The following is a 576,716-nucleotide window of genomic DNA, read 5'->3' as shown; positions in this document are numbered from 1 at the left end:
TTCTGATTGTAGTAACACAAAATACCGTGGCTTTGACACTGGTGACAAGTTGCAATTAGTTAATTACTGTGATTTTTTTAATGTTATTTCGTTGTTCTTTGAGATTGGTTTAATGTGTGAGCAAATACAGATAAAACATGATATATTTTCTAATAGTGGTAGTTTGTAGTGTCCTAATCATCTCATTTGTCATGTTGCTGTTACATCCATAAGACTATTCATCTTTATGTAAAACCCATAATGCTTATATGGATTATTTTGTTTCCAATGATGCAATTTTCCAGGTTTAATTACCCAGATATTTGTATATCTTAATGTAACTAACAGGAGAAAAGAATGTCACCATTTATATGTATAAGGTCTTTAATTCTTTTTTCCCTCAGAATGACTATGTTCTTCACAAAATGCTACTAAGGACGTAATTTAAATTAAATAAATTAATTTAAAATTAATTTAAATTAAATTAAATAAATTGGTGTAGGCATGCTAGTAAAGCATGCTAGTAAAGCAGTAAAGAAAACTTCAACGAAAACTTAAACCAGCCACAAGGTGACAATTATCCTGAAAAGAAGTGTGTCTTGGCAGTTTTTTAGTGAAGTCCAGTCACTCTATTGCGCTACTTTACTTTGCCTTACTTTACCATGCGTTCTAATAATGTGCGCATTTACATCACTATTTAAATGCATTTATTGAATGTCTTTACATCACATTATTTTACATTGTGCTCTGTTTCTCATTTTGCGTTTTAAAAAGTATTCGAATTTGAAACTAGACCTGAATAAATAATATATTCACTATTGATGTTGTTTTTTCTTTTCTGGATTTATTTAAAATTAGATTGTATTCCTTAGCTATATAAGATGGAGATAGCTTACCTGCATTCAAGAACATTACATATTTTAAAAAGATGCAAATCAAATACAATTAATTTCGTGCAAAAATAATCTACACTTTTCATAGATAAAAGCACATATGTTTCCATATGTCCAAAAAAAGAGTGTTCATCATATTATGGTACTCTCTAGAGGAGACCTCTGACCAGTGCAGATGTACTAAAGTGATCTCTGGAAAAACAACATACAAGTGCCATCCATGTCTGAAAATGGTAAGAATAATCTGAAATCGCGACATATATCTTATAATGAAAACATTTTTAAATATACCAAGTATAGAATTTATATTTTTTCTTTTGTAAAAAGCATATATGCAAAAGAGTTATTGTTCATTGTAGAATCAAATCTTCTACAAACTTCAGAAACCGCCTAGAGATGTAAAAATTATCAGTATATTTTAAACAAATCATTAGAAGAAATCACTATATTTTCTTTACAGCATTGTCAATGAAATAAATTAACAAGCAAATATACTACAGAAAAATATGAAATATATGAACAAAACTTTCTTTTGAAATGAGAAAAAAGTAATCATGAACAGAAAACCTAATAATTATATCTCCTCTGCCAATAGAAGCAAACGCCCCCAAAAAATAGTTTGAGGAGAAACCTCTCTGGGAGACCAAAAGACACACATTGAGGAAATTTAAATACACATAAATAAGGAAATTACTGTAAAATGAAAAATGTTAAAGAGTCATAGAAGAAAATACATACTTTTGTGGCTGTTGTATTCTATCTCCACTTTAATAAAAATAATGGAAAGTATGCCTCCCATAAAAATATATAATTTCTATGAGGAGAAACCAGCTACTCAGCCATATGGGCTATCTTTATTGCAGGGACAGGTATATTGAACTCCAGGCTCTCCGTGAGAGTGCCAGCTATTTCTCTGGCCACTAATGGGCAGAGTTACTATTCTGGGTGACTTTGATGAAATGATCTCAAAATAAACCTGATCTCTCTCCGCCTTGTGTATTGCGGTTGCGGATAGAGAAGCAATTGAAAACGAATCAAAACAATGGCTTGCACTACCAGTGAGCCTCTGGGTTCAGCCCTAAATGAAGTTTCTCAGAATATCCCCTAAATGTTGAGAGAAAAATGCCTGCCATTCTTCACCTTATGAGAATTATCAATAGAAAACGACAAGGGAGTAGTGATCATCCATCCCACCCCAAACCCTTCACTGACATTAACCTACCTGAGCACCATAAAATAAAATTTTCTAACAGACCCTTCCTACTGTATTACATCTGTGACTCTCAGAAATATCTACTAATATTCTCTACCCAACATAACCTGATAACCCGTGAGGAAAGTAACATTTGGAAACTCGATAGAACTCACATTCATGAGGTCCTCATCCAATCAGTCAAATATATTTAATACACGGGAAGATTAACAATAACATGCCCACAGTGTATAGATTGCTGTCAGACAAGCTTTCTTCTACATATATATTTTATTAAATGTTAACTGTTAACCTTAACTGGGATTTATAGAGCGCATAATCAGCAACCGGTCTCTTAGCGCTGCAATTGAGTAGCTAAACCCTGCCAACGTGGGTTGTGCAATCTCCAGGTCAGAGCCTATGATGTACCCAAGCCTCTGTAAAGAGAAGAGTCTTGAGTCTTTTCCTGGGTGGGAGAAGGGCAGATTCCTTACGTAGGCTCTCTGCTAACTTATTCCAAAGTTGAGGGACCAGTACAGAGAAGGCCCTGCCGCCGTTTTGAGGCTGTTTTGAACCGCGACAGGCCAATAGGCCTGCCTCAGATGACCGGAGGGTATGTTCTGGCACATAACTCCCTAGGCGCTCCTTAATGTATACTGGGGCCTGACCATGGAGGGCTTTGTGGGCGACACAGAGGCCCTTGAACCTGGCTCTCTGTTTAATGAGAAGCCAGTACAACTGCTGCAGTAAAGGTGTTGCATGTGCGCGTCTTGGGAGCCTGAAGGTCAGCCTAGCTGGGTTGCTCATGGTCACTTGTAGTATACTTAGCAGCTTCTCAGGAAGTTCAATATACAGGGTATTGCCGTAGTCCTGACACAACACAATCATTGCCGACAGGACCATCTGCAGCGTGGCAAATGAGAGGAGGGGTGCCAGTTTCCGTAGTTGTCTCAGTAAGCCCACACAGGTCCCAACCACAGTGGAAACTTGGTTTGACATGGTCAGCTTGGCATCTATTTTGATGCCTATGCTCTTTACGACAGGGACTGGCGTAGGAGTGGTACCCAGCTCTTGTGGCCAAAAGAGGTCAGTCCAGGGGCTGCTTCGGTGGTAATGGCTCAGACGTCTGTTTTATTGGGATTGATTTTAAGTATATTTTGCACATGTGTGTTGGCTGGGGACGAGTTGTCAATCTGGAGGATTAATTGTGTGTCGTCTGCGTAGTTGAACACCTGGCAGTCCATATGGGCCAGGGCGGGAAAAAGTGGCCGAAGATAGATGTTAAAGATCAGGGGGGACAGCGCCAAACCCTGGGGAACTCCGCAGGTTAGTGCCCCAATGCTGGACAGACGGTCTGCCAGTTGGATCCTTTGTGTCCGATCTGTCAGGAAGGAAGCAATCCTTTGATGTGCCAGCCCACAGATACCCAACTCAGAGATTCCGGACAGTAGTTGATCATGATTGACCATGTGAAACGCCACTGTAAGGTTTAGCAGAACTAGGGCACATGGCTTCCTGCTGTCGGCTGTGAGTCTGAGCTTGTCCAGCACTGCCAGCATTACCAACTCTGTGCTGTGGTGGGCCCTAAAGCCTGCCTGCCACAACTGGAGTAGCTGTTGTTCCTCAATGAAGAGTGATAGGGTTTTGAGGACATGATGTTCCACTACTTTCGCCAGGAAGGGTAGCTTGGAGATGGAGCTATAGTTCTTGAGACTGGCAACATCTGCCCCTGGCTTTTTCAGCAGTGGGGTGACCCTGGCTTCCTTGAAGTTAGTGGGAACCCTACCCATCTCCAATGAACGATTGATCAGGTCAAGGACCTCCCTCTCTACCCCAGGTCGGGCCATTCTGAACACCCTTGGTGGGCAGGGGTCCATTGGCGATCCTGACCTGATACGATCCATCAAGTGGGATGAAGATTCTCGGTCTAACCTCGGAAAGGTGGAGAGAGACTCGCTGTGGGCACGAGGCACTGGTTTCTCCACCAGGGGGTTCTGGTTTGTAGGTATGTTGTGTATGTTAGTTAACATATCCCTGACTTTGTGAAGGAAGAAAGACTGGAACTTATTGAAGTCTTCCGGGCTTGCAATGGATTTCTGCTCTTGTTTTGACTAAGTTCCTGTAATATTCTGAAGGTTTCTTTCTGCTTATTATCGGCGTCTGGAATCCTGGCCTCATAATATTAGGCCTTCCTAGTCATGATGGCTTTTTTGTATGTGACTTACATGGCTTTGTATTCTATGATTTGTGCTAGTGCCTCTCGTGTTAGCGTAGGGTTTTTTTCTTTTCCCTCAGGTCCCAAGTGAACTAGCGGGCCCCTTTGCCCTCATTCCTAGCTCTTTCTCCTGAGCAGGTGCACTTTATCGATGGCCTCTCTCAGCCTGTTAGTGAGGGACTCACTTTCCTGATCAAAGTTCCCCGTCAGGTGCCTCTACACAGAGTATCCACTAGGCAGCCTGCCTCAATTTTATTCCACCTTAGCACCACTCTCCATTCCAGGGGTGGCTGTGCGGGCCGACTGGCCAGAGGGACCCAGCACCTGATCATATAGTGGTCTGACCAACCGCAATGTCTGACTTCCATCAGGCTGTCCGGTGGCTGAGAGGTCCAGATGAGGTCAAGGGTATGTCCCTTGTCATTGGTGGGTGAATCTACAAGCTGTTGTACCCCCATTGAGGTCATGGCCTCCTCCAACTGGCTGGCATGTGACTCTCTCGGTGACTGGCTTATCTACTGCTAACCGTTTGTTATGGAACATTGCCCCCCCCTTTTCTCATCCTGCCTCTTGTGCCATAGGACATCATATTCCAAGGGAAGGGCTGCTACAATATACGGCCCTGAGACTTCCTCTAGCCAATTTTCTGTTACTGCTAGGATGTCCGGGGTGTCCTCCTGGAGGAGTGTGAAGATCTCTAGACTGTGTTTCTGAGGGGATCGGGTGTTTAAAACTGCGACCCTTAATTCCTGGGGGTTGACTATTTAGGGAAATGGGGCTGCGTGGCTATGCTCCATCCTCCGCCTTGTGCCGCAAGTATGTCCTCTGACCTCAATGTGTCTTCCACCTGCTTCTCCAGTGGGTGATTCATATGCGCTAGTCCCCAAAGCTCCTCTACTGCATATGCCTGGAATTAAACAGGGGTCCTGGCCCCGGTTGGACGCAGACGTGCGCAGAAGGGCTTGCCATTGGCACGCCTTCAGCGCGCCAGCGGAAGGCTTGCTGTGCACGTCTGCTGCACGTCTGCTCCAGCCCGGCTCATGAGCAGTTCCCTCCTCCCACCCCACCAATCAGCCCTGCTGTGCAGCAGCTGATGTCCCCATGAACACTAGACCGCATCGCAGCAGAAGTGTGTGAGTGTTGGTGCCCTGAGTGTCGGCACTCAGGGCAATAACAAATTAATTATAATTGTAATAAATGAAAAAACAAACAAAATACCTAATGGGAAATTACTTATCGGTTTTGAATTGGCAATGACTTCAGTTACCAAAACAATCCACCCAAAATTGAAATTCAGGCATTTTTACACTTTTCCTAGGCAGACTGATATAAAATGTAAAAGTATTCCCTTCAGAATACTACATGACTAGTGATGAATTACAATTTTAAATAAGAAATCCTTAGCCTTGCACCCCAAAGCAAGCAGAAAAACATTGTACAAAGACTAACAATGCCATACATTGTTGGAATAAATCCATTGCATGTACAATTGGTAAGATGCATCCCTCTTTGATTCATTTTGAGGACCTTTTGAAAAATGAACTAAGTTTCCAGAAATGTTTCTCTGGTAGTCAGCAGCAAACAATGTTGAAAAATAAAGGAAATGAATGCACAATTGCTTTCTAAACTGCAGCAATTTGGAATATGTTCAGGGGTGGACTCTATTGAGCTAGTTGCCTTCATTCTCCACCGCTAATCTAATTTGCACAACTAAATTCCTACTCACTTGCCATGAAAAAAAGAAATTTAAACAAAAACATACTCAAAACCCTACCCCAACCCTAAACCTTTTGGGAAATAATTAGAAAATTCAAAATACCAATCCAAAAAGATAAAACATGTTTAAAACACACCTTTAGGAGACTTTGATCTTCATAGACAGAGAGATGATTGCTGGGGAGACCCTAATCAGACCCCTCACTTCCATTGAAATCTAAGGGCCTTGACTACATCCACAAAAAGACCAGATGATGGATGGAATGCTGAACAAAGCAAACATTAACCACCAGTCACAGATCTGGGTTTAATCCCTTGTTTGTTTGCTCACCACGCCGCCCCAGTTTGGAGCCAGCCATATGCAAATCAATCTTGACCCTGTTCCTCATGGGAACAGTCCAGCCTGAACTGCTAAGCCAGGTCCTCCAGGGACCAAAAACAAGCATCCTGATACCTGTTTCTTGGTTTTACCCCTCTTCCACCATACTATCTTGAAACTAGTGGCACAGTGAGCACAGGACCCACGTCTTAGCATACCCTTTCCACTTAAGGTGACAAAAGCGAAAGGAACAGATCGTGGACGGAATACTGAACAATGCAAATATCAACTCCCAATCACAGATCTGGGTTTAATCCATTGTTTTTTTGCTTACCATGCCACCTCAGTTTGGGCTCAGCCATATGCAAATCAGTCATGCCCCTACTCTTTAAGAGAACATTCCTGACCGAACTGCCAAGCCAGGTCCTCACTGGACCAGAAACAAGCATCTTGGGACTGTATTCAGGTTTTCACCCCTTATCAGCCAGGTCCCAAGGTTAACAAAAGCAAAAAGAAAAGATGATGGACAGAATGCTGAACAATGCAAACATTCATTCCCAGTCACAGAAGGGACCGAGTTTGGGTTATCACCCCTAATCGGCCAGACTAGCTTGAATCCAGTGACACAGTGAGCACGGGACCAATGTCTGAGCATACCCTTCCCACTAAAGGCGACAAAAGCAAAAAGAACAGATGAACAATGCAAACATTCACCTACAGTCACAGATCTGGGTTTGCTCTCCACGCCACCTCACTTTGGACCCAGCTATATGCAAATCAATCTTGACCCTGCTCCTCATGGGAAGAGTCCAGCCCGAAGTGCCAAGCCAGGTCCTCACTTGACCGGAAACAAGCATCCTGGGATCCAGTTTATGATTATCACCCCTCATCAGCCAGGTCCCACGTCTGGGCATACCCTTCCCACTTAGGGTAACAAAATCAAAAATAAAAGGTGATGAACAGAATGCTGAACAATGCAAACATTCAGCCCCAGTCAAGTATATGGCTTTAATCCATCCTTTTCTTGCTCATCACACCACCCGGGTTTGGACCCAGCCATGAGTGAATCAGTTTGGACTCTGCCCCTCATCAGAACTGTCCAACCCAGTGGTTCCCAAACTTTTCACTCCTGAGGACCCCCATTGAGTCACTACTGGAAGCCAGGGACCCCCAGGCAATTTGTATGACTTAAATGTCAAACATTAAAACTGTAATTCGAAGAAACAACACACACATGTGCACATCAAACAAAGACTAGACTTGAATTACTTAAGATTTTAGTATTGTTATATTAAAAATATTTGCAAAAATCGAAAAATCCTAATGGAAAGGTTGGTGCTGCATCTCGCAACTAACTTTTCATTGTTTGGTTTTATTTCACAGCCCGAGGCTCCTGCTACTGCCAAGGCTGGACTGGAAACCTAAAGCTGCTCTGGCAAATGTTGACAGACCAGTCCCCTTACAGTGCACAGCAAGTGCAGCGAGTGAGCCTGACCACTACAAAGTGGGCTCTGGGGGCTCTCCCCCAAGAAAATTTGGGGGAAAATGGTGCATTTACAACACATTTGTCATTATATATTGAATTGTATTAGCTTTTAAAGCATAGTACAACAATCTTTTGTCAATCTTCAATGATTGACAATCGTCAATGATTCCCTCACTACTGCCCTCCAACAGTGCCTCTCATCTTTCCATAGTCCCACTGTCACATGTATTTAATTTGTTTTATAGCACCTCTCATACCACTGTAGGGTGTCAGAGCACTTTACATGACACACATACAGAGACAATGAATCATACGTGTGTAAGTCAGGGAATACAAAATGTTATATAAGGCAAAGGGGTGCTTGGTCTGGAGAAGCAAAAACTCAGGATTCAGAACATAACAGGGGTTAGTGTTGACTTTAATAATAAGGATTTATTTCTACACAAACAAACCTTTTTAGCAGCATTGAGATAATGAAAGACTGGGAAAAAGCATAACTTACTAACTTGTACCATGCAGTTTGCATGCAGCTCTTTGATGGCAGTTCATAGCTCACTGTGCTAGATTACGATTGGAACTTGTGAACTGCACAATAACAAAAGAATCTCTGTGGCAAAAGCAGGAACCCCCTGAACTATGCACAAAACAAAATACTGTTTTTTTTAGTGCATGGTAGACATTCTTTGCAGCAGGCATATTAACCATCTGGGCTTCCCAAGATGAGTCAAGGCTGCCACTGGGCAAAACCCCCATATCTCTCCAGCAGGTACATTAATCACTGGAGTTATCTTGACACTTTTATTGCTGCTCTAAAACTGCTGATTATACAAGCAACTTTGCAGTGCTTTTAAAACTGGGAATGTGTCACGGACCCCTGGGGGTCCGCGGACCCCAGTTTGGGAACCACTGGTCCAACCCAAACTGTCAAGGCAGGTCCTCCCTGGACCACAAACAAGCATCCTGGGACTGGTTTCAGGGTATCACCTCTCATCAGCCTGACTCCATCCAGTTCCTTATTCCATGGTCTTAACCATCCAAAATAAAAAACAGAAAAAACAAACCAAGAAAGCATTTCTGGAAAATGAAAAAATAAAGTTAGTGTGTTTTTTTGTTGGTTAGACCTCTAACACTCCTTCTCTTTTTTTTATTTTTTAAAAAGGCCTCATCTCCATTCAATTTCACAATTCAGTGTCCAAATTATCCGAAGGCCGAAAACACTTACCAAAAAAGTATAGAACTGCTTCAAGAAAACCAAAAACATACAGAAGTATAAATGTATTTGGCAGGGGAGAACCTTAACACCTGACCTCCTAAAAATAATCTCAAATCCATTAGTATTCTAAAGCTGAATTTAAAACTATTCAAAACACACAAATATAAAAACAAATATTTTAATGACTTTTAAACATTACAATACATTTTGAAAACACTGGGCCTGATTCAAAAAGGTGCCTTAAACTTTTGAGTGATTTACATTTTTCAGTAAGCTTACTCCAAAAGTGTAATATCAATTATGCCATTTTACATGTAACAAAGGATGTAATATCTGAGGTCATAAACAGTTCTTAGCGGGAGTAAAATATAACTGGTTGATTTAGGAGTTTTTGTGTTTTTAATGGTTAGTTATATCTTATTTCATGTCCTGAGGTCGGCAGCTCAGACTGCCAGATTATGATGCGACTGAACTCTGTTCGGTCGGATTTCCACTGTTCTCAATGGGAGCTTGTGTCACGGTTGTAAACCACCCATAATATAGGCTCCTATAGAGAAATGGGTGTGTGTGTAAAACCCTGTACTGTGTGGCAGGCACCCCATGGTGCCTGCCACACAGTACAGGGTTTTACAGGGTGTTACCCTAGGTACCCCCTCGGCCACCAACTGTAGACCGTGGAGGCAAGGGGACACTGCTAGGGGCCACCAAAGTCACTTTCCGACAGTGTTTCCATGTTGGAAAGGCCAGCATGGAAAGGCTGTGGGACACCAACATCGTAATCCTGATGGTTTTGACTGGCCTGAAAACTCAGAGATCTGACATGATCATCAGGCAGTGGGACTGCAAACCGACCGACATCCTAATCGACCCCTAAGTTATAACATCACTTTCAGCTTTGCTTTTTCTCAGTGAACCAAATAAAATCTACTAAAATATCACAGCTCCTATTCCAAAAAATGGTTCTTAGGAGTGCCTCACTTTTATTTTCAATAAAAATGTTAGCACTCTAGCTCTTCAACAGAACTCCATGGTGACACTGCAGTTGATTGCTAAGGAGCTAACCAACAGTCTGCTGCTGTAGCTGCTGGTGTTGGGAGTGCATGCTTGACTCTGCATGGCAGAATATTCTAATGAAATGGATGAGGAAGATATTTGAGAACTTAATAAAATTGTGCCCTCATTAAGCTTTCTATATTAGTAACTATAGTTTCTAGGTTAAGCATGTCATCTTCTTTTCAGCAAATAGAGGAATCGAATGCTCATGCCCCACATCCTGAAAAATAAAAATAAAGGTGTCATAAGAGGGCAGCAGGAGTATTACCTGGCTCCTGGCCCAAGTGCCAGGTCCCACAATGAATTGTTATATTATGGTGCCGATTCCGATCCTGTAAAACCCGGGTACAAATGGTCAAACGGAGCGTTTTCTCAGTACGACTCGTACCCAGGAAATCCACCGTACAAACCAGCAAGTACGATTCGTACAGAAATACCATTTCCGTACGAATTGTAAAAAACACTGTACGGCTAAAAAATACATACAATTCCGATCCTGGACAGCGCGTCCGCGACGTCCGCACGAGTCAGGCAGCGTTTTACGGACCAGCAAGTACGATTCGTACCCACAGCACTCCGCACGGCTATATTTTTACAGGAGCCAAAAAGTGCCAGAAAAGCTAAGTACGCCGCGATGCACGAGGAAAAGGGGGCCCGCTACGCGACGTTCACGCCATCACCACATTGTACGTGTCATCATGTATGGTGCGTACCCCAACATTGCATATGTACGGACCGTACCCCCCACCCCCGTATGTACGGACCGTACCCCCCACCCCCGTATGTACGGACCATACCCCCCACCCCCCGTATGTACGGACCGTACCACCCAGCCCCCATATGTCCGCACCATAACCCAGGCGTACCCCCCACCCGCATATGTCTGCACCGTACCCCAGGCGTACCCCCACCCGCGTATGTCCGCACCGTACCCCAGGCGTACCCCCCACCCGCGTATGTCCACATCGTACCCCAGGCATACCCCAATCCTCGTGTATGTATGCACCGTACCCCGGGCATACCCCAATCCTCGCGTATGTACAGTGCGTACATACACAGGTGGGGGGTACGACTGGGGTACGGTGCGGACATACGTGGGTGAGGGGTACGCCTGGGGTACGGTGCGGACATATGCAGGTGGGGGTACGCCTGGGGTACAGTGTGGACATACGCGGGTGAGGGGTACACCTGGGGTACGGTCCGTACATACAGGGGGGTGGGGGGTATGGTCCGTACATACGGGGGGTGGGGGGTACAGTGCGGACATACGCGGGAGGGGTGGGAGGCTGGGGGGGCTGTACGACTTGTACCCTTGGGGTAGGGCTCGTACAAAGTTCGCTCCGTACGGAGCCTTTTCCATGCGCTTGTGTTTTCGGACGGGCGGTACTGATCGTACTTGCGTGCTCGGACTTCAGTTTTACGATTTGTATGTAAAACTGTCCGTGGACATCTCGTAGACTTTTCCCGAGGCGATTTGTATGTATTTTTCACGTACAAATCGTACTTCACCGTTTGTACGGGACTTGTACGATTCGTACGTAAAAAATACGGATAGAAGTCGTACGGGGAAAAAAAATCCAGGATCGGAATTGACCCCTATGTGTTGAAGGTTTGCTGAAATTCACTGAGAGGACCAAGAATGAAGTCATGGATAACTTTGTTCAAGTCACTTACCAACACACATTTACAGTAAAGATATTTTCATGATTTTAAAGTAAAAAGCACTGAAGTTAGCAAGTTGTGCTGAGGTTCACAATCCATAACTCACACAACAGTCATGGGAATTTTAACTCACACACCAAATGCAATGTTTTGTGGTCTCAGGAGTCAGGGCCCTGCCCCACACTTAGCAATGGTAAATAGTATATTCCCATCTGAGCATCTGCACATACATTATTTATGTAATAGTATTGAAAATAAATATGGCCAAGTAACACATTATTTAGAATAACTGTGCTACTACATGAACATTTACACATTTATTACTGGAGTGCAAATGGCACATTCCACATTATACCCACACTACAGCAAAAGTAGCATACAAAAAGCAGTCTTTAATGTCTCACAGATTGCATGCTACAATGACTTTAACAGGGAAGCAACTCTCCTATTAGTCAACAGACTTCTTCAATACGTTTTTACCTTAACACAAAAATATAACCATTGTTCCTGGCCTTGGTTACAAATATTGTTTTAAACAAAGACATATGACAAATTGCCATGGCATAAACCATGTATGTAGATGCATTGAGTGTAATATGATATGTAGTTCCATGTTAAATTTCACAGCTATGCAATATTGAAAGGACATTTTGACAAGTTATTTTTGTGTGTAGAATAGCCTATTAATAAACCTAAAACTTTTAAAAAGTCAACTATAATTGTGAACATCTGCCTGGTAAAAATGCATTTGAATATTTATTTGTTAGTTGCAAACATATTTTGGTTGCCTGCAGTTTTATGATTCTTTTATTCTAACACTAGTTATTTACAAACTTTTTTTATTATGTTTATTAAGAATTATAGTTTTAATATATGTTGGGCGCTCTCCAATAACCTTGCTCTCAGATTTTTATGTATGATGCGTTAAGAAAAGGGTTTGCATGCAAAATCCAATTTTACTGCATATGAAATGTTCCACAAATTCCCTTTTTATTATATTGCTTTTTCATTGGCACATCACACGCCACAGTGGAAAGAAATACTTCACTTTGTTATATCAACCCGCAGTACATATATTCTAACTAACAGCATAATGAAATTAAATTTTGGATAGGACATTTTGTACAGAAGTGAATAAGCTACAGTAATGACGTTATTTAAAAATGAAGAAAAAGGTACAAAGTCACAGAAGGAAGGTAATACATGAAACGGTATAATGATAGTACTATTCATATGTAGTAATGTATTGAATACAATAAAAAAAATACTGAGCAGTACATAATCTACAATATTTTTTAATTGTTTGTAGCATGCAGTAAAAAAATCTGCATAACTGAGAACTGGTTGTTTTGATGGCCAGTAGCATATTTTGTAGGTAAAAGTGAATGATTTTCCATTTTTGTGTTCCACTGTACAACTATTGCCTTTAATAACTCTCCACTACTCAGATTCACCTTCTTCATTCCATTATAATTGTAATTATTTGATTTACAGTGTTAATCCCTGAAATCAATATGATACAGTTTCCTGAGAGGACATCCTCCCATGGGTATCAGAAAGAAAACAATACACCCTCCCCACATTTGTGACATCTTTCAAAGCCTTACGATTTAAATAAATACCCCATGTGTAATAGTGACTTCAGTCCTCTCCTCTCCTCTCCTCTACTCTCCTCTCCTTTCCTTTCCTCTCCTCTCCTCTCTAGTCTCTCCTCTCTCCTCTCCTCACCACTCCTACCCCTTCTCTTTTCTCCTCTCCTTTCCCCTCCTCTTCTCTCTCCTCTCCTCTTTTTCAATAAAGATATGTCTTGCAGACACAAAGGTCTCATAGAGCCAGGGTGATACAGGATGTTGCAGTATAGCTAAATGAATGACCAACATAAATAATCCATTTAAAATGCTTTAGGCGTGAGGTAGTGGAGAGGACTGTATTTCCAATTTCCATAGCTTCATTCAGGCACCTTCCTTTCAATGGATCTGTTCATTCTTAACCGGAACCCCTCAAACAATCAACCTTCTGCCTTACTCCACTGAATTCATCTGCAAAATACCTCAAGGCTCCTCACTCAGCCCTACCCTTTTGGACATATATGTGATCCCACTGGTCAACACCATCCACCCCCACAACACCAACATCCTCTCCTACGCAGACAATATGCAACTTATACTGCCCCTCTTAAAGAAATCCATCAGTACAAGAACTAAATTCACAAGCTTCATGACCAAAGTGGCTATGTGGATGACGTCCAACTGCCTCAAGCTGAACACACACCAGAAAGATTACTTCTTTGTTTCTCCTTTTGATCTTTACATACCGATTTACAAGCCAACATGTGTTTTGTCGCCAACATGGAGATAAACCCCGCAACTTTTTCAAGGCTCCTGAGTCAATGTTGGTATAATGTTTTAGTGTGGTGATAATTCCAACCCACACGATATGTAGGTGAGGGCAGTAAAATAATACGTCCCAATGTGATCAAAATCCAAAATCTATTAAGTCATCTTATTCAGCAGCGACAGTATCGGTTCTGGTGTTCGTGTTTGCTCCTCGAGTATGATGACTTAATAGATTTTGGATTTTGATCACATTGGGACGTATTATTTTACTTTCCTCCCCTACATATCGTTTGGGTCGGAATTATCACCACACTAAAACATTATACAAACATTGACTCTGGAGCCTTGAAAAAGTTGCGGGGTTAATCTCCATGTTGTCGACGAAACACGTGTTGGCTTGTAAATCTGTATGTAAAGACCAAAAGGAGAAACAAAGAAGTAATAAAGAAGAATTAAAGAACCAAAGGAACTTGTTCAATATACCAGTTGTTTTGTCTAGACTTACTATTGCTACTGCTGTCCAAAAATGTATATTTGTTGTGTTCTAAGGCTACTGGTTTTTGTATTACAAGTGTAGCACAGGCTACATGAGTTTGGGGGAGGCTGGTGGTTCTCCCCACCTTACAGCACCTTTTACTAATATTGATGCACAGCTAGTGGGTGACTTCACCTTTGTAGCGCCACTCCCCTAAAAGCATACCACTGTTCTTGTGATTCTGTACATACCAGAAAGATGTTATTTTTTTATTTATACAGAGTTTTTATATAGCGCAAACTTGACCCGAAGGTATTGGGTATTAGAGCACTTTACATAGCACCAGATGCGTTACATGAGGACACATTCATTTTTTTTGGGCACAGGGAGATTACGTGATTTTCCCAGAATCACAGGATGTTCAGCGTCATTGCCAAGACTCGAACCCAGTTCCCCAGATTCAAGGTCGACTGCCCTAGCCATGAGGCCAACTCCTCTACCCTCTTTTGGAAAGGATACACCACCGTGGGGCTGCACCTGTTGGCCTACAGATCTCAGACCCATCCATAGGATGGTCAAAGCTCACAGAGTTGCAGAATAAAGAAATTACATCCTATACACACCTGCCTGAAGAGGAACAAGAAATCTACAGATTCCATTAGGAGTGACTAATTCATTATGATTGTGAAAAGAAGATGGCTGAGCAACATAAATGCAACTTCCCAGTAGCTTCCAGGAAATACAAAAGAGAACTATCTGCAGAATCAGAAGGGAGGAACACAAATGTTCTGGTGGTCTCCGGGTCATAGTATGTGGAGAAACAATCATTGTGCCTGAACATAGGACCCAAACAGGGAATATGCCTGTCATCAACATAGACCCTTACATATAATCGCTCTGTGATAAAAGGATCCTAACTTCCCTAGCTGGTAGGCCAAAGTAATTGCTCCAGAAGCAAAACCTATCCCTCACTTGCAAGAGTATCCCGAAAGAGACACATTGAAAGAGGACAATACTAAAGGGAGATCCTAGGGAGGAACAAGAAGTTTAGGAAGAAGCTGATAGAAAGCATTTCATAACCAAGATCCTTGGGTCTGTTCAACACAAGGGTTCAGGAAGGCCTTAACTGCACCTCACTGGAGGAATCGATTGAATCCCCCCCTCATTAAATCCCTTATGGAGAAGTTAAAGGGCAACATGTCTTTGATATTCTTTAGAAGATATGATCTTCAAATTACCCCGTTCAGGAAAGTTAGTAAAATTAGGCCTGTGCCATCGTTCCCTAGAAGATGAAGGTTGTAAAGCTTGCATGAAAAATTTACTGGCTGGAAACCCAATCTTAAACTTTAAGATGGAACTTGAAAACTGACAAGTGTGACAGAACTGCATGATTGCTCGGTGGCGAAGCAGACAAAATCATCCCATCAATCAGAATCAACTCCCACGTCTTCTTGCTACTACTGGTACCTACTGGATATATAGAGTGCCTCCAACCCATAGTGGTCTTTAGAATGTAGTTCAGATCACAATTTTGGCCTGAAATACAGTTGAAAAGTTAGGCTTTCAAAGATGTACCAAAATGATGTAAAGTAAGTTCTGTTCTTAGGTTTCATGGATATTTGTGTCAGTCTTTACCCACTGAAACAAAGAAGTGTCTACCCACTTTAGTGGATTATTTAGAGATAGATAGGACAACAATATTTTCATTAGCAATTCATAAGAACAGAGTAGGTATTGAAGTTGGAGTAAATCCATCAGGTGCTTTCAATGTACTAAATGGTGGTGTGCAACTCTTTAAAACCATCCAAATAAATACATTAAATTCATTAGCTAGGTAGGAGACAAGATATGTAGGTATTTGAAGTCTAGAAAGCACATCTTGAGTATGATTTATTTGTTGTTAGGATGAATACAATGCCAATTAAGCTAAGGCTGCAAGTGAAGTGGATACCTCATCTCATTTTTTGACATCAAATATCAGCAACACAACTCCATTTCAGACTACCTGAAGCCTACAGATAGAAAAGGCCTGCATAAAGAGATTTACAGTAGACAAGGCATGAATTTCATGTTTCATGTTGCTTATATGTACAAACCTTTGGGTTTTGAGGATTGCAGTTTCTTAGATTGGTAGAATCGATTCCTCACCATGTCCCAAATCTGAGGGATTCCTGCTTCCAAATTAAAGCATTGAAATTTAGCACTAGAGCAGATTTCATTAGTTTGCCCCATTAAACGTGGAAGGAGGCAGCTTTGCAAATACAATCTACCTTGATGACCAAAGAAAATAATTTCAATCTTTCAGCTATTTAGGGGTAACAACTAACAGCAATTCCTTACTGAACAAAGAACATGAATTTCTGTGATTCTTCAATAAAAACCTGTGTCACAACAAAGGGGTTAGGTATACATTAAAGCAGACTGGTGATTGGGAAAGCCCTACAGAATTCCATAAGATAATAATGCGTTACCAGGTACTACAGGGTTTATATTTGGGAGGCAGTACAAGTGAAAGCATGTATTTTAGTATCAGGAGATGCCATGTAGCATTAAGCCACAGAAACAGAGGATTGAAAACCAAACAGGTAGATAGGGGCATCATTTACATTAACACCATATGTTCCTTAGAAAAAATGGAATTCAGCCAGGGTAGTAGGGGAAGAAGTTGGCACTGAGGCCAGCTGTCCAGTACAATAGAATAGCCCACATTGTCAAAAGCACTGGCAGATCCTAAAGCATCATGGAAAATGCATTGCCCTTCTAAATTCAGTTGAGCATTTTGTTTGCAAGGCCCAATCAGTATGTTTATTCAGATCAGCTGCTGGAATCAAAACTATTTAGGTAAGATCAGAAATGTTGACAGGTTTACATTCCAGTAGCTACTGCTTTACTGCAAAATTGGAATTCAAATTGTCATGCATGGATTGAATTGGTATACTACATTTGGCTTGAGTTTAGCTAGCATAATTATTATTAATTGGGTCTCTAGTTGGCAGAGGCATGTGTAGTGTATTGTTGGTTAGAGATGTTGGGACTCTTTTGGTTCCCGATGGACTCGGTAGAACAATGATGTAAGTTTGTGGGTGTGGATGATACAATTCATCATACAGAATGTTCAGGTAATGGTTACATGCTGAGGAATAAATACATGAAATACCAAGCTCCTTGTGTGGCGTGATCATTTGCATGTAACCAGGCTGGGGTGGATGCTAGAACTGAGGACGAGATAGGTGATTAAGTAAACTCCTTGATCTGCATAACTGAGAGTGTTCTCCTGGAGAGTTTGCTGTGGTCCAGCAAACTGCTTGTATGTGCCATGTGTGCCTCAGTTTGAGTGAAAATCGACTGTTAGCTTATATGGAGTCACAGTGCCACTCCAGCCAGTGCAAGCTATGTGAAGAAAGTGAAGCCTTACAGAAAGGTTGTTTGTCATCGGCTAAAAAAATGCTGCTAAACTCAAGACAAGAGATACTGCGCTGTGGCCTACCACAGAGCTGTCATTCATACAGTAAGACAATGCTAAAGGCAGCGACAACCAGGTAAAGAAAGTGCAACGAACGGAGATAGCCAGGTGCAAGAGAATGCTGTGAGCTGAAGCAAGTGATCACTGAAAAATATTAGAGGCAAAAATACCTAGACATAGAGGGAAAAAGATCACTCTTATCAGAACCTGAGGAAAGATAGCCATCTGACCTCAGCATCAGGCACCGCAACTCAATCAGAAGCACAGGGGTTGTGCTTCCGAGGCTGGTGAATCACGTGGAACCGACTGAAAGTCCGACAGCAGTGGTCGGAATTGCACAATTTTTTTTATCAATCAATCATATGATTTGTAAAGTGCACTACATACCCTGGATGGTTTCAAGGCGCTGGGGGGTGGGGGGGGTTGTAGGTGCTACTGGTCGAAGAGCCAGGTCTTGAGTTGTCTCCTGAAGTTCAGCAGGTCTTCGGTTTGTCGCAGGTAGCGGGGGAGGGTGTTCCAGGTCTTGGCGGCGCGATGGGAGAAGGATCTGCCTCCGGAAGTAGTTCTCCGAATGCGTGGGACCGTGGCCAGGGCGTGGTCAGCGGAGTGGAGTTTCCTGTTGGGTACGTAGAAGGAGAGTCGACTGTTGAGATGGGCTGGGCCGGTTTTGTGGAGTGCCTTGTGTGCGTGGATCAGGATCTTAAAGGAGATTCTTTAGTCGATGGGGAGCCAGTGCAGGTTCCTCAGGTGGGGGGTGATGGGGTTGCGGCGCGGGACGTCGAGGATCAGGCATGCAGAGGCATTCTGGATTCTCTGTAGTCTGCTTATGAGCTTAGACGAGGGCGCGTAGAGGGCGTTTCCGTAGTTGAGTCTGCTGCTGACTAGGGCCTGGGTGACTGTTTTCCTCATGTTTGTCGGGATCCATCGGTAGATCTTGCGGAGCATGCGGAGGGTGTTGAAACAGGTGGAGGAGACTGCGTTGACTTGTTTGGTCATGGAAAGTTTTGAGTCGAGGATGACTCCCAGGTTGCATGCATGGTCGGTGGGGGCCCCAGTGACGTGGGCCACCAGGAGTCATCCCAGGCGGAGGGGTTGGACCCGAGGATGAGAATTTCCGTCTTGTCTGTGTTCAGTTTGAGGTGGCTGTCCTCTATCCAGTCGGTGACGGCCTTCATTCCCTGGTGGAGGTTGGATTTGGCGCTGAGGGGGTCCTTGGTGTGGGAGAGGATCAGCTGAGTGTCGTCGGCGTAGGAGATTATGTTGAGGTTGTGCTGTCGGGCGATGCGTGCTAGTGGTGTCATGTAGACGTTGAAGAGCGTCGGGCTGAGGGAGGATCCTTGAGGGACGCCGCAGATGATCTCGGAGGCCTCGGATCGGAACGGGGGAGGCGGACTCTCTGAGTTCTGCCGGAGAGGAAGGAGGTGGCCCAGTCCAGGGCCGTGTCTCGGATCCCTGCGTCGTGGAGGCACATGCGTGGTGTGCGGTGGCAGACGGAGTCGAAGGTGGAGAGGTCCAGGAGGATGAGGGCCGCCGTCTCACTGTTGCCTAGCAGGATCCTGATGTCGTCAGTGGCGGCGATGAGGGCGGTCTCGGTGCTGTGGATGCTGTGGAATCCTGATTGGGACGGGTCTAGGATGTTGTTGTCTTCGAGGTGCCAGGTGAGCTGGGTGTTTACTATCTTCTCGATGACCTTTGCTGGGAACGGAAGCTAGGAGATGGGCTGGAAGTTCCTGAGGTCGCTCGGGTCCGCCTTGGGTTTCTTCAGTAGGGCGTTGATCTCTGCGTGCTTCCAGTTCTCAGGGAAGGTGGCGGTCTCGAAGGAGAGGTTGATGATTTTGTGCAGGTGGGGTTCGATGGAGTAGCTGGCTTTGTTGAAGATGTGTTGCGGGAGAGGGTCGGATGGGGAGCCGGAGTGGATTGTTCCCATGGTCTTGATTGTGTCCTCGAGGCTCACGTTGGCCCAGGTTGTCTGGGTGTCCTGGGCAGTGGGGTGCGGTGGGTTCGGTGCGGTGTGTTTGGGAGGGGTCGTTCGGGGTCTGAAGCTGGATGTCGGTGATTTTCCGGTGGAAGAAGGCGGCAAGGGAGTCGCACAGGACTTGTGATGGTGGGATGTCGTTGGAGTTGGAGCTGGGGTTGGAGAGTTCCTTCACAATGGTGAAGAGCTCCTTGCTGTTGTGCGCGTTGTTGTCAAGGTGGTCTGTGAAGGAGGTTCTTTTGGCGGTCCTGATGAGGTGGTGGTGGTTGCGGATGGCGTCTTTGTTGGCAGTGTGGCTGTCTGGCGTCTTGTTGCTGTGCCATATGTTTTCCAGTTTCTGGCAGGTGCTTTTGGAGTCGAGGAGCTCGACCAGCTGACTCTTCTGCTGATGTCTGTTGGTGGGGTTTTTCAGTGGGGCTACGGTGTTGGCGCAGTCGTTCATCCAGCGTTCGAGGCCGAGTGCAGCTTCATCCAGGTTGGTGGGGTTCGTCGGAGGGTTGAGTGCGAGGCTTGTCTGTAGTTGTTCTTCAGTGATTTTGCCCCAGCGGTGGCGGGGGGTCTGTAGGGTGCGGTGGTGTGTGAGTGGTTTTCGGAAGGTGAAGTGGATGCAGTGGCGGTCTGTCCAGGTGAGTTCGGAGGCGTGGCTGAAGGTGACGTGGGGGCTTGAGGAGGAGATGGCATCTAGCTTGTGGCCGGCGATGTGGGTCGGTGTCGTGACGAGCTGTTTCAGTCTGAGGTTGGCGAGATTGTCGATCAGGGTGGAGGAGTTGCTGTCGTTGTTCTCCAGATGATACTTTCGGTCTCCGCGGAGGATGTAGTCGGTGGAGGTCAGCGCGTGCGTGCTGACGAGGTCGGCGATGGAGTCGCAGAATTGAGGCCGGGGTCCTGGTGGTCTGTAGATGAGGGTGCCTCTTAGGGTGGTCTTTGGGTCCTTGTGGATCTGGAAGTGCATGTGTTCGGTGGTGCTGAGAGTGTCGTTGGTGTTTGTTGAGACCTTGATGGTGTTTTTGTGGACGATGGCGATTCCTCCTTCGGCCCTGTTGGTGCGGTCTCTGCGGGTGATCTTGTACCCATCTGGGATGGCTATGGCGATGTCTGGTGAGGAGGTTTCGTTCATCCAGTTCTCGGTCAGGAAGGCGAAGTCCGGTGATGTGGTGTCGTGTAGGTCCCAGATTTCGACGGCGTGTTTGTGTGCGGAGCGGGTGTTGATCAGGATGCATCTGAGCTGGTTGGCTTCTGTTGTGGTGGGTGTCTTGGCACTTTTGTGGCAGGAGAAGTTGCAGTTCCGGCAGGTGAAGGGGCCTTGGGTGTGCCTTTGTGCCTTAGGGTGGCCTTGCAGCAGGTGTGGGTCCTCCCTGGGTTGAGGGCAGTGAGGGTGTTGGCGTCGTAGCCGAGGCGGACATCATGACTGCTGCGGGGGCCAGGGGTTCTGGCGCTGGGCACGGTTCAGGCGCGGACGGGCGCAGACGGGCTTGCCGTAGGCACACCTTCGGCACGCCGCCATATATGGGAAGGTGGGGAGGGAGGAGCAGCTGGGAGGCAGGAGGCGAGGGACGGGTGTGACGAATGGGCGTGAAGGGACGGGGTACCATAGACTGGCGCGGGGCACAGAAAAGAAAGTGTACAAATCAGGGTCACAGAGGCACAAAAGTCAGCGCGAGGGTAGGAAGGACGGCGAGGGGTACAGATTAAAAAGGGGCAAAAAGCAAAGTGGCGAGCGGGGGGCAGGGGGCACAGAACAGATACAGACACAAATTCCAAGGGTCACAGGGACACAGAATCAGCGCAAGGGTAAAGAGGACGGCGAGGGGTACAGAATAAAAGGGGCACAAAGCAAAGTGGCGAGCGGGGGGCACAGACAGAAACAGGCAAAACAACAGGCGGCAGCGAGAACGAACCTAAGGCCACCACTGGCCACCAGGGATGAGGCGCAGGTGGAGCCTGCGGGTGGTGGAGGGCCTCGACTACTCCGGCAGCAGCAGCAACAGTGGTGGTGCAGGCAGATCTGCAGCGGGGGGAGCGACCTACCAGAAGGTCAAGGGTCGCTCTCCTCACCGCGCAGCGGCCGCCATATATGGGAAGGTGGGCAGGGAGGAGCAGCTGGGAGGCGGGAGGCCAGGGACGGGTGTGATGAATGGGTGCGGAGGGGGCAGGGCCGCAGGGGAGGCAGCTGCGGGGACGGGGTACCGGAGACCGGCACGGGGCACAGAAAAGAAAGTGTACAAATCAGGGTCACAGAGGCACAAAAGTCAGCGCGAGGGAAAGAAGGACGGCGAGGGGTACAGAATAAAAAGGGGCACAAAGCAAAGCGCAGAGCGGGGGCAGGGGGCACAGAACAGATACAGGCACAAAGTTCAAGGGTCACAGGGGCACAGAATCAGCGCAAGGGTAAAGAGGACGGCGAGGGGTACAGAATAAAAGGGGCAGAAAGCAAAGCGGCGAGCGGGGGGCAGGGGGCACAGACAGAAACAGGCAAAACAACAGGCGGCAGCAAGATCAAACCTAAGGCCACCACTGGCCACCAGGGATGAGGTGCAGGTGGAGCCTGTGGGTGTTGGAGGGCCTCAACTACTCCGGCAGCAGCAGCGACAGCGGGGGTGCAGGCGGAGCTGCAGTGGGGGGAGCGACCTACCAGAGGGTCAACGGTCGCTTGACCTGAATGGCTACTGAAAATAATGTCAAATACGGCGCTGCTGCCTTCTTGAAACCACTGCCTCCTTTTGATACTACCAAAAAGCAAAACCTTGGTGACAAATAGATCAAAACCTTCAATAATATCACTGATATGCTGGATAAAGCAAATTACAAAAAGATCATTAAATATCTAAAGAATTTGGTGGGTGAAGGAGTAAAAGAAAAGATAAAGAAAATACCACAAGGTGATAAAGTAAAGTACTGTTCAATTAAAGAGGTGTTAAAAACCAAGTTCAATCCAATGCTGAATGTCAGCTATCAAAGGTACATTTTCAGTCAGGAAAGGCAGAAACTTGGTGAAACGATAGATGAGTTTGTTGAAAGATTTGATTCACTCATGAAGCATTGGAAGTTCAGTGAGTTTAACAATGAGGAGGCCATGCGTCTCAAAATAATAAATGGCTGCCAGACTGGATGAAAGAGCTGATAGACAAGCAGCTAACATGGAGGCCGGAACGGTCCAAAGTGAATCAGTGCTGAATGTGAAAATTAAGTTGAAATACAAGGTGGTAGACCCTAAAGTTATGTCTCCAAAGACAAAGAAGTTGCATTTTTTATGTGGATTTTCCTTTCCATATAAAGGTAAATTTCCCACCATTGGACAGATATGCAAAGGATGCAGGAAAGAGTACCATTTTGTGATGGTTTGCAAAGCGAGGGAAAGATCAAGTGCGTCATGTTGAGAAAACAAAATGGAGGAAAGATCAACTGTATCACGTTGAGAAAACGAAATGGATGCCAGAAACTTCCATTGACATTCCAATCACGCCCACAAGGCCAAGTGGCAATATCAGTTGAGGCAAGTAGAAACTGAAAGACTTTGATTTCTGTTAAATTTTTCATATAAAAGTTTGTCACTGTCATTATCAGGTGACAGTGAGGAAACTGAATGTGCGCTGTCAATGTTGACTGATGGACGACATGAACATCTAGTATTAGCTTTTTGAAAGTAAGAATGCCTATCGAATCTAGGTCGACAAGTGAAAGTGCAAAATTCATTTGGACACTGTCCCAAGATCACACTGAAAGTGAAATTGAATGAGTGCTCCCAAACTTTTATCATAGACAGTGGCACATCAATAAATATTATGCAGCAGAAAAATGCAATGACCTGTCCCTGGTACCCCGTTAAACCCTGTCAAAAACTAAAGTGTATATGTGGCCTGCTTCAATACCACTGCAAAATCAAAGTTCATTCATAGCAACTGTGAAGCATAATAAGACAAAAGTGCAAGCACCAATTTATATTTTGCCAGGCATCTCATCGAGTGCATGAGTACTGCTGCTGTCTTAGGGCTGATTTCTGTAACCTACTATGTCAATCCCTATCATGAAATAGTCAATCAGTTTCCATCCATCTTTCATAGAGTAGGAAGACTTAAGACCATGAACGTGCAACTTTACAATAATGAGGACAGCCGTCCTTTTGCTCAACAACATGGTCATATTGCATTTCATTTACAAGAGACTGTTGAGAAAGAACTTAAGACATTACTAAAGTACGAAATCATTGAGCCATCCTTTTGTCAGGTGCCATCGGTATCCCCATAGGGAAAATGCCAAAAAAGGATAATGGTGGAGCTGTGTGCATCTGCTTTGATATGCACCAAGTAAACAAAGCGATTGAAAGAGAACGACATCCAGAACCGCACATTGCTGACATGATTACACAGCTGAATAGAGGTAAAGTCATTTCCCGCCTTGATTTAAACAAAGAGCATCAACAGCTCAAACTGGAAGAGAATTGCATATACATTATCAATATTTTGACTTATGTTGTTTTATTTAGATAAAAAAGGCTAACTCTTGGAGGGTCAACAGCTGCAGAGCATTTTGCAGGATGTAATTCATCGCATAATACAGCCAATAACAAATGCTTTCAACTACAGTGATGCCAGGTCCTGTTCAAGGTACAAAAGTGACTTTGCCATTGTAAGTGGCCCATTAAGAGGCTTAACTGAATGAAATGTTCAATTTTGATGGCCAAGTAAATCTGAACCAAGCTTCAAGAAAATAAAGCATGCAATTGAAAATGCAACTAAAATGGCATACTTTAAACCCAAAGTTACAGACGGACGTTGCTGTTGATGCAAGCCCAGTGGGGTTGGGTGAAATCCTTGCCCAGCACACTGGAAATCACAATGCCCCAAGGCAGATTGTGGCTTATCAATAGGTACAATGAACACACACGGCCTATGTTAATGATAAGAACCGTTCAAATGCCTTCTATTGGTATTTATGTGCTCCCGGGGTATCGCTCTGCCATCTACAGCATTCACTCCAAAATATATAATAGCAAACCCTGGTGAGGGTCCGTCCCCCTAGCCAATTCGATGAACCTGGTCGGGTATTCAAACTATTCATCCAAGATGTAAAGAAAAATGTCATTCAAAGTTTATCGTTTCCATATCTTTAATGCAACTCTCCAATTTTCATAAGGTAAACAATGAAATGTCGAGTGAATCCAATATTGGTTAATTCAAATAAACAGTTGTTTATCAAGGTCATGAATTCATAATCCAATTAATTGATCCAATTACTGCTGAGGAATGCACCAAATGCATGCCGTATATAATTACCCCTGACGAAGGGCAAATTGACCGAAATGCATCAGGAGGGACTTGTTTGACAACAAGGATAAATTAGGAATTTACAGGACCGAGTGTGGTTCCCTTGTCTTAATGAAAGATTTGAAAAAGAGTAAAAGGCATGTCACTTGTGCAGCTGCTTGTTAGCCAAGACAAACCTGCATCAATCAAACATGGGTGATCTTCCAAAGTATGCATGAGAGAAAATTGCAATTAATTTCTTTGGACCTCTTGATAATGGTCGTCATCTACTAGTAGTTGTGGATAAATATTCCCTTTTTACCCTTATAGAAGATCTTCTGTCAACCACTCAGAACGGAGTCATTGGGGGACTAGAAAGTATTTTTGCATCCTGGGGTGTTCCTTTGATTTTGAAATCTGACATTGGCTCGCCTTTCAATAGTCGAGAATTTCAAGATGTTATCGTTCACCTAAAATGTCAAGAATCAGAAACGCTCAACTCTATGGCCTCACCAGGAAAGTGTCCTCAAGCGATTTATGAGCACCCTCAACAAGTTCTGCCACTGAAAGATTTATTGACGTCCTGTGTTCAAATGAGGAAACCAAGTCATTGTCAGGTAGAAACGGAGCGCAAGTCTGATGCTCTTTTTCATGCTGGCTCACTGAGGGTTGAGACTAGCAAAGGACACATGGTGACTGATCTTTGTACTGAAAAGCCCATCACACGAAATTCTTCTTATTTCAAACACCTACCTCAAGCTTCATTTACTCCAGCCATTCAGAGTGAGACCCTTCTATTTGGTGTGTCAGGAGACCCAAAGACTGCACCTGTGCCCTGTGTGACCTGTGCTGGCAGTGGATGCCGCTCCAATGTCTCCTTTGTCTCTTCAACCTTATGCAGTGGTATCCGGAAGATTGATTCAAGCCCCTCGAAGACTCATTGAGGAGTTATGATATACATATGTATTTTCTGCGTGCACTTTTTATTTAACAAGGGGGAGATGTAGTGTTGTATATTTTAGAGATAACAGGACCCCTCTGGTCCCCGACGGACTCTGCTGAATAGTCATGTAAGTAATTGGGTGTACTCAAGAAAATGTATGATGTAGTATCGGCAGTAATGGTTACACTCTGAAGAATAAAGACATTTAATACCAAGGTTCGTTTGTGGTGTGATCGTTTACATGTACCACGCTGGGGAGAATGCTACACATGCCACCAGTCCTCGCCTGAGTCCCTGGCAGAAAATCTGCGTAGGTTATCAAGCATTGAATATCATCACAGCAAATATTCTGTTTCATTTGCCAATGATTTCAGCACTTTTAGAGCATGTCTGTAACACCAACATATTCACCAAGTTAGACTTGAGAAGAGCTTACAGTTGGTCTGAAGAAGAGCTGGGAACAAATGAAAAACTGCTTTTATTAAGAGGTTTAGTCACTTTTGAATATGTGGTCATGCCGTTTGTCCCATGCAATGCTCAAGCCTCGTTTTAACACTTGGTGAACAACATATTTAGGACATTTTGGATGTTTGTCATTATTTATCCTGATGACATTTTGATTTTTTTCAAGATTTGAAAACCCGTTAAAGAAAAGCATAATTGAAGTTCAGTCTGTGTCATTCCTGGGGTTCATCTTGTCTGAGAAAGCAATTACCATCAACTCTTTTTGACACTCCGTTGACTTTGTCTCCCCTTTAGAGGTATCCATTGTTCAACTGACCCAAAAGGATATTGCTTTCAGTGGGGTTGAGCTCTGCAAGTGGCCTTTTCAATGTTTAAAGATTGAAAGCTCTACTGCTGCTATTTGTAGTAGAAATATCCAAAGATTTATTTCATGGGGAAACTATTCATTTGTCTGTGGAACAATATTGTCTTAGTAAGATCCTTTGACTGAAGCTATTCACCCTATTCCTTTTCTCACATACTCTGACCACTGCTGAGCTTAACTATAAAATATACGACAAAAAACTACTAGCAATCAAAAAAGCATTTTCTCGCTGATGCAATCGTCTGGTGGGGATCTTGCATGTGCTTACAGTATGGACTGATCATAAAAATCTATGATTTCCTAAGGTCATGAAATGTAATAACTCTTGGCCTACAAGGTGGATATTCTTCCTCCTGAAGTCCTGGTATTTCAGCACTTACAGTCCATGGTAAAGATATGCAAAAGCCAATGCTATGTCTTGTCAATTGACACCTGAAAAAGCCCCAAGTAAATGTATTTAATAAATTGGCTGCACAGAATGCCAGTGTATCTGATTTAGAGGGTTTCTTATTCAGATTAAAGTATGAGCCGTCCTGCTGAAATGAATAGCAATAAATTCAAGAGAAACCACAGGATCACCCAACAATTGAAGGATTGTTCTTTCATGAAAATAAACTATGTGTCCCTTCCTCAGAATTGCAAGAAAACGTGCTGTTATAGTCTCATTGTGCTCTCATTGTGGGACATCTTGAAGAAAGATCAACTTATGATTTGGTGGTTAGACATTTTTGTGACCCACCATTCAAAGGCATGTAGGCATCCAGATATAGTATTCCCATGAAAAGCCTTCCAGCTCCCTAGTTCCCTTAACCACCCTTGGATGGCCCTGGAAAGGAAATCTCAATGGATTTAATTACTGATCTCATGTTATTCCGTTTCAAAAACTGACAACTGCCCACTTGTTAAGGATAATTTTCTTGCAGGAGGTTATACAAGGACATGGATTACCATCTGAAATAATCACTAACAGAGCTTTCCAGTTCATATCAACATTTTAAAACACACTGATTCATAAGTTGGGCACTATCAGTTTCAAGTCTACTGGTAAACACTCCACAGACTTACAGTAAAATTGAGCAAATTAAACAGGCTCTTAAACAGTTTCATTGATGTTACACCATGAACCAACAAGAGCATTGGATTTTGTCAATACATGTAGCAGAATTTGCCTACAATACTTTACTTCCCTGCTTTAGGAAATCTTCCCATCTTCTGCTCTTTTAGTTTTCACCGTAAACTAATACTTCAGATTGGACCATCCATCCGTGTCCCATAATTTACAGCTCTGTTATCCTCAATCTCTTCTGTAGAAACTAGCACACTACTTTATTTATAGCAAGCAAAAACATATTATAAGCAGTTTTCTGACTGTCACCATGTAAAAACCTCTAATTTACAAGAAAATTAATTTGGTCTGGTAGTCCACTCTTTCCCTGACAGTGACTAGTATACATCTCAAAATTTCACCTCAATTTGTTGGTCTTATTTTGGTATCAAGTTAGCGGGACAATATACAGTGTGCTTCTCTCCTCCAAAGGGGTAAAAGATAAATCTGGTTTACCACATATTGAGGGCTAAACCTTCCACTTGTAAAACTGCTATTCCCCTTCATCCAATCCTCAATAATAGGTCCATTGAGTTTGAAGATGAAGGTAAAGTCAATTTGAGGAAACTGAAAGAGCAATTGCAATGTTTGGTGGCATGGAATCATATAGTCCAAATCAATGTGCCAAATGTTTCCATAACATGAACCCTCGTTATTCATTCGTCACAACTTCATGTTTAATCACAACTCTTAAACAATGTGGTAGAGAACTGGTAATCTTATGACCCCCCAACCTTAAATTAGAACTATTGGCTTTACATTTGCACATAATGAGACTTAGTTTCTGTCACATTACATACACAGGAATACTTTGGCAAATGATTCATAAAGGTCTTATAATCTCGCCTTTCATTCTATTAGGAAAAATGTATTTGCAAATGGGAATACAGTCTAGTCCCTAAGTGATGGTTAAGGGGACTTTTACATTACAAACGTTCTGGGCATATCCCAATTGTGTAGTATAGATTTACATGTCTCCAGTCCCTGAACTGAGGGGGTGGAGAAAAATCTCTGAGTGTGACCTATTACTAATAATGTGGAAAGAACAATTGATGGACAGAATGCTGAACAATGTCAAACATTTACCCCAGTACAGAGAACTGAGCGTAAATCCATTGTTGTTTTGCTCCCTATGCTATTACAGTTTAAACCCAGCCATATGAAAATCAGTCTTGTGCCTGCCCCCAATGAGAGCGGTCCAGCCTGACCTGCCAGGCTGAGTCCTCCCTGGAACAGAAACATACATCCTGGAACCGGTTTTGTGGTATCGCCTATCATCAGCCAGGCTTGCTTGACTCCAATTTCATGGAGAGCAAGGGTCCCACGTCCGGGCATTCCCGTCCCACTCGGGTTGACAAATGCAAAAAGAACAATTGATGGAGAGAATGCTGAACAATGTCAAACATTCACTCCAGTACAGAGACCTGGACCTAAATCCATTGTTTTTTTGCTCCCCATGCCATCAGGTTCAAGACTGATTTACATATGGCTGGGTCTAAACTGGGGTGCCGTGATGAGCAAAAGAATGATGGATTAAACCCAGATCATTGTGACTGGGGGGTGAATGTTTGCATTGTTCAGTATTCCACCCCTCTTTTTTTTATTTTTGTCACCCTAGGTGAGAAGGGAATGCCCAGACGTGGGCCCCAAGCTCACTGCTCCCCTGGATTCAAGGTAGCCTGGCTGATGAGGGGTGTTATCCCAAAACTGGTCCCAGGATGCTTTTTTCTGTCCAAGGAGGACCTGACTTGGCAGTTCAGGCTGGACAGTTCCTATGAGGAGCAGAATCAAGACTGATTTGCATATTGCTGGGTCCAAACTGTGGTGGCATGGTGAGCAAAAGAATTATGTGGCAAAAGAAGGATGGATTATACCCAAATCCTTGTAACTGGGGCTGAAAGTTTGCATTGTTCAGCATTACGTCCATCAATTTTTCTTTTTGTTTTTATTACTAATAATGTGTCACAAATAGAAAGATAACTCTGCCACTGGGAAGGAGATTTCCCTATGGTAAAAAATGTATGAAACTTTAAAAAAAACATTTTATATATTGATTTTGAATGTAGAACAACATAGAAAATGTTACAACACTATTAAGTTAATTTTGAATTAAATATTTAAATTATTTAAAAATGTTTAATTATATTGAATACATTTTTCAAAGCATTTATTTAGAAAAATGCTAGACTAAAGTTAAATGTTTATATTTATTTATCATGTATTAAAACTTACTAAAAGTTATGTATAGAATTAACTGGTTTAAAAAAAGTTAAGCTACATTTATATTTATATTTAATGTAATTTACATTTTTTGCAGGTAAATAGTATTTATTGTTTATGATAATGATAAATGCTATTTATTTATTATGTTGTTTAACATTAAATTACATTTATCCTTAAACAGTTTAAATACTTTGATTTATTTTGCATTTCCTAAGGGGTACTATCTTGAATCCCTGCATACATTTTTTTCTATGGGAGGATGTTGTAGTTACAGTAGCTGACCACGTGTGGGCTGGACTTACAGCAGGTCTGATGTGAAGTACATTCACAACTTTATTGGGTTCTTTATGGCTGTAGTAACTATAGAATTTCAGTTAGTGTATAGCAATGGCTTTATGGGTGGGGGAAGATCCATCTCTAAACCACCTTGTAAATCTCCCCAAGCTGTCTCATTAAGTATTAAGTATTCCTCATTTTCCAGACACTCCTTCCAGCCTGCCCACATTTACTACTAAAATATAGGCCTATGTATGTGTGTAGACCTCTCATCAATCACGGAGGTCGGTAAAAAGCATTTTGTAGTATATGAGTAGTACTATTATAGTACGACTAAAGATACTACAAAATACAGTCTGTGAATAGGCCCAGTAAAGTTAAATGTGAAGATTAAAATTCAAGTTGTGAGAAAGTATGACACCATTTATATGACAACACCTTCTATACGTTTTCAGAACTCTGGTACCAACTGAAGCTTTAGGAAGGTGATTTCCAACCAAACATTATAATCAAAAATCACTTCTCATAGTTAAGTCGATGAGCATCACATCAGTGACGTGAGATTGTAACAATGTTTTATTACTAACAGCTGGGGAAATGTATGCTGAACTGCAGCAACTTGAGGAGAAACCAGGGAAGAAGACTGGTGTTAATAATTGAGACCAAAACAGGAGAATTGAGGTAAAACGCCTTTGCCTACGTATATGAATACTTACCAGCAGTTTTCGAATTGAGCACTAATTTCAAGACCTGCATCTGAAAAGAGATAAATGTTATTACAAGTTTGGTTTGATGTGAAAGTTGAACGTGGGTTTAAATACTGGAATCCTATTTGATCAAGAAGGAGAAGGTTCTCATTTTTCATCTACGACTGGAGGTGGGATAGGACAAAAGCAGAGTGTTGTGACCCCAGACCTGGAGGTGCAGACTCTGTGCATGTGTTTTTGGGAACAGGCATACCCTGGGGTCAGGTGTTAAACTGGTGCATGCATACCTGTGTGTTTAGTGCCAGAAGTGCCCCAAAGATGAAATGCTAGAGGGCCGCCTCGATACGTGGTGACCATCTTCAGCATGACAATGTTATGTACGTCATGCCAAAACAGCCTTCTGCACTCACTCTACCAAAACCCAGAAGGGAGCAGGAGTTCTGCAAACTCTTGCAAGCTGTTACATGTTCTTTCTTGGTTGCGAGCCATCTCTTGCCTCCACACCAAATCCAAAGCTGAAGCAACTTGAGGAGAAACCAGGGAAAAAGACTGGTGGTGAGAACGCAATCCTAAGTCAAATGGATAATTTTGCTTACAAGTAAAATAACAAATCTAAAAGAGAAGTTGGTAAAAGGTGTTTCACCAAGAACATAAACAATTTTACAAAGCGCAGTCAACACTAGAACGGTCAGTGGCAAGAACTTATTAAGGAAATTAAACAGTGCTATTTTCCCCAGAATGAAGGACTTGGAGCAGGTAAATGTTAAAAAAAAGAACTGGAATAAAATGAAGGAGTCATTTAGAAAATGTAAGAACCCTCTCTCATTATTACACCTCCCTGTTAGGAGCAGGACTTCCAGATAAAGCCAAAGAAGAACCTTAACCTTAAAGGCGTGTAACAGAGAGAAATCTAGGTAGGTAAAAGCAGGTGTCAACTACATGCAATCAGGAGAAATACTCTAGAAGTATACTAGGGAGTTTAGTCAGGAGGATAATGTGTGCTTTGCTTTACAGCAACAGAAAAATCCATGAGTAATGACGCGAAACACAAAATGAAGACCAAAGGCCAACTCAGGCAGGAAAATGCCCTGCAAGACACCACACCATATCTTTATCCTTCTTTCAATGCACTTCTACTTTCCCCTGCTGTGCAAGTATCTGCTACTGTGCAAAATCACATAGTGGGCCTATGATTGCGGATGATTTGGAAACTAGATTACTGCTAGGCCTGTGATAAAGAGTTGTTACAGTAGTACTCCTTTGACAGGAATTGGGCATCTTGCCTAGATAATAGCTGGCCATAAAAATGGCACTAGAAAATTCTAGTTCAATTCATGGAAGGACCTCCACCTCTGTTTTTGGAATTGCGAGGACACTGTTTGATGAGCAGTGTATAATGCTTGTACTTTCAACCCAATGCCGTTATGGTATTGGGTTTGTTTTTTTCTGTCACCTGGCATTATTGATTTAATCTTTAGTACTTCAGTTATGTCTGATGATCCTAGCTTCAGCAGCAGAGGTCACAAAGAGCCCAATTTCAGAATCCTGCTTCTCAATGTTTCCTATTTGCAGCCTCTTTTATGAGATCATTTGACTAACGTAACTTCTTTGCTGTGACTTAGATATTTTTCAAGGAACTGAAAATGGTATAAATTGTTTCTGTCTCATTTAAATTAGCTAATATCTTTCTTGAAATGAATGTCATTAAAACAGCATTAGTTTTGCTAAGGGTATTTTTAATAAAAGTCTTATGTTAGCAAATGTATGTGGTGAATGTATGTAAGCAGCCAGTTAAACACTTGTACTACCTACATGCTATTATTATTGTCAGTTGGATTTAGAACCTTATTCCGAGTTTGGCGGTATTTGATTGGTGCGGTCCCAGGAAGACTGCCAAACTCATGGTGCACTCGCCCGCCAGATTATGAGTCTAATCCAAGGCAGGTGGATGATGTGGCGGTGGTTTCATGGCAGCAGATATGTTAGGCTCATAGCATACCGCCACAGTGACAGTGCCTAATGCTCATCCGCGCACAGTGTGGCATGCACCATGTTGTGCATGCCACACAGTGCATGCATGACCATTCACTTGTGAGGGGGCACATCATGTTTCCCCTGCACCCACCCCCATGGGCAGATTTGCCCAGGGGCCCTTTTGGGGTCCCACCTCCTTGCACTTCTGCCAGCTTTTTCATGACAGAAGCACCACCATGAAAAGGCTTGCTGAAAGGCAAGTCATACTATGGACAGCAGAGCCCGGATCGGCACTGCCTCCATTCCTCCTCATTTCACACACTTCCAGCACTGGGGAATCCAGGATCCTGGTGGTGATGATGGTGTTATAGTTTGCTGCTGGTGGTCCGACCACCACACTTGCAATACAGCGGATAGACTCCGGTGGTCGGACTGTCATTGCCAGTATGGTGGTCCCAGGACCGCCAAACTCATAATAAGGCCCTTAGTCTCATCTACAACATTCTGAGCAGTGTATACTGGAATTACTTTTAACTACTAGTAGTTCCTCAGCTGAATAAAACTTTTAAGTTACTATCAAGGATTCTCTTCAAGTGTGAAAATGATTATACTATGATCACTTAAATCCGTCTTTGCTACTACCAAATTAGAAATATATGGATAAAATGTAAAGGTAGTGGCTGTGTAATCTATGGTAGAATCACTGTGTTAAAGCAGAAGGGGTATTCTCTTCTGTCCTATCATTAAGATTATGCAGTCCAGCAAAGTTAAAATTGGTACAAGTAGCTTCAACCAGGATCTGATGTAGTGGGCAAAGAAAAGTTTCAGGTATCAAATCTGGACACATTTGTTTAGCCTCTTTTAGTACACTACATAAGGTAGTAGTGGTTTTAGCATTGAGATCACCTACTATTATCAATTTAATGAGGTTTTAAAGTATACTCACTTCCTAGTCTTGACATACTTCCTTTAAAAGGTGATCAAAATGTTTTCCTGGGGATAAATGTATATTGATCAAAAAAGAAACTACTATGGCTGTTATAGTGTAATACAATGAGCGACAATATAAAAAAAAGTAATTTATTTTTAAGATGTGGGGCATGATGCATAATTCCAATTAATTTGAGAGATAATGCAAATAGAAAGGCTACCACAAAGAGCTGACTGAAACAGAGGCTACAGTTTATGTATAATATAATAAATTAAGCTGGTTCCAATGACCAATTGTGCTTGTCTCTTGTCAGCATATAATAGCCAGATCCATGGTATTCTATAGGCATTTTATTCTTGTTTTGCATTTATGAAGACTCAGGCAATTCCAACTCCCTGTATTAAAACTAGTGCTAAGTTCTATTATTGGAACTATAAGATTTAGAAGAGAAGTTTAAAGTACCTGGAAGCCATTCCCAGGTAGGAATCAATCCTTTGTTGGCAAAAAGTACAATAACTTTTTCAGAAGCAAAATCTGGTGAATTTCATTGTTTGTATATGTCATTTTTTTTTTATCTTAGACTGACCTGCCAAGAAAGTTCTGAGAAATAAACAGATTTCCTCACTTTGGAATTTGATAAGGTTTCCAATTTGTATCCGATAAAACAATAGCGTACCATCTATGCCATTAAGTGTCTTGTGTTAAATATATTGTGGGAAAACAACACACACATAATATATAAGATAGAATTTTTAAAAAGTCCAATATTAAACCTACATTGGAAGAATCACACTTGGCGAGACATTTGACAGGAATGAAGCAAACTGTTTCTCACATCAAACAAATACCCAGTGAAGGAGACAGAGTAATACTGGTGTCCATTTGTGTAACAAAATTGATCTATTTATTATGCACAATATTTCCAGGAGGACCCATTTGTCATGAGGTTGTTTTATCTTTTTGCCCATTTGTCATGAGGTTGTTTTGTCTTTTTTGTGGTTATATGTTTCCTGAAACTTTGCAGATCTTAGAGAATCTTATAAGGTGTTTATGTTAGATAAGAAATGTGTTTATATGATTTAGAGGTAACTTTGGAGTATTATAAAAAACAGACCATTGAGAATATTGTTGCAGGGTTTAAACAATTGTTAGCAAACAGCTTTGTTACACATGTATCATTAATTATTATACAATACCCTTACTGATTGAAGTTAATCTAATAACATCACGAAAACAGACTCAATATATGCTACAATTCGGCCACATAGTTAAAGTATTAAACAAGTTAGTTACTGTTGACTTATTAATCTGCGATTATAGAGACTGTATGGGCCCTTTCTGCATAATAATAAATAAGCCGGTAAGAACCATAATATTGAACAGGCTTACACTGAATGGATAGAAGTGGAAATCAACTTGAATTTTAGTCAATTGGGCATTAGCATTAGGTTCACTGGGAAGTCATTTGTTATATTTCATTGATGTCATGTTATTAGAAAGAGTTTTGTTAAATAGAGGGATTTCAAGATGTTGCTCACTTCACATGCAGTTTACAGACAAAAGAGAGGGATTGACTAATGAGAATATTTTGATGGATCCATAACTGACTGCTTAATTGAATGATTAACTCACCCTTGATTGGGTGACAGGGTACTGTGTTTATAATACTTGTATGAGGATACTTTCTATCAGATGCAAGTTGATGGATTCATGCTAAAGTTACGGAGCTAAAAAAACAAAGACGTGGAGGTCCATTAGGATGGAGGGCGGACGTCCTTCGCCGGGCGGGCTGTAGCAACCGCCGGAACGGCGGCAGACATCCGCCTGCCATCGAAACCCTGGACACCGCCGGTCCGATTAGCATTGCAGTCGTGACCGCAGCGGTGTGATTTTCCACCTGCCACTTTTCCACCGGTTGCAGTCCACCCGCTTGCCTGGCGTGCGGAGCTGGACCGCTACAATTGTGGCAGATCTGGGCCAAGCACCGCCGGCATGATTATGATGCCGGCGGTAGCCAGCTTTCCGCGGTGGTGGATCCGCCATGGAAAGGCATGCGGAGAATGTCTCCAGGGGTCCATTGCGGACCCCCAATGTGTTGGGGGGTGTGTGGGTGCACTGGGGGTACCCCCCTACATGTCCCTGTACCAGGTGGCAGGCACTGTGCAGTGCCTGCAACACAGTGCAGGGACATGTAGGACATGCTTGTTTGAACATCGCGGCGGTGCTGCTGGCAGCGCCACCCGCCACAATGTTAACCGCCGCTATCCGACCGCCGCGGTCGGATTTCCACTGTGGAGCACAATAATTGGACAGGCGGTTTTCCCGCGGTCCTGGTGGGCGTTGTTTTCCTGCTACCATGGCGGTCGGAGTGATTTTCCGACCGCCATGCTAATAGGCCCCAAAGAGTGAAGAGTAAAGGCAAACATTTAGGTTGGTGCCTAAGTGAGATGTCATACAGTAACGTTGATATTGTAAGATTGGCAATATGGACAAAAGGACTTCCTGATATTCAGGATGTTTGCACATCAAGAGGGCTCCTGAGTAGAACATTGTAAATCAAAATATTTAAAATTAGAACTTTGTGCAAACAAAAAAATACTTAGGAATTCAGTTTAATTGAGGCAACAAACTAGTCTGGTAAAGATATGCCCTGTTGTCTAATAATCCATAGATGAGAGAATTTTTAATCTAAAAAAGAAAGTTGGCATTAAAAATCAAAGGAGCATAAGACGAGATTTTTTTTACATGTCAATTTTTACAAAATACATGTTATAAATTAGGAGGAATGTTTAAAATTGTTATAAAACAAATGTTGGCTTCATAGTTTCCTGTTGATAATTGTAATAGAATGTGGCAGATGTCTCCTGACGATGGGGCCTTAAGCTTTCAAATGTGTTTGGTAGCCGAGTTGCTTCCATTATACATAAAAGATCTGATGATCAAATTCATAAATTCATGTTCATTGACAGATAATAGGCAATAGAGATGGGATAGTTAAAATACAATTTTACCACTGGTAAATTCGGAAACTGCCTACAGAGTAGTTTATGTATTCAATTCATATTGCACTATTTGCCGGAAATAAACTGATGCCACCTGTTATATTGCACTTTCTTCAGTTCTGTGCATGGCTTGGACAATAACAGCACACACAATTTGAATGCATGGTTGTATAGTGAACCCTAAAGAATCACGTAAATGTATTAGCTTAATGGTGTGCAGTCTCCTTATCTTTATTAACACTGGTTTGTGGAAAAGCCTGCACACAAAGATTGCAAATTTACATGAAAATAAGAATGGACACCATGTTTAAGTTACTATCTTAAATTTAAAAATGGTGGACTTCTAATTGTAAGTATCCATGGACACTATATAAGTTTAAATACCAAAAAAGGACCACTTGTGGTTCAGAATACATGTGTTAGAGCATGTACATTTTATTTGTTCAACATTTTTTTCTATGAAGAACCACCTTCTAAAAATATTATTTTAAAAAACTCCAATCAGCTAACACAAGATGTTAAACTCTCTTTATTCCACAGTCTGTAAATGTATGTGTGGTATCAGAATTTGGTTGTCAGAATATCGCCTGACAGGACTATTGTGATCAAAATATTCTGTACAAAAATATTGCCCCAGTGGAGAAAATAAAAATAATTCTACAGCCAATTGAAGATATTTTTGTAAAAAGTATTTAGCATACCACATTTACGTCATGTGATGTTTCTGTATAAAATCGTCTGTTTGTTTACATTTTCTCTTTTTTTCAAAGCACTATGTTGAATCTGTATTTTCAAGCTTCTTTTGAAATACTGTACTATGTTTTTAATAAATTTTCAATTCGGAAATTAAGATAGACTATTCATCCAGTAACATCCCTTCTAGACACGTACATGGATATTAAGCTGTTTAACTAGGAATGTTTGCCCTGCGATATGGATATTTAGGGCCAAATTCACAAGATTTTGCTGTGAGTTACCCCTGTAGTACTTTTGGTTTATTTGTGACATTCACAATTAAGCCAGAGGAATCATTTTTCACTGGTCAAATTCAGTAGTAATCAGGTTTACTACACGTATAAGTCTCACCTACTCATAGCAACATATTTGTAAAAAGTGCCCAATTATTTTCCCTTGCCGATCATCAGGGAAATTAATTCTCTGCATGGCAGCACTATTACCACAACAATATTAATTAGAAAATAAGCAAGCAAACTGTATCAGGATCCTACCATTGTTTTTTTACAGCCATCTGCATACAGCTAGCCACCTGTAGTTTAATAATCCAATGATCGCAGTAATTTTAACAACTTTTCATGTCAGCAGATCACTTCCTAGTTCATAATCATTGTCAGACTTTGGCAGATTTGAAGCAGATCAGCTGACATGAAATCCACAAGGGATCATTAGATTTAGAAAAAAAGTTCGATGGACAATTTTTTCTTCAACCTCAAGAGGTGACTTTCTCCATAGAACAAGTAAATGAAGGGCATTTCCTGTTGTGCATAAACATTATTAGCTGGAATATATTAGGTATTGCAACTAAAATTATTTGAAAGAACTGGTTGATATTTAATAGGACATTTTCATTATCAAGTTACAATTGGATGCAATAACCTTGAATGTGTATTCCTTTCACTCTGTACCCACTTTGCCTTCTTCTTGTGGTCGATCTGGGCTGTTTATTAGATCAAAAATCATTGAACACTTATGTACAGTCACGGTGTTCCATGGCTAACGCATATAGTGATCACAGCACAAATGTTCTGGGAATACCTTTACCAAGAATAATGAAAGCACAACTGAGAAAGGCATCACAGAAATATTAGGTAGGAACAAAGGTATGACGTTGCGGTGGAAGGGTGCCAACATTCCACCTATTTTTATGACCACCATTAGGGAAAACGCAGCACTAGTTTATGAGTGCCTGAAAGACTACATCAATTTAGGCAAAATCATTATTGATGCATTTGTTAACTTGGGTCACTTTATAAGGTATTCGCTTCACTTTTCACCCAATTCAACTAAACATTCCCCGATTAGTTGGTTTTACAAGACTTACAGGGATGCCAACAACCACAGTTATAAAATGTTTTATTCAATCATACATAGATAATCATAAAAGCACGTGCAAGTATAAATAAGAACATATAAATATTAATATTAAGAACATTACATCTTCCGAACAAATATGATAGTACAACAATTCATACAAAATAAGATACAGAATATAAAACCCAAGGAGTTTTAAACGTAAGCAATTTCCTATGTTGTAAAGCATGCTTCAGAAAAGAACACACACTAAAACAGACTAGAGGCCTTGGATATTCTTAGTTCGGAACCAGGATAGCTAAGTATCAGTACCAAATGGCTGTTGAGGAGATTGTGAAGTAACTGAGCCATGTTCGCTGTACACCAAAGTGGTCTATTCCAATTATCTCTAAGAGAAATAGTACCTAATCCCACACATCTTATTTTCTTTCCTACGCCACCTCCCTCATAAAGTAATGGTCAGGGAGTTGTGATCACTTAATATACAGGGCTAAACTGACACATATCACTGATCTAGGCAGATGGGGCCCTAGTTACAAAAACATAATCAATGATGGTAGTGCTACCTCCCAGTATAGGTGGCATCAGAAGAACAGGGAGGTATGTCCACCTCAAAGACATTAGAAAGATTAAAGCAAAGCAAGGGGGAATAAAGCATACATCCCCTACAATCCATACCCCACATTGCGACGTCTGAACAGGCTAACTCAAACTAATCGACCTTCATGGTTAAAAGAATATTCGCCAGGTATAACATTTAAATCCCCCACAGCTATCAGATTAAGCCCTTTCCCTGATTAGAATATTTACATTCACATTCCCCTATAAGGTCAGAAAGTATAATGTAATTCAGATTGTCCTTACAGGAAAAATGAACATTATGAAAGTTAATAATAACACCATTTAAATTCCTCTCCCAACAGACTCTAAAAGCTTGAATGAGCTCAAAGCTTTGGCCTAAAGGGAGTATGGTACAATTCACAGAGATTTTTAACCAGGGGGTAAGGACAGCCGTAGCTCTACCTGCACTAAAGCGGATGGCTGCAAAAGAATAACAAATAAAACCTTCAAAGAAGATGTCAGTAATAGCCAAAGTGTCTGCCCCCATTTTTGTGTTTATATTAGCAATATTCCAACTGAGAGGCCCATTAGGATGTAGGGCGGATCGCCTCCGCCCACATGGCGGAGGCGATCCGCCCTACATCCTTCCCCGCCCGCCACCCATTTACCCCCTGCCATATTAGTATGACGGGGGTATCGCAGCGGACGGGAAGACCGTCCGCAGCTTTTCAGCCAGGTCAACAAGTCGACCCGGCGGAAAAGGGTTTAATATGGTGGCAGTGTCTTCTAGACACCGCCATCCATATTAGCCTGGGTGCGGAAACATGCCTTGCCGTGGCTGCAACGGCGCCACAGAAAGGCATGCGGAATTCTCTTCCGGGGGCCCGTTGCGGGCCCCCAGGGTATTGGGAGGGTGGGGGTTGCACAGGGGGGGTACCTATGGTACCCCCCTGCATTGTCATGGACATGGTGGCAGGCACCTCGTGGTGCCTGTCACCTTGTGCATGGCAATGCACGCAGTGCATTCCCAGCATTGTGGCGGGTGGTGCTGTGAGCACCGCCCGCCACAATGCTGGGAATGGAAGATGCCACCGCCACGGTGGCGGTGGCATCCTAATCGCCGGTGCGGGACCGCCGCACCACTGGCGGCCGGTCCCAGCACCGCTAGGGCCATCCTAATGGGCCTCTGAATATTTTGATTGAGTTTTAACCTGTTGCTGCCATGGTAAGGAGGACAGTGGACACATGTGACTGCATGGCCACAACCAATCTAACATTTGTGACTAAAATATTGTCCTCACATACAGATAGCACTGGTACAGCTAGGAGAATAAAATCAGAGGGCAGCACCAGCCTACAGGGCTCTTCGAATGATATGATCCTGGCTGGAAGTCGTTATTGGGTAAATCTAAAATCCCAGAATATCAATTTTGCACTGGAATCAAGCTATGCTGTGCAATGGAGAGCACAGAGGCAATGTTGTAAAGGAACTCCAGTGGGGCTGGTATGTGGAATTTATAGAATAAGCCTAAAGGAAAAACTCTGGTCTTGGTGACATTGGTGGGGACCAGGGATAGGATTTGCACCAAATCCCTTACCAAAGTAGGATTTCTGAAATTGATCAGAACTCTTTAGTCATCCGACCCATCCAGTCTACTCTGCGAGCAAACAGATTATAATCAAAAAGCAAAACGTCACACTTAACATTGAGCATGAAACAAGTGCATGACTTTATTCATCACCTGTCCCATGAATTAAATATCATTCTGGTTTAATCTAGGAACATTAGCCAGAATCAACATGTATGGATCAGCCACGGGAGGTAGAGAACTGATGATGTCACTTTCAGCCCTTTCAGTGGCATGGATGTTAACCCGAAAGGCTCCTCCCCCAGCATTTAATGCTGGATCAGCAGAGCCTGCACTTGCAACTTACTGGCAGTATTTTAGTTGGGATTCCAGACCCAGAAGCTTCTGCAGATTCACTATTAGTTAGACTAGAAGTCTTGGTCACTGTATGATTTGCAGTGTTAGTTGAGGAAACCGAAAACCTAGGCCAGCTGCTCCTTGATAGGATAACTCCTGCTCAATTGCATATTTACAAGCATACATAGGGCATAGGGAATCCACAAGAACACTTCTGAGTTGAACTGAGATTTTGGAAATAAGCTTGCTCTCAAAAGAGCCCATCGAGGAGGGACTTATGGGCTGTGGCTGAGATTGTGGGGGCATCACTGCCAATTTATCCACTAAGGTGCCGATCACAATCCGGTAAAAACCGGGTACGAACCGTCGGACGGAGCATATTCTCCGTCCGACGCGTACCCGGTCGTCAAAATATACCAACATGGAATTACGATTCGCACGGGTACACCATTACCGTACGAATCGTAAAAAAGACCGACCGAACAAAAAACACCTACCAATGCGATCCGGGAAAGCGCCGACCTGACGTCGGGACGCACGCAGCCAGCCATTCACGACCCAGGAATCACGATTCGCACCGACGTCACCCCGCACGGTGAATATTTTGCGGCACCCAAAAACTGCCGGGAAATCAGGACGACGCGAACAAGGACCACCAGTACGCGACGGACAGACGGCGACGCGAACAAGGAGGACCAGTACGTGACGGACACACAGGACGACGCCACCAAGGAGGACCCGTACGCGACAGGACGACGCGATCAAGGAGGACCCGTACGCGACAGGACGACGCGAGCAAGGAGTACCAGTACGCGACGGACAGACATGGACCCGAACCTACGAGTCATCCCTGCCCTCATAGCAGTCCACCTCCTCTACAGGTTACGACGCAGACGCCGCAGAAGGTCAGAATAACTAAGGGAGGGGGGAAAGTGGGGTGGGGTGGGGGTGGCACGACCAGGGCAGGCCACAAAACAACCACATGAGTGACACACTACACATGGCCTGGACATACCTGACTCCCATGCCCTGGTCACCACGAGGGGGTGGGGGCGTGTCCTGATAATCCAGCGACCGCCACAACGGAAGTCCGTCACCACGCGAACCGGCAACACAACCAGACAGGTACGTCCCGTACCCACGCCTGAAGAGCGTGGGTACGAGTCGGACCACGCCCACACACGTCACCCCAACAATGGCGGGACGGATCGCACCCACGTGGCAAAGGCCTGGGTACGGGCCGCACAAACATCACATAGCGTGGGGACGGATATGTACGGACCCTACCCCCACCCCGTATGCAAGGAGCGTACCCCCCTGCCCAACAGTGTAAGTACGACCCGTACCCCCACCCGCGTATGCATGGAGCGTACCCCCCATGCCAACAGTGTAAGTACGACTCGAACCCCCACCCACGAATGCAAGGAGCGTACCCCCCTGCCCAACAGTGTAAGTACGACCCGTACCCACACCCGCGGACGTACGGAGCGTACCCCCAGCCCAACAGTGTAAGTACGACCCGTACCCCCACCCGCGGACGTACGGAGCGTACCCCCAGCCCAACAGTGTAAGTACGACCCGTACCCCCACCCGCGGACGTACGGAGCGTACCCCCAGCCCAACAGTGTAAGTACGACCCGTACCCCCACCCGCGGACGTACGGAGCGTACCCCCAGCCCAACAGTGTAAGTACGACCCGTACCCCCACCCGCGAATGCAAGGAGCGGACCCCCCTGCCCAACAGTGTAAGTACGACCCGTACCCCCACCCGCGTATGCATGGAGCGTACCCCCCTGCCCAACAGTGTAAGTACGACCCGTACCCACACCCGCGGACGTACGGAGCGTACCCCCAGCCCAACAGTGTAAGTACGACCCGTACCCCCACCCGCGGACGTACGGAGCGTACCCCCAGCCCAACAGTGTAAGTACGACCCGTACCCCCACCCGCGGACGTACGGAGCGTACCCCCAGCCCAACAGTGTAAGTACGACCCGTACCCCCACCCGCGAATGCAAGGAGCGGACCCCCCTGCCCAACAGTGTAAGTACGACCCGTACCCCCACCCGCGTATGCATGGAGCGTACCCCCCATGCCAACAGTGTAAGTACGACTCAAACCCCCACCCACGAATGCAAGGAGCGTACCCCCCTGCCCAACAGTGTAAGTACGACCCGTACCCACACCCGCGGACGTACGGAGCGTACCCCCAGCCCAACAGTGTAAGTACGACCCGTACCCCCACCCGCGGACGTACGGAGCGTACCCCCAGCCCAACAGTGTAAGTACGACCCGTACCCCCACCCGTGGACGTACGGAGCGTACCCCCAGCCCAACAGTGTAAGTACGACCCGTACCCCCACCCGCGAATGCAAGGAGCGGACCCCCCTGCCCAACAGTGTAAGTACGACCCGTACCCCCACCCGCGTATGCATGGAGCGTACCCCCCATGCCAACAGTGTAAGTACGACTCGAACCCCCACCCACGAATGCAAGGAGCGTACCCCCCTGCCCAACAGTGTAAGTACGACCCGTACCCACACCCGCGGACGTACGGAGCGTACCCCCAGCCCAACAGTGTAAGTACGACCCGTACCCCCACCCGCGAATGCAAGGAGCGGACCCCCCTGCCCAACAGTGTAAGTACGACCCGTACCCCCACCCGCGTATGCATGGAGCGTACCCCCCATGCCAACAGTGTAAGTACGACTCGAACCCCCACCCACGAATGCAAGGAGCGTACCCCCCTGCCCAACAGTGTAAGTACGACCCGTACCCACACCCGCGGACGTACGGAGCGTACCCCCAGCCCAACAGTGTAAGTACGACCCGTACCCCCACCCGCGGACGTACGGAGCGTACCCCCAGCCCAACAGTGTAAGTACGACCCGTACCCCCACCCGCGGACGTACGGAGCGTACCCCCACCACACCAGTGTCAGTAGACACGTACCCTCACCTCTAATGCAGTGTGCGTAACCCCACCGTGTATGTGCCAAGCGCACATATCCAGAAATCGGAGGTGTGTGTGCAGAGTCCACCCAGCAGTGCCCTGAGACAGGAGGGGTGGGTGCAGAGTCCTCCCAGCAGTGTCCAGACCCAGGAGGGGTGGGTGGTGAGTCCTCCCAGCAGTGCCCAGAGACAGGAGGGGTGGGTGCAGAGACCTCCCAGCAGTGCCCTGAGACAGGAGGGGTGTGTGCAGAGTCCTCCCAGCAGTGTCCAGACCCAGGAGGGGTGGGTGGTGAGTCCTCCCAGCAGTGCCCAGAGACAGGAGGGGTGGGTGCAGAGTCCTCCCAGCAGTGTCCAGACCCAGGAGGGGTGGGTGCAGACACCTCCCAGCAGTGCCCAGAGACAGGAGGGGTGTGTGCAGAGTCCTCCCAGCAGTGTCCAGACCCAGGAGGGGTGGGTGCAGAGTCCTCCCAGCAGTGTCCACACCCAGGAGGGGTGTAACACATGTGTGTGATGCCACAATTACCCACATCCATACTGCCTACAAGGGAACATGTCCCCATGAACTCATGTCAACTGACTCCACACACAAGTACAGTGATCACCAAGGATGCCACGATTGTTGCAGGTGGAGACATGGCCATGCATGCATGGCCAAAGTAGAAGGGCTCCATCACACACACAGCTCATGTACACACAGCTCTGCGCTAAACATTGGGAACACCCTGCAGGGAAGAAACTGGGTACACAGAGGAAGGAATACACCCTGGGACAATTGAACCATGCAGTAACTGCTGACATGACCTAAGGAAGTTAGCCAACACCTTGTGATGGCACACAGATCCTAGGGTGGCCCCAAAGAGCAGAACACTACTACAAATCCCACACACCCAAAGCCTTAAACACCACCCAAAACAATGTAGCAGCCCCACCAACACCAATACCACCATAGCAGGAGTGTGATAATGAAAAAAAAAATAAGCTTTAATCAGCATGAGCACAATGTCCGTGGATCAACGGCAGTTCAAAGTCAACAAAGGCCATAGGGCAGTCAATTATTCCCAGCTGCATGGGGGACACAGTGGGATGTGTGTCCCCTACCTTGCCTGCACAGTCAAATGCCATCGTCTTCCATACTGGTGAGGGCATCAGGGGGGGGGAAGCAACAGGCACCGCAGGGACATCAGGGCAAAGGGGCGGCGTTGTGGGTGCAGGGATGGAGGACTCAACCACAGGGGGTGTGTCATGGCCAAAGGCGGAGGCCAGGATGGCACTACACACCTTAGCAAGGTCCTCCAGGGAGTCCCCTGCACCCGAAGTGACCTCAGGCCCCAAGGAGGGGGGGGGTTCAGAGGGATGGGTTGCAGCGCCACCGGGGGAGGGTGGAGACAGGGGGGGAGACTCAACCACCCTGACCGAGGACTTCCTTGACCGCTTGCGTGGTGGCGTCACTGTGGGGCTCAGGGACAGAGCGGCCATGAAGGAGTCCTTGGGGGAGATGTGGCCAGGAGAGCTGAGGGGAGGGGATTTGGAGGGAGTGGATTGTGTGGAATGCGGACTCCCACTCTGGCTGCGTGTCACACGTTTGCCCCCCGACCCAGTGGGTGTGCCTATCTCACCCTGTGTGTGCGTGTCAGGAGGAGTGCGGTGGACCTTCCCTGCTGGTGTGGTGCCTGTGTCTGTTGTGGTGGGTGCATGCCGACGTCTGGGTGTACGTGGGACAGGCATGGAAGTGGGAAGTGTGGATGGGGCAGGGGTAGGTGGGGGGAGGTCGCGCTGCAGGAGACCCACTGCTGCAGTCAGTGTGGAGTCTAGGGACCTCAGCAAGTTGCGTTGGTCAGCCTGCAAAGAATGAATGCCCTCCAAGAATGCCTCGATGTTGGTGAGGGTTTTCCCGTGGGAATGGAGGACATTCAGGATCGCAGCCTGACCAACCTGCATTTGCCGCTGGATGTCCATAGACTCAGCATTGGCGGCAGCAGTGGAGACAGGGGCAGGGGGTGCGGTGCCTGGCAGGAATGAGACATGCGGTGACCGGGCACGCTGGGAAGGGACACGAGCAAGTGGGAGGCGGTTGGTGGGAACTGAGGGGGCGGTGGCAGGTGTTGTTCCACTGTCAGCTGCTGGTGCAGCCTCCGCCAACCCTGAGACATCCTCCTCGGACCTGTCAGCTTCGTAGTCTGATGTGCCAGTCGACAGGTCCTCGGCCACACTATCCTCCGCCTCTGTCCCACTCGATGTGCCAGCCCCGATGTCACGGCTGCCACTGGTGCTCGGTCCCTCCGCCTGGTCCGTGTCCATGTCTCCCTCTGTGTCCCCCGACGATGCTGTGGGCAGGGTGGAGAGACAGAAATTAATCAGACACCTGTACACATCTGTCACATGAGTCCAATCTACATAGTCAACATTGCATAGCCTGAAGAGGCAGATCCCTAACATCTGCAAAACAAGGTACCGATGTAGGGCATGAAACACAGTTGGTTGAGCCACCATGCCACTGAAATACCATGGAGAGCATGAGACAATAGCTGATGACAGGAAACGGAGTCTGACATAGCACCCAGGCCCTGGGGACAATCCTGCACTGCCTCTGCACCACACAGCGTTTGTGAAAATACCTATGACCAGGCACAATATCCATGAACTTGAGACACATGCTGCATAGGTAATGCTGCAAACATGCCCAACATAACTCGGTCACTGCACCTTGCGTGTGTGTCCAGTAACATCACACACTGTCCAGACCCAGCAATTAGGAATCAGGATTTGACACATAGGCATTGCCCGCCCCAAGCAACCCCCACACGATGCTAATTGCTGAGACACAGGTGGCACCAACATCTCATAGTCTGGGTGATAAACACAGTGGCAGGCAAAAGGCTAGATTGGACGCAAAACAGCAAAGGTGCGCCTGTACAAATAATGAGGTACCAGTGCCCATCCTCAGATGAGTATAACAAGACACACAGGCACTGGCAACTGTGAGTATGAAGAGGGACAATCAGGTCAGGCTGCACAGTGGACACCTGTACATAATAGCACGTCTATATACATGGTGACAGGGGACAATGGCACAGAGCACAACCTACGCTGTAGACAGTGAGAGTGTCCACGTTGATGATGACACAAACAACACTGAGGATAAGGTGCCCCAGGGGACAGTATTGGGCACGCAACTACATGCTACTGAATGGCTGAATGGGAATGACTGCTACACACGTCACCATCCCTGCACTATGCGTAGCGCACACTCATGCACATCATGTCACAGGCCACTACATAGGACATGCGCGCTGTAAGGCATGACACATGAGAGACCAACTCCCATGTCTGGAGCCAGCATCAGTGCCAACTGACATGGAACCCACATGCAGTGAACTTGACAGTTCACAGGCAAGGTCCCACAACCTGTTACCCACCACCACCACCCATGATGCTACAGTCATTGTTCTCGTGGACAAAGCGCCAGCCTACATTACCTTGTGAAGGAGTGACTACACACAGACCAGGGAACACATTGCAAGGAGGGGAAGGGTGGCAGGGGCGCAGCGCTACACTTGGGCAAACTGGATGGGCACAGCACCTTTAAACCCTGCCAGTGAATTAATGCCACTGTGCCCTTACAAATGCCGGTGACACACAACAAACGCACATGTACCTACCCCCTTCCGCCTGCTGCATCGCCTGTAAGCGCCTCTCCAGGTCTGGAAAGACCACCGGCAGCACACGCCTGTGGAGGTGGGTCAGACGGCGGCGGCCGCGGTTCTTGTGGCTCTCAGGTGAGTCCCCCAGCAGGAGCCGTGCAATCCTCCGCGTCCAGCACCGGATATCCTGCCAGCGTTTCCTCACCTGGGACAGGCTCCGCCTCCGACCATCCACACGCCTCACGGCACTGACGGCGGTCAGCCAGATCTGCTCCTTGGCAGAGGCGCCTACCTGTGAGGAAGTACAAGTGACACCACATCAATACACCAGCCACATGTCACAGAGAGACATATGTGAACATAATAGCTGGTTACTACATGGCATGTAATGCAGACAACGCATTGCACCTCTGTCATAGGGACATCATCCTCTGGTGAGGGAAAAGGCAGTACGTGCCATAGTGGGTACTCAGGTGGAATGATGGCAATGTCACAATCAATGATCAAGGCTCACACTGTGCATCACACCCACCCCTCCTGTCTCAGGGCACTGCTGGGAGGACTCCACACCCACCCCTCCTGTCTCAGGGCACTGCTGTTAGTGATAGGTCCCCACCCCTCCTGTCTCAGGGCACTGCTGGGAGGACTCCACACCCACCCCTCCTGTCTCAGGGCACTGCTGTTAGTGATAGGTCCCCACCCCTCCTGTCTCAGGGCACTGCTGGGAGGACTCTGCACCCACCCCTCCTGTCTCAGGGCACTGCTGGGAGACATCAGGCACCCCCCCCCTGGTACCCCCCCGACAGTACATGGCATGTGTGTCACACCGGGTCACAATGCCTGAAGACACAGTCACAACATAGGGACAGTCTGTGGCAGTGGCCTATGCACTCACCTGATACCCTGGTCGCCCATACAGCATGGGGTACTGTGGGAGGATCACATCCAGCAGAGCCATGTTCTCCTCCAGGGTGAATGGCTGTGTCCTCTCCACAGCCCTTGACATGGTTCCAGGGAATCAGTAGCAGCAGCTTGGTCGACAAATGCAAAGATGTGCAGGCAAGTAATCCCTCATGGGACCTGGCTGCCTTATATGTGGCCTTCTGCCCAGTCTCATGCACAGGAGTACAGAGTGATTGGTCACTCACATTTGCATCCTATGTTTCCACCAATCCCTTCAAACCTAGCAGTCTGTGGGTTCTCTATCGGTTTCATTCTCCTGCATGATGTCAGCCCCACAAACACATTGCAACAAAGTAGAAGAATTCCAACTGACTTCTGCTGTGCACCTTCCAGAACAAAATCGAAATTTGAACCTGGTCGCCATGACAACCAGCATGCATGTAGGCCTTTATACTTGTCCCCTATGTAATTAGGAGAATCACACACAGGTACGGTGCGTTTCCGGGCCCTAGGGCACCCCAAATGCATGGCAACGGCCCGTACATGCATGCCGACGTTCAAAATCACTATGGGTCTGCACGCGTATGCGTACACGTAGTGGTACGGACCGTACACACGCATGTACGCTCACTATCACTATGGGTCTGCACGCGTATGCGTACACGTAGTGGTACGGACCGTACAAATGCCTGTACGCTCACTATCACTATGGTTCTGCACGCGTATGCGTACTCGTCGTGGTACGGACCGTACAAATGCCTGTACGCTCACTATCACTATGGGTCTGTGTACCCGTAGTGATAGTGAGCGTACATGCGAGTGTACGGTCCGTACCACTACGTGTACGCATACGCGTGCAGACCCATAGTGATAGTGAGCGTAGATGCGAGTGTACGGTCCGTACCACAACGAGTACGCATACGCGTGCAGACCCATAGTGATAGTGAGCGTAGATGCGAGTGTACGGTCCGTACCACAACGAGTACGCATACGCGTGCAGACCCATAGTGATAGTGAGCGCACAGGCATTTGTACGGTCCGTACCACTACGTGTACGCATACGCGTGCAGACCCATAGTGATAGTGAGCGTAGATGCGAGTGTACGGTCCGTACCACAACGAGTACGCATACGCGTGCAGAACCATAGTGATAGTGAGCGTAGATGCGAGTGTACGGTCCGTACCACTACGTGTACGCATACGCGTGCAGAACCATAGTGATAGTGAGCGTACAGGCATTTGTACGGTCCGTACCACTACGTGTACGCATACGCGTGCAGACCCATAGTGATAGTGAGCGCACAGGCATTTGTACGGTCCGTACCACTACGTGTACGCATACGCGTGCAGACCCATAGTGATAGTGAGCGTAGATGCGAGTGTACGGTCCGTACCACAACGAGTACGCATACGCGTGCAGAACCATAGTGATAGTGAGCGTAGATGCGAGTGTACGGTCCGTACCACTACGTGTACGCATACGCGTGCAGAACCATAGTGATAGTGAGCGTACAGGCATTTGTACGGTCCGTACCACTACGTGTACGCATACGCGTGCAGACCCATAGTGATAGTGAGCGTAGATGCGAGTGTACGGTCCGTACCACAACGAGTACGCATACGCGTGCAGAACCATAGTGATAGTGAGCGTACAGGCATTTGTACGGTCCGTACCACAACGAGTACGCATACGCGTGCAGACCCATAGTGAGAGGGCCGTACACTCGCATGTACGCTCACTATCACTATGGGTCTGCACGCGTATGCGTACACGTAGTGGTACGGACCGTACAAATGCCTGTACGCTCGCCATCACGATGGGTACACATACGGCAGCACTCCCACAGTGATTGGGGAACATACACAGGCCCTCTTAGCAGCAGTACGCCGGTTTGTACACATCACTGTGGTGATAGTCGACACACAGGTAGGAATAGGGCGGACATACTTGTCCATGGATGGACATACTTGTCCAGGAATGGACATCAAGGCATCGTCTGTGCATTACTACATGTGTGGGGCACAGGTGTGACAGGCTGTGATGTGGAACATGCCTCCTGAGTGGAGGAGGCACCAGATGTATGATGAGATGTGTACAGGTGTACTGTGTGAGGGTGCAATGTGTGCCAGGCATGCCCTTGACTCCTTTGACATGTGTGCATGTCGTACTGCGCACTTGGGGTGAGCGTCACTGGCATGGCACGGACACCAACACACGGAAGTGTCCCATGATGCCCGGTACAGGGGTCATGACACCTGACTTGTCACTACCCACAGTGCACAATGTGACTATGTCATTTATGTGTCCGGGATTTACATCAGGTTGATGTTGTAGCACCCTCAAAAGCTGCAGCCGTTGCAGCAACCAACATGTGTCTGTGTGTAGATTGTCATTGCACACTGTTCCGCACACCATGCCACATGTGGTATCTGATGTGAGGTGCACATGTATGCATGGGACACGGAGTAGCGTGACAAGGCCATGTCAGCATCCTCACAAGGAATGTGTGGTGAGTCATGACATGTGCACCTTCATGGCAAGGTGTGTGGGCAGGCCTAGTGTAATGTCATGTGACCTGTGGCTCCGGTGTTCCGCTACCAGTCTCTACAATCGGCATCCTACTTCTGCTGATGTGTGTGTGTATGTCACTTCTGTCTTGCGTCGGGCTGTTCACTTGCACTGGGACACAGCTATTCCCATGGCGTGGCATGGGGAGGTTCTCAATCACCGTGTGTAGCTGGGTCTTGGAAGGAGTGTCACCTTGCATCCATACGGGTCCTGGGCATGTAGCACATGCCTGACTCCCTATGTGGCATGTGTGTATTGGCAGATTTACATGTGCTCAGTAGACATGAGTTGTTCTCGTAGTGCACTCACTCTTCCTTGTCACTTCCAAATTACTGCAGAGCGCCTCCTGTTGCCCGAAGAATTCCAGACTTGGCCACCATGCAGGAGAATGACAGGATCCGGCTCTACCGCTTCACCCAACCGTTGATTCTGGAGCTGACGGCGAGACTGGCACCACACCTGCAACCGCAGCACAGGTATCCTACGGCACTGACACCCCAGCTGAAGGTAATGGCTGCCCTACATTTCCTTGCCACGGGTACCTTCCAATATACCATAGCCCATGTTGGTGGCATGTCCCAGAGCATGTTCAGCGGTGTGCTGCATGATTTCTTGGAGGCCATGTTGATTCACCTGGATGACTTCATCAAGTTCCCAACCCCTGAACAGATGACTGAGGTCAAACGTGGTTTCTATGCCCTGGGAGGGATGCCCCATGTCATTGGGTCCATAGATGGGACACATGTAGGTTTGGTACCACCACACGCACGGGAGGTGGCGTACCGCAATCGGAAGCACTACCACTCCATCAATGCCCTTGTGGTGTGTCTGTCCAACATGGTGATTTCACATGTCTGTGCTCGTTTTCCAGGATCAGCACACGATGCCTACATCATGAGGCGTAGCGGGATGCCTGATATGATGATGCAGCTGCGCAACGAACGTGCATGTGTTGTTGGTGGGTACAGTCTGTCTGTCCTGTATTCTGTTTGGCCGAGCAGCACTACCGCTTCGCCAGTTATAACGATATCCATGTGCTTTCCATTTAGGGGACGCTGGCTATCCCAACATGCCTTGGCTGCTGACACCTCTCCGCAACCCCATCACGCCGGCCCAGCTCCGCTACAACACCGCCCATGGCCGGACAAGGCGAGTGATAGAGAGGACGTTTGGCATGCTGAAGAGCCGATTCCGGTGCCTCCACAAGACCGGCGGCGCACTCCCATATGCCCCGGCGAAGGTCTGCAAGATCTTCATGGTCTGCTGCATGCTGCACAACATGGCAGTTGAAAGAGCTGTGCCCCTCATCCTGGATCAAGATGACGAGGACCATCCACCCGTGGAGGACGAAGGGCTTGGCAATGGGGCTAGTGATGTGGAGGATGTGGAGCCTCAAGAGGACATCCGGACTCGGCTCATACGCGACTTCTTTGCTTAGTGCTGAGTACCAGGGTCTGAGTGTGCACGCATTGGTCCACGTGTGGCATGCGTTGTGATGTGTGTCTCCACCTGCATGTATGGCACGTGGGTCAGAGGTGTGTGTGGGTGTGTCACTGGAGTGATGGTGGCAGTGATGGTAGTATTTCCCCAGACATAATTGTGACCTAGCATGTTGTCATACATACATGTGTCGAGTACATGCACATGCAAGTGGCTGTGCTTATTGTGGCTGACTTCTTGTGTGTCTCTCTTCCCCAGGTACCTGCGCATGCCGTTTGCTGGTTGCATTGTTGTGGCACTGCTATTCCTCATGGACATGGCATCGTGGGCTGACTCAGCGTTACAGGCACGGACACGTTTGGAAGTCTCCATGGGGTAAGGGATGCATCTGGGGTGTATTGGGTGTGGCAGTTGTTCACGATGTGTGCACACTGCCCCGGTCGGGGTTTGGGTCCTCTGCAGACATGTGGCATCCCCATGGGACACGACATGCAGCTGGGTACACCTGAATAGATGGGCTGCCTGGTTGTCAGTCATCAGTGATGGGATGGTGGATTGTGATGAAGGCATCAATGTGTGTGACACTGCCCTCGGACACATACGGTTAACATTGTCTTGACATGGCGTGGGACTTCCACATCAGCGGATGTATGGTGTATGGCAGGCTCTCCGTGAGCAGCTGTGGGTATTTAGCTATTATCCGACACTTGTGTGCCAGTTCCATGGCTATCACGCATTTGTGCTGCAGAGTGGGGTGCCAGTGTTGGAGCCACATGTTACTCCACATGATGTGTTCATGTGTACTTCAAGTTGCCTCTGCAATCCCAAACACATGACTATTAAAGATGTCCCTATGCCTCCAAGGTGCCTCTTCTCAGTCAATGCTGGTGTGTTGGCACGGTGCATCCTGCATGTCTGGCATGGTATTCCCTGATTGTGGCTATGTGTCAATGTGTCGAGTGGCAAGATGCAAGCTGTGTGTGTGTGCTGAGACTGTGTAATGGGCATGATGTCCATGACTGTGTGGGTATTGTGACATGTGCCATCCCCATGCATCCAACGTTGTCCATGACCCCATTCTCTGCATCCACCGGACTCAAGCTTGCAGGACATGGTTCTGCCACCTGTCTACACGTACCTGGGTGCCCCCCAGGACACGGGCCAGGATCCCTGACCTCTGCGCATGACTGTTGCTGTACTCAATGTGTCTGTCAGCACGGTTGTTCGGCCACCCCCTCAGCTGGTTCTGACCATCACGGGTGTGTATGGTGCTCCATGTCTGTCTTGCCTAGAAAACTGTGACCCATGTGTCCTGTGCCAGACTCAGGCCCCAGGGTGTGGATGGTTGAAGTGAACAGATGACTCAGGCATGTTTAGACTGTACAAGACACATGTTAGGTAATAATGCTACCAGCAGGCATCAACTCATAATAGTGTGATTTATTATTGGGGGGGGGGCCAAGTGAGGGCCTTTCCGGGATTAGGGAATCCAAAGTTCAGTAGGGGAGTTGGTGTCCTTGCCATTGGAAATCCTCAGAGTCCATGCCACAGTCTTTGTCAACATTGGTCAGCCAGTGACCAGCAGGGCCATGTGGCAGAGAATGTCTCTTGATGCTGTGATGCTGTTGCTCCAGTGGGCCAGGTGCCAGGCCAGGTGTCCTGGGAGATGGTGATGTAGCAGCCACCCTCACGGTCCTTTCCGTGGACGACCCGGCTTCCTGCGGGGAACCTCAGCAGCAGGCCGTGACGACGTCTGGGATGCTCCGTCGGATGTTTCCTCCTCCTCCTCATGATCCCTCCCTGTGGGTGGTGATGTTCTCCGCCTTCTGGCACAGGGAGGGTCGGCCATGGTGTCGGCCATCCGACGGAGTTCAGCGTGAATCCCCTGGGACGCCGTCACTTGCTCAGCCTGTCTGTCCTCCATCCTCCGTTGGTGTAGCTGTAGACAGGCTATTAGCTCCGCATGTTGCTGGGCCTGCTGGACCTTGATCCCCTCGAGGACGGACACAACCTGGGCCATGCCCGTGGTGTCCTGCCGGTATGAGTCCAGGATGTTACGGACATGTGAAAATACCGGATCCCCAGCCAACTGGTCAGGCTCGCGCCTCCGCCGCTCTCCACTCCCACCACCCCTGCCCACTTGCGTCTGGCCTGCACTTGTGGGCACATGGGGTCTCCGGGACCCCTGAGGGGTGGCATTGGCGTTGTCGCCTGCCTCCTCCTGGGTGCCCGGGACACCGTGTCCCTCCTGGCGAGCCTGGCTGCATTGTGGTGTTGGGGCAGGGATCCTGGGTGTCTCCTGGGATGTGGCAGGAGTGGGGGTGGTGGTTGGCACGGTTGTACCTGACGCAGGTGCTGCAGGTGGTTGGACACCAGAGGGGCCAGGTCGGTCGGGGTCGTCCGCAGAGTGGTGAGAGTGGTCGCTGCCGGTGGGATCGGTCTCCTGCAGATCCGGGTCCTGTGAGTGTTCCCCCCCAGTGTTGGGGGGTGCAGCACGACGTTGACCTGTGTGTGAGAGAGACAATGTTACTTTTGATCCATGCAACATCCATGTTGCATCCGTTACAAAGTTGGCACATTTCCTCTTGGAATTAGGATCTGTCTTGCATTCCACTCACAGTGCACTTGTGCATGTGTGTGTCCCTTGGGCACCAATTTGGCCCCTTTAACTATGTGTGGCACAGTCTTACTTGCTGCGTCAAGTGTGACTGCAGTCAGCAGTGGAGTGTGCATGTGTGCCGAGCTATGCGTTTGCGCCTTCCTTGTAGCACTGTACATGTGCACATGGAGTGGATCCACACACTCATATGATGCAGGTGGCTGTCCTTGTGCTCGTGTACAGGTTGTGACATGGCCCTGCGTTTTGCCATGATGAAGAGGGGGGGTTCTGGCACTGGGCACCCTTGTCTACATGCACGCAGTCCACCTGCTGACGAGCAGACATTCCCACACACCAAAGGACTGATTTGCTCTCCCTGTGTCTCCCTCCTTCTCTGTCCCCCTCTCCCTCCCTCTCTGTCCCCCTCTCTCTCCCTCTGTGTCCCCCTCTCCCTCCCTCTGTGTCCCCCTCTCCCTCCCTCTGTGTCCCCCTCTCCCTCCCTCTGTGTGTCAGCCTCCTCCCTCTGTCCATCTTCCTGTGTCTCCCTCCCTCTCTGTCCCCCTCTCCCTCCCTCTGTGTCCCCCTCTCCCTCCCTCCGTGTGTCACCCTCTGTCACCTTGGCCCAGCTTCCTGGGCACACACTGTTAGCAGATCTTTGAGTGGCCCTTGGCCTGTTGATGTGAGTTTGTTTCTGATCTCCAGGCACCCATTTTGTCTGCTGTGTGTCTGTGCGCTGCTGCTGTGGTGGTGTGTGCTGCCACTCTTTCACACTGTTGGCTGTTCATTAGCTGCTGGCATGTGCAAAACAGTGCCTTCACCCCCATGTGTTGATGCAAGGCATCCGCCATTTGCTGGCAAGTCATTCCTGTGTTGGGACACAGTGTTTGTCTGGCTGTGACCTAGGCCATATGGGCAGAGGGCATTGTTGTCTGCTTTGGAGTCGCACTATGTGATTCTTGGTGCCCACACTCCCGCCATCCGGGTTACCGTGTCATGTGTTGTTGTCTTCTGTGGCCTGTGACTTGACATTGTCCAGCTGGGTGCATGGGGCATGGTGGCAGCAGTGGCATGTGCCTGCTCATGGAGTGTGGTTGAGTAATGCGATGGCTTGTGGTGTTTGCGTGCCTGTTATTAATTTTGGTTGTGGTTGCAGTTCCCCCCATGTGAGGTGCGTTGTTTGTGTACTCACCCGGGTCTCGGAGTCCTTCTACTCCTTCAACTGCCTCCACCGGCAGTATGGCCATCACCCTCTCCTCCCAGGGATGGTACTGTACGGGTCTGCGGGAGGGCCCTCCTCCGGTGGCGTTGGCCTGGTCGTGTTCCTCCTGTCTCTTGGCTCTGACCCTCCTCCGCAGATCGTACCACCTGTTCTGGCAATCCTGCTTGGTCCTCCTGGTGTCCGCAACAGCATTCACAGCATCGACGATGGTCTGCCACATGGCTGTTTTGGCTGCCTGGCTGGTGCTTCTGACCAATGTTCCAAAGATCTGTGGCTCGACTCTGAGGATTTGATCAACAAGGACCTCCAACTCTCGGTGACTGAACTTTGGATTCTTGGTAGTGGGCATGGTGAGGGGTGTGGGTGGGGATGGTGTGGGTGTGGGGGGTGTGTGGATGTTGGGGGGGGGTGTGGATGGTTGTGTGTGTGTGTGAATGTGATGAGAGGGTGTTTGTGAGGGTGGTCGTGTGAAGGTGTGCAAGTGTAAGATGTGGTGTCGCTTGTAGTCTGGTTCTGTGGTGTCTGGCAGCAGTGGGTCTGTTGCAAAGGCTCATGGTTTGTGTGTGTGGGCCCTTTTTATTGGTCCATGGGTGGGTGTGGCAGTGTTTGAATTTTGGGTGGGTGTGTTATAAGGAGTGGTGGTGTATTGGGCCTCTGTTTGTTTTTGACAGTTGCAGGTCAGTGATTGTGTTATTTTAGTGGTTGTTGGCCATGTTTAGTGGCTGTGTGCCTTGCGAATGGTGTATTGTTGAGTTGTTTTGTTTTGTCCTTGTTGTGTACGTGCGTTTTGAGCGTGTGTACGGTGTGTACATGGGCCATTTGGTTGTACGATTTGGTCCTTGTGTGTGGCTTTGTACGACTCGTACATGCAGTTGTGATGTTGGGGCATGGGGTGCGCTCCGTACTTAGAAGGTTGTGTTGGGGGTGCGCCAGGAACGTACTGGGGTGGGGGTACGACTGGAACGTACTGGGGTGTTCATAGACGGTGGTACGACACGTACAGGGGTGGGGGGGTGTACATAGACGGTGGTACGACACGTACTGGGGTGGGGGTACGACTGGAACGTACTGGGGTGTTCATAGACGGTGGTACGACACGTACTGGGGTGGGGGTACGACTGGAACGTACTGGGGTGTACATGGGCGGTGGTACGACACGTACAGGGGTGGGGGGGTGTACATAGACGGTGGTACGACACGTACAGGGGTGGGGGGGTGTACATAGACGGTGGTACGACACGTACTGGGGTGGGGGTACGACTGGAACGTACTGGGGTGTACATGGGCGGTGGTACGACACGTACAGGGGTGGGGGGGTGTACATAGACGGTGGTACGACACGTACAGGGGTGGGGGGGTGTACATAGACGGTGGTACGACACGTACAGGGGTGGGGGGGTGTACATAGACGGTGGTACGACACGTACTGGGGTGGGGGTACGACTGGAACGTACTGGGGTGTACATGGGCGGTGGTACGACACGTACAGGGGTGGGGGGGTGTACATAGACGGTGGTACGACACGTACAGGGGTGGGGGGGTGTACATAGACGGTGGTACGACACGTACAGGGGTGGGGGGTGTACATAGACGGTGGTACGACACGTACTGGGGTGGGGGTACGACTGGAACGTACTGGGGTGTACATGGGCGGTGGTACGACACGTACAGGGGTGGGGGGGTGTACATAGACGGTGGTACGACACGTACAGGGGTGGGGGGGTGTACATAGACGGTGGTACGACACGTACAGGGGTGGGGGGGTGTACATAGACGGTGGTACGACACGTACTGGGGTGGGGGTACGACTGGAACGTACTGGGGTGTACATGGGCGGTGGTACGACACGTACAGGGGTGGGGGGGTGTACATGGGCGGTGGTACGACACGTACAGGGGTGGGGGGGTGTACATAGACGGTGGTACGACACGTACAGGGGTGGGGGGGTGTACATAGACGGTGGTACGACACGTACTGGGGTGGGGGTACGACTGGAACGTACTGGGGTGTACATGGGCGGTGGTACGACACGTACAGGGGTGGGGGGGTGTACATAGACGGTGGTACGACACGTACTGGGGTGGGGGTACGACTGGAACGTACTGGGGTGTACATGGGCGGTGGTACGACACGTACAGGGGTGGGGGGGTGTACATAGACGGTGGTACGACACGTACAGGGGTGGGGGGTGTACATTGACGGTGGTACGACACGTACTGGGGTGGGGGTACGACTGGAACGTACTGGGGTGTTCATAGACGGTGGTACGACACGTACAGGGGTGGGGGGGTGTACATAGACGGTGGTACGACACGTACAGGGGTGGGGGGGTGTACATAGACGGTGGTACGACACGTACTGGGGTGGGGGTACGACTGGAACGTACTGGGGTGTACATGGACGGGTGGGGGTATACATATACGGGGGGTACGTGTCGGACGTACGGGGGCTGGGGGGAGTGTTGGGCGCGTATGCGGGCACATGTCTCCATGGTTGCTATTGGTGTTCGGTGCGGACGGTGTTTTTTCCATACGGTTGTAGGCTCGGACGCACGGGATGGATCGTGATTCCTCGGTCGGACTTGGATTTTTACGTTTGTAAGGTAAATCGTCCGAGGACGTGTCGGACACATTTTCCGTCCCGAGGACGTGTGGGGATTGATTCCCGGTGCGGGTCGTATGGACTTTTTACCATGCGAATCGTGATTGCCAGTTCGTACGGCACTTGGACGATTCGTACGGTAAAAAGACCCGATACGAGTCGCACGGGGGAATTTTTTACCGGATCGTGATCGCCACCTAAGTGTCTCAGGGTATTTCTCCACTTTTGCCACTTTGCACAGGGTACTGCAGCTTAGATCTGTGATAAAACAGCTCCATTGCCCTCTGTAATGGGCAGAATCTCGCCATTGTCCCAGACAGAAAAAAAAAGAAAAACTCTTCGACCCAGGGCCGACTTTAGCTCTGGTGGCGCCCAGTGTGACAATCCTATTTTGGAACGAGGAATAGATAATGACAGCCTGGGGAAAAAATAATGTCCTAACTTATGCAATTTGCAATTTGCATTCAGCTCTTTGATCCACTAAGTAAAAGTCACTGTTCTATATTAGGATTGTATCTTATGAACTGCGGTAATAAAAGGATCTATGTGACAAAAGCTGTCATCCTCTCAGCTATCCACATAAAATACAGATCAGTGATCTGAACTGTACGCTTTCTCTGCAGCAGACATATTTAACCTCTGCGCTACTTTATGGCAAGTCAAAACTGCCACTAGACAAAACTCCAATCTCTCTGTCTAGCAGGACCATTAATCACAAGAGTTATTTTGACATTTTTCTTGCCGCCTGAAAGCTAGACGCACAAGGAACTCAGCCACAGATGGTTTTAAATCGTAAGTTATTGCTAAACACAGCTTTACCCCTGAGGTCAGCGCACCCCTCTCCAGATCAGCGCCCAGTGTAACGTCACCAGTTGCAGTGCCCTAAAGTCGGCCCTGCTTCGTCCGCCTCAGTTACTGTAGAAGCACAGAAACTTATAGTTGCTAAGTATGGCTCTGCTATATCTAGACTAGAGGAAAGACGTCTCTTGGCAAACTGTATCTGTTTAACAATAACATCATCCACCCTCTCAAAAAATCTTCCAATGTTGTCTGTCTTTTAGCCCCAGATTTAAGCGACACCAATGGTGACAAACAGCTAAGTCAAATAAAACCATAATTTGAGAAGCCCTAAGGAAACTAATGACAGAAGCAAGTGAAAAAACACAAACTCTTCCTGGAACAATGAACTCCGAGTTGACAAGCCACAGACATCGGTAACTGTGAGTGCCGTCAAGGCCTGTTAATTTATAGGTTGAACAAAAACTACATCCTTGAAAATTTTGGAAGCACAACTCACGGGCCCACAATAACAGCTAGGGTCCAGCAAAACTGGAAAATCAATTCCGACCTTTTCTACTAAAGATCGGTGTAGTAAAACATCAAAGTAGCTTGCAGGACAAACATTCACAGTGTTTCGATTTCAACTGTTCTCTGTCCTCAGTGGGCAGTAGCCTAAAGAACTTGCATTTTTTTTTTACAGAAACAGGAACAAAATGAATCCATCTCAAGTTTATTTTTTATGTCTTTTCTTCTATCAAAGTGTCCAAGTCTTCTTTGATTGGTGCCCATGTCCCTAAAATCCATATCCCAACCTTGAAGCTTAAAGAAGTTTGCCGGTTCCTGTCGGTGTTTGCATTGGTGAACGTGTGAGAATCAATAAGGCGTTGCTTTGCAATGGTATATGGTGAGCCCTATTTTATTGTGATGAAGTTATGTGTCTTGGGTTTTAAATATATCTATGGTTTAATTGTTTAAATAGGCATATGCATTTGACGCTGAATAGTTGAAGTTGATATCGGACTCAGCACAATCTAAGATCACCGGATAAAGAAACAATATTGTGGTATTACTTATCTGTCAAGGTTTTGTGGTGTCATTTGTGAGGCACCATCAGATTATTGTGATTGTACTAATAGAAATTGGTGTTAGTAGAACCTATTGTGCAAAGGGGAACTACATCAGTCAAGGTGATTTTCAAAGGTATAGATTTCACCTGTGTGTGTTTGTGTGTGTGTGTGTGTGTGTGTGTGTATGTTGTCAGTGTATTTCTGGCCAAGACTTGCATGAATGAACTACTTTGATCTCATTAGTGTAGCAGACAAGAGTTATTTATTTATCGTGCTTGCTTAAAGTTGTGGAATTTAGTGTATGAGAAAATTGTGAAGGAGGGTGAACCTCTGCGAGAAGTGAGAGTTGCATCAGAGAGAATCATGCTGGGATAAGTCAACTGGTGCGAAGTGTTGTGCTGTAATTAATTGGCAAGCCATCAGGTGTTTCGTTGTGATAGGTTTACAAAGGCAAGAACTGCAATGGGATTGGGTGCATATTTTAATCTGTATTGAACTGTGAGTTGAAAAAAACAGCGAGTACAATTGAATTGACTTTACTAATTTATTTCTGAATTGTTGTAATCATGCCAGGTCCTTATATAGTGACATACGTAGGGCTTCATACATGTTTGTGGCTTAGTCAGTTGCACAGGATCACTGAAAAGGAAGGGGCATTAAGATTTCCACAATATGACACATTTGATTTAAAGGTCATTGAACATTTAAGAGAAAATGTATATGAAATGAAACCACCTCCTCGACCCGTACAATACAAATCAGTTCATACCAAAAAGAAAGAAATGTATCAGAATAGAGCAAAAAGAGCAATGTGTAATTATGCTGATGCTAAGTGGCATAAAGAACAGTATAGTTGGAGGAAATGTTGAGTTGAAGAAGCTAAAATTCACCCTGCATTGACAACAGAAATGCCAGAAAGAGCTGAAAGGTAGGAAATGAAAAAGATGATAATGCAAGAAAAATAGATACTGATGGTGATTCTGAGGATGACATTTTGGATGCTCTGTTGTCCTCATGTCCACCTCCTTATGTTGCCTCATCATTAGATTCAGAAAGCGCTACAACATCTAGTGGTAAAGTCGCAACAGTCCCTACTGTTTAATTTTGATTGCAAAAATATAGTTGTCCAAAATATTGTTTTTTTATTAATGTTATGTATTTTAGTATATATTATATATATATGTGATGTATGTTTTTTGTATAAGATTTGTTTGCATTTTTAATATATTTGTAAAAAGATGTGTAGTTATAAAAATAAATGTATTTGAATTTTGCATTTTTAGCTCCGTAGAGGGCTGTGGGTCTATAGGGGAATAGGGTGGGAAGTAATTCAATTATATTACATTTATCTATTATTTCTTATTTAGTAATGTTTGCTTAATTGAAATGTTATAGTGTTAAATATGTAAAGTAATTTATGATTAATTAATTAATAATTGTTTTTTAATTTATTTACATTAATTAATTGGTAAATAATTATGGTAATTGTGTAATACATTTCAATTGTGTGTTGTGGTGTTTCTAGGTGTAAAGGGTGGGAAGTACTTTATTTTTAATTTATGAATTCATAAATTGTTGTTAATTTTAATTACTTTATTATAAGTTGTTATTAGTAATACTTTTTAATGTAAAAAAGTTTTAATAGTGTTGCATTATTTTATAGTTTAAATTAGGTGTGTGTTGTGGATATTATAGAGTTAAAGTGTGTGTGGTCAACTAATGTGTATTCTTTTTCTTATTAAGGCTATTTTTTAATTGATTATTAATTATGTCAGTTATGGAAGAAAATGATGGAGTGTATTGTTATTGGTGTAGTGTTATAGCGTAGGAAATAAAATAAATACTTTTTTTGTAAATATTTTCTAGTTTAAAAGAATATTTTTTTATGTATTTATTACTTTATTTTATATATTATCTGTAGGTTTTTGCTATATGTAATTAATATTATAATACGTTTTCTTTTTATATATTTAAAATGTTTTTTAAATATTGTTTATTTTTTAATGATTTTTTAAAATGTAAAAAATCTTGTTTTGTTTTAACTGTTTAAGTGCAAATAGTAATTTTTGTTTCTCTGCTATCCAACACTTTCCCTACTGTTGCACTCACTGGAGTTGGGATCATAATTTGTAACCATCCGCTATCTAACACTTTCTCTACTGTTGCATTCAGTGGAGTGGGAATAGTAATATTTACCCCTCCGCTATCCAACACTTTCCCTTATGTTGCACTCACTGGAGTGGGAATAGTGATTATGCCCCACCACTTTCCAACACTTTCCCTACTGTTGCTCTCACTGGAGTTGGAATAGTAAATGTTACCCCTATGCTATCCAACACTTTCCCTATTGTTGCACTCACTGGAGTTGGAATAGTAATTTTTGCCCATCTGCTATCCAACACTTTCCCTTATGTTGCACTCACTGGAGTGGGAATAGTAATTTTTACACCTCCTACTATCCAACACTTTCCCTACTGTTGCACTCACTGGAGTTGGAATAGTAAATGTAATTTCTCCGCTATCCAACGCCTTCATTACTTTTGCACTTAGTGGAGCGGGAATGGTTATTTTTACCCCTTTGCTATGCAACACTTTCCCTACTGTTGCTCTGATTGTCTTGTGAAATTTAAGTTTAACTATTGTTTAATAGTTTAATGTTTTAACCATCCGCTATCTAACACTTTCTCTACTGTTGCATTCAGTGGAGTGGGAATAGTAATATTTACCCCTCCGCTATCCAGCACTTTCTCTACAGTTGCACTCTTTGGAGAGGGAATAGTGATTATGCCCCACCACTTTCCAACACTTTCCCTACTGTTGCTCTCACTGGAGTAGGAATAGTAAATGTTACCCCTATGCTATCCAACACTTTCCCTATTGTTGCACTCACTGGAGTTGGAATAGTTATTTTTACCCCTCTGCTATCCAGCACTTTCCCTTATGTTGCACTCACTGGAGTGGGAATTGTAACACTGGAGTGGGAATAGTAATTTTTACCCCTCCTACTATCCAACACTTTCCCTACTGTTTCACTCACTGGAGTTGGAATAGTTAATGTAATTTCTCCGCTATCCAACGCCTTCATTACTTTTGCACTTAGTGGAGCGGGAATGGTTATTTTTACCCCTTTGCTATGCAACACTTTCCCTACTGTTGCTCTGATTGTCTTGTGAAATTTAACTATTTTTTAATAGTTTAATGTTTTAATTTATTATAGATTTTTGTTTTGTTATTTTTTAAATCATTAATATACATTGGTATTTTGTATATTAATTTGAACTGTTAACGTAAATAAAAAATAATATTTTATTACTTGTTTTAAAGTAAATCTATATGTACAATTTATTAAGTGTGTGTGTTTTTTTATTTGTTATATTTTAATAAAATGTATATATATAAATATAAATCTCAGTAAACAAAGTCGGGTCCTTCCGGGATCAATCCCTCGTCAGGTGGTGCGTTTACCGGCGAACCCAATGCCGGTTGCGTTAATGTCCGATCACAAAAGATAACGCACTCTCAGATGTCAACTCTTTATTTCTTCAACAATCGCTACGCGTTTCGACACCAAATGTGTCTTGCTCACACGATGTATGAAACTTTACTGAACGTGCATATATACAAACATGTAAAAATAGAGGAAGTACTTCCACGTTTCCGAACACAAGATACCTATATGGCAGCCATATTGGAACAGGTACCGGCCTCGTATTGTCCCACATTGTATCGCTAATACATTCCAATTTAACCTTGACGAGGAATTGGCAACTCATCTATATGATGACTAAAGCCGTGTCCTTTATCAGTCATTTCTCCTTCATGTTGTTTTTATGTTTACCTAGACTGTTTAATATTACTGTAATATTGATTACTATTTTGAGCTGTCTTCGATTTTAACTGTCTTTCTTCTTTTTCTTATTGTCTAGGAGGAAAGGAAGGGACCCTTCACTTTTCAAGACACAGCACGGGTTCCCTACCCTTTTCTTCACCAGGATTGCCACTGCACGTCCTATAAGATAAGAACTTCACTCCTTGATTCTATATAGATATATAATTTTCACATTATCTTTTTTTAGTTTAATTTGTCTTCCATAATGATTTTTTATTATGGAATAGAGACTTATTACATTTGGAATCCTTTGTAGTGCAACCATGTTGTGATGTCACGTGGGAAGTATAATTTGGAATCAATTTTACCAGCTGGTATCTAGAAGTAGTCTCCTTCACTATAAAACATGGCAATGGTGATGTATGGGCACTAGTCCAATATATACAACCCTATTTTTCAGCCATTTATTCAGGAAAGACGGCCCCAGGATCGGTCAATTGCGAGCTATGATATGTACAGAACGGTAAACGAATGTATGATGTATTTCAATTGATACTAATGTGTACATACATGCTAATGGCACTAGTCCATTTTAAATTGGAATGTTTTGTTCATATATACTCATGTGGGGCACAGCGATAATCTGTGTCAGCAACTCGTAAAGTTTTGGTAACTTGAATGCGGGTTTACTACATGTATTATACACCCGGTGCTAGACTCAGTGCATGAACTGTACTCTAACTTAAGTTTTATTCAAGTATTATGTCTCTGGCACTCACAACAGTACTATCTACTGGAATATTAGTTACGAAACGCCACTGTATTAGCGATACAATGTGGGACAATACGAGGCCGGTACCTGTTCCAATATGGCTGCCATATAGGTATCTTGTGTTAGGAAACATGGAAGTACTTGCTCTATTTTTACATGTTTGTATATATGCACGTTCAGTAAAGTTTCATACATCGTGTGAGCAAGACACATTTGGTGTCGAAACGCGTAGCGATTGTTGAAGAAATAAAGAGTTGACCTCTGAGAGTGCGTTATCTTTTGTGATCGGACACAAATATAAATTTATGTTATTTAAAATTATATTTATTATATTTAATATATATTATTTTATTTTATATTTATATAAAAGTTGATACTTCTATATTTTTTACATCGGTATTTTAGTCAATATTTTTGTACTTACCTGTTTAAGTATAGGAGTCAATATATTTGCTGTCTATATTTTTTACTCGCTATTTTTACATCAGTATTTTTTACATCGATTTTGTATCAGTGAACCTCACACGGCATGATTGTCAGACAGTTCACTTTACTTTTCTTTCTCGGACTCCAAAGTTAGAGGAATTTGTAAACATGTTCTCCAGGACTAAATAAAGAACAATTTGTAAGGAGACAAAGTGACATCTGACCTCTGTCTCTTAATGCAAAGCAATTGTAACAAGATTTAAAGGAATATATATTTTTTTCACTTTTATTAAATATAAAAAACTCCTGTTCTTTGTCAGCTGGATTCTCTCACCAGACTGGGCCAGCAGTCCCTAAAATTAGCTCGCCATGATAACATCTTACTCGCTATAGCGAGTGGGAGAGTAAATTTCATGAGGCCTGATTTTAGCATTTTTTAGCTCAGGATTTTTTAAAATTCACGTTTAGATTGGTGCAAGATCTGTTTAGTGTTTATCTTTTGTGTAATTCTTTTTTTTTTCCTTTCTAGTGGGATATCTTTGGTACTTGCTGTGTCTGTGCAGAGTAGGTGCAGGTGAGCCTCAGTCTGGCTGTCTGTTGCAAGTGAGATTTATCTTTTTTTAGAGTCTCAAGTTCATTGTGTGAATTGTATTGATAGATTTTCCAGATCATTATATGTCAATAGTTATATTTACTGTATGATACAGCTGAGTTTGTTGAGTAGTAATTTGGACAGAGCATTGTTTATTATTGTGTTGCTTGTTGTGTTAGTTTCATAAGTTAGCTTTATGGCTGCCCATGGGCTGACTGCCCAGCAGGTTGTAGGTTTGCTTTATGAATCTGACTCTGAACATGGCTGTGAGACTGAATCTGCATCTGATGCAGAGGACCAAGTTGAAGATTTTGGCAGTTAATATTCTGTGTGAGAGGGATAATGCTGATGAAATGCCTTATTAGAGGAGGACAGGGATATTCAAGAGCAAGCTGGACTGCAGTCAGGGGCTGGAAGCCCCCCCATTGTATGTGCTGAACCATAGGTTCCCCCTAACATGGTGCAGCCTGTTTTGCTTGACTTTAGTTATGTTTCAGGGTGTAGAGTCAATACTGAGAACCTTTTGCCTATCAATTTCTTCCAACTGTTTATTGATGATGTGTTTTGGGTGATATTGCTCAGCAGGTTAATTTGCAGGCAAATCAGTTTTTAAGGGACAACAGTGCCACACTTAAGATGCAATTCAGAGCTACCTACTAGACTCCCACAAATCAACATGAGATTAGGCAAATATGGGGTTTACTGATGGGACTGATAAGAAAGCCAATACTGTCTTTATGTCTTTATAGGTCTACTAGTTCCTTGATGGCAACTGCTATATTTCCAGCAACCATGAGTTAAGATCAGTATTTGCTTTTTCCACAGATGCTGCATTTTGTGGATCATGCTACAGCATTGACACAAGATCACCGTGACAGTGACTGCATCTTGAAGATTTGGCCTGTCCTTGACCATTTTATCAGATTGTTTCTCAGAGATTGATGTTCCAGGGAAAGATATATTTGTGGATGAGTCTCTGTTCTTGTTCAAGGTCTGTTTGGTTTTCAGACAATACATTCCCATCAAAAATGCATGTTATGATTTTAAGCTATACTGCATGAACGTGCAGATAGATCTGTGTATAATTACACAGTGTACACTTGTATGGATTCTTCAGTTGGATCCCCCGGTTGTCCCTCCACTTTGGGACTCAGTGAAAAAATTGTGCGGAAACTTGCAAGCACACGTTTTGCAAAAGTCACCATTTATAGGTGTACAATTTCTACACAAGTGTGCAATTATTAAAAGAATTGTTCAGAGTGAGCACTGTGGCATGTGGCACAATCCACTCTAAACGTGAAGGTTACCCTAAAGAGAGTGAATGAAAAACTTGAAAGGGGACAGAGCAGTGGTTTGCATGGTACTAAACCTCTTGCTATGAAGTATTTAGACAGAAGAGATGTCCACATGCTCACAACTATTATTGATGAAAGTACTGATGATTGTTTGGAGTCCGGTTACTGAAGTGCACAAACCAGTGTGCATTCTAGATGACAGTGTGCATTCTAGATGACAATAAGCATATGAGAGGTGTAGATAGAGTAGATTGAAGGTTGGAGCCTTAAAATGCTGGTCAAAAGTCTTGTATCTGGTACAAAACGTTAGCCGTTCATCTATTTCATTTAGCATCTTTTAGTCGTTCGGTCTCCAGAATCAAAGATGACTTTTGTACAGTTTCTACAGTCTGTAATTGGCAGCCTTGTTGCAGCTGAGCAAGCAAGTGTTCCCAGAGTCAGAGTGGTGGAGGATGTGGCTAGATTGAATGATTCAAACTAAAGCTGATGCACCGTCGCTGCCCGGTTCAAGCCGCACGGCCACACAGACATGAGCTGTAGCATCAAGCAACGTAAATTCCAGTGAACCATAGTAATCCATGTTTATTCCACAATAATCTCTACTTTCACAATGGAGGCAGTGTGATTCCCAACTTTAAATGCAGAAGAAATGCCCATCCAGGCCTTATCCTCCCATGTTAGAATCCACTCTTTATCCTAGGTAACCATACGCCTGTTCACCCAAGGAATTTGGTGCAATCCGCCCTTCATCAGGGGTAGCTGCAGTATGAGAACCAGCCATCAGTAAACTTAAATAATGGTGTTAAATAATATTTTCATAACATTCAAAAATATGCAAATGTCAATGCACCAAAGAACCATAAAATCCACAAAATAAATACACAAAACTCATCTTATGTCAAACTAATAAACAGTTACCTCTGTGTCCCCTTTTTACTCCAAATTAAAATAGAACTCAGAAATTGTTCAATGTGAAATATAGGCATACGATGTGCCCGCAAACCAAGCAAATGAAAAAACTTACACTTACAATACAATAAATATAATGCATTTCTCCAATGTCTGAACACTGTGACCGTCACCGTGACTCCTTTTACTAAATATGCGCACAGGAAACTGATTCTAATTTAACCCCACGATGTGCTCAGCGCACAACCAATCGTTTTAAAACATAACGGTGAGTGACAAATAAACATGTGATCACCATCCAGGTTCCACAGTAAACATGTAAAAAACACAAAAAGAAAATCTGTATGCGAACCCGTTGTGCTTAGCCTAATTACCAAATACTGGCAAAGCAGTATTATCACATATTAAAAATTAAGTGAAAATGAAAGCTCATGAAATATATAATCATACAAGAATAATTACCATACAGTTTGAGAAAAAATACATCAAAATGAACCATTAATTAACTCATATTAAACTCTGTGTGGATGACTTCTATATACAAAAGTCCTGTATGAATGAATTATTCAGTATTTTTTTAATAAACATAGACGGCTCCCACTGTTAAACTCTGTGCAACTCATTGTACTTAGGTTGCCTCCAAGATGGTGTTTTTGCTCCTTTAATCTCTTACTTTGGGGTGGAACAGTTGGAGGGACAACAATGCACACAAGGAATTTTGCCTTCGAGCATGTTCTAAAATTGTCAATCCAGAAAGAAAATGGGTGTGCATTCCATTACGTGTTTTGATATAGATTTAAAGATTGCCAGTTTCCTGAATACATTCCTTCAACACCCAAAAAGACTTTCCTTGTTGAAGATGTAGACTCCATCTCCGAAGAGCAGTACGAAAGGGGAGTTGTATGTACTGCCCAAGTGTCTTTCTAATCCTGACCTATGTGTTCCCACATTTTTTTTAAATTGTTCCATACACAACGTAAGTATAGGGCAGTAACCATGACAGTAAAAGGAAACACATTTTGCCAGTATTACTATATATTTTCTGTGTAAAAACCTGGTTGTCAGTAGTTCGAAGTGCTTAGTTACACTTGCTGTGTATGCAGTCATAATTGGTGTTCCATATTCTGCCAGTAAGTTAGTTCTTTCTATTTTGAAACAACCTGCGGTTTTTAGTTGGATGTTTTATTGATTGCCAGTCTGTACTTTGTGTTTGTAATCTGCTCATTGTGGGAGTGTTTTAGAAATGAAAGTGGTATGTGGCTTTATGGTGATGTGTGAGTGGCATTTGGCTGCGTGGGTGTGTTGCTGGCATCTGGCTAGCAGTTTGTGTGGACTGGCATTTGGCTGCCAGTGTGTGAGTAGTGACCAGCAGCAAGCCACTACACACACATTGTCACCAGAATGCCAGTCCACACATTCCGCTAGCTGCAATGAGGTGTGATTGCTGTCTCTGAAATTGCCTCTGGTTGGCAGTATGTGTGGCTGGCGTCTGGCTGGTGGTGTGTGTGTATGTAGTGGCTTGCTACAGGCCACTACACAGACTCTGACAACCAAACAGCAGTCCACACACTCCGCCCATTGCCAGGTGGTGTGATTGATGTTGTCAGTCCTGTGGGCATATGGATTGGCGTAGTTTGTTGATGTAAGGGTTTCAATGTGCTGAGCCTGCGGCTGCTGGTATGAATAGTTTTGTGAGTATGACGTGTGAAAGGTGTGTGAATGACCTGTATATTGGTTGGTGCCTTGTTGTGGCTTCACAACTCATTAGTTGTGAGTCACTGGTTTAGTAGCACTAGCTTTAAATTTCCTAATTAACAGTGATTTCTACATTTTAATTTTTGTGAAATCCTTTATTACGAAAATTTACATTTAGAACTTTTCACTCAGCCTCATGCCAAATCAAACCAGTATGTGCGTGCACTTGAGTAGTAGATCGTGGTGCAGTAATATTTATCTTTTCTGTCTTTCCCTGATAGGGTGTACATTGTCTCTAGGTAAAATCGGCCAACCCCATATATTTTCATAAAGTAGATATGAGGAGAACTCCAGGGGGGGTGTCTCACATGGATCCCATAAGATTTTCTCACCCAGAATCCCTTGCACTCCTGAAACATAGACTAATATCTTCATGTTTCTGTCATTCAAGATACTGAAATATATGGGTAGTAACACATTTCCCGCCACCTAGAGTTCCCACATGTCTCTCTCAAAAATGGTACTTCACTTGTGTGGGTGGGACCGAGAAGCAATGTGGCACCATAAAACAAAGTTGTAGCTCCAGGTTTTGGGCCTTGGCTCAGCGGCCACCCGCGGGAAACTACCAAACTCAGGCATTTCTGAAAACTAGACGACCCACTGGAGCACAAGGTGGTGTGCCTCTCATAGATTGCACAATGTTTTCTTACCCACAATGCCCTGCAAATCACAAACTTTGACTAAAATTGTACATTTTCCTTGCCTTTGTGTGACATGTTCTTCCTGAATCAGAAGGAATCCACAAACTTCTTACCATCCAGCCTTCCTGCAATACTCCTGCTGAAAATGCTGCCTCACCTGTTCGGCTGGATCCAGAACATCTAAGGGTTTGCATCGATGATCCCACCACAACCTGGGCTCAAGGTACAGCATGCAAAAATTCGCTAAGATGTGGAAACAAATAGAATCATTAAAATATCAATTAATCACTGGTACTGTATATAACTATACACAACATCATTTATTTGACTTCAATAACAAGCAAAAAACAAATCTCCCAGTTTATGGATGTGTATCATCAAACAAACAAATGGGACATTAACAACATAAGGCAACTTATTATTTCACACTACATACACAGACATATAATTACAATACAACACATATTTTATTTATTTTATTTATTTTAAAGGTTTTATGTAGCGATGGCTAGACCCGGAGGTATCAGAGCGCTTTACATGAGTATCAGATCATAGTTGCAGGCTACATCGTTACAAAGGTTAAATAGTTTTAGAGCATGGCAATATTGTTACTTGAAAAGGTTGTGATAAACAGTAAGCACATATACGTAAGGGAAAAAGCAGGCAAGGGGAGAGATTCAGGGTAGGGGGGGAGGAGCAGGGGAAGTAGACAGAGAATGAAGGAGGGAAAGAGGAGGGGAGGGTGAGAGACACAGCATGGAAAGAGGAGGGGGAGGGTGACGGGGACACAAACCGGTAGACGAGTCAAAGCTGCATCCAAATTCCAGTAAGCTGTGATCCTAAGGGAAGTGGTATAATTTCCCCATCCCCATCCCCATCATTTCCCCATACACAGCAGCTTTGTCTGCCTTCCACACAATTTAACAAGAGGTATGGCTGCAATTCATATTACTCAGTAACAGTCCATACAGGAGGTAGCCCAATCAGGATACACACACAGGGGAACAGTCAGCCCTCAAGAGCCTAGTCATATGTACCAAAGTCTTGAAGTTATTTAGAAATTATTGTACTTAATAGGACTCCTCCAAAATCCAGAATGTTAACGCATTTTGACCCATCTATTCAGGCCTGTTCCAGACAAAGGAAGAAGAAAAAAATGTGCTCCACCACTTGGTCTGTAGACTGTCAGACCTCTTGCGGCAACTTAATCGCCATTATGAAAAGGTGTATGGGGGAGACCACATAACTGGAGCGCAGTCACCCACCAAAATCAAGAGCCTGATGAAATCAGGCAACCCATTGTTTCCCTCATGGGGTGAACATAAATCATCCACTGGCAGGCACCGCAGTGACCCGCCTGGATAATCACTTTGATCAGCTCGGTGCAAAAAATCTCAATTCCGCCTCATTACCCGCTGTCTACCTGGCTTGGTCTATGGGAGACCGGCGTGAGCTCTCAAACCAGCCACTTGTTTGGCTGGGCCTAGTACCCATGACAGGAATGGTTCAAAGGTAAATTGGAGTCCTCGCAAAGGGACACTTATTAACCTTGGTTCGATTTCTCCCTGTCATGGGCACTAGCCCCAGCCACACAAGTGAGGTACCATTTTTATCAGGAGGGTTAGGGAAATTGTCGGTAATAAAGAAATTGTTGATTCTAGAACTTTCCATCACAGAAATGTGAGGAAAATATATGTTTTAATCAAAGTTCGATGTTTGCTCGGACTTATGGGTAATTAAACACGATGAGAGCCACACAAGCCACCCCACTTTGGATTCTCCAGGTGTCTAGCTTTAAAAAATGAGCAGGTTTGCTAGGTTTCCCTAGGTGCTGGCTGAGCTAGGGCCCAAAATCCACAGCTAGCCATATTGCAATAACAGGGTCAGTTTTCAGTGGAGAAAAGTAATGTGTCCTTGTTGCATTTTGGTGCTTTTCCTGTTGCAGCTACTAGCCCTATCCATACAAGTGTAGTACCATTTTTATCAGGAGACTTGGGAGATGCTAGGAAATGTGTTGTTTCCAGCAGATTCCAAACTGTCCATCATGGTAATGTGCTGAAAATGTATTTTATAGTCAAGTTTTCATGTTTGCAAGGGCTTCTGGGTAAGAAAACCTGGTGAAAACCAAACAAGTCAAGTCACCCTGTCTAGTGTGCAGGCTTGCTACGTTTTCTGAGATGGTGGCTCAGTTAGGGCCCAAAGTCCGCTGCTAGCCACACTGCAAAAAAGAGGTCTATTTTCATTAGAATAATGTGATGTGTCAATGTTGCATTTTGGGGCCTTTACTGTTGTGGCACCTTGCCCTACTCACACTGGTGTGGTATTATTTTATTAGGAGACTTGGGGAAATGGTAGGTGGTAGAAAAGGTGTTGCTCTCTGCAGATTCCAGAACTTTCCATCACAGAAATGTAAGGAAAGTGTGTTTTTTTGTCAAAGTTTGATGTTTACAAGGGCTTCTTGGTATGAAAACAAGATGAGAGCCATACAAGTCACCCCACTCTGGATTTCTCTGGGTTTCTAGTTTTTTAAAAATATGTAGAGTTTCAAAGTTTCCCCTAGGTGTCAACTGAGCCAGGGCTCAATATCCACAGCTAGCCACATTGCAAAAAAGGGTCAGTTTTCATTGGAAAAATGAGACGTGTCATTGGTGTGTTTTGGGGTCTTTCTTGTAGCAGGCACTAGACCTACCCACACAAGTATGGCACCATTTTTATTGGAAGATGTGGGGTAATAGTAGGTGGTAGGAAATTTGTTCTTCCCTGCAGATTCAAGAACTTTCCATCACAAAACATGCAAGTAAAATGTGTTTTAATCAAAGTTTGATGTTTGCAAGGGCTTCTGGGTATTTGCTCAGAATATTGACGATAAACTGGCAATAAGCTGAACAAACTCTTGCTGGAAATACATAAGCAATAACAAATTGCTAGAAGATTTTACTTTCTCAGTGCAACCCAACCAAGCTCAGAAACTCATTGCTGGCCAAAATTTGAAGCATCGCATAGCATTTAAATAAGAGAGGTGAAAACATGATTGTTCCCAAGGTAATTACATCAATCACTGACCCTAGGATAGAACTTTGAGTGATAATCCCTCCTTTCTAGAACTATTGAATAGTCCCAACCAGCAGACCCCACCAAGAATACAGACACAAGTGACCTTCCTAATCTTGAGACTTCTGCCCAACATAGCCTTGCAATTACATTGACGGATGGAATATAAGAGGTATGCCATTCAATCCTTCTCACAGTGTAAACGTACTTGCTAGCACATGGTACCTAAAGATCTGTATGATCACTGATGAAACAGAAGACTGTAAACAATGTACCTACACAACACACACATAGTAAACAATGCCTGCCCTCCTTCTACCTCTCACCACATGATGGTGGACAGTAACTCTAGACTTTACGATGGTCCTGCCAGTCTTGAAATGGTTTTATCTATATCATCATGTTTTATATTGTTGTTGTGGGATTTATAAACTCCCAGGAGTGTCCCGGCACTAACCATGCGATTTCATATTTCATGTCCTGATCACTCATGATTGGGGGGAGTTGTGGCACCACCCCCACATGAGAAACACACACCGAACAGTTCAATTCATTCGTTCTGAGTGTACCTCAATATCGCTAGTACCACCAAAGATTCAGTAACAAAACTGGAAAGTGGTCCCCTATCAACCTACAAGTCGGTATCGCCCCCAAACTTACGCTGCCATACTGCATATTACCATGTCATATATTTTTTAACATGTGAGTTTAAGGAATTAAGCTGCAGGGGTGTACTCCCACCTGCACAACTGTGTTCTTTACTTAAATTACCCTGAACCGTTTACATGTGGCATGGCTTTTGCATAGATGTATGTCATTGCCCATGAGTAAGGTATAGAAATTACGTGCAATCGCATGGCGATATGCTTCTGCATATGTTAGTGAGTTTTTCCAGGGGATGTTCAGGTAAAATATGCTCAAATTTCTCTTTTCGTGCATTCATGTTGTTTCACAAAAGCTGTTGCATGTGCAGGTGTAAGGTTTTTGACATAAATAAGCAGCGTATTAGTGTGATAGTTTGTGAAGTTTTACCCTCCTAGTTTTGAGGCAAAAGATTGGGGCACCCCCATTCCATACAACATTGATAGGTGACTGATGACACACACTCACACACACACACACACACGCACACACACACATTTATGATGAAAGATGGGTGCCTGGTCCCAATACAAACATTTAAACGGCCAACAGTATTCTCATCATATTGGCCTCTGTTTTTTATTTCAGAAACTATTTGCACAGCCACTCTCTGTTCTTCACATGGACAGTGACTTTGTTTAGTGCCACAAGTTCTGAATGGCTAAGATGGTGTGAACCCCACTACCCGCCACACATACACCACATTATAAATCAGATTTTGATGTTATTCAAAATACGGTTTGGTGGACACAGCAACCAAAAGTGTTTTTTTTTCTGTTCAAGCCCTGTTCAATATTTTTTCTGGTACTATCCAACGACGTGTTGATAGGGTAATCGCATTATGAATGAAAAAAGATCTAATGCTGGGTTCGTACATAGTTCTTTTTCATGAGTGATTGCACAAACATTTGCGTGATTAGCACCCAAGTGTAGATCTGACACATACACCGCAGCACATGCCATTCATATATGTTTTGCACAATTTTTATATAGCTAATATTCACATTTAGATGTTGGCTTTGCCTTCGACTTCTCAAATGCTTACAACTATTGTGAATTACGCACGTCTAATGCATGAGTAAGTAAGTACAGATGTACGAGACTGAAAAACCTTTGCTAGACAAATGTTCTAAAATAGTTTTCAACCACACTGAGGGACAACAGTTTTAGTATGCTTTGAATCATCCTCAACAGATTGGGCCCCCAGATGTAAAGGGTTGGGGCCCTAGGCCACAATACACATATAATAATGACACAGACTCATATTCATAGTATCTGGAGCTGGCGTAGGGGACATGCTCCTGGTCTCCTTTATTCACAGGGTAACTGTGATGGATGGGTGTAGGGTGGTAGTGTAAGCCAGCCCTCTGGGTGTGGCTGGTACAAACATCCAATTTGGAACACTAGAATAGTGACCCGCCGGTCACTGCATCCCTCCCAAACTTCATTGAAAATGGAACAATAAGTCCAACCTGTGAGAGAGAACAAAACAACAACAGAAACCTCAACAGAGTCTATTAGGCTGTTTTCGGGATGGGATGAGTGTACAAGTGAAGCTGGGATTACCAGTTCTAAATGGCACAGCTCAGCGGTACACTGTGGATCCTGTCCACCCTAGACTCAATGCATGGAAGTCTAACACAATGTCTTTATACACTGTTTGCTATGGCAGTGCATGTGGAGCGATAGTGAAGTCTGTGAATGTTACATTTTCGAATGATGTCCTGGCTCCATTAACATCAAGACTCCTCAGAGGGATGACATCCTGGTTATTGTTGACAAGTCTTCCTCAGATGCAGCAGTGCTTCAAGCTGCCTGATGGTGGAGCAATTTGTGATATCCTTCTCTCACCAGGATTCCCCTCTCATACCAAGATTCCCCTTTCACCGAAGTCCCCTGTGGTCCTCTTCACCAGGCTTCCACGAGACTGTGTGGGCTTCACTGTGTCGCTCCAATGCCGCACTATGGGCCCATGGAGGAATCGCTACAAGTCCCACCATCAAGTCACTGCCTAAAGGGTAGTTGTTTGAAGGTCTGTGTACACCTACCCTCCTGACTCTGGTGCGCCGGCATTGACACAACAGTCTTTGGGGTAACCAGCTTTCGACAAGAGGTTTTTGTGCTTACTGGGACCTGCTACAGACGCATCGCTAGTGGATCCCACTCTCACCGGTGATCCCTGAGGCCCTTGCCCCTGGATCGTCACGGTCAGGTGTGGATTGGTTGGATCTTCTTTTAGACCCCACATCTGAGGTCATCTCAGGACATTCGAGCAGGACCAAAATCCAGTCACAAGAGTGACCCCAAAGGTGGATGATACAAATTGTCCAGCTTGCTCTCTTCTGCAGGCTTCAGGTTTCCTTGGTGTAACTGGAGACTTCTAGACAGCCAGCCTCACCTGGTGCCACAGATGCCTCACTGACCTTTAGGTGTTACATTGGTGCAGTTCTTTATTCACAATGTCAAACAGCTCCAGAATTGTTCTTGGGGAAGCACATGAACTCCACAACACTCACAGTATGTGGTGTGCTAGGTGTCTACTCCACACCATTCTCTTCTTCTTCACTTCTGTCTCTTCATTTAGACTTGTGGCATTGTGCCACTTCTACCCTTCTTCTTCTTCCTCTTCCTGACCTGGTCTGGTCCCATCTTGCCTTATTCTCTTTTTTTTCTGACCAGGCCTTTCCATGTAACGTGCACTTCACATAGGTCTCCATGGCCATGTCATACCCCTAGCACTGAACCTTCTCCTCATCCACTTACCAGACCTCTCGTTGTGACCTTCTTCATTTCATGACCTCTCCTAGGTCTTCTTCTTTCGACTTCTCGCAAATTTTCTCTCTGACTTCTCACAGGTCATCTTCTCCAACCTCTCATAGGTCATCTTCTCCGACCTCTCACAGGTCATCTTCTCTGACCTCTCACAGGTCTCCTCTCAAACCTCTTGCAGGTCTCTTCTCTGACCTCTTGCAGGTCTCTTATCTGACCTCTCACAGTTCTCTTCTCCAAACTCTCACAGTCTCATCTCTGACCTCTCGCAGGTCTCTTCTCCGACCACTCACAGGTTTCTTTGTCATCACTTGAGGATGCACCCTTAGAGCTTCAAGGTTACCCCATTGTGGTACTCTTCTGCTTCTAGTCAGGTAGTCTTCACATAGTCTGTCACTCTCTGTAACAACATAGACCGTCTTACTTTTCAAATTACCTGACAGTTCTTTGGCTGGACACTGCTGTGGTACCAGGGGTCACTGCACCATCTCTTCTCACAACAGTCCCCTCCTTGGAATGACATGGGGCACACTCCTGTTGAGTCTCTTTGCCAGTTTATGCTTTCGTAGTGCTGACTCCACTGAAGTCCAGGGCCACGATACCCCTCTTTCCGCTGCTGGTTTTGTCTCCCCTGTCTCAGGGCTATCGTTACTGCTGGGTCTTGGCTAGGGGCAGCCTTAAACTACTTGGAATGTTCTCACTGCAGGGTTTAACAGTCTCACTCTCCTTTCATGGTTAAGGCTTCAGGTTGCTGCCACCATGACCAGTAATATCCCGGCAGGCTTCTCCTGCTTACTGTCATTCCTCTGTACAACATGTTGTTGGCTGCTGCAGTGACCACCATTGGCCAATGGGTGGCACTGAAGCTCTATTCTCTCCCTGCATTGGCAGTCCAGCTCATGGTGCCGCTTTCTCACTCGCGGGATCCCACAAACACATGGCTTGTCTCCTTGCATGCTCAGGGGCTTCAGGAGCGTGCTCTTTTCTCCAGGGGGCAGGCCATCTGCACAAAGTGAGCCACTTATTGTGCCATGCACCATGTTTACTGGACATCATGGCCGGGGCTTGGTGTGACTACCACCCGCTGGAGAGTATGGTCAGTTTGGGAGGCTGCGGCAGCTCCCATCACGCTGCGGGCCTTGCGACTTACCTCCAACGCGGTTACCTAGTTCCTTCCTCCCTGGTGCTCCCCCATACAGCACGCCTACCTGGCACACAGGCGGCAGGCAGAGGGAAGCTCACAGGTGCTTTTACTGTCCCCCTGCTGCTGGCCACTCACTCTCTTTATCTGCGGACGAGGCCCTTCTGCTACCACAACTAGTACCCATCAAGCACAGAGCACCTCACTCTAGTTCACTCCTCCAGTTTTCCTCTCTCTCTCGAGAACGGGTGGGTACTACGTCTCGGAGGGGAAATAACAGTTCCATTTTTTGTTTTCTCTAGGCTGCAGCCATCACTTACTCCCTGTGGGCCATGCTAGTCTTGCTGTAGCACGATCACTCCTCTGAGTTTCTGCAGCTTTCCTCCTACTGCGGGCCATGCCTTAATTTTTCAGGCACAGTTCTTACTTGGGCTGCATGCTGCTCCTTGTCCGCATCGAGTCCACCCCTACAGGTGCATGCTACTCGTGGCAGATGCTTGTGGCTTGCACTGCTACCATGCAGCCACTCTCTTTCTTTGCTGTTGAGTGCCTCCTCATGCCACTCCTCACTCTCATGGGCACCTCACCTGCAGCTGGCACTTCGGATGCCGGGTAGGCTCCCGATCAGCTCTTTCACCAGACCTGGCACTCCACCCCTTCTTTTGACAAGGGACCCCTACAGGTCTGCAGCACATCATTCACCCCACAGGCTCACCCCATGCCCTGCGGGCTACCAGGTGCTGCTTACTACCCCTGGAAGGGGTTGCCCTCAACACAGGCTACACTCTCTCCCGTTCCCCACATCAAGGTGGCTGCACACGTGAGTCCACCCACTCGTCACCAACATAAATGGTTGGGCCCTAGGCCCCAATACACATATAATTAAGGGTTGCTTCAGTTATGCATGAAATGCCCCGCCCGCATAGCCATAGTATATAGGCTGGTTGTGGAAGCAGTATTCTAAGCAAGTGTGCTGCTGTTCCAAAAATTGGGGAAACAGGTGTTAGGGAACACGAAATGCTAGAAGGATTGCAACTAAAGGTTACAGGAGGTGGGAGCCTACATCAGCTTGAAGGGTAATATAATGATGGTTAAGATTAGAGCTCCCTCCTGGGAGGCCATCGCATTCCTGCAGGTCATGTGAGGCAGTGGTACATTCCCAGAGAAGGATAAACTGCTCCATGTGCAAGTTCACAGAGCAAGGGGCTTTGGCTCCATCAGGCATGGGCTAAGCCGGGCAAACACCAAAGGATATTTTGAGAAAGTTGGGGTGCACCTGGCATAGGTGGGCTTGGATCTGTTCCTACTGGACGTGAATGAGGCCCGGGAAATTGCAGGTTGCAGGTGTGAATACTGCTGTGTTGGTGGGGGGGTCTTTAGGTGACGGGGGCCGCCTCCAGAGCTTTGGCGGAGTTACAGGGCAATCTAGAAGCATATGGGTACAGAAGGGAACCTCTGCAGGAGCACAATAGGGGTGCCAGAGCCAAATCCCAGGAGCCTCATGGGAGGTTCCTGGAAGAATTACGTTGGCGCCCCATTAGTCCTTCGGGCGATTGTGGGCCTGATCAACCGGGGGCTTGCCTTGCTACGCTCCGCCCTGAAAGGGGCGTCAGTAATAAGGGACCAATGCGTCACATGACCCGGAAAGAGGATCACCCCATAAGGTGTAGCACTATTTGGGTTCTCCACAATACTTGGCTCATCAGGCGGGCAGGGCAGCATAGGTTTGTTACAGCTCCCTGCCCTTGGATCGCCCGTAAGATAACCCACCATATTGCATACTGTTGTATGGAATAAACCTGTAGTAATATTTTTCCCAAACAAAAGTTGTGTTGTGTATTATTCATACATCTAGGATGCTTGTTTCCGGTCCAGGGAGGACCTGGCTTGGCAGTTCAGGCTGGACTGTTCCCATTAGGCACAGGGTCAAGACTGATTTGCGTATGGCCAGGTCTAAACTGGGGTGGCATGGTGAGCCAAAGAATGATGGATTTAACCCAGATCTCTTGACTGGGGGTGAATGTTTTGATTTGTTCTGCATTCCGTCTATCAATTGTGTGTCTTTTGCTCTCTTGCCCTAAGTCGCCAGGTATGCCCAGACGTGTGTCCTGGGCTAACTGTGCCACTGGAATCAAACTATCCTGGCTGAAGAGGGGTGAAACCCCGAAACCGGTCCTAGGATGCTTGTTTCTGGTCCAGGGAGGACCTGGCTTGGCAGTTCGGGCTGGACTGTTCCCATGAGGCACTGGGTCAAGACTGAATTGCCTATAGCCAGGTCTAAACTGGGGTGGCATGGTGAGCAAAAGAATGATGGATTTAACCAAGATCTCTTTACTGGGGGTGAATGTTTTGATTTGTTCTGCATTCCGTCTATCAATTGTATGTCTTTTGCTCTCTTGCCCTAAGTGCGCCAGGTATGCCCAGACGTGTGTCCTGGGCTCACTGTGCCTCTGGAATCAAGCTATCCTGGCTGAATAATGGTGAAACTCCAAAACCGGTCCTAGGATGCTTGTTCCCGGTCCAGGGAGGACCTGGCTTGGCAGTTCGGGCTGGACTGTTCCCATGAGACACAGGGTCAAGACTGATTTGCATATGGTCAGGTCTAAACTGGGGTGGCATGGTGAGCAAAAGAATGATGGATTTAACCCAGAGCTCTTGACTGGGGGTGAATGTTTTGATTTGTTCTGCATTCCGTCTATCAATTGTGTGTCTTTTGCTCTCTTGCCCTAAGTGCGTCAGGTACGCCCAGACGTGTGTCCTGGGCTCACTGTGCCACTGGAATCAAGCTATCCTGGCTGAAGAGGGGTGAAACCCCAAAACCGGTCCTAGGATGCTTGTTTCCGGTCCAGGGAGGAGCTGGCTTGGCAGTTTGGGATGCACTGTTCCCATGAGGCACAGGGTCAAGACTGATTTGCGTATGGCCAGGTCTAAACTGGGGTGGCATGGTGAGCAAAAGAATGATGGATTTAACCCAGATCTCTTGACTGGGGGTGAATGTTTTGATTTGTTCTGCATTCTGTCTATCAATTGTGTGTCTTTTGCTCTCTTGCCCTAAGTGCGCCAGGTATGCCCAGACGTGTGTCCTGGGCTCACTGTGCCCCTGGAATCAAGCTATCCTGGCTGAAGAGGGGTGAAACCCCGAAACCGGTCCTAGGATGATTGTTTCCGGTCCAGGGAGGACATGGCTTGGCAGTTCGGGCTGGACTGTTCCCATGAGGTACAGGGTCAAGACTGACTTGCATATGGCCAGGTCTAAACTGGGGTGGCATGGTGAGCAAAAGAATGATGGATTTGACCCAGATCTCTTGACTGTGGGTGAATGTTTTGATTTGTTCTGCATTCCGTCTATCAATTGTGTGTCTTTTGTGTATTTATTTATGTCATCATGCATGCTCTGACAGTGGGTGGGGAGTGGTGCCTATAACGGCACTATGCGGCTGCCCGCAGCCCACGCAGGTAGCCACCATAAAAGGGCGGTCCTCTTAGTGCCAATTAGGCATGTACACCACCCCACTAGTAGTGGGACTCGGGGAGGAGTCCCCCCTTGTCTTGGCGCGCTAGGTGTGTCACTTCCGGTGCACAGAGATCGGGGGAGGGTACTTATACCTCCCCCTGCCTTTCTGGTGCACTCTTTGCGCCGGACACGCCGTCTCCCACCCTACCACTTACCTGGCATGGGGACTGGCAGGCAAAGTACATAGAACGTTGTAATGTTTTCTTTTATCGTTGCAGACGGAGTTACAAGGCGATCTGGAAGCATTTAGGTACAGAAGGGTAACTCTGCAGGAGAACAATAGGGGTGTCAGAGCAAAATCCCAGGAACCTCATGGGAGGTTCCCGGAAGAATTACGTCAGCGCCCTGTTAGTCCTTCGGACGGTTGTGGGCCTGAACAACCGTGGGCTTGCCTTGCTACGCTCCGCCCTGAAAGGGGCGTGAGTAATAAGGGACCAATGCGTCACGTGATCCGGAAAGAGGATCACCCCATAAGGTGTAGCACTGATTGGGTTCTCCAAAGTTCTTGGCTCATCAGGTGGGCAGGGCAGCATAGGTTGGTTACGCCTGCCTGCCCTTGGATCGCCCGTAAAATAATCCACCATATTGCATACTGTTGTATTGAATAAACCTGCAGCAATGTTTTTCCCAAACAAAAGTTGTGTTGTGTATTTATTTATGTCATCATGCATGCTCTGACAGCGGGTGTGGAGTGTTGCCTATAATGGCACTATGTGACCCCCTGTGTGCTGCATATTCCACTTTGTCCTGGTATACTAGGTCGGCCCAGGCCCCTCTGTGTCTCAATTTCGGTGTTCAGGTTCCTTTCTGTTTCACTCTCCCCTATTTGTCAGCAGCCTAGTCAACTAACAGGTCTACCGTAAACCCCTCCATTGCCCCTATGTATCTGTCTCCAAGGGCCCGATTCACAGAACTAACTTAAGACAAAGTCCTAAACTTACTACTTTTGGTATTCACAGAAGTTAGGATTTTGTCTTAAGTTTGTCTTAAGACAAACTTAAGACAGACTTAAGACAGACTTAAGACATAGGTTGGTTACGCCTGCCTGCCCTTGGATCGCCCGTAAAATAATCCACCATATTGCATACTGTTGTATTGAATAAACCTGCAGCAATGTTTTTCCCAAACAAAAGTTGTGTTGTGTATTTATTTATGTCATCATGCATGCTCTGACAGCGGGTGTGGAGTGTTGCCTATAATGGCACTATGTGACCCCCTGTGTGCTGCATGTTCCACTTTGTCCTGGTATACTCGGTCGGCCCAGGCCCCTCTGTGTCTCAATTTCGGTGTTCAGGTTCCTTTCTGTTTCACTCTCCCCTATTTGTCAGCAGCCTAGTCAACTAACAGGTCTACCGTAAACCCCTCCATTGCCCCTATGTCTCTGTCTCCAAGGGCCCGATTCACAGAACTAACTTAAGACAAAGTCCTAAACTTACTACTTTTGGTATTCACAGAAGTTAGGATTTTGTCTTAAATTTGTCTTAAGACAAACTTAAGACAGACTTAAGACAGACTTAAGACAACCTTAAGACAGACTTAAGACAGACTTAAGACAGACTTAAGACAAACTTAAGACAGACTTACGTTAGGATTTTGTCTTAAGTTTGTCTTAAGTCTTTCTTAAGTTAAATTGTAACTTCTGTGAATACCAAAAGTAGTAAGTTTAGGATTTTGTCTTAAGTTAGTTCTGTGAATCGGCCCCCAAGTGATTAGGCACAATAGAACGAGTTTAATTCATTTTAACATTATTGACAGCAAGAAGAACTTTTCGTCTCATTTTATCTCAGGCAACAGAACCTCAGCTACACGTAATAGTGGATACGGAGCCAAAGTCGCAACCTTTGATGCCAGGAAACTAGCGATAATAGATCTTTCCATAGCTTGCGGCTAAAACATAGACAGAAACAGCCATACAGTATAATGGTATTCCTACATATTAGAAAACAAAATACCCTCTTAACTTAAGATGCACTGCTTGAGACAGCGTTGCTCTCAGTGTCAGCATAACTGGCGATAATGAGGCTTCTAACGCAGGGACATCAAAGGAAATGCAGAGGATTAAACACCGTTCCAGGTCACCTCTCACTAGCTGATTACTTAATCCCCCCCTCACCTTTAATTGGTTGGTACCCTGGATATAGCAGGCCAAAGATTTCTCATCTCCGTTTCAAAAATATCCAATGTGTCATTAAGCATACCAATTCGCTAAATCGCATTTTTTTTTCTCCTTTTAATTTGTGTTGAACTGATCATGTCACACATCAGATGAGATATTCTAATGACAAACCTCTAGGGCAGCTTTACGGTGCTCAAAAGTATCTCACCCCTTCTTAAACAAAGAATAAATCACGGATTCATTTATTATGTTTTTCTTTTCTTTGATCATCGCTAAATTGCATATGTCATTCACATTTGAATGACTGGTTCATTACAACGTCTTTTCTTTATTTCACCGAGCTATTTTTTTTCCTGCAGGCAGCAATGGGCTCTGATTAGCATATTTCTTTCATACGGCACGTATCTCATATATAATATTGCAAGTAATCAGCATGGGCGCACAACAATAGTTGTTGTGCAGAAACCGCGGTAATAGAAACACGCAAGAAAGGCACCAGCTTACTAAAGGGAAGAATTGCAATCTTTTACATTATTTTCGGATGTGCTTTTGCCCCACAGGCTCTACAAACACGGAAATAATTGTTGAGCAGCCCTGATGCAATATAGAGGAAATACACTGCACCCACAGAAGTACCTAGGGGCATATTAACAAGGGCTTTATCTCCGTTTTTTTGGCTTTAAAAGCCAAAGAAGAGGAGATAAAAATATCGCCCTATCAACAACAGGGTGCTAATATGTAAAATCGCATGTTAGCACCCTTTTTCACTACGCTTCCCTTTGCATCTCTAATGAGATGCAAAGTGGGTGTTCCAGAGCAAAATAATAGGAGAAATGTCGCTAAGCGACATTTCTCCTATTATCAAGCTTCACGCTAACCCTGTTAGAGACAAATAAAAGCAGCGCTAACCACGGTTAACGCTGCTTTTTTATGCCTGCTAATTTTCAAATTTAGCCATGTAATCCAATGGGAGGTGGATTACATGGCTAAGTCCACCATGGGCTATCAACAAGGATATCCCTATCCTTGTAGTTTTATCGCTGCATTACCAGCGATAACCTCCCAAAATGCCGCTATCGCTGGATTTTTTATCGCCTATAACGTGATAACCAGGCGATATTATCCAGCGATAGCGGGCATTAAAAAAATTAACGCTAAGCGCCCTTAGCGGTAATTTTCCCTGTTCCTTGTTAATATGCCCCTTAATGTAATGCGTAATGAATGATACGGCTGTTATACTGGAACAGAAAGTTGTCGCACACTTCCAGTTTCCTCAACATTAGCTTCTTAGACGTTTACCTTTATCTTTGATTGAGTAGCTAAATCGAATTGTCTATAATATTTTCTTATTTTTTCACATTTTGAAATAGTGTCAATCAGTAGAAACATATGTATTCATGTTTCTCAGAAGAAGAAAAAACAGCAATGTAACAGACTCAATAGCTAGAAATGATTAAACATGCATGTATATGTGTATACAGGGCAGACCTTTCCTCAGATAGCTCTACACGCGACTACATTTTTCGCCCCCCCATCCTTCTCTCCAACCCTTTCCCTAACTCCCCCCTCTCATTGGTTAACCTGGTGGGGGGCCCTTTGGTGTTCTTTGGTCAGTCCTGCCTGAATGCCTCAGGCCAGGGAACAGCCTGTTGGCACACATTTGCCCCTTGTACCCCTGTTCACCTTTTCAGTTGCCTAACTGGAGAATTAATGGGGAGTTGGGGAAAGGTAATCGGAGGAGGATAATGAAAGAATAGAACCTGCACTCCAGAGATAGTGAACAGAACTGCCGCTGGAATGAAAGCATTATTAATGGCACCTTGGTGGGATGTGATCTATATGTGCACCTCTCTAGCTATAGCCACCCCAGGTCTGCGCCCAGCTTGCCTATCCCAAAAACCGGCCCTGTGTGTATATAGTATTTCTATAGTGCAATGCTACCCACAAAGTAGGGCCTAAGATGAGGATATAGTCAATGAGTGATCGGAGAGGAAGCTGGGGTTTGGACTGTTACTGCACTGTGATGTAGTGATCTTTAAAGAGGTGAGTCTTCAACTCTTTCATAAATTTGAGCAGCCTTGCTCCATCATGAAGGATAAAGGGTTGTTTTTCTTGATCTTAGGTGCGTAGATAAAAAAGGCCTGAGGTCTATTTGTTTTTTCATCTTTGCATGCCTTAGTCTGCAATTTGATGGGGTCCTTACTGCACGTGTGCTGAGAATCAATATTGCTGGTCATATCAATAAATGTAGATTTGTAACGCATGGCTGATCACCCAACATGGTTTCCAGGCACTTGCAGGTCCTGGAGGCTCATTCGAACAGACAGATATTTAAAGGAGAACAAGGACAAAGCACTGAAAACAAGGGAAAAGGAGGAGAAGCCACTCAAAATAGGGGAAAAGCAAAGAGAAGGCACTCAAAAAATGGGTGGAAAAGCAAGGAGAAAGCGGTGAAAACAAGGGAAAAGCAAGCAGAAGGCACTAAGAAAACGGGGGAAAAAGCAAGGCAAAGCCAGTGAAGATAAGGGGAAAGCAAGAAGAAGGCACTGAAAAAACAGGGGAAAAGCAAGGAGAAAGCAGTGAAAATGAGGGGAAAGCAAGGAGAAAGCACGCAAGAAATGGGGAAAAAGCAAGGAGAAAGCAGTGCATGTTGGACCTGTCCCTTTTTGCAGGGTTATTCCCAAACCTTTTGCCATCCTCCTGTATTTCTTCCAACCTGGTTTTGTTGTCTTTAGGACTCTGGACACTTTACCACAGCTGTTCAGTGCTAAAGTGCATGTGCTCTCTCCTTTCAACTTGGTAAGATTAGTCTACACCTGTTTGGCATATTTAATTTACCTGTAAGTCCCTTGTACAGTGGTATCCTATATATACAGGGCCTGTAAATTAAATGCTACTAGTGGGCCTCCAGGGCTGCTTACGCCACCCACAGAAGTAGCTTTCAAACCTGTCCGGCCTCTGCCACTCAGGGACTGCGTGTGCAGTTTACTGCCACAGTGACTTGGCATTTAAAGTTACTTACCAAGCCTGAAACTCACTTTTACTACATATAAGTCACCCCTAAGGTATGTTCTAGGTAGCCAAAAAGGCAGGGTGATGTGTCGGTAAAAGGTAGGACATGTGTCTTTGTTGGGTGGCATGTCCTGGCAGCGACAACCAGTTCTATTTGCTTTCTCACTGCTGTGAGTGCTGCTCCTCTCAAACATTTGCATTGGAAATTCCCTGATAGGAATGCTGTGGTAATTTCTGATCTGAAAGAAGTAGCATTGCCATATTTTCTATGTTTGGAATAGTGGTGACAAATCCTGCTTATTGGTGAAGGTGGAATTTTCATTACTATTTGAATAATGCCACTTTTAGAAAGTGTATACACTCTACATATTTGGGCCCATAGTCCCTAAGGCGAGGCCCACTTAAACCTAAAAAAAAAACAACAGATGCTATCAGGACATATTTTCACTCATTTACTCCCATTTGTGATCACACACCTTAATTATTGTGATCACCATTTATTTTATCAATTTTGAAAGGATTTTTTTGAATAATCTGTTAGACAAAATTACAAGCAATTGCAATGCTTTTACATATACAGAACAAACATAATCAGGGGACCGTTTTATGGATGTGCATTATAAATACAAAACACTATGGGTCCTATTACGATGTCGGTCGGATTGCACCCGACGGCTTGTTGGTTGCGATCCGACCGCTATCTTTATATGCAGTTCGACCACGGTATTATGATGGGGCGGTTGGAGGCATGGAGCGGAGGGTCCGACCGTTGTCTATTTGACAGGCTTCAGGAGCCGGTCAGGGCAGTGGGCAGAAAGTACTCCCCTACAATGGGGCGGTACCTGCTAAGGCACTGCCATAGGGATTACGATGCACATTTCAGGCAGCCTTTCAATGGCGGTCTGATTGCCACTGAAAGGGAGTCAGAAATGGACTTTGAGGGTTGCTAGTAGAGCCCCATCCCACCGCGACCTCTGCTAAGAGGCTATGGGGCACCTCTGGTGCCCCCAAAAACATTGATCCCCTGCATGCAGGTACCATATGGCGCCTGGCTCATGGTGCATGGATGTTTGTGAACATCCATTTTCCCAATGCGAGCTGTGCAGCAGCCCTTTTCCGCACGCTGTGCAAGCCGCATTAGGAAAATGGATGTTTATGACCGCCTCATGGGCAATCGCATCCAAATTCGTTGTATGGAACAGCCGACTACTAGTCAGTCAGTTTTCATTCCAACATGATGCCGGTCGGACGCTCATCTGACCAGCATTGTAATTAGGACCCACATGTTCAACAAAATAATAGAATTAGACAAAACAACACAAAAAATTGTGATACAAAGAATTTCTTGAGCCGAAGTTCTGACTTTTTAAATGCACTTAAGGAGCCTACTATATTTTCTTACTATTCTAGCTCCTAATAGAGTTGGCCATGACCAAACAGTGCCTCTATGGAACTCAGTGAGAATTTATTACTCCGATACAAATAAAAATTCTAGTGGCACTAAGCTCCAGTAGTACTTATTTGAAATGTACTTGTCTGGTGAAACAACTGTCGATGTGTTTCAACCCCTTTTCTTTTTTTGGGGTTCTCCTCAGGACTCAAAATGTTTGAGCACTGTGAAATAATAGATAAAAACACTTTTGTTAACTATCTCTGCACATGCCAATATGTGAAAGAACACAAGCTACATATCCAACAACTCACCATATTACCTCTAATGATTAGTCTCATTCACATGTCAACTTGCAGTGCAGGGCTAACCCTAACTGTAGGTAATCCTAAACCCATCAATCAGCCAGGGTTCATCTTGCAACAATGTAAATGGCACCCAATTAATTTGAGCTAAACTGAAATCAACAGGAAAAAACATCCTATATCACCTACAAAATGACTCACTTTTATCACAGATGTCTTTTATCTCTTTTAAAAGCTTTCATATGGGGCGGAAACCATTCTGAAATGACCTTTGTAATGAACCTGCAATAGTTAAAAAGCAACTTTTATCAAAAAGAAATCTAAATCAAGCAATCATCAAAATATGCATAGTCAACAAAAGACTTATCCAAACACCTAAATGCAATCATTTCTGTGAGTTGCTGTAACCATCAGAGCCATGTGGCTGTTGAACCACTGGTACACTTTCGTAAAACCCAGAGCGCGATTGTGATTAATCTATCATTAATATTTTGTTATTGGGGTGTGGATACACCATGGTACGGTGTTATTTGGTATGTAAAAAGTTAGACCAAATTCCATTCCATATTTTGAATTATTTTCCCTGCTGGAAGCTTTCTTCACAGTGTACCGGTCCCACACATTTGACTTGCTTGCTACTCCACAGCTTTAGAACGGTACTTCTTCTAGATTAGTTCAACCAGAAACGAAGATATGATCAATAATCATCTTCCCACGTTGCACAATCATTAAAACATTGTTGGCATGACACAAACAACACACTCCAATTGCATTTTCTATAAATTGTGTGCTGCCATGTAATCCATATACCGTGTTACGCACGCATGGCATTCTGGGATTTGTAGTTTTCCATGGGATACCTTGGCTGTATGTTTAATTTATGAAATAGGAACAGTGTTATTTAAATTTCCATATACCATGGTGCTATGATGTTGAGCCGTATATAATGTTGCTCACGCATGGCTTTCTGAGATTTGTGGATTATATGGCAAGCCTTCGCTGTTTGTTGATTTATACAGAAAATACAGTACTATTTTAATTACGTTGGAGCTCAAGCATTTTGGTATCTGTGTCATATCAAAACGCAAGACCTATACAGTTTTTTGATTGATCAGTTTTTCTTGTGATTGTTGAACTAGTCCCAAGTTTTGTAAGAGAATATATCTAGGTCAAACTGGGGTCCAATTTGGTGTCTAATATTGTAGATGTTAAAAAGCTCAGTCATTTAATTTAAGCCATTTTTGCCGTATTAAATGTAACAATTAGATGAATGAATGAATATAATGTATAAAGCGCAACTTATGCCCATGGGTATCTTGGCACTATAGGAAACAAAGATAGCTACAGAAGATGTCACAAGCGAGTCAGGCCATTGACCAGATGCCTTCTAATCCTGCATGAAAAGCCAGGTCTTTAAGAGCCTTTCTGGAAGTAAGTAAAGAGGGAGAAGCTTTTAATGTCAGTGCTAGGCTGTACCAGAGCACAGCTATGGCCTTGAAAAAGCTCTTCCCACCCCAGTTTATCCTCCTAAATAAAGGGGCAGTCAGGTTCATGGCAGAGCCTGAGCAAAGCGACCTCACTGAGACGTACCATTTGAGTTTCTCCTTGAAGTGGGCTAGCCCCAGTCCATGCAATGATTTATAGGCCAGACAGAGAGCCTTAAACCTACATTGTTGTCTAACTGACAACCAGTGTAGTTTACTGATGGCTCAACTAGCCGATTCATGATTAGGAATTTAAAAAAGGAAACGGGCAGCAGTTTTTTGCAACGTCTGAAGCCTCTTCACGAGACAAGCTGCGAGAGAGATCTTTGTAAATACCAATGCAATGATAGCAGTTCTCAGAAGTTCAGGAGGCAAGAATTTTTTGATCTTTTTAACAAACCTTAAGGAGCAAAACAAGGCTTATGTAATTTATTTACTTGGTCCTTGAACTTTAGTTCTTTATCAACCAGGTCGCCTACATTTTTTACTTTGAGGGTTCAGGAAGTGAGTCTAATTCGGGTGGCCACCAATCCAGCGTCCAAAATGAGGGGTTGGTACCAAAGAGGATGTCCTCCGTTTTAGCTGCATTTAATTTAAGGCAATTGTGGTCCATTTGCTTGCTCAAATTGCTCATGCATGTTCTGAATTCCATGCCAGAGTTGTTTTCAGGTTTTGCCAGTGACACCTCAATCTGGGTGTCATCGGCGTAAAACGCCAGGAGAAAACCAGCATTTTTGATAATTGTCGCAAGTGGCGTAATATAAAGGTTGAATGGTGTTGGACTCATTGCCGATCCCTGGGGACCTCCACAGGACAGGGAGAAAGGCCTAGATGTAAACTTGCCCATCATCACAGTATGTTGTCTGTTAGCAGGAAGGATTGGAGGATATCTCATGCTGTATCCTCTATCCCCAAAACAAGCATACGGTCAGCCAAGATCTTCTCTTGGGCTTCTCTCGGAACCAATCTTCTTTCAAAATCTCCACCACGAGGATCTGGACAGATTACTGACATCACAGTCCAAGGTAAATCATTTCCTGAATGTTTTGAGTAATGCAATGATTGACCAAGGGAGCTGTAAGCCATTTTTTCCAATCCTTGATTTATCTTGGGTTATCCTTTGGCTCACTTCTTGATTTGATTTTCTAAAATATAATTTGCCACAAGGACAAATTACCCCATACACGGCATTTTTAGTTTTACAAATTGTAAAAATATTGTGTTCCCAAATGACATTTTTGTGTATAAATTCAGAGCCCTCTATTGTCTGGTTGTAACAGATGCATGTTCCACATTTGTGATGTCCTTCAATTGGCAGAATATTCCAAAGTTTTCTTAAAGTACGTATTGGTGCCGGTGACAGGATAGATGCACAGTCTATTCGACTTCTTATACTGTGCTATTTTTTAGCGCAAATGTGCAAATGTGAAATGTGAAAGATGGATCTAAATTAGAAATCAAATGCCAATTTTGATTGATAATCCTTTTAGATGGTTAGTTTTAATACAAAACGTCAATACAAACAATTGGCGTTCTGACTTTTTAAGGTCCTTTTTGCGTAATAATTCCTCTCACGGAGTAAACAGAGATCTCTTCAGTGAATGTTTCAACAATTTTTAGAGATATCCATGGTCTTTCAATTTATCAATCTGATTGTTGGCATGAAAAAAATAATCTGATTTACTGGAACAATTGTAACTGATCCTTAAAGATTGGCCAAATGACAAATTATCACAGAGACTTCAAGGATGATGACTTGAATAGTGCAGGGCCTTATTTCTGTCAGTTGGCTTGGAATGTAATGTAGTCCTTAGTTGTCCATTTGTTACAATCATTTCCATGTCCAGAAATGTGATCTTGGAGGAATCCTGATGTAAACTAAAATTAATATCAAGTGTCCTTTCACTAAGCCAGCAATGAAATGGATGGAGTATTACTTCTTGTCCTGTCCAAATGAAAAAAATATATTTGATAAATCATACCCATTTGAAAATCTGATGTTGAAAAGGATTATTCTGAAAAATGAAATGTTCTTCAAATTTAGCCATGTACAACACGGCTAGCTCCGGTGCAAAGGAACAGTCCATGGCTGTCCCTGTTACCTGGAAGAAAAAGTCTTCACCAAATTTAAAATAGTTATTTGTCATCTGGGTAAGTCCATGATGAACCTTATAAGAACCCGATGAGGACTAGTGTCAAAAAATGATTCTATTGCCACCAGTCTATCTACTTGTGGTACCTGAGTACACAATGAAACCACGTCAAACATGACAAGTCTCTGGCATTAAGTACAAATATCTAGGCCTTCCACCTTGTTGATGAAATCCATGGTGCGTCTTAAAAAAAGTGGCTGAGTGAAATCTACACGATTTCACTCAGTCACTTTTCAGGCCATGCTGCGTCAAATCCCTTCTTATAAAAATGCTTTTAAAAACACGTCTACATACTTGGCTATAGATTTAAGCATATAATCACATCTGGAAACTATTGGATGCTCTGGGAGGGGGGAGGGGAGGAGGATGTTTGATTTTTGTGCACTTTCGAAAGTAAATACAGTATTGGTACATGTGTATTTGTTTTTTCAAAAACTCATATTGTTTTGGTCCAATGAGGCCTTGATCAAAAGCCTGTTTTAGTATTTCTTAATTCTTCCCTGAATCTCTTTTGTGGGATCTCCTTGAATTTTTTGGTACAATTTCTCATTTAATATATGTCTTCCCCTTCTCCTTTATAACTTTCAATGGGCAAAACAATAATAGCCCCACCTTTGTCCGCTGGCTTCATTATGATTGAAGAATTATGTTTTAATGTAGTCAACACTGCCCTTTGTACTTTAGAGATGTTATATTTTTTGTAGTTTCTTTTCTTTTCCATGTCCTGATTGGCTAATAACACTGTGTGTTCAAAGGTTAACACCTCTATGGAAATGGTATTAGGTGGCGGACAAAAGATGATTTGTTTCTAAGGCCTGTTACTTCCTTGTTAGGCGGGAGATCATTTTGTAGAAAAAATGCTTTTAATTACATTTATCTGCAGAATTCTAAAACCTCTGGCTTCGTTTTCACAAAATTAGTACGTCTCGTTGGTACAAAGGAAAAACCTTTCTCCAAAACACTTTCTTCAGCCTTTGGCAATGGTATTTTTGAAAGATTAAAGAATCAAGGAGCTCACTGTTTTTGTAAAATTTTAGTTGCATTGTCATTTCCCATGGGTGAGTTATATACCTGTTTCATCCCCATCCTCTTTGGCGGCTTCTCCCTAAAAACAAAGAAGACGATAGTTGGTTTCTCATCTGTTGATACTGGTTCTAAGTACCTGCTCCTCAGTCTGATTTTCCTGTTGAAGAGGAAGAATTATCTGAAAAATAAATTAATTGTCTCCTTGACATTGCCTGAAATTCTGGCAGAAATGTCCTTGAGTCAGAGTGAGAATAGAAATCAGTTTGTAAGTAGGGATTAACTGTTACTAAATTGAAGCTCTTTTGCTCCTTTTTTTTAATTTTGAGCTTTTTAGGTTTATAGTGAAATCATAAAACTCTGAAATCTGTTTTTCAATTTTGCTCAAAAAAGATTTTGTATCAGTTATTGATTGATTATCCTTAATCTCTTATTCAAGGCTCAAAATCTCGTCCAGATGTTGTTTAGACAACCTTTGTGCCGTTTCAATGGTCAACACCATCACATCCCAACGGCGTTTTGTACTAATGCAGCTTTATCTTTTTTTGTATAATGGATCCTCTATAAAAATCACAGGAATATTACTTATCTGTAATCCCCAAGATATGGTACCAGCTTTCAGATGTTCTAATAAAAAATGTCCATGTAACTCTGTTCTAATTTGTTTCTTTTTTAATCTACAATTTATGAAAACCGAGCAATAGGGTTCAGAGTAAGATTCAAGTAATGGTGCTAGTGCACATCAATAAAAGTCTCAAATTAAATTCCAGCTGTTCAAGTCTTGTCTTTATTTCTTGACAAAGCTTCTTCGTTGCAAGCCCCCTGCCAGCCAACACGTGTTTCGTCCTGACTATATTAGGTCATGGACTTCATCAGGGCTGATGAAGTCCATGACCTAATATAGTCAGGACGAAACACGTGTTGGCTGGCAGGGGGCTTGCAACGAAGAAGCTTTGTCAAGAAATAAAGACAAGACTTGAACAGCTGGAATTTAATTTGAGACTTTTATTGATGTGCACTAGCACCATTACTTGAATCTTACTCTGAACCCTATTGCTCGGTTTTCATAAATTGTTGATGTTTAAGGTAAACACTGTTTGCCTAAATTACGACGTTGGTGGTCGTCGTATTGCTAACCTAGTAGCAAGGGTTCTCATTTACACAAGTACCAATACTACATTTCCCAGCGCAAATTGTCCCTACCACTGTGGTTTCTTTTCTGTCTTTTTTAATCTAATTCATTTTTCAGATTCATTTTGTTGTTTTGCAGTAAAACTCAAAGAAACAAGAAAATAATGAAGGTGTGGAAATCAATCTTTGATTATGATCTTCTGTATATGAAAACTCATCTTGTTCTGTCATATTCTTACTCACAACAAGGGAGGTCAAACAAAGGCTCGCCCCACATTGAGTGGAAATTGTTAATACTGGGGAATCAATTACCTCCCTAACACCATGCAAATAACAATTCGCTACCAACTGTATAACCTCTAAGGGTTGGGCCCATAGTCAGTAAGGCTAGGCCCACTCAAACCTCAAAAAACAGCACAGATGCCAGTACTGACGCTCTTTCACATATTCACTTCCATTCGTAATGACACTCCTTAATTACTGTGATCATTATTTATTTAATCAATTTTGTTTGAATAATCTATTTGGCAAAATTACAATCAATTTCAATGCTTTAACATATACAGAACAAACATCATCAGAAAACATCATCATCATCATAAAACTTTCTTCAGAAGTACACAAACGTCCATAAAAGCACATACAATATTACATCAAAAAGAATTCATAATATTTCATCAAAAAGAATTATTAAAAATATTAAAGTTATGTGTTAAAATACTTTTAAGACAGCACAGACTAGGAGTGCGCACAGCAAATAAAAAAAAAAACAACATACAGGGCAATTTCAGCATTGGGTACAGTCTTTAGCAATTTGAGAGCGGGCCTATATTGACAAATAAGACTAAAATACCTTTTTAAAACCGGAATTAAAAAGAACCTCATGCACTTTTCATAACATTTGCAGAAAAAAGTCAAATGAAGCATTGATTAGCCTGATGCATTATCACAGGGACATATTACAGCCTCTAGATTATGGGTAAAGCCCTGGGGAAAACACAACAGGTATTTTGCAGTGTCTGACTGGAAATAAAATAGCAAAGAGCGTTCCAATCTACTACATGCATACCAAATATACTTAGTTGAACAGTTAAGTCCACATGCAAATATATATTCAGACACATTTGGCTTCATCGACATATCCCGCAAACGCTGAGATTGATCATGGGCATAAAGTGCATGTGTTACTATTTTTTTGTCTATGTTAGTGCAAGATGATGGTTCTATAAAAGCAGATTCCATTCCAATTTTGCAATATTCAGCTTACACATAGGCCAACCATGGAAAAAGTAAACCCTTTTTCAGCGAAAAACAATCCATTATGTTATCCTGTGTTAGCCCAGACTCAGCATTCTTCCAAATTGCGAGCCACAGTAGACTGGCCTTAGTGCGATCAGCAAAATACAGAAGACTAAACTCTCTATGATAAATATAGTGTGAGGCAGAAATGAGAACAGACAAATGTTTTCTACGGAATCTACTTTCCTCAAACTGTATAGCTTTGCAATTAGAAAAACCCCAAATCTCTGTGCCGTACATAGCAATCGGTATGCATTTCCTGATAAATTTCCACGTGTGCCTTGAGGGAGCCACCCCCCACAGGTTGGGGTATGCTACACAAAGAACCATTGGCCATAGAGAATTTCATGGTGCAGTGAGTGGTATTAGCTGACCAAGAACCTCAAGCAGAAAAGATCACACCAAGATAAAGAAAAGTGCCAGTGTGGGTCAAATACTGAGAGTCGATCATCATGTTAATCATGGTAATAGTCTGAGGTCCACAAGACATATTATGTGATTTGGCAAAGTTTGTCTGCAGGTCAAGTGAAGCCTTAAAATACACAAAAGCAGGCACTAATTTTCGCAGTTCCATCAGGGTGTGTGCCATAATCAGCGCATTTAATAATGTCAGCAGCGGCTTTCCCTTTGTTTTTGGTACACCAACATTTGACTGCACTAAAAATGGATGGAGCATATTAATATAAAGTATAAATAAAAGGAGAGTCAGTATGCACCCTTGTCTTACCCCTCAATGTATACTTATGTCTCCAGATACCTACTATTTTGTACTAATGCATACCCTTTCCCTCATATCACTATGTAAATATGCCAAAAACTGGACTAAAACAGTATCCATGCCTCGATCTCTAAGAAAAGACCACAGTTTTGCTCTATTTAAACAGTCAAAGGCTATTAAGAAGGCCATATCGGCTAAAAAGAGAGGGAAATGTGGTCCTGGCACCTTCCCTCCCACCCTTTTATTAATAGCTTCTTCGACTTCTGTCAAGGTTACCTGAAACTGTGTGACAAGGCGGGAGTCTATGTCAAAGATAATAGACATTGAGGGTGGAGCATATATTTTGCTAAAGTGCTCCTCCCATAGTTTAAAGGGGATATGGCATGCAATAGTACTAAGTGGCCTATTTTTCCGCTTCAGCTCAGATATAGTAAGATCTACAATTATTTGTTACAGATACCTGGACTAATATCTCCCATTGGTTCACAATTACTTCATGCCTTCTTTTATAAGTGGTTTCTTCATATTACTTACACATTTGCAATACTAAGGCTGGGTCCCTGGGTTTGGAGGCCAAGGCTGCTATTAATTCCCTATTCACCACTGAACACTCAGGGGCAGATTTATAAGCCCTGTGCGTCACTTTTGCGCCGCCGTTGCGTCACTTTTGTGACGCAGCGGAGGCGCAAAGCCAGCGCCATGCTGCGGCAGATTTACAACGTGACGCATCTAGAGTAGGGGTGGGCGGAATTTGCGAAATTAACTTTCGCAAATTATCGCGAAAATGTTTAAAATTATCGCAAACAAGCGGAAATATCGCGAAGATGCGGAAGTATTTTTCCGGCATGTTCGCCAGATTTTCTGCATGGTTGCGGGTCGCCAACTTACCCATGTGGTTGCTTGCGGGATCGGCCATCTTGTTTTGAGTTTTCTCGCGGTGCATGATCGCGAGAAGAAAGACGTGTTCGCGCGACGCATGACGTCACTGCGGACGCGAACTGTCGCAAGACAGGGCAAATGGCTAAAAACAATACAACATCTCATGGAGAACGCGACCGGATCAAGAAAACTTGTCGGCGAACGCAGGGATTCAGGTAAGGCGATCGCGCGCGCGCGAGAATGTATTATTTTATAGCGCGAGCAAGAAACAAATTATCGCCAAGCTGCGGAAACCGGAATTTTTTACATTTTCGCGCTCTCCGCGGAACGCGAAAATGTCAAATTATCGCAATTTCCGCGAACGGAACAAAATTTTCACCCAGGCCTAATCTAGAGAGATGCGTCACATTGTAAAGCTTGCGCCACATGTGGGCGTACCTCCACAGGGGGGGGCGTTCCGGCGCAGGAACGCCTCCGAAAAGTGGCTGAGTGAAATCTACAAGATTTCACTCAGTCACTTTTCCGGCCATGCTGCATCAAATCCCTGCGCCTGCTTGTAGCAGGCGTAAGGATTGATGCAGCATGTTAGGGATAGCGGCACCCCGAGCCTTGCTGGAGCTGCATCGCGGTTGCGACGCAACTCCAGCAATGCGCCAACCTTACGCCGGCAGATGCGTCACGCATCTGCTTGTCCTTGTGCCACGATGCACCGCATTGTAAATGCGGCGCATCTGCGGTGGCGCAAGGGCAAACTTGCGTGACGCATCTTCCCTGGTGCGTTCCTGCTGATTTGCAGGGATGCGCCAGGGAACATAAATCTGCCCCTCAGTGTTGAACCATCTGGGGGTGTTCTGCAAGTGTCGTGAAGGTTTTAGTAGGGCCTTCCTAACTCTATCACATATTGTGATATATGCATCCACCACAGAGCCATCATTGGCCTCTGTAGTTAAGCACTGCTCCACCACCTCCGGATTTGCTGTGATTATAGTGTTAAAAAATTGGATAGGGTCCCCTAATCTCCAAACCAGCTGCAAATTATCAGTTGAGGGTTCAAGATTACAAGATCAGACATCCACCCTGAGCCTTTCCTTCGGACAGATAAATAGTGATTGCTCAATAGGGTTATGATCACTAACTGTGGAAGGGACCACAGAGCAATAAGCTAGTAGATGTTCCAGACTAATAGTAATAAATATATAGTCAATTGTAGAGCAGCTACCCCTACCATGAAGGTAGGGAGTGTACACTCATTCAGCTCAACAACATCTAGCAGCATTAACCAAGTCAAAGGGAATAAGAAATGAGGCTAGCTCCGCAGCTTACTATTAGCAGCCAAGTCACTAGAAGTCAGAATACCACATGTTACATTCAGCCAAGGAATATGAATATTACAATTTCCCGCCACGTAGAGATATGCAGTATTCCCTGAGTATACCAACTCATCTTATATTTTAGATATAAAATTAAATAGTGGAGGATAGTTCCTGTTTGGTGTCTCGATAAAATCATTATTATAAAAAGTCTCAATGTGCACGCTAACACCAATCGTAAACACTATTACTTGAAAATTGCTATCTGCTTTCTATAATACTCCAGCAAACACAAGGAGAAAGGTTCTGAACTGGTGTGGCGAAGTGAGCCAAAGAATGATGATGGATTCAACCCAGATCTGTGACTGGGGGTGAGTGTCTGAAAAGTGTCAGCACTCCGTCCATCATGTCCTTGTGTTTGCTTTGTAATGAACCTGCGATAGTCAAAAAGCAACCTTTATCAAAAACAATTCTGAAATTAAATCAAGTAATTGTCAACATACTCCTCTCTTAACCATACTCCTGAAGGTAATAATTTCTGGGAGATGTTGTAATCATCAGAGCCATGTGGCCGTTGAAATGCTGATTCACTTTCACAAAAACCCAAGTGCGATTATGAAATATCTAATTTTAGTATTCTTTCATTACCGGAGTGTGAATACACTGTGGTCCAGTGCTATTTATTATCTAAAAGTCAACTTACTGAAAGGCCTTCTTAATTTACCTACTTCTATTACAAATCTTTTTATTGATGGTGACTTTAAAGCCACTTTCGAACCCCTAGACTCAGTTTACAATTCTTCGCATAGCGAAGAAGACATAATACGGTCCATCCCTGCATTGGAAATTCCTTCAATCCGTAGATGGACCCATATCGCCCTCCAGCTTCAGGTCCTAATTATGGAATATGGCTTAAGGGCTGAAAATGGGTGCACTAAATCCGATCAGCTGTGTGCCCATTCTTTCAATAAATTGTTACATAGGAGTAGAATTTACTATGTTTTGGTAGACATCAGGCTATGACCTGGTGTTATTGATATGCGTATTTTTGAGAGGTGTGAGATTGATCACAATCCCCTCTCATTGTTCCTGAAAGGCCCTAATCTTTGTGTTCCTTTTGTCCCTACTTCCACCCTCCTTCAATGGACATTAGAACAACTTCAAATAAATGCCATCTAAGGTGGAACCAAGCGACTAGCCATCCTGAAATTATATCCGCCGTTAAAGCTGAACTCGAGGACACCATGTTACCCATGTTACAGACAGAGAGCCGGCACATGGATTCACATAGCCATCATGTAACTTTGTTCGACCGTATAGCTGACCCTTTCTTAGTAACAACACACCCAAAGCCAACCAAGCCCAAAACAAACCCATGGTTCGATCTAAATTGTAGCAAACACCAAAAACTTTTAACTTGTGCTATCAAAAATAAAGATCCGGCCACTACAAACTCGATCTGTAAAGCATATAAATATACTATCAGTAAAGCCAAAAAGAACTAGGATGAGGCAAGGTTGTCTAGCTTTAATGCGGCATGCATGGGAAAAAAACATCTATCTTTCTGTAAGCGGGTGGCTTGGAGGGGGATTTCAACTGAGCAAGAGATAGCCAACAACGTAGCCCCATTAATCTGGGCTGAGCACTTTTGAAATTTGTGTGCCAACATAAGTGGTCACATGTCTGCGAATTCTCCATTCCAATTTCAACAACTGGATCCTGGTCCCATCCCTCAGGAAGATCTTTTCAATCTGGGAGATGTAGACCATTCTCTAGCAGCTACTAAAAGAGGTAGAGCAGCCGGACCTGATGGAGTTCCAGCGGATGTCTTTCTGTCGGACAAGGAGCCATGGTCCAGATATATTCTGCTCCTAATGAATGCTATTGCAGCTGTTGGCCCTGTCCCAGACTCTTGGAAAGGTGCCACATTGATTCCCGTGTTCAAGAAAGGAGACCGGTCATCCCCTTCCAACTAAATGCAGATAAATCTCATCGACTGTGTCCTAAAAATCTTTTGCTGGGAGTTTTAGACAAAATCCTAACCTGGATGTCAGACATGTCCATACTTAGTTCCATCCAGGCAGTATTTCAATGTAAAATTTCAACCATAGGCCAGGCCCTACAGTTTTTAATGATCTGTTACTGCTCGATTCTCGTGGGCAAAGGCAACTTATACGTTGCCTTTGTTGACATACGCTCATCCTTCGATCTGGTTCCACGTTAAAAGTTGTGGCAGGCTCTTAGTGACATGAAGATGCAAGCACACATATAGTCCCTGTTTGTTCGTTACACAAGGAGAACTTTGCTCGAATACAATGGGGGAAACAAGATGAACTCACCGATAAGATTACATTAGCTATGGGTGTCCGACAGGGCTGCGTGCTGGCCCCCCTGCTATTCTCTTTAAATATAAATTACATTGTCCTCTTTTATATAAAAAATCGATTCTGCTGCTCCCCCCTTAGCCCACGTAAAACCGCAAATACTATTATTTGCTGCTGATACCCTATTGGTGTCCAAGACCCTGAGTGGGCTCCAGAAGCTCCTGGCACGTTTCGAGGAGTTTTTGTCTTGAGAAGTGATTGGAAAACAATACGGCTAAAACCAAACTATTGAAGCTCAGTCTCCACAGATCCCACAAAAAGAGCCTATATCTGGGAGGGGAGCTGCTTGAATATGTCCATAGCTTCACTTATCCGGGGATAACATTTAGTAGCTCAATGGCGTGGAACCAGGGCCTGAGGGTCAACCTTGTATGGCGCAGAACTTTGGCCTCATACTAACACAAATACTCTAAAAGTAACTGAGAATCCATTTATTCGTAAATTGGTGTCACTACCTGGTAGCACACCTCTGATCCCATTACCCATGGACTTGGGCATAAGGAATCAACAAGATAAAGACAGACTATATCCATTGTTATATTGGAGGCGGCAGTGGGCCACTCCAGAACTTGAGCATTATGCATCATCTCTCTAGGATTGTATCACAGCAGCCCACTCAGTAAAGCAGCTGCAAGAGCAGATCTCCCTGTATTATTGTCAACGTTTCTTGACTTCAAGTCCACATTTAGTTATGTGCTCTACTGGGAGAAGGGTACAGCTCCCTCTGACAGAAAACTGTACTTTCAATTAAGAGCAGGCACACTCTCCTCAAGAGCCTTCACAAAGAGTTGGACCCGTAGAGGCCATCAACACCTGCCTTTTATGCCAAACACAGGTAAAGAGTCTTGCACATGTGTTTGTTTGCTTGCCCAGTTTATGCTAAACAACACAAGTTTTTGTTAGTCCCTATCTATAAACAACTATCTTAGCACAGCCATCTTGTTGTCCTTCACATACTGAGGTCAGACTTTACTTTTCTATATGCCGTTTCTCTTGCTAAATGTTTGAGAGCCATGTGGCTGCTATGGAGGAAATTTCCATTGTCTACATAAACCTGGTAGTATTCGTTTCATGATGACTCTGTGGTTTTACGTAATTTAAGATGAGAATATTTTTGTACATCCATCCTCTATTTTTAACTATTTATTACGCATGAGTTTGACTGTTGTAAAAATTAATTTGACTTTATTCACTTTTTATTCATAAATTTTAGCCATGTGTATGTTTGTTTTTATACTTTTAGGGTCCTGGTGGTAGAAATAAAGTTAATCAACTGACTGAATGTAAAGAAAAAAAAACCACGGTCCGTACCTCCTTGTGAATTTCTTTCCCTGCCAGAAGCATTTTTTGTGGTGTGCCCGTTCTGCACAGCTACTTGCTTGCTACTCCATAGCCTTAGAATGGCACCTCTTATTGGTCAATTTAGCTAGAAACGTAGGTATGGTCTACTTTATCGGATAATGATCTTAGAAGAGCAATAATCATGTTCACGCATTGCACAATCATTAAAACATTGTTGGTATGACACAAATACCAAACACCAATTGCATTTTCTTATAATGATGTGCTGCTATGTATTTCTTTCAGGACAAGAAGAAATACTTCATCAATTTCATTGTTGGCTTAATGAAAGCATACCTGACATTACGTTCAGTTTACAAGATCACATTTCTGAACGTGGAAGTAATTGCAACAAATGGACAACTAAGGGCTACATTACATTCCAAGCCAATGGACAGATAAAAGGCCCTATACTATTCAAGTCATCATCCTCGAAGTCTTTGTTATAAATTGCCATTTGTCCAATTTTTAAGGATCAGATGCAATTGTTCCACTAAATTAGATTAATTTTTTTCATGCCAACTCTGATTGATAAATTGAAAGATTGTGGATATGCCAAAAAACTGTTGAAACATTCAATGTAGAGAGCTTGGTGGAGCCCACAAGTGAAATTATTACACAAAAAGGATCGTCCAAAGTCAGAACGCCTAGGTATTGTATTAACAATTTGTACTAAAACTAACCATCTTAAAAGGATTATTAATCAAAATTGGCATTTGATTTCTAATTTTTATCAATCTTTCACAAAACCACTATTTGCGCTCAAAAAGGAGCACAGTAGAAGAATTCAAATAGTCCATGCATCTATCCTGCCACCATCACCAAAAAGTACTTTAAGACAACTTTGGAATCTTCCACCGATTGAAGGACATCAAAAAATGTGGAACGCACATCTGTTGCAACCAGTCGATAGAGGGCTCTGAATTTATACTCAAAAATGTCATTTGGGAACACAATATTTTTACAAATTGTAAAACTAAAGATGTTGTGCATGGGGTGATTTGTCCATGTGACAAATTATACATTAGAAAAACAAATCAAGAAGTGAGCAAAAGGATAACCCCACATAAATCAAGGAAGCAAAAAAAGGGCTTCCAGCTCCATTGGTCAATTATTGGATTACTCAAAAACATTCAGAAAACGATTTACATTGGACTGTGTTGTCAATCATATATCCTGATCCTTGTGGCAGAGATTTTGAAAGACGATTGATTCAGAGAGAAGTCCATCTAATTGTTAAGTTTAATACAGCAAAAGATGTCTTAAATGAACTGGCTGAGCTTCAAAATCCGTAATGTTAGACACCAAGGTGGAACCCAGTTTGACCAAGATATATTCTCTTAGAGAACTTGTGACTAGTTCAACAATCACCAGAAAGGAGGGTCAATAAAAATACGGTATCAGTCTTGTGTTTTGATATGACACAGATCCCAAAATGATCGAGCACCATCATACTAATAGTAGTGTTTTTTCTGTAGAAATAAACATATAGCAAAGGCTTGCCATATGAACCACAATTCCCAGAAAGCCATTTGTGAGCAACAATGTATACGGATAGTCATCGTAGAACCATTGTACTTTATAAATTGAACATACTGTTAGGTCTCCCTACAAACTGCACATTCCCAGAATGCCATGCATGTGTAACATCGTATAGGGATTACATGGCAGCACATTATAGAAAATGTAATTGGAGTTTGGTATTTGTGTCATGCCAACATTGTTTTAATGATTGTGCAATACATGAAGTTGATTATTGCTCTTATAAGATCATTTTCAGACTAAAGATTACCATACCTCCATTTCTGGACCTTTGTTTCTGGTTAAATTGACCAATAAGAGGTGCCATTCTAAGGCTGTGGAGTAGCAAGTAAGTCAGCTGTATTGAACAGGGACACAACATAGAAAGCTTGCGGCAGGGAAAAGAATTCAAAAGAAGGTAGGTTCAGTGGTCTAATTTTTTACAGGTATTTACACGCCAGTTACAAAATAATATTAATAGATATTTCATCATGGCGCTCAGGTTTTTGTGAAAGTGAACCAAAGGTTTAACAACCACATGGCTCTAATGATTACAACATCTCACAGAAATGATCGCATTCGGGTGTTTGGTTAGGAGCGGAGTCTTTTGCTGACTATGCGCATTCTGACAATTGCTTAATTTAGATTTCAGAATTGTTTTAATAAAGGTTGCTTTTTGGCTATTGCTGATGTATTACAAAGGTCCTTTCTGATTGGTTTCTTTTATGGAAGAAGAGACTTCTACAGAAGAAAAGACTCCTGTGATAAAAGTGAGTCATTGTGCATTTAATATAGGATGTTTTTTCCTAGTGATTTTCAGTTTAGCTCAAAATAATTGGGTACCATTTACATTGTTGCAGGATGAACCCTGGCTAATTAATAGATTTAGGATTACCTAGAGTTACGGTTAGCCCTGCAGTGCAAGTTGACATGTGCATGAGGCTAATCATAAGAGGTAATATGATGTGTGGTTGGATGCGTAGCGTGTGTTGTTTCACATATTGTTATGTGCAGAGAAAGATAACAAAAGTGTTATTTATTATTTCACAGTACTCAAACATTATGAGTCCTTATGAGAACCCCAAAAAAAGGAAAGGGTTTGAAAAGCATAAACAGTTGTTTCATCAAACAAGTGCATTTTAAATAAGTATACTGGAGCTTAGTGCCACTAGAATTTTTATTTTTGTAGGAGTAATCAATTCTGCCAGAGTTCCAAAGAGGCACTGTTTTGTTATGGCCCATTCAGTTAGGAGCTAAAAATGTAAGAAAATACAGCAAGCTCCCTAAGGACATTTACAAAATGCCGGGACCTGCGCACAAGAAATACTTTGCATCACAATTTCTTGTGTTGTAGTGTCTAATTGTATTGTTTTGCTGAACATGTAGTGTTTTGTATTGGTTATGCACAGCCATAAAACTGTTCTATATGTTTTCTGATTATCTTTGTTCTGTATATGTAAAAGCATTGAAATTGTTTGTAATTTTTTCAAATTGATTAAATAAATGGTCATCACAATAATTAAGGTGTGTGATTGCTAATGGAAGTGAATGTGTTAAAGTGTGTCAGTACTGGCATCTGTGTTGTTTTTTGAGACTTTTAGAAAGTGGACATTTCTATGTGCTTATGACTCTTTGTGTTTAAAAGCCTGACTCCAATCCATGTGTAGTGTTAAGTGACAGCGATTGCTGTGCTGATGGGAAGAACCACCATTTTGGACTGCTTGCTTTGTTGGACTAACCTGCTGTCTGCTAGGATTCTGTAGGGCTGCCACTCTGAGAAGTGACCCTGTGTGCTGGCCTGCCTGCTGTCCCCTGATTTCTCCCCAGCTGTTCGTCTGGGACTGGGCACCCTCAGAAGTGGCCATTGGACTCTGAGTCCGGCCCCTGCAGTCCCTACAAATAGCACCTGAAGAGCGCTTTATACATCTTTGTACAACCGGCAGATAGTGAGCACTTAATTTCCTCACAATAGGTGAGGAGTGTTTTTCAGTTTATCTCCATAACAAGTGTGTGGCCAGCAGTTTATCTTTCATTTTCAGTCCTCCTTTGACTACATGTCAGTGCCAGGGAAGCATTGGTGAAAGTCTCACATAGAGCGTTTTGAGCGCTCTCCTGTACACTGATAAGTGCAAGTCTTTCCTAGTGCACCCCCACACAGAAAGGGGACCATGACGGACAACCTGCTTGGGAGGAGCACCTCGCTGAATCATTGCTCCCCTGCACTTCACTCTGACACCAGGAGAGACATGGAAACAGGAAGAATCCCTTTGGTAGCTGCCTTCTGTTATGTTGCCTGCACTGAGAGGGAAGTGTTAGGCCAGCAAAGAGACACAATGCAGTTCTGCGAAAGTCGATTTGTTGAGGTAGCTAGTAGTCCACCAAGTAAAAATGGCATGTTGGAAATTAGGTCTCTATTTGGCAGGGCTAAGGATCGAGTCCAAGAAGGGACCACAGTCCTAGGCATGGTCAGTCCTAGGCAGGGTAAGTCAAATACACATTCTAAATTAACCTGTGCTAACATTCTAGTAACTTGGCACAGAGCAGACAGGCTTAAAAAAAAGCAATGTGTAAAGTATTTGTGCAACATGGAAAACAGTAAAACTGTTAAAATAACACACAAAAATAATCCACACTAGATTAGAAAATAGAGCTTAATTTATTAACTAAACAAGAACAAAATGCAGTATAGTGCTTAAGAGCCTTGAGTGCTATCTGATCATGCTGGATTAGGTCAATTCTGAAAAGTCAGGGTAACAGCAATGGAGCACAGGTTTGAAACAGGAGCCACGCAGGGCCTGCTGTGTGCAGTACCTTCATGGAAAAAGCATTGAGGAGGAGGAGTAAGATGCAAGAAGCACTCACAGGCAATACGTCGGCATCGATCCTTTGGATTGTATGCAATGCATCAGTTCCAAGTCCCACAGTTTTGCATCATAGCCGAACCCCTTGTGATAAAGGTGATGCACCACCATCAAGCAGTGCAGCCAGTGCTGGGATGTTCTTGAAGTTTTAATATGTCAGCATCGAAGGATATGAATTAGTTCCCACTGGCGCAAAGACGGTGATGCATGGATTTCAATGCTATAGCACAGGAAACCCACCTCCAAGGGACCAGAACTGGATTGGCACCACTTGGCAGGGTTGGACTCACAGGTGGCAGAGTCCCTGTGCTGGTTGAGGAAATGGAGTGAAGTCTTTGATGTCTGTGGGACTTTCAACAGGAGGCAAGCCCTTTGAGCAACTCTGGATTCAAGTGATGCATGTCCAGTCCTTTACACCCATGCAAGGAAGGCAGCAAGCAGCAAGCAGCAGGCAGGTCAGCTTAGAAGAAAAACAGTTCTTCCAGAGCAGCAGTCCAGCTGAGTGGCAGGCCTTTAGCAGCACAACAGTCCTTCTTACTGGTAGAATCTTCACAGTTTCAGAAGTATATTGAGTTGGCAGGGTCAGACGTCCAATTCTTATACCCAGTGGTGTATTAGAAATGTGGGTGACTTCAAAGGTGGGCTTTGAAGTGCACAGAGGTCCACACTTATTGCCCTAGCTCCAGACAGCCTCCAGGGGGTTAAGCAGTTCTTTATGCACGAGCAGGGCACAGCCCATTCAGGAATGGCAGCTCCTCCCTCCCTCCCTGCCCCAGGATGACCCATCAGTATGTGAAAGGCCCTTCAGCACACCTAAGCTCACTTTATGTGTGACTGTCTAGAGGGAATGCACAAGGACTAGCTGTCTAGCAACCCAGATGTGTATTGGAGGTAGGCACACAAGCCTTAAGAGCAGAAAAATGGCAACTTTCTAAAAGTGGCATGTTAAAAATTGTAATGATAAATTCAACTTTACCATTAAAGGGGATTTATCATTGTAATTACGAATCCATAGGTACTAAACATGGCAGCCTCACCTCCTTGCAATTGGGAATTATACTAATTAAATGTAACAAGGAATCTTCAATTTACCCTTTGGGAGGTGTAGGCCTCACTGTAGCGAAAAACAAATTTGGAAGTTTTTCACTACCAGGACATGTAAAGCTTGAAATTGGATGTCTTAACTTTTAATTACATAGCACCCTTTCCTATTGGCTACCCAGAGCCTACCTTACGGGCGATTTATATGCAATAAAGGGGGCGTTCTAGGCTTGGCAAGGGTTTTAAATAGCAAGTCAAAATGGCAGAGTAAACTGCACACACAGGCTTTGCAGTGGCAGACCTAAGACATGTTCTAAAGGGTTACTTAAGTGGGTGGGTGGCGACTTATAGGTAGAGTAAATATGCCCATTGTGGTTCAGCCAATGTTACCATGTTTTAAGGAGAGAGCACATGCACTTTAGCACTGGTTCGCAGTGGTAAAGTGTCCAGAGCCCTAAACACAGCAAATAAAAGAGGTCAGAACAAGGATTGGAGGAAGGTAAAAAGTTTGGGGGTGACCCTGCAGAAAGGGCCATTTCCAACATTGCACTGTTCTTGCTAGATCTAGGTGTGGGTGTAAATCGTGTAATTTGCAGAAGAAACATTTATGCGACTTTAGAGCAAAATTCTGCGAGATTACAGGAATTGCACGAGTAGTATAACCCAACATTTAGTGGCACAAAATATACCCCCACATCCAAAATAGACCTGAGAATGCATTTTGTGCTAAGAAATTAGCGCTAAATGCAACATAACATGAACAGCAGCAGCCTGCGGTCATTAAGATCCTTGTTCTGGTGCTCTTGCTGTAGAAGTTTTATGTCAAATAACTCATAATTACACACATGTGCGTAATTGCATATTATTCAGTAATTCCGCATCAAAAGAGTAATGCAGAATTACCAAACTTGCCATAGGACCTCCAAACTTACAGTGGAGGTGCGGTGGCGGTCGTGGACTGCCGCACCGCTGATCCAACTGCTGTATTACAAGTTCTGTGGTCAGGCCTCCATGGGAACCACCACAACCGCCATGGATCTATGATCCCTGGCATTGGTGCGGTGGTCTGAGGGCTGAAATGTGCTTGGTGGTGCCGCTGAGGCACTGCCAAGCATATTACTAGTTTTGTCAAACCCAGTAATCTCAAGGCCGTTCTCACACCATGAAAATGGTGGTGGTGAGGAAACATGGGGACCCTACAGGGCCCCCTGTTCCATCAGGGCCTAGAGATGCATGCAGGGGGGCACATGGTGTGCCTTCTTTTCTGCATGCACCCACAGTTCCAGCATAATATGGACTTTACAGTCCATGCAGTGCTGGAACTTGCTGTGGCGGGCCTTCAGCCCTGCCTTACTAAGGTTCTCCTATGAGCTTTTGAAAGGCTGTGCTGTGGGTCATCCATGGGCGGGCGGATGACTTTGATGGAGTGGGCTTGGAGCTGTTGTCTGGTGCCGTGCTCCCACACCGCCAAAGTCGTAATCAGGCTGCAATCTCTTTATGTGCATAGCCAGGTCTTGTCAAATGCCAGGCATTTATAGGTTATGACAGAAATAAATGCAGATTGTTAATCTGAAGAAATGTAACATATTACGATTGTGGAAATTTGCAAGTTTCATGTACTGGACCTCAAGTTCTGACATTAGAAGAAAGTGCAAACTACGCCAGCAAATACTGGAATGGAAGCTGTCTACAACATTCCTGCCCATCACCACCTCATTTCATAATGGCATTTCAGAGGCACTCCAAAAAAATGTGCGGCAGACCTTTAAAGCTCATTCAAACTGTTTTGTGCAGACTCAAAAAAAAACACAGTTTGGAAATAAAATACACCCTGGGTAGCTCCTGTAAATGCTGATCTCATGTAATCAGACAAAAGAAAACATGCACCACAAGTTCATTCCACTGGTGTCCAGTTCACCAGTTTTAATTGTGAACACTTTTGTATTTCACCTATTCACGATAGCAAAACTCTCTCTGGATGCCATGCTCGGAAAGGTGGTGGCACTTTTTCATTTATATTCCAAGTTACAGTTCAAATCCCACCAATGCTCTAATTTTTACATTTCGCCTAATTAATATTTGTGGCCTGCTTCTCACAATACCCTGAATACAGTTTATCTGTAAACGTCGGTAAAATGATCAATAGCTACTCCTCGAGGAGGGGCGGTGGGGCGGGGGGGAGGGGCAGTGTGGGGTTAGTAAACTACGGCATATGGCTGAACGGAGGTAAGTTAGGAAATAAATAAAAAAAACGAATTCCATTGCGCTCACTGCAACCTCAAATGGCGATGCAGAGCGCGCAATGTAATTCGTTTTATTTATTTATTTCTTTACCTACCTCTGTATGCTAAAGTTTACTACCTCCCATTCATAAACAAACCTCCCTGCTCGCAGACGCCCTTGCACTCTGGTGCAAGGGTGCCTGCGTTGGCGTTAAGTCATGAGACGTAGCGCCATCGCAGGGGAAAACGCCAGGCTGCACCATATCCTTGGTAATATGGTGCAGCCTGGCACTTCCGAAGTGGCGATGAGACGCGTTAAGCCAAGAAGGCTAATGCCTCTCACCGCCACTTCCTAGATAATATGCCCACAAATCTTGGTTAACATTTATTTTTAACGAGATAAAAAAAAATTATGTAACTATATTACATTTCCATTTGATAGGACCTTTAAAGAAATGTATCAATTTTATTAAGGTATGATTTCTATGTTCAAAAAACACTGTGATTTAGTTGAGTGTGGCGCAATGATAATCACTCACTCACTCACCCATGCATAATACAATAAGGCAACATGAACAAGATTCTAACAGGCTTGCTAAAAATTTAAATAAGCCACTATAGAAGACAGTCACAATTCTATCACATTAACATTGAAATGGTGAAATGTACTATATATATATATATATATATATATATATATTCACTTAAAAAACCATAGGTTTCACACATGTTATAGTTAGCTGGACATTTCACTCGTAAAAAACCAATGAAATTCCCCCGTTATAGTTAGTGCAGGCAACTATAACTCACGCGACCGCAATCCTCTGCTGATGACGTCAGATATTACATCACTGTATTTAGACACTTATTTACCCATGTCTTCTTCCATTAATCTTTAGCTATACATATATTACAAATATTTATTTTTCTTAAAGACACATATGTCATCAATGATGTAATATCTGACGTCATCTGCAGAGGATTGCGGTCGCAAGAGTTATAGTTGCCTGCACTAACTATAACGGAGTGAAATGTCCAGCTAACTATAACATGTGTGAAACCTATGGTTTTTTAAGTGAATTTGCAAGGTTTTTTAAATGCTAATTCGTAACTATAATGTGTGTGAAACCTATGGTTTTTTCAGTGAATTTGTACGTTTCTTTAAATGCTAAGTTATTTATTTATAAATTTTTTTTCAGGTTTTTCACCGTGCGCGCACCGTGAAATTTATATTTTTTTAAAATCGCGAGGTACGCACACCGTGCGCGCACTTCGCGCACCGTGCGCACGCTGTGGGCGCTCGGTGCACTTCCACGGTTCTCAGTGCGTGCCATGCGCGCGCGGTGCGCGCACCTCGCGAGTATTTTTAAAAAAAAAAATGTTTTTTTCTCCCTTGGGGGTCCTTCTGTGACCCCCTGACCAAGGCTAGGGGGTCATGAACTGTCCACTCTGCCCCCTTTTCACATTCTCCACCTTTTTTTTCACCCCCTCAGACTGCGAGAGACAAAATGGCAGCCGACACTTCCTGGTTTCGACCGATTCGAATGTTTACCGACATCTAACAACCAATCAGAATTGCGCTCGCGCACGGCAGGGTGCGCGCACTGTGCGCGCACGGTGCGCGCGTATAGATATTGATATGCTTTTAAATGCTATTTTCTCAGGAAATACTGAACAGATTTACACCAGACCTGCAAAAGGCACTTCCTTGACCTTATGGCTACCTCTCTGCCAAATTTCACGTAATTCTGTTCAGCCGTTCGGGCTGTAGCTGCGACTAAAGGTCCTATGGAAAAATGCATGGGGAAAACGCGTTTTGGGACCCCCCTTTTTCTCGGCCCCCGCTTGACGAATCACCCCAAGACTTTCAGGGTAGGAGCTGAGCGGAGCGCCCCATTAGTTTTGAAAATTTCGCGAGGATTCGCAACCGGCGCCAAAGTTATTCAAAATAGAATTTTGAGATTTCCTATGGAAACTAGGTTGTAACTATAACTATCTACTGGCGACCGCCAGTAGATATTATATATATATATATATATATATATTCACTGAAAAAACCATAGGTTTCACACACGTTATAGTTAGGAATTAGCATTTAAAAAACCTTGCAAATTCACTTAAAAAAATATAGGTTTCACACATGTTATAGTTAGCTGTACATATATATATATATATATACATGTTATTCATGCCGAAATGCATTCGCCATTTTTGTTAAAAAGCTGAATAAAGAAGCCTCCCTACTTACCCCTGCTGTGGCCTCTACTCTTTCCTTGGAGGAGTTTTGGTGATGTTTCGGCGCGCGTGCCAGAAGCGCGCTTTAGAGGCCCCCGCATCGTGAAGTTGGCCTTGGTTTCGCTGGCATCTGCTGTGGTGGACCTTTTCGTGTTTCCAGGGTACTGGATCAACCAAGGCCCACCACTGAATTCGGGAGGAGATGGGGCAGTCAGAGTCATTGACTCCGCGTTGGGCGAGATGGATTACCAGACTTGCCCCCGCCGGATGGAATCCTGATGCTCGGAGGTTGATGCGGTCTGGGGACCTAGGGGGCCACCGGAGTTCAAGCAAGACACAGGTGATTGATGCAGACGACATCGGGGGCCATACAAATCCGCATAAATATCGATTTATCCCCACAGCACCCACCAGGATTAACAATTGCATTCTGGGATCTGCAGTGTACACGTACCAGGTGTCCTGCAGACGGTATGCTAAGACATTGATCTTGGGGGCGGAGCGGACCAGAACCAATTGTTTTTGGGTAGTAAGTTTAAAAACACGATGACGATCATCTCCTGAAAGACTCTTGGCGCTGAGGATGGCATTATTCATGCCGAAATGCATTCGCCATTTTTGTTAAAAAGCTGAATAAAGAAGCCTCCCTACTTACCCCAGTGAGGCCTCTACTCTTTCCTCGGAGGAGTTTTGGTGGTGTATATATGTATGTATATATATGAAGTGTATAGTTTCATAACGTACTACATCTGTGAATAAGTGCTTGCAATGCAAAATATATGGACTGACACATTTGCAATTATGCTATAAAATAACACAAATTGAACATTTTTGAAATCGAGGAAAAGAGATGTACACTTGATTCATTTAATTACTCATGGTTATGCTACTTTATTTTAAATTGACTGCCCCTTTTAGCAGCTAACTGGGAGATTATATTACTGAAGTGTGTTCAAAGTTCTTGGTGTGTTTAAGGATGCAGTACCACCTCACGTCTACACCCGCAGGGCTGAGCACAGATCTAAACACACATGGTGAAACACAGGTCTCCACAAGGCAATTTTGTTTTAAGTTGTAAAAATTGGCACAGATGTTTCTGAAATAGTTTTTTATCATTTCGAACATATTACCTTGGGGGGACTTAGGTGCAGGTCCCCACAGTGCAATCAAGTCCCCAGAATGTGAGTGTGTTGTCACACCTGAGTCCCTACAAGGATAGTAACACTAACCTACACACACACATGTACAAATGCATCTCTGAGGCTGCAGATGGTTATGGAATGAGTGAGTTGTATTCCCAGGTAACCACCTACCCAAGTGAAGCTGTACCTATCTAGGACTGATGAGGGTTTTATTTACTGCAACTCTCTGTCTCCTGAGCTCTTAGGAGGTCATAAAAAAAGAATAATAAGAGGTCTGTGGACTGAGGGTACAATAAGAAGTTTGTGGACTGAGATTAGAGACCAAGGTATGTGAAGAGCAGCTGGCGGGGCTTATATACGATGATACAGGTTGCAAAGCAGCTGTAAATGTGATGCAACAGCGGTGAGGCAGGCATTGCCACAGTCCACAGGCAATTTAGGTTCCCACCTACTCATTTCAGGGGCTGAACATCAGCCAGTAAGAGGAGCATCATGGTCTCTGGGTTCAGCTCACTTTAGGGCTCAGTGTGAGCGGGTTTCTCCTCCCCTTGATTCCTACATGATTGGTGGAGCACCATTACGAATCGGTTTAGGGAGGTGCTTCCCCTTGCTACCTCTGGAGCGGGAAGGGATGTTATACCAGACAGCCATTGACTGAAGACTTGATTGAATTTTCCTCTGTATTGACAAGCACCTCCTCTCCCTTCTGTGGTCTGGGATCCCTATTTCAATTGTGAGTATTCTGCCGCTGGGATTTGGCACAGGCCCCAAATCATTGGCTCAGGCCCTATATACTCTAGTGTTCTATATACATTATACTTATTCATTGCCTGCAAGGTAACTCATAATCCTCTTTTAATAATCTTGATGCCATTCAGAGCATAGGTCACTGCAGTGTAATATGAGTCACATTTATAGTTTAAGATCAGTTTACACCTCTTAACTTTCATCCTGCAGATATTTCAGTTCTTTTATGATAGTGCTTTCTAAGATCCAGAATAATGCTTGGGGTGATACCTTGGCTCAAGAAGTTGTCAGAGCAATATGATTTTCTGAAGAGTTTCTTACAATGGCTATTCTCGTATGTAAATAAAGAACTATTATTTTTATGAGGTATTAAACGGGGTGGATAATTACTGTTTAATATGTGATTTGTGTCATATGGTTTCCAGGCCTTGACTTCTTAACCATGCCACCACTGCCAAAATAGGTACTCAAAGGTGGAGGGGCTGGGCTTGGCTAACCAATTAGAGTGACATGGCATAGATTTATAAAGATGTTGTTATCTTTATAAATTGTGCCACGCAAGAGGATGCAGGATGTCACAAAACCTAGAATGAGATTTACCAAGCCACACAAGACCACTCACTGTGCGGATTGGTAAGACCTGAGTGGCATAATACCTCGCAAATCACTACCTTGTGTTAATCTGCTTGGTGAGTGCATTACATGGGTGGGTCATGGTGTTCCCATGCATCCACTCATGTATTTTGAAGCATACCCAGATTTATCAACACTGGTAGACCTGGGAATGCTTCAGAATCATACACCTTCTCACCAGAGATGCAACAAGGCGATATATCTTTATTTTTCCTTGTTGTTTCCTCTTTCTTAGAAAGAGGGAAATGCATCTAAGGATTGTTTTTCTGTGGAAAGGTACCCCTTCCTGTATGAATACATACTGCCTGTAACGAAGGCACACTTGGTCCAAGGGCTCCTGCACGAGCACTAGACTGCAGATTGTTACCCAGCTTAGGCAGAAGACTGGAATATAACATATCTTGGTAGATATGGTGCATTCCTTCCCTCACCCTTTCATACAGCACTGCAATTTTGAATTGCTGCTTTGTGTTGCATGAAAAAATGTAAAATGTGTCCCATAGTACTTCAGCACCAGTGTTAACCCCTTCTGTGCCCATGACGTGCTGGACTCGTCATGGAGCACAGTCGCGCTGTGCCCATGACGAGTCCAGCATGTCATGACACCCACCCACGGGGGAAGCGCTGGCCCTCCCCCCGTGAGTGGTCGATCCTTTTTTTTTTTACTGGGAAGGCAGGGGAAGACCTTCCCCTGCCTCCCCCCGCCCCCCACCCCGCGTCATCAATGACGTCTGCACGCGAGCTGCGCTGACGTCATTGGAGGTTTCCCCTTTGTTCTCTGTCGCGCAGGAAGCCATTTGCTTCCTGCGCGTCGGAGAGGAAAGGTGAGTTTTGGGGTTGGGGTGGGGGGATTTCCGCGATCGGTTGCTTAGATAGGGTGGGGCGGTGTGGGCACAATGTTGGGGGAGGACAAAGGCATTCAGATTTCACTCGGCTCGGTTTAGTTCTGCTTTATTTCAGTTGCTTCCCTGTGAAATGGATCCAAAAAAGAAACACACTCTTGCGAGAAATGCCCTTTTTCTCACATTTTTCAATTCCAAAGTGCAGCGGGATGGAGAGAAATACAAGGTTTTAAATATGAAAAATAGATACATAACTAAATAAAGCAAGACAGAGGGGTTGCAAAGTGGCCAGATTGGTTTTATTTACATCCAAATACATCAGCCTCACTTTACAGAGTTTGCCAGTGAAGCGCTACTTTCGTTTTCTCGTCTTTCTTTGAACAGCATTGTGGTTCCCAGGTGGGAAAGTGTACCATGAAGGTACTGCAATACCTGGTTGATGAGTGGATTCGAAAACACAATGTGTACCATGGCTCTGTGTTTATGGATGTGGTCTTTTCATGCCATAATGCTAACGTTTTGTAAGGATATAAGCAATGGACATTGAAACGGTTCCCTTCTGGGCCCTCTAGTCATGTCCATAACTTTTCAGGTGAAACCACTCGCTGATTTCTGAATAGTGAGTGAGAGATCGTTAAGGTAACCATGTTGTTTCTGCTTACATTTCACATGCTTTACTTAATCTTGCATTCCCTATGAATGGTTGCTTTTACTTTTTTTTTAGGCAGCATATTACTCTTATCAAGTGTATAATTTGTTTTGAGCCACACCCAAGTGTTTATAGCGGGCACAATTAGGTTATAGCTGAAGGCAGTGCGAGTTTTTCTCAGTGGGGAAGTATGGTGTTCAGTGGGGGAGAGGATGTGGCACTATGGCCAGAGCTGTCGAATTTGGAACTGGGGATCCGGGTTCAGCCTTCATGACCAGTCCACCAGACCACTCTACTGAGGGAGCACATTCCCATGCTAGACCGTAGAAGGCCCCACTAGACTTTAGAAGGCTTGATGTCTTAGCACAAGCAGATGTACCCTAGTGGTGTCTATTGTGGGTTAACCTTGAAGGCCTGTCCACCACAATCCATCTCCAGTCTTGCGGGCAGGCCTACGAAGCAGGACACCCTAGAGCAACAGTGATCCAGTCGATGTGACTCTGTCACTGAGGTCACATGAACCTTGAGCAGGTTAGGGCGATGCGAACGGTGTGACCTCACTGGGTACATATTTCGTGTGTGTGCGTAGTGTTTGCAAGTATATTATGGTTTGAAAAAAACGTGCTGTCTCCTTCCTGGCCTCCTAACTTTGGTGATTAATGTTCTTCCTAGAGAGATATGGAGTTTTGTCTAGTGGAAGGGTTGACTCCTGGAAAGGTAGCACAGAGGGTTAATGTGCCTGCTGCAAAGAACATGTACCATGCAGATCACAAAGTGCACTGCTTTAATGGGGGGACCATGATGAATGGTCATTTAATGTGAGCTGTAGATGATGGATCCCTGAACAGTGTCATGTATGTGCATGTTTACATTGTGCGGAGGGGATTACCAGGTAATTATTCACGCAGCTCTCTGATGAATGTCACATGCGGTTTTTCTGAGTCCCCAGATAGATCATGCAGTCTGTGTGTTCTCTTTTGTACTGCTAGTCACCGGTGTATTCAACTGTGTAGCCTTGGACCGTGTCATGTATGTGCATGTAACTTGCATGATCGAGGTAACTATTAGCAGCGATACTAAGTGTCTCTCGGACCTCTTTCAAGTGGTCGCCGTCCTTTTTCCCCAGCAACCCCCCCCTCCCGAGGGGCGGCAATCTGAGAGATAGCCCCGGGCGCCACAAGCTCTAGCTACGCCTCTGCCCCCGATGTCTCTTTTATGCATTCCTGCTGCACGATCGTTCGATCGTGCAGCAGGAATGGCCACTAGCGCCAGTTTTTTTTAACATTTTTTAGGTTTGGGGTTGTTTGTGGGAGCGGCGCCTTAGGCAAGGTCGTTCCCCCTATGGCCACATTATTTTTTAAATATTTTAAAGTGCAAACAAAATCAAAGAGGTAGCAGAAGATACGTTACAAAAGGAAAAAGTGATGTGTGCATGTTACAAAAGAGTACAAAATACAAGTAGAGATAAAATACTGCAATAAATGGCAGACACTCAGAAAACAAGAGCAAACGTTATGTTACATGAGGCAATGGTGGTAATTGTGCATGTATCAAAAGCAAACAAAATACAAGAGGTAGCAAACAATATGTTACAAGAGGAAAAGTGACATGTGTGCAAGTTACAAAAGAGTACAAAGTACAAGTAGAGGTATAAAAGTGCAATAAATGGCAGACACTCAAAACACAGGAACACACTGGGAAGGCACTTCTATAGGCATGGAGAACAGAATTTCCTATAATGTAAAGACTTCCTTCAGACAATAGAGAGGGTGTGAATTAAGTTTGGAAGTGTCTTTGCAGGAGGAGAACTTTGAGGTCAGTTTTGAAGGACTGGGAAGAGGGGGTGGTCCGGCGCTGAGGCTGAGTTCCAGATTCTCGCCGCGTTGCCTGTAAAGGATTGGGCCATCGATCTTTCCTTCTTAAAAGAGGGAGGTTCAAGCAATACATTTTGCGCAGTAAGTGATGGTCTAGAGCATTATATGCATATGTGACATTAATGTTTTTTTCTCCTTTTTATTCTAGTCTAAAGCTTTTGATTCCTGTTTCCGGTTTCGACAGTGGTTGTTCTGCAGTTTTGTGTAGTTGCATTGTTTTGATAAGAATTTTTTTTTGTTGTATTTAGTCCAAATGAGTAATATTGTAATGTTTGAATGAATTTTTTTGTAAGTGATGTCATAATGGCAGCATATTTAGTTAGTGGTTTGAGCATGAAATTCTTTGCGATGTGTTTTGCATAGTCTTATGTGTAATTTCTTTTTTCTTTCTTTTTTAGTGGGATATTGTTGATCCATACTGTGTCTGTGCCGAGTAGGTGGTGGTGAGTAGTTTAGCTGCCTCTGGTAACCCTGGGCGTAGTTCGCGAAGTAGCACTTCGCGGAGCTACGCAAAGTACACTTCGCACTACGCGAGCTACGCGTAGCACTTCGCACTACGCGAGCTACGCGTAGCACTTCGCGAACTGCGTAGTACCTTGTTCGCACTGTGCCAGATGTCGTTTTCAATGATTGCACAGTGTGGACAAGCAACCGGCACTGTGCAATCATTGAAAATGGCATCTTGCACAGTGCGAGCTGTAGTTTTCTGCTGCTCGAGTAGATTTTTACTCGAGCGGCAGCTTTCTCAACGCGAACTGGTAGTTTCTCATCGCGAGCGGTCGCGAGCGTACGCAACCACTCGCGATGAGAAACCTGACCTCCTCGCGTTGGGAATCTCGCCGGGAGGTTTATTTTCCATGCTCGCGATCGCCAACTTAATGTTGCTGATCGCGAACAAGGAAAAAGTCTCGCCGGGATGTCATGTTGCTTGCTCGCGGTCGCCAACTTGACGTTGAGGACCACGAGCAAGCAAAAAATGACCGCAGCACTACGCAACACTACGCTACGCGTGTTCGCACTGTGCTACGTGCAATTCGCGTAGTGCGAATTAGCGTGAACTTCGCAAACTACGCGAGCGTAGCGTAGTGCTTTGCCCAGGCTTAGCCTCTGGCAAGTGAGTGGTATTGTTTTGGAGTATATATGTGTTTTTGATAAAGATGCTTTTTGTTTATTACTTATTTTACAAAGTGTTTGTTGTTGTTGTTGACTTGTTTGACAAGTTACCTTTTTTAGTAAGCATTATGGCTAGCCGTAGAATGACTGCTCAACAGGTGGTTGGTATGCTTCTTGAATCTTCCTCTGAGCATGATTAGGAGACTGACAGTGCGTCTGAGGGAGAGGAGGGAGGGGAAGATTCTGGCAGTGAGTTTTCTCTCCACATGGAATCATCGGATGATGAAGGTACTCTCAGTGCAGATGAAGGTACTCTTGGTGTGGATGAAGCAACTCTCAGCGCGGATGAAGAGCCTGTCTTAGAGGAGAACACTGCTGTGCCGATGGTGCAAGAGGCATCTGGATTGCAGTCTGAGGCTGCTAGGCTTCCTACTGGAAGTGCTGGACTTTGGGTTGATCCAAACATGGTGCAGCCGGTGTTGCCTGCCTTTAGCGGTGATGCAGGGTGTACAGTGGATTGTGAACACTTTTTGCCTATACAGTTTTTTCAGTTGTTTATGGATGATGTATTTTTGGGTGAGATTGTTGAGCAGACGAATGTGTATGCTGAACAGTTTTTGAGGGACAACAGTGACAAACTTAGGCCCCAGTCTAGAGCTACCCGGTGGACTCCCACATATCTGGAAGAGATTAAGAAGTTTTTGGGTTTAACTGTATTGATGGGTGTGTTAAGGAAGCCAACCTTGGCTTCATATTGGTCTACTAGCCCCTTGTTGGCAACTGCCATATTTCCTGCAGTTATGACTCGTAATCGGTATTTACTTTTGCTACATATGCTGCATTTTGTTGATAATTCTATGGCGTTGCCACGAGATCACCCTGACTGTGACCGTCTTTTTAAGATTCGGCCCGTTGTCGATCACTTTGTAGATCGATTTTCTGAGATCTATACTCCAGGGAAAGAAATATCTATTGATGAGTCTTTGGTCTTGTTCAAGGGCCGTTTGGTTTTTAGGCAGTACATCCCTAGCAAGAGAGCACGCTATGGAATTAAGCTGTATATGTTGTCTGAGAATAGGACAGGATATGTTTTTAATTTTCGTGTGTACACTGGTAGAGATTCTACTATTGACCCCCCAGGTTGTCCGTCCACTTTTGGAGTTTCAGAGAAAATTGTGTGGGATCTTGCTAGAAGACTGTTTAACAGAGGCCACCATTTGTACCTTGATAACTTCTATACTGCTGTGCAATTATTTAAGGAATTGTATAAAGTGGACACTTTTGCATGTGGCACAATCCGCTCTAACCGTAAAGGTTATCCGAAAGAGCTTGTTTGTAAAAAACTTCAGAGGGGGCAGTGCAGTTCCTTGCATAGTGATGAACTACTAGCTGTAAAATTTGTGGACAGGAGGGATGTGTACATGCTGACTACCATCCATGATGAGAGTACTTCACCTGTGGCTGTTTGGGGTCAGGTTGCTGAAGTGCGCAAACCTGTGTGCATTCTAGACTACAATAAGCACATGGGTGGTGTTGACAGAGTAGATCAGAGGTTGGAACCTTACTCTGCTATTCGGAAGGCTTATGTTTGGTATAAGAAGTTGGCCATCCATTTCTTCGAATTAGCAAACTTCAATGCTTTTATTGTGTTCAAGGAGTGTTCTCCTGCGTCAAACTTGACATTTCTTCAGTTTCAGCACTCTGTGATAGCTAGCCTTGTTGTTGTGGAACAGGCAAGTGTTCCTAGATTTGGAGTGGTGGAGGATGTTGCTAGATTGAGAGATCGCCACTTTCCTGATCACATTCCTCCTACACCCTCAAAAGATTTTCCCTGTAGGAGATGTAGAGTCTGTTGGCGAAGAGGTACATGGAAGGAGATTCGTATGTACTGCCCCGACTGTCCTTCTAAACCTGGGCTGTGTGTCCCTGCTTGTTTTAGAGCATAACACACGCAAAAGAATTTTTGGGAGCATTCATGAGTGGTAAAGTGAACTGCCTGGTCTGTATTCTTTGAAAATTTTTATTCTGTTTCAAGGTTGGCGTTAGTGCAATGTATTTAGTTTCTGATTTTGTGTTTGTTGATTTGTATCTATTTGCGATTTGTTTGTGTTTTTATTTTTGTCTAAAACAATCCTAAATATGATGGCGGTGTGTGTGGACTGGCGCTCGGCTGGCGGCGTGTGAGTAGTGACTTGCTGCTGGTCACTACACACACTGCTAGCTGAGCGCCACTCCACGCAATCCATCAGTTTGTGTAGTTGCTGTGTCAGGAATGTGGGCATGTGGAAGTGATGGGCCCTTGAATGGCGCTGTCTGCTGGTGTGAGTGTTGTAATGTGATGGGCCCGCAGCTGGCGGCGTGAATGTTTTGTATGTGTCAAATGTATGAAAGGTGTATGAATGGCCTGTAAAGAGGTTGGTGCCTTGTCGTGGCTTTACAGCTCACGAGCTGTGAGTCAATGGTTTAGTTTAGTTTTAGTTCTTTTTGTGAAATCACTTGCTAATACAATTGTATATACTGAACCATTACTCACCCTTGTGCCAAATCCAACCAGTATGTGTGTGTGCTTTAGGATTGGATGGCTGTGCAGTAATATTTGTCTTTTTTTGTCTTCCTTAAGCAGGGTGTACCTTGTCCCTTTTTGTGAATGTTGTGATATGTTGGTTTTGTGCCTGGTGGTGTGAATGGTCTTGTGTGTATCACGTATGAAAGGTGTGTGAATGGCCTGTAAAGCGGTTGGTGCCTTGCCGTGGCTTTACAGCTCACGAGCTGCGAGTCATTGGTTCAGTTTTTTCTCCATTTAATTATTGACAGTGCATTTCATTTTTGTGAAATCTCTTGTTAATAAAATTGAATATACTGAACCATCACTCGCCCTCGTGCCAAATCCAACCAGTATGTGTGTGTGTTTGAGGAATAGATGGCTGTGCAGGAATCTTTGTCTTTTTAGTTTCTCTGCCAAGGTGTACTTTCCATGTAAGAATAACCCACCAACTGTAGATATTGTCGTAAACCCACGGGAGTTCATGGTGATGTCTCTCTTGTGAATTCCAAAAAGTAATTTTATCCACAATGTCCTGCAAACCTCAAAATGTCTGTCACATTTTCCTTGCAATATTGTGCCGAAATTCTCACGCTGTAGAAACCAAAAACAAATTATGTCAAAACGATCTGGTTTTGCAAGGGGGTCAACTGTCTTTTTGGCCCGTGCTCGGCGGTCATCTAGGGAAACCTACCAAACCCATACATTTCTGAAAACTAGACCGGGCTCACTCAAATTTCCCACCACCCAGCGTTCCCCCGGGTCTCCCGGTAAAAATGGTGCCTCACTTGTGTGGGAGGCCCAAGTACCCGCGACAGGCAAGGGCCCAAAACGTAGTGAGGCAACATCAAAATTGCCTATCTCAAAACCACCTAGTTTTGCAAGGTGGGTCACCTGGGTTTTTGGCCCGGTGCTCGGCGGCCATCTAGGGAAACCTACCAAACCCATACATTTCTGAAAACTAGACACCCGGGGGCTTCCAGGGAGGTATGGCTTGCGTGGATCCCCCAACGTTTCCTTACCCAGAATCCCCTGCAAACCTACATTTTAGCAGAAAAAAATTACATTTTTCACTCATTTTTGTGTGGGAAAGTTTTGGCATTACCGGGCTCACTCAAGTTTCCCACCACCCAGCGTTCCCCCAGGTCTCCCGGTAAAAATGGTGCCTCATTTGTGTGGGAGGCCCAAGTACCCGCGACAGGCAAGGGCCCAAAACGTAGTGAGGCGACATCAAAATTGCCTATCTTAAAACCACCTGGTTTTGCAAGGGGGGTCACTTGGGTTTTTGGCCCGGTGCTCGGCGGCCATCTAGGGAAACCTACCAAACTCATACATTTCTGAAAGCTAGACACCCGGGGGCTTCCAGGGAGGTATGGCTTGCGTGGATCCCCCAACGTTTCCTTACCCAGAATCCCCTGCAAACCTCAATTTTAGCTGAAAAAATCACTTTTTTCACACATTTTTGTGTGGGAAAGTTGTGGCATCACTGGGCTCACTCAAATTTCCCACCACCAGGCGTTCCCCCGGGTCTCCCGGTAAAAATGGTGCCTCACTTGTGTGGGAGGCCTAAGTACCCGTGACAGGCAAGGGCCCAAAACATTTTTTGGATAGGCAATGTTGATATCGCACAAAAGGCTGTTTTTTTCAACTAATTTTCAATTTATCCTATATTTAACTGTTAGTTTCTATACAGAAACCTTGATGGATCTACACAAATGACCCCTTGCTGAATTCAGAATTTTGTCTACTTCTCTAAAATATATAGCTTTCCAGGATCCGTTATTGCTTTTGTACCCATTTCTACCATTAACTGGAAGGAGTTCAAAAGCACAAAAAATAGCAAAAATAGGCTATGTCCCAAAAAAATGCCAAAACTGTGTAAGAAATGTTGGGTTTCTGACAAAAGTCTGGTATCTCCGAAAAGCTGGGAAAATGGTGATTTCAACCCCACAAACTCTTTTTTGATAACATTTGCAGGGAAAAACCCAGATGCTTTCATTTGCAGCCCGTTTTTCCCATTTTTCCGAAAAAAAAAACTTTTGCTGTATTTTGGCTCATTTCTGTGACCCCTCCAGGGGAATCCACAAACCCTGAGTACCTTTAGAATCCCCATGATGTTGGAAGAAAAGGACGCAAATTTGGCGTGGATACCTTATGTGGTCAAAAAGTTACAGGGGCCTCATCGCGCACTACCCCAAATAGCCAAAAAAAGGCTTAGCACAGGAGGGGGAAAAGGCCTGGCAGCGAAGGGGTTCAACGAAAATAACCACCTTAGATATTACACATTCATGTGCATCCTTGGTGACCTTTAAACAGATAGTTTTTGGGTTGGGGTAGCCACTGTCTTCAACTGATATTAACCTGAGAACATGGACATGGCTTTGTCAGGCTGGGATTGGATGAGACAATTCTATTGGGACCGCTCTGTATTTGAAATGATGAACTTCAAATAGATTTGAATTAATTGAAACTCCAGAAAACGTCTGCCGCTATGAAAACTGATTTGCAATAATCCACTATTGCGAAATGGGCTTTACTGATAATTTATATATTGAAGAGTAAATTAGATAATTGGAAAGTAATTGAAATTTTGCAAGGAATTAACTTTTAGTTGTGAGAGATGTCTTGGCGTTCCTGCTTTTCTTTTCATGCATTAAAGTGGGTCTACGACTTTTATGAGAATGAAAAATTGAGCTATTTAAAATTGAGTTCTTTGGCTTTTAGTGTGGTATGATGTGATAATCTAATTTGTTTAACATGCAATAAAACACAAAGTGAAAAATCTGCAAAGAACTTTATTCACATTGAAAAAACATGTTTTGTGCTTTTCAGTTTCAATAAACTGCCACTGATGTCGATGAGGCACAAATGAAAGAGAAATACGTGTCCGTGTGTGAATTCTGGAGGTACAATATGTGGTGCGCTGCATCCTTTTTGTCCATGAGGATTTGCTCTTTGGAACTGCAATCAAAGATGGTTGCTATGAAACATTGTGGTTAGGTTTAGGTAACCATCCGTGAAATATGTGTTAATTGACTGCCCTACTGATGTTGAAATATTGACATCTATTTTTGCTCCCTGGTTTAGAAATGGAAACCCTCTATGCTGAAATATGGCTTTAGCTGTAGTCTGTTTTCTTTCCAAATGTTCAAGTTAAAGATTGAAAACATTTGACAAGCACGAGTAGTTACAACCTGTTTTGCCAAAATGTTGAAAATGTGTTATTAGTGGTAGAAAGATTATCACTAATAATTGAAATATTTATGAAGGGGAAATACTCAAATACCGGATAAGTTTTACATTGACTGTCTATAGAGAAAGGAAGCTATGAATTAAAATGCATGTAAATAAACGAACATAGCTTTGTTAACATCATCGGAAAAAATATCGTCTTGCAGATAGAGTGGGCCCGATTTACAAACTGCAATTTCTAGTACATGAAGTAGCACTACAGTACTACTGTAGTACAAAATGCAGTTCACAAACCTACTGCTGGATACTTCTTTCTGCACCTCTCCTATCTTTTCCGTGCTGAGATCTCTACCGAAATGGCAGTGATCTCTGCCAACATAAGTATTAATTTTTTGTGTGAATGACGATGGATAAGGGGAACTGGCTGGAAAATGGGGAATTCCTCCTGCTAAATGGAAAGGTTTTAAGAAAATTTAAGGAGGGGATATTGAGGGAATGCCAACACAAACACACAAACACAAAAGACATTGAGCCTGAGTACGAGTTTGGCGGTGCGGGAGTGGACCGCCACTCAGGTGGATCGCTCCCGCATCGCCAAGCACATGTCAACTGCCTGCCAGATTACGAAATTCCTCATGTGTGGTGCGTTTTTTCAGCGGTCCCACTACATTGCCTCTGAAAATGGGCACCGCAATGGGAATACCAAAAATAGTTTCAGCACAGCATGGGCGGTAAAACCCATGCCGTGCTGGACCGAGGGTGCATGCACACAGGGGGGCACTAGTTGTCCCCCCCGCATACATCCCCATTCACATGGGCAAAAGGGAGTCCTGTATGGCCCCTTTTGTTTCAGAACAGCCAGCCTTTTCATGGAGTAAAGACCTCCCTGCTGTCGGTCCTGAAACTCGTAATATGCATGACAGTGCCGCTGCGACACCACCAGCATACTGCTAAACCCCTGACCACTGCACCACCAATGGTCAATGGTGGTTCAACTGCCAAAGTTGTAATTGGACAGTCGGACCACCGGTGCAGCGGTGGCTGGGCTGCCTCCGGTGCACCCCGGTGAGTCTGGCGGTCCTCAGACCGCTAGACTCATAATTAGGCCTTAAGACCACTGTGTTGCAGCATGTTGTTCTTGTTTTATGTCTAGATGTTTCCTTCATGTGTTTGTCTTGCTCCTCAGGAAGCTTGTGGTTACATTGGTATCCCCATGCTCTGTTTATGTCTTTTGAGTTATGTGCTTGTATTAACCTACGTTTTTATCCCATTTTTCTGGGTCAACGTTTTGTTGATATTTGACTGTGAGATTAAAGCTGGCTTTATGCTGTTGGTTCTCCACTGAGAGGCTCTAAATAAATAAGCCTTCAATGTACCTTTTTATCTGTTGTTTGAGCTTCCACATGTTGATGACTTTATTTGCTGAGCCCCCCAGACACTCTGCTCTACTCTGCCTTCATTGCGCCTGGAGAGCTTCCCATTCCACTGAGTCCACCAAATACTACTCATCCCCATCACACTCCCACAGCGATATCTCTGGTCCGAGTGAGCTGGTTATGTCAGCTGTGCCAACCTTCCACAGAACGCTGATACTTGGCTGCAAGTCACCCCACAACATTAACACACAAAAGGTAATGAGTTGAATACTTCCAATTTGCCTAAACACAAGCAGTCACTCAGCAAAGCAATACAAACCATCATTATTTTGCCCATCATACCACATCAGTTAAGACCCAGCCATATGCAAATCAGTCTTGACCCTACAGTCCAGCCCATACAGCCAGGCCAGATCTTCTCTGAAACTGAACACAAGAAAATCAAAACCAGTTTTGCCCTGATTGAGGCTCGTCAGTTGGGTGTAGTTTTTATCAGTGGTGCGGTGAGCATGGTACACATGTATAAGCATACCCTTGCAACTACGGACAGTACATATAAGTGCTAAGTGGGAAGGGTATGCCAAAGATTTGGATCCTGTGCTCACTGTGCCAATGAAACCAAGCTTCACCCAACTAATGAGTCTCAATCAGGGAGAAACCAGACTTGGTTGCTTGTGTTCCAGTTCAGGGATGGCCTATCCTGGTAGTCTGTGCTGTATTGTTCCTATTGGAATAGTGTCAAGACTGATTTGCATATGGCTTGGTCCAATCTGAGATGGCATGGTGGGCAAAAGTATGATAGGTTGGAATACTTCTCCCAATAATTGCCAGTTGTTAGAAATATTTAAAGTATTCCTCCCATCAACTGTTGTGTGTTTAATGTAACACCCCATACCACTGCCTGTTGCAGTCACGTTATGCGGTTGAAGGGGTCTATAAGTCTTCCTATTTTCAAAGCGAAGCCTGGTTGGTGGAAATTGAGGCCGATCCATTTTCTGAAGGAATTTATTATTTAACATCTTTTTTTTCAAGTTTCGACTTTAAGTTTTTATTCACAAATATTCATAACCATTCACTCCAGTTAATCTTTGTCATATTGTATTGGGCGGTGCTTACTATTTGTTTATTGCTTTACATTGCAAATAAACAGATTTGAGAAAGGAAAAATAACTATTTCTATATTCTTTCTGACACTGTATTTAAAGTTTCTTCTTACTACAGTGTGATCTCTTCATGTAATGTAATCTACCACCACTTTTCTTTGACTTTACACCAGGAGAACAGGATATGAAATGGAGTTCGTAGATTAAATTATTTACAATTTCTTTCAGTATCATATATCTTCATTTGATTTTTTTTAAATCATAAAAGAAACAATTTCCAACATTTCATACATATCAGTCAGATACCAGGTCAAATACATAGTATAATATGATGCTCTAGACCCACCCATAAAATTTAAAAGATGTTTACCTAGCAACTGTTTTTAAATTGCTAAAATCGATCCAAACATGGTTAAATTCTTTCGAATGACAATATCTGGCATTATAAAACACAATTAATTTGCAAAAACCCTGGGACTTGAGTAGGGAAGTTACCATAAAATTTGTAAAGTGCAAAAGCGTTAGTCAATATTTCCTAGAAAGCATTGTTTGTAGGAACTATAAGTCATATGCACATTCTAATTAATATCACTAAAGTGCGGTTTCAATCGTGTTGATAATAAAGTGCTAGTGCATCAATTACAATATCGGTTTCAAACACATTTTATGCATTAACAAAAAATTATATAGTAAATGTATTATGATATTGGTCATAAAATCAATTTCAAACACATGCCATACATAATCAAAGGATTATATACATAATATACAATACTAAAATCAATAGATGAGATCAGTAGATAAACTAGTCATTAATAAGTTAAAATTTCAGTCCATTTCTATTTCGTATTAAATTGATAGCAAATAAATATCTCGTGAGGCTAAAAACAATTTGCTGCGCTGTGTCTGTTTTTAAAATGCGTAATGCTCCTAGATATACTCTCATTCCCAAGTTAATACAAATAGGTCTAATCGATTTTTTCCGAGGGATTGAGTATACTGGACAGAAAAATGTATGTGCAGATCGTTTTCAACAGCATTTTGTGTGCATAAAGTACAGATGGCCTCCTTATCGTTATTAAATGACCACTTGGCTGTATTAAATTTGGTCTGCAACATCAAGGCTAAACGTCATGTATAAAGACTTCGCTAGTTGGGGTTGTATTTCGTTCATGTAACCCTAAAACAGGGAAACCCGTTTTATAGTTAAGAACTGTAAGGTCAGCCTTTCTACTTTTGAGCTAGGATGTATACTATCCTGGGCATGCATCCAACAATATTTTTTCAGTGCCCTCTTTGAGTCAGATGTCAGAGATTGAGGGTTGTCCCAATAGCTGTTTAACCTTAACTTATAAAACCAGCAACGCACAAGGCGAAGCCATGGAAGGGGTACATTATGGTCGAGTCCCAATATCTCGGTTAGCCCTTCTTTATAATGTTTAGGCTCTTGTATAGTCCACCGCCAGGAAGACCAATTGTCTCTGGGATAGGGTCCATTCTTGAACCCCTATCCAAATATACGGATTGGTTCCTGCGACCTCTTGTAACGAAGATCAAATCCTATGTACAGGATACCAAGCACCTTTTCAATCGACTGGATAGGATACAATATAATCCAGATAAGAACATCCTGGTCAGCCTTGACGTTGAGGCATTGTATACAAACATCCCTCAGGCTGAGAGTATCAGGGTAGTTGAAGAGATCCTCAAAAAAGAAGAATGGCCATGGTCGGCACCAATTGAATGGATCACCACCCTTATCCATTTGGCACTCACTGAAAACTTTTTTAAGTTTGAAAACCAGATATATCTGCAAACCCATGGCACTTCGATGGGCAGTACATTCGCCCCGAGCCTGGCCTGTCTATATGTGGGACATTTTGAAGATCAACATATATGGACACATAATCCGTTCTCTGCCAACATACGTTGTTGGTACAGATATATTGACGACGTCCTCTTGATCTGGGAAGGAGATACGGCTGGTCTGGAAACATTTAAGACATGGATCAACAGTTTGAATCCCCATCTCCATTTCACAATGACAATGAACAAAGAAAGAATATCCTTTCTAGACGTAGTCTTCACAGCTAGTGAAGGTACACTTAAGAACTCTCTGTTTACCAAAGCTACAGATAAGAACAGCCTACTCAGATTTGATAGCGCACATCCACGCTCATTGAGGGAGAATCTACCTGTAGGTCAGTTCTTAAGGGTCCGCAGAAACTGCTCTGATCTGGAAACATACAAAAAGGAAGCAGCTATCCTCACTAACAAACTCAAACAAAAAATGTACCCAAAAAAGATCGTAGATAGAGCAAACAAGAGAGCCCGCAACACACCAAGAGAGGCTCTATTGGAGACACATGCAAAAAAACACTCTGACCAATTGATATGTGTTACAACATATAATACATCTTCTAATGACCTAAAGAAGATAATAAACAAAAGATGGTCCATTCTGACCTCTAACACAATATCTTTTGAGAAACCTATGTTCTCATTTAAAAGGAACACAAGTCTGAGAGATATACTGGTACATACTGACACATATACACCAAAAACTACCAGTCAATCAACTCTCTGGAGAACGCCTCAGGTTACGGGACACTACCCATGTGGTACATGTGTAGCATGTCCATTTACTGAACACACCAAAACAATAGAACTAGGATTACACTCTCCATGGGAACAGAGAACACACACCAATTGTAACTCTGAAGCAGTGATCTATATGATCAAGTGCCCGTGTGACCTAATGTATATCGGAATGACAAGTCGAGAAGTAAAAGTACGCATCAGTGAACACAGGAGCACAATAAGACGTGCAATAACAGCAACTAAACTGACTGCACACTATAATGAGAAAAAACACAAGGACACAGAAATAAAGTGGACCATCATAGAAAAAATCAAACATGTGAATAACCTCCAACACAAACTCCTAGAACGTGAACAACGTTGGGTCCATCGATTGAAAACCCATGAAAGGGGCCTAAATGACTGTATACCCTGGAACCAACTAAATAAATGAAGGAAAGGGATTATATTACAACTAGGCCCTGTACTCGCGTATTAATAAGCGCCCTAAAACTGTATATCCAACTTAGGGACTTTAATATGGCGGCCATATGAGCGTTGATTCAATTTCTAAATAATAGTACCTGAACACGTTATGATATGGCTTACGTACCCGCCTTTCCATGAAGGGAATATGAATATGACATCGTTTATTCCACGACTTTACATCAGTCCCTATAAAAGGAAAATACTTCTCAAAATATTTCTCATTGTATACCAAAATTCAAATTCCCCGAATGTCTTTCACTAGGGGCTTCGTGAGAATTAACCATATGCATTAATAACTTTAATCCATCAAAAGGTTTTTCACAAATTGGGCATTGAAAGTCCCCCACGACCACTGTTAGAGTACGTTGTTTTTCTACTTGGCTTGTGAACCCTACTTAGGTTTAACCACATCATGAGCCTATATAATTATCACTTACACCCACACTATTTTTAATTAAATTTGGGACTCGTGATTAATTTAATTAATACAAACAGTCTTACATGACACAAACGTGTCACCGATCGGAGAAGCAGACAAACATACTGAGCTTCACATGTGGTCTCCTAACGCTTAAGTATAGCGCGTTATTTTGTTGTTATGTCTGTTTCCAATGAGGCAATAAGTTAAGAAGAATTGTCAGACGATATACATTTACCGTAGTTTTTTACGATTGTTACAAGGAACTACAATTCCCTTGATTCCTTACACGTTGTAGGCTTAATTACGTACTTCTGACCACGCCGAGTGTCGTTAAACAATCAGCACCTTTGACAACGCAGACTGCATGTAACGCTTAAATATTGCACTTTACCTTGACTCCTTATCTATTCACAATGGGAAAAGAAATTAAAACGAAATGTAAAAAGACCTAGATTTCCGGTAGTAGCTCCCGATTATAACAAGGAACTATAATTCCCAGGTTTCCTTGTACGTTACAGGCGTCATTACGTACTTCGGACCGCGCCGAGTGTCGCCTACCAATTAGTACCCATGACAACACAAAGGTACTAATACGCGGTTCCTTCGCATTACTAACGCGAAAGCCGGGAACCGGAGCCAAGTAGGTGTGCACGCGGGGCAGGACTCTTGATGAAGTAAGTTACAGATTGGCATTTTTGAATTCTATTGCCAACGTTCTCATCCTGTGTTCCTCTACATGGGGAATACCAGTGTCTAGACACGCGGCTTTTAGAAAAAACCACTCATTATATTTACCTACATTTCCCTTAACCTCCTGGGGTCATAATTTTAGGGTTTGACTATAGAGCTACCCCTAGATGCTTTACGGTCCCCTGAGATACAGAAACCATTCAAGAATTGGGTAAGGGAATGTTTCTTTTCATTTTTTACGCACAAAATCAGGAGGGATAATGATAAATGAACATGACTAAGATTACCGTTATTCTATTCACAAACACGGTATGAATGTGGAGTGAGTGTGAGGCATGGAGTGTGTTACTAGTAAATATATAGACGTACAGACACGAATTATGGTCAGTTTTTTGAGTACAATTGCCACCCCACAACTCATCTGCCACGTAACAGTATTATGTGAAGATATGCACGTGAGTGGCACAAGTTTGGAAGCAATTGATTACCACTATGTCATAGACACAATTTGGCACATGTGGTTCGTTAATTAGTTCCAGAGCACGCAATGTGGGACAAAGTATTGCAGAGACACTATGACATTACTATACAAATGTATGTTGTTTTTGTCTTTGTGTCTTTCTTTGTTGTCTGTTTTTTCTTTACAGATGGAGTATAACATATGATTGGTAAATTATCAATCATCCAAACAAGGAGCAGCTACTCTGCCCTTGCATCACGTACAGGATAGGGAATTCCCTTCTGTCCTGTCTCCTAGGGAGGCCTAACCTAGCCCTGATGAAAGTCCAGGACCTTTAAGGCCATTATAGGACTGAAACATGTTGGCACTAGGGTCTTAGGACCATAAGATTCCTAATAAGACCCAATATTTGTTTTTTAGCTACCCAGACAGACCCAAGAATAAAGGGATACCGGGGATCTGTTTGAGGTATTTTAACTTATTTAGCCCCCCAGGTCAACAACTTCTATCAAGAGCTCCCAACACTGTGGTTGAGCCCACCCCGACTTTTAGGCGTCGGGGTGACCCGATGATGAAGCATGACACCACTAGGGTGTGTGAGGGTAAATAAACAAAAAGGAAGATTTTCCTTGCTCACCTTTTGGTGAAGACGTAAGAATTTACCCTATCTAGATCCTTCACATCTCTCCCCACTTAAGTGCACCTATATCAACTGCGGTTGATTCGTTAGAGTAATTTAAGTGATTAAGTGACTATAACATAGGAGGAGTTACTCTAACTTGGTAACCTCTTTACCCTTCCAGGTATTGAAAAAAAGTTTTTTCTATTTTACCTTTAATGTGAACATATAGTCCACAAGTGTACCAAGAGTAATAAAGGTCTTAATACAGCTTGGGACTCAATTTGCCTGAGTTTTATATCTTGAATTATGGGAATCATAGGTGTACGTACGGAAGCTGCAATAACATCTGTATACATTTATTTTCTTCCACAGTCAGCTTGTTTTGGTTATTGATGCCCCAGAGTTCTGCACCATAAAGGTTTGCTGGTTGTGCCCTACACCTGTAAACTTTTAGGGCCGGCAACACTGCCTTGGATGTACTTTTTTGATGCTTTTTCATGATTGCCATGGTGTTTTGAACCAGTGTTGACTCACAATTGAGCATTTGAGGCTTCCCTGACAATTTAGTGTCAAGCGTGATACCCAAATAATTAAAGCTCTGTACACATTCCAATTCTTGATATCCGACTATAAGGTTTTTCTTAAATGACTTATGCGGATTTAGAGCCATATATTTTTAGTTTTATTTGTGTTAATTTCTAAGCCTTTTTCCATGCAAAAAGCACCAACGCTGTCTAAAAGACTCTGCAGGCCCTTGGGCATTTGAGATAATAACATTGTATCATCGGCGAAGAGTAAGGCAAGTACTGGCACCCCTCCTAACTTTGGTGAGTCATCCTTACATCCCTGGAGATGTTACACGACATCATTGACATATAGTGAGAAAAGGGTGGGTGCCTGTACACATCCCTGTCTCACTCCTCTTTTTTCTTTGGAATTGCCTCAGTGAGTTCACCATAAGGTCCCCATCTAACTTTTGCATAGTGGTCTGTATGAAGACAAATTATTTGTGAAAGAAGGTCATCAGGGACTCCCAGGGTTTTTAGGGAATTCCACAGGGAGCCTCTAGGGATGAGGTCGAATGCAGCCTTTAAATCAATGAAGGTTATGTACATGTGGCCTCCCTTTAATTTAGTGTACTTCCATATTATGCATAATAACCTAAAAACCTGATCTATTGTGCTTATTCTCGCTCTAAACTCAGCTTGGTATTGGGACATAATATTGTTTTCTTCTAACCAGGTGTTGAGCTTAAGTAAAATCTGTTTGGCATATGTCTTCAGTAAAATATCTATTGAACTAATTGGCCTATAATTGGCAGGGTCTCGATGGTTTCCTTTCTTAAAGATGGGTATCATTTCGGCCCCCTTCCATGTTTTAGGTACTGGCGCAGCTGCGGCTACCACATTAAAGAGCAAATTTACATAAGGTGCCCAAACCTTTATGTTGTGCTTCAACAGGTCACTGGGGATCTTATCCGGTCCTGGGGCCTTTTCTGGCTTTACCACTTGTATTGCTCTTATTGGCTTTTCTAAGGTAAAGTAGGTGGTGCTGTTGGATCCAGGCCGATCGACTACCTCATGGCTTGTTCCCTTGGCAAAGTTTTTGGTTGTTGCCGAATTGCCGGGTTCTGAGTATGAAGCTGAAAAATGATTATACCATGAGCCTTGGTCTAGGTAGAGGTCCAAACTAGTATTTCCCACCTGCTACCCTGAGCAAGCAGTTTCCAAAAACCCATGTGGTCCTTATTTTTTGCTGCCACGAGAAATTCATTCTAGTTGCTTTCCACTCAGTCTTTTTTTTGCCTGAGCTAGTAATCTCCTATATTGGGTCCTACAGTCTCTTTACTGTGCTGTTAGACCGAGCAGCCAGTATGGCATTTCTTGGTAAACCAAGGATTAAGAGAGGAATGCTTAGTGGTATTAGATTATTCTTTCTTACGAGTAATTTTACTCAGGACTTTATCTAGCTTTTCAGCCAGGGTACGATGTATTTGCAAAATTGGGATGTCACATGGGGGAGTATCTATATAAGGAGTTAAAATATCTGCAAAGGTAGTGTAAATCCTTATCAGGGTTTCTGGATTTCCAGCAATGGAAGGCCACTTTAATGTCCTATAATTATTACTGATCAGTGGATTTAAGGGTGGATTTTTCTGTGGGCAATTTTCCCTTAATGCCCATGTTTCTGAAAATATTCCCTCCACTTTCAAACACATTGGGAAGTGATCACTATCATCTCTTTCATCTACTTGAAGATCATGTAAGTTACCCCATATATTGGTACTTACTATTATATAGTCGATTTTGCTCCTGGAGGTACCTGCATGCCGTTAGCCCTTGCCCTGCGACCAATTGAGCCAATTGTATTACTGCCATTGTGCAAGGAACAGGAGTTCCAGCTTCCAATGGAGGGATGCTCCTTGCCATATCCTCCTCTTCTAGAAAGTTTTCCAGGCCCATCACAGGCTCAAACTTACAATTAAGATCCCCACCTATAATTACCGGTATCCTAGGGTCAATAGTGCTTAGGAAATTGTCCAGTATCTCCAGTACTGGGGATTCTGTATTAGCTGCTCTTGGTCTACTATAGACATTTATCAGGAGGATTTCTCCTTTGGTATGTGTTTTTATTTTTACCACTAGGATGTCAGAAGATGGTAATTGAAATTGACTGATATCTATCTTCAAGGCAATTTGAACCCATACGGATGGTCTGCCTCTTGATGAAGGGACAGCATTAGTACTAAAGGACCTATAGCCCAATTTATGTGTCGGTTCCAAAGTCCAAGTTTCTTGAAATAGACAAAAATCAAATTTATTTATATAATCTTGCCATTCTGGGTCTAATAGTTTAGTCCTCGCCCCCGCTATATTACATGAAACCAAGTGTTTACGTCTTTGTGTGTGAACCTCACTACCATTCTGGGTGTAAGAGTTAGTTACAGCTGTTTCCGGTATCCTGGCCTTTTCTCTGTCGGTTCCCTGGTGTATTTTGTAAAAGTGGTTGCATAGTAATTGTTCCTTGATTATACCTTTAAGTAGGCTGGGGGCACAAGAGGGCCTGTTACAGTACATGTCCCCAGATTCCTGTGTTCCGAGTCAGTCGACTGCTTCTAGATTATTTTGGGTGCAGTTCGTTTGTAATGATTGACCGGTGTTTGCGAGCAATTTTTGTTGTACTATCATGGTCCTGGGTCTATTTAGCTTAAACCTCACCATAGATTTGGAATGTGAAGGTGCCCTTAGGTCCATAGCTAACAACCCGTCCACTATACTTTTAGAGCTAAAGACAAGGAAAATGGTATCATAAGGTTCGGGCCTATTCACTATACACTCCGCTTTTATAATGTTGGAGCGTATTACTGATGAGCACTCATGCTTAGATATGATCCAATGCATTGCCTTGTTTTTAGTGACTTTTCATCTTCCCTATACAATTACTTTATTGCCATGAATGGTAAGAACTTTGATGTGGAAAGGATGAAGGTGTTGCAACTAAACTTATCGGGAAAAAAGGAGGTCCAAAAACATTTTCCCCTTGCCAACCCTCCAGAGGTACAGGGCCTCAAGACTATAATGATGACCTAGTAGCACTGGATAGGCTGAAATTACAATTTAAAGATGATCCAAGCATCGCCATGGAACATTATAAATTTTGCGTGTGTCGCAAATTGTCAAAACACCCTAAAGATACTTTTGTAGCATCAGTGGGCTTCCTAGCAGCACAGTGAGTATTTGACAGCACCTTAGACTCTGTACAGAAGAGACCAAATTGTAATACAATGCTATAATATATACATAGCGGTACAAAAGGAAGTGGTGATTGACGGAGCATCAGAACCAATCAAACACTCACACCCAGTCAACAGATCTGGGTTTGATCCATCACCGTTCTTTAGCCCACTCTGCCACACCAGTTCAGACATGGCTATATGCAAATCAGTCTGACCCTGTGCCTCATGGGAACAGTCCAGCCCGAACTGCCAAGCCATGCCTTCCCTGGACCGGAAACAAGCTTCCTTCCTTCGTCCATCATTTCCTTTGGTTTTGCTTTGTTCGCCATAAGTTGGCAGGGTATGCTCAGACGTGAGTCCCTTGCTCACTTTGCCACTGGATTCAAGCAAGCCTGGCTGAAGACGGCTGAAATGCCAGAAACCGGTCCTAGGAAGCTTGTTTCCGGTCCAGGAAAGATATGGCTTGGCAGTTCGGGCTGGACTGTTCCCATGAGGCACAGGGTCAGACTGATTTGCATATGGCCATGTCTGAACTGGGGTGGCAGAGTGGGCTAAAGAATGGTGATGGATTAAACCCAGATCAGTTGACTGGGGGTGAGTGCTTGCAATGTTCAACACTTCGTCCATCATTTCCTTTGGTTTTGCTTTGTTCGCCATAAGTTGGCAGGGTATGCTCAGACGTGAGTCCCTTGCTCACTTTGCCACTGGATTCAAGCAAGCCTGGCTGAAGACGGCTGAAATGCCAGAAACCGGTCCTAGGAAGCTTGTTTCCGGTCCAGGAAAGATATGGCTTGGCAGTTCGGGCTGGACTGTTCCCATGAGGCACAGGGTCAGACTGATTTGCATATGGCCATGTCTGAACTGGGGTGGCAGAGTGGGCTAAAGAACGGTGATGGATTAAACCCAGATCAGTTGACTGGGGGTGAGTGCTTGCAATGTTCAACACTTCGTCCATCATTTCCTTTGGTTTTGCTTTGTTCGCCATAAGTTGGCAGGGTATGCTCAGACGTGAGTCCCTTGCTCACTTTGCCACTGGATTCAAGCAAGCCTGGCTGAAGACGGCTGAAATGCCAGAAACCGGTCCTAGGAAGCTTGTTTCCGGTCCAGGAAAGATATGGCTTGGCAGTTCGGGCTGGACTGTTCCCATGAGGCACAGGGTCAGACTGATTTGCATATGGCCATGTCTGAACTGGGGTGGCAGAGTGGGCTAAAGAACGGTGATGGATTAAACCCAGATCAGTTGACTGGGGGTGAGTGCTTGCAATGTTCAACACTTCGTCCATCATTTCCTTTGGTTTTGCTTTGTTCGCCATAAGTTGGCAGGCTATGCTCAGACGTGAGTCCCTTGCTCACTTTGCCACTGGATTCAAGCAAGCCTGGCTGAAGACGGCTGAAATGCCAGAAACCGGTCCTAGGAAGCTTGTTTCCGGTCCAGGAAAGATATGGCTTGGTAGTTCGGGCTGGACTGTTCCCATGAGGCACAGGGTCAGACTGATTTGCATATGGCCATGTCTGAACTGGGGTGGCAGAGTGGGCTAAAGAACGGTGATGGATTAAACCCAGATCAGTTGACTGGGGGTGAGTGCTTGCAATGTTCAACACTTCGTCCATCATTTCCTTTGGTTTTGCTTTGTTCGCCATAAGTTGGCAGGGTATGCTCAGACGTGAGTCCCTTGCTCACTTTGCCACTGGATTCAAGCAAGCCTGGCTGAAGACGGCTGAAATGCCAGAAACCGGTCCTAGGAAGCTTGTTTCCGGTCCAGGAAAGATATGGCTTGGCAGTTCGGGCTGGACTGTTCCCATGAGGCACAGGGTCAGACTGATTTGCATATGGCCATGTCTGAACTGGGGTGGCAGAGTGGGCTAAAGAACGGTGATGGATTAAACCCAGATCAGTTGACTGGGGGTGAGTGCTTGCAATGTTCAACACTTCGTCCATCATTTCCTTTGGTTTTGCTTTGTTCGCCATAAGTTGGCAGGGTATGCTCAGACGTGAGTCCCTTGCTCACTTTGCCACTGGATTCAAGCAAGCCTGGCTGAAGACGGCTGAAATGCCAGAAACCGGTCCTAGGAAGCTTGTTTCCGGTCCAGGAAAGATATGGCTTGGCAGTTCGGGCTGGACTGTTCCCATGAGGCACAGGGTCAGACTGATTTGCATATGGCCATGTCTGAACTGGGGTGGCAGAGTGGGCTAAAGAACGGTGATGGATTAAACCCAGATCAGTTGACTGGGGGTGAGTGCTTGCAATGTTCAACACTTCGTCCATCATTTCCTTTGGTTTTGCTTTGTTCGCCATAAGTTGGCAGGGTATGCTCAGACGTGAGTCCCTTGCTCACTTTGCCACTGGATTCAAGCAAGCCTGGCTGAAGACGGCTGAAATGCCAGAAACCGGTCCTAGGAAGCTTGTTTCCGGTCCAGGAAAGATATGGCTTGGCAGTTCGGGCTGGACTGTTCCCATGAGGCACAGGGTCAGACTGATTTGCATATGGCCATGTCTGAACTGGGGTGGCAGAGTGGGCTAAAGAACGGTGATGGATTAAACCCAGATCAGTTGACTGGGGGTGAGTGCTTGCAATGTTCAACACTTCGTCCATCATTTCCTTTGGTTTTGCTTTGTTCGCCATAAGTTGGCAGGGTATGCTCTGACGTGAGTCCCTTGCTCACTTTGCCACTGGATTCAAGCAAGCCTGGCTGAAGACGGCTGAAATGCCAGAAACCGGTCCTAGGAAGCTTGTTTCCGGTCCAGGAAAGATATGGCTTGGCAGTTCGGGCTGGACTGTTCCCATGAGGCACAGGGTCAGACTGATTTGCATATGGCCATGTCTGAACTGGGGTGGCAGAGTGGGCTAAAGAACGGTGATGGATTAAACCCAGATCAGTTGACTGGGGGTGAGTGCTTGCAATGTTCAACACTTCGTCCATCATTTCCTTTGGTTTTGCTTTGTTCGCCATAAGTTGGCAGGGTATGCTCAGACGTGAGTCCCTTGCTCACTTTGCCACTGGATTCAAACAAGCCTGGCTGAAGACGGCTGAAATGCCAGAAACCGGTCCTAGGAAGCTTGTTTCCGGTCCAGGAAAGATATGGCTTGGCAGTTCGGGCTGGACTGTTCCCATGAGGCACAGGGTCAGACTGATTTGCATATGGCCATGTCTGAACTGGGGTGGCAGAGTGGGCTAAAGAACGGTGATGGATTAAACCCAGATCAGTTGACTGGGGGTGAGTGCTTGCAATGTTCAACACTTCGTCCATCATTTCCTTTGGTTTTGCTTTGTTCGCCATAAGTTGGCAGGGTATGCTCAGACGTGAGTCCCTTGCTCACTTTGCCACTGGATTCAAGCAAGCCTGGCTGAAGACGGCTGAAATGCCAGAAACCGGTCCTAGGAAGCTTGTTTCCGGTCCAGGAAAGATATGGCTTGGCAGTTCGGGCTGGACTGTTCCCATGAGGCACAGGGTCAGACTGATTTGCATATGGCCATGTCTGAACTGGGGTGGCAGAGTGGGCTAAAGAACGGTGATGGATTAAACCCAGATCAGTTGACTGGGGGTGAGTGCTTGCAATGTTCAACACTTCGTCCATCATTTCCTTTGGTTTTGCTTTGTTCGCCATAAGTTGGCAGGGTATGCTCAGACGTGAGTCCCTTGCTCACTTTGCCACTGGATTCAAGCAAGCCTGGCTGAAGATGGCTGAAATGCCAGAAACCGGTCCTAGGAAGCTTGTTTCCGGTCCAGGAAAGATATGGCTTGGCAGTTCGGGCTGGACTGTTCCCATGAGGCACAGGGTCAGACTGATTTGCATATGGCCATGTCTGAACTGGGGTGGCAGAGTGGGCTAAAGAACGGTGATGGATTAAACCCAGATCAGTTGACTGGGGGTGAGTGCTTGCAATGTTCAACACTTCGTCCATCATTTCCTTTGGTTTTGCATAATATATACATGTCTCAGGATGGAGACATCATGGAATCTTTGGAATGACCTTCAAACCAGGCACTGAAATAGCTACTTCTTGCCTTTATGCTGATAAAGATAGCCTTTGCTGTCAACAAGGTATGAAGTACATCAACTCTCCCTAAGAATCTATAGACTACAAGTTGCTCTGCCTTTCATTATCTTAGTGTAGTGCATAGAAGTACATGTTAGGGCGTTGGGTTATTTTATTCTCGTAATTAATAATGTTCCTTCTTGCTGTTTATAGAATTGTGTGTGTAGTTGTTTTAGATTTACTGAGAAACAGATTCTTCCTGTAGTAATAAATACTTTTACTTGTTATTATTATTTCTAGGTTTTATAAAGCGCAAACAGATACCCAATAAGAGCTTCATTGTGCTGACAGACCTAATAGCTAACAGGTGTTTCTAGTGTAGTATCTAAATGTGTCAAAAATGTCTAAAAATATCTAAAAAGCATGGAGCTTAATGATTACCAAAAGATGTGTTTTCAGTTGTTTCATTAAGCTCAAAAGATTGATATTGGACCTAAGTTGTACAGGAAGGGAGTTCCATAGCTCAGCAGTGAGGAAGACAATTGTTTTACCTCCACGTCTTGCTCTCTTTATTCTTGGAACAGTTAAAAGAAGTAGATTACTCCATATTAGTTCTCTTGGAGCGGTATGGGTGGAAATAAGATGTTGAAAAAGTAGGCGGCCTGGATGCATACTTCAGCTTATGTATGAGGCATAGGGCCTTGAATTCTAAGTATCTTTTGATGGGTAGCCAATGCAGTTGTCCAAGAGCCTGTTGTGCTGTGTTCGTCTTGGGGATGTCCAAGAGTAGGCCTGGGCGGTAAATTCCGTTCCGCTCGCGGAATTTGCGGAATTTCGGTAATTTCGCGTTCCGCGGAGAACGCGAAATTGCCCAAAATTCTGCTTTCCGCGATATCGCGAAATTTTTTCTTGTTCGCCTTCTCAAAATGTGTGTTCGCGAGATATTTCTCCCCGAGCACGCAAACAGCAACTATGAACAGGAAAAAAGCATCGCGAACAAGCAAATCCGCGTGTTTGCGGAATTTCTGCTTGTTCGCGGAGATTTTTTACCGTTTCGCGGAGATTTGCGTAACGCGATTACGCGAATTCCGCCCACCCCTATCCAAGAGTACTCGGGCTGCAGCATTTTGTCTAACCTGTAATTTCTTTGTGACATAGGCTCAAAAGTGTTCATTCTTCTTAGTTCAATGTGTGTGTGATATTGTGAATAAGAAAATAAGTTTGTTACTGTTAGAACAATACCCTGATTCACTTATGGGATTGTTAGGAACCCAAAAGCAATACCTTTATATCAATTACACATTTAGGTGTCGATTCCGATCCGTTAAAACCCGGGTACGAACCGTCGGACAGAGCGTTTTCTCCGTCTGACTCGTACCCGGGAAAAACACCTTACAAACCCTCAAGTACGATTCGTACAGAAACACCATTTCCGTACGAATCGTCAAAAACACCGACCGGCAAAAAAAAAAATACAAATCGGATCCGGGACACCGCGGACGTGACGTCCGGACGGAGTCAGGCAGTGTTTCACGAACCAGCAAGTACGATTCGTGCCCACGTCACTCCGCATGGACAATATTTTACGGCAGCCAAAAACTGCCGGGAAATCAGGACGACGTGCAGAAGGAGCACCTGTACGCGACGGACAGCCATGGACCCCAACCTACGTGTCATCTCGGCCCTCATAGCAGTCCACCTGGTGTAGAGGAACTGACGCAGACGCCGCAGAAGGTCAGAACAACACCCAGGGGCAAAGGGGGGGGGCAGGGGCAGGAAACATAACCCCCACCCAAGTTAAAAATCATACATGCCCTGTACATACCTGACACCCAGGGCCTGGTCACTTCGGGGGGCGGGGGCGTCTCCACCAAGGCCTGCGTCCGCCACAACGGAAGTCGACATGGACACGAACCGGCAACACAACAATTGTGGTACGCACCGTACCCACGTCTTAAGAGCGTGGGTACGGGTCGTACCACGCCCACCCCTACGTCACCCCAACAATGGTGGTACGGCTCGTACCCATGCCTTTGGGACGTGGGTACGGGCCGTACCGCCATTGTTGGGGTGACGTAGGGGTGGGCATGGTACGACCCGTACCCACGCTCTTAAGGCGTGGGTACGGGCCGTACCCCTACGGCACCCAAACAATGGCGGTACGGCCCGTACCCACGTCCCAAAGGCATGGGTACGGGTCGTACCACGCCCACCCCTACGTCACCCCAACAATGGCGGTATGGCTCGTACCCATGCCTTTGGGACGTGGGTACGGGCCGTACCGCCATTGTTGGGGTGACGTAGGGGTGGGTGTGGTATGACCCGTACCCATGCCTTTGGGACGTGGGTAAGGGCCGTACCGCCATTGTTGGGGTGCCGTAGGGGTATGGCCCGTACCCACGCCTTAAGAGCATGGGTACGGGTCATACCACGCCCACCCCTACGTCACCCCAACAATGGCGGTACGGCCCGTACCCATGCCTTTGGGACGTGGGTACGGGCCGTACCGCCATTGTTGGGGTGCCGTAGGGGTACAGCCCGTACCCATGCCTTAAGAGGGTGGGTACGGGTCGTACCACGCCAGTGGACACACACATAGGGGTGTGTGGCCATCAGCCCCAGCAGTGCCCAGACATATGAGGGGTGGCTGCAGAGTCCTCCCAGCAGTGCCCAGACATAGGAGGGGTTGGTGCCTATAACTCCCAGCAGTGCCCAGACACAGGAGGGGTGGATGCAGAGTCCTCCCAGCGGTGCCCAGACATAGGAGGGGTGGGTGCCTATCACTCCCAGCAGTGCCCAGACATAGGAGGGGTGGGTGCAGAGTTCTCCCAGCAGTGCCCAGACATAGGAGGGGTGGGTGCAGAGTCCTCCCAGCAGTGCCCAGACACAGGAGGGGTGGGTGGAGAGTCCTCCCAGCAGTGCTCAGACATTGGAGGGGTGGGTGCCTATCACTCCCAGCAGTGCCCAGACAAAGGAGGGGTGGGTGCAGAGTCCTCCCAGCAGTGCCCAGACACAGGAGGGGTGGGTGCAGAGTCCTCCCAGCAGTGCCCAGACATAGGAGGGGTGGGTGCCTATCACTCCCAGCAGTGCCCAGACACAGGAGGGGTGGGTGCAGAGTCCTCCCAGCAGTGCCCAGACACAGGAGGGGTGGGTGCAGAGTCCTCCCAGCAGTGCCCAGACATAGGAGGGGTGGGTGCCTATCACTCCCAGCAGTGCCCAGACACTGGAGGGGTGGGTGCAGAGTCCTCCCAGCGGTGCCCAGACATAGGAGGGGTGGGTGCCTATCACTCCCAGCAGTGCCCAGACACAGGAGGGGTGGGTGCAGAGCCCTCCCAGCAGTGCCCAGACATAGGGGGGGTGGGTGCCTATCACTCCCAGCAGTGCCCAGACACAGGAGGGGTGGGTGCAGAGTCCTCCCAGCAGTGCCCAGACACAGGAGGGGTGGGTGCAGAGTCTTCCCAGCAGTGCCCAGACATCAGAGGGGTGGGTGCCTATCACTCCCAGCAGTGCCCAGACACTGGAGGGGTGGGTGCAGAGTCCTCCCAGCGGTGCCCAGACATAGGAGGGGTGGGTGTCTATCACTCCCAGCAGTGCCCAGACACAGGAGGGGTGGGTGCAGAGTCCTCCCAGCAGTGCCCAGACATAGGAGGGGTGGGTGCAGAGTCCTCCCAGCAGTGCCCAGACATAGGAGGGGTGGGTGCAGAGTCCTTCCAGCAGTGCCCAGACACAGGAGGGGTGGTGCAGAGTCCTCCCAGCAGTGCCCAGACACAGGAGGGGTGGGTGCAGAGTCCTCCCAGCAGTGCCCAGACATAGGAGGGGTGGGTGCCTATCACTCCCAGCAGTGCCCAGACACAGGAGGGGTGGGTGCAGAGTCCTCCCAGCAGTGCCCAGACATAGGAGGGGTGGGTGCAGAGTCCTCCCAGCAGTGCCCAGACACAGGAGGGGTGGGTGCAGAGTCCTCCCAGCAGTGCCCAGACATAGGAGGGGTGGGTGCCTATCACTCCCAGCAGTGCCCAGACACAGGAGGGGTGGGCGCAGAGTCCTCCCAGCGGTGCCCAGACATAGGAGGGGTGGATGCCTATCACTCCCAGCAGTGCCCAGACACAGGAGGGGTGGGTGCAGAGTCCTCCCAGCAGTGCCCAGACATAGGAGGGGTGGGTGCATATCACTCCCAGCAGTGCCCAGACACAGGAGGGGTGGGTGCAGAGTCCTTCCAGCGGTGCCCAGACATAGGAGGGGTGGGTGCCTATCACTCCCAGCAGTGCCCAGACACAGGAGGGGTGGGTGCAGAGTCCTCCCAGCAGTGCCCAGACATAGGAGAAGTGGGTGCAGAGTCCTCCCAGCCGTGCCCAGACATAGGAGGGGTGGGTGCCTATCACTCCCAGCAGTGCCCAGACACAGGAGGGGGGGTGCAGAGTCCTCCCAGCAGTGCTAAGACACAGGAGGGGTGGGTGCCTATCACTCCCAGCAGTGCCCAAACACAGGAGGGGTGGGTGCAGAGTCCTTCCAGCGGTGCCCAGACATAGGAGGGGTGGGTGCCTATCACTCCCATCAGTGCTCAGACACAGGAGGGGTGGGTGCAGAGTCCTCCCAGCGGTGCCCAGACATAGGAGGGGTGGGTGCCTATCACTCCCAGCAGTGCCCAGACACAGGAGAGGTGGGTGCAGAGTCCTCCCAGCAGTGCCCAGAAATAGGATGGGTGGGTGCAGAGTCCTCCCAGCAGTGCCCAGACATAGGAGGGGTGGGTGCCTATCACTCCCAGCAGTGCCCAGACACAGGAGAGGTGGGTGCAGAGTCCTCCCAGCAGTGCCCAGACACAGGAGGGGTGGGTGCAAAGTCCTCCCAGCAGTGCCCAGACACAGGAGGGGTGGGTGCAGAGTCCTCCCAGCAGTGCCCAGACACAGGAGGGGTGGGTGCCTATCACTCCCAGCAGTGCCCAGACACAGGAGGGGTGGGTGCAGAGTCCTCCCAGCAGTGCCCAGACATAGGAGGGGTGGGTGCCTATCACTCCCAGCAGTGCCCAGACACAGGAGGGGTGGGTGCAGAGTCCTCCCAGCGGTGCCCAGACATAGGAGGGGTGGGTGCTTATCACTCCCAGCAGTGCCCAGACACAGGAGGGGTGGGTGCAGAGTCCTCCCAGCAGTGCCCAGACATAGGAGGGGTGGGTGCAGAGTCCTCCCAACAGTGCCCAGACATAGGAGGGGTGGGTGCCTATCACTCCCAGCAGTGCCCTGACACAGGAGGGGTGGGTGCAGAGTCCTCCCAGCAGTGTCCAGACACAGGAGGGGTGGGTGCAGAGTCCTCCCAGCAGTGCCCAGACATAGGAGGGGTGGGTGCCTATCACTCCCAGCAGTGCCCAGACACAGGAGGGGTGGGTACAGAGTCCTCCCAGCGGTGCCCAGACATAGGAGGGGTGGGTGCAGAGTCCACCCAGCAGTGCCCAGACACAGGAGGGGTTGGTGCAGAGTCCTCCCAGCAATGCCCAGACACAGGAGGGGTGGGTGCAGAGTCCTCACAGCAGTGCCCAGAAATAGGAGGGGTGGGTGCCTATCACTCTCAGCAGCGCCCAGACACAGGAGGGGTGGGTACAGAGTCCTCCCAGCAGTGCCCAGACACAGGAGGGGTGGGTGCAGTGTCCTCCCAGCAGTTCCCAGACACAGGAGGGGTGTGTGCAGAGTCCTCCCAGCAGTGCCCAGACATAGGAGGGGTGGGTGCCTATCACTCCCAGCAGTGCCCAGACACAGGAGGGGTGTGTGCCGAGTCCTCCCAGCAGTGCCCAGACATAGGAGGGGTGGGTGCCTATCACTCCCAGCAGTGCCCAGACACAGGAGGGGTGGGTGCAGAGTCCTCCCAGCAGTGGACAGAGACATGGTGGTGTGTACACCATCCTACAATTAGAAAAACTCCATGGGTGCATGAAGGCATACACAAAGTGCGACTATATTGAGAGTGGCATGCCAACACATCACTGACAGCAGTGTCCTACTCCCATGAGGGTGGATGTCCATCCCCCACTGCATAACACACCACATGTGGGTGTGATGACAAATGACACATGCTTACCCACCCTTGGCGCTGGCAGCACAATACACACACTGAGAGCATGCAACAAGACTGTATATTCATGTGCCAGCCTACTAAACTAAGAGACCCAAAGGGAACACACACTGTCACGCACATTCCAGGACTGATAGGAATGTACAGGTGCTGGGGCAGCCAACAAGTTGTTGCCTCCCATGGAAGGAAAAGGGTGGAGTACCCACAGATACAATGCCCACAATTGTCAGACAGGTGCCCAAAGACCCTGCAGAACACGTAACACATGTGTGCGAGGCTTGGAGTACACACATGCATAGTGCGTAAAAGGGAACATGTCCACATGAAGTCATGTCAATTTACTCCATACACAGGTACAGTGACCACCAAGGATGCCACAAATGATGCAGGTGGAGACATTGCTGAGCATGCATGGCCAAAGTTGAAGGGATCCGTCACACACCCAGGAAATGTAGACAGAGCTCAGCACAACAATTGGGAAACACCCTGCAGGGAAGATGTCAGGGTCCACAGAGGAAGGAACACACCTTGGGACAATGTCACCATACAGTAAGAGCTTACATGACCAAAGATTATTTGCAGATACCTTGTGATGGCACACAGATACCAGGGTCCACCCCATGAGCAGCACAAAGGTGGTGGTTAGCAGGGCGCTGCACACGGTTGCAAGCTCTCCCAGCGTCTTCCCTGCACCCGAATGAACCACAGGCCCCAAGGAGGGGGGGTCGGAGGGATGAGTTGCAGCGCTACTGGGGGAGGGTGTGGACAGGGGGGGGGACTCAACTACCCTGGCCGGGCACTGCCTCCACCGCTTGCGGGGTGGTGCCACACTGGGGCTGAGGGACACACTGGCCACGAAGGACTCTTTATCTGACAGTTGGCCAGGAGAGCTAAGGGGAGTGGTTTTGGAGGAAGTGGGTCGTGTTGACTGCAGACTCCCACTGTGGCTGCGTGGCTGCTGTTTGCCCCCCGACCCAGTGGGTGTGCCTACTTCCCCCTGTGTGTGGGTGACAGGAGTTGTGCGCTTGGCCTTCCCTGGTGGTGTGCTGCCTGTGTCTGGTGGGGTGCGTGCATGGGGACGTCTGGGTGTGCGTGGGACAGGCATGGGAGTGGGAAGTGTGGATGGTGCAGGGGTAGGGGGGGGACGGAGCGCTGCTGGAGATCCACTGCTGCAGTCAGTGACGAGTCTATGGACTTCAGCAGCATCCGTTGGTCAGACATCACTGCTGACATGCCTCCATGTACGACACCATCTGTGTCAGCAGTCTGGTGTGGCCATGGAGGACATTAAGCAGCGATGTCTGACCAACCTGCAACTGCCGCAGAATGTCCACAGACTCGGCATTGACGATAGCAGGGGAGACAGGGGCAGGGGGTGCAGTGCCTGGCACGAAGGAGACATGTTGTCGCCTAGCACGGAGGGAAGGGACCCGAGCAAGTGGGAGGCCGGTGATGGGAATGGAGGGGGCGGCGAGAGATGGAGTGCTGCTTTCAGCTCTGGGAGCAGCCTCCGCCCCCTCTGGGAGCTCAGCCTCGGACCCGTCAGCGTCATAGTCGGTGGTGGGACTGGACAGGTCCTCCGCCTCACTCCCCTCGGCCTCTGTGCCACTCGCTGCACCAGACTCCCCAGCACTGGTGGCACCAGTGCTGGATCCCTCCTCAAGGTCTGTGCCAGTGTCTCCCTCGGTTTCCCCCGACGATGCTGTGGGCAAGGTGAAGAGACAGGAAAAATCAGACACCTGTATACATATGACACATGATTCAAAACTACATAGGACAAAGTGCATAGCATGAAAAACAACATGAGTAACATCTACAATACTATGCACATATGTAGGCCATGCACCACACAGTTGGTTGACCCACCATGCCACTGGGAAACAATGGAGAGCATGACACAACAGCAAATAACTTGATATCAAATTAGACAGAGGAGCCAGTCTCTGGGGACAGTCGAGCACAGCATCTGGACCACACACCATTGCTAAAAAAGGGATGAGCACGAACCATGTCTCCTAACTTTTGGCACATGCTGCTTTGCAAATACATTAAACCATGCCCAACATGACTGGGTCACTGCATGTTGAGTGTATGTTCAGACAATCAACACTTACAGGCCAGACCTGACAAGGAGACATAAGGTTTGGACATGTAGGCCTTTCCCGCACAACCCCCCCCCCTACCTGAGACAATGTGATTGAGACAGAGGAAGTACTTACACCTCCTACTCGGGGATTACAAACATGCCCTTCAATAAATCCTGAGTGTACACAAAGTACCCCTCGTGAGCCTGTCGACACATATAATTGACAAACAACCATCGTCAGATAGTTGTACCAAGACACTCAGGCACTGGCCACTGTGAATATGCACAAGCCAAATTGGGTCACCCTGTACAGTGGACACATGTAGCACACTTTACGTAAATACAAATTAGGCCAGGGTACAATGCCACAGAGCCCAACCTATGCTGAAGACACAGAGAATGTCCACATTGTTGGATGACACACATGATACCTAGGAAAAGGTGCCCCAGGGGACTGTAGTGGCCACACTCCTCCATGGTCCAGTATGGATATGACAGCAACAGAAGCGACCGTCCCTGCACTATGCACATCTCCCACTCATGCACATCATGTCTGAGGGCACAACATTGGTCATGCATGCTGTAAGGCAGTACACTTGTAAGACACACTCCTATGTCGGGACTCAGCATCAGTGGCAACTAACATGGACCCCACAATGACTGAACTGGCCAGGGCACAGGCAAGGTCCCAACACATGTCACACACCACCCCCACACATGATGCTGCAAGCATTGGGCACTTGGATTAACTGGCAGCCTAGATAACCTTGTGCAAGAGTGACTACCCACAGACCCGGGAACACATGTCAAGGAGGGGAAGGGAGGAAGAACAGCACGGGTTGACTTTGTGGAACAGGATATGCACTGCACATATAAACCCTGGCAGTGTATCCATGCGACTGCGCACCTCCAAAAGCTGGTGACACACAACAAACACACATGTACCTACCCCCTTCCTGCTGATGCTTCTCCAGTAAGCGCCTATCCAAGCCAGGGAAGACCACCGCCAGCACATGCTTCATGATGTGGGTCAGGCGCCGGCGTCCACGGTTCTTCTTCCCTTCTGGCGAGTCCCCCAGCAGGACCCGGGCGATCCTCCTGGTCCAGCACCGGATATCCTGCCAGCGTTTCCTCACCTGGGCCAGGCGCCGCTTCCGACCCTCCACCGACCTCACGGCCCTGACGGCCTCCTTCCAGATCTCCCCCTTGGCATAGGCGCCTAACTGTGAGGATGACAAAGTGAGACAACATCAATACACCTGCTACATGTCACAGAGACACACATTTGAACAATTTGGCTGGTGTGAACAGGGCATAGTATGCAGCCAACTCATTGCACCTTTGTCATAGGGACATTATCCTCTGGGGAAGGCCAAATGCACTACGTTGCATTGAAAGTACACAGGTGGAATGAGGGGTGCCACACAATCAATGATCCTGGCTCACACTGGTCATCACAAGCTACACCAGGATTATGTGCAGCACCTCAAAGCAGTCACATGCCCCAGGCCACTGACGCAACCTCAGCAGAGTACACAGACACACACAGGCACAGGACAATCACCTGCCTTTGGCAACTGCGGGTACAAACCTCACTCTGCACATGTGCCACTTGACTGGGGGTGTCACAGGTGTTGGGCTAGCCCAGCACGTCAGGCACACAGCACTGCTCCCTGCTCACATCTGATGGGTAGGGTATATGCATCCCTCATGCATCTGGGCTGGAACACTCCACATAGACACTCACCCACATGACAGGGGACTTACACACACACCAATGTCCAGGGGACGAACACATCATTTGGATACTCTCACCACAGGTACACTCAACTCACACACATCTGTGGGTACAGTCACCTGTCACACTGGGGGGAACACAGAATCACATCAGAACTGTAGAAACAACATTCCCAAGAGGATTAGCCAGGCTGAATGTGGCATGCACCATGCAGTGATTGTCACAGTAAGCACTATGCAAGTGAGGAGTGCAGACATGCACTACAGCATGCTCTGCATGGGAGACATGAGCCATTCCTCCCCCTGGGACCCACTCTAAAGAACATTGCATGTCTGTCACACCTGGACACAATGCCAGAAGTGACAGTCACAAAAAAGGGGCACAGTCTAAGCTAGTGGAGTCAGCACTCACCTGCTCCCCTGGTCTCCCATACAGGCTGGGGTAGTGTGGGAGGATGACTTCCAGCAATGCCACATTCTCCTCCAGGGTGAATGGCTGGGCCCTCTCCACAGACCTGGACATGGTGCCAGAGGAATCAGAAGCAGCAGCAGTGGTGTGGAATGAAAGGTTGTGCAGGCAAGTGCTCTCTCATGGGACCTGGCTGCCTTATATTGGCCTTGCTGGCCTGTTTCATTTACAGGAGTACAGAGTGATTGGTCAGTCTCATTTGCATCCTACGTTTCCTCCAATCCCTTTAAACCTTCCCCAGTGAGGGCCTTTTGCATGATTCAAAAATTGAGCATGATGTCATGTCAACAACCACTTGGCAACATTGTATATTGTCTCCAACCGACTTTTGCTGCCCACCTGATGAATAATTTGAACTGGAAAATCAGTCTTCATGACAACCAGCATGCGTTTAGGCCCTTATACTTGTCCCTCATGTGTCCCCTATGTAATTTCACTATACACACACAGGTACGGTGCGTTCCACGCCCCTAGGGCACCACTACTCCAGTGATACGGTCCGTACACGCGTGTGTAGGGTCCGTATCACTATGGTAGTGTTGCCGTAGGCGTACGCCATAGGGATACGGTCCGTACACGCGTGTGTAGGGGCCATATCACTATGGCGTACGCGTACGGCTACACTACCATAGTGATACGGACCCTACACACGCGTGTACGGACCATATCACCATGGCGTACACGTACGGCTACACTACCATAGTGATACGGACCCTACACACACGTGTACGGACCGTATCACCATGGCGTACGCGTACGGCTACACTACCATAGTGATACGGACCCTACACACGCGTGTACGGACCGTATCACCATGGTGTACGCGTACGGCTACACTACCATAGTGATATGGACCCTGCACACGCCCTCAGAGCGTGAGTACAGTGCGTTTCACACCTTACACTGGTGACAGGCGGCACACAGAAAGGAACTGAGCTGTCATACTTGGCCAAGGCTGGACATCAAGTCATTGTCAGTGCAGTCTTACATGTCTCGGGCCTAGGTGTGTCAGGCTGTGATGTGGCACAAATCTCCTCATGTTTGAACCCAATAGATGTGTGATGAGCTGTGTACACATGTCATGTGTGATGGTGCACTATGTGCCACACATCCCCTTCACACCTTTGACATGTGTGCATGTAGTACAAACTTGTTGAGCAATGCGTCACTGGCATGGCACATTTTGCCAACACCCGCAACTGTCCCCTGATGCCAGGTACATGAATAATTACACCTGACATGTGACTACCGGCGTTGCACGATGTGAGTATGTCATGTGTGTGTCATGTGCTCCCATAAGCATGCTGTTGGTGTTCCGTCAAATGCATCTGCAGTTGCTGCATCCAACATGTGCATGTGTGTGGATGGGCATGGCACATTATTATGCACACCAGGACACATGTGGAATCAGACGTAACGTGTGTATGTATGCATCGAACATGGACTTGCGAGACAAGGACATATCTGCGTAGTATCAATGTATGTGTGATCAGTCTTGACATGTACCCCTTCATGGCAAGGTGTGTGGTCTGTCCTTTTTTCAGGGACATGTGACCTGTGCCTCTAGTGTTCCGCAACCTGTCTGTATGATAAACATCCTTCTTCTGCACATATGTGGATGTCTGTCACTCCTGTAATGTGTCTGCGTGTTCACTTACACTGGCCCACAGCTAGTTTCATGCCATGTCATGTTGAGCTTGAGAATCCACGTTTGTAGCTGGCTCTTGGTAGGAGTGTCACCTGCCTGGCATACGTGTCCAGGATATATTGCACAGACCTGACTCTGTATGTAGCATATGTGTATTGGCTGTTTAACATGTGCTCAGTACATTGACATTGTTGTTGTACTGTACTCACTCTTCGTTGTCCCTTCCAAATTACTGCAGGGCTCCGCCTCTCCCCTGACCAATGCCAGACTTGGCTGCCCTGAGGGAACGTGACTGTATACACCGCTACCGCTTCACCCAATGGTTGATTGTGAACTTGACAGCAAGGCTGGCACCACACCTCCAACCGCTACACAGGTATCCTACTGCACTGACACCCATGATGAAGGTGATGGCAGCCCTCTTTGCCACGGGTACGTTTCAAGATACCATAGCTCATGTTGGTGGCATGTCCCAGACCATGTTCAGCCGGGTCCGGCATGATTTTTTAGAGGACATGTTGGTTCACCTGGATGGGTTTATTCATTTCCCAACTCCTGAGCAGTTGACAGGTGTCAAGGGTGACTTCTATGCCCTGGGAGGGATGCCCCATGTCATTGGGTCTATTGATGGGACACATGTGGCTTTGGTACCACCACAGGCACAGGAGGTAGCCTTTCGCAACCGTAAACACTACCACTCCATTAATGCCCTTGTGGTGTGTCTTGCTAACATGGTGATTTCCCATGTCTGTGCTCGTTTTGATGCAGGTGGAGACATTGCTGAGCATGCATGGCCAAAGTTGAAGGGATCCGTCACACACCCAGGAAATGTAGACAGAGCTCAGCACAACAATTGGGAAACACCCTGCAGGGAAGATGTCAGGGTCCACAGAGGAAGGAACACACCTTGGGACAATGTCACCATACAGTAAGAGCTTAAATGACCAAAGATTATTTGCAGATACCTTGTGATGGCACACAGATACCAGGGTCCACCCCATGAGCAGCACAAAGGTGGTGGTTAGCAGGGCGCTGCACACGGTTGCAAGCTCTCCCAGCGTCTCCCCTGCACCCGAATGAACCACAGGCCCCAAGGAGGGGGGGGTCGGAGGGATGGGTTGCAGCGCTACTGGGGGAGGGTGTGGACAGGGGGGGGACTCAACTACCCTGGCCGGGCACTGCCTCCACCGCTTGCGGGGTGGTGCCACACTGGGGCTGAGGGACACACTGGCCACGAAGGACTCTTTATCTGACAGTTGGCCAGGAGAGCTAAGGGGAGTGGGTTTGGAGGAAGTGGGTCGTGTTGACTGTAGACTCCCACTGTGGCTGCGTGGCTGCTGTTTGCCCCCCGACCCAGTGGGTGTGCCTACTTCCCCCTGTGTGTGCGTGACAGGAGTTGTGCGCTTGGCCTTCCCTGGTGGTGTGCTGCCTGTGTCTGGTGGAGTGCGTGCATGGGGACGTCTGGGTGTGCGTGGGACAGGCATGGGAGTGGGAAGTGTGGATGGTGCAGGGGTAGGGGGGGACGGAGCGCTGCTGGAGATCCACTGCTGCAGTCAGTGACAAGACTATGGACTTCAGCAACATCCGTTGGTCAGACATCACTGCTGACATGCCTCCATGTACGACACCATCTGTGTCAGCAGTCTGGTGTGGCCATGGAGGACATTAAGCAGCGATGTCTGACCAACCTGCAACTGCCGCAGAATGTCCACAGACTCGGCATTGACGACAGCAGGGGAGACAGGGGGAGGGGGTGCGGTGCCTGGCACGAAGGAGACATGTTGTCGCCTAGCACGGAGGGAAGGGACCCGAGCAAGTGGGAGGCTGGTGATGGGAATGGAGGGGGCGGCGAGAGATGGAGTGCTGCTTTCAGCTCTGGGAGCAGCCTCCGCCCCCTCTGGGAGCTCAGCCTCGGACCCGTCAGCGTCATAGTCGGTGGTGGGACTGGACAGGTCCTCCGCCTCACTCCCCTCGGCCTCCGTGCCACTCGCTGCACCAGACTCCCCAGCACTGGTGGCACCGGTGCTGGATCCCTCCTCAAGGTCTGTGCCAGTGTCTCCCTCGGTTTCCCCCGACGATGCTGTGGGCAAGGTGAAGAGACAGGAAAAATCAGACACCTGTATACATATGACACATGATTCAAAACTACATAGGACAAAGTGCATAGCATGAAAAACAACATGAGTAACATCTACAATACTATGCACATATGTAGGCCATGCACCACACAGTTGGTTGACCCACCATGCCACTGGGAAACAATGGAGAGCATGACACAACAGCAAATAACTTGATATCAAATTAGACAGAGGAGCCAGTCTCTGGGGACAGTCGAGCACAGCATCTGGACCACACACCGTTGCTAAAAAAGGGATGAGCAGGAACCATGTCTCCTAACTTTTTGCACATGCTGCTTTGCAAATACATTAAACCATGCCCAACATGACTGGGTCACTGCATGTTGAGTGTATGTTCAGACAATCAACACTTACAGGCCAGACCTGACAAGGAGACATAAGGTTTGGACATGTAGGCCTTTCCCGCACAACCCCCCCCCTACCTGAGACATTGTGATTGAGACAGAGGAAGTACTTACACCTCCTACTCGGGGATTACAAACATGCCCTTCAATAAATCCTGAGTGTACACAAAGTACCCCTCGTGAGCCTGTCGACACATATAATTGACAAACAACCATCGTCAGATAGTTGTACCAAGACACACAGGCACTGGCCACTGTGAATATGCACAAGCCAAATTGGGTCACCCTGTACAGTGGACACATGTAGCACACTTTATGTAAATACAAATTAGGCCAGGGTACAATGCCACAGAGCCCAACCTATGCTGAAGACACAGAGAATGTCCACATTGTTGGATGACACACATGATACCTAGGAAAAGGTGCCCCAGGGGACTGTAGTGGCCACACTCCTCCATGGTCCTGTATGGATATGACAGCAACAGAAGCGACCGTCCCTGCATTATGCACATCTCCCACTCATGCACATCATGTCTGAGGGCACAACATTGGTCATGCATGCTGTAAGGCAGTACACTTGTAAGACACACTCCTATGTCGGGACTCAGCATCAGTGGCAACTAACATGGACCCCACAATGACTGAACTGGCCAGGGCACAGGCAAGGTCCCAACACATGTCACACACCACCCCCACACATGATGCTGCAAGCATTGGGCACTTGGATTAACTGGCAGCCTAGATAACCTTGTGCAAGAGTGACTACCCACAGACCCGGGAACACATGTCAAGGAGGGGAAGGGAGGAAGAACAGCACGGGTTGACTTTGTGGAACAGGATATGCACTGCACATATAAACCCTGGCAGTATATCCATGCGACTGCGCACCTCCAAAAGCTGGTGACACACAACAAACACACATGTACCTACCCCCTTCCTGCTGATGCTTCTCCAGTAAGCGCCTATCCAAGTCAGGGAAGACCACCGCCAGCACATGCTTCATGATGTGGGTCAGGCGCCGGCGTCCACGGTTCTTCTTCCCTTCTGGCGAGTCCCCCAGCAGGACCCGGGCAATCCTCCTGGTCCAGCACCGGATATCCTGCCAGCGTTTCCTCACCTGGGCCAGGCGCCGCTTCCGACCCTCCACCGACCTCACGGCCCTGACGGCCTCCTTCCAGATCTCCCCCTTGGCATAGGCGCCTAACTGTGAGGATGACAAAGTGAGACAACATCAATACACCTGCTACATGTCACAGAGACACACATTTGAACAATTTGGCTGGTGTGAACAGGGCATAGTATGCAGCCAACTCATTGCACCTTTGTCATAGGGACATTATCCTCTGGGGAAGGCCAAATGCACTACGTGGCATTGAAAGTACACAGGTGGAATGAGGGGTGCCACACAATCAATGATCCTGGCTCACACTGGTCATCACAAGCTACACCAGGATTATGTGCAGCACCTCAAAGCAGTCACATGCCCCAGGCCACTGACGCAACCTCAGCAGAGTACACAGACACACACAGGCACAGGACAATCACCTGCCTTTGGCAACTGCGGGTACAAACCTCACTCTGCACATGTGCCACTTGACTGGGGGTGTCACAGGTGTTGGGCTAGCCCAGCACGTCAGGCACACAGCACTGCTCCCTGCTCACATCTGATGGGTAGGGTATATGCATCCCTCATGCATCTGGGCTGCAACACTCCACATAGACACTCACCCACATGACAGGGGACTTACACACACACCAATGTCCAGGGGACGAACACATCATTTGGATACTCTCACCACAGGTACACTCAACTCACACACATCTGTGGGTACAGTCACCTGTCACACTGGGGGGAACACAGACTCACATCAGGACTGTAGAAACAACATTCCCAAGAGGATTAGCCAGGCTGAATGTGGCATGCACCATGCAGTGATTGTCACAGTAAGCACTATGCAAGTGAGGAGTGCAGACATGCACTACAGCATGCTCTGCATGGGAGACATGAGCCATTCCTCCCCCTGGGACCCACTCTAAAGAACATTGCATGTCTGTCACACCTGGACACAATGCCAGAAGTGACAGTCACAAAAAAGGGGCACAGTCTAAGCTAGTGGAGTCAGCACTCACCTGCTCCCCTGGTCTCCCATACAGGCTGGGGTACTGTGGGAGGATGACATCCAGCAATGCCACATTCTCCTCCAGGGTGAATGGCTGGGCCCTCTCCACAGACCTGGACATGGTGCCAGAGGAATCAGAAGCAGCAGCAGTGGTGTGGAATGAAAGGTTGTGCAGGCAAGTGCTCTCTCGTGGGACCTGGCTGCCTTATATTGGCCTTGCTGGCCTGTTTCATTTACAGGAGTACAGAGTGATTGGTCAGTCTCATTTGCATCCTACGTTTCCTCCAATCCCTTTAAACCTTCCCCAGTGAGGGCCTTTTGCATGATTCAAAAATTGAGCATGATGTCAAGTCAACAACCACTTGGCAACATTGTATATTGTCTCCAACCGACTTTTGCTGCCCACCTGATGAATAATTTGAACTGGAAAATCAGTCTTCATGACAACCAGCATGCATTTAGGCCCTTATACTTGTCCCTCATGTGTCCCCTATGTTATTTCACTATACACACACAGGTACGGTGCGTTCCACGCCCCTAGGGCACCACTACTCCAGTGATACGGTCCGTACACGCGTGTGTAGGGTCCGTATCACTATGGTAGTGTTGCCGTAGGCGTACGCCATAGGGATACGGTCCGTACACGCGTGTGTAGGGGCCGTATCACTATGGCGTACGCGTACGGCTACACTACCATAGTGATACGGACCCTACACACGTGTGTACGGACCATATCACCATGGCGTACACGTACGGCTACACTACCATAGTGATACGGACCCTACACACACGTGTACGGACCGTATCACCATGGCGTACGCGTACGGCTACACTACCATAGTGATACGGACCCTACACACGCGTGTACGGACCGTATCACCATGGTGTATGCGTACGGCTACACTACCATAGTGATACGGACCCTACACACGCGTGTACGGACCGTATCACCATGGCGTACGCCTACGGCTACACAATCATAGTGATATGGACCCTACACACGCCCTCAGAGCGTGAGTACGGTGCGTTTCACACCTTACACTGGTGACAGGCGGCACACAGAAAGGAACTGAGCTGTCATACTTGGCCAAGGCTGGACATCAAGTCATTGTCAGTGCAGTCTTACATGTCTCGGGCCTAGGTGTGTCAGGCTGTGATGTGGCACAAATCTCCTCATGTTTGAACCCAATAGATGTGTGATGAGCTGTGTACACATGTCATGTGTGATGGTGCACTATGTGCCACACATCCCCTTCACACCTTTGACATGTGTGCATGTAGTACAAACTTGTTGAGCAATGCGTCACTGGCATGGCACAGTCGCCAACACCCGCAACTGTCCCCTGATGCCAGGTACATGAATAATTACACCTGACATGTGACTACCGGCGTTGCACGATGTGAGTATGTCATGTGTGTGTCATGTGCTCCCATAAGCATGCTGTTGGTGTTCCGTCAAATGCATCTGCAGTTGCTGCATCCAACATGTGCATGTGTGTGGATGGGCATGGCACATTATTATGCACACCAGGACACATGTGGAATCAGACGTAACGTGTGTATGTATGCATCGAACATGGACTTGCGAGACAAGGACATATCTGCGTAGTATCAATGTATGTGTGATCAGTCTTGACATGTACCCCTTCATGGCAAGGTGTGTGGTCTGTCCTTTTTTCAGGGACATGTGACCTGTGCCTCTAGTGTTCCGCAACCTGTCTGTATGATAAACATCCTTCTTCTGCACATATGTGGATGTCTGTCACTCCTGTAATGCGTCTGCCTGTTCACTTACACTGGCCCACAGCTAGTTTCATGCCATGTCATGTTGAGCTTGAGAATCCACGTTTGTAGCTGGCTCTTGGTAGGAGTGTCACCTGCCTGGCATACGTGTCCAGGATATATTGCACAGACCTGACTCTGTATGTAGCATATGTGTATTGGCTGTTTAACATGTGCTCAGTACATTGACATTGTTGTTGTACTGTACTCACTCTTCGTTGTCCCTTCCAAATTACTGCAGGGCTCCGCCTCTCCCCTGACCAATGCCAGACTTGGCTGCCCTGAGGGAACGTGACTGTATACACCGCTACCGCTTCACCCAATGGTTGATTGTGAACTTGACAGCAAGGCTGGCACCACACCTCCAACCGCTACACAGGTATCCTACTGCACTGACACCCATGATGAAGGTGATGGCAGCCCTCTTTGCCACGGGTACGTTTCAAGATACCATAGCTCATGTTGGTGGCATGTCCCAGACCATGTTCAGCCGGGTCCGGCATGATTTTTTAGAGGACATGTTGGTTCACCTGGATGGGTTTATTCATTTCCCAACTCCTGAGCAGTTGACAGGTGTCAAGGGTGACTTCTATGCCCTGGGAGGGATGCCCCATGTCATTGGGTCTATTGATGGGACACATGTGGCTTTGGTACCACCACAGGCACAGGAGGTAGCCTTTCGCAACCTTAAACACTACCACTCCATTAATGCTCTTGTGGTGTGTCTTGCTAACATGGTGATTTCCCATGTCTGTGCTCGTTTTCCAGGATCAGCACACAATGCCTACATCATGAGGCGTAGCAGGGTGCCTGAAATTATGCTGCAGCGGCGCATCAACCGAGCATGTCTTGTTGGTGGGTATACTCTGTTACTCATGTATTTAGCGTAATCTTTCTGTCTTACTGCTTCTCCTGACCCACTTCTGTCCATGATGTTTCCATGTAGGGGACTCTGGCTATCCCAACATGCCATGGCTGATCATGCCTCTCCGCAACCGCAGAACGGCTGGCGATCACCGGTACAACAACGCCCATGGGCAGACCAGGCGGGTGATAGAGAGGAGCTTTGGCCTCCTGAAGAGCCGATTCTGGTGCCTCCACAAGACCGGCGGCGCACTCCCATATGCACCGGTGAAGGTCTGCAAAATCTTTCTCGTGTGCTACATGCTGCACAGCATGGCAGTGGAGAAAGCTGTGCCACTCATCCTGGATCCGGATGAGCAGGAACATCCACCCGTGGAGGATGAGGGGCTTGGTGACGAGGCAAGTGATGTTGAGGAGGAGGACGAAGAGGACATCCGGAGTCGGCTCATATGCAACTTCTTTGCTTAGTGAAACATCTCTTCCACACTTCAGAACCCTCCTGAAAACCCTTTTATTCACGCAGGCTTACCTATAACCTCCTGGTTTAGTACATCATTGCTATAGCACCATGAAACCGCTGGGTGTACAAGCGCTTTATAAATAATTTTAACATAACATAACATTAGTGGTGAGTTGCAGTGTCTGAGTGTGCACGCATTGAGCCTTGTGTGGCATGTGTTTCAATGTGTGGGTCCATCTGCATGTATGGCAAGTGAGTCAGAGGTGTGTTTGGATGTGTCGCTCCAGTGATGGTGTAATAAAAGAATGTCTTTCCTGAGACACTATTTTCACCTAGCATGTTGACAACCTTATACGTGTCGAGTACATGCCCATGCATGCGGATGTGCTTATTTTGGCTCACTTCTTGTGTGTCTCTCATCCCCAGGTATTTGCTGTCTGCTGGTGGCATTGTTGTGCTCCTGCTATTCCTCATGAATACAGCAACGTGTGCTGAATCAGCGTAACATGCACGAACATGTCAAAAATTCTCCTTAGGGTAAGGGATGCAGCACGGCTTTTTGGGTGTGCTAATTGTTTGGAATGTGTGTGCACTGCTCCTGTTCATGTTTGGTTACTTTGCATACATGTAGAATCACCATGGGGCACATGACATGGAGCTGGATTCACCTGAATTGATAGTCACACTTGGTGACAGTCATCTGTAATGTGATTGTGGATTGGGATGAAGGCATCAATGTGTGTAACACTGCCCTCGGAAACATACGGGATGCACCGGGTTGACATAGTGTGGGACATCCCCATTAGAGGCTTAATGGTGAATAGCAGCCTCTCCGTGAGCAGCACGGGGTGTTTGCCTCAAACCTGTCACTTGTGTGCCAGTTCTATTGATTTCCAGCATCTGTGGTGCAAAGGGGGGTGCCAGTGTAGGGCCCACATGTTCATCCACATGACCTGTGCATCTGTTAATATAGATGCATTTGCCTTCCGGCAAACATGACTAATAAAGGTGTCCCTCAGCCTCCAAGGTGCCTCATCTCTGTCAATGCAGGTCTCTTGCCACTGTGCATGCGGCTTGTCTGGCATAGTCATCACAGATTGTGCATATGAGTCTATGTGTAGAGTAGCAAGATGCAAGCTGTTTGTCAGGGATTATGATATGTATTGTGCATGATGTACATGGCTGTGTAGGTATTTTGGCATCTCAGTCCCCACAACGGCCACTTTGCTGCATGTGCATCCATTGTCTGTGTGTGTGCCATGTTGAACCAGACACTCCTTCCTTATCATACACCTTTTGCAGTAGTCCTTTCTGACATGCTTGTGTTTGTGTGCAACTTGTGGCATGGTTTTCAGGACATGGCGCCTGCTGCTGCAGGCCCTGCAGCAAGGGCACACAGAGTTTCTATATTTGCCCTCACACACACGCCTCTAAGACGCACCCCTTTTCCTCCCTCCACCCATTCATTTTGGTGTAATCTGCTTGTGTGTGACACAGTTGCGGTGGCAAAGGCTGGACCGTCTGCACATGCTACGTGCACATTGCACGTGCCTCATGTCCTTGCATGTGCCACATCACGCTACACCATGATGTTGAGGCCACCCACCATGCAATGTCATCCAATACATCTGTTGCATGCACTCAGGCATGCACTCATCGCCCACACAACACCTTTGCATAATGAGTGTGCAACTCCAACTGCCTACACAGCGCTGGCACGCCTTCCAGGCCCTGTCACACCAACCAGGTCATGTCCCTCCTACTCCCCACCGGCTCTGTACCCCAACAAGGCCATGGGAGTGGTACTCCAGGCCTCTGCATGTAGTATGGTGTCGTTGTGGGACACATGGCACAGGTATCATGTCTCAGCATGTCAGTCTACAATGTGTCCAGGATCCCCCTCTACACCATGACATGCGCACTGCATCTCATCATCATCTGGTGTCCCATTGCCAGCCAGGTGCTCCTCACCCTCCCCAAAGACGCAGTCCTTGCCAGTTCTCAAATTGAATAATGCATGGTATCCATTGGCAGATGGCTGAACATTGGCCACCTGATGCTGGACTTGTACACGACTGAGGTGTTTATCTGCGGATTGTCCCCTTACAGCTGGGTCAACTGCTTGTGTCCCACCCGCAAGGGCCCTGCACAGGCACACAGTGTCCACGCACACGAGCTGGTGTGCATCATGGATTGCTTGCTCACATGTGCTATGCTGATCACTAGCATCTGTACCTCAGGCTTCAGCACACTCTGCATTATGCACAAGATCCACAGTTCGATCCACCTCAAGGCAAGACAGACCATCCCCCAGGTCAACTACAACATCCGTGTCTAATCCTACCCTGCACTCTACGGAGAAGTACGTTACAACTCCCATGATACTTGTCCACATCCAGGGTGCATCTGCACAGCTCTGCTTCAACATCCGGCAACCCAGCCACATCACCGTCCAACAGAGATAGCTGCAATGGATCACTGTCAGCTGCAGGATGACCTTCACAATCCACGCCCACACTCAGGATGCAGCCCACGACCACGACCCCAACACAACCTTGTGGCACTGTCATCCAAGACCCCATTGTGCCATCTGCATGCATCCAACCTTGGCCTGGCCACCATTCTCCACATCCACCTGACTCCAGCATGCAGGACATAGTTCTCCCACCTGGCTACACATACCTGGGACTCCCACCCCAGGACACTCCACATGATCCCTGACCTCTGCGCATGACTGTTGCTCTTCGAAATAGGTCTGTCCGCACAGTTGTGCAGGCACCCCCTCAGCTGGTTGGGCCCATCACGGGTGAGTATAGTGCTCCATGTCTGTATTGGATGATACATTGTGACCCATGTGTGTCCTGTGCCAGACTCAGACCCCAGGGTATGCATGGTTGGAGTTACTTCAAAACTCAGGCATGGTTTGACGTTCCAACACACACATGTTATGGAATAATGCAAAATGACGGCATCATCTCGTGATTTTTATGATTCTTATTAGTGGTGGGGTACGTGTTTGGGGGGATGTAAAGAGGTGCTCGCCGGGTGTCTGTCATCCAAAGTTCACAGGGGGAGTTGGGATCCTTGCCATTGGAAGTCATCAGAGTCCATGCCACAGTCTTTGTCAACATTGCTCAGACAGTGACCAGCAAGTCCATGTGGCAGAGAATGTCATTGGATGATGTGCTGCTGTTGCGCCAGAGGGCCAGGTGCCAGGCCAGGTGACCTGGGAGATGGTGATGGTCCGCTGACTCTCACGGTCTTTTGCGTGGATGACCCACCTTCCTCCGGGGACCCTCAGAAGCAGGCCGTGATGATGTCTGTGATGCTCCGTCGGATGAATCCTCCTCCTCCTGATCCCTCCCTGTGGCTGCTGGTGATCTTCGCCTGGTGGCACAGGGAGGGTTGCCCATGTTTTCGCCAATCCGACGGAGTGAACGGCTCATGTCCGTTAGCACCGCCACAAGCTCAGCTTGTCTTGCCTCCATCCGTCCTTGGTGTTGCTGTTGACTGGCATATTGCTCGGCCTGCAGGCTCTTAATCTCATTGAGGGTCTCCACTACCTGGCTGATTCCCCTGGTGTCACGCCAGTATGTGTCCAGGATGTTGCGGACGTGTGACATAACGGGTGCCTCAGCTGTCTGGTCAGGTTCGCGCCTCTGCCGTCCTCCACTCCCACCACCCCTGCCCACTTGAGCCTGGCCTGCCGTTGTGGGCACATCGGGTCTCTGGGACCCCTGAGGGATGGCATTTGCGGGGTCACCTGCCTCCTCCTGGGTGCCCGGAGTACCTTGTCCCTCCTGGTCAGACTGGCTGCGTTGTTGTGTGCGAGCAGGGCTCCTGTGTGTATCCTGGGATGTGGCAGGAATGGGGGTGGCAGTTGGCACAGTTGTACCTGACGCAGGTGCTGCAGGTGCTTGGGCACCAGAGGGGCCAGGTTGGTCTGGGGCATCCATGGTGTGGTGAGAGTCGTCGCTGCCGGTGGGATCATCATCACGCTGAGCCTGGTCCTGTGATTTTTCCCCCAGTGTTGGGGGGAGATCAACGACGTTACACTGTGAGTGAGAGAGAGACAATGTTAATGGTGTTTCATGCGTCATCCATGTTTCATACATATTCAAGTTGGCACAGTTCCTCTGGGTAGTTGGATATGTCTAGCATTCCTCTCACAGTGCACTTGTAGATGGGTATGTTGCGGGGGACAGATTGATATGTACTCCTGGTTATTTGGCCTGTCTAATGAGTGTTGGGATGCTTATTTGGCTATGGATTGGTCTTGTTGTGTCATTGCCAATTTGCGTTGGCTGCCCCGGGGGGGGGGTGCTTGTGTAAGGGGGGGGGGTGTGACCGGGCATGCTGTTGGGTGTGGTGTGATTTGTCATTGGGTCTACCAGGTGATGTGTCTATCCCCTCATGGTGCATGCTGGCATGACAGTGAATGTGAGTTCCTGTGGTAGGTAGGTGGCATGTGGAGTTGGTGTTTGAGTGTACAGTGGTCACAGGATTGCCTTCTGCTGTGTACAGCAGGGCCAAGTGTCATCTACCTTGTCTGTACTTGGCAAGTCCCTGTGCATTGTGCATGGTGCATGGGTATGTCCCTTGGCCACAGCTTTCAACACTTTTCATATGTGTGACACACTCTTTCTTGTTGCATCATTTTTGAACGCAGTGAGCAGTGTAGCGAGCGTGCGTAGCGAGCGATGCAGAACTGGCTTACGTGTTGCACTGCACGTGGGCAAATGGTGCTTTTTCATATCTATTGGAGAATGCAGGTAGGTAACTTATGCATTTGTGACTGGGTTCTAACAAACACAGTGAGTGGGTATACTGGGTGTAAGGTTAGGTTTGTGCCTGCAGCAAGGATCTACTCGTGCACAGTTTGACACATGGCCCAGTGATTTCCAAATGAAAAAGGGGTGTTTCACGCACTGCCAGACCTTGTCAACATGCACACAGTCCACCTGCTGACGAGCGGACATGCCCACACCACCCAAGGGTGATTTTGTCTCCCTCTGTCTCCCTCTCTCCCTCCCTCTGTCACCCTCCTCCCTCTGTCTGTCTCCCTCTGTCACCCTCTGTCTCCCTCCCTCTCTCTCTCTCTCCCTCCCTCTGTCTGTCTCCCTCTGTCGCCCTCTGTCGCCCTCCCTCTCTCTCCCTCTCCCTCCCTCTCCCTCCGTCTGTCTGTCACCCTCTGTCACCTCAGCCCAGCTTCCTGGGCACACACACTTTGCAGGTCTTTCAAAGGCCATTGGCTAGTTCATGTGGCTTTGTTAAGAATCTCCCAGCCCCCACTGGGCAGAGTGTCTATGAGTCTGTGCTGCTGCGGCGGTGTATGCTGACACTCTTTCACAGTGATGCCTCTTCATTAGCTGCTGTTATGTGCAAATTGGGCCTTCATACCCATGTCATCCTGCGACGCGGCCACCATTTGCAGGCGACACAGTACAGTGTCGGGACACACTGTTTGTATAGCTCTGCCCTAGGCCATATGGGCTGAGGACATTGGTGTCTGCTTCTGAGTTGCACAATGTTTTTTTGGAGGCCCACCCTCCCAGCATCACGGACATCCTGTCTTGTGTTGGTGTTTTGTGTGGCCTGTGACTTGGCATGGCCTTGCTTGGTGCATGGGGCATGGAGCCGCTAGTGGCATGTGCGTGTTTTTGGAGTGTGGGTGTGTCCGGTGATGGCTTTGGGGTAGTTGCGTGCATTATTGTGAGTTGGGTTGTTGATGAGGTTCCCCCATGTGAGGTGAGTTGTTTGTGTACTCACCAGGCTCGGCGACTCCTTCTACTCCGTGTACTCCCACCGGCGGCGGCGTGCGCATCACCTTCTCCTCCCAGGGATGGTAGTGTACCGGTCTGCGGGGCGGGCCACCTCCAGTGATGTTCCCCTGGTTATATTCGTCAGTCATTTTGCGGCGGACCGTCCTCCGCAGATCGTACCACCTGGCTTGGCATTCATGCCTGGTCCTTCTGATGGGCGCAACAGCATTCACCCTCTCGACGATCCTCTGCCACATGGCTGATTTTGCTGCTACGCTGGTCTGTCTGACCAATGTTCCAAAGAGCTGTGGCTCGACTCTGATGATTTCGTTGACAAGAATCTCCAGCTCCGCTGTTGTGAACTTTGGATTCCTGTCTGTGGGCATGGTGTGGGGTGTGGGTGTGGATGGTTGTGGGTGTGTGTGTGTGGTTGTGAAGGTGTGTGTGAATGTGATGAGGGGGTGTTTGTGAAGGTGGTTGTGTGAAGGTGTGCAAGTGTAAGGTGTAGTCAAGGTTCAAGTATGGTGCTGTGGGTTGTTTGTGGGGTCTGGCAGCAGTGGGTCTGTTGCAAAGGCTCATGGTTTGTGTGTGTGGGCCCTTTTTATTGGTCCATTTGTGGGTGTGGCTGTGTTTGAACTTTGGGTGGGTGTGTTATAAGGAGTGGTTGTGTTTTGGGCCTCAGTTTACCTGTTTGGCTGTTGCAGGTCAGTGTATTGGATGTATTTGGGCTTGTTGGACGTGTTTTGTGGTGATGTGCGATTCGAATTGACTCTCCTTGTGGTGTTTTGCAGTGTCCTGGTTCAGTACGTGTGTTTTTCGCGTCTGTGAGGTGCGTACATCGGCCATGTTGTTGTACAGTGCTCACATTTGCTGTGGCTTGGTACGACTCGTACATGCGCAAGGCTGGGTGAGGGTGCTGGTGTAGGGGCCTGGGGTAGGGTGCGTACAGGCACTGGCAGGGTGTAGGGGCCTGGGGGTACATGCCTTACATACGTGAACCGAGGGTACGGCGCGAACATAGGGGGGGCTGGGGGTACGGCGCGTACATACGGGGTGCTGGGGGTATGGTGTGTACCCCTACCCCCGTATGGACGGTGCATACCCCCACCTCCGTATGGACGGTGCGTACCCCCAGCCCCCGTATGTAAGCACCGTCCCCCAGCAGATACCCCCAGCCCCCGTATGTACGCGCAGTACCCCCAGCCCCCGTATGTACGCGCCGTACACCCAGCCCCCTGTATGTACGTGCCGTACCCCAGCCCCCCTGTATGGACGGTGCGTACCCCCACCCCCCTGTGGACGGTGCGTACCCCCACCCCCCCTATGGACGGTGCGTACCCCCACCCTCCCATGGACAGTGCGTACCCCCACCCCGTAGGTATGGAGCGTACCCCCACCCCCGTAGGTACGCTGCAGACCCCCAGCGCTACGCACTGGGGGTCCACGCCGTACATACGGGGGTGGGGGTACGCTCCGTACCTACTGGGTGGGGTGGGGGTACGCTCCGTACCTACACGGGGTGGGGGTACGCTCCGTGCCTACGGGGGTGGGGTGGGGGTACGGCGCGTACAGGGTGGGGCTGGGGGTACGGCGTGTACATACGGGGGGTACGCACCGTACATACGGGGGGATGGTGGTATGCACCGTACATACGGGGGGCTGGTACGCCCCGTACATACGGGGGGGTGGTGGTACGCACCGTACATACAGGGGTAGGGTGGGGGTACGGTGCTTACAGGCTTACAGTGGGGGCTGGGGGTATGGCGCGTACTTGGGGGGGTTGGCTGGGGGGGGTGTTCGGCGCGTATGCGGCCACATGTTTGGACGTCTCCATGCTTGCCATGGGAGTTCTCTCCGTACGGTGTTTTTTCCATACGGTTGTGCATTTGGACGGACGGGACGGATCGTACTTGCGCGCTCGGACTTCAGTTTCCCGATTCGTACGTAAAACTGTCCGTGGACGTGTCGGGCACTTTTTCCGACCCGAGGACGTGTCGGGGAATTTTCCCAATGCGATTCATATGGATTTTTTAACATACGGATCGTACTTGCCAGTTTGTACGGGACTTGTACGATTCGTACGTAAAAAAATCCGGATACAATTCGTACGGGGAATATTTTTAACGGATCGGAATCGGCACCTTAATAGTGTTCTGAGGGGCTGCAATCACCTGTCTTTCTCATTCATTGCTGGTGCTTTGAACCAAGTTCCCATGTGTCACCTGTGGGTGGGAAAGCACACATTGTAGAGTTATGCCAAAGTAATAAATTATGCAATAGTTGGTACCCAAAGTGGAGCCAATATCTTACGGTTGCACCTTGAGTGGTTTCCACTGTTCATGCACACATGAAACATTTATTCCATCATATTTTTTCTTACTCTGTGTTTCAAGTTTCTTCTTATTACAGTGTGATCTATTCATGATTTATTAGTAGCTTTTATGACAGAGTTCTATGTAATGTAATCTACCACAACATTTCTTTGACTTGATACCAGGAGAACTGGGCATGACATGGAGTTCGTAGTTTAAATAATTTACAATTACCTAATTGCCATGAATAGTAGGAATTTTGATGTGGAAAGGAAGAAGGTGTTGCAACTAAACGTACTGGGAAAAAAGGAGGTCCAAAAATATTTGAACATTTTTCCCTTGCCAACCCCCCCAGGGTACAGTGGTTCTAGACTATAATAATTACCTAGTAGCACTGGATAGGCTGAAATTACAATTTAGAGACTATCCAAGCATCGCTATGGAACATCATAAATTTTGCATGTGTCACGAATTGTCAAAACAACCTAAAGATACCTTTGTAGCGACACTGCGCTTCCTAGCAGCACAGTGAATATTTGACAGCACTTTAGACCCTGTACATAAAAGACCAAATTGTAATACACCGCTATAAAAAATACACGTCTCAGGATGGAGACATCAGGGAATCTTTGGAATGACCCTCAAACCAGGCATTGAAATGCCTGCTTCTTGACTTTCTGAAGAATCTGATGCAAAGCAATTTTATAAGACAAAGAAAGGCAGTAGGGCTATAGGACAGTTGCACTAGTATTTATCCGTATAAGTTCATTAGCTAAACCCAGACACTCAACTGTTTGTGATTCTACCGCCAACAAATCACTACACAAAACTACTTAGCACATACAGGACAGGAGTGTCTATTATCTACACATGTGTTATCATTGATAATATCATTAATCTTTTTTAGAAACTTCACATTTCCATGATTGATGATGCTCAGACATCATAATTAATATAGACACAATATGTAAATTGTCCAACCCGTAATTACAGGTGTGTACATCAGTAATACACAGGAGTCACGGCATCTTGATGAAAAATCTTGATTTATTTCTATTCTTTTTGTATTTCAATTTAATTATTTCAATTATTTATTATGTTTTGGCACTCCGAAGAGGGCCACATAAACAAAATGCACAAAATACATTTACATATTCCATCATAAAAAAGAAAAGAAAACAATTACAACACTATCCATTAAAAAGGACATACTACGACACAGTCCTCCTTATTTCATCAATAAATATCTAAAAAACCTTTAAAAAAGTTAAAAATATTGAAGCAAAACATTTCATTGGGAGGAGTATATAAAGCCTTTAAAAAAGAATTTGCATCAAGAATTCCCAATTGTAAACAAATTGATCATAGCCACTTTAAACGCAATGAACACAATGCAGGACAAATAAACAATACGTGAGTACAATCCTGTGCAGACATATTACAAAAATTACATAAGGGGAAGACCCATACCATTTAGCCAAGAGAGAATTAAGCGGCAATAGATCTTGCCTCAAGAGAAACCAAAATCTCCGAATGCCGTGTGGTAAATTCCAAAATACGTAAGGTTGAACAAGCTTCCTTGAATATGTATTCAACAGAAGGACGCTTCGCTTCTTAGCTGTCATGGATTCTTTGTCCAGCATGAAGCAAAGAGTCCAGGAAGCCTGTTTCAAAAGAGATTTTAGTTGGGAAGAAGAAATAGTAAAGATAGAACTCTCATCTAATTCAAGTAGTGCCACAGCCTTTCTGAAATTCCTAACGATTTGAGAGTGTTCTTTAAAACTTCCCAATAGTTCTCTCTTGAGAAGGGATCTCAGCGTCCCCATTTCTCCTCTAGCCAGGCTGGCAACCCAACGTACTAAAGCAGACAGGCCCTGTACCCAACTGCTACGTAGACCAAATTCAAGTTTAAGAGCAGCTGTAGAGCAAGCAGAATTCAGAGTGGTTAAAGATCTTAATAATTTTCTTTCTGTCATATTTAGAAAGCCCCAGTGTTTTAAGTCAACCAATTCTATTCCATATAGGAGGGTTGAAGGAATTTTTGCCTTATAAACCTCGAGTAAAAAAGCAAAGTGTCTTCTCCCTGTGGCGGAATAAAGAGCACTCAAGCTTTTGCCTTGAGACAGGGCTTTACGAGAGTTGTTATCAATGTGCTGCCTCTCGCTCAGGTTTGCAGAAATTATTCTTCCTAAAAAGGTATATGATTTAACCACTTCCAATTTCTGACCACCTACTGACCAGCCATAATTCTCAGATTTAGATCTTTTCCTCCCTGTAATGCACATAATTTTACTTTTTGTGGCATTTATCCTCAAGAAGTGGGACTCAGCAAAATCATGTAAAGCCTGCAGACGATTAGCTAAACCTTTAGGAGTTAGATCTAGGATTAAAATATCGTCAGCATATAGAAGGCAGGCTATAGGATAACCCCCCACTACCGGGGCTATGCCAACACAAGATGCAAGCGAAGTTGGAAGATCAGCAATATACAAGGAGAACAACAGGGGAGCCAGAAGACAACCTTGTTTTAAACCATTAGTGGAGGGAATAGCCCGCGAGAGGCCCCTTTCTCCACCCTGTAACACTCGACACCAAGTGTCCGAATGTAGAGATCGTACTAGGTCTAGTAGAAGAGAGGGCATACCTAATATAGCTAGCTTTCTCCACAGCAGAGGATGATCCACTTTGTCAAATGCTGTGGAGGAATCAATAAAAGCCGTATAGACTCCTCCGCCCCGAACTCTTACATATTTATCCAGAATAACCTGCAGGGCTGTAAGGTTATCCAAAGTACTATGCCCTTTGCGGAAACCCGTTTGTTCAAGGGGTAAAATCTGCTTCGCCTCGACCCAGTCAGTAATTAGTGCTAGAAGGCATTTGGAAAAAACTTTTCCAATAGCATCAAGAAGGGCTATCTGACAATAGTTCATTGGGTTATTCCTATCGCCCTTCTTGAACAGGGGAACCAAAATGCTCCCCTTCCAAGAGGATGGCACAATCTTACTGGAAAAGCAAGCTCTAAATAAAGGAAAAAGAATCTTACTCCATAAAACAGGGTCTAGCTTTAGTATCGAAATGGGAAGTTCATCGGGCCCCATAGCTCCAGAGGAACGCATATCCATAATGGCCATTTCAATGGTTTTCTCTGAAGGAGCTTCAATAGGAAGCTCAGCATCTCTAGGAGCTCCTAAGGAGCACTCACATTCAAATGCTACACCATTCCCAGCATAAAGGGCGGAGATAAATGACACCCATAACGATTCAGCAATAGGAATAGGATGAGGGCTAACTCTAACTCCACAACCCTCTCCAATGAGAGACCAAAATTTTCTAACATTGCCATGAACAACCGCCTCCCGTAAACTTATCCAAAGAGAATCATCTTTTTCCTTTTTAAGTTTCTTCTTGATGCGACTTCTCCTTCTTTTTAACAAATATATTTTGTTTTTTAATTCAGCAGATCTGCACAGAAATTGTTCCCGCACTAACCTGTTTATTGCCTTATTTAAAGGGATCAAAGAACTGGGGACGAAGCTCCTTTTTTCGGAGAAAGTGGCTCTATTAGCAACACGAATAACCTCCTTCATGAAATTCTCAAAATGAGTCAGTTCAGAACCCTGCCAATCATTCAATTCTAAAATGGTTTTTCCTAAAATACACTTCAGGTCCTTCCTGGCTTTAAAATTCCAAAAACATCTTCCAGTGTTCTTATGAAAATTAACTATATCACTATTAAGATACCATGAGTCAGAATTTGGAAAAAATAAAGACAAATTTATAGTAATCACATTGTGATCACTAAATAGTGTCGGTAAGACTACCAAATCTTTTACTAAAGAAAAGATATCATAGTCAATAATTACATAATCCAAGATTGACTGGCTGAAGGGGGATCTATGAGTATAATTAGCAGGAAAATCAGAAGGGAGCCTACCATTCACTATTAACCCTTCAGTTGCAGAAAGTTCTTCCAATAACATCTTCCCTCTTTTATTAGTTTTAATTTTATTAGGGAAGAGAATCTGAGGAATAAGGAAGGCTTCTTCTTTACATTTATTTCTAAATAACTCTAAACTAGTGTTGGAAACCTTACAATTAAAATCACCAACTAACAGCACATGGGGGGGTGTATCTAGCTCTTTAAGCTGTTTAATGTATGAAAAGACTTGCTTCAATAAAATATTAAAACATTCATCTGGGGGAATATATACATTTATTATTACTAATGAAGTATTGGTACCCCTACTTGTTAACGAGCAGAGGGTCACTGCCTGAAAGAGGTTCTTTGGGTCAACATAATGGGTAAAATTCCATTTCAATTTATTTGACAAGAGGCACGCAAGACCACCTTTTGCATGCCCTTTCTTTGATGGTAATGCCCTTGCCTCGAGGACAAAATAATCTTTCCCAGCACATAATCTACTAGGACACCATGTCTCTTGGAGGCAAATAATGCTAGCTTTCATGGAGAATAAATATTGTAGTTTCTCGGGACTGTTATGTATCCCGGCAGCATTCCAAGAGATAACTTTTAAATTGTTGCTAAAGATGTGGAAAAAACTTAGGATTGTCTAAAGTTTTAGTAGACAAAACTCCAGGCAACCAATTCCACTGAAGATTATCTTTGTTAGGGGGAATATTCTGGGTAAGCGAAACTGGCTTTACCTGAGTCACCCGGCGTGTATTTTTCGAGACAGAAATCTTTAATTCATCATAAAAGGTAGAAAGACTATCTTGACCATTGCCCTGCTGAGAGAGTCTATTAGGAGGGAAACAATTTCTCCCAAAGGAGAGAACAGGTAAAACATCAATTCCCCTACACTGAAAACTCTCTGCCTGTTGCAAAATAAGATTTAATATAAGTTTAGAATAGAACTTTACCCTAACAAAGGGAGCGGAAGCTGTTCCTAATATCGAAACTAAATCAATATCATTAGATTGAATTAATTTTAGGCTCTCAATATCCTTAAAATATTTGAGTAGCCAAGCTCTATTTAGGTGTAAGTCCGAATCAAATAAGGGTAGAAAATCTACTGTAAATGTATCTACAAAGACTTCAGGAATTTTTGAGGGCGAATGCTGATGCCGTACCTCTCCAACATCCGGCGCTGGAAAAGCGGGGGCAAAAGGATCAAGGGCTACAGACCGCGAGGGGACCAGCCCAGGCATTTCTACCTCGGGCAGAGGAGTTGCCCATCTCCCTACCTCCGGTGGGGGACCATTCCCAGGGCAATCAGAAATGGTTTCTGTGCCCGGGACTGAGGACTTTAAGATATCAAAAGAATGGGAAAGCACCTCCCTGCCCACCGATTCTCCGGTCATTTGGACCTTAAAGTCTACAACCTGAGAATCCTCAAAAATGATTTGTTTCTGCTTTTTCTTTCTGAATCTACGGATTGGTTTCCTCTTTTTTCCTAAATTCTTTCTTTGTTTTCTAATTTTTCCCTTTTCAACCCCCCCTACTCCCTTTGATTCAGGGATAAAAATTAGAAATAGTTCTTTTTCTGCTTTTGGAGCAGCAACCTCAACACTTTCTTCTTCAATTTCAAGGTCGCCAAGCTTTACGCAATTGGATACGGGTAAAATGGGAGCTACAAGGGGCTTATTTTTAGGGGTACCCACGAGTTTATTTTGAACTGAGTTTTCATTTTCATTTAAGAGCACACTACCCAACTCATGCCCCTGAAGACTTACTTTGGGAACTGCATCAAGAACCTTTTCCGGTGCTTTTAACAATAAAGCTTTTAGTATCTGGGTAACTGATTCCAGAATGCAGTCGGAACTTCCCACAAATTTACTCAGTAGCTGTAGGATGGATGCCAGCAAATGTTCCAATGCAATCAAGGATTCAGAAATCGTTTTTTCCACTTTATCATAACCGAGCAAACCCTTATGACCAGTGTCAGATAAATTAAGCAGTGGACTCATGGAAAAATTAGATTGAGAAAAGACATCTGGCGATTTTAAGGAAGGGGTACTACTAAAAAGAAAGAGACCAGAGGAAGAAACACCAGTCGGGGGTTTAATCACTTCAGGTAATTTCAAAGGACCGTCAGCTAAGTATCGACCACAAAGCTCCAGGTCTATACTTGACAACTGAGAATCTCCCTTACTGTCCGTCATTAATTGTGGACCTCTAATGGGATCAGTAAGTGGTAGCTCTGTAGAGATGACGGACACATTGAATTGCTGCCCAATCTTGGGATGAAAAGAAACATCCCCATTGTTTCCCGACCTATCAGGTGGCAATGGGAAGGGATCTTCGGAAGGCGGGATATCTGATTGAACTTTTTTCCCCCTACTAGGAACCGTCTTCTCCCAAAATTGAGGCAGCAGGGATTGACCCTTTAGTAACGAGTTACTGGAAGATCTGTTACTAGGGGAAGTGGGTTTTGACAACATACAGGCCCTATCCCCTAATACTCTCCCCGAACGTAGTTTTTTGGCCGACATCTTTATACAACAAAGTACTATAGCCCCAAATGAATGCAATAAATATATATTAAATTAAAAAAAGATGAAATATTTGAAGGAGAGTAACGAAGAGTTCCTGATCAAAAGGAGAAGGTGCATACCATAAATATGTAATGCAAGTAATGAATAATATTTAAAACACAAACAATAAATAAATAGGCCCAGTCCAGTCTCCTCGAGCCTCAGAGGGCCCGCCCTTTGCCCGGGCTTAGCCCGGCGCCGCCCGCGCGCGGTCCCGCGATGCGGGGTGCGCTGGTGTTTTTGAAGCGCCTTCTGGCGCGAAACGCTGGGTGTCCGCCTCCGGAAGGCACAGCAAAGGAGCCTGGGAAGTGTAGTTCAGGTGCGTCTCTGCGCACAGCAGTCAGGACAGACCAGCCCCCTGAAAGCGCTGCAGGTAAGGGACACTCTGCCAACTGTAGCGAATGAATAGGCGAGCTGTCCAGTGTCCAAGTTTGTCCGCTCTAGGCTGCCCGCTACAGGGACGGGGTCCTTGGTCCTTGCCCAGCTGCACAAGTTGTATGTGTTCCCACTCTTGGTGTGGCCCTTTAGCTGGACCTTCCGCCAATCAGGCCCCCCCTCTTAGTGCCCTTGTTGGTGGACATAACCACAGCAGTGGCTACTGCCCTCCTGAAAGGGGGTGATGGTAAGGCAGAGGGGCAATGAAGCAGGCAACCTCGTTGGGCCACCTTTGCGACACTACCGGGCACTTCACTCTGCGGCCGCCGCTAGGTGAGGCCGCGCTCTCGCTTGGAGGCTTCACACTTGCCTGCCGAGTCCTGTCTCTAGCGTTCTGCCGCACCACTCTCCCGGACTCTCAGGCTCACAAGCAAGACCCCTGCAGTTGATGCTTCCAGCTGATAAGGCTGAAGAAGGTGTGACCCCCCCGGTGATTTTCTCTCGGGTCAGGTCAAAGCAGAGCTGGGTTCGGGTCCGGGCCACTGTAGTCCGTGATTCCCTGGATGATCTGGCTGGACCTCTAAACAGTCTAATCAGACTGCCACTGCTCCAAGCCCCCGGCCTCACCTCTCAATGCTGGTTCAGGTGGACGTGCTGTATTTGCCACTGCTTGGCTTCACTGCCTGGGTTCACTGTACCGCCTTTATCCACTGCTGCACAGCGTTTCTTTACTTCTCAACGTTTCTCTGCTGTCCCAGCTCCCCGGGGGCACTCACTCCTGCCGCACAGCTCGCCTGGAGGAGACACCAGTCAACGCCACGGCTGCAGTCGCGGTTCAACCAGCGGCAAATCCTGGGACTTTCTGGACTGCCACAGCTCGGTTTTCGGCTCGTTTCCAGCCGATATACAAAGTTTCTGCAGCTCCTGCAGTTCGCGGATCGTGGCTCGCGCGGCTCGCGCGGCTCCCGCAGCTCTTGCGGCTCTTCCTCCTCCTAGCGTCGGCAGCGTTGGACAGACAGCAAAATCTGGAAACTGGAGTCAGCACACTCCATCTGCAAATCTCTCAAATCTGCATCAAAGACGATGTGAACATGAATTCAGCCCAGCCAATGTATTTCATCCTAAACAGACTTCATCAGGGCTGAAAACATTAAAACACATACAAAAACATTTTGATCTGATTTTTGCTTTAAATATACTTATTTTCAATCTAAATCACCTAAATAATTTTCATACATTAATCAACAAATAATCAATACAAATAGACCATCGGTGACTACAGCTGATGTGCATGATGTCCATACTCTTGTGTCTATTCTGAGGATGAGCATTTTGAAGTCAATGATGTTTGTACAGATTTGAATATAGGGATGGACTATAGCTGTAACAGTGGTTTAAAACCGTCTACGAAGTTTACTCCACAGGGACGTCAATATGCAGCTATTGATTTGCTTGTGAAGAGAACTACAGCTGAGTTGCACAAAATGGAAGACAAGCAACCAAAGAGTTACAAATTGCATAGCAGAAACAACAGTCTCACTGTTAAAGAAAGAAAAGCATTGGAATATTTAGGTTCTGACACATCAATAGTTATCAGAGAGGCTGATAAGGGAGGCAATATTATAATCTTAAAGAGATCTGAATATGATGGAGATATTATGAGACAATTGAATCACACTCTATGCCATAAGCATATTGTACACAATCCCATTGGAGAAGTTACTCGCTTGATCTCTTGTCAATTACATTCTTGGAGTGAAATTGGCATATTGTATGATAGTGAATTCAGATATCTCAATATCATTAATCCAAGGTTTCCCTTCATACACATATTGACTAAGATTCATAAGTCGAGTGAAAAACCCATGGGTAGACCCATCATATCTAGTATAGGTGGTCCTACTGAACACCTTTCCAAATATGTGGACTCCTTTTTAAAGCCTTTGGTCTTCCTTTATTCGTGACACTACTGATATACTCAAGAAATTACAGGATGTGACATGGGATTCAGATTTGAGTTTTGTAACTCTTGATGTAGTAGGTCTATACACCTGTATTCGTAATAATTTAGGGGAACAACTTTGAAACACTTTTTGTTTGGCCGTAGTGCTAGTTTGATAGAACACTCTATGATGCTCATTGAGATGAGCTATTTGATTCTTACCAACAACTACTTTTTGTTTGATGGAAAGTAATACCAGCAAATACAGAGCGATGGTGTCCAGGTTTGTTCCCTCCTAGGCCAACCTATTTATGGGATGGTTTAAGAGGGAGCATGTCTAGGCAACATCGCTGGGTAAATGGATGGACTTCATTTTTTTCTAGTTTATCAACGATATCTTGATTATTTAGACAGGTAGCACAGGAGACCTGGAGGACTATTTTGGTAGGTTTCCCTAAGTGGCAGCTAAGCTAGGGCCCAAAATCACCAGGTGCCTACATTGTTAAAAAAATAATGTATTCTGCTGGGTATAATATGATGTATCCAGATCGCATTTTGAGGCCTTTTGGTTCACAGGCGCAAGTCCCAGCCACACAAATGGGGTACAGTTTTGTATTGACAGACGTGTGGGTACAAGAAAGAAGACATTTTGCAAAATACCCACTGAATCACTTGGTAGTATAGGCAAACATAAAGTCGGAGATGTACAACAATAACTGTTCCAAAACACTGTGCAGTTTGTACATTTTAGAAATACATAGAACTCCTTCAAACCCGTTTTCATTCCTTAGATTTTGTCATATGAATACCTGTATAGTCGGTACACATTGAAAATCAATGGGACATTCGCTAAGGTGTTGTATCTGGGCATTCAGTGATTTTGGAGAACCTACAAACCATATATATGGCCGCGACCATAAGGGTCTGTCAGAAATGATGGTATATTGCTTTTGTAAATCGGTCATCATGACAATAAGTTAAGGATGAAATGTTGTCACAATTGATGGGTTTTTCCTATGCATTTTTATTATTTTATATTTCAAAAGTTAGTTCTTCGAGAAAATCTTTTAACCGTCTACGCAATTGACCCTTTGCTCAATTCAGAAGCTTGTCTACTTATCAGAAATGTATAGCTTTCTTGGGTCATTAATGGGTTTCCCAACTGTTCCTGCCTCAAACTGCAAGTAGGTTGAAATCACAAAAATTTGGAAAAGTGGACTATTTCTTAGAAAAATGCAAAAACAAGATAAAAACTGTGTTTGTTCCTGAAAGGTGGGAAGAGGTGAGAATCTCAGGATGTTGGGAAAATAGCATGCAAATTTGGTGTGGTTACCCTATGTAGAAAATAGTTTATGGAGGCGTAAGGATGAAATAACCCAAATAGCACAAAAGAGCTCAGCACTGTGGTCAAAAGAAACCACAGCTAGGAGTTAGTATCTCAATTATAATATACGTTTTATGCAGTCTGTTAGGTAATGTGCAGGCTGAAAGTACTGGAAAACTTATGTGTAAGTGTACTATTAAATACAGTTCGCATGCACTTCACCAGGATGTATCATGCAGAATATTCAATTGAGTCATTTTGTACAGTAAAGAAAACACCTTTGCCTTCTAGACGTTAAATATGAACTGGTGTATCCAGCACAATTGAAGGTGTTAGATGGTGGCAAAACACTTTTCTTTAGTACACTGAAGGAGATGTGGCCTTGGTTGGAGACAAAAGGTGAGATGGTGCCCCCATTTTCCACGGGGGCTGGAGAAGGATGGAAGACCCATAAAAACAAGGGTTGCGCCAGCAGAAACAATTATAGTAAACCTATGAAGGCCCAAACCACCTTCAGAAAAGTGCATGTACTGGCTGCGATCGAAAAGACTGCAATTTCAGGGCCATATAACCAAAACTCTGATTCAAACACTGTGGTGCCACATGATCCTCTTGTCTTTTAGGAGATTCCAGAGGAACTGAGAGGTGGAGCACACATCACTTCAATGAGAGTGGACCTCCTGATGTGCTTGTAATATATGTGATATCCTTTTTACCATGGCTTGTACTTGATACTGTATCAAAAGACTGCTGAGAGGAGGTGCACACTAATGCCTCATTAGTGTGGAAGGGGAAGGGGTGTAAGAGGTGATGATGACTGGTGGGCTGACTGATGTATGTATCTCTTGGACCGTTTGGAGTCTTCAATTTTCAGAATGATTATCGATTGATTGCCAGATCATTGTGAGCATTCGCTAACCGTGATCGATTGATTGCATGGTCTTCAGATCATTCACAATGTTTAAATTTTGTGTATTCAGTTGTCGCAGTTACCCTCTCAGTCGAAGACTACACTACCCCTCCCATCACACTCGTGATAATGCCTAAAATAGCCACATGGGGAACAAGAATATCTTATTTTGACATACAGTGTGAGGGGCATGGGCATTTATCTAAAATGATACATGATCCATGCATTTCTGAAAGGCCATCATATCCACTTTGCATGTTTCCAAGAGACACACTAAACAGTCGGGGAACTGACCAAGCTGCACAGGAAATGGCATGGAACGATATACGGCACCACATATTTGGTATATGTTAGGGGAGTCCTGATATGGGTGGACAGGAAAGTCCCATTTACTGTATTTTCTCAGATAGACTCAGAACACCGGTGGGTAATTCTGGAAGATGCACCGGATGGGGAGCCCTTAACATTGATGACTTTCTATGTGCCGAATATGGTGCAACCTCTTTTCCTAGAGGCCCTTATGCCTGCATTGCTGCACATTGCGCTGCCTCCAACATTATGAGGTGGGTACTTTTATTGTGTCCTGGATCTAGAATGGGATAGATCAACCCCACCTGACTTGGGGGACCTGTCTTCTAATAAAACCAACCAGTTTCAACAATGGGTGCATACCTTACAAGAGGTGAACATTTGGCAAACCCAACACCCATGTACAAAGGAGTATTCCCACTACTCTACACTACATGCCCTACACACACAAAGTGATATGATATATTGCAGCACGACAATGGTGCATAAATGTATGCATACTCTGGGGTATATTTACTAGAATTGTGGTACAGGGTAAAGCAGCAAGTTACCTTGCTGCACTTTCCTGCGTCACAGGGAAAGGGCTGGAATGCACCAAGTACGGTCCATCCCTGCCATGTCCCCCTGGCAGGGCACCATTTAAGCAGCCTAGCACCAATGCAGACACCCTTGTACCATGGTTCAAGGCTGCCTATGTTGCAGGTAAGATTGTTTTTGTACAGGAAGGGGCACCTTCCTGCACAAAAAGAATCCATAGAGGTGTTTCCTCTTTCTATGTGGGCTGCAGAATGAGGGGAAATAAAAAATGTTGTCCTAGTTGTGCCTCACTTGGGGAGGTGTATTCTTTTGGCACATTCCCAGGTTTTCCAGGTTAGGTAAATCTGGGAAATGCATAAAAAAGCATGAGATTTGCATGGGAACATCCACTGCCAAGCCCTTGGAATGTCCTCCCTTGCGCAGAGTAATGCAACGCAGTGATTCGTGCTGCATTACATTGCTCCATATTTATTAATTGCGCGATTTAGCAAAGAAAAAATATACCCTTACCTCGAGGATGATTACAAACCTTCGGGAGAAGACTACTCCTCAGACGACAGCACAAGCTCACGTCGGAGAACCTACTCCTCAGGCAGCAACTCCAGCACCAACAACCAAGGAAGTTACCAACACAACCAGCAACGTAGAACACTATGAGGGTCATTAGGATGACCGGCGGACTTTGTCCGCCCGCCATCCTCTCGGGGAATGGGATCGCCCGCCATCGGTGCGGGGTTCCTGTTGGTGGTATTAGGATGCGCCCTCCACACTGGCAGGCGCATCCTGCATACTTGACATAGCGGCGGGCGGTGCTCTCAGCACCGCCCGCCACAATGCCAAGAAGGCATGTTGTGCACTTCCATGCACAACATGGCAGGCCCCGCGCGGTGCATGCCATGTTGTGCATGGAACTGCAGTGGGGTACCATAGGTACCCCCCATGTGCACCCCCCACACCCCAGAATCCCTGGGGGCCCGCTACGGGCCCCCAATGTCAAAAACTACCTGCATATTAATATGGATGGCAGTGTATACCAGACACCGCCACCATATAAACTGTTTTCCTCCAGGTAGGCAATCGGGCGGATTGCCTACCGGCAGAAAACCAGCGGACGGTCTTCCCGTCCGCCGGGGTCCCCCCTGCCATGGTAATGTGGCAGGGGCAAATTTGCAGCGGGCAGAGGTTTTTAGCGATCCACCCGTTATCCTAATGAGCCCCTATGTATGGTTACGGCCCACCACCCTACCACGGATCCGCACCGTTCCAAGGACCCCCGATGTGGCAATACCCACCCTACCAACATGGACCACCATCAATCTTCGCACCCCTTCCAACCACAACCTTTTTTAGGCAGAGACCGGGGCAGAGGGCGTGGCAGAAGAAGAGGCATGCAGAACTAACCCAAACAAGTCCAAAGGCAGGATCAAACGCAACATCAACCGCTACACATGGAACTGAGGAGCCACCAGGAAAAGAGAAACTAATCGTGAATCTCTCTGACCGACCACTAACGGCCACAGAAACCAACATACTCAAAAAACGGTGAAATGCAAAAACTATTCAGGAAGATACGCTTAAAAGCATACTTCGGCAATCACCCTGTGTCACTATCTACAGATACTGGCTTACGGAAACCATCTACCTTCACGCCCAACACCAGCATGGTGCCACCAGAAGTACTTATTTCGAGAAAGCTGTTCTAAAACAAATACCAGAGAAACGCTCTGACGTCAGGTTCTCCAACACCACAAATTCTGAAACCAAATCCATAAAAGCACTATCAAATGACTTCACTATAACAATAAAAGAGGCAGACAAAGGGGGCACCATCATCATCATGGCCACCATAGACTACCGGACGGAATGTCTACGCCAGCTGGAGAATAACAAGTACTACACTCCCCTCACCCAAGATCCTACCCCACGCCTTCAAACCAGAATAAATTCCTTAGTCACAGCGGCCCTCAACTAAGGGTGGATTAATAAAAACGAGGCTGAGTTCTTGACAAATCACAATCCAAGACTGACCTATTTTTACACTTTCCCCAAAATCCATAAAGGGGCACTCCACCACCTGGGAGACCCATCGTCTCGGGCATAGGGTCGGTAATGGAACCATTATCCATTTCTTCCAACCATTGGTCCGCAGAACACCCACTTTTTTTTGAGACACCAGATATGTCTTAAGACTCATTGAAACCACCATCTCAGAGGGCCCCCTACGAGATGTACTGCTTACACTGGATGTGGAGGCCCTCTATACCAACATTCCACAACTTAACACACTTGAGGTAGTGGAGGAGATACTTAACAGCATTCCCTGGTCTTCACCCACTCCCATCAGTTTTGTCATGGAATGTACTCCCATCAGTTTTGTCATGGAATGCGTCCACATCGCACTCACTGAGAACTTTTTTCAGTTTGAAGACCAACTGTTCCACCAGACGCAGGGTACATCTATGGGCAGTACCTTCGCCCCGAGTCTGGCATGTCTCTACATGTCAGACTTTGAGGCAAGGTATGTGCTCCCGGACTCCAACCCTTTCACGGATAACGTCCTCCTATGGAGACGTTATATCGATGATATTTTAATCTTTTGGAAGGGCCACAAAGACGTGATTCCCAGTTTCCTCACATGGATTAATAACTTCAATCCTTACCTCAAATTCACAGCCAACAGCTCTGAACATGAACTCCCTTTCCTTGATCTCATGATCATCAAGAAACCAGACAGACTAGACACCATCACATACAAAAACCCACCAATAGCCACTGCCCCCTTTTGTACCAAAGCTTCCACCCCAAGGCCCTCAGGGAGTATATACCCTACGGCCAGTTTTTACGCATTTGTAGGAGCTGTAGCAATGTAGAGGACTACAAAAGACAAGCATCAGAGCTGAGCACCCACCTGGCCAGGAGACAATACCCAACGTGTATTATAACTAATGCACAAAAGAGAGCGTGTAATGCCAACAGGTCAGGCCTCCTTGAAACACAGACTAAACCCGAGACTGATCTCATTACATGTGTCACGACCTACACCCCTGAGTCAAACATGTTAAAAAGGGTCATAAACAAACATTGGAGAATACTGGAGACGGGAGACCTGACCATAAGCAAACCACAGTTTGCTTTTAAATGCACAGCCAATATCAAGGATCTACTGATCAACACTAGACCAAAAAAAAACTACATCCAGAGCACCCAATACATTGTGGAATTTATCCCCTGTGACCGGACACCATCCTTGTGGCCAATGTATAGACTGTCCCCTAACACGAGCCACTAAAACAATCCCACTAACCAACAATTGGACATGGACCCAAAACAAGCACATGAACTGTAACACACATAATTGTATCTACCTTATTACGTGCCCTTGCCATCGCCAATACATAGGGATGACCACTCGTGCTGTGAAGACAAGAATCACTGAACACAGAAGTAATTTCTGTTGTAAAAAAACGAACACAAAACTGTGTGCTCACTATGTAGAACAAAATCACACCCCCAACGATCTACAACGATCGACAATGGACGGTCCTAGAAGCCTTTCCCACCATCACTAAGGAAGCCTTATTCAGGAAAGAACAATGTTGGGTGTTCAAATTGGGAGGACACACTAGGGGACTCAATGATGAAATATCATGGGCAGAACTGAACCACTAGGGTCCGTTCAACTATCCCCGGTCTTCCGCTTACTACCCCTGACAGTGCCCTAACACTCTGCACTCTTGACTTTCATGACTATGGACAGGACACCCGATGATCCCCTTCGCAAACCCAAAATGAATCGCAAGGCGCCAATTCTTCTAATTGAGCCATTTACCCCTTACCCCTCATCTAGCAGTAAGCATGAATACATAACTCATGGAGCTTACATATCAACACGTTAACAATTTCATACTACTGTATTGTGCAGCATTACCATTTCCATTCTGAGCCTACAATAGCAACTTTACACCTAACCATTGTTCAAGCAACCTAATATACGAACACACTCCTTATTTAGGCACACAAGCGCTTTCTTTGTCAATCCAATAAAGTTTTTTGTAACACTCTCCCAACATGGCCGCCACATTTCCACATGCTCTAGACACTGCTATATATACCAGAGAACCGGAAGTCGTCTTTACGGGGCCCGGAGCTAGGGTAGGACGAATGCAAGTTGGCTGCATACACCTGTGAGTATACGCTTCTTTTCAGCCTGCCAACATGGCCGGTAAGCTACCATCACTGTTAATGGTTGTTGAGTCCACTGTTTGTTCTTTACATCTACCGGAGCAATGACGTGCTCTGGTTTTCCCCATCAGCCTTAGACTGTGTATCTAGGTGTGAGTTTGTTACCACTATGTTTGTGTGTTTGCTCGAGAGTCTTGTGTCTGTTACGTTACTGCAGATAGCAATAATTTGCTTCTGGTCGCCCACGCCACTCCGGCTTTCATTTCATTAGCACAACCTAATTATGTCTTCGCCTTGCCACGCACATTCCTCACCTAAGTGCTGCCTCACTGGCAATCACATTTGGTATTGATGGTCCACGTAATTTTAAACCGTAATTTCAACCGGGAGACGCTCACTAGAGATCCGCGGCATTTCCCCCCCTGGGGCCCCCGCTCTCTCCTTCACCTCGTCTGAGCATTAATTTTCACGCAACCTTGTTCTTAATTGTAACAATGATTTTACCATTTTAGCCACTCAATTGCCAAATGTTGGGGCCTACCTATTAGGCTATTAGCTTCCAAATGACCAGCATGTCTACAGGTTACTGACGCGTAAATGTGTATATGTATGTCAGTACAAGTTACCGTATTTCTACATGAACATGTTGCCACACTGCTGGCTGTTGCTTTTACTTTCACTTATTTTTCTCGGTTGTACCGCTACTTCTTCTCCCCTTCTCCCACAGGTCTACAGTACTCCCCAGTACAAGTCTACAAGGGTAATCCCTACCGCATCTGGTAATTTAACTCACAGAATCTCAATACCAGACGGTAGTGCCCCTTTCACATTTAGTTTTCTTGGTCCTGATGAAGTGCCAATTGACCCGTTAGGAGCAAACTGGGCACGAAACATGTTGACCAACTGCACCTTGACAGCCCTTTAGGAAAATGTTCCCACATTGGGGCACTCGCACTGTTTTTAACCAGGCTAGAGCTACCTAAATCATTAAAACTTGATCTAAGTGGGACTGCTCCAGACCTATTTTACTTATCTCACTCCTCCATACACTACCCAGCCCCCAAACCCACACGCACCCAACGGCATCTTCAAAAAGATCCCCGATAAAGAGCCCCGTTTACGGTAGCCCGTCAGGCATTGCAGCGCCGGCCTGATGAGGGGCAAACGCTCGATGATGAAGCATGACATCCCTCAGGGTGTGTGAGGGCAACACGAAGAAAGACCTGTCCTTCCCCCACATCCAGCCAGGAACTGCACACTCCCTTTAGACTCCATATTTATTAAGCCATTCAAAGCCATGCAATGCGTCTTAGTACGGCTTCATAAATATGACTTGGGGCTTTGTGTCGAGCATGTACTAAGTTGCATGATGCAAGCATGACACAAGGCCCTCTTAAATATGCCCCTGAATGTTTAGGCCGAACGCTGTCAAACCACAACCCATTGCTGATTGCCTTCTCTTGGAGGCAGTCGCACCTTTTAATACCGACATGGTGACTACAACCGGTGGCAATGACTGATGGCACTAATAGGAGAAACAATTGATCAATATTTTACTGATACCAAGGGATCTGCCGCAGATGCACTAGTGGAATGCAATACATTTAAATTAGTGCTCAGAGGGATGTGCATGACAATGCAATATGGCATGATGAAGGGCCTGAGGGAGGTGTTGTTGGCACTGGAAGATTGGATACAAACAAGCAGAAAGACAATCGGTGGCCAAGCAAGAGCTATACATCACATTACTAGGCCTTAATTCAGAGTATAGAGAGGTACTTTACCGTTTATCTAAATTACAGTACAAGGAATATATTAAACAGAAACCTGACCAAGGGGATAAGGCAAGCAGCTTGCTGGCTTGGTGATGAAAGCAGAGACCCATCGCACCCTCATAGTGCCTATTCGCACCAGGAATGGTCTGGTGGTTAGTTCTCAACTAGAATTTAATGGGGAGTTTGAGAACTACTATACAGCCGTTTACAGGGACGATGGTGGAATGGATCCGACAACAGCCTCAGATTACCTGGGATGTATTGATTAGCTCAATATGGACACACAAATTGGACGCCCAACTGAGTCTAGAGGAAATCAAATTACCCACAAAACAGATTGCAAAAGGCAAGAGTCCGGGTGCAGGCAGGTTTACAATTGAGTTATATGCCACCTACCAAGCCAAGCTGTCTTTTGCAAGTCTATGAAAGAGGCATTAATAATGTTGCAAGCAAAGCTGGGTGAGACCAACTGGAGATTGCATTGTACCGTCCCCTATTGTTAATAAACCTTGATTACAAAATTTTGGGGAAGGTCCTTCCAAATTGACTAACACTATTGGTACAGACAAAGGTGCAACAAGATCAAAATGGCATAAACCCAGGCAGGATTCCATTCAAAACCTCTGCCATCTGTTCCGGACCAAGGACTGTGTGTGTTCGGCAGAAACACGGAGTTGGGTTGCCTCCCTATATGTTGAGAAAGCCTTTGATTCCCTGAGGTGGACAGGCCCTCAAGCTGTACTGAACAGATTGGGCATAGTGCAAGGGTTCCAATGATGGATAGTGATTATGTATGTGTCAAATGGCTAGGGTTCGTACAGGAGTGGTTATTTCAAATTGGTTTCTCATAGAGAGGGGCACCTAGCAGGGCTGTCCCCTGTTTCGATTACTATTTGCATTGGCTATAGAGCCATAGGCATACCTGCTGCGAGCAAGATGTCCCTAATGGGGCATACACATAGATAGGCAGCCTCAAATAGTGTCTCTGTATGCAGATGACACAATAATATACTTGAGAGGGGACCCTGCTGTCCTACTGAAGGTTATGTGAATGTTATACAAGTATGATAAGCTTTTGGACATCCAGATTAACTGGGTCAAGTTGTGTCAGTTCCTACTCCTCGGAACACTAGAACCACAGCAGTGGGTGGGCCGGGAAGGACAATTGCGGTAGAAGCTAGACACAATTAAATACTTGGATGAACAAATTTAGCACAGTGAGCATGTTTTTATAGGTGGTAACTTAGGAAGGGCACAGATTTCGATCAGACATTCCATGCCTTTTTGGCTACAGTTGCCTCTATTCCCAAAGGGGAGGGTGTCCACTTCAAAACAATTTTGGTTTTTCCTAGACTCCTTCATTTTTTTGATGCAATACCAGTAATATTGAAGAAAACATTCTTTGCAGATTTACAGAATTACTCATAGAGTTCATATGGGCAATGAGAGCCATAGAGTGGCAATTAACACATTGTACACCCAGCTGAAAAAGAAAGGCCGGGCTACGGCCCCAAATTTTGAACTAAAGTGGCTGATGCTTTGACTAGTAGAGCTATCAAATCCCAAGCATACTACACCCCAAATTGACCCGGCTGACCATTATTGGAATGGTTTCTGAGCATTCTGTCTCTGAGATGTATTAATATTGTACTGATGAATGTTGCTGTTCGGTTTTGTAGAAAATATGTACATGGTGGAAAGATGGCAATACCTTTTGCCTTGAATCTTCCACTCTGGGCACCACCACACAGTAGGCACCTGACAGGGTGTTATAGCCTGCTTATCTTAGTATATGTATCCCAGTTTAGCTATCTCCCTGCTGCTCAGCCAGTGTGAGTGTTTCCAGTGGAATTTTGGTGCGACTGTGATGCTTAGAATGATTGGGTGCCTGTGTGGATGAGTGGTGACAGTTGAAAGGTGGGCTTAGCAGCAGGCAGGGTGCTCCTGGTGGGGCTGGTGTATAAGGATTACTAGGCTGAAAAGCATCTGTACGATTATTATCCTCCTGCAATTTGAACTTAAGAAAGAAATACTTTAAATACAACTCGGCTACGTCTGGTAAGACACAAAATATTTTGGCGATGACCTGGACCTGGACTCAAGCGTACTACAAGATTTAAAGAACCTGTCTATAGTATGGACATGAAGAACCCAAATACCTACAGAAACAAAGATTAAAGTGTCAAAGCTGGAGCTCAAGGCATGCCAGTCCCACCAGTGTCCTTGTCAGCTGACAGCCCCAGCCTGGACATGCCTCACTGGACTTCTAAAAATGACATTTATGCAAGTGGATAATTGGTGTGAGCCTCACTACTTCTTAATTCTGTTACATCCTACATCAATATGGATGCTGCACACATTGACATTTTCATCGAGATTGGATTTTTCTGGCATGCTGCACCATTCTGGTGTCGACTCAAAAGGACATTATGGGGTTAGTTTTGCTCAGCAAGAATGTCAAAGTGCTGTAGAGAGGTGTTACTATGGAAGAGTGTGTTGGACGCTGGATTGTGCACCTGATGTGGAATTTTTGATGGATGCGCAGAGCACAAGGATATGCTTATCCAGTCTACTTTCAGAGGCAGTTTTTATTTATATTTCCATCAGGGCCGTTTCGAGACGTGTGACGAGCAGTGCATTAATGGTATTTGACTGTGTTTTGGTTTCCTTTTTAAGCCTTAAGGACATGTGGCCATAGGTTATGTTGATTAACTTCTGGGAATTTGTTTTTGCCCTGGCATGAAGCGGATTTAAAATGATAGAAGAATTGTTGGGGAAAAAAACACATTACCTTGCACACAACGCTTCTCTGCACAAGCCATGGTGTTCTGTCACAAGCAGCGGTGTCTCTCTCTCTCTCTTGCTTCAGTGGCAAGAGCTGCTTATCAATGTTTGGAGCATGTATGCGCCTTGAGCCACACAGCGCTGGCGTGACAGCATGCTGCCATATTGGGGTTGGAGGCAATGCACAAGCCACAGAGTGTCCTACATTTTCCAGCAAGTCTTGGATCATTTTCTGCCAACTGCAAGCAGTGCGGGCTGATCCCAGTGCGCTGCTCCTCCACTTCAATTTGGAGTAAAGGAACCATTGGGTAATGTAACAGGTGCCTGACAGTGGATTTTAAATTTGGCTATCTGTCAGCTCAGTAACACACGTTTGTAGCGATTTGCAATGCCTGTGTTCTTATTTCCAGAGGCTTCTTGTGACAACTTCATACATGCACACCGCTACTAGTGTTGACATTTCGCCAGACTTTGTATTGGGCCATTGTGGAATGACACAGGCTGGGTTGAGATTGGCCGTACAGCTGCTTCCCAAGAAGTGGTGAATTTAAAGAACCTGCTTTATGTGACTGCCTGTGTCTGACTGCCACAATCCACCTTTCTTTAGGCTTAACCTTCAATTTATATGGCCTAAGTCTGAATACAGATGCAGTGTGTTTTGTCAGACGTCTTCAAATTAGCACTCGTGTTGAGACCATGCTTGCTTTCAAATTGTTATTAATGTATGATTGTTTTTTTTACATGCTTGTTGGGTTCAACAAGTCTAGAGTGTGCCCATAGCAGCAATACTCGGGTAAGGGGTATAACTCACCGGCGAAGGGTTTTGTTTTTTTCTGGTCATGGTCTTTTTAACTCGCGATCTTATACTTTTCTCTTTCTATTCAGTGACAAATGTTTCACATGTGGTGGTAGTCTTTTGTGTCCAAGTTAGTGTGTCCACGCAACCTTGTATTACCCATACTACACTTTAGAGCTACATGTTACAGTTTGGTGTTTTTGTTCACATATTTATGGCTTACGGTTGCCATTTGCTTTGGATGCCTAAGTACCCGTACATAAGGGAGGTCCTAGTCTTTTAGTGGGTGCTGGTCACACATCTCTTGATATGTTCTACACTCCCTTACATGAGGGACGGGTATGGAGTTGGGTTCCATTGTTACTTTTCACACTTCCTTACATGAGGGTGGTTTTAGTCTCTTTGTGGGGGTTTTTCCACTTTGCTGTTTTGTAGTTACATTACTTTGCATGCGGTTTTGTTGATGATGTGTAAGTCGCCATGCCCTACACGTTTTGTCTGTTTGGTGTGTAAGTTGCCATGCGCTACACGTCCTGTCTATACGGTGTGTAAGTCACCAGGTGTTACATGTATAAATTGTTTTTTCACCGTTGCGTCAGGGGTAGGTTATGGGTGATGGTCCCATATACATGGTTTTGTCACACACCCTTACAGGAGGGATGACTTTTTGGGTTACAATCCCAAGTGTTTTACCCTTTTCTTGAGGGGTGTCTTAATAGGTTTCTTAGTCCCATTTCCAGAGTGTATTTCTTGTTCCTTATGTTAGGAATTTTGTCCACACTGTTTGCTCCCTTGTTGTTGGGATCGTTGTCTCGGGTGTGGACCACCCTTTGCTACATTTAACATATTATCAAAAATTGTTTTATTGGGGAGGATGAGTTATATTGCTTGTCAATAAATGTATTATTGCTTGTCAATATATTTACCCTTCAGGTCATGTGGTGTTCAGACTCTTGTGAAGTTGGATTTTAGTTTGCTTCCCTGAGTCTTGAATTTTTCTCTGCTTTTGTACATTCTTGTCCATAGTTCTCCCATGTCATATTGTTCTTTTTATTTTTCAAATTAAAAGGAGGGGGTATGTTATATCTTACTTATCTCAGCATATGTATCCCAGTTTAGCTATCTCCCTGCTGTTCAGCCAGTGTGAGTGTTGACAGTGAAATGTTGATGTGACTGTGATGCCTGGAATGCTTGGGTGCCTGTGTGGATGAGTGGTGAAAGTTAGATGATGGGCTGAGTAGCAGGCAGGCTGCTCCTGGTGGGGCTGGTGTATATGGATTACCAGGCTGAAGAGCAGATGTACATTATTGCCATCCTGCAACTTGAACTTAATAAAGAAATACTTAAAATACAACTGAGCTACGTCTGGTAAGACATAATACAGTGTTGCACCAAATAGGTAGATGGATGCCTGTGGGAATTGACGTCTGGGGGATCTGGTAGAGGATGAGAAGTTGCGATCTTTTGACGATATGATGGCCACATATGACTTGGGACCTTGGCAACTTTTACTCTGCCCTGCGGGGGGTCATGGGTAAGATGTGGGGCTTAAAATAAGAACTGCCCAATATTATAGGACAACCAGAGATGGTTTTAGATTTGGGCGAACAAAGCATGCAATCACAGGATTGTATTGAGCGCTACTGCAAGAGGCCTTAACGGGATCACAGGCTCTCAAGGAGTAGTGGGAAGGCAAGCTGAATACCAAAATACTGTTGACTTCATGTGTTCACTGCTTGGGACTGAGTGAGACTGTATCCAGGAATAATAGATTCTGTTTCACCCAATTTAATTATGTACATCATGCTTATCTCACCTTAAACAGGATAGGGAAGAAGTACACTAACGCCCTGTCCACGTGTCCTTGATGCCATACAGAGGAGGTGGTCTTTATACACATGGTATGGACTTGCCCAGTAATAACTACATTCTGGAGGGAGATAACACAAAATATCTCAGAAGGGTTTGATTCTATTCTGATGGAGGATCTGCTTAGATGCGTGCTAGGCATGTGCGCAGTCACTAAATGAATGAAGCATTTTGTCTGACGTTCCCAGTAGTAAGCCTGGGAATCTATGAAGTTGACAGTGCACGCAGACACTAGAGCTGGGGATGGAAGATGCAGCTTTATGGAGCAATGGGAGCTTTATATTGAGCAAAAAGAACAGAAGTCAGACACACAGCCGCTGTGACTGGAAAGCCCGTGAGGAGTGTTGGGACCTGGAATCGGTATGGGCATTTCATCAAGCTGGAGACAGGCATGGGACAGGGAAAATGATGAAAAGCATGGAATTTGGAAATAGCCACGTGCCCTGGCAGGTAGATGAGATCTGTGGCACATGAAGGGGGAGAAATGAGAGAGGTGGGAAAAAGCAATATGTCTATATGCATTGGATGAGCGGCTGGGAGACAAGGTAGCATCCGTTCAAGTTGTTGTTCTGGTTCCTTGGTATATTATAAGCACACTGACTTGTATTCAAATGGTGGTCTCCAATTCACACAACCATGAGTGCTCAAGCAAGTGTGCATTGACATACTGCACCTTTGTACAACCTGTCAGATATGTACTCATGTTTATATTGACATGTATGCATATTGCACTGTGATAAAATTCGAAATTACATAATCATAACATGCATGATAAACACCTCATGAAGCTTTATATCCATTGTAACCTATTACTTTATATATGTTCATACCAAACTCATCAAAATATGCCATATTGGTTTAAGACAATGTTCTTTCATGACACAGTCTTTTCCCAAAACTTCATTTATGTAATGACGTCCTAGATATTAACGTGCTAACAGCTACGAAAAAAAATATTAATCAAAACAAGCATATCATTATTTAATAATGCATTTTATTTTACTGCAAATTTCTAAAGCTGAGTTGACAGCATTTACTATACAATTTCACTTTCTGTTACATAAAGATATGTACATTATGCCATTATGGTATACATAATGGCATAATAATGTTTTCCAATTTAGAGGTGCAGTAGTTCTGCTTGATTCTGGGATTCCTGGACAAATGAGAAGAAGTTTTTTTTGCAGCAAGTGGCAGCGCAGTAATGCATGTCCCATAAGCCACCCTTCAAGACGCATTCATTGAGCCTACGGCCTATAGTTATCTCTGAGGTATGGAAGGTACCAGCAACCATCACAACATTTTGCATGAGGGCCCCAACAATTCAGCTTCTAATCCATGCAGCAACAGTGATGCATCATTTCTGCTTGCATTTGCGACGCACAGCAGAGCAGATATATTGGTTCCGCTGGAGCCACAGAGGCTGATAGAGCACCATAATCCCACTTCAAGGGTCCAGGACTGGGGTGGCACCATTTTGCAGGCTAGACTCACAGATGGCAGAGTCCAGGTGGTGAAGCACGGTTGTTGGAGGTGTGCTGTGTCCATGAGGCTTCAGATCAGTAGGCTAGCCAACTAGCCCTTGGAGTCACTCTGGGTTCAAGAGCTGTATGTCCAGTCCTTCTCGCCGAGGCAAAAAGCAGCAGGTTAGCACAGCATGGCAAAAGTCCTTCATAGCAGCAGACCAGCAGAGTTTTAGTCCTTTCAGCAGCACAGCAGACCTTCTTCCTGGCAGAGTGTCCACACGTCCAGAAGTGTACTGAAGTGGTGTTATCATAGGTCCAGTATTTATACGCAGTTGCAACTTTGAAGTGGTGAGAAGCTTCTAGAGGGTTGCCTTTAAAGTGCAGAGGTGTCCTGCCTTTCTGGCCTTGGCTCCAGACTAACTCCCTTTGTGTGGAGACAGGATACAACCTGTAAGAGGGACTGGACTCAGCTCCTCCTTCCCATTTTGCCATTCATAGATCATCCAGTCACACCTAAGTTCCAATTGTGTGTGGCTGTCTAGGAGAAATATAATACATAAAGCCCAGCTGTCACCCACACTCAGTCATGTGACCCAGAGACAGGCTGCAGGCACCTAATGGCTAAGGCAAGAAAATGCCAACTTTCTAAAAGTGCAAAAACAACAATTGATGGACAGAATGCAGAACAATGTCATACATTCACCCCAGTACAGAGATCTGGGCCTAAATCCATCGTTTTTTTGCTCACCATGCCATTCCAGTTTGAACCCAGCCATATGCAAATCAGTCTTGGCCCTGTGCCCCATGGGAACAGTCCAGCCCGAACTGCCAAGCCAGGTCCTCCCTGGACTGGAAACAAGCATCCTAGGACCGGTTTCGGGCTTTCAGCCCTCGTCAGCCAGGATAGCTTGATTCCAGTGGCATGGAGAGCAAGGGACTCACGTCTGAGCATACCCTTCCCACTCGGGGTGATGAATGCAAAAACAACAATTGATGGACAGAATGCAGAACAATGTCATACATTCACCCCAGTACAGAGATCTGGGCCTAAATCCATCGTTTTTTTGCTCACCATGCCATTCCAGTTTGAACCCAGCCATATGCAAATCAGTCTTGGCCCTGTGCCCCATGGGAACAGTCCAGCCCGAACTGCCAAGCCAGGTCCTCCCTGGACTGGAAACAAGCATCCTAGGACCGGTTTCGGGCTTTCAGCCCTCGTCAGCCAGGATAGCTTGATTCCAGTGGCATGGAGAGCAAGGGACTCACGTCTGAGCATACCCTTCCCACTCGGGGTGATGAATGCAAAAACAACAATTGATGGACAGAATGCAGAACAATGTCATACATTCACCCCAGTACAGAGATCTAGGCCTAAATCCATCGTTTTTTTGCTCACCATGCCATTCCAGTTTGAACCCAGCCATATGCAAATCAGTCTTGGCCCTGTGCCCCATGGGAACAGTCCAGCCCGAACTGCCAAGCCAGGTCCTCCCTGGACTGGAAACAAGCATCCTAGGACCGGTTTCGGGCTTTCAGCCCTCGTCAGCCAGGATAGCTTGATTCCAGTGGCATGGAGAGCAAGGGACTCACGTCTGAGCATACCCTTCCCACTCGGGGTGATGAATGCAAAAACAACAATTGATGGACAGAATGCAGAACAATGTCATACATTCACCCCAGTACAGAGATCTGGGCCTAAATCCATCGTTTTTTTGCTCACCATGCCATTCCAGTTTGAACCCAGCCATATGCAAATCAGTCTTGGCCCTGTGCCCCATGGGAACAGTCCAGCCCGAACTGCCAAGCCAGGTCCTCCCTGGACTGGAAACAAGCATCCTAGGACCGGTTTCGGGCTTTCAGCCCTCGTCAGCCAAGATAGCTTGATTCCAGTGGCATGGAGAGCAAGGGACTCACATCTGAGCATACCCTTCCCACTCGGGGTGATGAATGCAAAAACAACAATTGATGGACAGAATGCGGAACAATGTCATACATTCACCCCAGTACAGAGATCTGGGCCTAAATCCATCGTTTTTTTGCTCACCATGCCATTCCAGTTTGAACCCAGCCATATGCAAATCAGTCTTGGCCCTGTGCCCCATGGGAACAGTCCAGCCCGAACTGCCAAGCCAGGTCCTCCCTGGACTGGAAACAAGCATCCTAGGACCGGTTTCGGGCTTTCAGCCCTCGTCAGCCAGAATAGCTTGATTCCAGTGGCATGGAGAGCAAGGGACTCACGTCTGAGCATACCCTTCCCACTCGGGGTGATGAATGCAAAAACAACAATTGATGGACAGAATGCAGAACAATGTCATACATTCACCCCAGTACAGAGATCTGGGCCTAAATCCATCGTTTTTTTGCTCACCATGCCATTCCAGTTTGAACCCAGCCATATGCAAATCAGTCTTGGCCCTGTGCCCCATGGGAACAGTCCAGCCCGAACTGCCAAGCCAGGTCCTCCCTGGACTGGAAACAAGCATCCTAGGACCGGTTTCGGGCTTTCAGCCCTCGTCAGCCAGGATAGCTTGATTCCAGTGGCATGGAGAGCAAGGGACTCACGTCTGAGCATACCCTTCCCACTCGGGGTGATGAATGCAAAAACAACAATTGATGGACAGAATGCAGAACAATGTCATACATTCACCCCAGTACAGAGATCTGGGCCTAAATCCATCGTTTTTTTGCTCACCATGCCATTCCAGTTTGAACCCAGCCATATGCAAATCAGTCTTGGCCCTGTGCCCCATGGGAACAGTCCAGCCCGAACTGCCAAGCCAGGTCCTCCCTGGACTGGAAACAAGCATCCTAGGACCGGTTTCGGGCTTTCAGCCCTCGTCAGCCAGGATAGCTTGATTCCAGTGGCATGGAGAGCAAGGGACTCACGTCTGAGCATACCCTTCCCACTCGGGGTGATGAATGCAAAAACAACAATTGATGGACAGAATGCAGAACAATGTCATACATTCACCCCAGTACAGAGATCTGGGCCTAAATCCATCGTTTTTTTGCTCACCATGCCATTCCAGTTTGAACCCAGCCATATGCAAATCAGTCTTGGCCCTGTGCCCCATGGGAACAGTCCAGCCCGAACTGCCAAGCCAGGTCCTCCCTGGACTGGAAACAAGCATCCTAGGACCGGTTTCGGGCTTTCAGCCCTCGTCAGCCAGGATAGCTTGATTCCAGTGGCATGGAGAGCAAGGGACTCACGTCTGAGCATACCCTTCCCACTCGGGGTGATGAATGCAAAAACAACAATTGATGGACAGAATGCAGAACAATGTCATACATTCACCCCAGTACAGAGATCTGGGCCTAAATCCATCGTTTTTTTGCTCACCATGCCATTCCAGTTTGAACCCAGCCATATGCAAATCAGTCTTGGCCCTGTGCCCCATGGGAACAGTCCAGCCCGAACTGCCAAGCCAGGTCCTCCCTGGACTGGAAACAAGCATCCTAGGACCGGTTTCGGGCTTTCAGCCCTCGTCAGCCAGGATAGCTTGATTCCAGTGGCATGGAGAGCAAGGGACTCACGTCTGAGCATACCCTTCCCACTCGGGGTGATGAATGCAAAAACAACAATTGATGGACAGAATGCAGAACAATGTCATACATTCACCCCAGTACAGAGATCTGGGCCTAAATCCATCGTTTTTTTGCTCACCATGCCATTCCAGTTTGAACCCAGCCATATGCAAATCAGTCTTGGCCCTGTGCCCCATGGGAACAGTCCAGCCCGAACTGCCAAGCCAGGTCCTCCCTGGACTGGAAACAAGCATCCTAGGACCGGTTTCGGGCTTTCAGCCCTCGTCAGCCAGGATAGCTTGATTCCAGTGGCATGGAGAGCAAGGGACTCACGTCTGAGCATACCCTTCCCACTCGGGGTGATGAATGCAAAAACAACAATTGATGGACAGAATGCAGAACAATGTCATACATTCACCCCAGTACAGAGATCTAGGCCTAAATCCATCGTTTTTTTGCTCACCATGCCATTCCAGTTTGAACCCAGCCATATGCAAATCAGTCTTGGCCCTGTGCCCCATGGGAACAGTCCAGCCCGAACTGCCAAGCCAGGTCCTCCCTGGACTGGAAACAAGCATCCTAGGACCGGTTTCGGGCTTTCAGCCCTCGTCAGCCAGGATAGCTTGATTCCAGTGGCATGGAGAGCAAGGGACTCACGTCTGAGCATACCCTTCCCACTCGGGGTGATGAATGCAAAAACAACAATTGATGGACAGAATGCAGAACAATGTCATACATTCACCCCAGTACAGAGATCTGGGCCTAAATCCATCGTTTTTTTGCTCACCATGCCATTCCAGTTTGAACCCAGCCATATGCAAATCAGTCTTGGCCCTGTGCCCCATGGGAACAGTCCAGCCCGAACTGCCAAGCCAGGTCCTCCCTGGACTGGAAACAAGCATCCTAGGACCGGTTTCGGGCTTTCAGCCCTCGTCAGCCAAGATAGCTTGATTCCAGTGGCATGGAGAGCAAGGGACTCACATCTGAGCATACCCTTCCCACTCGGGGTGATGAATGCAAAAACAACAATTGATGGACAGAATGCGGAACAATGTCATACATTCACCCCAGTACAGAGATCTGGGCCTAAATCCATCGTTTTTTTGCTCACCATGCCATTCCAGTTTGAACCCAGCCATATGCAAATCAGTCTTGGCCCTGTGCCCCATGGGAACAGTCCAGCCCGAACTGCCAAGCCAGGTCCTCCCTGGACTGGAAACAAGCATCCTAGGACCGGTTTCGGGCTTTCAGCCCTCGTCAGCCAGAATAGCTTGATTCCAGTGGCATGGAGAGCAAGGGACTCACGTCTGAGCATACCCTTCCCACTCGGGGTGATGAATGCAAAAACAACAATTGATGGACAGAATGCAGAACAATGTCATACATTCACCCCAGTACAGAGATCTGGGCCTAAATCCATCGTTTTTTTGCTCACCATGCCATTCCAGTTTGAACCCAGCCATATGCAAATCAGTCTTGGCCCTGTGCCCCATGGGAACAGTCCAGCCCGAACTGCCAAGCCAGGTCCTCCCTGGATTGGAAACAAGCATCCTAGGACCGGTTTCGGGCTTTCAGCCCTCGTCAGCCAGGATAGCTTGATTCCAGTGGCATGGAGAGCAAGGGACTCACGTCTGAGCATACCCTTCCCACTCGGGGTGATGAATGCAAAAACAACAATTGATGGACAGAATGCAGAACAATGTCATACATTCACCCCAGTACAGAGATCTGGGCCTAAATCCATCGTTTTTTTGCTCACCATGCCATTCCAGTTTGAACCCAGCCATATGCAAATCAGTCTTGGCCCTGTGCCCCATGGGAACAGTCCAGCCCGAACTGCCAAGCCAGGTCCTCCCTGGACTGGAAACAAGCATCCTAGGACCGGTTTCGGGCTTTCAGCCCTCGTCAGCCAGGATAGCTTGATTCCAGTGGCATGGAGAGCAAGGGACTCACGTCTGAGCATACCCTTCCCACTCGGGGTGATGAATGCAAAAACAACAATTGATGGACAGAATGCAGAACAATGTCATACATTCACCCCAGTACAGAGATCTGGGCCTAAATCCATCGTTTTTTTGCTCACCATGCCATTCCAGTTTGAACCCAGCCATATGCAAATCAGTCTTGGCCCTGTGCCCCATGGGAACAGTCCAGCCCGAACTGCCAAGCCAGGTCCTCCCTGGACTGGAAACAAGCATCCTAGGACCGGTTTCGGGCTTTCAGCCCTCGTCAGCCAGGATAGCTTGATTCCAGTGGCATGGAGAGCAAGCGACTCACGTCTGAGCATACCCTTCCCACTCGGGGTGATGAATGCAAAAACAACAATTGATGGACAGAATGCAGAACAATGTCATACATTCACCCCAGTACAGAGATCTGGGCCTAAATCCATCGTTTTTTTGCTCACCATGCCATTCCAGTTTGAACCCAGCCATATGCAAATCAGTCTTGGCCCTGTGCCCCATGGGAACAGTCCAGCCCGAACTGCCAAGCCAGGTCCTCCCTGGACTGGAAACAAGCATCCTAGGACCGGTTTCGGGCTTTCAGCCCTCGTCAGCCAGGATAGCTTGATTCCAGTGGCATGGAGAGCAAGGGACTCACGTCTGAGCATACCCTTCCCACTCGGGGTGATGAATGCAAAAACAACAATTGATGGACAGAATGCAGAACAATGTCATACATTCACCCCAGTACAGAGATCTGGGCCTAAATCCATCGTTTTTTTGCTCACCATGCCATTCCAGTTTGAACCCAGCCATATGCAAATCAGTCTTGGCCCTGTGCCCCATGGGAACAGTCCAGCCCGAACTGCCAAGCCAGGTCCTCCCTGGACTGGAAACAAGCATCCTAGGACCGGTTTCGGGCTTTCAGCCCTCGTCAGCCAGGATAGCTTGATTCCAGTGGCATGGAGAGCAAGGGACTCACGTCTGAGCATACCCTTCCCACTCGGGGTGATGAATGCAAAAACAACAATTGATGGACAGAATGCAGAACAATGTCATACATTCACCCCAGTACAGAGATCTGGGCCTAAATCCATCGTTTTTTTGCTCACCATGCCATTCCAGTTTGAACCCAGCCATATGCAAATCAGTCTTGGCCCTGTGCCCCATGGGAACAGTCCAGCCCGAACTGCCAAGCCAGGTCCTCCCTGGACTGGAAACAAGCATCCTAGGACCGGTTTCGGGCTTTCAGCCCTCGTCAGCCAGGATAGCTTGATTCCAGTGGCATGGAGAGCAAGGGACTCACGTCTGAGCATACCCTTCCCACTCGGGGTGATGAATGCAAAAACAACAATTGATGGACAGAATGCAGAACAATGTCATACATTCACCCCAGTACAGAGATCTGGGCCTAAATCCATCGTTTTTTTGCTCACCATGCCATTCCAGTTTGAACCCAGCCATATGCAAATCAGTCTTGGCCCTGTGCCCCATGGGAACAGTCCAGCCCGAACTGCCAAGCCAGGTCCTCCCTGGACTGGAAACAAGCATCCTAGGACCGGTTTCGGGCTTTCAGCCCTCGTCAGCCAGGATAGCTTGATTCCAGTGGCATGGAGAGCAAGGGACTCACGTCTGAGCATACCCTTCCCACTCGGGGTGATGAATGCAAAAACAACAATTGATGGACAGAATGCAGAACAATGTCATACATTCACCCCAGTACAGAGATCTGGGCCTAAATCCATCGTTTTTTTGCTCACCATGCCATTCCAGTTTGAACCCAGCCATATGCAAATCAGTCTTGGCCCTGTGCCCCATGGGAACAGTCCAGCCCGAACTGCCAAGCCAGGTCCTCCCTGGACTGGAAACAAGCATCCTAGGACCGGTTTCGGGCTTTCAGCCCTCGTCAGCCAGGATAGCTTGATTCCAGTGGCATGGAGAGCAAGGGACTCACGTCTGAGCATACCCTTCCCACTCGGGGTGATGAATGCAAAAACAAAAATTGATGGACAGAATGCAGAACAATGTCATACATTCACCCCAGTACAGAGATCTGGGCCTAAATCCATCGTTTTTTTGCTCACCATGCCATTCCAGTTTGAACCCAGCCATATGCAAATCAGTCTTGGCCCTGTGCCCCATGGGAACAGTCCAGCCCGAACTGCCAAGCCAGGTCCTCCCTGGACTGGAAACAAGCATCCTAGGACCGGTTTCGGGCTTTCAGCCCTCGTCAGCCAGGATAGCTTGATTCCAGTGGCATGGAGAGCAAGGGACTCACGTCTGAGCATACCCTTCCCACTCGGGGTGATGAATGCAAAAACAACAATTGATGGACAGAATGCAGAACAATGTCATACATTCACCCCAGTACAGAGATCTGGGCCTAAATCCATCGTTTTTTTGCTCACCATGCCATTCCAGTTTGAACCCAGCCATATGCAAATCAGTCTTGGCCCTGTGCCCCATGGGAACAGTCCAGCCCGAACTGCCAAGCCAGGTCCTCCCTGGACTGGAAACAAGCATCCTAGGACCGGTTTCGGGCTTTCAGCCCTCGTCAGCCAGGATAGCTTGATTCCAGTGGCATGGAGAGCAAGGGACTCACGTCTGAGCATACCCTTCCCACTCGGGGTGATGAATGCAAAAACAACAATTGATGGACAGAATGCAGAACAATGTCATACATTCACCCCAGTACAGAGATCTGGGCCTAAATCCATCGTTTTTTTGCTCACCATGCCATTCCAGTTTGAACCCAGCCATATGCAAATCAGTCTTGGCCCTGTGCCCCATGGGAACAGTCCAGCCCGAACTGCCAAGCCAGGTCCTCCCTGGACTGGAAACAAGCATCCTAGGACCGGTTTCGGGCTTTCAGCCCTCGTCAGCCAGGATAGCTTGATTCCAGTGGCATGGAGAGCAAGGGACTCACGTCTGAGCATACCCTTCCCACTCGGGGTGATGAATGCAAAAACAACAATTGATGGACAGAATGCAGAACAATGTCATACATTCACCCCAGTACAGAGATCTGGGCCTAAATCCATCGTTTTTTTGCTCACCATGCCATTCCAGTTTGAACCCAGCCATATGCAAATCAGTCTTGGCCCTGTGCCCCATGGGAACAGTCCAGCCCGAACTGCCAAGCCAGGTCCTCCCTGGACTGGAAACAAGCATCCTAGGACCGGTTTCGGGCTTTCAGCCCTCGTCAGCCAGGATAGCTTGATTCCAGTGGCATGGAGAGCAAGGGACTCACGTCTGAGCATACCCTTCCCACTCGGGGTGATGAATGCAAAAACAACAATTGATGGACAGGATGCAGAACAATGTCATACATTCACCCCAGTACAGAGATCTGGGCCTAAATCCATCGTTTTTTTGCTCACCATGCCATTCCAGTTTGAACCCAGCCATATGCAAATCAGTCTTGGCCCTGTGCCCCATGGGAACAGTCCAGCCCGAACTGCCAAGCCAGGTCCTCCCTGGACTGGAAACAAGCATCCTAGGACCGGTTTCGGGCTTTCAGCCCTCGTCAGCCAGGATAGCTTGATTCCAGTGGCATGGAGAGCAAGGGACTCACGTCTGAGCATACCCTTCCCACTCGGGGTGATGAATGCAAAAACAACAATTGATGGACAGAATGCAGAACAATGTCATACATTCACCCCAGTACAGAGATCTGGGCCTAAATCCATCGTTTTTTTGCTCACCATGCCATTCCAGTTTGAACCCAGCCATATGCAAATCAGTCTTGGCCCTGTGCCCCATGGGAACAGTCCAGCCCGAACTGCCAAGCCAGGTCCTCCCTGGACTGGAAACAAGCATCCTAGGACCGGTTTCGGGCTTTCAGCCCTCGTCAGCCAGGATAGCTTGATTCCAGTGGCATGGAGAGCAAGGGACTCACGTCTGAGCATACCCTTCCCACTCGGGGTGATGAATGTAAAAACAACAATTGATGGACAGAATGCAGAACAATGTCATACATTCACCCCAGTACAGAGATCTGGGCCTAAATCCATCGTTTTTTTGCTCACCATGCCATTCCAGTTTGAACCCAGCCATATGCAAATCAGTCTTGGCCCTGTGCCCCATGGGAACAGTCCAGCCCGAACTGCCAAGCCAGGTCCTCCCTGGACTGGAAACAAGCATCCTAGGACCGGTTTCGGGCTTTCAGCCCTCGTCAGCCAGGATAGCTTGATTCCAGTGGCATGGAGAGCAAGGGACTCACATCTGAGCATACCCTTCCCACTCGGGGTGATGAATGCAAAAACAACAATTGATGGACAGAATGCAGAACAATGTCATACATTCACCCCAGTACAGAGATCTGGGCCTAAATCCATCGTTTTTTTGCTCACCATGCCATTCCAGTTTGAACCCAGCCATATGCAAATCAGTCTTGGCCCTGTGCCCCATGGGAACAGTCCAGCCCGAAATGCCAAGCCAGGTCCTCCCTGGACTGGAAACAAGCATCCTAGGACCGGTTTCGGGCTTTCAGCCCTCGTCAGCCAGGATAGCTTGATTCCAGTGGCATGGAGAGCAAGGGACTCACGTCTGAGCATACCCTTCCCACTCGGGGTGATGAATGCAAAAACAACAATTGATGGACAGAATGCAGAACAATGTCATACATTCACCCCAGTACAGAGATCTGGGCCTAAATCCATCGTTTTTTTGCTCACCATGCCATTCCAGTTTGAACCCAGCCATATGCAAATCAGTCTTGGCCCTGTGCCCCATGGGAACAGTCCAGCCCGAACTGCCAAGCCAGGTCCTCCCTGGACTGGAAACAAGCATCCTAGGACCGGTTTCGGGCTTTCAGCCCTCGTCAGCCAGGATAGCTTGATTCCAGTGGCATGGAGAGCAAGGGACTCACGTCTGAGCATACCCTTCCCACTCGGGGTGATGAATGCAAAAACAACAATTGATGGACAGAATGCAGAACAATGTCATACATTCACCCCAGTACAGAGATCTGGGCCTAAATCCATCGTTTTTTTGCTCACCATGCCATTCCAGTTTGAACCCAGCCATATGCAAATCAGTCTTGGCCCTGTGCCCCATGGGAACAGTCCAGCCCGAACTGCCAAGCCAGGTCCTCCCTGGACTGGAAACAAGCATCCTAGGACCGGTTTCGGGCTTTCAGCCCTCGTCAGCCAGGATAGCTTGATTCCAGTGGCATGGAGAGCAAGGGACTCACGTCTGAGCATACCCTTCCCACTCGGGGTGATGAATGCAAAAACAACAATTGATGGACAGAATGCAGAACAATGTCATACATTCACCCCAGTACAGAGATCTGGGCCTAAATCCATCGTTTTTTTGCTCACCATGCCATTCCAGTTTGAACCCAGCCATATGCAAATCAGTCTTGGCCCTGTGCCCCATGGGAACAGTCCAGCCCGAACTGCCAAGCCAGGTCCTCCCTGGACTGGAAACAAGCATCCCAGGACCGGTTTCGGGCTTTCAGCCCTCGTCAGCCAGGATAGCTTGATTCCAGTGGCATGGAGAGCAAGGGACTCACGTCTGAGCATACCCTTCCCACTCGGGGTGATGAATGCAAAAACAACAATTGATGGACAGAATGCAGAACAATGTCATACATTCACCCCAGTACAGAGATCTGGGCCTAAATCCATCGTTTTTTTGCTCACCATGCCATTCCAGTTTGAACCCAGCCATATGCAAATCAGTCTTGGCCCTGTGCCCCATGGGAACAGTCCAGCCCGAACTGCCAAGCCATGTCCTCCCTGGACTGGAAACAAGCATCCTAGGACCGGTTTCGGGCTTTCAGCCCTCGTCAGCCAGGATAGCTTGATTCCAGTGGCATGGAGAGCAAGGGACTCACGTCTGAGCATACCCTTCCCACTCGGGGTGATGAATGCAAAAACAACAATTGATGGACAGAATGCAGAACAATGTCATACATTCACCCCAGTACAGAGATCTGGGCCTAAATCCATCGTTTTTTTGCTCACCATGCCATTCCAGTTTGAACCCAGCCATATGCAAATCAGTCTTGGCCCTGTGCCCCATGGGAACAGTCCAGCCCGAACTGCCAAGCCAGGTCCTCCCTGGACTGGAAACAAGCATCCTAGGACCGGTTTCGGGCTTTCAGCCCTCGTCAGCCAGGATAGCTTGATTCCAGTGGCATGGAGAGCAAGGGACTCACGTCTGTCCATACCCTTCCCACTCGGGGTGATGAATGCAAAAACAACAATTGATGGACAGAATGCAGAACAATGTCATACATTCACCCCAGTACAGAGATCTGGGCCTAAATCCATCGTTTTTTTGCTCACCATGCCATTCCAGTTTGAACCCAGCCATATGCAAATCAGTCTTGGCCCTGTGCCCCATGGGAACAGTCCAGCCCGAACTGCCAAGCCAGGTCCTCCCTGGACTGGAAACAAGCATCCTAGGACCGGTTTCGGGCTTTCAGCCCTCGTCAGCCAGGATAGCTTGATTCCAGTGGCATGGAGAGCAAGGGACTCACGTCTGAGCATACCCTTCCCACTTGGCAGTTCGGGCTGGACTGTTCCCATGAGGCACAAGGCAAGACTGATTTGCATATGGCCATGTCTAAACTGGGGTGGTGTAGTGGGCAAAAGAACGATGGATTTAACCCAGATCTCTTGACTGGGGGAGAATGTCTGCATTGTCAGCATTCCGTCCATCAATTGTTTGTTGTAAAACTTTCTAAAAGTGGCATTTTCAGAATTTTCAGAATTTCAAGTTAAAATCCAACTGCAACAAAAGTTAGGATTTTAAATTGTTATCCCAGAAACACCAGACATGAAGGGCTACCTGTTCCCATTTGGAAATGAAACGTACTTGTATATTCCAAATTGGCACCCAAACGTTATTTATACATTCAGTTTAAAATAATGTTACAATCTTGAGTTGATCGGCTCTTTCAGTTCTTGGAGTCCATAAGCAATTTATTTTGTTTGTTCAAGATTAGATATTTAGAGTAGCCAGCACGTGTTTCAGTAAAATAGTCATCTTCGTCAGGGCAATAGGTTATTATGACGGACACCCAGGGCTGAATATGTGAAGTTTGTGATTACATTTTTTCGTTACTTTACTGGGTCCATGGAGGCCCTTTTGACGAGATCAACACGCCCCACTGAGTTCAAATAGGAAACATTATTTCAAATTGAATGTATAAATAACTTGCGTGTGCCAATTAGGAATATACAAATCTGTACAGGGGCCCAGCTGGGTTCCAAGTTGTGAATGAAGGGTGAACATTCGGAGCCATAACTTGTGAACACATATATATATATATATATCTCTATATATATATATATATATATCTATATATATCTATATATATATATATATATATATATATATATATATATATATATATATATATATATATTTATATCTATATAATAAAGTCCACACGTTACCGAAGGCGGGGCACATTCCCTAATCAGCACTCTCTAGATAAAGGGAAAACCAGGCACAACCGGCGTCCGCATATCCTGACCCGTTTCGGGCATGCACCCTTCCTCAAAGGCTCTCTGCTCCCCAAATGACTGCAATCAACAAGAACACCAGTATTTCTCCCATATTTATTAGGAAATACATCTCAGGTGACTCTGAATATTCAAAGTTCAATCTGGGACCGGTAGTCCTTCATAAAAAAAACCAAGTGGGCTCGGTGGCAGCCATCTAGCAAAATAGTCCATAATCGCAGGTGTGTCTTGATATTAGCCCTCATTCAAATCTTGTGCCAAAAAGATCCAAACCGCTGAATCTGCCATCAGCAGTGGAATCGCTAAAGTCTGCGGCAGTGCGCCCCCGGCCGGATCGGCCATAATTATGCAAAGTCCACACATTACTCAAGGCGGGGTACACTCCCTAATCTGTACTCTCCAGATAGAGGGAAAACCAGGCACAACCGGCGTCCGCAGAACCTGACGCGTTTCAGACATGCGCCCTTCCTCAAAGGCTTTCTGCTCCCCAACAGACCGCCATCAACAAGAACACCAGTATTTCTCCCATATTCATTAAGCAATACAGCTCAGGTGAGTCTAAATATTCAAAGTGCAATCTGGGACCAGTAGTCCTTCATAATGAACCCCAAGTGGGCTCGGTGGCAGCCATCTAGCAAAATAGTGCATAATCACGGGTGTGTCTTGATGTTAGCCCTCGGTCAACTCTTGTGCCAAAAAGATCCAAACCACTGAATCTGCCATCAGCAGTGGAACTGCTAAAGTCTGCGGCGGTGCGCCCCTGGCAGGATCGGCCGTAATTATGCAAAGTCCACACGTTACCCAAGGCGGGGCACACTTCCTAATCAGCACTCTCCAGATAGTGGGAAAACCAGGCATAACCGGTGTCCGCAGAGTCTGAAGCGTTTCATGCATGCGCCCTTCCTCAAAGGCTCTCTGCTCCCCAAATGACCGCCATCAACAAAAACACCAGTATTTCTCCCATATTTATAAGGCAATACAGCTCAGGTGAGTCTGAATAATCAAAGTGCAATATGGGACCGGTAGTCCTTCACAATAAAACTCACGTGGGCTCGGTGGCAGCCATCTAGCAAAATATTCCATAATCACGGGTGTGTCTTGATGTCAGCCCTCATTCAAATCTTGTGTCAAAAAGATCCAAACCGTTGAATCTGCCATCACCAGTGGAACCGCTAAAGTCTGCGGCGTTACGCCCCCGGCCGGATTGGCTGTAATTATGCAAAATCCACCTGTTATCCAAGGCGGGGCACACTCCCTAATCAGCACTTTCCAGATAGAAGGAAAACCAGGCACAACCGGCATTCGCAAAGGCTGACGCGTTTCAGGCATGCGCACTTCCTCAAAGGCTCTCTGCTCCCCAAATGACCGCATCAACAAAAACACCAGTATTCCTCCCATATTTATTAGGCAATACAGCTCAGGTGAGTCTGAATAATCAAAGTGCAATCTGGGACGGGTAGTCCTTCATAATGAAACCCAAGTGGGCTCGGTGGCAGCAATCTAGCAAAATAGTCCATAATCAGTGGTGTGTCTTGATGTTAGCCCTCATTCAACTCTTGAGCCAAAAAGATCCAAACCACTGAATATGCCATCAGCAGTGGAACTGCTAAAGTCTGCGGCGGTGCCCCCCTGGCCGGATCGGCCGTAAATATGCAAATTCCACACATTACCCAAGGCGGGGCACACTCCCTAATCAGCACTCTCCAGATAGAGGGAAAAAAGCAGGCATAACCGGTGTCCGCAGAGCCTGACGCGTTTCATGCATGCGCCCTTCCTCAAAGGCTCTCTGCTCCCCAAATGACCGCCATCAACAAGTACACCAGTATTTCTCCCATATTTATTAGGCAATACAGCTCAGGTGACTCTGAATATTCAAAGTACAATCTGGGACTAGTAGTCCTTCATAATGAAACCCAAGTGGGCTCGGTGGCAGCCATCTAGCAAAATAGTCCATAATCACTGGTGTGTCTTGATGTTAGCCCTCATTCAACTCTTGAGCCAAAAAGATCCAAACCACTGAATATGCCATCAGCAGTGGAACTGCTAAAGTCTGCGGCGGTGCCCCCCTGGCCGGATCGGCCGTAATTATGCAAATTCCACACATTACCCAAGGCGGGGCACACTCCCTAATCAGCACTCTCCAGATAGAGGGAAAAAAGCAGGCATAACCGGTGTCCGCAGAGCCTGACGCGTTTCATGCATGCGCCCTTCCTCAAAGGCTCTCTGCTCCCCAAATGACCGCCATCAACAAGTACCAGTATTTCTCCCATATTTATTAGGCAATACAGCTCAGGTGAGTCTGAATATTCAAAGTACAATCGCGGACTAGTAGTCCTTCATAATCAAAACCAAGTGGGCTCGGTGGCAGCCATCTAGCAAAATAGTCCATAATCACGGGTGTGTCTTGATGTTAGCCCTCATTCAAATCTTGTTCCAAAAAGATCCAAACCACTGAATCGGCCATCAGCAGTGGAACAGCTGAAGTCTGCAGGGGTGCGCCCCAGGCTGGATTGCCCGTAATTATGCAAAGTCCACAAGTTACCTAAGGCAGGGCACACTCCCTAATCACCAATCTCCAGATAGAGGGAAAACCAGGCATAACTGGCGTCTGCAGAGCCTGGCGCGTTTCAGGCATGCACCCTTCCTCAAGGAGAGTGCTAATTAGGGAGTGTGCCCCGCCAGGGGTAACATGTGGACTTTGCATATTTACGGCCGATCCAGCCAAGGGCGCACCGCCGCAGACTTTAGCAATTCCACTGTTGATGGCAGATTCAGCGGTTTGGATCTTTTTGGCACAAGATTTGAACAAGGGCTAACAGTAAGACACATGCTTGATTATGGACTATTTTGCTGGATGGCTGCCACTGAGCCCACTTGGGGTTCTTTATGAAGGACTACTGGTCCCAGATAGTACTTTGAATATTTAGACTCACCTGAGCTGTATTGCCTAATGATTATAGGAAAAATACTGGTGTTCTTGTTGATGGCGGTCATTTGGGGAGCAGAGAGCCTTTGAGGAAGGGCGCATGCCTGAAACGCGCCAGGCTCTGCGGACGCCAGTTGTGCCCGGTTTGGCAAGTGATGGAACAACACATGGTTCAACAATGCATGCCTGAACCATGCGGTCTTAACTACGCCCACGTCTTTACAATGCATGCCTTTACCATCCAATTTTATGGTAAAGACATGACTGGTAAGGGGACATATGTGATAAAGATCACACTCCTGTCCCTCTGCCCTGAGCCCTAAAATCCGTCCCTTGTCTATTCTACCCATCCCTGCCCTATACACTTCATCAACCCCTTATACATTTAACATTTGATCCCCCAGCCCCTAACATTTACTCTGACCACAGCCCCCCTCCCTGAGCACTAATACATCCCCACACCCTAAAACCTACCCCCACTTTCCCCATGCCCCAGCTCAACTGCCCCCAGGACCTGAAAACTGGCCCTTTGCTGTCCCCTGTCTGATCCCTAAATCTCAGCTCCCTAAAAACTACTCTGACCCCAGCCCCCTACTTGAGCCCTAAAACAAACCCCTACCTCCTAAAATCTACCTCACCTACCCCTTGCCCCAGCCCAAATGCCACCTTATCCTGCTAACTGCCCCTTACCTGTCCCCTGCCCTCAGCCCTAAAACTTCTGACCCCACCCTGAAAACTACCCTAACCTCCAGCCCCCGAAACTACCCCCAACAAAAGCAAACTAACCCACACCCCATCCCCTGCCCTGAGCCCTAAAACTCCCGACCCCCAGCCATGAAAACTACCCGACCCCTAGCCCACAAGACTACCCCTCAAACCAAACAAACTACCCCAACCCCTGTCCCCCTCCAAGCCCTAAAAACTACCACTTAACTCCTGCAAACTACCCCAACCCCAAAACCCCACTTACCTCACCGCCTCATCCCGATCTTTCCTCTCCCTGCTTCCTGCTCTTCCACTGAGCTACAGCCAGCAACTAGATCGCATATAGGCCTTAGCCATGCATATGCGTGCTTAAGGCAAGCATGGTTGCACTTGCGATGTCGGATCATGCGTGGCTGAGGCCGGAGTGTTCCGACTGTTTCCTGTATTGAAGGAATGTCCATTGGCACAAGGGAGGCATATAATTGTGGTTTCTCCTGTCCCGACCTTAGAAACCATCATCAAGGCCAGTGTCCCCAATGCGAAAGCATTGCACCTTTGAGGAAGGGCGCATGCCTGAAACACGTCAGGCTCTGCGGACGCCAGTTGTGGCTGGTTTTCCCTAATCAGCACTCTCCAGATAGAAATAAAACCAGGCGCAACCGGCGTCCGCAGAGCCTGACGCGTTTCGGGCATGTGCCCTTCCTCCAAGGCTCTCTGTTCCCTAAATGACTGCCATCAACAAGAACACCAGTATTTGTCCCATATATATAAGGCAATACAGCTTCTAGAGGGTTGCCTTTAAAGTGCACAGTTGCCCTGCCTTCCTGGTTTTGGCTCTAGGCTTACTCCCTTTGTGTGGAGACAGGATACAACCTGTTGATTTGTAAGAGGGGCTGGAATCAGCTCCTCCTTCCCATTTTGCCATTCATAGCTCATCCAGTCACACCAAAGCTCCAATTGTGTGTGGCTGTCCAGAAGTGTACTGAAGTGGTGTTATCATAGGTCCAGTATGTATACGCAGTTGCACCTTTGAAGTGGTGAGAAGCTTCTAGAGGGTTGCTTTTAAAGTGCAGAGGTGTCCTGCCTTTCTGACCTTGGCTCCAGACTAACTCCCTTTGTGTGGAGACAGGATACAACCTGTAAGAGGGACTGGACTCAGCTCCTCCTTCCCATATTGCCATTCATAGATCATCCAGTCACACCTAAGTTCCAATTGTGTGTGGCTGTCTAGGAGAAATATAATACATAAAGCCCGTCACCCACACTCAGTCATTTGACCAAGAGACAGGCTGCAGGCACCTAATGGCTAAGGCAAGAAAATGCCAACTTTCTAAAAGTGGTATTTTCAGAATTTTCAGAATTTCAAGTTAAAATCCAACTTAAAAAAAAATTAGGATTTTAAATTATGATTCCAGAAACACCAGACATGAAGGGCTACCCGTTCCCATTTGGAAATGACACTTACTTGTATATTTCAAATTGGCACCCAACTGTTATTTATACATTCAGTTTAAAATAATGTTACAATCTTTAGTTGATATGTTCTTTCAGTTCTTGGACTCCATAAGTAATGTATTTTGTTTGTTCAAGATTAGAAAATTATAGTAGCCAGCACGTGTTTCAGTAAAATAGTCGAGTTCATCAGGGCAATAGGTTATTATGACGGACACCCATGGCTGAATATGTGAAGTTTGTGATTAAATGTTTTTGTTTCTTTTCTGTGTCCATGGAAGCCCTTTTGGTTGAAACCCGTTTCCTATTTGAACTCAGTGGGGCTGGTTGATCTCAAGACGAGATCAGCCAGCCCCACTGAGTTCAAATAGGAAACAGTATTTCGAATTGAATGTATAAATAACTTGCGTGTGCCAATTACGAATATACAAATCTGTACAGGAGCCCAGCTGGGTTCCAAGTTGTGAATGAAGGGTGTACATTTAGAGCCATAACTTGTGAATAAATAAATAAATGAATAAATATATATATATATATTCACTTAAAAAACCATAGGTTTCACACATGTTATAGTTAGCTGGACATTTCCCTCGTAAAAAACCAATGAAATTCCCCCGTTATAGTTAGTGCAGGCAACTATAACTCACGCGACCGCAATCCTCTGCTGATGACGTCAGATATTACATCACTGATTACATATGTGTCTTTCTGAAAAATAAATATTTGTAATATATGTATAGCTAAAGATTAATGGAAGAAGACATGGGTAAATAGGTGTCTAAATACAGTGATGTAATATCTGACGTCATCAGCAGAGGATTGCGGTCGCGTGAGTTATAGTTGCCTGCACTAACTATAACGGGGGAATTTCATTGGTTTTTTACGAGGGAAATGTCCAGCTAACTATAACATGTGTGAAACCTATGGTTTTTTAAGTGAATATATATATATATTCACTGAAAAAACCATAGGTTTCACACATGTTATAGTTAGCTGGACATTTTACTGATAAAAAACCAATGAAATTCCCCCGTTATAGTTACTGCAGGCAACTATAACTCACGCGACCGCAATCCTCTGCTGATGCTAATACTGTATTTAGACACTTATTTGCCCATGTCTTCTTCCATTAAATTTTAGCTTTACATATATTACAAATATTTTTTTTTCATAAAGACACATATGTCATCAGCAGAAGATTGCGGTCGCGTGAGTTATAGTTGCCTGCAGTAACTATAACGGGGGAATTTCATTGGTTTTTTATCAGTAAAATGTCCAGCTAACTATAACATGTGTGAAACCTATGGTTTTTTCAGTGAATTTGCAAGGTTTTTTAAATGCTAAGTTACTTTACGCCATTCGTGGCGTGCGCGCCCAGTTAACGCAGTTCGTTCCGTGCGCGCACGGTGCGCTTCGCGCACCGTGCGCGCACAGTGAGCACAAGGTGCGCTTCGCGCACCGCGCGCCCACTTTACGCAGTTAGTGCCGTGCACGCACAGTGGTCACGCGGTGCGCTGCGCGCACCGCGTGCCCACGTTAAGCGGGATGGGCCATGTACGCACGATGCGCTTCGCGCACCGTGCGCACATGGGGGACATATTTTGCGCATCTTTGTGAAATGTATTCTTTGGGCACCATTTGCACACGGGGTGGGGAGAATGTGGATAGTTTTTTTTTTTTTATAATTTTTTACCGTGCGCGTACGGTAAGCGTAATTGGCGATTTTCCGAAAAAAAGTTTTTATTTTTTTTTGGATTGGGGGTGGTTTGGGGACCCCTTTATCAATGCTGGGTGGTTAGGATCTCATGAAACTGCCTCTTTACATATATTTGGGGTACGTTTTTGCTGCCCAACTCAGGAAGCGAGAGAGAAAATGGCGGCCGCCGCTTCCTGGTTTCGACCGACTCGAATGTTTACTAAGATCTAAGAGCCAATCAGAATCGCGCTCGCGCACGCCACCGTACGTGTACGGTAAGCGCACGGTAAGCGCACGGTAAGCGCACCGTAAGCTGCCACAGAAATATATATTGATTTAAAGGCTATTTTCTCAGACTCTACTGAACAGATTTACACCAAACCTACAAAAGGCACTTCCTTGACCTGGGGACTACCTCTCTGCCAAATTTCATTAAATTCTGTTCAGCCGTTCGGGCTGTAGCCCTGTCTAAAGGTCCTATGGAAAAATGCATGGGAAAAACGCGTTTTGGGACCCCCCTTTTATCTCAGCCCCTGCTTGACGAATCCCCCCGAGACTTTCAGGGTAGGAGCGGAGCGTAGCGCCCCACCTATTTTGAAAAATTCGCGAGGATTCTTCGACCGGCGCCAAAGTTATTCAAAATAGAATGTTGCGGATTTCCTATGGAAACGTGGTCCTAACTATAACTACCTACTGGCGACCGCCAGTAGGTAATATATATATATATATATATATATATATATATATATAATATATATATATATATTATCTACTGGCGGTCGCCAGTAGATAGTTATAGTTAGGACCGTGTTTCCATAGGAAATCTCAAAATTCTATTTTGAATAACTTTGGCGCCGGTTGACGAATCATCGCGAAATTTTCAAAACTAATGGGGCGCTCCGCTCAGCTCCTACCCTGAAAGTCTTGGGGGGATTGGTCAACCGGGGGCTGAGAAAAGAGGGGGGTCCCAAAACGCGTTTTCCCCATGCATTTTCCCATTGGACCTTTAGTCGAAGGTACAGCCCGAACGGCTGAACAGAATTACTTGAAATTTGGCAGAGAGGTAGTCCTCAGGTCAGGGTTGTGCCTTTTGCATATATGGAGTCAATCTGTTCAGTAGTTCCAGAGAAAATTGCAGTAAAAAGCACATACATATCTATAGCCGCGCACCGTGCGCGCACCCTAACGCACCCTAACGTGCGCGAGCGTAATTCTGATTGTTACATGTCAGTCAACGTTCGAATCGGTCGAAATCAGGAAGCGTCGGCTGCCATTTTGTTTGTTTTCAGTGCGAGAGTGGAAAAGGAAGGTGGCGAACGTGAAAAGGGGGCAGGGTAGAGAGTTCCTGACCCCCTAGTCTTTGTCAGGGGGTCCCTGAAGGACCCCGAAGGCAGAAAAAAACATTTAATTTTTAATTTTTTTTTAATCGCGGGGGTGCGCACACCGTGCGCGCACGGTGAAAAAACATTAAAAAAAATAAAAAATGTAATACGTTGTTAATTGAAAAATAAATATATAAAAAAAAAAATACATACATAACTTAGCATTTAAACAAGCATTTGCAATGCAATCGGTCTCGCCTTGGGGATCTTGTATGTATTTAGTTATGCAGCACATTAGCCTGGGCGCTGAAACATCTACTGTTCTAGCAGTACCACCCTTTACTGTCCTTGATACAACTTCAAAGAGACTCGTTTTAGTTATTTCAGAGTATCATCATTTCAGACCTAAAGCAGTTTCAATGTTATATACAACAAAGCCATATATGATGCTTATTTATCATATGCAACTAACAACCATTGACAAAGCAAATAATGTAAACAACCTAACAAGCTCCCACACTTGTTTTCCGCCTTCCTAGCCCTGCTCAGATGTCTACTTTCTTTATATTATCGAGCAAGCTTTCCCAGGTCAGGTGCCTCCCCTTTCTAGCCAGAGGGACTAAGGGCTTTAAAGCGTCACTTTTTCTTTAACTGTGAGCCAGTAGAGGAATTTCAGGGCTAGTCTGATGCTACCGTTTAATTTAACGAAGATTATTTTTTTTAAAAATGTTACTCAAACCAATAATTTAAATCAAATACGTTTTCCAAGGAGATACGCATTTGCATGGATATCATTTTTAAAAATCTAATTTGGTAATGTTCTTTCTGGGAGAGAAGGGGCTGGTTCCCCTTTGGTAGAGATTGGGAGGAGGGGTGTCTCGCTATGGATGGCCACTGTGAAGCAAGTGGGTGAATCTGTTGAAAAATTGCTCAGGTTTGTGTGGGCTTTCTGTGCCTCAACGGTCTCTCGCTGTGAATGGAATTATGGAAAGTGGCGTTCAGTGCTGCTTTGAAACATGATTAAGAGTGTCGGAGCATTTATTAAAAAGATGGCTATAAAAGATCTAAAACATTTTTCCGAAACTACACACAACCAAGCTTTTGTGCAAGGCAAAAGTGACTTTTAAAACTAATGCTCCAAGTTAGACTTTACATTACGTCAGGCCCCTATCTAATTTAAAAATGCAAACTGGAAAGCACATAATGCGATTTGCCAAAAGTAGCATGGAATTGGATTTAACATCAGGGAATAACGGGGTGCCATTCAGTATTTGAGGTCTTGAATGAGTGGCCAAGTTAGGGTTGTATCATTAAAAAAAAGAGTGCAGAGATCTGGCTACGAATAGGACGCCCACTGACTTTGACAGACGTAAGCAAGCCTAAAGATAAGGGGGCTTATTTACAAGGCTCTTGTGCCACTTTTGCATCATTTTTATCATGGGAAAAGTGACGCAAAAGTGGTGCAAGGGGCTTGTAAATCTGTCCCAAGATGTTCTCAAAGTCTACGATAATAACAAGCACAGTGAGGCTAAAAGAAAACCTTCTGCACCCATACTACCTAAAAAATATATATGTTTATGAATTACTACATTATCAACGTTAGGTCAGAGCTTGGCAGGTATTTAACGGTGAATGTTTTTCTTTTCACACTGCCTTGTTAGTAATAAAGGATCCCCGGTGCTAGAAGCATTACATTCTGCCACTGTAACTCTCCGAAAAAGAGAAAGTAACGACGAACGCAATTCTAACAGTTTGCTTAGTGAGTTTGTTTCAGTTAATTAAAATCATTTCGTTTTCCCGAAACAAAATATAGAAACATAGAAAACCATAGTAACTCAGAGAAGTTCCAAACGGCATTAATAAAACGGAATTAATACACAATATAAAATACAGCGTTCTAAAAGCAGGGCCTGAATAGCGTTGGATTGTCATTTAAGTAATCTCCGGAGGAAAAGTTAAAATTGTACAAGACCTCGCTCCAATACGTTAAAATACCTCCAGCCAGACTCTGGATAATGCTTCATTATAAGGCAACTCCTTGAAGCTGAAATAAATTATATGGCTTATTGATCTTGGTGTCAGTTGCTGTTTCAGAAAACGTCAGAGAAAGAGGGAGAATTTATGTTTCAAGCCAATGTGAGGAGATAAGTGTCTCAGCTGCTCGCAGCACTTCGGGACGGATAGCACACTTAAGATAGTGATCCAAATGAGAATAAAAGGGGCGGGGCGAGCCACGGGAGTGTATACGATGTGCCCCGTGAATACTTTCTTTCACTTGTGGATAGTGTGTAGCTTTGTGACGGAGCAGTGGCACAGACTGACAACTACCACTGCAGGCGGCAGGTGGGGGGTATTCTTGTCCTGTGGCCAGTGGTGGGAGCAAAGATACAAGTGACAGCCCGACGGCTTCAGGACAGGAGTTAGAAAGGGGACAAAAAAAGCTGCATTCGGCTTGTAGCTTAGTTACGTGGTCAAACTGACAGCCATAGGATTTTGAGAGACAAGGAGCACTCGCATAGCCTTGGTTTACCAACACTCACCTGTGTGCCTTCCTTCGGCATGTCGGTGCCGGCGGCTGATGGCTCCTCGGGAACCTGCGGTACCGTGGTCTTCATGGGCACCTCGGATTCACGCTGGGGCTCCTGATGGTCCATCCCGAGGTTGCAGAAGAAGATGAGAGCGATGATGGGCTCCTGCTCGGACAAGCTGTGGCGCGAGATTCTCCTCCCTCTAAGTAGGGGGTGGGGAAAGCAAAAGAAAAAGGCAGCAATTTGATCTCAACGTGCTGCTGGAGGAGGAAGAGCGCGCTCGCCTTACAGACTGCTTTTCCAGCGCATCCGACAAACCAGCAACTGAAGCCGGCTGCTGCAATTATCGCGAGAGCCTAGGGAATGTTTTCGCAAAAACGCACTAAAAACAAAGAAGCTTCGCTCGCGCGCACTCTCTACTAGGGCTCTTACAATGAGAGCAGTAAACACAGAAGATAGACAACATGAGGAAGTAATTACAACAAGCGCTTTCCTTTGTGAACATAGATCCACCGCAACAAAAAACAAGCATTTGCAATCCAAGAGGACTCGCATTTACGGGAGACGAATTGAATAGCAAACGGGAGTGAAGGTGGGCGGGCGTTAATAATGCATGAACAACGGAAGTGGGGGGGCGGGAGAGAAGGCTCGGACAGCTGGAGGGGTGGCACGGGAACAAAGTAGTGCTCAGGAAACACGCAGTAAAGGGGCCAATAGCCGTGGAAGGAGACATGGCCGTCATAAGGCGGGACTAGCAGCCTCTAAACCAATAAGAATGCAGCACTTAGAAAGGAAAATGCCACAAGCCAATGAAAAAGTGGACGGGGGAGTGGGCGGGGCTTCCCTCACCTATAGTGTATACTGCATGCCTCGCAAAGCGAGCAGCGCATGCGCTGCACCGCTAGGCGAGACCTAAAAACCATACAAATTCACTGAAAAAACCATAGGTTTCACACACGTTATAGTTAGGAATTAGCATTTAAAAAACCTTGCAAATTCAGTTAAAAAACTATAGGTTTCACACATGTTATAGTTAGGTGGATATTTCACTCGTAAAAAAACAATGAAATTCCCCCGTTATAGTTAGTTCAAATAACTATAACTCGCGCGACCGCCACTCTATCACAAGGATGATGTCATCAGTGATGTCAAGAGTAATGCCACTGACCATGTCATGAGTGATGTAATATGTGACGTCATGAGCAGAGGATTGCGGGCGCGCGAGTTATAGTTATCTGAACTAACTATAACGGGGGAATTTCATTGGTTTTTTACGAGTGAAATATCCACCTAACTATAACATTTGTGAAACCTATGGTTTTTTAAGTGAATTTGCAAGGTTTTTTAAATGCTAATTCTTTAACTATAACATGTGTGAAACCTATGTTTTTTTCAGTGAATATATATATATATATACACTTCCTGATTTCGACCGATTCGAATGTTGACTGACATCTAACAACCAATCAGAATTTCGCTTGCGCACGGCAACGTGCGCGCACGGTGCACGCGTATAGATATTTATATGCTTTTAAATGCTATTTTCTCAGGAAATACTGAACAGATTGACACCAGACCTGCAAAAGGCACTTCCCTGACCTGAGGACTACCTCTCTGCCAAATTTCAAGTAATTCTGTTCAGCCGTTCGGGCTGTACCTTCGACTAAAGGTCCTATGGAAAAATGCATCGGGAAAATGCGTTTTGGGACCCCCCTTTTTTCTCGGCCCCCGCTTGACGAATCACCCCGAGACTTTCACGGTAGGAGCTGAGAGACGCGCCCCATTAGTTTTAAAAATTTCGCGAAGATTCGTCAATCGGCGCCAAAGTTATTCAAAATAGAATTTTGAGATTTCCTATGGAAACACGGTCCTAACTATAACTATCTACTGGCAATCGCCAGTAGATAATATATATATATATATATACATATATATATATATATATATATATATACATATATATATATATATATATACATATATATATATATATATATATATATATATATATATATATATATATATATATATATATATATGTATATATATATATTATCTACTGGCGATAATATATATATATATATATATATATATATATATATATTTTTTTTTATCTGAAGTTCACATGTTATGGCTCTGACCTAAGTCCAAAACGCGTACATTGATCCAAAGGACTTAAAATGCATTTTGTTACCCATGGTGCAACACATACAGTTACAAATGTCATAATTATATTACTGATGAAGTTACATATCACATTAGCCTTAAGACTATGAACAAGATTACCATAAATGTATTTTTATAAGTTTTTTACATATGTGTTGTTTATATTATGTTATGCTTTTATGTGTTGCTATTTATTGCTTTAAATATTGTGAGGGCTTAAGCATTGCATTTGGTGTGCGAGTTACTGTTTGCCTGGCTGTTGTGCACATTATGGACTGTGGTGCTACCCATAGTTTGAGAATTGCACTGAGTTTTAATACATAACCATACCTGCATTTAAATTGTGCTTTAAATTGAACGTCGAAGGTTGTTTAAAGTAAAGTGTTAATATAGCTTCAATTTAAACATTGTTTTTACAGTGAAATATAGTTTTTTAATCATTTATTCCATGCAACAGTTCCCTGCACCCAAACCACCGTAGTTGTCAAACCCACATTGCACATGGCCTTCAGTCATGTGCAGGAGGGTCTGTCTCAGGTCCTGCTCCTCACCTGCTGTGGGTGACCAACATAGATGTGCACAGCTTTGCTTTCAGCAGTGAGCATGACTAGCTGTCCACAGGACCAGCACCTTCCTCTCGCCTACAGGTAATCAAGCCCTGCTGCACAAATCCAACTACCATGTACAGTGTGAAGTGGTCATAGGGAATGCAGGGTCCGATTTAATACAAATAAACTTTGATTTTTGTCGGTGGTTCTCAAGAGAACCATATTGGGGAGCAGGCGTTTTGGGATTTTTTTGTGTTTGGACTCTTTCTAACAACTGCTGTGGCAAACAGCCCCTTTATGTTTTTTTTTTTTTTTACTGAACTTGCAGAAATGTTCTTCAATCAGGTTCTTCCCAATTCTGTTGTTCTGCTTGTCATCCCAAATTTAGACCTTGCACACAATGAAGTAGAGTTCAAATATTTTGTGGTGTAAAGTTGTTTCCTGCACTTCCTTGTCCATTTACAATACAAGAATGCTTGCCACTGATTCACCATCCTGTGTTTCAGCTCACAGACCCTCATTTGGACATCTCAAGTATTCAAATTCAATTTTTATCTCATTTCCATGATTGCAGAAAAGAATTATGAAAAACAAGGTGAAAGTAAAGCATTATCCAGAAATGTACCCACCCATAGAAAAAGAATTAATGATAAAAATCACAATTTTTCAGTACTTCAAGACATTCTGTTCGGGTAAAGTGAGTTTCTGCTGTACATGTATATTTGTTCTTTAGACATGTTGAGGTCGAGATCTTTCCTGGAATGTACACAGAAGTTTTCCCAGCCTAATGTTCAGGACTGTAATTATCTAGGTCAAAACCTCCACAATACTCAGTTTACATGTCCGCAACCTCAGGTTGTTAAAATTGCGAAAGAGCTGCTTACTTTCTCTAAGAAGTGCTGAACACAGAGTTGTGACATGTATAAGAGATTAATTTTCCTTATTACGTGGTCTCTAGATTGCATGAGGTACGTTGACAACAAGTTAAAGGTTGGCGAGGCTTCTAACCTGTACAGCATGAACTTGTGTTTGATATACTTTGAATAATTTATAGCCATGTACTCATATTGATCTTTCTTGTTGTAAGCTTTTATCATCATCCAGGCATGTCTTCGCTGTGATAGCACATTTTTATCCTGCAATCTACTAAGCTTGAGAGCATTGGTGGCGAAATTATTTTTCAATAGTATGTGGGCAAACCGCTGTTTCCACAACTCCCCTGCTTATAGTGAATCCAATGCCTTTTCCTGAAATGTATGGTTTGGCAATGTACTGGGGCTACTTACAATTTCTTGCCAGATTAGACAAGCCAGTGTATATGGCTTTAAAGCTCTAAATTTGTGGCATAGAGTGGGGAATGCATACTGTGTGACTATAACTTGGTTTCACACGACAAATTCGCAGCTCAAGTACCTTGGATGGCAATGACTTGAACCAGTGCACAATATGACACCTTGGATGGCAACGACTCGCACCAGTGCACAATATGACACCTTGGATGCCAAAGACTCACACCAGTGCACAATATGACTGGCCAAATTCTTTTTTATCCGCAATCTTCTCTCAGACTAGATTCCCACTTTAGGAATCTAGTCAGAACACACTGGTTGTACCTTCACTTCATCAGTGGCAGACTGTTTAGAACTTACATTTCAGGGTTCATCTCAGAAGTCCTGCAATTCACGTAACACAGTGAAACATTCATTGATGTCAAAGGACATATCCTCTGCCACTGTGCCAGAGTCATTAAGATGCGGAACAAGCATAGAAATCCCAAAAATAACATCATATAGAGTACGATCACCCAACAACCATCTAGGCAGATTATTCAAGGCTCTCTGAACACGATACAGGTGATGGATCCAACCACAACCTGAACCTAGTACTCTAGCTGTTATGGACTGCTTTAAGTCATGGTTCTTCCTTTTCAATATCACATTTCCCTCAGGATGATAGAGAGGAGAATTATGCACAGCAACACCCAGGGTGCCTATAGTATCCGGGTATGCCTTGAAGGCGAAGGCAGGGGCCTGCTCTGAGTGGAATGCTGACACTGCATATGTGTCGATAAAGACTTGCACACCTTTAATAGCAGTTAGAGTGTCAGCCAATCGCTGTAGCCACACCCGTAGAAATTGAGAACAAGAATCAACAGCTGTTAAGATATATTTGAAGGCCCCATTTGAATGGAGGGGTTGCAGTGATCTAGTAAATCCATTGCAATGGCTTATTTCAAACTGAAAGTGGCGTCTGCAGTGGGAGAGCAAGGGTGGAACATTTAATTTGTTGGCAAATGTCACAACAATGTAAAAACTGCTTGATCTGTTTATAAAGACCTTGCCACTAGTATTGTTTATGTAATAAAGAAAGTGTAGTCAAGACACCCCCTTGGGGAGACACCAATCCCTCATGAATAGGTAGTATTAGCTCCAACCCGCGGTCCATTTTGACTATCACTCGATCACCCACCCTAGACATGCATAAAAAGGGAACATTTTGAGTACTCAATAGATAGGAATTTTTTGCTGAATAGCCTTTAGGTAAGGGCTCGCTACTAGTTGAAGCAATGACTACAGTCTTTATGCGTTCATCTATACTCGTATGTGAACGAGTAATCTCAGTCACATAGACAGTCAGACCAGATACCTCGGCAGCTTCATTAGCCAAAGAATTCCCAAAGAAATCTATGAATCCATTCATGTGCCAATAAGGCAAATTATCATCAAAGCCTGGATGCAGTAATAGGAATCACACTATAAGCGTGGGGAATCCTTAATCTGTATTCTACAAAGCCAGAACCAAAGCTTTATATTTAGCCAGCTGAGCAGTAAAGTCTGCTTAAGTTTCTATATATGTTTTCCGTGCCTGAAATACTCCACCTTTCATGACATATTTAACTGCAGCACATGCAGTTGAGTACTTATACTTAGTACCAACCATGGGCTGGGCCGAACCATCAGTACATATTACTAAAGCATACTGATCTAGAGGCAAAATCTCACTAGAAATGGGATAGTCTTGTTCATACTGGAGATATTCCTGTGTTCTCAAATTAGGGTAAAAAATGTAATCAACATCAGTAGCTGTTAAGGACTTTGTCCACTTGATCCATCTAGGATGCAAGGCTTTCACATTGGGGACACTGGCCTTGATGATGGTTTCTAAGGTCGGAACAGGAGAAATCACAATTATATGCCTCCCTTGTGCCAATGGACATTCCTTCAAGACAGGAAACAGTCGGAAAACGGTGGCCTCAGCCACGCATGATCTGACATCGCAAGCACAACCATGCTTGCCTTAAGCATGCATATGCATGGCTAAGGCCTATGTGCGATCTAGTTACTAGCTGTAGCTTGGTAGAAGAGCAGGAAGCAGGGAGAGGAAAGATTGGGATGAGGCGGTGAGATAAGTGGGGTTTTGGGGGTGGGGGTAGTTTGCAGGGGTTAAGGGGTAGTTTTCAGGGCTTGGAGGGGGTTTGGAGTTTTAGGGCTCAGGCAGGGGACAGGGGTAGGGGTAGTTTGTTTGGTTTGAGGGGTAGTTTTGTGGGCTGGGGGTCGGGTAGTTTTCATGGCTGGGGGTCGGGAGTTTTAGGGTGCAGGGGATGGGTTGTGGGTTAGTTTGTTTTTGTTGGGGGTAGTTTCGGGGGCTGGAGGTTAGGGTAGTTTTCAGGGCTGGGTTCAGAAGTTTTAGGGCTGGGGCAGGGGACAGGTAAGGGGCAGTTAGCAGGCTAACGTGACATTTGGGCTGGGGCAAGGGATAGGTGAGGTAGATTTTATGAGGTAGGGGTTTGTTTTAGGGCTCAAGTAGGGGGCTGGGGTCGGAGTAGTTTTTAGGGAGCTGAGTTTTAGGGCTCAGAGAGGGGACAGCAAAGAGGCAGTTTTCTGGTCCAGGGGGCAGTTGGGCTGGGGCGTGGGGGAAGTGGAGGTAGGTTTTAGGGGGTGGGGATGTTTTAGTGCTCAGGGAGGGGGGCTGTGGTCAGAGTAAATTTTAGGGGCTGGGGGATCAAATGTTAAATGTGTAGGGGGTCGGTGAAGTTTATAGGGCAGGGATGGGTAGAATAGACAAGGGACGAATTTTAGGGCTCAGGGCAGAGGGACAGGAGTGTGATCTTTATCACAAATGTCCCCTTACCAGTCATGTCTTTACCACAAAATTGGATGGTAAGGCATGCATTGTAAAGACGTGGGCGTGGTTAAGACCGCATGGTTCAGGCATCCATCACACAATCCTTCAAGACAGTTGTTTGAACTGCAATCAAACTTCTTTCTGTTGATGTAAAAAGCAATTCCGCATTGGAATATAAATGTGATTTATAAGCAATCAACAGTTTCTCCTTCACTAAATAAAACATATGTGTAACCACTGGAACCTGCAATTATGCGGATCACTGAATAAGTAAAGTTAACATGAATATGTAAGTGTTTAGATTCCAGCATGTCTGCCTGTAAGCTTTTGAGTGGAATATTGTGTTAAAAAATCCAATGTTTATTAGAGAAACCTCTACAAATTAAATTGTACAGTGGTCTAACCCATTGTACATAGTCTGGTATGTATGCCCCACCGAAGTTCAGAAATCCTAAAAGCTCTACGGTGTGCAGACAGAATATCGAGTTGGAAATGTTGACCTACAGAAATATCGAGTCCTAAATATCATGAGTCTGAAATATTGAGAGCAAGGATACAGTGGTCAAGAATATCAATTTTAAGGTAAGAAATATCGTTTAAAAAAATAAAGAAGTCATTAATATTGTTGGCAAAAACATAGTTATTTAAAAAAATATCGATTTATTAGTGTTATGTAGTTAAGGATATATTTTACATGTATGTGATGTATTTTTTGTATAAGAATTGTTTATGTTTTTTAATATATGTGTTAAATTTTTAGTAGTTATCAATTTTATTTTAATTAAATTTTGCGGTTTTTAGTTCCGTAGCGGGTTGTGGAATATGGAGGAATAGGGTGGGAAGTATTACAGTTATAATATATCAATGATAATTTATTTATTTATTAATATTCATGTATTTGAGATTTTATAGTGTTTATTGTGTGAAGTAAATATTAATAATGAATTAATATTTAGGGGCCGATTCCGATCTGGGTCGGAAAGCTCTCCAACTGAGCCGGATCCTGAGTGTTTTCTGACCGAGCCGGACCCCTGCAGTCCGACCGAGCGAGTACGATGCGGCCACATGCTGCTGGACTCGGTTCGGTCGGGCTCCCATAGAAGTCAAGGGGAGCCGGTCGTACGACGCTTACATGGGCTCCCTTTGACTGAATGGGTACGTCTCGCACAAGGGCCCTCCCTGCAGTGGATATGCGTCGGTGCCACCTGGACCGTACATGCCTGTGTTGGGGAGACCCTTGGGTCTCCCCCTGTGTCCAAGCCGTAAGGCTGCGGGTGACGGGGGGTCCGACGCGGACCCACAAAGGCAGATTCCCAGATGTTTTGCGAGCCAGAAAGTTTGGCTCGATCCCGATGTCCGACGCGTACATTGTACTCGCTCGGTCATAAAACGTCTCCATTGCACGGTGCGAATCGTGCCCGTACTAGTCAGTCGGAGCGGGTCGGATCTGGAAATGATTTGGTCGTAACACATGCGTACAGTCGCATCGTACTTGCCTGCTCGTACAGGTGTCCGAGTTGGTCGGGAAACACGCGTCCGACTTGTACCTTTTTCCTGCCGGATCGCGTTCAGAGCCCTTCCGACCCAGTTCGGAATCGGCCCCTTGGTTGTTAATCAATATTAATTAATTAATTGCTAATTAATCATGGTAATTGTGATTTTTTTTCAGGTGAGGGTTATGGGGTTTATAGAGGTAAAGGGTGGGAAGTAATATATTTGTAATTTAATAATAATTAGTTAATTGATAATGATTAATTTATTGAAAATGTATTATGGAAATTGTGTAATTAATTTTAGGTGTGGGTTGTGGGGTTTATAGGTGTAAAGGGTGGGATGTACCTTATGTTTAATTCATTAATAATTAGTTATTAATAAATATTAATTAATTAAGTAACTGTAAATTAAATATGGAAATATGTAATTAATTTTAGGTGTGGGCTGTGGGGTTTATAGGGTAAAGGATGGGAAGTAATTTATGTGTTTAAATGAATAATTAGTTAATCATTAATATTAATTAATTAATTGATATTTAATTAGGGTAATTGTTTATTTTTTGTGTTTATGTTTTTCTTTTATAAGAATAAAGTTTGGGGAGTAAAGTAATTTGACTTACTTTATAATTAGTTGGTAAATACTATTAGTTTTTTAATTGCAATGCGTTTTAATTGTGTAATTACTTTTTTTTACAGTTTAATTTTAGCTGTGGTTTGTGGGACTTATTGGGGTAAAGTGGGAATTTTATTCATTTTTATGAGTTTTAGTTTGTGTTTTATCAATAATATTTTTTTAATTGGTAATTAATTATGTAAGTACATTTCTTTTTTATTTAGATGTGGGTTGTGAATTGTGTGGTGTTATAGGGTAGGAAATAAAAAAAGTACATTTATGTAATAATTCATGTTTTTGTTGCTAAATACATTTTAATTAAAATAAAATTATTATTTTGTTTAATATAATATTTATAGGTATGTGTCATATGCATTTAACAATATAATATGTTTTATTTAAAATTGTAATATCAAATATATTGGTATTTTATTGTTTAACATCTTTTAATTTTTTTTATTTATTTACTTTTTAAAATATTTTTGTTGTTAATATTTAGTTTGTTTTTAAGTTTTGAACTGACTGGAGTGAGAATATTAATTGTTAATTATCTACAATCCAACACTTTCCCTGCTGTTGCACTGACTGGAGTGGGAATAGTAAGTTTTACCCCTCCGCTTTCCAAAACATTCCCTACTGTTGCACTCATTGGAGTGGGAATAGTAATTTTTACCTGTCCGCTATCCAACACTTTCCCTACTGTTACACTCACTGGAGTGGGAATAGTAATTTTTAACTCTCTGCTATCCAACACTTTTCCAACTGTTCCACTGACTGAAGTGGTACATTTAAGTTGAAAGATTTTTAAATAGTTTAGGGGCATATGCATCAACATTAGCATTTGCGATTCCTTATTAGCGAAAAATAAGGAATCGCTAATAAGGAATAGCAAAAGGCTATGCATGTAGGAATCGCTATTCAAATAGCGATTCCTTAACATTCCTTATTACCGAATCGGTAATACCGAATCGGTAATAAGGAATACCTACCCATTCATTCCTATGGCCTTGGAGGCCCATAGGAATGAATGTAAAGCCATTCTGTATTAGCGATTCGGTATTACCGAATCGCTAATAGCTGGAGCACTTTCAAGGGTGCCAGGGTGTCAAAAGGACACCCTGTTGCACCCCTGAAAATGATATGTGCACATATGTTGCACACACACATGCTCTAAGGGCATGTGTGTGCGCAACATGACACTTTGAAAAATGCACAAAAGTGCATTTTTCAAAGTTTTTGCAAATTACCATGCAGTTCATCTTCATGGTAATTTGCTCCCCTTATTAGCGAAATCGCTAATTTTTTAACTTTGATGCATTGCATTTAAGGAATCTCACTTTGGGATTCCTTAAATGCAATCGCTATTTAAGGAATCGGTATTTAAGGAATCCCTATTTAAAGAATCGCTATTTAAGGATTCCTTAAATACCGATTTCTGCTTTTGGGTTGATGCATTGGGATTGGGTATTTTTTAATTAATACCGGGAGCTAATAAGGAATCGGTATTTTACCGACTGGATTTTGGCTTGATGCATAAGGGTGTTAATGTTTTAATTTAAAATAGAATGTTTTTAAATAGATGTTATGTTATTATATATTTGTACATTTTTATATAATTTTAAAATTCTAAAATAAATTAAAATGAATAGTTTATTTATTGTTTTAAAGAAAAAAATACTTTTTTTGTATTATGTATGTGTTTAACTTTTTAAATTAAGTTTATTTGTTATATTTGTTAAAATGTATATTAAATCTACTTTCTTTTTTAAAAATGTCTTTTTTATTTAATATATTTAATATTTTATTTTTTCATATCTTTGTACTTACCTGTTTAAGTATAGGGAGTTGATATTTTTATATTCTATATTTTTTATCTATATTTTTTACATCTATATTTTTTTACATCGATATGTATCAGTGACCAGCTCTACATCATAGCCAGATAGGCTGTTACACTTTGCTGGCTGGTTAGGTATTATGAGAATAGTATTTTCTTTTGTCGCTTTGCTGTATCCCCCTTTCTTGTCCCAAGCTGCAAATATGATTTTGTGGGAGATAGGTGGTGATAATACCAGACAGCGGTTGTATTAGCCGATACTTGGTTTCAATGCATGTGCCTCTGGGACTACATTTCTCATCTGTCCCTGTATCACGCAAAGTACACTGGAGGATACTCCCTCGTGCCGCAGTTCGTGCCACGCCGCCCGTTGGAGGGCGTTCCTGAATGGCATACGGAAGTTAAATGGCGTTTTGTCAACCTCCTCTGGAAAAAGGGATGAGGTTACATTTGGGCCACGGTTTTCCTCTATGAGGTATGATTTCATAATTCTTTTTTCCTGGTTTTGTCCCCTAGATGAAAACCTACCTTCGCTGGGTTCTATTGTTATGATCGTGCTACAGCATTATTTTGAGTATAAAAAGAGACGGATACTGGTATGCCCTAGGAACACTATAATTGCCCCAGCTGTTAACCCGGCACAGCGGGTATTGCTGTTGGGGACAAGCTATAGCCTCTTTTCCAGGACAAGCATCACACTTCAGGTCGTATTGTGGACTGAGGCTGTGCAATAGATTTTATGTTCATGTATTAGAAGTGAAATGTTTTTAGTGGTACAGCCACTCAGGTTTGCTTTAAACAGGGCAGAGTACTTACCCTTGTTCACAGTAGAAACATACCTCACTCACTCACTGCTCCTATTTGCAAGGGAATTGCAGTCCTTTTGTTTGTTAATTTTGTGGTTGTCACATGCTAAATCAACAGTATACTTTGTGTGGAGTTTATGAGCTATAATTTATAGTAATCTTTTGATCACCACCTCATTATCATTTTTCTTATGTTCTAGATGCCGCCTTGAGTATGTTAAACCGAGGTTACAAGTATCTATGCATTCACCTGACAATGCGGTTAGGTGCCTCATATTATGCTATGACTGCACAAGATAACTATATGTACTATAATCAGAATCATGCATATTAGGGGTTGTGTGGTTTACTCATATTCAATTGCACCTATATTTGTGTCTCTTTCTAGGAAACTTGCTGACCAGTAAACTTCACGGCTGAGTGATATAATACTCCATCTACTGGTTTTATATTTACACTTTACCACTGTCTATAAGATATATATGTGGATACTGACACTTAACAATTTGCACCTTTTTGGTCCTGACAAAAGCTGCTGCATCCCTATTGGAGCATTAGGCTGAAACATGTCGACCTTTCCATCAGTTTCAACAGATTGAATCTCCTTCTGTCAGAGTATATTTTCTTTTTAATCCTAGCCTATGAGTGCATCATTAAATCCGTTTGACATATCATATAGCTAGTTTTTACTTTTGCACACAACCTCTCCTTACACCATGCACATCTAGGGGTTTTAGGATAGCTCATATCCTCTACTAAAATCATTCCTGAGCTCCTCCCTCTCAGAGAGGGGGTTGTAGCCAACACTACAACTAGGGGGGTCGATTCCGATCCGAGTCAGACAGCTGTCCAAGAGCTGTCCGTAGCCTTACCTTGCGACCGACACATACCCGTACCCGGTCCGTCCTGTTGATGAAGTACGATGCGCATAACTGCCAAAAACCCAACCGACACGTAGGCTGTGATTCAAGCTCCATTCTCCGTCCGAGCCGTAACTCCTAACGCCGAACCGAGTCGCCCGGAAGCAGTATCCATAGCAGTTTCCGCCCTGACAAGTATGATGCGTACTACCTACGCGACAGACGGGTCGCCACGTACGGCACGTCACAGCATCTGGAAAAGAAGCATATCAGCTATGATTCACGCCACAAATCAATCCACGGCTACGAGATGGACCAGCTTGCAACTGGTACGAGACGGAGCAACAAGCAGCGTGTATGAGACGAACACATCATGAATCCCATCACACAGGTCATACCAGTACTCTACATCTATGACCGGATCAGGAACAGACGCAGACGGCGCAGACGGTAAGTCAGACACCTACCACACAAACAAACGACACGTCCCCGCAAAATGGCACACACAGACAGGGGATCCACATCCTGGCGACTAGCAACAGGCCACCGTAGGGGTTGTATGTCCAGCACCACTACCACCCCCACTCATAGGGCTTATGTTGCCCATCACCCCTGCCACCCCCACTCGTAGGGGACCTGTTGCCCATCACCCCTGCCACCCCCATTCATAGGGCTTATGTTGCCCAGCACTATTGCCACCCCCACTCATAGAGCTGATGTTGCCCATCACCCCTGCCACCCCCATTCATAGGGGACCTGTTGCCCATCACCCCTGCCACCCCCACTCATAGGGCTTATGTTACCCATCACCTCTGCCACCCCCACTCATAGGGGACCTGTTGCCCATCACCCCTGCCACCCCCACCCATAGGGGACCTGTTGACCATCACTAATGCCACCCCCACTCATAGGGCTTATGTTGCCCATCACCCCTGCCACCCCCACCCATAGGGGACTTGTTGCCCATCACCCCTGCCACCCCCACCCATAGGGGACCTGTTGCCCATCACCCCTGCCACCCCCACTCATAGGGCTTATGTTGCCCATCACCCCTGCCACCCCCACTCATAGGGGACCTGTTGCCCATCACCCCTGCCACCCCCACCTATAGGGGATCTGCTGACCATCACTAATGCCACCCCCACTCATAGGGCTTATGTTGCCCATCACCCCTGCCACCCCCACTCATAGGGGACCTGTTGCCCATCACCCCTGCCACCCCCACTCATAGGGCTTATGTTGCACATCACCCCTGCAACCCCCACTCATAGGGGGCCTGTTGCCCATCACCCCTGCCACCCCCACCCATAGGATGGGTGATGCACCACACATCCATCATACTCCAACATTAGGCATGTCAGCAAAATACATCCCCCCTAACATCATGACAACAGTGTGTAGTCTGTGACAAATGCCCACAACAGTGATTATGACTTCGAACATACAATGTAACTAACAGCACATGTGTGACCAACAAATGAGTGTGGCCTACACAAGGCAAGCATCACTATAGCACTGTGTCAATGTAAAAATAACACCCCCTCCCTGTGTAGAACAAAAGTTAAGTGTGGGGTTCCAAACTGCAGCAAATGTCGAGCATTGTGGTGATGGGGTCTAAACCCCCCCTCATCACAGTGACCAAAAGGTAAGTGTCATCATGGTCAAAGCTGCAAATGCCAAACAGCATGTATGATTCCTGCTCCCAACACATGAAACACTTTTGGGACAAACTAGTGGTTGTGTCCCATAACCACAGAGATGTGGTGAGGCTAACAGTGCTGTGAAAACAAAACAAACTCTCGGCCATGTGCAGACAAGCACCACACATGGGGGCTAACAATGCATACAGTGTACAATGACACAAGAGAAGAAGTGACCAGCACAAAGCATACACACATCTTGAAAAAAGACACACTAATCAAAACAACCTGTGTAGACTGTAGGTGTCAGGTCACAAACTCCCATTCCATGCCAGCAATGGCACCTAACAACCAGGATGAATGTGCGGAATGATGTGATATGGCTCACAGGGACAGCAGGGAAAATCACAGAAACAGCATCCAGGCAATGGCCCACAACAGCAATACCAATGCACTGATGCAGATGCACAAACACAAACAGGCAACTTCACACTGCACATCTGACACAACATGTGTGTGTGTGTGTGTTTCAGTATCACCAGGCAACTACACAACATATCGGGTGGCTGAACCACAGTGACACAGATGTGGACACAGTGCCATACAAAAGTAAACCATCATTGGGACCCCCTTAGTGGGCAATCAGGCATTGTGAGATGAGAGGGAGCACGACAGACACATGTGACACAAGCTGGAATGAACACAAACTAACAAAGCAAGAGACTGACACAAAACAGCACTACCCCCAGGGACCAGACATTTGGGTGACACAAGCATGCATGACACCTCCACTGTGATGACAAAGGTAGATGTCTTACAAACTGTAAAAAACAGACATGTGTCCTGTGCCACAAACGTACATCACATCTACACAAACACAAATCACTCAGCATGGCCCGTCATCCATGGACAAACGGGAGCTAGGGGCCCATCCATGCAAACATTTACATCAGTCCACCCTCAACACCACACACCCTGAACTGCAACAGTGTGCATCTGTGAAGCCCACATGGACAGGTGACATTGCACATGCACCCATGACAAACACAGGAATTTTGGGAGGAACTAAGGTGCACAGACTCATCACACAAGGACAGTTCACAACCCAGGTGAATGACAGACATACTGCACAGTATGCGGTACCTGGCCATGATGTCAAAGCTCATGTAACCTTCAGAATACCTCTCACAGTCCCAGGACAATGCAGAAGCCAAGGAGAACCACAAGGCACACATGCTGACACCTGCAAACATTGCAGCCCTGAACCGGACAAGTGGGAGCAGTCACACACACATACACATGTCTCAATCACTGAAAGGTATCACCTAGGGACAACTACATGATATTGCGAACTAACAAGTGCCTTCAGGACCCCTGATTGTGTCCCATCTGCGTCTGACAACATCACCACAACTCAGAACTGAAAAATCCCAATGATGAAACACCAATTAACAGTAGTGTGTCATGCACCCACACATCTGGTAGCCCATGGCAAAGTTGTGGGATGGACACAGTACCACTCAGCAAGCATAAACAACAGGAACATATCAAGGGAACACTGCCTGTGTATGAAAAGGTATGTGGACACACACACACATGCTTACACAACACACACCATGGGCCCAGACTTTGTCACAGAACAACACATCCGTGACATAGCCTGAGGGGACCTAACTCCTGTGGAAGCCCAGCTGTGCCAAACATAGTCACAGCACGTCTCACTCATGTCAGCCGAACACTTGGTCAGTCACCCAACAGTTACCACACAATGAAGGCTCTGGTCACAGCAGCCTGGGTACGTGGGTCTCCCCTAAGTCATCTGCACATACTCAACACATATTTACAGCAAGTTGCACAGAGGACCCAGTTGCTCCTATACCAATGATGCCTACACCTGGAGGTCCAGTGGAGATGCACCCAAAGTCAGGGAAATAGACAAATTGGACAATGGGAAGCACATCATATGTGCATGGGTGCAAGCCACAGATGTGACCATGCAAATGAAATGTTCACAGATATGTCCACAAATTGTTGATCATGACACACCCAGTTAGCTGCGCAAATGAAATGTTCACCGAGATGTCCACAAATTGTTGATCATGACACACCCAGTTAGCTGTAAAGGATGATATGGATACCAACCAGAATAGGATACATATCTCATGGACCACATGGAGTACCTCACATCAACACCTCAGTATTCAACATTGGAAACCAAGCATTGCAGGTGCAAGGGCATGCTAAACATCATCAACCTAATGTACAGCTAAATCAAGTTCACAAGGATAAAGAAAAAAGCTTTATTCAGCATATGAATATGTAAACGTCCATTCAAACAAATGGCCAATGGCCAGTCCATTATCAAATGACAAGGAGTGAACTTGAGTGACAACTGTCACACGTTGCTTGCCTGCACTGGTAAAGACAGGGGACATCCCCTCGGAGGGGCATACATGGGGGCAGGCCAGGCACCGCAGGGACAGGATCAGGGCGCAGCAGAAGGAGGCAGTAAAGGGGTGGTGGATGCAGGAGAGTCACTTGAAACTGCAATGGAGCTGACTGAAGTGATGGGTGCAGTCACAACTGCGGGGCACAAGTCAGATGGGGTGGGTGTCGGCACAACTTCAGTGGGCAGGTCAGATGGAGTGGATTGTGTCCCCACTGCAGTACCCAAGTCAGGCGGGGTCAAAAACAAAAGAGGAAGATGCACCAGTAAAAAAAGTCAAAATCCAAACAGGTATCCTTTAGTATTTCCTTTTATTTTCTTCTAGTATAGAAAGATAAAACTCAGCCAACGCGTTTCGTTCCACACAAGAACTTCTTCAAGGCATAGTTTGAGTCTATGTAGCAATCAAAGATGAAATGCAATGTAACACGATCCCATGTGCATAAAAAGTTCCTAAGAACGACGATCCACTGTATAAAAGACAATCGTCATAAGGAGAATATATATCAAACACAAACATCTAGGAATTTATTAGGCCTGGGTGGTAAATTCCGTTCCGTTCGCGGAATTTGCGGAATTTGGGTAATTTCGCGTTCCGCGGAGAACGCGAAATTGCCCAAAATTCCGCTTTCCGCGACTTCGCGAAATTTTTGCTTGTTCGCGTTCTCAAAATGCGTGTTCGCGAGATGTTTCTCCCCGAGCACGCAAACAGCGATTTTGAAAGCATTGCGAAGAAGCAATTCCGCGTGTTCGCGGAATTTCTACGTGTTTGCGGAGATTTTTTACCGTTTCGCGGAGATTTGCGTAACGCGATTACGCAAATTCCGCCCACCCCTAGAATTTATCCCTTGAGTATTTCGTTATGTTACTCCATAATGAGAGTGCAATTGATAGCGTTCCAATAATCTTGGAAGTCCCGTAAACAAGTCAGATGGGGTGGTCGTGGACTCCACTGCAGTGCCTAAATCCATGTGAGAGGAATGGGGTGCAGGTGAGGTCGGCAAGGCAGAGGGGGGACACGCTCCCCACATCAGTGGCACTAACTGTCTGACCTGGTGTGGAGGAGCAAGTGGTAGGGGGGAAGGGCCACAGTATTTTGGGAATGGTGTATCTGTGGGTGGGGGAATCCGGGGCAGGGTGTGGCGGGGAACCTCTGGAGTGGTGGCCTGGGGGATGGAGGATGGAGACTTTGCCTTGGAGCTGTGTGGCAGCGGTGGGGTCTTGCTCTTCTGGCTCCGGGGGGACTTGCGGGTGGGGGCCTCAGTCTGACTGTGCCTGGGGTAGGGTGTCCGGGTGTGAGGGGCACTCCCCTCTGTGTGTGGGGACTTCTTCTTCCCCTTGTAATCTGGATCTCCTGGGTCGGTGGGGAAGAGGCCAAGGTCACAGAGGAAGAGCTTCTGTGGAGATGGGGTTGCAGGTGAGGCAAGGGAAGGGGACTGGGAGGGAGAGGTTTTAGAGGACTGTGGAATGGTTGTGGGTGACTGTGTGTGTGTCTGCAAACCAGCCCCTTTGAGTGTGGTATCAGTCCCCTGCACTTGCTTGTGTGTACGTCTAGCCCTTGGTTTGGGTGTTTGTGTGCTGCCCGTGTCTGTGGCTTTGTAAGAATGTGCAGGTGTGTGTGTGCTTGGGACAGGTAGGCTGCTAGGAATCGTGGGTGCTGCAGGGGTAGGAGGGGTGCTGGACTGTTGGAGGAGGGACACTGCTGCCATCAGGGAGGAGGCCACGGACTGATTGGTCCTCTGTAGGGCAGACATACCCGATGAAATGCCCTCCATGAACGACACCAGTTGCGTCAACAGAGTGGTGTGTGCATGGAGGACACTCAGCATCGATGTCTGCCCTACATGGATCTGTCTAAATAAGTCCACAGACTCCTCACTCAGGGCAGCAGGGGACACAGGTGCAGGGGGTGCAGTGCCTGGCACAAAGGAGACATGCTCCCGAACACAGGAGCCTCCACGGACCTCTGGGAAGGGAGCCGATGGGAGAGTGGTGATGGTGGTGGTGGGGGTGTTGGTGGGGACAGCCTCACTAGCTGGGGTTTGGTGGCTGCTGACACCCGCCTCCACAAGGGAATCATCCTCAGAGCTGTTCGGTGTGGCTCCACTCGCCCTCTGTGCCACTAGGTCCCCCCGACTCATCTCCTGTCCCTGTCTGGCTCTGTGGCTCCTCCTGGTCCGTGGAGCTGTCCCCTCCTGTGGCCGTGGATGTATCTGGATAGGAATAGGAAGAAAGAGAACAACATCACTCACCTGCACTGACTGCACACACCACAGTGAGTACATCACATCACAGGGCAAGCCCGGTCATCATCAGCTAAACACTGCTTAAAATGCCAACACTGTTTAGAATAAGCCAATTGTCATTCTCAACATCAACCATGGCACACATATCCCTCCTTGACTTGCACCCATATGTCTGTTGCATGTTGGATGCTAATACCCCAATGTCCCGACATGCACTACCCACACATTAGTTGGACATGCAAGTGAACATGTAGGTGTATGTCACTATACACACAGTACATCCCTTGCCACTGACTCAGTACAGGTGTCCGGATGAAGGGATGGGCAGAGACTCATTTCACATGCTTGTGATGCATGCCAGCAACCCACACTATGATGTTCTCATGTCCTGATAGTCAATGTCACAATGGGGTGCATGGTGCACACTTGAACACAATGTAGGATCACTCATAGCAAGTTAAATGCCATGGCACTGGCATGCCTGGAAAGTCAGTCAACACTGTCTCCTGTCACAGGGGCAGGTCATCCAGACAACAACAGTATGCACTGTGTCACAATCATAGCTCAGGTGTAAAGCTAACTCTGCAGATGACAAGTGCACTTACCCATCCCCTGCAAACAACATATCCAGGACCCAGAAGACCCCACATCATGCAAATCAGACATATGAGTCTCTGCAAACACAACTCCCTGTACATTAGCACATCACAGTCTGCCGTGCATGTAACCCAGCTGCCTGAAGTACACATTTGCATACACCATTGTGCGCTGTGAGATGATCACACACCAATATGTCACACAGGTCTTGTCTCTCATAGTCACATCTCAGATGTCCTGCTGACCCTCAAAATCATGGACACCCCAGTTTACGTAACAGGAAGCCACACCATAATGACACAGAGGCAGACACCTGAAGGCACATGTTACTAACCACAACCTGTAAATTGATACACAGGAGCGGGATTACAGAGTGTTTCTAAATGCCCTTGAGGAGGCATGACTGCCCAGGACTACGTGAAATAGTGTTTGGCCCTGGACAGTATTCAGGTGGCTAAGCAAGTGTGACATACTTTATATACATACTCCTGAGGCCCACAAATTGGAGTCCCCTGCTGCATGGGTTTGTTTGAAATACCCCAGCCACATGTGACGAGTCAGACTAGCAATTGGAACACTTATCAAGGGCACACACAGATCACATGTCAGATCCCAGGCATTGGGTAAACAATTGAACCATCCATGAAACACACAACAGAGTCACAGGAACAGATGCTCTCCGGAAGCTGAAGCATAGCTGACTGCAGGGACACAGTGCCCTAGTGACACAAGCAACAGACTGTAGGGGCCACACCTGTGGAACAGATAAGGAGGGTGCATCACACAATTGAGGGACCTGAGTAATGGACTACAAGACCTACGTAATGTGGAAGTGTGACCAGGCCAAAAGACTGCAAATAGCATGTCAGACATAGTACACAGATTAGGCATGGACTTACCCCCTCCTTGCTGCTGTCTGGCCTTCAGCTGCCTATCCAGGTCCGGGAAGACCACCGCCAGGATCCGGAGTGTGTGGGGGGTCAGGGTCCGGTGTCCGCCCCTCCTGCGTGGAGGTGACAGCTTCAGCTGGACTCTAGCGATCCTCCGGGTCCAGCCCCCAACCTGTGAGAATGACAACATTAAAAGTCCATTAACACACATGCCCCATATTTGTGCTGCACACATTTGGATATACATGTCATCATCACAAAGGAAAATGAGTTACACAGGTAGTGCAACCATGGGAAAGGACAAATAACCTGCATGTCTGACATGTTAACAATGCCTGGGAAGTTTAAGCTTGCACTAATGCACTTTAGCAGCAGAACACCTGTTCATTACATGTACCTACAAACTTTGGGGGATGAAAGTAGTCAGTAAGAATGCTTGCCACTGGTGTACACACTGCTAGTACTGCTAGTCAGACAACATGCACAATTAGGAAGGCAATGGACTGCACACTCACCTGCTCCCCTGGTTTCCCATACAGCTTGCTGTACTGTGGAAGGAGCCCGTCCAGCAGGCCCTGGTTCTCCTCCTCAGTGAAGGCTGGGGCCCTCTCCAGAGTACGTGCCATAGCAGGAGCCAGAGGATGCAGAGACAGTAGTGGTAGCAGGGATGTGGTCCAGTAAAATGTAGTGCAGGCAAGTGAGCTCCCTTTGGGGCCAGACAGCCTAATATATGTGCTGCAGAGGTAGACTCTATGCCATGTGTCCCCAGTGATAGGTCCAACACAGTTGCATTCTATGAATCTGGCCAATCCATGGAAATGTAAGACTTGTACACATCTTCCGCATCGTTCAAATCTTCACCTTCATGAAACATTAGGAATTGCAACATTGTTGTCGGCATCCAACTGAATTTCCAGCGCACAACTCGTCCAAGTTTTGAATCCGCATCCGTCTCCATGACAGTCCAGAGCCAATGGGTGCGCCCGGCTTGGTCAACGGACTGTACAACGCGTATTTTTGAAAATACACACGCACCCGTCCCCATACGATTCAATGGCCAAGGAGTACGCCTGTCTCGGACCATGCCTGCCCGACGCGCATGCATGATAGTCACCCGCGTCGGGCCTCATTGCAGTCAATTGCAAAGCGTACGCACGTCTCAGTCATGAACCGTGCAATGCGTACGCATTGTCACCCGTGTCGGACCTCATTGCAGTCAATGGCAAAGCGTACGCACGGTTCGGTCATGAACTGTGCAATGCGTACGCATTGTTACCCGCGTCGGACCTCATTGCAGTCAATGACAAAGCATACGCACGGTTCGGTCATGAACCGTGCAATGCGTATGCATTGTCACCCGAGTCAGACCTCATTGGTGTGACTATTTGACAGATTAAACATACAATTACTTGCCAGGGACACCTGTTCACACCTACCACACTACAGCATTGGCCACACAGTGTCCCATGGCATGTAAGGCTGCATTCCCTGTGTGTTGGGGGGTGGGGCAACATTTGGTTTGTTGGGTGGCACTTTTGTTCAGCCACTCCCAGGCTGTGCACGTGTACATGGGGGCAGAATCCTTTGTGTGTTGTGCACATTACCACTGTGATGTGCAAATGTACAGTAATGGGCATGAGTCACGGACACAGTTGCAGGTTGGATATGTTTAGGACATGTCACATACGCCCTGAGTCCTGGGGGTGATGGCATGTACGTCACAGTGAGACCTGTAGCCACAATTCAGATGTGCACCCACAGTCTGTGTGCATGTTGTGTCTCAGATGTGTCTGATCAAATGTGCTCAATGGGAGACAGTCTCCACATCCATGTGGTATATGCAGCAACCTAGATGGTGTGTGTGTGTCTAAGAGACGTACATGTAGGGCCTGCAGGGACAACAGTGGGCACTACCTGTGGGACTCATGCTTGCCTTGTGGTGTGTACGTGATACGCCAAGTCATGCCAGTGTCGATGTGGCAATACAGGGAACCTGGGTTTCTGCATGGCAAAGATCTGTGATGCCTGGGAGACATCAGGCCTCAATTGTCACTGTGGTCTGTGTTTGTAACGTCACAGCAGTACATAGGTCGGGTGACACAGCCAAATGATTGGTCCATTGCACTACATGGGACTTATGTGGACATGTGGAATTGAGATGTGAGGTGATGGTCATGCAGGTGACATATGTGCCATGGCCACATGGGTGGATGAACCAACAATCTTCCTTTGTTCATCTCTGTTCTGCAGGGCACCAGCTGTCCATCGACTGTTCCCAGTCCTTCAAACCATGCAGGAACGCTACTGCATCCGACGGTACCGCTTCACCAGGCCACTGATTGAGGAGTTGGCGGAGCAGTTGGCGCCACATCTGCTACCTGGCCGGACATGCCCTACAGCACTGACCCCAAAGGTGAAGGTGATGGCAGCCCTGCACTTCTTTGCTACTGGTACCTTCCGGTACACTGTGGCTACAGCAGGTGGGATGTCGCAAACTATGTTTAGTCGTGTGCTACGCGATGTCTTGGAGGGGATGTTGCATTTCCTTGACCTGTACATCACGTTCCCTAGCCCAGCTGAACTCCTTGAAATAAAGGATGCCTTTTATACACTGGGGAGGATGCCGAACGTCATCGGATCTATTGATGGGACACATGTGGCCCTGATACCACCACAGGCACATGAGCAGGCATACCGTAACAGGAAACATTTATACTCGATCAATGCTCTGGTGGTATGTCTTGCAGACATGTGTATCACACATGTGTGTGCACAGTTCCCTGGTTCTGCGCACGATGCCTACATAATAAGGAGTAGTCGCATTGCAACGCTGATGTCACAGATGCCAGATCAGCGTGCCTGGATTGTCGGTGTGTACTGACTGTTTATCATTGTGTGGGTTTGGCAATGTTGTATTCCGCACTCCTACAAAACTCAGCTACTTGTTCATTTTTTTGTGTGTAGGTGACTCCGGATAACATGCCGTGGTTGCTGACACCCCTCAGGAACCCTGTGACACCAGCCGAGATGCGCTATAATGAGGCACATGGTTGGAGCAGGAGAGTGATTGAGCGGACATTTGGCCTCCTGAAAAGCCGCTTTCGCTGCCTGGACAAGACCGGAGGAGCCCTCCCATATGAGCCTGCAAAGGTGTGCAAAATAATCCTTGTATGCTGCATGTTACACAACATGGCAGTGCGGAAGAAGGTGCCTCTCATCCAGGATGACGATGACCAACCTCCGCCACCTGTGGAGGATCCCGGCCTGGGCCACGATGCCAGTGATGATGAGGATGAGGGTGACGTCCGCTCACAGCTCCTCAACAACTTCTTCAGCTGAATGTGAGTTTACAGGGTTGTTATGTCAATGTATGGAGCTAGCCTGGAATGTGTTGTGGCTGCCCTGTTGCTGTATGAGTGGGTCTGTGTGCCACTTGACTGGATGCGTGCAGTGATGTGTCCATTCAGGTGGTGTGTACTCCACAATAGGGTAGTACTGCTAACTTGTTTCTGTGTAGGTTTCTTGTGACATGTTTTGGGCATGTGTATTGCATTTCTCTCCTGTTCTGCTGTGCTTTTGACTGTGTCTTGTGTCTTGTGTCTGTCCTTCACAGGGTAATTTGCCTGTTGTTTGGTCAACACTAACCCCCAACACCCAGAATTCGACACCAGTGTGGGAGTAGTCAATGGACATCAAGTGATGTGCCACACACCCCTGGACTACAATTCTCAGACACTCTGTGACTGGGTGTCCATCGTAACGTACAATTGCCTTGCAACTATTTTTGAATAAACATGTTGCTGATGTGTAATTAGCCTGTGCTATGCTTTATTAGGTGCATTGTCTGTCTTCCCACATCTGAGTGACATTTGCTTACCTCACCTCTGGACTTGTTACCAATGACTGTGGATAGGTGTTGTAACTTGTGTTTGGGCATACCTATGTGTTTCAGGTCAACATCATTGTGTGGGATGAGTAACATGACCATGGTGAGTATGTGTTGTGTTGCCATAGTGGTGTGTCTCCCTCACATGTGTCACATCACCATGACTCACCTAACGGTGGTCACATTGTTGCAGTATTTGGCATGCACTGTGTTGTGTAGCAGATTGACATCTCCATGACACATGACAAGTTGGAATCACAACAGAAGCAAGTATGGTGTACTGTTGAGTTTATTTTAGAACATGTGTGAGGAAAGTGCACAGGATGGTGGGTGCTGTATATTGGTTTTGGAATCCAAAGTTCACATTAGAGTTGGAAGTACTGGTAGATGAAATGTCCAGAGTAAAGTCCACAGTCATCTGCTACATTGGACCAACATCAACCCTCCATGTCATGTGGGCGAGTTGTGTGCGATTGAACAAGGTGAACGGGTTACGCACAATGAACATTGTCCAGAACAGGTTTAGAGGCACTGGGGGGTATGCTGGGACATCTGCCTCTCACATGCACGTCTTCGGACGACCCCTCTTCTTCTTGGGGTGGGGGATCCTCAGGTGCAGGCCTCTGCGGTGCAGGGGACTCTCTGCCAGAGTCCTCCTCCCTCCCTGTGGTGCTGGCAGATGGTGTTGCAACAGATGTTGTGGCCACACAGGGAGGTGTGGACAGGTTTGTGTTGATCTGGTGGAGGCATTGGAGTATGTCCCGATGCACCGCAGTAAGGGCATCCCACTTTGCCTCCATGCAGGCATGGTGGGCAGCCTGCTCCTGTTGCATGTCCTTGAGGATCCCCACTACCTGGCGAAATCCTCTGGTGCTATCCTGGTACGCATCTATGATGCGTGCCAGTTGGGGGTCATCATGCAGTCCAGACTCCTTTGCAAGGCACGCCCTCTGCCTCCCACCCCTCCCAGCATCCCTATCCACATGGGAAGGACCAGCGGCGGGACGCACAGGTGACACAGGGACCCCTTGGGTGGTGTTGCTGGTGGTGTTTGCTGTAGCTTCTGGGGGGTCCTGTGTCCTTGTGCTGTGGGTGTTCAGTGGCCTTGGTCTGTCCATGTTGGCAGGGGTGCCCTGTTGATTTCCAGATGCTGGAGGCGTGGGTACAGGGGGTGCAGGTGTTGATGCTGCTGGTGCTGCATGATGACTCACACCGGAGGGGCCAGATTGGTCGTTGTCATCCGAAGAGGACAGAGACAGAGTCAAACCAGAGAGCTCAGTGTCCACCAGAGTCTGGGACTGGGTCCCCAGCACACCTTGTGTTTGGAAGAGACACACAATGTAAGTTATGTTTCTACAGGCATCAATGGTTCACAAACATGACATTTTCTACAGTACGAACAGATGCCTGCCTGTACACTGCTTTTTTCTAGGCCTGGGCGAAAATTTTGTTCCGTTCGCGGAAATTGCGATAATTTGACATTTTTTCGCGTTCCGCGGAGAGCGCGAAAATGTCAAAAATTCCGGTTTCCGCAGCTTGGAGATAATTTGTTTCTTGCTCGCGCTGTAAAATAATACATTCTCACGCGCGTGCGATCGCCTTACCTGAATCCCTGCGTTCGCCGACAAGTTTTCTTGATCCGGTCGCGTTCTCCATGAGATGTTGTATTGTTTTTAGCCATTTGCGCTGTCTCGCGACAGTTCGCGCCCGCATTGACGATCACGTCTTTCTTCTCGCGATCATGCACCGTGAGACAACTCAAAACAAGATGGCCGCGCCCGCAAGCAACCACATGGGTAAGTTGGCGACCCGCAACCATGCAGAAAATCTCGCGAACATGCCGGAAAAAAACTTCCGCATCTTCGCGATATTTCCGCTTGTTTGCGATAATTTTAAACATTTTCGCGATAATTTGCGAAAGTTAATTTCGCAAATTCCTCCCCACCCCTACTTTTTTCCAGCTTGTCACGGACAGAGTTTGATATTGTTGTTGCCCATTTCCCAGCAGGGCTTTGTGCTCCCCACAACAGACCCCAGTGTCAGACATCTTGTCAGTCCCTTCCCCTCCCTGTGAGGCGAGCATGGTTCAGTGTTTGCTTGCTGGGCCATGTGGGTGGGTGTGGATTGTCTGTGGCTGCAACTCCCATCATACTCTTGGCTACACCCCTTTCCCAGCATGCCCATACTTCCTCCCTCTTGACTCTGCTTTCCTGTGAGGGGGTGTGACAGCAATGGCAAGATGGCTGACTGTGAAGCCCTGGTGTTTGTTGTTGCCCATTTCCCAGCATTGCCTTGTGCTCCCACAACAGAGCCCAGTGTCAGACATCTTGTCAGTCCCTTCCCACTCCCTGTGAGGCGAGCATGGTTCAGTGTTTGCTTGCTGGGCCATGGGGGTGGGTGTGGATTGTCTATGATTGCAACTCCCATCATACTCTTGGCGACACACTTCCCTTCCCAGCATGCCCATACTTCCTCCCTCTTGACTCTACTTCCCTGTGAGGGGGTGTGACTGCAATGGCAAGATGGCTGACTGTGAAATCCTGGTGTTTGTTTGGCTACAAGTCCAAAGAGAGCCCCTGTGCTTCACACAGCAGCACCCAGTACGAGGTATCTTTTGCTGATATTTCACAGAGGTGTGGGTTAATGCATTCTACCCGGTGAGTTGTGTGGAGTTTGTGTTGAGGGGGGTGTTTCCACATGCTGGTAAGTATGGTCAGAGCTGTCAGTCCTCCTTCCCACCTGGCCAGACATCCCACCATGAAATGTGCTTCCATTGGAGGGCGTGCAAGTTGTCTTTCAGGATGTCAGTCAGTGGTGTCCTGCTTCTGATTTGCGCCCAAGCCCTACTAGGGCCTTGTGCTCCCCACAGCAGGACCCAGTGACAGCCATCTTGTCAGTCATTTTCCACTCCATGTGATGTGGGCATGGTCCAGAGAGGTCGTGATGGGCCAATCAGGAGGGGGAGCATTATCTGTGACTACAAACCCCATCATGCTTTTGGATACACTCACTTCACCTGCATCCCCACTATTCCTTCCTGTCAGTCAGCTGCACTCTGAGGTTGTGTGTTTGTTGTGGAAAACTGTCGAGCAGTGTTTATTTAGCTTTGTGCCACTGCCTTGTTGTATTTGTTTGTAGGTTGGTGCATGTCATGACATAGTTCCAAGTCAATATGAGATGGCAGGTATTGTGTTTGTCTGACTGGCATACACATCTTGGGATGATTATCTATTGGTTACTGTGGCTTTGCTTGAGGTGCATGGTTTCACTGTCCCCTTGCCACACAATATTGGGTATGTTGTTTGTGTACTCACCAGGCTCTGGTATGTCTGTAGTAGGATGTCCCACACTTTCTCCTCCCAGGTCCTGAAGTAGACTGGTTTGGCAGGAGTGCCACCGCAGGTGCACTGACTCAGGGCGTGATCTTTTTCAATGAGTTTCTTGACCCTCCTGCGCATGTCATACACCTGTTCTGAATGTCGTCCTTTGTGCACCTTGCTGGTGCTTGAGCGTTCACCTTGTCCACAATCCTCGCCCACATCTTGGCTTTCTGTGACATGGGGGTCCTTTGGACCAATGTACCAAACAGATGTGGCTCTACTCTGATGATCTCGTCTACCAGCACTTCTAACTCACTATTGTGAACTTTGGATTCTTCTTTGGGGGCATGGTGATGGGTGGTGGTGGTGAGTGATGTGTGTGTGAGGGTGCATGTGAGGGTGGGTTAGTGTTGGTTTTGCTGGCTGTATGTGTGTGTGCTTTTGGATGAGGTGCTGATGGTGTGTGAGTTGTGTTATGGGTGAGTTGTGAGTGTGTCTGTGGTTGCTGTGTAATGGTGTTTCCTGCTGGCTGTGTCTCCTGTTTGCAAGGGATCCTGGTAGTGATTGTAGTCCTTTATATAGCTGGAGTTGTGGGTGTGTCTTTGTCTTTGTCCCAGGTTATTTTATTTGATATTTATTGGCTTTGCCATTGCTTGTTTGGTCCTTTTTTTGTCTTTTTTCCTTTGGGTTTTGTAGGCATGAAGGAGACGTTCTTCTGACGGAAACGGACGCTGATGTTTGCTCATGCGGGCTTCTCCGCCTTGTTCACGCTGACTATCTTCTGTGTTTCATACGCGTCGGTCGCGGAGATCTCTATTACTTGTGGGCACGGTTTTCTGTGCGTGTCGGTCATGCGGCTTGGTCTCCGTGCGAGTCGGTTTGTGTTTACACACATTGCATCGTACTGCACGGGTCGGACATCACGGGTACGGGTCGGTCGGGTTCATTCCGGGTTCTTGTCGGTCGGTGAAACTCACGTCGGTTTTCCGGCTGGATCACTATTTTCCCTACGGCTCGGTCGTATGGCTTGTATTCCATATGTGTCAGTTGTAATTCACACGCTTTGCATCGTACTGCAGGTCATACGGCGTTGGTCTGTGTCGGTCTGTCTCCGGTACGGGTCCGGGTCCGTCGGTACGATTTGCGGCCGGAATCGGAATCGACCCCTAGGTGTGCAGTGCGAGGAGATCCCGGATGATGAAGCATACCACCTTCGGGTGGATGAGGGGAATCGTCCTAAGAAAGGGATACCCCACCAGTGCATTTCTGATCTAGTCCCAGGGACCTTCTATTGTGTTTTTATGTATTGTGGGGAAGCAGCACCTGTTGGCCTATAAAATTCCTCTGGTCCCCTTTTTGTGTGATAAAATAAAGCACTTTTTCAAATGACATGTGGTGCCAAACCTTTGCCTTCATTTGATAATTCATCTCCCAAGAACAGGACACTGAGAAAGTAAGGCAATGTTAAGTTTTGGAAAATTAAATACATAGCCATGTACTGCGAATCTCAAAATTATATGATCCACTGTGGCCAAATGAGTGTTTAAATCATCGTGAGTGATGTAAATTTCATCAAGGTAAGACAATACTTCTGAGCCAGTTTCCTGTGAAATGTACCTCTCTCGGGCTGCAAACATACCTGGACTGTTCTGACACCCCTTATAAACAATGTTATTTATTAAGCCTGTGCTGTGTAAATTGTGTACAGCAAATATGTGTGTATTATTCATAGGGGAACCATAAGGATCAATCACACCTTGGTAGTCTAATTGTGATAGAAACTCCCTCACTGTGCATTTAGCTTCATGTTTAATAGGATATTGTGCCTTAACCTATTGACTGGGCCTTATAGGTATTACATGATAAGACGAGACTGTATCTCAACCAGTTGATTACGATATAAAGCTGGGGCCTGCACAAGAGTCCATTCTGAAGCATATGCTGCTTCAACCTCTTTGGGAACCAAGAACAGAAATGAAGGTATGATCTCATCCTTCCCTTGTAAAGCATTTCAAACAAATTGGAGTGGCCAATCAGTCTCAGCCAAGAGAATGTCGTATTCAGTGGTCAAAGTCTGCTAAAATATCAATTTTGAGCGGTATGCAGTATGTCTCCCTCAATTTGAAAGTCCAAATCATAAATTCTATCTGGGGGGGCTAAGCCGCAGTTTTGAAGTTTCAACCTTTAAATATTCATCAGTCGGTCTTGCCACAAGAAACTCTCGCAGATTCTTGCGAACTATTGTGACCTTGGCTGTGCTGTCAAGAAGAGTTCCCGACAAATTCTCGTTCTGAAGAAGAACTCTGAGCATTCATGGCATTTCTTGCGGAAATACTTGCCACTGTCTTCTTTTTAAACTGTGCTTTATGTCGTGGAAGTTTATTTTCCTTTTTCAATAAAGACCTCAGAGGAGCACTGTGAGTTTGTCTTCAATTTCACATTCTCTGCGATCGCCTTGACCCCCTCTCTATGTACTCTTGTCTGAAGAGTCCTGCAAGGAATGAGAGGGACACGCATCACAATTCTGATACCAAACATGCTGCTCAATTTTATCACAGTCATATAAATTATAACGGTTTCTGGAACACTCCGGTTGCGGAGATCCAGTCGTGTTTTGTTCGAGTCCTGTCTTTATTTTTATCCCAGTGTTCTTCAGAAGACTCAGGTGCCTGTTTGGCAGTGTCAGCTTCTGACTTGCCTTTAAATTGTATCTTATTAGACCTGGTTCCCAAACTATCATGACCTATAGAAGTATATTTCTGAGGGATTATTTTAGGTAGCTCATGTCCCTAATGCACAGCGGTAACTAAAATAAGCCATTGGTGAATCACCAAAGAACCTGGATCCTCTTTGATATGACTTAAAATAATTGAAGACATTGTGACAAAGTTGCCAATGAGTTTCATCCCCAAATCTAGTGCTGGAGCTGCTGTATGTTCACTTTGCTGTCTAAGCACTTTTTCGGCAAAACAGCAATTGAAGTAGTACCATGTTTAATGGTGTAGAGGAAAACTAATACAGTCCCACACATCTTGTACTCTTCAACTGGAGGAACCATACCAAGTGGAAGACACAGAGTGAGAATTCTAAATGTATCTTTGGATCCTACATGGGGAAATACTGCATCAAGCTGATTTGTTTTTTTGTGCTATCCAAAACACAATCTCATCATGTTTGGCTGGGATGTTACCCATAATGGCATTAATAGTAAATATACTAATTGCAGGGACAGCTAACAGTACTTGCCCAGCTTGAGGAGCCCTTGTAGGGGCAGTAGTTAATGTACGCATAATATACTGCATCCGCCGTTGATACAGTCTAACCAAATGTTTCAGGGGGACCAAGCGTCTCAGACTATCTTAATTTATTTGTATGTAGAAATGGCGTGTAGCCTGCTAAGACTGGCCAAGTTGCCCCTGCATTACTGAGAGGGCCCAGTCATTCATTTTGAAGTGCATGTTGGAGGACGCCTTTGAACCAATTGTAATGTTACTGGGAGGTTAATGGTATTTCTTAAGGATTTGGGCCCCTTTTTCGGCTTGGTATAACAAGTAACACTCTGTGGGCTTGGTGTCACTGCTTGTTGAGACTATCTGTATTTGTGTTTTTGTACGCAAATTTATTTCTTTGTGCTGATTGCCACGATTGTCTAAGTTATGTGCTTTTCTTTTTTTGGTTTTTCTTCATGTCAAGCGGAAAAAAAAATAATAAAAAAAATGTCTAATCCTTGTAAATAAAATATGAATTGTGAGTATATCAATCAGATGAAACACACCATTGTTATAAACATTATTAGAATGGTGAAAAACACAATTAATTCAAACATGTTGATTGTTCCTAATTTTACTCCTATCTATCAATAATACTTCTACTCTAACAAGAGCATATTGGAAGTACCTTTCTGCCGGATCTACTTGGAATGATCTAACCCATATGTTGATATAATGTCTCAGGATTCTGGCCTCAGTACATTAACAAATGCATGCTGTCTGAATTTGCAAGTCTGCAAACATCTCTGCTTGCACAGTTATCTTCCTTCTTAAGATGAAGCTCGGGGCCTCAGTAGCTGGTTTTCATTCGCAGCTCTCTGCAGCACTCATGATAACTCTGGTGTGAAGTGCCTCTCACTGAATTCAGTATGAGCACAGTTGATATAATAACACACTGGCCTTATCCTATTCTACTAGAGACACTTAATAATAATGTTACTTTGGGCCTTATTAAGAGTTTGGTGGTGCGGTAGTGGCACCCTCTCAATCCTGCACGGCCAAACCCGTGTAGGAACCGCCCACCAGATCAGAGGTTTTCTCCTGATCTGGTGGGCGGTTGATTGGCATTCCCAGGGTGGTGCCTATGGAATAGGTACCGCAATAGGAATGTCAAAGGAAGTACCTGCACGGCATGGACTACTGCAGTCCATGCCATGCAGGTAGGTACTGGTGTGCATGCATACAGGTGCATCATCATTAGATGGGGCTTCATCTTGCCCCAAACCGATCACACAGCTGAGTTTCGCCTCTATGGCAAACAGTTCATATTACACACCATATTTACTCCATTTTTGATCATTTACTCAATCCTTTTTATCTCTATTTTCCAACCATTTTGTGCCTTCATCCACACCCAGGATATTATGCCTTTTTTCAAGTTTCTTTTGTGGAAGCTGTGCCCATCCGGACCTCTCACTTAAACACGACAAATGCAAGAGTTTGTTCAAAGTGGCTTTTATTAAAAAAGACCCAATGCATTTTGAGCTACAAGCGCCCTTCGTCAGGGAACACTAAAAATAAACAATAAAACACATGACCATTACCATTATAACCATTTTTCTTTTTTTAATCATCTTAAATTTTCAACATACGTCAGTAATCACTTTTTCAGAATACCTTTTCGCATTCCAACTGGTCCTCGTTTCCTGCAATAAACCTCTGCATGAACAGTATGAATGTTACCCCTCCGTTCACAAGGTGAACCCATCCCCCTCCAAACACATTTCCTTTATTTAGAGACTTAGTCCACCTGTTCCATAAAACAACCATCTAACCCTTCCTTATACCACCGTTAATTTGGCTAGGATCCTTGTGATCCCCTTGTTCATCAATAATTTCTGCTGAGCCAGATTTCCTATAGAATCAATCCAGACTCCTAGGTACTTGTATTCAGATGTTTTGCTGTGGATTTTGCTTCTCAGATATCAAGCCCCATTCTTGGTGACTCTTTTTCCATATACAGTAACCTTTGATTCATCTCAAGCTTCTCAGAACGTGTGCATTTGTCTAATTTGTTTATTTGTTGCTGGAAGCCCACTTTTAGTTTGCTCACTCTCAGCAAATCATTTGCATACAGTAAATGGGGCAGTGGTCTTCCTCCTAATTTTGGTGGGTGCAGGTTTGTTTGATCCAAAGCAATTGTGAGATCTGATACAAAAAAGTTGAATAACAGAGAGGCTAAAACACATCCTTGTTTCAATCCCACCGTAGAGCAAAGTCTCCTAGATAAAAAACGGCTTCTTCTCTAAGATCGACCAGGACTGTAATTGTTTCCTCAATAAACTTCTGGAAACCTGATCAAAGATTGTCTTGAAATCAATGTAACCAGTGTATAATAATGTATGGGAACAGACAGCCCCAGTCATGAGCATAGAAACTGCCATCAAATTCTAAATGCAGCCTTGGTTTTGTCGGAAACCAGTTAGGGGCACTAGCTAGGCCTGGGCGAAGCACTACGCTACGCTCGCGTAGTTTGCGAAGTTCGCGCTACTTCGCGCTACGCGAACTGCACGTAGCACAGTGCGAACACGCGTAGCGTAGTTTTGCGTAGTGCTGCGGTCATTTTTTGCTTGCTCGCGGTCCTCAACGTCAAGTTGGCGACCGCGAGCAAGCAAAATGACATCCCGGCGAGACTTTTTCCTTGTTCGCGATCAGCAACATCAAGTTGGCGATCGCGAGCATGGAAAATAAACCTCCCGGCGAGATTCCCAACGCGAGGTTTCTCATTGCGAGGGGTTGCGTATGCTCGCGACCGCTCGCGATGAGAAACTACCAGTTCGCGTTGAGAAAGCTGCCGCTCGAGTAAAAATCTACTCGAGCAGCAGAAAACTACAGTTCGCACTGTGCAAGATGCCATTTTCAATGATTGCACAGTGCCGGTTGCTTGTCCGCACTGTGCAATCATTGAAAACAACATCTTGCACAGTGCGAACATGTTACTACGCAGTTCGCGAAGTGCTACGCGTAGCTCGCGTAGTGCGAACTTCACTTTGCGTAGCTTCACGAAGTGCTACTTCGCGAACTACGCCCACCCTTAGCACTAGCCCCTTTTCCACAGTTCAGGCTTTGAGGTCTTTCAGCAGTAGACCTTCAAAATATTTTGCCCCCACATCCAGAAGTGATATCAGAGGAGAGTTTATTGGCTGGTTCCTTTTCCTCCCCTTAAGAATTGGATGTATTATTGAACTTCTACGTGAATCTGGGGCTTTTCCTTGCCAGTTCGATGACGAGAGAAGCTAATTTATCTTGCCAAAACATGGGAGATTTTTAATAAACGGCTTGTGGTATCCCATTTGGCCCTGGAGCACAATCAGTGTGCAATTGATGGTTCAATTTTTTAAACTGACAACTGATCAATTCTATCACTACAAGAGAGCCAAACTCCTGCACATATGTACCATCTAGATTTTCCTTTTGCTGCTGCTTGTGAATTTCCAATGTTTCTCCACGGCTAGCTCAGCCTTTAATTTAAGTGCACTGCTTGCCTCCTCCTTTTGTATCTTATGATTGCTATCCATTTTCTGTTCTCGAACCTCAGCTGTCAGATGGTTAGCTAGGAACTTAGGGCTTGATTACGATCTTGGTGGACAGGGTTACTCCATCACAAACATGATAGATATCCCATCTAACAAATTATGTTTCCATTATGTCCTATGGAACTTGTAATATGGTAGACGGAATATCCGTCACATTTATGATGGAGCATCCCATTCACCAAGATCCTAATCAGGCCCTTAGTCCATTCTTACTTGCTTATGTTAGTATATCTTGCCCTACGTTGCCCACATTCTTTCTCATTTACAAACTGCCAGAATCTTGCTGGGTTCTTACTCTTACTTGCATTGATTAGCTTAACCCAATAGTCACCTGGCCTTTCTTTGTTAAATTGCCAGTATTCCTTTTTGAGTTTTATTCTGCCCAATTTCACTGTTTGTATTAAATCCTTGTCGTGTAGACTGGCTTACAGTAGGCAGAGATTCTTATTCAGTTGCTTTTTAATGAACTTTAATTTCCATGGGAAGTTTGGTCACAGATGCTCCAGTAATATTTCCCACTTGCAATCTGATCCCCTCCACCTACCTTCATGGTGAAGAAGGCCTTACTTTGGTCTATGATGGCTGACAGACGTTTGCCGTTTCATTGTAGCCTTTTGAGATTTATTGTATATGGCTCCATTAGTAATACATTGGCTGTCTGGGAGACCGATATTCCTGCATATAAACAAATGGATTGTGGGAAATGATTGCTTTCCAAAAGTCTATATTGCAGTATGTATTCAAACAAGGATACAATTGCTAATGTTTAATCCATGTACGAGACACAGTTCTTGGTAGTTTGGGTCCATGATTGAGGAGTGTCATTTGTGAATCTGTGGTTCAGCACACTCAACCCTGCTATTGTACAGAAAGTAAGGAAACTTCTCCCCAATATATCTGGGCTTAACTTCTCCAGACGGGCCTGCTCTGGGACTGGTCCAAGACTGCTTGCCTCATTCTGGCCAGCATCGACATCTTCAGGATAGAATAAGTTGGTATTAAAATCCCTGGTCATCATAATTTCCATATCCTTGGGCCCCATTCTGATATCGATTATTGTGTGCCTTAGCTTTTCCATTATTATCCTTTTTTCCCTCTTATTATGGTTAATGTATATGTTAATGAGTGTCAATGGGATCTCTAGGTCCATAGCGCACACCCTTATGCTTACTGCCAGGATCTCTGGCTTAGTTTTCAAAACCTTGGGTGGGGGGGTAAAAGTTGAGTCCACTATATATATGTATATATATATGTATATATATATAAACTCCACTGGTGCCTCGATAAACCCACCACCTCCAGATCGAAGGGCGCGTCGGCGTTTACGGACCTCCAAGACTCGGTCCAACTATGCCACAAATTTCCACAAAGGAGAGTCGACGCGTGTCGTTCAGTTAATCCACTTTAATGTCAGCTGATAGTGTCAGACGCGTTTCGCCTGCCCAGCAGGCTTGCTCACTAACAATGCAATAAAGTTTTTCAACCATTTTAACTGAAAATTGTACCTTGTCACATGAAGACTACAAAAACATAAAGGGTGAAGACAGACTCGTAGTTTTTGATTCTAAATTGCGGCATTTTACCCAATCAGTATCAAACCTTGTACAATTTCATTTTTGAATTTTTAAAACAATATAAATGCAAGTGCAATTCGAATTGTAACTTCAAAATAACCCATTTGGTAAACATTAGATTGCTAAGTTCACTGCATTATACAATTTTTTAACGGTTGCAATTTATCGCAAGTAACCATGAGCGAGCATCTCGAATTTTACAATGTTATTGATCACGATATTACAATTCATTATGTTGTATTGCAATCTATTTCTGTTACTGCCCAAGTGGGCTGAAATACATGTATCATTGATCATTGTCCTTCATAACCAACACTAAACGGTCAAGTGACCAGACTCACATTATACATTTTATCACTCACCAGTAACTTAATTACTTTACCCGCCACATGGTCTTAATGAAAACCGTATGTTTAACCCCAGTGGGTTGTTAACCAATTCAATATTGGGTATAGTTTGAACTATTTACAAGGAACTGGTCATTACAAAGCCTGTTTGCTATCTGTTATTGTGTAAATAAAAAAACAGTTAAAAAAGGATGACAAGATCGTGAAGATAATTACAGGTATGTATGGAGATCTTCTTCCATGTTTAACCCCATTGGGGTCTTCGTGTTCAGTTTGATAATATAGCTAGATTCTAGCTTACGTAATGCTTTTTGGCGATCACCTCCTCTGATGTTCACTGGTACCGCATCAATCACGTAATACAACAACCCTTTTGTATCACTGTTGTGACAACTTTCAAAGTGCCGGGCAACTGGATAGACTTTATCCGCATTTTTAATAGCCCGTATATGTTGCAGCACTCGCTTGTGGACTTGAAGAATCGTGCTGCCTATGTACTTCAGGCCACAAGGGCACTGAAGCACATAAACAGCAAATTCAGTTTTGCACGAAAATTGGCCTTTTATTTTCTGTTCTTTTTCATAAAGCCTGAGATGTAACTAGAGGTATTCTTTCCAAAAGTACATGCCTTGCATTTTGTGCATTTTAAGAACCCGTCTTTCCTGGCCAGCCATGATTTGTTTGTATTAGCCTGGGTTTTAGTCGTTAGAATGTTGCTAACTAGAGCCTGTTTAAGAGAACGAGCCCTTCTGAAGGTAATGAGGGGCCTTCTTGGCACAAATGTTTTCAAAATTGGATCATTGCGAATGATGTGCCAATGTTTTTGCAGGATGTGTCTTAAGTGATTCTGCTGATTATTGAATGTAGTGATCATCCTGCATTGAGAATTTTCGTTATTTTTGTTCTTATTCTTACTGGGATTGAAGAGTATTTCTTCCCTCGATTTCTGAGTTGCCTTCCTCATTGCTTCTTGAATGCACTCTTGAGAGTATCCTCTTGTAGAGAATCTTCTTTTGAGGCATTCCAGTTCTGCGTCTAAATCTTGCTTAGTGCTACAATTTCTCATTGCTCTAAGGCACTCCCCATAGGGGATGCTCCTGATTAGGTTGGCCGGATGAAAACTTGATGCGTGAAGCAACGTGTTACCATCTGTGGATTTTCGAAACAACTTTGTATGTAACTGTCCTTGATGGGTGTAGACTGTCAAATCTAAGAAGTTAACCTCTGAGCTGCTGATAGTGCTGGTGAACTTCAAGTTCAAATTGTTATTCTGTAGTCTGTTGACAAAGTCTTGGGCACTGTTTTCATCACCCCTCCATATAATAAAAAGGTCTTCGATAAATCGACTCCACATGACTACATTCTCTTGTTCTTCTTCTTGGAAATGGGATTGGACCACCTGCTCCTCCCACCAGCCCATATGCAAATTAGCATAGCTGGGGGCGAAGCAGGTGCCCATAGCTGTCCCACAGAGTTGATGGTACAGATCACCATTGAAGAGAAAAAAAATATTTTCTAAACACATGGTGATCATGGTTAATAACATCTGTGTATGATGCCAAAACTTTGCTGGTCTGCCCCCCAGGAAGTGTTTGACAGCATTCAGCCCATCCTTGTGCCGGATGCTGGTATACAAAGTTATCACATCGATAGTCATTAGAAGGAAATCAGATTCCCATGGCACATCATATACCCTTCGCAAAAAATCCCCTGTGTCCTGAATGAAAGAAGGAAGCTTACTGACCAGGGGACATAGGAAAGAGTCAACGAACTTTGATGTGTGTTCAAATGCACTGTTAATTGCCGAAATAATAGGGCGACCTGGAGGGTTAATGATATCCTTGTGGACTTTAGGGATTAGATAAAAAACTGGAGTGGTGGGATTAGAAATTGTTAAATAAGAAAATTCATCTTGGCCAATAATGCCCTGTCTACGCCACTCTAGTAGTTGTGAATTATACATGTCAAAACTTTTTATCATTGCCTCTTTTTGAACTTTGACATAATTATCTTTGTTCCCTAGTTGTTTGTAGGCTTCAGTGAGGTATTGCTTCCTACCCCATAGTACTACATTGCCCCCCTTGTCAGCATTCCGCACAATGCAATCATCATTGTTAGACAGTTTCTCAATCAACCTGTAATAATCTCTAGCTTGTTTCGTGCATGGTTTTTTCTTTGCATTTATTGATATACATAGTTCTTTGACCTCATTAACAACCAAATCATTAAAGACATCAACAGAGTCCCTGGCTGTTATCGGTATAAATTTAGAAGGCATCTTGAATTTCGTCAATTCACTGCTGTTTATTTGAATTGCTTCAGAAACAGCCAATTGTGCAATTTTGTTGGATGTATTTGGTAATTCTTGAGTGGTTATATTTTCACAACTTGCATCATTTTCCGATTGCAGTTCTTGTAAGTCAATCATCAAGTTGAAATCACTCACTGCAAAAGTCTCTTCTCCATCACACGCAGTACTTGTCGTAGACTTGTCTGTATTTTTAGGCGTCACTGCAAAGAACTTTTTCAGTTTAAGAGACCTTACAAATTTAAATACATCTACTCTAGTGGTGGTATAGTCCATATCTATTTGCGGACAGTAGGAAAGACCTAAACGTAAGATCCTTTCTTCATCATTAGAGAGACTGATGTTAGTCAAGTTCACAATGGTCATGTTTTCCTCTTCATTTACTTGTTGCCTTTGAATTTGGGTTTCTCTCCTGATGTTACATAATTTGGCACCTTTGCGCCTCTTCCTCCTCTGCCTCTTGTTCTTTGCGGTCTGGAGTTTACTGGGGGTCTTGGACGTAGATTGAATCGTCTCTCTTCCCTTAAAAAATCGAATTCATCGATTACTGATGGAATTAATGTTGGTCTCACATTAGATGCACCCTCCTCTAGATCGGTATCTAGTTCAGAACTCTGTATACTGCTGAGATCCGATTGTTGAGCCGTTGTTTCTTGACTACTGATGTTCAACCTTTGTCTCCCCATATTTTCAAATTTTTTGGCAAAAGTATAGATTTGTCCTCGATCATAATCAATTTTATCTCTTAGAAATGTTTGTGCCTTTCTCTCTTTGATGGTAGCTTCCAATTTGCTCAGTCTATCTTTCATTTCATTCATAAATTGCATGATTGGTTCTTGTTCATTTTCTTTGATGAGCATATCTAAGATCTGTTGAATCTCTTCCATGATTTTGGCGCGATCTATTTCCGCATACTTGATTAGAATCAATAACATTCTGCTGGAAGACTCTTGATTATTGTCATCCCATTCTCTGAGCATATTCGGGTTGGGATCTTCATATGTGGGGGCCACCAAGATTCTCAGTCCCCGTGGAATTCTCTTGACTTCCAGGTACCGGTTAAGTGACTTTGCCTCCCACCATTTTGATAATTCTGCCCGCTTCAACTTCTCCAAACGTTTCAAGCGGGATGCCACATCACTCGATTTGGTGTTTACGGTTGTTGCCTCAGTTCTCTTGCTGTAATTAGGAACATTATCATTAAAAATTGATAACCCTGCTTCTTCATGATCCTTAAGTTCAGCAGCTGACATGATTTTTGAGTAATACAAGCGTATAGATTTTAACGCTCTGAGCGAACCGCCAGTTACCGTATCCGGCCAATGCCTGCGGTAAACAAAGTTCTACTGGCTTTCCCTTCTCCCCAGTTCCGTACAGAGAAGCGCTTACCCCAGCACTGTCCACGTACTCCTCGGGTCCTCCGACTCGGCGGTGTGCGTAGATGCGCTTTCCGGTAGTTTCCGCTGGTTCTCCAGGTTACGTTGCCGCTTTCCTGCATCAACGGCTGGGGGGGTTGGTGGTATCGAAACAAACTCCACTGGTGCCACGGTAAACCCACCACCTCCAGATCGAAGGGCGCGTCGGCGTTTACGGACCTCCGAGACTCGGTCCAACTATGCCACAAATTTCCACAAAGGAGAGTCGACGCCGTGTCGTTCAGTTAATCCACTTTAATGTCAGCTGATAGTGTCAGACGCGTTTCGCCTGCCCAGCAGGCTTACTCACTAACAATGCAATAAAGTTTTTCAACCATTTTAACTGAAAATTGTACCTTGTCACGTGAAGACTACAAAAACATAAAGGGTGAAGACAGACTCGTAGTTTTTGATTCTAAAATGCGGCATTTTACCCAATCAGTATCAAACCTTGTACAATTTCATTTTTAAATTTTTAAAACAATATAAATGCAAGTGCAATTCGAATTGTAACTTCAAAATAACCCATTTGGTAAACATTAAATTGCTAAGTTCACTGCATTATACAATTTTTTAACGGTTGCAATTTATCGCAAGTAACCATGAGCGAGCATCTCGAATTTTACAATGTTATTGATCACGATATTACAATTCATTATGTTGTATTGCAATCTATTTTTGTTACTGCCCAAGTGGGCCGAAATACATGTATCATTGATCATTGTCCTTCATAACCAACAGTGTTATGAAGGACAAGCGAGATGCTCGCTCATGGTTACTTGCGATAAATTGCAACCGTTAAAAAATTGTATAATGCAGTGAACTTAGCAATCTAATGTTTACCAAATGGGTTATTTTGAAGTTACAATTCGAATTGCACTTGCATTTATATTGATTTAAAAATTTAAAAATGAAATTGTACAAGGTTTGATACTGATTGGGTAAAATGCCGCAATTTAGAATCAAAAACTACGAGTCTGTCTTCACCCTTTATGTTTTTGTAGTCTTCACGTGACAAGGTACAATTTTCAGTTAAAATGGTTGAAAAACTTTATTGCATTGTTAGTGAGCAAGCCTGCTGGGCAGGCGAAACGCGTCTGACACTATCAGATGACATTAAAGTGGATTAACTGAACGACACGGCGTCGACTCTCCTTTGTGGAAATTTGTGGAATAGTTGGACCGAGTCTCGGAGGTCCGTAAACGCCGACACGCCCTTCGATCTGGAGGTGGTGGGTTTACCGTGGCACCAGTGGAGTTTGTTTCGATACCACCAACCCCCCCAGCCGTTGATGCAGGAAAGCGGCAACGTAACCTGGAGAACTAGCGGAAACTACCGGAAAGCGCATCTACGCACACCGCCGAGTCGGAGGACCCGAGGAGCACGTGGACAGTGCTGAGGTAAGCGCTTCTCTGTACGGATCTGGGGAGAAGGGAAAACCAGTAGAACTTTGTTTACCGCAGGCATTGGCCGGATACGGTAACTGGCGGTTCGCTCAGAGCGTTAAAATCTATACGCTTGTATTACTCAAAAATCATGTCAGCTGCTGAACTTAAGGATCTTGAAGAAGCAGCGTTATCAATTTTTAATGATAATGTTCCTAATTACAGCAAGAGAACGGAGGCAACAACCGTAAACACCAAATCGAGTGATGTGGCATCCCGCTTGAAACGTTTGGAGAAGTTGAAGCGGGCAGAATTATCAAAATGGTGGGAGGCAAAGTCACTTAACCGGTACCTGGAAGTCAAGAGAATTCCACGGGGACTGAGAATCTTGGTGGCCCCCACATATGAAGATCCCAACCCGAATATGCTCAGAGAATGGGCTGACAATAATCAAGAGTCTTCCAGCAGAATGTTATTGATTCTAATCAAGTATGCGGAAATAGATCGCGCCAAAATCATGGAAGAGATTCAACAGATCTTAGATATGCTCAGCAAAGAAAATGAACAAGAACCAATCATGCAATTTATGAATGAAATGAAAGATAGACTGAGCAAATTGGAAGCTACCATCAAAGAGAGAAAGGCACAAACATTTCTAAGAGATAAAATTGATTATGATCGAGGACAATTCTATACTTTTGCCAAAAAATTTGAAAATATGAGGAGACAAAGGTTGAACATCAGTAGTCAAGAAACAACGGCTCAACAATCGGATCTCAGCAGTATACAAAGTTCTGAACTAGATACCGATCTAGAGGAGGGTGCGTCTAATATGAGACCAACATTAATTCCATCAGTAATCGATGAATTCGATTTTTTAAGGGAAGAGAGATGATTCAATCTACGTCCAAGACCCCCAGTAAACTCCAGACCGCAAAGAACAAGAGGCAGAGGAGGAAGAGGCGCAAAGGTGCCAAATTATGTAACATCAGGAGAGAAACCCAAATTCAAAGGCAACAAGTAAATGAAGAGGAAAACGTGACCATTGTGAACTTGACTAACATCAGTCTCTTTAATGATGAAGAAAGGATCTTACGTTTAGGTCTTTCCTACTGTCCGCAAATAGATATGGACTATACCACCACTAGAGTAGATGTATTTAAGTTTGTAAGGTCTCTTAAACTGAAAAAGTTCTTTGCAGTGACGCCTAAAAATACAGACAAGTCTACGACAAGTACTGCGTGTGATGGAGAAGAGACTTTTGCAGTGAGTGATTTCAACTTGATGATTGACTTACAAGAACTGCAATCGGAAAATGATGCAAGTTGTGAAGATAGAACCACTCAAGAATTACCAAATACATCCAACAAAATTGCACAATTGGCTGTTTCTGAAGCAATTCAAATAAACAGCAGTGAATTGACGAAATTCAAGATGCCTTCTAAATTTATACCGATAACAGCCAGGGACTAGGGGTGGGCGGAATTTGCGGAATTAACCTTCGCAAATTATCGCGAGAATGTTTAAAATTATCGCAAACAAGCAGAAATATCGCGAAGATGCGGAAGTTTTTTTCCGGCATGTTCGCGAGATTTTCTGCATGGTTGCGGGTCGCCAACTTACCCATGTGGTTGCTTGCGGGCGCGGCCATCTTGTTTTGAGTTGTTCTCGCGGTGCATGATCGCGAGAAGAAAGACGTGATCGCGCGACGCATGACGTCACTGCGGGCGCGAACTGTCGCGAGACAGCGCAAATGGCTAAAAACAATACAACATCTCATGGAGAACGCGACCGGATCAAGAAAACTTGTCGGCGAACGCAGGGATTCAGGTAAGGCGATCGCGCGCGCGCGAGAATGTATCATTTTACAGCGCGAGCAAGAAACAAATTATCGCCAAGCTGCGGAAACCGGAATTTTTGACATTTTCGCGCTCTCCGCGGAACGCAAAAATGTCAAATTATCGCAATTTCCGCGAACGGAACGAAATTTTTGCCCAGGCCTACCAGGGACTCTGTTGATGTCTTTAATGATTTGGCTGTTAATGAGGTCAAAGAACTATGTATATCAATAAATGCAAAGAAAAAACCATGCACGAAACAAGCTAGAGATTATTACAGGTTGATTGAGAAACTGTCTAACAATGATGATTGCATTGTGCGGAATGCTGACAAGGGGGGCAATGTAGTACTATGGGGTAGGCAGAAATACCTCACTGAAGCCTACAAACAACTAGGGAACAAAGATAATTATGTCAAAGTTCAAAAAGAGGCAATGATAAAAAGTTTTGACATGTATAATTCACAACTACTAGAGTGGCGTAGACAGGGCATTATTGGCCAAGATGAATTTTCTTATTTAACAATTTCTAATCCCACCACTCCAGTTTTTCATCTAATCCCTAAAGTCCACAAGGATATCATTAACCCTCCAGGTCGCCCTATTATTTCGGCAATTAACAGTGCATTTGAACACACATCAAAGTTCGTTGACTCTTTCCTATGTCCCCTGGTCAGTAAGCTTCCTTCTTTCATTCAGGACACAGGGGATTTTTTGCGAAGGGTATATGATGTGCCATGGGAATCTGATTTCCTTCTAATGACTATCGATGTGACAACTTTGTATACCAGCATCCGGCACAAGGATGGGCTGAATGCTGTCAAACACTTCCTGGGGGGCAGACCAGCAAAGTTTTGGCATCATACACAGATGTTATTAACCATGATCACCATGTGTTTAGAAAATAATTTTTTTCTCTTCAATGGTGATCTGTACCATCAACTCTGTGGGACAGCTATGGGCACCTGCTTCGCCCCCAGCTATGCTAATTTGCATATGGGCTGGTGGGAGGAGCAGGTGGTCCAATCCCATTTCCAACAAGAAGAAAAAGAGAATGTAGTCATGTGGAGTCGATTTATCGACGACCTTTTTATTATATGGAGGGGTGATGAAAACAGTGCCCAAGATTTTGTCAACAGACTACAGAGTAACAATTTGAACTTGAAGTTCACCAGCACTATCAGCAGCTCAGAGGTTAACTTCTTAGATTTGACAGTCTACACCCATCAAGGACAGTTACATACAAAGTTGTTTCGAAAACCCACAGATGGTAACACGTTGCTTCACGCATCAAGTTTTCATCCGGCCAACCTAATCAGGAGCATCCCCTATGGGGAGTGCCTTAGAGCAATGAGAAATTGTAGCACTAAGCAAGATTTAGACGCAGAACTGGAATGCCTCAAAAGAAGATTCTCTACAAGAGGATACTCTCAAGAGTGCATTCAAGAAGCAATGAGGAAGGCAACTGAGAAATCGAGGGAAGAAATACTCTTCAATCCCAGTAAGAATAAGAACAAAAATAACGAAAATTCTCAATGCAGGATGATCACCACATTCAATAATCAGCAGAATCACTTAAGACACATCCTGCAAAAACATTGGCACATCATTCGCAATGATCCAATTTTGAAAAAATTTGTGCCAAGAAGGCCCACAATTACCTTCAGAAGGGCTCGTTCTCTTAAACAGGCTCTAGTTAGGAACATGCTAACGACTAAAACCCAGGCTAATACAAACAAATCATGGCTGGCCAGGAAAGACGGGTTTTTAAAATGCACAAAATGCAAGGCATGCACTTTTGGAAAGAATACCTCTAGTTACATCTCAGGCTTTATGAAAAAAGAACAGAAAATAAAAGGCCAATTTTCGAGCAAAACTGAATTTGCTGTTTATGTGCTTCAGTGCCCTTGTGGCCTGAAGTACATAGGCAGCACGATTCTTCAAGTCCACAAGCGAGTGCTGCAACATATACGGGCTATTAAAAATGCGGATAAAGTCTATCCAGTTGCCCGGCACTTTGAAAGTTGTCACAACAGTGATACAAAAGGGTTGTTGTATTACGTGATTGATGCGGTACCAGTGAACATCAGAGGAGGTGATCGCCAAAAAGCATTACGTAAGCTAGAATCTAGCTATATTATCAAACTGAACACGAAGACCCCAATGGGGTTAAACATGGAAGAAGATCTCCATACATACCTGTAATTATCTTCACGATCTTGTCATCCTTTTTTAACTGTTTTTTTATTTACACGATAACAGCTAGCAAACAGGCTTTGTAATGACCAGTTCCTTGTAAATATTTCAAACTATACCCAATATTGAATTGGTTAACAACCCACTGGGATTAAACATACGTTTTTCATTAAGACCATGTGGCGGGTAAAGTAATGAAGTTACTGGTGAGTGATAAAATGTATAATGTGAGTCTGGTCACTTGACCGTTTAGTGTTGGTTATGAAGGACAATGATCAATGATACATGTATTTCGGCCCACTTGGGCAGTAACAGAAATAGATTGCAATACAACATATTGAATTGTAATATCGTGATCAATAACATTGTAAAATTCGAGATGCCCGCTCATGGTTACTTGCGATAAATTGCAACCGTTAAAAAATTGTATAATGCAGTGAACTTAGCAATCTAATGTTTACCAAATGGGTTATTTTGAAGTTAAAATTTGAATTGCACTTGCATTTATATTGTTTTAAAAATTTAAAAATGAAATTGTACAAGGTTTGATACTGATTGGGTAAAATGGCGCAATTTAGAATCAAAAACTACGAGTCTGTCTTCACCCTTTATGTTTTTGTAGTCTTCACGTGACAAGGTACAATTTTCAGTTAAAATGGTTGAAAAACTTTATTGCATTGTTAGTGAGCAAGCCTGCTGGGCAGGCGAAACGCGTCTGACACTATCAGCTGACATTAAAGTGGATTAACTGAACGACACGGCGTCGACTCTCCTTTGTGGAAATTTGTGGCATATATATATATATATATATATATATATATATATATATATATATATTCACTGAAAAAACCATAGGTTTCACACACGTTATAGTTAGGAATTAGCATTTAAAAAACCTTGCAAATTCACTGAAAAAAACATGGGTTTCACACATGTTATATTTAGCTGGACATTTTACTGATAAAAAACCAATGAAATTCCCCCGTTATAGTTAGTGCAGGCAACTATAACTCACGCGACCGCAATCCTCTGCTGATGCTAATACTGTATTTAGACACTTATTTGCCCATGTCTTCTTCCATTAAATTTTAGCTATACATATATTACAAAAATATTTTTTTTCATAAAGACACATATGTCATCAGCAGAGGATTGCGCCAGTAGGTAATATATATATATATATGTATATATATGTATATATATATATATATATATATATATATATATATATGTATGTATGTATGTATGTATGTGTATAAATTTATATTACCTACTGGCCGTCGCCAGTAGGTAGTTATAGTTAGGACCTATTTTCCATAGGAAAGCCGCAACATTCTATTCCCAATAAGTCTGGCGCTGGTTGACGAATCTTCGCGAAATTTTCCAAACTTTTGGCCATCTCCGGTCCGCTCCTATCCTGAAAGTTTCGTGGTGATTCGTCAAGTGGGGGCTGAGAAAAAAGGGGGGTCCCAAAACACATTTTCCCCATGCTGTTTCCCATAGGACCTGTTGACGCAGCTACAGCCCGAACTGCTAAACGGAATTACACCAAATTTGGCAAAGAGGTAGTCCTCAGTTCAGACTCGTGACTTTTTGCATAAATGGTGTAAATCCGTTCAGTAGTTCCTGAGAAAATTAGAGTTAAAAGTATAGATATATCTATGGCCTTGGAGGATCCGCACACCCTATGCGCACCCTGAGCGCACCCTCTGCGAACCGTGCGTGCTCCCTCCCGATCACGTGCTGAATGCTAATTGGCTGTCAAGTGTCTGTCTACATTCGAAACCAGGAACTGTTGGCAGCCATTTTGTGCCTCGGTAGAAGCAAGGCTGGTTAAGTAAGGGAAATAAGTGTGTGAAAGATGTAAAGGAGGCAGGTAAGAAATACTCTGAGCCTCTAGTGATGCTTAGGGGGTCCCAGAAGGACCCCCCGGGGCCCCCTTTTTTATTTAAAAAAAACCGCAAAATGCGCGCAGGTTGCGTGGATCCGGCCACAAAAAACAAAAAGAAAGAAGTGTGGGTTTCCGCGCTTCCTTAATAATTAGCCCCTGGGGGGGCCAAATCCTGGGGGCAAAATCTGGGACTGCTACCCCCGGGGCTAGAAAATAGATAGGGTGGGGGGCTGAATGGCCCCCCCAAGCCCCGGGGACCACCACCCCCCCTGGGCTATATTGTTTGAGGGAGGGGGACTGCATGGCCCCCCTCCTGGAGCCCTCGAGAGCCCAGGGGACCACCAACCCCCAGGGCCGGCTCCTACAGTGTCCTGGGGTGCCCACCCCAGGACACTGTTGTTTGCTGTGAGAGGGCGGGAGTCTCCTGCCCTCCCATAGCAAACTTTATTTGGATTTTGAAAGAGAGAGCAGGGAAACCTGCTCTGTCTTTCAAAATCCAAACGGTATTGCTTTTCCACACGGGGAGCTGCATGTCAGCAGCTCCCCATGTGGAAAAGCAATGCCGGCTCCCAAAGGACGCGGGGAGCCGGCTGGGACCGTGGGGGCGTTGGGGCTCCCCCCACAGTCCCCAACGTGTTTTAATAAACCCCGGGGGATGGGGTCCCCGGGGATAATAAAAATTAGTGATAGGGGCTATGTTTTTTTTTACGGTAAAATTAGAAGTCGCGCATCCTAACGCGTTGGGTGCACGATTTCTCTCACGTAGGGTGCGCGGTTCCTAACGCGTTGGGTGCGCGACTCCAAGGGAAAAAAACTGACATTTTTGTGAGATAAACATCAAGCTTAAGTATTTTGTTCTTGAGTGGCTCTAAACAGAGCTGTTGTGTTCATTGAGAGTTTTTGGTACTTATAAGTAAGTACCTATACAGAGTCTAAAGTTGTTGAGGAAGACTCTGTTTCCTTCATCAGTAAAGTGTACTCCATCTCTCCTATGCATCTCTTGCATATGAAAGCGCAGATTGTAATTGTAAATGGATCCCATTATATAGTCTCGGAGAAAAGCAAAAACAGATTTAAGCAAAAACAGATTTATTCACATGTTTCCTAGCTTTCTCAATCTGTGGACAAAAATGATTGGACCAGTTCCATTTCTGCCTTTGGCATATGTTAGAATACACAAAGACAGTTTTGGGAAAAAGTGAAATCAAATCTGCAAAGGTGTCCTTCATAAGCATTTCCAGACCTACCCCAGTCAAAGTGCCTAGGTCATTGCCACCACAGTGCACTATTATGAGGTCAGGGTGTTGGAGATGCATTAAGGATTTTAGCAATGACATCAATAGGTGCCACTTTAACCCTCTCTGTCCAATCCATTTAATGTCTACATTTGGCAAACCTAGGTCTTTGTGAATGCCTTTGTTTTCTGCATACATTTGGCTCCAGAAAATATAGCTGTGTCCCACAATCCACACTCTAAGCATCTTGAAGGGAGGTCTGGATGCCCTCAGATGGTCTCTGTAAATGAAATGGCAGTTTGAAAAGTAAGATTTTTCTAAAATGGTGGCTAAGATACAGTTTTGAAAAAAGACAAGACATCATTGGTTGTTTGACAACCTTCTACACTGAAAACTAGGGTGCATGTTTCTGTTTTTTAAACGCATGATTCTTATTGGTTAACAAAAACTGATTGAAAGGAACATTATATATGATAAGCTGATATGTTGAAAAGTCAAGCACACTTGCTGTTTTGATTAGCAACATTGTGTGCTGAACTTTTGACCTGTGTGCTCAGTTCAGTGTTCCATGACCTGTTTCTATGGTAACAGGCAGAAGGCAGATTGGGGGTAGGGTTAAAATTGATGTCATTTGGAAAGGGTGTTAGCTTTTGAATTATTGTGGGAAGGAACGGGATTTGATGTTTACATGTATATGTGTGCAAAATGAGAGGGAAACTGTGCCATTCTTTGGTTTTGCTGACAGGTGCACAGTGCAGAGATTCTGTATAAGAAAATCTGGTGTGTGACTGATATACTTCTTAATCTACAAAACAACTTGAAAGGTGAGTTATTTAATTGTGAGGGGATGTATGTGGTCTATTTTGATTTTAATCAGACTAATGTATTTCTCCTGCTAAAGTGCAGGGAGTACTTTTTTTGTCTACAATCTTATTGACAGTGTGTGCATGTAGAAACCATTCTGTGATAAGCATTTGTGTTTTTCATGTGTTTGCAGACAGATAACTGTGCTGTTTTTATGTTTTGGTAGAATTAGAAAGCAGTCATTGTTTATGAATTTGCAAAATGAGTCATGTTTGTACACTAAAATGTAGTATTCGTAGATTAAGAAATGTGTTTTGGTATAGTGCAAAGGATAGTGTTGTTTGTCTAGAATCACACAGTGAGTCTGTGTGCATTTAGGAATCATTTTGAGAGAAACATTTTGGTACTAATGTGTAGTAGAAAAATGTTCTGCAATGTGTGCAGTCACCTTACATCTTGTAGACTAGTAAATGTATTTTGCACAAGGGATAGTTGGCTGTCTACAATCACACTGTGAGTCTGTGTGCATTTGGGTAAGCATTGTGAGAGAAGCATTTGGTTATATTGTGTATTTGCTGACAGATAACTGTTTTAAAACATGTCATGTTGTCAAGTTTTAGTAGTATTAGAATCCAGTTATTGCTTATGCATTCATAAAATGAGACAGGCTTTGACACTAAAGTGCAGTACTGAAATATGTAGATTGTGTGCAGTCCCCTTACCCCTTCCAGAGTAGTGAATGAGTTTTGGTAAAGTCCAAGGGATAGTGTTGCTTGTCTAGAATCACACTGAGTCTGTGTGCATTTGGTAAACCATTGTGAGAGAAGCATTTGGAAACATTGTGCATTTGCTGACAGATAACTGTTTTAAACCCTGTCATGTTGTCAAGTTTTAGTAGCATTAGAAGCCAGTCATTGCTTTTGCATTCATAAAATGAGTCAGGCTTTGACACTAAAGTGCAGTACTGAAATATGTAGATTGTATGCAGTTCCCTTACCCCTTCCAGAGTAGTGAATGAGTTTTGGTAAACTCCTAGGATAGTGTTGCTTGTCTAGAATCACACTGTGAATCTGTGTGCATTTGGGTAAGCATTGTGAGAGAAGCATTTGGTAACATCGTGTATTTGCTGACAGATAACTGTTTTAAAACCTGTCATGTTGTCAAGTTTTAGTAGCATTAGAAGCCAGTCATTGCTTTTGCATTCATAAAATGAATACAATACGGCTTCAGACCTGGCCACTCAACAGTAACCCAGTGTCTGAACCTGTATTTAATTGTAAGCAAATACACTCTAGCCCGCCAGGGAACAATACATATGGCCTTCATGGACCTATCGTCCGCATTTGATTGTGTGGACAGAGGTAAATTATGGGACATTATGTTAAAAATGGGCATTGATCAGAACTTAGTTTATGTCCTGATCGATCTGCACTCAGATACAAGAGCCAACGTCCGTTACTCACAAGACCTGAAGGTGACAGGGGACATCAGAATTAATAGGGGCGTCCGCCAAGGATGTATTTTAGCACCATTTCTCTTCAATTTGTACATAAATGAGCTGGAGGACTGTTTGTTGAGAACAGGTGCAGACTACCCCTATGTAGGCAGAAAAGGTATCCCAGTCTTACTCTATGCGGACGACGCTGTCCTTATTTCAAGGACCGCAATTGGTCTTCAGAAACTTCTAAATTCATTCTATGAATTTATGGAGTCCAGAGGCTTAAGTATCAATAACTCAAAGTCCTACACTATGAAAATAGGCCAGGGGTCGCGTAAACCCAACTCTTTTCATACAAATGGGGAAAGAATTCCAAATTCCAAAACCTTCTCATACCTCGGGGTCCTCCTCGACGACCAACTAGAGTGGGGCCCAGCTATTGCTAAAAAGAAGGGCGAAGTAATACGTGTCAATGCAGCAATACTTGGCTTTGCTAGAAAAATGGGCAATAGTCCGGTGGCCGCCTTGCTCAAACTATATCAAGCCAAAAGTGTCGCCATCGCCTGCTATGGCAGTGAGATATGGGGCTACTGCCAGACACGAGCCCTAGAGGTTGCAGAAAATAACTTCTTAAAGAAGGTATTGAGGCTGCCAAGGGGCACCGGAAATTTCTCGGTACACGAGGAATTAGGTGTACCATACCTGACTGACAGAATAGCAGCAAATCCCCTATTATGTTGGTTGAACTCCTGGCTAAATGACGATATACCTCTCACTCATGCTATATTAGAAGAAGCTCTAACCTGGGAAGGTAGATTTAAGGTTCCGTGGCTGAGGTACATTAGCGACCGCCTCACTGAAATGGGGCGGCCGGATTTGTTCTCATCCCCAAATTCTATAACCAAAGCTGATGTAATTTTTGTGAAAAAGACATTCATGTCTACTAGGTATCTTGCCCGGGAGGAGGGCGAGCTGATGAAAGATAGTGTAAGGAAACACGCCCTACTAAAAACATGTTCTCAAATGGAACCATATCTATCCTGGCCTATGTCCGGGTATGAACGCTATCTCCTGACAAGGTTCCGTTTTGACTTATTTCATCTCCTGTTGGCAACACCAAGAGGAGCCCACCGAGGGCAAGTGTTACCTGCTTGCGGCTGCGACGGGAAGTCTCCGCAAGATTTGGCACACTTCTTATTTGTTTGTCCTTATTATTTAGTACCTCGGAAGTTGTATTTGAAGCCTTGTCTAAAGGATCTACAATTTACCCAGATCAAACCTGCACTTTATTACCTCCAACTCCTGAATTGTGACTGTACTTTGTTTGTATGTAGCTTTTTGAAACTCGCTATTATTTTCAGGAAAAGTATGGAAGGTTAATTATGCTGCTACTATCGTTGTATTTTTATCCCTTTTTAACTTTGTATAACTATTTATATTTTTAACCTGTTGCATTTTATGTGTTATCCTGGCTCTACAAAACTCTTGCACATTATTTTGCGTCTCACAGATGAAATGGATGGTTTCCTTTTATTTTATACCAAAGGAATATGTTATGTCTGTATGTTTTAAAATGTACTTTTATGAATGTAATGTTTTACATTCGAATAAAGATATTTGATTGATTGATTGATTGAGTCAGGCTTTGACACTAAAGTGCAGTACTGAAATATGTAGATTGTGTGCAGTCCCCTTACCCCTTCCACAGTAGTGAATGAGTTTTGGTAAAGTCCAAGGGATAGTGTTGCTTGTCTAGAATCACACTGTGAGTCTGTGTGCATTTGGGAACCATTGTGAGAGAAGCATTTAGGTACTTCATATCTTTGCATACACATAACTGCTTATAACCTGACCTGTTCTCAAGTTGTGGTAGAATTAGAAGCTAGTCTTTGCTTATGTATTCACCCAGGAACTCTCCTTGCAATACTGTAAACATTCAGCTAATATCCAAGTAGTAATGGAGTGAGGCAGGCCTTAGCACATGGATTGATTCAATCGCCTATACACTATGTATGCAGTCCTTTACCATCTACACACTTGTCTTTCACACCTTCAATTCCCCAGTCTATATCCATACACTTCCAGGAAACACCCTGTCACTGCCCTTGCACTACTCTACTGATCCATTCAGCAGCATGTACTAATCCATTCACTGCGCCAAAACCCAAACACTTATAAATTCACCCAGGCACTCTCCTTGCAGTACTCTAATCATTCAGTCAGTACCCGAGTACTCATTCAGTGACCAGGCCTTAGCAAATGGACTGCTTCAAACCCCTATCCACTATGCAGGTATTCTTCTAACCATTTACACACTTGTCTTTCATACCTGCAATTCCCGTCATTATCCATACACTGCCAGCAAACATCCTGTCACTCCCCTTGCACTCCTCTAGTGACTCATTCAGCACCATGTACTAATCCATTGACTGCACCAAAACCCAACCATTTATAAATTCACCGAGGCACTCTCCTTGTAGTACTCTAAAGATTCAGTTAGTACCCAGGTACTTATGTAGTGAACCCAGACTTAGCACATGGACTTCTTCAAACGTCTATCCACTATGCATGCTTGCCTCGAATCACCTACACAATTGTCTTTCACACCTTCAATTGCCCAGTCAGTATCTATACAGTTCCCGCAAAAACCCTGTCACTCCCCTTACACTTCTCCAGTGACCCATTCAGCACCATGTACTAATCCATTTACTGTGCCAAAAGCCAAACACTTATAAATTCACCGAGGCACTCTCCTTGCAGTACTCTAATGATTCAGTCTGTACTCAGGTACTCATGCAGTGACCCAGGCCTTAGATAATGGACTGCTTCAAATGTCTGTCCAGTATGCATGCAGGCACACCTTCAATATCCCAGTCAGTATTTATACAGTTCCCGCAAACACCCTGTCACTCCCCTTACACTTCTCCAGTGACCCATTCAGCACCATGTGCTAATCCATTTACTGTGCCAAAAGCCAAACACTTATAAATTCACCGAGGCACTCTCCTTGTAGTTCTCTAATGATTCAGTCAGTACCCAGGTACTTATGTAGTGAACCCGGCTTTAGCACATGGACTACTTCAAAAGTCTATACACTATGTATGCAGGCCTCTAATCACCTACACAATTGTCTTTCACACTTTCATTTGCCCAGCCAGTATCTATATACCCTGTCACTCCCCTTGCACACCTCCAGTGACTCATTCAGCAGCATGTACTAATCTATTCACTGCGCCAAAACCCAAAAACTTAAAAGATTCATCCAGGCACTCTCCTTGCAGTACTCTAAGGATTCAGTCAGTACCCAGGTACTCATGCAGTGACCCATGCCTTAGCCCATGGAGTGCTTCAAACGTCTGTCCAGTATGCATGCAGGCCTCTAGTCACCTACACACTTGTCTTTCACTTCTTGAATTAACTAGTCAGTATCTATAAACTCCAGTAAACACTCTTTCAGTCCACTTGCACACCTCTACTGACTCGTCTGGCACTATGTAGTAATCTATTCACTGCATCAAAACACAAAAACTTAAAAAGATTAACCCAGGCACTCTCCTTGCAGTAGTGTAATGATTCAGTCAGTACCCAGGTAATCATGCAGTGTCTGAGGTCTGTTTAAACGTCTATTCACTTTGCATGCACGCCTCTAGTCACCTACACACTTGTCTTTCACTTCTTCAATTAACTAGTCAGTATCTATATACTTCAATAAACACCCTGCCAGTCCACTTGCACTCTTCCAGTGACTTATTCAGCACTATGTAGTAATGCATTCACTGCACCAAAACTGAAACACTTATAAATTCACCCAGGCACTCTTCTTGCAATAGTCTAATCAGTCAGTCAGTACCTAAGTACTAATGGAGTGAGGCAGGCCTTAGCACATGGATTGGTTCAAACGTGTTTCCACTCTGCATGGAGGCCTCTAAGTACCAACACAATTGTCTTTCAGACCCTCAATTTCCCAGTCAGTATCTATAAACAACAATAAACACTCTGTCACTTCAATTGCACACCTCCACTGACTCATTTGGCACTAAGTACTAATCCATTCACTGCGCCAAAACCCAAAAACTTAAAAAGATTCACCCAGTCACTCTGTTTGTAGTACTCTACTGATTCAGTCAGTACTCAGGTAGTTTTGCAGTGATTCAAGTGTTACTCCATGGACTGTTTCAAACGTCTATCCACTATGCATGCAGGTCTCTACCCATCTACACACTTGTCTTTCATACCTTCAATACCCCAGACAGTATTCATACAGTTCACGCAAACACCCTGTCACTCCCCTTATACTTCTCCAGTGACTTACTCAGCACCATAAACTAATGTATTTACTGCGCCAAAAAATAAATACTTATAAATTCATCTTTGCAATACTCAAAATATTCAGTCAGTATCCAAGTACTATTGGAGTGAGACAGGCCTTAACATATGGATTGAGTCAAACACGTATCCACTATGCATGTAGGTCTCTAATCACCTACACACTTGTCTTTCACACCATCAATATCTCAGTCAGTATCTTACACTTCTAGCAAACACCCTGTCACTCACCCAGTGTCTCTCCTTATAGTACTGTAATCATTCAGTCAGTAAGCGTGTAGTCTTTGAGTGAGGCAGGCTTTAGGGCATGAACTGCTTCAAAGTAGTATGCACAATGCATGTAGTGTTTTAACCATCGTCACAGTTGTGCTTCAGGGCTATAGTTTCTTAGTCAGTATTTATATAAAATGTGTTTGTACAGTAATAGAAAATTATACATTTTAAAGTTATTAATATACATTTATTTGTGATTATTTTTTACAGATACTGAAAAATCATGCCAGAAAAAAAAAGAAAAAGAATAGAGAAAGGAGAGTTACTTGAAGAAAAATCAACCACAAGAATTGAATGAACAACATAATGTGGTTAAAAAGAAAAAATCTTCTGGTAAGATAACAAAGCAATTTATTAAAAATGTTTGTAGCACCAGACAGAATGTACAGAATGCTGATACCTCTGAGAATGCTTCAACTAGAAAAAAAATTCAAAATAATAGGAAAAGCAAAAAATCAAATGGACAGTCAAAGGAGGCGAAGTATGGTAAAAGAAGGCAAAATCAGTATAAGGAAATATGCAAACAAATATTTTACAAGAGAGTAGTACATAATTTGTTGAAAGATGTGAAGAAATATAAAAAGAGAGCTCTATTTTATAAAAAGAAGAAGCATATTGAAACCATTGTTGAAACGGCTTTTGAAGTAAAAAGGAAACTATTTATTTTAGTATTAAACAGAATTCGATCACTAGATAAACCAATCCATTTAATGAAGGCCAAAAGTATGAGGAAAAGAGTAATTAATAGAACAAATGTTTGTGATTTTTTTTTGGGAGAATCGAAACACAGTTCCAGTTGACAGCCTTTCTTTAGTGAGGAGAGTTATTTACAGAGCAATAATTTATTGCATGCAGTTGACACCAGTGGTCGAGGTTATGAGGTTAGAGATGGTTGTCCAATTGACAAAGAGAAAATGGTTGAAAGAAATGCAGAAGAAGTGATAGCTGATGAAGTTCTAGGGAGACGTCCTAAACACCCTGTGTACACTTGGGATTGCCGTAGTATTTGTAGTGTACGACAAGAATCTATTGATAAATTATGTCGTTTTTTACGAGCATTTAGTAAAAAAAGTGTTAAACAAAAGATTAAGGTGTTGCAAGGACTAGACCCTTGCAGAGTGAGAAAAAATACTGGTTTGCAAGGTCATTCTCTGGCTTGTCTTTCTAGGAAAGTTTGTCAAAGTGTTTTTCACCATTTCAGAATGTTGGCAGTACATCATACTCAAATGCGGAAGTTAGTGAGAAGATTGTATTATGCAAAAAGTCCAGCACTAAAGTTAAATGAGTTGAACAGTGCTCTTTTGCGTGGGTCAGTGTAGGAGAGTAGGGTCTGCTATCCTATGGTCACCCCAAATTTTTGCTTTTTGCTTCACTGGTTTTTGACATATTGAGGCTGTGGGCCTGCCAATCAGACCCCCAGCCTGCTGTTCTCTCTACTAAATTAAAACTATGCACCCTAGGTGCATAACCAATTGGAAGTGGATCACCCTGTCAGCCCCTGTACCAGTGTACACTAGGTACCCAGGGCATTGGTGTACCCAAGGCCTGCCAAGGGCTGAAGCATGTATTATGCCACCCCAGGCTTGGCCTAACAATTTGACACAACTGGCTGATCACTCAGCTGGGGTAAGTTGGTGTAATCACCTCTTACTTAGGTATAGTATACCTATACCTAACCTTAAATGGGACACCTGGTAACCTATAAGTCACTCCTATGGCAGGCCTTAACAATCCTGAAGGCAGAGTGCTTGGTTCCATGTGAGATGGTGCTCTGGCATGAGCTGAGCCTGTCTGCAGTGGTCGGAACAACTTCCTTCTACTGTTTCCAGATATCGTCATACCATATACTCTTAAGTGCATTATGAACCTCGCGGTTAAATGCTATCTTTGGTTTGGCTTTATCAAAACATGTCGAGTAAGGTGTCATACGAATTGGAATACTAACCCCTCGCCAATTCTGGTGACGGGGTTAGCATTCCACCCTTCTAGAGGGACACGACATGTACAGTGCCTGAAACCCGGGTAAAATCAGACATAGCCTCAGCTCCACAAAATGGATGCTGCCACCACAGACACAAGTCTGCCCTCCTGCTGCTGGGAGTCCTTCCAGCTTGGGAGGTGTGGACAAAGGGTTTCCTGCCAGGGGAGGTGCGTGCACCACCCCAGACAGGATTTTGTGTATTGGTCAGGTAGGGCTTGAAAGAAACCAGACATGCCTGTGGCTCACAAGGAGCCTCGGTGCATATGCCAGTTCAAACCGGTCCTGGGGCACACCAGTCCCGGGCCTGGGGCGAGCTGGACAAAGGATTGGGGGTGTAACCTAGCAGGTAGTCCGGCCCCTAGAATCCGCTTAAAGGTAGGAGCTGTGTCCTAAGACTTCAGACATCCTGGAATCAACTTAACACTAAGAAGAAGACGGGAACTTCGACGCTCTGCTGCACAGAGGACTGAAGCCAATCTCCCCTGTGGTCAGGGAGTGACCACCTTGCTAACGCAAGCACCATCCAGCGAATCAACGTCTGCTTTGCCGCCGCCTCCCGCCGGAGCCCGAGCCCAGAGACTGACAAGACCTGGACCTCCAGACCTCTCACCGCCCGATCCACAGTCCCTGAAAAGAGGAGACCCGTGGAGGCACCGAGACACGTGGAGCCAGCCATCTTGGAACGACTACGACAAGCTGACAAGTGCAACAACCGAGGCTCCCTCCAAGTTGTGCTTTGGGATCTGAGAAGCCCAACACCCGAGCAGCATCTGCACCAAAGGTGAGCCCTCCAGCATCTCCACGATCTGCGTGGGGCCCTTCTGCATTTTGCCACTCGACGCGCCTAACCGGTTGCTGGCCCGCTGGCTAGTAGCCATCTTGGCGACGAACTTCAAGAAATACACCGCTGGTCTGGTTGCTCCAGACTGGCCCTTGCTCCCCTCCAAAGGAGCAGTCCTTCTGACCTTGCTGGTCAGAACCATCAGCTTATTTCCTTTCCTACAACAATTGCTTTTGCCAAGGCTTGTTTGCTTCGATCAAGTCGCCGACACCGCCGACAGCGAGAGCCTGCGTGGGACAGCTCGTGACTCGACTCCTGGACGTCGTCGACCTCCAGGGACCACGTGGCTGCAGAGACAAGCTACACCTTTCTTCCTGTTTGCACCCGACATTGCCTGGTACCCACCTGGTGCCACGCCGGTCACTGGCTAGTGACTGTGAACACTGTCCCCTCTGCTTACAGGTCTTCAACATCTCCGATCCACTCTTGGATCCACTGCATCTCTCCCGGACCGACCGCCTGCAGCATCTTTGTCGTCAGGCTCCACGGAACAGATAGAAGAAACCCGACGCACTTCGAGGCCTATGCACCCGCTGCCTGTGGGTGAGGTAAAGCTGGCACACCTGTGCCCAAGTGTAGTATTACATCTCTAGTGCCTGTGTTCCAAATCTTGAGTTCCTAGTCCATCCGGAAGATCCTCTTTGCAGTAACTTTGTACTTTTTACGCACCCATTGAAACCTATGGGGGCACGCGTGTGACTATTTGCTCTGCACACGCCACCCGTGGACCTCCTGGTCACTAACTGAAGTTAGCTCCTTGTAGGCCCAGCGATTCTAGAGGCCCTAGGCCTTTTCCCTTTTCTGTTCGTGGTACTTATACCACTATTTTAGTATATGGTTTGAGTGGCCACCAGGGCCTATCCATATAAAGTGCAACTTCTGTGTATTCTACTGTAATCTTGTTTGACGATTTGTGCTCCGGTGCTCATAAAGAGACTAGGGGTTACTTTGAGAAATAAATACATATATATTTTGAATGTATATCTGTGTGGTGTCCTTTCATTGGTATAAAAGGGGGTTGCATTTGGTAAAACAGCTGGCTTAACACGCTTCACGAGTTTAGCCTCAAAGACTGCTTAGCCTACGCTACCACTAGGGCAGCTAGTCCGAAGAGGTTGACTTACAACCACACCATAAGGGTTGCTTGGCATGGTACAAGGTGATCACTTTAACTAGTGAGCATCATATACCAGGCCAACTTCTCACATTGGTGAGCAGCGGTTGGATTTGAGCTTGCTGTGTTTTACCATTGTAATCTCTTGGTTACCAATTGAAAGATCACATAGGTACCTGTAGGTACATATAAAACAAGATTAGATATACATAAGTTCTACTGAACTTAGTTGTTGTAGAGCAAAGGGAGTAGCACACCCTGACTACAACTACTAGATAGGTTTAGTAGGTAAACCCAAGTGTAGGTAGATTGCAACACATCCACCCACACTTAAGAGCAATGGCCGGGGCAGAGGGGTCCACTGTACCCATCTCTGTTGAGAGTGACCCCCAGAGGGCACCATCCAGCTTTGCTACCCTTAATCAGAATGAGCTCAGGCATTTGGCAACTCTTAGAGGCCTTAAACAGCCCAAGAACCCTACCTCTGCTGAGCTCAGAGAACTCTTACAGAATGATGAGAATCAGAGAGAACTCAAGAAAGCTTCCCAGTTAGCCCCCTTAGGGTCAGGAACAGGAGGCCCCCCTTCTGAAGATGCCACAGAGGTACCCCCTTCCAATAGCCACCCCTTAGATGGGATGCCTACCACAGAGGAAGAAAGTGATGGGGATACAGATGTGAGTGGGGATGAAGGGAGAACTAGCCCAGTGCCAAGTGTTATACTTGGCCCAGCTAAACTAAGGCTATTGGGGACTGACAGTGGGTACACCCCATTGGATCTCCCCAGTGGACTTAACACAGGGCTTGGAAGGCAAAGGAATCGCTCAGGTGACTCCAATGCTTCCCATGGCTCTAGAGGCTCTCAAGGTCACTCCAGAAGGAGACTGACCACCCCTCAGAGGAGGGAACATGAGGCCAGAATGCAGGAAGCCCAGCTGAGGATCAGGAAGCAGGAGCTAGAAGTAGCCCTGATGGAAGAAAAACTGAACAAGGCTAGGCAACCTAGAGAGAGTGGGTCTATACCCACTGGTGGCAGCATTGTCCCTAAGGACAAAGATAGGGTCTTTGATAATAGGAACCTGTCTAAGGTTGTGCCCCCCTACAAAAGTGGGGATGACATCCACAAATGGATAACTGCTCTTGAGAGAGCCTGCAAAGTACAGCAGGTTCCTGAAGACCAGTGGGCAGCAATCCTCTGGCTCTCCTTTGAAGGAAGAGGCAGAGACAGACTCCTCACTGTTAGAGAAGAGGATGTCAGAAATTACAGAGTCCTGAAGAGTGTTCTGGTAGATGGGTTAGGCTTAACCACTGAACAGTACAGGTTAATGTTCAGAGACACCCAAAAGACACAGACTCAGGACTGGTCTGAATATGTTGAATGTGCCACTAAGGCTTTGGAGGGTTGGTTGCTGGGAAGTAAGGTATCTGATTTTTCAGGATTGTATAATTTGATGATGAGAGAACAGATTTTAAATAACTGTCAAAACCAGCAACTGCATCAACACTTGGTTGACTCTGATCTGACCTCTCCCCAAGAATTGGGAAAGAAGGCAGACAAATGGGTCAGAACCAGGGTTAAGCAAAAGAACCAGAACCAGGGCCAAGGGGGTGATCAGAAGAAAACAGACCAAAAGGGTGGAGATCAGAAATCTAAAGACCAGAAGTCTTCAACAGGGCCCCAAACTACTGCTAAGGAGGGTGGGTCCCAACAACAGTCCAAAAAGAAGAAAGAAGGTCAAAAGAAACCCTGGTGCAATCATTGCAAAAATACAACTCACTGGACTAGTGATTGCAAAAAGGGTGGAGCCCCCAACACTGTTGCCCCTAAGGCACCTGCTCCCAGTACTACTGTTAGCAGTGTTGGTCCCCAGACAAAGGGTGTAGTGGGAATCACTATGGGAACTGAAGGAGATTCTGACTTAGACAGAACCCTGACACAGGCAGTCTTGATCTGTGATGGGGACATTGATTTGTCCCTGACTGTGAGCCCCAGTAACCTGGGCAAGTACAGACAGACTCCTTTAATTAATGACAAAGTGGCTCAAGCCTACAGGGACACATGTGCCAGTGTCACTATGGTGACACCAGGCTTTGTGGACCCTGGACAGTACATACCAGGTGAGAACTACCTGGTGACCAATGCCAGCAATGCCACTACTTCACACAGTGTGGCAGTTGTTAACTTCTCATGGGGAGGGGTAACTGGCCTCAAAAGGGTTGTGGTTAGTGCAGACCTCCCAGTAGAATGTTTGTTGGGCAATGACCTAGAGAGTTCTCTATGGTCAGAAGTGGAGTACAGGACTCATGCAGAGATGTTAGGTATATCATCACATGTCCTTGCTGTGACCAGGTCACAGGCCAAAAAGTGCCTCACTGAACCTCAGGTCTTGGATCCTGGAACAATGGACCAAGCACCTACCAAGAAGAAGAACAGGAGGGTCAAGGCTGTGCCTTCCCCCCTGCCTCAGAGTGATGATCAGCCTTCCCAGGAAACTGATCTAGAGGACCCTGAAGGAACTGTCCCTGAAGAGCTTGAACCTGATCAGGTTGAGTTTCTGGGGACAGGGGGACCTTCAAGGGCTGACTTGAGGCAGGCTCAGTTATCCTGTCCCTCTCTTGAACCCCTCAGACAGCTGGCTGCTGCTGAGGCTGCTGGGAATGCTCAAGGTACCCATAAAGTGTATTGGGATGAAGGGCTCCTTTATTCAGAGGCTAGAGACCCCAAGCCTGGTGCAACCAAGAGGTTGGTTATACCTCTGCAATTTAGGGGCTTCCTTCTTACCTTGGCCCATGATATTCCTTTAGCAGGACACCTAGGCCAGAATAAGACCTGGGACAGACTTGTCCCTCACTTTCACTGGCCTCACATGAATGAAGATACAAAGGAGTTTTGTCGCTCCTGTGTTACCTGCCAAGCCAGTGGCAAATCAGGTGGCACAACAAAGGCCCCCCTAATACCACTACCTGTGGTGGGGGTCCCCTTTGAAAGAGTGGGAATAGACATAGTGGGTCCCATGGATCCTCCCACTGCATCTGGGCACAGATTTATACTGGTGGTAGTGGATCATGCCACCAGGTATCCAGAGGCAATTCCCCTTAGGACCACTACAGCTCCTGTTGTGGCCAGGGCCCTGCTGGGAGTATTCTCCAGAGTGGGGTTTCCTAAGGAGGTAGTATCTGACAGAGGTACCAACTTTATGTCAGGATACTTGACAGCTATGTGGAAGGAATGTGGTGTCAACTACAAGTTCACCACCCCTTATCACCCACAATGCAATGGGCTTGTTGAGAGATTCAACAAGACCCTAAAGGGTATGATCAAAGGATTACCTGAAAAGCTCAGGCGAAGATGGGACATCCTTCTACCCTGCCTTCTGTTTGCTTACAGAGAGGTCCCACAAAAAGGAGTTGGCTACAGCCCCTTTGAATTGTTGTTTGGGCACCCTGTGAGAGGCCCACTGTGTTTGGTGAAGGAAGGATGGGAGTTACCTCTCAAAAAGCCTAAGCTAGACATAGTGGACTATGTACTTGGTCTCCGCTCCAGGATGGCTGAGTATATGGAGAAGGCATCCAAAAACCTTGAGGCAAGCCAGGCCTTACAGAAAGCTTGGCATGACCAAAAGGCTGTCTTGGTTGAGTTTCAGCCAGGACAGAAGGTATGGGTGTTGGAGCCAGTGACCCCAGCAGCACTCCAAGACAAATGGTCTGGACCCCATACAATCCTGGAAAAGAAGGGAGAGGTCACCTACTTGGTCGACCTAGGAACTCCCAGGAGTCCCCACAGGGTACTCCATGTTAACAGGCTTAAAGCATATGTTGACAGGGCAGACATGGGCTTGCTCATGGCTACAGATGAGGGACAGGAGGAAGAGAGTGACCCTCTCCCAGACCTGTTGTCTCAGAACCCTGAAGATGGCTCAGTTGAAGGAGTGACCCTTGGAGGCAACCTCACTGCCCATCAGCAGACTGAATGTAGACAGGTTCTACAATCATTTTCACATATGTTTTCCTTGATACCTAGTCAAACTGACTGGTGTACCCATGTGGTGGACACTGGTGACAGTCTGCCTGTAAAGAACAAGCTTTACAGACAACCTGACCACGTCAGGGACTGTATAAAGGCTGAGGTACATAAAATGCTGGAATTAGGTGTCATTGAACCCTCAGAGAGCCCCTGGGCTAGCCCAGTGGTTCTGGTCCCCAAACCTCACACCAAAGATGGCAAGAGAGAGATGAGGTTCTGTGTGGATTACAGAGGACTCAATGCTGTCACCAGGACAGATGCACACCCTATTCCAAGGGCAGATGAGCTCATAGACAAACTAGCTTCTGCAAAGTTTTTGAGCACATTTGACTTAACAGCTGGCTATTGGCAAATCAGATTAGCTGAGGAGTCTAAGGCCAAAACAGCATTCTCAACCGCAGGTGGGCACTACCAGTTTGTGGTGATGCCCTTTGGTCTGAAGAATGCACCTGCCACCTTCCAAAGGCTGGTGAACCAAGTCCTTACTGGGTTGGATGACTTTTGGGCAGCATATCTGGATGACATTGCTGTCTTTAGCTCCACCTGGGAGGATCACCTGATCCACCTGAAGAAGGCTCTTGAGGCTCTGCAAAGGGCAGGCCTCACTATCAAGGCTACAAAGTGCCAGATAGGGCAGAGTAAGGTTGTATATTTGGGCCACCTTGTAGGTGGAGGCCAAGTTCAACCACTGGAGAGTAAGATACAATCCATCAAGGACTGGTCCCCTCCAACCACCCAGACTCAAGTTCGAGCTTTCTTGGGCTTGACTGGGTACTACAGGAAGTTTGTTAAGAACTATGGGTCCATTGTGACTCCTCTTAATGATCTGACATCCAAGAAGATGCCCAAAAAGGTTCAGTGGACAGTAAGCTGTCAAAAGGCATTTGATGACCTGAAGGAGGCCATGTGCTCTGCACCTATCCTGAAAAGTCCTGACTACTCCAAAGAGTTTATTGTCCAAACAGATGCTTCTGAGTTGGGTGTGGGAGCTGTGCTGTCACAACTTAATGTAGATGGTCAAGACCAACCCATTGCTTTTATTAGCAGAAGGTTGACCCCCAGAGAGAAGAATTGGTCAGCTATTGAGAGGGAGGCCTTTGCTGTGGTGTGGGCCCTGAAGAAGCTGAGGCCATACTTGTTTGGCACTCACTTCAAGATTCAGACCGACCATAAGCCCCTCTTGTGGCTAAATCAGATGAAGGGTGAAAACCCCAAACTGCTTAGGTGGTCCATTTCCCTACAGGGGATGGACTTTACAGTGGAGCACCGGCCAGGTACTGACCATGGGAATGCAGATGCTCTCTCCAGGTACTTCCACTTAGGACATGAAGACGAGACTGGTCAAGGCTAGTTTAATGTCCCAGAGTTTGGGGGGGGGGGTTGTGTAGGAGAGTAGGGTCTGCTATCCTATGGTCACCCCAAATTTTTGCTTTTTGCTTCACTGGTTTTTGACATATTGAGGCTGTGGGCCTGCCAATCAGACCCCCAGCCTGCTGTTCTCTCTACTAAATTAAAACTATGCACCCTAGGTGCATAACCAATTGGAAGTGGATCACCCTGTCAGCCCCTGTACCAGTGTACACTAGGTACCCAGGGCATTGGTGTACCCAAGGCCTGCCAAGGGCTGAAGCATGTATTATGCCACCCCAGGCTTGGCCTAACAATTTGACACAACTGGCTGATCACTCAGCTGGGGTAAGTTGGTGTAATCACCTCTTACTTAGGTATAGTATACCTATACCTAACCTTAAATGGGACACCTGGTAACCTATAAGTCACTCCTATGGCAGGCCTTAACAATCCTGAAGGCAGAGTGCTTGGTTCCATGTGAGATGGTGCTCTGGCATGAGCTGAGCCTGTCTGCAGTGGTCGGAACAACTTCCTTCTACTGTTTCCAGATATCGTCATACCATATACTCTTAAGTGCATTATGAACCTCGCGGTTAAATGCTATCTTTGGTTTGGCTTTATCAAAACATGTCGAGTAAGGTGTCATACGAATTGGAATACTAACCCCTCGCCAATTCTGGTGACGGGGTTAGCATTCCACCCTTCTAGAGGGACACGACATGTACCGTGCCTGAAACCCGGGTAAAATCAGACATAGCCTCAGCTCCACAAAATGGATGCTGCCACCACAGACACAAGTCTGCCCTCCTGCTGCTGGGAGTCCTTCCAGCTTGGGAGGTGTGGACAAAGGGTTTCCTGCCAGGGGAGGTGCGTGCACCACCCCAGACAGGATTTTGTGTATTGGTCAGGTAGGGCTTGAAAGAAACCAGACATGCCTGTGGCTCACAAGGAGCCTCGGTGCATATGCCAGTTCAAACCGGTCCTGGGGCACACCAGTCCCGGGCCTGGGGCGAGCTGGACAAAGGATTGGGGGTGTAACCACCCCCCTTCCTGGTCCCACCCATAGGGAGGGACCTAGCAGGTAGTCCGGCCCCTAGAATCCGCTTAAAGGTAGGAGCTGTGTCCTAAGACTTCAGACATCCTGGAATCAACTTAACACTAAGAAGAAGACGGGAACTTCGATGCTCTGCTGCACAGAGGACTGAAGCCAATCTCCCCTGTGGTCAGGGAGTGACCACCTTGCTAACGCAAGCACCATCCAGTGAATCAACGTCTGCTTTTCCGCCGCCTCCCGCCGGAGCCCGAGCCCAGAGACTGACAAGACCTGGACCTCCAGACCTCTCACCGCCCGATCCACAGTCCCTGAAAAGAGGAGACCCGTGGAGGCACCGAGACACGTGGAGCCAGCCATCTTGGAACGACTACGACAAGCTGACAAGTGCAACAACCGAGGCTCCCTCCAAGTTGTGCTTTGGGATCTGAGAAGCCCAACACCCGAGCAGCATCTGCACCAAAGGTGAGCCCTCCAGCATCTCCACGATCTGCGTGGGGCCCTTCTGCATTTTGACACTCGACGCGCCTAACCGGTTGCTGGCCCGCTGGCTAGTAGCCATCTTGGCGATGAACTTCAAGAAATACACCGCTGGTCTGGTTGCTCCAGACTGGCCCTTGCTCCCCTCCAAAGGAGCAGTCCTTCTGACCTTGCTGGTCAGAACCATCAGCTTATTTCCTTTCCTACAACAATTGCTTTTGTCAAGGCTTGTTTGCTTCGATCAAGTCGCCGACACCGCCGACAGCGAGAGCCTGCGTGGGACAGCTCGTGACTCGACTCCTGGACGTCGTCGACCTCCAGGGACCACGTGGCTGCAGAGACAAGCTACACCTTTCTTCCTGTTTGCACCCGACATTGCCTGGTACCCACCTGGTGCCACGCCGGTCACTGGCTAGTGACTGTGAACACTGTCCCCTCTGCTTACAGGTCTTCAACATCTCCGATCCACTCTTGGATCCACTGCATCTCTCCCGGACCGACCGCCTGCAGCATCTTTGTCGTCAGGCTCCACGGAACAGATAGAAGAAACCCGACGCACTTCGAGGCCTATGCACCCGCTGCCTGTGGGTGAGGTAAAGCTGGCACACCTGTGCCCAAGTGTAGTATTACATCTCTAGTGCCTGTGTTCCAAATCTTGAGTTCCTAGTCCATCCGGAAGATCCTCTTTGCAGTAACTTTGTACTTTTTACGCACCCATTGAAACCTATGGGGGCACGCGTGTGACTATTTGCTCTGCACACGCCACCCGTGGACCTCCTGGTCACTAACTGAAGTTAGCTCCTTGTAGGCCCAGCGATTCTAGAGGCCCTAGGCCTTTTCCCTTTTCTGTTCGTGGTACTTATACCACTATTTTAGTATATGGTTTGAGTGGCCACCAGGGCCTATCCATATAAAGTGCAACTTCTGTGTATTCTACTGTAATCTTGTTTGACGATTTGTGCTCCGGTGCTCATAAAGAGACTAGGGGTTACTTTGAGAAATAAATACATATATATTTTGAATGTATATCTGTGTGGTGTCCTTTCATTGGTATAAAAGGGGGTTGCATTTGGTAAAACAGCTGGCTTAACACGCTTCACGAGTTTAGCCTCAAAGACTGCTTAGCCTACGCTACCACTAGGGCAGCTAGTCCGAAGAGGTTGACTTACAACCACACCATAAGGGTTGCTTGGCATGGTACAAGGTGATCACTTTAACTAGTGAGCATCATATACCAGGCCAACTTCTCACAGTCAGTATCAGATGTGAAGAAGGTTTGTGATGATATTGAGTTTTGTTACTTTGGTCCTCAGCAAGAGAGTGCAGAAACTGACAGATTAGTAGAACAAAATGTTGAAGACAATGTAGAACCCGTGATTACAAAAAGTTTTGAAGATCAAATCACAAAGTTTAAGGTAATTTCAGGTGAAAGACCAAATGTTTCTTGTATTTGTTGTCGGCAAAGTCACTATAAAAATCAGACTAGGAGTGTCAATCTGTATTTAAAAAGTGAAACAGAAAATAATGATAGGTGGAAGGAATTTGCAACTTATTTGTTGGTAGAGGATTGTTTTGATTTGGGATCTGAGCAGCGTATTTGCAAATATTGTTATAACAAATTAGATGAGAATAAAATGCCTGCTAGAGCTGTTCATAATAATCTAGAGTTGGTTGCTATTCCTCCAGAGCTGATAGATTTAAATACGTATGAGTCTATTCTCATTCAATGTGTGCACCCGTTTCAGGCTATTGTTTGTAAGGAGCCTAAAACAGGTAAATTACCTCCATCAGAGTTACAAAGAGGATTGAAAGGAAGAGTTGTGTATTTACCGTTAGATTTCAAGAAAAACATTGAAACTATTGGTGTAGACCATGCAGAAAATGAACCACTAGTCATTCTAGTTAATGGTGTTCCTAATAAGAATAAGAAAATCTGGCAAGAGTTAGTGGATGTTAGAAAAGTGCAAAAGGCATCATTGTATCTGATAAAACATAATGAGTACTATAGAAATGTGTTTGTAGGAGAAGAAGACATAGATTTAGCAGAAGATACTGAAATATTAAGAGGACAAATTGAAAAAGTGGACATGTCCAGATGTGAAGAAATCTATGAACCTTACAGTGTACATTCACTTCATTCCAAAGAGGTGATGGGGAATACGATTGAGTTGTTCCAAATGAAAAAAGCTAGAGGAAGTCCCATGAGTGTATGGGAAGAGAGCTTGGAAGCTCGTTGTTTCCCACAGTTGTTTCCAACAGGAAAAGGTGGACGATATGATGAACGACCTGTGCAGATTCCTGCATCTGAATATCGGACAACAAGATTATATGCAGAAGATGCAAGATTTCGACAATGTGTCCCTTATATGTTTCATCTTCTGTTTGAAAGTGACTTGTCTGGACTTTCATATGCAGTAAATCACATTTTAAAAACTGGAATGCATCTGCAAAATGTAACTGCAAAGGATTTTATGGATAAAGTGCATCAGAGAGATGATCATTTAGAATCTCAGTTGATCATTCTGATGGCATGTCAGCGTGGGACTAATTAATATTCGTACCGTTGTCATGGAGAACTGAAATGCATGCTATGGAACTTGGGAATTCCTACATGGTTTGTTACACTAAGCTGTGCTGAGAGGGATGATTTACTTGAATTTCTTCGAGAGGCAAATTCCAATATAAAAAATATTGAATACAAGACACCTGGAGATTTGTGCTCTTTGGATCCTGTTAATGTATGCAGATATTTCAATCATAGATTAGAAGCTATGATGTCTTTCATCTGCAATAAAAAGAATCCTCCTCTTGGAGAAGTTGTGGATTTCTTTTGGAGAAAGGAGTATCAAGCAAGAGGTGCAGAAGATGCAAGATTTCGACAATGTGTCCCTTATATGTTTCATCTTCTGTTTGAAAGTGACTTGTCTGGACTTTCATATGCAGTAAATCACATTTTAAAAACTGGAATACATCTGCAAAATGTAACTGCAAAGGATTTTATGGATAAAGTGCATCAGAGAGATGATAATTGAGAATCTCAGTTGATTATTCTGATGGCATGTCAGCGTGGGACTAATGTCATCAGTGATGTCATCAGTGATGTCACTGACCATGTCATGAGTGATGTAATATGTGACGTCATCAGCAGTGCATTGCGGGGGCGCGAGTTATAGTTAGCTGAACTAACTATAACGGGGGAATTTCTAGGGTTTTGTACGAGGGAAATGTCCAGCTAACTATAACACCCCTGAAACCTATGTTTTTTTCAGTGAATATATATATATATGTTGATTGTCTACCCCTGAGGCACTCAGCATTTTCCTCCTTTATCACTGGACTCATAAATTCTAATCCTCTTATCTTCTAAATTCTAATCTGCTTCCTTTTGTGTAAGTACTTGAAGAGGCATATTTACAAGCACCGATTACCACCACAACTTCACTTTCAGTGACGTTGTGATGGTGATAGGGGCCTCGCCTTATTTACAAGGCAGTGTTAAGCCACTTAGTGTAGCTTAATGCTGCCTTGTAAATAAAGCACCCTTTCACACTGTATTTACCATGAAAGGGGAGGGCAATGTGTATTGCGGTGGGCGTTCCACCACAACACACATTGATTTTGACGCTGCTTCCTATTTTCAAGGGCAGCGCCAAAATCAAGACCAGGGAAAACCTGGTCTTAAACAGGTGAAACGAGGTGAAATGCTTTATTTCTCCTTGTTTTTCCTGTTTCCAAATAGAAACAGCAAATTGCATGTGATTGTTTATGTGCAGGAGGGTCTCCCTTCCTGCACATAAACAATCAATTCAAAAAAATGCTGTTTTGCAACTTCTATGTGTGCTGCATTAAGCTGCACACATAGAAGTTCCAAAATGGCATTTAAAGATTGTTAATGTCCAGGAAGGAGGACCTTCCTGCACATAAAATTCTTCCCCTCAACCCAGGCACCCTTGCACTATAGTGCAAGGATGCCTGCGTTGGCACTAGGCAGCTAAAGTTAGCACCAGTGCAGGGGGAAATGCAGGGCTGCACCATATTCTAGCAAATGTTGTGCAGCCCTGCATTTCTAAAGTGACAAAGCGTATCTTTAGCCTTCTTGGCTAAACAACACGCTTTGCCACTTTATAGTAAATATGCCGTGAAGTGTCCCCTCATGGGTGATGTGATGAAGGAGGGTTGTTCTCTTGTTCCCCTGGGGAGATTGTGCTCAGACAATTTGCATGTGACTTGATGTGCATTAGGCTTCTTCTCCCCTGGTGTGTGGGTGAAGAAATACCACACATTTGACTGCTTGCCCACTTCTTCAGTCCCTCCAAGACATGGCACATCTTGTTGTTCTTCCTGCGAAGCAGCATTGGATAGTCCTGGAAAGCTCCTCCTTGCAAAATTGTGTCATGCTAGAAACCAATGAAGCCGGTGCAGCATTTCATTTTATGCCTGAGGTGAGATCATTCAGCCATATGTCTGATACCATTTTAGATGTGCAGTATTAAAAGTTTTTTCTTTTCTAAAAAAGACAAGCACTGTGCTGGACAGTGACATGTTGGCTCTTTTGGTTGACTGTTGAGTTGTCAGTCTTTGCTCCCCATACTTCCCCTCTGAGAAGACTTTAACTGCTTGTCCTCACTACCAGTAGTGTCAAGTGTGAAAGGAGTGCACTTGGCCCGCTTTGGGGAGCCATAAAAGGACGATCCCCAGAACACCAGTGGCAAATGACCTTTACAACCACTGTTAGGGTCTGCCCCTGTCTGCCTTGGTGAACAACCCCTCCTGTCTCCCAGTGGGGACTGGCATGCTCTATTCCACCAAAACCACAACAAATACTATAAATATTTGCAAAGCTAAGAATAATGTCTACATATTATAATATCTGTTTTAGCCTCTAAAGGAGCGTATTCATGAGTCTCCAATTATATACAGACAAACCCTTTGAGAATCGTGTCTTTAGTTCTAATGGAGTAGACAAATTCCATGACATATCACTATGAATTTGTTAATATATTCAATTAACATATATTCTCAATTGCAGACACAGCCATGAGGTGGGGAGCACCCACCTCATTCTTTGGTCCCAGGGGATGGGTTCCCTTGGAGCCCTTCTGATTGCAGCATGCCCTGGGTGATGGGATCCCCAGTGCCAAAAAAGGCTGTGGGTAGGGGGCACAGTGCACAACCCCACCTCATTAAAGTAGATAAAGGGTGTTGCCTGACCCCTGGGGGCTTGGTCCTCCCCAAGGGAACTTGAAGTTTTTGCTGTGAAGTATCACGTGCTGTTCCACTAACACATGCAGTTTTCCTCTTGACCCCGTCCCTTCCCAGGAACTTGGCCAAGTACTGTCAAATGGCTCCATTGTGTGGGGAGACTTTTGAGCCTCCTTCTGGCCAACTGATTAATTAACTTGGAGCAGTAGGGGCACAAAGCCCTGGAATCTGATATTAATGAGGAGAGGATGTAGCCTTGCGGCTAGAGTGGTTGACCTTGAATCTGGAGGACCGGGTTCGAGTCTCAGCAACGGCGCTTAACATCCTGTGATTCTGGGCAAATCACTTAATCTCCCCATGCCTAAAAAAAAAGAATCTGTCCATCTGTAATGGAACTGGTGCTCATGTAAAGCGCTCTGATACCCGATGTCTCAGGTCTAGTTCGCGCTACATAAAACTAAAAAATAAATAAAGAAATCTGTACAAGGGAAATATTACAGTTACTCAAGTGCCATAAAGACTAAGGGGCCCGATTCACAGAACTAACAAGACAAAATCCTAAACTTACTACCATTTTGGTATTCACAGAAGGCACTTACTAATTTTGGTATTCACAGAAGGCACTTACTCATTTCGGTATTCACAGAAGTTAGGAGTCCTAACTTTAGGACTCCTAAATGCCTTCTGTGAATACCGAAAGTCTTAAAATTAGGATTTTTCTCAGTTTAGTAGTAGTATAGTTAGGACTCCTAACTTTAGGACTCCTAAATGCCTTCTGTGAATACCGAAATTCTTAAAATTACGATTTTTCTCCATTTAGTAGTCCTAAGTTTAGATTTAGGACTACTAAATTGAGAGAAATCCTAATTTTAAGACTTTCGGTATTCACAGAAGGCATTTAGGAGTCCTAAAGTTAGGAGTCCTAACTATACTACTACTAAACTGAGAAAAATCCTAATTTTAAGACTTTCGGTATTCACAGAAGGCATTTAGGAGTCCTAAAGTTAGGACTCCTAACTTCTGTGAATACCGAAATGAGTAAGTGCCTTCTGTGAATACCAAAATGAGTAAGTGCCTTCTGTGAATACCAAAATGGTAGTAAGTTTAGGATTTTGTCTTAAGTTAGTTCTGTGAATCGGGACCCAAGCCTTTTGTTTTAGACAGGAAATTGACAACTTTCTAAATAGTGTAATTTCCAAAATAGCAATATCAAATCTGACTTCACCATTAATTTGGATATTCAATTAATATTAAAATAGGCCTTGAACCATTTTGCCAGCTATTCCCAAACTGAATTGTGAATTTATTACAGAAAATAGTGTAAACCAGTGTTAACCTATGAGAGAGACAGCCTTGCCACAGTCAAAAAGAATTTTGTAGGTTTTTCATTGCCAGTACATGTCATCCTGGTCCCCTGATATGCCTCAGTAAAAAAATAGTTGTCCAGAGATTTTCATTTTTCATTTGTGTTTTTGAATCACTAGAGAAGTAATTTAGCTTGGGGAGACATTGTTGATCCGGGCCGAATTTTTCTGGCCGTTTTTAAAATGGTGGATGTGTTTCTGTGAGGTTGTAATATTTCAGGAACCATTAGACCTATATATTTCATTTTGGTGTCAAAGCATGGGTTTTGAGGGTCAAGTAGTCTAATAGAGACAGAAAATAACTCCTCAGATCAGCCCTTCCACCATTTTCCAGAATGGCGGCTATAATAGAGGAATGAGAGATATATATAGAAATGAAACAAATAATAATGGTTTTTAATCCTTTTATGTATACACCAAAAAATGTTATGATCTGTGTTACACCTGTCAGCCCTAGGGTGGTCTAACCTGTTTTTTTTCCATGTCGCCTAATTTTTCCAACAATATTAAAAACAACCCTAAAATTCATATTCTTACCTTCTAAATTTCTGTCCTTGATTTTTTAGATATCACGATACTCTTGACACAATATTTGTGTCACAATATTTTTTATTTGATATTGTGTCCAAATACCATAAGGGCCTCATTAGGAGATCACCTTTGTAAACACCCAAAATACTAATATTTTGAATGTTTATTTAGAAAATGGGAAAAAGTACTGTGCAATAGAGTGTCTTTTTTCTAAATATGGTATTATCAAATGGTTTGCTGTACTAAGATTGCTCTCTTTCCAACTTTCAGGAACAGTTATAGTTGTAAAAATCTCTAAATTCCTATTTTGCTGTTTCTATTTGCTGTCCGCCGAGGTAATATGTATGAAACTCAAAGGTGAACTCAGAAAAGAAACATTTATGGACTGTAGAAAAAATGTATATATAGCTTGTGGTTATTGGTGTATATTGTTCATGGATTTTCCATTCAACTGAGCTGATGTGTAAGAAATTGGAGTATTAGTTGAGGGGGGCTGAGAACCCACCTCAAGTAATAATCATAGTCCTTCTCATGGTAAACCAGGAAAATCGCTAAATAAACCTTTGCTTAACCATCTGGCAGCTTGGCACAAAGGAATTAGGCTTAACTTAAAGGGGTGTGTCCCCTGAATATCAATCAACAATATTGATGGACAAAATATTGAGGACAGGATATTGAATACAAAATATCAACAGAAAAATCTAGTTTTTATATTCCTAACCCCACATCTACGTACCAACACTGTACCTATATCTTCAAGCACGTCGATGTGGAGTTAGGAATCCCGCATCTATACTTCTCTCTATACACTTACTTTTCAATATTTTGTCCCTTGATATTCTATCCTCGATATTAGTATGCCACAATATTGTTAGTGTTGATATTCAGTACTACAATCACTTAGAAGCAATGAATAAAGTATTGATGTAGTAATTTTGTGAAAAATCCCAAACGAATTTAGTAAAATAGAGTACATTTTAATGAATAAAATGACAACATAACAACAAATAAATAGGCTGAGAGACATGAAAGTTTGAATTAAAAATAGCACCACAAAGCGTAAAATGCCAACTGCAGTTATCTGATTGTGCTAGGCCAGGTCAAAAGCTTAGGCCAATCGTGATGGAGTGTGGGTCAGATTTAGGGTCCAGGTTCATCCCAGTGGATAGTATACCTTCGGAGTTAGTTACTTTTTTATGAAGAAAAAGTGATTGTTGACGAGTTGTCAGTGAGGAAAGCTGAACCCAAAGCAGGGCTCTACAATGGCAGGTTGTGAAAGACCAGTGTCCCGGTGTGGTCGTCAACGAAGGTGGCAAAGTCTCAAGTCTGTGTCCAAGAAGGACTTGTCATTAAGGGGTTGGTGCTCAGCCTTAGTCCAGATGAAGCCCTCTACATTCAGACTAAGAAACTTTTCTAGAAATCAGATCTCTTTCAGTAGAGCAAAGCAAAGCTGAGACCACTGGTGATTCAACATTGAAGGCTGTGGTTTTGAAGGGAGTTCCAGATTCTGACGGGCCACCAGGCAGGAAGATGTAAGTCCCAGTTCTTGCAGTTAGGGAACAGGAGGTGTACACTCTAACACCAGCCAAGGTCCAGGATGTGAATAGAACCACTTGGGGGGGTTACGACTCACTCCAACAGAGGCCAGCGGCGGGGTCCAAGGCAGTTGGTACTGGTCAACTGGGCAGCAGCAGTGAAAGGACACTGGAACCTTTTTGTGTACCTGTAGTTCAAACTGGAGGTCAGCCACCAGACCCTCAGGGATCACTTGTGGGGTCCTGGGTTTGAGGCAAACAGGTCCAGTCTTCCTTCAGTTTTCAGACAGCAGGGTATTTGTTCTTCTGATCTTCACATGCCCAGAAGTGTTCTGAGAAGAAGTCTGTGGGGTCCACTTTTATACTCAGTGCCAGTCTGTGGGTTTGAGTTCAAGCATTTTCCCAAACAAAACCAGCTCTGGTCAGTTCCTGTACCCACCCTGGGATTGATGTCATCCTGACTAGAGAGACAAAGGGGGGAGAGGCTGAGGCTAGAGCTTCATCTGCCATTGACAAGGTAGGCATCCTTTGAAGCTCAGGAAGGGGTGGGGCACTGTTCCCCATGCCATCCTTTCAAGAAAGGAATCCCACTCCCCATTCTCTATGTCTACTCTATGTCCACTATCTAAGGGCAATACACATCTCACCACAGGGTAGCCATCAGTGGTTAGGTGACAGCTAGACACTGACAAAAGGAAAGGGGCCCAATTCACAGAACTAACTTAAGACAAAATCCTAAACTTACTACCATTTTGGTATTCACAGAAGGCACTTACTAATTTTGGTATTCACAGAAGGCACTTACTCATTTCGGTATTCACAGAAGTTAGGAGTCCTAACTTTAGGACTCCTAAATGCCTTCTGTGAATACCGAAAGTCTTAAAATTAGGATTTTTCTCAATTTAGTAGTAGTATAGTTAGGACTCCTAACTTTAGAACTCCTAAATGCCTTCTGTGAATACCGAAATTCTTAAAATTACGATTTTTCTCCATTTAGTAGTCCTAAGTTTAGACTTAGGACTACTAAATTGAGAAAAATCCTAATTTTAAGACTTTCGGTATTCACAGAAGGCATTTAGGAGTCCTAAAGTTAGGAGTCCTAACTATACTACTACTAAACTGAGAAAAATCCTAATTTTAAGACTTTCGGTATTCACAGAAGGCATTTAAGAGTCCTAAAGTTAGGACTCCTAACTTCTGTGAATACCGAAATGAGTAAGTGCCTTCTGTGAATACCAAAATGAGTAAGTGCCTTCTGTGAATACCAAAATGGTAGTAAGTTTAGGATTTTGTCTTAAGTTAGTTCTGTGAATCGGGCCCCAAGAGTACAGATATCACAAATGTAGCAGTGGATCTGTGATTAGGGTTCATGTTTACCACAAAATCCATACATGACTGGTATCTCTAGACTTAAGTCTGTCAAAACAGTGCAGTGGTGAAGATCTCACCAACAAGATATCATGCAGTGAGCGCACAGTCTTTAAGCATGCACTACAGATGTACATTATGAATATCCCCTCACATTATAAAGCCTACCCAGGTCAGCACCAATCCTGAAGGTTCCCATCTGTGACAGGCTACCTATGCACATAGTCTCATATGCTCAGCCTTCCACCTGTGCACACTCATGTGCTCACGTGTTCACAGATAGCCAGTACAGAGCCTCTTACCCTACCTGGGCAGAGGCAGCTTTTTCTTAAAAAGTGGGCACTAGCAGCTAGCACTCTCGGTCCATTTCTAGAATTTACTGTGAGACTCACTCACAGGTAGTCAGAAAGCAAACAATCAAATCGTAGGGAATCAAAAGTGTTGAACCCCATTTCCTACAATGTAATCAACACAATACCTCACTAAGAGGTGGACCTAAAGCCCTTTATAAGTTAAAGAGTGAAAAGAAAGCAGAATGTATATTCTGTTTTTGCCTTGTAAATATACCTCCATTTAGAGTGTTATTTATTGCTTGTACTTTTTGATCTAGAGGATTGCTGTTGCAAGACAAAAAAATTAAAACTGCATGGTGATGAACTAGAGATACGTTATTGTTGTTCCGACAACTGTTAATTTCGAACGTTCAGGTTCTTTTACTGTTTTTTAAACCATGCATGGAAATGGAATTTCATATGTATTTTTAACGACTTTATACTCCGTCTAATCGTAATTCATGCGTATTTTCAACATAGACTGCTTTTAAATGTATTTTTCTGACTGCAAGGATTTTAATTAATCACGCAATAAAGAATTTTGTACCTTTGTACCAATGTGCAGGACTAAAACTAAAAGGGATTATTTCAAATTATTCAATAGTCAACATGTTTCAGCCCTAAAGATCACTCTGAAAACAGTTGCTATGGGCTTTCTTCAGGACTGGACTCTCTGGATATTTAAAAACAACCTGAATAATATAAATACATACATACAGAAAAAATATTATTAGGCTAAATCCTCAAGTGGGCAATTTGCCACCATCAAGTCAGAAGGCTAAAGGTGTATTCGCATCCATACTTGTTGCCTTGGTGGCGCCAAGCGACATGTATTATGACTGGTGCATGTAATATCTTTTGTCTTCCCGGACCCAGACATGAATCCTCTGCACATCAGAAGGTAAGTCAAGGCTGAACTTCTTGTTAAGAGACTGGTGATTCTCTGGGTGAAAACTAGTAGGTTTTAAGCACACTATAAATACATTTTAATGTACATAAACAATATATTTTTTAGATGGTCAGGGCACCACAATGATCAGCAGAAGTTATGCAACACTCGGTGACCTAGCAAAGCCCAGTGGCTTAGCAGTCGACTTTGGCTACCAACACTTCCCGACACTTCGACCCCACTGGCCACCAAGGTCTTCCCCGATGTTGGTTGTCGATCTCTTCCAGCATGGTCTCTCTGAGTGCCCAAGCCTGTGCCTGTGCAGCATATCTGAGGGCTGGGCTTGAGGGGAAAGGAATTGTGCAGGCAAAGAGCAGTTGCTGTTTCCGGGGCCAGAGCCGTTCCAACCAATCACCTCCATTTATTTACTTCAGCACCGCAGAGCCTCTTGCAGAGGAAGGAGGAGCCGCTGCATATTAGGTGTGGCTGTATTGTAATGGCAAGCTGTGGTGAGAGGAGGTGGCCACATAGGTATTGGTGCCACTTGCTCATTGGGTGGCCTACCTCCCCTCCTTCTCTTTGACTTCATCCACAAATCCATCGTCGGCATTTGACACCATTTGCCCTTGCCAATACACTTGCCCACAGTTCGACTCTTGCAGCTCCTTTTCCCCCCACTTTTTTCTCCTACCAGTGTTTTATTACAGCATGGGGGATACCCAAAATCTTCATAGAGCAACGCAAAGCCAGTGTTGTTGAATTGCTTCTACTTTTGAACCTTGGAGGATTTTGAGGACAGAAAGGCATGAACAGCCTCTAGATGTGAACCTGCCAGGCTTCAATAGACCTGCTGTGGTTCTTGGAGGTTGTCTTGACATTTATTTTAGAAGCCTGCACTGGCTTGTATTGGACCAGACTTTTAGCTGTGACTGCTGCCCTGTGTATTTGGCCCCCTGCTTGCCCTCCTGCTATTAGCATCACTAGACCATCTGGCCATCTGATCCTCCCCCTGGTTTTCTCATAGATCAATCGAATATCTTCTTGTGACCCTCTGTAATACTGGAGAGCTAGTTATTAAGGGAAGGCATAACTGAGGAGGGGTGCTTGTGCCATGAACACGCCCTACCCTTTCGGCTGGTCACCTGCCATTGCTCGCAGTGTAGCCAGGATTTGTGATCCATCTGTGACCCGCAATTAGACATTGTTTGGTCGGCTTTCCTTTGCCTGACTGTACCCAAAGGACACTGCATCTGGGCAAAGACCTGACCATCACAAAAACACTAGAGCATACTTTAATCCCCGCCATGATCCCTCTGCTTGTACAGTAAGTTGTTGCCAGTAAGTCCAAAAATCTCCAAAAAGCCAAATGCAAGGAGACAGTACAAGTACTAGCTTATGAACAGTCAGCTCCTGAATAGTTCCCCCACTGTTGCCTGTATAACAGTAAGCACCAAAGCCCTGCCATCTTCTGTGACACAGTCGTTATAGCACAGTGAGAATGCAGACAGATCGGTAAGAAGCTCCAATAATGCCCCGGCACCAACCAGTGCATTGCAAAGTAATTCTAAAAACCTATTACTGAGCTCTATCGAAATATCCAGGCTAAACCAAACTGCTGCAGCCAAAACACAAAAAGAATGAGGGACCCAAAAAATGACATGTATGAGACTAGTGAAGAATAGGTGAGGGAACCAGAACCCCTGAACGAAGAAGGAGAAGTATTGTCCTCATCACAAGTCTCAACACCAATCAGGCAGGTAGGGAATCAAGCCAGCACAGATCACAGCGCAAATATAATCATGCCAAATAAGGCGGAGAAAGGAAGCTCATGCACCAGAATGCAATTAGTAAAGTTGCCATCAATCACTTCTTGCCCCATGCCTTATAGCGCAGAAGATCCTAGACACTTTGGGTGTAAAGTAGAAGTAGCAACAACACTGAAGTCCTGTCCAACTTGCAAGCCTCTGTCACAGGCCCTGGATATCCTGAACAGCATTGCTTCCAGTGGAGGGAACAAAATAACCACAGACTACAAGAAACCAAGCATCAAAGATTGCCGGAGTCAGAGCGCACACTGATCCCTACACCATCCAACACTCCACCTGTGGGAGTGGCCCGTGAAATGAAGGAAAGCAAAAGCAAATGGAGAACCATCACAAAGCTGCCCGGCCCCTCGCTGGTGAGTAGCCCAATATATCTGCAACTACTGAATGACTACACACTGCCAGAAGACCCTATCCATTTGTAGACTAAAAGTATAATCGACCAGGAACCAAATATCTCGCCAGTAAAGATGTGTAGTCTGCCAAATCTTAACTTATCCCTGAATGAGATGCTGGGTACCAGCTTTACAGCATCTCTGTCTCTAGACCGAGGGACTTCCTTTGAGAATAACTTGATTGTCAGAGCTCTCCCATCTTCCCAGTTAAAGGCCATAAGGCCGATTGGGTGGTGTGGTGATCAAAATAACGATGGATTTAGGCCCAGATCTCTGTAATTGGGGTGAGTGCTTGACATTGTTCAGCATTTCGCCCATCAATTGTTCTTTTTCATTTGTCACCCCAAGTAAGACCGGGATGCCCAAATGTGGGTTCCGTGATCACCATGCTACTGGATTCAGGCTATCCTGGCTTATGAGGGGTGATAACCTGAAACCGGTCATAGGATGGTTGTTTTTGGTTGAGGGAGGACCTGGCAGTTTGGGCTGGACTGTTCCCATGGGGAGCAGGGTCATGACTGGTTTGCATATGGCTGGGACCGAACTGTGGTGGCGTGGCTAGCAAATAACAATGGATTTAGCCCCAGATCTCTGTACTGGGAGTGTGTGTTTGACATTGTTTAGCATTCTGCCCATCAATTGTTCAATTTGCATTTGTCACCCCATGCAGGATGGGGATGCCCTGACGTGGGTCCCTTGCTTGCAATGCCACTGGATTCAGGCCATCTTGACTCATGAGGGGTGATGCCCTGAAACCATTCCTAGGATGCTTGTTTCTAGTCCAAGGAAGACACCTGGCCTGGCATTTTGAGACTGGACTGTTCCCAAGGGGAGCAGGGTCAAGACTGATTTTCATATGGCTGTGTCCAAACAGGGGTGGTGGGGTGAGCAAAATAACGATGGATTTAGGCCCATATCGCTGTGCTGGTGGTATGTTTTTGATGTTGTTCAGCATTCCTTCCTTCAATTGTTCTTTTTGCATTTGTAACCCCAAGTGGGACAGGGATTCCCAGACGTGGGTCTTGTGCTTGCCATGCCACTGGGTTCAGGCTATCCTGGATAATGGGATTTAAGACCCCGAAACCGGTCATAGGATGCTTGTTTCTGGTCCAAGGCGGACCTAGCCTGGCAGTTAAGGCTGGACTGTTCCCTGGGAAGCAGGGTCAAGACTGATGCATATGGCTGGGTCCGAACTGGGGTGGTGTGGTATGCACAATAACAATGGATTTTGTCCCAGATCTCTGTACTGGGAGTGTGTGTTTGATATTGTGTAGGTTTCTGTGTATCAATTGCTCTTTCTACAGGTGCCAACTTTTCAGCACCTCTGCGTCTAGACCCTGCCACTTCCTTTGAGGAGAACTTGATAATACAGTGCTCTACCAGCTACCCTGAAGGACATATAAACCTTAGATCATTGTTTTCATTGGAATAGGTACTCGCATTACTTGAGAGCATTGTCCTTGAAAATGACCACAGGATCACATACTCATACTGGAAGCTATGGCTATGAAACCAACCAAGCATGAAGCCTCAATGCAAATAAGCATTAGCCCAAGTACCAGCTCTGTTTCCCATCTCGACCTGATGGAGCCATCAACCCCATTTCCCCGCTGCTAGTATCCAGAGGAACCATGGAATCAGGGCCAAAATATAGCAGCATGGGGCATGGGAGGTAGTGACCGAGTCCACTGATAGGAGCCAATTGAGCGGAGTGTACTCTAGACCTGGCTCCTGCGCTATTCCATCGGGTGACGTATTTAATCACACTTCATCAGCAACGCCGATAGCTGCTGAAATGGCAATGGAAGCATCCAGGCAGTAACTGTCTGCCGCCCGAAGCTAAGAAGATGAACAACCCCGTAAGCCAGATGCTGCAGAAAACCATACATAAAATTGCAGTCAGTAAGTCAGCACAATGCCTAAAAGTTGCAGGCAAAAAAGTGGGCAAAAAAGAAGCTTGATTGAAGGGAAAGTTTAAGGAAAAGAGGAAGAAATTATAAGCACGAACAATAGATGAGGGTTAGAGTAATAATTTAACAGCCATTATTGCAGTCTATAGAAGGCTGTTAGGAAAAATGGCTCCACCCAATATTTAGAAAGTCAACTACACATACCTCAAGCCCCCTACGGTGGAGGACAAAGAGCTGGAGAATACATAGCAGCAGAAAGTGTCTCATGATATGAAAAAGAAAGTTACAAAATAAATGCCTGAAGGACTGCATCAAAAGGGATGAGAGGTTGCGAAATCAGCTGTCCTCTATCTAGTGCGAGCATGTGCAGTGTTGCCGAGCAAGCAGCAGCCTCCTTAAGTCCGACGGACCAAGGAACCAGAGGTCCCACTGTTGATGAACCCCGGGACTCGTTCCCATCGGGCCCGTTGTCACTAAACCCCTGCACAAGAGCGTTCCCTCTGTCTCATGTACAACTGCTGGGAGATTCTGAACCAATAATCCAAGGATCACCTATTTCCATCATTAGAGAGGCCGCTCATGTACCAACGCAGTCTACCTTTATCGACCTCTTTCCAGACCCTGAGGACCCAGCCCCACTAAATCATGTTTGTCTGGTGGAGGAGTTCCAGCGAATCCTGCACTTTCTGTGATATCATTGAGGCACATTAAACGAGTTGATCTGGCTGGCTGGAACCCAGCAGCATCTGAGGCAATAAGAAAGGGTACGTACAGTGATGTACAGTTTTATACATCAGTCACCCCAAAGTTGATCAGTGATAACATAGATTACCTGATAGGCTTGAATATACTTATGCAAAGAAGGGCAAGGTTAGATGGCACACAACACGATCATCAAAAGGAATTAGGCGTCGCAACAAGAGGGCAACAAAAGCCACGGAGTCCTCCAAAAAAAGCCAAAAGGCAGCTACTAACTCCTGGCTGGTATGCTAATCTACACAAAAAAACATGACAGGGACCAAGTGGAGAACTACTGATGACAGGGCAGTCGCCTTTAAACAGGACAGAAGTCCTGCTCTCCAAATAAATGAAACAAACGGGCAGTTGTCGCCTTCAGTCCTCAATAGCTCAGAAGAAACCTAGCCTGGAGCTGGCCCAAATTCGACCGCATATTTCTAGTGGAAGCAAAGTGCAGTCTCATGGGCACTTCAGCAAGAACATGGGCAGCGATACTGCCCAAAGTGGGGCAAATGGGATTACTATCATGTCATGCAACATAGCTGGATTGCAATCAAAATGTGAGGACACTGACTGGATAGAATTTGGAAGCGACAAGTATATATGTTGCTTTCGAGGAGACATGGGTGGCAAATATTAGTACTGACTCATTGGCGTCCTCGATTTTTTGGGGTTTGTGATCGAAGTAAGCTGAGCATATTAAGAGCTACAGGGAGCTTAACTACCTGGATTGCAACTAAACTGGACTGTACAACAACTACAATCTCCTCAACCATATCCCTACTTTGTAAGCTGCAAGTCAGACTAGCCCAAGTGCAGAAAACCCCTCTTTTTTTTATAGATGTGTGTGGTCAAATTGATGTTTTAAAAAGCTTACGTACAGTAAATTCAGTTAATTTAAAACATTACGGTTATCTGTGAATCTGACATGGAAGTCATGGTGCAATTTGATTGCCCCATCCATATTTATCAACAAACACTTCTATGCTGGACCTTCATTTAAAGAAATACTGAGGTTCACGGGAAACCCACAGACCCAGAAATGGGAGTCCTGTCCACTCAAACAAGAAAAACTCTTTGGTCTGTTCAAAAAAGACATGCATTGATAATGCATTGGGTTTGCCGAGGTAATGAATAAAGAGCTGTTTTCCTCAATCGTCGGTCTGGAAGAAGGAAAGACATCACTGACAGATCACACGAGACTGGAGAGGATTTGGCTAGCAGCCAGAACTGCTGACTCGCGAGCTGGGGATCCTGGTTCGAGTCTCGGTGGCAACAGCCTGTGATTCTATGCTAATCATTTTATCTCTCTGGTAATAAATTGTATATAAATATGCTGCAATAGTAAAAGTCAACACTTTATGAAAATATAGTTCCACCAAAGCGGATGTTAACAGTATTTCGGTTGCCGGAAACTGATAAGAGAAGCAGACAAGGAATAAACATTGGTAAATGCAGGAAAAAAATGCTCCAGCCAGTAGAAAGGGAGGAAAGGTAAGTGTCACACACAGGAATCAATGAGAAGCCAGGAAGGAGAGGAGGCAGGATGTAAGTCCCTTTCAAGTTTATATTGAATACAATAGATCTCTCAAGCACAGTCCAAGCCCTGTGCAGGAAAACCTAAAAACTGTTTGGTCGATAAATAGCAAAGAGATACAGAGCTCACAGCTATTTGTGGGTGAATCAGCCAGCAATTTAACAAACATCTGTGGACATCCTCTACGTACTCTGCTCAGATGTCCCACCTACGCATATGTGACCTCCGTGGAACTGGGAATAGTAAACGAAGTTAGAAAATATATATAATTGCTGATGAAGATAAGTATGCCACCACTTTTAAAGGAAAGCTATTTACTGTAAAATGTTTAATTGTCATCATTCTGTGTTTTAAAGAATAAGTAGCAACACCTATTATTTTAGCTTGAGAATATAATTGCATCAATTAGATGGGAAAAAAAATCCCTTCGGATAAGGACACTGGTAGGTCATTAAACGTCTCTCTGCTCCAGGGTGACAATAAAATGATGATGCACGATCACTGGAATTGCCACTGACTCATCTGTGGCGCTTGCAAATGAGTCAATCACAAGGACATTTTTTGCATTTCAATCAGGAGAGAGAAAGATCAATGCTCAAAGATCATATGCAAATAATGAAGTTAGATTTTAAGCCATGGTCATCGTTGTATGTATTGCTTGGCACCTCTAGCTTGAAGACACATTTCTCAGCTAGAAACTCACTAACGGTCTGTCTGGGCTTTTAATTAAGTGAAGCCCTTAAGAAGCTGGAAACAGTCAACAACTGGTGCAAAAAGATTCACTGGAGAGAAAATGACTAATGCAAAAGAAAACGAAACCGGCCTATGCAAATGGCTTGGTACTACACACAATGCAAAAACACATATGGTGTGGAGAACAGAATAAGACTACACCAGATTTGCTGAGCAACCACAGTAAGTGATGCCAAATGTATTATCATTTGGGAAGAAGCACAACTAATTTTTGTGTTTTCGACATTTTGCAGAATTGTTTTCAAGTGGAAGTTTTCCATTAGTTATTTTTTGGTAAGAAACAAAAAATAGCAACATATAAACACTCAAAATTGGAATCTTTTCCTACGTGCCTTTTCTCAAGATTTTTTTCTTTAATTTATTCTTCACTCTTTTAACCATTGACAAAGACTTTTACATTTTGATAGTTGTACTATTAACAAGGGCCATGTTTAAACGTTTTAGGATCATGGCTACTGATTGTACACCTAGGGGCTGATTTACAAAAAAAATGGTGCAACGCAGCGCCATAAGGAAAGTGCAGGGATGTATCATATTTACGGCAAAACAACACCTTTCTTCACAAAAACAATCATTGCCCCTCCCCTGGGGAGGCGCTCGATTTTGCCGCATTCCCAGATTTACACTAGGGGCCCAATTCCGATCAAAAGGGCTCTGAATCGGATTTGGTTTTACCTAAACCGATCCGGATCCCTTGTTTCCGACCAACTTGTTCCCAATTCCGAACAACCAAGTATGATGCCTGGAAACCCTTAGGGCTGACCGAATCGGTTCCAGAAGGCATACGGAGAGATAGAGCCCACTGGAGCCAAATCGTACAGCTCTATGCAGTAGGTTTTCCAAGCAAGCAAGTACGTTGAACGATTCGGACAGCCTTTACGATTTGTTTTGCCCAGATCGAAAAAACGCTGCCGGAATTGGTCTTTGGAGGCCCATAGTAGACCCCATTCACCCAGGGCCCTCAGATTCGTGCCCGTGGGGGTACTCTTTCAGACCATGCACAGTGTGGCAGGCACCAAGGGGTGCCCCCCACAGGGTGCACAATGATCCCCAAACACCCCTTTTGGCAATGGGAGCCTGTGTACGCGTTCAGTACTCAGGCTCCAATTGAAGTCAATAGGAGTCCGACCGAATCATATCCGGATGCATTCAAATGCATCGTACTTGTTCAATCGGACTCCCCTGAAACAGGTCGTATGGAAAGCATTCCGGACACGAGTCGTTGGGTTGGCTTTCCGAACGAGATCGGAATAGGGCCCTATGTTGTAAATCTGGGAATGTGTCAAATACCATGGGTGTTGAGTGAGAACACCCACTGCAATTTGCGCTGTGTGGCCTCATGCAATATCTACAAGGCCATTAAACGTCATGCAGGGTGGCTTTCCGTGATCTCACAGATATGGGCCTGCACTGTGAGCCTCCGGAGCATCACAAAAGTGACGCTCCAGAGGTGGAAATGTGCTACAAGGGGCTTGTAAAAAAAGTTCCCATGGTTGTAATGTCTTCACTGGCTACTGAGGACATGGCAGTTGGTTGCAGGGCATTCCCAAAGGTGAGGCCATGTTCCCAGCACCTGACATGCATGGCAAAGGCCATGCTCACTGGCCACTTTCGACATAAGTTATGTCAAGATAACATAAAGCGCGCAAATACCCAGGGGTGTCTTGGAGCTGGCTGAAATTAAGCATGCAGAAGTTGAACATATTTGTTATTAAAAAGCCAAGTATTGAACTCTTTCCTAAAGGCAAGCAGGGATGAAATGGCTCTGATGTGGACAGGGAGGCTGTTCCATAGCTTAGCTGTACTGGCAAGAAAGCTCCAACCTCCCAAGTTAGCTTTCCTGACACTGGAGATCATAAGCCTTTTGGAACCCGCACGCCCGCACGATGCAGGGGACTTTTGGGTGTGTACACTGGAAAGAGTGCCTTTGGAATTCAGGTCCTGATTGGTGCAGGCCTTTGTGAGCCATGGAGAGGGCCTTAAATTTAACCCGATTGTGGACCGTGAGCCAGTGCAGCTTCTGGATTCCAGGAGCGATCGAGTGGAATTTTGGGAGGTCAAGAATCATTCTGGCTGCAGTGTTCTGAACTAGCTGAAGCCTTCTAACATGCTTTTCTTGCAGGTTCATATAGAGGCCATTCCAGTAACCCAATTTTGAGACGACTAAGGCTGTCCATGATCACGGTCTTTCTGGTCTTATCAGGAATGATTGGGATAATTTTTCTTATCGTCCTTAGGGTGTGAAAGGAATAGAAGTCTACTTCAAAGACTTGGAATCAAAAATTAAGCTTGTCGTCAATAAGGAAGCCCAGGTTTTTGGCTTTGGTCACAGGTATAGGGTTGGTCAAGCTCATCAGGCCACCAGGCGGAGACCACGAGAGAGAGAGAGACTCCCAAATAATGGTACCTCCGTTTTTCCAAAATTGAGTTTCAGACAGTGCTTACTCATCCAGAGACTGATCGCTCTCATGCAGTCTAGGAATCATAAAGGTACAAAGGGTTCATTGTTAAAAGCTATGACTACCAATTGGGTTTCGTGGTCATAGGAGGTAAGACCTAGGTTAAAACATTTGTTAAGAGGGGTCAGTTCAGAGACGTAAAAATTGAAAAGGGTGGGGCTCAATGAGGACCCCTGTGGGACCCAGCAAGGCAGAGTAAAAAGTAAGGATTCGAATTGGCCCAAGGCCAATGTTTGAGTCCTGTTTGAGAGGAATGAGGTCAGCAGGGACAGGGCCTTGTCTTTGACCCCTGTTGTAGATAAGCGGTTTATCTGAGTCTTCTGATCCACTGTACCGAAGGTGGTGGACAGGTCAAGGAGAATGAGGGCGTCAGATCCCCTTTTATCTAAGGCAGCCCGTATCTCCTCCACAGCTTTAATAAGGACTGTTTCTGTGCTGTGCCCTGGTCTGAATCCAAACTGGGTAGAGTCAAGTAGGTGGTTGTCTTGAATACATTTGGAGAGTTCTAGATTCATGATTTTTTCCAAACTTTGTGGTGGGGAGTGGAAGACGTGAGATGGGGCGGTAGTTATTAAGGTCAGTAAAGCTGGGATTTAATTTTTTTGTTATGGGAAGGATGGAAGCTTGCTTCCATCCGGAGGGGAACACACCCATGGAGAACATTGTATTAAAAATGGCTGAAAGGTTGGTGGTAATCAATTCCAGTGCAAGCTTAAGTATCCTGGAATGCAAGGGTCATGTGGGGACCCTGATTTAGCTTTGATCAAGACGGAAGCCACTTGATTATGAGAGGTGGGGGAGAATTCAGAAAGAGGAAAACAATCCTGATCTGTCTGAAGTATCTGGTCACTGTTTACCACAGGATGAAAGTTATTGAATTCAGTGAAGATTTGGTTTACCTTGTCTTTGAAGTTGAAGCCTAGGGTGTCGCAGAACTGTTGGCTATGTATGGCCACATTGTTCTTTGGGATGGAGGTGAGCTTGGTGACCACATGAAAGATTTCCTTGGTAGAGTAGGAGATAGTGTCAATCATTTGTATGTAGTAATTACTTTTTTCTTTGATGTGGAGATTCTTATATTTGGCTGGAGCTAATTTATATGAATTTGTTTCTTGGGCATCATAGTGCTTGCGCCAGCTCCTTTCCTGCTTTCTGCAAGCTTGCTTTTCTAGCCTAAGGGTTTTGGAAATCCATGGAGCTGAAGGTTCCTTCCTGTTAGGGTGCGAGGAATTTGGAGGAATGAGTTAAGTAATGTGGAGTTAAGCCAGTCCGTATAGCAAGTGTATGCTAACTCGGCGTCTGTGGGGATAGGTTGACTATATGTCAAGAATTGTGGTAGAATAGTAAATTATTCCAGGCTCTGCATGTGGTGAACTCAACTGGCTTGGAGAGATTATAAAGTTTGTGAGGGGTGTTCAGCTGAAAAAGAATGGTTAGGGGGTCAGACCAGCTGACCAGGAGCACCATTTTACCAGTAATGTGGGGGTTGCTGGTGAAGAGGCCATCTAGGGTATGTCCTGCTGTGTGTGTGGCTTCCTTATTGAGTTATAGGACATAGAGTCATGGGGCTGGGCACAGCACCTCGCCAAGGTGTAGACCTCAATCCCGACTGCCACTGCACACAGCAGAAATGGTGCCCAGTGCATTATAACCACTTGGAGGTTCACCTTACAGCCTGACGAAGTGGCAACTCTATGCTCAGTTCTCACTGGGCATCGTCCTTTCATGTTTCTAGGGTGATTGCAGACTTACGATTGAAACCCTGCCCTGGCACTTCAGCTCACCACCCTTTGATTAGGATGTATTCATGCATATTACAATAATATTTGGTTATATTAAGTGTGAGTAAAGGGATTCATAAGTGCAAGGTTAACTGTTGTGAAGACCCTGGTGTCATAAATCGAGCCATTTGCATGTGGAAGTCAGACTTGCAGCACAAAATGGCTTTGTCATGGAGCCAGAAAAAGAGAAAGAGAAAAAGAAAGACAAAGACAGAGGACGAAAGGAAGTGTGAACAGAGAACAAAATAGACAGAAACATGGGAGACATACTGAAGGGGAGCAGGGCTGCGCTAGGGCCCTGTTTGTAAGTAGATTATGGCTTTAAAAGCACTTACTGCCACGTTTCTTGCCTACAGCAGTTTTCAGGCAACAATAAAAATTTCAAGATGACTCCGGTAATTAATGTTCTTCTTGAAGAGAGAGCAGAGTTGTGTCTAGTAGAAGTTTTAACTCATTGTAAGGTAGGGCTGAGAGTTAATATGCCAATTGCAAAGAACGTGCAACATGCAAATCTCAAAGTACATATAATGTAAATAGGTCAGTAGTTTACTGCTTGTGTCAGAGAGATCCTTTTATTACTTGTAGTTTATAACTTAAAATCCTAATATAGAACTGTGAGCTATTAACTGTCATCAAAGAGCTGGATGCAAACTTCAAGGAATAGATTAGAGCGTTATGATTATTTCTCATCTTTCATTATCCTAATGTTGCAAAAAGGGTTCATTTGGGTAGAAATCAATTTCTATAATTAAAGAGAACCCTCAACCATTGTGATACGTTTTAAATTCTGAGTTTGTGTTTCTTCAGACCAAGCACTCAAACTAAACTGCCTACCCATCTGTGGCGGCTCGCAGTGGGAATGCTGCAGGGAGATGGGCGGGGCAGGGGAGGGGCAGGGTGGGAGGGTAGTCGAGTCGGACATACGATGTCCACAAGTAAAGTAAGTAAATAAATAAATAAAAATATTTACCTTGCGCTCGCTGCATCACCAACTCGGCGATGCATCAAGCACAAGGTAAAATAGTTTTATTCATTTATTTACTTACTTTATTTACTTACTTTACTCGTGGACGTTGTATGTCCGACTCCACTACCCCCCACGCTGCACCTCCCCCGCCCTGCCCCACTGCCCCACAGCACTCCTACTGCGAGCCACCACTGCTACCCATATGGATGACATGTGACTCCTACACCTTGTAGTCCTCTGTCTGTTATGTAAGTCTTATGATGCAAAGTGCTCTGACACTATACACTGGCATGAGTCACGCCATAAAACGAATTGAATGCATCTGAGAGAGAGTGGTGATGGAGATTTGAGGGGCACTGTTAAAGGGTGGTATTGGCCGAACGACCTGTTGCAAAAAAAAATGACATGTGAAAGATACAAACATTTCTTGAATTAAAGACATTCACATCCAACTTGAACTACAGTCTCTAGTGACTGTGCTCATGTGTAGCTCAGATATAAATCTTGAATATGAAACACAAATGTCCCTCTCTGGCTAAGATTAATCTCTCTGCTCAGCTCTATTTTTAGTGTAACTGTGCTCCTGGTAGACCAGCAGGCTGGAATGTCTCTAAAAATGACACTTCATTCCCGCATCTCTAAAGCGTGATTTCTTCCTTCTTTCTGTATGGCTCAGTAATTGTCTGTGCTGGAGCTAAAACGAAGGGTAACGTTTCCTTCAGATCTTTGTCACATGCAGTAGCATGCCTACGGTGGAAACAAACTTAATAAAATCATTAAAGCAGTGAAAGTCATGCGAAGAGTTAACAATTTTGATACAGCTTCATGCCAGTCTGACAGATTCTAGAGCGCTGACATGTGTGACATTGCCTTCAACCCGCAGTGGGCTGCTAATGTGTTATCTATATCGACACCATGTTTTGGATCAATAATTTATTCGTATGCCAATTTGAACGACATTAATTCAAATACTGCTGCATCCCAGGCTGACAGATTGTACCGTGCTGGAATGTGTGACATTGCCTTCAACGCGCTGATGACTGTTCGGGTGCCATCTACTTTGAAAATATGCATTGGATCAATCATGTATCCCTTTGCCTTCGTTCGCTGTGCGGAGGATTGGCCTGATTAAAGACGAAGCTCGCTAAATAGTAGCAGCGACATCAGGAGTCGACTGACAGCTGTACCCTGAGCGCAATGAAGAACAGTGGATGAGAGGATGTGGTCTGACGGCTAGAGCTGCCGACTTTGGTGCGACTTTGGTGCTGGAAACCAGGGTTCGAGCCTCGTGGTCGCGTCCACATCCTGTGATTCCGGGCAAATCACTTAGGGCCATATGTATGAACACATTTTTCCATAGACACAGAATGGGTAAAACCCTTTGATACATATGGCCCTAAATCTCCCCGTGCCTACCAAAAAAACCCTCTTGATGAGCTATGCTACAGACCACATCCTGGGATTGCGGGCAAACCGGTGCTCATGTAAAGTCGAGTTCGCGCTGTATAAATCTGAAAAAAAAGACCATCACTTAGAGAAATATGCTATAGCTGTGATACTGGAAGTACAAGAGGAACAGGATCTGGTACTGATTGATCCAGAACAAGTCTCTGACCGCTTTCCGTAGATACTATGCTGATCTATATATATATGTTGTGTTACACGTCTGTCGCCAGTGATGCTGCAGACTACTTATTTCACATTGCCATGTCCTGGCGCACTAATGAACAAAGGGAACATCTTATGGAATCCGTCTTGGGGAGATAAGCGCTCAAAGACATACCCTCCAGCAAGGCACTGGGCTCACCGTGGCTTTCTATAAGGTCTACCAGGAACATCTTATCCCGCATTTGGTTACCCTCTATGTACAGAGGTCTTCAAACTGTGGGGCGCGCCCCCCTGGGGGGGCGTGGATGGGTTCCCAGGGGGGCGCTAATGCCTCTGACAGACATAGCTCCGGCTTTGACAATTTCCTCATAGAGTCTATGAGGAAATTGTCAAAGCCGGAGCTATGTCTGCCTCAATGTGTGAAGCCCTGATAGTAACCCTCCTGAAGCTAGGCAAGCCATCAGATTGAGCTCATGCTACAGACCAGTGTCACTACTAAATTACTAAACTATACACAAAGGTCTTGGCTAACCGTTTGCCCCCACTCCTCCCTGGAGTGATAAGTTCGGAGCAGGTTGGCTTTATACCCGGAATGGAGCCTGATATTTAATCTATGAAGCCGTTTGGTACCATCCAACACATCGACTCAGAGATAAGTGCGGTGGTTGTATATCTCGATGCGTAAAAAGCATTTGATTCCATCAAATGGGGATTCATGATTGGAGTCATGAGCAGAATATGGATCAGGGAGGTATTCTTGTGACTTGTGTCGGTCCAACACACATCACCAACTGCTCGAGTGCCCATCAATGGCATGGAATCCGCTCTAATTACTGTCACGAGGGGCACAATGGAGGGTTTAGCCCATGTTTATACTGCTGTATGCCTTAGTAGCTAAGCCACTGGCCTGTGCGCTTTGGGAATACCATGGACACCAGGGATTGCGTTTCCCGGGCTATAACTTGGCCATATCGGCATACACTGATGACACACTGCTCTATGTCTGCCAGCTGGACTGCAACCTGGTCCAGATGCTGCACGATGTGGTGAGATTTGGAGGACACTCTGGCCTCTGGATGTATTGGGATCATTTTTGTACGTATTTATATATTTTTTATTTATTTTGTTTTTTGAATATTTTTTTAAGTTGTTGATATTTTGTTTGTTTTTAATTTTGAGCTGACTGGAGTGGGAATACAAATTCTTACCCCACTGCTATCCAACACTTTCCTTACTGTTGCACTTACTGGAGTGGGAATAGTATATTTTACCCCTCCGCTTTCCAACACTTTCCCTACTGTTGCACTCACTCGAGTGGGATTAGTAATTTTTGCCCCTACGCTATCCAACACTTTCCCAACTGTTGCTTTCACTGGAATGGAGATAGTAACTTTTACCCCTCCGCTATCCAACACTTTCCCTACTGTTGCACTCACCGGAGTTGGAATAGTAATTTTTACACCTCTGCAATCCAGCACTTTCCCTACTGTGGCACTCACTGGAGTGGGAAAAGTTATTTTTACCCCTCCGCTATCCAACACTTTCCCTACTGTTGCACTGACTATATTGTGAAATGTAGGTTTAAATATTTTTATTAGTTTAATGTTTTAATTTATCATAGGTTTTTGTTTTTTATATTTTAAATCATTGATATATATTTTTATATATTTTAAACTTTTAACATACATTAAAAATAATAGTTTATTAATTGTTTTTAAGTAAACATATATGTATAAATAATTATGTCTGTTTATCTTTTTTTCAAAGTTTATTTGTTATATTTTATTAAAATGTATATTACATTTATTTACATTTATTTTATTTTGTTAAAATTAAATGTAATATATTAAATATGTATATTTTTTGTACTTATATAAAAGTCGAAATTTATAGATCTATATTTTTCACATCAATACTTTTTAGCTAACATTTTTGTACTTACCTGTTTGAGTATAGGAGTCGATATTTTTGTTGTCTATATTTTTTACTCTGTATTTTTTACATCGATATTTATTACATCAATGTTGTGTCAGTCAACCGGAAAGGACACCCAAACTTCTGCACTACTATTGTAAAGTCAGGGAACTTCAAGATTAGTGCTTCTTTACATTGAGGAATTTTCTTTTTTGTTAAACTCAGACACACACACCTCTGTCCCAAAAATTGAGATGTGGGCCAATGATGGGTTATGACCAGGCAGAAAACTTGGTCATCATTGATCTGTTCCATTGTCAATTGATCAAAAGACCTCCATTATAAATAGGGTAGCAAAATTTCTCCAGTAAATAGCTCCAGTTTACTTATGCTTTGGGTCTCTGACATCCCAATTCACTGTATCATTATTCCAGTGCAAGCCACCTTTGAGAACTTTTATCTTGGCCTGGACGAAGATAAGGAGTTTCAACAGCTTATTTTGGGATTTTGTGGCCATCATCTTGTATGCCTCTGATTTTTCTCTCTACCTGCCTGTCCAGCATTTCTGCCAGGTGGTCTAGTCTTATTAGTAGATCATAGATCTTGACATCTATCGTATCCAAACTAACCATCATGACTTGCTGCAAAGTATTCATTTCAGCTTCAGTCAAACAATAACTCATTTTCATGTACTTGAGCTCCTATATCTTGAACATGTACAATATTGAGCCCTTATTGGCTACTTTTATTGAACGAGTGTTTACTTTTTTTCTGTTTGCCTTTCCCATTTTGGGGCCGATTCCGATCCGGGTCGGAAAGCACTCCGACCAAGTCGGATCCGGAGTGTTTTCCGACCGAGCCGGAGGCTGCAGTCCGACCGAGCGAGTACGATGCGGCCGTTTTCTGCCAGACTCGGTTCGGTCGGACTCCCATAGGAGTCAATGGGAGCCGGCCGTACGACGCATACATGGGCTCCCATTGACTGAATGGGTACGTCTCGAACAAGTGCGCTCCCTACTGTGGGTACGCGTTGGTGCCATCTGCACCGTACATGCCTGTGTTGGGGAGACCCATAGGTCTCCCCGTGTGTGCGAGTCGTACGGCTGTGGGTGTCGGGAGGTCCGACGCGAACCCCCAAAGTCCGAATCCGGGCGCTTTTGCGAGCCGGACACTCCGGCTCGCACAGGCTGTCCGACGCGTGCATCGTACTGGCTCGGTCGTGAATCGCATCCATTGCACAACATGGTTAGCTTACGACCGAGACGTACGGAGCAGTTCGGACCCGAAAACGACTCGGTCGGTGAATTTGATGTAGCTCGCATCGTACTGGCTCGCTCGTACAGCTGTACGAGTCGGCCGGAAAACACGCATACGGGTCGTAGTTTTTCCGGCCGGATCACGTTTGGTGCCCTTCCGACCCGGATCAGAACCGGCCCCTTTATGTCAAAGCAGTGTATTAACAAGAGAGAGTGAAGGAGTTGCAAGACAGTACCAATTACTTGTTAACATTTTTTGTGGTCAGGGTCTAATTGTCAACTGTGTGTATGACATATGAGTATTTGCTTGAATGCAAAATAGTTTTTCCGTTCCCACTGGAAAATGTAGGACTGTATATTAGGACATAAGGACATGAGAATGCAGGGAATGAGTCCATCTACACCATCAGTAACTGTTGGCCCAATTCCAATTAGCTCACAATGCTCCCTAAACCAACCAGGGTAGCATATGATTTTTAGCAACCTCGAACATGACACTCTGATCCCCAAGGGAACTGTGAAAACAAATCTTACCCCTTTCATTGTTTACTTATGCATGCCCTTGGTAAAACACAGGAAAGATACAAATAGAGTTTCCAATACATTTATTGAGAAAATTGTAACCTTGCATAGAAAGCATGAGCTGTGATTATAAGGCAGATAAAACAAAGAAAGTAAGCAGCATTGTGAACATCGTGAAAAGAATGAACAGTCCAACCATAGCAGTTTGATTTCTAAATATCTGTATATCCCTACCTCGCACTACCCCTACTCTGAGAGCATAGTGAGTGTACCCTCTACCCGATCTCTGAGGATAGCCTGAGGCCCCATACCTGTATGAATTTGTCTGAAGTAGATTGGATATCCCTCTCTGCAGGATCAGCTTGGAAGATCAGCATTAGCAAAGCTACATGTCGAACACAACTGTCGCCCTAGGACTGTTGTGGCTGGAGTGCTCCCTCTAGCCAACAAGGGTCAGTGCACTGTTTAAGTGAGAAAAAAACAGGTTAGAGATACAGCTCTGATGCAATGATCCGTCTAGATGTTAGAAGCTGCTTTCAGACAGACAACGCATAGACAAGGATATCTTGTTCTATGTTCCTAGCCTTGAACGAAGAGCACAGATAATGTAGCAGGAATGGATTTCTAAAACAAACAGCATGTACAGCGTTACCTAGAATCATATCATGAAAGTAAAATATGTAAAAGGTAACAGGGTTAAAACGAAGTCTGCTAAAATGTGGAAATGTAAAACTAAATGGGGAACCAAAGTGGGCCCAAGAGGGCTCCACCACAAAATGTGTAGCAGGTTTCACATCTGTTATTCTTGGAGATTCATAAATAATGCTTTTTTGTTCAAGTGATTTCCTTTGCAACTAGAAGGGGTCTTGTACGACTGTCTGTGATCTTTCTGGTGCTCCTCTATGTCGGAATATCCCACACCCAGCCAAAAGCCAAGAGCTGCCTGCACAGATCATGACCTACCTGTGTCACATCTTCTAACACCAATTTGTTCCTGCCAGTCACAGCTGCTATATGATGACACTTTAGTCTATACAGCAGACCCAACACAGCAGCAATATAGCCCAGTCCCTGGAGTATCCAGGTATGTTGTCTCATTAATCAAAGTTGCGGGTTTCGGATATAGGAATCCTCCAATGCTCAGTCAGTACCCATCAGTCCAGAGTCTGCAGACACTCCTCAGTGGCCCCAGGCATTGAAGTCAGTGACCACTGATCTGCCCTGCTGTCTGAGCCCTCTTGATGCTCATGTACCAGGAATCAACTGTAGCATTACAACCAGCCCTGTTTGCTCAACGTGCCTCTGCAAGCAAAGCTACCATGCTGCACTCCAAGGCTGCAGGTCATTCATCATTATCTCAAATCAGATGTACATGGTGCTCATCAGGATCTACCACCTACAGGCACAGCCTCACTACTATTGATATGCCAGGGACAGTGAACATAGGCAACAGATGCCAGGATTATCAGGAATATGTCCCAGAATACACTACTGAGCTGCCATCTTGGACCACATGTCTCTGATGATGCCCAGGTGTAGGACATTGAAGGCAGTCAGTAGCACCTGCATCTATGATACAATGATTTTCCATCATTATAGGAGCAGCAGAATGGCCCATGGCAGTTAGAGTACTGTAAGGAGACTGTTAGGGTTTTTCTAATCAAAGTAGAGCAGGCTGGAGAGACTGTTGCAAGATTGTTGAGACCTCACATTTGGATGGCCATCTGATTTTAGGGGAGAAATGGTGAGAAGGGCATCAGAGGTAAACAAAGTTCAATTACGTGTTCCCTGTTTTACCCCTGCAACTTTGTGACTTGGCAACACTGAAAAATTTGTAGGCAGCTTTATCTGCAAATTCTGTATAATTCCACTGGACCTATTCGACTTAGCTTACACTCTGCACCCAACTTTCATTCTATGTATTTTGAAGAAAGAACTCTTTTTATGAGAGCTCCAACACATTTCTAACAGGTTTGCTAACTATAGCCTCGGGGCCCGATTCACAGAACTAACTTAAGACAAAATCCTAAACTTACTACCATTTTGGTATTCACAGAAGGCAATTACTCATTTTGGTATTCACAGAAGGCACTTACTCATTTCGGTATTCACAGAAGTTAGGAGTCCTAACTTTAGGACTCCTAAATGCCTTCTGTGAATACCGAAAGTCTTAAAATTAGGATTTTTCTCAGTTTAGTAGTAGTATAGTTAGGACTCCTAACTTTAGGACTCCTAAATGCCTTCTGTGAATACCGAAAGTCTTAAAATTAGGATTTTTCTCAATTTAGTAGTCCTAAGTTTAGACTTAGGACTACTAAATTGAGAAAAATCCTAATTTTAAGACTTTCGGTATTCACAGAAGGCATTTAGGAGTCCTAAAGTTAGGAGTCCTAACTATACTACTACTGAACTGAGAAAAATCCTAATTTTAAGACTTTCGGTATTCACAGAAGGCATTTAGGAGTCCTAAAGTTAGGACTCCTAACTTCTGTGAATACCGAAATGAGTAAGTGCCTTCTGTGAATACCAAAATGAGTAAGTGCCTTATGTGAATACCAAAATGGTAGTAAGTTTAGGATTTTGTCTTAAGTTAGTTCTGTGAATCGGGCCCATTATGTTTACTCGTTCGAAGAATGGTGAACCCACAGCTATTTTGAGTTGAAGGAACAATAAAGAGAATCATTATCTATCAGACCATGTACAATATGTACCAACGGAGAGCTCTCTGATGGACAATAAGATGCCTTGCTTTTCTATTTCAGGTCCTTCAATGTTTAATACTGACACTATTGACCTGATTGCTACTCTTATAGACACCACTGCTCGATCTCTATCCACCTCAACAAATGCAAGGATGACTCCAGAGGTACGTTTTTCTATGGGTGCCAATTCTAAAGGCTCAAGGAAAAGCTATTGCTCTAGGTCCCAATAAGAGAGGAAATACTGGGAAATTCACACACATAAGACAGGAATCCTTCTTCAAATTTCAACGGGAGTCATTTTCTGATACCTCTGATTTGGATGGCAGGAATTTAAGCACCATCAGTGGCCACACATTTTCTAGGGCACATAAGGCCCTGTTTGTGAGCCTCTAATGACCTTGGTGTTCAAACTATATATATGGTCACAGCAATAGCAGTGGCATCATAATCTCTAGTATGCTCCAGGACTCAGCCAATGGAGCATTTACTGACAGGACCCTAGATACCCAACAAGATCTTGAAGGCGTGAGTCAACCGGCACCAAAGCCTGAAAATCATTAAGCCTCTGTGGCGTCTCAGATTGGTGAGCCCAGGCAGAAAGGGGGATCACCACTCAGCCAAAAATGTGCTAGTGATCATAGCACATGAAAGTCCACCAGTTTTCCCAGTCCTTGCAACCATGGATGCAATTGCAAAAAACATTTACTACGTCTCTTTGTTCATATAGGCTCAAATACAGTAAATTGATCTACAACTGATAGAGCTAAGAAGAATTACTGATTGTCTGTACAAGCATCATTCAGCCATGGAAATTAAACTACATTTCCTGGCCAATTTGGTTGAAAGCCTCCCTCAGCACTTAAGGCCCAATGATATTATCAAACAGGTTAGACTCTTATTGGCGAAGCGGGAGCATTGGTATTCTACATCATGCCAGGCAATCAAGAGGCTTTGATAGTGCAAGTTCATCTCTTGAATGCTTTGGATCCATACTTGTGAATTGCAATAGATGGCACACAAAGCGCACTTGTCCCCCCCCCTCAACATCACCAGACTTCTCCACTCTCTCAAAGAGACACCTGAGTCAGCTTTGGTCTTCACAGTGTGTACGTTTTATTAAATTAACTTTCTGGCCAATTATTCCATTGGCCTTTCTTATTTATTTGTAGAATCTTTTAAAACACTTTTCTTAAAAACACCACAGCATTCAAATAAATCTCAAAATTCACGCATTGTCATTATATTTACATCCCGCCCTCAAAGGGGCCTTTGCTTTACCTTTGGGCTGTGCCAGCAGGCCACAACCAAGATAGCCTGCTCTCCTTAGGTTGACTGCCCTCCAGTCAACAGAGCCGCAGGTAAATAATCTGCCACCACTTGTGACAGCCAACGGCTTCCAGGGTAGAGCTAGAGAATCCAAAGCCACCAGCAGGTCAGCCTCAAATCTCTCGCCAGCCCGGAGCCCATGATGAATTTCAAAACCTGTTCTGGGGTCAAAAATGGCACCGACTAACGGAGTCCCTATCATTCCTCTTGCCCAGGACCCCGCCAGTACCCCGAGACCCCGCTTAACTCGAAACCCTAACTTCAGGGATGGGTGGGGAACTTGTAATGCGACCTCCGACTCCGGCACGCGAGTGGACAAAGAGGGGGCGTCTTCCAGCTCGCTGGCTTTTCAAGCCTCGCGCCCAACGCAAATCACTTCAGGGCTCACCCTGCCTTACTTCCTCCCTACGCTACGCATTTCCGGTTTTTGCCCCCTAGCGTCTCATCCACTTCCGGGTTATGTGACCCGGAAGGGAGATCCCTACTCTGACGTCACTTTGCTGCCACTAACGGCGCCACGCCCCCGAGGTGGGCATGCAGAGGTCAATGAAAAACTCGCCCTTGAACGTGAAACCCAAGAACTTTGTATCTTCTGGATGTACAGGCAATAGTCGAAAAGCTGCTTCAATATCTGACTTAGCCATTAAGGCTCCCTGACCCAGTGCCTGCAGCTTCTGTATTGCAGTGTCGAATGTTGTATAGCGCACCGTACATAGATCTGGATTAAGCTTGTCATTAACAGATAGACCAGGGGGACTGGACAAATTGTGAATCAATCGGTATTTCCCTGCCTCTTTTTTAGGTACTAAACCTAGAGGTGAGCATACAAGGTCCGGCTTCGGCAACTGTTTAAAGGGTCCCGCCACCCTCCCCAAGGCTACTTCTTTCCTGATTTTTTGCTCCGCAGCCTCCATGTTCTGCAGCACTGAGTTTTGGTTGCGAGGAGGAACATTGGCGGGGGTGGCCGAAGAAGGGATGCGGAAACCAGAGACAAAACCTTCATGTAAAAACTGCGCATCTTTCAATTTGCCATACATGCTAAGGAGGTGTGTCAGTACATGAATCTTAATGGGGGTTGGCAGGTTTCTCGGATGCTTGAGGAGGCCGATTTTTGGCCGCATTCTGGGCCGGCTGCTCTCTCGGCCTTCCTGACTTCTTGAAACATTTGATTTCTGGGTGAGACGGTCCCCCGCAAAAGAAGCAGCAATGCTTGTATCTGCATGCTGCGCCCCTGGTGCACTCGTTCTTATTGTACTGCCAGCAGGCCTGTTTCTTATCCCCTGCTCACCTGTCACTCCGAAAGGACTGATTCTGACTCGGGTAACTAGCCTTGTTCGTGAGAACCGTGGAATAGAATACCGTATGCCACACATTAATTTCGCGTTGGTCCCATGCGATCTCAGGGTGTACTGCCTTCATTTGACTGAATTTGGTGTCATATTGTAACCAACCCGTCCCGGGGAACTCGGAAGCTGCCCCATGAATCAAGGAAATATAACTAATCAACTGGGGTGCTAACGCGGGGTACCTTTCTGCCATGATGGCCGCATAGATAGCAAAACCTGTGATCCAATTTTTTATTGACCACTCCACCCATACCTTCTTTTGCTTGTATTCCCCTTCTTTACCTACCCTGGCTTTACCCGGGATTACCCCGGCATTAATGAGGTCAAACACATCGATATACTCTCCTTTCGGGATCTTCTCTTTGGTCTCCAGGGGCACGTGCCATGTGATACCCGCTGAGGGCGATAGAGCCATGGAGGCTGATCCGTAGATCAAAGGACTGTAAGAGAGCGTAGGCTGCCCCATCACCACCGGCCCCACCGCCCCTTGACTCGTGTTACTTGTTGGCCCTGAGACTGTTGCGCCATTACTGGCCGTTTGCCCTTGTGGCGCTGGCATCACCCCGCTTGGGAATTGCCCCGTAATCACCGACCCCAACACCCCTGGGTAGGCCGCTGCTGGCCCCATTGCGCCCGCTGAGCAATTGTTAAGGGCTTGGCCGTGCGATGTTGTTGCCAGAACACCTGGCGATTGTGCTACCCCCCCAGACTGAACCCAAACCTGCGTGATGCTGTTGCCAGGATGTGCGACCACTGGTGGCGCGGCTATCTGAGCCCCAGGCGCTCCCGCATTTGAGACAGGTGTCATACCCGCCGGTGAAACAGTATTCTGCGTGTTGGGTCCCCCGCTTGTACCTGTGAGAGGGGCCAAGGTATCCTGCACAGTGTTCGAAACCAAGTCTGTTGAATCTAGTGCTCCCTTCTCACCTGAGGATACTGCCTGAGAATCCCCGACTCTGGAACGCTTTCCCCCTGATGCCTCTTTAAATCTTTCGGGTGTGCGCCGGGCTCGCTTGCTTCGCCCAGTTTCCTCCTGGGCATCCGTACCTGCCCCTTCCTTTAAAGTCTTAAGTGCCCAATCGACTCCTTTTTCCTTCGTGAACTCCAGCAGCTCCGTCAACGCCAGATAGTCGTCTCTTTTAGCCTGGGCCCCTTTGCCCTTCGTTGGCCTTTTTGGCGGCATTCTGCACTTAATGAGAAATAGAAAAGTCAGTTCCGCCCTTTAAACCACGACCAATTGCCTTGGAACCAGCGCGCCTTAATGAAGTTTAAACATGACATTTGCAAGAACACGTGCCTTCTTAGCTGCTGCGCGCACGCTTCCCTGGTTCTAGAATTTGGTGCGCCAAACCCAACATTACGGCTCCCGCCCATGTAATTCCCAATAACAACTGGCCCCCACTGCGCTGCAACTCCTGGGCGCAACTACGACCGGAAGGTATTGAATCCTGCGACTGCCGTACACCTGAGCTCGCTTAAAACAATTTCGCAGACGAACAGTTTGCCGATCGCACAACAAGAGCAGCGAGTACCATGCGCCTTTCGCATAGCCCCGCACTCGCGCCAAACATTCATGCGCATTAGAAATAACAGCATTTATAATGAGCATAGTTACGGGGACCAGCGGGAAGATTACGCGAGATATTGCCCAGAGTCACATGTTAAAGGACTAACTTGCCGCCAGCAAAGGGGATCGAACCAGGAACCAAACCTGTTCCCTGCATCAGAGGCTGCAGCGCAGCCAACGAACCGCATCTTTCGTAAACGTTAACTGAAATCATTTCCCCCGAGTGCAGTGATACCTTTTCGGTTAATTATTAATGTCGCCTTAGATCCATTCACATTCATAGTAATACGGGTAAGCGCCTGATGCAGCCCTTTAACTCTTACGCGGATTGCACGACACCATGCCTTCAGGCCCTCCCACCGCGCTACGCCTCGGAGCTAGCGGCGCCCCGGGCTGCATGTATTTTAAAATATTTACATCGGGTATGAAGATCCCTAGCATGCGCACACTGTGAGGCCCGCTCACCTGCCCTTATGGTCGCTTGGACTCCTCGACTTCCGCGATGGCGCTCGTCGTCCTAGCGGGAACTTGTAATGCGACCTCCGACTCCGGCAGGTGAGTGGACAAAGAGGGGGCGTCTTCCAGCTCGCTGGCTTTTCAAGCCTCGCGCCCAACGCAAATCACTTCCGGGGTCACCCTGCCTTACTTCCTCCCTATGCTACGCATTTCCGGTTTTTGCCCCCTAGCGTCTTATCCACTTCCGGGTTATTTGACTCGGAAGGGAGATCCCTACTCTGACGTCACTTTGCTGCCACTAACGGCGCCACGCCCCTGAGGTGGGGTGGCGCCCTTCAATGTCCATATGCTGGGAGACACAAGTTTTGATCACGGAGAGAAAGCAGACCACCATGTTCTTCAATTAGAGCCGGAATTCCTGACCCTGAATGCCTATGAAATCAGACAGTTAAACCACAAGGAATCTACTGAGTATCTGCCAACGGCTTACAAGTGGAAGATTACTTTATACAGGTTTGTAATTAAAAGAATAAGAGAAAGCTCTGCAAATTGAAGAGACTTGGCTAGATAGACCAGAACTCTAAAGAACCTTATCCATCCAATTTGTAAATGCTACAAAGTTGCCAGTGTTTCCCATTTTTCAACATCACACCAGAAATCAATAAAAAAAGCCAAAACATGCTTTGCATCAAAGTAATTTACACCTCACACTCCCTACTCATTTATCATCAGATATTATACTGGCTCTCTACATATTATCTAAGGCTACAACAACAGAAAAAGCAAAGAAGACAATCCTGGGAAGTATCCAACTGAAATAGTCACATTTAAATATTTCTGTTGAGACAGTTGTTAAAAACCCAGCACCTAATTCTAAGAATATTGTCTACAGCTGTCAACATATGGAGATTCTGGCAAATCCAATCAATGTGGAATCTCTGAAAGTAGCTACATGGTTAAATGCTTATGCATACGTCTTTTCCTCTGCCTAAGTGGACAAAAGTGGAGCGCTAATATATGGTGATACAAGCCAACCCTGGGTTGCCTTTGACCAATTCAAACTAGATCTGGCCCCAAATTATATCTCACAAGGGCCACAGACGACATTTTGAACAGGGGTAATATCTGTAGCGGCTCACACAGGTAAGAGAGGTGGGGCAGGCGGGTGGGAGGTGCTGAAAGTCAACAGATGATGGGGTAAGTAATATGAAATACATAAATAAATGAAACCACTCACCTTACGCTCGCCGCATAAGTAATATTAAATAAATACCCACGATTAGGCAAGCATACAGTAAGTGGTGTTATTTATTTATTTACTTAACATTACTTATCCCATTGTCTGCCGACTTCCACTAACCCCCACCTCACCTAGCCACACCCCCACCCCGGCTCACCGCTCTTGCCTGTGCGACACTGGGTAATTTACTTTGTCTGTTTAAGTCTACAGAATGCAATCTCGATCGTTCTATCCTTCATCAGCAGATGTGCCAAATCAGGTAGCAGTGAAAAAATCTAAGATGTGCCTGTGTATCTAGGGAACACTGAAAAATATTGTGAGCCTACAGATTGAAGTTTTCCACTTTTGGAATTTAGGTTCACAAGATGCCCCTTAGAAAGTATCCCTTTTTCCTTTTGAGGGACTCACAAAACTGTGCAGCTTTCTGCACTAATTTCAACTCCAATAACAGAAGTGAAAGTCTGGTAAGCAGCAGAATAATCAGTTTTATGGGCACAGTGTTAAAATTTACGACCATGGGTCTCAGGCTGCCAATACGTTTTGACTTCTATGAGAACACTAGAAGGACAATAGAACATGATGCTCATAGAGATGTTGACTAGATAGGTCATTCTTTGCTCTGAGGTTCTTTTTGCCAACCAGAATGAGTGCAGGAGGGAATCAATATATATTTCCAGCAGATACTCTGCAGTTTGTGGCACTGAAAAGAGTAGTGAAGATAAGCCAAAAGGACTTTTTACATAACCGTCTCTGTTTCAAGTACATATGCCGCAGCACAAACCTAGACTCAGTTGGATGAGTATCTGACTTTGATCGAAGCTCTATAAAGATTTTAAGGAGCAATATTGCATGTCTCACACAGAAATCTAGTTTGCCTGACTGGTGTAATTTGTTTCAAAGTTCTCAATCTGCTTTTTTCAAAGTAATGTGGGATATCAGCCCAATACTGTATACTGCATTGAGCAGATCTTCCAGAGATCGGACACCCTGGGTAGCATTAGTGAAAAACTCACCAAACTCCAGGGTATATTCAGCAATAGCTATTAACTTTTAGATTGTTTTTAGGGTCTATGGTAGGGGAAATATCACACGGCAGAGTCTGTAAAATTGTAATGTAATATGTTGTTATTCAGGTCTTAGCTAATAAAAACCATATATCCAGAAATCTTTTTTTTATTTTTTATTTTTTTTATGAACTTTATTTAAAGTTTTTCTGAACAACATGATCATGATTGTGCATACAGTAGTAAACATGGGTAGTACAGATTTAGTATGGAACCATGGACCATGTTATTTAGGTTGGTACCTTTAATTGTGTGCCTCAGGGTGGAGAAACGCAAAGGTGTGTATAACCGTGCTGGTTAAATGCGCCACTAGAACGTGACTTTTTAGCAGTTTCACTGTATTTCTCCTCTTTAGTATATCATGCGGGTCCCTTAATAAATTTTCCAAGTAAAGTAGAATCTTGTTTCCTTGTGAGATACCCGTACCTGGGCTCTGATTTGGAGCAGCGTCCTGAAGTGATTTGAGATTTACCTTTGATGTTAAAGTTCATGTGATTGCACTTAGGTCACTCTGTGAGGACTGCCTGTAATCTTCGTGACAGGTCACCTAGATGTGGTAGGCTATTTGATGGTGAGCATTATGCAGGAGATTTTTTCCAAGGGTGTGTTGTGCTGGTTTTTCACTGTGAACCTCATATTTCCATTTCTTTTTGGGTTGTTTTCCCCACATCCTTGGCTATTCTGCAAGACCAGGTTTTCAGTACTAGCAGCACGTTTAGCTATTGCCCCTGAGAACTTCAGGGCTCCCAACGGGTTATGATTGTCTTTGCCAACTGAGGCTGTGCCGTTTTCCTTCTTGACCACTATACTAATAGTAGTTTCAAATCTTAATTTTTCCCGCTGTTTCTTGTCACCCGTTTGGTTTGGAGGCATCATGAAGCTTGCTTGTCCCGGCTGGAGTGCTGTGTTTGATGAAACATTAGTTGACTGGATTTTTGCTTTCTCATGAATTTGTTTTGGGCAAGTTCCAGTAGCTGAGAAATCACTATGTAACTGCAGGATTGGGACATACTCATTTCCTGGCTGTAGAGCTGTATCCGCCACTTCCACATTCTTTTTTTTTCAAATATTGGATACATTTTATATGAGCTAGCATCACCAGCAAGCTGTTTTTTCGGGCTATTCACAGACTTTTACGTTCATGTTAGGAAGGAGGCTTCATTTGGGCAACAAGTGCTTTTTCCTGGTTTGAGTGCTCTTCGCCTGATGAACTGCATTGCGCCTCAACCTGTGTAATCACCACGCCATGTGATGATTTTAATGTTTCTTTTGGAGTACAAATAGATATTTAGATTTGTTGTTACCAGCAGTATGTCCATGGTGTGGGTGTACATGAATTCCAGCTGTACACATCATGTGAGGAGCTAGGAACAAATTTGAGTACTGTATGGGGTTCCTTCATTTGTGACTCCTTTTGAGTGGTTAGGACGCTAGGGACCCTCACTCTGTCCTACAACCCAGTTTATTTGTGATATTGCTGAGCAGTTTTAGTAGCAACTTACACAATGGAGTCAAATGTTCTATTGTCTATTAAACCCCCAAACTCAGTTATAAGGTGTTTCGAGGCTAGTTGGCAAACTTCCATTCCAATTGCCACTCTGTGTTGCTATCATGCTTTTCTTTTTTAAATCTATGATAATTGATGATAAAACTTTCCGTAGAGTTGAAAGTGTGTTAAGTATTGGTAAACAGGCACGCTTGCTGGTGTTTGGATGTTCTGAGTTATCATTTATGGTGGGTGTCTCCTGCACCCGCATGATGAGAAAATTGAGTGCATCAAGCTTGTCATCAATTCCTGACACAAACACCGCTAATGTATTTAATAGGTATACTTGGACCTTTAGTTTGTAAGAGGGGAATATTAATGATTGGACAATAGAGGGGAGTGATGTCAGTAGCAACGGCCAGCAATCATCAGTGGTACAATTATTTCACTTGGATGAACAGTTGGTCACACTGAATGTGCTCAGGGGGAAAACCTTTCCACAGACCTCCTCGCACTCAGACAATGACAAGATTTGGATTTGTAGGCATCTGGTTGTCCACCTGCTGGGCCGCTTCACTCAACTTGTGAGTTTGGCTTGGTTTCCAATTTTGATTTTGTGCTGGGCGCAAATTGAGCCTTTAAAATGTTAGGACCCCGGCTTATATCCTTTTCTGGTCTCTGGTAAGGCTATACGTTTTTGTACACCTTTCCTGATGCATTATCACAGCAGTTGGCTACTATTAGTCTGTAAAAGCTAAGAATTGATGGAGGCTGGTTGTCTTCCATGGCTTTCAACTTTAGATGGTGTTGTTTCCCCCGCATGAACAGGGGAGACTGGTTCAGGGGAGTGATTACGGGCTGGTTTCATCCCTTATAGTTTTTGACCTCTTGTGGGGCGGCCCATGGTGGATATGGTCACTTTTAAACCTTTTACTCCTTCTACTGTGTTCCAACATGGCCTGATCCTGGCGCTTTGTCTGATTCTCAGTCTCTAATGGGAGAAGAAGGTAAGGTGGCTAGGCAGTGTGGGTTTGTGGACATTCTCTTAAGGAACTTCGCTGCAAGGCGCAAGCTACACTGCAATGTCCTCTGTTGTTAGTGGGGGAGGTCAAGCGAGTCTCAAGTTTGCAAGGGGGTGGTGGGCACGGGTCATAGAGTCCATTGACAGAGGTTAGAGGAGGACCGATAGTGATAGGTCCCCGGAGGCCCAAGAAGAGTTAGGGGTGAGCCAAGAGAACGGAGGGGTGCCAGACACAAGCCACACTAGCTGCACCGGCAACCCTGAGTGGCGCTGTTTGGAATCACCAGACACCCTCTTTCCCCAAACAGGATTGCTATTTGGGGAACACCCAGGTGCTGCGCTTCTGTGTCATCAGTGGATCACCCTCCTGATGGGGCCACCCAGGCCTTTCAACCCAGAGGGCAAGTTGACTTAGCAACAAGGTAAGGTGAATGGCAGACACTGACCAGCAGAGATTGACAATGCAGGCCGGGGGCAGGGTAGATTGACAAACCAGGCAAGCAAGAAAACCCAGCCACCTGTCGCAACGAGAGGCAGAAATATGGACAGGTGCGGGTAGTTGAGGGGAAGGTGGTGGGTGAGTGGGCTCCTCAAGCAAGCAAAAGCAGCATCAGCTTAAAGGTGGCTTCCTCCATACAGCACGAGGAGCCTGAAGCCTCTTACACTTACTGTCACACCACTAACGTAACCGTACTGTCTCTCCTGTTCCTCCTGAATTTCACCTCCTGTTCCTGCATGACCGCTCAATGGCTGTAGGATGTCCTCGGAGCCCACGGTCCGCCCTTCTGCATCTGCTGCTACCGTAGCAAGCTCCCACACCCCTCAATAGTACCAGATAGGTAAAAGACTGCTACATCAACGGACTCCTTAGCTGCCTGTTCGAGGGGCTCCCCTACACTGGTAGTGCCACTTATGCCCATGACTGACCCTCAGCTTCACTTAGAGATTCACTCATTGGGATTCACGCTCCAAATAGGTAAGGATTTTGCAGCGAAATATAGCATTGTCTTGATGCATGTTTTAATTCACAAACATGTTTCTGCTAACAATAGAAAGCCAGCGATGGCTATAGTACGCAATTTCAATACACCCCTTGAACCGAAGAGTGATTATAGTTTGACCATGGATGAAGAAAATCAGGTTTAAGGTATTTCTGAATACCGGAAGGGTATATCGAATGCTGTACATGGATATTGCCCTATTCGGCTCACTTACCTCTATCACATGGTCTGTAGGCATGTAACCTCCATCAATGGTTCGACAACTGCGCCAACACACTCGCCCCCCTCCAGAAGACTACAAAATGACACAACAAGAAAGCAAGCTGGTTTACCATAGCACTCCAAGAATCCAGGCACTCTTGCCAATGACTGGAAAAAAATGTAGAGAAACAGCAAAACCCCAGAAACATGCACCGCCTACAAAACAGCCACCAGGGCACACCACCTACTCATCAAATCCACAAAGAACGTCCTACAAGACAGAATCCTCTCCAACGCCCACAACTCCAAGGAACTCTTCTCCATCACACAGAAGTTTGCCAAACACAACTGCGAAACAAAAGACATCCCTCTCTCCCAAGATCTCTGCGCCAGACTCAGCTCCTTCTTCCACCTCAAGATCAAGATGCTCTACGACAACTTCGATGACTAAGACCTCTGCACACCTCAACCCCCTGCAATGCCACCCAACAGACCCTACTAACTTGGACCCCACTCACGACAGAAGACACCCTAAAGACAATGAAGAGCATCCCCTCTGGAGCACCTTCAGACCCCTGTCTACCACACATCTTCCACAAAGCCACCACAGACATCACACCCGAGCTACACTGAACTATCAACTGCTCCATTGAGACCACCACATTCCCCAACAACTGGAAGCACACCGAAATCAACCCCCTCCTAAAGAAACCCTCCACAGACCCGACGGACCTCAAGAACTTCAGGCCCATCTTGCTGCTTCTTTTCCCATCCAAGGTCATCAAAAAGATCGTCAACACACTTCTAGCCTACTTCATCGAAGCCAACAACATCCTGGACACCTCCCAATCCAGATTCCGTAGCAACCATAGCACCAAGACGCCCTGCTCGCCGCCACAGACTACATCCGCGCCCTCCTCGACCAAGGACAAACGGCAGCCCTCATCCTCCTATACCTATCAGCAGCCTTTGACACCGTCTCCCAATGCACACTAGCCACCAGACTCCCCAACGCGGGCATCCAAGGAAAGGCCCTTTACTGGATACGCTCATTCATCATGGGCAGGAGACAGAGAATAAGACTCCCACCCTTCCTCTCAGAACCAACAGAGAACTGATGTGGAGTACCCCAAGGATCCTCCCTCAGCATCAACCTCTTCAATGTATACATGGCACCCCTCGCAACCGTTGTCAGAAACCATGGGCTAATTATCGTCTCCTACGCCGATGACACCCAACTCATCCTCTCACTCAAAAAAGAACCCGACATCACCAGGCACAACTTCCAAGAGGGGATGAAAGCCGTCACAATCTGGATGAAGAACAGCTTTCTGAAACCCAACTCAGAGAAAACTGAAGTCCTCATTTTCAACTCCACCCCGTCCGCATGGGATGGCACCTAGCGGCCCCCTGTCCTTGAAAACCCACCCATCCCAACAGAAAATGCACATAAACTTGGGATCACACTGGACTCATCGCTCACTATGAATCGCCAGATCAACGCTGTCTCCTCCACATGCTTCAACACCCTCTGGATACTAAGTAACACATTCAAATAGATACCCTCCGACTCCAGGAAAATGGCCACTCATGCCCTCATCACCAGCAGACTGGACTATGGCAACACCCTCTACGCTGGAATCAACAAAAAACTCCTCTGCAAACTCCTGACTGTCAAATGGCTGCAGCCAAACTAATCCTGAATATCCCATGGTAGAACCACATTACCCAACACCTCCACAACCTCCACTGACTCCCCATCGAGAGAAGAATAACTTTGAAGCTGCTCACGCATGCCTACAGGGCCCTCCACAACATTGGACCACAATACCTCAACAAACGCCTCTCCTTCCACACCCCCAAGAGAAACTTCCACTCAGCCAACCTCTCCCTAGCCACCGCCCCACGGTTCTACAGGAACAGAGTGGGTGGAAAGTCCTTCTCCTACCTTGCAGCCAAGACCTAGAACGATCTCCCCCTACACCTCCAGCAAAGCCTGACACTGAACCAATTCAAAAAAGACCTCAAAACCTGGCTCACCCCCCAGCGCATGAGACCCCAAATGGGTGAGTAGAGCGTGCTATAAACCCCTCATTGATTGATTGATTGATTGATAGACACACTTTTGATCATGGCTTGCATAACAGTAGAATAGATTAGATAATAGTTGATTGCCCAGCTGTAACCCTGTCCATTATATGTCTGTTGAGGAATGCTCAGAAAGCAACCACAACCTTTAGTTCTCCAGTTATTGCGTCAACAATTCCTACCTCTGTCTAGGAATCCTGAAGGTCCAAAAAGCAACATTCATATATATGTGTCCAGGAACACAAAATGTTCAAAATGGAGTTAGGTGCAGTTTAAGTCTACTTTTAACAAATAAAATATATGACAGGTAAAGTTCTGTATTACAAATACTTATCATTACTTGACCCCATTAAAGCTTGAATCAGCATGTCCTTTTTTATTATATAGCTCAACAACTCTTTAAACATACTGACATAAGTAGCAGGGCTTTTTCTGATAATATGTGCATGTTACATACAGATGAGGGATACTTGTATGTTAAACATGACCACTTTAATCCTTTAGGGTGTGTATGTGGGCCTGAGAAACTAATGTGTACTAATACGTAATATTAGTAACTAACAGAGTGTGTATGATCACCATATCAGTTCATTAACCGGTTGGCGCTGGCACTAACAAAAATGCAAAAGAGAAAATCTTCAGTTCTGCTGTTTTGGAAGCTATGTACACTAAGCAACATTTTTTGCCGATAACAGAGCTAACTGTGTAAGGAGGCGTGTTTTGATACAGTTGCCTGGCTTCTGAATATAAGTGTAATTGAGGTATTGCTTATGTAACAATATAGATGTAAGAAGCTGAGTACACAACTTCCCACTCCTCCCTCCATAGAGAATCATAGAGAAAGAATGTCTAAAGCTACCTAACAGTTAGGAAGGGGAAAACACTTAGGAAAAATGCCAGTGAGCTGATATCCAACTGCAAAGCTTCTCAGAATTAAACAGAGATAATACATGGCTTGGCATAACATAGAAACAGATGGTGCTAACAATTCAGCTCAAAGCATAATAGTGAGGCTGCCAATAATATAGACATACAGATAGATGGGCTTTATATGAATTATTATAGACTTAAGAAACGTGTGATACAAGATGCTTTGAGTTTTCATAATATTCATTTTGTTTAATATTGTGGATGTTGAAATGCTAATAACTAAAATACACAACCTCTGTGTGCTGATTGGATAAAATAAATAGCTAATCATTATAAAGAGTAGTTGTATGTGTGTCTGCTACTTTCAGGGATCAAGGTGTGGGTCTGCACAACTACAAATAACTCCTGCAGATAAGAGTATCTTTGACAAAGTTGTCTGACTCAAACCACTGAAAATCTAGATGACCCTAACTCTTTATAGATAAGAGTGGAGAACAACTTCCGGTTTCTTTTTCTCCAAAGGTAGGACAATAGGCATATACCCTGTGGTTAGTTAGAGGTCCGCCGTAGTTCAGAGGGTCTGTCATGGACCCAGCCGGTTAAGGTGGCGAGGCCGTTGACTGTTTGTGAAGGATGCAGACATCGTCGCCAATCCTTGGTCACCAGTATTTTCCGGTGAGTCAGGGCGCAAACGAAAGCACCTGCACCGGGTGGAAATGGTGTTGTAGGACGGGGCCCCCCGCACCCCCATACATGCAACAGACACGCCATCTTACAGCAAGGGCTGGTGGAGCACCAATTCAGCAGCTCCGGAGTGTACATTGCGGTACGTGTAACGTAATAAGGAGGGTGCACCTGCAAATGCACAGCAGCATCAGAGTGCACTCGCAGCGCTCATGGCCAGCAAAGCGGGAAGTAATGCCAGGCAGGGAGCCGAGGGAATGCCGACGGCTCACCTATTTCACGGGGCTAACAGAGAGGGAGCGAAAAAGGGTCCCACTCCACCTGAAGAGAACAATAAGGTGCCCGGCTGGGCGGGCGGGGACTTAGAGATGGATGATGATTTGGAGGCATTGCTGGAAAGAGCACGCCGGCTGGTTTCGAGCCGAGGGCACGAATGGCCTCTTGGTGTTTTTGGAACTTGCTCCCTTGACTTTCTGACTTGGACTCTTATGCTCCCCGCCATTTTGTGTCTTTCTTCTTTGACTCCCCTGTCCCTGATCCCATCACTCATCACCCCCTCCCCTACCTCTTCCCTCCCTCACTCTTTCTGCCTCCCCTATTCCATTCCTCTCTCCCCTGAATTTCTCTCCCCATGCCTGCTATTTCCCTATGCCTGAGCCATGCTTCTATAACTCATAAATATATGTATATATATGTAAACATGTAATATATAATTGTCAAAGCCTAATCGCTGTTAAAATGTAATCCTGAGTGAATTTACTATTTGTATATATAGAACTCTAACCACTAGTATGTGTAGTAGAACTTTGTACTTACTACCATTCCTATGTGATTTAGAAGTTTATCTCTTCCCTGAGTGAATTTACAACTTGTACATGTGCAATTTTTTCCTGTTTATCTCTCTTCCTTGAGTGACTTTACACCTTGTATATTTGCAATTGTTTTCTGTTTGTAACTCTTATGTAACTCATGTAATCCAAAGTCCTTATGTAACGCAACTGTTTCTTTTGTAAAGTGCTCTCACACCTAATGGTAATGTTTGCGCTATATAAAATCGCATAAAATAAAAAATACCCCTTGGGGCTAAGGACATCTAACCGCATGTGCTCCACACTTACGGGGGGGGTCGCAAAAGTATTGCACGATTCAGTTGTTAGACCCGGCTGTCACCCCTGGTTTGACAATAACTACAGATGAGAGAATGTATTAATAATTGCAAATTAAAAAAGATAATAATAGAGCTGTAATCATAGAGAGTGGAGCTAGCTATAAGGGTACAATAAATATGAAATTAGAATGGGAACTTACTAAATGGTGAGACCTTAAGTAGACTGTTAGCACAAAAGATGCAGATCTTTTGGCACTTTAAAACCATTTGCAGTAAATCGTAGTCCATGTCACAGAGGATTGATGGTTTGTTCATTTTTCTGGTCTGTACATTGATTCCTCACAATGGCAGGAGATGCTATGTTACTGTGAAGTTTTAGGGAGAGGGTTGATAAATTGGAGCGTTTTACAATAAAAAACATTCTTACAGCAATCAATAAACAAAAGAGTGGCAAGTCTCTCGGTGTTGACAAAGCGCCTGCTGACTTCTATAAATATAATATTATTTTATGGTGGTGCTGTATTATTTCTACATTCAGTGCCATTTTAAGCAGGTCTTCCACACTGGGCAGAGATAGCACCAATTTATAAGAAGGGTGCAACTAAAGATCGGGTTATTAATCTTCGGGATAATTTCTAAAAAATAAATTCCTCTAGAGTGTTTTCTAGACTTGAGGCCTGGTCTGAGTCTAACTCAATTCTGCCAATAAATCAGGCTGGGTTAGGAAAAAAGACAAGTACAATCGATCAGGGTTTCAGACTCAATCTTATTTTTGAAAATGTTTGCAAAGTTGAAAAGAATCCCCTTATTTATTCCCTTCGCACATACCCGATCTTCATTGACAATGTCTCAAGGCATCTACAATGGAATTCTTGCCAGTATATGGATATTCCCTTAGACCCTTTCAAAATGCTGATTTGTCTCCACGAGAGGAACCTATCTACTATTAGATATGGGAGGGGAACTATAGGAGAAACTACTCAAATTTTGTGGGTGAAAAATACGTTTCTCAAGGATGCTTCCTATCTCCCTTTTTGTTTTCACCGTGTATAAACCAGAGAGTAAAGGAGGTCAGAAATTGTTCTGATGGTGCCCCTAGTTTAGGTGAAATAAAGATTACCAATTTGCTATTCGCTGATGATGCCCTTTACTTTTTCATGTCTTCTAAGGGCTTTCAGATTAGACGGGTTTGAATATTTCTGTAGAGCCAAGGACCTACTATTTAATGCAGAAAAAAAAGAATAATTTTTAGCATACACTTAGGGCCTGATTCCGATGTCGCCAAAATGACTTCCCAATGCTATTCGTAGGCTTACCTTACGACCGACTCGTATCCAGAGCTTTTATCTACAAACGAGCAAGTACGATGCGTATTACAGGCAATTTTCCAGCCGATTTGTCCGCTCCAATTCGTGCTCTATTTCACGACCGAACAGGCTCAGGAAACACAGAAATCAAGTCGTACGGAGGCTTTTCCAACCAGTTTCCTGACACGCAAGTATGATGCGCCTTTACTACGCGTCGTACACGTCGCCACTTCCAGCACATCACAGCATTCGGACGAGGCGTATTGAAGCTCCGATTCGCACCAGAACACGATCAACGGGGACGAGACGGAGCAGCCATGTATCCAATCGCGCATGTCTACCCTATACTGCATGCCTACCGCTACCAACTCGCAAAACGCAGAAGGTAAGTCAGACACCTACCACACACCAAAATGACACGAAAGGAAACCCCACCATAGGGGGGGCGGATGTCTATCACTCCAAGCAGTGTACACCCCATAGGAGTGTGGATGCCTATCCCAGCATTGTCCACCCCATAGGGGGGTGGATGCCTATCACTCCCAGCATTGTCCACCCCATAGGGGGGTGGATGCCTATCACTCCCAGCATAGTCTATCCCATAGGGGGTGGCTGCCTATCCCAGCATTGTCCACCCCATAGGGGGGTGGATGCCTATCACTCCCAGCATTGTCCATTCCATAGGCGGGTGTATGCCTATCACTCCCAGCATTGTCCACCCCATAGGGGGTGGATGCCTATACCAGCATTGTCCACCTCATAGGGGGGTGAATGCCTATCACTCCCAGCATTGTCCACCCCATAGGGGGGTGGCTGCCTATCACTCCCAGCATAGTCCACCCCATAGGGGGGTGGATGCCTATCACTCCCAGCATTGTCCACCCCATAGGGGGTGGATGCCTATCCCAGCATTTTCCACCCCATAGGGGCATGGATGCCTATCACTCCTAGCATAGTCCACCCCATAGGGGGTTGGATGCCTATCCCTCCCAGCATTGTCCACCCCATAGGGGGGTGGATGCCTATCATTCCAGCATAGTCCACCCCATAAGGGGGTGGATGCCTATCACTCCCAGCAGAGTCCACCCCATAGGGGGGTGGATCCCTATCACTCCCAGCATAGTCCACCCCATAGGGGGGTGGATGCCTATCACTACTAGCATATCCTAACCATAGGGGGCTGTATGCCCTTCACCACCAGTACCCCCTACACATTGGGGGCACAATGCCCATCACCACCAGTACCACACCCATAGGAGGCTGGATGTCCATCACCATTACCATCCCCACTCATAGGGGGCTGGATGCATAGCACCACCAGGATTCACACACATAGGATGAGTAAGCAACCCCGCACTACCATCTTTGCAAGATTTAATGTCTGTGTGTGTAAAATGTTCACAACATAGATCCTGCCAGTGAACATACATTGTGACTCTCGACACATGTGTGCCCAAAAGGTGATAGTGTGGTGCAAAAATCAAGCATCTCTGGACCAATGTAGCAATGGGGCCTACACCCCCCATCACTACAGTGACCAAAAGGTGCTAGTGGGGTTCAAAATTCCAGCATCTCAGGACCAATGTGGTAAAGGGGTCTAAAGCCCCCATCACTACAGTGCCCAAAAGTTGTTAGTGGGGTTCAAAAATCCAGCATCTCAGGACCAATATGGTAATGGGGTCTAAACCCCCATCACTACAGTCCCCAAAAGGTGATAGTGGGGTTAAAAAATCCAGCATTTCGGGACCAATGTGGTAATGGGGTCTAAACCCCCATCACTCCCAGCAGAGTCCACCCCATAGGGGGGTGGATCCCTATCACTCCCAGCATAGTCCACCCCATAGGGGGGTGGATGCCTATCACTACTAGCATATCCTAACCATAGGGGGCTGATTGCCCTTCACCACCATTCACATAGGAATGGTAGTAAGTACAAAGGTCTATTACATATACTAGTGGTTAGAGTTCTATATATAAAAATAGTAAAATCACTCAGGATTGCATTTTAACAGCGATTAGGCTTGGACAGTTATATATTACATATTTACATATATATATCTATATATTTATGAGTTTAAGAAGCATGGCTCAGGCATAGGGAAAAAGCAGGCATGGGGAGAGAAATTCAGGGGAGAGAGGAATGGAATAGGGGAGGCAGAAAGAGTGAGGGAGGGAAGAAGTAGGGGAGGGGGTGATGAGTGATGGGATCAGGGACAGGGGAGTCAAAGAAGAAAGACACAAAATGGCGGGGAGCATAAGAGTCCAAGTCAGAAAGTCAAGGGAGCAAGTTCCAAAAACACCAAGAGGCCATCCGTGCCCTCGGCTCGAAACCAGCCGGCGTGCTCTTTGGAATGGTAGTAAGTACAAAGGTCTATTACATATACTAGTGGTTAGAGTTCTATATATAAAAATAGTAAAATCACTCAGGATTACATTTTAACAGCGATTAGGCTTGGACAATTATATATTACATATTTACATATATATATATCTATATATTTATGAGTTTAAGAAGCATGGCTCAGGCATAGGGAAAAAGCAGGCATGGGGAGAGAAATTGAGGGGAGAGAGGAATGGAATAGGGGAGGCAGAAAGAGTGAGGGAGGGAAGAAGTAGGGGAGGGGGTGATGAGTGATGGGATCAGGGACAGGGGAGTCAAAGAAGAAAGACACAAAATGGCGGGGAGCATAAGAGTCCAAGTCAGAAAGTCAAGGGAGCAAGTTCCAAAAACACCAAGAGGCCATTCGTGCCCTCGGCTCGAAACCAGCCGGCGTGCTCTTTCCAGCAACGCCTCCAAATCATCATCCATCTCTAAGTCCCCGCCCGCCCAGCCGGGCACCTTCCTGTTCTCTTCAGGTGGAGTGGGACTCTTTTTCGCTCCCTCTCTGCTAGCCCTGTGAAATAGGTGGGCCGTCGGCGTTCCTGAGGCTCCCTGCCTGGCATTACTTCCCGCTTTGCTGGCCCTGAGCGCTGCGAGTGCACTCCGATGCTGCTGTGCATTTGCAGGTGCACCCTCCTTATTACGTTACATGTACCGCAATGTACACTCCGGAGCTGCTGAATTGGTGCTCCACCAGCCCTTGCCATAAGAAGGCGTGTCTGTTGCATGTCTGGATGTGCGGGGGGCCCCGTCCTACAACACCATTTCCATCCAGTGCAGGTGCTTTTGTTTGCGCCCTGACTCACCGGAAAATACTGGTGACCAAGGATTGGCGACGATGTCTGCAACAAGACACTGTTTTCAGGTCTGTGACTGTTCGTCTTTGCTCAACAATATTCTCCGCTATTTTTAAATTGCCAATCTGCACTGTCTGTGAAACTGATTTTAGAGACCTCGCAGCGCTAGTTGTGTTATGTCATTTTTAAACATTCTGTACTGATAATTGTGTTGTACTGTTTTTAATATATTTTATTTGATGCTTGCTCTGTTTTGCACTTTTGTACTCTTCCGCTTGGTTTAATTAGCCGGTCCCCGTTCTGCCACGGCTTGTGCCGGTTGATGCGGAGGGACGTGAGGCTATTTCCGGGACGCTCTATCGCGACGGGCGATCCCAAGTTCCTTCTAGCTCAGTGCCTCTGGTTAGCACTCTAGTTCCCACACGCCCCGCCCACTCTGCCTTTTTAACGCGGGTCAGGGCGCGGACGAGCGCAGCCACAAGACACTGTTTTCAGGTCTGTGACTGTTCGTCTTTGCTCAACAATATTCTCCGCTATTTTTAAATTGCCAATCTGCACTGTCTGTGAATCTGATTTTAGAGACCTCGCAGCGCTAGCTGTGTTATGTCATTTTTAAACATTCTGTACTGATAATTGTGTTGTACTGTTTTTAATATATTTTATTTGATGCTTGCTCTGTTTTGCACTTTTGTACTCTTCCGCTTGGTTTAATTAGCCGGTCCCCGTTCCGCCACAGCTTGTGCCGGTTGATGCGGAGGGACGTGAGGCTATTTCCGGGACGCTCTGTGGCGACGGGCGATCCCAAGTTCCTTCTAGCTCAGTGCCTCTGGTTAGCACTCTAGTTCCCACACGCCCCGCCCACTCTGCCTTTTTAACGCGGGTCAGGGCGCGGACGCGCGCAGCGGCGCGCCAAAAGGCAAGCCCGTCTGCGCCCGTCCGCGCCTGATCGTCGCCATTCGCCAGATACCCAGCACCTCTGCACAAAGCTGTAAGTTCTAGTCTGTCAATATGTTGCGCTATTCATGTCAAGAGCTTCATTTGCTAAACCCTTTAAGGTTTTCTACACCTAGAGCACATCAACCCCTTTCTGTGGCTCATGAGAAACCTCCTGTCGTAACCAATAGTAAAGAAAGGACTAACATCTGCTCTCAAGCCCATGATATCCCTCGCGCGAATGCCACTAAAATTGTCTCGAATTCGCTGTCGGCCCTATACCTAAATGCTAGGTCTATTCCCAAACATGCGATCGAGCTCTGGAGTCTTTTAAATGACGAGAAACCTGGGATTTGTTTCATTACCGAGACTTGGCTCCATGGTTTCTCTACAGCAAGCATAGCCACCGCGTTTCCGTCACAATATCATCTGACTCGACTTGACAGAGAGTCAGGAAGAGGCGGTGGTATTGCAGTAGCAACGGTGGCCCCCGCTGCAATCCGAGTACTAGAATCACTCTCCTCTATTCAATTAGAGATTTTGATTTTCACAGTAGATACCCCTGGTGCAGAATCCTGGAATGGGGCATTGATATATAGACCCCCGGGCTCCAAAATTGTAAATCAGCTGCTTGAATTTATTGTACCCCATGTGCTAGCAGCTGACAATTTCATCCTTCTAGGCGATTTTAACTACCATGCGGAAGTGGCACAGGACCCTGACTCAGCCCACCTTATTGAGGCAATGCTTACATTAGGATTGACACAGAGGGTGACCGGACCAACCCACTCTGCAGGCCACACCTTAGATTTGATATTTACTAATTCTTCCAAACTAATTATTAAATCTCCATGCCCGGTATTATGGACTGATCATTCCATTCTCAAATTTAGTATGCCCATAACTATGCATTGTAACAACAGTTTAAAAAATCGCACGTGGATACGACCATGGCGCAAACTCTCTACGGACACCTTCCTATCGCATTTCGGGCCTCTACTACAGGGTGAGAAAGTCGACGCCGTCGACTCCGTTGTCAGTAATCTAGAAACCTCCATTTTGACAACCCTTGATAAAGTTCTTCCTCTCTCAAGCGTCCTAGAAAAAAGCAAAGCCTCACCATGGTTTACTGATGCATTAAAAGCGGATAAGCAACAATGTCGCGCCGCTGAACGTCAATGGAGAAAATCTAAAACCGACAAACACCGTAGGAAATATACAATCCTCCATTCGATATATATGAACAATATTAAATCAGCAAAAAAGGTTTATCTTACCCAGCGTATTAACAATGCAGCTCATTCGAGTAAAGAGCTATATAAAATATTGAAGGAATTTACTGCTCCCCAGGTCGAGCAACTTTCTTTTACGCCCACCCAAGAATGGGTTGACTCTATTGCTTTATTCTTTGACAATAAAATTAAAACCATTTATGCCTCATTCCCCCCTCAGGCAGAAGATTTTGGCTGTTACAATACTAACTTGAGTGAATCCAGTCCTCCGCTAGAATTAAACAAAGTCCCCTTATTAACTGAGTTCGATCCCATAACAAAAACTGAAGTCAGTGATTGCTTAGGACGGATTAAATCCGGCTCCCCAGCCGATCCCTTCCCCCCCCGTTCCTGTGCTAAAATTTTACCCTTATTTGTGGATATCTTAACTACTGTTTTCAATCTGTCACTGAACCAAGCTACATTTCCGCATAGGTGGAAATCAGCACAGGTTAAGCCTATCCTCAAAAAGCCCCTTGCCGACCCTAGTGTACCCGCAAACTATCGTCCAATTTCTTTACTTCCCTTTTTTGGGAAGGTATTGGAGTTTTTAGTTAACAAACGTCTCACGGCTTATCTTGAAACTCATAAGCTCCTTGATCCCTCCCAATCCGGCTTTCGTGCGACCCATAGCACGGAGACCGCCGTTATTGAAGTAGTGGATAACATCAGACTGGCCTTGGACCGTCGAGAATCTGCTATCCTGGTCCTCTTGGATTTATCTGCAGCATTCGACACCATCTCCCATAGTATTCTCAAACATCGTCTGTGGGAGATTGGTGTCAGAGGGAGGGCCCTTGACTGGTTCGACAGCTATCTGACAGACCGATTCACTGCGGTCTCCGTGGATGGGATCGTTTCCTGTTCATATCCTGTAACAGTGGGGGTCCCGCAGGGCTCTATTCTCAGCCCCTTGCTGTTTAATGTATATTTAACACCTTTAGCTGATATCATCAGGTCATATGGTCTTGACACACTTTCCTATGCCGATGATACCCAGCTGCTAGTGACCTGTGACCCCGACCAGTCTGATGTCCAGACCCGCTTTAAGAGCTGCTTGATTCGTGTAAATGAATGGATGAGTCTAAATAAGCTCCAACTGAACGGCGGGAAGACTGAAGTTATCTTATTTGGGAAAGCCGAACAGCTCTGGACCAGCGCTTGGTGGCCATCAGAATTGGGCACTTGTCCCTCCCCCAAGTCCGCAGTCCGTAACTTAGGCATTGTGATTGACAATTCTTTATCCTTGAAGACCCATATAAATCAAGTGCTTGGGACATGTTTTGGGATAATGCGTATGTTACGCAAGATCTTTAAATGGCTACCCATTGAAGCAAGAAAACCCTTGGTCCAGGGTCTTATAGTTAGCCGCTTGGACTATGGCAATGCCCTTTTCACCGCACTCAACCAGGATTTAATTACCAAACTTCAAATCCTTCAGAACACGGCCGCAAGACTTGTTCTGAATCTTCCTTCCCGCACCCCCTCTGCTCCTACCTTAAAAACTTTGCACTGGCTTTCGATCCGCCAAAGAGGGCGTTTCAAACTTCTAAGTCTCACGCATAAGATAATGCATGGCACTGGTCCACTTTACCTGGCAAAAAAACTCCAATGGTATGTTCCTGGGCGCCCCCTGCGGTCCAGCTCCAAACCTCTCCTTGTTCAACCTCGCATCCGGACAGTCCGCAATGGTGGTCGTTCCTTTTCATACCTAGCCCCTTTGCTTTGGAACAAACTTCCTTTGGATCTGCTCTCTATACATGATCATTTTCTTTTCCGTAGAAAGCTGAAAACTTGGCTCTTTTCCCAATAAATGTTGTTGCATGAGCACTTTCAGTCATTCCTGGTTTCTTTGTCTTGGTTGCTAGCGCCATGAGACCTTTGGTGAATTGTGCGCTATACAAAAATCTCTGACATTGACATTGACATTAACTACAGTGACCATAAGGTGAGTGTGGACATGAAAATAGCAGCATCTCCAAACCAGCATGCATGATTCCTGGTCCCACCACCACAAGCAATGTTGTGGCAATGTAGTGGTTGTGTCACATACAAACATAGATTTGGTGAGGCAAAGATTGCTGTGTATCACAGGAACACCCTCTGCCATGTGCAGACAAGCAATGGCCATGATCCCTGATAATTAGTCCAGTGTACAATTAGACAATGCACCAAGTGAGCACCATGATGCATACACACAAATCTATACAAACAGACACACAAACTAAGGAATCCTGTGGAGACTGTAGATGTTAGGTGACCAAGTCCCATACCATGGCAGCAATGGAACACACCAAACATGATGAATGTGCAGACTGATGATCCAGGAGACGCAGGGACACTAGGGAAAAACCTCCAAACAACATACAGCCAATGGACCGCAAAAGCCATACCAATGCAGTGGAGCAGATGCACAAACACAGACAGGCAGTCCGACACTGCATATCATACACACCATGTGTGTGTGGCTCAGTGTCCCCAGGCAAGTACACAACACATGACAGTGGGCAGAACTCCAAAGACACAGATGTGTACACAGTGCAATACAAAAGTAGCTCATGAACTGGGCATCCCTTGGCAGGCAAGCAGGCATCGTCAGGTGAGTGGGATCCCAACTCATTCATGTGACACAAGCTGGGCGGCACAGCAAACAACACAGCAAGAGGCAGCCCAACACAGCACTACCCTCAGGGACCCTACATTGGGGTGACGGTAGCACACCATGGGCTCAGGCAATGTCACGGTATGACACACTGCCATGAGGGGACTCCACTCCTGGGGAAGGTTAGCTGTTCCAAACATTGTCTGTGCAGGGCTGTGTCATGTCAGCATAACACGTGCTCAGTGAGCCAACAATTAAAACATGAAAGCTCTGGTCACATCAGCCTGTGTACGGAAGTGTCCCTTGAGTCATCTGCACATACGCAATACACATGTAAAGCAAGGTACCCTGATGACACAGATGACTTGTGTACCATTGATGCACAAACCTGCCTGTCCAGTGGAGATGGTCCCAGTCAGGGAATCTCACAATGTGCACAAATGTAAGCCTAACATATGTGCAACAGTGCATGACAAAGATGTGAAGTAGCAAACAGAAGGAGTAATACCTGGTCCACAAATTCTGCATACATTACACCATGAAATAGCAGCTAATATTGTCATGAATACATACCAGGAAAGTACACATATCCCATGGACCCCATGGAGTCCATCACATCAACAAATCAGTCTCTTATACCTTTAAAACACCATTACAACAGCAAGTTCATGATACACATCATCAACATCATGTACATTAGATGCAACACCACTGGATAAAAGACATTTGCTTTATTTAGCAATTATATCCATGTAACTGTGAACTCACTAATGTCAAAAGGCCAATGGCCAGTCTTTCTCAGGAGTCCAAATAGGGTGACATGTGGCAACTTGACAACCATTGCTTGCCTGCAATGCTACGGCCAAGGGACATCTCCCCTTGGAGGGGCCTACATAGAGCCAGGCCAGGCACTGCAGGGACAGGATCAGGGGACAGCAGAATGGGGCAGGGGGGTGGTGGTGGGTGCAGGAGTGTTGCTGGCAACTGAAGTGGAGGTGTCTGACACAGTGGGTGGCGTCACCACTGCGGGGCACAAGTCAGATGTGGTGGGTGCTGTCACTACTGCAGGGCTCAAGTCTGAAGGGGTGGTTGCCGGCACCACTGCAGTGGGCAGGTCAGATGGTGTGGACGTGGTCTCCACTGCAGTGCCCAGTTCAGATGGGGTGGAAGTGCTCCCTACTGCAGTGGCAATCTCAAGAGGGGTGAAATGGGGTTCTAATGAAGTGGACAGGACAGGGGGCACAACGACTCCACACCAGTGGCAGCAATTGGTTGAGCATGTGAGGTGGGGGTGGAAGTGTATGTGGTAGGGGGAGGGCCTAAGCATTTTGGGGATGCAGTATACGTGTATGGGGGAACCTGGGGCAGGGAATGGTGGTAGGACCAGTGGAGTGGTGGCCTGGGGGCTTCAGGACGGAGACTGTGAGGTGGAAGTGTGTGGTTTTGTTGGGGTCTTGCCCTTCCTGGTCTGGGGGGATTTGCGTGTGGGGGTCTCAGTGTTTGTACACCTGGGGGAGGGTGTCCGTGTGGCAGGGGAACTCCCCTCTGCATGTGGTGACTTCCTCTTCACCTTGGAAGTTGGAGCAGATGGATTGGTGGGGAAGAGGCCAAGGTTACAGAGGAAGAGCTGCTTGGAAGGGGGTGTTTTAGGTGAGGCAAGGGAAGGGGTTTCAGAGGGAGAGGAATCTGAGGACTGCGGAGTGCTTGTGGATGCCTGATTGTGTGTCTGTGACCCATCCCCTGTGTGTGTGCCATCAGTCCCCGGAGTGTGCGTGCTTGTGGGTCTGGATTTTGTCTTGCGTGGCTGTGTGCTGCTTGTGTCTGATGTGGTGCATGCCTGTGCCGGTGTGTGTATTTTTGGGACAGGTAGGGTAGGGATTGTGGATGTGGCAGAGGTAGGAGGGGTGAGGGCCTGTTGGAGGAGGGACACTGCTGCCGTCTGTGTGGAGGCCATGCCCTGAATAGTCCAATGTAGGGCAGACATGTTTGATGAGATGCCCTCCATGAAGGACACCAGTTGTGTCAACAGATTGGTGTGCAAATCGAGGACACTCAGCATTGCGGTCTGCCCTACATGGATATGCGTAAGCAAGTCCACAGACTCCACACTCAGGGCAGCAGGGGAGACAGGGGCAGGGGGTGCGGTGCCTGGCACGAAGGCGACATGCTCCCTTACACAGAAGCCTCCACGGACATCTGGGATGGGAGCAGATGGGAGGGTGGAGATGGTGGTGGTGGCTGGGACAGACTCGCTAGGTGTTGTCTGGGGGCTGCCAACACCCGCCTCCACAAGGGAGTCATCACTGAAGCTGCCGTGTTCCTCAGCTGAGGTGGTCGTAGCTGAGGTCTCCTCAGTGTGGCTCCCCTCACCCTCCGTGCCACTGGGTCCCTCCGACTCCTCCGCAGCAGACCCAGTCTGGCTCTGTGGCTCCTCCTGGTCCGTTGAGCTGTCTCCTCCAGTAGCCGTAGATGTAACTGCAAACAATCAGGGTAAACAGATCCACATCAGTCACCTGTATTGACATCACACATCACAGTCAGTACAGCACATAACAACACATGGCTTACCATCATTTGCAGTAGATTACCAATGGTGCTGACACATATCTGAAGAAGACACATGTCAGTCTGCCAGTCAACCATGCCCTCATATCCTACCCGTCCATGGACCCATCTGTCTGGTGCATGTAGTTAGCCACTACTCACATGTGCACACATGCACCACATATACAGTTGTCTGAACTGCTGGATTTGTGATGCAAATGCGTCAGTACACACATATCCCATCTCCTACCCCTGACTCATTACATGTGTCAGGATGAGGAATGGCCAGTCATTGCCAGTCAACTGGATATGTTTTCTACACCACACACCATGATGTGCTCATGTATTGATGAGCAATGCCATAATTGAGTGCATGCAGGACAACTGACATCACTGCAGGATACACATTTGGAAGTGGTATACCATGCTACAGGCCAGTCCGGCTAATCAGTCATTACTGGCTTCAGTCACAGGGGCAGTGCATCCAAAAGCAAACAGTCTGCACTGTATCACAATCATGTATTTGTGGTGAATGTAAGCCCTGCGGCTGTCAGGTGCACATGTTCCCCCACTGCTAGCCACATTTTAAGGCTTCTGATGAACCCATGTCATAAAAATGCTACAGTAGAGTGACAGCAAGCACAAGTCTGGCAACATGATCACATCACAGTCTGATGCGAATGAATTATAGCTGGCTGCACTTAAATGTCGAATACGCCGTTAGGCACAGTCAAGTGATAACACACCGATGTTTGACCCCATTGTGATGATCCAATAGCCACATCTCACCTGGCTGCCCAACCCAAAACTGTTTGACACCCCATGAGCCTAAAAAGATAGGCCTCTCCACAATAACACAGAGGCTTACACCTGATTGCACTTTTCACAATGCATGAAATGTAGGTTGACACACAGGAGTAGGAGAACACAGTGTACTTCATGTCCGGAATAGGCATACCTGACCTTGTCCATGTGCACCATGGGATTACCCTGAACACTAGGCATGTGTCTATACATGTGTGACACACATGACGTACATACTTCTGGGGCACCAACATTGTCCAACCAGCTGCATGGGTGTGTGGTAAACACCCCAGAGACATATGGTGAGGCAGAGCAGCAATTTGAACATGTATTAATGGCCCACACAGAGTACATGTCAGATATCTGTCAATGTGCAGACACATGTCAATCAATAGCCTCACTCATGTAGGCCTAAATATTGTACCGGTAGCAGATGCTGTTTCCCACCTCAACCGTGGACAACAGCAGGGACACCCCCACCCCAAGTGAGACAGGTCACAGACTGAAAGGGCCACACCTGTGTCTCCGATGAGGAAGGGCCATAACCTAATTCATGCACATGACTCTGGTACAAGCAGACAGACAAACTGTGGTAGCGTAACCAGGCTGAAGGAGTGCAAATATCATGTTAGACACAATTCACAGGCAAGGCATGCACTTATCCCCCCCCCCTTGCTGCTGTTTGGCCTTTAACTGCCAATCCAGGTCAGGGAAGACCACTGTCAGGATCCAGAGCATGTGGGGGGTCAGGGTCCATCGTCCGCCCCTTTTGCGAGGAGGCGACAGCTTCAGCTGGACTCTTGCGATGCGACGGGTCCAGCCAAGTAGGTCCTGCCACCTCTTCTGGCAGTTACGGATGCGACGCCTGTGGACCCCCACAGATCGAACTGCCCGGGCAATGGTCAGCCAGATCTCCTGTTTCTGATGGGCATTAACCTGTGAGGATGACAAAGTTAAAGGACCATTAACACACATGCAACATGTTTGTGCATCACACAGTTGGATAAACATGTTATTCTCACAAGGGCATTTGATGTACACAGGTAGTGCAACTATGGTGATGGACACTTGTCCTGCATCACCAACATGGAAAAAGTGCCTGGGTAGTATCACCATCTAAAAATGCACTTTCCCAACACTGAACCTGTTCACTGCAGGTACCTACACACTTTGGGTTTGACAACTACTGAGTGAACATGCTAGCCACTGCTTTACACAATGCCATTAGTGCTAGTGAGACAACATGCACAAATAGAGAGGATGTGGATTGCACACTCACTTGCTCCCCTGGTTTCCCATACAGCTTACTGTACTGTGGTAGGAGGCTGTCCAGCAGGGCCTGGTTCTCCTCCTCTGTGAAGGCTGGGGTCCTTTCCACAGTACGTGCCATTCTTGGAGCCAGAGGATACAGAGACAGCAGCAGTGGTGGCAGAGATGTAAATCTGGAGCATGTAGTGCAGGCAAGTGAGCTCTCAGGGGAAGAGACAGCCTTATATCTGTGCTGCAGAGGCAGATTCTGTCCCATGCGTCCAAAGCGATAGGTCCTAGTCATTCGTATCCTATGAATTAGTCCAATCCATGAGATAGCACGCATCGGACACGCCTACCGCAACGTTCAAAATATCTGCATCGTGGCAGTTTTGATTTTGATACATTTGTGTAAAAACTAAACCGAATCGTACCGCACGCGAATCGTGCAAAATGCAAAATGCGCTTCTGCCACCATGATGACCAACAGCCAATCTGTGCGTCCAGATCGTTCATGATGTGGCAGACGCATATTTTGAAAACTCACGCATGGCGAACACCATTGAATCAAGTATGCAATCTGTGCGTCCGGATCAGTCATGATGTGGCAGACTCATATTTTGAAAACTCACCGGCGTCGAACACCATTGAATCAAGTATGCAATCTGTGCGTCTGGAGCGGTCAGGATGTGGCAGAGTCGTATTTTAAAAACTCACCCATGTCAAACAGCATTGTATTAAGCATGAAATCTGTCAGTCCGGCTCGGTCAGGATGTGGCTCACGCGCCCATGCAATACTCACCCGTGTTGAACACCATTGTATTAAGCATGAAATCTGTCAGTCCGGCTCGGTCAGGATGTGGCTCATGCGTCCATGCAATACTCACCCACGTCGAACACCATTGTATTAAGCATGCAATCTGTCACTCCGGCTCGGCCAGGAGATGATTCACGCGTCCAGGCAATGCTCACTCATCATGTCAGATAGTAGATGTAAGATTCTTGTCATGCTGTATGCCCTGTGTAGATGGAGTGAACCACAAGTCGAATGGGACGCAGACAAAAACAAGAATACTCCTGTGATTGTCCTAGCTTACAGTGCAACTATTGCCCTGGTAGTGAGGAACATGACAATTGTGAGTGACCACTTCACAGATCATCCTCCTATGGTTGGACACAGTCCCAGGGGATCATTGTGTTTACAAGGGTTACGTCCACAAATAATCACCGCATTATCTGATTATGTATTAAAGTCCGATGTGTGAATTCCTTTTGACTGTGTCCACAGTATGTGAGACTTGTGCAATGCCAAAACTTACTGTTGAAAGTTTTAACAGTATTTTAAAATACCTCATCTTGTATTTGTCATGTGAGTTGCTGTTGTGTCTATGTGTCACTGAATTACATGTATGCATGTCAAATACATATGTGCTACACATCATCAATGTTCTGTGTATGTGATAGGACATGTAAGTCTGACATCACATCATGACAATGTCCACACCATGACAGTGGTGTGCATGGTGACAAGCTGTCTGTATCTAGTGTTGTTGCTAGGTTGCAAAACATGATCCATGTGTGTGTACCTTTAGAACATGTGCTAGCTAGTTGACCTTGACATCTATGTTTGATTCTTAACTAGGTGTGTGTTGTGTATGTTATGATTGATCACATGAAGAGTGACAGACAACAGTGAATAGTCACAGTACAACACAGTATCAGTTGATAATCCATGACGAAATTGAGTGTATGTTCAGGCTACATAGCTGTCATTTGTGGATTAGCTCAACCTCACACATCTGACTTCACAGTGTCTTCATTGAAAGTGTAATGCTATATGTTGATTCTAAATTACGTGATTTTCATTTGTAATAGTGATATGTGTACATACTTTGTCATATGTTCCGCAGGGGACCAAATGTCCACAGACCCTTCCCTGATCTTGCGACCATGGTGGAAGGTGAGTGCATGAGGAAATACAGGTTCACGAGGCAATTAATTTCAGAATTGACAGACCAGTTGTCAACACACTTGCAACTTGGACGCACATATCCCTTTGCCCTGACCCCCAAGGTGAAAGTGATGGCGGAACTACGTTATTTTGCGACTGGATCGTTCCACCTGATTGCACTTTTCACAATGCATGAAATGTAGGTTGACACACAGGAGTAGGAGAACACAGTGTACTTCATGTCCGGAATAGGCATACCTGACCTTGTCCATGTGCACCATGGGATTACCCTGAACACTAGGCATGTGTCTATACATGTGTGACACACATGACGTACATACTTCTGGGGCACCAACATTGTCCAACCAGCTGCATGGGTGTGTGGTAAACACCCCAGAGACATATGGTGAGGCAGAGCAGCAATTTGAACATGTATTAATGGCCCACACAGAGTACATGTCAGATATCTGTCAATGTGCACATGTCAATCAATAGCCTCACTCATGTAGGCCTAAATATTGTACCGGTAGCAGATGCTGTTTCCCACCTCAACCGTGGACAACAGCAGGGACACCCCCACCCCAAGTGAGACAGGTCACAGACTGAAAGGGCCACACCTGTGTCTCCGATGAGGAAGGGCCATAACCTAATTCATGCACATGACTCTGGTACAAGCAGACAGACAAACTGTGGTAGCGTAACCAGGCTGAAGGAGTGCAAATATCATGTTAGACACAATTCACAGGCAAGGCATGCACTTATCCCCCCCCCCTTGCTGCTGTCTGGCCTTTAACTGCCAATCCAGGTCAGGGAAGACCACTGTCAGGATCCAGAGCATGTGGGGGGTCAGGGTCCATCGTCCGCCCCTTTTGCGAGGAGGCGACAGCTTCAGCTGGACTCTTGCGATGCGACGGGTCCAGCCAAGTAGGTCCTGCCACCTCTTCTGGCAGTTACGGATGCGACGCCTGTGGACCCCCACAGATCGAACTGCCCGGGCAATGGTCAGCCAGATCTCCTGTTTCTGATGGGCATTAACCTGTGAGGATGACAAAGTTAAAGGACCATTAACACACATGCAACATGTTTGTGCATCACACAGTTGGATAAACATGTTATTCTCACAAGGGCATTTGATGTACACAGGTAGTGCAACTATGGTGATGGACACTTGTCCTGCATCACCAACATGGAAAAAGTGCCTGGGTAGTATCACCATCTAAAAATGCACTTTCCCAACACTGAACCTGTTCACTGCAGGTACCTACACACTTTGGGTTTGACAACTACTGAGTGAACATGCTAGCCACTGCTTTACACAATGCCATTGGTGCTAGTGAGACAACATGCACAAATAGAGAGGATGTGGATTGCACACTCACTTGCTCCCCTGGTTTCCCATACAGCTTACTGTACTGTGGTAGGAGGCTGTCCAGCAGGGCCTGGTTCTCCTCCTCTGTGAAGGCTGGCTGATGCTAGTGGGATGTCACAGACGATGTTTAGTCGAGTGCTCCAGGATGTGTGTGAGGCCATGTTGAGGCTCCTCAACCTGTACATACAGTTTCCTACACCGCCACAGTTCCGTGCCATTAAAGATGACTTTTATGCCCTGGGACACATGCCACATGTGATTGGATCGATTGATGGGACACATGTGGGTTTGGTCGCACCACAAGCCCATGAATAGGTTTAAAGAAATCGTATATCAACAAAGGAGGGGGGACGAGGAGCTGTTAGAAAAGGTCCTGTACCAGGGCTCCCAAATTAATTGCAATAGCAGTAAGATGGTAACAGTTCCTTATGAATAGAGAAAGAGAGACTCAGACAGCCAATTAGGCTTTAGAAGAATGTGCAGTGTCTCCAAGTGGGTTAGAGTGTGCCGAGAAAGAGTGAAGGTACTCCTGTGTGGATCTAGAAGTGCCCTCACACACCCTAACAGGTGTATAGCATCATCATTGTGCTGGTGCTCCTCGTGGGGGTGGCGCTGCAGTCCCTCACGGGCCCGTTTGACGGGGCTCTTTGTCGGAGATCTTCAAGGAGTTTGCCGCATTTGTGCATGGGGGTGTGTGGGGCTAAGTGGAAGTGGTGTAGAGAGTGAGGTCTAAAAAGAGCCCAAGGACACTTACAATTTATTAAGGATGTCCTAGGGGTCTAGGTTAAAATATATCACGGGGATGGAGAAGCAATCTCAGTTGCCTGTGTGAGAGGGGAAAATGAAACAAATAGAATCCCTCTTCTCTCACCCGTGTGGTGGATAGTGTGAGTGTGTCAAGGGTTCGACATGTTTCGCGCCATAAATAGTCCCTAATGGATCTGGGGGCGCTTCATCAGGACCAAAAGAGTAAAGTATGTCAAATGGGAGTCGGGAAAGAGACACCCTATAAACCCATGAGTCCTAAATATAGGAGAAATCGTAAACACTTTCATTCGATCAATGCCCTTGTGGTATGTCTGGCGGACAAGATCATCTCCCATGTATGTGTGCGTTTCCCGGGATCTTCCCACAACGTATACATAATGAGGATGAGTCGGATACCCCAGCTGATGTCCCTGCTCTGGAATGAGCGTGCCTGGCTTGTTGGTGAGTCATGGTCTCATTTTCAGTTGTGTGTTCATTGTCTGTCATGTTGTACCCTGTTTTTGCTCAAATGATCTTTTATATTTGATAAATGTAGGAGACTCTGGATACCCCAACATGCCCTGGTTGCTGACACCACTCAGGAACCTGGTCACCCCAGCTGATGTCCGGTACAACAAGCGTTACAACAAACAAATGATGGACGGAATGCTGACAATGCATACATTCTCCCCCAGTCAAGAGATCTGGGTTAAATCCATCGTTCTTTTGCCCACTACACCACCCAAGTTCAGACATGGCCATATGCAAATCAGTCTTGACCCTGTGCCTCATGGGAACAGTCCAGCCCGAACTGCCAAGCCATGTCTTCCCTGGACCAGAATCAAGCATCCTAGGACCGGTTTCTGGCTATCAGCCGTCATCAGCCAGGATAGCTTGACTCCAGTGGCGTAGTGAGCACGGGTCCCACGTCTGGGAATACCCATCCCACTTAGGGCAAAAAGCGTTACAACTATCAAATGATGGACGGAATGCTGACAATGCATACATTCTCCCCCAGTCAAGAGATCTGGGTTAAATCCATCGTTCTTTTGCTCACTACACCACCCCAGTTCAGACATGGCCATATGCAAATCAGTCTTGACCCTGTGCCTCATGGGAACAGTCCAGCCCGAACTGCCAAGCCATGTCTTCCCTGGACCGGAATCAAGCATCCTAGGACCGGTTTCTGGCTATCAGCCGTCATCAGCCAGGATAGCTTGACTCCAGTGGCGTAGTGAGTACGGGTCCCACGTCTGGGAATACCCATCCCACTTAGGGCAAAAAGCGTTACAACAAACAAATGATGGACGGAATGCTGACAATGCATACATTCTCCCCCAGTCAAGAGATCTGGGTTAAATCCATCGTTCTTTTGCCCACTACACCACCCCAGTTCAGACATGGCCATATGCAAATCAGTCTTGACCCTGTGCCTCATGGGAACAGTCCAGCCCGAACTGCCAAGCCATGTCTTCCCTGGACCGGAATCAAGCATCCTAGGACCGGTTTCTGGCTATCAGCCATCATCAGCCAGGATAGCTTGACTCCAGTGGCGTAGTGAGCACGGGTCCCACGTCTGGGAATACCCATCCCACTTAGGGCAAAAAGCGTTACAACAAACAAATGATGGACGGAATGCTGACAATGCATACATTCTCCCCCAGTCAAGAGATCTGGGTTAAATCCATCGTTCTTTTGCCCACTACACCACCCCAGTTCAGACATGGCCATATGCAAATCAGTCTTGACCCTGTGCCTCATGGGAACAGTCCAGCCCGAACTGCCAAGCCATGTCTTCCCTGGACCGGAATCAAGCATCCTAGGACCGGTTTCTGGCTATCAGCCGTCATCAGCCAGGATAGCTTGACTCCAGTGGCGTAGTGAGCACGGGTCCCACGTCTGGGAATACCCATCCCACTTAGGGCAAAAAGCGTTACAACAAACAAATGATGGACGGAATGCTGACAATGCATACATTCTCCCCCAGTCAAGAGATCTGGGTTAAATCCATCGTTCTTTTGCCCACTACACCACCCCAGTTCAGACATGGCCATATGCAAATCAGTCTTGACCCTGTGCCTCATGGGAACAGTCCAGCCCGAACTGCCAAGCCATGTCTTCCCTGGACCGGAATCAAGCATCCTAGGACCGGTTTCTGGCTATCAGCCGTCATCAGCCAGGATAGCTTGACTCCAGTGGCGTAGTGAGCACGGGTCCCACGTCTGGGAATACCCATCCCACTTAGGGCAAAAAGCGTTACAACAAACAAATGATGGACGGAATGCTGACAATGCATACATTCTCCCCCAGTCAAGAGATCTGGGTTAAATCCATCGTTCTTTTGCCCACTACACCACCCCAGTTCAGACATGGCCATATGCAAATCAGTCTTGACCCTGTGCCTCATGGGAACAGTCCAGCCCGAACTGCCAAGCCATGTCTTCCCTGGACCGGAATCAAGCATCCTAGGACCGGTTTCTGGCTATCAGCCGTCATCAGCCAGGATAGCTTGACTCCAGTGCCGTAGTGAGCACGGGTCCCACGTCTGGGAATACCCATCCCACTTAGGGCAAAAAGCGTTACAACAAACAAATGATGGACGGAATGCTGACAATGCATACATTCTCCCCCAGTCAAGAGATCTGGGTTAAATCCATCGTTCTTTTGCCCACTACACCACCCCAGTTCAGACATGGCCATATGCAAATCAGTCTTGACCCTGTGCCTCATGGGAACAGTCCAGCCCGAACTGCCAAGCCATGTCTTCCCTGGACCGGAATCAAGCATCCTAGGACCGGTTTCTGGCTATCAGCCGTCATCAGCCAGGATAGCTTGACTCCAGTGGCGTAGTGAGCACGGGTCCCACGTCTGGGAATACCCATCCCACTTAGGGCAAAAAGCGTTACAACAAACAAATGATGGACGGAATGCTGACAATGCATACATTCTCCCCCAGTCAAGAGATCTGGGTTAAATCCATCGTTCTTTTGCCCACTACACCACCCCAGTTCAGACATGGCCATATGCAAATCAGTCTTGACCCTGTGCCTCATGGGAACAGTCCAGCCCGAACTGCCAAGCCATGTCTTCCCTGGACCGGAATCAAGCATCCTAGGACCGGTTTCTGGCTATCAGCCGTCATCAGCCAGGATAGCTTGACTCCAGTGGCGTAGTGAGCACGGGTCCCACGTCTGGGAATACCCATCCCACTTAGGGCAAAAAGCGTTACGACAAACAAATGATGGACGGAATGCTGACAATGCATACATTCTCCCCCAGTCAAGAGATCTGGGTTAAATCCATCGTTCTTTTGCCCACTACACCACCCCAGTTCAGACATGGCCATATGCAAATCAGTCTTGACCCTGTGCCTCATGGGAACAGTCCAGCCCGAACTGCCAAGCCATGTCTTCCCTGGACCGGAATCAAGCATCCTAGGACCGGTTTCTGGCTATCAGCCGTCATCAGCCAGGATAGCTTGACTCCAGTGGCGTAGTGAGCACGGGTCCCACGTCTGGGAATACCCATCCCACTTAGGGCAAAAAGCGTTACAACAAACAAATGATGGACGGAATGCTGACAATGCATACATTCTCCCCCAGTCAAGAGATCTGGGTTAAATCCATCGTTCTTTTGCCCACTACACCACCCCAGTTCAGACATGGCCATATGCAAATCAGTCTTGACCCTGTGCCTCATGGGAACAGTCCAGCCCGAACTGCCAAGCCATGTCTTCCCTGGACCGGAATCAAGCATCCTAGGACCGGTTTCTGGCTATCAGCCGTCATCAGCCAGGATAGCTTGACTCCAGTGGCATAGTGAGCACGGGTCCCACGTCTGGGAATACCCATCCCACTTAGGGCAAAAAGCGTTACAACAAACAAATGATGGACGGAATGCTGACAATGCATACATTCTCCCCCAGTCAAGAGATCTGGGTTAAATCCATCGTTCTTTTGCCCACTACACCACCCCAGTTCAGACATGGCCATATGCAAATCAGTCTTGACCCTGTGCCTCATGGGAACAGTCCAGCCCGAACTGCCAAGCCATGTCTTCCCTGGACCGGAATCAAGCATCCTAGGACCGGTTTCTGGCTATCAGCCGTCATCAACCAGGATAGCTTGACTCCAGTGGCGTTGTGAGCACGGGTCCCACGTCTGGGAATACCCATCCCACTTAGGGCAAAAGCGTTACAACAAACAAATGATGGACGGAATGCTGACAATGCATACATTCTCCCCCAGTCAAGAGATCTGGGTTAAATCCATCGTTCTTTTGCCCACTACACCACCCCAGTTCAGACATGGCCATATGCAAATCAGTCTTGACCCTGTGCCTCATGGGAACAGTCCAGCCCGAACTGCCAAGCCATGTCTTCCCTGGACCGGAATCAAGCATCCTAGGACCGGTTTCTGGCTATCAGCCGTCATCAGCCAGGATAGCTTGACTCCAGTGGCGTAGTGAGCACGGGTCCCACGTCTGGGAATACCCATCCCACTTAGGGCAAAAAGCGTTACAACAAACAAATGATGGACGGAATGCTGACAATGCATACATTCTCCCCCAGTCAAGAGATCTGGGTTAAATCCATCGTTCTTTTGCCCACTACACCACCCCCTTTTGTACCGCTTTGTTCGCCATAAGTTGGCAGGGTATGCTCAGACGTGAGTCCCTTGCTCACTTTGCCACTGGATTCAAGCAAGCCTGGCTGAAGACGGCTGAAATGCCAGAAACCGGTCCTAGGAAGCTTGTTTCCGGTCCAGGGAAGGCATGGCTTGGCAGTTCGGGCTGGACTGTTCCCATGAGGCACAGGGTCAGACTGATTTGCATATGGCCATGTCTGAACTGGGGTGGCAGAGTGGGCTAAAGAACGGTGATGGATCAAACTCAGATCTGTTGACTGGGTGTGAGTGTTTGATTGGTTCTGATGCTCCGTCCATCACCACCCCCTTTTGTACCGCTTTGTTCGCCATAAGTTGGCAGGGTATGCTCAGACGTGAGTCCCTTGCTCACTTTGCCACTGGATTCAAGCAAGCCTGGCTGAAGACGGCTGAAATGCCAGAAACCGGTCCTAGGAAGCTTGTTTCCGGTCCAGGGAAGGCATGGCTTGGCAGTTCGGGCTGGACTGTTCCCATGAGGCACAGGGTCAGACTGATTTGCATATGGCCATGTCTGAACTGGGGTGGCAGAGTGGGCTAAAGAACGGTGATGGATCAAACTCAGATCTGTTGACTGGGTGTGAGTGTTTGATTGGTTCTGATGCTCCGTCCATCACCACCCCCTTTTGTACCGCTTTGTTCGCCGTAAGTTGGCAGGGTATGCTCAGACGTGAGTCCCTTGCTCACTTTGCCACTGGATTCAAGCAAGCCTGGCTGAAGACGGCTGAAATGCCAGAAACTGGTCCTAGGAAGCTTGTTTCCGGTCCAGGGAAGGCATGGCTTGGCAGTTCGGGCTGGACTGTTCCCATGAGGCACAGGGTCAGACTGATTTGCATATGGCCATGTCTGAACTGGGGTGGCAGAGTGGGCTAAAGAACGGTGATGGATCAAACTCAGATCTGTTGACTGGGTGTGAGTGTTTGTTTGGTTCTGATGCTCCGTCCATCACCACCCCCTTTTGTACCGCTTTGTTCGCCATAAGTTGGCAGGGTATGCTCAGACGTGAGTCCCTTGCTCACTTTGCCACTGGATTCAAGCAAGCCTGGCTGAAGACGGCTGAAATGCCAGAAACCGGTCCTAGGAAGCTTGTTTCCGGTCCAGGGAAGGCATGGCTTGGCAGTTCGGGCTGGACTGTTCCCATGAGGCACAGGGTCAGACTGATTTGCATATGGCCATGTCTGAACTGGGGTGGCGGAGTGGGCTAAAGAACGGTGATGGATCAAACTCAGATCTGTTGACTGGGTGTGAGTGTTTGATTGGTTCTGATGCTCCGTCCATCACCACCCCCTTTTGTACCGCTTTGTTCGCCATAAGTTGGCAGGGTATGCTCAGACGTGAGTCCCTTGCTCACTTTGCCACTGGATTCAAGCAAGCCTGGCTGAAGACGGCTGAAATGCCAGAAACCGGTCCTAGGAAGCTTGTTTCCGGTCCAGGGAAGGCATGGCTTGGCAGTTCGGGCTGGACTGTTCCCATGAGGCACAGGGTCAGACTGATTTGCATATGGCCATGTCTGAACTGGGGTGGCAGAGTGGGCTAAAGAACGGTGATGGATCAAACTCAGATCTGTTGACTGGGTGTGAGTGTTTGATTGGTTCTGATGCTCCGTCCATCACCACCCCCTTTTGTACCGCTTTGTTCGCCATAAGTTGGCAGGGTATGCTCAGACGTGAGTCCCTTGCTCACTTTGCCACTGGATTCAAGCAAGCCTGGCTGAAGACGGCTGAAATGCCAGAAACCGGTCCTAGGAAGCTTGTTTCCGGTCCAGGGAAGGCATGGCTTGGCAGTTCGGGCTGGACTGTTCCCATGAGGCACAGGGTCAGACTGATTTGCATATGGCCATGTCAGAACTGGGGTGGCAGAGTGGGCTAAAGAACGGTGATGGATCAAACTCAGATCTGTTGACTGGGTGTGAGTGTTTGATTGGTTCTGATGCTCCGTCCATCACCACCCCCTTTTGTACCGCTTTGTTCGCCATAAGTTGGCAGGGTATGCTCAGACGTGAGTCCCTTGCTCACTTTGCCACTGGATTCAAGCAAGCCTGGCTGAAGACGGCTGAAATGCCAGAAACCGGTCCTAGGAAGCTTGTTTCCGGTCCAGGGAAGGCATGGCTTGGCAGTTCGGGCTGGACTGTTCCCATGAGGCACAGGGTCAGACTGATTTGCATATGGCCATGTCTGAACTGGGGTGGCAGAGTGGGCTAAAGAACGGTGATGGATCAAACTCAGATCTGTTGACTGGGTGTGAGTGTTTGATTGGTTCTGATGCTCCGTCCATCACCACCCCCTTTTGTACCGCTTTGTTCGCCATAAGTTGGCAGGGTATGCTCAGACGTGAGTCCCTTGCTCACTTTGCCACTGGATTCAAGCAAGCCTGGCTGAAGACGGCTGAAATGCCAGAAACCGGTCCTAGGAAGCTTGTTTCCGGTCCAGGGAAGGCATGGCTTGGCAGTTCGGGCTGGACTGTTCCCATGAGGCACAGGGTCAGACTGATTTGCATATGGCCATGTCTGAACTGGGGTGGCAGAGTGGGCTAAAGAACGGTGATGGATCAAACTCAGATCTGTTGACTGGGTGTGAGTGTTTGATTGGTTCTGATGCTCCGTCCATCACCACCCCCTTTTGTACCGCTTTGTTCGCCATAAGTTGGCAGGGTATGCTCAGACGTGAGTCCCTTGCTCACTTTGCCACTGGATTCAAGCAAGCCTGGCTGAAGACGGCTGAAATGCCAGAAACCGGTCCTAGGAAGCTTGTTTCCGGTCCAGGGAAGGCATGGCTTGGCAGTTCGGGCTGGACTGTTCCCATGAGGCACAGGGTCAGACTGATTTGCATATGGCCATGTCTGAACTGGGGTGGCAGAGTGGGCTAAAGAACGGTGATGGATCAAACTCAGATCTGTTGACTGGGTGTGAGTGTTTGATTGGTTCTGATGCTCCGTCCATCACCACCACCTTTTGTACCGCTTTGTTCGCCATAAGTTGGCAGGGTATGCTCAGACGTGAGTCCCTTGCTCACTTTGCCACTGGATTCAAGCAAGCCTGGCTGAAGACGGCTGAAATGCCAGAAACCGGTCCTAGGAAGCTTGTTTCCGGTCCAGGGAAGGCATGGCTTGGCAGTTCGGGCTGGACTGTTCCCATGAGGCACAGGGTCAGACTGATTTGCATATGGCCATGTCTGAACTGGGGTGGCAGAGTGGGCTAAAGAACGGTGATGGATCAAACTCAGATCTGTTGACTGGGTGTGAGTGTTTGATTGGTTCTGATGCTCCGTCCATCACCACCCCCTTTTGTACCACTTTGTTCGCCATAAGTTGGCAGGGTATGCTCAGACGTGAGTCCCTTGCTCACTTTGCCACTGGATTCAAGCAAGCCTGGCTGAAGACGGCTGAAATGCCAGAAACCGGTCCTAGGAAGCTTGTTTCCGGTCCAGGGAAGGCATGGCTTGGCAGTTCGGGCTGGACTGTTCCCATGAGGCACAGGGTCAGACTGATTTGCATATGGCCATGTCTGAACTGGGGTGGCAGAGTGGGCTAAAGAACGGTGATGGATCAAACTCAGATCTGTTGACTGGGTGTGAGTGTTTGATTGGTTCTGATGCTCCATCCATCACCACCCCCTTTTGTACCGCTTTGTTCGCCATAAGTTGGCAGGGTATGCTCAGACGTGAGTCCCTTGCTCACTTTGCCACTGGATTCAAGCAAGCCTGGCTGAAGACGGCTGAAATGCCAGAAACCGGTCCTAGGAAGCTTGTTTCCGGTCCAGGGAAGGCATGGCTTGGCAGTTCGGGCTGGACTGTTCCCATGAGGCACAGGGTCAGACTGATTTGCATATGGCCATGTCTGAACTGGGGTGGCAGAGTGGGCTAAAGAACGGTGATGGATCAAACTCAGATCTGTTGACTGGGTGTGAGTGTTTGATTGGTTCTGATGCTCCGTCCATCACCACCCCCTTTTGTACCGCTTTGTTCGCCATAAGTTGGCAGGGTATGCTCAGACGTGAGTCCCTTGCTCACTTTGCCACTGGATTCAAGCAAGCCTGGCTGAAGACGGCTGAAATGCCAGAAACCGGTCCTAGGAAGCTTGTTTCCGGTCCAGGGAAGGCATGGCTTGGCAGTTCGGGCTGGACTGTTCCCATGAGGCACAGGGTCAGACTGATTTGCATATGGCCATGTCTGAACTGGGGTGGCAGAGTGGGCTAAAGAACGGTGATGGATCAAACTCAGATCTGTTGACTGGGTGTGAGTGTTTGATTGGTTCTGATGCTCCGTCCATCACCACCCCCTTTTGTACCGCTTTGTTCGCCGTAAGTTGGCAGGGTATGCTCAGACGTGAGTCCCTTGCTCACTTTGCCACTGGATTCAAGCAAGCCTGGCTGAAGACGGCTGAAATGCCAGAAACCGGCCCTAGGAAGCTTGTTTCCGGTCCAGGGAAGGCATGGCTTGGCAGTTCGGGCTGGACTGTTCCCATGAGGCGCAGGGTCAGACTGATTTGCATATGGCCATGTCTGAACTGGGGTGGCAGAGTGGGCTAAAGAACGGTGATGGATCAAACTCAGATCTGTTGACTGGGTGTGAGTGTTTGTTTGGTTCTGATGCTCCGTCCATCACCACCCCCTTTTGTACCGCTTTGTTCGCCATAAGTTGGCAGGGTATGCTCAGACGTGAGTCCCTTGCTCACTTTGCCACTGGATTCAAGCAAGCCTGGCTGAAGACGGCTGAAATGCCAGAAACCGGTCCTAGGAAGCTTGTTTCCGGTCCAGGGAAGGCATGGCTTGGCAGTTCGGGCTGGACTGTTCCCATGAGGCACAGGGTCAGACTGATTTGCATATGGCCATGTCTGAACTGGGGTGGCAGAGTGGGCTAAAGAACGGTGATGGATCAAACTCAGATCTGTTGACTGGGTGTGAGTGTTTGATTGGTTCTGATGCTCCGTCCATCACCACCCCCTTTTGTACCGCTTTGTTCGCCATAAGTTGGCAGGGTATGCTCAGACGTGAGTCCCTTGCTCACTTTGCCACTGGATTCAAGCAAGCCTGGCTGAAGACGGCTGAAATGCCAGAAACCGGTCCTAGGAAGCTTGTTTCCGGTCCAGGGAAGGCATGGCTTGGCAGTTCGGGCTGGACTGTTCCCATGAGGCACAGGGTCAGACTGATTTGCATATGGCCATGTCTGAACTGGGGTGGCAGAGTGGGCTAAAGAACGGTGATGGATCAAACTCAGATCTGTTGACTGGGTGTGAGTGTTTGATTGGTTCTGATGCTCCGTCCATCACCACCCCCTTTTGTACCGCTTTGTTCGCCATAAGTTGGCAGGGTATGCTCAGACGTGAGTCCCTTGCTCACTTTGCCACTGGATTCAAGCAAGCCTGGCTGAAGACGGCTGAAATGCCAGAAACCGGTCCTAGGAAGCTTGTTTCCGGTCCAGGGAAGGCATGGCTTGGCAGTTCGGGCTGGACTGTTCCCATGAGGCACAGGGTCAGACTGATTTGCATATGGCCATGTCAGAACTGGGGTGGCAGAGTGGGCTAAAGAACGGTGATGGATCAAACTCAGATCTGTTGACTGGGTGTGAGTGTTTGATTGGTTCTGATGCTCCGTCCATCACCACCCCCTTTTGTACCGCTTTGTTCGCCATAAGTTGGCAGGGTATGCTCAGACGTGAGTCCCTTGCTCACTTTGCCACTGGATTCAAGCAAGCCTGGCTGAAGACGGCTGAAATGCCAGAAACCGGTCCTAGGAAGCTTGTTTCCGGTCCAGGGAAGGCATGGCTTGGCAGTTCGGGCTGGACTGTTCCCATGAGGCACAGGGTCAGACTGATTTGCATATGGCCATGTCTGAACTGGGGTGGCAGAGTGGGCTAAAGAACGGTGATGGATCAAACTCAGATCTGTTGACTGGGTGTGAGTGTTTGATTGGTTCTGATGCTCCGTCCATCACCACCCCCTTTTGTACCGCTTTGTTCGCCATAAGTTGGCAGGGTATGCTCAGACGTGAGTCCCTTGCTCACTTTGCCACTGGATTCAAGCAAGCCTGGCTGAAGACGGCTGAAATGCCAGAAACCGGTCCTAGGAAGCTTGTTTCCGGTCCAGGGAAGGCATGGCTTGGCAGTTCGGGCTGGACTGTTCCCATGAGGCACAGGGTCAGACTGATTTGCATATGGCCATGTCTGAACTGGGGTGGCAGAGTGGGCTAAAGAACGGTGATGGATCAAACTCAGATCTGTTGACTGGGTGTGAGTGTTTGATTGGTTCTGATGCTCCGTCCATCACCACCCCCTTTTGTACCGCTTTGTTCGCCATAAGTTGGCAGGGTATGCTCAGACGTGAGTCCCTTGCTCACTTTGCCACTGGATTCAAGCAAGCCTGGCTGAAGACGGCTGAAATGCCAGAAACCGGTCCTAGGAAGCTTGTTTCCGGTCCAGGGAAGGCATGGCTTGGCAGTTCGGGCTGGACTGTTCCCATGAGGCACAGGGTCAGACTGATTTGCATATGGCCATGTCTGAACTGGGGTGGCAGAGTGGGCTAAAGAACGGTGATGGATCAAACTCAGATCTGTTGACTGGGTGTGAGTGTTTGATTGGTTCTGATGCTCCGTCCATCACCACCACCTTTTGTACCGCTTTGTTCGCCATAAGTTGGCAGGGTATGCTCAGACGTGAGTCCCTTGCTCACTTTGCCACTGGATTCAAGCAAGCCTGGCTGAAGACGGCTGAAATGCCAGAAACCGGTCCTAGGAAGCTTGTTTCCGGTCCAGGGAAGGCATGGCTTGGCAGTTCGGGCTGGACTGTTCCCATGAGGCACAGGGTCAGACTGATTTGCATATGGCCATGTCTGAACTGGGGTGGCAGAGTGGGCTAAAGAACGGTGATGGATCAAACTCAGATCTGTTGACTGGGTGTGAGTGTTTGATTGGTTCTGATGCTCCGTCCATCACCACCCCCTTTTGTACCACTTTGTTCGCCATAAGTTGGCAGGGTATGCTCAGACGTGAGTCCCTTGCTCACTTTGCCACTGGATTCAAGCAAGCCTGGCTGAAGACGGCTGAAATGCCAGAAACCGGTCCTAGGAAGCTTGTTTCCGGTCCAGGGAAGGCATGGCTTGGCAGTTCGGGCTGGACTGTTCCCATGAGGCACAGGGTCAGACTGATTTGCATATGGCCATGTCTGAACTGGGGTGGCAGAGTGGGCTAAAGAACGGTGATGGATCAAACTCAGATCTGTTGACTGGGTGTGAGTGTTTGATTGGTTCTGATGCTCCATCCATCACCACCCCCTTTTGTACCGCTTTGTTCGCCATAAGTTGGCAGGGTATGCTCAGACGTGAGTCCCTTGCTCACTTTGCCACTGGATTCAAGCAAGCCTGGCTGAAGACGGCTGAAATGCCAGAAACCGGTCCTAGGAAGCTTGTTTCCGGTCCAGGGAAGGCATGGCTTGGCAGTTCGGGCTGGACTGTTCCCATGAGGCACAGGGTCAGACTGATTTGCATATGGCCATGTCTGAACTGGGGTGGCAGAGTGGGCTAAAGAACGGTGATGGATCAAACTCAGATCTGTTGACTGGGTGTGAGTGTTTGATTGGTTCTGATGCTCCGTCCATCACCACCCCCTTTTGTACCGCTTTGTTCGCCATAAGTTGGCAGGGTATGCTCAGACGTGAGTCCCTTGCTCACTTTGCCACTGGATTCAAGCAAGCCTGGCTGAAGACGGCTGAAATGCCAGAAACCGGTCCTAGGAAGCTTGTTTCCGGTCCAGGGAAGGCATGGCTTGGCAGTTCGGGCTGGACTGTTCCCATGAGGCACAGGGTCAGACTGATTTGCATATGGCCATGTCTGAACTGGGGTGGCAGAGTGGGCTAAAGAACGGTGATGGATCAAACTCAGATCTGTTGACTGGGTGTGAGTGTTTGATTGGTTCTGATGCTCCGTCCATCACCACCCCCTTTTGTACCGCTTTGTTCGCCATAAGTTGGCAGGGTATGCTCAGACGTGAGTCCCTTGCTCACTTTGCCACTGGATTCAAGCAAGCCTGGCTGAAGACGGCTGAAATGCCAGAAACCGGTCCTAGGAAGCTTGTTTCCGGTCCAGGGAAGGCATGGCTTGGCAGTTCGGGCTGGACTGTTCCCAGGAGGCACAGGGTCAGACTGATTTGCATATGGCCATGTCTGAACTGGGGTGGCAGAGTGGGCTAAAGAACGGTGATGGATCAAACTCAGATCTGTTGACTGGGTGTGAGTGTTTGATTGGTTCTGATGCTCCGTCCATCACCACCCCCTTTTGTACCGCTTTGTTCGCCATAAGTTGGCAGGGTATGCTCAGACGTGAGTCCCTTGCTCACTTTGCCACTGGATTCAAGCAAGCCTGGCTGAAGACGGCTGAAATGCCAGAAACCGGTCCTAGGAAGCTTGTTTCCGGTCCAGGGAAGGCATGGCTTGGCAGTTCGGGCTGGACTGTTCCCATGAGGCACAGGGTCAGACTGATTTGCATATGGCCATGTCTGAACTGGGGTGGCAGAGTGGGCTAAAGAACGGTGATGGATCAAACTCAGATCTGTTGACTGGGTGTGAGTGTTTGATTGGTTCTGATGCTCCGTCCATCACCACCCCCTTTTGTACCGCTTTGTTCGCCATAAGCTGGCAGGGTATGCTCAGACGTGAGTCCCTTGCTCACTTTGCCACTGGATTCAAGCAAGCCTGGCTGAAGACGGCTGAAATGCCAGAAACCGGTCCTAGGAAGCTTGTTTCCGGTCCAGGGAAGGCATGGCTTGGCAGTTCGGGCTGGACTGTTCCCATGAGGCACAGGGTCAGACTGATTTGCATATGGCCATGTCTGAACTGGGGTGGCAGAGTGGGCTAAAGAACGGTGATGGATCAAACTCAGATCTGTTGACTGGGTGTGAGTGTTTGATTGGTTCTGATGCTCCGTCCATCACCACCCCCTTTTGTACCGCTTTGTTCGCCATAAGTTGGCAAGGTATGCTCAGACGTGAGTCCCTTGCTCACTTTGCCACTGGATTCAAGCAAGCCTGGCTGAAGACGGCTGAAATGCCAGAAACCGGTCCTAGGAAGCTTGTTTCCGGTCCAGGGAAGGCATGGCTTGGCAGTTCGGGCTGGACTGTTCCAATGAGGCACAGGGTCAGACTGATTTGCATATGGCCATGTCTGAACTGGGGTGGCCAGAGTGGGCTAAAGAACGGTGATGGATCAAACTCAGATCTGTTGACTGGGTGTGAGTGTTTGATTGGTTCTGATGCTCCGTCCATCACCACCCCCTTTTGTACCGCTTTGTTCGCCATAAGTTGGCAGGGTATGCTCAGACGTGAGTCCCTTGCTCACTTTGCCACTGGATTCAAGCCAGCCTGGCTGAAGACGGCTGAAATGCCAGAAACCGGTCCTAGGAAGCTTGTTTCCGGTCCAGGGAAGGCATGGCTTGGCAGTTCGGGCTGGACTGTTCCCATGAGGCACAGGGTCAGACTGATTTGCATATGGCCATGTCTGAACTGGGGTGGCAGAGTGGGCTAAAGAACGGTGATGGATCAAACTCAGATCTGTTGACTGGGTGTGAGTGTTTGATTGGTTCTGATGCTCCGTCCATCACCACCCCCTTTTGTACCGCTTTGTTCGCCATAAGTTGGCAGGGTATGCTCAGACGTGAGTCCCTTGCTCACTTTGCCACTGGATTCAAGCAAGCCTGGCTGAAGACGGCTGAAATGCCAGAAACCGGTCCTAGGAAGCTTGTTTCCGGTCCAGGGAAGGCATGGCTTGGCAGTTCGGGCTGGACTGTTCCCATGAGGCACAGGGTCAGACTGATTTGCATATGGCCATGTCTGAACTGGGGTGGCAGAGTGGGCTAAAGAACGGTGATGGATCAAACTCAGATCTGTTGACTGGGTGTGAGTGTTTGATTGGTTCTGATGCTCCGTCCATCACCACCCCCTTTTGTACCGCTTTGTTCGCCATAAGTTGGCAGGGTATGCTCAGACGTGAGTCCCTTGCTCACTTTGCCACTGGATTCAAGCAAGCCTGGCTGAAGACGGCTGAAATGCCAGAAACCGGTCCTAGGAAGCTTGTTTCCGGTCCAGGGAAGGCATGGCTTGGCAGTTCGGGCTGGACTGTTCCCATGAGGCACAGGGTCAGACTGATTTGCATATGGCCATGTCTGAACTGGGGTGGCAGAGTGGGCTAAAGAACGGTGATGGATCAAACTCAGATCTGTTGACTGGGTGTGAGTGTTTGATTGGTTCTGATGCTCCGTCCATCACCACCCCCTTTTGTACCGCTTTGTTCGCCATAAGTTGGCAGGGTATGCTCAGACGTGAGTCCCTTGCTCACTTTGCCACTGGATTCAAGCAAGCCTGGCTGAAGACGGCTGAAATGCCAGAAACCGGTCCTAGGAAGCTTGTTTCCGGTCCAGGGAAGGCATGGCTTGGCAGTTCGGGCTGGACTGTTCCCATGAGGCACAGGGTCAGACTGATTTGCATATGGCCATGTCTGAACTGGGGTGGCAGAGTGGGCTAAAGAACGGTGATGGATCAAACTCAGATCTGTGGACTGGGAGGAGCCTAGCGCGCAACCAAGATGGCCGCGTAGGTGCGAGGCTCCCGAGGACCTCCGCGACCTCCTGCATAAATCCTGACAGAATCCTGTCCCAGATGAGGGGACTGTATTTGTGAGCCCGAGCAGAGGTGACGCCCGTTTTCCGTTTTTAAATCGGACCTCGGACACCGGCAGGAGCATCGATTGAGGTTTGCGGCCTTCTCCACGCCGGCCCCCCGTATTGGAGTTGTGGGGCGATCCGGACATAAAGTGAACAACAGCGGCGGGCGAGGCTGGGTGGCTCGCGTGCCCCGCACTTTCACTTTCGCTTTTGCGCCCTCCTCGCTGCCAGGCGAGGTTGGGTTGCGGGGCGGTGTGCGGTGCTGTGGCCTCGTTGGGCTGCCCTGCCGACCCGCCGGCTGCGAACCGTCCTGAGGAGCGGTGGTCGCCCCCCCCCCGGCGCCCTTGAACGGGATTGTCTGCCCCCTTTTTGAGGAGATTGGCTCAATTCGGGGATTGCGACCATGGCCACAGAACAAGATGGCGACCGGGCCAAGGTGAAGTCGACCCGTCGTGGCACGGCCCAACAATCCAACAACATGGACCGCTACACCCTCCAGAAGGGATCTCCAGAGGTGCTGCGTAGGTCCCCCACGGGCCCGACTGATGCTCCTGTTCCGCCCACGGACCTGACCCTCCGGGACGTCATGGGCGCCATCGCCGAGATGAAGGCCTCGGTGGACCAGCGCTTTGACACTCTGGCGCAGAAGATCGACTCGGTCCTCGTGGACGTGGGCCTCGTGAGAGCCGATCTGTCTAAAACGAATGACCGGGTCGATTCTTTGGCCCACTCTACCTCGGGCCTCACAACTGACGTGGCGGCCCTCCAACAGGAGGTGCGCAGGCTTGGCCAGGCGAGCGCCCTGATGAATCGTCGACTGGAGGATTCCGAGGGTCGGGCCCGGAGAAACAACGTCCGCATTATCGGGGTGCCAGAGGGACGAGAGGCGGAGGCAGCGGATCTGTTCGTGGAGGACCTGGTCCTCACCCACCTACAGCCTCGGGGGCTGAGCAAATTCTTTGCAGTGGAGCGGGCCCATAGGGTCCCCGGGGGTAGGCCTAGGATCGGCGCCCCTCCGAGGCCTCTCATCGCCCGGATCTTCAATTTTAGGGACAGAGACGCTATCCTGCAGACTTCTAGGCTCCAAGGGCCAGTCAGACTTGACAACATGGATATTAATTTCTATCCTGACTTTACCCCGGCGGTCCAAAAGCAGAGACTAAGCTTTCTGGGTGTCAAACGTCGCCTACGAGACCTGAATCTCAAATATTCGATGCTTTTTCCAGCTAAGCTGAGGGTGGAGGTAGATGGCCGCACGCACTTTTTTGATCGTCCCGAGGCGGCCGGGGACTGGCTGGACACTTTGCCCGGGGATCGGGGCCGGGGGGGCGGGGGGGGTGCGGTTGGTGGGGAGGGCCCGCCGGGTCAGGCCTAAGGGACTAATGGTAGGCCTTGCTCCGGGCTGTGTTATTGTCACCATTGTCACCATTGACTATTAGGGTAAGTTCCCCTCCTGTGGAGGTCGTGCGGGGTCTGTTGGGGGATCTCCCTCCTCCTCTGGGGGACTAGTTAGTTTTCTTTCTATGGGGCGACAGGCACACTGCACTTTGGGGGGGCTGTTTGGGCTCATGCAGGGGTGCAGGGTGGGGGGAGTTCTGTTGGGATGGGTGGGTTGGGGTGGGGTGTGGTTCGTTTCTACCGCAAGGCAAGCCCTTTATTGTACTGGTTTTTTTGAGTTGCTCTCGGGGGGACAAATGATGGCATCTGTATGTGATGGGGGGTAGGGACCTGACTGTGTTGTCCTGGAACGTTAACGGGCTGGGGGATAGGATTAAGCGGGGTGTGGTCCTGCAATATCTGAAACGGATTTCGCCTGATGTGGTCTTTCTGCAGGAGACACACCTTATTGGTAACTCCTTTTGTGCCATGAATCGACGTGGTTATCGTTTGGTGGCCCACTCGGGCTTTACGTCAGGCTCACGAGGGGTGGGCATTATGGTCAAGACCTCGCTCCCGCTAGAAATAGATGAGGTGCGCCATGATGAGAGGGGACGCTACACTGTTTTGGTGGGGAGAATGGAGGGCAAAGTAGTCGTCTTTGTCTCAGTGTACGTCCCACCGGGGTTACAGTCCACCACCTTTGCGGACCTGGGACGCCTCCTTCTTGACCTTCCGGGGGGGCTTCTGGTGGTCGGGGGGGACTTCAACGCGGTGGTTTCTGGGACTATGGATCGTTATCCCCCTAGGGACCTCCCCCGGGCACAGGCGTGGCTGTCGGGCCTTTTGGACACACTGGGATTGGTGGACTGCTGGCGTTTAAAGCATCCCACTCAGCTGCAGTACACCTTCCATTCGGGTGCCCATGGTAGCCTTTCGCGGCTTGATCATATCCTTGTCCCTGCGGCCTATGCCAGGAGGGTGGGGGAGGTGCGCCATTTGGCGAGGGGCATTTCAGATCACTCCCCGCTCCTGTTGCACTTTGATGTCTTCCCGAGGGGGGAGGGCAGGGTAGCTCCAATCAACGCTTGGTACCTGCGCGACCCCACTATTCGCGCTGACTTGATTAAATCCTTGCAACGGTATTTCGAGGAGAATGTGGGGTCAGTCCTATCGGCTATCTCCCTGTGGGAGGCTTTCAAGACAGTGCTGAGAGGGGAGGCCCTCTCCTTCATTTCCCATGCCCGGAGGCGCGCACAGGAGGAGGTGACCCGGATGGAGGCCGAAATTACTGAATTGGAGGGTGATTTGGGGAGTGGGGTGACTGACGCTGCGCTCCACGTTCTGCACCTTAAGCAGGCGGCCTATAGGGCCCTCGTCACGGAGGCGGCCAGGGGCCTCAGCAGAGAGCAACAGGGGCGATTGTATGATGTGGGTGATAAGGCGGGCAAGTTGATTGCGTGGCTGGATAAGAAGGAGAGAGCGAGTCGTGTTGTCCCGCTGATTGAGAAGACAGATGGTGTGCGTGTCATTGAGCCGGAAGGCATTGTTTCTTGCTTCGCGGATTATTTTCGCGAGGTATATTCCCCGGTTTCTCCCTGCTCGGAGGAGGATTCCCATGCCCTGCTGCGTGACATCGCGCTCCCCTCCCTTTCTGTGGAGGACAGGGAGTTGCTGGATGCCGCCCCCACCTCGGACGAAATCGCCCTCGCCATCCGCTCGGTCGCTTCTGGCAAGGCCATGGGCCCGAACGGCATTCCCATCGAGTTATACAAGCTGCGACCGGATGTACTGGCACCCCACCTCCGCGCAATGTTCCTTGCGGCCCACTCGCGGGGCTCCCTCCCACCGGACCAGCGTCTGGCTACCATCGTGGTCATCCACAAGGAGGGGAGACCTCAAGATCGGGTCACATCCTATCGGCCTATCTCGCTCTTGAATGCGGAACCTAAAATCCTCGCCAAGGTGCTCGCCAACCGGCTGGTCGGCGTGGTGGGCGACCTGGTCCACCAAGACCAGTCCGGCTTTATCCCCCACCGCAATACGGCTCTTAATCTGCGACGCCTGCACGGCGTGCTAGCGCGTGTTCCGTTCGTGCGGGAGCCGGCCATCTTGGCGTCTTTGGACGCCACTATGGCGTTCGACACACTCGAGTGGCCGTACATCTGGGCGATGCTGGCGAAATTTGGCTTTGGGCCGGGTTTCATCAGCTGGGTCAAATTGTTGTACTCGGACCCACTAGCACAGGTGGTGGTGAATGGTCGAGTCTCGGCCCCATTCGGGCTGGGACGGGGCACGCGACAGGGTTGCCCCCTGTCGCCGCTCCTGTTCGCACTAGCCTTGGAGCCCCTGGCGGAGTGGCTGCGGTGGCACCCTTCTATCCGAGGTCTCTGTTGGACCCCTGAGTATGAGGACCGAGTGTCTCTCTATGCAGACGACATCCTTTTGTACTTGGCCTCCCCGCGCAAATCACTGATTGTCCTGGTTGATGTTCTGCACTCTTTTGGCCGCAATTCAGGCCTTGTCATCAACTGGGCCAAATCCTGTGTCTATGTGCTTTCCGGGGAGGCTCCTGTCCTCCCGCGGGGCTGTCCGATCCAGATTGCCTCGGAGGGATTTCGATACTTGGGTGTCTACATTACGCTGGACCCGGTGGCCCGCTACGAGCGAAATTTGCTTCCCCCCCTCCGGCGCCTGAAGGAGGATGTCGCGCGCTGGAGTCGCTTGCCACTCTCGCCGCTCGGCCGGGCGGCGTTGTTCAAGATGATGTCACTGCCGCGCTTCCTGTACGCTCTCCAGAACACTATGGACTTGGTCCCAGCGCGCTACTTCCGTGAAGTGGAAGGTTTACAGCGCCGCCTGTTCTGGGATGGGAGGCCGCGTATAGCCTTGCAAAGTTGACGCTCCCGTGGTACGACGGAGGGATTGCCCTCCCGGATGTTAAACGGTATTACTGGGCCTCCCAGTTAGCTGCAATTAATCAGGGCCTCTATGGGCCCGCCCTAAACCCGGCATTTGAAATGGACAAGATGCTCCTACCCGGTGGCGACTACAATCGAGCGCTCTACGCTAGTGTGCCCGATTCCCGCTTGACGGGACCCACGCGGGTCATGGTGCGAGTATGGCACGCGGCTAATGCAGCTATGGGTTGGAAGGACCGTTTGACCCGGGCGTCACCGCTGTATGCGTCTGAGAGGTTGGGCTCTCTGTGGACCTCGAAGGGCTTTGAGCAGTGGGACACTATAGGCATCAGTACAGTGGGGGATCTCTGGACGAGGGGAGGATTTAAAACATTCGAGACGTTGCAGGCGGAGTTTCAGCTGCGGGGCAGCGAATACTTTCGGTACCTGCAGGTCCGTCACGCGCTGGGCTCCGTCTTCCCAGACGTGGCCTCCATCCCGGAGTCCTCCCCCCTGGAGGATCGAGTGCTAGATGGCCATGTTCCGGACAGCACGATCTCCCTCATTTACAAGAAATTGATAAATGATCGTTTGGGCTTACTGACTGGCCTCCGCGAGGCCTGGGTTGCCGATGGGCTGGAGTTGGACGACGAGGGCTGGATTTCCGCGGTGGCCTCTCCGAAGGAGGTGGCCATCCCGGCTCGCCTTCGTTTCGTCCAGCTTAAGATACTCCACCGGGTGTACATGACGGGGCCAAGGCTTCTGCGTATGGGCTATGCCGAGGACGGATTGTGTAAGCGTGGGTGTGGTGCTTCAGCGACCTTTTTGCACATTTTGTGGGAATGCCCGAGGGTGGAGCGATTCTGGCGTGGTGTGCATGAGGTCCTGCGAGCGGTTACGCATGTCGCGCTGTTGCCTGAAGCGAGGAGATGTTTGCTGAATGTGTGGGAACCGACCGATTACTCGGTTCCGCAGACGCGATGGGTGACTCTGGGCTATATGGTGGCTAAACGGGACGTTGCACAGCTGTGGGGATCCCAGAGGTCCCCGGCGGTGTCGGCCTGGAAAGAACACATGGATTGGTGCATGTTCCGAGAAAAGGTGGTGTATGTGGCGCGGGGTAAGCCTGGGGCATGGGTGAAGATATGGGGCCCCTGGAACGCCTACCGCGGGGATATCTGCGAGCCGCCGTTGTTGCCTCCCGCTTCACCAGCTCCATCCCTCTAGTTTGCTCCCTCCCTCAGTTCCGAGCACAGTATTCTCCCGGTCCCAGACCTGTTTCCCTTCCCCTCTCGGGGGTTTTCAGTGGTTGGTTTGGGGTCCCCCATTTGAGGAGCATGTGCTGCCACTTTCGATCGTGGGTTGCCTTGCGGGTGTGTGTTTATTTATGTTGTTGTGTTGTATAAAATGAAACCGTATTGTGGGCTCAGAGCCACATGGCCCGCGTTGTGGATACCTCCTGCCTTAGTGTCTATGTAAAGCTAAGTGCCTCACTGTATGTATGTCATTTGTTATCGTCACTTTAGCGGCCGGCCAGAAGGTTGTAGGCCCCTACCTGTATATATTTGAGATTGCAATAAACGGTTTCAAAAAAAAAAAAAAAAAGATCTGTGGACTGGGTGTGAGTGTTTGATTGGTTCTGATGCTCCGTCCATCACCACCCCCTTTTGTACCGCTTTGTTCGCCATAAGTTGGCAGGGTATGCTCAGACGTGAGTCCCTTGCTCACTTTGCCACTGGATTCAAGCAAGCCTGGCTGAAGACGGCTGAAATGCCAGAAACCGGTCCTAGGAAGCTTGTTTCCGGTCCAGGGAAGGCATGGCTTGGCAGTTCGGGCTGGACTGTTCCCATGAGGCACAGGGTCAGACTGATTTGCATATGGCCATGTCTGAACTGGGGTGGCAGAGTGGGCTAAAGAACGGTGATGGATCAAACTCAGATCTGTTGACTGGGTGTGAGTGTTTGATTGGTTCTGATGCTCCGTCCATCACCACCCCCTTTTGTACCGCTTTGTTCGCCATAAGTTTGCAGGGTATGCTCAGACGTGAGTCCCTTGCTCACTTTGCCACTGGATTCAAGCAAGCCTGGCTGAAGACGGCTGAAATGCCAGAAACCGGTCCTAGGAAGCTTGTTTCCGGTCCAGGGAAGGCATGGCTTGGCAGTTCGGGCTGGACTGTTCCCATGAGGCACAGGGTCAGACTGATTTGCATATGGCCATGTCTGAACTGGGGTGGCAGAGTGGGCTAAAGAACGGTGATGGATCAAACTCAGATCTGTTGACTGGGTGTGAGTGTTTGATTGGTTCTGATGCTCCGTCCATCACCACCCCCTTTTGTACCGCTTTGTTCGCCATAAGTTGGCAGGGTATGCTCAGACGTGAGTCCCTTGCTCACTTTGCCACTGGATTCAAGCAAGCCTGGCTGAAGACGGCTGAAATGCCAGAAACCGGTCCTAGGAAGCTTGTTTCCGGTCCAGGGAAGGCATGGCTTGGCAGTTCGGGCTGGACTGTTCCCATGAGGCACAGGGTCAGACTGATTTGCATATGGCCATGTCTGAACTGGGGTGGCAGAGTGGGCTAAAGAACGGTGATGGATCAAACTCAGATCTGTTGACTGGGTGTGAGTGTTTGATTGGTTCTGATGCTCCGTCCATCACCACCCCCTTTTGTACCGCTTTGTTCGCCATAAGTTGGCAGGGTATGCTCAGACGTGAGTCCCTTGCTCACTTTGCCACTGGATTCAAGCAAGCCTGGCTGAAGACGGCTGAAATGCCAGAAACCGGTCCTAGGAAGCTTGTTTCCGGTCCAGGGAAGGCATGGCTTGGCAGTTCGGGCTGGACTGTTCCCATGAGGCACAGGGTCAGACTGATTTGCATATGGCCATGTCTGAACTGGGGTGGCAGAGTGGGCTAAAGAACGGTGATGGATCAAACTCAGATCTGTTGACTGGGTGTGAGTGTTTGATTGGTTCTGATGCTCCGTCCATCACCACCCCCTTTTGTACCGCTTTGTCTGGTACAACAAGGCACATGGGCGGACCAGGTGAGTGATAGAGCGCACATTTGGCCTGCTGGCGACCAGATTTCGCTGCTTGGACGGACAGGGGGTGCCCTTCAGTATTCCCCGGCTAAGGTGTGCAAGATCATAATTGTGTGCTGCATGCTTCACAACTTGGCTGTGAAGAATGAGCTACCGCTCATCCAGGATGACAGGGACCAACGGCCTCCATCAAGGGAGGATCCAGTCCTCGGGCACGTTGCCAGTGACGAGGAGGAGGAGGGGGAGGTGGATGTCAGGAGACAGCTCATCAACAACTTTTTTACATGACTGTGAGTATGCATAGATGTTTGATTATGCCTTTCCTAAGCGGGATGTGTTTATTTAGAACAATATTTTGTGATACATGTGTGTGTATGCTAATTTACATGGTCATTTTTGTTGTACAGTGTATGTTAAGTTATGATGGTCACCACTACATTGTTGAAATTACTCCTAGCTTGTGTTCAGAAGTTACAATGGACAATGGTGAGTCAAATATTGGATATGTCATCATAGCAAGTTGTATTTAAGTCTTTACTATGTCTGTCCTTCACAGGCTCCTTTGGCTGTTGTGTGGGTACACACAATGCTGTTCCATAATGAAATTTCAATTTGGAACAGTACTCTCAGACAGACCATGTTTTCGGTTAGATTTTTCCATTCTTTAGTTTATTTGAACACTTGGAACTGTAATCAGTTTGCTTTTGTGTTAGACAGAGCTTGTGCCTGTGTGATAAACCTGTTACACACATTGATGTTTGCCTTGTAATGTAATGTAATGTAATTAGTATTTGTATAGCGCAGACTACACTCCAGGGAGCATCTTAGCGCTTCAGAGGTATAAGAGACCATGATGACTTATTGATCTTGTGGTGAGACCTTGGTAAGGACTAAATCATATTTTTGCATTTTGTGTCAGATAGGGTGTAGATCCAGGTCTTAACAGTTTTCCTAAAAATTATTTCTGTGGTTATTTGTCGGAAAGAGGGGGGCAGTAAGTTCCATGCTCTAGACCCTAAAACAGCCAGGGCTTTACCTCCCCTGGTTTTAAGCCTAAACTTGGGAATAGTCAGAAGATTGTCACTTTGAGACCTAAGACTTCTGGAGGGAAGGTAGCATTGGAACATGCTCTCGATTTATTTGGGACCTGTTTTATTAACTGCCCTAAAAGTAATTAACAAGATTTTAAAAAGCACCCTTTTATGAATAGGCAGCCAATGCAGGGTGTTTCAAGCGATCGTAGCTGAGGTCCTTCTTTTCCATCCTAGCACCAGTCTGGCCGCTGCATGTTGCACCATCTGTAGTCTATGACAGACTATCCTGTTAGTTCCTGCATATATACTGTTGCAGTAATCTATGCAAGAGGTAATGAGGGCTACTGCCACCGTCTTCCTTGCGGCGAAAGGAATTAGATCAAAAAATTTCCTGAGCCCTTTAATTATGCCGAAGCAGGTTCCTGCCACGGCTACTGCTTGTTGTTGAAAGCTCAGGGATGGATCAAATTTTATCCCTAAATTCCGGGCTGCGTTAGCGATATTAGGAGGAACGGTTGCATCTTCCGGCCACCATAATGCCGGGTTGAAAGAGTTGCCCTTACCAAACGGTAGGATCTCAGTCTTCCCAGTATTACATTTAAGATGATTTGCCCTCATCCAATGGAAAGTGGCTTTTAGGCAGTTTGTAAGTCTTATTTCTGCCTCGTTGGTTTCATCCTCCATCACTAGGATGAGTTGAGTGTCATCCGCGTATGAAATAGTGGCTATTCCGAAAGATGATATGAGGGAAATCAGGGGGGCCATATACACATTAAAAAGTGTCGGGCTCAAACAGGAGCCCTGGGGAACCCCTGAATTTATTGGGATCTCTTCGGATCTGAACTGACCCAAGGTGACTACTTGTCGCCTATTCGTTAGGAAGCTTTTTAGCCAACTCAGTACCTTACTGGTTATCCCTGCCGCGGCTAGTCGGTCTGTCAAGATGGAATGTGACACCGTGTCAAACGCCGGGGACAGGTCTAAAAGTATAAGGACTGCTTACTTGTCTGTTTCCACACATGCTACAATCGTTTATATCTTTTATTTATGCCATGGTGTTCATTTCATTAGACAATGGTCATTGTTTGCGCGGCTCAATGGTTTAATTTGACAACAGTGTGTGCAATGTATTGATGTTGCATGTGTTATGTGTGTTGTGGTGACCTTGCATATCTATCTCTGGTAAGTGTCATGTGATATTTATTCAAAAGACAGTACATAAATTGTCAGCTGGTCCCTAGGATCATGCTACATTATGCTAAGTTACCCTGAGCCAAGCTTACATTTTAGCTTTGTGTCTTACATTTTTACGCACATTCTTTCTCTGCATGTTGTAATGTACAAGATGCCTTTGAGTCCACATGAGATCATTTTGGTACTGTTCAAGCGCTGTGCCACAAGGTTGAAATTCAAGACTCTTTTTAATGGGACATCTAGTCAACACGTATTGTTTGTCCATGAAATAGTACACTTTTTGACACAAATGAGAAGTACTGGCCATACATTGATGCACTGTGGATTCATCTATACAGATGGAAATTACATTCTACAAACACGAACTTTGCTGTGCATATGCTGTAACCAGTAATTCTAGTTTCTAAGGTGAGCTGTTCACCCGATTTGGCACAGAGATCTTCATTAGTATGATAAATATGTCCCCATCACAGGGAGGGTGGTTATTTCCCCACTGTTTATAGAAACACATTTCACCTTTTGTCTTCTATGGAAATGTGGAGATGATTATTGTTTGATTATCATGTATTCTGCTGCTGGTGCGAACTCATATACTGCATTGTAGGATAACAGACAGAGATTGTTCTTTCTTAAACGTTCCCTTTCTTTACTTTACATATACTCTGCATTCTATTTTTGTGGAAAAGCATGGGTGAGTGAGCGAGAAGGTGTGCATTGCTACCTCGACTCTGAGAGGTTGATAGTTCTGTGTTCTGGGTAGTAGAATCATTGTGTATCTTCTGTATGTTTTGTTGAGCTAATGAGACACTAGAGGTAGTGGCTCTTTGGATTGTGGTTCTGATGTGCAAGGAATGTCCAACCATCTTTCAATAACGGCCTATTTTATTTTGCATAGTTCTGTATGTGCAGAATCCCTACCACAGAACTATTGCACCTAATTTGGAGACAGTGCCAGGTTGTACTGATCATAATTTCAATTGTGGGTACAGTGTATAATTCACAGATAACACAGGGATTGTGTGAATATGATTTTATTAATGGGCATACGATAAATCTAACAGTAAAGGGTAATTGCATTCCAAAGTTTTAAATCCAAAGTTCATGGAGGAGTTGGAAGTGTTGTTAGATGAAAATCTTCCAAGCAAAGTCCACAGTATTTTAGCAAGTAGTCCAAATAAAACACTCCATCCCATGTGAGAGAGTCCAGGGACTGTACACAAAGTGAATGTTTTGCACACAATGGAGGATATCCAGAGCATTTGTTTACTTCTGGGGTGGATGCATGGTCATCAGTCTCTCACTTGCCAGTCTTCCTTGGACGGCCCTTCCTCTTCGGAGGTGGGAACCCTCAGTATCAGGCTGCTGCGGTGGAGGGGACTCTACGCCAGACTCCTCATCCCTCACTGTGGCAGTTGCAGATGTCGAGCCAAGAGGTGTGAAGTGCACACGGGGAGGTGGGGTAATGTTGGTAGTTATCTGGCGTAGGCATGTGAGTATGTCCTTATAAACTGCTGTGAGATCATCCATTTTCGTCCATGTGTTGGTCCATACAGTCCATGTGTTGGTCCATACGGTCCATATGGAGGTCCATCCGATCAAAATGTGCAGCCTGCTGACGTTTTATGTCCCTGAGGGTCCCAACAACCTGGCCAAAGTCTCCGGTGCATTCGCGATATACATCATATATGCGTTGCAACTCGGGGTCAGCTTGATCTCCGACACCAACTGTGGGATGTGTCCTCCCACCACGCACCCTCACACCACTCCTAACTCTACCCGCACGGACATTGCCTGGCATTGCACGCACTGACAGCTCCTGTTCTCCTTCAATGTTGAGTGGCCTGTGTTGCTGTGCTCCCAGGATTTTGTCGTCTGGGTGTGTCCGTGGGGATCCTGGGAGTCTGGATGTTCACAGATGTTGCCGGAGTGGTCGCTGGGGCTGGTGATCATACTGGTGCCGCATGCTGACCCACACCGGAGGTGCCAGGTTGGTCCACGTTGCCTGAGGAGGTGTGAGAGTCATCCCCACTGGAGGTCTCAGTGTCTGATATAGTGCTGGAAGTGCTGTTGGACTCAGAATCATGTCCAGATTTGGGGTGGGCGGAATTTGCGTAGTTGCGCTACGTAAAGCTCAGCGAAACGGTAAAAAATCTCAGCAAGCACGCAGAAATTCCGCGAACACACGGAATTGCTTGTTCGCAATGCTTTTTTCCTGTTCGCGAACGCTGTTTGCGTGTTCGGGGGGAAATATCTTGCGAACACGCATTTTGAGAACACGAACAAGCAAAAAATTCCGCGAAGCCACGGAACAGAGAATTTTGGGAAATTCCGCATTCTCCGCGGAACGCGAAATTACCCAAATTCCGCAAATTCCGTGAGCGAAACAGAATTTACCACCTAGGCCTAGTTCAGATGTTGACCTCAGTTCAGGAGTGCCTGTGGGTAGAAGAGAGACACAATGTAAGTTGTGAATATTCACATGTTATGGTGACATACACAGACAAATGTGAAGATGTTGTGGATAATGTAGCGTTTCCTTCAAATTTATAGTCATCAATCGTCACAGACACTGGGATATTTGTTCATGGGACATTTGGAATTTGTAAAGATGTGCTTTACTGTGCATGTCCAGCTCTGTGCATCAATGTGAATGTCTTTTTATCCTTGATTGCACAGAGAAATTGATTGTCAAGTGACACACTGTGCATGGCCCAGGTGTATTGTTATTTCACACATCAGTGTTTTCACTATGACTTACATACTGTAACAATTCTGATGTTTAGCAGAATTTGTGCATCTGTGCTTGCCTTTGTGCATGTTTGTAACTGTTACATTGCTGAGGTGACATACCAACTCAATCTCCAGAATCTGTGTCAGCATTTACTAATTTAGCTTGGATGAATGTGTTGATGTGAACCATCAATGACATCACATGTGTGACATTGAATGCAATTGCAATGCATTTGTTATGACAAATGCATTGTCACATGGCAGTCCATTGAAACACAAGTCATTACATTAACATGCAGTAGGGGATTCACTAACATGAGTGGTTGTATAATCTGATATTTGTATAATCTGACTTTCCCTACTGTTGCACACACTGGACTTGTAATGGTAAATTGTATCAGTTCGTAATCCTGCGCAGAGCCTACAGCAAGTTAGTGTGAAGTTTTGCGTTGTGATGTTCTGCAATGTAACAACACGGTCGTTGTTATGCCTGTGTTATTTTTGCAGCGTTTGTAAACGTATGCAATGTGAGAAGACATATTTGTGTTGATATTTCTCATCACTTTGCACACATGTGAATATCTTTCTGTAGTACATTTTGTCGCCGTTTACTTTTGGCGCATGATCACTTCATGTACAATCTACTTGTTCTCCATGGACAGAGGAGTTTCCCAAGGATGATCAGTTGCCTTTTCAAGGTCAGGGATGTGAGGTACAGTGTGTTTAATGCCTGAGTTAGGCTGCGTTGACTTCTACCCCTCTTCCAAATGGCAGACAGACCAGCTTACTCAGCATTGACAGAGGATCAATGACAGTGAGGGTAGTGTAGTTCAAGGATGCTGACACCGCTGACTGATGTTGAAGTACAATGCAAAACACATCAATGCCTTGTGTACATGACACAACGCAAGAGGGTCAGCCATCTTGCATTGCACCTCACATCTACTGTCAGCTGGGCATTGTCCCTGATGTGTGTTTTTAGTGTGTGTGGTTTGTGTTATGTGGTGTGACTGCTAATTAGACTGTGTCCTGTCCTCCACACACATTTGTAGCATGCACAGTGAGGACACATGTGACTAATCTTTACCTGTCAGTGTGTGGAATGTGCAGTTAAGGTTATGGTCTGTAGGTGTGTGAGTAGGTCAAGAACTGGCTGTCAGTTTTTCCTAATTCGTACATGATGCCCCTGTGTAGCCATCTCGAAAGGGCATTTGCATTCACTCTCAGGGACAGCATAGTGACAGGTGTGTTATTGTGGGAGTGGTATGTGTGTGTGTGACAAGTGGGTACTGGTGGCAGTAGTCATAGCTTCCACTCCTCCTCCCACCCAGACCAAATGGGCCAGCATGTACCATGGTTCCATGACAGTGAGTACACAGTTACATTCAAGATGTCTGACAATGGTGCCTGCAGTCATGCTGGACATGACTGCCAACAGGGCCTTGTGTTCCCCACACCAAAAGCCAGTGTCAGCCATCTTGACAGGGCATTTGCATTCACTCTCAGGGACAGCATAGTGGCAGGTGTGTTATTGTGGGAGTGGGGTGTGTGTGTGTGTGACAGGTGGGTGCTGGTGGCAGTGGTCATAGCTTCCACTCCTCCTCCCACCCAGACCAAATAGGCCAGCATGTACCATGGTTCCATTACAGTGAGTACAAAGTTACATTCAAGATGTCTGGCTGTGATGTCTGTGGCTGTGTATTTGAGGTCATTTTAGACTATTTGGACATGTACTCACCAGGTTCCGGTATTCCAGCTAATCCAGTAATGGCCTCCGGTGGGAGGAGGTCCCGCACCTTCACCTCCCAGGTGGGGAAACGCACCAGTTTAGGAGGGCCACCGCCAGTCTTGTTGCTCAGGGCATGTCCTCTGGCAATCAGCTTCTTAACCCTCCTGCGTACATCATAGTACCGGTTCCGGATATCTTCCTTTGTGCGCGAGGTAGGTGAATGGGCATTCACCTTCTTGACAATCCGCTCCTACATCTTGGTTCTCTGGGACTGGGAGGTCTGTTGGGCCAAGGTACCAAATAACTGTGGCTCAACTCAGATGATTTCATCTATCATGACTTCCAACCCAGCAGCTAAGAACTTTGGATTCTTCTTTGGGGGCATGGTGATGGGTGGTGGTGGAGATGTATCTGTGTGTGAAGGTGAGGGTGAGTGAGTGTGAGTAGAGGTGTGTTTCAGTGGTGCTAGTTGTGTGGAGGTTGTGTGGTGGATGAGTTGTGTGTGTTTGTAGTGGGTAGATGTGTTGTCTGTGTAGTAGTGTGGTCTGCTTGCATGTATGTCGAAGTAGCAAATGGTGTTGGGAAGTGTTTGCTCCCTTTATATAGGTTGAGTTGTGGGTGTGTCTCAATATTTAAATTTAGCCTTTTTTGCAGATGACAATGCGTTTTTTGTTAGTCTTTTTTCTGTTTCTATTCTATATTTTTTTCCGGATTATGTAATTCGTTTTGACGGCACATGATGCTTGTTCTTGTGTTATTTGTTTTGTCCAAGTCTGTTCCATTCATACTAGGCTATGAGTCTGTTGCGTCGTGTATGTGCTTGGCTGTGTCGAATTGTTTGCGTACGAGTCTATTTGGTTGTGTTGATGCTGGACTATGTGGCATCGTTTGCGTCCGAGTCTGTCGTGTCGTGTTAATGGAATTGTTCGCATACGTGTCTGTCACGACGTGTATGTGCTTGGCTGTGTCGAATCATTCACGTACGTGTCTATTGGGTTGTGTTGATGCTAGACTATGTGGCATCGTTCGCGTCCGAGTCTGTTGTGTCATGTTAAGGCTTGGCTACATGGAGTCATTCGTGTATGTGTATGTTGCATTGGGTTGACGCTTGGCTATCTCAAATCTTGCTCGTACGAGTCTATCGCATCAGGCTCCTTTCCTGCCGAAACGGCAGTAAAAAAGAAATTCCGTCTGAGTCTGTTGTAAATTTCAAGCATCACATTGTACTCAGCCATTTGGAAGGTGTGTGTACGTTTCGGTCGGAAAATATGATGGGTCCGTGTCGGGAAAACCCTTTTCCAGCCAGATTCGGAATCGACCCCAAAGTTGTGACAGACATTTTCACCCTGAACAAATCTAGTCTGGAGCAGGTGAAAGTTTTCCCTTATTTAGGAATCCCTTTTTATCTTGTATTGCTTGTATTAATTAAAAGCCTAATATCACCTGAAAAAAGAACCTTCTGGCACAAAAAGGATGGAGGGCAATAGCCCACTTAGCAGTAGAAATTGGGGGCCACTCGGTGTACCCTGCTCTGGGAGTATATAAACACAGTGCCGGAATGCATCAATCTGCGGGGCCGAATTTTTGGGGCTTTTTGAACCATGTACAGTTGTCAATCTGTGAACAAGAGTTTCCATAAAAGATTGCAAAGACTACCTGCTGGTGCATCTACACTCCGCCTGTAACTGGATTTGGGGACCAAACCTAGCTCCTTGTTCTATTGGATTAGAGCCTGGGGTACACTGGAGGTCTGTCTACTCAAGGATACTCTCAGCAATGTTTTGAACTATCCCAACAATAGCAGTATTGTGCTAAAGGAAGATAAATCCTTTTGAAGTGTAAGTAGGTTCTTTATTACAAAGGACACATCATCCATACGTCGGGCAGCAGCCCCAGTCCAGGTGAAACTGCCACTGACCATGGAACCCTTAACATGTCACAGCTAGTCAGGAATGCCCTTACACTCTAAGTTCCAAGTGAATAAACACAGATTCAAAATACCACACACCCCCTCCTTGCATTTGAAAAAGAAGAAAAAACACAAGAAAAAGGAAAACAACCCAGACCAAAATAAACTTAACAAATAAGATCTAATCAAGATAAAATAGTCCTAAAAACTTAAGTCTCAAATAGGAAACGGTTTTGATCACATGTTCTCCCTTGTATGCTACCACTCTATTACAATTCCAAATTCTTCTATCCCCCACTTTTTTGGGGGGAGGTTTTTTTTTATTCAGTACAAATTGCTAGTATAGTTATGGTACAATTTGCAGTATCTCGTCACTCATTTGTTGGCACTCACAGACTGGGGCAGGAGTTAAACTGAGTGCCCTACTTACCAAGAGATACCCAATTAATTACATGAACAGTATACAAGAGGATAGAGGGGAAAAAAAGGAAAATAACAATGAAGATGGAGTCCTTACTATTCAGCACGGCATGTAATGTATTGCTAGTAAGGTACCATAATTCCATATCAAACCGTTGTTATGAGTTCATGTGGGGTATGACCATAGGTACCTGGTGAATCTATCACAGTGCTCGAAAGGGTGAGTGCAATATGTTCTTGTGGTGGAAGGGGAAACCACACGTGTGAGGGGACGTTTGCTCCTAGTCTCATTCTCCAGGGATGGTCACAACCCAGTTGGACCAGGGTGGCAGTCTGCCGCAGCATCAGAAGCCACAGGTGGGGCATCCACCAGCTTAGCCTCTATGACAGTGAGATATGCCCTCCAATCAACAGGACTAGATACATCTTGGTGACCTAACACTGACCCCTGAGAGATCTCCAGTTTAGCCATAAGGGCTCTGTATAAATCTTTGAGCCAAAGTAGGATGGGAGGAGGCAATCATGCCAGTTGCGGCCCGTGCAGGTAAGATCAGTAGGGCGGTGGGGCCGGGTAAGGGGTGGATTTCAATGGATAATGACAATGGAAAATTTAACAAATAATTGATTTTCCCTTGTCATCGTCAGTCGAAATCTCCCGCCCCCACCTGGCCTCAACGCTTTTACCTGCATGGGCCACGGATGAATTGTGCCTTTCAACGCATAGCCAATCTGGGCTTTGCAACAACCAGGACCAAATCTAGAAACTTATACAGCATCTTGCGTTTAGATGAGCGATGAGTGATCCCTAGTAGGAAATGCTGGGCTTGCGCCTGCAATCCCGTGTCTGTAGTCTCCATCAATATTTCAGCTATTTCTCTCCAGTATGTGGCTATTCTCATGCATGACCACACCATATGCGTAAATGTGGCCACAAGGGTGTCACACCAAGGGCAAGTGTTTGAGGAGCCTGGGTACATCCTGGCTATCCTATGAGGAGTAAGATAGGTATGGTGGAGATAATTAAACTGGGTAAATTTGAGTCTTGCATTAATGGGAATTATTTTTAGGATTTTTAGGATTCCCAGACACGGTTCCCATTGCTTGTTGGTCAAAGTGATTGATTGCCCTATCCTGATGTAGTGAGGCATAAAGCATTGTATTGGCTCGGCGAGCAGTACCATGTGTTAGGAGCACCTGGAGGAGTCCAGATGCCTCGGGTTCTGCATGCGTCTTTCCCCGTATCACTCGCAATTGATTCGCCAAGGAGGCATGCAGTAGGAAGGAATATGTTATTGCATGAGGTGACTCCATCATTGGCCCAATTTGTTGCTTCTGGGCCGAGGCCCTGTGTTACGTAGCCCGGAACCACCCAGAGAGGCAGCACTGGAGCATATGGGCGTAGAGGTCTTTTCTTATGCAAATAATGATACCAACAAAACTGTTCCACGAACATTAAGGGGCATATTAACTAGGACGGCGATAACTAAACGCAAAGCGCGCTTGTTTATTTTTCGCCGTCTATCGCTGGAATTTATTGCCCTGGTAATGCGTTATTAACAACGTGTTACTCCAGGGCGATAATATTCCAGGGAAATGGGCCAACATCGCTGTAAAATCAGCGATGTTGCACCCAAAACGGAGATAGCCTTGGTGATACGACCCTGTGGTCATATCACCTTAATCTACCTCCCATGTTGTAAGCTATGCCTTAGTCAGGAATTTAACAGACGTTAAATTCCTGCGTTAAGGCATAGTTAACGGGATTTAAAATATCGCTACCCCTCCTTGATGATCTCACGAAGCTGGGGTAGCGATATTTTCCCATGGTGTTTTGTCAGGCACGCCTCCTTTGCATCTCATTAGAGATGCAAAGCGAGACGTGAACAAAACGGGAGCTGAATCAAGGAAACACGCGCTAGCGTTTCCTTGCAAATAATGCGATATAATTATCGCCGCTTTTCGCCCAAAAACGGACGCTAAAGCGGCGATAATTATATCTTCAGCCCTTGATGATATGCCACTAGGAGGTTTTCTGGTCTTATCTGTATCATTGTTTCTGTACCTAATAACCAGTCTAGGACCGCATTTTTGCCCATTGCCTCAGTCCCATTGTGCTTTTGCAAGCTATCCATCGCATTGGCCACTGCAACTGTGCAGCTGCATAGTAATACTCATAGTTCAGGGCGGTCAAACCGCCTTCCAAAAGTGGTGCATATAGTTTTGTGAGTGAGACCTGCTCCCTATTCCTGCCACATTTAAGAGCTATCAATAATGACTTCAAGCCTCAAAAGAATTTCTGGTGCTCTTGCAGGACGAGGGCTGAAAGAAAGTACAGCAGTCTGGGAAATAATAGCATTTTAGAGATGGCATTACGACCCATGGGTGAGAGTGACAGCTCTGTCCAAAACATTAAGGAGGCTTTGGCACCGGTCAATGTCTTACCTAGATTCCCATCGAGTAAATCTATGAATGAGTGAAGAACCTGGGCACCCAGATATTTAAAAGAATTACAAGACCAGAAGAGTGGTGTTATGGGGAGTGCTCTCCTCTGTTTGGCAGTCAAGTATGTAATCAGGAATAAAAGAGACTTGTCCCAGCTAACCTTCAGACCTGAGACATTCTCTAATCGTTCTAGTATACTCATCAGGTCTGACAAGTCCACTGCATTTCCACATAGGTATATAAATGCATCATCAGCGTACAGTGCGGCTACATGCCACTGATTATATGCCCTTATTCCCCAGTCCAGTGCTCACCGGCGGAGCGCACATGCAAGCAGTTCCATTGCCAGTGCAAATATGATCGGTGACAGTCACAGCGGGCATCCTTGACGAGTGCCCCATTCAATATAACAGAACCTGCCCACACTCTTGTAGTCCGGTAATTGTACAGCAAGGATACCCATTTAAAAAAGTGGGGTCCTAGTCAATAGCGTGAGAGCACTTCTCGGAAGTAGTCCCAGGCCAGGGTGACAAAAACCTTTTCTATGTCTAGAGAGGCCACCCAACATTCCTCCAGTCCATCAACTTAAACAGTTACGCAAGTTTAAAAAAGTGCTCCCATTGAGTATGAATCCATTCTGATCTTGATGGACGAATAATTGAGCCATCTCAGTTAGCCTGTTGGCTAGAATTCTACCGAGGATCTTATAGTCGGCATTTAATAGGGATAAAGGATGATACAATTCCGGTCTTTGCCCGGTTTAGGTAACACTTCCAACACCACCTCCCATAGTGAGGTAGGAAACACGCCTCTGTCATACGTGTCCATATACACTCAGTCTAAATGGGGGGCAAGTTGGGTCCGGAAGGTTACATAAAACTCCAGAGGCCATTCATTTGCTTCCGGCGTTTTTCAATTTGCCATCCGTTGGATGGCATCCTCTATTTCATCTACAGTAATGGGGGACTCCGGTTCCAAAGCAGCGCTGGCAAAGCCCGGGGGAGTATGATACCCTCTAAGAAGGTCTGCAACTCAGAGGTGTCATTGTCCTGCGGAGCACTGCACAGAGTGGCATAGTACGAGTAAAAGGCATTATTTATGTCAAGCTGCGCATTGATTATACGTCCTGTGCTATCCTTGATTGCCATGATCGGGGTCCTCGGTGAATCCGAGAATAGCAGCCATGCCAATATCCTGCCAGCTTTATTCCCCTCCGCATGTCATCTGGCCACGTGTTCCCTATAGTCAAGGGCTCCCAAGCGGTCTAGTGCCTCCCTATATTTTAATTTGCCCTCGGCCAGTCATGCTCTCTCCGGTGAAGTATCTGCATACCCCTGTTCAAGCTCACAAATCTCCAACTACAGTTGAATTATTTCATTGTGGAGGGTTATTCTAGTACCATAAACTGCCTTGATCATATGTCCCCTTACCACAACCTTAAATGCATCCCACTTGACCCCTGGCCCAGAGGCAGTGCTTTCATTGTTTTGGAAATAAGAGACAATATTTTCATGAGGTAGGTACGTAGCAGGGCATCTCTGAGCGCATCTACAGGTAACCGCCATGACTGGATTATGGGTCTGCTACTAACCCAGATCAGCTGCAGTGGTCCGACAGTGTGTGCCTGAGATACTCCTCTTGTGACACCTTGGCAAGGGCTTCGTGTGAACATATATAAAATCTATTTAGGTATGTAAATCATGTAATCCAAAGTAGTGAGAGTACTCCTGGCATCTGGATGTAAGCCCCTCAATACTTCCCATATCTGTAGGTTAGTAGACCACATCTGCAGGCTGTGTGCGAGCGCTATTGATTGAGCACCAGGGAGTTGGGAATGGGAACGATCCTTGTCAATGTCGTGGGTGCAATTAAAAATCCACCCCAGTAAACAGGTACTAGTGTGTCCTGCAATAATGTGGGACATAGAGAGTGTAAATAGGAAGCCTGATTAGTGTTGGGAGAATAGAGCGACACCAGCAATATCAGTAGACCATCCAATTACACCCCTAATACCACATATCGACGCTCTGTGTCAATGCGAAGACACTGAATCTCCAATGGGGTCCCAGGGGCTACGTGATCCTATAAGGGTAGCCCTCCAGGCCTGCGCATAGCCCCCAGCCTGTGTGTGGTGAAATGAGTCTCCTGTAGGAGTGCTATCTGAATTTTGCACCTCTGAATGTACTGGTATACTCAGTGGCACTTAGTATATCCCCAAGGCCATGGACATTCCAGGTTAACAATATTATCGTAGGGTTCAGGTTACATCTCTGTGGATGCAGATCAGTATAGTCAGTTGCATACCCATCAGACGAGACCTCCCTCTACTGTTACAATGGACAGATCATCCCAAGCACATAGTACATTCAATCTCCTCCCTCAGAATATAGAAAGACACCACCTGAAAATTGACAAAACAAAATACCAATTAGGCTTAACTCCCACTCCCAAGCCAGAAGCAGCAGGTGACCGGCCATTAGCACTCAAATGCAAGATTAACAACACAGTTAATGTTTATATTACAAAGAGAGTGTCTACATGGGGAGAGGGGAGCTTATCAAGTGACAGCCACGGGCATGTACAGTGGACTGTGCTTCTCAGTGCTCAATCTAAGAAAACATTTTTGAGACAGTGTATTGCTTAGGACAAAGCAATCCCACCCAGTGACCCATACCAGCTCCAAACCTATTTGGGACTGTAGTGGAGGCGGAACTAGAGATACACACATTGCTATGTTAGCATAAGCGTCTTAGACATTAAAAGGCCATCTTGCCACTTTTGCTGCTTTTCCACACGACACTGTAGATAGATGTTATTATATGAAAACTGGTTGCTTGCTTTTTCTTCACTTGAGAATGGTCTATTGTTCACATCCCTAGACGTGCACCGCGACCTTGGTCTGAACATTGTGTGCAGAAACAGCCAGGGCCAACAAACAATGTATGCTTTTGAATTCAGGTTGATCGGCCCACGCTCTAGCCATAACACGCACACAGCTGCAAATATCTGAAACTCGAGCGCCTTTAATATTGCAGTTTGCATGCATGACACACACTTTGGAGAATACTTTTTCCAGACACAGAACAAAGCTGATCCTGTGATGTGATTCACCTAAGCTGATATTTACGGTATGGGGTTCCCCATTCAAACCTAGAGACTTTCTATTATTTTAATAATACTAGCTTATTAGCGAAGGGAGGGTGGTTGTATTCCACTATCATTTGTAATATGATTTCTCCCTTCATTTTCTAGGGTATTGTAACAATGCTGATGGTTTTATTTTTAATCATTTGTCTGCTTATGTTAGCCAAAGTGCTGCATCTTAGGACACGTAGTTTATAAAATAAACATTTTAAACTTTACTGTGTCTCTGATTACTCTTGTTGTGGACTGATATGAGAATAATAACGAACAGGTATTTCTAATTCCCACCATTCCTGAGAGTACTCTAAGTCGCATGTTCTGGGTTGTCTAATCATTGGTAGCTTTGAGATGATACGAAGAGTGAATGAGACACTGATGCCAGTCGGATAGGGGTTCTGGGTACTGAGGTGAGTTTTTGGTACACCGCAATTCACTGAGGTCCTGGTTTCCTGCGCATAGTTCTGTGCATGAGCAGAATCCCTGCAACAAGACTATTCACATCAAGTCTTCAGCTGTTTGAGCTGTGACCACAGGGCCATCGGACAGCACTGTAGCAACTCGAGTGTTGGACAGCACCAATACTTCATCTTGTTGATTCCCGGACTCGAAGCCAAGGGGGAAGGAGTCAGTACATGCTTTTCCACATCCTTCACCACTTTGGCCCTTTCCTTTGCTGCCTGCTCTTTGATGGAACCTTTTAGCCGGCGGCTGGAGCGTGCTCCTCATTTTTGGTTTGTCTGCCATGGAGGAGTAGAACTGGATTTGCCCCCTCGCTCGGTTGCTGGTCCCACTTTCTTGAGCTAGGCCCATGCTGCTTCCGGAGTCTTCCAGAATTGCGTGGAACTGTTGTGTTTGCCTGAAGGGTAGCTGAAAATGGCAATGTGTATTTTTTGCCATGATCTCATAGGGATTTCTTTACCTCAAGGAAGCAGGACCTGCACTTCTGGACATTCAGGGTGTAATGAGGATAGATATGCACCAGCATATTTTTGATTATCCACATTCTCTTTGCCCTCATCACCTGAAGGATATAGTCTCTGTCTCTATAATTGAACAGGCGTGCCACCACCGTACACAGTGCGGTGCCCGAGCGACTTTGCATCCCTGGGACTGTATGCACTCTCCCAACGGAAGAAAAAAGTGTATTCTTTGCTGAGTGGTATTGTTTCAACAAACCAGTCCTCTAAAAAGAGATCCATGTTAGAGCCTTCCACCCACTCAGGGAGTACCTAGATTTGATCAAGATACTGTAGCGTAACGCATAAATGTTTTTTTCCATTTCTCCCAAGGAGTTGGGGGATCTCCAGGTGTGATGAGGACAAAAGTGGATGGTGCCACATTCTGCATGGTCAATTGGCATTGTACAACAGCAGCAGAACAGACAACAATAATAAAAAAAATAGTGTCCAATATACAATACAATAGAATGAATCACCAATGCATTGCGGAGAAATTAATAAAAACGAAATAAATAAAACTATTACTCACTTATACGTGGATAATATGTACAGTTAAAGTGTACAGATCTTTCTCCATATACGTGACAAATTACACAATAATACCAATGCGTAGGTACAAATTATTTCAAAGAAGCGTGCCAATCACCATGAATGTGAAGCATAAAATGCACAGGTACAGGAACAATGACCTAAAGAGGCATGTCAATCGCCTTGAACATGCGCAGGCATTGTGCTAGGCGGAGACACACGCCAGGGTTTGCTTATTGCCAGGTAAACAAATCTCTAAATTTCCCAAATGAGGTTAACTATGGGAACAAAAAAATCTGAAATCACAGCACTCACATGCTCAATAGGAGCCAAGGCTTTTCTTTGTGAGGCAGCTAATGTAGATATAAATGCAATTCTTCCAAGGTTAGCTGAGTAAAAGCCTTTCTGAGATATGTTTAAAATTGCTGGAAATGATTATTAACATGTTGAGATGCCCGTCTGCACTCATCGCCAGTTTGATAAATGAAAATAAATCTTTTCGAATTATAAGTAGGTTCTTTATTAAAAAGGACACCTCATCCATCGGTCTAGCAGCAGTCAAGTTGAAACAGCCACTGACCGTGGAACCTTTAACATGTCACAGCTAGGCAGGAATGTCTTTACACATGTCTTTGCACAGTGCAGCATGCATGAAAAGGCGGAAAAGGAAGGAGAAATGAAAGCATTTCTCCTTCGTTGCGCCTAGCTGAAAAGAGCGCAGTTTTCTCACGCTAAACCCAATCTATTGTTTAGTAGATTGGGTTTAGCATGAGAAACCTTGGGTGCTTGCATGGGAACACCCATGCACCACCCTTGGTACGTTCCCAGGGCCGGACGGGCCGTAGCGGGACCAGGTGTTTCCCTGATGGATCGCTAGGGTGGGGGCCAGTTTTGGGTCCCTGGGGGCCGTTTTTGGTACCAGGGGTCGGCAATATCAGCCCCCTGTAACAAAATCGTCCGAAACCAGCATTAGCAAGAAGCTCGGCGGCACCCCTCTCACCTGCGGGGGTGGGGGCAGCCGAGCACTTTGCCAGGGCCGGTTTCGGTTCCCAGTCCGGCCCTGTACGCCCCATGGAGCAAAGTAATGCAAAGAAGCGCAAAGCGCTGCTTCGCATTACTTTTACGCTATTTCCAGCGCTTATCACGTGTAGTGCTGGACTGTTAATTAGGAAAAAAGATTTTGCACTGTTTTGCGTCACTTTTGAGATGCAAACATGGGGCAAAATCTTAGTAAATCCCCCCCCCCTACGTTTTTTTCTGTAAAATGTATCAATATCAAACTAAAACATTTTACAAACCTAGTCTTTAACTTTACGTCTTCTGTCAATCAAACCCTGCACTGTATTTTTTAATATATTTTGCCAAACATTATGGTTTGTTAATATCAAAAACGTCTTAAAGTCTGCACTTTATCAACGTAAAACATTAACTGTCTCATCTGTAATTTTAAATGTAAATTTTTCTCATGATATCTGTACTTCTTTTATGAATGTACTGCTCTGATGATTATTTTTATAACAATCGACTTTCTTTGATTTGATTTGATTTTGAGTTGTACTGGCACTTGACCTGCATTTTACAGTCTAACGCTCTTTAACTAAACTTCCTGAAATCTCTACTTGAGAGATGTGTACAGTGAAGAACGAATATTATTTATGACTGCGTTTTGCAATTTTTTCACACATCATATCTCACGTCCAGTCAGATGTGTCTTTAAACTACATGCATTCTTTATTATGTCTCACGGTCCATGTATTTTTTGAACACACACTTTATACAGGTGAAATATTGCACTGGCATTAGGGAGAAAAAATCTATCCAGCTGGAGAGTCAGGATCCTTCTGCAACCTTGTCTTGTAATTGACCTTTGGATGACCTACTGAGAAATATCAAGCAATCAATAAAAACGTGGTTCCCTCTTCTGGCATACATCATCAGTGTAAAACATTTCATGAATACATCACCTAAAATCAATCCATGAGCTAAAAAACATTTGAGGAGCAAGTAAAACTTGCATTATAGCAAATAGTCACTGCATCAACCCAAAACTACATCTCAACTGCTATATCCTTTCCTGATTTTTATAGTATTCAGAATAAAAAGTACTACTGCCAGACATGTTTCCTCAGAGCTAATCTTTTGTAATAAGTTCATAGCCAATCTACAACGATTCATATTTAGACTGCGCAGAATTGGTACTAGATAGTGTTTTCTGATGGCTGAATAAAAAATACGAGAAAGGAAAAAAGTGTATTGTGCTCTGTGCAGATGAATGTCTGAAGTACAGCAAGGGACGCTCTTGTGCCAAGTACCACGCAAGGGGAATTAAACAAAAAAATGCACAGTATAAAATATTAATTGTGTTAAGTAAAACCTATGTTGCAGATTTGTTGCAAAAGATAATTAGGGCTCTGATGTCATGAAGGTCGATATGGCGTACTATGGGGCGTATTTACAAGACCATTGCACCATCAGTGCGTCAGTGTGCCTGTCCATATTTACAAGGCCACATAAAGCCAACCTACATGGCTTTTCGTGGCCTTGTAAATATGGCCCCCTTTCACACATTACTCTGTGTGAAAGGGGCGGTCCATAGGTGTTGCTGTGCGTGTTCCCACGCAACATCCATTGAACCTGACGCATTCCCAGATCTACAAGGTTTTGTAAAACCTGGGAATGTGTCAGATTCCAATACCTCCCTAGGGGAGATGAAAGGGAGGTCAACAAGGTGAAATCCTTTTATTTCTCCTTGTTTTCTATGTGTGATGATGTCTGCAGCACACCTGGAAATAGGAAAACATCTCTTGTGATTTTTTTTGTGCAGGAAGGTGTCCCTTCTTGCCCGAAAACATACACTTTACAACGCAGACACCCTTGTGCCATGGCGCAAGGGTGCCTGCGTTCACGCATGGCAGCGCATTGTGCGTCAGCCCAGGGGAAAAGGACAGGAATGTACTGTATCTTGTAGATGTGGTGCATTCCTGTCCTTTTCTTTTGACACACGGCAGTGCAGAAGGAAGGCTTGCTGCACTGCTGTGCGTCAAAACATTGTAAATGAAGCCCTGATTTCTTACTGTGAGTTTACATAATTCCCACAAGAATCTCACATTCTTCTGATAGCTGAAGAACCCTGTTTGATATCTTCTTCTTTAGTTTTGGGGTTAATAAGTTCAGGGTGAAGAAATAACTCCAGATTGTGTAGGTTTTTTGTGAATGTAAGAGAGCTGTGGGGAAGAAAACACTCTCTCTAAGGCTAGACACTCATGAGAAATAGGCCTTGTGAGGCTAGCCTCTGAATTTGTTCATACTGAGGTGAGGCCCACAGCAATAGTAGGAATATTTGTAGTAAGTCCACACAATATGGAAAACCAAATTCATTGTGACATACATGGGTGGAGCAGTTCTGTGGTACTGCTAAGAGTCTCCGCTGGAAGCGTTTTTTTTCACTTTCTGTAGCCCTTTTATATCTGTATATCCCCTTACGCCTGTACCATATGAAGCCACTGGTATAATGAGAAATACATTTTCAATATGATTCATTTTTTAAAATATTTTTGATGATCAACATTTAGGTTGAATGTTTCTACTCATTCTGTGTGAACTTTAAATTCTCCAACTATTTAAAGTTTAGTTTCACCTGATAATTTTAGACAAACTGACATTTCCTTATCCTTAGTCTCCTAGTCTTTTGTGGTAAATATTTAAATTACCTGTACTATTTTTATGCGGTAAAGTCTAGTAAGAATAACTCAGTCAAAATAAGAGGCAGAATCCGTGGTATTAGAGGTTCTGAAAAAAGGCTTTATTCCTTACAAAGGAATCATAGTTCGAACTAGGCAATCTTATTCCATCACCACGAAGGTTCAGGAAGGGATCGGCAATACATTATTGACAAGTAACAATATATATATGAAAAGCATTGCATTAAGACAGATGCAGGAGGCGTAACAGCTGATAATACAGATAAGAATACACATACGTAATGAAAATGGGCGTAATAACAGGCGTATACTAGAAACGTCATTTAAAATGATGTCACAAGTGGGTGGATCCATAAGAGAATCCTGCAGTGTCAGCAGAAATGTTTGGCAGAGATGCGCACGCAGCCGCATGACGTGTGATTGACGTGCAACTAGAGGGTGAAGGGGAATTGACATTTAGCTCTACATGTGGAGACAAAAGTCTGGGGGGTCAGGTCAACCTAATCCCAAATCGTATCAACTATCTTTGTTTAAAGAACTGTTTTATCCAAAAGGAAAGGTCTCTCGGACAGAATCTATTCTATACTGACTGTTAGTGCATGTACAAGCGTCTATGTGTCTACATGAGATGCGAGGGGGCAGGAATCTTCCATGGTAACAGGGGCTATGAATTACTTGCATAAAGACAGCGAGGCCAAGCTCTTTGCTCGGTAGCTGGAAGGATGTTTACCTAAACTACTAGACAGGAATGCATTGGATGAGGAGCGGAGCAGATAACTTGAAGGCTGAATACAGTTTTTGGCAGGCAACAGGCCGCGTCAGGCACCGTTAGCCGCGCAGGGAGTAGGACAAAGTTCATGGATACAGATGCAGGTCCAAGCTGGAGCATTTTAGAGGCAGAAGTAGGAAAAGGCTTGATGGTAGAATTCAGGGCCTGCTCGCCTGAACTGTAAAACGTGAAAAGTGAACCATATAAAGTCGGTGGCCAATCATATTTAGGAATGGAATATTCGACCCATTCATGGCGGAGCAGAAAGAAAACATGTTGACGTTGGACGCACATGTATTTGCGTCTTCATAGCTGGAACCGGAGGGAACATACATGTACTTGTAGCATGTACATGGAGCCGTTGGGGTCTAAGATAGGGGACACAATTGACCATAAAAATTCATATTTCCTCATTCCCTCCTTGTCCCCTACGGACCCTTATGAAATATCCATCTTCATCAATCCATCAATCTGTTCATATAGCATCATTTGTTCTTCTTTCTTCTTCCGGGATCTTGAATAAAAATTCGAAGGCGAGATACACGATGTGGCACACAGACCACAAATCGCTGGCCCACATTGTAGACACAAGCAGCAACTGAATAGAATGAGAAAGCCAATACCTAGGAAGGATAGGATCCTCCATCCCCAGGCTGACAACACGCTCCAGAACCAACCGGACCAAGTCCAGGTGCCTGGATTCTGGTGTATCTGGCTTACGATCTTATGAAGTCGAGTTATGGCTTTATATACTGACGGCGCGTTTTCTGGTATGAAAACACAGCAACTTGATCCGATGACCCTACAAGCTCCGCCCCTATCGGCCAGGATGACGTCAAGAACAAGACGATTTTGAAGAACAACAATCCGCATCGCAGACTGCTCCTCTGTTAAGTTACCTAAGGCGGAAGAAGTTTCACTCACTACTGCTTCAAGGGTTCTAGTTAATCTACGTATCAACTTACTATTAGTGACTGTACCTATGTAGGGAAAGAAACCTTTATTGAAATCAGTGTATTGCTCCCATGCTGTTTCGGTGTAGTCGACAATCGGGAGATCTCTCTGCTGTCTATTGTGTACTAAATGGGTATTCCTATGGTAATCAGGCGGGGCTAGGAAAATAGGTGGCAGAAGGAATGCAATGTAACAGGTACCATCCCAATCTAGGGGTAGGCGTATGTATGCGGTGTGACCACAGATGAAGTAGGAGTGACGAGAAGCTCTAAACGTAGATTTGCCTTTATCACTGAATTCTATTACAGTGGTACATTTACTATGGCCCATGTGAATTGAACCATTCTTTCTTACACATAATTCGCCTCTAACTGGAAATACTGACATAGCGGGCAGGATTGGTGTAGCTTCAGATTCAACATTCAGGATCATGAGATTAAGTGTAAAGTTACCTAATCCATATACTTCATTTTCTAGATCAGTTCCTGTTCTTTTGGGAAGTCCCTCCTTGTTAGGGTAGCAGACTTTAAGTAAAACTAGGTTCAGGTTTCCCCAAACCCAGTTGTCTTGATAAACTACTGAATTTGAATCTAGGGAATTAATCAAACTAAACCATGCTCCACAGGAGCCATTGTGGGTGAATGGATACGGAAAGAGAGGCAGAACTCCCTTGTATTTCTGATAGGGAGGGAGTCGGCCACATATCCAACAATTTGTAGCATTGCTGGTCTGATGAGAATGATGTAACATACTAATGAATGTGTTGTTGCGCAGCGCAAATCTATAGGACAACTCATGCGGGGGTAATTCGCTAAAAGAATGTTCGGCAGTAACATTGAAAGTACGCTTGGAAATAGGGTAATACATGTGTAATAATATACTGGCAATGATAATCAGAAGACTTAGAAAAAACATAATTAACAATGTCACTATGCAGTGACTACGAAGTGATTTACAGTACGCATATTTTTTGAGCTGTTTCTGTCTATTTCTCTCTCTATTTCGGTCTAGAGGATACATGTCAGAGACAAATTCAACCGATTCACCTTGGAGAGGACTTAAACAATCAAATTGTCTGACTTGCTAGACCTTAGTTTCAGTTTATAGTTTTCCTTTTCTGCCTTGTCAACCAGGGGGAGTTTTGAGTCAGTCTGTGAGGGAATGCAGGGCTGATAATTCAAGTCGGATGATAGTCCATGAAATTTTTTGATATGACTCAAGTGCAACCACCCTTTACGTCCCTCAATCTTCACAGCTGTCCTTGTGGTCAATAAGACGAGTTTAGGCGACTGCCAGCGAGGCTCCAGCGGGTTCCTTCTGTCGAAGTTCCTTATCAGTACCAGATCTCCCGGAACCACGTCATGGGGCTTCACCTCAGTGTTATCGGGAAAAGCTGCAGCTACCTGTGAACGACAAGATTGTAGTGCAGACATCAAGGAAGCCAGGTAATCTGTCAGCATATTACAATCAACATCAGTTATTTTACGGGGTATAGGCGTCCCCCACATATTTGGTGGTCTACCGAAGATCACCTCATACGGGGATAGCCCTGTTCGAGAGTGTGCTACCATTCTCATGTAAAAGAGCGCAACTGGTAAAGCTACTATCCAGTCGACACCTTTTTCTCTACATACTTTGGACAGTCTAATTTTCAAAGTTTGATTATGCCGCTCCACGAGACCTGCTGCCTCGGGATGTCGGACACAGTGGAATTTCCATTGATAGCCTAACAAAAGTGAAACATGTTTCATTAGCTCGGATGAGAACGGTTGGCCATTATCTGAGTACACGACACGGGGCAAACCATACCGTGGGAAGAATTCTCGAACTAACTGTTTGGCAGTAGTCGGGGCAGTGTAATCTGAGACGGGATACGCCTCTGTCCACCGGGAAAGAGCGCATACAACTACGAGGACATATTTGAATCCTCAACATCGTTCCATCTGGATATAATCCATCTGGAGGACTTCAAAAGGGTGATCGGGGGGTTGAAATCCACCCTGTTCTACAGGTACGCCTTTTCCTGGATTGAACTGACAGCAAATCATACAGGTACGTACTTTCTGTTTAGCTGCTGCTCGCAAGTGTTTATTGAACCAAATGTGTTGAATACTGTCTAGCATAGCTTTCTCTCCTAGGTGCGCTGGACTATGTATTGTGTTAATGATGACTTGAACCATTGAGTCGGGGAGAAACCATATAGATTTTCCCTTTGTCATCCATCCTTGATCCGTTTGGATCCCTCCTAATTCAGTCCATCTCTTTATTTCTTCTGGTGTAGCATGTGTCTGTATGTCAATTACATCAAGGGCGGGATCCTTAACTGTCATGCAGTGTGTTGGTGTCGGAACTATTGTCTTTGTCATGTCAGTTGTATGAGTCTGATTCTGAGCAGTCTGTTTAGCTGTTCTGTCAGCTAGGTCGTTACCCTGAGAAATAATGTCAGTCACTTTTGTATGGGCTTTACACTTCATAATCGATATTGCAGTCGGCAGATGTATTGCATCTAACAGAGCTTGAATAAGGGGACCGTGCTGGATGTGGGCACCATGAGAAGTTAAATAACCTCTCTCTCGCCAAAGCACGCCGAAGTCATGGACGACTCCGAATGCATAACGTGAATCTGTGTATATGTTGACTTTCTTATTTTTGGCTTGAATACAGGCTCGTGTCAGAGCGATGAGCTCTGCTGCTTGAGCTGACAAGGTATCTATACAATTTGTTTCAATAACTTCAGTGTCTGTTGTGACTGCATAAGCGGCCACTAACTCTCCTGTACTTGTTCTCATGCATGAACCATCTACATACAATGTCAGGTCTGGATCTGATAATGGAATATCTGTCAAGTCTTGTCTGGGTTTCGTCGTAATAGTAATGACTTCAATACAATCATGTGCCAATGGGTCTGTTCCGATTACTGGCAAAAGTGTGGCAGGATTTAATGTACTACAACGTCTGATTTCTATGTGTGGCTGGAACAATGTCAATTCATAACCCGTCAGTCTTGCTATGGTCAAGTGTTGTGTTTGGGTCCGGTTCAAGAGAACCTCTACTGCATGTGGTACTTGTACTGTCAATTGATGTCCTAACACTATGGCATCGCTTTGTCGGATTGCTAAAGCTGTTGCTGCGACTGATTTCAGGCACGCAGGAAGAGCCTGAGCTACGGGATCTAATGTACTGGAAAAGTAAGCACATGGCTTATGTGATCCTGCTTGTTCCTGCGTGAGTACTGACAAAGCAGTACCTTCTCGTTCTGTAACAAAAAGTGTAAAACGTTTGCTGTAACATGGTGTTGCTAAAACAGGTGCTTGACATAAAGCTTTCTTTAAGCTTTCAAAAGCTTGCGTATGTTCCTGAGTCCAAGGGAGGACAGTTGATGTCGCTGCCTCCTGTGTTGTCAACTGAATGAGTGGTTTTGCTAGAAATGCATATTGAGGGATCCACTGCCTACAGTACGAAGTGAGGCCTATGAATGCCCGTACCTCCTTTTGTGTCTTGGGTGTCGGCATGTTAACAATTAACTGGATACGGTCGGGTGTAAGCTGTCTTCCCCCCTTGGACAGCAAGTGCCCAAGGTACACAACTTGCTGGACACAGAATTGCAGCTTTGAAGGGGACACCTTGTGCCCCTTGTCGGCTAGGAAATGTAAAACCGTCAGTGATGCTTTTTCACATTCAGGTTCGCTTCGGGCGGTGATCAGCAGATCATCGACGTATTGAAGCAAGGCAGTGTTAGCTGGCATGTGGATACTGTCAAGTTCTCTTTTCAGTGCTTGGCTATAGATGCTGGGGCTTTCTGTGAATCCTTGAGGTGCGCGTGCGAATTTAAAACTTCGTCCATTTAAACTGAATCCGAACAAATATTGGCTTTCCGGATCAATTGGGACGCTAAAGAAAGCGTTCTTGAGATCAATTACAGTAAAGAACGTTGCTTCTGAATCTATGGCTGTTAGCAATGAAGAGATATCTGGGACCACGGGGTATTGTGGTACAATGCATTTATTTAATTCTCGCAGATCAATAACTAATCGATATACTGGTGGTGCTTTTGGATCAGTTCGTTTAAGAATCGGAATTATTGGGGAATTACATATATTGGAGTCCGTTTCTACAACCACTCCTTGTGCAATGAGCTCGTCAATGATTTGCAGTAAAGCCACAACAGCATCTGGCGGTAACTTGTATTGTCGTATTCGTGGTAATACTACTCCTGTTTTGAGTGTACCTCGATATGGTGTAATGTGCATACAACCTACATCAGTGGGGCCTTGTGCCCATAAATGTGCAGGTAGATTCTGTAACCGATGATCCATGTCTCTAGACACATAGTGACCTTTAAAGTCACGCAAAAATAGTCGTACTCCTTCCGGAGAACAACATATTACAGCTCCTAGAGCTTTCAATGTTTTTATACCTAACAAGTTTTCTGGGCATGATTTTGTGAGCAATAGATCTGTAGTCCGTGTTAATAGACCGACCGTTAATGCAAGCGGTTGCGATACTTCATTAATAGTGGGCTTTCCTGAAAAACCAAGGGAAATATTTTGTGAGCCTGAGAGGGGTACCCCTGGGACTTCGCTGTGACGGATAGTGGTTCTGCTTGCCCCTGTATCGAGTAGAAACTTTCTGTCTTTCCCTAATACTTGACTCTGTACGTAAGGACCTTCTTGATCTACGGGAACCTCAATAAGGGGTGGGCCAACTTCCCTCTCTAGGCTATTTCACGTGTAGCGCTGATACTCTGGATAGTCATTTTGTGCATACTGGTACATCTGTTGTGTCGTGTTTTGTGTTGCAGCAATAGGCTGTGGCTGTTGTTGTGGTTGTTGTTGTGGTTGTGGTGCGGTCTGTTGTGGAACTGGCATAGGCTGTATATTCTGAGGTACTTGTTGTTGGATCTGATCCTGTCTAGGCGGACGTGGTCTCTCTTTCGTTATACCCGTAGAGATATTATGTTTTAGAACTGCGCAATCGTGTATATAATGACCTGGCTGTTTACAATAGTTGCATGTCCCTCTAACAGGACCTACTGAATCATTGGACTGTGTTGTACCCTTTTTATGACCATCAGCTGGAACTGACTGCGCAACAAGCATTTTCATTTTCGTGTCTTTCATACGTCTTTGTTCATGTTCTTGTTCTTCTCTAATTCTATTGTGATGATATTGTAACATTTGTAACATCTGTGACGGTGTGTTACCTTGCCAGGTACTCTCGAATTTTAATACTCTACCTTTAACTTGGGGCAGGGAATTCTCAACTAATTTTGTCACAAACAGATGTGGATACGACTCACTACTTGCTTTTATGCCACTATTAATACCAAAACATTTTTCAAATCGGGAATAGAAATCACTAGTGTCTTCATCTTGTTTTTGTTTACAGGCTGAAATTGCACCCCAGTCTTCCTTTTTCGTAGTTAATAAACGTGGTAGTACCTGCACTAATAATCCTGGTAATGCTGTAGTCTTTTCCCCAAGCCCTGAACCTGCAGCTCGGGCTTTTTCTTCGTTTTCTAACGCTGTCCACTCTATCTTTTGGTCTCCCACCTCCCATTCCTTTTCTTTGAGTTTCTCGTAAATACCGGCAGGCAATAAAACTTTTAATATTTTCATAATGTCCGGATAAGTATACTCTCCCATGAGTAACATGTCTTTTATCTCACGGTGAAAACCTGCTGGATCTTTGTCATGGCTAGGTACTACTTTCTTCATTTCTAATAATTCAATTTTTTTTATGGGCGTGTACACAAACGCGTTTAAAAGTATTGTCTTCACCTCTGATTGGGTGTACTTCGCGTAAGGGATTCTGTCTGTCTATGTGATACGTTTTTCTTTCCAACTTGGGGGGAACTGAAACATGTTCTGGGCATACGAAGACAATGTACTGGTGTCGATATTCTAGAATTTCTTTAATTAAATCAGTACCTGAACCTCTCCATTTATTCGTGAGTAATTCTATCAATATATCAGGTAGGGGACCAGGATCGGAACGTTGGCTTCTATACAATATAACGAGGTGCTGTATCATGTATATACCAGCTAAACGCTGTTCGTCTGGGGTAAGATTCAAAAACGTGTGTGCTAACGCATCATCACTGTATTTTTCAGAACTGTCAGCCCATTGTACTGCTGACCTGGCTAATTCTTGTTCATCCATAGAGTCGAGCATATGATACCCCCTTCGGTCTCGGAGTAATTTATCAGCAGCCTGGAATAAGTGTTCAGGAGACTTCGCATTTAGCATAGGGGCTTGAAAATGTCTGTTACATTCTGGACGTATCGGACGTATCGGGTCATTAAAGTATCTGGTATTGTTACAAGGTCTTCCCCTACCTACATAAGCAATCGTTTCTAATTGTCCTGTGGGCATTTCTGATTCTTCCTCCTCCTCTCCCTCTGATTCAGTTTTGTCTGCCTCCGATCTAGCTTTATGTGTTCGTTCTACTTCCTTGCGGATCTTTCGACACATAGCTACTATACATGTCTGTTTATCGTGTTTTCCCTCTGATATATTCTGACCCCATCTGGTAAGGACTTGCATTTCATCCTGATCTACCTCGGACCTATCTCTGTCTCTGATCAAGCAGTTTATGAAGAAGCGTAACAATAGTCTCTGTACATCCACTTTCTGGTATTCCATGGCTTCGTCAATACTTTCAGGGCCTTGCCCTGTTTGGACAAAGCGATATATATTGTCTAAATGTTTAATCATTCCTGGTAATGTCGTTAAATACGTTGAAGCTCGTCGTATACGTAGTGATGATAGCAGCATTCTGTCATTTTTACCGGGCACTGGATCATATCTACAATCTACAAGATGTTCCTTAAACATGTCGGACGTTGCTATTTGTGGTGTACGTTGGTTTGCTAAATCTCTAAGAGACGATTTGCTTCGTAATGGTGGTGTGGCGAAAATTGCTGCCGCACCTCCTGTCGCACCTTCTGAGGTGCTAGGCATAAAAGGATTTGTGGGATGTAAGGTAGAAACTGTGGATGCAGGAAAAGTTGGATTGTGCGGAGGAGTTTGTGGTTGCGGAGTTGGGGGCGGATGATCTCGGCGTTGAGCACCATCGACAGGTGGTGGGTGTGGTGGAACATTAACATATTCGGGAGCTACATCGTCTAAATATGAGGAAAGGAAAATATCTTTTGCGGTCTTGGGATGTGCTTTAATCGGGAGTAAAGGGGGTGGCAAATCTTTCGGTATTTCCGGGGTGGCCTTAGGTAAACCTTCGGCCAAAAGAGGATACATACCATTCATAAGAGTGTTTCGTTGCCTGTCTACTTGTTCTGTTTTTACTCGGGTACCTTCCTCAATTAACATATTTTCTCGGGCTTTATTTAAGTTCTCCCTACTTTTCTCTTCCAGTCTGAGCGCTTTCTCTGTGCGCCTATGCGATTCTTTACGCCATAGTTCAATGGCATCTTTCTGTGACTGTCTGGCTTTCTTTTTCCATAATTCTTCTTCTACTCTCATGATGCAATCTGCATCCCATGTCCCAGCTGCGGGCCACCTCTGACTTTCTGCTAGATCCTTGGTGTAATCCACCCATAAATCAAGATATAATACGGCATCTAGGCCATGTTTATGATACATAAAATACCCTGGAGTATCCCTAGGTGGAATGGGAACAGCTTCTTCGAGTACTCCTTTTCTAGTTTTGATCTGTCTTAATTTTGAAAAGAACGGCATCTTTAAACCTTGCTACTTGATTCTTACTCAAACTGGACTTGAACACAATTAATACGAAAAACACAATAATGAACACTCATTCATACCACAATTTTTTAACACAGTAAAACATTTAACATTTAACATTTAACGAACAATGATAATTAAGAGAAAACTAACTACTGACATAATACTAATACTAGATAATACTAGATTATATACATGAACATACTGGATATACTGCTAAACAGTACAGATACACTGCTAAAACAGTGCAGACCGGATTTGTGTACCCAAACCCGTCAGGACCGGCACAAACCAATGTGCACGTCTAACTGCCTCCCCAGCAATGGTACTCGCCGGGTAGCACGGAACGGAAGGCCTCGGAACTGAACTGAACTGGACCGGACTGGACTCGACTCGACTCGGAAACTTCGGAACCTGGTGGGCCTCTGTATACCTCGGATCTTGCTCTCTCAGCTAGGCTCTGGTCGGGATACTTCGCACGTCTCACAGCCTCGTCTGGGTGTTGATCGCAGCCTCAGTCACCCCCGCTTGGCCGGAGGGAGATACAGGAAATCCTGCGGGTACGCGTTTTTGTCCGTCCAGCTGTGGCAGAGGACCGGGCCTGCAACGCACCTCCGGCGCGTGAGATGAGAAAGTGTCCCTGTTCGGGCGCCAATTTATGTGGTAAATATTTAAATTACCTGTACTATTTTTATGCGGTAAAGTCTAGTAAGAATAACTCAGTCAAAATAAGAGGCAGAATCCGTGGTATTAGAGGTTCTGAAAAAAGGCTTTATTCCTTACAAAGGAATCATAGTTCGAACTAGGCAATCTTATTCCATCACCACGAAGGTTCAGGAAGGGATCGGCAATACATTATTGACAAGTAACAATATATATATGAAAAGCATTGCATTAAGACAGATGCAGGAGGCGTAACAGCTGATAATACAGATAAGAATACACATACGTAATGAAAATGGGCGTAATAACAGGCGTATACTAGAAACGTCATTTAAAATGATGTCACAAGTGGGTGGATCCATAAGAGAATCCTGCAGTGTCAGCAGAAATGTTTGGCAGAGATGCGCGCGCAGCCGCATGACGTGTGATTGACGTGCAACTAGAGGGTGAAGGGGAATTGACATTTAGCTCTACATGTGGAGACAAAAGTCTGGGGGTCAGGTCAACCTAATCCCAAATCGTATCTACTATCTTTGTTTAAAGAACTGTTTTATCCAAAAGGAAAGGTCTCTCGGACAGAATCTATTCTATACTGACTGTTAGTGCATGTACAAGCGTCTATGTGTCTACATGAGATGCGAGGGGGCAGGAATCTTCCATGGTAACAGGGGCTATGAATTACTTGCATAAAGACAGCGAGGCCAAGCTCTTTGCTCGGTAGCTGGAAGGATGTTTACCTAAACTACTAGACAAGAATGCATTGGATGAGGAGCGGAGCAGATAACTTGAAGGCTGAATACAGTTTTTGGCAGGCAACAGGCCGCGTCAGGCACCGTTAGCCGCGCAGGGAGTAGGACAAAGTTCATGGATACAGATGCAGGTCCAAGCTGGAGCATTTTAGAGGCAGAAGTAGGAAAAGGCTTGATGGTAGAATTCAGGGCCTGCTCGCCTGAACTGTAAAACGTGAAAAGTGAACCATATAAAGTCGGTGGCCAATCATATTTAGGAATGGAATATTCGACCCATTCATGGCGGAGCAGAAAGAAAACATGTTGACGTTGGACGCACATGTATTTGCGTCTTCATAGCTGGAACCGGAGGGAACATACATGTACTTGTAGCATGTACATGGAGCCGTTGGGGTCTAAGATAGGGGACACAATTGACCATAAAAATTCATATTTCCTCACTTTCACAAAATGATTCTATTTCAAAAGTGCAAAAAATGGCACAAAATGATATTGCACAAGAGGGCAGGGTGGAGGCATCATTTACATGGGATCCAGAGGGATGTGAGGCAGTCCAATTGACTTCTGTTTCTCTGACACTAAATTGACCAACACAACTAGATGGAAATGCAGACAAAGTCTGCCCCTATCCTCACAGGGAATTTCGATAAGGACCCCATGAAAGGAAAGTGCATCAGCCCTACATAATGCCAGCTGTCTGAAACTAAGCCATTCCAAACAAGAAAAGGCCTCATGGTACTGTTAGAAATAGGGTTGTGGGTTGACTGGGATGTGAGTCCTGGTCAAGCACCAGCCACAATCCCTTGCAGGGTGAACCACAAAAAGTCACTATGCTTAACTCTGAGTAACTGGGCACAAAAAGAAATCAGGCTTAATTTAAAGGCAATGTGTAAAGTATTTATGCAGCACACAAACAGTAATAAAGTAAAAACGCAATGCAATAAAAATCCCAAACCAATTTAGAACAATAGAGAACATTTTAGTAAATTATTTGATACCAAAACAGCAAAAATCCAATCAATAGAACCAGAGTTATGAATTTTTAAAGTTGTTAGTAAAATCTAGCGCCTAAAAGATCAATGCTCCAACCACGGACTTCTAGTAGCATGATACCGGGTCAGAGTAAACAAATATGGCCCATAGAGCACTGCTCAGATACAAGAAGTGGTTAGAGCCCAGTCAAAACCTTTAGCACCACTTCCAAAGGTCCAGGACTGGAGAAGTACCACTTTGAGGACTTATTCAGGCTGGGTCCAGGTGAGGGTTCAAGATGAAGAAAGCCTTTTGTGTTGCTGTGGCTCTGAAAAGGAGGCCAGCAAACTAGCCATTGTGAGTCACTTTGAAGATCCTGGGACAGTTGAAGATCCAGTGCTTGTCCCCAGGCAGAAGGTAGAAAAGCAGCAGGGCAGCAATCCAGTGGGTCAGCAGTTCTTTAGAGCAGTAGTCCTTCCAGCAGCACAGCCTGGAAGAGTGTCAGGAGGTTCAGAAGCTTACTGAAAAGTTTGTGTCTGAGGTACTACTTTTATACCCTGGTGCCCTGGTTCTGGAAGGTGGGATAAGCGTCTAGACAGTGACTTTGAACTGCATGGGATTTCCTGCCTCCTCTGCTATCAAGCTGGCTATAGTAACAACATGGAGTCATTATGCTCTTTTTGTGTGGAGGCAGAGCACAGTCTATTCAGTTGTGCCCAGCTCTGCTCCTCATCCTGCCAGCAGATGGCCCATCGAGACATACCTAATCCCTCTATTGTGTGACTGTCTTGGAGAAATTCATAAAGTATAACTGGCAGTTACACCAAGTCATGTGACCCAAGACAGGCTACAGGCACAGGGCTAAGGGCAGAAAAATGCCAACTTTCTTAAAGTGCAATTTTTTCAATTGTGATTAAAAATCTGACTTTACCATTAAACAGGGCTCTTCGCTACAATTCTAAAGACACCTAACATGACATTACTACCATCTCCAATTTGCAAATTACAGCTTATTAAGTGTAATTAGGAATCCCCAATGTTATCCTGGGAGAGGGGTAGGCCTTGCACTAGTGAAAAACTCATTTTGGAGTTTTTCAATGCCAGGACATGAAAAGGTAAAATCACTTGCCAACCTTTTAATTACATAGAACCCTGCCCTATCAGCTCCCTAGGGTTTATCTTTGGGGTGACTTTTATCTTATAAAAGGGGAATTTAAGGCTGGGCAAGGGGGTTTAAATGTTGAGTCGACATGTCAATTAAAAACTGCATTCAGGCTCCTGTAGCAGACCTGGGACAGGTTTTAAGGTGCTACGTAATAGGTGGCTTAATATGTGCTGCATGGATTTAGACCCAGATATCTGTACTGGGGTGAATGTATGACATTCTGTCAATCAATTGTTCTTTTTGCATTTGTGAGCCTGTGTGGGATGGGTATGCCCAGACATGGGTCCCGTGTTCTCCATGCCCCTGGAGTCAAGCTATCCTAGCTGATGAGGGCTGAAAGCTCGAAACCAGTCCTAGGATGCTTGTTTCCAGTCTAGGGAGGACCTGGCCTGGCAGTTTGGGCTGGACTGTTCCTATTGGGTGCAGGGTCAAGACTGATTTGCATATGGCTGGGTCCAAACTGGAATGGCATGGTGAACAAAAAATCGATGGATTTAGGCCCAGATCTCTGTCATTTTTGCATTTGTCGTCCTGAGTGGGACGGGTATGCCCAAACGTGGGTCCCGTATTCTCCATGCCACTGGAGTCAAGCTATCCTGACTGATGAGGGCTGAAAGCCCGAAATTGGTCCTAGGATGCTTGTTTCCAGTCCAGGGAGGACCTGGCTTGGAAGTTCGGACTGGACTGTTCCCATTGGGCGCAGGGTAAAGACTGATTTGCATATGGCTGGGTCCAAACTGGAATGGCATGGTGAGCAAAAAAACAATTGATTTAGGCCCAGATATCTGTACTGGGGTGAATGTATGACATTGTTCTGCATTCTGTCCATCAATTGTTCTTTTTGCATTTGTCACCCTGAGCGGTACGGGTATGCCCAGACGTGGGTCCAGTGCTCTCCATGCCACTGGAGTCAACCTATCCTGGCTGATGAGGGCTGAAAGCCCGAAATCAGTCCTAGGATGCTTGATTCCAGTCCAGGGAGGACCTGGCCTGGCAATTCGGGCTGGACTGTTCTCATTGGGCGCAGAGTCAAGACTGATTTGCATATGTCTGGGTACAAACTGGAATGGGATGGTGAGCAAAAAAACGATGGATTGAGGCCCAGATCTCTGTTTTTCTTTTATTGTTTTAATTCCTTGGGGTTTCTCACTTGCTTTTGTGTGTGCAACCATCATATATAAAACATTTATCTTGTTTCTCACCACTCTGAAGCTCAGACCAGTGCTTATAACTGTTGTGGACATACAATGTCATTTAACCACCTTTCTATATAGGATCTTTTATATAATAACCTAGAAAAAGTCTTTATTTTTGTTTATTACTGTACAGGTCCCATGGATATCGGACACGAATAAATTCACGCCCTGAAGAAGGTGTTACCCCGGCGAAAGGGGGTGTCACACCGAAACACGCGTCAGCGTTTTGTTGATTTGATCTGCTATTTAACCTTATTAGTTACTTAGAATCATTGAGACTTTATATGTTCAAAAGGATACTTTCTTGTTCTTCTGTTTCACGATTGAATCCTCATGACCACAAACTCTTACCAACAATATATTAATTCTTGTTTTCTCCTGAAAGAAATGATATGCCAACCACGTTGGGCCTCTGAATTGTTACTTTCCAGATTTTAGGATGTCTGTCTAGTATGTTTTCATGGTTTGGATGGATTTAAGTATGAATGAGAATGTTTGAATAATTTGTGTTTCTGATTTTCCATGGCCATTGTTGTTTGTATAATTATGATGCCATCTGTTAGTTGAATTGTTTTTTCCAATATATGATTCATACATTTAAGGAAACTTTTTCAATCACTTTGAAAATAAAAAAGTAAAAACATGATAACCTGTTTCGTAGTACAATTTATATGCATGGTCTAGCAAGACTGGTCTTTATTATAAACTGATTTAATTACATTTTTATAAAAGCACATAGGTACAGCAGATTCCTCCTTGTTTACTCCTGTGCTCTCCATGTCACTGGAGTCAAGCTATCCGGGCTGATGAGGGCTGAAAGCCCAAAACCGGTCCTAGGATGCTTGTTTCCAGTCCAGGAGGATCTGGCCAGCCAGTTCGGGCTGGACTGTTCCCATTGGGCACAGGGTCAAGACTGATTTGCATATGGCTGGGTCCAAACTGGAATAGCATGGTGAGCAAAAAACAATGGATTTAGCCCCAGATCTCTGTACTGGGGTGAATGTATGACATTGTTCTGCATTCTGTCCATTAGATGATACAGGAGTATGGGCAGCACTGATTTGCAAGGGCTCATTAGATACCCTTCATTTTCATGTTGTGCACATTGTATTCATTTGGCTGTGTGGCCGGTTTCATGGACTGATTATCAACAAAGAATAGCTCGAGACAAAACTGAGTCTCCTTGTAATACAGAATTTATAGCGTAACACACATCAAAGGGGAGATAAATACAACTTCTTTTCCATCCTCCTTACATATAATCTCTTTTATCCACATACAGTGGAAAAGGAGGAAATGTGAATATTCTGAAAGACCAGACACAACACGTAGGAAAAACAAAAGGTTTTCTAAAATTGCCCTCACCCATTAATAGTTGCATGCTTCATCATAGGGCTGCTACAACATTCCTGCCCAGACCAACGCCTGGGATAGAGCAAAGGGGTCGGGGGAGACAATACGAACAAATATTATGGAATTCATGCAGCAGAACAAAAAGACAGGGAATAAATCTATCTCAGCGATGCCCAATACTATCTTTATTCATGGATTCTCCAGATAGGATTAGAAATGACAAAAGGGGATGACCCAGAGGGTAATTGGTGCCTCTTCATCAATTCTTACTGATTTTATTGTCGACATGTTTCAGCTGTTAACTAACACCCTCACGTGGTCGTTCGGCCTTCCTCTGTGTCAGATTTAGGGCGGTGCGCGGTCTAGGGCCCGCCGAACGCATCTCTGTGGTGCGTATCTGTGCATCTATGCCTTCATGTGCTAAGCCGCAATTTGGGACAGTGCATGAGGCAGCTCGTATCACCCATTGGTGGTCTGTGTGCTGTTACAAATATTAGAATGTTGCTTGCTGAGTTTTTCCATGTAATAGTCTTGTATTGTGGTGTTATCCAATACTCTTGGCATGGTCATTGTGGTAATCAAGCCCTTATGCCCAATTGCCTCTGTGGTACAATTCAGGAGGCCTCATGAGCTTTTCTCTAGTTCTTCCAGGAGCTCATAGTCAATGGGGACTAAATATCCCAGAATGCTTGATGGCAGCCATCTTGGGTGTGGCAGACCGCATAAAGCCAGCCATGCCCTAAGCTCACCGTTCACTATTCCAGCGGAGTGCCTTGCGTTCGTAGATCTTCTTTCTCCATCTTGGTTTCGGTTCCTGCTGGGCGGTTTCCAGTTTTGCCGGGTCGTTGATTCCCGATCTCCTGGGGGGTCCTTTGTTTTGAAGTGCGCTTGCCGGCTCCCCCATTGAGATCCAGCAGCCGGCTCCCGCAGTTGAATCCGTTGCTGGTTTGAACGTCCAGGTCACATTACCAATTCCTGCTGTCATTGTTTAGCAGCCGGCTCCTGCAGTTGGTTTTCACTGTTGGTTTCAGCATTTCGGCAACGTTGTGCAGCTCAGGTCTTTATTGTCAAGCAGCTGGCTCCCACAATTGGTAAGATATTTAACTTTCTTCACATTGCGAGTTTTCAGCACGAATACATATTGAGCAGTCAACATTTGGTGTTGGTAAGAATAAGAGAGAGAGTGAGAACGGAATAGATATTTGATTATCATATATTTGGAGTGTGATCATTCAAGTGATTAGCATTGATGTGAATTGCAGTCATAAGATACCATTTGAAATTGACCAGGAATTTTAACATTCATTATGATGGAACAATAATGAAACGTATGAACAGAACATGAGCAAGACATGGTTTACATTCTAGTTTTGATTCATTCCACAGCACTCATTTGCATATTTGCTCATAGGTGGAAAGAGCACTGGCATCAAGGATTCATTGGTGTCACTACTCCAAATATGTTTGAGACTTATTATAGTGATTTTTTGTTTGTTTTTAACCTTTTTCTTTACAGGTGTCCTTCCCTGCTGTTCCCTTCCCCCACTTCACTACTCTAAGACTCTGTGGTTTTACATCATTCTGAGTTGGAGGTGTAGAGAGGTGGATCCCTTGTGGTATCACTTGCAGACCCTGAGGAAGACAGGATGCTCTTACACTCTGAACCAGTGATCTGATTTACTTGATTACCCTTTAAAAAACGAAGGGGCTTATTTACAAGCCTCTTGCACCACCCGTACGTCACGTTTCCCATGTTAAAAATGACGCAAAAGTGGCACAAGGGGATGGTAAATAAGCCCCTAAATGTAGTTGTGAGAATATATTCACTCAAGTTATAATAACCTTACTTGTCACTTTCTAGATCCATGGACCTACAAAGTGGCAGCAAGGGGCATTACTAAGTGGCGTTCCTCCCTTGAAGACAGTGTGACCAAAGGGAGATGCTCCCGCTTGCACTCCAGTTTCAGATAAAGTCATGGTGAAACTTGGTAATCCATGTGTATGTACATAGAAAATGGCACTTCCCCACAACATTTTTTCCACTCAAATCACATCTGGTTCCTAATTCCCCCTTCCCGTTCTGCTTCTAAGAGTTAATTAGCTATAATGTCTCTGGTAGAAGAAACATTACAGTCGCAACACATCAATGTAATGTTCCAGAATTAGGCATCAATGCTATTGCTTGTTAATAATACAGCATCCCCACAAACTGCTACTGCTTTATCTACCTTGTTTAAACGTGGGGAAACATAAACATTCAGCATGTTTAATGCATTTTCTGAGGTCCCTTTTCCAATTAGAATATTGTGTATCATGTTCAAAGACACAGTCACTTCTGCAAGTTGCTGGACAATAGCACACATTTCCTATATGCCCAAATGGTTAGACAACCTGGAAAGTCGCAAACCTTTCCATGGAGACCTCATTTGTGAGCCATGTTTCCTCAAAGCAAGATTCCAATTATAACAAATTTGTGTGTTTTTGCATTGCCATTGATTTGTGCTAGTGTGATATAGTGATATTGTACTGTTTTGTTGTTGTTTAATTGTGTTATGTTATAGTAATGTTTTGCTGCAGAGTTGCTGTCCCTTAACTGCAATCCTTCTGCCTAAATATGCACATACATTCCATTCACACCTTATGTTACTCTCAACAAATCTCCTTTTATGTTAATGCTGTAGAAGGTGCTTGCACCGAACACTGTGTAATTTGCTACCATGGCCATCTAAGAGCACTATGCAAATCTGTGTTGCAGTTGAGTACACTGTGCACTAAATACTTAGGCCCTCATTATGAATTGTGCTATTTCACCTAGAGAGATAACTCTGGGTGAAATAATGCACATTTTATTTATAAGTATTTTGGGGTCCCAAATTATTGGGTCAAAAACTCGAAACCCAATAATTCTAGGTCTGTAGAAACCAGGACACTTACAGAAGCTGCAAGGCCTGGGTCTATATGTGGTAGCATTGCCTGGCCCCATTGGCCCCCAGCAGCAGTTCAGCAGAAGCATACAATGCTCCACAAGGGCATGCACAAATGTGCCTTTGTGGACTGTGGCCTCACCCCAGGTCCTTTAAGGCACGTTTGTGCATGCCTGTGTGGAGCTTTGTATGCTTCTGCCGAACTGCTGTAGGGGGCAAGTGGGGCCTGGGCAATGCTACCACCTGTATCCCCAGCCCTTGCAGCAACAGTTCCAAATATACTTTCAGCCTGTTTAGAACAAGCAAAAAAATGCATGTGTTGTTTTTACTGAAATGGTGAAAAGCTGCATGGTAAAACACCTGGTAAATCTGGACATCAGCAGTTATTTCCCATTTCAGGTAAAAAAATGTATAATGGCTGGACATTCCTGCAAAGAAACTGACCTATAAGTTTAGTTGTGGTCCCCAGTATCTCCGGTTCAAAGTCAATCCAACACATAATTAGGGTCATAATGTTTGATTTGTTAGATGCCTTTACATGCATAAATTGAACTTACCACTCCAAATAGCTGTATCAGTACCTGAAAGTTACAAATCTGATTGACTCAGAGAATTAGTAAATGCACATTTTTAAACAGGTGAAGACATCTATACCTGTGGAAAATTCATCTCTGCATTTCCCACAACGACTTCTTTTGGAGATTAGATGTTTGGTGTTCTCCTGACAATGAAGTGAGAGACGTCATAGGCAATGTTGTGAGCACCCATATAGTAAAATATATGCAGGTATTCATGAACACTGGCAATTACTTTTTCCACACTCATACTTAAGTAAGCATATGGATGCAATGCGTTTGGAATGTTAGCCCAAAAACAGGTCAGATTCATTTGGGGTGGTCAGCTGGAAACCAGGCAAAGGCCTGTGGAAGCCTGCTGTGCCCCTTCTGGGGTCCTGGGTTCAGGGCAACCATGTCTAGTCTTCTTTTAGGATTTATACAGTAGGGTAGTCCTTCTTCTAATTCTTCACAGATCCAGGAGTGTTCTAGGGAGAGTTCTGGAGATGCCACTTTTATGCCCAGTGCCAAGCTGTGGTCGGAGGGCAATCCTTTGTCCACAATCTAAACCAGTTCTGAGCAGCTACCCCTCCCTCTTGATTTGGGGCCCACCTGAGTAGAAAGACAAAAGGGTGTGAGCATCATCTGCCAGTGACAGGGTAGGTATCCTTTGAAATTCAGAAAAGGGCTGGACCTAGTCCTCCAGGCTATCCTGCCATAAAAGGAAACTCTCTCCCCACACCCAGGGCCCTTTGTCTACTGTCTGAAAGCAATGCACCACTGTCTGGGAGCAATACACATCTCACCACAGAAGAAGCTAAGTAATCAGGTGAGAGTTAGACACTGGTATAAAGGTTTTTTGGTTTCAGACAGGAACAAGACAACTTTCTAGAAGTGATGTTTCGAAACCGGTAATGTAAAATCAGACCTTACCATTACATTTGATTTTAAATAACTATTAAATGAGTCAATAAATTATATTTCTGAATCTTTTTCCACTTACCTTTGAATTATATTGCCCACAATGTATTGTACAAAACCTTAAGAATAACAGAAATGTAAATTTTTCCAAAAATTTTGTTTAAACTGAATTTGAATGATCTAATATTGTTCGCTTATTCATTAAAATTATATTAAAGACAATCATTAGTATATCTGTTTTGTAATGTTTAGGTATAACTAGAACACAGATCAATGTATTTACTAATGTAAATACTAAACAACTGACCATGATGATTTGATGCAGGAACAGAAGTATCAATATTAGACACTTCGGTTAATGCTCTTGCTGTAATGTGGGTTCAATCATCCCATCCATGGGGCTGAGGGGTGGCTCCTTAAAATGGCCTTTAGATTCTGATGCCTCCTTCCTCCTGCTTGATAACTTCTGGTTCATACGGAAGTGGATGTCATAATACCTTTTGCAAATTTCTTCCTCTGATCTTTTTGTCATTCTAACAGCATTTAATCGTTGCTATGTCCTGGCCCATATCTGTTTTTTGGTGGTCTTAGAAACAGATATGAAACCCTTTACGAACAGGCAGTCACTCATTCACGCACACTTACACCAGAATCTCCAGTTCAGCATTACTAAATTTTATTTTGCACTTCCTCTTCACCTCCTTCTTTGGCTCCTGGCTTGCCATATTCAAAGCAGAAACTGCTATGCTGGTAAGAAAACTCTTTATGTGCTCTGCTAATCCTGGTCTTCCTGAACAGGGTGTCATCCTACTTAGCTACTGGTGGTAGATTCACAAATTGCAATTCATACTGATTCATACTGATTTCCAATTTACGATTCAGTATTTAAAAATAGTGAATGGTTACGAATCACTGTTTGCATAGAATGTAAATCAACGTTAGCATTTCCTAAATTGTGGTACAGCAATGCATGTAGGAATCAGTAAATTTGTTTTTCATACATAAGGCCCTATGACTTTTGTTAGTAGCAATTGTTGACAGACTGAATTACTTGCAGACCCTGTCGAATGAGATAATTATTATACCCGATAGAAATACAACACTTAAGTGTTGTGAATTTAACGGATTTAGATGTGAAAATTATTGTTCATAACAACTCTTTGGATAATAACATGCAGATTATGAAATTCTCGGCCCAGTAAATACAAGGTATTTTCCCACTGTTAATTTTAGTGTGGTATGATCTGCCGAAATTTAATGAAGGTTGCAAGCGTTAATGCCCCTAGTAGTTACCAGGTGCAATAAACATCACACTACTTATAATTGCTATCTCTACATAAACAGCTGTTTGCCAATTTATCAGGCACCTGTAATCGAGCCCTTATTCCTGTGTGAGTGTGTTTTGCGATTCACATGTGATGCAGCTGAAAAGTTGTCAGAACCCTTGTTTGACTCATAAACTGATTATGAGACATTTTGAGGAACCCATGAATAAACGTGCTCTAACCACATTCTCAAGAGAAGTGAGAAATAAATGTAAGAGAACTTAGTTACTGCATTGTAAAAACATACATTTAACTGGAAAATAAATAAAGTCATATTCATCGGAATAATATAGGTTCTTATTTTATCAAGCAGCTTTAACGTGTTATTTCATCGTGTATTAAAATGTTAACGTTTCATACTCATGTGTTACGAAATTTCTAATCATCCTCATTAAAATAGTAGTGTGTGTAAATAATTAATTAAATCTAACTCAATCTAGATAATTTTACATGTTATATTGAAGGGTTTCATTCTGAATTTCATCATTTGCATATGTGAAATTGTGCACCAAATGAGAAAATAAAACTGATGCTGCATAGCCATATTTAGTGCAAATGTCCTGAAACCCTCAGACAATAATGTTCATATAGGAACTATTTTAAAACATTTGAATTGATAGCATTTTATTATTTTAAATAACTTCACACTTTAAGTATTTCAAAATGCAGTAAGTGTCAAAGTTGCATGTGATCTTTGCAATCCAACACATAATTTAGTTTATAAATTGAAAGGATTTAAAAAAAAAAGTATTTCCCCAATGAAAGATGTATTTCCATTACTATACATTATTCATATTTTAAATTAACTTTAGCATAGGCCTTCATTTTTTCTACTCTGCTTTGTCTTACACTCATTAGACGTTTTGCTAAACTTTCTTTGTGAAGAGAAACTGTGTCTTGCTAGAAGAGTTCTCACTCGCTTACAAGGATCATTTGTAAAAAAGGTTGATAGTTTGGGAACATCTGCTATGGGAAACTGTTCTCTTGAACTCAATCATGTGCCTGTTGCTTAAGGATCATTGTTTGGAAGTTTACGTATACTGAATGATCAGACAACTGATCAGTACTACCTCTCTCCATATCATGTGTCTTCCTTTACACCATATGACAATCATTTTACATGAACTGACCAATTGACTGAGTTGTCTGACACAATGAGGTGACTAAGACAGTGTCACCCCAGAACTTGAGGATTATATTATACAGTGGTTTTATTGATGGACGGTGGCTCTCTTATAGACCCCAGGGACTGCTAATTGATTCCTGCATCTTTTAGTTCGGAACCTTTGCGGACTCCCATTGCTCTTTTCCCGGCTAACACATACACTGTGTGTCAATCTTGGATTCTTTCCCCGATGAGGTACTACCAATGAGCTGTCATGGCTCAAGTCCTTGCTGAGCTTACCAAAGGTCCTTTTTCACTTTATGGCTCCCCAAACTAATTAGACTGTCCTGCTCTTAAATGTTTATTAATTACTCTATTGCCTTTTTAATATCTTTGATAACTGTATCTTTACCTAGATCATAGACTTATTACAACTTGTCTCTTTAAGTTGATTGTGCATCCCAATTGATTTATTAATGACAGGGAGAGATCAGCATAGAGTGAGTTCAGATCTTTTGGTGCTAATTGTTTTTTTTGTATTGCCTTTACCCAAAAATTGGTTTGCATGATTTTAGTCTGGCTAAATTTCTTCACAGCGTTTGGACTAGCAGTAACAATCTTTATTTATATAGTCTTGTGTTGAAAGTCATATACATGAATCTAATTGCACATTTGTGAATCGGTTATCCAATTCCTAATCCTCAATGGATATGTGTATGTTAGATCTCTTATATCCAGCCCCTCACTGGCACAGTACAAGATCCATTGGAGGATCAAGTGAGTGTTGGTGAGTTAAGTCATATGGAAGAGACAATAGTAATAAAGAAACAAATGTAACAATATGGGCCCAGTATCCACTGCAACACATGTCCCTCATAAACCTCTCAACCTTAAATTGGCCTAACTCTTCAATCATTCTGTAGTAAATGTTCTCTATTTACCAGCTGATATCTTTCTCACTTTTACTACAAAAACAAAGACCTACATGTGTCCTTGGGGTGAAGGTTTCTGCACAGAAGAGAGGTGGAGCAGGCAGAGGAGTATTACATTCTGTATTCTAAAAATGCCTTTGTGAATTGGGTCAAAAGACATATCAACCAAGAAACATGTCAGGCATTGTATTCAATTACTTTAGTTTGTTATGACTCATTATTTTCAGCCAAAAGCATGGATTCTTTAAGTATACACATTTATTTGTGTGTTTTTGTGACCTTTGCAGACTGTGGTTTGTTACTTCTTGGTGCCATCAATCAACTAAGTTTGTACTGGGAGCATGGATGGACTTTGATTTGTTTGGTATTTATCAGATGAGACCCTGACTGTAATTTGCTTCCTTTCTGGGCTTCCATGCCCAGTAACTTACCTTGCTATGATAATTTTAACTCTCTTCACTCATTTGTACAACTGCTTTTGCCATGAAGCTGTCCTTGTTTGCCATGTCCTACAATGCCATTGTTTCAGCATTACAGTAATCGTTTTTTACTGTTGAACATTGATGCATAAGACAACAAAGACGGTTGTGTCTCCAAAATACTTGGGGTTCTTTAAAGCAGTTTTGGTATTAACAGAATTTTAATTTTCCAATATGTATACCATTGATCCAAATTCATAATTCTTGTCATTTTTCTTCTTGCCCTTTGTACATTAGGGCTTTTGGTGGATGATTATTTGTTCTGGATACTTCTCTCTTTCTTTATCCAGCTTCATATATATATCTACTGGGTTCAGAGCAGTTTTATATCTGGAGAGGTCCAAGGATGGCTCGGCCATGTGCAAGACTACTCAAAGCACATTATTTAAAAAAAACACCATAATTTAATGCACACTGCCAAATTATACATACTCCTGTGAAGTGGAAGAACCCAATGTCAAAGTCCATGTTGCTTGTTTGAGGCTGTATGCTGACACCCTTTGGGGGGTGGGGGTTTGCTGGTTCCAACATCCACTTGGTAAGATACCTTGGGGCATATTTACATGGAGTTAACACCACCAGAACATCTTTTTTTGTGACGCTCTGGAGGTGTTAAGTTCTTCCCCTTATTTACAAGGTGGGCTTCAGCCCCTTAATGAGGCTTAACTCCACCATATAAATAATGCCCCTATTCACATTGTACTGAAAGGTGCAATGGGAGTTGCAGTGGGAGTTCAGTCACAACACCCATTGCTTTTTGATGATGCCCCATATTTAAAAGGTATGGGGCATCGCCAAAAATATTTCCAGAGTATACCTGGTATTATGCAGGTGATTTGAGGAGAAATGTTTCATTTTTCCCCGTATTTTGCGCATTCTGCAGCACACAGTGAAACAGCAAATCGCTTGTGAAGATTTTTTATGTGCTGGAAGATGTCCCTTCCTCTACAAAAACAATCACCCCTGCAGTGCAGGCACCCTTGCACTATGGTGCAAGGGTACATGCGCTGGTGCTAGGCAGCTTCTTTAGTGCCAATGCTAGGGGAAACGCAGGGATGCAGCGCATTCTTGTAAATACGGCGCAACCCTGCTTTTTTAAACTTACAGAGCATGGCATTACCAATTTGGGCGTACTATAATGAACTCTGCCAGTTTCTTGAAATATGCCCCTTATTTACAATATTTACTACTAACATAGCATCAAGGTAAGTAGATGTGCAGTTTAGAACATGGAATCTAGACTCCCGGACATAAACTTACCTTGACAGTATTCTAGAATCTATATCGTGAATAATACATTTTTGCAAGTCACTGTAAAGCACATGAAGTTGTGATGTACATTTTGTAGGGTTGATCAGAGATCTTGAAGAGAGGGGGTGGCTGGCAGGGATCTATTTACTAAATTCACATGCAATACAGTGTAGCAGCCAAAAATGCTGTGCTGCGTTACATGAGAAGGAGAGAACAGGATAGCACCATATCTATGTAGATATTGCACTCTCGTCCTCTCTCCCTAACATCGGTGCACAATAAGGCTGCTGAGTTTTTATCAATTGTCTATCATAGGTTTTGTACTGGCAGGGTATCTTACCAGTACAGAGTACTATTCTTGCAGTAACTTTAAAACGTGTCCTACTTTGTATGTATGCTGCAAAGTGCAGCACATATGCAAAATCAGAAAAGAAAGGAGATATTAATGCATTTTTCCTTTATTGCAGCCATTTCAAACTGTATTTATTTATTTATTTATTTATTTTATTTATCTAATTTATAAAGCGCTCTATCACCTAACAGGCATCCTGGCGCTGACATTGAAAGTGCACGTAGGAATAATGCTACACGGAAGACTGACAACAGATTATGCTTTGGGGAAGAGCAAGGTTTTTAATCTCTTCCTGAAAGGGAGAAGATCCCTCAGTTGTCTCAATTCTAGTGGGAGTTTATTCCATAATCTGGCCGCAGAGACACTGAAGGCTCTGCCACCGGATTTTATTTTGTTGAATCTTGGTATTTGAACCAGTCTGGCCGAGGAGGAGTGAAGGCTTCTCTCAGGTACATACCTCTGCATAGATACTGGTCCAAACCCATGCAGGGCCTTAAAAACTAGGCAGAGGGCTTTAACTGCATTCTTTGCATTATCGGGAGCCTGTGCAGTTCCGCCAAGGCCAATGAGGAGGTGGAACCTCTGGGCCCCCCAAGGCTAACTTGGCTGCTGTTGACTGAATCCTCTGGAGCCTATCTATTAGATATCTATTAGATATCTCGGGGACTCCAACAGCAGCGCATTGCAATAATCCAACCTACTTAATATAGTGCGTTGTACTACCAGCGCTCGCGCGTGAGTAGGCAACAGAGGAAAAATCTTCCGCAGGATTCTAATGATAGCGAAGCAGCTTCCCACAGTTTTGTTAACCTGTGATTCCAACGTCAGTTTGTTGTTAAACATAATGCCCAGATTTCGTACCTTCTCAACAGGCCTCAGTACAGTAGATATTTCTAGGGGCCAAAAATTTACAGGCAGCACACTGCCCAATGAGCAATAAAGAACCTCGGTTTTACCTGTGTTAAATTGCAATTAATTCTCCCTCAACCACTGAGCTGTAGCATGCAGGCAATCATGAAACACTTCCAAAGATGTTGACTGTTCTCCCTCTAGGGAGAGAATCAGTTGTCTATCATAATTTACGATGTTAATGTTATGCACCCTTATGACTGCAATCAGGGGTTTCATGTAGATATTAAATAAGATCTGGCTGATTGCAGAGCCCTGAGGCACGCCATGCATGATGTTTATAAAGTCAGAATGGTAAGGAGGGGGGGCCACCGCTTGTCTCCTCTCTGAAAGGAATGATTGAAACCAGAAGGGCATTATTTGTCTATGCAAACCCCTGTCTAGTTTTTTAAGTAGATAGTGTTTTATGTAAAAAAAACACGGGTGGTTACATTGGAATGCTCTTGCACAACCTTTGGAACACCCCCTTGGCACGAAGTAATGTAAAGCAGCAAGAGGCTTCTGCTTTTCTCTACTTTCAAGTGAATTTCCAGCACAAACAGGTTTTGTGCTGGAAATTGAAAAAAAAGATTTAGCGTTGATTTGCATCACTTTTGTGTTACAAACTTGGAACAAAATCATAGTAAAGGTACCCTGCAGAGTCACTGCCCTGCCACTGTGCACTGAAATCTAAAAAAAAATATGGTGCACTGGTCCTTGAGTAGCCTTTGATCTCTGGTCACTGGCCGCTCCCCCGTATATCTCCACAAGACTTGGACTCTGTTCCCAGTCCCAAAGCCTCCTGTCCAGTCCTGCTGTCGGAGGACACTAACCCTGCCAGATTGCCACAGTAGCTCACAGTTAGGCTCCAATACACCTAAATTACTTGGTAGTGATAACTGGTTATTATTACTGGTTATTATTTCATTGGGCATCTATTTTACTTTTAATTTCAGTTGCTGAGCCACACTTTATTTCTCTGGTTAACATTTTTTGCCACACTGCTTACCGCAGCTATCCTGCTCCTGTCACTTTTGAGCTCCCGGCCCTCCCTCCACCCTGACAGCCCCTCCCGCCTCCCAGGACTATTTATGGAAGCCACTTTGTCGCTGGCCTGTCGAGGTCACTCCAAAGGCAAGCCTGTCTGTGCCCATTTGCACCTAGACGGCACCCGGCACCTGCATCCCTAGTCTTCCCACCATCCATCGCTACACTGTCGAGAAGCTCCTATCCCTGGACCTCGGGCACCACAACAACAGCTGCTTCACATCCTCCCTGCGATCAACCAAAGGACCCTTTATCTGCTGCCAATGCCACTTTGCCTGCCACACAGGATCTCCTGCGTGCACAAGACTCTGCACTGCACCTGACCAGATGTCTACAAACAATCTGGAACCACTCCACTGCATCCTGCTCAACGCACTCTCCGTCTGCAAACACGCCACAGAAATCTGGGATATCATCAACACCCTCTACCTAGACATTGCCTTCATCATCAAAATTTGGTTCAACCCCTCCTTGAACCCCGACATCACCACCCCTGACATCTATAAGATGATTCACCATGACAACACCAACAAACACAGCAAGGATTTCACCATCATATTCAGGGAAACCATCCGATAAACAGTCACCAATGACTACCCAATGCTCCTCATGGAACACCTCAACCTCCATCTACAGACCAATGCTAAGGCCACGATAAGAGGCATCTTTGCCTACAGGCCCCCGGGACCCCATCCAGCTTTCTGCAATGCCATCTCCAACCTCATTGCTCCCCTAGCCATTGACTCCCACTACTTGTCCTACTCGGCAACCTCAATTTCCAAGTTGATGCCCCAATGACGCGAACTCCATCACCCTCCTGGCGATCCTGAACAACATTGGCCTCTCCCAACTAGTCATAGAACCTACGCTCAAAGCCGGACATACACTTGACGCTATCGTCACCTACAGGGACAAAATCAAAATTGCTGAAGTCACAGAATTCACCAGGCCCGACCACTCCATCATTCACTTCATAATCTCTGTTGTCCAGCACACCATCACCAAGCACCACAGTGCCACCCACTGCAGTTGGGGCCAGCTAACTGAGACTCATTGGACACAGGCCTTCAGCACCATATGACTCAAAACCTCAGCAGACCTTGACCAGGGCATCCAGAAATTCTCTACCTGGATCACCAAGTGCGCCAACAGACTCACCCCGTTGAAACCGCCTGGATCGACACCATGACCAACCACAATCAAAATAGTCAGGGAATTCTCCGACCAGACAGCCACAGACAGAGAACACTGTCCACCACTCCCAAGAACTATATGACACACTCTCAGACTACTTCAACAGCAAAATCATCCCCATCTGCAATAACCTTGACCTCCAACCCACCTCGTTCAGCCTCGACAACCTCAACCCCCCCACAGTGAACACCAGCCTAACGATCACCACCTGGTCTCCAGTTACCACTAAGACCACTACAACCATAATGTCATCTACCCACTCCGGGGCAACCACCGACTCCTGCAACAACCATCTGTTCATCCTAAGAATCATTCTAATCACCTTGAAACTCACCAGCATCCTCAGTACCTTTATCTTCACAGCAACATTACCGGAAACATGGAAACACACAGAGGTCAGACCTTTCCTGAAGAAACCCTCTGCCGACACCTGCAACATCTAAAACTACCGACTGATCTACCTGCAACCCAACACTGCAAAAGTACTCCAGAAAGCCATCAACCAACAGCACACTGAAAACCTGGAACACAACCACCCCCTCAACACTTCACAATCTGTATTCCATTTAGACCACAACATGAGACTACACTGATCGCTGCCACAGCTGACATCAGGATTCTCCTCGACTGTGGAGAAACTATGGCCCTGATTCTCATCAACCTCTCTGCTGCATTGGATATTGTCTCTCACCACACCCTCATCGACAGACTCTACAACATCGGCATACAGCAAAACGCCCTCAAATGGATCACCTCCTTTCTCACAGGATGTACACAGAGCACCCAACTGCACCCCTATAAGTCTGCACCCAAGGACATCAATTGCCCCCCTCACAAACATCATCTAATCCTCTTGCTGACTGAGAACCCATCCAATGCCAAAACCAACTTCTGCAACACCATGACTGACATTGCCAAATGGATGATAGACAAGTGCCTCAAACTCAACTCTGACAAAACTGAGGTTTTGAACTTCCGGAAGCACACCTCTATCTGGGACCACAGCTGGTGGCCAGCAGAACTCTGACCTACATCCACACCAACCGACCATACACGCAACCTTTGCATCAACCTAGACAGCCAATTGACCATGAAATGATAAGTCAATGATGTTGCCTCCTGCTTCCACACCCTCTGCATGCTCTGCCAAATCTTCAGATGGATACAATCAACACCAGAAAGACCGTCACTTAGGCCTTTGTCATCAGCTGCCTCAACTAGGAAAAGCTCTCTACACCGAAATCTCCATCCAGCTCCAAACCATACAGAACTCCTATGCAAGACTGTTCCTAGACCTCCCGAAATGGACAAACTTCATCCCACACTTCAGAAACCTCCTCTGGCTCCCCATCCAGAGGAGATCCCAGTTCAAGATTCTCACACACGCCAACAAAGCACTTCATGACCAAGGACCATTCTACATCAACCACCGACTGAACTTCCATCTTCCCGCAAGGCACCTGTACTCGCCCTCACTTGCCCTTGCACACACCCCCTGCATTCAACACAGCCACAGTGGGGGTGGCTCCTTCTCCTACATCACAGCAAAGACCTAGAATGACCTGCCCTCCACCTCCGAACAGCACCCTCCCTGGCAGACTTCAGAAAGAAGCTCAAGACCTGGCTTTTCGATGGAGACACGGCACCTCAGCACCCATTTACCCTTAGGGGTGATAGTGTTTCGCTTTCCAAATGCTGATTGGTTGACTGGCTCCCTGTATTTCCCTAGCCCTTGGCAATTATGCATCCATTTTGATGTGAACACATTTCATAGAACAGAGGGCCACTCTCTTCACATGGAAAAAAAAGCTAATTTGTAAAACCAAATTACAAGTGAACTCCAACTTCAGACACTACTAGATATCAAGTATACATTCTGGAAAATGCAAATGATGTACACGCAAAATGTAAAGGAAATCAAATCCTGCTGTCCTCAATAGACCAGATTTGCAGACTGAGGCTAACAGTCTCCAGCTTGATGGATGGATTTTTTCCTTAAGGCCAATGCCACATTTCACCTGTATATAATGTGCGTTCATAAAATACATGAACCGTAAGCCATAATAAAGAAGGCACGCAGTTTAAAGGCACTTCTGACTGCAGATGAGATATGGTGTGTGAAACGGCAAAATGCTGCCATAAATAATATTCGTTGTTTAGTGTACACGGCTCTCAATCAAGGAGCCAGGGAATTCTATTTAAAGAGCATTGAACATTCAACCTTTATTCTTAAGTGTATTTCATATACCAAGACACCCAAGGTTTTGCACTTAAAAACAATAATCTGAAATATAGTTAAAAAAGAGGAATGCTAAATAGGCACCAGTGACTTCCATTACGTTGTGCAATAATGACAAATGCATACATTCAATTGACACATGCAAATGTCTTGACCTGTGAGCAAATTTACACTTGTGTGCACGAAAGGAGCATTTTTACCCTTAGACCCTTTACTGGCACTTAATATCATACTAATGTCGTGTAGTATTGCATGAGAGGAAATCTGTTCTCTTAAGCAGTGACAACAGCTCATTTTAAGGCGGGCATTTGCAGAAAAGGTGTTGTGCACCCAGGATCTCACATATGTGTGGGTATAAACAACACTTTTACTCCCACGTTCTCACCCTGGAACTGAAGGCATTCAAGAGCATAAGAGGCTGTACCATGATGTGATGATCACAGTCTCTTGGCAACAGAGCTCTAGGAAAGACCCTAGAGTGAAAGGGGGAGGGATAGCACAGATGAAGCTCATTTGTTGACTTTGGTTGAAGAGATTACCTTGGAATTCTTCCCTTGTACTTTAAAGAAATTACAATTTCTCTTGGTCTGGGCTCAAAAGGAACAGCAGCAGCATTCCGTTCTCTAGTATTTTTCTTGTGCTCAGGTATTGGGTCTTCCCTGTTCTCATGCTGTGCTCAAAGCAGCTGATCGTTAGCAGTTCTTACTGCTAAGTTCGGGCATGTTCTCAGCTCCCAAATCTACATCTTTCTTCTTAAGTCAAAGTGGCATAAAGGTTTTCTTTCACAGTCCTTGAATCCGGTCCTCCCTCCTAGAGAAAGAGTACTGTACTTCGTTACTTCATTTACCTTATAAAGCAGAGGTCTCGAAACGTTGGGACACACCTTCTTTGGGATCTGTGGCTGCATTTGAAGGGAGGGCACAAATGCCTCTGTATGCACTTGTAAATGAAGATAGCCTGGAAGCACGACTTTATTTACTTTTAAGGTATCCAGGCTGTCTTCATTTACCTGAAACGTCTGGAGTGCATCCATCATTTAGATCATCCTTTCACTCTCAAGCAGAGGCATCTCAAAACAGTGGCGTAGCAAGAGGGGGCAGTCCGCCTTGGGCGGCACAAGTTTTGGGGGCGGAGACCTCCTACTGCTTTTAACTGCAGTTTTGGGGCAGGCACTCCGTCCTCGCTCTTCAATCGCCTGCCGGATGGCGGCAAAGGAAACTGACATTTCGCCAACCCCCACCCTAGCTCTTCACTTCGGGCACCGTGGGGCATCAAACTCAGGGACCGCCATGGGCAGCCAAAGTCCTAGCTACGCCACTGCCTCAAGGTCTCCATTAACAAATCTGGGATTATTATTTTAAATAAATAAATAAAAAAGAATGCAACTTAGATACTGATCACTGTAGTTTAAAAAAACAAAATATTTTATATGTTTTTGTTGTTTTTTCACCTTCAGGCAACTGCACCTAAAATAATGCACACACCATGAATGTAAAATAAATGCAAACAAAACTAATTTGTGGTAAATGCACTCTTTCGGGTTATGAAACCTCAATTGGCTAATACAATCGCTGCAGATATCTGTTTGTGGAATATGAGTCACAGAATTGAATCATTGATAGACAGTGCGGAATAGTGACTTGTGTATTTACAGAGTTAAGAGGTCCCAGCCTGTAACAAAAAGCACAGTTGATGTTTGTCATTATTTTTAAATTGTATTACACACAACCAGTCTAAGATAGACTGCCACAAATGATTTAGGGTTTAAGATAAAATAAGTTCTTTAAAAAAATACACATTAGTAGTAAGTTGCCATACAGTACCTGGCACAAAAATTTCCATTAAAAGAATGCTCTCCAAAACTCAGCACCCCTCTATTATCTCTCAAAAAGAACAATTCTTTATCACCATGAATCTTCAAATGACTCCAAAATGAATGCCTATTCTTGCTCCAAGCCAAACTTTACATTTGATGAGTAACCATTTACACATATTTACATTACTTACAGGTGTGAGACGGCCTAAAGAAAGGGGTGCTATATTGGGATTAATCTTTATGTTTACAAATGGCCAGCAAGAGTTTCCCTAGAGAGATGCCTCTAGGAAGGTGGCAATCAATCAATCAATCAATCATTTGTAAAGCGTGCTACATACCCGAGAGGGTCTGAAGGTGCTGGGGAGGGGGGGGGGGTGCTACTGGTCGAAGAGCCAGGTCTTGAGGAGTCTTCTGAAGGCCAGCAGGTCCTGGGTCTGTCGTGGATGGTGGGGAGAGTGATCCAGGTCTTGGCGGCGAGGTAGGAGAAGGATCTGCCACCGGCGGTGTTTTTTCGGATGCGGGGGACTTTGGCGAGGGTGAGGTTGGCTGAGCGGAGGCTTCGGGTGGGGGTGTGGAAGCTGAGTCGGTTGTTGAGGTAGGTGGATCCGGTGTTGTGCAGTGCTTTGTGTGCGTGGATCAGGAGCTTGAAGGTGATCCTTTTGCTGACGGGGAGCCAGTGCAGGCCTCTCAGGTGGAGTGTGATGTGGCTGCAGCGGGGGACGTCGAGGATGAGTCGGGCCGAGGCATTCTGGATGCGTTGGAGTCGTCTCAGGAGCTTGTTTGTAGTTCCTGAGTAGAGGGCTTTCCCGTAGTCGAGTCTGTTTGTGATGAGGGCCTGGGTAACGGTTTTTCTCGTGTCGAGGGGGATCCATTTGAATATCCTGCGGAGCATACAGAGGGTGTTGAAACAGGATGCGGAGACGGCGTTGACTTGCCTGGTCATGGAGAGAGTGGAGTCGAGGATGACCCCCAGGTTGCGTGCGTGGTCCGTGGGTTCCGGGGCTGTGCCAAGTGACGTGGGCCAACAAGAGTCATCCCAGGCTGATGGGGTGGGTCCGAGAATGAGGACCTCCGTCTTGTCTGAGTTCAGCTTCAGTCTGCTGTCCTTCATCAAGTCGGCTATGGCCTTCATTCCTCTGTGGAGGTTAGCTTTGGCGGTGTGGGGATAATCGATGAGGGATATGATCAGCTGGGTGTCATCGGCGTAGGAGATGATGTTGAGGTTGTGTTGTCGTGCGACGTGGGCGAGGGGGGCCATGTAGATATTGAGCAGCATCAGGCTGAGGGAGGATCCCAGTGGGACGCTGCAGATGATCTCGGTGGTTTTGGAGCAGAAGGGTGGGAGGCGGACGTTCTGGGTTCTGCCGGAGAGGAAGGATGTGGTCCAGGCCAGGGCCTTCTCTTGGATACCGGCGTCATGGAGGCGTGCTGATAGGGTGCGGTGGCAGACCGTGTCAAAGGCTGCTGATAGGTCCAGGAGGATGAGGGCGGCTGTTTCTCCTTTGTCCATCAGGGTCCGGATGTCGTCAGTGGCGGCGATGAGGGCGGTCTCGGTGCTGTGGTTGCTGCGAAAACCGGATTGGGAAGGGTCCAGGATGTTGTTAACTTCGAGGTAGCGGGTCAGCTGTTTGTTGACAATCTTCTCGGTCACTTTTGCCGGGAAAGGGAGCAGGGAGATGGGCCGGAAGTTCTTGAGGTCCTTGGGGTCCACCTTGGGCTTCTTCAGAAGGGTGTTGATCTCGGCGTGCTTCCAGCTTTCTGGGAAGGGTGCTGTCTCATTAGGGCCCATTTTTTAATGGGCATCGCTACCATTAGGGGAGCAGTTGCAGTGGCACTGGAACAATGGTGTGAAGGTGCACTACAATCTAATTATTGCTGTGTTACTAGTAAAAAGGGGAAGGGAGCCCTTTTCCTTGCTAGCATTGGGGGCCAGGACACTCTTGCTGTGGTGAAAACAGGACCCAAGCAACAGGGGGCTGAGATATGGGGCTTTTTCTGCTTTTTTACATTTTGGTAAATAGAACTTGTCAGACAGCATGATTTGGGCCTCTGGCCTAGGAGTGATAATCCAGTGTAGTGGGCAGCAGAATATATATCATAGGTGATGCAGGTGCAGTGGAACACGGGCTCAAGGGTGTACAGTACCAACTAAACTCCAATTGTGGCTGTTTAACCATCCTTCCTTGCACTAGAGCCTGGTATACCCTTGCTGTGCCACTGATGATTTGGGCCTTGGACCAATGGCCCAAGAAAAAGGATGACCGAAGTAGAGGTAACATCTTAGCTTATGCCTCAGTGAGATTGAAGAGCAGTAGATGGGGCAAGATGGTGGTACATGTTTAACAGGGGGAGAGGAGCCTGCCTGATTCACAAAGCAGTAGCTCTTATTAGTGAAGCAGGTTCAATAGCACAGGGGTCCAGGAGTGTGAGGAGCCCACTGCATCACAATTATAACTGTTCTAGTTTAGAGGTAATCCATGCATGCTAGCATTAGGTTTGAGAGTACCTTGCTACAAAGAGGCAGGCAAAAGGTGGGAGTTCATTTCTTCTGAAATGGAGAGTCTGTTTTAGGATTGGAGTGATCACCAGGGGTGAGGGGAGGGGTAAAAGAGGCAAAGGACATAGCCTGCTACTCTAGGCAGCAGATATCATCAGTGCAGGAGGTGCATTTGCAGTTGGCAGAAGAGTGATAGGGGGTACATCACCCAAATTATGGAAAATAGTATTTTTGGTCTATTTCTGTTTTTATTTGATGTATTTGCTCTTTTATAAATCTCACACTTAGAGTGGATTATGAACTACAAAAAAGCAAGACAGACAAGGTCTACAGGCCCTCTCCCTCCAGCTCTGCCAATTCTTGTCATATCATTTTGAAGGGGGACCCAACATGAAAACATTTTGAATGTGGTTCAGAGAAAAAACATTTGAAGACCTTCACTCAAATATTATAGTGAGCTCAGCAAAGGTGAAATATGTACTTGTTTCTAAGTTCAAAAGGCCAGTTTAAATTTCATTCAGCACATGAGAGTTGGTGCAATACTTGAAAAGCTGTAAGGAACTAACTAAATAGAAAGGAATCTTTGTATGTTTGCCATCCAGCCCTTGTTATCTAACAACCCCTGCTTCTCAAAGTATCTTTGGTTCTCTACTGATAGTCAACATTTGGTAATGAACCGGTACATTTACAGAATATAACCAAAATATCATCTGATAGAACAGTATTTTCTGCAAAGAAAATTACTACTTTGGAGTTAATAATAGAACATCCGCAGCCTAGGGAAAGATATTTTTGTAACTGGCATTTAAAACACAATCTGGCACATGCATCAACAAAGACTTTTGCGATTCCTTAATTGCGATTTTTAAGGAATCGCAATTAAGGAATTGCAAAAGCCTATGCATGTAGGAATCGCTATAAAAATAGCGATTCCAACAAATTCCTTAATTGCGACTCGCAAATTGCGAGTCTCAATTAAGGAATGCCATCCCATTCATTCCTATGGGCCTCCAGGCCCATAGGAATGAATTGGAGATTGCATGAGCAAATTGCGAGTACCAGTATGTACTCGCAAATTGCTCATGCAATTTCAAGGGTGCAAGGGTGTCAAAATGACACCCTATTGCACCGCTGAAATTGATCTGTGCACATATGTTGCACACACACATGCTCTAAGGGCATGTGTGTGCGCAACATGAAACTTTGAAAAATGCACAAAAGTGCATTTTTCAAAGTTTTTGCAAATTACCATGAAGTTCAACTTGCATCCCAAATGCAAAAATACCGGTCGCAAAGGGGCAGATTCTGCTAATCTGCCCGTTTGTGACCAGTTTTCTCGTTGATGCATGTGGCCCAATATTTCTTCAGGCAAGATTTTTATGAATGATTATAAGACATATAACCAGAGAACATGTACGTGTTTCAAACAGTAATTCAGTCAGTGTACGGAGTGGGCAAGTGAAAATTCTTTGTATTCAGGTGACAAAAGAATCGGCCATGGTCTTGGCCACTTCTTTTTTATAGACATGCAACTTGCAGACCATGGACAAGTCTGTCCAAACTGACTTAGTACAGTGATTGTGAATGAAAATAAATCTTCTCTCCATAAATGAAGAGGTTGTTGAACTTAGCAAAATACAAAACAATCTAAGCTACAGCAGGTAGAGCAGAATATGCAAGCGGAAGTAGGAAGTAGAAGTCCAGGCATATTCAGGAAGGTCAAATAGGAGCCAGCTAGTCAATAAGGTATACAGCAGGCTTAAAGGCACCCCAAGATATACACATACCTGGGGATCCAAACCCCTGAAGTTCCAAACCCCTCACAAACACATTAACCTGCCACACTCCCATATCTACTGCATTTTGGTGTGAAAGAGAAGTCTCAGCATTGCACTCTCAACAGATTTTACAGGGAGTGTCCCCACTTACCCTAACTACCTTTGGGAGCTGTCATCATCCATTTGTTGTGCCATGGACTTGACATATGTATGGCATTCATCCAAGTTAAAATGAAGATCATCACAAGGGAACTCTCTGTCTGCAGCTGAATTTAGTACTCAGGGGAGTAACTTTTACAAAATCATGAAGAGAACTTTCTTCGCAGGAAACTCATGAGAAATGTCTCTTGCACTGAAAACATTCAGAGTCTGTTAGAAATGGTAAAATCAAAAGTAAGATAGCACAGTATTACAGTACCTTGGCTCTCTAATCTTTACGTCTTATTGGCTCATTTTCCATGTTGTCAGAATTGATCTAACATCTTGGTATTTCTCTTCAATGAGGTTGAAAACGAATCTTCTTAAGCAGGACATTTCACCTTCTGCATTGTTTGGGGTAATGGCAGTCCCAAAAACTAGAAAGGGAAAGGGGGTTCCAAGGGAAATGTATAGACCAGCGAGGACTAGTTCCCCAAACATAACCACAAAACACAGAGTCCTCGGGTCTGAGAAGCTGAAGCAGCATAAAAAGGGACCACAATAAAGATAATGAGTTGCTAGTGGAAAATTCCTTTAATTAGGACAAAATCCCATCACCCACTAAGGTGGCATGCTTCATCATCTGACCATGTCATGAGTGATGTAATTTGTGACATCATCAGCAGTAAATTGCTAGTGCGCAAGTGATAGTTAGCTCAGCTTACTATAATGTCCGAATTTCTCTGGTTTTGAATGAGTGAAATGTCAGCCTAACTATAAGGTCCCTGAAAACTGTATTGTTTTCAGGGAATTTTTAAGGTTTTTTAAATGCTAATTCATAACTGTAACGTCCCTGAAACCTCTATTTTTTTCAGTGAATTTCTAAGATTTTTTAAATGTTAATTCCTAACTATAAAGTCCCTGAAACCTGTGGTTTTTCAGTGAATTTCTAAGGTTTTTTAAATGCTAATTCCTAACTATAATGTCCCTGAAACCTCTGTTTTTTTCAGCGAATTTCCAAGGTTTTTTAAATGCTAATTTCTAACTTTGTCTACATAGGTAGTACATGTGCAGAAAGAGGAAGAAAGGCGCAGAAAGAAGCAAGAGAAGTGCAGAAAGAGGCAAGAGGTACAGAAAGCGGAAGAAAGGTGCAGAAAAGAGGAAGAGATGTGCAGAAAGACCCAACAGAGGTGCATAAAGAGGCCTACTTTGACTGTACCTTACAAAAGTAGCCTAATCACTAATCCTTCTCCCAAGATGTCTTAAACCTCACTTTTCTCACTATTAATCGACTGCTCAGAATGTTAGGCCTACCAAATATAAAACAGCAATCCTAAGCATATCACTGTTGTAAGTCTGACCAAGTATGTGAAGGTATGCATGTGTGTCTATTCTTTTACCTTGAAACATGTTAAATGAAAATAAACACATGAATACTTGAATACCTGTGTTTCAAACTGCATACTCTGTAAATGTGTGTACAAAAAGGTGTATGTATTTCTTTGTGCTCACAATACAGAGCGCATTTGAGGGGCTCTATAACACATATATACATAAGACATGTCTGCCTGTGCAACCGAATGACAGAGCAGAACTGAGAAGATTTGACCACCTATAGGAGAAGTTAAAAGCTTTGGGAATACATGTACATGTAGACATATACCTAGTCACAAGAGCATGCAGACCTTTAAACTTGACAGCTTGCACTTCCCGTTTGAGTAAAGAAAGAGGCAAGAGAAGGTCAGAAAGAAGCAAGGGAGTTGCATAAACAGGCAAAAGAGGTGCAGAAAGAGGGAAGAGGGGTGCAGACAGAGGCAATAGAGGTGCAGAAAGAGGTAAAAGGGGTGCAGAAAGAGGCAAGAGAAGTACAGAAAGAAGCACAATAGGTGGAGAAACAAGCAAGAGTTGTGCAAACAGAGGCAACAGAGGTGCAGAAGGAGGCAAGAGAAGTACAGAAAGAGGCAAGAGAGGAGCAGGCACAGGCAAAAGAGATGCAGAAAGAAGCAAGAGCAGTGCAGAAAGAAACAACAGAGGTGCAAGAGGAGGCAAGAGGGGTACAGAAAGAGGCAAAGGAAGTGCAGAAACAAGAAAAAGAGGAACAGAAAGAGGCAAGAGGGGTGAAGAAAGAGGCAATAGAGTTACACAAAGAGAGAAGAAGGGTGCAGAAAGAGGGAAGAGGGGTGCAGAAAGAAGCAAGAGGGGTATAGAAAGAAGCAAGAGAAGTGCAGAAAGAAGCAACAGAGGTGCAGAAAGAGGCAAGGGGTGCATAAGATGCAAGAGAAGTGCAGAAGGAAGCAACAGAGGTGCAGAAAGAGGCATGGAAAGTGCAGAATGAGGAAAGAGAGTTGTAGAAACAGGCAAAAAAGGTGTGGAAAGAGGGAGCAGGGGTGCAGACAGTAGCAAGAGCAGTGCAAAAAGAACCAATAGAGGTGTATAAAGAGGCAAGAGGGGTGCAGAAAGAGGAAAGAGGGATGCCGTAGGAGGCAAGAGAGGAGCAGAAAGATGTAAAAGAGGTGAACAAAGAGGCACAAGGGGTACAGCAATCTGCAAAAGAGGTGCAGAAAGAAGCAAGAGAAGTGCAGAAAGAATCAACAGAGATGCGGAAAGAGGCAAGAGGGATGCAGAAAGAGGCAAGAGAAGTGTAGAAGTTTTTCCACTACCTCCAGACGGACTGCAGGAGGATGGTGGTTCATGTCTTAATCACATCCTATCTGGACTATGCTAATGGCCTTTATTTGGGTCTCCCTGCACGTCTGATTCGCAGACTACAAATGATACAGAAAGCAGTGGCCAGACGGATTTGCAAGGCGAATTAGCATCACTCCATCACTCCCCTCCTAAGAAGCCTCCATTGGCTACCTGTCATAAAGAGAATATAATTCAAGGCACTCACCGTGGCTTACAGAGCAACCAGGGGCCGAGGCCCAGCCTACTTGAGAGTCAGACTCCAACAGTACCAGTATGACCGGGCCTTGAGATCTAACCACCTGAAGCTCCTCACCACTCCAGCTTTCGCAAGGTGAGGGTAGGCAGTAGAGCTTACGCGGTTAGGACCGCAAAACTCTGGAATGGCATGCCGCTCCTTCTCTGCCTAACTGAACCTCAACCTGCCTTCAGGTGAGCTCTAAAAATCTGGCTCTTCAACCGTCCCTATGCTTGCGTCTGCCCTGTGTTATTCCACTGAATTAGCACCGGGTCACCTCCGTTGGAGGTAGCTGCGCGCTCTACAAATTTCATAATAACAATAAACAAGCAACAGAGGTGTGGAAAGAGGCAATAGAAATGCAGAAAGAAGGAAGAGAGGTGCAGAAAGAAGCAAGAGAAGTGCAGAAAGAAGCAACAGAGGTGCAGAAAGAGGACAGAGAAGGTGCAGACAGAGGCAAGAGAGGTGCAGAAAGAGAGAAGAGGGGTGCAGAAAGAGACAAGAGGGGTACAGACAGAGGCAAGACAGGTGCAGAAAGAAACAAGAGCAGTGCAGAAACAACCAAGAAAGGTACAGAAAGAGGCAAGAGGGGTGAAGAGACAGGCAAGGGAAGAGCAGAAAGAAGCAACAGAGGTCAAGAAAGAGGCAACAGAGTTGAGGAAACAGGTATGAGATGTGCAGAAAGAGGGAACAGGAGTGCAGAAAGAGGCAAGCGAGGTGCAGAAAGAAGAAAGTGAGATGTAGAAACAGGCATCAGAGGGACAGAAAGAGGCAAGAGAGGTGCAGAAAGAGGGAAGAGGGGTGCAGAAAGAGGCAAGAGGGGTACAGAAAGAAGCAACAGAGGTGCAGAAACAGGCAAGAGCAGTGCAGAAAGAGGCAAGAGAAGTGCTGAAAGAGGCAACAAAGGTGTAGAAAGAAGCAAGTTAAGCGATGAAGCAGACAAGAAAGTTGCAGAAAAAATGAGAGGTGCAGAAAAAAGCAAGAAAAGTGCAGAAAGAGACAAGTGAGGTGCAGAACAAGGAGGAGAGGTGCAGAAAGAGGCAAGAGAGCTTCAAAAAGATGCAAGTGAGGTACAGAAACAGACAAGAGGGGTGCAGAAAGAGGCAATAGAAGTGCAGAAAGAAGCAACAAGGTGAAGAAGGAGGCAAGAGAACTGCAGAAAGAGGCAAGACTGCAGAAAGAAGCAAGAGGGGTGCAGAAAGAGGCAAGAGAAGTACAGAAAGAGGCAAGAGTAGTACAGAAAGAAACAAAAGAGGTGCAGAAAGAGGTAAAAGGGGTACAGAAAGAGGCAAGAGAAGTGCAGAAAGAGGCAAGAGAGGTACAGAAACAGGCAAGAGAGGTACAGAAAGAACGAAAAGGGGTGCAGAAAGAAGCAAGAGAGGTGTAGAAAGAAGCAAGTGAAGTTCAAAAAGAGGCAAGAGAAGTGCACAAAGAGGCAAGAGAGGTGCAGAAAGAGGCAAGAGAGGTGCATAAAGAGGGAATAGGATACAGAAAGAGGCAAGAGAAATGCAGGAAGAAGCAACAGAGGTACAGAATGTGGCAAGAGAGGTGCAGAAAGAAGGGAAATGCAGAAAGCGGGAGAAGTGCAGAAAAAGGAAGAAAGGTGCATAAAGAAGCAAGAGAAATGCAGAGAGAGGCAAGATAGGCACAGAAACAAGCAAGAGTGGTTTGCACACCATTATTATCAATGTAACACCCATATTTAGCAATAAGTAAGACGTGACCATTATAGGTTTGCAAAGGGACTTCCACCACGCTATAACTATTGTTGCTGCATTTTTGGTAAAGTTTAAGCCGTTTGAGCAAGAAACAAGATTTTATTTGTTCAAATCTGCAGATTATGCAGCAGATGGTGTGGCAAATGCCGAAAAGGTATAATAGTGCAAAAGTTGGTGCAGCCGAACAGTCGCATAATTCCAGCGGCCCTGCTCATACTTCCGGCTAGGTCCAGAAGTGCTCCCCAGTGGTTCCTTCTTTTTTTGTCTTATTGAATTTATAGTTTAGCTTCTATGGAAATGAGGAAGACTAAACCTGAGGTTACCACCCCACAACACAGACCACCATACTACATAATTACTCTCCATAACACGTAATCCCAGTCTTCATAATTCCTATACAGTAAATAACACATACTTTCTATCCACATAATTTCACTGCACAACATGCCACATAATTTCACTACACACAACATACATCCACTCTACTCCCAAAAACATTAGTTAAAAACGTTTACATTTACAACGCCAATAGCTCTAACTCTCACAAATGCGAGACCTAATAAATTGCAAATGCATTTTTAACTAGCAGTCGCTTTTGCAGAGTGGTGGAGAAAGGGGACAGGGCCTCTGACCAGTGCTCAGGAACTCCACTGTGTTGGACATACAGGGGGTACCAGAAGGGCTACTTGCCCCCAAAGTCCCTCAGGAGTAAAGTGGACTTCATCCCCCGACCATTACTGTGCCAGAAGAGAGGTGTGGAAAGGTGAGCATGGCCTCTGAAGACCTCTTAGCAATCCCACTGTGTGAGACTTACTGGAGATAACAGGAGGGGTAGTTGGCCCCAAGCACAACCTTGGGGACCAAATACCCCTCCTACCTACTAGGAGGGCTCTGACAGGAGCTGCTGTGTTGTTTGTGTGTATATGGCTGCTACGCATACAACTGTATGCAGAGTTTCAGATTACTTAGAAACACCCTGTTGCCTTCATCTGTAAAGTGCACTCTATCATTTCTATAGTTTGCATGCATGGCAAAATGCAGATTATTGTTATGGATACAACCCATGCGATGGTCTCAGAGGAATGCATAAACAGTTTTTTTTACATGTTTCCTGGCTTTGTCAATCTGTGGACAAAATTGATTTGACCACTTCCATTTCTGTCTTTGGCATATATCAGAGTACACCAAGACAGTGTGAGGGAAAAGCAACATCAATTCTACACAGGTATCTTCCATTAGGATTTCCAGACGTACCTCAGTCAATGTGCCTAGGTCGTTGTCACCAACCCACTCTGACCAAACCAAGTAATATGGCATACAAGTGCACTGATGAAACACTCAGGGTCCACTCATGCACTCATGTGATGTGCATGAGTAGAGCCTGAGTGTTTCATCAGTGCACTCAGTATTTCAATGACTACATGGGTTGTAAGTGGGTGTTTAAATGGCTGTGTAGGTTCTGCACAAATGTTATAATGATTGCCTAGTTACAGCCTTGTACATTTAGGTGCCGATTAGGATCCTGGAAACAATTTCCCCGTACGACTCGTATCCGGTCTTTTTACCGCACGAATCGTACAAGTGCCGTACAAACTGCCAAGTACAATTCGCATGGGAAAAAGTCCATACGAATCGCATTGGGAATAATTCCCCACACGTCCTCGGGTCGGAAAATGTGTCCGACACGTCCCCGGGCAATTTACCATACAAATGTGAAAAGTGAAGTCCGACCGCGCAAGTACGATCCATCCCGTGCCTCCGATGTTACAACTGTATGGAAAATGCACCGTACGGACCGAACTCCCATAGCAACCATGGAGACATGTGCCTGCATACGCGCCGAACATCCCCCCAGCCCCCGTGAGTACATGCCGTACCCCCCCAGCCCCCGTGAGTACGCGCCGAATCCACCCGTGTACGTACGAGTCGAACCGCCACCGGTGTATGTACACCCGTGTACGTACGAGTCGAACCCCCACCCGTGTACGTACGAGTCGTACCCCCACCCGTGTATGTACACCCGTGTACGTACGAGTCGAACCCCCACCCGTGTATGTACACCCGTGTACGTACGAGTCATACCCCCACCCGTGTATGTACACCCGTGTACGTACGAGTCGAACCCCCACCCGTGTATGTACACCCGTATACGTACGAGTCGTACCCCCACCCGTGTATGTACGGTGCATACCCCCAGCGCGTGTACGTACGAGTCGTACCCCCACCCGTGTACGTACGAGTCGAACCCCCACCCGTGTATGTACACCCGTGTACGTATGAGTCGAACCCCCACCCGTGTATGTACACCCGTGTACGTACGAGTCGAACCCCCACCCGTGTATGTACACCCGTGTACGTACGAGTCGTACCCCCACCCGTGTATGTACACCCGTGTACGTACCAGTCGAACCCCCACCCGTGTATGTACACCTGTATACGTACGAGTCGTACCCCCACCCGTGTATGTACGGTGCGTACCGCCAGCGGTGGGGGTACGACTCGTACGTACACGGGTGTACATACACGGGTGGGGGTTCGACTCGTACGTACACGGGTGGGGGTACGACTCATACGTACACGGGTGTACATACATGGGTGGGGGTTTGACTCGTATGTACACGGGTGGGGGTACGACTCGTACGTACACGGGTGTACATACACAGGTGGGGGTTCGACTTGTACGTACACGGGTGGGGGTACGACTCGTACGTACACGGGTGTACATACACGGGTGGGGGTTCGACTCGTACGTACACGGGTGTACATACATGGGTGGGGGTTCGACTCGTACGTACACGGATGGGGGTACGACTCGTACGTACACGGGTGTACATACACAGGTGGGGGTTCGACTCGTACGTACACGGGTGGGGGTACGACTCGTACGTACACGGGTGGGGGTTCGACTCGTACGTACACGGGTGTACATAAACGGGTGGGGGTACGAAGGGGGTTCGACTCGTATGTACACGGGTGTACATACACGGGTGGGGGTTCGACTCGTACGTACACGGGTGTACATACACGGGTGGGTTCGGCGCGTACTCACGGGGGCTGGGGGGGATACGGCGCGTACCGGACCCCCTAATCTGGTCGTTTCGCGGCGTACTTCGCTTTTCCGGACTCCTAAATGCCTTCTGTGAATACCAAAAGCCTTAAAATTAAGATTTTTCTCAGTTTAGTAGTAGTATAGTTAGGACTCCTAACTTTAGGACTCCTAAATACCTTCTGTGAATACCGAAAGTCTTAAAATTAGGATTTTTCTCAATTTAGTAGTAGTAAACTTAGGACTCCTAACTTTAGGACTCCTAAATGCCTTCTGTGAATACCGAAAGCCTTAAAATTTGCATTTTTCTCAGTTTAGTAGTAGTAAAGTTAGGAGTCCTAACTTTAGGACTCCTAAACTGAGAAAAATCCTAATTTTAAGACTTTCGGTATTCACAGAAGGCATTTAGGAGTCCTAAAGTAAGGACTCCTCACTTCTGTGGATACCGAAGTGAGTAAGTGTCTTCTGTGAATACCAAAATGAGTAAGTGCCTTCTGTGAATACGAAAATGGTAGTAAGTTTAGGATTTTGTCTTAAGTTAGTTCTGTGAATCGGGCCCGACGTTTTTTACAAATATGTAGTTAAAATTGAGTTAAACCAATATGATACTAAACAGCTAGACTCAAACTTTGTGTTAAATATATCTGTTTTACACTTCTAGCTATGGAACTTCTCTCTTATAGGATAAATTGCACGGAGGGTGAATTTGCTCACACCCGCTAGTCTCTTATAGACTATTTCTCATGCCTGGAATACTCATATTTCACATCTCCTAGATCTAAGGCACTCCAACTATTTGATTGAGCTGTTTAACCTGCTCTATGCCTCATGTTCCTCCCCTATATTCCCTGATCCTCCCCACCTAACCTCTCTAGGCAAACTGTGTGCGATGGATGCTTTCCTTCAACCTAGACCAACATGTTTTTAGTGTTTGTTACTGTTTTATTTAATGTTGTTGTCTCAAATGTAGTTTTTATGAATAAGGTGCACTGGTATTCCCTGGACTATTTTGCAACTTTTGGTGGCACTACTACCACAAGTCATATGTAAAACAGCTCTACTATGATTTGTGTTAGTTGCAATTAATGGAATACTGCTGCTCTACTACCCTTCAGGTGTAACACTTTTTTACTGTCTCTGTATGATAAAAAGTGGGAATAAAGAGATGTTTAGTTAAAAAATTGTAATCATCAAAATAAAATAAAAAATATACAGAATACTATACTATTGAAATATAATTTACATTGTTTATTTAATATTAAACATGCACTCAACATATAAATATTTTTATAAGTATAAAACATGCACTCAACATATAAATATTTTTATAAGTATAACTATACATGTTAAAAATGTAAAAATATACATCATATTAACATTGAATAAAGAGAATTCTAAGAAAATATGTAAATAATAATGTTATTTATTGCAAATATGCAACCAACTACCATTTTAATTATTTCTAAATATCAACAATACTAATTAAGTAACTTAAACTACCCCTACTACATAGAAATACATTTTAACAAATAAATTTAACAATAAAAGGGTTGCAATAAATATTCCTACTCCAGTGTAAACCATTTTGAAGATAGTGTAAAACACTAAACAGGTGACATTTACTGTTCCCACTCCAATCGAAACCATTTTGAGGTAGGTGTTGGACACTAAGGCGTTTATTAGGATGGTGGGCAGATGGGTGCCGCCAGTCACCGCTGGAAACGGCGGCGGTCATCTGCCCATGATCGAAACCCAGGAAACCACTGGTCCGATTAGCATCACGGTCATGACTGCGGCGGTGTGATTCTCCGCCCGCCACATATCCGTTGGTCGCACTCCGCCCGCGTGCTTGGCGGGCGGAGCTGGACCACTACAATTGTGGAGGATCAGGGCCAAGCACCGCCGGCATGATTCTGATGCTGGCGGTAGCCAGCCTTTCCGCTGCGGTGGACCCGCCATGGAAAGGATGGTGGAAACATGTTCCGGGGGCCCATTGCGGGCCCCCAATGTGTTGGGGGTGTGTGGGTGCACTGGGGGGTACCCATAGTACCCCCAACATTGCCCTGTGCCAGGTGGCAGGCACTCTGCTGTGCCTGCCACATAGTGCAGGATATGCTCCTTTTAACATCACGGCAGTGCTGATGGCAGCAGCGACCGCCACAATGTTAATCGCCAGAATCCTTCCGCCGCGGTCGGATTTCGACTGCGGAGCATCGTAATTGGACCGGCGGTTATGTCGCGGTCCTTGCGGGCGGTCTTTTCCCACTACCATGGCGGTCGGGTAGATTTTCCGACCACCATCCTAATAGACCCCTAAGGGGGCAACATTTGGTACTGCCACACCTTTTTGCTGAAGGTGAGGGATTTTAAGGGGAAACATTTACCATTTCCACTCCAATCTAAACCATTTTGGAGAAGGTATTGGCCTCTATAGAGGTGGTATTTCGTTTTCCAGCTCCAGTCTAAACCATTTTGGTGAAGGTATTGGACACTAAAGTGGTGATGGTAGAAATTGGGTTATTGGTTGACCAGAGTGTGAGCCATGGTCAAGCAGCAACCATAATCTCAGTCAGGGTAAGGCACGAGCAAACCTCAAATTAACCTGTGCCCCTGGTAGCTTGGCACAGAGCAGTAGGTTTAACATAGAGGCAATGTGTAAAATATTTGTGCAACACTTGGAACAGTAAAACAGAGACAACACCACACAAAAGGCCCCACACCAGGTGAGACAAATAGGGCCACATTTAATAAATAAAACAAGACCAAAAAAACAAAAAGATATCATCAGTAACCAGGAAATATGAATTTGTAAGAATAAATTGCATCATAGCGCTGAAAAGCATAAAGTGCCAACCAGTGATATGTGGTTGTGCAGGACCAGGTCAAAGTCAAACGTTCAGGCTGATCACGATGGAGTGCATGGTGGATACAGTCCCAGATTAGTCCTGCTGAAGGTTCATGTTCTCAAGTTTTGAGCTAAGAGTCCCATTCATATTGGAAAGGGTCGCAATTAGAAGGGAGGATGTCCCTGGTGGTGGTCGGCTTGGTGCGAGGAGCAGGAAGGGCAACGTTGACAGGAGGGCTGGTACTCCTCAATGGCAAACCTGCACGGCAATCGATGCTTGCTGTATGAAGAGACAGACCTGTGGAGGCTCTCACTGATTTACCATGCTAGCAGCCAGTTCCAGTGCAAATGGGCAAATTTGCGTTTGCAAAGATCACAAAAGCTTGAATTTAGAGCCGGCTGAGCCACACAAAGGGCCCAGGACCCTATTAGCACCTCTTGGGGGTTGAGGATTAACTGAAGACAGTTGCAAGAGCTGTTGGGGAGCCTTTTATGTCCTGAGGTTAAGATCAGGAAGCAGCCAACTAGCCATTTGAGTCACTCTGGGGTCCTGGGTGCAATATAGAGTTGCAGGTGAAGTTCTTCTTCCCCAGGTAAGAAAACAGCAGGTCATTAGAGGAAGGCACCAGCTCCTTCAGAGAATCAGTGCAGTAGAGTGACAGTCTTTTCTGCAGCACAGCAGCCCGTCTTCCTGGCAGAGTATCCACAAGTTCAGAAGTATACTAAAGTGGTGGTGTCTGAGGTCCTTCTTTAATACACTGTTGCCCTGGTTCTAAAAGGTGGGAGAAGCTTCTAGACACCTTATTTGATGTGCATGGAATTCCCTACCTCCCATGCCCTGGCTCCAAGCTGGTTTAACTGACAATGCAGGGTTGTTGAGCCCTTTGTGTGGTGACAGAACAAACCCAATTTAGGCTGGGCTCAGCTTCTCCCCCCATCCTGCCAGTAATGGCCTATCCAGTCACACCTAAGTTCCTATTGTATGTGTGGCTGTCTCGGAGGAATACACAAAGCCCAACAGTCAACTACCTCCAGTCATATGACCAAAGACAGGCTGAAGGTACCAAACGGCTAAAGAAAGAAAAATGCCAACTTTCTAAAAGTGCCATTTTCAGAACTGTAATTTAAAATTAAACTTCACCATAGTTAGAATTTTCAATTTGGATTCCAGTGACACCAAACACGAACTAGTCATCTCTTCCCATTTGGAAATTACACTGAATAGTGTAATAAGGCAACCACAATTTTATCCTATTGGAGAGAAGTCCTTGCAGTAGTGAAAAACAAATTTAAGAGTTTTCGCTACAAGATATGTAATACTTAAAAGGACATGCCCAACTTTTTAAATACACTGCTCCTGCCCTTGGGCTGTCTGGGGCCTACCTTAGGGGTGATTTATATGTATTTGAAAAGGAAGGTTTGGGACTGGAAAAAGGCTAATTTTGCCAAGTCAACATAGCAGGTTACAACTGCGAACACTGGCTTTGCACTGGCAGGCTGGAGACATGTTTAAAGAGCTAATTTAATAGGTGGCACAATCAGTGCTGCAGGTCCACTAGTAGTAATTGAATTACAGGCCATGGCACATGTAGTACACTTTAAAGGGGACTTATAAGTAAATTAAATATGCTATGTGGGTATAAGCCAGTCTAACATGTTTTAAGCAGAGAGCACAAGCACTTTAGCACGGGTTAGCAGTGGTAATGTGTACAGAGTCCTAAAGCCAACAAAAATGAATATAGCAAAAAGTATTCTACTCCCACTCCCCACTCCAATCTAAAAACAAAGTGGGGATGTGAGTGGACACTAAGGGCCTCATTGCGGTTTCAAATCCAACAACCTCATTACAATAGAGGCTGTCGGTTTTAAAACCGGACATTGCGGTTAGCTTCCGACAGAGCCTGTCTGCCAGTCGGAACAGGCACACAATCCCCATGGACGTTGTTTAACACTGGGTTTCCAACATGGAAACCCTCTTGGAGAGCAAGTTTGGGGGGCCCTTGCAGGGCCCCTTTCAGCCAGTGACCTCCAGTTGAGGGCCAAAGAGGCCCCCTAATCATCCCTCCAACGTATTGCTGGCACTGTGAGGTGCCTGCCACGCGGTGCAGGGATGAACATAAACTCCCTTTTCTGTATAGGAGCTTGTGCTGCAGCCAGTACAAGCTCCCATACAAAAAAAGGGAGCTTGCGACCACACCATTTGCGGTCGCAATTAAATTCAACAGTCGTAACCCTAGACCTGTAGTCTGTCGGACCCAAATCCACAACGCCCTAATTGTTTAAATACACAATCAGCACTCCATAGTTACACATAGGTGCCGATTACGATCCTGGAAAAACCGGGTACGAACCGTCGGTCGGAGCATTTTCTCCGTCCGACTCGTACCCGGTTGTAAAACTTTACAAACATGGAAGTACGATTCGCACGGAAACACCATTTCCGTACGAATCGTAAAAAACACCGTCCGACGAAAATATACATACGAATGTGATCCGGGAATTCCCCGACGTGACGTCGGGACGCTGTCAGGCAGCGTTTCACGACCCAGGAAGTACGATTCGAACCGACAGGAGTCAGGACGGCAATATGTTTACGGCACCCAAAAAGTGCCGGAAAAGCGAAGTACGCCGCAAAACGACCAGAATAGGGGGCCCGGTATGCGCCGTACCCCCCCCAGCCCCCGTGAGTACGCGCCGTACCCCCCCAGCCCCTGTGAGTACACGCCGTACCCCCCCAGCCCCCGTGAGTATGCGCCGTACCCCCCCAGCCCCCGTGAGTACGCGCCATACCCCCCTCCAGCCCCCGTGAGTACACACCGAACCCCCCGTGTATGTACACCCCTGTACGTTCGAGTCGTACCCCCACCCGTGTATGTACACCCCTGTACGTGTCGAACCCCCTGTGTATGTACACCCCTGTACGTTCGAGTCGTACCCCCACCTGTGTATGTACACCCCTGTACCAGTCGAACCCCCCGTGTATGTACACCCCTGTACGTTCGAGTCGTACCCCCACCCGTGTATGTACGGTGCGTACCCGTACGCGCTGGGGGTACGCACCGTACATACACGGGTGGGGATACGACTCGAACGTACAGGGGTGTACATACATGGGGGGTTCGACACGTACAGGGGTGTACATACACAGGGGGGTTCGACACGTACAGGGGTGTACATACACATGGGTTCAACACGTACAGGGGTGTACATACACGGGGGGTTCGGCGCGTACTCACAGGGGCTGGGGAGGTAAGGCGCATACTCACGGGGGCTGGGGGGGTATGGCGCGTACTCACGGGGGCTGGGGGGGTACGGCGCATACTCACGGGGGCTGGGGGGGTATGGCGCGTACTCACGGGGGCTGGGGGGGTACGGCGCATACTCACGGGGGCTGGGGAGGTATGGCTCGTACTCACGGGGGCTGAGGGGGTACGGCGCGTACTCTCGGGGGCTGGGGGGGTATGGCGCGTACTCACGGGGGCTGGGGGGGTACGGCGCGTACTCACGGGGGCTGGGGGGGTATGGCACATACTCACGGGCGCTGGGGGGGTACGGCGTGTACTCACGGCGTATGTGGGCACATGTCTCCATGGTTGCAATGGGAGTTTGGTGCGGATGGTGTTTTTTCCATACGGTTGTGACATCGGACGCACGGGATGGATCGTACTTGCGCGGTCGGACTTCACTTTTCACGTTTTTACGGTAAATCGTCCGGGGAGGTGTCGGACACATTTTCCGACCCGATGAACATGTGGGGAATTATTCCCAATGTGACTCGTATGGAGTTTTTCCCATGCGAATCGTACTTGGCAGTTTATACGGCACTTGTACGATTCGTACGGTAAAAAGACCGGATACGAGTCGTACGGGGAATTTTTTTACAGGATCGTAATCGGAACCATAATTGTTATATATAAAATAAAATAAAAAGGAACATAGAAGATACAATAACCCAAACTAAATACCCATATATTTAAAATGAAACATTAACTTATAAAATCATGTTTTAATCGCTATTAAAAATTAATATATTATTGTTATTTATTATGATTCTTAACATTTGAAACATAACATAAATACAATTTAAAAAACCATTGAATGATATCAAAAAACGATTTTTATAATAAATATAAATTATAATATATTTAAATTAATAAATATTCAAATATATATGTTGAACAACAGAACATATTCTAGCACTATAAACAATGCTAATTCCATCATTATTTTATACTAATATTTAAATAAATACAATCTGAAACAATACCTCACACATAATACATATTTATTCTAGTTACATAATAACTATACATATTTGTAATGCTTTTTAAATAAATGTAAATTAAAAATCAATTGGAACAACTTGTGAATGACCATACAATTTTGAAGTTCAAAAAACATAAACAATTATAAAACTGTCAAAAAATGTTTTGACAATACATTAATTAAATAAAATAATTGTAAAAAAAAATACATTTACAGAATCTCTACATTTTTCAATTAAAATTTAACATATTCTAACTCTTTCCAACATTTGTATATTTAACATGAATATTGTAAAATTTACAATAAAATTTAAACTTTTTCAAAAAGGAATCTAATTTACCAATATAGTAAAGATAATTATGAAAAATATTTTAGAAAAACTAATAATGTAAAAAATATGTCTTAATTAAAAAAGAATTATTTTCATTTCACTCTAAAATAAGCAAAACATTTAAATGAAGCTATTCTCTTTTAAACAACCTCCCCACCATATATCCCTAAAAACCCCAAATCCCTCTACTAAAACAAAAGATATATATACATTAACTTTACACATATTAAAACTGAAAATAAAAAAAATCAAATGTTCAAATTTCCAAATTATTAGATTCTTTTGCAGAACACACATATTAAAAACATTACCAAACACATAAAATCAAACAAACGACAATGAAATACATATAAAATAACACTTACAAGTGATATTAAATAAAACAATAGTTTCCTAAAATGATATTATAAACAACACTTAAAATGATATTCATATTTTTGACATCCTGATATTCTTGACATAATAATTTAGTATCAGAATATTTTTAATTCAATATTTTGTCAATACACACAGCAGATAGGGGCAGACAAATGAAATCACGTTTGCAATTTTCTAATAGCGAAGGGGTCGTAATGGGCCTGCCTCTTCCATATTCATAAGGCAGATCGCAATTTTCGACCCATTGTCAATGATTACAATCATATGGATGGTGGCCTGCTAGGGTCAGCAGACTACCATGACTGTGATTGCTTTTTAAATAAAGCAATTTATTTTTGTAATTCAATCAATTTTCCTTAAAGGCTACCTTTTCATTTTTTAAGAGCAGGCATAGGTCTGTGGGACCACTGCCTGCTCTTAAAAAATGAGTGTGCACACATTTACAAGGGGAAAGGGGTCCCTTGGGGAACCCTTGCCATTTGTGAATAGTCACTACCAACTTGAAGTTGGTAGTAACTGCAAATGTTTTATGACCCCATTCCCGGTCACAAAACATTTATACATACCAGTGCTATTCCGCATTAGGAAGGGAAACCCTGTTGTGTAGTTCCCACTAGTCTGTATGACCTGCAGACTTTTGGACAACATGAACTTTGGGTAAGGTGCCTAGACTGATTCAGGGCACCCTCGCTGGATATGTGGGCCTAGAGACCAGCTAATCTTACCAGGGAGTGAATGGTTTCTTGCAACCTCTTAACATGAAAACCTGACCCCTCAGAGATCGTGAAAACAGATCAGAACCTTTCACTCAATTACTCATGCTCATGCTCAGAGAAATATACAGAATACACAGTGGGACATCTTCAATATATTTATTGAACCAACATTATTCTGGTAGAGAATATGTGTGCTGCAATAATCAGTAGACAGAAGCAGATGAAAGTGATTACAAGCACCAAAAGAGTAAATAGTAGATACAGTTCTACCATGGTGCTAAAACAGTGTATATATGCAGACATATAAACAAGGCAGAAATCAGGCGTACAACAATTATGCAAACTCTACTCTGCATGTTCCTAGAGTGTGTGTAGGAGTAAAGCCAAGAATCCCACCAGGGATGATCGAATCCTTTTACCTGGCAGGAGAGAATGTAGGACCCTGTCTTGGTTAGGAACTGAACACCCCTAATGAGATGTCACACTGATGCATGGTGAACTTTCAAAATGCAGGGACCTTGGTGTCAGCTGAAGTGCCTCCCCTGCTAATCTATCGTGATGCTCTTTATTTATAATGCAATGCAGCCTTGCAATGTGCATATCGATTAGTGATGTTATTGACATGTTGGTAGCCCTGTCGCCCCTTAGATGAAGATTGAACGACATTTGTACATAGTGGGTTGAAGGGCCTTGAACATGATGTTCGAGGTATTGTGCAATGTTGTGTGAAGCTAGATGTGTAAACAATGTAGTTTCAGTGAAACTAATCCAACATTGTCGTGCACACAAATATGCGCCAAAGGTCATGGCAGAAATGTTATTTTAAAAGATAGGAAAATGTAAGAAAATTAGCTGCTCCGCCAGATGGGTCTAACCCAGGCACATAACAGCCCTTAACATGCCCCTTCCTAATACTGAAGCGCAAAAGGAAAATGTGATTCAGTAACAAGTTACCCGAGTCTTATTTTGCCTTCTGTACATAGCAAAATGTATTTTACCGGTTAGTTCAGACTTCGATCATCCAAAACCACATCAGTTACTTCAGATTGTTAAATTCTGTTGGACAATGTGGTGCCACAGAAGGACCCATTTATAGATTGTGCATCTTCCATAACAACGTTTTGGAGAAGATGTGATGATGTGCAACCAGATAGTTGGCTTCAGAAGCAGCCTTTTTAGGTGCACTTTATAATACTGGCCCTTATCTTTTGGTTCTCAAAAAGTAAGGGACTGCCTAATTATATCATAAATTAGTGAATTCATTATGTTCATCAACTATATCTACGGAATTCAGAATAGTAACTGGCTTAAGTATCCCTCTTAGAACACAGTCTTAATACATGTAGACCATGTCACACACTTTCAATTTCTAGGCACAATTGCTTTCTTTAGTAAACTCAGTTGTGGTCACTCCAGTATTTGTAAATCATGGATGCCTGGCACTTGCCCTTAAGGTCTTGAACCACACCAACATTGTACTATATCCACATGAGTTTACATACATGCAGTGTATCCAAATGAAATTAATTTATACAGTATGTGGTTATCCTGAGAATGCATACTGACTCAAGCCTGTTAGACCAACGATGGACACCCTTCTTTTAGGAGAATTTCCCTGTATGGATTGGTGCCATATTTTCTTTTTCATTACTGAAGCGTTTCATGTGCATATTGCAGCAAAGTCACCCCAGATTTTATACCTTTTTTGGGACCCTAATGCAGTTGCTTTTGGGACTCCTTATGATGTCACAAAATAAAATGATGAACGGAGTGTTAAAACTTTTCAAACACTCACCCCCAGTCACAGGTCTGGGTTTAATCCATTGTTATTTTACTTGCAGCATCACCATAGTTTGGACACAGCCATATGCAAAACAGACCTGACCAGGACTGGCCTAGGCGTGCTACACCACAGAACTACGGTTCCAGACCCTTATCAGGGAGGCCCCATTGGTTGCATTAATCTGCACCTGCAAGAGAGACGCCTTCTGGGATGACCACTCAAGCATACTTGATGCAAGCTCCTCATCCCACAGATTACAACAAATGGGGAGTCAAGGATGGCTTCTCCCCACCGATCACATATTTACCAATGCCCTGAAGGAGTTCATTGCTTAATGAACAAAACGCATTGGCTGGAACTCTTATTGTCGGATGACATTGAAAATAAAGGATTTATTTGACACAAAGAAACAAGTCAACATGATTTATTGAAAATATCACTTGGGGAGTGCACCACTCCATCTTTGGTTTCATTCTTAATCTGCTTGGCAGCTGACACCCAACAACGGCAGGTGCAAGAGTTGGTTGTGCACGCCGACTCTAACTATTTTTTGATAACTGACAAGGGGAATACAGCAGGGAAATGTGGGTACTGCAGTCTGCCGTTGCTCGCCTTCTTCCATATGCAAAACAGTATTGACACTGCTCACGCATGGGAACAGTCCAGCCCAAACTGCCAAGCCAGGTCCTCCCTCGACTGGAAACAAGCATCCTGGAACTGGTTTTGGAGTATCTCTCCTCATCAGTCAGGTTAGCTTCAATCCAGTGGCACAGCGAGCAAGTGACCTACTTCTAGGTATACCCTTAGCCACTCAGGGTGCACATAGCAGTATCATAAAATAAAATGATGAACGTAGTGTTGAAACTTTTCAAACACTCACCCCGTCACAGATCTGGGTTTAATCCATTCTTATTTTGACCCAGCCTCCTTTTGATTTTACACAACGGTTAAGAGCTACAGTGCCCAACAGTTCTGCCCTTAAATTATATTATCAAATGGTTTGTATCTGTTTGGGATATTTTGTCCTCAAATAAGTCAAATCTAAGTTGCTGCAAAAATTGCAACAATGGTATGGAAGTTAATTGTTAGATGTAGTGGGTACTTACTGGGTGGCACCATTGATCTCTTGCTAGGCTGCAAATCAGTGACGTATGGAATATAAAGTTCCTTTGTCAAGTAGAAAAAAACTCCTACATTTTACATTGGCTAAGTAATTCTTAAAGAGCACAGGGCCTTAGAAATGTTTGCATGAAGCGGGTCAATGCGGACAGCAAACTGTATCGAAGAGACCTCCACTCTCAGTATCAGCCAATCACTCAATTGGTTATAATGCCTCTGCCTTTCTGAAACCACCACCACCACCACTCGATACCACCAAAAAGCTGAATAATAGTGACAGATGGACTGCTTGGATAGAGACACTTGATGATGTCATTGATGTGCTAGAAAAAACAGATACAAATAATATTATCAGATTCCTTAAGAATCTAACTGGTGAAGGTGTAAAAGAAGCCATAAAGAAAATGCTGTGTGTTGGCAAAATTACATACCATCAAATCAAAGAAGACTTGAATCTCAAGTTCAATCCATTGTCGAATGTAGATTACAAAAGGTACATTTTCAGTCAAGAATGACAGAAAGATGATAAAGCCGTAGATGAATTTGTTGAGAGACAGGATATGCTGATCAAATGCTGTAAGTTCAATTAAGTTAATGATGAGAAAGCTATATACCTCAGAGTTATTGATGCATGCCTGTCAGATTCATTCAGGCGATTAATGATGAGAGAAACTCTTAGTCTTGGGTGAGTTCTCATGGCTGCCAGAGCGTGCCGATGAACAAGGAGGCCTGAGGTGTCTAGAGTGAGTCAGTCACAAATGTAAAAAGTAAGCCAAAGCACAAAGCAGAGGGACACAGAGTGATGTCTCCATGGAAGAAGTTGTGTTTCAGGTGTGGATTTTCATTTACACACAACCGTAAATGTCCTGGCATTGGACAGGTCTGCAAAGGCTGTGTGAAGGAGAATCATTTTGTGACAATTTGCAAGGAGGAGGAAAGAGTAAGTGCATCATGGCGCAAAGACAAAATGGCCAACTGAAAGCTTCAGAAGTGATACTCAATGGACTCCTGCAAGGCCAAGCAATCACACCAATTAAGGTAAATCAACACCAAAAATCGGCCAAGTCATTCAAACATTGTCTAAAGATTATACTAAAGGTAAATGGTTTTTATATCAGCAGTGTTACATCCATAAACATAATGACCGAGGAGAAATACAATGAACTATCTCCATTGCCATGATTTAAGCCATCAAAAACTAGTATATACATGGGCTGCATCAATGCCATTAAAAGTCAAAGTTCATTTGACGCAACTAAGAAACACAAGAAAGTGAAACTACAAGCACTCATTCATGTACTTCAAGGTACGGCATCAAGTGTCTATTTGCCCAGTGACAGCAAAGCTGCTGATATAGGACTGATATCAATGAACTACAACATGAATGCTCATCATGATATAGTATGTCAGTTCCCCTAATTGTTTCATGGCTTAGGAAAACTCAAGTCTATGAAAGTACGATTATGCATTCATGAGGATGTCCATCCTGCTGCGCAAAAACACAGACAAACTGCATTTAATTTACAGGAAGCTGTTGAAAAAGAACCTGAATTACTATTCAAATATGAGATAATGGAACGTTCCACTGGTCCAAAGCCCTGGATATAGTTGTAGTGCCCAAAAATTACAGTGAAAGATCTGTATGCATCTGCTTTGCAAGCGTCAAGCAAACATGGAAATTGAACGAGAATGACATTCAGGTCTGCACATTGCCAACATTATAACCCATGTTGCAGGTAAATAGCAACCATATTGGTCTGTTCTGAGACAAAAGACTAAGGGCCATATGTATGAATACATTCTCCCATAGACACAGAATGGGTAAAACCCTTTAATACATCTGGCCCTAAGTTTTGGTGTGGTAACAGCTGCAGAGCTATTTTGGGATGTCATTTGATGTATCATACAGCCTCTCATGAAAGGGTTTAATTAAAGTGATGACATATAGGTTTTCTAAGCTACACCGAAGAAGCGTGATCAAGCTCTCATGCAAGTGTGCACTTGACTTGCGGAAGCAGGTTTGACTTTGAATGCCGCCAAATATGAGTCCCATAAGGCAACGCAAAAGTTCTTTGGCCATAACTTTTCTGATGGAGGCATGACACCCGATCCAGTTAAAGTGCATGTGTTGTCAACTGCCAATGCCACGTAGGATGTTTCAATGTTACGTTCATTCCTTTGCATGGCCAGCTACTGTTTTAGATATATACAAGACTTTTCCACCATAAGTGCTCCCCTGAGAGATGTGACGAAAAAGAATGTTTCATTTCATTGGTCACTTGAATGCAAGCAAAGAAGATTAAACAAGCTTTTCAGAATGCTAATGAAATGGCATACATTGTTCCAAAGCTTCATACAGAGGTTTTTGTTGAGGCTAGCCCAATCGCATAAGGTGCAGACACCCAAATACTCAAAGTCATGTTGTGTCTTGTGCAAACAGAAGTTTGTCCCAAACTGAACATGCTTATTCACAAACTGAGAAAAAAAGTTTAGTAGTGGTGAGGGCTTGTGAACATTTCCACGTATTCTTATATGGAAAGCCTTTCAAACTTGTGACAGACAGATAATCAAGCACTTCTGACAATCTTTGGCAATCCAAAGGACAAGATGCCTCCTCGCTTTGAATGCAGGGTACTACGATTACAAGAATACAACTGCATAATTGTGCACATTCCAGATGAAGATTAAATTCCTGCCCACTACTTCCCATGAGTGCCTCTATAAGTGCTATGCTACCTCTTTTAAGACAGCTGAAATCTACATAAATTACATTGTGAAATCCAGCACAACAGCTGCCATTTGGTTGGAACAAATTGTCATTACCTTGAGTCAAGATAGTGGTATGGAAAAACTGAAAGACATTCTTGCACATCAGGGACCAGCACACTCAACCTCTTGCCAGTGACAGTGAGTACCAGAAGTTTAAAAATGTCAAAGATAAACTGTCTGCTACTCAAGAAGGCATTATCCTAAGAGGTTTGAGAATTGTTATTCCAGAGAATCTGCGACAAAAGATAATTGAAATGGCCCATGAAGAACATCGTGAAATCAGTGCACCAAAACCAGCTCTCCCAGGCCGAGTCTGGTTTCCCGATCTCGATGAGAGAGTTGAAAGAGAATAGAAGGCCTGTGATCTATGCAACTGCCTTTCATCCAAAACCACAAAACACACCTTAAACTTGTCAGAGTTGCTAAAGCATGTTTGGGAAAGAATTTCGGTTGACTTCTTCGGTACTCTTGACAATGAACATCACCTGATGGTGATTGTTGATGAATACTCCTGCTTTCCATTGATAGAAGATTTCTCATTTACCACTCAAGAAAGAGTCATCAAGAGATTAGACAGCATCATCGCAACATGGGGTGTTCCTGAGATCTTAAAATCTGGCAACGGTTCACCTTTCAGCAGTCTAGAAGTCTGAGACTTTTTCGGTCATCTTAATGTGAAGCATCAGAAGAGCACCCTCTCAGTTCCCAGACCAATGGACTTGTCGAACGTTTCAAGAGTACTCTTAAGAAAGCTGTTCAGTGTGCTGCACTAGAAAAGCTCGACCATAGAACTGTCTTAAATTCTATTCTTCAAGCTTACCGTTCGACCCCTCACTTGACCACAGGTGAAAGCCCTGCAACCTTGAAGTTCGGGTCAGCCATGATGACCAAGTTACTTTAATGGCCAACAGAAGATCAAGCACTGAGGAAAAAACCCATATAAGAGACTTGGGATATAACATCATTGGGCATTACATTCACTGGAGCAGATCGAGTGCTTGTCCCATCGGCCTATAATGCCGAAATCAGATGCTCCCTTCAATGCTGAGCAATTTCACGTTGTGACCAGCAAAGGACACATGGTGACTGCCCAACATCCTGGAAAGTCTATCACATGCGATTCCTCGCATTTCCGACATGTGCTTCATCGCTCGTCAGGCAGTGATGTCAATGTAGAGACTGGGTCTCAAAGGACAATTGGAGAACCTCTGACTGCTGTTGTTCCTCCATCACCAATGCAGATCATGGACACTTCGACTGCCTGTCCCCAGCTTCCGGTGACATGGTCAGAACATGTAATCAGAGCACCACGAAGACTCATTGGTGAGTAATGACTGTACATATTTGTAAACATTTACAAAAAATTATTTATCTGAGGGGGAGATGTAGTGTCCTGTGAGATTGCAATGACAGAACCCTTTTGGCCCCTAATGGACTCTGTAGAACTGTGAAGTTTGCTCTAAAGTGTAGTGAAGTGGATTTAGGGTTAGAATGTTGAGTTTGCAGTTACACGCAGAAGAAGAAAGACATGTTATGCTAAGCTCCGTGTGTACTCAGGCTGAGGAGAAAGCTACAATAGCATTCCACCTTAGTAGCTTCAGCTCGCTTACCCTTTCTGGCTGATCATATGAAGCAGGATGTAGGTGCATTTAATTCAATGAATAACCTTCCTGTGAAAAGACATGGCATAATTTGAAAAAATAGGCATTGATAGAAGACCATCAATTTAAACCGGGTAATTCACCCTGGGAACATGAACAGCAGTTGATCCAGAATGTTATTGTTTTTGCAGTTGCTTAATTAAATGGGCATAGTTTAATTCCTTTAGTTGTGTGAAGTGTGTGGGAATACTCATTACTAAATCCCTAACAGCTTTATTCTTTTCGGTTGGTCACATTTTTGTAGGCAATTTTCCCCAGTTCTACCACAAAAAACAGTACTTCTATTTTACAATGGTTAATTTTATGTAAAAAAAAAATACAAGGTGAAATCGTGCACTATCAACAGCATACAATTTTAACTTTATAGGGGCATATCAACAAGGGCTTTATCTCTGCTTTTTTGGCTTTAAAAGCCAAAAAAGGAGAGATAAAACTAGCGCCCTATCAACAACAGGGTGCTAACATGCAAATTTGCATGTTAGCACCCTTTTACTCTACGCTTCCCCTTGCATCTCTAATGAGATGCAAAGGGGGCGTTCCAGAGTAAAATAATAGGAGAAATGTCGCTAAGCGACATTTCTCCTATTATCAAGAATGTCGCTAACTCTGTTAGAGACAAAAAAAGCAGCGCTAACCGCGGTTAACGCTGCTTTTTTACGTCTGGTATTTTTCTGACTTAGCCATGATATCCTATGGAAGGAGGATATCATGGCTAAGTTTGCCTGTCCCTATCAACAGGGTAACGTGAGATTATCGCTGGGTTTCCAGCGATAATCTCACGTTAGCCTGTTAGCGTGAGAATTTTTATCGCTATTGAGATAAGCGTTGCTAATAGCACGCTATCTCAGCGATAAAAATTCACGCTAGCCGGCGATAATTATCCTAGCGCTAAGTGCGCTTAGAGATAATTATCGCCGGTTGTTGTTGATATGCCCCTTAGTCTCAAAATGGGAGTTCTATACCTCCAGGGCTCACATAGTGTTTATGGTAAAGAGCTCTATGAAGAAAGTGAATAGCAGCTGCAGCATTGGGTATCGTTGTCTTGTGCCACAGTTTATGAATATATTTCCATTAGCGACAATCAACAATGGGAGGTGCCAAGGCAACAACATACATCTTCGCTATTGATCTGATAAACAGATGTGCTCATTCTACCTAACGAAGGCATTAAAAGCACCCAGTTCACCAGTTTAATAGCCTTCTCAGCATCAAGGAGAATATCAATTCTCTTACATTATTTGCTAAATTAAAGTTTATTACCACCAGCATCGCCACTATTTTTGGATTGATTATCCTATTTATATTCATAATTGATGCCTGTATTCTAGCCATTGTCAAAAGAAATTCAGTTAGTCAACTTGAATGTCATACCTTACTTGGCTCTGTTGTGGCCCTTTTTCCCCACAAAAGTTCTTTTCTCTCCTGTTGTTAAATAAGTCCCGCTTTTCTTCCTTATATCCTCCCACTATGAGCATTCCCCTCACACCCAGGAGGTACGAAATAGTAACAGGATCCGATCCTTCCACTGCAATCCCTCCTTCACATTCCCTGTTGCCTTGCCCGTTCACTTATAAAATGCTCACAAGGGCATTCCAGAAGAAGTGCCCCTATTCTCCCATGTCTCCTTCAATTCAACATGGGGAAAAATGTTAATTTTGTAAAGCTGTTATTATCACCCACTTCTGTTCTCATGGAGTCCCTAAATAGTTTACAATTCGCGCCGCTAACAGGTAATGGATCTAAAGGGCAATTTTGAGCCGGATGCTTGGAGTTTGGTAAAGAAGCTACCAGCTTTTTGGTGGATAGCTTGATTTGTTCTTACAGCTTAGAGGTGCGGTGTTCTGTGGCTATTTTAATTTCTGCAATTGATCAATATGTTCTTTAATTTGCATCTACTATTTTTATTTAAATTCTCTACAATATGTTCTATAATTTGCATCTACTATTTCATTTAAATTCTCTAAATGGGCTATGTGTACTATTTCAACTGACTTTCTTTCCATCACCTCTTTCAAACTTGTTCTCAGTAACATGTTTGCAGAGGAATCTATTTAAGGGGGCGCTAACCCTTCATGTCCTTTTCAGGAGTGCTTGTGCTTCAGCACCCCGTTTTGTTCTTAAATGTTTTATGTTTTGTTTCAGTGGCTATTTCAGAACTAGATTCTTTTAAGTCATTGCTCCTATGGAATTCAGTACATTTATTAAAGGGGTCGTAGTTCGAGCCTTCCTTTAATATTATGTACCAAATTGAGGCTAGAGACTTTGCTCTTTCCTTTTTACTCATACTGAACCCTGCTTCCTGTTTCTTAGCCTGTGACAGCGCTGCAAGCAATTGGTCAAAGAAATAACAGCAAACTTCTCAGAGACATGTTCGTTCTAAGCAGTTTTTCCATCTAGCAGGATTTCGTGCCTGAAGTTGCCCAATCCTCGTGACATTTCTACACATCCAGTCATACAAAGAGGAGACTGTGAGTGCAGCTGTAAAGCAGCAAGCTGCCTGAACTCTCAGACACCCATTGCTCTGCGGATTTTCACAAGTCCTAAAACGTCTTTCTCTAAACTTGAGATACTGGATTGAGACGAGCTACAGCTTGTAGTTTTGGGTGAAGACATACCACCCTGTGCTGACAAACGCTCCTCCAAAATGAGAGATCAGTGCTACCAATTACCTTTTTCTAATTATTGCTAATAAACCCCTTGCAATCTATTAGAATTGTAAGTCACTTCCTTTTTTGACACTTTGGTTGTCACCCTGGTAATTGATTTGCTTGCTTAGTCAAATAATTCTTAACAGAGGAACTTATAGCAAAAACATTAGAACACCTCCTCCTACACTGCAACGGGTATGCGTAAACCTAGAAATTAGAGAACAAGTACAACATTTACATTGTGCTATGGCAATCACAGAGCAGGCAGAGAAGGGCAGTGGTCAGCTTTCAACCAAATGAAAGGCCCAAAAACCAGAGGCTCAAGTAAAAAAATATCCACTCAAGTGTTTACCTCTGTAGGTGTCCTCGCCCATGTGGAGTACATTTACAACTGCTTTTTAATTCACAAAGGCTTCCCGCAGTACTCCTGTGAAGGTGGTTACTGTCACCTGTTTTCAAAGGCAAAGGAGTACTCCTTAAACTCTTGTTTCCATTAGCTAATATCAATGTGTTGACAAGTTCACACATAAAATGGCAAGCAACAGCAAAGGCTCATGATTATTTATCTTATTTTTCCATCGGGAAAATGATTCTCTAATTATTGAAGCTTCTTCCACGACTCCTGCACTAAGTTGGTGGGTATTCCATGCCTATCTTTATCCTAGCAACTGATTTACCTCTGCCCCTGACAGAGGTAAATCTGCAACCTTTTTCAGGGTGTGCATGAGGCAATAGAAATTATTATGATAGCCTGCAAGCTGACAGGTTTATGGGTGAGCATATCATTTTCAGAACCCCCTCCCCGTGTTGCACCAACCCCCTTCCCATTTGGAGAATGTTGCTTTCCATGCAATATTATGCAATACTCGTATGAACTTATGAGTGAGTAAATATATATACAAGAGTAATGCCAACTAAACCTAAGTTGAAAGTTGAACTTACATAGGCTTTGTGGATTGCGACCACTTTGGAAAAGTGTTACAATCTCCATGAATCCATTTAGCTTTGGTAAAACATGTTAATCCTGAAAAATCCTGCCAGTTTAGCATTAATGTGCTGCATTGACAAATAAAGTCTCTACCTAACCATGCTCGAACTCTTTTATCAAAGCCACACATTCCAAGATTTTAATTTAACCCCTGCCTTTGTAGATAGATAAATGCCTGTTACCAGTGGTGGGGCGAGAACGTTTTAATTCAAGTAACGAGTGCAAAGTGCATATGTTGCAAATGAGTTCCACCCCTTTAATCCCCCTGAATTTTCACTTTTTCACTAATTGGTTTTGTATTTTTAGGGTAAGTGACTTTCCCTGACTGAGTCTCATTCACGGTATATTCTGTGGACATGGACTGAGCGTGCTAACCACCAATGTCCACCTTTTAAGATAATGTCCGCTGCTTTGCAGCTAAGATAAAAGGCTCTTAGGTGGTTACAGTCTAACACATGAGCACAAGCATGTGCAGTCGAGAGCTGGCTGGTCATGTGAGACTACCATCTCACTTAGCCTAGGATCTGTGCACAAGTAGCCAGTCACAGATGAGACTCTGCAAGGGTTGGTGCTGATTTGACATAGGACATGTAGGATATGAGTGTGCATTCATATTGCATAACCATAATTATTACTGAAAAGGCAGAGTGCTTTTATGATTCTTGCACAATCTGCTCCAATGCAGATTTTGACCCTACACAGACCTAGAGACAAAGGTCAAGTATCACGCCGCCTATGCTAATAATGTACCCCAAGTAAAGATATAAAGTAATTCTTATGATATCTGTACCCCTTATTGCAACTGAAGAGTTTTCATTTTTCCATGGCTGAGATTATAATTAGATTTTAGGACTTTGTAACCCCTACTCAGCCATGTTAATTACTCTGCTGGCCAGCAGGAGGATCAATGGACTTCCAATGCAATAGAGCCAATTCCTTATACTTGCTCCTGGAAAAGGAAGGGTGGGAGGAAATCTAAATGTGCTAATTAGCTCTTTATGCTGCACAAGGGCAATTCCAAGGCCACAGAAACAGGATGAGCTCCCCTTTGAGGTTTTGGCGGGAAAGGAACAGGCAGCTGTGATAGTTGGGGGCAGAACTCATTGAATGCCTTTCATTGACCATATCAAACCGCCATGTTGAAATGTCCCAGAATACTATGCAGGAGTGTGGTTCAGGGGTGAAGTGATATATATCTTACTAGGATTTGGGCATAGGGTCTACCTTCCAGAACTTTCCAGCTCCACTGATAAAACCACTGCACAAGGGAGAGACCCTTGAGAACTTTCTGGCCCTGAGAGGAACAACACTGTAGGAATGTCCATCTGGAAGGAGAAGTCACCTAAATTCCTTGCAAGGAATGACTTAGGGACCTTTTTATTCCAGTTTGCACTCAGAAACTTGGAGGGGTTTTGCAGGGCCAGTGGTGCTGGCCTCCTTACTCCATTTGAGGGACAATAAAGGTATGGCTCCACAAAGCGGGCTCTGGAGAATTCCCCTGGATCTTTTGTTGGCTGATCCAACGGATGAGTCACCCTATTGAAGGGTCACCCCATCAGGAGGGGGTTAACGGACTCTGCTGCTGTCAAACAGGTGCCTTGCAAGATGTCCAAAGACATGGGGCCTAGCAAGTGCAGCAGATAAAGTATTCTGCTATTGGCCAGTGGTGGGGCTGTTAAATAAGCCCCAGGCAATGATAGGTGCCAGTATCTATTTGTAAATTCAGCAATTGAAGCATCAAAAATCCAGCTCCAAACTAAGATGTGCATTTAGAGATCATGAGGCATGTCAAATTTCTACCAGAGTAGAAAAGACATCAAAATCATGTCAATCTAAGGGCTGGAGAAATCTAGATAAAAAGCTTGTTACCCAGGAGGATGGGGCAGTAAACATTGTGTGTGATACTTTGCAGCAATTTCCTAAAATCCCCAGCGAGGGCCACAATAGCGTGGGGGAGAGTGTGCGGGCCCCCTTCCAGAGCAAACCTTAACCATGGGGACCTCATCCCCTGGGGGTAGATGCAAATGATCACTGTCCATGGGCCTCTATCCACTCAGGACAGAGGATAAGATAAGTGCCACTGTGCTCCTTCCATAGCGGTGTGAGTCCCCTTCCCTCTGTTCCCGTGTCTGCGGGGAGTGTGGTGCACACCTCAGACTCAAGGATGCAGGCAAGGAGAGGGTATATGCCATCTCCCCCAATGGCATAAGATTATGTTCTCTGGGCACAGAGCTGGCTAGCGTCTCATGGTGTTTCGCTCCCACTCAGAATCCCCTAGCACCCTAGTTACCTCATCTAGGTCCTCATGTAGGTAAATTACATTTACCACTTCATAAATACCGAATCATACCGATTCGGTATTTATGAAGTGGTAAATGCAATGTAGGTAAAAAGTCGGTAAATATTACTGATTCGGAAAAATTCGGTAATTACCGAATCGGTATTTACCGATTCGGTAATGAGGCATACCTTCCCATTGATGGGAAGGTATGCCTCATTACCGAATCGGTAAATACCGATTCGGTAATGGGGGAGCAGATGCAAGGGTGGCAGGGTGTCACATTGACACCCTGTTGCACCCCTGATTCGGCCATGTGTGCACATGTGGCACACATACATGCCCTGAGGGCATGTGTGTCTGCCACATTGCACACATCTACGGGCAAAATATTGCATTTACACACATATTAGTCATTTACCACCAACTATTAGTTGGTGGTAAATAACGAATCCCCACACACACCACACAGTCCCCCTACATCTCATTTCTGTATTCGGAATTTACCGAATCGGTAAAATTACCGATTCGGTAATTTTACCGAATCGGTAATTTTACCGATTCGGTAAATTCTGAATACAGAAATTCTCCCCCTACATCTCAAAAGCCAAAATACCGGTCGGTAACGGTATAATTACCAAAAATCGGCCGTTACCGACCGGTATTTGGCTACCTACATGAGGCCCCAAAGGAGCAGTGGTACCCAGCAGCAAACATCAACATCAGGGCTCAAGACTCTCAAGACTGCATTTAAAAAACATTTTTAGAATAGCAGAAAAGCTACTCAATAATGATTAACCCCGTGGTCAGCTGGCACTAAAGTGACCCATAACCTACTGCACGGGCTTACATATTGCATACTGTTCTTATGTTGTGTCCCAGGAAGGACAGGGGCACCACCAATGTTTTTACAATGTGTTTGTGGGACTTCCAGAGGTGCAGGAGCCCCTCAGACGTTGTACCTGAATGTCACCCAAGTCATCCAGGGGTTATATTATTGCCCCTGGGAGAAGTTTGCTTTTGGCTTGAAGCGCTTCTAGAGATTTTACTTTTATATACATGTTTTGGAGTGTGATTTTCCATCAATTGTGTCTCATATATGTCAATGAATGCTGGGGCATGAACTTTTCTGAGAGGGTCACCATATTTTTTAATTAATGCACAGTAGTTTGTAGTTTATGTGTAATAAAGTACTTTTCGCTTTTAGATGAAAAAGCACTGACTGGACAGTGATTTATTGAGAGTTGTTGTTATGTAGCAGTGGGCTAGGATTACTAGCCCACACCACATCCTCTGAGTGGACCTTGGACTGTCTACTTGGCTACCCCGAGACAGCTAAGTGCTACAATGGGGTTCTTAGTTCTCAGTAAGTTGCTGTTTTTTTAATTGTAAAGGACTTATATCCTTCACAACTAATAACCTACTTTCTTACAGTATACATATACATTGCTTATCCTTTTTTATAATGAACCAGGTGAATTCAAGTTACATTTTCGGTAAATACTTGTGGGATCTTCCATAAATGTTTGGTCACTATACCTAATCAAAGAAAAAAGTGCGGTTACAAAAATATGGGCTTTACATTTTCCAGTATTTTCTTTCCTCTTACTAAAACGCCCATTAACGTTTGGAATGGGCAAAATAAGCAGGTTGGCTCGTCTTGATATGGTTGGAATTTCCCAAATCATGTCAGCTGCTACCCCTGGCTTGCCCCTTGTTATCTTAGTACTGCCCTTCTACCCCTTCTCTCACTAGACAAGAAGGCAGTTGAGGGAACTGAAAGTAATCAGGCTGCTCAGAATGATGCCTAATTTGTGCCTTATTCATGCCTTGTATTGCCTCTAATTCTTTGCAAATGATTAGGATACTATTAATGAGCTATGGGTGCAATAACGGAGTAACCCTGCAGAAGCCATGCTCAATGATCATGTAATATCTCTTCCAGTAAACTTCACATTTGGGTTAATCAGCATCCATGGTTTTCCTTAAGATACACATGACAGCAGAGTCTAGCTCTACATGATTGAATTCGGCAGGAGTTATCTGCTGCCATGGTGGTGATTGGACAGCTGGTCGCTGCTGGCCAAGTGAATGCATAGAATGGCTTTCTTCCTATATATACATAGCCCTTTTACAATGCACATTAGTTTGCTCAGTCCAATGATGGCAGTGGGTCACATAAGACTTTTTGATACCCGCCGTCCATCTTTAGTACAAAAAGCCTGCTTTAATCTCTTTCAGAAAAATGGCTTCCAATAAATGTGTCCATGTTGTCTGGATTTGCCCTTAGCACCTTTTTCCTGTAAAGGCAGAATTTCCTGAACTTAGCATGGTGGCCATTTTGTTTTTGAATACTTTATAGGTTTCCATTTTAGTTTAATGTTTCTGTCTGTTCATTCTGATAATACATGATATTATAGGGATAATTTTTTTGCAAAACAGTATATATTCGTTTTATGTACCTTACTCTAATGGTGAGTGGTCTTTCTGATGCTGAAGCGGCTAGCATGAATCAGAACATATAAGGGCATACTTAGGCTAAAGTAGTAGCTTTAGTTGCTGAACAAGGTCTAAAAATTCTCGATGAACAGTCTGAAACGTTCAGGCAAAAGCAGTGAAAGCAGATTTTAAAAAAATCAGTAAGCTTTATGATGAGGGTGAAATTAGAGTTTGAACTCAAAGTGACTCTAGTAATGAAAGACTTCTATCAAAATGTGTAAAATATGTGAGTACATGGTAATAAAAATCAAGACATATTAAGAAGTCGATCGCACTGAGTCATTGGCTGCTTGGTCGCCGACTAAGCCATGTCAAAAGTATTGTGAATGAAGTCATTCATCAAAGCATCAACAACTGATTTCTGCATCAAGGTCGTGCTTTTAACATTATAAAGGAAGACATGCAGGATTGCTGTGAGAGGAAATGTGTCAGAACACCTGACTGATCCACCACATCGAACACATTGGAAAATGTAGTCCCCGAACTGTCAAGATGAAGGGGTGCTTTATGCTTAGAGCAGTGGTTCTTCGCCTGGGGTCCGTGGACCCTTCTCAGGGGGTCCGTGACTCTGTTACAAAATTAAATAATATTATTTTGAACATATTTAATTTTTTTTTAAGTATATACACATAAAGAAGAACATTTAAAATTTTGAAAACTCTTTTCTATATTTGATTGTGAATGAAACATAGATTTCGATATTTGATGATATGGGGGTCCGCACCTTCGAATAATGACTCTGTAGGGGTCCCCGGATTTCAGTAATGATTCAATGGGCGTCCACATTGGTCATACTTGCATGCTAGATAATAGAAACGGTAGAGCAGCTGGCAAGAATTATGCCCATAAAGTTACATCACTTCCACATGTGACTTTAAAAAATCCTGAAATCCCACCAGGATTCTCGGGCATTGAAGGATTCGTGAACCTTCACAGTTTGTCTGGTCTTGGAAGAAGAATGTAAGTGCAGCCTGGTGGCCTGAAAATTGAGGACTAGGACGGTTGGTGATAGCTGTTGCTCGTAAGCAGTAACGTGCAATGCCTCTTTTGTGGCATACCTAATGCTAGGTGTTCTTGCGCGACATTGGAAGATGTGAATTCTCGCAGTGACACCAAGTCTTGCAGAAATCAAAAATGCTCCAAGTACGAATAATTTTAAGGTATATAAAGAGCATAGCTCATTCGCAATAAAAATGTTAATCACCGACAGTATGCAGGAAAAAAATATTTACCACATAAAGTGCATTCTTATGAAAAGAAATAAACATTTGAACTCAATAAATGAAATGGAATGAATGGATTATGAAGTACGTGACGCAACGGAGCTCTTTATACTTTAAGAAAAACCTTCGGAATTGTGAATTTTCTTACAGCTGATAGCGTAATTCAAAAGTGCAATGTTGTGTGACCCTGTAAGACATACAGACAATGCTCTGCTAGTTAAATTAGTAAATTTGTATTTATTAAAATAGACATGATTATCAACATATTAAACCAAGATGACACCAATGAGAGGAAAAGAAAAATAAAGGAGAGCTTTATCTATAATAGTGTAAGGTATTTACTACTGTCAAAATGTTTTATGTAGTTCTGATGAAATATCTCAGTGCTCATATATGTTATTCTTGTATAAAGGCCCACATTAGAGATGCCAGACTATAAACTGGGTGTCAGAATGGCCAGCATTGGCACACCTGAGTGGAATGAATCCAATGCCTCCGTCTCTCTCTCTCTCTCTCTCTCTCTCTCTCTCTCTCTCTCATCCAGTTGCCCTTTTCTCTGGACTCACGCCTCGACCTTCACATTGAAAGTCCCTTGATTGTTGGCAGGGGGAGCAAAGGAAGAAGGCCGCCTGTTACCATTGCAGTCAGATCCAGATATTAGATTAGCGCCAGAGGTAGGGCACAGGTAGAGAATCATGGCTTGCTCAAAATGAAAGGTCAGACTGCGAGAACAGGTGTGATTTCCGAGTAAAGTCGACATAGTAGAGTCAGCTGTGGCTTTCATGTTCCAAGTGCAGGAGTCACAGAGACGTTTAATCGCATATGTAGACCAGAGAGAAGTTCATGACCATGTTAAGCCGTATGCACAGTTTATACCCTAATGAAGCTACAGCATCTATTAGAAGTCATAAGCTGATACTTTAGGCATCTCGAAGAGCCGAACTTTGATAATGGTCTTTAACTTCAAGGCAGGTAGGCCCTTACATTTTCTTCACACGCCACAATCACCCAACAATGGCCAAAGGACGAGGTAGAGCCATTTATAAGTCCACCAACAAAGTTCTGCCGCTAACACATGAGAGATGACAGAACAGTGGGTGGGAGATAATTCTTCCAGTTCTTGAGGGCTTATTGAACGACTCACGAACCACAACTATATGCGTCCCAGAATCAGTTATATTTAGAGGGCTGTGTGACCAAAGATCCAAGTGCATGAATCCTGACGCCTAAAACCATTGCCTTTCCTGGGTTACAAAACCTGCACCCTAAGAGCAAGGAAGGTGTGGGTTGCAGGAGAAGGGCAGGCTCCATTTGGAATTGGATGACTGATACTCTCCTGGTACACACAGGTCACAGCGGTGGAAGGCACGCCTGGACTTTGGAGGCGCTCATTTGAAGTGGTACCGAAAAAAGCCTGGTAAGGGTGACCAGCTGGTAACTCATAACCTGTCTCCCAGTAATACCGAGAAGCAATTGCATTCTTTGGTCACGTGGGTCCATACTCAGGAAATCATTTCCTAACAAAGAAAGAAAAGTTTTAAACGTGATTTCTATTCAAAAGATGAATCTCTTTGTTTCAGGGTGGAATTTCCTGAAGAGGCACTAGAACAAAATACCTGGCACACAGTTGATTTGTGTTACGCTTGTCCAGAAGTGGGAACAAAGACAATAAGGGAAGCAGGCTCCAACTCTGCACCTCCTGCCACATTAGACACACTTAAGCGCGCCTACCCTACTTAGCTTCCAACATGATCGTTGTCTAAAAGCCTCATGCTCAGTGACCAAGAACTTTATATTCCTCATTGGATGGAGGTAGAACCACCTCCGTGTCACAGTCCATAGGCTAGAACGTCAAACCTATGATTTAGTAAGAAAAATCCAATTTAGTTTTGTTGAGCAGAATCGCAGATCAATATATATACAAATATCACAGAACGAGTGACATAAGTTACCTGTTAATAGAGAGAAGAAGCAAATATACAGACACCAACCCAAGTAAGAAAACTGCACGGACAATGATAAAAATTGAGATTAGGAGAGTCGATCCATTAACCTCTTCAATGCCTATGACGAGCTGGTCTCGTCATGGGCCGCGGTTGCGCTGTGCCCATGACGAGACCAGCTCGTCATAAACCCCGCCCGCTAATACAACGGCCGGCACAGGGCGGGGAAAGGGGCGGGCACTGAAGGGGTTAAAAACGACAATGATGAAATGCATAATAGCAATAAATAAAGTGCCATCACGCCTCATTGAATCTCCACTTAAACAATCACTTCGTTCATTCAACGGTTGGAATTATATACAGTACTAATGTGTAGGCAGCAATGAACACAATATCAAGCTGCTCAAGCCAGATCATTCATAAATACATGTAACAAGAGCAAAGCAGCCCTGCACCCCTGACTCTCAATAAACAGATAGAGGAATGGCAGTACCATATGATAGGATATTCAGATGTAAACATGTCATAACTCGCTATTCCGTGTTTAGAATTGCCAGCATCGGCAGCATTGCCCTCATCGCCAGCATCCGCAGCATTGCCCTCAAAAAATCACCTGTTGCATAGCTACCAAGTCAGTGCCCCCCTTTTCTATTGAATCCAAAAACTGCCATGAGCATTAAATCTCTTTAAGCCCCCACTCGTCTTGCATATGCCTCCCCAAACATTTTTGTTCTAAGCATTATATTGAACTAATGTTGGTATGTTGGAACTCTAGATCTTTTCCACTTCTGTAGAAGCACTGAGCGGGCAATTGAAGAAGCTATCGTTATAAACACCAATCCCCACTTGCTAATGCAAGAGCCCTGGTTCTGTTTAAAGAACCCAATGAGTGCCCCTCAAGATTCCAGGTCGATATTGACCTGGAGACGAAGACTAGGAGCAGAGAAGACCTTTTCCCAAAACTGTCCCAACATATGGCAGGTGTAAAAAATATGAAGCCAGCCCCCCAATCCTCTGCTGCTGACATTGAAAGCAGTGATCCTCCACCACAGGGCACATTCTATGAAGGGTTTCATGGGTATAATAGACCATCCAGCTGGATAGGAAAGACATCCTCTTAAAACCTCATGCTCTTAACCCCTTCAGTGCCCCGCCCTTTCCCCCTCCTGTGCCGGCCGTTACATTAGCGGGCGGGGTTCATGACGAGATAGTCTCGTCATGGGCACAGCGCAACCGTGCTCCATGACGAGACTATCTCGTCATGGGCACAGAAGAGGTTAAAGCCCTATGACCAGTTTGCAAAATGGTCTACTAGTCCTCCTCAGAGAGGCTGCATGGTGTGGACAGCCTAATTGTTTCTAAGATGCCTATCACATGTTGCCAGACTCCCATATCACATAGTAACATGTACCAATTTCCAATTCCCTGGAGCTTTAACCGTAAAAGCCAGCGTATAGCGGGGTAGGTATATTGACTAGGTTCCTGGCAATATTTCCTCAAAAAAAGACAAAAAGACTTACAGCGCTCACCACACCGAGCATGCAGTTCTTGCCATGTAAAGCATTTACCTCTTACCAAAAAGTGCCCCTACTCTTTAAAACCCCAAGTGTACCAGAATCTTCTCTCAGTATAAGGTATTGTCACGCCAACATGCTTACACTCCTGTAATGTAAAATAGGAGTATTAGGAGTCGGCAGCAATCTCCTGCAAAACATTTTATCTAGTTTTCATTGGGAACTTTGCTGTCTTAATGAAAGCTGGCAGCCGAGTTTCAGCTTCATGGATCATTTTGTCTATAAAAAAAGATCAACCATTCTCTTTCCATCTAATGATCTTCCTAAAGGATTTAAGAAAGAGGCTTTATAATATGTCTGTACATGGGGTGGTTAGTATGCAATTGAAGTATGGGGAGTTTCACCATAGGAGCCTTCTTATTCCAGACAAAGTGCTTAAAAAGCATTTCCAGTTTCATAAAACAGCTCCTATCAAGTTTTATAGGGACATTCTAAAAAGAAAAATAACAGGAAAGGTAAGATAAATATGTTAATAAGAGATAATCTGCTAATATAAGGGGAAGGAGTGCCCATCTATCCAATAATGCCTTAATGTTCTTCAACATTGCAACTTACTTCAATTGATAAAGCTGGGAGTAGTTTTTCATCACAGAGATCCCCAAATATTATATCGGGATTTGGGAGCATGCTAGCTGATGAAAATAAGAAGGAGATTGCTAACTGAAGTATTGAAAAGGAGCAACTCAGTTTTATTCCTATTAATTGTATAACCTCTGATTATTTTGAACTGTTCCAATTCATTCAACACCCACTGGACAATTCACTTCTCAGGATTCAGATATAAGATAATATCATCAGCAAATATTTTACATGTAGCCATTCCAAATACGGTGGTCACGATGACATTTTAAATGTAGCCATTCCGATTATTGGGGTCTCATTCCCCTAATTGTTCCCGAATCCTGACAGCCAAGAGCATAAAAAAAAGGTAAAGAAAATTGGGGACCGAGGACACCCCTTTCGTGTTCCCCCATTGATATCTACTACCCCCACAAGGTTGGAATTCACAAAAACCTTCACTTGTGCCCTTTGGTATAAAAACTGCAGCATTATAATGACTGAGCAGGAAAGCTAAACTTTTCAAGGCCATAAAAGAGAGCATCCCAGTTAACTAGGTCAAATGTCTTCTCTGCAACAACCGTTATTCCCGCTCCTCGAGTCCGGTTAGTGGAGAAATTGTCCAGCACATGAATAAGGAAACCCATGTCAGCAGACATCACTTGACTTGCCACAAGCCCGATTTGATCTTTATGTATTATTGTCTGGGCTGCTGGTGCAATATGAATAGAGAACATTTTCATTAAAAGCTTATAATCAGCATTCAATAAGCTAATTGTTTGGTAAGAATTAACATCTCTTGGATATTTATCTTTCTTTAAAAAGCTAACAATCGCGGACTCCTTGAAGGAGAGGTGAACCTCCCCACCCTCTTTAATAAAGTTGAACAAATCAGTCAAAAAGTGTATAAGTTCACTTGCGTATGTTCAAAAAAACTCAGCGGGCAAGAGCTTCATGCACCTGTGCCGCTGATATATTAGAGGTGATTCTTTCTGCCTGAGAATTTACATACTGAGGCAGCCTGTTGGTATGAAAATATTGGAATATGCTAGCCTGCGGGATCGAATATTTATTTTTGTACATGGCCTTATAATGCTGCAGAAAACTGTAGGACACTTCTGTCTTTTATAATACTAATTCTCCAGTAACTGGTTTCTGTAGCTCTCTTACGAACTCAGTATCATGCTTAACCCATGCTGACCATGCAAGGAATTTCCCAATCAGCTGTCTCTCTACATATATTCATTGCTAAAATACCCTGGAGCTGTTAATTTCCTCCATAATAAAAAAAATCCCACACAATTATATATTCTCTTTATTAAGAGCATGAACTTTAGACATTCTAGGGTAAATCATTAAATCAACTGTAATTTCTTCCATCTGATATGAAGTCTCACTCTCTTGCCCATCTCACTTTCTTTAGAAATAGAGGTCAGATCTTCCTCTGAGCTTACTGGGTTCCCTACCATTCCAATCTCCTTTCTTATCTGCAAACTACGATTTGATCTTGCAGCCTCAGATTTTACTTGTGCAGCATGTTTATCGGCTCTCGGGACAAGAGTCTAGATTTCCTGCAAGGTTCATATTTATAGCACCCTACATGAAGTCATAGAAGCAAGATTCTGACCAATGGTTTAATAAAGAGACTCACAGAGACACAGTGACCCTCGTACGGATATAAAGCAAGCACCACATGCAGACAACACAGAGCTCTTACCCCCTACCCCCAGTGAGAAACCCAGTGGTTCACTTCGGCAGACCAATCCTCATAGCGTAGGTCAGTTGTAAGTTGTGGTAGTTGACTGCTAAGGTTCTGTTATGGCCCCAGCTTAGCTATCATCAAGCATTCCGTGTAGGCCTCTAGGAAAGTTAGTGGAGTTTGAAAGGAGAGCGTCTTGCTGTCTTAAGCAGTTCCCCTAGTGCTACCACTGCAATTGCCACAACCAAATCCCCCTCAAATCTGGAACTCTGTAGCAGCTCCTACACCCAGCTTCTGCCTTTTTGTCAGAACCAGGAGGAGCAGCACGCATATTTAAGTGTCTCTATTGGCCTCACCCTGGCTAAGACGTGCAGGACATTCACCTTCAAGACCTTTGGGCCTTAGTCTGCTGGTTTCCAAGTGGCTTCTACGTAGAGTAGCTGGAGCAATTTCAGGGGGCAGATGCTGGAAATCCCTCAGGTACTGAATGCCCACACCAACAGCGTTCACCGCATGCTCGGCCAGCTGGAAACCAAGGGGGATGGTTTCGTGTGAATCTCCAAGAGAGTTGAATGGAGAGCACTTGCTCTCTCAACCAGTCCCCTTGCCACTTCCGCTGCAATCACTGCACCAGCAGTGGCATTCTCTGCATACTCAGCATTCTCAGAACTCCTGGCATGGAACTCTTCACTTCTTCAGTGTTCTGCGACCTAGAAACAGAAGCTACATGGAGGGGAGGGGAAGGGCCAACCAGTGCTCAGCAGCAGATCACTGGGACAAACTGAAAAGATAGTACAGATCGCGGGGCATCACCAAAGGCATGGGTGTAAATGTACTCATAAAGAATACACACATGGTGGGAGGGTCCAAGGGAAATTTAAAGAGCAGCATGGATGTTATCCCCATCCAACTGACATCAACAAACCATGGGATTCTGTCCTTAAAAAAGGATTTTCCTGTGTTTGGTTGAGGTATTTCTTGCTTGTGTGATAATTATTTCTGTGCTCTTAGTAACAAGTTAGACCCACGGATATCATGGTCTGTTGATGATAGGTGTACTCATGCCACATTCCCACTCCTGCTTCATGCTCCCAGGTCATTGACTGGCTTATGGGCCAAAAGCAGTCGGCAATGAACGTGACTTACTTCCGCAGCCAGCGTGCCACCGAAGCCTGCTGATGACCGCCAGCATGGCTATGCTGGCTGAATTTAAGAAGACACATAGGCTAAACTGTTTATTTTATCAAGCCAGTTGTGGCTGACTTCAAGAGCATAAAAGCAGTCCCATTGTCAAGTATGGGGAGCTTATGGCTAGGGCATTAATGAGGACAGAGCTACATAATCATGCAATTCTTTTCATCAGCATGTTCCTTAATAATGAACCTTTGTTGCAACTTGGATCAGTTCAAAATGTTGATCTTTTCTATTTAGGAGGTCTCCAACAATTGTCGTACGTGTGCATATGATAAGGCTCTGTAACGGAACAATGCAGTTTTAGTGCAAAGTTTGATGATTTTGTGAGTGGAAAATTCGCAAAGTACCATCATATAGTTATGGCTGTCACAAATCACAATCTGCAGTGGTAGACTCTGTCCCCATCATCTTTTCTTCCTACCCACATACTTTGCAGTGGGGTGATATTTGACACAAAATTACGTTTAATATGCATGTCGCACAACTACACACGTGCATTTTATAGAAATGTATATATGCACCCATAATACATGTGGTTGCACTACTTCCAAACATATCGCCTGAGCAGCTATAGTAAAGAACGTTATTATAATTAAGAATGTCACACGCTAACTCCTTTTTTCACTTGTTTTACAGTTCTTATTTTTTAAGCTTCTATTTTATGAGTTGCAGCCCAACAAAGGGAATGGCAGGCAATTTGAAATGCATTTTCTCCATGGAGAAAATGAACACCATTATAAAATTTTATTTCCCTATTCATCCCCGATGACAATATTCTAGGCCTTTAGTGCGGTACTGTCAGCTAAAGCTCTCCATGATGTAAGGCTGCCGACTCCACTGTTCCAGCTCTATTGAGTCCATTATAACCTTCCACAATCATAATATGCAAATTCTTTAGCTCATGAGATCAGCTTCGTAAATGTGAGAAGCACATTTATGCTTCTATATTTAACTCTCTAATTTGATTTTGATGTATATTTTAAAATTGCTGTATCTTGCTTTTGTTTGGGAATTCTCAGACAAGTGTAGTCATTAAAAAGGCAATATGACATATGTTTGAAGCATAACAGATCTGCTTAACTTTCTGAATTTGTTAATAGTAAAAAAGGAAAGCCCTCAATTTGTTACACGTTCTAAAATTATTAACATGTTTTGAAGATATGGTGTAACTGGAACATAATTGACAGAAAATAGATTCAAGTGCTGGAATTAAAACCACTGTTATTGCTTCATTAACTGTCTGTGGGTACTATCGAGCAAAGCCACCAAACAGATTATGAGGCCATTAATAAATCATAAAGACGAGCTTAGTTGAACAATAAGTATGGATAAATGGATAAAAGTAGACCTGAATGACCACCAAAAACATCCAACAAAGTCCTGGCAGTTATAGATTAATGACAATAACAAAGACCACAACCAAGCCAAGTCGCATCGTCTATTATCATTCACAAAAGGCATTATTAAAGAGCGCCCTGGAAATAAGTACCCTTTCGTATGGGTACAGATTTGGGATTTTTTACCTGTTCACTAATTTTTCCGATTGTGCCCTAAAATCTGCATTGTAAGGGCAAATGGCTTTGTGAATCCGATGCAGAGACCTGCCTAATTTCACAACACATTTTGCTATGACTAATATTAAACTGAAAATGAAAAATAGAATGCACAGGAACAAAGACAGTAATATTGTTCTCTCTCAAATTAATAAATTGCTTTTCGTGTGTGTGTCTGAGTGTGTTTATGTGTTCTCGTAAATTAGTAAATTTCTTGACACACGTGTGTGTGTGTGTGTGTGTATGAATGTGGGCATTTATAACCCGCGCTGTGAGGACCAGATCGGTCCTCATAGTGTGGGTAAACCCCGACAGAACCAGACAAAACTTTCTTTGTGAGGACCTGTGCGTTAGGAGTAACGGTCCGCGTAGCATGTTCAGGTATTTTTGAGGGAGTGTATCAAAAAATGAAAAGTGCAGTTATATTTGCCTCGATCCGCTTTATAACCTACCCTATTATCAAAGCTTGCGTGGAGTTCGAACAGTAAATACACACATCATTACTGTCAATGGCCGGTGCTAATAATAATAGGTATGTTATTGTGTGTGTGTGTGTGTGTGTGTGTGTGTGCGTGCGTGCGCGTGTGTATCTTAGTATCAGCATGCCTTCACAGTAATGCACACATTTTAGCACATGACAATAGTACTGTATTCATCACATCCCTTTAACCACTACATGGCAAAGTATGTATAAGCATGATAGATTAATATAGAAGTTAGTGGGATTCTGCGGACAACGTGAAGGTAAAAATAGTTTTTAAAAAAGCGTACCATGGCAATGTGGAAGTAAGCGATGTACTGAATGAAATATTCTAGGATTTTAAGTCCATATTATTCACCTCATAATAGCCTGATATATAAAACCTTTAAAATTGCGATTTGAAATTTGCTAAATTTTCTGAATTACGATTAGTGAATTGCTAATTATTGTGAATGAGGGCATTATATATCCACTTTATGATTCCTTGTGATTCACATTAACAAATATGGAATTTTCAAATAGTGAATCGATAATTGCTGCAAATTGAGACTCTTTAGATGTCAATTGCAACTGCGAGTGGTTATGGGATAAACAGGAAGTCCTATGTATGGAGGATATTGATGGCCGGGAGAGGTGTGTGAGGACGTTCCCAAGAGTAGTGACGCACCATTTTAAAAAGGCTACACAGGAGACAGAGAAAGAGGAGATGGAGAGAAAGTGAAGGCAAAGGTTTTCTGATACGGATGCAGAGGATTGTGTGCTACACAATGACCATGTGTTTGGGAAGCAATCCGTATCTGTGCTAGAGACTACTCCAGGAGAAAGTTTATGTTGTTGAAATCACCCATTACGTAACATAGAAAAGCAAGTGGTGTTCTGACTTGAGAGAGCAGACAAAGTAGTATTTAGCCACCAGACTCAATGACAGATGGTACAGAAAGTGGAACATGTATTGCACCACCGCTGACACACCTAGGAGAGTTTGTTGAATGAACTATCACACCAGAAAGCCCGAGTGGCATCAGTATAACATCCGTGGGAGATACGTTAGTTACTACCCCACTTTATTAGTTAATAAATATATTTACAAATGAACACTGTATGTTGTTAAATCATTTCTCAGCTATGCTGCCAAGAAACTAGAGCTTTTCAGTTGAGTTTGGTCATGCCTTAGATGAGATATACCAGGGACAATAAGGGAATTGTAGTACTTCCTATAATAGCTTCCATGAAAAGCAACCTTGGGCTTACCTGTTTATATTTGTAGAAGTCCATGAACTATTTTTTAAAGTCTCATATACCTTCCTTTGTACCTGGATGTACAACCTTAGATAGTAAATCGCATTCTCACGTCAAACTGAGTACTGCATTGTGACATAGGGGACATGTGTAGGAAGCTGGCTCTCTATATACTATACCAAAGTGAGGTATAGTGTGCAAAGAGTCCAATGGAACCCCAAAGGTAATTTAGAGGCAAAAGTAGATAGCACCTTAGTCTCTATTAGTGGTAGTGCAGGCGAGCAGTAAGGCTTTATCATAGGGTAGTGTTACGCATTTGTTGTACACACTCAATTAGCAAATGATTGTCACACACTCAAAGACTGAACTCAGACCAATTTGGTTTGTATAAAGATATTCTTTTAGTTATGTTATTACCTAGAACCAAGCAAGCCTGGCACAGGTAAGTGTTGTATACTTTGCATTAATAATACAGTTTGAATTGCAGTTGTATGTATACTTTGGATTGATTACAGTAGGATTACTGGTAATGCAATGCTTTGAAATATTGTACATGTACTTTGTATTGGTTTTTCAATAGAATGTCCAGTAGATTACTTTACAGATTACTTTTCTTACACAGTGTAGTATACCTGAGACATTTCCTTTAAACAGGTAAGTAAAAGCGTTTTGGTTATTTGGTTACAGTTTTAGAGACTTTTATAGATTTTCCAACTACACATTTAGAAACTTTTTCATAGAAAAACAGTTAATGTTATCCTATGGGAGAAAATAGTGTTATCGGTTCAGAGGTAAGTACTCTGTTGTGGGAGTTGGTATTCTGGGTTTAGACTCAGGGGTCCCCCAGGGTCAAGGATGCACTCTTGTTACACCCCCAGCGGCACTAGGGCGGCCGGGTGCAGAGTTCCGAGGCCCAATGTTATCCAAAAGGGGATAGAGGGCCTCCGGTTGGTGGCTGCTCACGAGCAGGCCACAAAGTTGTGGGAGCAAAGGTCCTGGACTTAAGCTCAGGGCAAATGGGGGTTCACTGCAGGCTCGGGGATGAATGTCTTCTGGGTGCGACCACCACTTGGAGAGGTAAGTTGGGATGCCGGGGTTGGTTAGGCACCATCAGTTGGGCCACCGAAGGCCATGGGGCATTGGATGTAGGGGTGTCTTTTAGGGTCGGATCTTCTTACCAGCTCCTGGTCGCAGTTGGGGGGACACTCCGGATTGAGGCTGCAGGCATCGCCTGGACGCTTGAGGCAAGTCATGGCTCACTGGATCATGGGTCAGGAACACAGGGAAGACCTCCTTGTGTTGTTGGGCAACTCGAACTCGGGCCATGGGGGTCGGGTGCAGAGTGGTGCAGACTTGCGGATTTCGCCGGAGCTGGAGTCTGTGGATGAACAAATCCAGTGTTCACGGGAGACAAAGTCTTTTCCTTGGAAGGCAGGGCAGGTCCTCAGGGATTCTTGAGGTTGCTGGCTGCAGGACACACCTGAGTTTCACTTCTGCAGGTTCGAGTTTGGGACAGGCCGGAAGGGCTGGGACCAAGTCAGTGAGCATCCCCCTCTTCTTAGCTTCGGCACGACTGTTCGGTCCTTCTTCTTTGTATCTTCTTGTGGTTTCTTGTCTCAGGAGGCAAGGTTCAGGGGTGTCCCTTAATACTAGATTTAGAGGTGTTACAGGTAAGTAAAAGGTTGGGACCAATGGGTCCCTTCCTTGTTGTGAACACACCCCTTATTATGCCACCCTCCAATGAGTGGAGGGCATATGATTCACTCTGGTTGGCTTGGTCCCCTCATGTGCAAGATGGCAGGGACTGAGAGTTGTGCTTCACCTCGCCTCCCCCACCTGAGGGGTGGGGTTGGCAGAGGTGGGCACACCTCTCTTCCTCACTTTGTTTTTCCCGCCGATTCTCACGTCCAAGGTGGGGGTCAATCAATCAATCAAAATAAGCTTTATTCGATTGTAAAACACAATCATAAAAGCACATTGAAAAACAGTTACAGGAGCTATTATTAAAACAAGTTCATAGCAATTAAATTTGTCTGTTTTTATAAAATTTCCATATGATAAAACTTTACTAAAACTAACAGGACCCCCTTGTGCCAGAAATAAAATACATGCTAAGACAGGTTCAGATCAGTTGTAAAATAAATTCAAAAAACGATTGTGAATATGAAGAGTTAATACCCATATCACATATCACGGGTCACCAACCAACCTCCTCTGCTCCTTACTACCCCGTCACATTATTTTCCTGATTCGGAGCACTCTTTTAATGTAAACAGCAATCCTCCAGGCAATATGTGCATTTTCTAGGCATTGCAAACGAATTAGCGCTATACGACACTGTCTTAAACCATACGCCCTTAATATGGGTACAAGTAGTGATTTTCTTTGTGTCGCTTAAAATTTACAGAAAAACATCATATGTAATGTTTTCCGAGTTGATTGGGAATCACACGGGCAGGCTGGTAAATTATGCGACCAGTCATTCATTGTAGGAAATGACAATAGTCTATGAATGGATCCTAACCTGAATCTAAAAAGCAGCATTCTATCAAACCCACTAGATACAAAAGACAGGTATGGCTCCATCCCTCCAGTTGTAAGTGTTAACTGATGTTTCAACCCACAGGGTTTCGCAAGCTCACCTAATGCTCTCTCTTCAGCTAGGTACACAAGCCCCCTAGATTTTAACTCCTTTCTAGAGATACCAATCATTGAGCTGGGGTTTGAGTAAAACTCTGAGTTACCTAATAATGAAAAAAAGGACTCAACATACTTCATCCAGGGGATCATACGAGCCCCATGAAGTCTCTTTACAGCCGACATAATAGGTTCAGTACCATCTGTTCCTTTGTCCATATCCTGTGCCAGAGGAGTATGGGTTCTAATTTAATAAGATCTGTTACATAAGCAAGACCCAATTCGCATCAAAAGAACGACTGCCGGTGGCAGATCTTTCTTCCACCTCGCCGCCAAGACCTGGAACACCCTTCCCACCCACCTACGGCAGACCCAAGACTTACTGACCTTCAGAAGACTCCTCAAGACCTGTCTCTTCGAGCAGTAGCAGCACTCCCCCACCACCTTGAGACCCTCACGGGTAAGTAGTGAGCTTTACAAGTGATATGATTGATTGATTGATTGATTGATTGATTGATTGATTGAATTCTTCATGGCAGGCAAAGGTAGACGTGCTTTGAGGAACCAACAAAATAAAGCGCAGGAAGGCATTTTCCACCAACTGTATCTGAGGTGTATTCATGAACCCCCATACCCCTGCTCCATACGTGGCCACTGAGAGACATTTGGTCCTATAAATTTGCATGATCTCACCAGGTGGCTTACGCCCCAGTTTCCTACAAAAAGTGGCAAGTACACTGGTGGTTCTCATAAATGCGAGTTTTTTCGCATTTAGGGATTTTGTCCAGGTATCATCATCATTAAATAGTATACCCAAATATGAAAAACCTATCGTTTGGGATACCTTATTGCCTTCCAGAAAAATATCCCTTCCCCGGCCTCTGTACTTCTTATTTCCACAATTCATAATAAAGGTTTTAGAAACATTAATAGATAAGCCCAGATCCTTCATAAAAACATTAAAACTGTCTAAAACCCTTTGTAAACCATTTTGCGTGAGTGCCATCAGAACTGCGTCGTACGCATACATAAGGTAGGTATCGGACGACCAACTACTCGTGGGAAGTCTTGACCGCTCTTAAGCAGCTCATCTCCTAGTGCATTTATATACAGGTCAAAAAGGAGGGGGGCCAGGACACAGCCCTGCCTGACCCCCCGCCTAACAGGAAAAGCTCTAGTGTACTCACCTCCCTTACCATATCGGACCCTAGCAGCCGCCTCACTATATAGTTGTTGTAAAAAAGCTACTATATTAGGGTCCACATCCAGCGAGACCAAAATCTCCCATAATTTACAATGTCTCACCGAGTCGAACGCCGCCGTTAAATCAATAAAGGCCATAAACAGGTGGCACGTCTTTGCCCTTATATACTTCCCCATTAACATAGACAAATTTAAACTTTGCTCGACAGTGCCTAACCCCTCTCTGAAGCCATATTGTAGATCCGAGAGGGTGCCGGCATCTTCTGCCCACATTTCGAGACGTTCTAAGAGAATCCGACCTATGACTTTCACCATTGAATCGAGAAGGGAGACGGGTCTATAACACCCAGGATTAGATCTTTCCCCCTTCTTAAAAATTGGAATTATTGTAGATTCTGCCCAGGACCCTGGAAATGTGGAACTTAAACTTGCGTCGATTACCTGAGTAATGAGGGGACCCCATAATTGCACATTATGTTTGAACAGGTCAACTGGGACCCCATCGGGTCCTGGGGCCTTACCGCCTTGACCTCGTACCAGAGCCTTTTCCACTTCATCCAGCACTACCTGCATATGATTAATCGGGTTTACAGCTTGAGAAGTAGCGGTTTGGTTCCTCTCAAGAGCCGGAAGCGAGTTACCATTATAAACTTTCGAGAAGAAGTTACCCCAGTCCTCTTCCGAGATCGCAATCTCAATTAACGGGCCCTGATCCACACTCAAAAAAGGTGCTCTAACTGCTTTCCAGAAGGCCACATTATTTTTCTGCATAGCAGCAGTGTGAAGGGCTTCCCAGGTCTCATCCCTTAGGCCATTTTACCTTGCCTTTAATGCTCTCTGATATTCTAACCTTGCTTTTCTTATCACAGGGAGTTGATCTCGGTTTCAAACATAACACCCTCTTTAAATTCTTGTGGGCTAATGTACAGTTTTTATCGAACCAGCCTTCCTTTTTCTGTTTTGTATGAAATTGAACCCTTAAAAGATTTTTCACCTCTTTTGTAATCTCTATGAAGGATTGAACTATCTCTTCACAAGGTGAGTGCTCATCTAGACAGATATCCATGTTATGTTTACTATTGGTAATCAGTTGTTCTGTCAACCCCACTGAGTCCACCTTTGACCACCGTAACGAGTACCCGTTTGTCTTATTTAAGACTAGTTCTCCTGGTAAAATATCACCTCTTTTGTGTTTGCAATTGTGCGAAATAATCAGCGGCAGCATAATCGCTAAGCTATGCGAGAAATGATCACTCAACGCTATATCCTCCACCTTAAAGGTGTGGACCCTTGATGCATGGATCTGAGACACTGACAATTATTGATGTAAACCCTCGTCCACTAAAAGTATAGGACAGAGGTACAGAAGGGACTAAAAGATCATTTACAATACTCATATCAAACATATGCAAAAGTTCATTGAAACACACCCCAGTCCTTGAATGGCAAAAGTGCGTACAGTGTTGTTCTTCCTTCTCGGCCAAACCACACAACCTAGAATCAGTGTTACAACATGGGGCGGAGTTAAAATCTCCCTGAACGATTAACATACAATCTTTTCTACCCTCTTTATAGATGGCATTCAAAGCCCCACTCAATGCTGTAACCACCGTGCCAAGTTCGCCCTCTGGGACATTGTTATAAAAATTAACCACAATCACGGATTGAGTTGCACTACATACCATTTCCATAATGTGATAATAACAATCACCTTGATGAAATACTAACTTATCCACAGTCATGGAATTTGAGATAAAAGTGCAAAGTCCTCCTTTTTGTATACCCCCCTACTCTTTACAGCCTGTGTGTTAAATGTTTTGTACCGGTTAATGTGTATCAAGTCTATACACCATGTTTCATGTAAGGTTAAAATTTCCTTACCATGGATAAACTCAATCCACTCCATATTGTCTATCTTTGAGCGCAACCCAGCTACATTCCAGGAACAGATGTTCCAGATTGGAGCTGGAGGGGGAGATAAGATATTTCTCTTACAGGGGTGAGATGAAAAATTTAAATTTTCAACACCTAAACCCCTAATTTTGGTGCTGGTATCAAAGGTCTCCACCTGCACCTTTGTTGGACTTTCAGAAGCTGCATTTCTCCTTGAGACCTCTAATAAACCTGGGGTAATAGGGTTGTTGGGGCCGTCTCTAAATGACGGGCTCCTAATAGACACCTGCCCCCTCGATTACATCTCCTATGGCCGGAGGGGATAAATTACTCAGTCCAGGTTATTCAGAGCCTCAAAATGGTTAAAAGTGGGTACAGAATAAGTGTGAGAAGAGGGCCCAATGAATGGTCCTTCTTCTCTACGATTTCAGACCCATCTTGGGGGGTGATAAAAAAAGTCCAACTGGACCACACTAATCCCTATGGGCATATCATCAAGGCCCGGCGATAATTATCGCTAAGCGCACTTAGCGCTAGGATAATTATCGCCGGGTAACGTGGAATTATATCGCTGAGATAGAGTGCTATCAGCAACACTTATCCCAAAAGCGATAAAATTCCAAGCGCTAACTGCCAAAATGTGAGATTATCGCTGGAAAGCCAGAGATAATCTCACAAAGTTTGGCAATAGCTTGTTGATAGGGCAGGGCAGACTTAGCCATGATATCCACCTTACATTGGATATAATGGCTAAGTCAAAATAAAAGCAGGCGTAAGGAAAGTAGCGATAACCAAGGTTAGCGCTACTTTCCTTATCGCTATGCCTGTTAGCATGCCCATTGATAATTGGAGAAATGTCGGTTAGCGACATTTCACCAGTTATTTTGGGATGGAACGCCCACTTTGCATCTCATTAGAGATGCAAAGGTAGGCGTTACGGGAAAGGGAGCTAATGCAAGGATTCATGCGGCAGCACAACCTTGCTGATAAGGATATAAAATTATCACTGCTTTTTGTCCGAAAAAGGACGCAAAAGCGGCGATAATTTTATATCGCCTCCTTGATGATATGCCCCTTTATTCCTTACTGGCCAATTACCCAACCTCTCCATAATCATTTGAATTAATTGTGGAAAAAGATAGCACAATACAGGCTCCGGGCAGTCTTTTCTCAAAATTGCCCACCCATCCAATCCGCCTGGCCATTCTATATTCTGAGAAAAGCCTATTCTTAATTCCTGTTCTCCCCGATAAAAATTGCAAGGCTTTCTTTCTCAGAGCCGACCAGTGTTCCGTTTCCTCCGGAGAAAGCGAAGGAAAATTAACCAACACTACCGTTAGCGGGGTTGCTTCCGGTGGGAGATGTAAGCTCTTTGGGGCAACTGAGAGGCCTTTTGCCTAATTGGCAGAGAGATTACTTTGTCTTCCTGGTTCACTCTAGCTGTTTGTCGGCCTAGAGGATCTTGTCCAGGGGGCACTGAGTGTAAGTGGTCGGTACCCCCTCTCTGAATCTCTGATGCCCTTTCATTCCCTATTCCAGTTTGGGGTTCTAATTTGGGAATGCGGGCCTGACTGTGTGCAATTTTGGATGTTCTTATCAGCAATACTACTTGAAGGAGATATGGAGGTTTGCCCACCTACACGCTGGGGGGTCGACATTTGCAAGGGTATTACTTTTAGCAGTCACTGGGACGGTCTGGCTATTTAGTCGCTTCTCTATACTGGTCAATCGGCTCTCCATATCACCCAACATATACAAAACCGGTTTTAACGACTCTGTGAAGATATCTCTAACTTTATTCCAGAAGTCTCCAGTGTTAGCATCTTGTATAGTATTAGATGCGGGTGTTGTCTCTGGCAAAGGGGCGTTTAACTGACTCGTGGTCACTTTCGTACTAGGAGTTTGATTTTTCCCCCTTGCAGAAACCTGTTTGACTGCCCCCTGACTTTTTCTTTTTTTGGCAGGTGGTTGATGAGATTTTGTTTGGTTAGTTTTAGATTTTTGTCCACGGGATCTCGTAGCTATTGGATTATGCTCAATTGATGTCTGTTGTCCTTGGCTCCGGTCTGGTGGAGTTACCTCGGTAGGCTGTGGGTCCAGAAGTACCACAGTTGAGGCTATTTCCTGGTTCTGAACATTAGTGCTAGTTAGGTCAAGTACGTCTGAATTAGCATGTAATGATCTTGCCATGGGTTCAAGGGAAAGTCGCCATTCAGTTAGTGCTATTTCATGCATTAATACCAATTCTGCTCTCGACAGGAAGGCATCAAGCGTTCCCACCGCCCCCTTCCCAATTGGTGCCTTACCCTTACTCATCGCACAATCAGAAAAGAAAAGAGAAAGTCAGTGTTTCCCTTGCGCTAGGTAGTGACGCGCTCACCTCAGATAGTAAAGTGGCATGGTACTAAGTACAGAAGGGTGAACAATTTAAGGGAAACAAACCGGCAATATAGATACTTAATATAGCACAAGTGCAGAGTCAATTCCAAGTCATATACTCTAGGCTGTAAAAAGCAACAGGCATATAGAAAGCAGTACTAGGTTCACACTCTGACCAGAATAGGTGCTCCTTCCAGGAACTGAAAGACTGAGTACTGACGGGCTCCCTTCGCGACACGTTGCAATGTGGAGGTAATAATCCTGTATCCCACGCTGTTGATGACTCCACTCAAACAATGGAATTGCAGAATACTAGGTGCAAATAGGCTAGGCTGAGCAAAGCAGCAAGTGGCATATAAGTCAATGAGTCAATAAAGTGGCGTGTATTCCACACTGTTGATGAATCCACTCAAACAATGGAATTGCAGAATACTAGGTGCAAATAGGCTAGGCTGTGCAAAGCAGCAAGCGGCATAGAAGTCAATGAGTCAATAAAGTGGCGTGGTGCTAAGTGCAAAATGTCTAAGTTGTACAATAAGGGGGTCCAGTTAAGACCAGAAATAAAAGAGAAAAATACAGAGCGTTACAAATTATGGATTTCCACGCAATAACAGTACCTTGGAACTTAGGACTCCACACCTGCGGTGTCAGAGGGCTGGCCCGGCCTGTCCTATTCTGGACTATGAAAGGCGCAGACGCGCTGCGGGAGCCCCACCAGGAATTTAAAGCGCTGACTGACACGCTGTGAGTGTAGGCGGCTGCACGACGGTGATGAGAACCGCTTGTGAGGCTGGGAGGTGTAGTTTCTCTGGTCTCCTGGTCCCGGTCAGCTTCCTCCTCCTTACTCCCCACCGAAAAGGGACGGAAAACAACAGGTGCAATTGCAGGGCGTCCCACGCCACGGGAGCCTCGCCAGGAATTTAAAGCGCTGATTGATGCGCTGTGAGTGTAGGCGGCTGCGCAATGGCGCTGAGAACCGCTTGTGAGGCTGGGAGGTGTAGTTCCTCCGGTCTCCTGGTTCCGGTCAGCTTCCTCCTCCTTACTCGCCACCCAACAGGGCCGGAAAACAACAGGTGCAATTGCAGGGCATCCTCTGGGGGTCAAAACTGGTGAGGGCCAGTTCCTGAAAACAGCAACAGGCCTGGGGAAGCTCACAAAGGTGGCAAGCTGTTACAACTTGGTCCCTGCGTTCTCTTGTCCACCACCAGGGAGCTGACCTGTGAGACTCTCAAGTATTCAAATAAGCTTCCAGACCCTCCCCTTCATGTAAATACTGACTTCCAGCCATTTGGACACTATTTTGGGAATTGCAAACCTTTCCCAATCCATGCCAGGGTTTGTGGAAGCCATCCGGCTCATGCCTGAAACTCCATACCTAGAATTCCCTTCTCACCGCTTCGTTTCCACCCCTGCAGGCCAAGGATGGGTGAAGGATATTCCTTGATTCCTGAGCCATAGTTAATCCTTGTCCGTTGATTCCTGAGCTATAGCCATTCCTTGTGTTTGAATTAGCACTGCCTGCAGTGCTACCTTGTTTCATGTGTTCCTTTAGCTATAGTTATTTTTTGTTCCTGTTCCTGGGCTTCAGCTATTTATTGTTCCTGATTTGCACTGCTTGCAGTGCTCTCTTGACTCCTTGTTCCCTGAGCTGTAGCTATTTCCTGTGTTGTTGAACCAGTACTGCCAGCAGTGCTACCTTGACTGCGGAAGCTTTAGTAATTTCCCTGTTCCTTAACTAGCACTGCCTGCAGTGCTACATTGACTCCTGCAGCTTTAGTAATTCCCTGTTCCTGAACCAGCACTGCCTGCAGTGCTACCTTGACTACCTTGACTTCTGAGCCATAGCTCAATTCTTGTTCCTGCCCCAGCACTGCCTACTATGCTACTTTGTTTTCTTGATTCCTTAACCTGCACTATTCTAGTACACCCTTGTAGCCCACCTTCTGTATATCCTTGTCCAGTCCCTGCCTTTCTTCCTATTTCCTTGGTTCCAGTTCTAGTTTGCTGTCTTTCTATTCTGCTGTCTTGCTTCTGTTACCTTGTATTTTTGTTACCTGCTTTCTGCCAAGTGTGCCCTGTGATTTCCTTCCTTTCCTGTTAAGCACTCCTCCTTGCTAGCTCCTTGTCTATTGTGTTTGTGTTTAGTTCTACCCCTTTGCTGTTACTGCCTTGCGTGTTCCTGTTTGATCGCCAGGATCCGTGGGCGCAGCTGACTATCTAGGTGGTGTTTCTAGTTCACTGTGAGTATTGTCTTTGAGTTACAGTTATAACATCACCATGGGTATAAGCTCCTCAGACCCTGCCTTTGCATACATATCCTATATGTAGGTATTTTCAGTCAGTGTCTGTAACAGCAATTGTGGGTGAGGAACTTACTGAGCTTCAGTCTTACCGTGTGGAGCTCCTGAGTGCTTTAGCCCACATTCCCTTTATTGTTAATGTTGTATTATACATATGTCTTGCACGTCTGTCCTGGGTGTAGTTAGTCTGAATGCTAAATTGCCTTGTCAGTGCCCTTCCTTTCTGAGTCTTACCCATCTTGTTCACTTTAACAGGCTTCCCCTTTGGATCCCTTTTTCTCCTCTGACTCCCTGTGTGATCCTGGGCGTACAACTCTTTCGGTGCACTGTACGTTTTCTACCCAGTTCCCAGTCCTTGTCCAAGTCCCTGACTGTGTTCCTGACATAGTCCCGGACAGTCCCTGACACAAGCCTTTGACGTTTTCCCCTTCGTGGACCCTGCCCATCCTGGGGGAAGAGGCTTGGCACCTTTTCCCAGGATGTGCATTGTTTCAGACCCCGAGAGCAGCAGGCTCTCGACCCAGGGGTCCAGAAACATGTCTGGATGGTAGCAGCTGTGAGCAGCCACTCAACCTGGACACTAGTGGTAGGTCATTTTTCAGGGGGCATCTCTAAGATGCCTTTCTGTGTTCATTTTTCATTAAACCCCACACTGGCATCAATGAGGGTTTAATGTGCTGAGAAGTTTGATACCAAACTTCTCAGTTTTCAGTAAAGCCATTTTGGTACTGTGGAGTTTGGAATGACCAACTCCCAGCACCATATACTCTTAATGGCATTACTGCACTTACAATGACTAAGAATTGGCAAAGACACTGTAGGGGTACAGGGCTCATGCACCTGTACTCTCACCACTGGTATAGTGCACCCAGCTAGAGGGGTGGTTGATCCATGCCAGGGCAGTGGGTTGTAGGTTTTGCACACAGGGATGTGTGCCATGTCGACTCTTCACTTTGTTCTACACCAAAACACGTAGCCTGCAAAGGCAGTGTGTGAGGGCAAAGTTAGAGGGCCTCTAAGGGTGGCACAATAAGTGCTGCAGCCCTTAGGGGCCTTCCCTGGTCACAGTGCCCTGGGTACCTGTGGTACCATTTACCAGGGACTGACCTGTGGCCATAGAGAGCCAATTGGGTTTGGTCTTCAATGCAGTTTTAAGGGAAAGAACATAGCCACTGGGTACCTGATTGGCAGGAGTCAAGGGCACACTCAATCAAAGTACATCAGCAGCTCAGCAAAAAGTGGGGGCAACCATGCAGAAAGAGGGCCCTTTTTCATAACATGGCACTGTCAGAGATATAGAAGAATGCCATGGATTTCGAAGTCAGCTTGCAGTCACAACACCTGAGAGATCGACATTAAACTCCTTACGAAGAGTGCGGCCTAGACTCATTGAAGCGCACTTGGCGCAATACTTCCCACCTGCAAAATGTTCAACATTTCTTTACTTCAGGTCTGCAGCAAATAATACAGATGAGAAGTCGTCATTCCAGCATTAGAGGTAGGAGAAGTAGTGGGCAAAGAATAACAGGTCACAATTCCAACACTTAATTTCATTTCAAAATCATAGAAAGAATACTTTCTGTTCAGCAAAGACATTTAAAGACACAAGGCCTAGGGAAGATAATAAAGGGGAGATTTCAGTCAGTAAATGAATGACAGAAGGCAGCTATTGTCTTATGTTCCTCACTGAATGAGGAGTCCATCACCAACAGATGTGGGAAGAGATGTCCTACGGTCCACAATGACAGTTTTGACAGGTCTGTATTAGGCCTGCATCTGCCCCAGCTGTTTTGTCTCAAAGGACTATAAATCTTCAGGTTGAAATGGTCCACGTAAGTGGTGATGTGGCAAGGGGTTTGGGCAATCTCACAACTGCATTAAAGGCCACTGAGAGTGAGGAGGGTTCCGGCCTCAGCAGCATGTCAGATGCAGAAACATCTCGCACAGTACCCATATCTGATCGCACAATGGAGGGAGAGGGTGGTGGAAGCAGTGTATTTGTGTTTATTGAATGTATTTTGCTTGCCTAATCCAACCCAAAACATTACTTTATACAACCTGCGAATAAACAAATATTTATGGGAAACAGCGTTTACAACACTGGTAATACCACGCGGGTAGATAACAACGCGGACGTTACATCGTCTACGTTGTTACCACGGATGGCATTACATCGCAAGTCGTTTCAACGACTTGCGCTAGATGGCGCGCAACACCAGGGAATGTGTTGGATTTTAAATCCAACACATTCCCTGCTGATGCGCTAACTGGAGTAGGAATAGTAATTTATACTATTCCTAAGTCCAGCGCGCCATCTAGTGCCATCTAGCGCAAGTCGCAGAAACGACTTGCGATTTAAAGCCATGTGAGGTAACAACGCGGACGATGTATCGTCCGCGTTGAAACCTACTGCGGGGTAATAGATGGCGTAGTAACGTCATACATTCAATCTTTATGCCAGTATTTTAAACAGTGTGCATTTGTTTGTGTTTGGATGACGTTTCAGAACATTTCCTCAGATGTATTTGTTAGTTATGCCTATTTTACATTCTCTTCCTTCAGCTTATCTGACACCATCATGACCCTTGAGTGATCGCCAAAAAAGCTAGGAGTCTTCATTATCATAGACATCATTGTTTGAGTCTATAGGGAGGCCTCTCTATGTTACTATGTTTTGCAAGATAGTACAACATCCAATAATCACATTTGTGTAGGTTCCTAAGTCTGCCTTTCAGTGGTTCAGATGTATGTTCCACCACTAAGGGTGTTCTCTTTAGAACAACATTGTACTTTCCCTTCCTGTTTGGGGATGCAAGTTGGATGCAAGTTGGATGTAAGGATCCATGGTCTGAGAGCGTATGCACAGTCACCTACAAAACTGTTCATGCCTTTAGATATGTGTGTTGTTTGTTAAATGAATATCATCTTGGAATAATGCATTTTAAATTTCAAATGAAATACCCATTTCCAAATTCTCATCTTACCAATTGCTCATCCAAGCCACAAAGGTGGAAAATTAATGTACTGTGCATCCAGGTCTCTGATCAGGAATTTTGAATTACACATCACATGTTCCTTCAGTGAATGTGGCTTTTTCTGTTGTGGTACAGTTACTCAGATGCTGATGGTAGACAAAGACATATCAGTACATCACTACATGTGTTGTATTTGCACACCCAATTGTTTGAGGAAAGTGTGGTACAATATAACGTCACAGCATTGTGTTCTGCACGTTTTGTTAAGTGTTTGAAAAGGAACTACGTAGTATACCAAGAAATTCTCAAAAAAAATGGAAAGTGTTCTCTGAGATATTCTGAAAGCCACGACAAAAATGGTCTCCATTATGCCAGCAAGTGAAGGGCACACATGACCAGCCCATAGGTAGGTATCACCTGACTGCTCAAAGCTGGTTTCAGGTCATATATTAGCTCTATTATGACGCACCTACATAATCTATATTTACCAAAGATTTGCTCCTCATTTTTCTCAAAGTGTCACAAGATGCCTATACTTTTTCTTCCTCCCAATCATTTGAAATCCCCAAAAGCTAATTCTCCAGACCATTTCATACAAGGCTGTCCTTTTTAAATGCTTTATTGCATTCCTGGTTTCTTTTACTACTTTTCACCTTCTTAAATCTTGGTTTCACTAGCTGGGGAATTGAATATGCTAGTCACCCATTCTGCTTCTATGTGCTAACTGTGAAAGCTTCAATCATATAATTTGTGAATCACAATTTCCGAATCGCTTCTCTTGATTTATAGTTTATTACCCATATCAGTATGGATCCGGTTCATCATATCAGAACTGGGATACTTTGCGATTGGTAACAAGTTTGTGATTAATTATTGAACTGTAAAAAAACTGTTCATATTATCCATTGTGTCGCACATTCCTAACATAACAAATACATTTCTGCAGAATTTGGGGGCATATCAACAAGGGCTTTATCTCTGCTTTTTTGGCTTTAAAAGCCAAAAAAGGAGAGATTAAACTAGCGCCCTATCAACAACAGGGTGCTAACATGCAAATTTGCATGTTAGCACCCTTTTACTCTACGCTTCCCCTTGCATCTCTAATGAGATGCAAAGGGGGCGTTCCAGAGTAAAATAATAGGAGAAATGTCGCTAAGCGACATTTCTCCCATTATCAAGAATGTCGCTAACCCTGTTAGAGACAAAAAAAAGCAGCGCTAACCGCGGTTAACGCTGCTTTTTTACGTCTGGTATTTTTCTGACTTAGCCATGATATCCTATGGAAGGAGGATATCATGGCTAGGTTTGCCTGTCCCTATCAACAAGGTAACGTGAGATTATCGCTGGGTTTCCAGCGATAATCTCACGTTAGCCTGTTAGAGTGAGGATTTTTATCGCTATTGAGATAAGCGTTGCTAATAGCACGCTATCTCAGCGATAAAAATTCACGCTAGCCGGCGATAATTATCCTAGCGCTAAGTGCGCTTAGAGATAATTATCGCCGGTTGTTGTTGATATGCCCCCAAGTTCCCCATCCACTGGGAAGAGGTATTGGTCTCATAGGGGCATATTTACAACAAGGCGATAAAAAATTATCGCCGCTTTAGCGGCCGTTTTCGGCCGAAAAGCGGCGATAATTTTATCGCTATATTAGCAAGACCACGCTAACGCGTGAAACCTTGCTTTAGCGTGGGGATGTCTAACGCCCAGCTTTGCATCTTTAATGAGATGCAAAGTGGGTGTTCCTGACCTGACATGATAGGAGAAATGTCGCTAAGCGACATTTCTCCTATCATCAAGCCCCACGCTATGAAGCATAGCGTCAGGGAAAGTAGCGATAACACCTGTTATCGCCACTTTCCTAACACCTGCTTTAGGACTGACTTAGCCATGATATCCTATGGAAGGTGGATATCATGGCTAAGTTTGTGAGTCCCTATCAACTAGCTAACGTGAGATTATTGCTGGGTTTCCAGCGATAATCTCACGTTAGCCAGTTAGCGCTAGGATTTTTATCGCTGATGAGATAAGCGTTGCTAATAGCACGCTATCTCAGCGATAAAAATCGGTGCTAGCCGGCGATAATTATCCGAGCGCTAAGTGCGCTCAGCGATAATTATCGCCGGTTGTTGTTGATATACCCCTTAATTTCTCTGAAGACATCTAACCATAACAATAGAAAATGTGCTGCTTGAAAGAATGTAGAATGTAAAAAGATCAAATAACAAATGCTAAGCTTTGACACAACTGGCTCAAAACAACCCTGAAGACAAGATATGCCTACATAGACACAACAGAATATACAAGTCAGCAATTAAAAAAGCAACAAAAAAAAAACTATACTATACAAACCAAATCCACAATGCAAAGTGTGCTAATAAAGACTTCAAAAGAAACTCAGCGAATTCCGGACTCTAAAATGCATATGAGCATATGATTTTTGTGATAAACTGGCTAACCATTACACATCTAAACAAATGTGTTGGATACCTATTTAAACAACAACAATACCAACAGTCCCTACCCATTTTGGACAATACCATCTAGCCAAAGGCATACTCAGCAACTCCAATCCTTCAAAGAACTATCACCCTTGTCCACCTCAAATCTTCAAAATAATCCTACTATTAACTTTTATGGCCATGCCAGTAACAACCCTTGTCAACAACTCAAATCTTAAATTGTCAATAACTGGCATTTTCCCAGAAGCCCTTAAAAAGACACATATAGACCCTCTTTAAATAAAAACTAACCTGGAAAATAAAGACCCCAATAACTATAGATCTGTGGCAAACAAATAATTCCTGGGCAAACATAATGAAATAGCAGCTTTCACCCAGCTGCCACAATTCCGTACCTTCTGACTTCCAAACTGGATTCTGTCTAGAAGGAGGCACTGAATCAGCCCTAATCTTTAGCTTAGATGACCATAAAAACACTGTGGACCAGAACGGAGTAGCTGCCCTTCTTCTCTTGGACCTTTCAGTGGCCTTTGATACAGCGTATCATTATACACTCATCCAAATACTTAAGAAAGCCAGAATAGAGGGCACTGCTCTCATTTGGATCACGTTCTACCTGCACAACATGATACATATCATATATAGCTTCTCATACAACATTAAAGAAGGAGTCTCTGAAGGCTAATTATGTCACCCATGCTTACCAACATCTACACAAAAGTGTTAACAGATCTTTTCAATGGATTTATCATCACCTGCTATAACTACACAAATGAAACACATATACCTGTAAATTAGAAAGCCCAAAGGGCATTAAAACATCAACACTCTTCAATTACCTCTCAGCCATTGACTAATGGATGACATGGAGCCACCACAAATTAAATGCCTCCAAAACTGATATACTCCCCTTTGATGGCTGTAAAACCTCCCACCCTCTCTGCACTTGGCCTGATGATCCTGGACCACCTCCAAAAATATTTAAGAAGGCAAAATAACTTTGATATTACCATGGACGCCAAAGTGTCAACGAGTCCATAAGTGGATAGGGTAGCCAAATCAAGCTTACTCACATTGAAAACCCTCCAATACACCTTCCCACACCTAGGATTCCCACACAAGGTTCAAGCTGCCATCTCTCTTGTCCTATCAAAACTGGACTACGTTAATGGTCTTCTCCTACATGTAAAGCCACAAACACACATCTCCTTTGCTATGAGGGCACTACACTGGTTACCAGTTTCAAGAATATCTTCCTACATGCTGCTTTGTATTACAAACAAATCAATACATGGCAAAGGACCTCTCTTCATCAGGATGCAAATCAACCATATACATACTACAAAAGAATCTCTGCTTGAGAACGGCTCCCCGCCTCATAATCCCTTCATACAAGAAAAAACCCATGGGTGGAACAACTTTCTCTGTTCAAGCTGTCAAACTATGGAATGCCCTACAATCAAAACATCAGATCCACAGACAGCCATCTCTACCTCAAAAGATAAGTCAAAAGCTGGCCCTTACTCACATGACGTCTATGCTCACAACTCAAGAATGTACCACAACAGTATACTCAGACATGACGAACTATACTTCTTATAGTATGGAAAATAGCCGTCAATATACAAGTACCTGTCATTGTACTTTGAAATATTCCTTGTGTTATTAGATACATGTTTATAAAGGGAAAACCCTACATTAAACCACAAGATACATTTGTATATTTGTCCATTTCAAAATTTCTGCTTCTATGCACATATACGTACGTATGTAGAGAGTTATGCCTGCCGCTAATAACTACCATAAGTGGAATGTGTATATTTGTGTATAGATAAGTTAATTACAATTATTTGAAATCATAAAAAAGGCACCTCAAGATAAATGTGGACATCAAACCAGGTAAATGTTGTCACTTCAATGTACATATAGGCAGTTATATTTGGGGTTAATTAAGCAAACATAATTTTACCAATCATACATAAACATACGGGATATGCCACAAACTGTATTTTGTAGTATGTTTAGAAATACTACAATAATACTATTAACATACCACAAAATGCTACTCGTAAACCTTTATGACATACTTTGCTATAGGGGGAATATGCCGTTGGACCAGAGATCTTCGTATGATGTAGTATGGGGAAAAGTATCAAAGTTTATTCAACTTGGAAAAAAGTTCTTAATAACATTTTATGTTCAATATTATTGTAAATTAATATTATATATTTATACGAAATGTAAATTTAAAGAACAAAATGCTATGGCACTAATAACTGAATTTCGTAACTAAGGGGCTCCTTTCGATGTCGGGCGAAAGCAACCTCCTGACAGTCGTAATCTCCTCAACTGCATCGGAGCCCTTCCGACTGACTACTATGTTCGAGGTCAAAATGTACTCCTCGCGGTTATTCCTCTTCAGTTATGAGTGACACGCGGAGTATTCGTGTCGGTTAGAACCGCATTGTACACCCCTATGAACAGCATTTCCACCCTCTGCATTACGATGCTGATTTCCAACAGCCTTTCTGCGTCAGCCTGTCTGACACAGAAAGGCTTTAGAAAAGTAAAGTTAGGGGCCCTTTGTAGACCCCCCCTGTAAAACCATGGACTGTGTGCCAGGCACCACTGGGAGCCTACGACAGTGTGCAGGGTTTTCCGCAAACACACCATTTCCCTATAGGAGCCTGTGTTATAGTCTTATTGTCAGGCAAAACACAAGCTCTCATGGGGAACAATGGGACTCCGACCAAGCAGTGTTCGGTCACATCTTTATCTGGCTGTCCGATCCCGATTCTGATTGGTGTCGGTGGAGTCTTTCCATCCAACATAGTAATGAGTTTCAAAATCTTTTAATATTTTAAACATATTAAATGAATTTAAATATTTTGCTAGGATTAATATTAAAAAATAATGTCAAACTTAAAGTAAAAAAAATATTATGTGTTTACTATTAAAAGTTATATATAGAATGAATTGAAAGTAATGTAATTAGATTTTAATAACATGTAATGGTACATTCATTTTCAAATTACAAAAGGTTGCTAAATAGTTTAGAATTGATTAATCTAAAAAAAAAATAATATTTTTTAACATTAAACTAAATTTATAGATATATTTCACTATTTCAAATAATGTACTATAATCTAGCATTATTTCCTATGGGGATGTATTTTACATTTCTACCACCATTATTTTTTATGGAAAGGCTGTGCCGTTTCAGGAGCTGAAGATGTGAGTGTCTACACTTTTGAGTAGATTTACTCTCTAATTTTGACAATAGCCTAAAGTAGTAAAGTTACTTAAGAGTAATCTTAAATGCATACATTCGTAAAAAGTGTAAGTTACTTTTGTGAATATCCCCGATCCAGCTCAGGACTGCCTGACACCAAGATGTCTACTTTAAAGTCTAAATAGATCACTGCTTTTTGTCAGGCCCTTGCGCCTGTAAGAGCAGGTCCACCAATAGTAGAATTACCTCTGGCCAGTGCCTCTATATTTCTCCATCCATATTGATAGGTGGATAATGGTAAAAAAGTGGGTAAGGTGGAATTAATATATTGGCTGGATAGTGCTGTAATTCAAAAATTGAATTCAATTATGCTAATAACATCTTTTTCCCACTGAAATAAGAATGCTTATCCAATTCAATTTCTCACTAATGGCATTTGAAATACATGATTACAATAACATTTTACATAGCTTTCACCATCATAGTCTTCTTTTATACCAAATTTATCAGAGAGGGGATCCTCTAAATTCCTTTTGATAGCTAGTCTTAGCATGTGGATTGCTTTACCTCAGAATGTTAAAAGAGTATCACAAGTGGGAATCATGTGAGTAAAAGTGGATTGAGACTTGAAATGTCTGGCACAGACCCATGTGTGACTGATCATTTTTTAAATTGTATCCAGAGTAGAATAAAGAGAACGCATTAGTGCTGTTTTGTAAAAAGAAAGGTTGTATGGTTTGATTTCTTTATTTAAAAAAAAAGTTGATTTTAAAAAATACACACTTTCTACAGAGAGGCCCTGTTCTTTCTCTCGCTAAGTGAAGGTTGTGCATTCTAGTTCATTCGCAACACTAAATTTGCACACAACTTGGAGAGGTATTTTCTTCTCCACTGCAGTGTTCTTTTTGTTCCTCCAAGCAGGAGTCCATTCTCGCATAGTCAACATCGACCTAGTCTTACTCCGTCATTAGCTAGACCTTTTGTCACCATGGCCATGGAACATCATTAATACCATAGACTCTCAGCTCAATCGTTGAAAGAAGTTTCTTGTCATGGAAGAAATCTTACAAGTACTTGAATCCTCTCAGCATAAAGCCAATCTACACATGTATTTTAACATGCATTTAGGTGAGCTTATGCATCCCAAGATTCAATAGCAGCTTCTTTAGTTTTTTTGACTTTTATCAAACCTTGTTTTTTTGGGATTACAGAACATATGCAAGAAACCCTTTTTCTTAAAAGGGGTTGTTATGTTTTTAACTATTGCCAAGAATGGATATTTATCTTGCTCTGTTGCTGGGAGAGGTCGCATCCTTTTCAACTAAAGACCAGGAGAAACCACCTAACTCACTCCCCCTTAATTAATGATATGTGCATTTTCTTCCCAGAATGTTGGAGAGGGCTACTAGTCCAAATACATTTAAGGATTCCTGTCTGTATTGTGATAAATATGGATTGTTCAATCCATATAGGAAAGGCTTGTAAAAGAAAGCTAACGTTTTGTAATATCATGCGTGATGCATGTATTCACCCGATTTTTGTAAGGTTGAGTCTATCCAATTTGTTTATGATGAATTTGACCTTCCTCAAAATTGGCTCAGCGTTACCTGAAGACATGCGCTTCCATTTTTAAGCTATTTGGATTCCTAAATATCTTTCTATAGATTCAGCCAAAGGAGATTGAAATGAACTCAAATTAATAATATGGCTCTCAGGATACCATCTCTGTCACCGGAATAAATGATTACTCTTCAGCATATATTATGGATAGTACTTTACATCTGCAAGTAAAGGATAATATAGTTTTTACTCTGCCTTTATTTTAGGGCTGAATGTTCTGCTGTAGGGGAAAACAGAATGGGAGGGGAAATAGGACTTTCCTGCCTTGTTTCCCCTCTAATGGCAAACCTAACTGAGATATGTCCTTCAGTTAGCACCCTGGCATTCAATTGAACATAGAGATCCCAAATGTCATCTGAAAAGGGCAAAGAAAGGACAACATGTAATATAATTAACCTCATATATAGTAATCAAATGATTTTTCTGCATCAACTAAATAAATGCTAAGTGTTTTTGGCTTTATAGAAAAGTCAATCACCTGGCAAGAATAGGTGTAAGTATAGTCAATTGTCACTAAGAGATAAGCCTTTGCTGGTCTACAGGTATTACATTTTCAATCACAGTACTAAGGATCTTACCTAGAGTTTGGAGGAAGGAGTGCAGTCTGTGAATATAGTGGAGGATACTACATCTGCTATCATGAAGGACTATCATTTGCCAAACTTAGAGATCACTCCTGACCCACCTTGAGAGGAACAGCATTCCGTTCACCATTTGTTATTTTGGCTTTTGTCACTCTAAGTGGGAAGGGTATGTCCAGACATGGGTCCCATGCTCTCTGGGCCACTGGATTCAAGCTAGCGTGGGTGATACCTCGAAATCGGTCCCATGATGCTTGTTTCTGGTCCAGGAAGGACCTGGCCTTGCAGTTTGGGCTGGACTGTTCCCAAGGAAAGCAGGGTCAAGACTGATTTGCATATGGCTAGTTCCAAAGAGGGGTGTTGTGGTGAGTAAAATAATTATGGATTAAACCCACTATTGTGACTTGGGGGTGAATGTTTGCTTTATTCAGCATTATGTCCATCATTTGTTCTTTTTACTTTTGTCGGCCTAAGTGGTAAGGGTATGCCCAGATGTGGGTCTAGTAATCACTCTGCCACTGGAGTCAATCTAGCCTGGCTGATGTGGGGTAATACCCCAAAACCGGTCCCAGGATGCTTGTTTCTAGTCCAGAGAGGACCTGGCCCTGCAGCGCGGGCTGGAATGTTCTCACAGGAGGAAGCGGGGTCAAGACTGATTTGCATATGGCTGGGTCCACACCAGGGTGATGTGGTGAGCAAAATAATGATAGATTAAACCCAGATCTGTGTCTGGGGGTGAGTGTTTAAAAAGTTTCGACACTCCATCCATAATTTATTTTTGTGATGTTGCTATGTGCACCTAAAGCAGCTAAGGGTATGCTCAGATGTGAGTCCCTTGCTCGCTGCGCCACTGGATTCAAGATTGTCTGGCTGATGGGAGGTGATCTCCTTACACCAGTCGCAGGATGCTTGTTTCCAGTCCAGAAGGACCTAGCCTGGCAGTTTCAGACTGGACTGTTATCATGGGGAGCAGAGTTAAGACTGATTGGCATATGGCTGGGTCCAAACTGGGGTGGCGTGAAGAACATAAAAACAATGGATTAAACCCCAATCTGTGACTGGGGTGAATGTTTGATTTTTTTCAGCATTCTCTCCATCATTTGTTCTTTTTGCTTTTGAAGCACAAAATGAATATTTTTTCGGTCCAGAGACCATTAAAGTGCAAAATACAATACATACATCAGGATAATAAAAAAGACATGATAAAAATAGTAACAATAAAGGAGAAAAGTTCAGAAATACCTTAAAATAACATATAGTCCATGGGATGAGGATGATGAGCCACCTCAGAAGACACGATTACCACTATTGACATAAACCTCCATGGTCGTCCAATTGTCATATGGCCCAGATTACGCTATCTAAACTATAGAACCATATAACATGGTTATTCTCCCATTCATACAATCAACAATATGTATCATATTTTACAAATTAAAGTGTATCAAATAAAAACAATCTAAGAGCAATTCAGCAATCAATTTTAGGCACTGGTACTATATTCATAAAACACGACTGATATTTGCATAGCTACAATGATAATTACAGGTTCGGAGATAATAGATTTTTCCTACGTATTGTCCAAGCCCCCCATAAGAACCGTGCAACTGCAAATACTAGCGACTCGTCCGCATCACTTTTCAGAATGCGCATAACCCCCTAGTAATGCCTTACACCTTTAAGTCTGCACCATGCTAGAATCCATTTTTTCTGTAAGATGGAATATCTAGGACGAAATATCAAGAAGTGAACCTCGGTTACTTTTGTTAGCGGGCAGAAGGGGCAACTCTCTGGATTACCATTTGTTTTATACCATCTAGAGGTAACGCTTCTTAGGGGTAGGATGTCTAGTCGGAACTGGAAGAGGAGTTGGCCTAACGGCTAGGGTGGTCAACCTTGAATCTGGGGAACTCGATTCGAGTCTCGGCAATGACGCTGAACATCCTGTGATTCTGGGCAAATCACTTAATCTACCCGTGCCTAACAAAAATGAATGTCTGAGAGAAGTCGCTAACTCAAGTGGTAACCCATCTTGTCACCAATCTTTCCAAGATAGTTGCTTCATCAGGGTTTCTTTCATCACCAAATCACTTAGGGGTCGATTATGATGAGTGTCGGAAAGCCTCCGGCCTAAGGTTGGAGGCTTTCCGACACTCGTCGCCGGTTTCAATTCCAACCGGCTGATTATGTAATGGTTGGTCAGAATTGAAACCAGCCGGACATTCTGACTTGCTTCCAACAGGCTCCAGGAGCCCGTCTCCCTGTGAGAGACTGGACCATAATCCAAATGGAAGGCGTTTCCGCCTTCTGGATTATGATGCATGGTTTCTGGTCGGGTTTCATGTCGGCCTTACTGACATGGAAACCCTGTTTGAAAGCTTGTATGTGGGCCCCTAGCAGGGCCCCGTTCTGTTTGACGACTATGGTGCCTCCTTGTTGATCCCTGCACCTTGTTGTAGGCACCTTGAGGTGCCTGCCTCGGGGTGCAGGGATGACCACAGACTCCCGTTACTCTAAGGGAGTTTGTGTTACGGCTGGTTTACGGCCATAATACGGGCTACTATAGAGAAATGGGAGTGTGTGGTCACATCGTGATTAGGCGGTCGGGACCACCGACAGGAGATCGGTTGGTCGGTCCCATTTCCACAGCGTCCACTGTCATCAAATTAAACCCCTTATTGTAGCATTTGAAGGTTGCTTATCTATGATAAGGTACCCCCTGTACGTACTTCTAGGTCTGGGAGAAGGGGAAAAACACCCAAAAATATAACAAAAAACTCCCACATGACCTATAGTGATTTCATTTCGGATGTCAGAAGCTCCAGTGGACTTCCTATTCTTTAGAGATCAAATCCTACTGCAAAAATTCGTTTAGATATTTTATTCAAACCATATTTTTTCATTTACATATTTTGTTCAGAACATATTTTTCTTTTTTTGATTAATTTAATATTTTTACTCTATAGTGCACTTTAAAAAAAAAATGAAACATGATAGAGCATCATATTTGTAAATGAAGAAAACAGCAATATTTTTACATATATACAATTTTGTACAAGACAAACATACGAACAGCACATATCATAGTTCGAATATCAGTACACATAAATATACTTTCAATGATATGATAATTATCTATTTTATCCCCATCAAGAGAAACAAAAAAGGAAATTTGTAAAGAAAAATCACAACATACCGCACCTCTCACTCCAATCTACCGTCACTCAAACACAGACATACATGCACACTTTCGACCTCTCTTTCACCACCAGGCTTGAAAAGACGTGCTACTACACTACATGGTAGAGATCCTATTTATCCATCCATGGTGTGGCCGTCAGCCGGGAGTACATCTAGCCAACGTACGTTTCGGTGGATTCAATTAGTTAGTCTCCACTTTCCTCAGAGCCATCCACTTTCCTCAGAGCCATCCACTTTTTATTCTTAATCTCACTAGTAGAGGTGCGATGAAAGAATCCTGTTTGAGTACTTAAGAAGTTTTCTTTTCTTACGATCTGCTATTTCCTTTTCAGCCAGGAAAAGAATCCTAGTGTAGATGTTTCTTACTGCATAAGAAGTTGATTTATAAGCATGGCATGGTTATGCCTGTATCTCAGTACTGTAGGGTTCAAGCGTCCAGGTTTTTTGAAAGAGGAGATCTTTTGAGATGGTGTCTTCCAGAGTTTTGTAAGTTCGCTCTTTATGGCAAGCTCATAATTCAATCAGTTAGGCTGCATTCATTTTTGTTTGGCATAAAAGTCCTTCTGTATCGGATCCCTTAATTCTGCTTTTCCCAAGAAGAAGGATTTGAAGGTTGCAACATCGTCCTCACTTTGCCTTGATAAGCCTAAAGTTGTTGTATAATGAGTTATGCTATTCTCAGAAACTTTCATTCGCTTCTCATATAGGTTTTTATAAACATTTTGAAAGTCAGATACTAAAGTGCTACAAATCTCATACATTTTCATTTTGTCAGTGGCCAGTTGCATAATTAATAGGTGGGCTAAATCTGATCCAGTGTTTGATTCCATGCAAATGTCTTAATTGCTAATAGTCTAAGAGATTTTTCTTAAAGGAGAGATAATTTTTTTGCAAATAAGTTTTTTCTCAGATTTCTGGCACTTTAATCCATCATCACCAATGTTTACTAAATTTGTTTCTAATTCATTTAGTTTAGTGCTTAAACTCCGGAATTTCGCCTTTAATAATGAATTGCTTTTTATAGCACCAGCCTCTCTGACGCACTTTATATGCATCCATGTCATTATAACACATCTGATTTAATTACTATATCTTCGCAAATAGACTAACCTACGAATAGATTGCTATTTAAATTAAATCAAGTAGGGAAAAATGTATCCATCTGAAATTTGAGTTTGAGCGAAGTCAATAAATCGGAAAAACTACAGTAAGCAATCGCTGTGGTGAAAGTTTAGTTCTATAGCTCCAGAGAAACTAAAAAGAAATCTGTCCATGAATAATGGTGATGTTTATGACAACAGAAAGCGTAACAATTGCTTTATTTATTTGTGTTTTATATAGTGATGGCTATACCCAAGGGTATTAGAGTGGTTTGCGTACATGGTCAGTGTTAGTGGGATGCACACTGCACACAGATATTCGAAATTTGTATGCAAATCAATAACAGAAATTGTTTTTAGAATTAGTGGCTGCATAGAGATGACTGACACAGTCGATATTACAGATGGCAGGGCTGAATGTGTTGGCTATCTATGTGTATTTATCAATTCACTTGCTTTAAAGCTAATTAAAGAGAGCGGGCCGATTCACAGAATTAACTTAAGACAAAATCCTAAACTTACTACTTTTGGTATTCACAGAATACACTTACAACTTTTGGTATTCACAGAATGCACTTACTACTTTTGGTATTCACAGAATGGATTTACGACTACTAACTTTACGTCCGCACTCGGGCCGGAAATTCCGGCCCGGAGGCGGAGCTTCCGGCCTGGATGCGGGGCTTCCGGCCCTGAGGTGGGGATTCCGGCCAGTGACGGAGATTTAGCCATGGCCAAAATCTCCACCTCTGGGTCGGAAGCTCCGCCTCCGGGCCGGAATTTCCGGCCCGAGTGCAGACGTAAAGTTAGTAGTCGTAAATACCAAAAGTAGTAAGTGCATTCTGTGAATACCAAAAGTAGTAAGTGCATTCTGTGAATACCAAAAGTAGTAAGTTTAGGATTTTGTCTTAAGTTAATTCTGTGAATCGGGCCCAGCATATATACGCTGCATCATGATCAATTGTAGACATGTGCCATTACATACATGCACTGGACTTTGCAAATGCTATAATTACACAGTCTGTATTGCCCTCTTCATAATGGAACTGCATTCGTTGCACCTTACAGTCCTACTTTGACTCAGTGGTGCTTTGCAAAATAGGACACATTTTACAATCCTTTGTTCGTACAACAGAAAGAAGGCCTACTTTTTTTGCTTGCTAATGATCCAAGCCGAGTGTAGCTAGATGGGACTATTTCTCACCTCAATCTTCTTCTATGGATTGATAAGAGCCCATAAATAATCCATACTTCCTACATAGTTCGGAAATTCATTTTAACTGTAATTGCTCAAGGAATGATTCCCCCGACCTTCATGCATTAACATTTTAGGACACTCATTGCTATGTGACTCTACCACAGTGCACAGCTCTTGTGACATTCAGAATACAAGCAATGCTTGCACTTTACAAGCTGCACATGTTAGTCCTTTCACCATGCTCTTCTCAACAAGTGTAGCTGTGTTTACAGAACTGCAATATGTTGTTCTGGCCTCGTTCGAGGCTAGGTTTGATTCGTCCCCTGTGCAAAGTACTGTGAAATGTGAAGTACTGTGAAACTGTATGTGGTGCAAAATTGTATCATCCCCCAACAAGCCCTTATGATATTCCTGTTTGGCCCAGGTTTAGGTTAAATCCTACCTATGCACCGTGATAAAGTGAAAATACTCCTAGCAATATTAGGACAAAAAAGAAGATGCTTTAACTTCTGCATTGCAGATATTTAACCTTCAAACAACTTGGTCTGTGGTGGAGATACAATGCCATTTAAATGCTCGGTGCTGTGTTTACGCCTGTAACCCCACAGGCATTTCAACTATTTTTAAGAACATGGGTGTAGTGTCCTAGGCACAGAGGACACAGACGCAGGGCCAGGATTCTTGTACCTTGCTTTATTTGCGACCTTCCTTCATCGGTTCCCTCTTACGACTGCCCTTTCCCAGGGCATGACTCCGTCTCTTCCCTTGTCCCATCCTCAACCAGCCTCCTCAGCCGAGGAGGTCCTAGCGCCCACTATTTGAATGCAGACACTACATCTCCCCCTTTCTTAACAAATGAGTTAGTTCAATCTCTTCAATAGATAACCCAAAAACAATCTCACATAGTTACAGTTCTTCAATCAGATGACTCAGTCTCTTAATGGTTCGGCGGGGACGGATATGGACGTCTGGACAGTCAGGTTCTCCTCCATTAGGAGTCGCTCTCGATGGCTGGTCACTGGTTTCAGTTACACTAAGTCTTGTTTCTCCAGTGACAGGACCATTGAGCAATTCTTCAACTTTAGGACTGCACTTCTGAAAGTGCGCCACATTTCGGGTGATTCTCTTCTCATCAGATTCAGCAGTAATCATGGTTCCCTTTTGTTTGGTGACTACTAGTGGAGCTTTATGATAGCGACAATCGGTTTTCTTTTGCTGTTCTTGTTTCACTAGTACCCAGTCACCTTCGTGAATCGTGGTCGGTGCAGCTCTTCTACGACGATCTGCATACGTCTTCATTCTGTCCTTCTTGAGTCGGTCAGTGACAGCTATGTCATCTGAATCAGAGTCGTGGGATACTGTTCTATCATTCCAGTCAACCATGGGTATTCTGGTGCGCACTGGCCGGCCCAGCATTAGAGTCGCGGGGCACTTACCAGTAGTGGAATGAGGCGTGTTTCTGTATGCTCGCAGGACTTCATTTAGGACCATTTCAGTGTCTTGCCGCGACACTTTAGCCTGTTGAACGGCTTTCTTTAAGGTAGACATAAATCTCCCAACCATTTCGTTGGCCTTTGGCCACAGAGGTGTATTTTTGCGATGCTTGAAATTGAGATGCTTGGCAAAGTCCGCGAAATCTTGACTGTTGAACGGAGGTCCATTATCCGTATTCACTATTTTGGGAATGCCCCAGGCGGCAAACACTTCATCCAAGACCGGTATCGTGCTGGACACTTTGGTTGACGCAATGAGTTGTGCGATCGGAAAACGTGAGTACTCATCCCTGATAACCAGGATATATTGTCCAGATTAAATGGCCCAAAGAAGTCTACAGCAATATGCTGCCACACACCCTCCGGCAATCGGGACATTTGCAGTGGTGCGGGAGGATCATGTCGACTGACCAGTTGACATTGGGGACAGTCCTTCAATGTGAGCTCTACCATTTGATCTAGCGCTGAAAACCATTTAGTCGGTAACTATGTGGTATTGATCATAGGTGTAATGGCGCCTCATTAGATTAGCACTTGTGTTTTGTACGCTATTCTATGACGGTGCTAATGGGTGTAGAGGAACCACAAACTCTACAATGAAAAAACATTAACAATTCTTTTGAATCCCCAGCACACGTAAATGAGTATTTACAACATTATTTTAAATTTCAGAAGTAGACACATTAAATAAGTAATTGCAGAGGACATGAGTTAGATCTTCTTTCTTTCTTTATTTTAGAAGTGTTCCTTAGAAACTCCACAGCCAACACGTGTTTCGTCGTTATGGGAAGGCTGGTCCCACGACTTTCTCAAGGCTGTACAAGTAAAGAAACAGCAATGAAGAGCAATATAGTCTATCCTATACTCCCAAAGGTGGGTTTCTTAGTGTATCAAACAAAGTTGTAATGTCTATAGAAATTAAACAACATATGTGCATCAGCTCCAACTTGAAGTCAGACAATGAAAATGGAAGAACACACGTGAGTTTAAACAGAACTATGATCCCAAAAGAAGGAGAGAGAAAAGGAAATGATAGACTATGAGTGAGACGATCCTGTAGTACGGGTTCGAAGTAGTGATCCGTGTCATACGGGTGAAAAAGTCAAGTGAGTCAGGTGAAACCGAGCAAAAGAGCAGAACAAAACCGAGTGGAAAGCCCATGAATGGCGCACTTCCAGTAAGCCCTTTCAAACATGCAAGACCGTGAAAAACTCCTGTGATATCACTCTAAGTAAAAAATGTGCTTAAATACCTATTCCTTCTCGTATCTTGTGTCTCAAATATGCAGAAATATAAACAAAACCACATCAGAGGAAAATCATATGTGGTATGTCTGTGCCCAAAACCCGTTATGCTATTTTAAGTACATACTCGAAACGTGGTACAAATTCCGGACCACACGGGGTTCTGTTCGTGGACGGTGTAGATTATATGCGCTCTTGTTAATTCCTCCTAAGTGACGAGGTCTGTCAATTATGCTGTAGACAGAAAGGAATAAAAACCGCGTTGGTCTAATTGAAACGCACAACGGCAGCAAATAACAGTGTCAATACACAAGCTGCTTAAAATAATGTCCTTCCAAAGGGTAGACTGAACTTAATCAAGTTTCTTGTCAATATCCATTCAAATAACAATCCTCTAATACGCGCCCTTTACACGCAAAATCCTTTCTACATAAAATTGAGTGCGTGTTTCTAGATTCCCTCGATTCTTACCGTTTATCGCAGATTCATTCTCGATTTCCCCAGATACACCGTCCCTTCGATAAAATATGTATGATGGTCGAGCTGAGTGCAGCTAACCTCTTCCCGAGTGTTGACAGCAAATAGTTGTGATCCCGCCATCTTTTGGGAGTATAGGATAGACTATATTGCTCTTCATTGCTGTTTCTTTACTTGTACAGCCTTGAGAAAGTCGTGGGACCAGCCTTCCCATAACGACGAAACACGTGTTGGCTGTGGAGTTTCTAAGGAACACTTCTAAAATAAAGAAAGAAAGAAGATCTAACTCATGTCCTCTGCAATTACTTATTTAATGTGTCTACTTCTGAAATTTAAAATAATGATGTAAATACTCATTTACGTGTGCTGGGGATTCAAAAGAATAGCGCTGAAAACCATACTCGCTCCCTCAGGGCTCTCTTGGTGGCCACAATGCCTCTGTGGCCTTCATGTGCCAGATTAATAATGTCTTGCCGTAAATGTTTCAGGTTGACTATTCGATTGTCTCGTAAGAGCAGGCCATTTGTGGCTACTGACAGTTCTTCCTTCACGTGCTTGAACGCGGCAAGTTCATGTCTGTCAACTACGCTGTTTGGAGTGTTGACATCTAAGTGTCTCCAGTCATTGTTTTGTATATGGCGCTTTATGTCTTGCAGAGTGACATCTTCAAGAGTGGCATCTAGGATGGCTTCCAGCGGGACTGCTGGTGGTCGAGCCTGATCCCCCACAAAGCATATGTATTCCTCGGCTACAGACGATCTGCACTTGGTTGTCTCTTTGGGGTGCCTTGACATGTAGACAGCAGGGTTTTCTGCTTTTCCGGGCTTGTGCACAATTGTGTAAGTGTATTCTTGGAGGCGAAGGCCCCAACGTTCTATTCTCGGTGGCATCTTAGCTCGAGGATTGCCAAAGATAGTGATGAGGGCCTGATGATCGGTGATTAGTGTGAAATGTTTTCCGTAGATGAAGATGTGAAAATGTTCACAGGCCCAAACGACAGCCAAGCTTTCTTTCTCGGGCTGTGAATATGCTTTCTCCGTCTCAGTCAGGCTTCTGCTGGCATAGGCAATTATGTATCGCTGGTCACTTTCAGAGTCATATTGAGCTAGAATGGCTCCCAGCCCCAAGGGACTGGCGTCTACGGTGATTTCTGTCTTTTTCTTCGGATCAAAATTAGCCATGTTGTCGGCTGACTCCACAGCCGCTTTAATTTCATTGAAGGCTTGTTCACATCCCGCCGACCACTGGAACGGACAACCTTGTTTTGTGAGTTGTCTCAGGGGATAGCTGAGGGTGGCATAGTCTTGGATATACCGGGCACAGTAGCTGGCCATCCCTAAGAAAGAACGAACATCTCCTGCATCCCGAGGGCTGGGGGTGTCATTCAACGCAGCCACTTTGTCTGGATCTGGTCTCATTCCCGCCTGGGAGAAGATATGGCCAAAGAACTTCAACGTGGACTTGTGAAACTCACACTTGGCTTTATTTAACGTGAGGTTGGCTTCCATTAGTGCATGACAGACTCAGGGGCGGCTGGTGACATTTGAAAGTGGCAGGGCGTAAACGTTTGTGATGAGTTCCCTTTGGCGAGCAAGGGTAGCGAGTGAGCCTGACTGTCATAAGGAGTTTTGGGGGGGTGGAGTTATCCCCCTAGGAATATTTGGAAAAACGAATGGGCAAATGGTGCATTTTTTAGCAAATTTGAGAGCACAAGAAGGTTAATAAAGCAATTGTGATACTGTAGTTATGTCATCAATAAAAATACTTCATATGCTAATGTCAGTGATAGCTGCTTATTCAGTATAACCAGAGAACTGACCTGTTCACAAGAGCACAGTGCATCAAAGGGAAGAGGGGCCTCTTGGGAATTTCTACCTAAAAGTTTAAGCTAGGGCAGAGCACAGCCTTGGCAATGGTGTCATCCCATTGACAAATAGGCGGCAAGCCATTTGTCAGGCCATAAACACACACAGCACACATGTCTCAGGGCAGGCTGTAAACTGCTGGAGGAGGAAGTCCTTGATGTGCAGGCATGACAGTCAGTCACAGCCTGAGTCCATTGGGAAATTTGCATTTACTGGTTTAATACATGTGCGAGCAGCAGGGGCTCAGAGCACTAACATCAACAAAGAGATCATAGTGCAGTTTAGGAGAAAATCGAAAAATGGAGGCCCATTGGACTCACGGAGTGCATGATTGAAAAACGAAAGCTTCTCAGCACCTCACACGTGCATAGTAAGCACTATAGGAACGCATTGCAGCACTCACACGTGCATAGTAAGCGCTATACAAATTCTGCAGTCCAATAGAATGTGCATGGGTTGTGTTCCTCCTCAGTGAACACACCCTGTCCTCCACCCTCTCCTGTGCCTCACCACCCCATCTTTTGCTGAGTCCTTTCATGATGGAGCAGGATTTCACCCTTGCTTTACAAAACTCGACATGGAATGAGACCGAACCAGGGGTGGGAGGGCCAACACTGACCTTAATGATAACAAATGTACGAAAGTCAGTGCACAGAAAGCTGGCAACAATGAACATTTGTAAAGCCACGTGCTATCCACCCCATCTCAGAGAGATAAATGGCCCTTCAAATACAAACTGTGTTTCTCAGACACATCACATTATGTCTGCAAGTCAAAGCCCGTGTATGTGACCACCGAACTCAAACCTTTACAAATATCCCTTGTAATAAAAGTCACGAGTGAGGGAACGTCCCTCTCGAGAATACACACAAAAAGGGAATATTTGTAAAGGTTTGAAATCCGAAATTACTTCTGTGTTGGATGGCGCCTTTTTACGAGATCAACAGGCAAATAGCAAGACTAGACAAACACAGGAGCAAAGAGAGGCAGAAAGTGTGGAGAGCTCGGAGTGGGTTAGAGGGAGGGAAAACAGACAGACTGAAGAGAGAGGAAAAGAAGGAAGAAGAAGAAACAAAATACGTAGCGAAAAAGAGAGAGTGAGAGAAAAAAGAGAATAGAAAGGCTGAGTTTCGAAAAGCCTCACCTCGCGCAGGCAAAATGGGATGGACCTGAGGAGGTGAAAAGCAATATTTAATAAGAATAAAATGTTCAGCTATTTGACAGAAGTGGTGAAAACGTGCAATGTGATTACTGTTCAATAAATGCAGCCTAGCGGCAAATGGTAGCACTCTGAGGTGAGGCCTGGGTTACTGTTTCACTGGTACAGTTGTTAACTTTTGAAACTTGGGCAGTGCTGAACGCGCAATAGAATCAGAATAATTCGAATTACCGAAATACAGTATTTTAAAATACAGTCACATCACATGCTGCTGGGGCCGGGTACCAGCACGCTGCTGGGGCCGGGTCACCGGGCCCTGCCAAACAGTACACACCTAAACAACAGTGATCTAAATAACAGTAACGTGTATATTTAATTTTGACTTTTTGTTGTACTGACCAGACACCGCTGTGGTCACGAGGACAGGCTCCTAAGAGTCAGAGAGAGAGAGCAAATTTTAATTCCACCAGTGCTTGCGACTGTGCGATGCCTCGCATCAGGCTTGGAGGCTCAGGCCACGAGGTCAGTTAGTCAGGTATGGCTATCTCCTCTCTCTCTCCATGCTCCCTCCAACATTTGTTTTACTGGTGTTCACAGTCAAATCGGTTCCTTCTTTCAGGCCTCTGTTGTACACGAAACGCAAACGAGATGAGGCCGGGGCCCCCTCCGAAGTAACAGGTTCAGGCTGCTTCTTAACGTTTTCAAAAGCGAAACCATGTAGTTTTAAACACGTGATACCGCATGTTATTCAGGAGAGGCACCCCTCCTACACCCCGCCCCCTCTCGGGAAGACCTACTCACTACCTCTTTGTTTCCTTCGGCCGCAGTCTGGGCCACCCCCTCCCATTGAAATTAATACAGTTTTGTTCACTCCTTCCTGGGCCATTGCATGTGCGCCCTGAAGGCATCCTTGTAGATGGCAATTGTATTTCACCGCTCGCTCTAAAATTATGTCACTGCTGCAGCTTGTGCCTGCAGGTCGAGCAATACCTCGCCCTTGCCTGGCACATGCGCAGCAGGACATGTCAACAATTCAACATGTTTATTGCCGATCATTTGTTTCAAGCTGCTGGGCGTTTTTGCTCATCTTGCTTGCTTCTCTTTCAGGGTGGTAGGGCAACGCCCTCTACGCCCATTAACACCAGCCGCCCCTGGACAGACTCATTCTAGGGCGGTGTCGTGTTCTTGCGTTTTGGACCCATAGACCAGGATGTCATCACTGTAGTTTAGTGTATTGGGGATGTGATGAATCGTTTTTCTAATGGCCTCTTGAAAGATTTCAGCAGCAGAAGACACTCCAAAGCTGAGTCTCTTGTACCTGAACAGACCAATGTGGGTTGAGAACGTTGTGATGTAGCGCGATTGCTCGTGTAACTCCAGTTGGTGGTAACCTTTATTGAGGTCCAGTTTGGAGAATATCTTTGCTCCGTTGAGTGACGCAATCATGTCACTGAAGTGTGGTCCGGGGTGTCTTTCTCTTTCAATGGCGGTGTTGGGCGCCCTCATATCAACACACAGACGGACTTTGTCAGGTTCGCCTTTTTTCGGCACGACAACTACTGGAGAAACCCAGGGTGTAGGTCCATCTGTCCTTTCAATGATGTCAGCTTTGAGCAGATCCTGTAGCTCCTGTTCGACTGCTTGTTGGCGATGAAAAGGGATCCGTCGATGGTGTTGAGCTACAGGAGTTATTTGTTCGTTAATGTGTAGTCGAAGTTTGCAATGAGCCATCTTTCCCAGTCCAGCAAATAGCTTTGGAAATTTTTGAGCCACATCAAGTTCGTCATCAACCTTGTACAAGATGTCCACTAGTCTTAGCCGCTCAGCAGTCAGAAGACTCACAAGGCAGTCAGCCTCTGGCCCTTTAATGACATGGATGTAGGCAGGAATTGTGCGATCTTGATACGTGAGGTGCGTTGAGAACTTTCCCAAACACGGGTGTGGCTTTTTGGACATCCAAGTGTGGACCCTCACATGAGCAGGGCTTAGTTGTGGGGGTGACTTCATCCTCTGATATTCCGCCACTGGTATATAATTGAGAGAAGCTCCGCTGTCCATCACAAATTTGGTCCAGTGCATGCCGATTTGGATGCTGAGCCGAGGATATTTCTTCAGTCGGTCGGGGTCAGCGACCATACATACGTATTCATCACTGTCCTGCGAGATGGGAGACAGTGACCTTGATTCGGGAGAAGACGCGCGGCGGGATCGATAACTTCGGTGAGACTGACAGCTGGAGCGGGACGATCCTGTTGACGAGTCTCTGTGATCACGTACTGCTGTGGCCTGGTGACGCGTGCTCGAAGGTCGAGATGACCTTTCCTGATCTCTCGGTTTGTCTTTTCTGTAGGTTCCACATACGTTCTCGAAATGGTTCTCCCCTCCACATTTCCTGCATTTCTGACCCATAGTGGGGCACCCGTCCGTGTGAGGAAAATCATAGCCACATCGATAACATGTGAGATGACGCTCCCGTCCTCGGTTATTTCGACTGGAGCTACGACGCCGTCGGTTCACAGGTTGCTGCTGTATCTTGGACCGAGATGACCTCGGCTTCGCTGGAGAATATCTGCGTGTGTTGCGAGATTGAAGCCTGAACGCTTGTTCACGCTTTTCATTTCTCCCTGCTTCCATCTTTTTGGCATGCTCTTCAGCCTGATCATGCACCCGTGTCATCTCCTCAATTTCGTCAAGCGAATAGCTTTTCTTTAACAGTTTCCGTCTTAGCGATTCGGACTGACAGCCTTCAATAACCCTCAGACGAAGGGCATCTTCGGTCGAGAAAGAGTCAAACTCGCAATGGCGTGCCAGACGTCTAAGGCGTGTGATGAAAGCGCACATGGGCTCTTCTTTTTCTTGAGCCGCCAGGTTAAACGTGTATCTCTCATAATCAATGTTCTTTTTGTGCAAGAATTTCCTGTTCAAAGCTTCACACACATTAGTGTAGGAGGCCACATCTGCTGCAGGTAGTTCCTTTATAATTTGGCCGACGTCTTTTCCTATTAAATTACGTAGTGCTATCAGCTGTTGAACGGCGTCCGTCACGTGCGAACCCTTCATGAAGTCTTCAAAATCCTCAAGCCACTCCTTCCACTGCAGACCCATGCCTCCTCCCGTTTTGAGGACCAACAGTTCAGGTGGACGCAGAAACAACACTCCAAGCACCCCCATATGTCCAACATTGGCTTGCGCCTGACCTACTGGGGGAGGTGGTGAAGTAGACATGGTGACGAAGCGGCCTTGCAGTTGACTTTACCAATGCTTGACGATTTTCTGACTTTTCAGTTGAATTTATCAATGCTTGATGAATTTCAGATTTATTCAGTTGCATTTATCAATGCTTGATGTCTTTTTGGCTTTTCCCAGTTGCAGATACCAGTGCTTGATGTTTTTTTGAACTTTGCCTGACTTCAAAATGGCCGCCGGGACTTTCTCGCAGGGGATTGGTGCAGGCGCCTGACTTCAAAATGGCCGCCACGAACTCTCGCGCCCCACGAGATTTGGCCTTTCACACACCGGCAGCAGCTCCTCAAGCAACTGGACCTCACTTAGCAGCCAAATACGAAGGAAGGCACTCACCCACAGGTACCGGGGCTCAGCAACACGTGACTGGGGTGGGCACCCAGATCGCTTTTGCAGGCAGCACACGTGGGACCTCCACACTGCTCCAACGTAGGGGGGGGCTCACAGGTGTTTCCACACTACTTCCCACGTCAGGGGGGCTCTCCACTACCCCTCAGTTCTACGGCGAGCCAGACACGACGGGGTGGGCACCCGGATCGCAGCAAGCCAAAATGAGCGCAGTCGGAGTAGGCTCCCGAACCACGCCACAGAAATCCTTGAAAAGCACTCCACATGCTCGCACAGCCCCTCCCGGCAGCCGCACTCACAGGGCACGCACCCACACCGCATGGGCCGTGGCCACCCTCGTCGCAGGCAGTAGTGTCCTAGGCACAGAGGACACAGACGCAGGGCCAGGATTCTTGTACCTTGCTTTATTTGCGACCTTCCTTCATCGGTTCCCTCTTACGACTGCCCTTTCCCAGGGCATGACTCCGCCTCTTCCCTTGTCCCATCCTCAACCAGCCTCCTCAGCCGAGGAGGTCCTAGCGCCCACTATTTGAATGCAGACACTACATCGGGCTCTAGACTATTATCAGTCTTCGAAACTATGCTTGGGCGTAGCCCTGTATTTTTATGTTCACTATTTTCCCACCTGTTTGCAAGATTTACAACAGTCCTTTTTTCACAGGTGTTTCTTGATCATTATTCTATTACTAAGAATTTGCTATATCCCTCAGAGCAGGATTGTCATCATGGAATAACTTTCTACTTTGGATTAGAGCTGCTTTTGTTCTTGAGGCACACTGGGCTCTGCACTTAAAATGCTTTTTCCACCACCTGCAAGACCCCTTTCCTAGTCCAGCATTTTATTTCAAATACTACCTGCAAGACCCCTCTTTCAGTGCAGCATTATATTTCAAATAACACACCCAAGACCCCTCTTCCAGTCCAGTATTTTATTTTAAAATACCACATGCAAGACCCCTCTTCCAGTCCAGCATTTTATTTCAAATACCACATGCAAACCCCCTCTTTCAGTGCAGCATTTGCCTTTAAGCAGTAATTATAAAGACCCCATTACAACTTCCGCCTGTGCTTCCTGCTGACTCACTGGAGCTGATCCATCCTCTGGTTATTCATCAATCACTTTGCTGGGCTCTGCTGATGCCTATCATCACATCTGCATCCTATGGACACCTTCGCTTCGGTCTCATGCAACGCCAATGTATAGTATGCCATTGATATTTCCATCACATTGCATGGTTTCCGGCTCTCTAACTCCAGTTCCTTCAGTGGCACAGATTACAACTTCAATAATAAGTTCAATTTGCCTGCACCATACCTAATGCCTTATTCACCTGCTGAATCTTTCATTGCAAGCACCTGTTATCTTGTGCAAACACTGACACTGCTTGCAAGATCTACATCCCCAGAATATTCCATAATATCGATCACATGCTTTTCACCATCGCCTCCAGTTGATAGTTCGGATTTGGAGATTCTGGGCCTTTCTCTGACACAGGACTCAGTTTTCAAAGAGAAGAGTTTTCAACAGTGGCCACTGTTCCTTGTACAGCCGTCTTTTGTCTGCCCTTTTCAGCCTGGTTCTGCTGCATTTTGGCACCTTGCTGCATTGTGGGATTAGAGATAGGGCTACTGCTGTGTCTGATAATGTATAAATGTATATACTCACATATGATTAATATATTTCATACACATACTATCATTCCGGGGGTGTAAAATATTTTTTAGGGGCCACCCTACATTATACATTTGCTCATTTGCTTAGGCCTTCTAAGGTGTTATGCATTTGAAGTAGCTAATGCATTTTTTTGATCATTGTACACCGATGTGCATTCTATGCACCACATTTATCATGTGTTTTGATAATATGTTTCTAGTTTATATATTCATGTATTCATTTGAATAGATGGTGCAGCGGAGAAAGCAGAACATATTTGGGCTTTCACACGAGTGTGTAATGGAATTCCCATCGATATTTCTGTCACCTTAGATCCTAATCATGAGGCATATTTCTTGAACATTTGATGACATATAATATCTGTTAATAGCCCTCTCCCTGACAGACATAGGGATCGAGACTTTGTCACTCCAGACAGCAGAAGAAGCTTGGTCCACGGCAAGCCATCCAATGCCATCAGAGGCTGTTTGTCCAATAAAAAAAAAATCATAAGTCATAACTCGACCTTGTCCAGCAGACAAGCCTTCATGCTTGATAAACCTAAATCAAGCCCAGGCATAGCAGTGTGCAGATTCTATTGAAATATCAACCCTCATGAATCAATATATTTGATGCTTTACGATTACACAGTAGGAATTCCTAAAATGCACTGTGTTTAGTATTGTTTATGCTTTTGCAATAACTTTACTCCTTTCCCTAATTATTTTATTTTATTCATTGTGCATTATACATGGGTTGAAATAAAGCATTCACAAATAAAAGATTAGATTTCTTGTGTGCATGTGTGTGTTTGTGCAATAGTGGTGAAATGTTGACAGAACTCACAACATTAAATAAATACACCTGGCAATCTCCTGTATTGTTGCGTGTCTGATACACATTGGTTAAGTAGAGACTAATGAGTCATAATTTGCCAATTCCTACTGCCCATCATTTGTAAATTGGTCCACACCTGTGGTTGCCAAAAAAGGAAGAAGGATCTTCCTCATCGTGTTACGTTATGATTGTCAAATGTAACACTGTGGTACTATTACTATGATTTCCACCATAGCTTATAGGGAAGTAGACTATCAGAATCGTGTCCACATAATTCTGCAAGATTAGTAAAAGTGCCCTGTTTGAATAACTCTGTAGTCATCCACATTCCATATTCTATATTTTCCACGTTAATTATATTATCGACACAGGTTTGTGCTCAATATTATTGCAACTCCTTTAACCCCTTCGCTGCGGCGCGAATTCCGCGGCAGCGCTGGGGGGGCTTGGGGGGGGGGGTTGACGGCGCCGCTGTGCTCATGACGGAACCACGCCGTCATGAGTCTCGGGTGAGCTGTGCTCATGACGGCGTGGTTCCGTCATGACTCCACCCACTGCGCTAATCGCCCGCACAGGCGGGGAATTAGCGCCGCGTGGGAGGAGCGGCCGCCAACGGCCGCAGCATGACGGAACCACTCCGTCATGAGCACAGTGCACCCGTGGCTCATGACGGAGTGGTTCCGTCATGAGCGGGGAACGGGTTAACTTGTATGGTTTGACCAGATATAAATGTTTCCATGGACCATCTGGTTTTGAACACTCCTGAGCTGCAGCATTGGAAATATGTTTTTTTCTAATATATCCTTGTCTAAGTTTTCCAGATAAATTAACACTCCATCCTTATTTATTTTATTCTGGACCCTGGTAACATTCCAAGAGCATATTTTTATATCTCTATAGCCTACTAAATATCTGGATCGCACCTTTATCAAATTACAAAAGATAATTTTCATATGTTTGAAAGTTAGTCAACTCGCTAACACAGTTGACTACTATCTCTCTTTAAATGTCTCAGACTAGTATCACTAACCCTTTCCCTGCACCCACGACTTGGTGGCCTCTGGTCACATACATTGCCCCCTGTGGATGCCTTCCTATTATAAGCTTACACTTTCCAGCTTAAATCCCCTTAGCATATTATCAACTTTGTACATTTATTTCTAAGTAGTCACATATTTCACTCAATTATTTTGAATGGGATTACTTGAGCATTGGTCAACCAAATGTAAGTGCATTCCTTGTCATTTATCGGGAAAGAGGACAATAGCATTTGCGCTCTTAACTCCAAATCTTTCATTTAACTGACGAATCCACCACTGTCCATCATTTGTAAAGAGGGACATGTCTGATTATACTTTATAAGATTAGACTTAAATTGATGAGGAGTGACTTTGAATAATTTCAACCTGCTTTGGAAGGTCTGGCATTAAAGTAGCTTCCTCCTAGGTCCTTTCCATCCAAACAAAAGGCAGCAGGGGAGCATGGATATGCTGGATTTTGTTGTTGGACTCATTATTATTTTATCACATTTCTCACAAATATTTTCATATCAGTCTTGTTTTTTTTCCCCTCAGCTATTCAACAGAATCTAAGGTGATTCTATGGGAGAAAATACCTAGATATTCCATACCATCTCCTTTGAACGTAATCTCTTTGGTTATATTTCAATGAAGATTTGTGTTTTTATTCTCCTTACCAATTAGTTTGTGCCTCTATTCCTGATCAGTGAGGTGAGTTTAAACCCTTCCACCTTTTCTTCCAGATTATGAAGTGAATTATTTGTTAATCCCAAAATTTACAGAGTTGTTCACAAAGATAATTTACACTTGTGAGTAATTTACCTCTGTAATTTATTTTTACACTTTTGAGTAACTTTACTACTTTTGGCTACTTGCAAAATCGGAGTGTAAAGTTAATCAAAATTGTAGACTTATACATGTCCTCTCCCTGAAAAAGGAGGTTGAGACAAATGTATGAGTGGAAGTTACTTCTGCTAAAAAGAATGAGTAGTAACTCAAGGACTAAACATGTCCAAACACTTATGGTACAACACCATTCCATAGAACATAACGGAGGTATTGAGCCCATAGGAAATAATGTTAAATTAAACTAGAGTATTTAAAATAGTTAAACATATAAATAAATATAATGACATGTTAAAAATACTAAAAAACAAAACATTTTTTAGGAAATTATAATTTTTTTATTTTATCTGTAAAACAAAATATAATGTGCTACAGCACTAAGCTTAATTTGTAATGAAACATTTAGGCGCCGATTCCGATCCTGTAAATCCTGGGTACGAATGGTCGTACGGAGCGTTTTCTCCGTACAACTCGTACCCAGGAATTCCACCTTACAAACCAGCAAGTACGATTCGTACAGAAATACATTTTCCGTACGAATCGTAAAAAACACCGTACAGCTAAAAAAATACATACAATTCTGATCCTGGACAGCACCTACGTGATGTCTGCACGAAGTCTGCAGCGTTTTACGGACCAGCAAGTACGATTCGTACCTACAGCACTCCGCACGGCTATATTTTTACGGGAGCCAAAAAGTGCCGGAAAAGCTAAGTACGCTGCGATGCACGATGAAAACGGGGCCCGCTACGCGACGTACACGCCATCACCCACATCGTACGTGTCATCATGTACGGTGCGTACCCCAACATTGCATATGTACGGACCGTACCCCCCACCCCCGTATGTACGGACCGTACCCCCCACCCCCCTCGTATGTACGGACCGTACCCCCTAGCCCCAGTATGTACAGACCGTACCTCCCACCCACCGCGTATGTCCGTACCGTACCCCAAGCGTACCCCAATCCTCGCGTATGTCTGCACCGTACCCCAGGTGTATCCCCCCACCCGCGTATGTCCGCAACGTACCCCAGGCATACACCAATCCTCGCGTATGTACGGACCGTACCCCACCAACCTGTATGTACAGACCGTACCCCCCACCCCCGCGTATGTCCGGAACGTACTCCAGGCGTACCCCAATCCTTGCGTATGTCCGCACCGTACCCCAGGCGTACCCCAATCCTCGGGTATATGCGAGGATTGGGGTACGCCTGGGGTACGGTGCGGACATACACAGGTGGGGGGGTACGCCTGGGGTATGGTGCAGACATACGTGAGGATTGGGATACGCCTGGGGTACGGTGCAGACATATGCGGGTGGGGGGTATGCCTGGGGTACGGTGCGGACATACGCGGGTGGGGGGTACGGTCCGTACATACGGGGGGTACGGTCCGTACATACAGGGGGGTGGGGGGTACGGTCCGGACGTACGCAGGAGGGGTGGGACGCTGGGGGGGCCGTACGACTCGTACCCCGGGCACAAGTGTACTCGGGGTAGGGGTCGTACAAAGTTTGCTCCGTACGGAGCCTTTTCCATACGCTTGTGTTTTCGGACGGGCGGTACGGATCGTACTTGCGCGCTCGGACTTCAGTTTTACGATTTGTATGTAAAACTGTCCGGGGACGTCTCGTAGACTTTTCCCGAGGCGATTCGTATGTATTTTTCACGTACGAATCGTACTTTGCCGTTTGTACGGGACTTGTACGATTCGTACGTAAAAGAATACGGATACCAGTCGTACGGGAAAAAAAAATCCAGGATCGGAATCGACCCCTTAATTTATTGAAATATATTACATTAAATAAAACATATTTTTCTGAAGTTCAAATTAAAAATAAATTTCCATCTAAAGCAAACAAATATTTTATATTAGCCATTAATATTTATTAAAACACAATTTAAAGAAGTATAAGTAATTTAATTAGATTTAAATAAGGGTTACTGTCTATTATTTTATAAGTTAAATAAAATATTGTTAAAATATTGTATAAGTAAATATTAACAATGTTTCTATTTTTGGATTATTATTTACATTAAGTTATATTTATTTATCTGTATAACCATTTCAAATAATGAAATTTAATTTAACATTATTTCCTATGGGGTTTAATTCTGAGTCTCTACCACCCTTATTTTTTATGCTGCAGTACCAGTGGTTGGTGACATGTGATTAAGAAGTAAAAATACAACACAATAAAAATCCCACAATCAATTTACAACAATAGCAAAAAGGTTAATAACTAAACTGGCATAAAATTACAAAAATCCAATACGAGTAACCGGAGTTATGAATTTTTAAAGATTTAGGACTAAAACTGCAAAGAAACAGTAATGCAGCAATCAGTAGTCATGGTTCTTGGTTGACTGGTATCTAGGCATGCTTTCAGGCCAACCACAAAGGAGAGTAGTTCAGATACACCAACCAGGTTCCTCCTGGTCAAAGATTTTACCTTTTGCACCAGGGTTGTGCTATGTTTATAATGAAAACTTGGCATAAAGTGTCATAATGGTATTTACTTTCCAACGCAAAACAGGATTTGTGACAAAAAGTTGGCCAAAGTTGGAGCTATGCACTACTTTGTGCTAATTTGTGCCAAGGGAGCATGGCATAGGTTATATATGAATGTTCTCATGCAACCACCCATGGCCTTTGATGCAAATCCCTATCTACTAGCACTGGTAAACGGGGATTTGAGCAAAAAACATATGCCTCCTTGAGGCAGACATAAATGTGGAGCAAGTTTTAAAACTCTCTGAATTTTCAAACTTAACAGCACACATACAAAGTGTGTATGTATTGAAGCATACTTATTGTAATGGAAGGGTCGTCTTCCAGTACTAAACCTATGCTTCATAGAATGCACACATTCATGTATTAAGGTGCAAAGGTGTGTGCGTTGCTGCATGGAAGTGAGAGAGGAAAACAGCACCATTATGCTCTGCTTTATACTCTTTCTCTTACGTGCACCAGAAAAACTTTGGTTGCTGCACTCCATTGCATGAAAAGTTAGTAAACCTGCCCTAGTCTCTGAAATTGAAGAATGCTGATGAAGGTGCTACATTTATGCTTGGCACCAGTTAGTGTTTAGGGTGACTTATGGTCACTCCCTAGCCAATGGGATAAAAGATCCCGGGGCAACCATACCCACTTCATCAGTAGCTCTTGTTTGTCTTACAGCAAAAAGGATCACAATGAAATGTCTCAGCAAATTCAAGATGGGCTTTGGCAACACCAAACTTGGGCTTTGAGGCTGAGAGTGTGAGTGGGGAGTGTACTATGGTAATCTTAGTGCCCACCAACATATGATACTAAAATCCAATTTACAAACCCATAGACAGAGGTTTGGTAGAAAAAAAGCAAAGCCCTTCAGCAACCAGACAGGCATACACTAGAATTGTCTTTGCATTCTATTCTCTCTCTGTTAAGTGCACCCTAAGTGTTACATATGGCTCAGCAGACCTGTGAATTAGAATTTAACAGTGTGGTATCAACAGGAGGCCCACAGTCTGCAAATTAGCCTTCTCATAGTTCAAGCAGGTATAGGGTAATTTTCCCAAAAATAAGTTTCCTCAATATTTACTAGAATCTGCCTTCACCATTGAGTTCAGTTTTTAATGCCTCTTGAAAGTAATAGTTCAGCTATTTTTTCAAGCTTGTCTCATTCCTGCGATATATTATAATATAAGTATTTTAATCTGTACCCTGGTTTTCTACATAGGACAGCTAGGCCTTCCACAGTGAAAATAGCTTTTAGGACCTTGTCACCTTGGGGACATGGTAACATTAATTTTCCACATATCGCACTTTTAAATACCTGGCACCCTACCTTGTGGGCAACAAGGCTTACACAGGGCCTGGCTTACTAATATTTCAAAGAGAGGTGTTTACCTGTTAAAAAGGTTTTTCTTAACAGGCACTCTGCAGGATTTACACTGCAGCAGTCAAGCTACAATGGTTTTCTTTTGTCATGCTAGTGGATGGCATAATAAGTACTGCAATCCACAGGTGATATTTTTCTTTTCATGCCATGGGAGTATTTTCACACCATATACTATGACCTTTTAGAAAGTTCAATAAACCCCTCAAGGATTAGCCAATATCTATATTTTTTAGGGTTCAGAGCACAAACACTTGGCACTGGACAGCAGTGGTCCAGTGTGCAGAATTAAAAAAAAAGGTAAATAAATTCAGCAAAAAATGTTGGAGAACATGCAAAAAGGAGCCTTTTCTCACACTTAGCAACACATATACAGTTAATCTTGAAAGTTTCTTATAAATTAGATATCTTGAAAATCACTTTCTACATTGTATATTTGCTATTTTGATCAGTGTCAAACAACTTGTTTTATGAGTAAGGCCTTGGAACTTCTTCAGGGCAAGGTATACCACATCAAGTCTCCTGGAATGTGTTTAATTGTAGCACTTTGAATTCATATGGTAAAAAATGGACTGGTAAAGACAATATATTAATCTTCTTATTTTGTGCAAGAATTCATGGATACAGCATTTAATAAATGGACACTGGAACACGCCATGGTAACTCTAGTTAATTTTCTTGCAGCTAGGTGCTTCACCATACCTGGCATATTCACTGCCACTGAATGTCCTACTCAAAATAGATGGAACATCAAAACACAGGGACTTTTGTTTCCCTGATGTCAGTAGATGCCTCCCTGCTCTGTCGGGAAATGGAAAAACACAGTAGCTGCAGCTTGTTAGGCATGCCAGCTCCTTTTCAGTCTGCCGGGCATCCCACACTAGCTCTTGTGCATTCTAGGGCACATGTAAAAATCCACTGCTGAGTGGCTAGCTGACAGGCATGTACAGCTGTGGGAATGTTACTACTGTGCCTCAGGGCCCATCCATTTATTTAAAACACATTATCAACTTTGTCATACATGAAAGTGTCCAAAGTTTAAAAAAGAAAATTCAGGTATACAAATTTGCACACCCTTTTGTTTATAACCAAATTCTTGAAAAAAAGTGCGCAGCATAACTTTACCAGCTGTGAATATTTAAATTCAGAGGAGGTTGTCTTAAAGGAGTCTGTGAAACTCTGTTTTTCTTTATAAACAGTGGTACTTGAAAGGCATTTCTGTTCCAAAAATATTTTCTAAGGATTTCACACATTACATCTATGGGTGGACTCCTTGCCAGTGGTGGCTCCTTAATTGGGGGTGCCAGGGCATTAACCTCCTGCCTCACTCTGCAGTAAATTACTTGAGGTGTTACAGATTTACATGAAAATAAATGATCTTGGGTAATTTGTTTGTTCATAAACACTGTGATAACCACTTGTCAGGAGAAGGTGGCTCCACTGGCTGCACTAAGCATGTTATAGCCTAGCCTCTCACAGTTACTATACATAGCTGACATGCTACATTCGTATCAGGCAGTGCAGCATGTGAGATAATGGAGCTTCAGGGCTTGTCAATTATGTACCTTTTCGCCCTCTCAGACATCAGAACAGAGTAAAGGGATTTAATTCTAACCCTATCCTGGCTTTTGATTAGGTAGAAGCTCTTGGATCTGGCGGCTCTTATGTGCTGCCAGCTGGTGTTATGAGTTTTTGGGAATTGTGGGCCCTGCTGAAAGATAATGCCTGTTCATGTCGAAGAAACCTGCGCCAAGTACGTTTATTCTTTAGCAGTTTCACTTTGAATGACTGTGCGCGAGCATGTGTGTTTGCATGCTGAAAACCGTGTATGTCAGTGTGACTGTCTCTGTATAACTCCCTGGGTTTGTATGTGTGTTTCCATGAGCGTGTGCAATTTGAAAGCCTGTGGGCTGCTAGACTTTGGGCCCAGTGGATTGCAAGGTTGGGAGCCTGAATGCCAAAATAAAGTGACACCTGATCTGCTTTGTATATAGTTGATAGCAGCAGGACCCACAAACAATTGAGGCAAACTCATTTGACTCACATTCTGTCTCAAAGTTATTTCTTATCATTTTCCACTCACTGAAAAAAACATCTTATGTCTGTTAAACAGTGTTTACAAAGGTTTTGCAGGCAAAATGTGGAGGCTGATATGATGCGTGAACTATGCCTCATTGCCCTGCTTAAAGCTATACCTCTGTGCAAGTGAAAAATATTATGTGGACTAAGTTGCAATTGTTGACCCTACCTGTGAAACTATGAAATAATCCAGGTCGTATAATAAGAGACCTGTGAAAAATGGTCTGCTAAATTGGTAAAATAATCTGATTGCAGCATTAACAGAGTTTTTAAGTTTATCAATGTCACGTGACTGCCTTTTTTTTGCATTGGTGACAGTCCAGTTTATTTCTTTGTGAATTTACCACCACACATGCCAGAATACAAAGAAAAACCTAAAACAGGGGAGCTGCTAGTACTTCAGATGAAATCTGAGCACTCTCCTTTTTGCAAAAGGTGCAGGTGCACTGGAGTCAGGAGTGTGAGGGCCCCCCTTCACCCTACTTTCCTGCTGTTTTCACAGCTACTCCCCGGCAGGATGTCACAATTTGTTTGCTTGCGTTAGGGCTCTGCTAGAAATTAGGTATCTGGTTGTCAGAGTATGCACCCTGTACAAGCAGGAAACATCACTCTAGTCAGTGTAAGCTTGATATACACTAAAAGACAACCTATGCTCACCCTCTGGTAGCTTGGCACAGAGAAGGTCATGCTTATCTAAAGAGACAACGTGCAAAGTATTTGTAAAAGGAAAAAATGAACACACACAGTAACACAATGAATACACAACGAACACCACACTCCTCTAGAAAAAAAGATTATTATATTCTGAACAAACAAAGACCAAAACAACAAAAATCCAATCAGTAGAAGTCAATATACAATTTTTTATGGAATAAATGCAGTAAAGAGCTTAGAAGCAGCTAGCGCTAAAAAGGTCACTTTAGGTTGCGCTAGACCGGGGCACACAAGTTCAGACCAACTGCAATGGAGCACGGACCAGCTACAGAGACCCATTTGGGTGCACTGAACATAGGACATTGGATCCTGGGGAGTAGTCTGCATAGGAAGGCTTTGAGAGACTTCGAGTTGTCCCGCGTCATTTCCTAGAAGCTGTGCGGTGAGGCTTGGCAAGGCTTCGGGTCATCTAGTATCAGTTCCAAGAGGCTGTGTGGTGAGGCTTTGCATCATCTGGCGTTGGTTCCGAGGAGCTTTCAGCTGTGCAGGAGGCAAACCAGCAATCCCTTAGACCACACTTGGAGAAAAGAAGGCAAGTTCCAGCTCTCCTTCAGGAAAGTCACAGAGAGGTAAACTGTAGGGCACAAACAGAAAGGCAAGCCTTCCAGATCGGCAGTCCAGTTGAGTTATTTAAGCAGCACAGCAGTTCTTATAGCAGAGCTTCACTTACAGGTCCAGTAGTGTCTGATTTGAGGGAGGTCAGATACCCAGTACTTATACCAAAAGTGCCTTTGATGTGGGGTTGACTTCAGAGCAGCTCTCCGAAGCGCACAAGTATCCTTTTCAACACGATCCTGTCTGCCAGGCTATCTGTGGGAGGTAATCACTCCTTTGTGTGGGGACAGGGCCCTGTCTATTCCAGTGAAGTGTTAGCCCCTCCCTTCCATCCAGCCCAGGCAAGGCCATCAGAATGCAGATGTATGTCGATGGGTACTCAGACACACCTATCCTTCCTGTGTTGAGACTTTCTAGAGGGAAGGCACAAAGATTACCTGTCACCCAGCTCAGACGTGTATTTGAGAAAGGCTGCAGAGCACACAGAGTTATAAGCACAGAGAAATGTCCACTTTCTAAAAGTGGTATTTTTTTAAACAGTAATGCAAATCCATCTTTACCAGTAAGGAGGATTTGTCATTACCATTCCAAACATATGAAACATGATAACGCTACTCTTCTAGGATCAGGAATTACAGCTTAAAAGTAAACTAAGGAATTCCAATGCTAACCTATGAGAGGAGTAGGCCTCACAGTAGTGACAAACGAAAAAGGCTATTTGTCACTACCAGGACATGCAAAACATACCACTACATGTCCTACCTTTTATGTACACAGCACCCTGCCCTTAGGGCTACGTAGGGCCTGCCTTAGGGGTCAGGTATGTGTAATAAAAGGGGAGTCTCAAGCTTGGCAAGTTTTTTTAAAATGCCAAACAGAAGTGGCAGTAAAATGCATACACAGACCCTGCAGCGTCAGGCATGAGACAGATTTGAAAGGCTACTTCTGTGGGTGGCACAATCCGTGCTGCAGGCCCACTAGTATCATTTCAGATACCATCCCTGGGTATATGATATATCACTTTATCGGAGACTTACAAGTAAATCAAAAATGCCAAAGAAGTCTAAACCAACTATACCATGTTTAACAGAGAGAGCACATGCACTTCAGCACTGGCCAGCAGTGGTAAAGTGAACAGAGTCCTAAAGCCAACAAAAAGGTCACAAAAGTGAAGGAAGGCAAAAGATTTGGGGGTGACCTTTCAGAGAGGGCCATAGTACAACAGGCTCAAGTTGGCCTTGCTTCACAACTATCCTTTTGTATTTTGTGAATTATGGCAACATTATGGTCTTGCCTGCACAGGGCATGTTCAAGGTGCAATGTCTATTATTCTCTGTCTCGCCAGTTTGTGCGCTGTCAAAGACCAATCAGCTTCAGCAGGGACATATTTTAGATACTTCAGAAGACTGTAGTAGCCTTGTAATTGAATTTCTTCAGTTAGTTTTATTTTCATATGGACAAAGACATGAAAGGTACATAGTTTCTTCTGTTGCAGAGTCTGACCTCTAAGAATACTTCAATAGTTCTTCCTCAAATCTACTTTTTAAATCCTTGGAATGTTGGATAATTTATGTTTAAAACAATTGCCATAAATGCATTGTTTAGCATCTACTTTTTTCTGAAATGTCTTGGAAAAACAAAGAAAAGAAAAAACCCCAAACACACCTCAGAGACTTTGGGCTCTACCACTATGGTCGCTCTTTGCCATTCAGTGAATTACTTTATACCATACCTATTTTAAAGTCCACCAGCCACCACTGGTCCTTGTTTCTGAAACCTATCATGCAGCTCCTCAGACAAGCAAAAACGTCATTAAGAGGGAGTCAACAGTCTTGAGGAATTCAAACAAGAATTGAACAAAATGTGCTGTCTCACTGTATTTTATGGATTATAATAAATGAAAATCATTCCGTTCGTCGAGTTGCACCTATTTTGATTAAGTGCTGGTTGTTTTTATGTTATTCAAATGTCGCATGCAGCTCTCTTGTACATTTCATATTCAAATCGCATTTTATTTATTCTAGTACGAATGCAAATGTTTTTAAATGATTTATTCATTACTTCCAATAGCAAGGAATGCTGCAGAGTTTCAGACTGCACAACATTTTGTATAAGAGCATTTGTATGCAATGAAAAACATTTAAATACCGAAATTAAAAACTATATTTACAAGCCCCTGTCGCCACCACAACGTCACTTTCAGTGACATTGTGATGGTGATAGGGGCATCGCCTTATTTACAAGGCAGCGTTAAGCCACTGTATATAAGGCACCCTTTCACATTGTAATTAGCGTGAAAGGGAAGGGCACCACCGCAACACCCATTTATTTATAATTGTTTATATTTTTTTATAAATCTTTTTATTCAACAATCATCGACATATAATAGATCATATAAAACAAACAATATCGTTATAGGCATGACGGACTAGTTCAATCATCATCCACAGTAGACACAGTAGGGAGAAATCATGGGGTGAGTAGGTCATCCACTTCAACACTAAGGGGGGGAGGGCATATGTCACCACGATATGAGTTCCATGCACTCCATATCCAGGACCATTTTTTAGGGCAGTCACGGGCCGTATATACCGTCTATTCCCGGTACATGCACCAGTCTAGGTTTGTTTCCCATGTCCCTACTGTGGGTGGTGCCGTCGCTCCCCAGGCCTGAGCAATATTTCTCTTTGCTATCATAAACTCCAGAGTGGCCCACTGTATTTGGTGTGCATTTAAATCTGTGGGCTCCTATATGTTCAGAAGACATCGACGTGCTTCCGGGCGAATAACCATTTCAAACAATGCCATTATTAACCTGTGTACTTCCCTCCAATACGCTTGGATATGCTCGCAGTCCCATATGATGTGCAGAAAGGTGCCCAGCTGTCCACAACTCCTCTGACATTCCCCTTCGCTCGCCCTACCCATCTGCACCAAGCAGGGTCCCGTAATATATGTCCTATGCAGGATTTTGAGCTGCACTAGCCTAAGTCGCGCCGGGATATCTACTACTCTGGTGGAATACACCGCGTCTCGCCATTCCTCATCGTCCATATCTACACCCTCTGCCACCCATTTATTTCGTAAACCCAGGAGGGGGTCCTCCATATTGTATATTAATTTTTTATATATAAGGGAGATGCTTTTCTCGGGGAGGTGGCCATCTAATAATCTATCCTCTAGTGGAGAGGACTCCGGAGGGGAGGAACTCTTGGGAAGGAGTGAGTGTAATGCGTGACAAACTTGGGTATAGCGAAAATGCTTAGTGTCAGCTAGCTCGTGTTGGCGTTGAAGAGCCACAAATGTTTTAACACCTCTCTTTTCCCACATGTCTGCAATCCGGGAAATGCCGATCAAGTTCCATTTATCAAATCCCTTTGATTTCCACAAATTACCCAGTCGCTCAGAGTCCCATAAGGGGGTTGCCAGTGTCAATCTTTTCTCCCGTCCGAGGGATCTATTAGCTGCATGCCACACTTTTACTGAGTGACCCGTAGGGCCTGTTAGGTGAAATCTGGTCGCTTTCGAGTAAAGTGCTCTATTGTAGTTCCCTCCCGGGAGGAGCCACCTATCCATACGATAGCCAGGGTCTTCAGGGTTACCGTATTTGCCATGATTGATAGTCGCCAGGTGTGCGGCCCAATAAAATTTCTTTATATCAGGGAGGCTAATGCCTCCGTCGTACCAGTTTAAGGTGAGTTTACCAAGGGCGATACGCGGTGCACCATTCCACAATAAATCTCTCTGGAGACTTTCAATTTCTTTAAAGTATGTCACTGGGTCTGGATCAAGTGCGTTTTGTAGGACATAGAGAAAACAGGGAAAGGACATCATTTTAAAAAGGGTAGCCTTGCCCAGGAGGGAGAGGGGAAGCAATTTCCAGCTGGCTATATCTCGCTTCAGTCTTAATAACAGGGGAAGCAGATTTCTGTTGTACTGGAGCGTCGGGTCTAAGGAGAGAAATATTCCCAAGTATTTGAATCCCATAGTGCTGATCGTGATCTGGCAGTCTTGGGGTAGGACAGGCAGTTCTCCCTGGAGGACATATAGATGTGACTTTGTCCAATTGATCGTGAACCCTGAATACCTGCTGAATATCGCAAAGATATCTAGGACTGCGATGAGGGATTTCCTAGGGGAAGCCAAGTAGAGCAATACGTCATTGGCATAGAGTGAAATACGGTCCTCCCATTTGGGAGACCAACGCAGTCCTCAAATAACCGGATCCCTCCGAATCCATGCCGCAAGCGGTTCCAGTGCTAGGGCACACAGGGGGGGAGAGAGTTAACCACCACTTGTGCCAAGGGCATGGTATATAGGAGACGTATCCATTGAATAAAGTGCGGCCCAAACCCCCTTTTTTGGAGCACAGCCATAAGATAAGGCCATTCAATAGTATCGAACGCCATGGTTGCGTCCAGGGACACCAGAACGGCCGGTTCCAGTATTGTTGCAGCTCTACCTAAAACACCGTGGACTCTGCGCAGGTTTAATGCCGTGTTTCTTTGTGGTATAAAGCCGGATTGGTCCGGATGTATTAGGGTTCATATGATGTTAACTAAGCAATTGGCTAGCACCTTAGCGAGAATCTTGGGTTCAGCATTAAGGAAGGAAATCGGCCTAGAGGAGGAACAGTCCGGTTTGGGTTTACTTTCCTTATGGATAGTTACGATGGTGGCTATCCGGTGGTCAATCGGTAGCTCCCCCTGCTCTATGCTTTCTTCAAACATGACTTTTAAGTAGGTGGCCAATTTGTCTGGTCTAAGCTTATATAGTTTGATAGGGATTTCGTTAGGGCCTAAGGTTTTCCCCGAGTTCAGTGATCTAATCACCTGCACTATTTTGTCTACTGTCAAGGCGCTATCAAGTAGCTGTTGGTTCGCCAGGGAGAGGGTGGGAAGTGCTATGTCTCTCAATATTTCAGAAGAGTCTTCCTCAGTGTAGGGTGCCACCACAGCGTATACATCAGCAAAGTGTTGAGCAAAGCAATTTCCAATTTCCTGAGGGTCAGTTTTACACGTGCTGTCGGCGCCCCGCAGAACCGGGACTAGTCTGCTTGCCCATTCCTTTTTATCAAGCCAGGTTATTAATTTCTTTGCCTTGTCCCCCAGGTCATATAATTTACCGAGTTTCTCCCTCCCCAGAATTTTAGCTTTACCGGTCATCAGTGCCCTATATTCATCCTGCTTAAGCCTTAGCAAGTGAAGCGACTCTGGGGTAATCACTACCTCCAATTCCCTTTCTAAGCGATAGATCTCGTTCTCCACGTCAGAAATCTCTTTTTGTTGGGCTTTCTTCTGTCCAGATATCAGGGACAAGGCTTCACCCCTAATTACAGGTTTAAAGGCTTCCCAGAGTGTCTGGGAGGAGTTCACTGTGCCTTAATTTTCATCAAAATAGTTATCCATCGCTTTGATGAGGGTCTTCCGGATTTTGGGATTGCAAAGGTGCCAGTGATTGATTAGGACAGTTCTACCTACCCTTATCTGATCTAAGCATACGTGGACCCACACCAGCCCCCTGTTTGGACACTGTAGGTATCAATTGCCTAGCTAACTCCAACCGTGCTGAGGTAAAGCCCCCTGCTTACGCCAATAATAACGAGACCACCATCAGGGTAATATACCTGAATACTCGGTCCTTAGTGAACCATCAGTCTGACATTTTTATTTTACTCACTACTGAAAAACCGGATATTCTTCGTCTGACGGAAACTTGGCTCACTGCTGAGTCACTTCCTGATATCTTGGCGGCTCTCCCTCCAGATTATTATATTCTTTACGCGGATCGACCGGGAGACCGCTCTGGTGGTGGAGTAGCTGCCATCATATCAAAACGTCTTAACTCTTTTTCTTCCTCCTCTCTCTCTATACTAGGGGTGGATAATCTGCTCCTTAGTATAGGAACTAACACAGGTGTTCTCACGCTGCTCCTCCTCTTTCGGCCACCATATCCCATGACCACATTTGCCACTGTGTTGAGTGAACCCTTATCCTCTATTTTGACAAATCATGCCAGTTTCGCACTTGTCGGCGATTTTAATTACTGGTACAATGACCCTAACGCCGGCTCTCACTCCTTTGAACTGTTTGAAATGTTGCATAGTCTGAACCTGACGCAACAGATTCTCTGCCCTACCCACCTTAATTTGGTCACATAATTTAGCGCTGTCTCAGCCTACCGTCTCTCCTTGTGTCTGGTCAGACCACTTTTTAGTCGACACGGTTATTACCCTTACAGGCAGGTTCCCTGCCCCTCGTATGGCTGGCGGGCTCTCTCGAAAGTGGAGCACATTGGATTCCCAGGCCTTCCTTACGACCTTAATGGACACTAGCCCAGTCCGGGATCCCATAGTCTGTTCTGATGTCGACACATTAGACAGTAATATCACCAACTGGCTAAAGTCGGCCAGTGACCAATTTGTCCCACTGACACGATTCCCCCCCACCAAGCACCCCACCTCTCACAGATGGTATACGCATGATCTTAAACTGCATAAACTAAAAGTACGCCAACAGGAACGTATCTGGAGGCATACCTATTCTGACTCAGCCAGATTACTCTATATCACTGCTCGTAGAGAATATAAAGCAGCCATCAACCTAGCTAAATCAGCCCACTTCTCGGATAGGCTCTCCTCAGCAGCCAATAAATCCAAAGAAGTGTTTAAAATCATGAACGAGCTCACCACTGATGATAGAACTCTTCCTGCTCAGACCCCGTCTCAAGAAACATGTGATGCCCTTAACCTTTTCTTTATTGAAAAGATTATAAAAATCAAAGACTCGATTCACTCTTCTCCCCATTCATTCCCCCTGGACTCCACGCCCAATAACCATTTGACCGTTACGACGTTCCCTGCTCTTAATGCTGACTCACTGGCTCGACTCGCTACCCGAGTCAAATCAGGTTCTCCCAGTGACTGTTGCCCGCCTTCAGTTATGCGGGACATCTGCCTTAAGTTACCGGATTGCATTCTCTCTCTGTTGAACGGCTCCCTCAACAGTGGTACTGTTCCCGCATCCTTTAAGGAGGCAATTTTGGTACCCCGTTTGAAAAAACCTGGAGCAGATCCTGGGGAACCGTCTAACTATCAGCCCATTTCCCTCCTTCCCTATCTCTCAAAGTTACTGGAGGCCCATGTTACTCAATTTCTTTCACACTTTATTGAGTCCTCCAGTTACCTCGAGCCTATCCAAGCTGGGTTTAGACCTGTCCATTCGACTGAGGCGGTCATTCTCGCAGTCCTGAACACTCTGAGAAACAATGCGGACGCCGGTACTCCTCAAGCTTTGGTGCTCCTGGATCTGTCTGCTGCATTCGACACGGTGGACTATAACATCCTTCTCCACCGTGTCTCACAGGCAGGCATCCAGGGCACCGCTCTCAACTGGATTATGTCTTTCTTAACTGGCAGAACACAGGCCGTACGTTTAGGCCCCTATATAGCTGGGAGAACTGTAACCACCTGTGGAGTCCCCCAAGGTTCCTCTATCTCACCGCTGCTGTTTAACCTTTACCTCCGTCCACTCATCCACTCACTTAGGAACTGGGATATCACGGTGTATAATTACGCCGATGATTTACAAATCATTTTTCCTCTCAATTCCCCTAATGCTGTTAATACCTTCCATTCTGTCATGATTCATATACTGGAATGGATGAATATCAATCAACTAAAGCTGAATCCGGGGAAGACTGAACTACTCCTCCCTGGTTCTAGTTCTGCTCACTGGGGTCCGCAGTTCTGGCCTACTGAATTGGGCCCTCTCCCAGTCCCGCTTAAATCAGTGAAAAGTCTCGGCGTGATAATTGATGCAGAACTTTCACTAAAAGCCCAAGTGGGGGCTGTCATCTCTTCCTCTATGTACCAGCTCAGGAAGATCCGCAAGATCAGCCATCTACTCTCATTACCTGCATTAATTCAGGTGGTCATCTCCCTGGTCCTGTCCCGCCTGGATTTTTCAAATTCTATCTATCATGGACTCCCTCAGTGTCTTTTGCATCGCCTTCAGGTCGTTCAGAATCAGGCGGCCCGTCTTATTTACAAAATTCCTAGGTGGCAATCGGCAAAATCGCTATTACAGCAACTTCACTGGCTGCCAATTGGGCAAAGGGCAGCTTTTAAGGTGGCGTGCATTATCTATAAAGCCCTTCATTGCACTAGCCCTGCTTTCTTGCAATCTCTAGTTACGGCCTGTCGACCGTCACGTAATCTACGCTCTGCCCATCTCCACTTACTGATTGTCCCCAGAGTCAAAACCAAGAAGTTTGGTGGCCGTTGCTTTGCTTCTCTGGCTCCATCCCTCTGGAATTCATTGTCTCTCTCTATCAAGTCGAGTCCTTCCCTACTCAACTTCAGGAAACTGCTAAAAACTTCCCTTTTCCCTTTTTCCTGTTAGTCAGCTTACTGTTCATTTCTCATCTGCTGCCATTTTTACTCGTCTGTGGTTAAGCGCCAGGAATCCTCTGGTGTCAGTGCGCTATATAAATCTCATTTAACATAACATAACATAACATAACATAACACCAGTGAATGATCAGAAATACCCCCAGCTAGATGTCTGATTTCGTGGATTTGGGAGGTTTGCTGGCAGGGAAGCAAAATGTAGTCCAGCCTGGACAGGCTGTGATGGGCTCCAGAGTGGAAAGTATGTTGTATTTTCTCAGGGTTGAATGTGCGCCAAGCATCTGCCAACCCCAGGGCCTCAAGGAAGTCTGGCAGCCACCTAGTGGAGGGCCCCATTTCCCGTTTGGGATGTCGGTCAAGTCTACCTGAGACCACTGAATTGAAGTCGCCCCCCAGTAGCAATAATCCCTCAGGCACTGAGAGAAGAATAGCGCGCAAGTCTTGGAATGTAGTGGACTGAAGGCCAGGTGGCACATAGATAAATAACAATGTTATGGTGCGCCCCTCCCATGCCCATGTGACACCTATATAGCGGCCTTTATCGTCAGCCTAAGTGGAGTTCACACTAAGGGGGAAATGTGTTTTTCACCATAATACCTACTCCCCTCGAGCTAGTGGTAAACCTGCATGTGCTATTAATTTGTATCCCCACGTGCACATTGCCTTGCATGAGTGCCCTATCAAGTGAGTCTTCTGGAGAAGGACGACATCAGGGGCCTGTTTCTTAATATATTGGAGTACTATACTACGTTTGACTTTGTCGCCAAGCCCGTTGACATTCCAACTCAGAACTCTGGCACTCTTATCTCACTAACTATGCATTAAAACTAATTAAAAGCTGCCTGGTCTCAGTCACGCTGTCAGCATAGATGGTCGATGAGAAAATTGCTGCAAAAAACAACTAAATCAAACCCCTAATCCAACAACACCCCCTACCTGCTTCCCTGCCCTCTGGGCCTTAAACTGCCCATGAATAACTAGCAGAGTGCCTGTCGCCCTAACTGTTACTAAAAGAAGAACTTTGAGGGGTAACATGCTCCGCCTCCCCAACCCCTGACAGTAGCAGCAATGCGGTCCCCCAGATAGAGTCCCGCTCCAATGTGAATATCACAGATATGAACGTATACCCTCACCCGGCAGTCTCTCCAGGAGTGTCTCAGACCCCAGGCTCAACGTAAATGAAGGGCCGTCCAGATCCGCTGACATGCTGTCATGTCGTTCAGGTCATTTACTTCCTGTTCCCAAGTGAGCAGTCTCTGCCATCGTCCCGGTCATTGACATGCTGACCTTACTGGCTGTCCAGCCAGTCCGACGCCAGCTCTGGTTGCTCGAAAAACCAGGCCCTTCCATCAGCCTCAACACGAAGTTTTGCCGGGAACAGCATTGCGTATTTGAAGCCACCATCCCGTAGTTTCGTCTTGACCTCTAGGAATGTCCGTCTCCGCTCCTGTACCACTTGCGTAAAATTGAAAAAAAAGTTGATCACGGCATTGTCATAGCGAAGTGGGGGGCCTTTCCGTGCATTTTGGAGGATCACGTCCTTATCACGGAAGTTAAGGACTCTCACCAACATCGGACGCGCCCGCCCGGTACTCGATGAGCTTGCTCCACGAAATAGAATTTGCTGAGACTTTTGGGTTGTAGAGGATTCAGTATAAGGTCTTCCACAAATAGATCTGGGGTTGGTCCTTCCGCTTTCTCCGGTACTCCCAGGATTCGCACGTGGTTCCGTTGAAGACGCCCTACACAATCATCCAGCTTTAGTTCCATGAACTTACGGGAGGATTGTAGTTCACTCACGTCACTTTGCAGTAGAGTGACATCTCCTAGCAGGCTCGACATTGTGATTTCCACTTGCTTGACTTTTTCATTGATTTTGGAGAGATCAGCTCAAATAAGGTTCATGTCAATCGAGAGAGAGTCCATTTTGTGCTCCATCGTGGTTTTGATACCAGATATGGCGCCCATGAAGTCTTTTAAGGTCAATTCTGGGCGCCCCCATCAGGGTCTGCTGCAGAATAGTTTTTAGTCTGGAGGTCTTGCAGGGCTTCTTTAGAGAGGGTATAGCGGTTCAGTCTATTTGATTGGATTGGCTTGGGTCCTTTAGCCTCTGCAGACTTAGGTTTGTCCATCGTAATTCTTTGAGGGTCCAGGCTGCCGCTGTTAGATTGTAGTCTTCACGATGCCCCGCGGATCGCCGCTTAACACAAGGATTGGCCCTAGCTTTGGCGACTCAGCGAGATGTAGAGGCGGCACGAGAAAAGGATATTTTCACCGCAGCTTGAGAAGGCGAACCTCCCGCTTGAAGAGCAATTAAAAGCAATAGTCACTGTGTTTCGCAACCCCTTGTGCCGTCAGGCCCTGTGATGGAGATAACTTCACCGTGGGGGCTTTCCTCGATACCACATGTAGGAGCAGTCCACTGCCCCGCTGCTATCCTCGGTTTGGCAGGGGTCTTGTTTCAGGCTTATGATTATGCAAAGGATCGGGGCACTCCGCACCATCCAGTGGCACTAGTATATGGTCTCTCAGCGGGACCGGCAGTGAGCACGAGGATGAGGGAGGGGGAGGGAAGTGGTCCTGTAGGTGGCAATACAATTACATGTGATGTAAAATTCAGCCACCCCTGCCCCCGCTCACCAAGGGTTATCTTCCCTGGGCGTAATGATTGTTGTGTTGGTGCTTCACTCCGGCCCCATTCCACCACCGCCCACAGCACCGTCAGTTCACCGCAGCTGCCCGCTCTCACTCTGCAAGTGTATCGCTGCCGTTACGGAGCCATCGACATTCACCGTGCACCTCGCGTGCGAGAACCAGGATTCACGCCGGTCTCGGCTGCACCTCCAGGGCACTTCAGCAGGATCGTCCCGCACTCCAGCCCCCGGCTGCCACGTTCAGCTAGGCCGCAGGCGAATGGGGCTCACAGCTCTTGCCTTGCATGGTCTGGAGCTCTGGGGATCTTCCCGGTCGGTACCGCTTGTGCACTGGAGCAGAAACCCTCACGGGGGGTCGGATCTATGGGTCGGATAGACAGTTTGGGGGAAGGAGTCTGTGGAGCTGAAAATTTAAGCGCCCATCACGCTCTGCAGCTGGGCCTCGTCCCCCACACACCCATTGATTTTGACACTGCCCCTTATTTACAAGGGAGGCATAAATAGAAGGCAGCGCCAAAATTAAGACCAGGGAAAACCTGGTCATAAACAGGCAAAACAAGGAGAAATGCTTTATTTCTCCTCGTTTTTGCTGTTTCCATGTGTGTTGCATTGTGCAGCACACATGGAAACAGCAAATTGCCATTGATTGTTTATGTGCAAAAAGGGATCCCTTCCTGCACACAAACAATAAAAAAGTGACATTTTGAAACTTCTATGTGTGCTGCATTAAGCAGCACACATAAAAGTTCTAAAACGTAATTTAAAGATTGTTTATGTGCAGGAAGGAAGACCTTCCCGCACATACAAATCTTCCCCTCAGTGCAGACACCCTTGCACTATGGTGAACGGCTGCTAAATTTAGCGTTTCTGAAGTGGTGGAGTGCGGCGTTAAGCCAGGAAGGCTAACGCTGCACTCTATCACTTCACTATAAATATGCCCTGATGTTTGAATGTGTTGCTTGTTTAAAGAGCTCAGAAAAATTAACCAGCAGACAGAGAATTGCATCCTATACTTCAAATGAAAGTTTTTTGTGAAAATCTATACACTGAAAACCTTCAGTGCATGGTTGTATCATGCACGAACCCTAGTAATCAGGAGTGCAAAACGGACTTGAACATCCTCTTTATGTTTAATCCTGCTCCCACTAGTGGTTGTTGTTTCTGACAACAATCCTGATAGACGTAGTCCCATACTGTTTGTACCTCTGTCTATACATATCCCAGAGTGCCAGGGGCATAGCTTGGTCAGTAAGATTTGGGTGAGGTGTGAGGGGAGGTGAGCTTCAGATTTTCCAACAATCACGTTGGCATATAATGTTAAAATACATTATAGGTCCTGCAAGACGCATGAGATGGGCTTAAGGAGCAGTGGAAAGGGAGAAAAATGCAGATTGGTAAGAGTTCTAAGTGAGAGACAACATAATATTTTGTAAAATAACCAACATTTTTGAGGACTTTCAAAATAGAGAAAGGAAGAGATTGTGTGTGCAGTTCTGTCTGTGTGTATGTAAAAATTCCAGGTGAAATTCGACACCTCACCATGCCCTACTGAAAGCACCTGAACACAATTACTTATCAGAAAATACATTTATTTTGGAAACCCACTGGGAATGGCCTGCACTCACATGGATGGTGGCCTGTTGGGGACAGCAGACCACCATGTCTGTAATTGCTTTTTAAATAAAGCTTTTCTTTTAGTAATGCAGCCTGTTTTCCTTAAAGGAAAATGGGACACATTTCAAAAATAAGAGTAGGCAGTGGTCCATGGGATAATTTTTTTTTATTTTGGCGCCCACATTCACAAAGGAGAAGTGGTCCATTGGGGACCCCTTCCCATTTGCGAATGAGGTAACACCAACTTGAAGTTGGTGGTAACAGCAAATGATTTGCAACCACATTCTAGGTTGCAAAACATTCCTGCATACCAGTGCACCTGGCTGTTAGACAGGGAAGCCCTTCCTAATAGTTACTCGCAAACATAAAATGCAAGTCGGTAATAGGTTACTGACTTGCAAAATAGTGTTAGTACATGCCAAAAGCAGTTTTACAGATTGCAAACGGTCTGATGGGTTATTTGCGAGTGGTAAAATGCTTCATACATCTGACCCTAGATTCACAAATGTTGAGAGTGCAAAACAAATTTTATTCGAGATCTTGGGTCAAATCTCTGGAATTACTAAAAGATGTAGTGTTGGAATTCAGGGTGATGCGTGTTTTAAAACTTTTTGGGTTGTTACCTTACCTTAATTTCCAAACCATTAAAGGCTATCTACTTTAACGCACGCTCCATCCTGAAACACTCAGTGGAGATATGGAGCCTCATTGATATGGAGGCACCAGATATCTGCTTTATCACAGAATCTTGGCTGCACGAGCATACGTCTGCTGATGTGCAAATAGCCTTTCCGCCGCAATACATTATAACTAGAGTGGACAGAAAGGAGACAAGAGGAGGAGGCTTACTCATTGCCACCATCTCTGGACTTACCATCACTTCCCTAGAAACCATTAACTCTGGCCAATTTGAGCTATGCATTTTCAGGATAGAAGAACTATCCAAGGGCACCGGGAGGGGAGCCTTACTTTACCGACCCCCTGGCCCTAAAAATGATTTTCCAGACAAATTATTTGAAATTATTGCTCCGCAAATATTGGCTTCTGACTTCTTTTTCTTCATAGGTGATTTCAACTATCATACTGAGGCATTACAGAACTCTGATACCGATCGGCTTATCACAAGCATGAACACACTAGGATTAGCCCAACTGATAACAGGCCCTACCCACATTGCAGGGCATACGCTTGACCTCCTTTTTACAAACTCTCCAGACATCACAGTAGAATCTCCAATTCCACTGCTATGGACAGATCATTATTTACTCAAATTTGTCATCTCTGTAAATATGATCAAAGACAATCCTAGAAATGAATTAATATGGCGAAGATAATGGCGCAAAGTTACTGAATCTCTCTTTTCAAAATACTTTAGCCTTTCCCACTTTTGCCAGGAGGTAGATATCAATCAGATAGCAAGCTCCTTTGATAAAGCTATAACAGCTGCATTAGATAAAATCGCCCCTCTCACCAGGGTCAAAGTCAAACCCAGGAACGCCCCCTGGTTTACGGAGCAACTAAAGATAGCAAAGCTATCTTAGAACTGCAGAGCGGAAATGGAGAAAAACCAGAGACTTAATCAACCGCGAATCATACAAAAATATTCACCACAGATATATGGAGGACATCAGGCAAGCGAAAAAAATTGTTTCTCCTAAACAGAATAGATAAGGCAGCAAATTTGTGTAAGGAGCTCTATCAAATCCTAAAAGAATTTACAACACCTCCCACTCAGTCACTGACCACCAACTCCCAGGAATGGACTGACTCTCTCTCCAAATTCTTTGATGACAAAATTATTGCCATCCATAACTCCTTCCCACCCCAAGTAAATAACAACCACTCAGAGAATAAGCTCAGCGTATCTCCTGCCCCCCCCTCACATCTTGGCTGATTTTTCTGAGTGTAACATCAAAGCAGTGGGAAATGTTATGCAGAAAATAAAATCTGGCTCACCTACCGATTCCGTGCCACCAATTTTTTAACAGATCATTATTGCAGGCCGAGTTCCCGAAAGCATGGAAAGCTGCCAGGGTCAGGCCAATTTTGAAAAAACCCTCTGCCGATCCCAAACTCCTTCTAAACTATCGCCCCATCTCGCTGCTCCCCTATTTTGGAAAGATGCTGGAATCTCCAGTAAACCAACAGCTCGCCACCTATCTCGAAAGCCATGGGCTACTGGATCCCTCTCAGTCGGGCTTCAGGGCTGCCCACAGCACAGAGACAGCACTGGTCGAGGTAACAGATAAGATTTAAGATCAGGCTAGCTTTGGATAAAGGTCAATCATCAATGCTGGTCCTGCTTGACCGATCCGCTGCCTTCGACACCATCTCCCACAGCATTCTAGAACATCGGCTCTGGGAGATTGGTGTCAGGGGGAATGCCTTAAAATGGCTCAAGAGCTATGTAGCAGACCGAATTACAACAGTACAAGTGGGAAACACCGTCTCCTGTAACAGATCAGTAAAGATGGGAGTGTCACAGGGCTCTATTCTTAGCCCTACTCTCTTCAATCTTTACATAACTCCATTGGCCAAAGTGATCAGATCCTACGGCTTCGATGTTTTATCGTATGCCGAAGATACACAGATCTTGGTCACCCTTGGCCTAGACCCAGCTGAAACAAAACTGCGTTTCAAAGAATGTATGTCCCACGTTGATAGGTGGATGAGCATAAATCACCTTCAATTAAATGGAGGAAAGACCGAGATTGTACTCTTCAGCAAGGCCCAGGAACACTGGTCTCATGACTGGTGGCCTCCTAACCTGGGCCCTTTTGTCCAACCCTAAAACAGACGGTTCGTAATCTAGGGTTTCACATGGACAACAAACTATCAATGCAAACTCAGATTAACCATCTTGTAGGAACCTGCTTTGGAACAATGTGCAGCCTACGAAAGGTTTTCAAATGGATCCCGATTGAGGCTAGGAAACCATTAGTCCAGGGACTAATAATGAACCGTTTGGACTATGGAAACGCTTTGTTGTCCTCAATTAATGAAGGCTTTCTTACACGGCTTCAGACTCTACAGAACACCCCAGCTAGGCTGGTTCTCAATCTTCCGCCCAGATCCCCTTCGGCCCCCAGCCTAAGATCTCTACACTGGCTTCCAATCAGAAAGCGGATCCAATTTAAAATGCTCTGTCTAGTACACAAAAACATGTACGGTGTCGGCCCAGCATATTGGGCCAAAAAACTAAGCTGGTACCAGTCCTGTAGGCCCCTCAGATCTAGTAACAAATCATTGCTCACACCTCTCAGAATTTGCGCCGTCAGAAGCGGAGGAAGATCCTTTTCCTTTCTTGCCCCCACTTTTTGGAACAAACTGCCCAGAAATCTGTGCACAATCACTGATCACAATGACTTCCACAAGAAGCTAAAAACATGGCCATTTGACAACTAATCAAGCAATCTCTCAGAGCTGTCTGCAAGCGCCATGAGACTTCCGAGTGATATGCGCGCTGTACAAATATCCCTGATTTGATTTGTTCTGATGTCCTTTATTTTTCTCTTTGTTTCTGCAAGATCGTTAACTTCTTTCTTAAATTCCAATATAAGATTCCTTAGCAATGGCTGTCAGAGTTTAAAATCACCTGGGCGTGTCTCAGGAGCTTGGGTCCTGGCCTTTTAGGCCATTTCATGTTTACAGTTTCCTACAGTTTCATTCTCTCAAAGTTATCTTTGCAACTGCTTTACTATTTGTCATGAAGGTGACCTCTTTATTAATCTGTTTGCATTTCAACTTACTTATTTCAATTGTGATCTTAGACAAGCCCAGTACTTCATATTGTCCGTGGGTGTGATGCATATGGTGGAAAACATATTTTTATCTGTACATACATATCAACATTCTACTTCTGTGTCTAACGAGGATGTTGGTGTATTTATTACAAAATAAATTCCCTTTGGAATACCTCTTTTAATGATCATATAGTGGCTACAACGAAATAATCAGTTATGAGGTCTTGGACTGGTTCCAAAGCATTCTTCCTTCTTTTACTTCTCTGTGTAATTACTTTGCAGCATGGCCTTTCCTTAAAAAAGAAGGGTGATTTACCCTTCGAATCCCTGTCTTGTCATAGGCCCCTTTGTCTGTCTGTTTGGTGTACCAGTTTTCTTTATTGTTGCCTCTCCTGTTTTTTCGTTATACGTTTATTCACATCTTCACTGCTTGAGCATGAGGTACATGATTTGCTTCCTTGTACTTTTGCCAGATCCCATAATATTCTTGAACAATGAACAATTATAATCAATTATAGTATGCAATTACAACTAATTCTACAGATGTTGGCAGATTGAAGGACCAGGTCCAGACTGGCCGCACCAGGCATTTCCCTGGGAGACTGGAAGGGTGAGGCAGGGGCGTAACACAGGCCCCCGCAGCCCGTGCGGTGCAGGGGCCCCCAGCTCCAGGGGGGCCCCTCAGCACTCTTGCCGGAGAGCTCTTGATTGAGCTCGGAGGGGGCCTTGCAGGGAGGCCCCCTCAAGTTTTGTTACGCCAGTGGGGTGAGGGCAAGTATTGCAGAGGTGAGAGACAGTTTTATTATTGGGGGCTGGTTCTGCCGTGGTACTGCAATATTGGCCTCAGTAACAACAGAAGCAAGCAACCATTTCCAGGTACACGGGGCCCAGCAGTGCTTCCCCATGGGCTGATCCGAGAACATTGCCAGGGCTGCTTTGGGTTCACAGTATTGCCCTGAGAACCAAGCTATCACCAGCACCAAAATAAACTTATCATAATATACCTAATATTAGAGTCTAAAACCTGCTACTCAACCTTATGTTACACAAAAAACTCTCCAAAACAATTGCTCCTGCACTGATTTCCAACTTTATTGCCTCTCACTATAACAATAAACCTTTCTCTTTCCACATCCTGCTGAATCTCTCCACACTACTTAGGTCTGTCAAAAATACCACCATGTAATCAACTCTTACCTCTTTAGACATTGATGAAATGGCCCTCAGCTGGTTTTCATCATACTTATGAAATAATTCATTTTCTTTCATCAGTACATCTCTCCACCACTAAACACATCTAGATATATGAACCTCTCAAATAACATCATTCATGTTGTGAGTCTTCCTGACAGCAGTGTTGCATGATTCTTCTGGTTGAGTGTTAGAATTATTGCATTGTGTCATCAACTATGGTCTAAATGTATATTCTTCATTACTTATGGCATGGGTGATAAATGTATTGCATGTGTTGTATTCCACCTGAGCTTTGAAGTGCGGATGTCATGTTGCAGGCTATGTGCCATGCAGATCTAACATTTAACTTCGGACGTAATTCACAAATATTTTGCTGTGAGCAAATGTGAATTAGTCTTGCACTACTTCTGGCTTTCTCCTGCATTTCAGGAGTAAGCCAAGAGTACATTTGGGGCATACTAAGATTACTTCTGAAATTCAGACATAAAACTGAACAACAGTAAGAGTAAGGACCTTATTTATACCTTAGCCAAAGGTCCTCCTTCCCAGTCTGGGAGAGAGAGATCATGACCAACCCCACCCAGCTCATGGACCATCCACACCATTAAAAAATCACAGCCTGCCTGCCTGGGATCTGTATGTTTCTTGGTTAAAAGCTTTTGGTTGGACAGTGGCCTGCTGTTATTCAGTCTCCTTTACTCGCTCCACCAGTTTTTTTTAGTGATCTTCGCATAGGAGACCCACTTCAAGGAGATCTGGGCTTCCAATGTCACCTTTGTGTTAGCCTGATGTTCTTTGCAGTGAGCATATCAGGACAGGGCAGGGCACTTTCCATGTAGCCCTCACTGCAAGGAGTCAGGACCAGGGACCCCACTGCTCTTTGACTATGACCCCAGCTGTTGTGTAGCCACGACCTGCTGTGAAGTACCCTTTTCCCCGTTGCCCCCATTAATCACTCATTCTCAGTTGGTCTCTGTAGTTGGTGTGGAGAAGAGATGCCCCCTGTACATTGTGGTCCATCTTGCCTCCTCTATTGGCCTTCTGATTTATTAAGCAATGGAAAGGCACTTCCAGTGTCATAAAGGGTCTCTTCAACCCCTCTCTTCAGCTGCACCAGGGCCATGCCCTCACCTTCAATATGCAGCTTCCAGGCAACCTCCTCCTGGTCCACGTTGACCCGCCTGCATTGCGGGAGCTCTCAAGTCCCAAGCTGACATGAGCCAGCGCTGCCCTATGTCTCTCATTGGGCCCCACTCTCCATGCTCTATGGGCACAGTATGAGCCGCCTCTGTCCTGCTACACACCTGCTTGGCTCCGTGTGAGCAGCCACACCAGGGCCCGACCTTTGCACACGAGTCACGCAACAGCCGGGACCGCCCCTGCCATTGCTGTGCAAGTGGCTACAGACAGCCATCTTGTGAGCATGCAGGTGTCTCTTCCCTTGTCTGGGATTGCACTGCAAGTGCAGTCGCCGGTCGAATGGCGTTACCTTCTCATCCCTCTGTACCTCTGGGACATCCAACACTCGGTCAAAGCATCAGGCCAGTGCTTGGCTCAGAATAAGTGGCTCTGGTGCTCCCGTCTTCAATGGGAGCTCAAGGTTGTGCATGTCATGTCATGGCCGGTAAGACCACACCCACCTGAGATCTCTATGTTAAGTGGGTTATTGCCACAGCTGCTCGCTTTGCAGCAGTGACAGTCTCCTGAGCAGGCAATTTTCTCCCTGTACTTAGGGACCATTCTGAAGTTTGGTGGATACAGGTAGGGTGAGTGTTAGACCTGGCATCCTTGGCGTGGTATCCCTTGTCTTTTTGCCTCTACCTCTTGTATTTTTGACTGTGTGCAGGATTTCGTTTTAGCTAGTTTAGGTACTCTGATCAGCAAGGGCGGCTCCTCCATTAGGGCGGAGGAGCTTCATCCCACTGCTTTCTTGCAGTGCGAGAAGCAGAAATATAAAATGGCATTTTAAATACCATTTTATATTTCTGCTTCTCGCACTGCGAGAAAGCCGAAGGCAGGATATGCCTGGTTGGGGGTGGGCGGGAGGGTATGCTTGGTTTGTGGGGTCAGGGAGGAGTGGCTTGCCCACTTTTGTGGGCCCTGACCGTTTGGTTGGCCCTCTGGGGCTAACCAAACCAGTCATGAGCAATCTACATTTTCCCTATGTACGCTGCATGCAGCCTACATAGAGAAAATGGCCTCCCTACAGGTGCCTGGCTGGGTGCTGTCTGCACCAATCACTACACTGCCATTGCAGCATTGTGATTGGCTTACGGGAGGGGAGGGAGCATGCCTGTTCCTGTTCAGAAGCAGGAAAACACCAAACAGAGGCACCTCCCCGGAGCAGAGGCGGCATGGGACCCAGTCAGATGAATTAAAACATTTTTTATTTTAAACCCCCCACGTAAAACCTAGTGCAACCTCCCCCGCACCTCCAACCGTGAGCATTGTGACTGCTGATCAGTGCCTAATTGCAAGTGCTCCCTGTGTAAATTGTGATTGTGATTGGTTATCTATGATTGGAATATTTGATTTACTAGTACGTCCCTAGTAAAGCGCTCTGTGTGTGCCCAGGGCCTGTAAATGAAATGCTACTAGTGGGAGTGCAGCACTGATTGTGCCATCAACAAAAGTAGCCTATCAAATGTGTCTTAGACCTGCCACTGCAGTGTCTGCACATGCAGTTTGTAACTGCCATGTCAACCTGGTAAGTGTAACCACTTGCAAGGCCCTAACCTTCCCTTTTCTTACATGTAAGTCATTCCTAAGGTAGGCCCATGGAACCCCCATGGGCAGGGTGCAGTGTATATCAATGGTAGAATGTCACAAGTTGTTGAATCACGCACTCCGTGGTATTCAAATTGCACCTATATTGATTGTTGTAAACACGTTTGTGGGCGTGCGCTGAGGTATCGTCCCCTAAACCAGGGTGTGTCCAATTAACTCCAGTTACATCCCTGCACTGGGAAGTGTCCCTCAATGCGCACTGCCAAAAATTCTAAGTTCACAAATTTGCACAAATAATCAAAAGTATTCCAGAAATTCCAATCAACTTCTTTAATGTGTTATGCAATGATTGTTGCTCATTGTCTATATTTGGCGCCAGTTACTAGACTACAATGTTCGAGCCACTGGATTGACATTTTGAACTTAGACTTTTCTGCAGTGCGCATTGAGGGACACTTCCCAGTGGGAAGGTGCAACTGGAGTATATTAAAGATAGGACATGTACTGGTGTGTTTTACAAATCCTGATAGTGAAATACTAGGTATTTCATTTTGCACTATTACAAGGACTACCTCTCCCATAGGCTATTATTGGAGCTGCTTTGTAATTTTTTACAAGTGTAATTTTCAATTGGTAACAGCTACAGATTTGGTGTTTGGGCTCTCTGAATTCAGAATTTAATAACACACCTTTTAGTAAAGGTGGTCTTTAAATTCTGTGTCTGAAAATGCCACTTTTAGAACGTGGACATTTTCTTGTTTAACCATCCTGTGTGCCTCTGCCTGCTTGTGGATTCACAGTTTGGTTTTAGACTGACAGGAGATGTTTGTGCATTCACTCCAGACACTCAAACAAAGGGTGTTGAGGTATACCTTACGTATGTTGATGAGTCATCCTGGGCTGGAGTGGTGGGAGGAGTTGTCACTGGCATCTGAATATGCTGTTGCTGCCCTGCACAATGTTGTCTTCACCCCGTGTAGTGTGGCTGGGAGGACAGAACTGGCTTTACTGAGCAAGAGAGACTTTCTGAACAAAGACTTTAGAGGGAAAAGAGGGTCTATGTCTTAGACCCAAGACCACAGAACTTTATATTGCTTCTAGACTAAGAGGACCCTGTCAAGAAGAAGAGTTGAGGAGCTGCCAGGAGGTGTGCTGCCTCCTTTGCTGCATGTTGCTTTGCTGCGTTGATATATGACCACTAGAGACCTCAGGTAAAGACCTGAGGAAGGAACCAGATGCAGTAGGGCACTAGAAGACGGCCAGCCTCCAAACTAACATGTATAACACTGTGAAGACCGCTTCTAGAGTATGACCGAGTATATGTGAAGTGAAAAGTGCTAAAGTGGGCACATTACAAAAAGTGACGGACTGGCATCATACACCACCTGGTGACATGCTTCATCATCTGCCAGTCCTCGCCCTCCAAAAACCGCGTTTGGTGGAGGGCGGGCATACACCTAAAGATAGGGATGCACTTCTAAACTAAGTGGGGGCCCAGAGGGTAATGTGAGTTTAAAAAGCCATAATAGTGCACCTGACAACTTTTTATTCTAATGTGGTGACTAGATGGAAATAAAAACATAAGTGTGGTGAATAGGGACCTTAATTATCCCATCGCCGCTGTGTTAAAGGTCGACATGTTTCTGCCAGTTGTCCAAAAAGGTACGTGGCATTCATCAGGACCATATAGAAAAAGGGAGGGCTCCTAGTCTGATCAAAGACTATCCACTGGGTGTGGTGACCTATGGTCACTCAACACTAAGAGGGTACATTAACCCTGCTCTTTCAACCTACTTGCCCCATGGGAGTTGGATTGAGGAGAGCCCCTGTAGTCAAACTTTCGTCAAGGTGCGCTCTCCACGGAATCACCTGTAGATTATACGTCCATCCTCCCCGGCGTTGACCTGCAGTTGTTGCTTCTGTCTGTGGGCAGTGGAAAGGACTGAACTTTCGAGCTGTTGTGGTATCCAGCTTTAAGAAGATCTCCAAGGGCATGATGTAGAGCTTCCCTCCAGTTAGGAAGTCTTAGGGACATAGAGACTTCACCTACAGCTTCCTTCAACTTCACTGCTGGGAGTTCTGACCTGCCTTGTAGTGTCAAACCCAGTTCTGGGCCCTTGAAGGATGTTCCTGCTACAAAGAGCATGAACTGAAGAAACCTACAAAATCAACGCTTCGCCCTTCTTGCAGCTGAAGTTCCAGATGAAGCACTGCCATGTGGGGGAAATATCTGACGCACAGCCCCTTGCAGCCAAAGAAATCCACGCAGCTCCTGCCAGCTGCCAGAAGAAGTGCTGCACGCTGTGTCCAGTACACTAGTCTCTGAAGTCCAAGACCACTTCCCTGACTCCGATGCAAGCCCTGCTGTGCGGCTAAAATAAATGGCTCATCGTGGGACCGTGCCTGAAGAAACTGATACAGCACCTGTTTGCATCCGCTGCATCGACCTTGAGTGCGTCCTGGATTTCCACACATTGTACCAGTTCACCATGTATCTGTGATGCAGCAGCCGCAGACCAGAACAGTCTTGAAATCAATGCATCCCTTCCCCCTAAAGTCTGGATTCAATGCATCTCTTCTGCGTGCAGCAGAATTGTCACATTGCCTCCCCAAGGACTCACAAACTGATGCATCAGTGTGTTTTCTGATGCTTCCCTCCTCTGAGGCTGTTTTGCTTTGTGGATTTTGATACATTTGAGGTACTTTGAGTAAAAATCACGCATCCATAAATTTATATCGACAAAATCCTTGAAACCTTTTAACAATCATATTTTGAGTTCTGTATGTTGGATTTTTGTTGTTTTGGTTTTGTTTGGTTTAGATAAATACACTTTATTGTTTTTAAACTGGTGTGGTGTCCATTTGTAGTGTTTTCACAGTGTTACTGTGTGTGTTATGTACAAATGCTTTACACTTTGCCTCTGAGATAAGCCAGTCAGCTCTTACCAAGCGAGCAAGGGGGTGAGCAGGGGTGATCTGGGTGTGTAACGCCCTTATCCTGACTAGAAGGAAGGGTCTCTGCTTGTACAAGTTGGAAACCACAGCCAACTAGAGACCCCCATTTCAAACAGTGAGTTAGTGACTGCAGTCCCATCCAGAGCAGGATGAACACCACTATCACTATCACCTAGCATTCTTACGGTACATGGACTACTGGCTTAGGGACTACCATCAGTGGAGACATTGTAGGATCTGATGGCGGCACCCCACAGCTTCCTATACTTGAAAGAGAGTTGGGGTAAACCACTGGTGTGGTGATTGGGAGGATCGGTGTTTTACAGTGTTCCAAACACCCTGCCAAAGCCTGAATTAGACCCTCAGTCTCCACCAAATCGTTGTCATCTAATCCAATATGAAGGTTTGCTGTGGCATACTGTAGTAGTACTCATGAATTCAGCCAGAAGTATTACTTACTACATGCATAAGTTACGCATACTGATAGCAAATTTTTTGTGAATTGGGCTTCTCATCTGTAAGTGTGGCCTTCCAAATGTTGATTCATTGTGCTATATCTGGTGCAGTTCGGGTTCTTCAATTTCCCCCTACTACCACGGAAAGAGTGATTTCGCAGTCACACACACACATACACATCATACGCTGGTGGGGCCCATAACCAACATTCATTCTATCAATCTATCCGCACCTACTCCGAAGGGGAAAACATCGGTTCCGAACCACACTGCTTTCCTTGATGGGAACTTTTATCACCTTCCCTCTAGTATCAAACCCTCGCTTCTCTTCCCATCAAGAAAATATAGGTCAATGAATCATTTAGTTGGGATTAGCTTAATGACTCCTTAATTCTCTAACATTTTCAATAATACATTTCAATAAAAGAACAACCCGACACATGAATTCAATTAATATTTCTTTATCTAAATCAAATGCAGGTTAAATCCTAATTAATAAATTTTATCTTTTGTCAGATTTACCTATTCTGGCTATTTGTCGTTTTCTAAGTCAGAATCTGGTCCTCAGTCAAATCGTCAAAGTTCTGTTCTATCATGCAGAGTCACCGTCCTCTCCATCAGCATAACATCAGGATACTGGCAATGATGAAGTAGGTCTGAGACGACCCTCTCTAGTCTACTATTATTTATACTAGAAATTACATTCTAAATGTTACAATCGTCATTTTCAGAGCTTCTCATTGGACAACTGAAATACATGCTAATACATCAGGAAAGATTCGATGTCGTTCCCACATATTAAAAGTTCCAAAACGAATGTATGGGAATATTAGCAATCCATAGTTCAGGTTGCAACAATTTCTGTTGAAGGGTTGGCCTTTCGCCCAGAGCAGCCTTGATGGGCACAGCGATGACAGTTCACCGGCAGGTCGCAGCTGCTGAAGTTTGCGCAGGCGCCTTTCTCCTTTCCCTTCATTGGTATTTCTTCGTAAATGTCTGATTCAGTCGGCGGCCATTTTATAGCAGGCCCAAATGGTCAACTTAAGCAAAGAAACACAAAACGTAATTAATACATTGAAATGATTAAACAGTGTTATTTCCCTTGCTAATACCCATATGTGTGTGCATTTATCTAGCCATATGCAATGTTCAAAGCCATTAATACTTGTTTATTTAAGCATAATTCACGATAACATCACATAAGCAACGTTTATTCTATTAGTATGCATACAAACTTAGTTTACATATTATTTTAGCCATGCAAAGCAATCCCACGTGTATTCTCTCGGTTAATAAGGTTGATTAGTGTCCATACAACAAACTATTAATTGTTATGATTAATTATTATTCGTTTTAATACAAACATACATAAATGGATTGGGTATATAAAAGGAAAACATTTTACCCGCTCCATCAATCCCCTTTTGGTGATTTTATCACCATAAAACAAAACCCACAAAAATTAATTTATTTTCCCCTTTTACGGAAATGCAAATGTTTTCTTGCTCAATTATAATTCTTCTCTTTTTGTTTTGTCATACATACTCTCCTTCCATTCTTCCAATTCTATCTCTTCAAAATCTCTTTCTTGTTTCTTTTCCTTCTTTTTGATAATTTCTCGTCTAATTTTCTTTTTATTCCTTTTATGTCTACAACACATGCATCCTAGTCTAAGTATTAATAATATGAAAATTACACACGTTAATGGAAATAATATTTTCCCTAATATAGTACTACCTAATTTACCTAAGAAAGTCTTAATAGCAGCCATCGTATTACTAATTTTAGTCCAGATACTTTCAACCTCCAGTGGTACTATTTCATCATGCAATTCTGTAGTATTTTTGAAAGATCTTTGCTTTCGTCAGGAATGTAAGTACAACAATGTTGAACTTTCAGCATTCCACAGACTCCACCCTCTTTTGCCAATAAGATATCAAGGGCAAGTCGATTTTGCATTATCATAGCACACATAGCAACCATTTCGGTGTTTACCAAAAGAAATCCTCCAGCGGTGCTTGTTGACAAGTGATCCACTATGGTTGAAAATTTCCGAATATTATTTGCATTCAAAGATATTCCCACTGCTGGTATCAAGGCTCCAAAAATGTCACCTACAATTTCTAACCAAGTTTCTCTTCTACTACGCATTAATAGGTTATTTTGTCCATTATTTTCTACTCTATCCATGTGAAAGATCTTTGGAAAGACCAGGCCAACATAACATGTGCCATAACAATGGTCAGGCAACCTGTAATAAGCCTTGTTCCCACAAATGTAGTACAGACCAGGAAAAACTGGATCCTCTCAGCCTCTAAATCCCCATCCGGATGCAATAAAATATGTATCATGGCACTCACTAGTCCCTATATAATAATAATCATATTGGAATCTTTCCCTCATAATACATAATTTGCCTTTCTGTGATGTATCTATAGCTATTGTTGGACTAGCTCCATTTTACAGCTCCTCTTTCCCACCTATGTCCCAAGCATTTTTCTTTAATTCATGTCCTTCTGCCTTTTTATGCATTCTTGATCTCCTTTCTTCAACCATATCAAAAAATATTTTCTCTTCTTTCTTCAAACTGCAAGTTAAATTGTTTCTAAAAATATATTCTAATGTTAGTTCTTTAGTTTCTATAAAAATCTCACCTAATACATTAGCAGTTTTAGCAGGATTCAATTCGTTATTCATAGGCAATTGTCCAAGTATGTTATCTATATTTCACAGATTATATTCTAATTTTCCTACTTGATAAAATATACTTGTTAAAACGCTACATCTTATTCCATAAGTTGCTGGGAGGTGATGATAAGTCACTCCTTCTGAAACAGAGGCAGGCAACTGCATACATACGTAGCAATCCCTTACGTCCATTGTTTTTACATATTCATACAATAACGTTGAAAACACATTGCTAGAAAGATCAGTTATAGACCTATCCTTGTGTATATGTTCAGTGCTTGTTTTAAATGGAACTACCTTTTGTGAATTCTTCGCTATATTAGTCATATTCTCTGTATGCCCTTCTAGTGTATCTAAAGTTACCTTGAAAGAGATCAATAGAGCAATTACGCTCCAAAGAAGCATTAATAATCCTGTACAACAACAACACATTTTACATCTTCTCATAAAGGTGCATCTACTCTTGTTATCATCTATGTTAGCCATCTTGTTAAATTGACCGTGTCTTTTGACTTAGCCTCTTCTACTCCTTTTGTTCTTTCACCTGAAAGAGCTAAACACTTATCAGGTTATCCCAGTCCTTCGATTTCTTATTCAATCCTTTATATTTTCTACAAAGATCTTCTTGAAATTACTCAGTTTGGCATCTCATCGTTTTTCACTTCCTTCTCATCATCCACATACAGAAATTCCTGAATTTCCGCTTCTTCTCCAAAATCGGATAGTTTAACTCTCAGGATTTCTGCTGTTTCTTCTTTCTCCACCACTTTCAGTAAAGTCTCCTCTGGATTTCCTTGACTATCTACCTCTTCTCCTTGTTCAGGCAGTGCCACATATGTCCATTCAGGTGACTTATACTTCTGGTTTGGTTTTCTTGATCGTTTGTTTTCTTCAGACACCTCTGTCTCTCCCTCTTTTTCTTTGAGCTGACTTGTCACTTCGTTCACTTGTTCAGCTTTTGAGGGTTTAACTTGTGTCAATCGATATCTCAGTCTCTTTATTTTGTTTATCCAAAGGTCTCCTTTAGCATTTCTTCTTAGTTTGCTTTCTTTGCTGTTTCTTTCCTCGATCCAAGTTCTCTTTCTCAGAACTCGACCCTCTGGTATTTCGTTTTCACTGTCTTCAAATTCTGTCTCGTTTGGTTTTTCTTTTCCAACAGTTTCTTTTTCCACCTCTTGTGTTTGCCCTACTTCTGTCCCTCCTCAGGTCTCCGACACGCGATCTTTCTGCTTGCTGCTTGTCCCTTCACCTAACTCAGTGTTGGATGTCCCTACACCTCCTCGGGGGTTTTCCCGCAGAAATCTGTCCCTCTCTCTGTATTTCTGTCCCTTCTTCCTCTTCAAGAATTTTCTCAGGTGGAACTTCTCTTACTCTTTCATCTGGTGTGAATGTCACTTCTGTTGAAACGTTCTTTTCTTTTCTCTTCTTCTTTTTATGTTCGCCACTGGCGTTTTGCTCGTCTCCAGAATCTGAACTTGTATCTGAAATCTGCAGTCTTTTCCTCAGGATTTCTTCTCTCAGAGTTGGAGCTAGTCTTAGCTCCTTCTCCCCCCTTTCAGGATTTACTTTTGTCTTTGAATTCTCGTTGTCTGAATCAGCACTTGATTCCGAATCATCATAATATTCTTTTCCAATGCTGTCTGCTGGATTTGGAACTCTCAAAGTGTGACTTGCATGTATCCAATATTTCAGTCCAGCGCACTTCACAGCAGTTGTTGTGGTCAGGACAACTTGCCTTGGCCTTCCCCACCTTGGAACCAAGCAATTCCTTCTTCTGTGGACTTTTATTCTCACCCAGTCCCCTGGGCTCAGGTCATGGGCTGGTTTTCTTTCAAGGGTAGTGGCATCCGCTCCAACCTGGTGAAACTGAAGTACTCCAATTTTTGAGACCCCAGAGGTGCTAGGGGTAGCACCCTATGACTTTGAGTACTTCCTGATGTGGTATTATAAAATACTGCATATCTTGATAATGCAACAAAGAACTTGGCAACAGAAGCTGAAATATGAAAAGACATCTTTATTAAACTCAAATGAGTGAGACTACGTCGCACAGAAGCCTTAGCAACTGAATGAGGCAGTCTGCAGAACAGAAACCAGTCTCCTCTTTTATGGAGAATGTTACGCTCTGAGCAACACCGCCCTTCTCTTGCAGTTGGTCATTCACATATTTTACTTCAAAGAACAAGCAGATTCATGATTACAATCCCACATTTCAGTTCAGCCAGCCCGCAATTATTTACCCAGCAAGGCTCAGATCCCTCATCAGATATCAGCAGGCCCCAATAAACACGGGCACCTCCTGTTTGTAAAACAAGCCATAAAGCAGGAAGAGTCAGGTGTGGAAGAGATTAGTCAGGGTTCGTGTGGGAAGAAGGAATTTATGATGCCTCGGGCCCTGATGCTAATCCCATTTGGCCGCAGTAAAAGGAACCGGCCGGACAGGGCTGACCTCGGGCAGTGGAGTCAGTTTGCACAGGTCACAGAGAAGTCAAAGTAAAGTGTAGCCTATGTGAGGGCAACTATAAGATGGCCACCGCTCCAAGATGGAACCCACGGAGTCAATGTATAATAACGTATACATAGTGCATTCATAGCTAAAACGTTACACAAAGCACTTGTACATACCGCATTGACCATTCGCGGTTCGCTAATACCGGGATAGACAGGGGTAGGGCCCTGCCTCCTACGCGGTCCCAAATTTTAAAGTACGACAGACCCTCCTTTTGCCCTTACATAGGCAATAACTATACTCTCATCAATCCGAGTCAGGTCTACAGACATGAAGTCATGGAGATGTTGCTGTAGCATCATCCTATTACTTAGCGACTCTCACGGGACACGTCTCCTTACACATGTAGTAGCACAAAGGCCACATATGGCAGGACAAAATAAGGAATACCTCTATCTAGGTGGCATAAGATCACACCCCCAACAATTAGTGATGTTTACTACTAACTAGTGTCGATGCAGAAGCTGTGCAAAAGAATTGCTTACGAATTCTGATCTTTTAACCTGCTCATATTCAGGAAAAGGGTGAAAAGAATGCAAAGAAGCAGTAGTAGGAGAGGACATAGGTTGGGAAGCGGGTGCAGAAGTCAATTGGGTAGAGAAAAACAATCCCATCCATAAATGACAACGTCATGTTTAAAAAAACACTAGAAAACACGTTATTAAGAATATATAGACAACGGGAGAAAGTAGCGACCACTATTACAAATGAAATAATAATTGTCTACAACCCTGAGCAAAAAGCAAATCCTAAAATTATTTAGTAACATTTTAGGGCTCCTATACATTTTGTATGTTCAGGTGAAACAGTGGTGACCCTCATCAATGCTCTGAGGTGAAAAGGGGGTACTCTTCCACAGAAAATGGATTTTATTCTGCTTATACTAGACAATGCCAGCAAAACAAACAGTCTTCTAACACCTAGTCTATACAATCACACGGAAACCTCTTGTGAAACCACGTATGCCCAGAGTCTGTTCAAAAAGCCTCTCTGGCAGGCTTCTATTCTCCATAAAATCTTCTTCTGTTGTTTTCTTTTGCCTGGGCCTCTTCATTCAAGCCTTTCATGAGAAAAGTACTGCTTAGTTGGAGTGCCCTCCTGGCAAACACCCACAGCTCACTCGAAAAAGTCTCAATGTCTCAAGGCAGTGCGCCAGTATTTTTCCTTTGCGGCAGGCACTACAGGTAGTGTGCTCTCCATTGATCAAGGGCACAGGTCATCTCGTGCAGATTCGGGACCATTCTCAGACTCCAACACTCGTCATTCAGTGTCAGAGGACGCTCAGGCTGCTCTTCCATGGGCACTGGAATGTAGTGCCTTCTGTCAATCTTGGATCCGCCGGTGCACTTCACTTCCATTGAAGCAAAGGAAAAGAGGGGGGGGGTGTGGCCAAAAACTCAGGCCAAGGGGCTCAAGGGACTGCACACTGTCAGAGGTTACCAGCACATGACAGGCGCTCTTTTGCACTGGAATTCTGGTTCTGTGGCGAAACCAGCTCCTCCTTCTTTCCTGATGTTGAACGCCTTCTGATGAAGCAAGTGTGATGCTTTAAACAGTTCGTTGTATAACAAGGGGACTGTAAACAGGTGGCCTGTGATTTTCAAAGGAGTGGCCACATGCCATGGGACAATTTTCGTCTAGAATACACTGTCTTTCTCAGGAAGCAATACAAATAAAAAGGCAGTAGGCAAAACAGTGCCTCTAAGCTTTTCAATTGGGTTTTCGTGTGAGAGCCTCCATCATCTAAGGGTAGATAACTACACGAGAATTCTATCTAAATGGATGTCTTCACATATGGTGGCATTGTCTAATAGGGCAAACACATTTTTTTTTTTTCAATGATTACATATAAGTGTTTCTAAATTCCTTATCTAGGACATCTCAATTGAGAAATCACATGGTACAGATTATCATAGGCATGTAGAAACCTTTCACATCAGGTGCACTAGGCAATACACAGGCTAATAGTCAGATATTAAAACAAAAGACAAGAACTAGAGGGTCCTGATATTTGCATGATTAGAAACTTCTGATCCCACCGAAAATTAAAGCAGCAGGAACAAAAAGGGTAAAAACCACATTAAAAAATAGACATTGAAAATTCGTCATGTTCAAAAAAGGTAAACGTGAGTTATCTCCTATCGGGATGGAAAACTTGTCTTACTATAATATAATATACTTGACAGTCAGGCTGGAAAACATTGAAGCAGGCCTAGGGACAATTCTTGAAAACCAGTCTGGTCATACAAGAGGGGATTATACATAATATGGAGGTTCCTGGTGCATCACTGCAGTCTGGAAGTGTGTACCTGAACAATACACCTACAATAATAAATGGGCTGACTGGTGAAAGGAATACGGAAAAGGGAATTGGAACTAGGACACAACTAAAATCCCCAATAACTAAGCATGATGCGACATCGGTCAGGGAAGAAGCAACAAAAGCAATTAAAAATAAAAATCTATAGGAAGGACAAGAATTTACTTGGGTGATAGTCAGGCATGTGACACTACACCAAGAGTACGGGTGGTACACAAAAGGCCAAAGTTACATACATTTTAACTCTACCGCTGGCGACTACACCATATACGGTAATCTTAGCTAATGTTCCAGTTCCTTCTGCAGGGAAAAATGAAAACCTAGTTTTCTTTTAAGGAACAAAAGCCATAGGCTACTTAGGAAGCAAAACATCATTAACTAATGTAATATAGAAATTAGGCCACCTTGAGTCACAGATCTATAATTTCATACTTAGGTCCAATCAAGGATACATAAACGTAGGGCTGCCTGTTCCTTTAAAGGAAAGGGGCAGTAACGTGACTAACTGCAGGTGACACACTTTGATCCTGTAGATCTCTTTTAGTTTTCTGTAATACCATTATAGCCAATTTAGACATGCACTGGTAAAGTGCTGCCTCTCATGTTCACAGCATGAAATATCATTAGCTGTGGAATTTAGTAACCAGAACAAGTTCAACCAACTGTTGCGTAGCGATGGGCATCGTCATGACCATCCCCTCACAACACAGGTAAACTTGTAATAGTATAAAAAGCAGCAACAAAAACAACGAAAACATGCAAAAAATAATAAAAACGCACAAAACGTCAAGCCATCAGATATACTTGCTGTATATCAAGCACAAAAAAGCATAGACAAAACAATAGCATATGTAAAATAAGCGGTGACACACAACACCATGTCATGTACTTTTATGCACTGTAAACCTGCAGCCCAAAACCCAATATACGGGCCTGTTTAATTTGTCAGGTTTAAAATCCTTACCCTCCTTTTTGACAGTAGATCACCAGGCAATGGAAATCTGCTGTCAAATATACTGTCTCTCTTCTAACATACAGGCTTGTCAGTCCTTGCAACATCCAGCCACTTTAGTTTTACCTTTCTAAAAAAATCGTTACACTGACACTCCATATTAATTTGGCACCTACAATTTCCATTGTGAAAAATAAGTCTTAATTGTCAATTCGTTCACATTTAGGCATGTAGCCTTAAATAAATTTTAGAATCTTTTTGTCTGTTTAAGACTTAATGCAACACTCTGTTTTCTGTTAAATAAGAGCTAATAGCAGGCATCATTCTTTTTTTTATTTTTTTTTTAGAGCGAGACGCAAATGTATCAGTTCTGCAAAGCATTAAACATGATGTTTGGGCTTCCAAAGAAACCCCTTTGCTATATTTTGCCTTTGGGATTAAGTTCTTTAGTTTTATTGATGTTCTTGTGGAGAAACCAGAAACCCCACCTTCAGAGGCCCATGTAGCAAGGTCATTCTGCATTCCACAGAGGCAAGGCCCTAATTAAAAGGTCATAAATGTCAACGTGGCAGCCTACTCCATTGAACTAAAGATAGCATCTCAACAGCGTAACTTGAGCCAGCCTCTGCAGCTCTCCAACCCCCAGCTTCTGCCACTCTGAATTTGTCAAAGCCAGAAGGCCTTCCTAATTCCTCCTAACTTGCAATAATTCACTCTATTTTGAAAAATAATTTCTCCTTTTTAGGCGCTAAAAAAAAAATTATCTCTATTCCCAGATTATTAAACTACATTTACTGTGAATAATTAACGAAACTTAATAACACACATACCACTTTTTAGAATAAATCCTTGTTACAATCCTATGTAATGGTACACATTTCAACAACCTTAAATGAATGAACGTCTCAGTAGGCCCAGCTAAAGTTACACTGAACTCCAGCAATTGGGACCGCTTTCTGCCCCAGTCCACTGGCACTGCGAATTGCATTTGCAATGAGTTTTGATATTTTCTTCATCATTTAGTCACTTGCCTTTATTCAAGCTCTGTTCGTCGCTTTCATATTAGCATATGAAACTCAGTGCCTCCCGTTAGGTAATTACAATATTTTAACCCCTACTGCTAGAACTTGCAATCTCATCTTTCCCCTCCTACTTACTCAAACCAATACCACATTCCTTTTTATTCCCTTCGTCAATACAACCTTCCTCACGCTACTCTTCATGTCTTTATTACTCCCCTTCATCATCTCTCTTCCCTCCACGGCAATCTATTTTCCCAATTGTTCTTCTCCTTCCTACGTATTACCTAGTTCCTATAACCGTAATTCTACATTTATCCACCCCTCTATCATTACTGACTTCATCACGTACCTGCTCACAAACATCCTCTTTTTCCTTCATCAAAAAAGAATTCTCCATTTCTCTTTCTCTATGTGGGTGCTAACTCCATTAAGGCCGTTTTTTATTAACATCAAATAGTTGCGGGTTGCGACACCATATTTTATTTAATTTCTCCAAGTTTTAAAAAGGTCTTGTTTTTCATAGCGTGTTCAGTAGTATCGTGACAGACACAGCTAAAGTTAGTACCTTCAACCCTGATATTAAAACAAGCCTTTGTACTGGCACATTGACTCATTGAATCATAAGAAGGCACAACCTGTAAATATATATCAAACCTAAACGTATGCATTTACTGAAGTCTGAGACACTTTAAAAAGTACTTTGAATGGAAGAAAATGCAGTTCAAACAGTGTTTACTACCCAAATTCGACTTTCATTTTTTTGGCATTAAAAAATGAATATCCTACAATTTTTTTGCATAATATGCATTACCAGAATGTTTATTACATAACCCATGAGTCAGGCATTGGAAATAATAACTTATACTTTATAGAAATGAGCTTGTTTGCGCCTGCGCCAAGGGAAAATTGTACACGCGAATGCTTGTCATTTTAGTGATGCAACACAACTTAAATCAAATTTTAATGCTAGGAGGTCATAGTATGAGTATTAAGCTTTATAAATATCAAAAAACGATTTTGAAAAGCACTTAGTTTTTTAAAATAATTTTTCCATGATTAATAATTTTCTTTTTTTTAAAAAAATCCCAATTATTCGTTTCTGTGATAAATCCATGTATAAAAAACAAGCTGCATCTCTTGCCTATCATTTTGGACACATTAACTCACACGCCTAAGCGCATAAGCCCAACTTGAAACGCGTCACATTTTTGCGCCACTTTCATTTAAAAGGACGGTTCTGCAAAATTCCACCCGTGTTCAACTGGGAAGGTGCTGGCTGAATGAACATTTCTCTCAAATATACTGCAGCTGAAAAGTTTGCCTGTGAACATCTAATACAATGCATCTAAGGAAAATGCTGTAAATTTATTTACTTTTGCAAAAATAGATAATTTCGTTTTTGGGGCCTGATTTATATCTATTGAATGTGTTTCTAATTTTATCCTTTAAGCATTTAATGGCAGTTTTGTATATGTGCACAATTGCTCATTCTATAAATTAAAGAGCACCATATAGCTATTTTAGCACGTCACATGGTTCGTTTCTGGATTTCTTTTTTAAGTTTCTACTTGATATTAATTAACCAACAATTTACTTAACAGACTGGAAACATCAGAAGACCCACAAACACATATTGAGCTCATTTCAGACATAAACAGAAAGGGGGTCAAACAGACAATACAGCGTGCTTTAGCCATTTTTCATAAATAGCGCCGTGGCAATTTACTTACGGAAGTTGCACTAATGATAAAAAAACCACAGACATTTAAACACACAGTTGACTTACAAATCAATACGCATGACAGAAAGAAAGAACAGCTCACAGACTATACTTGAAACAAACCATTTGCAAATACTAGTTGTAGGTCATATTTACAAGCAACGCTTTTCAATAGTGTTCCAAAAGGCTGCATAAACAGCCCCACAGACAGATGCATGTCCAAGAAGTAGTGAATGCGCTCAATTCACTAGCTTTGCCTAGCAGAACACCACACAAAATCGTTCTGCATATCTTCATTCATGAAACTGCGCAGAACGAAGGGTCCTTGTTTTGTATTATGTCATATTTTTAATTCCCTGGGGATGCAAAATCACCAAGGAAGAAATATGTTTTTAAATTTAACCTATTTAGATATTTCCCACACTATGGTACCTTTCAAAACAAAAAGCAACACATTTTTCCATGTGAGCTTACAAACAGGCATGCCAAAAATACTGCGGAAAACGCAAGTATTATAATCAAAACCAAATGGAGAAATATCTCCTCATTACCTGCCTACACAAATTGCAATTCGCATATCCAAACCTATACAAACCAAAAGCTACATTTCCAAATTTGCTAAGATCAGGCATCTTATAGCTCACTAATCTAGCTTCAAACTTCAAGGGGTTATCTCTACCAATACACTCGCAAATATGCGAGACCCTCGGTTTTGGTAATTGCAATGACCAAATCAGAAACCAAGAAACCAACCCCTCGGCTTTGGTAATTGCGATAACCAAATTAAAGACCCAAAGAACCAAAGGACTGGGAGCGACCCACTTATACTTAATTCTTATTCTTAATAATCAAAAGGTTATCCAAATTCTAATTGTCAAGTTCTACATGACCAAACGTCTTCTATAATACTCACGCCAAAAGGGTTCTTTTTCTCACCTTTTGAGTGACATCATGTGGAGGATCAAAATCAGGAAGAGCAGAAATATACCGGGCTACATAATCAAAGAATCTCCAGAATCCCTGTGCACAGAGTACCTTCTTGGTAGAATCCCATTCTGTCCTCCTCAGTAGATTTCAGTCTCCTGACAAGATCACTCCCACAGAAAGTCACTTCTCTGATGAGGCCGCGCTTGTGCGCGCCAACTGAAGTACTCCAATTTTTGAGACCCCAGAGGTGCTAGGGGTAGCACCCTATGACTTTGAGTACTTCCTGATGTGGTATTATAAAATTCTGCATATCTTGATAATGCAACAAAGAACTTGGCAACAGAAGCTGAAATATGAAAAGACATCTTTATTAAACTCAAATGAGTGAGACTACGTCGCACAGAAGCCTTAGCAACTGAATGAGGCAGTCTGCAGAACAGAAACCAGTCTCCTCTTTTATGGAGAATGTTACGCTCTGGGCAACACCGCCCTTCTCTTGCAGTTGGTCATTCACATATTTTACTTCAAAGAACAAGCAGAGTCATGATTACAATCCCACATTTCAGTTCAGCCAGCCCGCAATTATTTACCCAGCAAGGCTCAGATCCCTCATCAGATATCAGCAGGCCCCAATAAACACGGGCACCTCCTGTTTGTAAAACAAGCCATAAAGCAGGAAGAGTCAGGTGTGGAAGAGATTAGTCAGGGTTCGTGTGGGAAGAAGGAATTTATGATGCCTCGGGCCCTGATGCTAATCCCATTTGGCCGCAGTAAAAGGAACCGGCCGGACAGGGCTGACCTCGGGCAGTGGAGTCAGTTTGCACAGGTCACAGAGAAGTCAAAGTAAAGTGTAGCCTATGTGAGGGCAACTATAAGATGGCCACCGCTCCAAGATGGAACCCACGGAGTCAATGTATAATAACGTATACATAGTGCATTCATAGCTTAAACGTTACACAAAGCACTTGTACATACCGCATTGACCATTCGCGGTTCGCTAATACCGGGATAGACAGGGGTAGGGCCCTGCCTCCTACGCGGTCCCAAATTTTAAAGTACGACAAAACACAGAATGGACTGCGTCAGCCAGGCCTTTACAGTAATCCAAAACCATGTCATCAGTTATTGTCATCAATTTGTTGACTGGAACAAACACGTGTCTCATGGCCCGTCCCATGATAATTTCGTGGGGACTCAAACCTGTAGTTCTGTCTGGAGTAGATCTGATTGTCATCAAAACTAGAGGCAAGACATCAGGCCATTTCATTCCTGTGGCTAAACACATTTTCCCTATTCTTTTTTTGATCGTACCATTCATTTGTTCAACCACACTAGAAGCCTCTGGTCGATAGGCACAATGTAGTTTTTGTTGTACACTCAATGCTTCACAAATCAATCTCATGATCTCATTGTAAAAGTGTCCTCCTCTGTCTGATTCAATGGTGGTCACGGGGAACCCGAACCTTGGGATAAATTCTCTTAACAATAGCTTGGCCACTGTTATTCCATCATTTCTTCTTGTTGGGAATGCCTCCACCCACCTGGAGAACAGACAGACTATCACCAGAACATACCTCAACCTGTTATAAGGGGGCATTTCAATGAAATCTATTTGCATTCGGGTGAAAGGTCCTCCCTCTCGGCCTATTGTGCCTAGGCTCACCACTGTTTTCCTTCCAGGATTGTACTGCTGACATATCAGGCATCTTTGACAGAGACTCTCTGCTATCAACCTGAATTTTGCATTGTACCAGGTCTGCTTGAAGGCCCTTATCATGGCATCTCTCCCTAGATGTCCTTGGCCATGATACATCCGTGCCATGGTTGACATCATGCTATCAGGCATTACTGGTCTTCCATCCCGATAGACCCACACATGATCTTTCTCCCTTGGTGCACAACCTGCTTTTACCCACTGTTTCATTTCTTCATCTCCTGCTTCATCCTGCAACTGCCTCACTTCTTCCCATGTTCCCACAACATTAGTAAACATTATGGAGCAAGAAAACATTTCTTTTTCCTTAGCCCTATTGATTGAATACTGGTTTCGGGCACAATACTGAGCCATGTCATTGGCATATCGGTTCCCAGTAGTGATGTAATCACTACCTTGACTATGTGCAGCACATTTTACAACCGCCAGTTCTTTGGGCAACTGTATTGCTTCAAGCAATTTTCCAACCACTTCTGCATTCTTTATAGGAGTTCCACTTGAGGTCAGGAAACCTCTCTGTAGCCAAAGTTGGCCAAAGTCATGGACAACTCCAAAGCCATACTGGCTGTCAGTTATCACAGTCACTCTCACATTCTTCCCAATTTTGCATGCCTTTGTCAATGCCACTAGTTCTGCTACTTGAGCGGATTTAACTCCTTTCATGTGTGATGCTTCTACAACTGCTGCATCTGTGCATATGTCATATGCTGCGCTCAACAATCTTCATCCGTTCTCAGACAAGTTCCATCCACAAACATCACATAATCACTTTCTGGCAATGGTAAATCTTTTATGTCTGGTCTGGGTTTCGTGCAAAAATCAAGCACATCCAAGCAATCGTGATCAACATCATCTTTTACCTCCACTCTCTCTGCATCTGGCAATAGTGTAGCTGGATTCACATTCACACATCTTTCCAGACTCACATTGGTTGCACCTAGAATGACTTTCTCATACTTAGTCAGCTGACTATTTGACATGAACTGTGTTCGGCTCCTTGTTAAAAGGATCGCCACATCATGAGGTACAAACACTCTTACTGGATATCCCATCACAATTCCTTCACTTTGCTCCAGACTTCGGCATGTAGCAGCTACTGCTTTTAGACATCCTGGCAGACCTACAGCCACTGGATCTAGCATTGACGAGAAATATGCAACTGGTCTACTCAATCTTCCATGTTTCTGTATTAACACTGAGAGTGCACATCCGTTTCTCTCACTGCAGTACAACTCAAACTCTTTCTCATAGTCTGGCATACCCAGAGCTGGGGCTTCACAAAGGCTGTCCTTTAATTGTCTAAATGCTGCCAATTCTTCTTTGTTCAATTCAAGGGGGTCTTTAACCTCACTTTTTGTCAACTTTACCAATGGTTTGGCAATCAGGGAAAAGTTACTTATCCACTGACGACAGTAGCCAACCATCCCTAGGAACATTCTCACTTCTCTTTGTGTCATTGGGGCTCTCATTCCTCTGATAATTCTGATTCTGTCTATGGTTACCTTTCTCAGCCCTTTTTCAATGTTATGTCCTAGGTATTGTACTTCCTTTTTGCAGAATTAAAATTTTGTCGGAGATACTTTTAGTCCTCCATCTGCCAAATGATTTAGCAAAGCTATCGTGTCTGTCTCACAAGCTTCACGCGTTTTCGATGCCACCAGTAGGTCATCGATGTACTGGACCAAAACTGAATTTTCAGGCATTGTTAGACTTTCCAGAGATTTCTTCAGCAACTGATTGAATATTGAGGGGCTCTCTGTGTACCCCTGTGCGATTTGGCACCAGGCCAAAATACGCTCTCCAAACCGAAATGCAAAAATCGGCTGGCTGTCATGATGCAACGGAATGGAAAAGAAAGCATGACACAAATCAATTACTGTGTACCAATCTGCATCATGGGGAATCTGATAAAAAATCACTGATGGATTTGGAACAATGGGACAACATGACACAACAATTTTGTTAATCTTTCTCAAATCCTGCACAATTCTGAACTTTCCATTAGGCTTTTTCAGTCCCATTATATGTGAGTTACATGGACTGCTCATTATTTCCCTCAAACCTCCTTGTTGAATCATTTTCTCAATTAAAGGTGTCACTCCTTCAATTATTTCAGGTGCCAGTCTGTATTGTGGAATGTTTGGATAAACTACTCCTTCTTTTAATGTAATTTTTACTGGATCTATATTTCTCATAAGGCCTACATCTTCTCCAGTAAAATCCCAGACTCCTGCTTTCACAGACTGTTTCAATTCTTTGGGTAGTTCATCAGGGTTAAATACTGCATAAGTTCCTGTAATTCCATTCTCTTGATTAGCTATTGTCATTTTATACAGTACATCCTCGTCTGGTGTCTCAAATGCTATTCCATCTGGGGTACAGAATATAGTGCAATTCATCTTGCACAGAAGATCCCTTCCTAGCAAATTCACAGGACTGGTGTCGCACACCACAAACCGATGCATGTCTGTGAATTTCCCTATTTTAACTTTTACTGGTTCTGTAAGGTATGTCCTAATTTGGGTGATTGACTCACCAACTACTTGGATAGTTTCATCCGAAAGAGGAAGATTCTTTACATCTGCTGACCTGACAGTTGATCGTGTAGCTCCAGTGTCTACTAGAAAAGTAATGTTTTCATCATTAACTTTCCCGTCTACAAATGGTCCTGTCTAAACTATTTCTAGAGTTGCGCCAAGCACGCACTCTTCTTCCTCCCTTCGGCACCGTCAATAATTTTCCTCTGAACCACTCTCGTCATTTCGCAGCCAATATTGTGAAACAGCACTTGCGCGTTGCGGTTTGTTTACCTGTTCTTCATTGTAGAATCCCACTTCTTTGCTATATTTCTGGGTATTTCTGCTTTGCGGTAATGGCGGTTATGGCACCTGATTCTGTGGATTAACAGCCTTCTGCTGCTGCTGCAGTTGGCCACTCACCTCACACTGCACCTGTGGATTCAATGATGGATTTTCATTATTAGTACTTGGTGGATATTTACACTCGGATTTCCAATGCCCTAACCTTCCGCAATTGTGGCATGGAAACTTCTTTTTAGCTTCTTCTATATTACCTTTCCCCTTTCCTAACCAAATCTCGGATTATTTCCTGGGTTATTGGCTTGTTCGACTAACTGAGCTTCCTGTCTTTCTGCAACTTTCACTTGTGCCCATATTGCCTTTTCCTTTAGTTTTCGCTGCTTTGCCTCAATCTCATCACTAAAGTATTTGGCATGTCTCAGGATTTCGTCAATTTTCTTGCTTTGCCAATCAACTGTGTGCTGCTTTATCATTTCACTAATTTCGGGACGTAAACCATACACAAATCTGTACACAAAATAACTCAAATCCTTTTCACCAAGATTCTCATCTCCACTAAACTGCTTGAAGGCTAGTATTAGTCTTTCATAGTAGGCATGTACTGATTCTTTCACTTCCTGATGTGTTCGATCTATTTTTACCCAATCTGTTTCTTTGGGAGGCACTTTATTTTTCAAAAACACCATAACTTGTTCATATTTCTTCATTACCTCGGGGTCTGGTGCTCCTGTCTTGGGATCTCTCGGGTATTCCTTAGCTGGCCAATCTATGACTATTTTGCATTCTGCCCATAAGTCTGCTGGCACTATTATATCAAATAGGCTATTTAGATCAATCCACAGTACCTTTGACAGCTTAACAAATCTGTCCACCTGTCTGTACCCCTCGACGGGCTTTTCTCGCAATCGAGGGAAGTCATTTGTAAATGACAAAATGTCCTGTCTTGTCCATGGGACATGCACATATCCCCCTCCTGGAATCTCTCTCATGGGAAACTCTGTCACTACCTTCTCCTTTTCTCTCACAGGAAATGCTGGAAAAGTTCTGTCTGAGGTATCATCTCGCTTTCTATACCACCTACTTTTCCATTTGTCCACATCTCCCCATTTTCTCAACAATGTGATTATGTCCTTAATCTGCCCTATTTGTCCTGTAGTATTCAGGTTTTCAATATATTTTCCGTGAAATCCACTCGGTAAGGCTTTTGTAAAGCTTTCACCTTGTCCATGTCAATTCCCATTTCACTTGCTATTTCTTCTAACCTGTCATGTAAATTCTTTGCTCTCCAAGTGACACTCTTGCATAAGAACAACAGCTCCTCATCCTGGTAATTTTTCAGCTTTTCTGTGGGGATTGTCCCTACTATTAATTCTTCTAACACCATGCGTAATTTCGCCACATCAATTGTTTGGGATTCTTTTTCTTTTCCTTGCAAGCCCTTCAGCCATTCGCTCAATTCGTCTGTAGTTATACCTACTGATTTTTCTGCATTCCCTTGTTCTGTCATTCTTTGTGGTTCTAATATTGGTCCTCCTACTAATCTGTTTCTTTCTACAGAATCAGGACTATAAAACGGGTTATTTGACACATTTAGTTCACCTTCACTCATTGTGTGTCTCCAAGGATTCTCCCTTGCTCTCATTAGGGGCTGTTCCGCTTGTCTATTGCTTACATACGGAACTGTTAGACCATGCTCACTTTCTTTCTGTTTTTCAAAAATGGACATAACCGGACCTATGGTTACAGGGACTGTAACTGCTTCTAGATTTTTGGCCAATTCTCTTATTTTCTCGGTTAGTTCTAACGTGGTTTTTGCTAATTCCCTGGAATTTTCACTTTCATCCTTATTTTCCATCTCTCTTTCCCTAAGGGAATTTCTTCTCTTCACCTCTGGAGTCATAACCTCTGTTTTGATGATTCGCAAAGTTTCCTTCACAGGAGTATCTGAGGTTAATATCTCTGATTCCTGTCTGTACGGCGGTGGGTTTTTGTAAAACATATCATCTAGGACATCATCCTCTGATTCATTTGCTCCATACCTTCTAGGTTCTACATTATGTCTTTTCTCTATTCATTTCCTGCCTTCATTTTCTCCTGCAGCTCTTACGGTAACAGTCCTTCAGTCATACTTGCGTCTCGCCACCTTCTCATTCGATCACAATGAGTTTCACGATCATTTGGCCGTCCAAACATATATCTATATCTACTGCCATTTCTCTGTTTTTCTCGCTCGTGCATCTCATCTTCCCACTCAGTCAAAGCCTCAAACTGTGTCGGTCTAGGCCGCGGATCTAAGCTCATCATTCTTTCCTGCAAGTTCCTTAAAATTGGCAAATTAAACAAACCATTTTCTGGGAACGCTAAAACTCCGTCTTCCTTTGTATACTTTGCCCAATTGTCTAACCAAATGCAAGTATGGTATCCATATTTTGCAACCATGAAGGATGCGGGTGTTTTCGTCGGAGGAAGTAACTGTCCTTCCCTAGTCACAATCTCTTTGTCTTTCACAAACCATCCTTTTATTTTACTAAACAAGGATTTTTTCTTCTTCTCGGCTGAATGATAATACATTTTAGTTTCTCCCGTGAACCCTTAGCCTTTTCTTCAACTGTACGATCTTTAGTCCAATGGCAGCGCGTCTCTCACTAACGCACCAATCCTGGTGCGTTTACGTCACTGTCACAATCCTCGAATCCCATCGCGACTCACACTAACGCACCAATCCTGGAGCGTCTACGTCACCCTGTACTTCTCCAATCCTAGCGCGGCTTTACACTTCTGACTAGCTGTCCAATTCCAGCGCGGTCTTTCTGATACAGTCGCTGCGGCAGCTCCTGCTCCTGACTCCTGTCTCCAGTCTACCCCTCATTTACAAGTCAACTCGGTAGACTTTGTTTACATTTTACAACACCGTTAGTTACAACATATAAACATCTCCATTGTCTGCTTCGCTAACCACAGAATAGCAATAGACCTTTCTCACGAGAATCCTGTTTTTCCCGAGAGCAGCGCTTACCTCTGCCCTACTACAGAATCGTTACTTCCGTTGATAAAGTAGCACATCCCTCTACTTCACCCTTCTATCAAGCATCAATTAACTGCTTCTCTAGAATTAAGACACATAGTTGGAAACGCAATGCTCCTGAGAAATAAAACCAGAGTTTCACAATTAACCCGAATGCTATGTCATTCACGCACTTTCACACAAGAAAATGTAGTACATTCACGAAGAATCCTGTCTTTTCCGAGAACAGCGAACAGTCTGTCCTACTACAGAATTATGACATACGTTAACAAAGCAGCGCTTACCTCTACTTTGTCCTTCTAACAAGCTCAGAGAACACCTGCTACCTTTTCAGTGATAAGCATTATTGGTATGCCAATAGGTTTCCTGGTACTTAAAGACCAACATTTCACAGGTACCCTTCGCTATCATACACACTTCTCTCACACAGAAAATGTCTCTAATGGCAACACACGGCGATGTCACCGAATCGAACTCAGACAATGCGACGGGCAACTTCAATTGTTACACGCTTTTCCCTGTGTACCTACAGGGCCAACAATTCCGTCTTTCCCGAGAGCAGCATTTTTCTTTTCTCTGCCCTACTACGGAACTGTTATCGACTTCCTACATCCCAGAAGCCGTACACACTACATAAAACTCAATACGACTTCAACATATAGTGTTAGTACATATCTCAATACCAATCAATAATCGATAAGCTATATACATGCCAAAATCATGAAACCAAAACAATAAAAACCATCTCTAGCAACCAGAAAAACTGGTGCAGTTCGGGTTCTTCAATTTCCCCCTACTACCACGGACAGAGTGATTTCGCAGTCACACACACACATACACATCATACGCTGGTGGGGCCCATAACACCAACATTCATACTATCAATCTATCCGCACCTACTCCAAAGGGGAAAACATCGGTTCCGAACCACACTGCTTTCCTTGATGGGAACTTTTATCACCTTCCCTCTAGTATCAAACCCTCGCTTCTCTTCCCATCAAGAAAATATGGGTCAATGAATCATTTAGCTAGGATTAGCTTAATGACTCCTTAATTCTCTAACATTTTCAATAATACATTTCAATAAAAGAACAACCCGACACATGAATTCAATTAATATTTCTTTATCTAAATCAAATGCAGGTTAAATCCTAATTAATACATTTTATCTTTTGTCATATTTACCTATTCTGGCTATTTGTCGTTTTCTAAGTCAGAATCTGGTCCTCAGTCAAATCGTCAAAGTTCTGTTCTATCATGCAGAGTCACCGTCCTCTCCATCAGCATAACATCAGGATACTGGCAATGATGAAGTAGGTCTGAGACGACCCGCTCTAGTCTACTATTATTTATACTAAAAATTACATTCTAAATGTTACAATCGTCATTTTCAGAGCTTCTCATTGGACAACTGAAATACATTCGAATACATCAGGAAACATTCGATGTCGTTCCCACATATTAAAAGTTCCAAAACGAATGTATGGGAATATTAGCAATCCATAGTTCAGGTTGCAACAATTTCTGTTGAAGGGTTGGCCTTTCGCCCAGAGCAGCCTTGATGGGCACAGCGATGACAGTTCACCGGCAGGTCGCAGCTGCTGAAGTTTGCGCAGGCGCCTTTCTCCTTTCCCTTCATTGGTATTACTTCGTAAATGTCTGATTCAGTCGGCGGCCATTTTATAGCAGGCCCAAATGGTCAACTTAAGCAAAGAAACACAAAACGTAATTAATACATTGAAATGATTAAAAGGTGTTATTTCCCTTGCTAATACCCATATGTGTGTGCATTTATCTAGCCATATGCAACGTTCAAAGCCATTAATACTTGTTTATTTAAGCATAATTCACGATAACATCACATAAGCAACGTTTATTCTATTAGTATGCATACAAACTTAGTTTACATAATATTTTAGCCATGAAAAGCAATCCCACGTGTATTCTCTCGGTTAATAAGGTTGATTAGTGTCCATACAACAAACTATTAATTGTTATGATTAATTAATATTTGTTTTAATACAAACATACATAAATGGATTGGGTATATAAAAGGAAAACATTTTACCCGCTCCATCACTATATCTGAAAGTGTATACCCTGGAATCTAAGCTAGAACATTTAAAGGAGTAGTCAACTCCAACACACAGAGACTGCATATTGATGAAATGCATGTGTCTCCTGTGTATCTGTGCCATGTCAGCATGTGGTGCAAACATGGAATGTCTACAATCTGTGCATGATGTGCAGAAGCTAGGTTTTCCTAATTCTTTGGTCCTGATTTACGGAATCTCAAGTGCTGTGGTATAATTCTTATGATTACTCTTGGTTTGGGATTTGTGGGAACGTGTTCAGGAGTCCCATGACATTTAGCTTTTTCTGTCTAATACTGCGTCAATCAGAGATATTTACCTCTGGTTTATTGAGTTTAACCTTACCATTGAACCCAAAACTGAGCACCTAGTACACCCCTTTGGCACTTGACCATCGGGGTAGCAAAGTTGAGAAGTCAAAGGATTACTCTGGGAGATGGAATGGGCTTAGAGAGTCAAAGCAGAATATCTAATAACAAGCAATGAATCACTGCCTTGCCAGTATTTTAGTTTGTAAAAGAAAGTACTTTATTACTAAAAACATACCTACATAATAATTCGAGGACACTGCAAGTGGTGCACCAAAAGTAACTAATAACCATGGCCCTCTGAGGGAGTAATTTATACTGTTCCCTGGGGACATGTTTCGTAGTGGTAATATTAACTGCCACTTAGCCCTCCAAAAGGAATCCCAGGGGATGTCCTGTGGGGAGCTTCGGTAGCTCAATACACCTATCTGACCAAAAGTTTTTGTTTCAGACCCTAAACAGTGCGTGATCAATTCCCCTAAATAGTTCAGAGAGCATGAGCTCGCAGTTTTCCATTGAACAGCAGCCTCGTGCTCGAGGTGGTGTGTGCCACCCAAGCTCCCTAAGCGGGATATGCCTGATCTATTCCACTACTCAAACAATCTTTATTGATTCAGCAATTTGCCTTAGCATTTCAAAACACAAACAATACATATGTAATGGTCAATAAAAGTCAGCCCTTTTTCCATCTTATGATCAACATGAGCTGCTTCTGTGCTGCCTGGTCTTATTTTGGCAGACCTAGATTTCTACTTTGACTCCCAATAATGTCCCTTCATGATTTCTAGCGCATCAGGGCCAACTTTTCTTGGGTCAGCCCTAAAAAATCCCTATTGTGGATGTTATTAACTTTCTTACCTGCAACAACTTAAGCTAGATAGCTTAAGGATCTAGGGGACCTTGAGATAAATGTATTTAGGCGGCCACTGTTCGGAATACCTTTGAATTTAGGATCCAATTTCATCTCTTTCATGCCTACTTTGGCCAGGTCACTGGCAGTGCACAGACACACTTTTCCAAATTCTAAATGTGTTTGCATCTGACATTCAGGGATATCGAGGTGTGTATTCAGTATTGTAATACAGTAGCACCTCGCCAACATAATAGCAATTAATCTCCATAATCCCCTAACAATTCTCATAAATGTAGTCCTGTTTCAACTTTGAAGAACCTTTTTATGGATATTGCATCGTGTTAAAAAACATAAACACAACATGTAACATGTTTTCAGTAACTCCACAAATATATTCATGGAAAATGGTATTTAAGAATAATTAAATTTCATCAGCGCAGGACTGTTTGCAGAACAGATAAGGCTTGGGTAAACTATCTGGGGGTCCCCTGAGAGGTTGGGGTCCAGGGCCAGCGTCTCTTTGCTCATGCCTTGCCCACACCTCTCCTGCACCAACCAACTGCATCCCACCATCATGCCACAACTTTCAGGTTCCCCTACTGATTTTCAGTATGTCAAGGCTTTTGGGATTCTAACGAGTTTGATCCAATACCACACTGATGTTTGTGACCCACGGAAGATCAGTCAGCATCAACTAGGTCAGGTAAGCCTGAGGCAGCACCTTCACTGGCCATTTAGCTGCTTTGTACTTGCTGTGCTACTGACTGTCTGGTGAGTACTGCTCCTTGGAATCATCCTCACATCCAAACAGCAACTAACCACTGAAATAAAGCTAAAGGTCCACACTGGTTGCCATGACGAGCAAGGCATTGACTGTCATCCTTGTCCATGAACACGAGCCACCCTCATCCTTGACACAATTCAGTCTGGTGCAAACACCGACTGCAGTCCTCAGTTGATCAGCACATCACATTCCAAGGCGCTAGCTTCTGGTAGTGGGTTTGCCCGCTGAGCACTTTGTTCACGTTCAGAAGGTCCCATTGACTTCAACACTTTGACAGAACATTACCCACTGTAGGGAGACATGTATGACCCAAGCCTCAATAGTTGTCGTGAGTGGACCACTTCCTCAGTTCTTTTGCTGCTCTCCTTTTAAAGACGACATCAACGCCTCTTCTCAGCAGTACTCAGCCTCTTCCTTCAAGACAGATTCTCCTGGAAGGCTTTTCAAGTTTTCCTAGGTTCTGGTTTAGAATGTGGCAAGTGGAGCTGAATAGAATACCCCAACACTGGAGCACAGAAGAATTTCTTGGCTGTTATTAGTATGGGGCCTTGGATTAGGCTAGAGAAAAATTGACAGCCCGGCTAGAAGATTCTTACGCACCTTTGCACTAAACATGCAGACATTAATGGTGTTTTCCATCAGTCAATCCAGAAAGCAGATCAGGGTAGTTCAGGCCCTTTTGCTTAGTCCAGTCATGGGTTTTTGCTGTAAGTTGCTAGCAGGACAGTGGGGTGGAGTTGAAAGTCTCTTATTGGAAGAAGCCCAAAATAAGGTTACAAAAGAAAGGGATACTGTCCTACTTAACTACCTGTTATTCTATTTTTTAGTGAACAATGGACTGGAAATGGGTATGGGTATGGGGACTGTCCATAGCTTCAAAGGAGCCCTTTGTCTATTTTCCTCCACACCCAAAATTCTGACCCAGTACTAAGTTTCCCTAGACTGTCTTGGAGAAGCCCTGCAATTCACATCTCCTCCCTGGACTCACTCCCACCCGTCATCCTAGGTATTACAAGAGTATGAAAAATACAAAAGGATTTCAGTGCGGCTAAGGTCACTAGTCACAACCGCTCCATATACACCTTCTATACATGCAGCTAGGCATACATATGTAACATTCATGTCCTCCATGGATGAGCAAAGGACCCTGTTTCAAGGGATGAGCAGACACATTTTAGAAAAGTTGGCAAAGACCAGTAGGTAACTGTCCCTGGGATTAGCTGGCAAACCCCCCTACCTTTCCACTAAAATCTTTATTGTCATCAATGCGAGTCCTGCACAGCCTGGAGAGTTGACAGTAGTCACACTCGGGAAGCAGGGTGCACTGGGTGTGCCTCTCCAGACAACAAGTCTTTGCTCTGGGTCTCAACCACTGTTACACACATGCCTCTAGTGCACAGACATGATTTGTTATGTGCACTGAGTAGGGGTTCAAAATGCTACAGCTTGCGATGATGAACTCGAGAAAGGGGTGCACACTCTCCAGAGCCATGCAGGGGACCTTTTTTCATCCTATCAGGGTTACCCACACATATTGTGTGCTAAATACAGATCTGCTTAGTAGCATAACAACGTTATGATTGTACATTTTTGTTTGTGTTAGAAATTTCTATTTTCACCATAGCAGGCAAAGAAATAAAGTTAAGTTCTAGAATGTAGATTAGATTTTTTTTAAGTTGCGTATTTGGTAACCTTTACCTGATTCATGAGTCATAGTAATGTGTGCAGTGCTTTGTGCTTTTCTTGTGTCAGAGCTCTTAGTAGTTCTATGTCTTTCTGTCTCTGTTGTCCTTTCATACTCTTTTAGTGGTGTTATTGACAGCTTTCGTATCTTAGAGCCTAGAAACAGAAACGTCGATAATAGTGATGTTTTAGTGCTTTTGAAAACCCAAGTTATTGTTAAATGCGTGTTCAGATAAATACACAAGCAAAGGAAGGAGTAAATTACAATCTAAAAAAAACGTGCATTTTATCGATGCTCCTTTAAAAATCACAGCGGGTTCCTTTCCAGTTATTTTCTGTCGGCTCCACTCCTCGGACCTCAAATATCGACTCTTCTGAGTGAAAGGCCATCGACCTCAAATGTTAGTTGTTTTTTACAAATGGAGTAACACCTTGGGGTAGGGGGTACTAATCCCCTGGCAGAATCTCTCTGCTTCTACAGAGTTATTCCACAGAGTGAAACGAATCAATCACGGCCTGCGCTGATAAAAGTGCCCCCACACGGACTATTTCCAGGAACTGAAATAAAACACGTTCACTGGCCTAGAAACGCACCTCTCTCATAGGCCTTCCGACAATTTGCTCTTACCTCTGCTGCTAAAATTGCAAATCTCCATTAGAGGGCACATTTAGAAACTCGGTCGGGGAAAATCAATTTGAAATGGAACTGCTGAAGCCGAACGTCTTTTAAACAATACACATTTCTCTTCCGCTGTTAGGTTTGGAAGCGGCAACGCCGTCCACATGGCCTGACTTGGAATAAAAGCTGCGTAGCTCAGTACATCAATGCCTGGCGTAACGCAGTGAGGCTCGAGCCGGACGTCAACTGGAATGAGGGATGGCGCAGTCTGCAGAGAGCACGAATGGAACTGGTACAAATGCTATACAGAGGAGGGAATCGCGAGCCTAGTAATGCAGTTCATTCTCTAATAATTCAAATGGATTATTGCTTAGTCTCGTGATCAGTTGAAAGCAGCATGTACTGCTGGCCTCAATTAAGTGCTGTTTGCTCTTTGTTAGCCTGGTGGACAATCTTTTGGGCTGGGCTCCTTGGTAAACGCCCTAATGACCAGCAATCATGCAAATAACATGCACTGGAATTGATTACATGTAAGCCAGCCTCATATATGTTCAGTGTGGCGAGCCCGCAATTCTGACTGGATTTTACTTTTAAGGGATCCGGTGAGCACAGCCGTGGATCAATCCGAATAGGAATTTACACGTATTTATCAACAGTGTCTTCTCTCGTGAGGTCTGATTCACAATGATTTTGGTGTGGATTACTCTTAGTCCTACTCATCCTCGACCCAGTCATTACTCATGAGGTATATTCCACTGACAGGAAACAAAACAGGAAATGCTTAATGGCTCCACCCACCCTGCTGCCAGGGGCAATAATACTATAGCCAGCACAAAGCACTTCCTGACACACCAAGCACAACAAAGGCCTGACATAGGGAGGGTGAGTGGGAAACATGACTGGGACGAGGACGAGTAAGGCTAAGAGTAATGAGGATCACCGGTAAGCATTCTGGACATCACCTCCACGTCTCTGGCCCTCCAGCCAGTCATTACTCATTAGGCATACCAAAGCAAACACCACAAAGCGAAGACCTTTAGAATATTGGCATAAAACAAACCAGACAGCACAGAGGAGAGAAGTGCATCACAGTGAAACTTTAATGGCATGAAAGAATCAACGAGGAGCATCAGGTTCCACAGCACGCAAAACACCACACCCAAAATTAAAACGCAATTCAACGTGTAATGCTTAATAAAGGTAGACTCAGAAGCTCAAGTACCCGCACAACAGATCTCATTCAAAGACACCCCATGAAAGACAGCCCAGGAGGCTGAGACACACCACGTGGATCGGGCCTGCACACTCGAAGGACTTTTCAAACCAGAGCCCTGATAAGCCAAGGAAATAACAGACTTGATCCAATGACCCAGGGTAAGCTGAGAAGCAGCCTTCTCACAGCCAGCCAGTACAAAAGTCAAAAACAGATTGTCAGATTGGCAGAAAACCAGGATCCAAACACTAAATCACAGCATCCTCTTTGAACCTCAAAAAAGGAGAACACCGCAAAACAGAAAGTTCCCCCCTCCTCCGCGACTAGGTGATGGCCACCAGGAAATCCACCTTAACACAATAACTTGACATCAACAGAAAACAAAGGCTTAAAAAGGAGAGAACTGCAGAGCAAGCAGGACCAGTGAAAGATCTCAAGCAAGCACTGAAGGACGTACAACAGGAGAGGAAGGAGCAAAGCTCTGGAACACTGGGAACTCCAACAGCCCATCCGAAGAGGACAAGGAATCGGGCTGACGGAAGCCCGTACAGCTGCCAACTGGTCCTTCAGGTTAGACAAAATATTACACTCATGGAACCCATCCAAAAAGAACTGCAGAATCTCAGAGACAGAACAAGTAGAAGACAGCCCATGACCAGAACACCAGGTGTCGAAAGAAGACCAACGTTTAGAATAAGAAGGCAAAGTGGACCCCTCAGAGCGGATGGGCATCTCAGCAAGATCCAAGGAGGACTCACCGCCAGACTCAACAACAACTGGAACCAAAACCTCCGAGGTCAGTGAAGCAAAAAAGCCACAAGCTGAACCCTCAGCCTCGGGACCTTAAACAGCCATAATTCCATTGTGCTTGAATCCCTGCAAACTTCCCTCACAGCCCATGAACCAATAGATTACCTACCTCTGCTGTTACTAGGGCTTTAGTGTGGTTTTCCATTGAATACCTATAAGCTTCCTTCAGAATCCCATGAGCCAATGGCAAGTCCTGCCCCTGCTGTTCCAGGGGTCATGGTGTTGTTTTCCACAATTCACGTTCAAGTGAAAACAAGACATACATTTTCTGTTATTTGGTTCTGATCAAAAAGTTGCTCCTGATCATTGTGTACAGTTAAAGAGAGTATACTAGCACCTGTTTTCTCCAAGATTAGGAGAGAATCTTCCAGATGACAATGTGCCCCACATGCCACCTGTGATCTAACTACATCTATTGAGCCTTTAAGAGAGTATATAAACTCCACCCATCCACAAATTGTGTCTTCGCCTCGCTCCCTGCGGAGCAAGCTTCACCCTTCCCACTCGCTCCTTGCGAAACAAGTTTCACCCTTCCCACTCACCAATTCTGCTGGAACCAAGAAGCACTCCAGCCTCATTCAAGTCCATCGAACATTTGGTTCCTGTGGCTATCGCTCCCTTGACGTCCTCCTGCTTTCTTCCTCCTACACAGGTGGGCAGATTGCCAAAATTCACTAGTGGAGACTTACATTATGGGAAAAAAACTGCTCTGAGAATCAGGAAGAGACCAGGACCAACCTGCACTTCTATCCACCCGAGATGCATCGCCTGTCATACTGACTTCGCGGCTTCTCCCGCTATGTTCTTCTCCACAGCAGCAAACCATTGTCAGCGGTCCTTTGTCAAAGTGGTATCCGACCTCATGAAACTGTCTGTGGCTGCAGCCCTTTGCCTTGTCCCTCAGGAGATTTTTGACTTCGATCTCAGAGACTAATTCTGACTCTAGAACTCTTCACTGCAGCTTCAACCCAAGGCTATCCAATGATGATGCTTCCTCCTCCTGCAGCCTTGCCCTGCTGATCTTCACCTTCCCAGACACTTTTCCTCAGAATTTCTTCTAAGTCTGAAGGTAAGGGCTGACCAGGCCCAATCCACTTTCTGTAGCCGAACTTCACTCCTTCGCGGTCGGCCATATTGTCCAAGTCTCATAAGACTAGAGGTCCACGATTGGCGCGTTGATATTTTAGGCACTAGTTTTTACTAAAAACTTCTTAAAAAATCAATATTTCAGTTCTACTGATTGGATCTTTTTTTATGTCAAATAATTTAATAAAATATACTCTATGTTTCTGTATTGGTTAGGGATTTTTCTTGTGTTGTGTTTTCTCTAGATTACTGTTTGATTGCTGCATAAATACTTTACTCGTTAAGCCTGACTGCTTTTTTGTGCAATGCTACTCAGGGTTCTTATAGTTTAATTTAGTTACTTTTGTGGTTCACCCTGCTCACTCTACATAATATGGGACCCTTTTTTTAGTTTAGCGGATTTGGCTTTTAAAATAATTCTATGGGATTTTTAGTTTCAATAGGATTCTCCAGTGCACCTAATGCTTTCTTCCGGGAGCCAATTGTTTTGGTTAATCACAAAATGCTTATCTTGCCTTTCCCCCCACCTTAAAAATCAATAGAACTTGTCAACACATACCAAAAGAGGTTCAACTACACCAAAGGAAAAGATTTGAAATAAATAGGAAAATATCTGACTGTATACAGGCTTCTCTTTCTTTTTATTCAACTGATATATTAAAATTTTAGAAATATATTCCATAATTGGCTTCCCATAACAGTTTCAGTGATGATGCTAGCTTTAAAAGCTCTTATGCAAATGAAGGTATTATCCAATTTTCCTTATCGTTGTTATGAAAAGAGCAAATCCCAACAATAATTTTCTGCAAATACGTCTGCCAAGAGCTGGGTGTCACAGCTAATAGTTTATCATTACACAATGCTTACAATTTTAAGTCTTTCCAATATGGAACTCTTTCAAATATTATTTACCAAGTGATAAATTAATACCAGCATCTGATATTTGTCTGAGAAATAGATTTGAAATTAATTTCAAGGCTTCAAAAACACATCTTTAGATATATCATAACCAATTTTAATGCCTATAATCCATACAAATCATCTTAAAATGTCAAAATGTTTGCCATCTTGCAACTCTTTATTCAACATTTAATTAAGAAGCATGGGGTTCTGAATTCAGGAAAAATATGATGAGAATGCTCACAAACTCTCAAAGTTGTGAGTGGTCTGCAAAACCTTACTATGGGTAGGGTGCCTCAGGGAGTGACAGCTTGATGGACCATGAACCCCCAACCACTGTGCCACAAAAGAAATGTGGGTTTGCCAATTCTTATTCACAGACATTTGCCCTTCCTGACCCTGAAATTATGGTCAGAGCCAACCAGAAGATATGTTTTATTAACGTAAAAATACAAGATAACATGTTCATAGTACGATGCATATATGCACTTGTTTAAAAACAAGATGTTAGTCCTGACGCCATTGGTGGTGGTCCACCAGACTTTCTGCCTTCATCTGTTTCACTGAATTCATTTTTGTTGGCTTTAGGACTCTGTGAACTTTACCTTTTCTAAGCAGAGGTAAAGTGTTTACCAGTGGGACTGCAGCACTCATTTTGCCACCCACCAAAGTAGCCTTTACAACATTTCTTAGGGCTGCCACTGCAGCCTGTGTTGCAGTTTTAAACTGCTATTTGGACCTGGCAAAATAAACCTTCTGACAGGCCTAAACCTTCCTTTTTTATTATATGACACCTCTTAGTTAGGCCATAAAGACTCATAGTTATATTTGAAAAGTAGGATGTGGGTTTTAGTTTTTTTATGTCCTGACAGGGAAAAACCCCTAAAGTTATTGTTCACTATTACAAGGCCTATCTCTCCTATAGGAGAGCATTGGATAACCTTTTTTAAACGTAATAAATGATAACCTAGGTTTAGGAGCAGCTAAGACAATTAATATATGTTTGCACTCAATTTAATTTTAACTTAAAACCCTCTTTAATGACAGCGTTGGATTTGAAGTCATAATTCTAAAAATAACACTTTTCCTAACAAACTAACAATGTATGACTTGCACCCTCATCCTGGGTTGTATGACAGTGATTAGCTTTGCCGCTGGCCTTTGTACATTCCTCCTAGACACTGAAACAATGGGGTACCAGATGTTGGCAGTATGGGCTATCCTGCCAGGATGGTTGGGGCAGTGCTATTCCCTGTCACTCTGACATTTCAAAGAGCTGCCTCCAACTTACACACAAACAATCTTGACACCAGTCTTTTACTACCGTAGATGCTGTAGTATATGGAGTCGCCCCACTTCAAAGGCTGGCACCAGGTATAGATGTTGGACCTTGTAAGCCACTCAACGGATGACTTCTGAACCTGTGGAAGAGTGAGGAAGGAATACTGTACTGCGCTGCTGCTGGAAGGACCTTCCTGCTGCCTTGCTGTTGGAAGGACTGCCCTGCTGCCCGCGAAGTGACCCAATGGCTGGCCACCTGTGTGAGCAACAGAGAAATAACAATCTACAGAGACCTGTCCTGCATCTGCCTAGCTGACCACATACAACTAGACCTTTTTGTGCCCTGCTGCTGGCCTCTGCTGGAGGATGTCCTGATCCCCAAGAGGTGCTCCTAGGTCCTGGAACCTTGGCTGGCACCACAGTATACTCATCCTTGCCCAACTAAGGGTTCCTCCAAACGGATGCAGCATGACATAACTTGATGCAGGAATTCACATCGCGGCACCTTGCAGTTTCCGATTGGTGGCCTCATTGAAACCGACACAGCATGACACAACTCGGCACAGCACCTTGGAGCTCCTGATCGGCGACTTCATCTGAACTGAAAAAGTGCAATGCAATTCGGCACAGCACAACATGGGAACTCACGTCTCAGCCCAAGTACAACCGGGAACATTATCCAGAAGGTCGAACTCAGTCCTGTACCACCTCCCACTCTATTGTAGTCGACCTGAACGTATGACTTTGTCCCAATCCGGTGCAACCAGGTAACCACAGTTGGTGCTTTGCCCTTTTTGGTGCTACTTCTACTTAAAACTTTGAAATTTCATATCTCCAGTTTTACTGGATGGAGTTTTGCTGCTCTGGTATTATTGTATTTATCAAAATGTACTCTATTATTCTAAATTGGTATGGAACTTTTCTTGTGCTGTGTTTTCACTATGTTACTGTTTGAGTGCTTCATAAGGGATGGTAAATAGCAAAGGGGGTAAAGCACCAGGACCGGATGGTGTTCCAATTGATTTATATAAGGACGAAATGGACCTTTGGGCACCAATCCTTACAAGGATTTTTAATATTGCTGCTATGGGGAATTTCCCAACATCATGGGCCCAATCATTAATTGTCCCATTACATAAAAAGGGTTCGCGCTCTGAAGCATGTAACTATCGCCCAATATCACTACTGGACTCTTCAATAAAAGTGATGAGTAGGGTGCTTTTAAAAAGATTGGAAATATGGGCCGCAGATCTAAAAATACTAACACCAGTTCAGTATGGTTTTAGGAAGGGCCTAGGGACCATTGAATAAATACACAGTAGCGAAAGTGGGAAACTTGTTTTTATGCTTCGCAGATTTGAGCAGTGCGTTTGATTTAGTGGATCATTCCCTCCTTTGGACAGTACTGCTCGAATCGGGGGCTCCAAAAGAGATTGTGTTCTTTTTAGCAAGGGTATATGAGAAACTTTCCTGCAGCGTACGATATGGGCCTACTGGTGAGCGAACCCCGTTTTTTGCTGTGCAAAGAGGTATTAGGCAACGGTGCGTACTGGCACCTCTTTTATTCTCCCTTTTTATTAATCAAATAGCTACGGTTTTAAATACCATCCCGGCAGATGCACCAAAAATTGATAACACTGTTGTGTCGGTATTGTTATATGCAGATGATGCTGTTTTAATTTCACGTACCCCTTTAGGCCTTCAACGGCTTATTGATGAATTTACTGATTTTATTAACGGCAGGAAACTGTTAATTAATAAACTGAAGACATACACCATGATATGTGGTAAGAAAATGAAGTCATCGCGGTCTTTCTTTTTAGAAGGCTCAAAGATTCAAGCTGTTAAAACTTTTTGTTATTTAGGCATTAGTTTTGATGGTAATGGTAAATGGACTACCGAGC

This window comes from Triturus cristatus, chromosome 5_2, assembly GCF_964204655.1.
Source record: "Triturus cristatus chromosome 5_2, aTriCri1.1, whole genome shotgun sequence".
Classification (NCBI taxonomy): domain Eukaryota; kingdom Metazoa; phylum Chordata; class Amphibia; order Caudata; family Salamandridae; genus Triturus; species Triturus cristatus.
Note: the sequence above shows the minus strand (reverse complement) of the source record.